This window comes from Brachyhypopomus gauderio, chromosome 12, assembly GCF_052324685.1.
Source record: "Brachyhypopomus gauderio isolate BG-103 chromosome 12, BGAUD_0.2, whole genome shotgun sequence".
In the NCBI taxonomy this organism is placed as follows: domain Eukaryota; kingdom Metazoa; phylum Chordata; class Actinopteri; order Gymnotiformes; family Hypopomidae; genus Brachyhypopomus; species Brachyhypopomus gauderio.
In genome coordinates, this window is record NC_135222.1 from 10,089,873 (window position 1) to 10,662,372 (window position 572,500).

A 572,500-nucleotide genomic window follows, 5' to 3' on the forward strand; every position below is an offset into this window, starting at 1 on the left:
AGATACGTACCATATGCAAACAATGTATGAAAATAATGCCATACACCGCGGTTAATACGAGCACGATGCAGAGACATTTACAGCATCACCACAGCTCAGTACTCAAATCAACACATCTTACTTGAACAGAGGTAGCAGGGACAGAAAGACACGCTTTGGCCAGTTGAGACAGTAAAGGATATCGGGAGCAGTGTGGGGATGCTAATATGCTAATATGTGGACATGCTAATATTCTTAAAAATGAACATGGCAGTGTAGTTGCAGCAAATTCAGTGACATACTTGGTCAGGCTCTGTTTGCACTATTTGCACTCTGTATTGACAGAGAAGAACTTTTTGTTTTGCACATAATACTGTGAGCCCCTGCTTAACGACGGACCAGAGTTACGACCGACTTTTTAATTCGCGTGGTGGAGCAGTGGCAGCACAGTGGAGTGTTGTGGGGTGTTGTGTATGATAACATTGTTATTTTTTTTTTCTATACTGTATTTACGATTAATATGTATCTAAATCTATGGTCACACTTAACGACGAAAACTGCTTTACGACTGACTTTTCAGTCTCTAACCCCGTCGTTAAGCGGGGTCTCACTGTAATATTGTTTGCGCTTGAAAAAAGGAGAAATTTTTATTTATTTTATTTTAATTTCAATTTGTAGAGGAAGAGGTTTATTAAAAGTTCATGCTTACATCATGCATGTTAAGAGTTATAATAAAACATTTCAAAATGCATGTGTAACTCAGTTAAATAAAAGTCTGTTGTCCAATCATATAATTTGTCATTTTAGTTTTCTTAAAATCTCGTCTCGTTCTTGTAAACCCAATATCGTGTCTCGTCTTGTGAGCTGAGTGTATCGTCACACCCCTACTATTTACAAAATGGGTTGTGCTTTTCTAAGTTAATTAAGATGCACAAATGACATAATGTGTAATAATTAAATATTTTGGCTTCCAAAAGGAGTAAAGATGATGAGAGATGTATAAATGACATCACTTGATTGGGGGATGCAACATGATAATGTGAGCATAGTCTAGGTTACACTACACAGTGTGTTCTGAGCATCATCTGAATATCCAATACATTTTATCAAAGGAAGAATGCTGTGACTACTTCAGCAACAGGGTATTTCTGATATGTGCCTGCCCCAAGTTTTAAGATTAATCAAGTTATTCCAATAGGTTATTCTAATTTATGCAATGTTATCCATTGAAAATAAATTACTGTGTTGGAAATGTGGTTTTTAAGAAGTGAATACAGTACTTTATATGCCACTAATTTAATAAAATACTCAAATTGTTAAAATGTCTATTTTATAATAACCTATTTATAATGAGAAATATTAGATGCATTCAATATTTTGAACTTGCCATTATTCTTCAGTACATTTTTTGTTTTACTGATTTAATCTTGGATTAATGATGATCTAATTGAAGAACAGGAAATATATAACCGTATATGAATGTTCAGATCCACAGAACATTTCAAACATTTCATGTAAAAAGTACATTGTTTCATGTTTCCCAGTTTACAGGTGAAGTCATATATTACAAAACATATTCAACTGTTTTATTATCTATAACTGATAAAGCACAATGCTAATTTTATGCAGTCCATGTATGGTTATTTTTTTCCATTTCACCATAGACAATTTTAAGTATATAAACTTTAAACATTTTAAACATTAAAGCACTCTATATGTTATGGAATATTAAGTTGACTGCCAAGATCATCTACTCATTAATGTTCATGGAATATTCATTTTTGAATACAAACATTCACAAATGTTCATTTTTGAATATTAATGCCTGTATGTGTGACTGGACAGTACAGACACACTGATTTGCACTGCAGTATTATGAAACCCTCAGTGGGCCAGCCATCATCTCATTGGTGTTTGATGAAACCAGTATATGAACTTTAGAAACTCCACTGCGGTTTGTGCAATTGGGACCACTGGAATCATCACTGGCCCTACTGAGACAAAGACACATCTGTCTGAAAAACTCTTTGAAGGTATAACTGATTTTAGTTTGGCTTTTGTTTGTGTTTAGAGGTACACTTTAGAGGTCAGAGGTCAATTACTGATAATATAGTGTCCTCCTGCTGCTGCAAATAACCCTGTAAAGCATCAAATATTCATGCAAAAGTCAGAACTGTTGTGTCAGATTTTTCATAATACGTCAGACATCTTCACGTATTAACGTCACACACAGAGGCTCAAAAAGACGCTCAATGGACTGGTTATCTGAGTAATGTTAGTAGAGGGCATGGCTGACAAAGTTAATGAGTGGAAGGACACAGATATCTATCGCCAAATATGGAGACACCACAATGACAAAACAACCTGTCTTCTGTGGCTTCACCTGTGGTCAAAGCAAAGAAACGCAGAACTGAGGAGAGCTGGCAGGCTAAAAGTGACAACGAGCTAACACCAGAATAAATGTGGGCTTGGCTTTTCAGAGTTGCCAACAACTTGGTGACCTGAAGGGACTCAGTAGTGACCCAGAGTCAGTTATTCTTTTCTTCTATTGCTGAACAGCGTGGGGTCTGGGGTGGAGGTCGACGACAACATCACACCATCCAACCCAACACGTTCTATGAGTAGTGAGATCACATGCAAAACTGCACCTATGATGAACAGGCAGGCTGTAGAACATTTCCAGTCAGATAATTACTGTTATGTTATTTGACATGCTGCCTATCAAAAAACACATCCTCAGGCACATTTTCATCACATAGTCAAATTTATGTACAGAGCTTGAATTAAAGTTAATAATGACTAGCAAATGCAAAAAATGACAAGGATAAATTTTTTAGCAGGTTTAAACACAAGCAACCAAACACATGCTAACACAGGCGGGAACACGGGTGACGGTGAAACACAGGAATTACAGGGATTAGCCAGATATGGGAATGATAAGGCAGTAGAGCAAGAGCACATGGAGAAGTGCAATGGTGCACAACAAGGTGGCAGAGGAACACTGACTAAATAGCTGAGCTGACAAACAGGTAATGAGAGTCAGGTGTTAATAATCAGGCAAGGCAGAAGCGTGCATTCACAGTCCGAAGTACATGTGGGAGATAGAGAACAACTTCTAAACTGGCCAAACATCATCTAAACTGATATTTCTTGGCGTTGTATTGGGTTGCTGGCTCATAGGGTTACGTTAACTACCTTTTGACAGAAGTGTGGATATCTAATAGTGGACAAAGTCAAAGCAATGTATATTCAGCCAAAAATGCTAGTTTCAAAGTATGTTTTGCCGTAGCTTTATACATAACAGTAATCTCCTAGCCGAACCATTCACAATAGTTACAATAGCAACCTAGATAAGAGATATGCTGTGACTAGCCAGTTGCAGCTAAAGCTTAACCTAGTACCCGGTGAATAGGACCTGGTTTTTAGTTTCATACATCTGCATTTAAAATGTCTCAAATGTGAATTCAACATTATACTGATAAATATAATTAATACAATAGGTAGATAATTCACAATACATCAGTTTCTTTTTAAAATACCTTCAAAAAGAATACTACAGTCATCTGATTAATAAATCCACTCGTGGAAATGGATTGCAACACAAAAAAAAATGTTCTTCTACTTATTTCATGCATTGACATATTTCCATAAGAGGTTGCCAATTTCCCCGACTTGCACAGTGCTGCTTTAATTGCATGGGCGAGGTAAATTTACCACGGGCAACAGGCCGGGTTAAAATTGACCACAGGCAGCAAGACAGAGCAAGTTTCCACACCACATTCAAAAATATGCTCATATTCACATTTCATTTGCATAAAGATACAGTACTGAGAAAACATTTTACGCAAGCTTTGAGAAAATGCTGCAAAGTAAAACGGATTTCAAAAATAGAAGTGTTAAATGTTTGTCAATTAACAAAATGTAAAGTGAATGAACAAAGAAACCTAAATCAAATCAATGTCAACACCCTTAGCCTAAAAAAATAAATAAATAAATTCTACACTTGCACAAATTTTTGAAGGAACTTTTGCAGGTTTTTGTGTGTAGCATAGAAATTGCTAAATTGTATAAAACTTGTTTTACCTTAATTGCTAAAAGCATGCTTGTATATGACCAACTCCATCTGGAAGCATTAGTTTCTACTGTATAGCCTACTGATATATTTGCAGTTTATTTGCACATGCTTAGTAAAAAACCTTAGGACCAGAAACTTAGGACATGACTGATAAGTATCTGCCAGTATTTCTCAAAACTGAGGACACCATTAATCCTGACCAAGTCCCCAACTCCATTTGTTGAAATGCAGCCCCAAACTTGCAACGAACCTCCACCATTCTTCACTGTTGAACCTCCACCATTCTTCACTGCTGCCTGCAGACACTCATTATTGTACTACTCTCCAGCCCTTCGGCAAACAAACCGCCTTCTGTTGCAGCCAAATATTTCAAATTTTGACTCATCACTCCAGAGCACCTGCTGCCATTTTTCTGCACCCCAGTTCCTATGTTTTCGTGCATAGTTGAGTAGTTTGGCCTCGTTGTCACGTAGGAAGTATGGCTTTTTGGCTGCAATTCTTCCACGAAGATCACTTCTGGCCATACGTCTCTAAACAGTAGAAGGATGTATCTGGGTCCCACTGCTTTCTGACTGTTCTGAGCTGATGGCACTGCTAGACATCTTCCGCTAAGTTTCCTTGGCCAACCACAGTATCTGCAGCCATCATCATTGCATGTTTCTCTGTGCTTCTTCAAAAGAGCTTGTACAGCACATTTTGAAACCCGTTTGCCTTGAAATCTTTGCCTGGTAGAGACCTTGCCAATGCTGTATACCTTTTGTCTTGTTGCTGTGTTCAGTCTTGCTATGGTGTATGACCTGTGACATTCAACTGTCTTCCACAACCTCACCTAGTTTTAAGCCTTCTAAACCGCTGTTTCACATAATGACTGCTTCAATCTGCATATGAAAATGATGACATGTTGACCTAGAAATAATGCTGATTTGAAGAGTGGTGAAACCAAACAATGATTTGATGTGCATTTCTCCTTTTCTTCACTCACTTTGCATTTTGTTAATTAACAAAAAAAAACCTATATAGTTTATTATATTTTATATATTTACTTCTGAACCACTTTGCTTGCACAGCTGATTAAGGACCTTTATCTGAAATGTGCCGTTTCTCTGGAAACTTTGTGTATTTTACTACAATCTTTAATCTCCCCCCCCCCCCCCCCTCTTTATGGTCGGCAATGCTCCAGCTCACTGAGGTCGCATCATCAGGGAACATACCTGTCAAGTTTTGTATTTAAAAATACGGGACATTTCCTGTATATGACGTCATCGCCTAATTTGCATAATCGGTTATTTGCATATAGCTGCAATCGAGGCTGTAGGAGAGACGAAAACATCTTTGGAGTGGCAAAAAGTGAAGAAAAAACACCCCAAATATGTTTTGAACTACAAATGAATAAAAATTTTAAAAAAGAACTTCAAATGTACTTTATTAAATAACTTCATAACTTCATTTTTTTTAAAGCATTCATGTGCCGCGCCAAACAGAATTCGGTCACTAGCCTCGCGAGAACTGCCACCTGCAAAAAAATAAGAATTGAAAACTGAAAATACGGGAAAAATACGGGAACATAAAAATACGGGATGACGCCGGGACAGAGCGGTAAAATACGGGACTTTCCCGGCCAAATCGGGCCAAAAAGGGAACAGCTGCTTGGAGACTGGGGTACCTCAAATGGAGTCTCTTACACTTTTTCCAGACCTGAATATCATAGAACTCCTATGGGACCAGCTGAGTCGCCATGTAGAGACTCATAACTCTGTACCCCAGAACCTCAATGACCTGAGGGCCCTTCAAGAGGAGTGGGGTGCCAGGCCTCAGCAGACTATGACTTGTTAACAGCATGAGACGTCATTGTCAAGCTGTAATTGATGCTGAAGCGCACATGACAAGTTATTGAGACACTGCCATTTATGTTGGGGTTTACTCACCACTGTTGTTTCAATAAATTCTTTCCGATGAGGAAATCACCATTGTATGCTTCTACTTAAATGCCCGACTTTCATTATATAATATCTCTGTAGCGTGAACTTTTTACATTTTCCATATATATCCCTATTTGTGAGTACAGTAACGACGGGGTTAGAGACTGAAAAGTCAGTCGTAAAGCAGTTTTCGTAGGTAAGCATGACCCTAGATTTAGATATGCTTTGATCGTAAATACAGTACAGAGCGATCGCGTTGCTGAGATGGGCTGCGGTGGAGGCTGCGCTGCCTCAGCTTATCATACACAACACTCCACAACACTCCACTGTGCTGCCACTGCTCCTCCGTGCACCGCACAAAATAAAATTTAAAAAAGTCGGTCGTAACTCCGGTCCGTCGTTAACCAGACCCGTCGTTAAGTGGGGACTCACTGTAGTGCGTGTATATGTATTTGTGCATATTTTATATATAAAAGGATCCCATTGCAGAGATGATTGACTCAGAGCATATTGCAATCGTATGGACCTGGTTTGGTATGAACACTTGCGGTGGGAAAAGAACAACAGAATTTTTATCTATAGGCAAAACTCAACAAAGGATGAGGCATAGAAAATTCTAAACTGTATAAAACTTGGTTCACCTTGTTTGCTAAAAGGCATGTTTGTATAGGCTATGACCAGCTCCATCTGGAAGCATTCATTTCTACTATATACTCATTTTAGGAATTTTCATATATATTTGCAGTATATTTGCACACACTTGGTAAACACCTTAGGACCATAAACTCTAGATTATCCATCTCATCATGCTGTGACCAGAGCTGTTTAATGACATTAACTACCATAGTTATGACAAGACCTCATCACCATAAATACTTCCTGGCTCTGATTTACAGCATAACCTTTGTGGAAAGAGAAAGCATAACTAGTCTCATGAGTCCAGAACAGTATAGAATAGCCTTAGTAACATGGCCTTAGTAACAGTTTGGATCTACAGTAGAAAGGGGACTGAATGATGACCCCCTTGACGATGCTCTGCAATGCTCAGGGGAGCTCTAAGCCTCTTTTGAATATGTAGTATGGACAGTAATCATTCCAAACGCATTTTCACATGAACATGGAACACTTACGAACTTAATGACACAGGGACTGACCTAATTAAAAAGTTCAACAATGCCTTCAAATAAGAAGAGTACCCAATCCAGATTAAACAGGTATACATTGAAAGATACACAAACAAACTCTCCACTGGATAAATTATTTGCTAATAAATTGTACTTTGAGTCTGATATTAACATTTCAGACAATAATTACAACCGATAACACAACTGCCTAATATATTTACAGAAGATGCTAGCAATCAAAGTAGTTTGTTTTTCTTTTGTCAATTTGTGTGTACAAAAGGGTGTGTAGGATAAAAGCCAATACTATATTGCTTAAAAGGGCAACTGACCAAATAGGTACAGAACGTGGCTTTGGTCTGTGATGCAGCTTTGTGTACAGTTATGGTCTGTTGAGTTTTGGTGTAGCACACTGCATTTCATGTTTGTATGTTTGTATGACTGTGTGACCCGAGGTTAAACAGACAAGGTTACCCTGTCCTGAGCACCATACCAAAGAGCCACAGTCAAACAACGCACATTCAACTTTGTGAAACAGTCTCCGTCACAGCTTGTAGCATGAGATTGTTTTAAAGTGCAAAAATGTTAAGCTCTTGGTTACAGGTATTAGCCAAGTGTTAGGCTAATTATTGATCATCCTTAGCAAGCCTGAAATTCCATAACTTAATGTAACCTAACCAGCTTCCCAAATTAAAACAAAACCATCTCATTTCTAAACCATCTCATTTCCATTTTCTTCAACACCATCAAGATAGATAACTCTTAGCCTAACCCTTTTTCTGGACACTTCAGCCATCAACTGAATGGTTCAAGATTAGCCAGAACAAAACCACTATATAACTGAGAAACGTCCACTATTTATTGAAGTTTAGCTTACCCAGTAAGATATTCTCATAAAAGGTTATACTCAGCAGTCTCACACTGGGTAGTGTCCTGGAATTCACTAAATTATTATATTCAATAGTATAACTTCATATTTTCCAATGGATCCATGCTCTTCAGCCTTTACTATTGTTGGCTAAATCCACATAATTGTAGATTTCATTTTGAAAACATCATTGCCTTTAACGTTGCCTGTAACTCCATGTGACCTACAGGATAGCCGAGTTAATTGTTAGAATGCTGAAATCATGAAAACTACAACTACACATTGCTCTTTTAAAATTAAAGACTGATGTGAGTTTACACAATGTAGTCATTGTTAAAGTTTCAAAATGCACCATTCATTCTCAGGACAATAGAATTCTACTGAAATTAAGGCACAAGGACCAACCACTTAGAGTCTGTAATGCTTGCGTTGTCATCCTCAATTTCTGGTCCATAAGACCTGTTTGTACTGCAGCCTCTTAGCCTTAGTTAAAGGCAGCTATGGATAAAGGTATTTGCCAAATGAATATTAGTAACTTTAAATATTATAGCATAATACTGCATTATTCAGGGGCTTTACTGAGTAAATGAACTTTTTTCTAGCTAGCGAATACAAGATGTCAATGTTTAACAACATTTTCAACGCAGTAGTAATACTGCTATGGAGGTGGGTGTTATACTGGGAATATCAGGAACAGCAGTGTTGCTAATGTTTTGTTTGTCAATGCTGGATTGAGAATGGTTTGCTAACAAAAAACATCAAGCCATTATTGGTCCTGTGGTCAAACACAGGCCACTAATGTAAAGTTGGAGGTTGGTTAACACAGTAAACACAGCAACACATGGGAGCATAGTGGCCCCAGTACTTTTAAAACACTGCTTACTGTTATCTAGAATTAACAAAGCAGTTCAAATAATAAAGACGTGTATTTCTGTATACTCCGGAATTTAGCATTAAAAAAGATGATGTTATTCTAAATAATTTACATTACTTCAGTTTTAAGTAAAACAAAGTTTGTGGTTAAATATTTATCAAAAGCGGTCACATTTTAAACATATTGTGACATACATCACAATTTAAACATACTGCATTTATGGACATTACTAGACTACAACTGTACACCGTTATGTAATGAAAAAATGAGACCAGGGTTTACTGTCCTTTGTCATTTCACAGAAATGTGTAATTTCTGACATAAATAACTTATTTTTGTAATTTTGTAATATTTTTGTCATTTATTGTTCAGTTAAGGCTACGCAGTTGTCTTGAATTAAATTTTCATTATATCACAAACACCTGCTTAAAACAGAGTCAACAATTCTAATTCAATAATCAAATTGCAAATAGACAAATTTTTCCTTTAAGTCAGCTCTGCAGAAATTCAGTATTCGTCTCATGTTTCATGCAAAACATAATTCACTAAGATTCCAATCTTTATATGGAAGATTAGCCCAAGCTGACTAAATTAACATCATCTGCCAACCGCTGCCTCAGTGAACACTGCCTCTGCTGCCTCAGTGAACACTGCAACTGCAAGTACTCAGAGAGATGCATGATGTCCTCCCTAGGAACAATGCATGATTTTCACAGAAAAATCATGGCATGCCCTGAATTCAGTCTGACCACAGAACACAACTAGGTATTGTGGGAATGGCTTAATAAAAAGTTGTAAAAGTCATATTCCTTCATCAAACAAAGGAGTCAGAATGACAGTGTAATTCAGTCCTAGTCTAAACTTAAACCAAGCTTAATGTACATCTGGTTAACTGGTACACTGGCCAAAAGTGACTCCCCCAAGTATCACCAATGTCCTGTTTTAGATCATGCGTTTACATGGCTGTATAGCACCTCTTCACCTAAAATGGAAATACAGCACCCTAGACCAGAAACTACACCGTTGGCCTCTTCATTTAGGACACAAACTATTGTTTTACTCCAAACATTTGCTGCCTTACAAACTGCTGTAAAAGAAAAACAGAAAAAAAATATTTGTCGTACGTTAGTGTTTGGGGGTCTCTAGTTTAATAAGTAAAAAGTAAAAGACTAAAGTCGAAATATTTCAGAAGATACAGTTAATGTTAAATAAAAGTATTATGCAAATTAAGTAGCATATTACGGTCGAATTAAGTAACACTTGGAGAAAAATAACCGCAATTGTTTTACTAAGTAGTTACCAGCTAATACTTCGAGAATAAATTATTTAAATGATTATGATTAAATTACTGCACTATTGTTCAAATATTGCAATGTTATCAATTCCTTCTCGAAATCATACATTTACTTGTAATAAATCTTAGTGCTACTTTCTTGTTTATTATCACGTTTTAAAACTGCTGTAGCTGCAAATCGTCCGTCACTGCTCGTTATCAAAGTGTCAGTAGAGTAACGCTGTAGTAACGTTAGCAATAAACTCTTACACTGCACAACTGGTAGTTATTTCACCAGATTTCTTCCCAATCAATACAAACTGATCTGACCATTAATATATCAAACATATTTTTGTCAAGTCGTAACAATAAACTGCAGTTACACGCCTCACTAAGGCTAATGGTGGGAAATGCCTGTTGTGACATATTGGACAATGTTTGTCATTCAGCTTCAGCCTGAATACACAGTTTGAAAACGCGGGTGACCAACGTTTATTTATCCTAAATCAGAGTCCCACACGACGGCTGGACAGCACAGCTATATTAGCCACTTAGCTCGCTAGCTTCACTAGTTAGCTGGCTAACTTCGCAACATTGTTTTACACAGCACAGCTAACCGAAATTAGCTGTCAGGCGATAAGTTTGAGAAAGGACTTTGAATCAAAGGAGACAACTTTGGTCCAGTTTGGCGGATATATGTGCATATTTCAAGTGTTCGCCCGGTCGTGGTGCGTTAGGCTAGCACTTGCTCTCTGTGCCAAAGCAGAGAGGGCGAGTGTGGCCTGCTGTTTTCGTTTATGCGGCTCTTTTTCGCTCCCTCCATCCCCCTCCAGACGCCATCTGTTTGTGGCATGAGAGAATGTGGAAGTAAAAAAAAAAAGAAAAGGCGACATTTTGGCTTTGTAAAATGGCAAATATAAATAATTTCCACGTAATATTTCTCACACAAATCGTCATATATACATGACACTTGAGAAGCGGAAATGTATATTTCAGCATCCAGTTCAGAGTGCAGATAATTTTGCAGGCCAGTCATAAAGAATTCGTTGAGTTTCGCTGGGATAGACACTGGGACGACCGGTCTCGCAAGGCTAGTCCATTAGTTCAATTCTCTGGCCAACAGGAATACGGATCAAACAGTTATTCAACTTACCACGCTCCAAAAATCGGTTGTATACGTAGAAAACACTTTGGAAGATTTCGAAATCGCTATATAGTTTGAATTGTGGCTCGGTCGGGTCTCTGTGGTCGACAGGAAGGAAGAAGGGAATGAGAAAGAGTGACGTGAACGAATAACAGCCAGGCGCCTCCTCGCTGTCAGAAGTAGTAGAAACCTTAGTCAGGCACAAGAGTGCTCAGCAACTTTAAAATACCCATAATATGACCCCAGAATATTGCCCCATAGCTTTATGCAATCTAAGAAACGTACATTTGTTTAATCACTGACTGGGGGAATTTGTAATATAAGTAAATATTTTGATGGCATTTTGGGTCCAGAGTTTAATAAATTACTCAGCATAAAACCCTCAGGCAAACTTTTCTTCGCTGAAATGTTGAAAATGAAAGACTTCGAGACTCACAATCGCACAATGAACATCAGAGGACGCCATTGTGCAACCTTTTTTAATCATCGGGCACCTTTTATTATCCTAACACCAGAGGTCGCACGAAGGATACGTCTTACCGTAAAAGACAATACTTTATTTTATTGCCTTTTCAGTAAACAATCACTGTTGTAATTGTTATGTTATTACAAATTACAGCAGTGAACATACTGATCATGGCCAAGCTTCCCCAAATCGTTGTAGTGTTAACCGCGGTGAAGTTAGTTTCAAGTTGGATATTGGATATTCAAGCTCCGCGGAGATTGCGGCATCTACCACACGGTTGTTGTACCGAATCAGGCACTATGATCTCGGCCAGCCGCTCTCTGTCGCTCCCTCCTCTCACGCGCGGAGGTTCACTTAGGGACCATCAATAAACTAGACACTCCTGAGAAACCAAAATAATTATAAATCATTGTCTTATGACCACCTGAGTGGAAAATGATATCAAATCATGCCAAAAAGATTACATCAGTGAGGCACACTTATTTAAATGCCATTTTGGGCTTTTTTCTATTTTTAGCAATTTTTTATTTGAAAATATCACGATTTTTCTTCAATAGCTTTCAGGTCATGTGACCCACTGACTCAAAATTGGACTGAAAATATTCTGCTACACTGGACAGATGAGGCACACTCATTTATATTGCCATTTTAGGGAGCGACAGATAGTGTCTGGCCGAGTTCATAGTGCCTGATTCGGAACAACCGTGAGGTAGATGCCGCAATCTCCGCGGAGCTTGAATATCCAATATCCAACTTGAAACTAACTTCACCGCGGTGTAGTGTTAAGATCGTCTTAAATAAATGAGCGTGTTCAGTGAAATAATTGCGCTACCATTACAAATGAGCACATATTTGTTTTACGATGCTTGAGGGATACCCAGGCCTGTTTACTTTGTCACTGCTGTTGTCCTTACTGCGTGTGCTCTTGGATTATAATATATGGCAATTTGGTTTGTTATTTTCTTTCACGTTTTTCACTTATTTAGTCAATTATTCTCCTTTGGCTTTTCGGCATTGCCAGACAATATTGGCTTATAGTTCCCTCCAAAATAAATATGTTGTCTCATTTTTAAAAAGTGTTTGGTCAAGAAGCTGTGATTCTGTTAAAAATATTATAGTCCACCTAGATGAGACTGAATCCCTTAACATAAGTTGAGATAAAATAATTTAAAATAAAACAAGGTATTTAAACATTTTTACTTTGTAAGTAGGGGCCAGATTCCATATTCATATTATATATTCATATTATATGAAGAATGGATCCTGTTCAGTCTGGGTAGTCCAACTCGGAATCCTCCACTTATTTTATATTTCTTTCAGAAATAAAAAGAAAGGTGAGACAACCACACATTATTTGGGGAACATTGTAATCTGAAGGCTGTTGATTAAAGGCCTTACATCTCATCCCTTATTGGAATCAGCCTTTTCCTCACGGTATTTTAAATCTCTATTAGTATTTGTTTCTAATGGTAGACCTCAAATGCAATAAGCAAATATTACTTTCTAGTTCTCCCCAGACATTCGTCTTGTACACTATACTTGATTCTAAAGTGATATTCCAGTGGGTTCTGTCATCATTAAACAAGTCGTGATGTGAAGACAGAGTCCTAAAACATTGTGGATTTAAAATGATTCAAGATGAGCACGTTAGGAATAAGTTTATATAGCACAAATATTGTCTGATTATATAGCAAGAGGAATAATAAGTCTGATTTAACTGACACATAATTGAAATGATAAAATAGAGGGTCACTTATGAACTACATAGTCTGATGCATTGCAGTGCAGAGAGAATCACTGTCCTGTACTGGTTGGATGAGAGCACAGAGAGTAGAAGTTATAAGACTTTCCTTCCTGCATGTCAAAGGGATTTTGCATAATTATCTTCAAAATGGTCCATCTCACATGCCCACTTTAAAGGGGTTTCTAAAAATAAAAAATCCTTTGGCTATGCACACTGATATTGCACTGCACGAGGTTCTGGTGGTTATGTAAATGATTTAGGATATGTTTACATGTTTGCTTGTTTTTATTAGGAGATGAATGTACAGGAGAGACATGCTGTTGTCCAGTGTTTTGTGTTTGTCATTTATGTATTGATTGTTTTTAGCTTGTTCATGCATGTTGTGAAAACAGACAATAAAGTCTTACCTAAGTAGTATATGTATGGGACTCTGGCTAGGAGCGTCTGCCAAATGTAAGTAATATTGTTCGTTTAGTAAGGTTGTTATTGCTAATAATTCTTAATTCACTATAAATCAGTGTGGACTTCAATCAGAAAGATTGGGCCTCGTACAAACACAAAGAAAAATGCACAATGCAGAAAAAGAGACAGAGGTGGTTATCTCTCCTATCACAGCAGTTACCCAGCTGCTCGATGTGGAGTGTAAAAAGCACCCTTGTCTTGAAATGTCCTAAGGCAGCTGATTCTTGATGTAGTTGGTTTTTTAAAGCTATATCACCATAATTTCCACTGTGGATTCTAACTTATCATTATGTGAAAAGACTACAGGCCACAGGAGTCAAGTTCGGAAATGCTAATAAAAAGCCACGACCTCTTGCAGGCAGTGATTGCCACTGAAAGTGAGCATTGTTATGTCATAGTCATGCAGTGTTATCTTCTTCTGTGTTACTCTGCACTGTAGTGCAGTGGTGTGTTCTACTGTGTAATAGGAGTGCAGTGGTGTGTTCTACTGTGTTATTCTAGTGCAGTGCTGCCTGGATATCCACTTTTTAAGTGCAAATTTTGGTATTTGCCAGGACTATGCATAATATTGTTAATGTTCTGACTTCTTGTATCAGGTGAATTATATAGCATTTATAAAACTTTCCACACTTTCAGAATCTGATAACCTTTCACCCTTTAGAAGGTGATACCGGTACTTGGTATTGGGTAAGGTCAATATGACCTTGTTAGTTACTAGATTATAATTACTTTAACACTGATCCCAGGACACAGTAACCATAGTTTGGCAACCATAAATTTTGTCCAGTTCTTCTCAGTATCATTACTTTTGACTGAAGCTTTACAATAAAGCTAGTAAAAGACCTCTGTACTGCTTACCGCCCCAATTTCTATTTTGTGATATTTGTCTATTGAAGTCCACAAGACCTGTATATTCTTATAATTTCAGATATACACAAAGACATTCAATGTTTCTACAATGTTTGTTGTTGTATACCCAGAGAAACAAACATTGATATTGATATTCTTACCCTGGACTACCCCTAGACTAAAAGTACTAATAATTGCAATAAAAACACAAAAAACTTTGTGACATAGCAGCTAAACTTTAACATGCTAAGCATTGTGGTGCAGCAATGGGGTGGACGCAAATGCAGAGTAGAGCGAGGTTAATCCAGAGCAAATCCATAAACAGTGTAATGGTCACAGTCCACGATGATATCAGGAGAGTCAGACACAAAAACAAAACCAACATGCAGAGATTTAGAATACATGGTAAACAATGAACACATCAATTAAATTTAATACTGACAACTGGTCTGTGTAATAAACAATGACCAGCAAGGTACCAGATAAATCAAAGGGCTTAAATACTACTAAACAAGGAAACTAACAAGAGACGGCTGGAGATAATAAAGCGAGGGTGATGTAACAGATGACAGGGGCGTGGCCTGGGAAAACCAAAATATGAGCACATGGAAAAACAAAACAAAGACATGACAGACAGGTGGGGGTGGAGCCAGGCATGACATAAACAGAGCATCTAAAATGTGACATAGCAGCTAAACTGAGGCTCAGCACCTTAAAGTAAACATGTTATACACATAGTGTAGATAAAGCAGTCAAATCTATTGTGTGAAATGTAATGCTTGCCAAGGGTGTGTAGCAGTTCTTAAAATATCTGTGTAAATACAGCAGTGCAAAAGCATAGAGATATGAGCCATGCTTACTAGCAGGTTAAGTTTTCTATGGTAAAGGATGCTGTTTGACATCCTAGCCCTTCAACTCATTATACCCATTATAGTGGGTGAACACGTACACACAGTGCACAAACCCAAAGGCCTGGATGCAGTACAGTAATACAATTTGTTATTTTAACACTACAGAATTTTTGTGTGTGTATGATTTTGCTTTATTACTATAAATATTAGTAGTAATACAAGATGTAATAGTAGTAATAATAATAACTAAGTTGGGTGGAACTGGTCTAAACTAAATATTTGGTTATCAAATATCTCATGTCAGAACAGTAAGGTGCTCTAGCTGTAGTGAGACCCTGAAGGCTCCTCCCCATGGTCTTCACAAAACCTTGAGAGCATGTAACTGCATTCAAAAAGTATATGCTTTATTTAGGGAAGAGTAAAGTGACTTAAAACCTAAGGTAAAATTCAACTTGTATTGGTTAATCAATTTATCAAATAATCAGCTGTGAAAAATGAAAAAGACTAATAAAATATTGATACATTGAATTTAATTTAGCAATTGAAACATATATTTTTATTTCTCGAATCAATGAAACTAACAAATCCTTAATTGATGAAACTTACTTAATTATAAACATAAAAAGTGGGCATATAGAAGCAAAATGTGCAGTGCAGTCTAATAATTTCAAATAGAGCTCTACATTCATGTCCTCTGGTGGTGGAACATCAGCTGATGTGCTCTATGATCCTACAGAGCCCTGTGAGAGGTATTGACAGGTGTTTCTCAGAGCTGTACAAAGCCACCTGCTTCCATGCCTGCAGCAGTCAGCAGCCTGGTACAGCGCCCCACAGTGGCCACTGGATGAAAATGAACCCTGCTGAACGCAAGGTCTCGAAGACCTTGTCCCCTGTGAAAGTACCATGTAAGTTTGTGGTAAGCATAAATGTCCAGTATGCCAGTAATGTTTTATAGCTAGTGAGCTAGTCAGCTGTGTTCATATGTCCAAGTATGTCCATATGTCCGTATGTCCATCTGTGTCCCTAGCCCTCTTTACTCTCCTGTGGTCGACTTCAGCACGACAGATCTGTGGGTGCTTCCACGTAAACTTGCCATGACATTCAGCATGTCCTGTGTGGCATTTGAAACAAGCTGAATACAGATGCAGTAGATTGCAGTAGCAGTTTTAGCTGATGAATAGTCATTTTTGGAAGCAATATGTGTGCAATCAGAGATGCAAAGGGATTTCACAAAACCATCTTGGGATTGTTATATCTGGGAAAAAGTTTTTTTTTTTTTTGGGGGGGGGGGGGGTTGATGGAATAGGTATCTGATATATTTATTATTTAGTTATAATTTGCTTAGTGTCAGGATTCACATTGGTCAAATGAAATACCAGCCAGGTTTCTGGATGCTTGTATGCAGTGGCGTGCACACATAGACACCACCAACTCTGCCCTTTATCAACGAAAGTGCCCTTTTGAAACTTCGGTTTTTTGTTTTTTTTTTTGGTTTGAAATGATCTTTTGAAAACCTGAGCGATTAAAAACAATGTCCTAAAATGCGCCACCACCTCGCACACGCCCGACCTCTCTCTTCCTTTGTCACACCAGATGTGATAGACTGGTCAGATAGACTTCTTCACATACACATCAAGTAAAATCGTACCGTTTGCCCTCTAAGCCCAACCTGAAATCATTTTCTTGTGCAGTAAAATGTCTCATACAGCACCAAACTACTAAGCATTTTTAGACGACTGGTCACCTGATAAACTAGTCGCTCTAGCCCAAATCAATGATAGATAACGTGAGGACGACCACATACAAATAATTAAGGTAGTTTGCAAATCTATGTGTTAAGCTGAACGTACTGTTGTATAGGTTTTGTTAGGCAACATAAATTAACACATTCATTTGTGAAAGAAGAAACGGGAAGTTCCCCATTACCTGTGAAAAATGCCCATCTGCATTCATGTAATGACAACACTCAGTAGCCTATAACTCATTCTCCTACTTCTTGGTCTTTTTACTGTCTTAATTGTAGGCCTATATTGATTTAAATTGCAAAATATATGCAACAAGGCCTGCAGACAGTGGAGGGTAAACAGAAGTTAACTGAAGGACATGACTGTATATGGTTAATATTGGATATGAATTATATCAGTTGGCTGCGTGACTTTTTTCCATTGAAAACTCACGTTTAGAGAATGTTACAAATAAAAGTCAAATTTCATTCAACATGTGCTTGTAGTTTTTTTTTATTTGCGCTAAATAAAGTGCCCCCCCCCCCCCCCCCCCCCCCCCCCGAGCACTTGCCCCCCAAAATCTCTGTGCACGCCACTGCCTGTATGCATCTGCGTGGTATTGGAGGGAAAAGTGGACCTGACTACACACGGCCAGAGTAGAGAGAGAGGCCCATTTTGCTCATGTGCCTCGTTTCCTGGTATTTATAGGGGCCCACTGACATTGAGAGTGTACAGGGCCCAGAATTTGCTACTACGCCCCTGCCTGTATGCACAATAATTATCTGTTTATCAGGTCGGTAAAATGTTCCACAGTGAGCCATTTACATTTACAAGACAGACTAGAACAGGACTGGAAAGGCCTGCTCAGACAATTGGATCAGTTATAAGATTAGAAAAAAAACCCATTATGTATTTGAGATGCAAATAATGTTTTACATTAATTCAAATATAGAAGAAGGTGATTCTTAATATGAAAGCAGCAGAAACGTTGGAATCGTCAGATTTAAGAAGCAGTTGTCTTTTAAATAATTGGATTAAACATTTGTTGTAAACAGAGTGAATGCATTTATTACAAATGTCCCATTGTGTACGGTCTAGCCTACATATACACATTACATACTCAGAGGATCATGTTAGGACTTGTTCTGGGCTCACATTGCTGATGAACTAGATCAGTGGAGATTAATAGCAGTTGCACAGTAGATGCGTTACAAAGTAGATGTGTTACACACAGTTACACTCTTAGTCAGTTAACGTCTGAAGGCAATTGTAGCCCCAAATAAACGTATTACATCAGCTGCATGGGAAAGGAGGTCAATAATGCACACAGGACACAAAAGGCATCTGTAATGATTTATATAATAATAATAATCTTTATTTGTATAGCACCTGTCACGGTGAGGCGGCCCCCTACCGGCCGCCTCCGTCCACAGCGGCTGTTGTTGTTTGGTGACGTCATGTGCGTCCCTCAGGTGGGCGGAGCCCGTGATCCGTCTCACCTGAGGGTCGTTTGTTTGCCTATACATGTCTTGTCTTTGTACCAGTTGACCGCTGGTCATTATATCCTTTGGAGATATTGTACGGGTTTTTGGTTTGCACACTTTCTATTAAACCATCCTTTTTCACCCCTGCCCGTCACAGGAAGCAAAAATAAGACAAAATAAAAATGTTAAAAGAAATGAAAGATAAAAAAGAAACAAAATTATGACAAATTATAACATATTTTAAAATATAATATTATAAAATATATATAACATTCATCCTGCATTGTTTTTGGATTAATTTAATCAGTGTCCTGAAGGTGCAATCTACCTGTTTTAGTTCACAGCTGTCTTAAGCATTTGTCTCCAGACTACATAAAATATAAAACCTGTCCAAGCAAGTCTGTCTTGATAATATGCTATCATGTCTTTTGTGGTTGTAGGCGAAGTGTTCAACAGCTAAGTGATAATGAGCTGTGTGGTGAGTGTACAACACAAAAGGATTAAAACAGAGGGTTTTCAGCAGATTTATTCAATGAACCATTTCCATGGAAGCAGCCTCGACTCCCAACCACTGTCCAACCAGACCACTACATAATCCTCATCTCCCCTAATTTACAAAACCTAGGATCAAAAAGATCACAGCAGGTGGAAGAGCCTTTTCTTTTAAAGCTCCACAATTGTGGAATAATCTTCCTGCCTCTATTCGGGACTCAGACACAGTCTCAATGTTTAAAACTCGATTAAAGACTCATCTGTTTAGTTTGGCCTTTGATTAATCTGTTACATAGTTACTACATCTCGTATCTTTTCTCCGAGGTTCACCTGGAGAGTAACATTGCAGTCGGAGCCTACAATACCAGCATCGCTGCTCCGACATGGAATGAAACCCTGGCGTTCATCAACAGACATTTACAGTGACAATATCAAAACCCAGAACTTTCATTTTTACCTTTACTTAGTCTGATTGTGTGATTTGTGTGTGACTTGTGTATTTGTCTGTATTTTGTGTAATTTGTGTGTTAACGGGCCGCCCAATGGAGGATGGGTTCCCTTTTGAGTCTTGGTTCTCCCGAGGTTTCTTCCTAATCCCCACCATCATAGGGAGTTTTTCCTCACCACTGTTGCCTTTGGCTTGCTCATTAGGGTTCTAGACCCATAGTATTGTTAACCTTTTAAATCCTGTAAAGCGCTTTGTGACAACATGTGTTGTGAAAAGCGCTATACAAATAAACTTTGATTTTGATTTGATTTGAAAACTAAAAGTGTCAGTGGTCAGGTCTTTATTTTCTTAACTGCCTTGAACCAAACCAACAGCATTATGTTACATAGCAAATTCCTTGTTATCTCAGAGGTCACTCTCAAAATACTTTCTGAACAGCAAGAAACAGTGTTACAACATAAACTCTCATCCCCCCCAAGATGACCAGAACTAACTACTCCATATGTAACTCTGTTTCTAGGTATCAGCACTGGCAACTCTTTATGGCAGTGCTTGAGTAGTTTGGACTTAAACCTGTTTATACTAGATAGAGATGCATATTCTGACTAAACACTTAGCACTTTTGTAAGTCGCTCTGGATAAGAGCGTCTGCTAAATGCTGTAAATGTAAATGTAACTCTACATCCTGTTCACAAAACATCCCCTGGTGTATCTTTGCCAAACAACTTTCCTTCAAACTTGAGTAGTGTGCAGAATATGTCTGTACACATACTAGAGTCTCAGTCTTTGGAACAGTTGGCAGTGGTATCCAACACTCTGCTCAAAACTGGGCACAAATACCAACTCTGGCTCTCTTTTAATGGAAGATTCTCTCAAACGTTGAGTGGACTGTATGAAACCTCCTATCAGATGCCAGATGGAACATGGAGGTGTGTAAGCACTGGCAGGAAGAGTTAAGCTATCAGTTTTTCATCCATTATTAAATGGAATTATTATTATTCATGTGGGTTAGATATTTTGTTACAGTGCACAAAAACAACAACACCAAAGATACAGTACATTTGTAAGGACTTCATTACACTTCACTCTGAAATTTAAGAATCCTACAAATACTTCTGTGCCTGGCCTCATGTTTTATCATGTTACTCAAGTCTGTGTTTGAAATATTCAGGACAATAATTGCGACACATTTTGAAACCAAGCTCTGCGCATAAGGCATTTACTTGCTTTGATGAGCCCAGCATGAAAGCTAACTTCTCCCTTAACATTTGTGAGGAAGAATGAGCTCACCTCACTTTCTAACATGCCTCAGGTGAGGAGCCCACCATATATCAGGAACATATTTCACATCAATACCAAATGATCTGGGCCCTTTATGAGTCTAATTCAGTGTGCTTCTCTATAGACTTCTACTACCGTTGGCCCAAATGGTTTGACAATAGATCACTATCAAACCAGTGTGAAAATGAGTACATATTTACTGGCCTTTGTTGTAGGTGACTATGCCTCCAATTCTGTCACAACTAAGAGAGGTCTCAAGGTCTGCAAGTCAACAATATTTCTAAAATAAAATAAAATTCTCTACAGTAGTTCCAGCATACAAGTGTGATCAGGTGTCATGGCTCCTGTGATGGGTATTTGTTTTTACAGGTATCAGTGCATGCTGCAAGACACCAGATGAACCAAACCGACCATGCTGTCCAAGCTGCTGTTAAACTTCTGGAAGAATATTTCCAATTCTCATATCCTCTTCCTAAATTAGGTGTGATTATGTCTAAATAAGAAGAGTTCGAGCTTCGTACTTCAATAAATTAGCTTTCATATGTTTCAGTTTTGAAACAGTTTGAAATTCAATAACTGATGAAACGTTTGATGTCATATCCTACTCCAAGGTCATTCAATAAACCTGCTTTTTGTTTGTTTGAACTTTAAACTGCTCCAAAATTTAAAGGTACAGTACATTAATGGATACCAGGTTGGGCCATAACTATATGTTTTAATTTTCATGGAGCCAGTGTGGTGAGAATGCTACACACCTATATACAGGATTCAGAGTTCACAGGTGATATGCATCTCTATCTCAGGAGACACAACTATGGTAACACAGGCCGATGATCTGTGGAAGGCAATGACTGAAGTAAGACCTGAGGCAAAACATTATGCCCATAAGTCATATACCTTATTTCTCCCTTATATTCTCCATTATTTATTGCAATTACACACAAATTGCAACAGACCTGGCAGGTATTATGTCGACATCTGCTCTAACTGTCACTACTGCAACTGTAGGTGTTGCAGTAGAATGACAATGGTTTGGATGTTAAGAGTGTAATAGACTCAAGAATAAAACAGACTGGATATCTTGTTGTTTCAGTCAGAATTCAGGGCAAAAACTATATCTATGTCAAGAGGCCTACCCCATACAAACAAAAAACAAGTACCGGTAATTCACATAAATGTGACAACAAAGTTTTTTCTGTTATCCTGTTCATTTTAATAGTCAGTCTGATGTCAATTTAGTAAATGTCAACACATACTTTTATATATTGTATTTAAATAAGAATATAGTAAATTAATTGACATGTTCTCTTATCTTAAAGACATAGTGTCAGGGCAAGGTAAAGGTGAATGTGAAATCCACTGGGTTTTACAGGGTCAGGTATGATAGACCCATTCTAAGAGCCCTTTACAAGCAGGATAATTGATTCGAACAACATGAAAGTATTACAGACATAATTGTGTGTCCCCTCTTAATTATATTTTAAGCTGTCTAAAATGTATGGGAAGACCAGGTTTTATAAGCTTGTATTATTTTATTTGTTTATTTGACTTTATCTAATTGTCTCTATTACAGACAGGAGGACCTGCTATACTCAGATGCTCTCACACTCAGTCAGTACATGAAGAGAGAGGATGTCTACTTGCCCATAAGTGTCTTTCTCAAGCTCATCGTGTGGAGAGCTGGTTGTGGGAGCATTATTTACCTGGGAAAGAGGACAGACTATGAGAAGGCATATTGGCAGAGGCAGTGTGATTCTCTAGGAAATGTTCTGCTGGGAAACCTTGGAGCATCATATACGTTTAGTTTTTTTTGACATATACCACCTACCTAAACATTGTTGCAGACCAAGTACACCTCTTCATAGCAACAGTTTAACCTAATGACAATGGCCTCTTTCAGGCGGATAATACACCCTGCCACACTACAAAAATTGTTCAGGAATGGTTTGAAGAACATGGCAAATAGCTCAAGGTGTTGACAGGTTATGATTGAGCATCTGTGAACTGTGCTGGAAACACATGGGGGCCATATTTGTACAAAGCGTAAAGTATCTGCTTATAAAGTCTCAGTGCTAGAGAGTCAGAGCTATTTTGTCAGCACGAGGATGACATTACGCAGGTGGTTGTAATGTTGGGGCATAGTGCTGCGTGTGCCTTAGTGGTGTGTGTGTGTGTCTGCCCTAATATATAAATATAAGTTAGGAGGCGACTGATTAACCCTGTTGACCCTGTCCAGGAGCACACATGGCAGGTGCTGAAGAGACAGGTTTTGGCTGAAGAATGGGCTGAGGCCGGCTGCCTGCCGGGGCAGAGTCGAAGGGCTCTCCTGCTGGACTTGGCTGTTAAATCATCTCCCAGTGCCCAGCGCACTGCCCTCAGACTCTTCTACTTCGGGATGGCTCAAAAGGGGAAGGACCTGTGAGTCCCAGCAACATTGATTATTCACATACATGTGATTATTCAAATACACATATTTGGCAGCCACCATTTGTGACTTACAGACATGCTTTGTAAATCTGTCAAAAACCTCAAGATATCATAAAGTGCGAAAGAAGAGGGAAAGAAGACAGCATATTTCAAGTAAGTGCTTGGTGAATCAATAAAGAGATCAGTCTTCAGTTTTCATTTGAACACAGCGAGTGTCTCAGTTGTACAAGCTTCATCACATCACTTGGATGCCAGGATAGACAAGAGTCTTGTTAATGTCTTCTTTTTGTTTTGCATTGTATTTTGCATTGTTTTGCCAGAGTGGTACCAATCCTACAGAAGGCCACACTCAACATCCCCAACATAAGCAAACTCTCTTTCCACCACAACATTTTCCTCTCTTCCCTCCAGCTTTGGTGTGACTGGCTCCACATGTAAAGGTTCTAGATCTTGAAGACCGGTCCTATGAGGTAACATGGGGAGGATTCACGTACAATCTATGCAGACTCTCCACTGGTGTTCCCCAGGGCTCAGTGCTCGGCTGATGGCACAGAGAATAAGACCTGTGAGAAGCAAGTCACAATATTCATTAATATCCCGAGATATTATCAGACTGCATAAACACTTGAGTGGCTTCTGCTGAGAGAAATTAATTGTCCTGATGTTGTAAAATAGAAACCCGCCATGACACTATTTAGCTTCAGGTGATGAGCAGCCATCTACAATGTCTGCTAGTCATGCCAAAATACAACCTGAGTGTTGAGATAATTTGCATCTTAAGAAATAGTATGATATACCATGTCAGGATATGATTTTCCTGAGAGGGAATAGATGGAAAACATGAGAGAACCAACGTCTTGTGGGATGCCAGTGTAGAGGCTTTATAGAGTAGATATGGACCCCCTCCATGTCAGCAGATATGACTGTTCCTCTAGGTATGGAGTAAATCATAATGTGCCAGTGTGACCGGAGTGTTTCTGTGTTGTGTAAAAATCACTAGCTACATGCAATCTTTGTAGGCAATCTTCTTTTATTGGATCAGCCACTCCTGTTAGTACATAGCAAGTGCATAGAACAATGCTGAAAACTCACTCCAGCACTCTAAAAGCATAATGGGAGAAAAGTGAGTGAAGCACAAATAACATATCTTTGTAAATCATTTCCCCATCACCACCATAACTGAAATAAAATGGGTGGATAACAAATAGTGACATACTTCTTCCACGATATTAAAATGAAAAGGGGAGAGTCAAGCTGGGCAGATAAACAAATACAGTACTTTTTGTGTAATTATACACAAGTGACAGACCAACCTGGTTACACCAAGATGTCAAAATGTGTGGTTGAACATAACGAAGACTACTGAAAGATCAAGAAGAATCAGAACTGATGACAGCTTGGCTGACCTAGCAGCATGGAATTTTTCAGGAACAAAAAGACATTCGATTGTAACCAACACATTCATTAATTTTGAAAAGAAAGGAGTGATACCGATCAGTAGTTAGAGATGGTTAAGGTGTCAAATGAGGGTTGTTTCATAATAGGTGTAATACTTGCTATTTTGAGGTGTATTGAAATGGATTGGAGAAATGTGGAAAGGATGGCACATGGTAGGAAAGGTTGTTGCATTTCCTCTGAGGAAAGTGGGGGGAAAATATGTAAGAAGGCAGGAAAGAATCTCAATATCAAAGAAGGGCAAAATCTTTACCAGTGAGCAAGCATGGTCAAAGATGTATGGGATGGTTAAGCACAGAGGAAAATGTATTATCGACCTTGCATGAGTCAGCTGTACATGCAGTCCGATTGTCCTTTAAGAATGAGGTCTTAGCAGCAGTCACATCAGAAGAGAGCTTTGCTAGAAGAACACAATAGAAGTGTTAAAGTATGATTTCCTCCACTTCCTTTCAGTTGCTCTTTAGGAAAAACAAATGAAATGAAAAAAAAAATGTATGATTATTTATAAAGCACATTTCATACACAATGCCAATTCAAAGTGTTAACCCTAGGGCTGGATGAGATTAACTTTGGTCTGGAAGATAGATGGTAGAGGAAATCAATTAAGTAAAAAGATGAATCAATTGGTGCCATGTCTGAAAACTAGATATCAAAAGTTCTTTAGTAGTGATGAAAAGATGCTGGAAGGGTGGTTGAAATCTTTAAGTGGGGGTACATCATAAAGTAAGGGACAAATAAAAATGCATAGCATTTCAATTAGCAAAGAAACAGAGCTTAAAGCTCACGACCAATGTGAATGTTTGATTATGCTCAGATTGATGTGTATGCTGCAGTGGTCTATTGCTCCTCTGGTTTGGCATGTGGGGGTGCAAAAAGGGGGCTGTGTGGAGTAAACCTTCATCCTGCAGCATCACCCAGGCAGCAACTCCAGTGCAGAGAGAGTGGACGTGCTGATTGCTCTCTGCCATACCACCAGCCCCAGCAAGACGTTGTAGTGGTAGGTACCTGCAGTTCTTGTTCTCTAATTTAACTTTGATAATATAGAACAGATATAGCACACTATGAGATACTATGCACTACATATGCTCTGATAAGGTGTTGACATTGAACCTTAAGCACTGCATTTTGGCCTTGACCCACATATTACTTGTCTTCACAGGTAAGGTTACTGAACACATACAGTGTCTGACAATGTTTTGTCACTTTTTTCTTGTTCTTATTGGTTGTCATTGTCCAGATTTTTATTTTGCTTTTGTTGAATGCATGTGCTATGATTCTGTCAGATACTTCTACATCTACATGTTTTAATGTCGTGAGAGGTAAAATTGAGTCTATGTGTACAGGTTGCTAAATGCAGCGCTACATGGTCATGTGATAAAGTCACATTAAAGCTAAATATGAGTCAAATAAAGCTAGGGATCAAATTAAAGCTAAATACGACTACATCTTACATCTTATTTACATCTTCAGCAATAACATTATTTTGTTTGGCGAAAGTATGTTCTAATCATATATAATTTATGATTATTTGATTGAAATGGAATTGTTTTTAGGTTGATTAGAGCTTTCTTTCTTCTTCTTTTAAACAGATTTCCATTGGGATCTCCAAATTTGTCTAAAATCATAACATATGTGACTTCTCGTTTCACTTCCACTGAGAAGTATGATAAGGTGAGTGCACTGAGATTAAAGGACTCTGCCAACATGCCTTCAAATGTTTAAAAAAAACTTCTGTGTGACATAAAGGACCTGTCAATTAATGAATAACTAAGAAACTTTTTCATGTATTATTATTTTCCCATTATTGTTTCATATAAATCAGCATTCAGCCAAAAATAACAGTGGACTTCATTACTTAAAAGCAGAGTTTACTGCACCATAATATTGTATCCATGTTTTTACTCAGGTGTTTGACTTTTTTGTGAGGAAAAAGAATCTTGGTCACTATCATTTTGTGCAACGGTCTTTGGAATTAGTACAAATGAACATCAACTGGCTAGTTACCAACATCCAGCATATTAAGGCTTGGCTCCAGAAACAATACCCTCTCACTTTCAAAATGTGCCCGCACTGCAGAAAAGAGGTCACATATCTATTTAGATAGCGTACTGCTATACATATCGGGACATAACTTTACATTAGGATCATTTATTTATAGCTACTATGATATTATTTTAGAATTAACACTTACATATTATGGATGGCAAGAATACAAAATATTGATGTAAAACTTTGTATGACAAAAGTTTCCAAAGTTAGCCTACAATTTTCATTCCTATTTCCATATTAATTCTTCATTAACTACTGGGTAAACTACTTCTCACTCAACAAATAGAAGATTTTTCCTCCAGATAATTTGTTGTAGACAATGCCATTACTGTTTAATCTTAAAAAATATAATTATTTGTTGATATATTCAGTTTGTTTCAAGCTATTTCAAGAAATGTTATTCTGTATAGTCTTAATTGTGTCATATCCCTTTCTTTCTTTTTCAGTAGTTTATGTGTTTAGATGTGTTAAATAAAACCATGACCAGTTGTGTCATATATGCCAAATTATTAATGATGCACAGGGAGACTGCAAAAATTAACACCAGCAGTATATGTGTTAACTGTATAGAACAATCCTTTTAACAAGCTGCAGTACTACATATATAAGCAAATGGCTAAGTAGCACACTGAATACTTATCAGATGGTACTTACTTTAAGGTGAGTCATAAGAGACATTGAAACCTGTAAACAAGAGATATGCAGTATATTTACAATGAAAAGTTTATATACTGATAAGTGACATAATCTAAATACTCCTGTATGGTTGTTTGTGTGTGTTTACAGAAGACATGTCTGAAAAGATCTGTTAAACTGTCATGCTTTTAAACTTCATTGCTGCTGTGGCCTATTCTAGACCCAGAGGGGTGTGGGTACTTGTATATAGACACCCAGTGCAGCACAGCATTGGAGAGAGCATGGTGGGAATCCTGTTTCTCTGATCATAGAGTATGGTTTCATCTGTGTGGTCTTTGATTTTTATTGACTGCTACAAGCAGTAGACAACTGAGTGTCACTTGAGGGAAGACCATTACTCAACTGATGAAGAAAATATATTATTTTTATTTATTATTTATACATTTATTTACTTGTACATCTCACATTTGCCTTATTGCACCAAAGAAACCGTGGTACCCCTCCCCAATATGTTATGGGAACCTTCATTACCACTTGACATCTCCACACTACCAAATCATAGGAAACATTTTTATCTGCATATGTATCAAGATTTGATGTGTGATCTGGGAACCTCCAAATGGAACCACCTAGTTTTTCTTCATGAATTTATTTAGTAGCCTAAGAATTAATCATCAGAAACATGAGATATGCCTGCTTTTCCTTTTAAACGAATACTTCTGAAATACCTATACGTTTCATTTTAGTCAGGTAGTTAAGACCACAATTACCCGATGTCCGACGCCCTTGCTTGTCATTGTATGTCACAGTCCCCACTTTGGCGTTAGCATCTCCATGGCGACGTCTTCCACGTGTGTTTTGTTTTGGTTTCGGTTTTCTTCCTGGTTTCCGCACGTCGTTCCGTATTTAAATTTTTCTCTGTCGTTTGCTAATGAAAGCCCATTTCCCTATTGAAGCTTGGGTTAACTGACGCACAACAATTTACTTCTGGTGAATAACTTGAATCTGCTGCCTTATAATTACAAGCTGGTTTACAGTTGGTTTAATTGTGGGTACAAAAATCAAGAGGGTGCAATGTGTGCAATACATAAGGCGATATCCATGGATTGAGGTCATAGCAGTCGAAGGTCATGTAACCATAGTCAGCAAAGAGGAAACATATGGATCCAGACAGCACATAAAATAAAACATGACATTGCAAGGACAAACAGACCACACATACAATTAATCCATAACTGTGATATTTAAATAGGATTTCTATCATTACTACGATTTAATCAACCCCAACTAGTGATTCCAGTGAATCAGTGTCCACTGGAGATTACTTTTTTGCTCTATGCTGACAAAACTGGCATTTAACAAAGGCCCAATACGTGTTGTTTACACTGTTATAAATTCAGATATGACTTGGTTGGCTGTGGTCAGTCCTCTTGCGAGATTCTCACCCATATCCTTTGTATCTGCTGATCCATGAACTTCTTTTATCCACTTGGTTGAGTTACTATAACTTTTACATGCATCACATGTGATTCATACCACGCAATGCAGTCATAACATGTTAAAAATATGTTTGGGAATGTGGGAGTGTTCCTAATAAACTGGTTTATGCATCTCAACAATGTAAGAAACAGATGAGAACTATATAAACCAAACCATAGAGCAGAAAACATTTAACTCATTTTCAACTTGCTCTTTGAATTTAACTTTTGCAGTGAAATATTACAATTGTAATTTTCAATTACTTGCCTAAAAGGGTGTTCATTTGCATCAAATACCACAGTTAATATCATATTATCAACAGACACATAATTCCCCAGTTCCTTTATGTATCTCATAGATAGGACAAGGAAGAAAATAGAGGAAATAGACAAAGAAAAACAAACAAACAAAAAAACTCACTGTAAGCCTGAACATAGCCGTTTACAATAACCAGAAAACTGTATTTGATTTCTAATGCCAATAGGCTTAAAATTCAGGTTATGTACAAGAGAACAAAACTTTCAAAATGTAATGGCTAGACCTGAACTAAAAATTTACATTTTATTAGGGTTTTTCATACAAAAATACAAATGTCAATCTGTATGTTGATTGGCAATCTCCCTTGTGCCTGCATCTGAGAAATAACATGCAAATTTAACCAGAGATAGTCACTTTCTCCATCTGTGTCAGCTTCGAACATGATGTGGATTTTGGGAATGGGATAAAAGAACGGAGGACTGCAGCACTCCTCTTTTAATACGATAAAAGATCCATTCTCATGACCATATTAGACCAAGAATTCCACTAATGCCTGTCGGGTCACAACGTTGCTCCATGGTTATTTAGGTTTATCATCCGTCTTCTCGTTTGCTTTCTTCTGTTTTTGCTGCATGATTTCTGCATCCCTGTAATGAAAACAGATGTTGGATAATTATCACCAATAACATAACCTACTTGATGCAGGTGATGAACATGGAATGGTGCTTCACCTCTGCTTGCGAGCGGCAGCAGAGAGGCCATCGTCTTTCCTGCCCTTGGTCTGCTCACCCTGCTTCTTGGCATGCTTCTGGCGAGCAAGTTCACGTTGGTTTCCCCCTGTACAATAACAGATGTCATCCACCACTTATCAGTTAGGGTTAAACTATGCTGCTACTTAGAAGCTACATTAAAATTTTATTTCCAAAATTGTAATCCTTTCTATTTTGCTAAACAACTACAAATTACAATATTTATACAAAACATGCAATAATGCAATACATAAAATGTAAACAAAAGACAAGCCAACATAAATAAGCATGTTTTAACTTCGATTTAAACAAACATAGCCAGGATTCCTAATATGGTCTTTTCTCCAGTTTATGAGGGATACAAGAAAAGCATATAATGCTTATTTAAATATATACTCTAACACGAGGAGGACAACTGCCAATATGAAATATGAAAGTGGATTGTAATCATTTTACTTTAGCTAGCCATGTGGTTACACGCTTACTCAATAAAGTAAACATTATAGTAACGGGTTCGTCGTCCTCGGCACGGTAGCTGCAATTGGTCCCGCTTTACAAAACTCTCCCCAGCGAGCGGTTGTGTTGGGGTGAAACCCAGCAGAACCAGGCTGGACGTATTTGACACAAGTCGACGTGGCAGCATAAACGTTCATGAGCTCTCAACAAAACAAAGACATCAATAGCAAATAACGAAAACAAGCCATTTATTTAACTACTATGCCAATCACAACAAGCATACGTGATAATTTTCCACCTTGCTGTCGAGTAAACTGGAAGTTTTACTCTTTCTGTCCAACTTCGCGAGAACTCCGAGAATTAACCCGACTAACGTTAGCTAGGCGGCTATACAGTAGATACAGGCAGGCGAGATTACTTCAGTCAACTAGCTAGCTGTCCAGCTAACAACATTTCACTAGATATCTCATTATCTAACGCGTTAGCTATATGAACACATTAGGTATAACCAATATACACGCGTCTCATCTAGCTACACAATTAATGTATAATTAGACGACAGATTCGTTTACTTCATCCTCAGAAGGAGCGATGCATGGCGAGCTAACGCTAGCTGTAGTAAAGTGGGCTACGTTAGCTAGCTAGCTAGCTACGCACTTAGCTAGCTAGATGTAATAAAGCTTCCAATATAAATAAAAAACTAGTGATATTGTTTAGCTGATATAAATACTGAAAAGATAACTATTGAAACAACTCATTGCAACATCGTTTAAAACATTAAATAATAGAGTAACCTACTCGTCATGGTTTTTGATGTTTCCAAAACACCAACAAAGCTCAGCCCAGCAGCTAGCTCGTTAATGTATTTCCTAGGCGAACTGGACCTTGGTGTTTAGTCCCGCCTCCGTATCTCATATATCAAAAACATTATCCAATCATTTTGAGGGTAACGTTAACGCGTTCCACGTAGTCATGGATACCGTGCAACCTGGCCAAAAAAAGAGAAAACGTGCAGTTCGTGCCTGTTGTCTATAAAGAAGTTGTGTTCATAATAGTGTGGCACACACGAAAATACACACACGTGCGTCTGGTCTAAAAAATACTGGTCTAGCAACCATTAACTTCCCCACCCCTGACTCCTCCTCACCTTAATTAAAGTGATCCTACAATTAATGCAATTAATTGGTTCTAATTTTTGTAATCAGGTGAATAAACTTAATGAAATTAATTCATATTTTGGCAGTGGTAATCAAAACGGCTTACCTTAGACTGAACCATCAACAGCACCTAGCTCAGTAAATTGTAGTGGACATATCCCTTGAGCAGCCTAATTCATCAGCTTTGCATGTATTGTTCAGGAATGTCCACAAAGCAAAGTTACTGCTGATCGACTTCCTTTCCACCATGTGGATTTTGTTTGCGATTACCCCTACCTTGCTGGCAGTCTTAATAGGCTACCTGAGCAGGTTGTGGTAGAGGATTCATGGCTTGAGGGTCCTTTTCTTTTCTTGCTTCCTTTCTTCGTGTCTTATCTCCTGTCTCTGAGGAAACATGGAAAAGCAATGAGTTTATTTAGTCTGAAAACATGCACTCGAAGCAGGCATCTGAAGGGCATTCTTAATCCTTACATTGACAGACATGCGCATTAAAACCCTAAAGGGCCAGTTCAATGTGAAATCTAGAACACAAAGTTGTCAATCAAATGCAGGTTTTAAAGAAATTTCTCTGTCGCCATGGGTTTTGAATCAGATGTGAAGAGTTGTAGGCCTACAAAGTCATATTTATTTTTATAGGCCTAGCTCTTTTTACAACACAAGTGGTCACAAAGCAGTTTTTCACCCTAGATCCCTGATGACTAGGGTGGACTAGCTAGTAGTCAGTGCATGTTTTATTATGTTAATTTAGACCATGTAGCCAATGATGTGTAGATTCGGAACTTCAGTTCTCCAGTGGCTCTAGACATGGGCGTGGTAGTGGGGGGAAAAGTGGACCTGACTACCCAGGGCCCGAGTAGGCAGAGGGGCCCATTTTGCTCATGTGCCTCATTTACTGGCATTTATAGGGGCCCACTGACATTGAGAGTGTACAGGGCCCAGAATTTGCTGCAACGATCCTGGCCCTAGGGCCGGTGGGCTATTTGGGGTGAGATGGCAGCATCAGTTTATCGGTTCAACACTTGTCACATAATACTGGGTAACCAAACAAGTATGTCACTAAGGAAGGAAAACACTGAGTAACTTGAGTGTTTTTATTTGGGAATCAGTGTGTTCTGTCATTGTGTGATGCCTATCATGTGACCTACACGGAAGAGTTTTTAATGCACCGTATGTCACAGCCTATATATATATATACTTAATAAATGTCAGACTGTCAAACCCATATGTTATATAGCCAACAACAGAAATGCAACTAATACATTTACACAACATTGTTCTGCTAAATTGTATTTTACTTGGTTGTTGTTTGTGATACCGGATTTAAAATAATGGATATGTTGGACAGCCAATACACATACAAGGGTTGGACAATGAAATTGAAACACCTATCATTTTAGTGTGGGCGGTTTCATGGCTAAATTGGACCAGCCTGGTGGCCAATCTTCATTAATTGCACATTGCACAAGCAAGAGCAGAGTGTGAAGGCTCAATTAGTAGGGTAAGAGCACAGTTTTGCTCAAAATATTGCAGTGCACACAACATTATGGGTGACATACCAGACTTCAAAAGAGGATAAATTGTTGGTGCATGTCTTGCTGGTGCATCTGTGACCAATATAGCAAGTGTTTGTGATGTTTCAAGAGCCACAGTATCCAGGGTAATGTCAGCATACCACCAAGAAGGACGAACCACGTCCAACAGGATTAACTGTGGATGCAAGAGGAAGCTGTCTGAAAGGGATGTCCGGGTGCTAACCTGGATTGTATCCAAAACATAAAACCACGGCAGAATTAAATGTGCACCTCAACTCTCTGTCGGTAGCTCCACAGGGTCAATATACACAGCCAGGCTGCTATAGCCAAACCTTTAGTCCCTCGTGCCAATGCCAAATGTTGGTTTCAATGGTGCAAGGAGCACAAATCTTGGGCTGTGGACAATGTGAAACGTGTATTGTTCTCTGATGAGTCCACCTTTACTGTTTTCCCCACACCCATGAGAGTTATGCACCCAGACTGTTGCATGCCCAGTGTGAAGCATGGGGGTGGATAAATTATGGTTTGGGCTGCCATGTCATGGCATTCCCTTGGCCCAATACTTGTGCTAGATGGGCGCGTTACTGCCAAGAACTACCGAACGATTCTGGAGGACCATGTGCATCCAATGGTTCAAACATTGTATCCTGAAGGATGTGCCGTGTATCAGGATGACAATGCACACAGCATGAGTGGTGAAAGATTGGTTTGATGAACATGAAAGTGAAGTTGAACATCTCCCATGGCCTGCACAGCCACCAGATCTAAATATTATTGAGCCACTTGGGGGTGTTTTGGTGGAACGAGTCAGGAAACGTTTTCCTCCACCTGCAAGAAGAATGGCTTAAATCCCTCTGACCACTGTGGAGGACTTGTATATGTCATCCCCAAGACGAATTTACGCACTATTGGCTGCAAAAGGAGGCCCTACACCATACTATTACATTATTGTGGTCTTATTTCAGTTTCAATTTCATTGTCCAACTCCTGTACATACACAAGCCGATTACGCGATGTGTGCAACAGGTTTTTTAAATTGATTCGTGTGGTATTAGCGCCCCCTATCAATCAGTGGTAGACATACAAAACACACAATGATATCAAAAAACATCACGAGGTGCTCGTAAAACTATATGCACAAGGGAGAAGAAAAACAAAATATACACAATTAAAAAGGAGGCTTTGATCATATGAAAATACATTTTTGGTTTTGTGGCTAGTCATCACTTGTAATAAATAAATAAACTCAACATCATCTCAACATTATTTTCACGTTTTGTTTAGGTCATAGTAAGTTTATGTAAGGATGTTTAATAAAAGTGCTCACGATTGTGGTGTTTCCTTGGTCAATTATCAGTGTTTTTTAGTAAAAAAAATGCAACAGGTCTTTTAGATCCTTTCAGGTAAGCAAAGCAGGGTCGTTATTAAGTTGTTAAAAAATCTGTAACATGTTTTAATTTTAGTGTTTTTATATGTTATCTTAATAACACCGACCACCAGGACGTTTCTTTTGAAAGCTGATTTTCGAGGTATTGCACATCTAAAAATTTTGTCTAGAGTAGAAATAGCTAGATCTAGAACCGTTCCAATCTTCATAATATCTTTTAACTTTCTGTAAATGCGTTTTTCTTGGGGTCAGCAACTATTAGAACAATCGACAGATTTATGTGTGCTTGTAAAGTATTTCGAATACGTAATTCATTCACATTTACGTGGTTGGGCTACTAGCGACACGCGGTCTTGTCGACAGCGTAGACGTCTACCGGACCGTCTCTGGTCTATACCAGAGCCGTAGAAAGAGAAAGCCGTCTCTTTCTACGGCTCTGGTCTATACTTGATGGTACGAGGTTACCTGTCTTTTTTTCTCGCGAGATTTTGCAGCAGGCAGCCAATCAGAAAGGTTCGTTCTCAAGCGGCGTCTAGACTTCCAGAGATACAGGCACAACAAACATGGCAACAGTGAGGTGAGCTACCTAGCTCTATGGATTAAGACGAATATCCTTTAACGATTTAAGGTGTTCTCAAAAGGCTCCAGCTCCGTAGGTTATGGTTTATATATTCTCAGAAGAAGATGCTCAACGGAACCAACGCAGCAGTTGAAACCAGTTTATTATTTTGCTTTGATATTTTAAAGATTAGCCACTAAGTTGATGTAGCTCACTTCACGTTACAGTGCCAGCAAGCTACAATGATAAAACATACCAAATAACTAAACTAATCTTGAACAAAATTAGGCTAGTTAGGTTAAATAGTGTAAAGACTGAAATGGTGCATAACCTATGTTAACTAACTAGCTAGCTAGCTTAGCTATCTTCAGATACTTTTCTTGTAAGTAAGTTATATATTTTTAGGTTCTTTAGGAATCTATAAACGTAGATTAACAATTGAATAACACTGACTTTCAAACTATACAAAATAGCCTTCAAGTAGTATTTCATTGAAACATCTGGTAGTGAATATAGTTTTTTCAAAGGAATTTTCATCTATTATTATTTCTTGTAATTGAATCTTTTAATCTTTTTAACAGGTTGTTGTCAGATGAAGGAAGCAAGGCTTCAGTTTAACCATTGTTTATTTTATATCTAATAATAGAGTATTTTTTCCATCAGATGAGAATAAAACCAGTAGTATTTTATTTTGCACAGTAGCACCCTTTACCTCACATTGGGTTTAATATTATTTTCAGAATGGCTCAGTCCAGTGCCACAAAAGTTGCATGGAAACTACGTGAGTACCACACAATGTTTTACAAATGGATTTTGGTTAAATTCCAACTCTATTAACATGGCTGCGGCTGAATTAATTGACCTCATATTGGCTGCACTTGTGAAGGCTAGTTCATAGTTTAGTTCAGTTCTAAAGCTCTTCTGGTATGAAGATACAACACAGTTCAATGGTGCTGAATGATTTGTTTATGATTCATGCTTCCTATGCTTGAGAGTTTGTACCAGAGTTATGGATTTTATTCCTGTTTTTTGGAAATATATATTTTGTGCTTTAGAAGACATGGTCGCCCACTCAAGTAATGTGTCTTCACTGGTGTTGGGGAAATCATCGGGTCGCTTGCTGGCCACTGGGGGAGAAGACTGCAGAGTTAACATCTGGGCTGTCAACAAACCTAACTGCATTATGGTAGTGGCTCCATCAGACCGTCTTGTGTATAGGGGTGTGCGATCTAACAATTTTGTATCCACTTTCCGAGTGAACCGTAGAAATCATGACATTTTGCTCTCCTACTTATGTTTCCAAGCTTTACTGTGCTCCATATATTGTATATACAGTCTCTCCTATGCCCAGTCAGATATCTCTCAAATCAAAGTTGTCTGTAAACTTTGTTGGGCAACTTTTACCACCTTAGAGGTAATATGACAAATCTATTTTGCCTCCTAAAAGCATCTGTGGGAACATGCTGAGAGAATTTCACTAAGTTCGGTACAACCCCACTCATCTAGATGCGTGGTATGGTCTGTCAAGTTGTAAATATTTTTCAAATACCGACTGATGACAGAGTACTGCACAAATAAATTGCAGCAAATGTTTAGTTTACATTTTACAACTACAGTATTTATTAATATTATTATATTATTTTAAATGATGTGAATAGATAAGTTCATAGGCTGTTTCAAGTCTGTATTTTCTCAATAGTGTTTCAAATTTGGGAAGAACAATTGTGATTTAGATCATGGATCGCGATTGTGTCTTTAAAAGATCGCCCACTCCTGGTTGTATGTATGTGAGAGAGAATGCTAAATGAAGGTTAATTACTAACTGATTCCTTTGCATCAGCTTTTGCATCATGTCTGTGATGAAGCGGTTGATTTTGTTTTTGTTTTTTGCCCATTTGTGTAGAGTTTGACGGGCCACAACACCCCTGTGGAATGTGTCCAGTTCAACAGCTCTGAAGAGCAGGTGGTGGCTGGCTCTCAGTCGGGCTCTCTGCGGGTTTGGGACCTGGAAGCTGCAAAGAGTGAGTTTAGTGTGGTCATGGACATATTCATTTCAACTGCCCTTGTCAAACATGCAGGAACTAAGCACAAACATTTTAAGACAAGTGATGCACATTTATTTTGTTCAGGTACAATAACTGCAACAGATGCAAGAGAAATCAGTTGTATAGAACACACAGATGGTGAAAATTGAGGGGAAGCCATGTTTACATATGTAGTATTGTTTTGCTTGTAGTACTTCGTACATTGACAGGACACAAGGCAAATATCTGCAGTCTAGACTTCCATCCATTTGGGGAGTACCTGGCCTCAGGCTCTATGGACACTAACATTAAGGTCATGCAAACATATTGCTCTTCATTCTGGCAAGCTATGGCAACCAACCTAAAGTTCTTGTGTGTTCTTGTATTAAAATGCATAAATATTCTGCTTTTTGTAGCTGTGGGATGTGAGAAGGAAAGGCTGCGTGTTCAGATATAAGGTAAATGTAAATAGTTGTGTTGTCATCTATTGATGTATGCAAGCTTCATAAAAACTATTACGTTTATATTTGCAATATATTGTGAAGGGTGGTTATTTTGTCAGTAGTTTAGGGAAGCCAAAGTAATTTCAAAAGCTTTGTACATTGGACTACAATGGGGGAAAAATGTATTTTTTGTTGGACTTGATTTGGGGTTAGAATACAGTGTCCAAGTACCATGTAAAACACCAGTAGTGTCTTCCTCGTGTCCCAACTGTGGTTTCTGTTAAAACTGAATGATCAATATTGTATCCAAATGTGTTTCCTTCTCTTTTTTGTAGGGCCATACTCAAGCAGTGCGTTTCCTGGCCTTCAGTCCTGATGGGAAGTGGCTTGCTTCAGCCAGTGATGACAGTACAATTAAGGTAATAAATACTCCTTGTAATTCCTGTACAGATACGCACTTTGATGTTTGCATACTGTTGTGTTTTTGTTCTGTCTTAATTTTCACCTCCACTTTCCCCTTTTAGCTGTGGGATTTAACGGCTGGAAAGATGATCACAGATTTTACAGCACACACTTCGTCTGTCAGCGTTGTCCAATTTCACCCTAACGAGTACCTACTGGCATCAGGGAGTGCTGACAGGTATTGAGAGATATTTTTACTTCATGAGAAAATCAGATGGTCTTCTATCATGTTTATTGCAATTATTCAGTATTTTAAATATAATTTTTGTTATGCTATTCTAAATTGTTCAATATTTGACATTCTATATCTGTAACTTAGGTGTGTGTGTGTGTGTGTGTGTGTGTGTGTGTGTGCGCGCACAATAGATAGGTGGATAGGTAGATAAATGGATGGAGACAGGACATATAGAAGCTCTGACTTGTGTGTATTGACTCATTTGTGGTGTCAGGAACAACAGTAATCTTTGTTTTGAAATGCGTGTATGAATTATGAGAACATCTACAAATACACTGTACATAAGCAAAGCAATAGCTGGATGGAAAGAAGACCTTTATTATACAGAGTTTAGTAATTCAAGTCTTAACAGGTCTGGGAAAACTATACCTCTTTGTAGTCTGTATTCAGAAGGGATGTACTTGGTGGTCTCATGGATATTGCTTGTCTACCGCCTTCATAAATGAACATGCATATATTAACATAGAGTCCCTGTTCAACTAACACCACTATTTTAAAATTGATTTGGTCATAATTAACTGCTGTTAATCTGTGTTGTTAGACAATCCTTATTCTTCAGTGACTTTATTTGTAGAACTTATTACAGTCTGAAAGCTTTGTAAGAAAGTGAATCCTGAAGTGCAGAACATGTTCGGCTTCACATAACCATTCCAACAGGAGACTGGGTCTTCTTTTTTCATTTTACATATAGACATAATGCACTTTAACTACATTACTGGTAATTAGACATGCATAAAGAGTACTTGATAAGAAGATACATGCTCTGTAAAATGTGTACTCGTAGTGCAGACAGTAATGCATACAGTTGTAGTATACAACTGTGATGTTGAATATGCTAACATAATTATTTTTGTCACTATGTGCTGATGGTGGGTATTTAATTTATATCACAGTCTTGTTATTGCTTTGCTGTTTATCATCAATAATTAGCTTGGTTAAATATTACTGTTAATTATACATTCATTTATATTACCAATGTATAAACTCTCACCCGGTTTCCTTGCAGTGGTGCATCTTGGGGTTTTCTGTGGCCTTAAGGCTTGGCAATACTACTTTCTTCAGTGTAGTAGGACTGAAGGCAGTTGTGGGCTCTGGGGTTGCTGAGACACTGGAAACATTCACACCGTGCTGTTCAGGGATGTGTGATTTGGCCAGACTAAGTGGTGCCATGGGGAGTTCCACCAAGATGGGTACAAACAGCAACAGAAGAGGACCTGCATGGGGCAAACAGATGGGACATGTCTATTCCAATAAGTAACGCTGTATCAGCAAAATCTGAATTTATGAAGTTAAGCTTCTGCAAAGTAAACCTGGAAGACTCTACGATGCTCATTATTTTCTCTTCTAATTCCATTCCCAGTGCCAGTCTCTTGTAAATGCTGCTGTTGTTTCCTTTGCAGAAATATGTCTTGGCTTCAGCATTGCCCGCATCACTCCACTGGCTTTTTGTAGTTGCCTCCATTAAACAAAAAATCCCGACACTTGCCTACAAAGTCAAAAATGTGTCCTTATTATAGAAAATATATATGATGCAAAATATTTTCAGGTACAAATCATATAGACATGTATGAGAGATTCCTAACTGTAGTCTAGGATCCACCTGATAAAATAACTAACTGTAGTCCACCTGATAAAGATGATGAGCTGGGTTTACTTCCAGATCTGCTGTTGGAGGCAGTTCCTGACTATATGGAGTGACAGCCCTGTCTAGGGAGAGCATCCTCTGTATGAACAGAGAGTTTAGTTGTAATAGTAAGGTGGGAACCATATGCATGTGCACTGTAGACACACTGTTGGAGTAGGTGACACCGCTTCAGGCTGTTTAATGCCAGGGGTCACCAACGTGTCGCCCGCGGGCTTGTTTTAAAAATAGCTCACTATAGTGCCATGCACCAAAGCGCTGCATCGTTTATGTTTTTGCTACTATTATAGATTGTCCGCGGTTGCTAGCCCCCCCCCAACAACTTGGTTGTTGGTGACCCCTGCGTAAACACTGTTTTGGTGTGTAGAAGAAAATCACATGGAGATTTGTTTGAATAAGAAGAATACATTGGATTGATTTTACTTGCATCTACAAATAACCAGGTTATATAGATGCTATATGTTTGGGCAATGTGGTTTGTTAATAGAAATTGTATTTATGTATTGTTTTTTTTTTAGTTATCTGTATCTCTCAGGTGTGCTGTGTAAAGAATTATCTGTAGTTATTGTCTCCCAGTGTTTTCTTGCAGGAATGCATGATGTATTACTTTTACTCTGTGTGATGCCACTACGGTCCAAGTGGCAACACTTCCTCAGGGTTAGACTTTATAACCTACAAACATTCTTCTCTCCATTTGCTTGACAGAACCATCAAGCTTTGGGACCTGGAGAAGTTTAAGATGATTGGCTCCTCTGAGGGAGAAACAGGAGTTGTAAGGTGGATAGCATTCTCAGGTTCCCCTTATTTTCTGTCGTTATTGTCTATGTAGTCTCTTAACACATTTACCTGTGTCTCTTGCTTTTGTAGGTGTGTGTTGTTCAGTCCTGATGGCAGCTGTTTGTACAGTGGTTCAGAGGACACACTGCGAGTGTATGGCTGGGAGCCCGACCGCTGCTTTGATGTGCTGCATGTAGCCTGGGGCAAAGTGGCTGATCTTGCCATTTGCAACAATCAAATGGTTAGTGGCATACTCACACACACATTTGTATATTGAATGTGCATTTTCATTGTAGGTTATTTCAGACACTTATTCTAATAACTGGGCTGTATTAAGAAATTATGGATTATGGACATCCTGATTTGATTCTCATAGAAAACAAAAAAAAAAAGAAATTGACAAGCATTTTTGATATGAAGGTAGTTTGGGATTTCTTTTTTTATTGAGTGCCAAAGCCAACATTACACTTCTGTAACATCAGTTCCAATCTGAAAAGGGTAAAAAACACAACAGTGAATCATGAATGAACATGAGGGAAATAATTTCCTTAGTAATTAACCGGAGTGAGCCACTTTTTCAGCCCCGGAGTTTCATGCCCAAATCCGGCCCAAAATAGAGATTGACATGAGCCGGCCCATCGGGAATCCTCCCGAATCTCCCGATTAGCCACTGTGGCTCTGGTAATTAATAGCATCAATGCAGTTTATGAAATCAAAAAGTTTATGAAATTAACAGATGAACCACCTAGTTACTACAGGATGGGGGAATCGTGAAGTATTTGAAAGAAATTGTTCCAATGTTAACTAGGAGAATATTATTGTTTTATTCATCTAATGTTTATTCATTGTTTGTCAATGAAGTATATCACCATACTCATTAATGGTTTGACTTGGCATGGATACTATATTAAGAAACCATACTGAAACACGTTATATAAACACTTTGGAACTTTTTGTGGGAATCATTTGCCCAAAATGTTTTCAGAGACACAGAAATGTTAGATGTGTGCTGTGTGTACACTACCCGGCCAGTCTAGTAGAGATACTCCAAAGGAAGCTATTTAGTGAGAAATGAGAAAATGGAAAACCAAGATGGACAATGGAGCATGGCTATAGTGGCAAATGAGGGTAAATGGCCTTTATTTCAGAATTACTTCACAGGGAGTTGATCATTTTGAGTAGATCAAAATGTTGAAGCCCCTATTTAGTAAATGCTTAAGTGATATCTTGAAAGAATGTTAGGAAAATACACACTACTACACTACTCCGTCATCAATATTATAATGTCTAAGGTGGCTATTAACATCACAGAAAAAAATACTTATTCCACACTGAAATACTTCAGCAATAAAAGCACATTTGTGTAATATATGCCAGGTTACCATGAGCAAGAACATCTGTATGTTTCTCTGAACTTAAAAAAAGCAATTCAATCTTATTGATCTGAAATGTTTGTAGTGGAAGTCTAGGTGGGCTAGTGTTTTTACACACTAGACTGTTCTTTCAACAGAGGTAGCCATGCCCATAATTTGTGTTTCTATCTCACTGACTCCTTCTCTCTCTCTATTAATTACTGCCTTGATTAGATTGGAGTGTCGCACAGCCAGATGAGCGTGAGCCTACATGTCGTGGATCTCAGCCGAGTGAAAAAATCAGGATCAGTGATCCAAGGACTGATTCAGGATGACAAGCCCCTTGCAGCTCCCACCTCTAAAGCAACAACACTACGGCGTAACTATGAGAGACCCATTACATCATGCAACAGACAGAAGTGAGTCTCAGTCCCGTTTGGGCATACATGCACTACAGACACCATGTTCTTTGCGGTGATGTCTCTTCTCTTGGGGTGTTTAGTTTGGTGTGTGTTTGTGTGCTCTTTAGGTTCTTCTGTTGAACTTGTAGCGCTTCACTCCATAAACTATGAAATTGTAATGACAGTTGGTTTAGACCAGCTCTGGCCTGTATTTGACTTTATTTGACAGATTTGTACATCCAATATAGTAGGTTTATATGTCTTCAATTTTGCAGCCAATGAAAAGTATGCTTAATTGGATTGAGGTTAGGTGACCGACCCAGTGGGTTAACGACAATCTACTTCATTGCCCTCTCTTGGGTTTCTTTCACAGTATTTTTGAGTCATTGTCCATCTGCACTGTCAGTTTTGCCACATGGGACTGAATCTGAGCAGAAGTATAGCTCTGTACACTTCATAATTCCTCCTACTGCTGCTATCAGCAGCCAGTAAACACCAGTCACCTAGTTCCATGAATTGCAATACATGCCCATGCTGTAACTCGGCCTCCATCAGGTGGTGTGGAATGCTACACATCATGAGTCCTTTCTTTCTTCATGTATTCTCCTCTCTTTCTATAATTCTATAAGTTAGTATTTGTTTCATCCTTAGAATCTTCTTCCATAACAGGTGTAGGCTTTTGAGGTTTTTCTACTTGGCTGGATGTTGTTATGGGGTTTTTCTTCACCAGGCAGAGAATTCTGTGATCACTCCATCATCTTTCTATGGTGTTCTGATCTTGCTGATCTCTCCAGTCTATTCATTCACTTATAAGTGGCAAAATGGTTGATTTGGCCACTTGTAAACATTTCTGTTAATGCTCTGATAATTTTGTTTTGTACATATGTACGGTGATTGCTTAGTTACCTTGAAAAAGTAACTACGTTAGATTACTTAGTAATTAGTTTTTCCAATACTCACTTTATTGGAAGTGCATTTTTAACAGTAACAATGTATCTACTGACATTAAATTTGTGTCACTGCGCGGTATTATTTGTAAATGTATTTGTAAATGTAATACAAGCGAACTATTCAGTCAGACAGTTATTTGTTGTGAAACTAAATACAATTACTATTTCAAGCATTTGAAAGTACTTTAGCCAAAATTCCAGCATTTTTCAAACCTGGAACACAATGCAACATAAAAATTTGTCAGGTAAATGTTCCTTCCACATATCGTTACGGAGGACACTGCAAAGAATTACTCGTAAAACGCACTTGCCGCTCTCACAGGCTCACGCGCAGCGTGCGGAGTCGAGCACTACAGTCAGACGCAAAAGTATAACTGAGCCAAGAATAAAGCAAATATATATATTTTTACTAAGGAAAATAAAAATAGTACAGTTACTTGGATAAGTAACTTTAATCTGATGGACTGGAAATCTAATTAGACTGGAAATGAGAAACTCGTTATATTTCTCATTACTGAAAAAAGTGGTAAGATTAGAGTAACGCGTTACTGACATCACTGTGTATGTAAAGCCACCAATAATTCTGTTTGGTTAAGTTTTCATAACTTATCAACTATTATATTGATAGTTTTTATTTTATGATTGATTATTGATTGATTTGTGCACATGTGGGTAGAATGAAGCAGACCCCAGATGCAGACAGACGCAGTCCTGAGGGGGAGGGACGCAGTCCGAGCAGTGAGGAGGAGCGCGATGAGAAGGAGAGCAGTGCCGAAATCACCAACCCAGACGACTACAGAGAGATCTTCCAGCCCCACAATGCCATCTGTGAGACAGCCATGTTGCACGCACACATTTACAGAACACAAGAACACTGATGTACAGTCTCTTCTCTGTCTCTCATCACCTGTCTTTCTTCCTATAACTATTCAGCACGCACACCTCCCAAAAGGAACGACCCCTTCCCTGCCCCACTTGAGGATGGTGAGTGTAAAGTGTGTATAATTAGAATTAAATTGTATTGTGGGGGGGTGGGGGGGTGTGGTTTAGCTTGAAGACCAGAAAAAAAAATCCTGAATTTGTATGTCATTTTTAGACACCATTTTGATAAAGCCCTGTCCAGCTGCAGAAATCCGTACTACAATGCCTAACAGAGTATGTATTACATTAGACTTTTTAATTTCATTTTACTTGATTCTTTGCCGTTTGTTTCTTGTTTATTTGTGTTTAATTTTGTGTTTTGTGTGCACCTAAAGGCACCCGCTGCCTCCTCCACTCCTGTTCTGAGAGTGGAGCCCACAGTTGTGGCGGCTGCCCCACCAGCAGCTGTTTCTGTGGTAACAGCCCCTCTCACCCCTCCCTCAAGGCATTCTGCACCTACATCCAAACTCAAACCCAGTTCAGAAGTCATCCCCTCCACTCGCAATGAGCCTATAGGCCTTAATGCAGGGGACTTCTTACCAGTAAGTGTGAACGTGTCCTCACGTCTTGGTCAGAAACCGAGCTACTCAGGCACAGCCCTCATGCTTGTACACACAACCCTGTGTGTGTGTGTGTGTGTGTGTGTGCGCGTGTGTGTGTGCGCGTGCGTGCGTGCGTGCGTGTACATAACAGCCAGCAAGAAGTGGCAAGACCAGTGTCGCCACCGAAGAGGAGGCACTGTCTCAGATCAGAAAAGGGCACGACACGATGTGTGTGATGCTGACCAGTCGACACAAAAACCTCAATGTGGTGTGTGCTGTCTGGGCTGGAAATGATATCAAGGTAATTCCTTAAACTACTGAAGTAATGTGATGTAGACATGTGATGATGGCACAGTCCTGCACCTCACTGATATCGTCGGTTTCATGCTTTCCTTCACAATATAGACGTCACTCGACTCTGCGGTGTCTATGAATGATTTGTCCATTGTGGTGGATGTTCTCAACATAATCAACCTTAAGCCGTAAGTGTACGCTTCCATATCTTCAGAGATACTAATGAAGATTTTCTCTGTGTGCGTAATGTCATTTTGGCAGTAATAAGGAGGAAATTAGAGTAAGGACATTGTAATGAAAAATATTGAGTAATAATCATTTCAATTATAATATTAACAATGATAATAATGCACTGAACATCTGTAAAATTGATTCTTTTAGGTCACTTTGGAAACTGGACACGTGTAGTTCCATCTTACCTCAGATTGAGGAGCTCCTACAGAGTAAATATGAGAGGTAGGTGAAAGCCATAACATCACTGACACACTGCAGTCTGTGTTTACATTCTCCATGTTTAGACTATAGGTATAAACTCACCGGCCACTTTATTAGGTACATCTGTCCAACTGCTCATTAACTAAAATGTCGAATCAGCTAATCCCATGGTACCAACTCAATGCATTTAGGCATGTAGACATGGCCAAGACGATCTGCTGCAGTTCAAATCGAACATCAGAATGGGGAAGAAAGGTGATTTAAATGACTTTGAACGTGGTGGAATGGTTGTTGGTGCCAGACTGGTCTGAGTATTTCAGAAACTGCTGATCTACTGGGATTTTGACACACAACCATCTCTAGGACTTGCAAAGAATGGTCTGAAAAAGAGAAAATATCCAGGGAAGCTGCAGTTCTGTGGGTGCAAATGCCTTGTTGATACCAGAGGTCCGAGGTGAATGGCCAGACAGGTTCGAGCTGATAGAACAGCAACAATAACTCAAATAACGTTACAACCGAGACATGCAGAAGAGCATCTCTGAACGCACAACATGTCGAACTGTGTGGCGGATGGGCTGCCCACACCCGGTGCCACTCCTGTTAGCTAAGAACAGGAAAATGAGGCTACAATTCATACAGGCTCACCAAAATTGGACAAAAGAAGACTGGAAAAATGTTGCCTGGTCTGATGAGTCTCGATTTCTGCTGCGACATTCAGATGGTATGGTCAAAGTTTGGCATCAACAACATGAAAGCATGGATCCATCTTGCCTTGTATCAACGGTTCAGGCTGGTGGTGGTGGTGCAATGGTGTGGGGATATTTTCCTGGCACACTGGTACCAATTGTGTCAATGCGTTGTGTCAATGTGTCAATGCCGCAGCCTACCTGAGTATTGTTGCTGACCATGTCCATCCCTTTATGACCACAGTGTACCTATCTGATGATGGCTACTTCCAGCAGGGTAATGTGCCATGTCATAAAGCACGAGTCATCTTGGACTGGTTTCTTGAACACGACAATGAGTTCACTGTACTCTAATGGCCTCCACAGTCACCAGATCTCAATCCAATAGAGCACCTTTGGGATGTGGTGGAACGGGAGATTCACATCATGGATGTGCAGCCAACAAATCTGCAGCAACTGTGTGATGCTATCGTGTCAATATGGACCAGACTCTCTGAGGAATGTTTCCAGTACCTTGTTGAATCTATGCCACGAAGGATTAATGCAGTTCTGAAGGCAAAAGGGGGTCCAACACAGTACTAGCAAGGTGTACCTAATAAAGTGGCTGGTGAGTGTATATCTACAGCTATTTGGACAGTAGCACAGTATTTAGTTGTTTTGGGTGTGCACTCCAGATTTTTTATTTATAATTTAACATCCTGAAATGTACAAAATAAAATATTCTTAAATATATAATTGAATTAATAGCAATTAACAGCAAAAGTAGTAAAGACTTTTTGGAAAAGTGTTCTGGAATGTTAGAGGTTCATTAAATTGCCACCCAGAAGGGAGTAATTGAAAGAGCTTCTCATGAAGAGATGAAAGCAAGCAGAAAGCAAGACTTTAGTTCAAAAAGATGTTTGCTGAATTCTAGCATTTTTACCTGCTTAGTGAGCAATCCTCACTAGTGTGTATTTGTTTTTCATAGTTAATATAAATCATGACTCAATATTTAGTCAGCACAGCACAAATAATGTACGACTGTCCGCAATTCCTTATTCACATTTAAGTGTTTTACCCTCCTTAGTGAACGATCTTGTTGGGCCTTTTAAAAAACATAATTGTGTTTGAGAAGGTGAAGTTTAAGTTGACCGCTGCTCCTTTCAGTTGTAAATGTTGTAAAAAGGAGATCAGTGTATTCAGTGTAAGGAGTTTTCAGCAGAGTATAGCTGTGTTCAGCTGTCACTGGAATACAGTACTGTGAATGAAGTTATTACTTTCTGAATGTTTTAAACAACCCTGAACATATAGTGATATACCTCTCTGTCTCTGTCCCCTCTCTCTAGTTATGTGCACACTGGATGTACCTCTTTGAAAATGATTCTGAAGCGTTTTTGGCCATTGATTTCAGACACCTTAACTGCTCCTCCATCTGTTGGAGTGGACATTACCCGGGAGGAGAGGCTAGTATAACTTTCACTCACACTGGCTGCTAAACAATTCAGTTCAATTTCACTGGTGCTCTGGCTAATACAGTATAGAAAAAAAGCTCTCTTATTGGTCTCATTACACCTAATGAAATATAAGGAGAACAGGTTGATGGGTACTAAAATGAACAGGAGTTGGTGGGTAAGGCAGTTCTTTTAGAACAGGATGTAGAAAGACTATCAACCCGAAGATATTTGTAGACTAGTAAAGAGGATTAACCCAAAGATATGTGTAAACTAGCAGGGGATTAATCCTCTTTACTAGTGTAAACATATCTTTGGCTTAATCCTCTTTACTTGTCTACACATCTTTTAATCCAAAGATAACTGTAGAGAAATAAAGAGTATTAACCAAAAGATGTGTGTTGACTAGTAAAGTGTGTAAAAGGGAGACGGTTGTAGCAGTTGTGACTGTTATCCTGCAAGTCTAGCATTAATGTTATATGATTGATCACCGCACAGTCCCTGTCCCACTTTCCCAGAAGTAACAGTTCTGCAGCATGTCCAAGTGTAATGCGAGTGCAGCACAGGGTGTGTGAGCAACTCCTCTCTCTTTTACAGGCTTCAGAAATGTAAGGCATGTTATAAGCAGCTGAAGAACCTCAGTAATGTAGTAAAGAACCGGGCGGAGCAAGTTGGTCGTCATGGCAGCACTTTCAAAGAACTGCAGCTACTTATGGCCCCACTGGACTATTAAAACACACACAAACACTACTGGTGAACGCACTGAGTGTGATTGAAGACATAATCAAGACTTGATTGATGACTGTGTATCCAGGCTGTAATCCAGGCAATCCTCAAACACCAAAACGGCCTTTACAAAAAACAAATTTTTAAAACAGTTGTATACATTTGCTTGGTATATTTCTAAAAGCACTTGCTTGTTATATGTATTTCTATTTTTTTCATTTCACTTGAGACTTAAAATCAGAAGCAATGTTTTGTCTAAATAAAATTTCTGTGATCCTTTTGTGGAGGTAAACACAATAATCCCTGCAGTGTTCTTATGTAATGTTCATGTAAATATGCTACAAGTTTGCAATGTGTAAACACTAAAGTGTGTGCTCTTTGAAATATAAGACAAACATCTATAGGATAACTTAGCTAACTTAACGTAGCTTATGACTCTTAAGTTGAAATTGGTGTTACTAAAATTTAAAAGGACTAGCTTGTGAAAGATCAGTTGCTGATGGTTAGAACAATTTAAGACTGAAATGAGTTACATTGAAGCTATATTATATACCACATTGAAGAAAAAATATCCAGGAGTATAGACTGTTCTATAGACAGAGTACTGTCTAAAAACTTTTTTAGACTTTTCAGATACGAAATTTTTCTTAATTTCCCAATGCATCTATCATTTTAAATAAAAAATGCACTTGCTATACAGACCAGTTTCATTCAAGTATATAAACACTGAAAACTGTAAATGTAATTACTTTATTGTCACTCAACATGCTTTGTTACCTCACATTTACATTCTTCCAAAACAGCACCAGGCCATTTTCTCAGTACACATTCTTGGGGGGAGATTAACAAAGACAATGCTATATTCTCAGAATATAGATTAACTTTGGTAATAACATCTTGCTTTTCAGACTTTATAACTAGAACTGTTAAGTTTTCTTTTTTAGAAAACTAGGCATTCTAAGAAAATGGGTCACAGAAGCGCTCCGAAACTATCGGTTCACGCACCCATGGTCTCTGAAGGCAGTACCCCCTGCTGGCAGCTGATTAACACCGAGCTACTTTCCACTGATGATGGCAGGTCCCCCTAACTAGTGGGCTTAAAATGGCAGTAGCAGCAATCTTTTTTAAAGTAAGTGTAACACTTCAAGATAGTGCTGTAAAAAAATAAAAAATAAATTTTTGAACCCTGACCCACAAACACAAATAATCAGGTGAATTCTGAGCAATAACAGCGGGGAAGTGGTAGGACAAGGAAGGGGGTGTGTGTCAAGAAAACAAGTTGAAGAAAAATATGACGAAAAGGGGACGCTGGAGACACAAGAAATTTTAAAATGCTAAGAAATCAATGCCTGTACATCCTTGACTTAAAAAAAAATGCAAGACTTTTTAAATCTTGTGTTTATCCGGAGTAAACAAAAACATGAATGGAACAGCTAGAATCTCTTCATCTGTCGCCTTTCCTGTCGTCTCTGCTTCTTCTCATTAACTTCCTCTGGGGCTGCCGACTCAGCGGAGAACCAGGGGCCCAGGACGTTCACCCACAGCAGCTGCACAGCCCGGGCAGGAGCCTGATTGAGGGGGAAACGTGCACGATTTGCATTGTGGAAAATCAAAGTTAAGCTTGGAGTTTAAAAAGGTGCCAAATGTGGGTCTTACCAAAAGCCAGAGATACCAGAAGTATGAGGAGAGTGTGCTCAGCACCTGCACTATGGCTGTAAGCAGGATGACATCCTTAAGATGCCTACATGAAATGAAAAGCTTATTCAGTCACAGACCATGACCATGTTACATAAAGACAGTTAGCCACATTATTTAAGATGAGGCAGGACGATGCTATTGGATAATCAAAAGTGCCAACATACCACTGTAATCATGTTACATATTCATTGGTTTTGTTATGTGTATTTTGCAAGTCTTACGCACCATGCGTACTGCTACTTTAATGCTGCTTTGTAATATTTGTTTTGCTGGTGTCAGAAGTGTGTTGGTATGTTTCAACATCAACCTGCCCAAGGTCTGCAGAGCCAATTGGTAAAATCTGGCACATCTACATCATCATGCTGAATGTGTGTTGTCACTGTTAAATAAAGTGCTATCACGATGTCACTGACTCCGCCATGCCCTGCTCCATGTTGAGATCTGTTCCTCCATCCAGCAAACTACCATCATCTGCAAAGGTTGGTTTGGCCATGGTTGCCATAGTCTTGTAGCTGCCCAAGTAGACCAATAGTGCAAACAATAGTAGGAACTGGGAGAAAACCAAAACAGGAGTTAAAGACAAAAAGGCACACTACTCAATACGTGAGGAACAGGATCAATTAGCTAAGCTAGTAGTTTCACTCACCATGGTTAAAAGGCAACAATATTTATAACTGAGAACAAGCAAAGCAAGCATATACTCATCTGTAAGTCATAGTGTGCTTACCCATGCCCAAAAGGTTGGGTCATAGAAAATCAGATTTACTGCTGCGTATATAGTCTGAAGTAAGAGAGAAATGAAAGAAGTGAGATTACGGTAAACCGAGAAGCATGTTAATCTTTGGAAATTCCATGAGAATGTCAGAAGGCGTCTTACGTTGGCTCCTAGTATAACTCTAATGTAGAACTTAAGAGTAGCTTTGTTTTCTTCATGGATTTGCTTCTTGCCTTTGGTTCCAACTTTACCTTTAGGCTAAAGAAGGGGAATTAATGTTAACTTAAGTGTTTGTCAGTGTTAACCAGAATCCACACACAACAATGTTCTCCCATTTTCTCATAATAATGACTTATCATAAATATTCCTTATTTAAATCATGAATATTATCTTTATAATGATCTTTTTTAATCTCATAATTGCTCCAAAATATGACTTTAGATAAGAAGACTGCATTAATTACTTGTTAATAGTGGCAATAGTCAGAATGAGATCTAGGATGTGTTTTAACTTATGTGGATTAATGCCTTCAGAATTGGCTTAATTCTCAACATGAGATCTAGCCTAGTACTGAAAACAGAAAGAATGGTTTTAGAAATTAGAATTTTCTTTATATATTTGTAGTAATACTTTGTGACCAGACTATGCTTGGAGATATTTTAAGCAGTAGTATGTTGATTAGACAAAAATGCTAGAAACTCATTTGTTCTGAGCTTTGTTTCTAATTATGACTTTTCCTCAACAGCTTCTACAGAGCACATTAAGAATTCACATGTTGACCTCTACTCAAAGATGCTAAAAGTACTAGAACAGTCTATGGGGAACAATACACATTTTATTCATCCATAGGACCTAAACTGAAAATTAGAACAAAAATTCTTTATCTATTCCTTGCAAAATACATATATCTATTAGATCAATTTAGACCATTACACTACACCCACTTAGACTGGGATAAATTGCAAAATATGCTGACTATGCATACTGTGCCCATTCTTCTCAAGTGCAGTCTTGTAGATAACGTTAGTCTGAGTCAGCAAATCAAGACTCATGCCTTTGATCAAAGACGAGGACCTCTCCAAAACAGTTTTAGCTTCACTAAACTCGGCATGATTTCTGTAAGTGCTGTAAATCTGCTGAGGCCAACATTTGTGCTACTTTTTCTTTATATCACTTGCAACAACATGCATAAATTCATTCAGCATTTTAATATTTTTCACGTTTCATATACATTTATAAATGCAATCGTGCCTCTACAATTTGCCAAAGGGCTAGCTAGATACACCTGTTTGAAACCCCACTACTACATCTGACTAAACACTACACATCGGTTGGAATATCACAGCTCAGATTACACAGCGTGTTTCGTGGAGTAATCCTAATTTAGTTCGGCCTAACCGCCAATACAACAAGGGAGGCGTAGTTAGCTCGTCGTTACAGACTCATTCAATTTATGGCTGTTATTATTTCGAGAAGAAATGGTCCCGGACAGTTCTCTAGTTAGCAAACTAAGCACGGCAACAGATGATGCGCACTAAACCAACACTGTGAACATGTCGCGTTTATCTCTGCACTTGGATTTAGTTCGGCTAGTGTATGTTTGCGCGTTGAACTTTTAAAATGCAAACGTACCGCCATTTCATTTACGTCCTAGTTTCCCGTATTGCCGAGCCTCCTTTCGTGCATTTATAACGGACATATATGTGTTTCTAAATCGGTTTAGAAGTCAAACTAAACCCGAAGACATCTCATGCAACGACGGCTGGCCGTGTCTACTTCAAAAGTAACACATCAGCGAAGGGAGAGTTTTCCGTCGCGTAGATTCTGCGTAAATAATTTCGTCAGAAAGGCGACGAGCTGAATCAGCGCTTTAGCGTCACGTGAGTTAGGTTTGGCCCGGGCGAGAGGAAACTCGAGGATCTCAACGTGAAAATGTGTGTATTTTAACGTTTCTGAAATCGTATTTGGACGTAGATCACAGCCCTCAGGCTTCTAACTGAGGAGCAAACACACAGATAATGGATTGAACTGAATGGCATAGTGTTCTGACTGAGGGTCACAGACAGCAAATCACAAATTCCCTTACTGTGTACTTCACCAAATGAGCAGAATATTTTCCCTTTGGTGATTAGAATGAGCTTGCAGTGTTTTTTTATGATTGCTAGGATGTTATGAGCATACTATGAGTATTTTATGTCGAGATGATTTTAAAGAAAAACAAATGTACTGAAATTCCTATGGAAGCAAATCCATCTCACTAGATTTATATCTAGATTTATATTTGTATGCAATAAATGCAATGACAAAGTATCACTTTGTCAAATAAATTGGTCCTGGACTCTTATTTTCATTTATGCCATTATCCATATCCGTACAGATATACACTCTTGCTACAACCTTTACCTAGATAAGGGACGTAACATATTGAACCCTATTGATGGAATGGCAGGGTTCCTACGGGTCCTTGAAATCCTTGAAAGTTTGTGAATATGAAAAAACAAGTTTAAGGCCCTAGAAGGTTTTTGAAAACCGACATAAAAGACAGCTGTCCTTGAAGGTCCTTGAATATTTGAGGGGGTTTGAAATTTCACATGGATGAAGACAGCAGTCAAGGAATAGTAGGGCACAGTTGGTAGGAAGTCAATATTTAGAAAAGACTGCTATGAAAAAGATTATCATGTTTTAAATTTCTCATCTTTTTGTTGAAAAATATGATATGATATGATAGTTGTTATAAAGATTTTAAGAAAGTCTGCAGTGATTCCTTTAGCATTTATTTAATTAATCAAAAATGTATTTTATATTCAGAGTTGACTGTTTCGATGCCCATGTTAAAAGTGAATCACTGTAACTTAGTTGACTTCAAGTGTAATGACAAGATTATCACTGATGGTATGAGACAAAATATATAATAGATTCTTTCAAGAAACATCCTAATACAAATTATAAAACCACAATGGCTTGTCAAATGGCCCATATCTTCTAAAGTAAAAGAGACTCATTTCAAAATAATAAATAAAATATATCCTGTAGCCATGTTTCTTGAAAGAAGATTTAAACTTGATGTGGATTCGTGTAACTTTGTAAGTCAGAAGATGAATTCCAAGAGCATTTGTTTTTTCATGTCAATATTCACAAAGTTTTTGCATGGACACTAGAAACTGGATTAATCTCAAACTTAACATTCTTTCTTTTCATACTATTTTACTTTATGCGGAAACCTTAAGTTTGGATTTCTCTGATGCCAGTCGTACTTTTAGCTAAATACCACATTCACTACAAGTGGAGTGGTTAAAAGCCTTCTTTTCTCTTTATGAATGAATTAAACTTCATATTACTCTTCATTAAGTAGATAAAAAAACTTGGAAAATGCTAGAATCATCTCACACCAGTTTGGTCATTCTCCTGTAGAAAATTTTGTTTGTTTGTTCAGCAGCGAAAGCTAGTGTTTCTTGTATGTAGTTAACGTATGTGTAGCCGCTTTACGTGAATGTCACCTTCTCACAGGTGCATTGATAAATTGCCAGTCATGTTGAGTGTGAGTGAAGTTTTCATTGAATCAGCGCTTAATGTCATGCACTGAAAATTTCAGGATGCATGTTTTGAAATGACATTCAGTCTTTTGAATTTGCATTGTATTAACATCGTGTTTTGATAACATATTCAGGGGTAACAGTAGGTAAATGCTGCCAGATGCAGTCCTTGAATTTGAGGAAGTTGGTTCTGGAAAGTCATTTAAAAGTCTTTTAATGGGATGCCTCATATGTGAGTCAAGCTCATATATGAGACAAGGAAAGTGAGCGAATACTTTTGGCTATATATCTCATTACATAGAACAGGACTGAATTAGTAAAGCTGTTTAAATGTAACTATCTATCTAAGTTTCTAGGCCTTAGCTATCGCCCACCTTAGATTTTAGACAGGCTCGATTGCTTTTCCTTAGATTGCTTTTTCCTTATCTGAATTTTGTAGCCCTATTGCGATTTTTGCGTCTGAATTTTAGCATCTGGATATCAGCAAGTGCATTTTTGTACTCTGAATTTTATAACATTAAAAATGAGTCACAGAAAAAAGGTTTGAAATCAGAGGCAAAAAATTCAGATGCAAAAAAAAATGCAAAAAAAAAAAATCTGCGCTAAAAATTCAAAGGCAATCTAGTGAGACGGACTTGGTTCCATGTAGTCCTGTTGCCGTTGTGGCCACAGCTGCAGGAGAGCGGAGTGAGGCGCGTGGCGCACTGACGTGTACGGGCTACGGTGCAAACAGGAAATAAAGAGCCTCTGTGACTCAAATAAGCATGCGCTACTTTATCATACCGCACCTAGCGTTGTTATTAGCAAAAGAGGTTGCTTTATCTAATTCTCTTTCGACTTTAGGTGTACTCCGTTGTTTCATATCACATATCTCACAAAACGTTTTTATTTCCTAGTTTGGGTGTCAAAAGCTCATAAAAGAAGAAGAAAGTAAAATGGTAAATGAAACATTGGAACACCCTCATTAACGCTATCTACAGAAAGTGTAATGTGGTGTAAAGTCGAACGTAACTAGACTTCATATGTAGACATTAAACCCTAAGTATCCGTTTAAAACTCCTGTGAGACGTCGGCGTTCCTACTGCTGTGGTCTTTTTAAAGCGGATCTGTTCCTTATTGTGGATATTGCGTGTCTTTCACATGATAGTCACGCACTAGTGTCACTAACAAGCGTTTACCTTCCGCCTTTCGTAGCTTGTAGGGGAATCCTGACTTTTACAACGCAGAAGGTGCTTCACTCGATGTAAAGGGGAGAACAACTTAATGAATTCCGATAATTCTAAGAGTAAAGTGCACTTTTAGTTAGGTGGCTCGCGTGGTGAAATGTGCCGTCTGCCTATCTTTATCATTTCTTTGCTCGTGGCAACAACATGGGCTATGTACGATCCAGACGAGGTGACAAATCTTCCGGGCATGTCTTTTACACCAAATTATCGGCAGTGGTCGGGATATCTAAAAGCCAGCCATGGAAAGTTCTTGCATTATTGGTGAGTTTATCAATATTGACTAGACTGTAGCATCTTTCCTTGCACAGCTGATGGACCTCTGTATGACACGTTCTGTTTCTCTGGAAATCTTGTGTTCTTCACAACAATTGTCACTACAGCCTGTATCTGCACACTGCAGATATCACACACACACATTTATACAGGTCCATATCAAACAAAATTAACTTTCATATAGTTTAGATTCATTGCACACCAACTGAAATATTTTAGGTCTTTTATTGTTTTAATAATGATTATTTTGGCATACAGCTCATGAAAACCCAAAATTCCTATCTCACACAATTAGCACATCATGAAAAGGTTCTCTAAACGAGCTATTAACCTAATCATCTGAACGAACAAATTAACTCAACACCTGCAAAAGATTCCTGAGGCATTTAAAAACTCCCAGCCTGGTTCATTACTCAAAACCGCAATCATAGGTAAGACTGCTGACCTGACCGCTGTCCAGAAGGCCATCATTGACACCCTCAAGCAAGAGGGTAACATACAGAAAGACATTTCTGAAGAAATAGGCTGTTCCCAGAGTGCTGTATTAAAGCACCTCCGTGGGAAGGAAAAAGTGTGGCACAAAACGTTGCACAACGAGAAGAGGTGACCGGACCCTGAGGAAGATTGCGGAGAAGGGCCGATTCCAGACCTTGGGTGACCTGCGGAAGCAGTGGACTGAGTCTGGAGAAGAAACATCCAGAGCCACCGTACACAGGCGTGTGCAGAAAATGGGCTACAGGTGCCGCATTCCCCAGGTCAAGACACTTTTGAACCAGAAACAGCGGCAGAAGCGCCTGACCTGGGCTACGGAGAAGCAGCACTGCAAATGTTGCATGTCATCCGGAAATCAAGGTGCCAGAGTCTGGAGGAAGACTGGGGAGAAGGAAATGCCAAAATGCCTGAAGTCCAGTGTCAAGAATCCACAGTCAATGATGGTCTGGGGTGCCATGTTAGCTGCTGGTGTTGATCCACTGTGTTTTATCAAGGGCAGGGTCAATGCAGCTAGCTATCAGGAGATTTTGGAGCACTTCATGCTTCTATCTGCTGAAAAGATTTATGGAGATGAAGATTTCATTTTTTAGCATGACCTGGCACCTGCTCACAGTGCCAAAACCACTGGCAAATGGTTTACTGACCGTGATATTACTGTGCTCAACTGGCCTGCCAATTCTCCTGACCTGAACCCCATAGAGAATCTGTGGGATATTGTGAAGAGAAAGTTGAGAGACGCAAAACCCAACACTCTGGATGAGCTTAAGGCCGCTATCGAAGCATCCTGGGCCTCCTTAACATCTCACCAGTGCCACAGGCTGATTGTCTCCATGCCACGCCACATTGAAGCAGTTATTTCTGCAAAAGGATTCCCAACTAAGTATTGAGTGCATAACTGAACATAATTATTTGAAGGTTGACTTTTTTTGTATTAAAAACACTTTTCTTTTATTGGTCGGATGAAATATGCTTAGTTTGTTTTTTCTTTTTTGCCAAAATCATCAATATTAAAACAATAAAAGGCTTGAACTACTTCAATTGTGTGTAATGAATCTAAAATATAGGAAAGTCTAATGTTTATCAGTACATTACAGAAAATAATTAACTTCATCACAATATGCTAATTTTTTGAGAGGGGTGTGTGTGTGTGTGTGTGTATGTATGTATGTATGTATATGTATAGATATATATAATGTACATATGTATGTGCATGTTGTAGTGAAGATGTAATCAAAACATGTTTGTGTTTTAGGTTTGTGACGTCACAGAGTGATCCTCTGAAAGATCCTGTAGTGTTGTGGCTTAATGGGGGGCCTGGATGCAGCTCACTGGATGGCTTTCTGTCAGAGAATGGCCCATTTCATGTGAGTAAAAGTCAAGCCAAAAACATTTCCAATGCTAAGTCTCCCAGACTTTTTATTGCAGTCATTTATTTTAGTATTTAAAATAAATATTGCAGTCATTTAACAAGATGGTGATGATCAACTAAAACCTGTGAGACTATGCATTGTCAGGTGAACGATGATGGAGACACCCTTTATAAGAATGAATTCAGCTGGAATAGGATTGCTAACATGCTTTATCTGGAGTCTCCTGCTGGAGTAGGATACTCTTATTCAGATGACGAGCAGTATGCAACTAATGATGATCAGGTAAAGATAATAAAAGAGAATAACCGAAGCCTGTATACACACGTGTACACATCATAACTGTCCTTGTTTCTGATCTGTTCTGTTTCAGGTGGCAGAAGACAACTATTTGGCATTGCAGAGCTTCTTTACCAAGTTTCCCAATTTTACCCAGAATGAATTTTTTATTTTTGGCGAGAGTTATGGAGGCATTTATGCTCCGACACTTAGCCTGCAGGTTGCCCTGGGAGGAAAACTCAAAGTGAACTTTCAGGTAAAAGGAAGCACTGCAAAATGTGCATTATTTGTGCAGTGTAAGCACTGAATGTAATCTTTAGTCCCCACACAGCTGTACAGCTGAGGCCTACCACTGGGGAGGCTAGTGAGCAGCTATATACAGTGGGGAAAATAAGTATTTAGTCAGTCACCAATTGTGCAAGTTCTCCCACTTAAAAAGATGAGAGAGGCCGGTAATTGACATCATAGGTAGACCTCAACTACCATACTACTAACTACCAACCTCTGAACCATAATGGAAGAACAATCTTCACTTGTGTAGTATATTTAACCCAGGCATAATTATTAAAATGATATGCATTCGTTAAATATAGTATAGTATTTGATCTTCAAAGGTGTTTTGAGACATACCAAGGCAGTCTTGAAGAATACATCACTAGAAGAATAACTTGTATTACTGTTTTAATAACAAGTCAAATTATTTTTGTAGTTCATACTAAATAAAAAAATAGCCAATTTGGTGTAGTCAGAATTTTTTTATAAGTACTTGTATCATGTGACAAACATTCTGTAGGGCACATTTATGGCTAGGCTGGCTGTTGTCTTGAGTTTTACCTTGAGCTCTTGGGGCATTGTTTGCTAGTGTTTTTGTAATTTTGATGTGTTTTGTTTTTATGCTGTGTTCATTTGCAGGGCTTTGCTGTTGGGAATGGTATTACCAGCTTTCCTCTTAATGACCAGTCCCTTGTCTATTTTGGTTACTACCATGGCCTGTTTGGAGAAGAGTAAGCTCTGGTATTTTTATACAGACTTGAGAAAGTTTGTGAATTTATCCATATCATTTTGAACCCACATATAGCTGGTAAAATAGAATAAGATGGCATTTAGTTTACAACATAGATGTGGACTTAAGTCACAAGATTTCAAAGTTGACGTAATCACAATATAGGAACTAGACTTTAATATTAGTAAATTTGACTAGGATTTGAGCCTAATAATTTGAAAAGACTAGCTGTATTTGACATAATTATTAGCTATAGTTATTTGCCATCTACCTTGTTGGATACACACGAGGTGCCTTCCTCAGCTACCTTAACAGGTAGCTGGAGCCTTAGGCCAGGAGCAGATGTCATCAGGTGGTGTCCAACCTTCTCTGGGTGTTTCGGCCCTAACCACAACACCCTCCAGTTGGTGGGCCCACAATGAGTGGCCAGCTCACTGCCCATCTACTCCTTGCTTCCAGCTTTCCTCCTCTCTCTTGCTCCAAATTCAGCATGAGGCACGTTCTGCCTCCTCCCCCATCCTGCGAGCTGCTTGCTTTTTACTGTTCTCATTCATTACTATGGCAGAAAGTAATTCCATGCAGACCTTGCTGGAAAGCCTCTGCACCCTGTCTCCACAGGGAAGACCCATGCCTGCCAGCCTCTATCACGGCAGTCTTGGGCCAGCTGTTGGTACTTTGCAGTCTTAACAGTCTTAGATGACCACAGCACTATGTCAGGGCAGAGGGATTTTTGCACCACTTCTGGAAACTACAGCCTCCTCCCAAGATCCACTCTCATCTGCCAGGAACTTGCGGTGTGGAGAATGCTAGTTCTTTCCTTTTGGTGGTTTGTGCAGGTCTAGCTCCTTCCTTAACGAAGGTGATGGCTCTCTGTGAGGTTGTATGGGCTGGTCTCTTCTTGACCCTCTCCCGCTCTATGGTGTCTGCCAATGAGAGGAGTACTTTGTCGTGGCACCATCTATACCGCCCCTGGGTTAAAGGTTTTTTTCACTCAGACAGTATATGGGCCAAGGTCCCCCTCTTGTCGCAGAGCTTACAAAGCGGATCCTCTCTTGGACCCCACCTGTGCAGATGCACTGGGGAGGGGAGGGTGTCAAACAGACCGTAATAGGAAGGGGATGCGATAAGGTTCCAGGCGCCACAGATCCCTCCATGTGACTTTACGCCTGGGCAAGTCCCATTTTTGTCCTGGCTCCCTGGGAACCTTGCTGCACTGCTCTGGCTACTCGCTTCTCCTCCTCTCTGCTCCTTACTTCTGCTTGCACCATGCCTCTCCTGGTTTCTGTGTTTGCACCTCCCCAGGTTTGGAACTGTGCATAGCCAAGGCCTTGTCGGCGGATGCACTGGTTGCTAACTATATCCTGCAGCTTCAAAGAGCTGACCACCTGTTCCACCACTGTGTTGGCAGCCCACTTGCATCCAGCTTGTCTGATGAGGTCGTCGTTGGAGTCCCTCAGACTTAGGACAACTCTGCATTTCGCCACTTTGTTGTACTCTACTACTGAAGACGGGGAGTTGCAGTTGACCCGACCTGATGTAAAGGCCCACTGATGAGAAGCTTGGTGGAATGCCCAGCCACCTCTGCAGGTGCTTGTTGGTCCTTCTCTCAATGGTCTCGATGGTAGTCATGGGAAACTCGTAGACTGTGAGTAGCCAGAGGAGCCTGGGCAAGAGGCCGAGTTGATACAGCCAGGTCTTAAACTTGCCAGGGAGTAAAGACTTGTCAATCTTCTTCAGCCACTCCTCGGTCTGCTTCACCGCCTCAGCAACATTGGCACCATCTGTCAGTGATGCGTTAAACCCCTTTCCCAGGCATTTTACTGAGTTGCCCTTGATGGATGGTTTTTGTTGGCATAGAAGAGACTTTGTGAAGCTGTATGGGTCCTTCACAAACTGAGCTCCTCTCTTCTCTTTCTTCCAACACTGCTTCTGGATATGCCCTGCTCTCCTGACCCTGCATAGTTGTTCCCGGAGTTTACTTGTTAGGTCTTTGATACCTTCCTTCTCGGTCGGTGAGATGGTCTTGAAACTCTTGTTGAGGGCTTTTATCTCACTTATTTGGCTCCTCCTGTAGTTGATGCTGGCCTTTCTGCACAATCGTGCCAAACCGTTCCTTGACGAGGTTGTACACTATGGTTGTTAGTGCATCGATCTTTCTATGAGCGGAGCCTGATACAGTTGCTTTCAATATGCCTTCGAGGTCGTCTTCCAGCTGTATCCAAGCATTATTGTCTGCCACTGTAGGCCAATGAATCATCTCTCACCTTGCCAGGTGGATTGGGGTGTTTGGAAGGGGATTCACATGAGTTGGTCTCTGGTGCTGGGGCAGTTCAGTCGCGGAGAGATCTTAAGTACTGTGGGGTGCTTCCTGGCTGGAGTTCTCCTTCGTCTGACCAGACTTTGGGTCTGTGTGCTGCTCCTGGGATGCTGATGTTCTGCACTTTAACCTGCTCCTTGCATCTTCCTGCAGTGGCACCTAACAGTGTAGTCCACTCCAGTGTAGATTCAGTGTAGATTGCTTGAGCTTTGTCATAGTCATGTACCGTGTCGTGGCCGATACCGATGTGTTCATCCCATTTGAGACTGAGCTTGGGTGGTGCCCTCTTACACACCGATGTCCTGCACACCGGATTGCTAGAGATAGCACTAGAACATTTTGGATGTACCTGTTCTGAAGGGGGCAGAGAGGGATAGAAACTAACTTTCTTAGATAATCAGTTCCAATTACAGACATTACACAGTTATCAACAAGAAGAAAAGCAAGTATTAAACCACATTAAGGATATATTGTAAAAATATAAAATGCCATGTTTGTTGCAGTGTCATTCCATTTGGTGTAAAACACACACTAACAGGTTAAAGATTCTAAACTTAGGACTTGGAGTTTTCATTGTAGTTGCATAAATTTGCACTGAATTGTTCTCTCTAACATTATGCCGTTGCTTGTAGGCTGTGGAAGGAGCTGAAAGACAACTGTTGCAAGAATGGAGTCTGTAACTTCTATAACAACACTGAAGAAGCTTGCTCTGTTTCGGTAACACATTCACACGTACACAAGCATGCATGTAAAAGGTTCACTACAAAGGACACTTGAAATGCTCAGTAATTTTTTTTTTTTTTTTTTTTTTTTTCCTAGAGAATTCTGGATTCATTAAAGCAAATATCTAGTTTAATTGACAGCATGCAAGTGAACATATATTCAATAAGTGGAAAATAGTCTCAGTGACTGCCTTGGGCTCTGTAATAAGCAACATAACACTGTCTGGATGTATTAACCAATTGGGAAACCTCTCCAGACAGATCCTCCCTGCCTGTCAATTATTTTGTGTATGCACACATGATAAACAAGAGTATACATAAGAATGAGAATAGGGAGTTTGAGACATTTTCAATAGAAGGAAAGGAAGTGAGCCTTGAGTCTAATTCAGGTCAAAGTCATCAACTCTAAAAATTGATTATACCAGCTTTAATGTGCAGTGATCTAGATTACACTCTACCCTTTTTTTTTTAATAGAGTTGGCCTTTGGACTGTCACTTAAGCATGTCTGTATGTTGTGTGCCTTCCAGGTGGCACAGGCATTTGGCATTGTCTATAGTTCTGGACTGAACATGTATGCTCTGTATCTGGATTGTGCGGGTGGGGTCAAGTCTCACAGACTCTATGAAAGAACAATGCTCCTCCTTTACAAGAACTACAGGAAGCACTGGAGGATAAATAATGTGAGTCCTAACTCATCCTGCAAGCACACATCATAACCACAACAGTATGGTCTATTTAGCATTTGTTGTTTGAACAGTACCTGACAATACGTGTTTGCTTATATCTGACTCAAGATTTTCTAGTTGTTTTATTTATTTATTTATTTATTTGCTATTCAACTAACTGGTTGAATGCATAGCAAAACTTAGCGCATAGCACAACCATAGTTGGCCTGTTTTACAACAATAGCTCACCACTTTGTCAACCCAGGGGTAATTCAGGTCTAGCTCTCAACATGTGCATTTAAATGATTGTAGTTTTCAAGAAATATATAGATACGCTGACAGTTTATTAGATTAGTTGACAAAGGAGGAGCCATGTATCATGTAAAAGACTGTAAATATGATTAATGTATGTGAACATGTATGAATGGTAGGCCTATAGCTAGTCTCTGGCAATTATAACAGCTAAAAATTATATTGAGAGCTGGAAGCAAATTACTCGCATGTTATGCATAGTCAGGGCCACGTTTATCAACAAAATGAAGATTATTCAGCAGGCAGGTTGATATTGAGGGGAAAATAGTGCTTAATGAGACTTAATTTAGAACTCTGCCAGATGAGGCTTAAAATGTGTATTTCACCAGATTTGTATAGTGTGGCTTCATTTTCACCCCACATTCTGCATACACATTTAAATGTAACACTTTCCCTCATGTCACTCTTCTGACCTTTTTTTGATACACATTGGACTTATTACCAGCCCCCTGGTCTCAGCTGGGACACATTCATTCTTCCCAGGCCTGTGCGATGCCACATGTGGCTACAGGTGTATCCTTACATCTTAAATCGTTTGTTTAGCTATCAGGAAGTGATCCAGTACTTGGTGGGGTGCCTCCATGCCTCAACAGCACAGCTCAAATGAACTGGCTAAACCGAGGAGATGTTAGGAAGGCCCTCCACATCCCTGACATACTGCCATCATGGGACATTTGCAGGTAAACATGCATCTAGAAACTGATTTGGATGTTTATTCTCCCTCTGACATATTTATGGAAGTAATCTCGTCTTGCATGTGTCATTTCACAATAACTCATAGTTGTTGTTATTATGTGCAGTGATGTGGTTGGAAGCCATTATCAGACTCTATACACTACAGTTAAAAGTGTATACGAGAAGCTCATGACTTTAGGTCTGAGAGCATTGGTCTATAATGGAGACACCGATATGGCCTGCAACTTCCTTGGAGACAAGTGGTTTGTTGAGCAGCTTGGACAGAAAGTAGGTGAAAGATCACCCAGCTTCAAAGTACATTCAGTCTAGACATCAGCTGTCTAATTCTTAATACATTTGAACTTGCCTGTAATTTCTTTTTTAAAAGCCAACAAAGGAATATCAGCCCTGGCTATTTGATGATCAGATTGCTGGATTTTATCAACAGTTTGGCAATATCACTTTTCTCACAGTCAAGGTAAGCTGGTAATGGTTTAATTTTAAAGTTCCTGTAACAGTGTAATACTGTAATAGTTTTAATGATCAGTATTTAATAATACAAAGTATGTCAACTATAATATCAAACATAAAATATGTTAAATAGGTCTTGAATTGACAGAGTTTCTGGAATATGTAATACTATAAATTCTAAACCATCAAATTCATTGCTAATAGTTTTGATCAAATTTCACAATTCCTACATTCAAACTGGATTATTTCATCAAGGGAGGTTTTGTCTGGTTAGGAGAAACTGTGTACACACACACACACACTGGCAATTGGTGAGAAATATTCCTGTTATTATCAAGTTAAAATCCAGTTTGTAACAACCATAAACTATAATTGTGTTTTTTTATCTTATTGTTTTTTTTTATTATTATTTTATCTTAATTGGTATAATTTAAGGTCTAAGTGCTTTACTTATTTTGGGGAAACAGGGCCCTGATTTGTAAAACAATGGACAATATAGGTTCATATTGGAAAACTATTACAGATCTCATTGGTACCACTAGTGTGTTCAAGGTAGCAAGGTTATAATCGTTAACGAAAACGAACGAAAAAACAAAAACTGATATTGAAAAAACATTTTCGTTAACTGAAATAAATAACGGTAATTAAAAGAAAAACACGATAACTGTAACTATATTACATGTTTAGAAAACTAAAACGTTCTGAAATTATAGATAGGATACCCTTCGTTTTTGTGTTTGTCAGTTTATTTATAAGTCTTGTGGACTGATATGAAATCGATTATTTTCACTAGAAGTTTGTATTAGCTGGCAGAAGAGTGCGGCACCTCATGGTCAGTCACGTTTGTTTAGAGCTCCTGCTCGCCATGCTAGCCTGCAAAATTACGACAACAAAAGATGGGAGAAAACGCCGAGTCCTGTATGGGATGTTTTTAATTTGATTACGAGAAAGACTACATGTCTTGTAGTGGAAACGGGTGATAAAATATATGGAGTAGTTCTCAAGAGGAAAACACCCATGAATCTCAAAGCTCACACAAGAGGGCTAACTGTCAGTACCTTGACAAGCTAGCCTCTGAGTAGCTCCGCCGTAAGGGAAGCACCATCCCGGCTAGGTAGTATCGGGAAGGAGAACTGTAATGGACTGTTCATCAGTGATCAAATAGCTGCTGGTTAGTTAATATGCCGAAAACCACAAGCGGGTGGATGCACTAGTTAATGTGTTGAGACTGGATGTCAACACAACTCTGTGACTTGATTGCCTTCAAAAAGTTTGGCTTTTCACACGAATCAAAATAGGGTTAAGCTCCTATGTTCGTGTCTGTCCTAGTCTGGTAATTTTCTGCAGCAATACTACACATTTTGCACTTAAAGCTTCTATCTTGTGGACTGTTGGTTGTTCAACAGTAATTGAATGCATTTTTTAAAATGGTATCTTTTGATGAGTTTTTATTACACAATATTTACTTTGAAGTTTTTGAATCCTGCACCTGACAAATAACCCAAAGTATAAAAAAACTAATACTAGAACTAATGAAAACTAAACTAAAACTAAGCTTTAAAAAAAAATATTAAAACTTGTATAAACTAAAAACTAATTAAAACTAACTGAATTAGGAAAAAGTCACAATGAAATAAAAACTAAACTATAATGAAAAATCCAAAACTATTATAACCTTGGTTTCTAGGTAAGTTAATCTAGCCTGAACATGAATGTCTAATAAATAAAGCAACTGACATTATTACTGAGTAATAATTCAATCTTTTTTTTTTTTTTTTTTTTTTTTACTTTCTAAATTTTTTGTTTACTTTCATGGAGAAATGTTTTGTAAAATGTTTTATACTAGTTTGTTTTCTTTACTGTCTTTTCAGGGTGCTGGTCACATGGTTCCTCAGTGGGCCCCAGGTCCTGCATTTCACATGTTTCAGAGCTTTCTGTCCAACAGTGCTTATTAAGCTTGTTGCAGACTATCCTGGGCTGGGGTCTAAAGAGCGTTCAGTGTATCAAATTCCAAGTGTGAGCTGTGAATTGCATTTTGTAAATTCTCAGGGACTGTAGGTGTAATTAAAGAAAAACATCTTATTCTTGTTAATGTAATTTCGCTAATTTTTTATTACAATTTTTTTTTTTTGCAAAACTGGATGCCAGTAGAGTCATGCTCGTCTGCATGTTCTTAATGAATCCTAATGAGTTTATTGTAATGTTTATTATCATTTCTTTCCTCAATCTTCAGAATTCTGGATATTTTCTGCCAAATACCCATTAAATTAAATGATTAAATACCCATTTTCATTTCCAGTGAAATGATCTCTCGCATACATTGTGATACTGTACATTTTTTGAATTTAAGCTGCCAAGTTGTTTTTTGAAAAATAGTTTTTTCAGTAGGTTTTTTTTTTTTTTTTTTTACATTTTAAAGGAAGGCCTTAACACTGGGTTTAACTTGATGATCAGCAGTTTTATTGTTGACTTCTGAATGTGGCATCATACCTTTTACATAAAATAAACCACTTTTCTGACATTCTGGAAGTACTCAAGATTAGTCATGCTCTAACCCAATGAAAATAAAATGCACAAGTATTATATTCCAGAAGGACACACTGTGATGTGGAGTAGTTTATATACAGTCATGGCCAGAGGTTTTGAGAATTGCACAATTTTGGTTTTCACAAAGTTTGATGCCTGTTTTTATGGTGACAGTTTAGAATAACTCAAAATTGTCAAGAGTGCGTAGATGAATTGCAATTAATTGCAAAGTCATTCTGTCATGGAAATAATCACAAAAGTATTGCATTCCAGCCACTGCAATACAGCCCTTCAAAATGTTCTGGTAACATTTCAGTGATGATCTCCAAAGCTCAGGAGAAAAGCTTAATGAGGTCAAGACAGCTGATATCACGTCATGCTGATTAAGAGTAGTCTGTTTGCTTTAAAAAATTAATTTGATGTTGGGCCAGGCTCAAACCAGGTTTCTCTTACACATAGGAACCTGTTGTGTATGATGCATATGTTATTTGCCTGGCCCGGCGCCTTGGAGGTATACAGGAAGCCTCTGAAATCGACCTCCTGAACAATTTCATTTGTGTGCACCACTGCATGTGTTATGTTTCCAGTTAGATTTGAGGGCTAAAATGTTGTTGGGCCAAGCCAAAATCAGGTTTCTCGTACACAAGTGAAACATTATTTGCTTTTATGCCAGTGGCATAAAAACGTCACATGCCAGTCCACAGAATGCTGCTACCCCTTCTCAAGAACTGGTTGGAAAGTTGACAGTGTGCTTCAAGCTATAGGCCTACATCAACTACTAAAATATGCTCCAGCCCGAGGGGAGAATTATGAAAAGATAGTGGGGTCAGGTTCCCCAAAGCCCCTGAAGTACAGTCATGGCCAAAAGTTTTGAGAATGATACAAATATTAATTTTTACAAAGTCAACTGCTTCAGTTTTTATAATGGCAATTTGCATATACTCCAGAATGTTATAAAAAGTGATCAGCTTAACAGCAATTAACTGCAAAGTCAATATTTGCCAAGCCGCCCTGCCTTAAAAGGACCAGCTAACATTGTTTCAGTGATTGCTCCATTAACACGGGTGTGGGTGTTGATGAGGACAGGGCTGGAGATCTATCTGTCATGATTAAGTAAGAATGACACCACTGGACACTTTAAAAGGAGGCTGGTGCTTGGCATCATTGTTTCTCTTCTGTTAACCATGGTTATCTCTAAAGAAACACATGCAGTCATCATTGCATTGCACAAAAATGGCCTAACAGGGAAGAGTATCGTAGCTAGAATAATTGCATCTCAGTCAACAATCTATCACATCATCAAGAACTTCAAGGAGAGAGGTTCCATTGTTGCCAAAAAAGCTCCAGGGCGCCCAAGAAAGACCAGCAAGAGCCAGGACCGTCTCTTAAAAGTGTTTCAGCTGCGGGATCAGGCTACCAGCAGTGCAGAGCTTGCTCAGGAATGGCAGCAGGCAGGTGTGAGTGCATCTGCTCGCACTGTGAGGCGGAGACTCTTGGAGCAAGGCCTGGTCTCAAGGAGGGCAGCAAAGAAGCCACTTCTCTCCAGAAAAAACATCAGGGACAGACTGATATTCTACAAAAGTTACAGGGAGTGGACTGCTGAGGACTGGGGTAAAGTCATTTTCTCTGATGAATCCCCTTTCCGATTGTTTGGGACATCTGGAAAACAGCTTGTTCAGGGAAGACGAGGTGAGCGCTACCACCAGTCTTGTCTCATGCCAACTGTAAAGCATCCTGAAACCATTCATGTGTGGGGTTGCTTCTCAGCCAAGGGAATCGGCTCTCACAGTCTTGCCTTAAAACACAGCCATGAATAAAGAATGGTACCAGAATGTCCTCAGAGAGCAACTTCTCCCAGCCATCCAAGAGCAGTTTGATCAACAACAATGCATTTTCCAGCATGATTGAGCACCTTTCCATAAAGCAATGGTCATAACTAAATGGCTCAGGGAACAAAACAGAGATTTTGGGTCCATGGCCTGGAAACTCCCCAGATCTTAATCCCATTGAGAATTTGTGGTCCACCCGTCTTTTGATGATTGACAAACAAAAACCTACACATTCTGACAAAATGCAAGCATTGATTGTGCAAGAATGGACTGCTATCAGTCAGGATTTGGTCCAGAAGTTTATTGAGAGCATGCCAGGGAGAATTGCAGAGGTCCTGAAGAAGGGTCAATACTGCAAATATTGACTTGCTGCATTAACTCATTCTAACTGTCAATAAAAGCTTTTGTTACTCATAATATGATTGCAATTATATTTCTGTATGTGATAAAAAACATCTGACAAACACACAAAAACCAGAGGGCAGCCGATCATGTGAAAAGATAATATTTGTGTCATTCTCAAAACTTTTGGCCAAGACTGTATTGTTAAACTAGGTGGGTTAAAAATGTGCCTGTGCTTGCAAGGGCTTTGGATGTCCTACCGTACATCTGCTTATGTTACGTAAATGAAAAAGTGTTTCCAAATCCAGACAAGAAATCATTTGATGTTGTCAAATGTTGAGGCTGTCGGTGACCTACTTATGACCGCTCCACTGAATTTTATTTTGTCAGTAAGTGGGGAGGTCACCCGTTTTCTGAAAGATAACTAAATCAATGGTGCCCGTCCTGGCCAAAGACCTGTACAACGTGTTGAAGAACTTGATGTTCAGAATTCATGATATATTCAGAATATTCAGAAATCTGATATAATTCAGGAGGCCATGACAAAAAAAAACTCCTCGATGTTGATGTGAATGATTCACCCTGCCATGTTGATTCCTCACAGTTCCACATAAGGTTTGTTGCTGGAAGGATTGTGAGGGACTTCTCCAACAAAAGCAATCAGCCAGAAAAACCCACTTCTCTTCAAAAATGCCTGTAAAAGTGTTTGCTTTTAACCACTCAGAAACTTAGTGAGAAGTTCTCCCTGAAATATTCTCATCTCTCAGTCCTGAGCCCTAGAAATATGACAATGCAAGTGTTAGCAGGTCAAATTTTAAGAAGGCGCTGAACCTTTTTGTACACGTCCACCGTGTTAATGAAGATGACTGTGATGACCTGATCCGTCTGTACAGTCAGTTCAAAGATGAAGCTGCCCAGCCTCAGTGTTTGTTCTGTTGGTGCTGCTGCGATATGTCTTTCATCTTTAAGATGTGCGAAAGGAAAAAGCTGAAGAGGAAAAGAGAACGCATGTCTTAGATGAAACTAATGACCTGAAAAACAAGACTTGAAGATATGGCTGTTCTTGAGACAAGTGCAGATGAACCATCACTTGAAGCAGAAAAAACAGGCAAACTTGCCCCTATTGCCGAGTCAGTTTGCAAAAGGGAGAAAAGGAGAAAAAGGATGGCAATGGCTGAAGAACTGCTTGATGAGAAACTAAATTAAGTAAAAAAATAAAAAAAAAAGAATTGACAATAGCAAAAGAAGTGTTGATTCATCACAAACCACTATGGTATGTTTCATGGAAAGGTGAGGATTTGTATTTTTTTAAACAAACTAGTGTTTACAAATATATTTCATTTTACTTGTTCTCATTGTGTTTACACTGAATGTGCTGAATTTTCTGAAAACTGAATAAGCCAGCAACGTTATATTAAAAAAAAGAATGTAACCGTTTATTACATTTTCCTTATGGTACGTTTTGTACCTTTTGTATAGGCACCATTTACTTGATCTACACATCTGTGCTTCTATTTACACTGTGAAACAGCATACATTTTTTATGGAAAAAATTGAGACTTGCAGTCTTACAAATACATATGTACAAAGCTACATATGTATCTCCACTACCAATCATACACTTACACTGGTCATTTAGCCCACAATCATACACTTACACTGGTCATTTAGCCCACTGCCTACCTGGTGATCAATATTGCAGTTTCTGTTGCAGCGTGGTTTTGCAGATTCCAAATGTTAGAAAAAAGCTAAATGTTTCATTATAATTGTCCATGCCCAGGCTGCAATTCTGTGTTTTTAGTTAAAAAGAGGTCATTTGAGAGGATAAGTGATTTCCAATAGTTTATACACATTTCAGCACCACTATAAGATTTATGGATCACCTCTACAATGAGAAACATTACAAATGACTTCAGGCCAGAATCATTTTCACCAAACACTTTATTTTGTCCTGTTTAAACTGTTTAGTCGTCAAACAGGCCGAATCCCATGTCCGCGTCTGATTCTTCAGAGTCGTCTTTCTTCTCCTCCTTCTTCTCTTCTGCTGCTGCAGCTAGGCAAAAACAAGAACAAACCAAAAATTTCAATCACATAGCAGAATGCTAAATGCTAAAAGCACAACACTACAGCTACCAGAAAAGCAAAAAGGTGCTGAGAATCAGATGGACCAAACTCCTTTAAACATTCCACATTACTACTGCCAGTTTGGTCTGCTGTCGAATCAACCTCCTCATAGTCAACTAAAAAAATTAAAAAAAAAACACTCTCTTACTAAATAAATTTAGCAGTGGATATTATAGGTATGTAATCTGAAGTTCATCTAATGTAGTCACAAGAGAAGAGAAAGAGAAGCACTTATAAATCCTTGCCAAGAGTTCAAACTTTTGGTTAAATGAAAAACGAGCACTGTCTACATCTCCTGGCTAAGCAGGCAATGCTAATGAAAGGTGTGGAGGCAAATGTGTGGTGTGTGAGAGGTGTGGTGAGAGAGGTAGAGGTGTGGTGGGAGAGGTGAGGGGTGTGGAGGTAGAGGTGTGGGGCACCACTAACCGGCAGGGGCAGCGGCGCCTCCAGCAGAGGGTGCAGCAGACGTGGCCACTGCCACAGCTCCACCAGCTGGGACGCTGGCAAGCTTACTGTAGCCTGGAACAGAGAACGTGCATCCACACCAGAATACATCACAACACTGAAGCAAGACCACCACACTCAAGGTAAATATATAAATAAATAAATAGTCAAGACAAGCAGATGGTAGGAAAAGCTTATGAAAAGTACGATGTCCCATCTGTCTGATGCTGGCAGATATCAAGAATGCCTATACCCTTTTCCCCACTTGAGTGATAGGTGTAAAAGTGTAGAATGTGTACTTGGGTAGAGAAATTATATTTTCAATTAGACATAATAGTGGGAATAAATACACTTGGAAGAGGCTAATTAGATGTGTAATACACGATACATGTGTCATCACTGCAGTTGAGTGATATGACCTAATGGACAATAGAGTACCCCTGACCTTAAAACAAATAAACAAAAAATAAACTTACACTCATGTTATAGACTGCACTAACAGCGAGAAATAGTAGGAGGTGAATGTGCAATGACAGGAATTGTTGAACTAACCCTAACCACTATGATTGGTGTGACTGCTGAATTTGTACAGTACTTGACAGTTGTGGGACTTTGCAATGGCTGTTGAGCTGTGCAATGTGCGGGACAACTGCGTAAACTGGAGAATTTGTTTTTTTGAGGCTAGTTGATTGTGAAATGTTGCCTTTTGGAACTCAAAATTTTGACACAACAGAAATAGTTTTTCTGTGTCGTATCGAATCATGTGTTATAGCATTAGCCTACCAAAATGAAAAATAGAGAGACTAACCCCAGAAGAAACATTTAAGATCAGATACAGATTTGACTTATGATATAAAGCATGAGGAAAATACTACTTAATGTAACTTTCTTCTTCAAATTATAATTGTTTAAGAGTAGACCGTACTCTTCAAGTTGACTAATGCATACTCAAAGCATACAGCAGGATACTCACCTTGAGCAATCACGTCCTCGACTTTTTTGCCAGCAAGTTCTGAAATGACCTGGTAAAAAGAAAATTAGAGGGAAAACCTTTAGCCAACTATAAACAAAAACAAGTGTCTTAAACAAATTAAGTCATGGGGTGGCGTATACTAACTTACCTTGTCCATACGGGTTGCCTCAGCTTCGATGCCAACACTCTCCAAAATCTTCTTGATGTCACTGGCGCTGGGATTCTCTTTGCCACCCAGGGCGGCAAGAAGGTAAGCGGCAACGTAACGCATCCTACAGGCGCGTCATAAAATCAGGGAAAAAAGAGCCATTAAAAAAAGCCCACCATCCTCAAACAGACCAAATACACACTGGGTCCTGTACAGTAATGAACTACTGGTCACAGTAAATAGTTATGACAGCTTGTCATGTTAGCAAATTAATATAGCAGCCACCAATCACAGCATATTCTATACACCTTTTACAACTTCATTGCTCACACAATGAAATACCTGCATACTGTAAAATGGAACATGGAAACAAATTTCTAATGTGCACAAGCCTTAGTTAATGCACTAGACAGCTATAGAGAACTTTAGAAACTACCGTGTGCTGAACCGTTCATTTTCCTAGCTAGGTACATCTTGGAAATTAGTAAATATAGCTTATAACTCGGGTATTAAATAGTCCAGGAACGAGGCTAGCGTATGTGCTTGGTGGCTAACACGACAGCTACTATAGCTGTGGCTCCATGAGCACACGTATGCTCACGGCTAACGCTAACATTCTTTTATATAAACGCGTTCAGCTGGTTTTAGCACTCAACTCGAACAAGAATCTGATCAAACATGAAGTGCTACACATCTATAATGGGTAATCGCTTTTATTTCAAGGAAAGCAAAGTTATATTCGTCCACTCACTTCGCGGAGAAATAGGTTTCGCGTGTTCACGAGAAGGCGCTACAGGCGGAAAGGAAGCGGAAATGTGTCAGGAAACGGAAGTGCGGTCATAGTGATGACGTCAAAGCCCCGCCTTCAATTGTCTTACGTCATGTTTGTATTGTCATGGGCTTCTCCCCCAACACGCGGCTCTGGACATTCTCTCTCTCTTTGTACCACAGCTGCACGGTCTACAATGAACGTAATACTGTGTGACATATAATGAAAGCTTGTTCCCTTTTTAATACTATTTACAGTCTACTTCTTTTTTCAATTAGGTAATCAAATTATTTATTTATTTTTAGCTCAAATAACTTTAAGATTGACAAGTGACTTTTACTGGGTGACCACCAGAGTTCGCTTTTGTCGCTGGGTTTTAGCACCGATAACACATTTGCCGAATTACAGACCAAAGGCATCCTTGCGTTCCAGAGTTTCTTTTCGATTTATGTTCCTGTCGTGTAGCCCATCGCACCAATCTGTCAAGAACCATGAAACGCGCTTTCATCAACCGGGAAACGCGAATTATACAAAGGTACTTACAAATGCAGAATTTATTTTTAGAAAACATCTAACATAATGTGCATTTATGATCATTTGAGAGCTTACAAAGTACAAGAGTATGTGGCAGATGTTTTATCAGACAAATGCTTATTTAAGCGTTATAATAATATAAAGCTTATGTTGTTATTAACGTTCCAATATATAATGAGGTATGATGTTGAAGGTATTTCAGTTATAGCTGCCTATTTGTTTTTTTATAATTTTTTATGCAATTCATCCACTTTTTACTTTTTAGTTCATGTTATTTTACACGCAAATATAAACATGATTAAAGACATAAGATTTTCAAAATTGGGAAAGAACTAAGTTCCCATTTAAATGATGATCATGTTACAATTATGTGGTTTGTTGTGATTAGTGTCACTGATTATGATCAATCACTAAAACTGTTGTGATGGGAACCTTGGCTACATCTTAACGTCTTAAGGAGCAGGACACTATTCTGAAAACTAGATACTATTAATTTTAATATCAAAAGTCTTTTTTCCCTCCTGGTTTCCTACAAAGATCCTTGTTCTGTATCCCCAACTGAGTTTTTGAACAACTCTCATTAAACCTTGAGTAAGCAGAAAAGCAGAGGTAAGGAAGTGAAATATAATGCGAAGGCAAAAATGTCATAAAAAAGTCATATGACCTGTGGGACCAGACCCAGTTTTTGATGATACTGCATTTCTCTTGGTGCACGTCACGCTCATGGCAGTATTTGGGATAGCTGCTATTTTTAATTATGTTATTTCTTATAATGTGGTCATTTTTTAAATTTTACTTTAATAATAATTGGCTGTGACTACTCTGTGAAGAGAATATTCAGATGTTGCTACTCCCATATTCAAGGAATGAGGATTACGTGCCATTTCTTATATATTATGAACCTGTAATTACAAAACAGACATAAGAGAAGAGCCTTTTCTTGTCATACAAATCTAATCTACAATCTCTACAAGGACAAGGAAATAGTATGTTTATTATCTCTGACTTTATAGTATGCTGTGCCAATTTTTCTGTGCTAACAGTGAAATCTACTGAAAATGTATGTTTAGCTCAGCTAACCAGCATGCCCTGTTTTAATAAGAGTACAGAGATAATATATAGTTATCTAACAAGTATCTAATCAAGTATTAGTCTTTATAATATAAAGGTTTTGTGCTGCAGGTGGAAGGATCATGAATAGGTCAACTGTAAGGAAAGGGCTTCAAATAGGATCTCACTGGAAAACATGGAAAAGTATTGTTAGTAGCTAGATGGTATTTTTTCTGTGATAGTTATGTCACAACAGTGTGTCAGATTTTTAGTGTCTTGATATAGATTGGGATATTAAGAAAATAGTTTTCATTGTCAACAGTAAAATAAAATGCAGTTTACCTTCAGAGTAAAGTAATTGAGTGAATCCAAGTTCCATAAAATTGGCTATAGAAATGCAATATCAAAGCCACACACTATGTGTCATTGTTAGTATGTCACTTGTTGATGAAACATTTGTCCACACATAGTACTTGAATACAGACAGATTCTCTTATCATACAAGAAAGAAATTTTAAATGGGAGAAATGTCAGAATGCAGTTGTGTGGCTCACGGCTCTGCAAATGTTGCGTCTGTACACTCAGGACAACAGATCTGCGTGTCCTACCTGTACTGAAATGGGTTCAATATGTCAGCCAAAGGACATGAGACAGAAAATGTCATGGCACTGACAAATAAAGTAGTGATTGTTTATTCTTCTTTGTCATTCTGTCTCTATCTTTGTTTCTCTCTCACATGTACATGCACACAATCATAATGCACAAACACATTCACAAAGGCCTGAACAGTGACAATCAGTAACAGTTGGGTGGGGGTGTGGGATGAGGGGTTGTGGGGCAGAGTTACACAGGTATGTGGGCTCCCTTTGTCCATGCAGGCTCCACTTCCTCCTCTGTTTCTCAGTTTCACCTCTCTTTCCAGAATGTTCCACCCTCCTTCCCTGCTATACTACCAGATTCTATTCCTGCAGGTATTTTATCAGTGTTGGGTATTGAATTTCTGAACATTATCTCTCAATACCTGGTTTTGTAGTGAGGGCTTGCCACTCTGGATAGACCGGTGTGAGGTAAACTACTTAATGGATTTGTGCTAGTTGTAGGAGACATCAAAGCTTACAGAGTGGCTTTGTACATTTGCCTGTACATGTGGTCATAGACCAGCAACCCTGTGTGTGCACACATTTATCACAATAGTCAGACCTGCATATGGTTCTTGTCTTTATTCCCTGATATAAATTTTGTGACCTGATCACATGTCATTGTATGTCATTTTAGTTTCACGATGACATTTGCAAGTTACATTTCCAAGTGGAGAAAATGTTAAAAAAGTATTTGCTATTATGTGAATTATTTGCACATTATACTAATCCTATACATTATCCTAATCTCCTATTACATTCTGTAGGTAAAAGTCATAGGTAGTTCAGAGCATCTGAAAAGAGTTTGGTTTTAAACTACTTAGTTTAGACAAATAGACTGTGGATCCTGATGCTTCATTTGCTATAAAGCTGAGCTGGAGTTATGTTGCCATAACAACAGATGAAATAGTAAAAAAGTATGTCTTAATTAAAGTATTAATTAAACTATTTTTATACTGAAATCTTCATGTATTTGATCGCTTAGGGTTGGAAAAGGTCTCCATGCTCCTGATATGCCAATGTACATGAACTGCAGTATGAAACAATTAAATCCATTTGAATAGGATAGAAATAATGCATTTCAACTTTAATATGATATTAATATTTTGGTTTCAATTACATTCCTGGGTCAAGATGAAAAGTTAGTAGCCTAATCTGAAAGCTAAATTGGGCAGTGGCTCTCTAAGATAACTAGAGAGTGGGCAATTTGTTCATTCAATAGTCGGATGTATGCTATTCTGTCCTTTCTGCGTTTCTTTTTTACAGGCACACACACAGACACATAGTATTTATAGTATTCATTAGATTTGTCAGCAGTACAAAGGCCGGTTTGGTCAGCACAAAATAAGGACTGGGAAATCCAGACAGGACAGGGAGAAGATCCTGCTACTTTGTCTACACACATGCGCACACACTCACACACACACACACACACACACACACACACACACACACACTCACACTCACGCACACACATGCACACACACAGAGAGGAAAAGCTGCAAATTTGATCAATTATCATAAATGATACTCTAAAGAATGTTTTGACATTTTTGTTCATCAAATAAATACATTTTGAGTGTTTTAATAGTTAAGCCTTGTGGTTCCTTATGTCTGACTAGATTTAGATTCAAATCTTGGAAGAATGCCGAAATGTTACTTTAAAAGGTGCTTTAGCCAAGCTACAAGAAACATCACCTCTAGCCAATAAGTAAGTAAAAACAACAACACAATTTTTTTTTAATCTTTCGATCCACCAGTTACATCTACAACTGAAATGGCAGCTTCCCAGTGATCTAACCTATCCTGAAACAAGCGATGCTACACATACGCACTGACTGTGAACCATTAAAGGGATTAGAATGCGCTTGGTCTGAACGTTGTGCCCTTTTTCCATGACTGACTGATATAGACTGATGAAAAGTGATGCTGTGCGAGAGCATTAGAGGGAGATGTTGACATGTTCTGTTTTGTTCTAGGGGGAAGCGTTTGAGGGAGGCTGCACAGAGTGTGTTTAAATCATTGCTTGTTGCCTTGAGAATGATATGGAGTAGACTGGCTCTACCATAAATCTCACACAGACTCCTTAACAATTCCCCCTCGATTTGTGTCGATTTGGTACATGCCATAATAGAGGTTCTCTGGTCCTTGGTGTGATAGACCTGTATTACCTTTTCTAAAGCACATCAGTGACAACCAGAGCATTCTCCCATCTGAAGAATTCACATTCAATCAATGTGAGATTTAAAGCTATTATCTTGAGAAGCTTAGAGGGCATTAAAGGTTACACATTGTTCGTTATTATGGAACCACTGCTAATACTGGGCCAGTAGCATCTCTGTCAAAGTAGCCTTACCATGCGCTCACACACATGATGGTTATAATGGAACACCCAGAGTATTTCTGTCTGTAAGTACTTAGGAACCAATAACATCAGAATCCCTTCAGCAGTGTAGATTGACCAGTATAGAACACAGTCAGATCCCCGCCTCAGATGTTCAACTACAGCCTTACCTATTACAGCAGTTTCTTAATTGTTATTGTTCTTCAGCAGTAGGGGGCGTTCTCTTGGACAGAGATGAAGATAGGGCTCTGTTAATAGCACGGCCACGTGTAATGCTTGATGCTCCTCAAGAGATTGAATGGGGAAGGGACTGACCATGGAACGGGTGACTGAGGAGAGCTTGCTCGTGTTTCATGGGCATGTGGAGGGACCATCAATCCTCATGAAATATCAGCCATGGATTCTGGATCAAGTAGACAAGGCTGAGGAGAGAGGGAATCAGCACTCTGGTTTATAGTCAAAGTCAAGTCAAAGGCAAATTCATTTATATAGCACTTTTTACAACACACTTTTCTACAAAGCTATTTCAGATCGCTGGGATCAGATGGGTTGGCTAATGAGCAAGCTGGGGGGCAACAGTGGCGAGGAAATCTCCCCCGACATGATTTAGGAATAAACTTTGGAAGGACCAAGACTCATGAGGGAACCCATCCACCACTGGGCAGCCCAGCTAGTAACCAGTCCATGCTTTATTGCGATAATTTTAGTCCAAACAGCCACTTCGGTGGAGCTTCAGTTACTCCAGTGGGTTTAGGTGGGCAGCCTGTTTCGGAGATGGCAGCAAAAGATGGCTGCCACCTTGTCTGGCACCTAAGCCTACAAGATAAATGCAAAAAATCCATGAAAGGGAACCATTACAGTGGATATTATCACTATTTAAGCCTAGAAGACAAGGCTAAGGGGAACTAGGAACACACCCCAGCTGTTTTGTTAACCACTGAAAATTAACAATTCTTCTTAGTAATTGTACTCATTTAATTACCACAGCCACTGAATAAATAATTACTTGAATTCACTCAGGTAATTTAGCTTCATCACACAAGTACCATAGCTCAATTTAACCACCTAGTTGCAAGTGCCTACACATTGTGGCTCTCCACTACCATTCAACCAATGAAACAGAATAGTGTCAAAGCCTGAAGGTTAAATCTGGTTGTCTAGACACTCCTTTCAACAGTCTTGTGAGTCTGATCTACCTTTAAAGTTACTCCTAAAATTGCTGGCTTATTTCCCACCCTCAAGGTCTGAATACATCACAATCAAGGTCTTATATATGTACACACAGATAGACAGAGACACAGAGAGAGAAAGTGAGAGAGAGAGAGAAAGAAATATAACAATTGTTATTAGATAATTTAAGCAATGTGGTCATAACAAGAGTTATAAGGAAAATGACTGATGATTGTATGTGGGAAAAGAGAAAATGAATGAAAAATAGTGCTGTATGTATTGCCAGCGTTTTGGTATGGTGTCACTACACTGAATCAAGTGTCACTACAAGAACTGATCACCAATTTCTGCTGCTGGTCTTAAGTAGGTCACAAATGAATTTGTAAGGGAGTAACTTTTTCTTTTTTTATCCAGGTATGTGTAAGGATCTGCCTGTCAGCTCATCAGTTAGACTGCTCTACCCAACTGGTCACCTGTGCAGAAACGGAATCAGCACAGAATCAATCCCGACAGCATTTCCATGTACAGAGACTTTGAGTCTTACTCGAATCTGTGTGTGTGGGAAGGTCTTCAGACACAGGAAGGCCTTCAGACACTTTTTAGCAGGAGTTTGGTAGAACATTTGCTGGAAGCCTGAGTGTCTGCTGAATGGCTGAGAAGCAGATCAGGTAAGAGGTCCAGAACAAGAACATTCCCCAGGAGATGTGCTACCCTGCAACTCTAAAACTCTGTGTGAAGTTTATGCATCATACATAATGAAAGTGACAGTGTATTGACTGTGAAAATGGATATTTTTGTGATGAATTAGTCTGAATTGTGTAGGGTGAGTGTAATATATTGTCTGTAGTAGCTACTTTGAAAAGGATAAAGCAACAGCTAGATTGAATTTGGGGACATTTGGGGACATTCTGTTTGAATTCTGGAGACAGAAATTTGGTCTGATATTTCAGACATGATTTTTATGTCATACTCAGACATGCAGGGCCTGATTATTGCAGGGAAATATTGATGAAATCTGATCAGGATGAATTGTGTTTGAAGTGAGAAAAAAATTATGTAATGTAAATTTATGGCTTTTGTTTGATTGATTTTACTACAGCCTTGTAAAATAAAATAGTTATATAGTTATCTATTTACACAAAATGTACACACACTAACCCAAAGGCAGAAATGGAAAGTCCTCCCTAGGATTTTGTTCTAACCACTTGGATATTAAAATTAACTGGGAAACACAAAATCATGGCAGAGCATATTTCTGAACTTGAGTTTATACACAGCTTTTCTGATGGTGTACAGAACAAAACAAAATTAATTAAAATGTGTCTGTCCTGTCAGATTCTTGGCATTGTCACATTCACTCAAATAAAAAAGTATAAAAGCTTCTTTAACGTAATGAAAAATATTGGTTAATCTGACCTAAAGTGTTAAAGGTTTGATTGCTATAAATGTAAGATGTTATGATGTATGTTACTATGTGTTATTTCAGCCTTCCTGCTAAGCTGATAAACGGAGGAGTTGCTGGTGTGGTTGGCGTGACCTGCGTCTTCCCCATTGACTTGGCCAAGACCCGCCTCCAGAACCAGCAAAATGGGTCACGCCTGTACACGAACATGTGAGCCCACTCCACCCTTTCCACCTCCACCCTCAACACCTGCACCCTCTCTATCTCCACTGTAAAGACCTCCGCCCTCCCCACCTCCACCCTCAACACCTGCACCCTCTCTACCACCGTCAAGACCTCCACCCTCTCCACCTCCACCCTCAACACCTGCACCCTCTCTATCTCCACCGTCAAGACCTCCACCCTCTCCACCTCCACCCTCAACACCTGCACCCTCTCTATCTCCACCGTCAAGACCTCTGCCCTCCCCACCTCCACCCTCAACACCTGCACCCTCTCTACCACCGTCAAGACCTCCACCCTCTCCACCTCCACCCTCAACACCTGCACCCTCTCTATCTCCACCGTCAAGACCTCCGCCCTCTCCACCTCCACTCTCAACACCTGCACCCTCTCTATCTCCACCGTCAAGACCTCTGCCCTCCCCACCTCCACCCTCAACACCTGCACCCTCTCTACCACCGTCAAGACCTCCACCCTCTCCACCTCCACCCTCAACACCTGCACCCTCTCTATCTCCACCGTCAAGACCTCCGCCCTCTCCACCTCCACTCTCAACACCTGCACCCTCTCTATCTCCACCGTCAAGACCTCCGCCCTCCCCACCTCCACCCTCAACACCTGCACCCTCTCTATCTCCACCGTCAAGACCTCTGCCCTCCCCACCTCCACCCTCAACACCTGCACCCTCTCTATCTCCACCGTCAAGACCTCCGCCCTCTCCACCTCCACCCTCAACACCTGCACCCTCTCTATATCCACTGTCAAGACCGCCGCCCTCCCCACCTCCACCCTCAACACCTGCACCCTCTCTATCTCCACCGTCAAGACCTCCGCCCTCCCCACCTCCACCCTCAACACCTGCACTCTCCCCACCTCCAGCCTCTCCAACTGCAGCGTATCAAACTAGAGGCAGATTGTTGTTCTAAAAACATTTGCGTGTGTGTGCTCTCTTAACAGGTCTGATTGCCTTATCAAAACCATCCGCTCAGAGGGCTACTTCGGAATGTATCGAGGTACAGTGTGTGTAGGTGTGGCCAGTAGCAGATGGGAGAGCTGACCATCTGCCATTACGCACCCCTCATTCAACCCGCCCCTCCCAGTTAATGTCCTCTTCCTGTGTTCTCTTCATAGGTGCTGCAGTTTATCTCACACTTGTCACTCCAGAAAAAGCCATCAAGCTTGCTGCCAATGACTTTTTCAGACATCACCTCACCACTGATGGGTAAGAGAACCCTGAGACACGTTGGTATGCATGCATGCACACACGAACACACACACACACACACACACACACACACACACACACACACACACACACACACACACACACACACACACACACACACACACACTTGTCAATCTCAGGAGAGAGGGAGAGAGAGAGAGAGAGAGATATATATATATATCCTGTCATTCTCTTTAATCCCATATACAGCCACAGTATCTCTTCGAGTTTTGGGTCAAGCACTGTGTGTTTGGAAGCATGGATCTTTTCTCTCCTAGAAGTCCAGACTCAGAAAAAGGGGGTTTCGGGGTCTGTGGCTCCAAATGCTGCTGTGGTATCGTTCCCAGGGTGCAGTTGTGTGTGTTTGTGCCCAGGGTGAGATGTTTGTGCCCAGGGTGAGATGTTTGTGCCCAGGGTGAGAACACTCCTCAGAGAGCTGACGGGCTGCCATCCTGCCCTCCCCTCTGCACTCTTTGACGAGAACTAGGGCTGCAATATTGCACTCACAATATCTCTCTGGTTCGTTCCTTATGCACATTGACCAGGAAATCTGTTTTGGACATGGCTGGCATGGGAGATAAGGACTACCTATAAGCCCCATTATTAAGTTGGTCTAACTTACCATGACACACTAATGCACATCTCTACCCCAGTGAAAGCCAAGTGACTAAATTATTGATTGATTGTCATGGATGTGCATGTGTGTGCGTGTGTGTGTATATGTGTGCATATGCCCCATTAGACTTAGTGTCCTGAATTTACAGAGGAAATAAGCTTATTTTTATCACAAACCACCCCCTTTTTCTGTCTGTTTTGTCTTGTCTCTCTCTCTCTCTCTCTCTCTCTCTCAGACAGAAGCTGACTTTACTGAGGGAGATGATTGCTGGCTGTGGGGCAGGCACCTGCCAAGTTAGTTACTTTCTACTGCACATAGCATGCACACACGCATGCATTCACACACACACACACACACACACACACACACACACACACACACACACACACACACACACACACACACACACACACACACACACACCTGCTCACACCAATTCACACAGGCACACAGAAATGCACACATACCCACCCACCCAACCACACACTCCCACACCCACCCACTCACACACACACACACACACACACACACACACACACACACACACACACACACACACACACACACACACACACCCTTTTAGTATAATGGAAGAAAAATCTCCATCCAAGCCAAGCCACTCAAGCTGATGTTAAAAGCATGTCCTTATGTCCGTTGGTCCCGGGGGCTTGCCCCGCTCAGCAGGATGAGAACTGTGGTTTTACTGGTGTGTTTGTAGGTGATCGTGACGACACCAATGGAGCTGCTCAAGATCCAGTTACAGGATGCAGGGCGGATAAGTAAGGATCTGACCACTTCAGCTCCTCACCTGCTACTGCTAACACAGAAATATATGTAGAGTTTCTTTACAGAAAACATTGTTGATGACAGTTGCAACAAAATTCCTTTTTATAAAATTTTATAACTTTTATTCTGACTTGCATGTTGTTTATTCTAAGTGTCAAACTCAATTTGACACTTCTCTGCTGATGTGTCCGTCAGATGCCCGGAGCAAGCTGATTGGCCAGGCAGCGATGAGGGGTGGAGCAGCTGGTGGTCCTCTGACGGTCAGGACTCCCACTGGTCTAAAGCTTACCAGAGAGCTGCTGCAGAGCAGAGGAATCTCTGGTCTGTACAGAGGCCTTGGAGTCACACTGCTGAGGTAGTTCTGCACTAACATACATACATATACACCTAAACCAACATTCAGATGGACATACACACAAGCACACACACACACACACACACACACACACATGCTATGCATAAACTGTAGAATGTGAAGTATTTTTTTTGCCTATAGTTACTGTAGTTCCACCTGTGTCCCTCTGTCTCTGTTGCTCTCTCTCTCTCTCTCTCTCTCTCTCTCTCTCTCTCTCTCAGGGACGTGCCATTCTCCATTATCTATTTCCCACTGTTTGCTCATTTGAACAGTCTGGGGAGGACAGACGTCCAGGGTCCAGCTCCGTTCTATGTGTCTTTCTTCTCTGGTTGTGTGGCAGGATGCACTGCAGCTGTGGCAGTGAACCCTGTGGATGGTAACGACACCTTCTCCATCTCTCTGCCCAGAAACACCTCTTTGTACAAAGAATAATTATTTGGTATAAATCAGTATAAATGTTGTTTATACAGGTAAAGGGATTAGTTTATTGTCATGGTGACAGCTCCGGACCCTTCCCTGTGGGCGTGTCGCTATGTCGTCTGCGTGCAGTTATGTCCATGTTTGTAGTTCCGTGGGTGTGGGTCGTTTGTGAGCATGTTTGTAGTCTCACCTGTGCCTTGTCTCGAGATCATGAGGGTACGTGTTAATCACCTATATAATGTGCTTGTCTTGTGCTCGTCTTTGTCTTGAGTTCGTGCCAGCGTGAGTGTCTGTGTGTGCTTACGCTACCGCGGACTTCACCTGTGTTTGTCACAATTAAAGTATATGTTCACTGTAATCGTCGTTGAATATATATATGTATATATAGAATATAGTGTCATGTAAATGATGCTATAATACCATACAAATGATAAAATAAGTAAAATGTATAGGCTTTGCAATTGAAAATCTAAAATAATGTATTGCAGTCGTAAAGACAAGAGTGCAGTCTTTGTCCCGTGGAGCTGAAGAGGACACTTACTGTGGTATGATGGACTGCATGAGGTAACGTCTCTACCTCCTGCTGTTCAGGACTCTCTCCTTTCTTCTTCTTTTCTTATCACCTATCACCTTTCCTCCTTCCTGTCCTGCTCCATCTGACAGTGGAGCTTTCACCGGCTACATGACATTCTTCAATATCAACATCCTGAAACCCGCTGCGTCTACTGAGTGATGACCTCTCTTCGTTTCCTCAGTAAGATCTGGCGTAACGAGGGTCCTTCGGCCTTTCTGAAGGGGGCGTACTGCCGCACCCTGGTCATTGCTCCTCTCTTCGGGATCGCGCAGGTGGTGTATTTCCTCGGGGTCGGCGAGTCTGTGCTTGGCCTGCTGTCTGGATCATGGAACTGAGATCATCTTTGGGCTTGGGTGGTGCTCTGTTCTCCCATTGGCTTCCTCTGCTGTCTGTAAACCATTACAGGATAATGTACAGACTACAAAATTGGGAACAGCATTTTTACCTGGGAAAGGCACTCTCTATGTGTCTGTATATGTCAGACCAGCCCTTTTGGCTCTAGTTCTAGTCAAAGGCAGAACCCAGTGTAGCGGATACATATGTTAGTTTATGGATTATGAACGGGGCACCATCCTGATTGCTCAGGAACCAGTATTGTGATAACGGAGTTAGGTGGAATATGGTTTGATCAGTCTCATTACTAAAGGGTTAAGTTCTGGTTCCGCGCAGTGACCTAATACCATCGACCAAAATATGCATTCACCACCGTGACCAGATGAATAAATGTCCACATTTATTAAATGGTTAATATTATAATTGATACAAAGCATATGAATGATTTGGCTCAAATTGAAACTAAACCTATATGTGAATCTACTAATTTAAACCAGGGATATAATAGTGAACAACAAAGAATATAAAATTAAACAACAATAGCGAATGATAAACAACTGTCGGATCATGAGATTTATTTATTTAACTATCCTAAGGCTTGCCTAACTAGCGTAGGACCCAGGGACGGACACGAGGTCTTTAGAGAGAGAATAGAAAAGAAGAAAGAGGAAGTTTGGGCAGGTTAATGGTAACAGTATTTACTATTTTGGATTCCGGGAGAAATCGCAGCTGGCAACCCCAAAACAGCATATGAACTGAGCGTCTTACTTCGAAGGAGAGACGTGGTTACGCGGACCAACCGGTGCGCGTTCACGGTTCGTTTCTTGAGGCGGCTAAGGTCTGCGGAGCAGGTCACGTGAGACGGCTCGGGTCGCGGAGTATGGAAGAAAAATAGTTCCATCGGATTTTGAATTCGTATTTGAAGCACTGAATTTGTTTGCCCTTGAATTTGAAGCTCTGAATTTTTTTTGCACTGAAATTATGCATCTGAATTTTGTTGCCTTTGAATTTAATGCTTATTAAAATACAATGAAAAAAAATTCGAGCGTTAAAAAATTCAAAAGATTTTTTTTCAAGTTGCTCGAATTCGATTGGTCAAATTTGGCTCACAAAATACGCGTGCAAAATTTCGCGTGCTAAAATACGAGTTCAAAGATATTCAGAGTAAACATCCGGGACACAAAGGATGAGCAATCGATTCAAGACTCCAATCGAACCAAATCCAACCAATCACGCTCCACTGGTCACGGCGCTGTTTGAAGCCACAGGCGGAGAGAGAAAGTGAGTTATGTCGGCGCACGGGATCGGCTCCTCTTCGGTGAGTGTATTTACTCCTTTATTTGTCTATTGTGGTGTTTTTAAGATTCAGTAAGATACAGTAAACGACGTGTTGCACATCAGAGGTTTGCGCTGGACTGATCTTTTTTTAACTCGCTCTGAACTCGCTATGTAGTCAACGTAGCTGCGTATGTGTGTGTCCGTCAGTCCACACTGTGCTTTATATTATATTTATCATAAAATCATTACATTCGTTTATTATTTCCTTACCAGTCGAGTAGTTTACAACTGTTTTTAACTCTCCGTGGGGTAATGGTTAGTGACGAGAGCTTCGGACAAAACGGGCCTGGGTTCGATACCCGCGACTGACGACCGATTTGTTATAATTAATATTTTTTATTCATTTATATATATACTGGACCGGCGCCAGGACATATACAGTGGGGGTGGCGGCGTGTGACGATTGTTAAGCGGGCAAGGGGGCGGTAGCAATAGTAAAATAAATGGGTCTTATTATTTAAATTGAGGGGGCGACGCCTTTTTTGAAGTGGAAGTTTCAGAACTTGAGTGCAAGTTGTTTTGTTTTTTTAATACAAGGTATTTCAGTTTGATCATATTCCAGGATTGAAAGGTTGTGGTGAGATCTATGGGTAGCTGTAACAAGCATCTACTATGATGTTCTCCATTACCTTGAAGGAGAGGGCTCAGCATTTCCAACATCACACACATCTTCTGTTGCCACTATGTGTTCCTACCACGCCTGCAGGAAGACCTAGATACTTTTTGTAGTGGTTGGGACAATCATCCAATAAGAACAGAGAGCCACATGACCCCTAATCAACTGTGGGTGCTGGGTCATTCACATCACCCAATTCCTGCAGCAGATAGCACAGAGGTACATGCAAGTGTAATATGATTTTAACAAATAGTATGGTTTATGTATAAAGTTTGGAAGTGGCTATTTTATCCACATAAGTGTATACAACTTATTTGTAGGGAATGGAGATTCCCAATATTGAGTGGGACAACACTGGACTTCCCATTGATGACCACTCAAATATCATTGTCCCACACACAGAATGCCCACTGACAGATGAACAGATGACAGCTTTGAGAGATGCAGTTAACCCAGGAGCTGCATCCCAGTCCTCTGGCTGTGATCTTTACATTTCTGCTGTCCAGTTTTGTGAGAATTTCCTGTCTATTTGAAACAACTGGTCTGAGAATTGGAATAAAATAACATCTTTACAAAGTTAAGACCATATGAATGAAAAATTAATGGCAAATTTTGTCATCAGTTTTAGTTTGAGTAATAAAAAAAAACAATAAAAAACTGAGATGCAGCTTCATTAATTTTTTTAATTATTTACAGAGTAGGAGACATTGCAGTAAATGGATACAATCAAAAGTTGTTTGATTGCCCAATTTTGTTATTCTGATGTTTGACATAAAGGTAAAAATTATACACCACAGAAAATAAAACTAATTAAAACTCATGCTTGACTCACTTTCATTTTATTAAGAGTTGAAGTTTTCAAAAATGAGTTAGTCAAATTCCCTTCTGCCTCTTTTGGAAAAAGCAAGGCCACTGTCAGGTCGTCGAGTGAGCACTGTCCACATTGGGGATTCTTTAATCCCTCGTCTAATGCCCGGTTCACACTACACGACTTTTCAGTCGCCAGGTTTTTGTGCCGTTCGCACTACACGACTGGTCGTGCTGTAATCGCGAGTCTTTCAGTTGTTGTGGCTTTCACACTACATGACTGATCGGCGACGCGGGCTCACGAATTACACGACTGGGGAACTGGGGAATCGCCTCATCTGGCTGCCGTCCAAAAACACGAGAACACGAAAACGAAACTCTCGCCAGAACCAGCAACACCAAATAGAAGGAAAAAACATTGTACATGTACTCCACATTTTCGTTATTTTTTTACCGTTTAAACACTCCATAGTCCCAAGTTGCCAGAATTATTTCATCTCTCCGTTGCAGTGAACATAGATATAATCAATCGCACTATTTCTCCAGTGCTGTCACAATAACTTAAACACAGTGTTGTAGTAAAGTTGTAAGAAAGGTGAGGATTTTGTGTGTTTACTGGGTTACTGTTTTGAAAGCATTCTTGAAAGTTTTTTACATTCTTCAGAGATATATTCAGCGGTGCCGCGGTTCTCTCTCCGCGTTCCCATTGGCTGTAGCTAGACGCTGCTGCCGACTCTCAGTCGCCGACTGCTAGATATTAAACATGCTAGATATTAAACATGCTAGATATCTGCCGGTCGTCTGCGACGAGTCGGCGACGGCTCGGCGAGCGTCTTTCAGCAGTTCACACGAGTGATCGCCGATTTGCCTCCGACCACAGTTTCTGTCGCCGATCAGTCGGCGACTGAAAAACCAGCCTAAAATCGTGTAGTGTGAACCGGGCATTAACTGCTTGATCTGTCTTGTGACACGTCCAACTACCTGTTTAGAGTAATAAACAGAAGAGAAAATGAAAAAATAAATTCCTTATCCAAAAGTAAACTCAGAGAGAAAGATTTTATACATATAATAATAATTTTAAAAAACAAATCGCTCGTCAGGCCCGTTTTGTCCGAAGCTCTCGTCACTAACCATTACCCCACGGAGACAGTTGAAAACAGCTGTAAACTACTCGACTGGTAAGGAAGTAATAAACGAATGTAATGATTTTATGATAAATATAATATCATAAAGCACAGTGTGGACTGACGGACACACACATACGCAGCTACGTTGACTACATAGCGAGTTCAGAGCGAGTTAAAAAAAGATCAGTCCAGCGCAAACCTCTGATGTGCAACACGTCGTTTACTGTATCTTACTGAATCTTAAAAACACCACAATAGACAAATAAAGGAGTAAATACACTCACCGAAGAGGAGCCGATCCCGTGCGCCGACATAACTCACTTTCTCTCTCCGCCTGTGGCTTCAAACAGCGCCGTGACCAGTGGAGCGTGATTGGTTGGATTTGGTTCGATTGGAGTCTTGAATCGATTGCTCATCCTTTGTGTCCCGGATGTTTACTCTGAATATCTTTGAACTCGTATTTTAGCACGCGAAATTTTGCACGCGTATTTTGTGAGCCAAATTTGACCAATCGAATTCGAGCAACTTGAAAAAAAATCTTTTGAATTTTTTAACGCTCGAATTTTTTTTCATTGTATTTTAATAAGCATTAAATTCAAAGGCAACAAAATTCAGATGCATAATTTCAGTGCAAAAAAAATTCAGAGCTTCAAATTCAAGGGCAAACAAATTCAGTGCTTCAAATACGAATTCAAAATCCGATGGAACTATTTTTCTTCCATAGCGGAGGCTTAGCGGTGACGTCACAGTCGAAGCTTGAGGGCGCAGACAAACTTGTGCAGATGACTTGACTGAGAAAGAAGATGAGCTTGACTTGAACGACTAGACGAAATAAAAGTACTTTTGACGACGAAACGTAGAATAAAGAAAATAAAAGAAAATAAAGAAGAATCTTCTGTTGGACTCTGTGAGAGCGTTAGTTGCGGTCTCTTGGCATCGCTCTTCTGGACACTGCGGTGTTCGGCGTGAGTCCAGCGAACAGTCGCGATGGTTTGGCGTGTTCGAGTCTTTGAGTCTCGGCGACTCTGGCGAAGTTCTTCAAGTCTTCCCAAATTACCAGGCTGCCAAGCTCATTGTTTCGCTTCGAGCTAGGGCTTTTAAAACAAGTTTTAGGGGCGTAATTGTAAGGCGCTTTCATGTTCATCAGGCCATTGGCCATTGGCCTTTATTAATGAATATTCATGACCTCTGCCCAGACAGGGGAGAGAAAGAGAGAGAGAGAGAGAGAGAGGGGGAGAGCGAGGAGTGCCCGTCTTTCCAGGTCTAGTTAATGACTTAACCAAAGAAGACAGATTAACACAATATGAAGACAAAAGGGAATTCCTAAATAACTTGTCTTACATACTATGCCTAAACAAGAACTAATTTGGTTCTATTAGTCTACACATTGAGCCATTCTCAATTTCCACTTTTGGACAACAAATGACAATGCACAGACAGGCATAAATGTGAGGTCACATACGTACACATGAGAATGATTACATTCGATGAGTAACATACAAACTAATACATAGATATGCATCAATGTGGTGTGTTTATACAGTAACACGTATTCTAATAAGATCACTTAATACTGAATACATGAAAGATCATAAGTTGTGTCTTTATATCAACCACATGGCACAGTGTTCACATTTAAATGGTCTTGTGCTCCTTTGTTCTTAAGGCTGGAATGCTGAATACTGGTTTCAAGAATAATTAATCTTTCCTTGTATGGAAGGTAGTCAAGTTCGGTGTCTCTAGACTGCATTCGCCGAGCTGGTTCCTGTAGGCTGAATCCCAATTCTGTGTACAGATCAGATTTGGAGTTACAGAGATCTCTGAAATATTTGTATCTTCAGCTCTGGATTATAACACAGGACATAGAGTGGGTTTAAACTGTGGGCGATCAGATAAGGTTGGAATTTAGAGCTTTATGGTCCTTCCTGACTGTGGTCCCAGTGTCCTTCGACGAAGGTTGGTTTTGACCAGCCTCTCTTAGATGGCCTCTCTCCCAAGCTCAGGAGATCATAAGGTCAGCATTGTAGGCTTTTGGGAGGTAAACACCACTATGGATGTGGGTCCTTTGGGGCCTGTTGCTGTGTAAAGAATCAGTCTTTAAATTTACATGCAACCAAAGAGATGTGAGTCAGTTTCTCAGTTCAGTGGGAAAGGATTCCATTTTGGGTGTCACAGTGAAATGGCGTTTAGCTGTCTCCACTACATATCCCCCACTTGGTAGGGCATCCACGATAGTGGGTGGCATGCCACAAGATGGAGAGAGCTGAAGGATGCAGAGCATAACATGACACCAACATTCACATGCTTTATTGGGGTTGCCTCATGAAGAGAAGAGAAAGATAAAGAAATCATATAAGTAATAGGTTGGGCTAACTAGTATGACATTATCCTTATCTTGCACTACAAGGGTAACTCTAGGAGAACTAGGTCCTTATCCAGCTCATCTTCCCCCTGGTCACTGCCAGGGTAAGGATCTTTGCGTCTGACAAACTTGACTAGGTGGCTGGTACATTCGTCTAACTGGGTTTGCAGGATCCGAGTTCGCATTAGGTAGAAGTAGGCTATATTAAAACTAACACGTATCCTAACCCCACAACGGTGGCTAGTACGGTGTCTGGGGTTGACCAGGAATAGGAGATAGGTTGAGAAGGGGCGATAGGTAGGGACGCGATTTCCTTCAATACATTTCCTACTGGGGTCAAGTCAATCACTTGGGTACCTTCATACATGTAAGGGTCTGTGTTTCTAGTTCTAGGCGGTGTTTCGCAAAGAAGTCAGTTATTTCTATTTCACTTTCATATTGATCAGGGTTTAACTGATACAGAGCCAAATCTCCGACATGCAGTATAGCTTTGGAGGCTTTAGAGGTGACGGTGACAGGGCACTGCGCACTGTTCATCAAAAATCAGAGGCCACGAATACCATTAGTACTATCACGTATAAACGATTTGGACGGTAGTGGATGTCTTTGACTTACGTACCCATGCATAATTTGGAAGAGTAAATTTGGTAGAGGTTTTCTGTAAACACTATGGGTAAGTTAACTAGGGAGATTGGTTCCCTATCTTGAGGGTTGCCATATATTAGAACCACACCACCTAAAGTATAGGCAAAGTGAGCCCACAAATCTGTGGAGGTTCCTTTAGTAGCTTTGGTCAAATTGTGTTGTACCAAAAAGAGAGGTACTAAATATGGAGGGGTTCTTCCCCTAGCAGAGCTATCAACAGAAGTGCGGATTCCACGCCACATGTCTGAAATAAGTGTGTTTACCAGTTGGGTGTGAGCATCATCAACATGTAGGACAGAGAGAAGCATATTAGCTGTTCATATGGTCTTATTTAAAACGATGCTGTAGGTGTTAAGCACTAAGACAGTGAGGTCGTTATAAAGCTGAATTTCAGGACTGCACTCAGCCAGGTCATCCTACTGAGATAATTGTACATCGTTAAGCTTATGCATATCATACGTTGTTTAACTATTTAACTACATGTTGGGCTAAGGGTCACCTTAGGGTTCACCCCCACTAAGTGTCTAGAGCACAAAGACAGCTTGGTTAGCACACATTGTGGGTGACATAATGGCCAGAGTAGAGTATGGATGAAGAGTTGTAGATAGCTCTATGGGATTTCTTTCTTTAGTTGTTTGTTCTCTAAGGTGGTCTTATGGGCTTTGATTTGATCGTGGTGAGCCCAAATAAAGTTGGGTCCCCCCTTTCTGGAGGAAGTTTGATTTGGTGGGAGAGTTTGTCAGTGATGGTGTAGGGCCCTGTGTAGTGTGAATAGGCCTTATGAGCTAATTTCTCTGTGCATTGTCTGGCCCTGCCTGTAGGTGTGACGAACCCAGAGGACCACACCTTGTCCCCCACTTGGAACTCATGTTGGGATGCTTTGACGTCATAATAAGCTTTGCGTCTTCTAGCACTCTTTCTGAGATGTTGTTGTGCAAATGTGAATGTAGCCTTGCGGCGTTTGTGGAGGTTTGACCACAGAGAGGTTAGTCCTTGTTTTTGTCTTGGGGCTCTGTGAGTCAAAACTGAGGGCTTAATCTGGTGGCATACCAGGCAGTCTTTGATGTGGTTTATCCCATCTTTTATCATGCCAGGCCAGTAGGCGGCTTGTTGCAGTGCTTGATGTGTGGCCTTAACTCCTTTGTGGCCTTCACATGGAGAGTCATGGGCATGGATCAGCATTTCCCCCCTTTGGCTTCGAGGGACCACGAGCGCAGGTGAAGTGAGGGCCTCGGAGACATACGTAGGCAGGCCCTTGACTAGACGGAGTGAGGATCGAGCACTAAACAAGTCACTAAGGTCAGGAACAGTCTTACTGTCAGGTTCTAGAATGTCATGTGTCAGGGAATCGGAGAGGTAAAGAACCATTTTGTGATCAGCCGGATCTTGGGCCTGTAAGGCGAGGAGATCTGAATCTGACAATGCAGGTTGAGTTGATGCAGACTTGAGTTGGATTGATGGTTCTGTTTGTGACCTCGTACCCACCAGTACTGATGGGTCGGGAGGGAGGGAAAAGTCTGTGGCATCTGCGTCTAGGTCTTGCCCTGGACTACATGGATGTTCTAGGGACCCCCCTGTAAGTTCTGTTGAAGATGGAACCATATTGATGATTTGCTGCAAGTGTTCTTCTTTTCCTGCAGTTGTCTTTAGGTCACCTGGAAAGGTGTCTTGATTTGCGAGACACTTGTTAGGGGGCCAGGTAGGCTGTGGAGTGTCTTGCTTTGGTTTAGTCAGTTTTATATCTGTGATTCCTGGCGGCTCCCAGAGGTGGCCAGGTATTGTGGCTTGTATCTCAAATGTGTGGCACACTGACGAGGGACTGGGTAGGGAAGCTGGTAATGGTTCCCGGACTTGTGCCCAGATTTTTAGCTGTTTGGAATCAATCAGTGGCTTGAATCGGTTAAGGAGATCCTTGCCAATGAGAAAGGGGATGGTCTCCAGGGGAGAAATGTGAACTGGGTGAACGAGGTTCATTGGGCCAATAGTCAGATGAATCCAGACTATTTTGTCCATTGCTATGCTTGTATGTGAGTAGGGTTGGACATTCAGGGGGTAACTTTGAGGCTGTAGCTCTTTGTTAGCTTTCCTGGTTATGGCTTTAACCTGATGGAACAGAGTGGTGGACATCAAGGTGAGGTCAGATGCTGTGTCTAACAGGGCTTCCTGAGTTAATGAATTTTCTAACTTCACTGACAGGTGGAGTTTGCGTGCAGCTCCTTTCTCACTGAGATGGCCTAGGAACTGTTGGAATGGAGGTTCACCTTGGATGATGGAGGGATCCTCCTGGCCGAGTCTTTCTTTTGGGTCTAATTGTACAACTAATACTGTCTTATGAGGGGTGGAGTTCACCTCTTCTTGAGGGGGGATATTAGTGGTCTTCCCCCCACCATATGGAGTTGGTGGGCAATAAGGCCTGATCTCTGTTTCACTGGAATTTTTGTAGAGTTCTTGTTTTGCTCTCTGGCGTTGTGGGTGAATTTGTGGTCTGGGACTTTCTTCATTCAACGCTGTGACGGAGAGTGGGTCAACCTTAGGGGCTTTAGTGGCTTGAAGGGTTCCCGCTGTTCGTTTGATGAACTCTAGGTCTTCTTGGCTCATGTTTCCAAGGGGGTTGTTGTTGTCAGTGGCTTTATCTCTGGGCTGGAGATCTATTTTGCAGTGAGTTTTACCATGCCTTTCCTCAGTTTGACCTGGATGACTATCATATTGTGGCTTGTTGTGTGAATATGATTTCATCTTTGGAAGGGTGTTGTTCCCTCTGTAGTTGCTGTGAGTTTGTTCTCCGTTCTGAGGGTCTGAGAACATAGCTTGGTGCTCTCTGGAGGAGCTTCGGCTGGTAGTAGAGTTGGACCGGTCTCTGTTTTGATCCCTCCAGCGGGATTGAGAGTGTCCGTGGCCTTCGTCAGGTGTTCGGTATTGGGGGCGTCCTCTGGCCTCATGGGTCAGGGACGAGCCTGAGGGCTCCAAACCTGGGGCCTCTTCAAGCTCCAACCGTGGGAGTTTGGAATCTGAGTTCCGGACCTTTGGAGGTTTGGACCGCTTTTGGGTATGTTTGATGAAACCCTTAATGGCTAGATTACGAAGCTGTCGGCTAGATAGTGTTTGGGGACAGGCTGCCACTCCTAGCTGGTGGCTAGTATTGGGATGGAGGTTGTGGACAAATAATTTCTTGAAATTCATGTCTTCCTCCATTTCAGGTTCATTGCGAGACCCAAAGTAGGCCTGACGGAGGCGGGAATAGTATTGTTGGGGTGATTCCTGCCTTTGCTGTTTTGTTTCCATAGCGGCTATCAATCCCGTCTGATGTAAATGGTTGGAGAATTCGTCTTCTAATGCATGGCAGAGCAGGTTATAGTCTGCTCTTATCTGGAGAGACTGACGTTCGATGAAGCTACTGACCTCCCTGCTAGATGTCACCTTTATGAGGTACACCTTGTCATCTACAGTGGCGCAGGGGAATTTTCTCAGGTAGTATTCAATGTCTTTTAAGTACATGCTGACATCGTTATCACTATTGGGCTTTGGTTCGAAGCGGATGATGTTACGTGCTATTTTGTCCAGCTCTCTGTCAGAGGGTCTTAGAGGCAGGTAGCCTCCTGGCGACTGGTCTTCTATGGAGGACCCGAGGCTGGCTAGGTCTGTGTGGCCAGGCCTGCTTGGAGGGACTGAGGGGTGTCCTGAAGTGAAAGCATGTGTGGTAGGCAGCCCTGTATGCCTTGTTGGGCTACCTTGGTGGCTGGATGCGGGACTCTGTCTCTCCGGGTAAGAGTTTTCCCACTCAGGTCTTCTGCTCTGTTCAGGGTTCAGGGAATGATGTCTTTCGTTCCGGTAAGCGGTGGAACTTCTCTCTGGGGGTCCCCTTGGTTGGGGTGGATTCCATATTTTAGACTTAGCGCCTGCAAGTTCGATCTCTAGTTTGCGCTGATTTTGTTGTGACACTAACAAATCATATTTGGTCTTTGACAATTCTGACATGAGTTGTTGTTTCTCAAGATCCATTTCAGCTTGCATCTGATTTCTGAGTTCGGCTGCTTCAATGCCATCTCTCTTTAATTGGGTGATCTCTTGGAGGTGTACTTGGGTGGCATTATTGAACGTCTTTTGCATTTGATCTCTTTCATTATAACTGGCTTTAAGCTGCGCGATTGCCAGTAAGGCTATTTTACTTATAACCTCGTTTAGCTCTCTACCCTTGAGGGTTTTAGTTATATGGGATACGACACAGTCAGTCATGAGGTGTGTCAGTCTGGTGGGGTCAGCTTGTTGAACCTCCTCTAAGTAGTCGGGGACTATCTCTTTGGTTAATTCCTGCAAGGTGATTTCTACATCTCTCATGGTGTCGTCTCTCTTTGGGGCGCTGGCCTGACCTGACTTACTCATGGTGTGTGAGTTAAGTTTTATCTGCTAGAGTTTGAATTGGGTCAGCTAGATCTGATGGTGTTTGAAGGTAGTTATTGCAAGATTTTCTAGCGTATGTGGGTAGTGGTCTGACCCGTATGTAAATAACAAAACAAACAAAAGAAAACAGATATGTGTGTAAGACTAAATAGAGGATTATAAAAGTATGGTTAAATGTGCTTTAAATGATTGTTTCAGTAATACTTAGTAAAAGTAAAAGAATTAAAACAACAAATAAGATATAAAATGTGTATACAAAAATAAAATTATTTAAAAGACTGGATAAGTGGGAAGTAATTGGGTTATATGGGATTTAATGTATGTTCCAATTAAAATTAAAATTAAAATTTCACTTAATTCATACTATAAAACAAGAACTGTTGAGCTGTCTTTGGTCTAGGATTGTGGGGTTGATTAACTAGTCAATTTATTACTAATTGGTACAAGTGGATCTAAAACAACAATAACATTAATAACTCAATATTAATCACTTCTATACAATGGCTTTATGGTACAGTATAATACATTATACTACTTTAACTAGGTACATAAACAGCATGTGGCATTTAAATCTTTAAAGCAATTTCTGTTTAAACGCTTCACTTGTATTGACATTCCATGTGCAGCCGCACGATGGAGACACAACGCTACGTTTCAAAAGGCAAGGGTTAGCTTTCCAAAGCTAACCAGTTTAGCTATTGTTTCCTCCCTACTGGGGAGCGTGTCAACAGTGACGTGTCTACACGTTGTCTAAACAATTATACTTAATTAACAATGTGTGGCTTACCACGCGAGGGAGACAAAGAGTTCGCTTTCAAAACACAGTAGGCTAGCCTTAGCAGGCCAGCTAGCTAGTTCAGCTAACAGGTTCCCTTTCCGCTAGGGAACAAGATACGTCAGAGGTGACGTATTTTAGCACCGCCTACCCAAGCGGGTCTCGGCGCTGCTTCAGTTTGCGTTCAGTTTAACTTAACCTCAGAAGGAGGTACACTGATCTCAGACGACCGCGTCTAGAGATGCAATAGTTTAATCTTTTCGTTAGTTAAGCACTTAAAAAAAAACAGCAACAGCAAGAGCACCGCTGCGTTTCCACAATTACAATCAATGTTAAAAATGTTATCACAATATCAACTACTTGTTCAAAGGTTAATTACGACTCATAAATATTTAATTTGCCATGGGTTCATCGTTGAGCAACGACCGCGCTGTGGCATTCACAAATACACAATTTACCGTGCGCCTAAGCGCCACCTGAAAGGATTAAATTGCAATTTGTGGCTCTCGGGCTCTGGCTTAAGATGCTGGAACTCGCAGCTCTCTCAAGTTGTCCGACAAGACAAGATATTAACTTCGGATAAACGCGAAGGAGAATCTCTCGCCTTTAACTCGTATTTCCAAGGTTCGTCCGTTGTCAGGCTAGGGCCGAACCTTGTCCCCGAAATATCGAGCTTGGTCACTTCAGACAGAATTTACGGTACCCGCGTAAACTCAGCTTATGACCGAGATATAAACTTAAAGTTGGTAACCGCAACTTCAATTTCCTACCTCTTTTCCTACAGAAAATGTCAAATTTCCTACAGAATTGCACTAGGGCAAGTGCGCTACAGCTGATCTTAAAGGATGCTTCACTGACATAAACACGACGTGAAACATTTAACATAAAACACAAGTCATTTGCTCACATTCAACCAGTAAAGACACGGGATTATGGAAATAATTAATAACGGTAGCAGTACATTTCTGACCAATAGCTAGATATGACAACGGAACCCTCACACGGGCAGCACCATTATATGTAGCGGATACATATGTTAGTTTATGGATTATGAACGGGGCACCATCCTGATTGCTCAGGAACCAGTATTGTGATAACGGAGTTAGGTGGAATATGGTTTGATCAGTCTCATTACTAAAGGGTTAAGTTCTGGTTCCGCGCAGTGACCTAATACCATCGACCAAAATATGCATTCACCACCGTGACCAGATGAATAAATGTCCACATTTATTAAATGGTTAATATTATAATTGATACAAAGCATATGAATGATTTGGCTCAAATTGAAACTAAACCTATATGTGAATCTACTAATTTAAACCAGGGATATAATAGTGAACAACAAAGAATATAAAATTAAACAACAATAGCGAATGATAAACAACTGTCGGATCATGAGATTTATTTATTTAACTATCCTAAGGCTTGCCTAACTAGCGTAGGACCCAGGGACGGACACGAGGTCTTTAGAGAGAGAATAGAAAAGAAGAAAGAGGAAGTTTGGGCAGGTTAATGGTAACAGTATTTACTATTTTGGATTCCGGGAGAAATCGCAGCTGGCAACCCCCAAACAGCATATGAACTGAGCGTCTTACTTCGAAGGAGAGACGTGGTTACGCGGACCAACCGGTGCGCGTTCACGGTTCGTTTCTTGAGGCGGCTAAGGTCTGCGGAGCAGGTCACGTGAGACGGCTCGGGTCGCGGAGGCTTAGCGGTGACGTCACAGTCGAAGCTTGAGGGCGCAGACAAACTTGTGCAGATGACTTGACTGAGAAAGAAGATGAGCTTGACTTGAACGACTAGACGAAATAAAAGTACTTTTGACGACGAAACGTAGAATAAAGAAAATAAAAGAAAATAAAGAAGAATCTTCTGTTGGACTCTGTGAGAGCGTTAGTTGCGGTCTCTTGGCATCGCTCTTCTGGACACTGCGGTGTTCGGCGTGAGTCCAGCGAACAGTCGCGATGGTTTGGCGTGTTCGAGTCTTTGAGTCTCGGCGACTCTGGCGAAGTTCTTCAAGTCTTCCCAAATTACCAGGCTGCCAAGCTCATTGTTTCGCTTCGAGCTAGGGCTTTTAAAACAAGTTTTAGGGGCGTAATTGTAAGGCGCTTTCATGTTCATCAGGCCATTGGCCATTGGCCTTTATTAATGAATATTCATGACCTCTGCCCAGACAGGGGAGAGAAAGAGAGAGAGAGAGAGAGAGAGGGGGAGAGCGAGGAGTGCCCGTCTTTCCAGGTCTAGTTAATGACTTAACCAAAGAAGACAGATTAACACAATATGAAGACAAAAGGGAATTCCTAAATAACTTGTCTTACATACTATGCCTAAACAAGAACTAATTTGGTTCTATTAGTCTACACATTGAGCCATTCTCAATTTCCACTTTTGGACAACAAATGACAATGCACAGACAGGCATAAATGTGAGGTCACATACGTACACATGAGAATGATTACATTCGATGAGTAACATACAAACTAATACATAGATATGCATCAATGTGGTGTGTTTATACAGTAACACGTATTCTAATAAGATCACTTAATACTGAATACATGAAAGATCATAAGTTGTGTCTTTATATCAACCACATGGCACAGTGTTCACATTTAAATGGTCTTGTGCTCCTTTGTTCTTAAGGCTGGAATGCTGAATACTGGTTTCAAGAATAATTAATCTTTCCTTGTATGGAAGGTAGTCAAGTTCGGTGTCTCTAGACTGCATTCGCCGAGCTGGTTCCTGTAGGCTGAATCCCAATTCTGTGTACAGATCAGATTTGGAGTTACAGAGATCTCTGAAATATTTGTATCTTCAGCTCTGGATTATAACACAGGACATAGAGTGGGTTTAAACTGTGGGCGATCAGATAAGGTTGGAATTTAGAGCTTTATGGTCCTTCCTGACTGTGGTCCCAGTGTCCTTCGACGAAGGTTGGTTTTGACCAGCCTCTCTTAGATGGCCTCTCTCCCAAGCTCAGGAGATCATAAGGTCAGCATTGTAGGCTTTTGGGAGGTAAACACCACTATGGATGTGGGTCCTTTGGGGCCTGTTGCTGTGTAAAGAATCAGTCTTTAAATTTACATGCAACCAAAGAGATGTGAGTCAGTTTCTCAGTTCAGTGGGAAAGGATTCCATTTTGGGTGTCACAGTGAAATGGCGTTTAGCTGTCTCCACTACACCAGTGAGTTTCAGGCAGCTGGGTGGGACATTTGTCCAGTCAAACAGCTGTTAAATGAACAGTTCATACAGTTTAAACAGAAACAGTTAAATGAACCTTTCAATGTTGTGGTCAGTTTGGCATCTAGGGGCTTATCATGTGTGATGTAGCTGTGTGTGATGTACAAACTGGATTCGAAAAAAGTTGGGACACTAAACAAATTGTGAATAAAAACTGATGTGGAGATGGCAAATGTCAATATTTTATTCGTAATAGAACATAGATGACAGATCAAACATTTAATCTGAGTAAATGTTACATTTTAAAGGAAAAATATGTTGATTTAAAATTTCAGTGTCAACAAATTGAGCCACTGGCGTAGGGGAGGGGCACGCAAGGCACGCACTGCGGGGGGGCCCCGAACACAGGTGGGCCCCGCCTTAGGACGAGTTTGTTGTTTAGTCATCCTCCTGGGTGATGTTAATGTTTTCCCCCACGCTTAAACCTGGTTTATACTTGAGGGTCTGCGCGGCGAAAATGACGTAATCGCTGTGGCTCCGCCCGTGCGCGAGGGCCTCGCGCGCTGTCGATTCGCGAGGTCGTGCACCTCTCGAATTTTGTAACTTCGCACGCGCGCCGCGCTTCAGCGCGATGAACAAAGTCATGTTTGCAGGGTTCATACACCTTAACAAGGTGGAATTAAAGCATTTGTACATCACTTTCAAGGTCCATTTCAATATTTCCCAGCACGTTAAACTTAGTTAAATATTTATACATATACTCGAAATTATTCGCTTTTTATCAAATTATTTAATGGTTGTTTATTTTCAAAACGCCCAATCTTAACGTCTTCACGTTCTCTCATGTTTCGTCCTGGAATTACAAGAGGCTCGTATTTGTTAACGTATGGTTTCGGACAACACTGCAAAGCCATATTTACACTGCAGTGACGCTCGCGCAGGGTCGCGCGCTACGGTCGCTCGCGAGATTTTAGCTCACGCACGGGCCTCCTCATTGCCTCCTTGCGGTGGGGCCCCAGAATTTTGCGCTACGCCTCTGAATTGAGCATATAACGAACAGCTAGAAGACCAATTAACACTAATTAGGTCAATTGACAACATGATTGGGTATAAAAAGAGCTTCTCAGAGTCAGTGTCTCTCTGAAGCCAAGATGGTAAGAGGATCACCAATTTCACCATTGTTGCAAGAATGGTGTTACCCAACGTTAAATAACAAAGACTTTTAAGTTATCATCATCAATCGTGCATAACATCATCAAAAGATTCTGAGAATCTGGAACAATAGCTATGCGTAAGGGTCAAGGCCGTAAAACTCTACTGAATGCTCGTGATCTCTGGGTTCTTAGATGTCACTGCACCTCAAATAGGAATGCCACTGTCAAGGAAATAACAGAATGGGCTCAGGAATAAATCCAGAAAGCATTGTAAGTGAACACAATTCACCGTGCCATCCGCCGTTGCCAGCTGAAACTCTACAGTGCAAAGAGGAAGCCATTTCTAAGCAAGCTCCACATGCTCAGACATTTGCACTGGGCCAGGGGTCATTTAAAATGGAGTGTGGCAAAATGGAAGACTGTCCTGTGGTCAAATGTGAGTCACGATTTGAAGTTCTTTAAGGAACACTGGGACGCCTTATCATCCGGACCAGAGAGGACAAGGATAACCCAAGTTGTTATCCACGCTCCATTCAGAAGCCTTCATCACTGATGGTATGGGGTTGCATGAGTGCTTGTGGCATGGGCAACTTGCATGTCTGGAAAGGCACCATTAATGCAGAGAACTATGTTCAGGTTCTAGAACAACATATGCTCTCATCTAGACATCATCTCTTTCAGGGAAGACCCTGCATTTTTCAACAAGATAATGCCAGACCACATTCTGCAGCAATCACAACATCATGGCTATGTAGAAGAATCAGGGTACTGAAATGGCCAGACCTTTCACCTATAGAGAACATTTGGCACATCATAAAGAGGAATGTGCGATAAAGGTCTAAGACAATTGAACAGTTAGAGGCCTGTATTAGACATGAATGGGAGAGCATTCCTATTTCTAAACATTCCTATCATTTAAATTTCTAAACTCCTCTGTCTCTAGACAACTCTGGCCTTGTCCCAACTTTTTTGTTGACGCCATGAAATTTTGAAACAACATATTTTTCCCTTAAAATGATAAGGGAATTCTCTCTTCCCTTTAAACTTTAAACTAAAGTTTAAACTTTTCATCTGTGATTTGTGTTCTATTCTGAATAAAATATTAGAAGTTGGCACTTCCACATCATTGCATTCAGTTTTTATTCACAATTTGTTGTGTATTTTTTGGAATCTGGTTTGTAACTGGGTGTGATGTAGCCCATCACAAAAGTGACCAAAGTGCTGTCCAAAGAAGATATACATACACACACATGCAGGCATACATAGATACATAAGAACAAAGCTAACAGAAAACATGTACTCTCAAATATTAAACACCAGCAATAAAAATGAGCTTTAAGATGTGATTTATAAACTGAGAGTGAAGGGGCAGATTTGATATGTAAAGGCAACTCGTTCCATAATTTCGGGGCTATGACTGCAAATGCACGATCACAGTAGATACAGTAGTACAGCTGAGCTGTAGATGAAGGTGACTTCATGTTGTGTGTTTACACTTTGCAGCAGTGTTGTCATGCAGGTTGTTCATTTTGCAGCAGTATCCCTGCTTCTCAGTCCAGCGCTCCACAGTGTAGTGATTTTCCAGTCATTTCCACACACACACACACACCCACACATCCACCCACCCACACACACGCACGCACACACCCACACACACTCACACACACACACACACACACACACACACACACACACACACCACATATGTGGGTGTGTGCGTGCGTGTGTGTGGGTATGTATATATATATATATATATATATATATATATATATATATATATATATATATATATATATATATATATATATATATATTCTTTTTGGATCTCACAGTAGAAATAAATATGCTGTTTCCATTCCTCCATACTCTTTACACACACACTCTCTCAAAGACACATACACACTGAAGAGACGTGTGAAATATGTGTGAAATCATCTTTCTCAGGGGACACACTTTGGCCCCTCCCCCAAGGACATGGGTAACCATAACAACGGCCCTTGAAAGCCAATACTCTGATTTTGTAACAGGATCCACTTAGGTGAACTTAGATGTTAAAGAATGTTCAAAAAACAAATTGAAAGTGAAGGAATTGGCTCAACATATTTATTCACACACCAACCCACCCCCACACACACACACACACACAAACACACACACACACACACACACACACACACACACACACACACACACACACACACACACACACACACACACAGTCTTGTAGTCTTGACAACAAAATGACAAAAACAACAACATTTTAGCATCAATTGTACTGGCACTGAGGGTACTTTTGCGTAGTTAACAATCTTTATTAGTGTGTGGTTAGTAGTTCTTATGACTGGAAATGAACTTAACTCTAAATAAATGGAGAAAGTGCCTAATTATAAGAATATAATGAAAACACAGACACATTAAAACAAATATAAACATCTAGTTCATTACACATGCTGCAAAAGAATTAGAACAAACAAGAATCACTAGACACAGACATATCTCCCATGTTGATGTTGTAGTGCTGTATCATCCCCAAATATTATTACATAATTGAACAAAACAACATATTAAATGGATTCTGCATAATAAATTGCTCTTGTATTGATTTACTTATGAAGTGCTGTGTTGTAAAACATATTGACGGTGTATGGTAAGGGCCTAAAGCAATCATGTAAAATTTGTAAGGTGTAGCCAATCAATCGGTCATTTATCGATGCCTAAATATTAAAAGACATTAGACCATTACACTCTCATTGATGTACCACTTGCACTGGTGCAATGGAAGTTAATGCTTGTATTAGTTATTTGTGTGTTAATTCCTGCACCTGCTTGTGGTTTATGTCTTATTTGCATGTGCAATCCAAAACCAAAATGTATTCTGTTTAAAATGAAAGAGAAAAATAACAGCAACCATAACAGCAGTGAGGAAAGTTTGATTTAAGATAGATCAGCTAAGAGTTGTAATGAGAAGAGAGTGTGGAAGGCACGATGCTGAATTCCAGGGCATGGAGGACACACTAAGTGCCCAAATGAAGCAGGCCACCTGGAGGGATGCAGGACATGCGGGGTGGGTGGTTGTGTCTACAGGGGAGGCCCTGGCTCTGATTCTTAGATGTTCTTCAGTACACAGGGATCAGAGCTCTGTCCATCAGGGTGCACCTGAGAACCAGCACACATCTCTTTTCTCTCTCTCTCTGTCTGTCTTGCTTTCTCTCTGTCTCTCTTCCTCTTTGTCTCTTTGCCTCTTGTCTCTGTCTTGATTTTTCTGTCTCTTTGTCTTTCTCTGGCTTTCTCCCTTTTCTCTCTTTATCTCTGTTTTTCGTCCTCTCTGTCTGTTTCGCTCTGTCTCTCGAAGCATTATTTGGCATGGATACGAAGATTATAAATCACGACTGGATAATGGTAATCACATAACACCCTACCCCAAGCACACACACACACACACACACACACACAGGTTTTGTTGAATAGTTTGATGAATAGTTTCCCCATTTGAATGTAGGGCAATTTGTCTTCACCTCTAAATTTAGGAAATTCAAAGATTCTAGTTTGTGTTGTTAGCAGTTACAGTGGTTTGGATTTGTTTAAGGGTTGACTGGTCTGAAGGTTTCAAGCTTTGGTATGCTGATTTGCTTCCAGCACCTTCTCCAGGTTCAAAGGGGCCAAGCGCTCCTGCTGCTCGAATGCACGATAAAACAGAGAGACCGATCATCTGTGAGACGTTTCAGAGATGAAGCCTGCTCGATTCTTTCAGTCAGTCTGTTGATGCTTATATTGAGTAGCACAAGTCTCAAACCACAGTCCTGTCAAAGCAAACCAAGGCTGAGGAGAAAAACACATGAGTTAAATCACTCTTCTTTCCCTCCTACACCCAGTTTAATTAGTTTATATAATAAATGTTTCTACTGAATAGGCGCAACAAAAATAGGAGCAACCAAAAATTTGGTTTCTACCAAATAGGAGCATACAACAGGATTGAGTATAATTATATGTTTGAATATTATAACTGCTTAGTCACCTGCCTTGCATTTAGACTAATTTCCCACCATTATTTTATTTGTCAGTTGCTCTAAACCCCATTCTTCAATGGTCAGTTTGGACCATGAGATCATTGCTGGCTGGGTGTTGTTTTGGTGGTGAACCATTTATAACATTGCAGTGACACTGGCTCTGATGCTGTCAAGGTAGTGGGTGTATTAGCGTTTCAGGAACAGTAGCAGTGCAGGAGATGTTGCACCTTTAACACTGTCGCTGCTGAGATGACAGTAGTCTGCCATCCAAAAAATCAAACCAAACAGGGACCTGTGGGTAGAAACGGCCCACTAAAGATAGCTAATGTATACTATGCAACAGATGGACTAGTCTTTAACTGTAATCCTACAATGTGTAATAAATACATTTGTACAAAAAGTGGGTGGGGAGGGTAGAGTTCAAGAGTCCTTCATTCCAAGACAAAAGCTGATGCCCATAAGCTTTAGAATGGCATATATGAGTACATAATGGTAATTCTACCACCATCTGTAGGAAGCACACTGAAGAGGAACATGTTTTGTAGCTGATCTAATTTGCTTTACATTTCTAATTTAACCACATGTTTTATGTGTGTCCCCCCCAACCTTCTTTTCCAAGCTTACCTGCCCTCTGGGGACTGGGATCGATTTTGTGTGTTTTTTCATGTCCCTGAGAATAGATCACATTTTGACCTGCGATGTTAAAGATCTGGCTGCGTGTGGCAGACATGTCCAGGAGGCTCTATGTCACTTCAGTGGTGCGTGACTGGAGTGGCGGGAGTCTCTCTGCATCGACTGAGGTCCGTAACCATGAAGCACACTAGTGAATGACAACCTCTACCAACAGAACATATGTGCTCTTTGTGCCCTGCAGTGGAAGGGGGGGCATCTTCCCACTGTTTTCTTTCTGTGATTTTACTATGCTGTTTTCTGCTCATAATGATGCCAATCTTTCATCTTCTGCCAGTGTAGCTGCTTTGAAACTGAGATGCAGGCAGCATAGAGAGACCAGACTGGAGCCAGGCAAGGCACTTTATATTGGAAGCTTTGTTGTTGAGAGAGTGATGGAGGGGGAGAAATAAAGAGTGAGAATAAACTTTCTCATGCGATATATGCATGAAAAAAATAAGTGTTTACTTCAATGCTCCACTTCAGATGTGACATCACAAATGCACAGATATCAGGGTTACATAAATCCATTAAGAGTCACTTTGAGGTTTGTGTTAGCTGAAAACTTTAGGTTTTGTTCCAAATATTGGAAATTAATTTATCATTTCTGTCTCTGCTTTACATCTGAATATCTCGATCAGATGGGTAGTTTACATTTACAGTTGGAGTTGTCGAGAGCAATTTACAAGTCTTATTTGTAAGTGCTTGTATTTAATCTGAATCTATGGATACACAAAGATAGTACATATATTTTCAGGCCTAAATTGAGTGAGGTAATTATTCAGGTGCACTGAAATGACCATGGATCATGATCATGGTTCAAGCGTTGCTTGAACATGTGCCTCCCTCTCTCTCAAATTCAAATAATTCTAATAATAAGATCACCCAGTTCTACCAAACTTGTGATAATGATCATCAGGTTGAAGATGGAATGTAGGTTGAAAGAGTCATTAACTGAAACACAAGCAACTGTGTAGGATGGTAAAGACTGGGTGAAGAACAGCCAAACTTTGTCACAAAGACTGAGCACAGCAACAAGGCATATGGTACTTGGGTAGTTTTACTGCATCAGCAAGGTTTCTCTCTGCAAAGATTTCAAAGCAGACTGGGGCTTCAAGATGAGTTGTACAAACGTTTGTGAAGAAGCACAAAGAAATGGGCAACATTGAGGACCATGGACGCAGCAGTCGGCCAAGGAAACTTAGAGCAGAAGATGAAAGAAATCCTTCCTTCCTTTTGACATGGGATGATGTCCAGGATCCAGTGAGACCCAGAGACACCCAACTACTGTTCAGCGAAGTCTAGCCAGAAGGGGTTTTCATTGAAGAACTATGGCCAAAAAGCTATACATGTGGAAACAAGACTCAACTATGATTCTGTTTTATTTTGTTTTACAGATTTACACCTAAGGTTTATGTTAAATGTTTCTACTGTTCTTCTGAATGTTTCTGTGTTTTCCATTCCATGATGTGACACGATGTATCTCTGTGAAAGCAAGCAACCAGGTCAGGAAGAGATAACATGCTTTCAGCTGTGTCCTCTGAGGCTTCATCCATCCCTCTCCATATCTACCCCTCCCCCTTTTATGTCATCCCGCTCTCCTCTGTAGTTAGTCTATAGCAGGGGTCACCAACGTGGTGCCCGCGGGCGACATGAGGACGTTATGAGTCGCCCGCGGGCTTGTTTTAAAAACAGCTCACTATATTGCCATGCACCAAAGAGCTGCATCATTTATGTTTTTGCTGCTATTAGTGATTGTCCGCGGTTGCTAGCGGTCTTCCCGCTTAGCAATTGACACGCGCACATGAACCCCCCCCCGCTCAACAACTTTCGTTCGCCGCCACCCACCCACCGCTCAACAACTTTCTCTCTGGTAGCCCTCCGCAATAATTGGTATCCAAGAAGTAGCTCCCAACTTCAAAAAGGTTGGTGACCCCTGGTCTATAGACTGACTTGCACCTTTATGCAGAAAAACTTACGAACACAGATAAACAGCTGAATTTATAAAAACCTGGTGCCATGACCCAAATGGCAACTCAACACTGACAATTCAGTAATGAGGAAACCAATTATTTGGAACCAAGAGCAATATCAACTAAGTTTAGGCCCTCGTAAAAAAAAGAAGAACATAGTCAGTATGAGAGATGTCCTCTTGAGGATTGAGAGAAGACTGGCTGCTTTGTGATTTTGTTGACATCTGTTTTATCCTGTTACCTAACCATTAAGTGCAAGTTCCAGTGAATTTAGGGAAAGATTCCAAGAAAACCTCCTAACTACAAAACCAGTACTTTAGTTAAGGTAGTAACAGAAGTGCCCATGTGGATTCAGTTGCAATTCAAACACATAAGGTTCTGAAAAGAATGCAGTTTTCTTTCCCTAGATGAGTGTTAAAAGGCTATGGGTGTGCTAGCAAAAATGCTGATTTTGAAGAACACTTACTTGTTATTAAGCTGTATTGAAAGTCCTCATAACAGGAGGAGCAAATTTCTGGAATAGTCATGCAAAATGCAAGACTAATCGTAGAGTGTAAAAAATGCTTCAGATGCTCAGAAAATATATGACAGGCTTTATAGGTCATTAAATGTATAGACAGAAAGACAAGGACCAACTTAAGGCCAAGTTAAGGCAGCAGTCCACCTGCAGTCTCCTGTGTCACACGGGGGTTGAGAATCCTCTGGCCCAACCTGGACTGTGTCCAAACTTGTTTCCTTTATATGCCAACCATGAGTCATATCCCTCTGATAACTGCATTCCCTCAAAGGGGAATCAATGAGGACAGTGAATCAGAGGTTACTTGTGTCACCTAAAATCATATGGAAAAACCGTTAAACTAGTTTATCCTGCTGCTGCTGTCTATCTTTGTGCCATCAAAAAATGTGTAAAAAGCCATCTCTGCTCGTGACGATGGCGCCAGAGAGACGGACGAGACACGAGTCCGGTGGTTCACTCACAGTCACTTTATTTTAACAACAGATATTGTGCAATCAGCGCACGATAAACACTCACACACAGCACACAACGTGCAGACTGTAGACAACGACGAGCACAGGACACTGCGCGAGCGCACATTAAACAGACAAACCACATTAGCCCCACGTGATTACGAGACGATTCACAGGTGAGACACATTATTCACACGACATAGCCATCACCACGGAATTCCACTGACGCAGACAAAGCACGTGGACTACGTATACACACGCCCAAAGGGGAGGGGCCGGGGTCCTCAACGTGACACTGCTAATGTTCAAACAAGGCAATGGGGTGTTCTTTTACAGATTGACAAAGGGGTTCCCTACTTTAGCAGATAACATGTGATCTTAATTGTTTTATCACTCAAACTGATCAAGCGGATGTTTGCCTAGGACCTAAAATCATTTCATGGCAGTCTTTGGCTTTTGAGCTGTCTGGATGTTCTCTGCTGATTATTGTTTCCTTTGGTCTGCAGATTAAGAATGACTGAGGCAATTTAGACATGGAGTCAGTTAGTCTTACAGGTTGTGAGCCTCCACATCCAAAGCAATATCCAATCAGTGGGCTGGCATTACAGGATAGTAAGCCTATCAAAGGCCACCTTGGAAAAAACCTTCTTGTTAAAATATATTAATTAATTTACAAATCCACAGTTCAGTTGTCTACAAAAATAGCCAATCTGCATCCAGACAAATTTATTCTGATGGTTGATGATGCATTAACCATTTAAATGGCCTACCTGCTACTCAGGGTTCTACAGTGTGATTCTTTTTTGTAATTTTCTTTTAGGACCATGCATGTGACAAGATATTTTGATCTGAGTACTATATCATTTTTGCCAAGTATGCGGGCAGTCATGGCCTGGTGGTTAGGGAACTGGTCTTGTGACCGGAGGGTTGTGGGTTTGATTCCCAGATCTGAGGCCATGACTGAGGTGCCCCTGAGTAAGGCCCTTAACCCTCAATTGCTCACTTGTATAAAAATGAGATAAAAATGTAAGGTGCTCTGGATAAGGGTGTCTACCAAATGCCGTAAATGTAAGTATGCACTAATCATTAATACAAACATGTTCGTCACTGCAAGGAACTGAGAAAACTCAACGGCATTCTCTACATTTGAAACTGATATGTTCCAGAGACATTCTATATGAGCAGATCAGGCACAGTCTAAAAAATGAATAGGAATGCTTGTAACAGAGGTGGGACCAAGTCAGTGTTTTGTAAGCCCAAGTCTTTATCCTCAAGTCCCGAGTCAAGTCTCAAGCAAAGACAGTCAACTCAAGTCAAGTCTCGAGTCAAGACAGGCAACTGTCAAGTCAAGTCCCAAGTCTGAAACTTGGAATTTCAAGTCCTTTTGAGTCTTTTTTTTTTACAGGCACCAATGCTTTACGAATGCTACGCTGATGCGTTTCTTTACTCGTTTTGTTAGTGTCCGCCAGCCAAAAGATGACAGATCATTTTATCTTCTCTTAATTACATAAATGTACTTAAACAAGAATGTTTCGTTACATCATTTTACACAAAAATAGCAAGCTTCATCGTAAGCAAGATGCTGTCATTACGAATGGTTATTCTAAACATTTGGATAAAATGTTTAAATATAGACTAATTAAAAGGTTAGGGTTATTTTTCATTGTTTTCTGTTATTGTGGGGTCACGGTGTACTATTGTTACCTGGAGATTCAGTGAGGTCACATATTCTGATGGAGGCCGTCAGAATTGGTGACCCCAGTTAAAAAGGCTCACCTGTACATCCCATTCATGATTTCTTTGTTGGCTGCAATGGTGAGGGGATGGTAAATCTTGTTTAAGTACATTTATGTAATTAAGAGACGTTAAATGTAAATATAAACATCTGTCATATTTTGGCTCGTGGACACCAACAAAACGAGTAAAGAAAGTGTATCAGCGTAGTTTACGCAGCATTCGTAAAGCGTTTGTGCCTCTGAACAGAAACTGTGAAATAGCGCCCCCTGTGGTCACAAAACTCGACGGTCACAGAATCTGGTGTAACGCCGGTCTGCGTCAGAAGGACGGAAATGAAATTAATGGGGCGCACTTTATAAACATTAATATGCGTTTTAAAATTTAGATTTGGGGTAAAAAAAAATCAAGTCTTTGCAAGTAAACAGGTTCAAATCCAATTCAAGTCCCAAGTTATTGGTGTAAAAGTCCAAGTCAAGTCTAAGTCTCTGAATATTTTTTCAAGTCAAGTCAAAAGTCTTAATATTAATGACTCGAGTCTGACTCGAGTCCAAGTCATGTGACTCGAGTCCCCACCTCTGGCTTGTAACGCTTAAATGGCAGGTGTATCACAGCAAGTCCCACCTTCAATAAAAATAATCAATTGCCTTTTCAATAAGGGAATATCATATCCTACATCTTGTGTCATCAAATATTTGTCCTTCTTATTGTGAATCTGCACACTGGATCAACCCAAAAAAGCAACCTTTTTGTGTTAACAAAGCAACCAAACCCAGTTTTGGCGCCATTCTTTTCAACTTGTACCAGTAATTTGAAATATGTTTCCAAAAAAAAAAAATAAATAAATAAGAAATATGTTTCAGCGACCAGCTGAAATACGTTTCAGCGATGTTTTACCTAGACCATAGGCTAGGTAGCTAGGTACAATTCTAATTTTACTAATTAAACATAACTACCAGCCCTGGAAATCAAGGAATAAAATTAGCTGTCATACATGTAAATTAATTAGTTAGCTATTTGCTAGCAACTGACAGACTTGGCCAACTAAAGGAACATAAAAGTTGATTAACATATCCGTATATGACGTCCACTAAACAGATTTAACATTTGAGAGAAACTGGATAGGTGTGCTTGCTCTCTCTCTCTCTCTCTCTCTCTCTCTCTCTCTCTCTCTCTCTCTCTCTCTCTCTCTCTTTCTCTGTATACTGTTTCTACAGAAAACCTATTTTTGTGTGCTAGGTGAATATTGGTTAATTAGTGTAACACAGGGGTGCTCATTACGTCGATCGCGATCGACCACGTGTCGGTCGATCGCGAAGGAATGTGCGTACATCGCGTCACATAAAATAGTAGTAGATGAATCGCACATCTGCACTGACGGTTGTATTTTGATTGACATTCACGGTAGCCAATCTGCAATCCACTCAACAAACGTTCGCCACCCCCCCCCCCCCCCCCCCCGCTCAACAAATTACGTTCGCCCCCCCCCCCCCCCCCCCCCCCTCAATAAATTACGTTCGCCGCCACCCCCGGTAGATCTTTCTGACTTGGCCATCCTATAAGTAGCTCGCAAGCTGAAAACTGTGGGCACCCCTGGTGTAACAGATTCACTTTTCAGCATAATCTGAATAAACCACTGATGTCATCTCTCTTCTTTGGGAATAAAAAGGCATTTTTACAGTATTGGTATAGGTCTGAAAAATGTCTGGCCCACAGGTCAGAGCTCTCTGCCAAATCTGGCCTGCCGAAAAATATAGTTGAATAGCCCTGCTGTAGACCATCAGATCTTAATTAAGAGACTAAAAGATTGTGTAGGTTTATCCGGTACAGCATTGAAATGGTTTACATCTTATTTAACTGAAAGACGCTTTGCTGTTACTATGGAAAATTATGTCTCTGACTCTGTTCTTTTGTCCTGCGGTGTTCCGCAGGGTTTGGTCCTGGGCCCACTGTTATTTTCTCTCTATATGCTTCCCTTGGGCCAAAGAATTGATGGTTTTAATATTACTTATCATATATTTGCTGACGATATTCAGCTTTATTTCTTTTTTAAACCGAATGAAATTCAGAGTCTACATAGGCTACTAGACTGTTTGGAAGCCATTAGGAACTGGTTGGCTAATAACTTTCTACAGCTAAATGCTGAAAAGACAGAAGTTCTGATTGTTGCTCCTAGTAAGGTGATCAAACAATTGCTTGGTTTTCTTTCCCCAGTCACTCAGACGACGCTGCGTAATCTCAGTGTTTTATTTGATCAGACTTTGTTGTTAGATATCAGAGGTGGAAAGAGTACTGAAAAATTGTAATTGAGTAAAAGTGTCATTACTTTGCCTAAAATCTACTCAGAGTAAAAGTAAAATTACCCATCTCAAAATTTACTCAAGTAAAAGTACAAAAAAAACTTCATTTAAAATGTAATTTGAGTAAAAGTTACTTAGTTACTTTCAAGTACAAAAAAAACTTCATTTAAAATGTAATTTGAGTAAAAGTTACTTAGTTACTTTCAGTTATTTAATGCATGGATGAATCATGAACCAAATTCAGCACAAGTTGTTTTAATAGATTTCAAAGCGTATTTAAGTGCACATCCACACTTGCAAAAAGATCAGCTGGGCTCAGGAACATACTTCCTCACAGCACAAGGACAGTCACAACCTGTACCATAAAGTGCAAATAATTTTCAGTCCTATTGTCCAATGGACAACACTATGATAAGAATAAAGAAATTTAAATTACAAATTATCCAAAAAACAAAATGCACACAAAAGTGCCCACAAGATGCCACAAATCAAACTAAAATGCAACAGGATTCCACTACTCACAATAAAATGCCCACAGGATCCCACAGAATAGATAGAAGATTTAAAGATAGAACAATCTCATCCTTTTGGAAAAAAAGTGCACCAGATTACGACCTGATTATGAGACAATGGAAAGGGCAATACAACATGCTAGACTGCTTACTCAATCAAATAAACGATCCCATATTACTCCACTATTATCATCCCTGCACTGGCTTCCGGTCAAACAACGTATACATTTAAAAAATCTCACTCTTATTTACAGAGCGCTGCATGACCAGGCTCCACTGTATCTAACCGAGTTACTTAAGCCACATGTAGCCACACGTTATCTTAGATCAATCAACTTAGGTTTGTTGTCGGTTCCTCGCTCCCGTTTAAAAACTCGTGGGGACCGAGCATTTGTAGTTACTGCTCCAAGGCTATGGAACTCTTTGCCAATTTTCCTAAGAGAAGCTGAGTCGGTTGAGTCATTTAAAAGGCAATTAAAGACCTACCTATTTAAATCGGCTTTTGGATAATTTACTGTAAATTGTATTTCATTTTATTGTCTTGCTGCTTGTTTTATTGTTTTATGAACTGTTTTGTGTAAAGCACTTTGTGACTGTCGTCTAAGATAAGTGCTATAAAAATAAATTTTACTTACTTACTTATGGTTTTTGGTCTGTTACACTAGCCCCTGAGAGCCAGTCCTAGCTTACATTCATGGTGGGTGATGTGCAGTATCAGTGGACATTACCACACGGTTTTCATATCAGCTCAACCATTTATCCACCAGGCACTCAGGAAGCATCTCTCTCAGGCAGGGCACATCTTTCAATCCTTTGTTATCAACCAGTATGTTGATGATGTATTTTTAAGTAGTGAATACCAGAGAACACATGAACAAGGCTCTTTTGGATTACTTGCTGAGCGTAGTCACAAGGCTCACTGTCTAAAAGCTCCACTGGGCTGTGATGGAGTGCAGTATTTAGGGCAGTGGGTTAGTGAGGGCTCCGGGGGAATTCTGCTTGCTAGAAGCTCTGCTTTTGCTGCAATGTCACTTCCTACTACAGTTCATAAATTGCTAGCCGTCTTAGGTCTCTGCAACTACTGTATGCCCTATATTGACTCCTACACTGCTATTTCACAACCACTACACAATCTGCTGAAAGGTAACCCAGGACAACATGTCCCCAACACACACAAAGATGCAACATGGGCTGTTTTTGAACAGCTGAAATCAGCTTAGGATCTGTACCACCTCTAGGCCTTTGTGACCTCAGCACACCATGCATGAGGCCTGTGGGCTTACAACATCGTCTTGGAGGCAGGAACACAGTGATTTTCTTTGCCCTGTAGCTTATCTCTCAGCTACACTCCACCATGTAATATGGACCCTTGGCTGTGACTAGTGCAGGACTGCTGTTTTGTCTTTTGTACCACGGATGTTGGACAAAACAATCACTGTGAAATGCCCACACTCAGTGTCCACACTACAAAACCACGTTTGTGAGTCTTTTTGTCCAGATGGCGCAACGGTTTCATTTTCTTAATGCTGTGATTCAAAAAGCTCCAACTGAAAGACACCTCATCCTTCCTTTCAATACACTATTTGTTAATGCTGATTTGATTCTTTTGATCAGCTCATATTTATTTTTTGCTAATCCCAGGCAAAGAATACTTGACCACACCCCCAGCCCACTTTTTAATTTTATTTTAAATCTGCTTCAACAACATGCAAAGTGGTAATCGTGTATAGGCTTGTAATGCCACAGGCATCGGGAAGCGAAGAGGTGGACGAAATGCTGAAAAGAGCTTTACTAAAGGGCATTCTATAATCAGGGTTATATGAACATGCAGAAAGGGAATCCGAATTAACCTAAATGTAAAGACACAATGAACACAAAAAACCATACTTACAACAAAGACACACATGTTACCATGCTGTATGACAAAACATAGACCAGCACATGAATGACAAAAAACTGGTTTAATACACAAGACTAAACATGAAACACCTGAATACAATAAGGTCAGGGTTACAAATAGACAGAGGTGTGGCAGGGGAACACATGGAAAACCAAAACACTAGCACATGGACAAACAAAACAAAGACGTGAGTGACAGGTGGGGGCGGGGTCAGGCATGACAAGATTCATGTATTGGTTCAACATGTCTTTGTAAAAGTACTATACTATATCCTGTAAAAGTAACTCATATTGAGGTACAATGCCAGTATAGCTGGGCAGTAACTTGAAACCTTGCCTGTGGTTCTTTACCCCCCTTCTTTCTCAGTTCAGCAAGGGAAAACTAGTGGCTTTAACTGAGGGTCAAAAGGTTACCATTTACACAGACTGTCAGAATGCATTTGGGTTGCATACGATTTTGGAAAAAGGCTCTTTGACAATCGCAGGAACGCTGCAAAGAAGCTAAGAATGCTGAGTTAGTGCAGGTGCTTCTGTGAGTCATTGTGCCATTGTGAAAATCATAGCACGCGCTAGCAGTTATTCATGTTAGGCACCACACAATAGGCTCACTGACACAGAGGCACCACGCAATAGGTTCACTGACAAAGCAGCAAAAAGGGCAAGTTCAAGTCCTTCAGACTCTACAGATAGCATCTTTCAGTGACAGAGTGCAGAAAACCTGCCATTTCCTGTATTCATGACCTGCAGTTCAGTTCTCCATGCTGAGAAAAGTGGACATGGCTCAGCTGGTGCAAAAGTCAATCCAAGTAGTATTTGGACCAAAGGTTGAATGTTAGTAGCACTTGATTCACTATTCCTTACCTGGCCAAGGGCAGATATTTCATTTCACTGTTGAGAGGGTGTAATGTGATCCAAAAAAGCTGAGACAAAAACATAAACATAGTCATTAATTAGCAAAACAGCGTGAGTAGCATTAATAGAAAACACCGAACACTCACATGGTGAAATGCAAAACAAGAAGTGACAAAGACGAAGACTTAAACAAACAAACTTAAATACGCAGACACAAACAACACACAGGTGCAAAACATGACGTTGGCAAGACAGGAGGTAGGTGACACGAATGACAATGACACACACCAACATAACAACATGAGGCCTGCACGCACACAAACACTGGTACATGTGGATGCAGCCAGACATAAACACACAAAAACGTGCCCAAGAGAGGAGGCTATACCGTGACCCCCACCAACGGTGCCTTCTCCCGGATCTTCAGATTTGCGACAAAGTCCAGGGACCAGAGAACGTTACAGCTGGAACCAGGCACCCCCTGGAGAGAGGTCTGCCAATGAAACAGCCTAAAACAGCCTCCCTGGGGACACAGAAGGTAACAAAGGGGAAAAACACAGGAACAGGGTCGATTATGTTAATACACACAGGCACACACAACACCAACAGCACAGGAACAGGAACATAGGGCTGGGAAATACTGGGACAAGCATACACACAGGCACAGACTCAGGCACGCTAATGAAGAGGTTTCCCAGACGCCACATTGGGAAACCTACATGAGGCTGAACGACAACCTAAGGTTGGGGTTTGGGGGGGGGTGACTCCACGCAGTTGATTCTTCTACCTCCTCCTCGCCTCAACATTCCATCTGCTCACGGAATAGAATAGAGCCTCAGAGGAGGGCCCAGGTGAGTTCCCTCCAAGCTGCTGAGGCTGGTCGTTCTCCCCCTCAGACCCTGGTGGAGAACACAACTCAGGAATGACAAGCCCCCCTATGACCAGGGGTGCAGCTACTCCTGTTGAGATGTTCTCCTGTTGGTGAGAGAGAACAGGGAACAGGCTAAAAGCAGCACCAGCACAACACAACCAAGACAGGTGCAAAACATGACGTTGACGAGACAGGAGGCAGGTGACTCAAGTGACAATGACACACACGCCAACATAACAGCATGTGGACCACACGCACACAAACACCAGTACATGTTGATGCAGACATACATAAACACACAAAGACACCTGAGGGAGCAGTCAGAGCCTGTACTGTGACTGAGGGATAATAAACGGAAACATTTCTCAAGAGTAATTCCTGAAGGGAAAGAAGTAATGTTGGATTACATGTATAAAGAGGAAACCACTTATTAACTAGCTATGAAATTAAATAGTAGTTGGTGTAGTGTAGTGGGTAACAGTGCTGCTTCTCATGTGGGGGACTGGGGTTTAATCGTTGTCCGGGCAAGTGCTCTATGTTATACCAATAAAAGTCCTTGGACAACACTGGCAACACTACACTTATCTACCTCTGTAACATAATTGAAAAAAGGTAAGTTGGTTGGGATTAGGGCGTGTGTTCAATTTGATGTTACCTACATAAATACATACCAAGTAGTATATTTTTGTTTGTCTCTTTTCAAATTTGTCTAAAAAAGGAGGAACTGTCGAAAAAAGGGAGGAAAGATATACAAATTTGCACCTGGAGTGGGAGAATGAGGTTACATCATGTTAAAGATAAAGCTATTTGCAGGATGAAGATGGTTAAAGATAAAGCTGTGTCAACCGAGTGTATTTTTGTCTAGAATTAGCCTAACTTGGACCACCATTGATGCACGTGACACTCAAAGACCCTTCAGAGAAGTTCAATTTGATCAACAACAATAAAAAACATCCAAAAGACACAACAGACACATTCATAATGAAGAAGAGGAAGTGGAGATCACTACAAACTCCTTATTCAGAATATTTAAAGATGAAATCAGCGATAAGTAAATAGTCACTTGCTGTTACTACTTGCGCTTAATAAGTTAACCTTTGCAAAGTAGATACTTGGGGTCAGCTACCATGGGCACATTTCCTTGAACCTATAGCTAATATGGGGAGGTTGGGGTGATGGAATGCAGTGGACCAAACCATATGAATCTTGCCCTAGTCAGATATTCGTGTGACAGATGAATTAAGAGGGTCAGGAGAAGACGAGTGAAAATTCATAAAATTGATTCAGAATCAGTGATGAACAGTTCAGCTTTTAGATGTCTCTGACTCTCTCTGCATCTTTACTGTCACATATGCCACCCGGGCAACCCCTAACTTCACCACTAGGGGAGCACAACCTCACTCCAAAGACCCATCTCCAGAGTACTAATTTAATTTAGCTTCATTTGACACACCCTTTTCTTCCCCTGTAGATAGTTCCTCCTTTCTCTTACCCATTGCAAAATATTGCCTCACATGTGGACTACAGAGCGTTTGTCATTCTCCTGTGCTTTCCCGTGTACCGACCTGCTTTCTGTCCATAGACCTCGTCTCCTGTTTAGCCCCCAGAAGACCACCGGACCCAGCTCCCCCGTTATCGACACGGCCGTCTTCACTACTCCTGGGCCAAGTGGACAGTTCTGTGTATGAGCGTTGTTATCTCTGGTATGGTGAATAAAGAAGCTCTAGTACTTAAATCCATGCAGTCTCTGAGTTTCTTTGAAACCGTACACCTTATATCTTGTTACACACAAGACGCTGAGGACCCAGGTCCCCTAACACTGCCTGGTGCCTGAGAGACGAGTCTACAAGACTTACAAGCTGAACTCCTGATAACCATCAAGGACGAGCTGAATTATGCAAAACGTCTGGATCTTCACCACATGTAAACATGCTGTACTGGACTGGATTTGCGCGCATATGTCAGAGCATTAAACGGCATTGTGTTGAAAGCAGTCAACATATCTCTATGAACTGTGTGAATAATGATCCACTTTTTCCTGTTGGTACAGTGTGTATGCAACATCTAAGCTAACACTGACTAAGCTAGAAGTGCATTTCATGAAAGGAGCAACCCTTGTATGGCTGGAAGAAGAGGTAGCCCTTCCAGTCTTTGTGAGACATGAATATATATAATAAACATAATATATTATATTATATATCTAATATAATATATATTATAAACATGGCCTTTGATGTATAAACACTAGGAATGACAATAGAGGCCAATTATAATATGGCAAACCCTGAAATTAATTAATACTTATTAATAATACGATGATTTTTTTAGGGAGGGGGCATTGACTCAATTCTGACCACGTCCTGTGTCACCTAGCACTGATTGGGTATGTGGAACTCTAGTATGGCATGAATTACCATCTAGACGTAACAGTAGATACATCCTTGTGTATTTATTTCATTATATGAGGAATACACATAGTGCGAATGAAATAAGATACATGAAATGAAATGAAATACAGCCAAAGGTAAGTACATTGACTCTAATCAACTATTAGCTAGTGATAGCATTCATGACTCAAGCGGTCCAAGCTTGACTTGTCCACAGATTTTACGGTCCTGAATGCTGTAAGATGTAATTCCTTCGTATGGTATTATGCAATCAGTAGATTATAGATAGTAGTGTAGTTTAACTAAGTTTGCTTTGTGATTCTGCATTCAGAAGGGCGAATTGAATAAATTAATTTGCCCCTCTTAAATATCTTATATGCTTGTTTCATTTCTGATGGTTTCTGATTCTGTTGCATATTACATTTGACAGATTTGTAGCTTTTTGTTAAGGTTTATGCTGTGTTTCTGTAGTTCTTGTAAATGTCAGCAAGAGACTCAGTTCATTCCACAATCTTGGAAAAATCTAATCTGGTCCAATATGATGAACTATATTCATAAATGGCTGCTTTGGATTCTTCCAAACACATTAAAACCAACTTTGTCTACTTTAGGAAATCCATGTGAAATGTGATATGAAATGTGCCATATTTGTCAATTGTGATTTTTTCACTGCAATCGAAATTTGTCCTCCGCATTTACCCATCTGTGCAATTAGAACACACACACAAACACACACACTAGTGATTACTAGGGGGCTGTGGTGCACACATGCCCAGAGCGGTGGGCAGCCCCAGCCCTATCTCTTGATCTGTATTTGTTTATCCTTCATTTTACCAGGCAAGTTATATTCTGGATTATAATCTGATTATTGGGAAGCCAGCCATGTGGAATGTTGTCAGATCTGTCCATGGTACATTTTTTGGGGCAGATGGAAGCAGAGGAATCAACCGCCTCAAGCATGATCGGCCAAGCAAGATGAAAGCTGCTCCTCACTTGAGTTCAGAGGCACCTGGAGAGGCAGGCTGATGAAAACTCAGAGTCAGTTTATGGATTTTTTTGGTTTCAGAGAAGAACTTATAGACAGAATAATGTGGAGAGAAACAAGGGGTATAAAGGAGACAGTGTGCAGTTATGGAAGAAGGGCAGCATTTGTATGACTAACTGGGTGATTTTAAGCACAGGAGTTGTGTGAGCTGTGCAGGCAGGGTTAGGGTGGCTCATGAGAGGGTGATGCTTGTGACGCAAACAGATGACGCTGAACAACATGATTAGTGAGATTCACAAATGCATAACATTGCCCCGCAAGTTACTTTGAAAAAGTGTGAGGGGGTGCAGAGAATGTGAGAGAGACCGAGTCAGGGTGATATGACTGAGCTGGCAGGAGCGAGAGGAAGCCTGTATCTTTAGGTCATATCTTGCTGAGGTGTCTGGCTACAGAACTCAAGGTTAAAACCAAAGACACCTAAATAAACACATTTATTTATTCTTTGTAAGATACATTCAGTGGGAATCCATTAAGCCATGTACGTTTACATTACAAACCTTTATAAAAGTTATAAAGTTTTTGTTCTATCAGTTTCATCTGAATTTGTTCTCAATGTCACTATGGCATAATGGGGGGGGGGGGGGGGTGTTTGGTGTGTGTTGAACGACGGGGGCGACGAAAAAGAACGAAAGCAAAATATACAGAGACACAAATAGTAAATAGAGAACACTGGGTGTAAATACACAAACTAACAAGTGCTAATGAGGACTGGGTGACGACAATCAAGGGCAGAGAAAGGAAAGAGGGGCAAAACAGGAAATGAACGAAAGCAAAGGAACACATGACAGGTATCCAAGGGAACCATGATGCTAGCAGAGGGTATTTGTAACAGTCAAGGATATCTTCGGATAAAAGAACATGTAATGCATAAGCATAGTTTGTGATCGCATGTGTTGTGTGCACACCTCTACATCAATAACAGATCTCAGGAGATAAATGTAGTGTGAGCCGCATAGAGATTTTGAAATTTTGAAAGTCATCTAGTGTCCAATAGGCTTTAGGTGGGAATTGCAGGGACAGGATTAGCATTGATAAAAGAAGAGTTTGAAGATTCTGTAGGTACTTTCTAATCATTTACCTAGTTCATCTTCACCTGATCTCTTTTTCTGTCTCCTTTGCTTGGAGTGGACATTCCCCCAGGCTAATTTCCACCTTTCCCCCAGGCTAAGTTCCAAGTCTTAATTAGTTCAGTTATTATTGTTACTTTCAGCTACTGACTTTCTCCTTCAAAACATGTGACTCTTATCAATCTCTGCATTTCCCTCCAATGTACCTCAGTTCATTGTGCACTCCATCTCAAAGACATAAGCACTTATCTGCCCTCCACGGTTTGCACAATCTCAGATAGTGGTGATAGGCGGACCTTGGGCCTGTCATTCTGATTCCACCTTTCTGAAAACCCTATCATTTTCTTCTCTAACCTTAGACACCACAACCGATTACTTCCTTTTCTCTCTTTCTTTATAAATTAACCTACTCTACCCTATCTCCTCTAGGGCAACAAAATCTCTCCTCCATGTTTTGGCTATATGAAGCCACAGTGAACTATGAGCTGCTGAGAGAAGGTGGAGACAATCACAGCTAGAAGCAAATCTCTGCTCTGTCTATCTGCTTCTCTTGAGGTTCACTACCACAATGTTATCCTTCTACAAAGGACTGGATTCATCCATGTTGGACCCACACAAGCTACATGCCACTCTCTCTTTTCTCCTCACCTTCCCTAACCCCAGAGCAGTTTCTCATTTACTTTAGGCAGAAAGTTAACAAGATCTGACAATTCTTCCCCTCTTTCTCAACACCACATCCCAGCCCTTATTCTCCTTCCCAACACCCTGACAAATTTCTCTCCTCTCCCCTCTCTTCTGAAAATACTACTGGCTTGTAGCCCCCCAGTTCTACAGTTCCCTGTGCTATCTCTCAGTACCTACTCACTTTCATCAGAAATGGCTTTATAACATTTATAATCAACTGTTGTAAACAGCACAAGAGTTACTCCCATTAAAATAAAACAAAAAGATCCCCCCACATATTTGACACCTCTGAGACCAAATAGCTACCGACTAGCATTGCTTCTTTCTTTCCTTCTAAAATCCCGGAACATGTTATTTATGATTAGTTAGCATGCTTTCTCACCCGAATGAACTCCCGGATCCCAACCAGTCAGGCTTCAAACCTGCACTCTCTACAGAAACTGCCCACATTGCAGTTACTGAGAAACTTCATGCAATAAGATTAGCCAAACTATCAATCCTCATCCTCTTAGTCCTTTCTGCTGCCTTTGACAAAGTTAATCAGAACATTCCTTTCCCCATCCTCCCTAGTCTTGGCACCGCTGACTCAATATGGTAGCAGTTTGCATCCCACTTAAAAGAGCATTCATATCAAGAGATGAGGATAGTGTGACCTAATCTGACCCTGTCATACTCTCGACAAGTGAACCAAATGATCAGTACCTGGATTTTGGATACCTGTCTGACATCTTATTATGGATTGTGGCCCATCATCTAAAATTGAACTCCAAAAAGTCAGATACATATTCCTGGTGATTACACTGGGCTCAGAGAACTGACCACTTCCTTTTGCATTTAGTCCTGAACAATCATTTTCAGTCTTTGTTACTTGCATGACCCAGACATGCAGGTTTCTCATATGTAATATCAGGATTACATTTCAGAGAAGACTTCCAGTTAATAGGTCAAGTTCCTTGTCATCTCAAGACTGGATTACTGCAGCTCACCCTGGACAAACCTTGCTTCACACACTAGACCCTTGCAGAATGGAGCTTCACAACCTTGCCAAATTCACATTCCTGCAAATATAAAACAATGATGTGTTCCAAAAATGGTCATTCTTCCTGAAAGTGCTTGTCTCACCGCATGATGATCTTGTAGCTTTTGGGTATGCCAATTTAAACCACCACTCATCAAGAACCAGGGAAGCCATGACTCTAAACTTTTTTCTGTATCAGCATCCAGACTGTGGAATGAACTCCCACTAGCCATCCTTTCATGTCTACAAATTTATACTAAAGGCTATTCATGAAACACTGGAATGATCCCAAAGCACTTGAATATTTTCTATTCTCTCACTTCTTTACTTTACTTAACTTCTCTTTTTCTCTCTCTCTCTCTCTCTCTCACACACACACACACACACACACAATATATATATATATGAAAGAGAGAGAGCGAGCGAGAGAGAGAGAGAGAGAGAGAGAGAGAGAGAGAGAGAGAGAGAGAGAGAGAGAGAGAGAGAGAGAGAGAGAGAGAGAGAGAGAACTAGGAGGATCTGGACATTGGTCCTTCATCAGCCTGTTTTTGTGTTTCTGGTTTCACACTGTTTCTCTGGAAACACTGTGTACTTCACTGCGATTTTGACTACCTCTACAACTTTTACTACAGTACTGTCTCTCTCTCACTCATTCACTCTCTTTCTCTCTCTCTCTCTCTCTCTCTCTCTCTCTCTCACACACACACACACACACACACACACACACAGTATATATATATACTCATACATAAAAAATCTATGTATATCCCTTATATGTATTCTCTCTGACAGGAGGGCTCTAGCTTAGTAGCTTAGTCTTAGGCTTAGCATAGTAGCATGTCTTCCATAGAGACAACTAAGAAATGTAAGTCGTTCTTATAAATGACATTCAGTGCATCTAAAATATATATTTTTATTACACATTTTTAGGCAGATCACGTGAGCTCCCGCTAGGGGTCTCCGCGGTTGCCGCACCTTTCAGAAACACTGACAGGTAGACGGCAGAAAATCTAATGTTTTTTGGTTATAGAACCTTCGTTGGGAAACGTTCACCAACCCCCGCCGAATGATTCCAGTTCACCTGTAAGAGGCAGAGATGGGCGTTATTGTGCCCAGATCTACGTGAGCGCTAGAGAGAACTGCGATGCTGCCACGCAACAACTAACGGTGCATGTGGCATCTTATGATATTATCTTCTTGCTGTTAGCATTTCGCACTTTATCAAGATGCCAAATTGTTTATAAAAATCGACAACGCTATTAAAATTGCAGCCAATTGTTGACAGCTGCGACCAGACTGGTGAGATTCATATGTTACATAATTATGCCAATGAACAATGAAGCAGCCTGTTTCCCAACCTGACAAAACTGAAACAGATGAAGTGACAGTGACTGTCTCTCGCCCCAGCTACTGTAGATGTTGATTCTGAAGCTGAGAGTGATGCGACTGATTATGATAATTCTACAGAATTACAGTGACGATATCGAGGTAAGAATGTCAGCTTTGGAGAAGATCGTGGATCTTCGTGGCAAGACGTAGCCTAATACAACAGAAGTTCAGGACAGACAATGCTCGGCGGGCTGTGACACAGACTGATCATTTCAGCTGCCAAGCATCACGGGACAAGAGTCGAGACGCCCCCAATCTGCCCCTCTACTCCTACTCCCAACCCAGTGTTGTAGACTGAGAGAAAACTGAGGGAGGGATGGAGAGCGTGAGAAGAGTGAGGGAGGGATGACGGGTCTCAGTGTGTGTGCGTGTGTGTGTGTGAGAGAGAGAGAGAGAGAAAGAGAGAGAGAGAGAGAGAGAGAGAGAGAGAGAGAGAGAGAGAGAGAGAGAGAGAGAGAGAGAGAGAGCGTAGTTGAATACCTGCGCGAGTGAAACGCGTTGGGAGACGCTCGGGCTGGCAAACGCGCGCTGGTCTGTGGTCATTCTCCTCAGAGAAGAAACACAAGGCGAAGAGAACAACAGTCTGAATTGTAGTTTTCCAAAGCAAGGACTTCTTAAAAAGAACGACAGTCCTTTGGTGGAGCAAAAGTAGGCAGTCATGCACCTGAATAGAGACGACGAGGACGGTAAAGGTGAGACAAAAAAAAATTCCATTGTCATACTTTCATTGAGTACTCTCGCTGATTTCTGCAAGAACGCCCTTGAGTGGTAGACAGTCTGTCAGTGCTGACCCTCCGTAGCTCCTAGTAGTGTGTCTGCCTCAGGTCAGCTCCATAAGAGCCTTTCTATAATTAGTTTGTGTTTTGGCATGCAGGATTTCAGTGATCGATTTAGACCAGGTTTCAGTAGGCACCGGGAAACGTTACTACAAATGTGTTAAAATAATTTCCCATTGAAGGCCAGGACACTTGTTGTGTTTCATTTCGTGAAAATGTTTGCCTTTGCTTTTGCTTTCGTGTCTTTGGGTGAGCTATCAACCATCCACGCACAAGGTCATCATATCCTAACCACATACACAGTCAAAACTGTGCTTGTGCAAGGGTTTGTTAGAATGTGGACGTGAGAGGGACGCGCGCGGGGGGGTCGTCGTAAATAAGGGGTCGTTCTCGTATTTTGTCGCCCCTGCGTGCTCGAGGAGGCGGTCTGTCTTATCGAGCGTATCATGGGGTCGGCAACGGCGCCTACCCTCGGATGCGGACGAGAAGATGACAGCGCGTAATAGATGCCTGTCGAGAGGACGAGGGGAGAATGTCTATCGCTCTTAAATCTGGCCTGTGCCCTTTCTCATCACTCCTGTTGCGCGCGGTGGGACAAGTTAGGTTGCAAGTAAAGGTAAAATTACATAGCGAATCCCTGTAGTACGACATAGGGTCCACGCTGTCCGTTCCTTAGTATCAACTAAGGAAGATTGGGAATGTGAATTATGCAAATAAGTGTTTTACATGTTAGATGAAAATTACGCACAGACTTAGTTCATCAGTCGTGCTTACAACGAGCAATGCATATTGTAAGAAAACTGTTTCTTTTATAGCAAGCCACACTTAAAATATGTCATGATAGTCGTGCCGAAGACACATGCGCTGAACCGTTACGCTTTGGACGCAGCCTCACGTTTTGGATGATCCCATTCTGATTGGTCGATCGGTAGTCTGATGAGCGCGCTTGGTTCGTCAGGGTTTCCTTGCATGCCGGTGCTCCCTGTTCCGCGTGCCCTGCTCCGCGTGCCCTGCTCCTTGAGAATTCCCCACACATCTCAAGGTGGAGTGAGCCGAAGGGAGAGACTGACTGGCTTTCTGTGATCTAACAGGCTGACATATCGATTATTATCTCTTGATATTTCTCCTGATCTGAATCAGAATGTTTTTTCTTAATGTATAAAAAGTAAATATTTGCTAGTTATAAGATTCTAGCCAAGCTATGTAGACAGAACATGGGTGTGATCTTTATTCTGCATTCTCCTGTTTGAAAATGTTGATACATAATGTTGGTGAGTTTACCATATTCCATTAAAACTAGTAACACAATGAATAATGTTCTTAGGTCAGTGTCAGTGTGTCATGTCATGTGCATTTTTGCACAATTTGAACACAATTTGTAAATTGCTTGAAAAATGTGTCTTTAAACGTGTTTCATTGAGCAAGTGATCATGAGGTGCACTAAAATGGAACTACCTTCTAGACTCCCTTCTAGAAATAATGCATTATCTAGGTAGATTGCTGTTATTATCTCACTATAATGGTATAGTCAGCTCTGTATTGATTTTGCTGATGTATCGCAGCTCAGGATTCAGCAATAAACTGAAGAATTTATCCCAAAGAAGGAAATCAGAGTGAGACAGAGAGAGAGAGAGAGAGAGAGAGAGAGAGAGAGAGAGAGAGAGAGAGAGAAATATATATATATTTTTAAAGTTAAACCTGCTCTGAGTTCAGAAATAATCATAGGCCTGTCTGTGTTGACATGGTGACTAACCTTAAACGTCATTCTAAACCACCACTCCCCTCAGAGCCATACTCATTTAAGAAATGTCAATCATTGTGTAAGCGAGTGAATGAGAACGAGTCAATGGGGGGGGGGGGGGGGGGGGTGTAGTTGGGCTTTGGAAGCCAAAAACTCAAATTTTAACCATCATTTTTCAGTTTTACTAACAACTGTGTAGGATTTCAGCCTTTGTCTTAACAAGAATAGACTGGGTGTAGTAACTGTAACCTAAAGTTATCATCAGGGATTTACTACTACTGAAATCAAGCTGATTAAATAATGGTGGATTTGTTGCGGAGGAGTATGAATGTTAATCAGTGAATTAAGAAATGGAGCACAATTTTATCTCCATAAATAAGTGCACAAATACGGCAGTTGGTACGCAGACAGTTTGCTTGGAAGATCTCCAGTATAAGCATGTAGGAAGTCTTGCTGATATGGGGCAGATATCTAATAGGATTTCAGTGTAATTGCTTTTTTCAAGCCATGGAAGCTTCTGAAAATGGCTGAAAAAACATGCAAAGTAAAAGATGGGCAATGCAAAGCAGCTCATAATGTTTTTATTTGGTGGTCCTGCCATACAATTCATATTCCACCTCCATTCCTACAGCTCTGACTCTACAGGGGATTTTTGTTTGCTTTGCTGCATGGCTTACAGACCTTCTGTGCACGTCCTTCTGTGGTCTTTGGCATTAACTCCACTCAATTCTGCCTAATTGAGCTTTTGAAAGTACATTGTGAACGTCAAGGTTTGACAAAGATTTACCACAAAATCTACAACTCCAACAGCATCAACAAAAACCTGATCTAGTAATCATTGTGTGGTTTGAAACAGTTACATATTCTGGACCAGGTGCAGTTCACTTCAAGATGGAGTCCCAAATGTCACTGGTATTGCAGGGTGTTGCTGTTATGTTGCAATAAGCCAAATGCACTGAGAAGGAGAAGCGATGGTGATGGTGGATATGTTTTGGGTTTGGTTTTGTGTGTATGTGTGGACTGTGGAGGAGGGGCTTAGATGAGAAATGAGCATGACCAGAGGTAGAGGTTCATTTGGAGATCATCCAATCACTTTCCTTCAGTTAGAAACCACATCACAAGCTGCTGTAATCCTTTTAGATCCCACAGCTGGTGCCTGGCACTAGATTGGATGAGCATACATTTCTTTCAGGCCCAATTCCCGGCTGTTATCTTTAGCGTGTTTGGATTAACAGCCAATGAGGCTTGATTTTGGATACCCGTCCTCAGCTATATACATCAGTTATATGGCCCACAAGATGATTCATGTCTTTGCTCTGATCCAAGTCCCAGCACACCTGGGCCAGGAAGTGACAAACATGGAATACCTGGCGCACTTTTGCTGGACTCTGGGATAGAGCCACAGTGCAGACTGTCTGAGGTTTCCATAGGACTTGACTGGGATACACAGCTATGAATCCTTAGCATTGTGTATCTGGTTTAATTGATGGTTTCTCCTGTAAATTTCCAACCTGCAATCCCCATTTTTGTGCATGGTATGCAGTTATCACTAGGCACAGGAGACAGTATCAACTCGGCTTATTAGCTGACATTTTCTCTTAAAGGGACTGTGCAGAGGCAATCATCCTGTGCCACCTTAAGGCTATGCATGTGCTTTGCTCTTCAGGGGTGAAGTAGCAGGATTTTACAACCAGGCCCCAAACCCTGACCTCCTGTTTCATATCCAGAATCACTGACCCCCCACTGCAACCCTTAGTTCCAGTCCAGAGGGTTTATTACAGACCGTACAGCACAGTGGCCAGTCAATCTCTCAGTGGTAGTATCAGCTGACTTTGTTTGTTTGTAAAGAGACAGATGGCTTGCTTTCTTTGAGAGCCAAACTGCTGAATGAATGTTAATCTGTCCCGGATTATTGCTTTATCGACCTAGCAGGGCAAGGCTGAGTGTTTTTCTTTGTGGACTAGATAGCAGGTGCCGTGAAGTGCCACATCTCAGGTCAGGGGTGTGTGCTGTGAGCTCTGACATCACAGTGTTTCTTATGCCATTCAGGTAGGTGTGCCGTTCAGGGAGAGACCATTTGAAAAGTGGTATGGAGGTGAGATGACAAGGGAGGTCAGAAGGAGAAGTAAATGCATGTTGACCTTGTGGGCTTTGTTTAATTTCCTCCAGGGCCGGTGGTTTGTAAATGTCTGCGGGTAATTGCATGTTAATGTGTGTATCCCTGTGGTCAAAGACTGAGTTAATACTGTAGCCAGAGAAAAGAAGAAATGAGTATTAAATGACTATGACATAAGCACCTTTTTTGAAGGATGAAAGAGGGACAGAGTGTGTGGCCTGCAGTGAAGGAAGCAGAATGAGTAAGTGAGAGAGAGAAGGAAAGAGAGAGAGAGAGAGAGAGAGAGAGAGACAAAAGAGCAGCGATTAGTCAGGAGTGTAATAACTGTCTGATATGGATGTATTTTTATCCTGTAGCACAACTTGCCACGGGTGTGTGGGGAAGGTGCAGGGTTCAGCTGCTTTACAGCACCAGAAAAGAAAAGTGCCCACTGTCGTCAGGCCGACATCATTACACCCACATTACACGGCGATATCGGTCGCACAATCCCACTGTTTAACTGAGCAGCAACTCTTCAGAGCCTCAAAAAGCATCAGTTGCCAGTGCTTGGATGACGGCCCTTGACCCCACACAGAGCACTACAAGCATTGGATCGCCCGAAGGCATCACCATAGAGATGCAAGCTGTGACCCCCTCGCTGGTAAACACACTTATGGAATGTGGTCAGTCAACGATGTCTCATGGGAGGAGCTGAACTGCTTTCAGTAGTGGCATGTGCAGAACGATGGGTGTCTGTCTAATCCTCATCAGGAGCTAATAGCTCTTTACTCAACCTCTGGTTTTATAGAGCATTCCACAGTCGCTTTGGGCAAAATGTTTACTTGCTTATAGGCATTAAATAAACCACTAATTTCACAATCATCATTGAGTGTTTGTTTCAGAGTCAATTACAAAATACAGCTGCTAATTGTTAATCCAATATAATATTTTTACAGAATGCTGATTTGTATAACAAATAAAAAGCTTTCTTTTTTCATGTTTTTTTTTTCCAAAACCTCTCCTGCTGTGATGATTGATGGACAACATAAATGACAGCAGATTTTATCCCATCTCACCATTATGCCAGCCCTCACAATGAAGAAAACTGAAATCTGAGGGTCTCAGCCCTGGAGCAGTTTGTGATGTGGGCGTGTTCTGAAAATAAAGTACACTTGCTGGTTCCAAGCCAATAGGTTGAATTAGATTCTTGAGGGTGTTGCCTCCCATGTCCAGCCAATCACTGCTGCTGAATTGTTTGAAAAGAATCTCTGTACATCAAGGGTTTTTCCACTGCTCTTACACACTGAAATCAGCCTCAGCACCTTTGCTAAGTCAATGGATGAGGCGATGTGTGAGTGAATGAGGGGATAAGTGATAGAGTGAGAAGATGTGGGGAAGATAAAGAGGAGATGCCTATTTATGTTTTAAAGCATGCCATGGCCTTTGTTTAATCTGTGTTCTGACAAAATTTGAAGAGGAGAGTTTTGAATTCCTTAATGTAACAAGTGGTAGCAGTCTTGTTTTTTTCCTGTCTCAAAAATCGTTGAGCTAAAACTGCTTTAGCTCAAGCAGATATCAGTACCCATTCTCCCTGAGGAGCTCTGTTTAAGGTTGTCTTCTTTAAGGAGGACAGAGGAGATGGACATATCTCAGTGCATCTCCTTCTGTTTAGTGTCCAAAAGCTGGACCTATAAATGGGTCTGAGGATGAAAGAAAAGACACACAGAGAGATGAGAAAGCAAAACATATGAGAGAGAAAGATGAGACAAATACAAGAGAGATACAAGAGAGATACGAGAGAGATATGAGAGAGAGATAGATATGAGAGCTAGAGATGTGTGATAGAAATGTGTGAGAGGGAGATATGTAAAAAAAGAGGGTGATATGGGATAGATAAAAGCAAGAGACAGACAGAAAAAGAGAGATAGAGAGATATATATCTGGAATTAAAATTTCTTTGGAATACTGTGTGTGTGTGTGTGTGTGTGTGTGTGTGCGCGTGCGTGCGTGCGTATGTGTGATTGCATGGTATATATAATGTGTTAATAATTCGTGCCTTGGCCTACTGGCCTTTGCAATAATGATATTGCAGGAGGCTGCAATACGCGAATGAAGTTCTGTAGCAAACTGACCAGGCTCAGATGTGGGAGAAGTGCTCTGTGTGCGTCAGAGTCATCTTTAACCAGGACACATCAAAGGTTCACTTGTGGGTTTAATGCATTTGCCAGCTGCTTTCTAAGAAACATCTTGTAATTGGAGAATTGCTATTTGATTGCAGAGCTTGTGTTAGCCATCATCTTCATCAGTGGTCAGTCTTTGACCTCAAGACCAGATGGATATTTTTGGAGCAGAACTCTCTCAGCACAGCAGTGACACTGAGATGTGTTAAACCCAAGCAGCACTTCTGGCTCTGATAAACTTGTACCAGCAGAACACCTGCAACCACGCAGGTGCCATATCCGTGTTAATGCCATGTTGAGAATAACCTAACACCAAAACAATGTTCAGGCAGCAACATTTGTGTGCTCAGAAACTGAGCAGAACAGTGAAAAGGGTGAGGCTGGCAGAAATTGTACAACTTTGTAGTGCACCTAGTGGCAAGTGAGAGCAGAGCAGATACAGTAGGGAAGGCATATAACATATATATATATATATATATATATAAACACACACACACACACACACACACACACACACATATATATATATATATATATATATATATATATATATATATATATATATATATATATATAGTTATATGCCTTATATATATATATAATATATATATTGCAAGGCATATAACTACTGTAATATGTAGCAATATAATCTGAAAATACTAATATTTGTCCCTTTTAAGCAACCCTCATGTTTGTCAAGTCAAGTAAATTTTATGCATATAATGCTTTTTACAACACATGTTGTCACATAGCAGCTTTACAAGCACATGGGTCCAGATCCTTGATGAGCAAGCCAGTGGTGCCAGTGGTGACAGTGACATGGAAAAACTCCCTAGGCAGGGATTAGGAAGAAACCTTGGGAGGACCAAGGATTAGAACCCATCCTCTATTGGGCAGCCCAGCTAGTAGAAATCCAGACTTATAGTTCTATTTCTAGGCTGAGCAGTCGCTCCAGTGAGGATGTTGGGTAGGAGTCTGCATTTATGTCTGTGTCTGTGTGCTGTTACATAAGTTTAGTTCACTTTAGTTTGGTCGCACAGAAATTTGCACATCCAATGTTCTCTCCACCCTTGTTCATCTCCAAGACTGGGGCAGCAGCAAAGAGCCGACGGAGACGCACCAAAGAGCAGATGGCAGCGGATCTGCACGAGGTTCCAGAACAAGGGCCCAGAGAGACACTGGTTACAGTGAAAAAGGACGAAATGGGAGCAAAGAGAGAGACAAAAGGGACACATGACGAGACTATTGTGGAGTTTAAAGCCAGTGGTCTATAGTTTCTTCCTTCAGAGGCAAGAGCTTTTGGGTGTGTGGGGGAGAGAATGAGAGAGTGCAAGAAAACACAAATCAAAGACAGGGAGAGAGAGAGAGAGAGAGAGAGAGAGAGAGAGAGAGAGAGAGAGAGAGAGAGAGAGAGAGAGAGAGAGAGAGAGACAACAAGACACAATCCGTTTAATCTGTGGAGTCAAGAACACATTGGAGGCCTTCAGTGGCAGGGGAAGAGATGGGGAGAATGGAGAAGAGTGCATATTTTGTGTTTATTTGGCCAGCCATGTTTATGTGGCTTGTTCATTGGGTCAGAATTCCATACACTGCAGTCCATGTAGGGAATCATTTGAGAAAACATTCATCATACCATGGAAGAATTTTGCAAAATGAATTAGAAGAGAGCACAGAGTTCAGAAGGAATGATAAGTGTGGAAGTGTGGATGTGCTGTTTTCAGTAATAATTTATTAGTCATAAAAGGCATGTTTGCTATAAACTAAATTCTCTTAAGCTGGAGTTCTGTGTGCTGGAAGAAGTTTTTAATGTTGTGTATAAGACTCAAGTTAGAAAAGGCAAAAGACCAAGAAAAGTGTGTGTGTGTGTATGCATGTGTGTGTGCATGTGTGTGTAGGTTGATCTAAATGGAGCCCAGTAGCATGGGAGACAGGGTGATGTAACTGCTCCTGGATGTGGTATGATTCATATCTCCCCTTCGTAATCTCACCAAAAATACAGCTAAAGATTTATACGTCAGGCTAGAGTCACCCCAGAAGTCTGGGCTGTAAGAACAGTATTTACATTAGTTCAGGATAGAACTGAATAGGCCAGCCTCTCTCTGCAGGGGTCCAGTGACTATGTTCTAGATTTAAGTGTCAAACTTTGCAATTGTGAAGGATGGAGGATGAAGTCATGGTTCCTGGAGGGAAAGCTGGGATTACAGGTTACACACATGACTTACTCCCTGTGGATTCCAGTCCCCATTCAAACATCCCAGCGGTGTCCAGGTAACTCATTACTGGATCTGAGAGGCAAGTGAAGAGGAAACAAGTGCTGAGGGGAAAGGTGAAGAAAGGAGGTGCTTAAAAGGAGGGAGAAATGAGATTATTAAACAAATATTTGCAAAGGGAAGAGACAGACAGATAGCCAGTGTGTGTGTGTGTGTGAGAGAGAGAGAGAGAGAGAGAGAGAGGGAGGGAGAAAGAGAGACAAACAGAGAGAGAGAGATTCAGTCAGGCAACTACAGAAAATAATTTCAAAGTTGGAAATTAAAAACACACAAAATTTGGCTTGTTTGTTAGAAATAACACTCATATGTCAACCCTCACAACACTTAACACCATCTTGGAAATTATTTATAATGACGATTTTAGTAAATTATCATCTTGACAAAGGGAAATCATTAAAAATGTGTACACAGGTCGCAGATGAGACAGATGAACATACAGATGTGTAAGCTCACGGAAATAAAATAAACACAGGGAGAGGAAGTCATTGAAGGAAAACACACCCGCATACACACACACACACACACACACACTTACACATAGAGAAAACATCGCCAAGAACAGATGGTGAGACATCTATTCTCAGTCTGACAAGGCATGCCAAGACACTCCAGTCTGGGAAAGAACAGGATACGCCTAAAACACCCAAAACTGGATTGGTATACCACACACGTAAACACCATTTCACATTATGTCACTTTATAACATTTTGGCTCACTACATTTTCCAATATTATGTCCACAATGAAATTTTATGCTCAGAGCCAATTCCCTTTTTCACAAAGAAAAAAACTGCTTGAGTCATAGGGCATTCATTTTTAATATGAAAGGACAGGAATGAGGAGTAGACAAAACACCATAAATATTACAGGTAGTGTCGTACGGGGTGGGAGTTCACAGGTCACTCTGTTAGAATAGTGCTTTCCCATCTTCATTAGAATGATAAGCAAATGGTTTAAATCTTGTCTGCTTGGTCACATTGGGTAACATCTCTCATTATAAGGGTGGATCAGACCCAGATACGTATTCAAAGCACTATGCCAATTAATTAAATACACAAGCTTGGCTGGCCAGACTCAAACTCACGGAAGTGTTTCAAGGCAAAGTTTCAAGAGAGTTGTGCACACAGCCCCACATGCACACACCCCTACACACATACATACAAACACACACCACTACATGCACAGAGACATACAGTCTAGCCGGAGGGCGCTTCAGTGACTGCTTCATCTTCAGATGCTGGGAGATGAGAGGGAATAGGGGATGTAGAGATGTACAATTGTCCATCTCTTCACTGTGTTTCCTCTTGCACTGAGCGCATCAGCACCTCCATGTCTCTGTCTCTCCAATTCCTGTTTACTCCTCCTGACTGTGCTACATGCCTCTTTCCTCTTCTTCTAGCTTCTCTTGGTTCTTTCCTTTCTGGTTCCTCCTCAATCATCTCTCTTCTCTTTCATCCCAGCCGTTGAACACAACAGTGTAGCAATGTGCTTTCGTTTAGACACATGAGCACATGCACACGGTGTGCAAACCTTTGGCGCAGGGTTTCCATGCTGGACACACACACACACACACACACACACACATACTTGTTCTGGACACACACACATACTCACACACACACACACATACTCACACACACACATTTCCCTGTGATTATTCATTTTTCTGTTTCGCAGTTCATTGCACACTCAAATATGCTATTTAATTATGGAGAGAGAGAGAGGTGATACAGAAACAAGTGATTCAAAATGCATTTAACATTACCATCCACCCCTCCCCACCCCCCAGCCCCCATTGTGTGTGTTTGTGTGGACATATGTTGGACTTTAAGGGCCCAACGGCTGGCCATAAGTTGTTTTTTTGCATTTATGAATAACAAGCTATGAACTAGTCAAAGAAATAAACAAACAACTATGCAATTTGGTTTTAATGTAGAGGGATATAAAAAGAAAATAAGATTACTGTCAGTCTGGACTGAAAAAAATCAGGTTTGATTGATGGGAGGAACATCCTCCCATCTGATAATCTACTGTGAGCTTGCAAATGAGAATGTTGCAGTATAAAAGGTATGGTACATTGTTTATGTGCAATGCTGAAAGAGAGATGTTGGGAGAGATATTTTCACAGAAACAGGACCACATGTTTACCCTGCAGACATGTGGTTGCAGAAAGCATCATGTGCCCTGTAAACCATGTACACTTGCAGTTGGAGGTCAAAGCGCCAGTTCATTGTTTGGCTGAGGTGTGTGTGTTGAGATTGGCTCATTGGCCTGCAGATCACTTGACAGTTGATACATGTTATGTGCAGTCCTTTTTCTGTCATTGACGATCTCCCAATTTCATTGTCATTACTGCATATAGTCATATTGCATGTAGTTTGCCAGATTTCTATTTTTTTTCTTAAAGTGGGGGATAGACTCTGGCTCAGAAGAGGAAGTTAGGACACAAAATGAAACAAAAAAAAAAAACCAAGAATGGTCCCAAATCAGGTTTTAACTTTGTGTCACATCTCAGTGATTTCACAAAGGCTAATCGACAGCTGGGGCCTGTATGCACAAGGCTTTCGCTCTCTGGTTCCAGCTTCCCTACTGGCAGAAAGAATGTCACAAGTAAGATGCTGTTAAGCATACAACGTTAAGTAACTGGTGGTTCCCTCATACCATCTCAGCCCTACAGATGATGCTCGGGCACACCCCTGCTGCCACCTAACCCACAGCCCAATCGAGACCAGGGAACCATCTGGCCCACGGCCAACTTAGTGAGAAAGGAAAGGAAAATCTGCTACCACCATCTGCGTCCCCCCAGTCTGTGGATCACCTCAAATTTATAGGGCTGAAGCAAAAGATACCAACAGTTGATCTGCACATTCACATCCATATTTGCAGCAGGGAATGATTTGAACAGAAGACAAAATGGGTTCTCAAGAGGTAGTACTACCCATTTAGACTACCCACTTGATGGCTAGGTATTCTTTGTTAATGGTGCGAAGGCATTCTATGTCAATTTCACGCATATGGAGAGCTTGCAACTAACATACGGCACCTGAACCACTTGGGTCAAAATGGCTCCCAGTTCCCTGTCCAATGAATCCAAGACAAAATAGAAAAATCCCCACTGTCCCCACTTTAACCTGGATTAAAGCCTACTGGCAATGCCCCGTCCTTTGGACTGCTACTGTTACTTCCTAAGTGACGTAGGTATTTCTTATATGGTAAGCTCAGTTTATCTCAACACCCCCCAGGTATTGCTGCCAGTCAACAGGGGGTCTGCACATTACGTCACAGCTTGAGTCACTGTGATTACTTTCAATGAGAGGCAAAATTAGTGTTCAATGTCAGACAATTACAGACCGCTGAAAGCTAAAGGAAAGACAACAGAGAAGCAAGCTAGCCAAGACATACCAGGTTTAGACACTTCCAGTATCCAGATGACTTTCATAATGAAATATTATAATGATCATGATGACCTCAAGAATTTATACTTTATGCCAAATTTTACATCGGAGCAGAGCACAAATATACACTCACTGACCACTTTATTAGGTACACCTGTCCAACTGCTCATTAACGCAAATGTTGAATCAACTCAATGCATTTAGGCATGTAGACATGGCCAAGATGATTTGCTGCAGGTCAAACCGAGCATCAGAATGGGGAAGAAAGGTGATTTAAGTGACTTTGAATGTGGCATGGTTGTTGGTGCCAGATGGGCTGGTCTGAGTATTTCAGAAACTGCTGATCTACTGGGATTTTCACACAAAATAATCCCTAGGGCTTACAGAGAATGGTCAGAAAAAGAGAATATATCCAGTGAGTGGCAATTCTATGGACACTGTAGTGGCGATTTCTGTCTAACGCCAATGAGGATGGTGGTAAGTTGTTCCCGACACGCAGTCCAGTAAGCACTCACAGACAGAGAAATAAAAATAAGTAAATTTAATTCCTTAGTCCGGTTTTCTTTCTACAAAACATCAGCAATATTGTGCGGTCTGAAAACTTTTTCCTACTCACGGCCATCCCCATTCCCAGACAATGAGCTAACCACAATTAAATACTGGTTTCGCGCACCTGCGCGTCGAAGGGGGCGTGTCTGGGGTCGGTCCGCAATTGAACAGGAAAGTCTTTCAGGTGCAGGTCACGTTCACAACAAACAAGCTCATAATAGACATAGACAGACAAACATGTATAAAAATGCAAACATGTCAGGTAAGTATACCACTAATTTATGTGTTTTACAAGTTACCATCCACATGATGTACAATTCACAAATATGGCTCCAACACACTGGCCCCTAATCGTCACTGTTACTGCAGGACAATTCTAAACCATAATAATGAAAGGGAGCCATACGTACTTAATAAAGGCTATGCACTACAGGTGTTCCAAAACCTTAATACACATACAATAGCCCACACACAAAGGTAACCATAAAAACCAAGAAACACCAAATGAAATGCTAGTCTCACATTTCGTTTCCATTTGCCCCCCCCCCCTCCTTTTTTTGTTTTTCATTTTAGTAAAGTTAAAAAAAGGTAACTGATCAAGTCCAATGAACATTTAGCGCCACCTGTAAAAGTCCGTGTAAGTGTATGGACTGGAATATATGGATGTCAGTACTGTAAGTGTGCAATCAGAGCTTCTCTGAAGGTGCTTCATCGCCTTCAAGAAGCAAGCAAAGCTTACTGATAGGTCTCTGCAGCACATTGGTCTTTGTTTGCACCAACACGCTTCGCACAAGACCTTTGGGGCCAGGCAGGGTCTTAACCACCCTACCCAGGGGCCAAGAATTCCTAGGTGCTGCTGGATCTACAAGCACCACAATGTCATTGATTTTGAAATTCCTTTCAGTGTGGAGCCACTTCTGTCGTTCTTGCATTAGTGGAAGGTATTCCATAGTCCACCTTTGCCAGAACTGATCTGCTAGGTATTGGACATATTTCCACCATTTCCTGCTGTACGCATCATTTTTGCTAAAGAGACCAGGAGGTGGCAACGGTTCACTCTTCAACTGCAGTAGGTGGTTTGGTGTCAAGGGTGCGAGATCATTTGGGTCACTAGAGGTTGTAGTAAGCGGTCGGTCATTGAGAATGCATTCAATCTCACAAAAGGCTGTTTGCAGCATTTCGTCGTCCAGTGTTTGTTGTCGTACAATCGAGAGAAGTGTCTTCTTAACCAGGCGGATAAGTCTTTCCCATGCCCCTCCGAAATGAGCTGCATATGGTGGATTGAACAGCCACTTGACATGGTTGTTTAGCAGGAATTCCTGAATCTTTTCTTTATCTAGCTGATTCCACGCCATTTCCAGTTCCTTCTGTGCGGAGGTGAAGTTGGTGCCACAGTCTGTTCTGATGGTAAGCACCTGACCTCTCCGACACAGGAACCGCCGGATGGCATTGATGCAAGCACTGGTATCCAGACTCCATGCTACTTCTAGATGGATTGCCCGGCTTACCAGACAGGTGAAGAGTACTCCCCAGCGCTTTACCCGTGAGCGACCACTCTTGGCCTCCACTGGACCAAAGAAGTCAATCCCCACATGGGAAAATGGTGGCAAATTGGGAGTAACCCGATCCTGTGGTAATTCCGCCATTTTCTGCATTCCAGGTCTGGCCTGCATCCGTCTGCAAAACACACAAGATCTAACAATGTGTCTAGCACAAGAGTTAGCCGAAGGGAGCCAGAATTTTTGTCTAAGTTTTGATAGCATGTGATTTCTTCCTGAATGTCCATTTTGCTGATGAATATCCCTCAGGATCAACTTGGATATATGTGATGACTTGGGGAGTATGATTGGATTCTTTGTGTTTACGGATACTGGTGCTTTACCTATCCGTCCTCCAACCCTCATGATGCCGTCGTCAATGAATGGATCCAGTCTGAATACAAGGCTATCAGATTTCACTGGTTTGTTCATTTTCATAAATTTCAATTCTGAATCCAGGTGGCAGTGCTGTTCATAACAAATGATTGCCTTTTCTGCTTCGTCCAAATCATCCACAGTTATGCATTTTTGCTCTTGCTCACCTTGGCATGTGGATGTCACTTTATCTCTGTCCTTTCGACTTCGATGCAGAAGGATGCGTTTGAGCTTCAGCAACCAGGCAACAGCTCTAAGTAGTTTCCTCCAAGAGGAGAAGTACTGAATCAGGGATGAAGTTGCATTAATCTCCATCTTCACACAATTGACAGTAATGGCATGTTTTACCTCTACATCACAGCTGGGTATGTAGTTCAGATCTTCTGGCATATCAGGCCAATCCGATTCCCCTCTTTTAAGCAAGGGAGGACCGTGGAGCCATCTGTTGGATGCCAAGAGTGGTTCAATATAGAGTCCACGTGAGGCATCATCTGCCGGATTGTCTTTCGAGCAGATATACCTCCACTGGTGTGCTTGCGAGAGGCCGTGGATTATTGCAATGCGGTTAGCAACATAGAACCTTTGGGTTTCGTTGTGAATGTATTTCAGCACAGTTGTGCTGTCTGTCCAGAAAGTAGACTTCTGAAGATCCATGTGTAGCTCTTTCTGGAGCATTTTGTCGACTTTCACAGCCAGTGTGGCAGCAGCAAGCTCCAACCTGGGAATAGTCATCTGCTTCAGAGGTGCTACTCTTGATTTCGCCATAATAAAGTCAATGTGAATGTCTCCACTGCTGTTCTTAAGACTAAGGTAGGTCACCGTTCCATAGCCGGATTCACTGGCATCACAGAAATGATGCAGCCGAACAATCTTCACCGGGCCGAAACCCTCAGGTTTTATGCACCTGTCCACTTCAAATCTGTCCAGCTGTTTCAGTTCTGTCATCCATCTTTGCCATGGCTTGTAGAGTTCTTTTGGAATGTGTTCATCCCATCCATGATTATCAATGCACAGTTTTTGCAGGATTTGCTTGGCCTTGAGAATGAAAGGGCATAGGAAACCCAATGGGTCATAGATGGAACTCACGACTGAAAGGATGGCTCGCCTAGTGAGTGATGTGCTCTTGTCGGCAACCTTGAAGGTGAGTGTGTCTTTCTGGATATTCCACTGGATTCCTAAGGCCCTCTCAAGGGGTGGTTTTTCTCTGTCCAGGTCAAGTTGTTTCACAAGCGTGGCTCTGTGACTTTCGGGTATTGTAGCAAGGACCTCACAGCTGTTACTTACCCACTTGTTTAGGGTAAATCCTCCTTGGGCGCATGCTTCCCTAAGGTCGTGCGTAAGCTGGATAGCCTCCGTCACAGAAGCCACAGACCGAAGGCAGTCATCTACGTAAAAACTATGTTTGATGGTGTCAAGAGTTTTTGCACTAAACTGCTCTGAGTTGTCAACTCCTGTTTGTTTCAGGGCATAATTGGCGATGCTTGGAGATGACACAGCACCGAAAAGATGAACCTTCATCCTGTACGCTTCCAATGGCTTGCTCGTATCCCCCTGTGGCCACCAGAGGAATCGGAGGAAGTCACGGTGATGTTCATGAACACATACTTGATAGTACATCGCCTCGATGTCGGCCATTACAGCAATTCTTTCTTCTCTAAATCTCAGAAGAACACCCAACAGTGGATTCGCCAGGTCCGGACCCTGGAGAAGTTCTGTGTTCAGTGATTTGCCCTTATAAGATGCAGAGCAGTCGAATACAACTCTCAACTTACCTTTCTGCTTGTGGTAGACTGCGTGATGAGGTATATACCAGACCATTCCATCATTCCTTTGCAGCTGGCATGTAGGCACCTTTTCTGCATAGCCCTTGCTGAGCACGTCTTCCATAAATGTGGTGTACTCACTAGCGAAAGCAGAATCTTTCTTAAATTTTCTAGCTAGACCCACTGTACGTTGTACTGCCATCTGCTGGTTGTCTGGCATATTTACAGCTTCATTGCGAAAAGGTAAAGGTAAGTGATAGCGACCATTTCTAAGCACGACTGACCTTGTCGTCACATCCATGAATTTTTTATCCTCAACGGACATCTCAGTTTCCTCTTCACATTCCTTTTCAGGGAAATCATGGTTGTATTGTCTAATAAGTGTCTCTCTTATGTTCTCCAATGTGATTCGGTTGACTGTTACAGGTCCCTTGTCATCCATAGCAGAGCAGGAATTGAGTGGACCATTGACCACCCATCCAAGTAATGTCCTGACTGCATATGGTCCATCATTTTGGCTATTTAAGACATCCCATGGTTCCATCGCCTTCGGTACGTCCATGCCGATCAGTAGCTCTATATCAGCATCAATGCTGTCCAGGGTTATGCCACTGAGGTACGGCCATCTTTTGATGTCATTTGCTGTAACCAAGTGATCCTTTGACACTGGGATTTTGGCTTGTGTGTATACAGTGGGTAACTGAAGGAACACACTGCCATCAATGTTGCCAACTTTAAGACCTTTGAGCTCATAGCATCTCACCATTTGCTCCTGTCCCATCGTTCTCAGGGCCACCTCAGTCCTGCGTCCGCTGACGTTAAGCTGGTGCATGAGCTTGTCAGAGCAGAAAGTTGCTGAGCTGCCCGGGTCGAGGAATGCGTAGGTCATTATGGATCTGGAGCTTTTGGGTGACTCAATGATGACTGGCACAATGGCCAATGCACAGTGACTGGCCCCTGTGACATGACTTGCTGAGATGAGTGCGCTATTAACAGGCGCCTGAGTTTTAACAGTATCCTCACAGTTAATGTGCAGTAAGGTATGATGTTTACGCTTGCACAGCTCACAAATTGCCCTATTGAGGCAGTTCCTGCTAAGATGTCCTTTTATTAGACACCCAAAACAGTAGCCATTTCTTCTCAGATATTCTACCTTCTCATCATGTGTCTGTGATTTAAATTGTTTACAGTCAGTGATGTCGTGCCTATCTGAACAGCAACTGCATGTCATTGACGCTGGAACGTACTTGTTGGTTTGCTGCGTCTTAGCTGTTTGTGCTGTTAACGGAGGGTTAGACAAGGTGACAGAGGTCACAAAGCTGCTTCCACTCTTTTGAGACTTTGCACTAGGCTTGGCTCTAGAGATGGGCTTGCTGATTGGGTTATCTCTGATGTCACCAAACACTGGATGGAGTAAGATGGTAGACTGGCGTTCTATGAACTCCACAAGATGAACAAACTTAATCCGCGTGTTGTTTTGTTGGGATTTTTCATACACTGTGGTTCGCCAGCGTTCACGGAGTTTGTAGGGTAATTTGGAGATGAGCAGTTTAAGATTAGATGTTACATTCAGTTCATCCAAATGGTCCAGATTTTGCATGGCAGTAAGACATTCTCTTAAATATAGTGCATATCCAAGGAGAGCCTTTCCATCATCAACTTTTAGTGTTGCCCAGTTAAAAGCCTTGTCTAAGTATGCATTTGCAATTTTCGTTTCATTTCCAAAATGAGTTTTCAAGAGCTCTTTTGCCTTGGCATAACCTTGGAGGGCATCCATATGCATGCAACTTTTGACGATATTCTTTGCTGGGCCATCAGTGAACTGTTCTAAAAAGTACAATCTGTCTTTACAATCATCAGTATTTTTTTCAATAGAATGCTCAAAGGCAAGCATAAACGGCTGGAATGACAAGGGATTACCACTAAATGTAGGCACATCTCTTTTTGGTAAAACGGAAAGATTTAGCTGTCTCACCATTATTTCTGTAAGGTCTCTCTGCCTGTTCAGCTCTGTGTCGGTGGCTGGAGTGGTGTTGATTCCGCCACATCGTTGCTGCTGGTTTGTGGTGGACGGCGCGATACACCTGGTGCTGCTTTGTAGATGTCGCACCGCTCGCTGGAGTGGTGTTTTAGGAACAGCCGCCACAGGTGCAAAGTCGAGAGGAGAGAGGGCAGGCTTACTCGACTCCTCCATACGGGAGTCATAATACTCATTCATAGCGTTACCTTGCTCTTCAGCGTCGCTCAATGCTTTGAGTTTGGCATTTGCCTCGTCTAATTGAGCTTGTAGTTCCAGATTCTCGCGTTTGGATTTTAATGCCATTTCTTCCATGTCGCGCTTTAATCTCAGTGACATTTCCTCCATCTCACGCTTTATCTTGAGCTCTGCCTCCTCCATCTGCAGCGCCTGAAGCGCTGGCAGTGCTTTACTCCGTGCCTCCAGAGCAGCCTTCTCGGCCAGTGCCATCTTCGCTGCAGACGAGGCCCTTGAAGACCTAGAAGTCCTGGAAACGTTAGAAACGCTGTCCTGTGGCTGTACGGTTGACTGCAGTTTGTTTTGTTCCATTCTCCAAATGTTCACTTTTTCAAGGAAATCCTCAATGTCCTGCAATTTTCCATTGAACCAGTCCGTGTCACTTTCGGTTTCATCCTCCAACAGTAATGATTGCACTTCTCCGTGTGATGTTTTAAACGACTGAATACTTAGCAACAGTGCCGTCACCTTTTCTTCAACTTGTTCCGTTTCTCCGTTTTGAACCAACAAAGTCCGAATTTCATTGATTTGTTTCGTGCAGACACTTAACTTGCCGCGGCGGGAGGCAATCTTGATCTTTACTAACTCAGCCGGGTCTTGTACCATCTCGCATTCTGACATTGTGATTTGATTTAAACGCAGTCCACCATCACTACGGTCTTTCAACCTTTAAAGTCCTTCGGGTATCGGTTTTCACACACTGCTTGCTTGCTTGCTTTCCTTTCTAATTTACGCTTCCATTTCGTCCTTTTTGTTTGCGCATCCACAGGAAAACATCCAACGTATCCGAAGTAGGGTGAAGTAATCCTAAAGTAAAGATATTTCAGAGTAATCCTTCTTACCGTCAGGTTAGGAAGTTTTCAGACTTTGTATTGGCGATTTCTGTCTAACGCCAATGAGGATGGTGGTAAGTTGTTCCCGACACGCAGTCCAGTAAGCACTCACAGACAGAGAAATAAAAATAGATAAATTTAATTCCTTAGTCCGGTTTTCTTTCTACAAAACATCAGCAATATTGTGCGGTCTGAAAACTTTTTCCTACTCACGGCCATCCCCATTCCCAGACAATGAGCTAACCACAATTAAATACTGGTTTCGCGCACCTGCGCGTCGAAGGGGGCGTGTCTGGGGTTGGTCCGCAATTGAACAGCAAAGTCTTTCAGGTGCAGGTCACGTTCACAACAAACAAGCTCATAATAGACATAGACAGACAAACATGTATAAAAATGCAAACATGTCCGGTAAGTATACCACTAATTTATGTGTTTTACAAGTTACCATCCACATGATGTACAATTCACAAATATGGCTCCAACAGACACAAATAACCAGTCATTACAATTTAGGCATGCAGAAGAGCATCTCTGAACGCACAACAGGTCAAACCTTGAGGCGGATGGGCTACAGCAGCAGATGACCACAATGGAATTTGGCATCAACAACATGAAAGCATGGATCCATCCTGCCTTGTATCAACGGTTCAGGCTAGTGGTGGTGGTGCAATGGTGTAGGGAATATTTTTCCTTGCACACTTTGTGCCCATTAGTACCAATTGAGCTTCTTGTCAACACCACAGCCTACCTGAGTATTGTTCCTGACCATGTCCATCCCTTTATGACCACACTGTACCAATCTTCTAATTGCTACTTCCAGCAGAATAACGCATCTTGTCATAAAGTGAGAATAATGTCAGACTCGTTTCTTGAACACGACAATGAGTTCACAGTACTCAAATGGCCTCCAACAATACTCGAATCTCAATCCGATGGAGAGCCTTTGGGATGTGGTGGAACGGGAGATTCACAATATGGAAGTGCAGCAAATCTTCAGCAACTGTATGATGCTATCATGTCAATATGGACCAGACTCTCTGAGGAATGTTTCTAGTACTTTGTTGAATCTATGCCACAAAGGGTTAAGGCAGTTCTGAAGGCAAAAGGGGGTCCAACCCGGTACTAGCAAGGTGTACCTCACAAAGTAGCCAGTGAATGTTCATATACAACCACAGTATCCATGTCCTCTCATTTTAAAACACCAAGACATCTGCATGCCTTCAGGTTTTGTTTAGTGTATTTCCATGTCTTCAAAGTCAGGAACATGTGAGTACTTCAAGTCAATATCCAAGGGTGTCAAGTCAAGTCCAACTGCCTTTAATTTAAACAGATAATTATTGCTTCAGCCTTGGTATTTCTCCTAATGCAGCCATGTATCAAAATGTTTGCCTCAGTACAACTGAAGGGGCATAAGATGACAAAGCGATGGTGCAAACTGTGTAGTCCAATCCTCAGTGTTGTCATGCACAAACTTCTTAATCATATTTTTAAACGTCTGAATAAACAGCTTGACCAGGTTGTGTATTTATGGATGGTATACACAGGTGAAGATGATTTAATCCCTACTATTTTTAAAGCTTGTGCGGAGTACGTGACATAAATGCTGTGGCTTGATCAGTCAGAATCTCTTTCTGATCTCCAACTTGGGAAAAATACAGAAGTGTGCCTCTACGACATTGAAGTTGTTGCTTAGTAGAATAATTTCTGAGAAACAAGTTGCATAATCCAGCAGGACTAATAGAATCGTACCCCTGAATGCTCTGCTCTGATGTCTCGATGAGGTCCGTACCAATTATTTTGAAGAGGACATCAATCAAAAGGAGGGAGCACAACGGTGATCTGGGAATTGCCTGGGGTTTAAGCAGCTGACATTCATGGCATGAGACACACCACACGCATATATCACCTCAAATACTTGACAAATAGAAGTAGGCCATTAGGCAAGTGTTTTCATCGTTATCATCCTGCCCTCAAGGTCCTGCCATAGGATTATTTTGACCTGTATGTAAAAACATTTCTATTGGATGGTTGGGACCAACCACTAGGTAACTTTTTAATTTGTCCAAATGTCACGTCATTCTTGACATCAGTTACTTTCACTTGGTTAAAAGTATGTTTCAGGGTGTCATCCAAAGGCTGTACCACTGGGAAATCCCCCAGGGAAAGGCCAGTGGTGAGCCATGATGTATGACCACGAGGTTTAATCCCCCTCCCTTATGGGACTGGCCAGGGTTGTGCCAGCCCATTTGCCCTAGCCCCTTCCGGACTGGCACAGACCAGAATGGCCCTGAAAATCCTACTTGCTTTAGGGTGGTACATGTCACACACACCCCTGCATGCCTTACTGTCTCAAAAAACTGTGGTCAGTCCATGCCCATAATCAGATAGTGGTGAAAACAAGGACTTAACCAAGATCTTTTATTTTCCTGGAAATCAATAGCGGCAAGCTAACTGATACTCATATATCAGATACTCAAATATCCAAACACACCTCACCTTCACCCAACATGCCACTTCCAGTGCTTCATAATGGATTTAGTGGATCATGGTCTGATAATATCTTTGTCAACTATACATCTTTGCTCAGTCATAGGAGGGTTGCTATACATCTTTGCTCAGTCATAGGAGGGTTGAGGCTCTGCATGGACCCAGACCAGTGCCTCCATATTCATGGGGAGCCTAAATTCTGAAGGGTCCAGGCACTTTGACCCATGTATGCCCTGCCCACTAGATGAACCTGTGTGGAGTGAGATTGGCATAGGGGAGTTGAAAATACTGATGTGAGAGGGGGGGCAAGAAGGGGCCATGGGCCAGAAAATATGGATTCAGAGGAGAGCTTTGAGGAGAGCCAATCAATTCAAGTTCATTTATATACTGCTTTTTACAACAGCTGTTGTCGCAAAGCATCTTTACAGAGTCCAAGACCCCAGTGAGCAAGCCAAGGGCAACAGAGGTGCATCTCTGCCATGCCCTCTGGAAGGCTGGCCATTAATTGAACCAGTAACACTAGGATGATGATGGCTATGTAGTCATGCTCTGGAGCACTGCCTACGGTAGTTCCAAGGCTGCTGCATGAAGACAAAAGGCCAGTCAATCTCCTTGAGCATCAGGGTCTGGAAATGCTGTTGGTGTTGCAAAGGAGACTGGCAACACTGCTGCCAGGTGGCCACCTTGAGGGTCTCACATTCCAGCTGTTGGCAGCTGCTGTACCACGAACTGGACTTCTCCTGAGATCAGGGGCAGCAGGTGTGCCCTCCTGCAGCCAGACACAAGCAGCTGTGGTGCATCCAAAGACCTCTATAAAGGCTTCTGGGTTGTCCTGTGGATTTATCTCTGTCAGTTGAAATGGGGCCACAACTGGAGGACAGGCAGGTGTCAGTAGGATCTGGAGGGTTTGGCAGCCCTTAGCTTGATCCTTCACGGAGGCTTTGAAGCAAAAGAGCTGCTCCCATTGGAGCATGATGTGTACATGGTGTTGTATTTGTTGCAGGCTGGTCTTGATGATTTTACAGATTAGGGAGGACTCCATCACAGTGAACTTACATCCTAGACCCTGGAGTTTGACACCACTGTGAGAAAATTGTTCAGGGTCAGGGGGAGGGAGGAAGGATGCAGAAGGCAGGAACAGCAAACATCGCTCTCTTATTCCTTCTAAAATGAAATAAAAAAATAAGGAAATGGTCTCAAATCAGGTGTTAACGTTATGTTGCTTCTCAGCAGTTTCACACAGGCTTAGCTGCACCTGGACTGTCTGTGCAAGATACACTCTCTCTACTTCTGGTTTTACTGACAGGAAAGATGACATGCAAGTTGGGTGCCACTAACCACACACAGGTGCAACCATTTTAACTACCCACTAGATCATCCTGCCTGTGTCTCTGGCCCACAAATGATACATGATCATGCCTCCCCCGCCACAGAAAGAGTTCTTAACTAATCGCTGACAACAGAACTATAAAATATGGTACCTGCCCATTATCATCACATTAAATTTTTCATAGTTAACATTTCCTGTATCAACCACTGGTACAGGTCAATCTTCATGTTGCTCTGTTCCAAAAATAATGTATAAAGCTTACACACCCCACAAACTATTTTATGATTTGTTCCATATAAATGACAACTAGGAATTGTTATTAAAACCAGGCCATCCCTTTAATGTCCCAACGGTTTGGGGCAATATGCTTCATAGGTCCAGAGTGTCATATGTGGCAAGTAGATCAGGGTCACAGGTGAAGTTTCTACAAATGAAACGATAACTAAAGAAGATTCAAAACACAGAAGAGTCAGAAGAGTTCAAAACAGGCAAGGGTTGTGCAACAGGCAACATCTATGAGCAAAGATAGAGTACTCCAGATACCAGAGCGTTCCAGAAGATAATACATAAACAGAAATTTCTAGGTTACAGCTGAGTGGGACTTTACAAAGAATAGCCTAAACCTGCTGCTTTAAATAGGTAATGCCATTAAAGACACTAGACACAGGTGTACTCAATGAATTAGATCTGGACAAGATGAGGGGATTCTGGGAAGTGTAATTCTCCTGAGATGGGCTACGTTCCACAGACATGACACAGAGGCCTGTTCAGTAGTGGGGGGAATCTGTGTAATTGATTGTATTTGATAAGTCCTAAGCACTTTGTTATACTTTTTTTTGTTTGTTTCCAAACCCTAGAGACATGTTCCATCATACAAAAGTAATCGAAAGCTGTCCAGAATGGAGCACATTGCTCTAATTCATGAACAGTACATATACACAATTTATTAAGCCATTCCGTCAGTATCAATGACTACTAATGATTAGCTGGAGAATGGCTATCACAACCTGTGCACCGGAACAGATGGGCTATACATTATGTACTGTTACAAAATGTTTCTAATAAGTGGTTATTTATATAATGTGACAATGTAGCACTGCACATGTTTAGCCAGCTTGATATTAGTTTATAAAGACTAAACCCAAAGTTCCTGTGTGTGCTATCAGAATGTTAACCCATACATAAAGTTCTCTAATCCCACTCAATCACTAATGTCAAATAAAATAAATACCTAAATAGCACAGGAATACAGTATGTAGTATGAAATACCAGAATACCAAAAGTGCAAGAGTGGAAATAGTACTACTAAAACCCACCTAAAGTTATTGTTGAACAGAATAAAAAACACCAGTTAGATGATGAAACTAGTTAAGTACTACACAAGTACTTATTATGATTATGGAGTATACACAAGTTAGTCATAATTATTCTCAAGATACTTTGTATGCCTGAAACACAGTTGTCCACACATAAAAATCACACACATACAGTAAGTGATGTTCTGCAGATCCTCCTGATAAAAGTAGAGGAGCGCTTTAGAACTTCTCCTTGTAACAAAGAAGGTCCCATGGAGTTCTGGGCCCAGCATATTTATTTCATCCTTCCTCCACAACCCACCCACTCCCACAGCTTCTGGTCTGCTGATAGCTTTCTCCTCCAGGTCTGAACAAAAGACTGGGGTGAGAATGCCGTTGGCCGTATCTCCCACGTTCTCTTCACGTGTTGTGGGTAGCTCCCGTTCTGCCTAAAAATAAGGATTTTTTAAAAAGGCTTTAAAATATTTTTTGACAAAAACAAATTTGCTGAGATAGTATTTTATTTTCGATTTGCATGGTCTTTGCTAACTGTTCATTTTTCAATCCATTTCTGCTTTGCCCTGAAGAAAAAAAACTCTGCTTTCAATAAATAGAATGTACTATTATTTTTACAGTTCAAATATCTAATAAACAAATCAAAGATAACTATCACTATCAGATTTTAATCCAGCATAACTTGCAAAATGGCAGACCCCTTGTGTAACGAATGGAACACGCGAGGAGAGATCCTGATGCGGAAGTGAGTGCTTTTTATTAAGATAATTCAGTACAGCAGGCCACGTAGAGCACACAGCGGTGTTATGCTGGTGTAGGGCTGTAGTGGAGTAGCGGTGGTCAGAACGGTCCGAGGTCGAGAGGCGAGAGCAGAGTCCGGGAGGTATCCAGGGGTCAGGCGGGAGACGTGGTCTAGGGGGCAAGCAGAGTTCGGTACACAGGCAGACAGACAGGAATAAAGGCTTGGTACGCGACAACATAGAGGCAATACTTCGCAACCAGGAAGTGTAGTTCTGGTGCTTAAGTACGTAGGGAATGTGGGCGTGGTGGTGAAACAGGTGAATTCGATTATGTCATCGGCTATTCCTGACACCTTGGCAATGTGCAGAAGACATTTCCATGCTGTGGCATTAGACAAAGGTGCCACATCGTCCTGCAAGTGGAGTTTGCGTTTTGTCCAGTGCTAGGCACAGGACTAGCATGCAATCTTCATGTGCCTCTTAAAGACGATATGTAATGGGAATCATTGGACCTCGAAAGCATGTATAAGGGCCCAGACCAGGGCTGGGGCATCTGCTTGTGCACCTTCACCCACCAGAATCACAGGGTGCCCCTCACCCACCTGTAAGTGGCCACGTATCAAATGTCTCTAATGTCAGAATAATTTTGTTTTATAACTTATATCTTCAATAAGACCAGCACAGAGGCTTCTGGTGCTCAATGATCTAACAAAAGACAAAGCTGGTATTTCAGGTAGAGACCTCAAGGACTGTCACAGTAGACACGGTTCCTCTTGCACTAGTTCAATCTCTCACCAGTGGTTCTCCCTGGATAAGTCTCTGGCTTTCAGTTTTCTTGTCTTTTCATCAGCTTTTTGCTTTGTTGGGATGGCCAGTGTTTTAAACATTTTACTAACACCACCTGGTTTCCTTGTTGGGGAAATTGGGTTTTGGGTTTATTTGGTTAGGTTTTTTGAGGTCACTAGTCCCTCTGCAGTTACATTGAGAGATCAAATGAGTAGGTACACCTAAGACTGTAGCTATGTCTACTATGCTTCTGTACATTTTAAATCTATGATCCCTGGCATTATTGTTCTATAAAATCAGCCAAATGAGTCCTCTAGCCTTTGTACCATGTGTCAACCTTTATTGATATTTTCCTGGAGTTTGGTTTGCTGGCGCTTTTAATATTCATTTATGCTGTAAATGAAATGCCCATGTAAATACTCAATGCAAACATTTGTGAATAGTAATGTATACATGTATATATATGTATAAGTATAGAAAACGTCTAGACATCCAGACATTTTATAAATAGGTCATCCATGAAAGAGGCCACTGGAAACATGGCACAGTTGTGCAGAGAACAAGACAAATTACCCTCTGTTAACTGATTTCTGTGTATAGGGCTGACTGAAAAGGATTGGTAGTCCATAGGTTCAGCTAGTAGGTCTATCTAATAAAGTGATGACTGAGCGTACGTCAAATACAGGGGCTTTGTAAAACAAGTCTACAGCCTACGGCCAGCACCATCAACAGCTGGTATATAAGGATAACACGGTAAAACCAATAACAGGTTTTATTTGTGTGAGCATGCTACCTTTAAAGCAGCAGATGGCAGAGCACTATAACCTATTAGATTAGCTTACTGGCCCCAGAAATTCAAATATACTCTTATTGATTTGATGGTGGCATCAGATTCAGGTTGCATTTCCTGAGACCTATACAAAAATTCATTACAGGCTTTTATTTAAGTTTTGAAAAACACTTACTTCCTCATCAAGTCACTGTGCCAATAATCCTTGCTTTTACAATTTGCTCGAGCAAAGACTTTAGTTTAACAAATTGCATGTGATCTATGTGTTGTACACCTGAATCAGGTGCTGGAGGCATTACTCAAAGTCAAAGTCAAAGTCAAATTTATTTATATAGCACTTTTTACAACAGCCTCTGTCACAAAGCAACTTTACACATGTCTGAGCCCAAAGCCACAGTGAGCATGGCCACAGTAACTGTGGGAAGGAAAACCTCCCTGTAGCATGAGCAAGAAACTTTGAGAGGAACCAATAAAAGGGGGGATCCATCATTTGGTCACAGACCAGTTTTTAAACCACGACTGCCCATAATTATTTATTATGCCCATATTATATCTGTCAAAGGCATAAATAGCCCATTTGCTCTTTATTGTTTATATTGTTGCTACTGTGGTGTCTGTTGTTGACCAGAGGGTCGTCGTAAGCCTGAGGCCATGACTGAGGTACCTTTGAGCAAGGCTCCTAACCCCAACTGCTCCTCAGGTGCCACGCTAGGGCTGCTCACCACTCTGGGCATGTGTGCACCACAGCCCCCTAGTAATCACTAGTGTGTGTGTGTGTGTGTGTGTGTGTGTGTGTGTGTGTGTGTGTGTGTGTGTGTGTGTGTGTGTGTGTGTGTTCTAACTGCACAGATGGGTAAATGGAGAGGACACATTTCAATTGGGGGGAAAATCACAATTGACAAATATGGCAGCTTAATTTAATATGTAGTAAGTGCAGGTTTATCCATTAGACACCCCTACAGCTGTCCGCAGGCTATATAAACATTGCAACCAAATTCTAAACAGTATTGTGATTGGCCAAAAGCAATCAGCTTGACTTTGGTGTAAATAATAAACTAATGGGCACTCTACTGCCCTCTGTGGCAACACTGATGCACACGCAGGCTGATTGGGTACCTCCCCTGCTCTGCTGTTTTGTATACTGTAGTCTATCCAAATAAAGACCAGCTGTATCCTGTTAGACTGCATTTTCCAACATTGCTTTACACAGTTCGGAAATAAAACTGATTAATGAGTAACATAAGTTACAGTGAACTGTCAGGAGTAATATGCTAATGAGCATTTGTTTAAACGTTACAGATGTTGCAAGTTTTACAAATACACTATAAAATATGTTGAGCATTTATCTTGTTTTCTTTTTTAAACTCTCATGATAAACTAGAAACTGCGGCTGCATCGTTTTGCACTCACATGTTAGCACGCAGTAAAGGTCAGACCAGGTGTACTCTGGGATACTGGATATGTATAAACAATGAGCTACCTGTGTTTTCTTTGCACAGATCAGGGTTAGAAATGTCATTCTCTCTGCATAGCCGCAGTGTAGAGGCCTCAACTGAGAGACATACAGGTATAACGCAGAGAGGCTAGAACAGCCCCAGACAGATAGAGCATACTGGGCAGCCAGGAAGAGCTGAACTACATTTGTGTTGCTCTTTTCTTTAGGCTGTTGTAGCTGTTGAATGTAGCAATGTGCTTTCATTTAGACACATGAACACATGCACACGGTGTGCAAACCTTTGGTGCAGGGTTACCACGGTGCCTTTAAAGAAGTCTTGTTCTGGACACACACACACACACACACGCGCACACACACACACACACACACACACACACACACACACACACACACACACACACACACACACACACAAACACACAAACACACATACACACTTACTCAGAGACAGGTAGAGACTCTTACAGCAATATACATAACATGTGAGTGAAAAAAGTCATGTACTGTTCAATTATGCTGAAATAAAATGGCTAAATATAAGGCATGCTATATTAGCTAAAACCATGATGTTGAGATAAAAAAAACATTGAAACATTGATTGTATTTTACATTATTTGGTAATCAACAATGGACTATTAATTAACCTAAATTGCTTACTTTCAAAATGGAACACAAAGCATCAATATTTAAATGAATGTCAGTGGCAGCACATACACGCACACACTGAAATGCATCTCGATTTTGTATCGGCTGAAAATCATGTTAACATTCTGAACCTGTGACTAGGCAAACTGCCAAAGCGACAGGGCAAGCCGTAAACCCCTTCCATTTCATGTTTCTCTCTCTCTCTCTCTCTCTCTCTCTCTCTCTCTCTCTCTCTCTCTCTCTCTCTCTCTCTCTCTCTCTCTCTCTCTCTCCATCCATTTTCAGGCCCTCATTTTGCATTTGGTCACATGAGAGCCACTCAGCATGTATACCTGACACTCAACTCTGAGCTTCCGTCCCTCACTCTCGTCCCCTGCCGCTGTCTTTTCTCATTCCTCTGACCTTAATTTCCTCTCTTTCTTTCTTTCCTCCTCCTCCTCCCTCTCTCCCACTCACGTCGGCCGTGATGCCTCCGTCTTGCCACTTGGTGTTTCACCCTGGTTGTTGCAGCCAGTGCCTGTCCGGTCTCCCTAGTGCCAGCCCTCTCCCCTCTCCCTCTCCTTCTCCCACTCCCTCCAGCCTCCCCTCCCCTCCCTTTCTGAAGCTGAGGCTCTTCAGCTCCGCCCCTCTGCCCCTCCCCTTTGGCACCTCCTCCGTGAAGGCTTGCGACAGCCTTCTCTAGCCGTAAATACTCCAGGCCTGCGTTCACTTCACAGGGGAGTCTGTTGGACGTAGCCCCAGGCAGACGCGGCTCCGTGTACAGTCATCGACTCAGGAGCTGCACCCTCTGAAAGCCTCCCAGGCGGAGGAGGATACCGGGACCCGCTTTGATCGCTTGCACCGCGGCACCCGCCAGCAGACTGCCAGGCAGACAGGGCTGGAAGGCAGACAGCGAGAAGGCACCACAAACAGGCGTCTGAATAGGGTGGACGTGGGGGCGGCTAACAAGATCAGCATCTGGGATTTGACAGAGGGGCTGAAATTGAGATTGAGGCGATTTTGGATTTTGGTATAATTGGATTCCAGGCTAATGCTACTTGATTCTATTTGAAATAGGACATGGAAATAGAAATAGGAGTAGAAATAGAAACCAGAGAGAGAGAGAGAGAGAGAGAGAGAGAGAGAGAGAGAGAGAGAGAGGCAGAGGGAGAGAGAAAGAGGTAGGGAAATGAGAGAAACAAAGAAGGGAAACACACAGGAAAGAAATCACTCTGAGACATGTTTAATCTTTTTTTAATTCTATTGTTGGAAATTTTAAGCACAGACAGGGGGAGTGATTGGGGCAAAGGGCCAAGGCTCACATACTGCAAAGGAGAGAGAGCAAGGGGAGAAAGACAGATGTTTCGTGGGGTGAAGAGCCTTATTATGCATGACAAGGCACTGTGACGAAAGAGAGAGCGCGTGTTAATTAGTCTGCAATATCGTCTGACAGTCTGCAGGAAGTCCAGCGGAGAGCCCGGCAGACATGAACAGCAGACAAAGAGGGTTAACGTCTTGAGATGTAGGAGTTAACTTAAGAACGTGTGCATGCGTAAAAATGCGACATAGTCTCTGTGTGTGCGCGTACATGTTTCATTATTGGGGGGATTGACCAGTTCCTGCATCGTGGGCTCTGGCTGCACTCATCATCTCTGCAGGGGTCCTCAGTGTGGGGCCCATCTGGCCTCCTTATGAGGTCTTGTCCTGGGAAGGGGGAGTGTGTGGACAGATATCCTTCAGTGGATGATTTAAGGCCTCGCTTTGTGCACTGTGTCCAGTGCAGTCTGAGTTTGGTTAGTAGGAGTAAACTGGAAATTAAACTCGAAACTGAGCTTTTTTTAAGCCAAAGTGTACTGACAACATTAAGTTTGCACCTGTATGTCTGTGAAGTATGAAATGATTGCCCTTTCCAATGCCTGTGTCTATGACATTATCATACTGAGAGGGTAGATAACTTGACTCAGTACAAAATCATTCAGGCATTTTGTAGAAGCATAAAGCAGTGACATTATTAACTACTGATTGGCCTTTCCTGACTACCTTTATTGGGTCACACTACTTACCAATCAGACCACACAGAAGTAGGAAATTACCTTTTCTTACCTGTACTGAGACTGATTGCTAGCCAAGGAAATATGCTTTCAACAACATGTGAGAATGAATCACAGCTGAATAAATAAAAAAGGCACACAGAAAGTCACTGGGATCTGGGAGAGCACCCGGCCTGAACCACTGCCACTGCAAAGTAGGCTGCCTGAGACCCAGTCAGCCCCTTAAGCTGCCACCTCCTGCAGTTTCAGCAGGCTGCCAGTTCTGCCCGACCTAGCAGAAGGGCCCTCAGTCAGAACCGGGTCCCTCTTGCCGTGACACTGATCCTAACTGCTGATAGGGTCCAAGGCGATAACCTGCAGCTCGGGCCTACACCTGCTGTCAGGCAGATTCCAGCAAGCACCTCGACTGTTACATCCACTGCACTTGTGAAAAGTGCTCCATTATTTTGTTGTAAAGATTATTTTCTGACAATTTACTTGTAGCCTAGAAAGCAATTTGCAGTGTTGTTTGTACTTCAGGGACTCAACAAGCATATTGTCCTGTTTCATTGTGCTAGAGTCCTGATATTTGAAGGCCAGAACTGTGAGCATTGGGTGTTCTTTGCCAGCCTCTTTCTGATGTGAACAGGAACCAAAGGAGTGTCACTAAATTTGATTTTCCCTTGGAGGACAACTTAAAAATATCTCTTAAGTGCAAAGCCTATTTCTGGATATATTTACTCAGGTAAGGTTTGAATGTGGAGGCACATCAAGCTATTTTCTACCATTTTATATTTCTATCATGCTGCCTGTTTTCTGTGTCAGTGCTAATGGTGTTTGGGTTGGATTTCCAAAATGTGAAACTATCACCAAACAAAAACACAATTAGGTACAAGAGACACAAGAGACTTCACTGAGCCTACTCTGGTAGCTGTGTGCTGGCCCTACAAGACTGGAGTCTGGCTAAATGAAGTGTAAATTATTTCTGAGGACACATTGAGAAATTATGTTCATTAAGTACAGATAACTACATGAGGGACACACATGCAAATAAAAATAAAATGAGTGTTTAACTCAAAGATGGGTGACATTGATTTAAATGAGGCAACAATATATTATGACTCACACAATATCTACATCTGCTTACTAGATGTCACATACGTATGCACACGTGCACCCACATTCAGCAAAAAAATTTTTTGAAAAACAAATGCAACTTCTGTAATGATTCCATGATCTTCACTGGCAATTACCTGTGTTCTGTGCAACAGCAATCTAAAAGGCCTAATGAAGATGCCCTTGGGCAACCAAATTCCATCCAGGAGATTGGATTTCAATATTGGACGATGGGAATGAACTAAGAGTTATAATTGAAGATCTGAATGCCAAACCGCCAATCCTGCTTTCTTTGGTTTTATTCCAGATGCCCCTGATTTATGGAATCCTCTGATAATGAGTTTTAATAATTTGTCCTTGTTATTAATAAAATCGGCATTACTGCTGCATTGGAAACATTTGGAAACATGGGGCAGTGCCATGACTGTAGTCTGTTCTGGTTTGGTGGTGTTCTTGCGGTTCCTTTAATGATATTCACCCAAAATATTTAACTTCAGCCTGTTTTCTCTTAAAGAAATGTGTCCACCGATCATATATACACTTTAAGTCCAAAGATATGTGGACACCACCAAACCTGTATAATCTCGTCATGAAGTTGCCCCCACCAGCATTTTGTCTCCACCATTCTCCACTTTCCACTCAATACGTTGCATTGAGCGCAGTGATGTCACCTTGTGTGCAGCTGGTTTGCCATGGAAACCCATGAATCTCCTGACACACAGTTTTTCGCTGATGTTGCTTCCAGATGCCGTTAGGAACTCTGTTGTGAGTAAATGCAGAGGACAAGCAACTTCGCATGATTTACCATTTCATGACGAAGTTTGCACAGTCTGCCGTTTCATGACGGTAGTTTGCATGGTATATCATGACTGAGCTTTGGTTACACCTAGAGGCTTCTGTTTCATGATGCAGTACCTACAGTTAGCCAGGGCATATCTAGAAAAGCCATATTTAAAGCTAATGAGCTTGTCTGTACACACATTCTGGAACCATTGTTTGCCCGTGGAGATAGCAGGTCTAGGTGCTTGATTTTATACACCTGTGGTAAGTAGGTGTGGCTGAAATTCTTGAAAATGAAACTCAGTAATAGGATGCATGTTCACATACATTGGTGTAATACACCCCTCCTTGTGTGACTTAAATATTTCTATGTATCAACCCTTGGCATAATTTCTTATAGAGCAGGATTTGGTATAATTCCTTATAGAGCAGGATTTGATATTCAGTACTTCCTTATAATCATACCCTTCCCCTTACTGGGAGGGGCATTTCTTTGGTCTCTGCTCCATGTCATCCTTTATCTGTGAGATGGACTGGATGACAGAGGACATTCCCTTGAAAAGGGTCAGAGAATATGAGTGAAGATCCACTAGCAATGACTTTTTTGGGGGATGACCTACAAATAATCTTGTCACTGATTTGTCATAACCCTGTCAGAGCCTTCTGGGCAGGAATTGAAAAATGGCCAATGAGAGATGACATGAACCTATTTGTCAGTTGCTGGCATCACCCAATCACTGAAATACTGCTGGCCTGTGAATCTTAACCTCCTTATAAAAAGTCTAGAAATCAATTATCATTGCAGTATTGCACATTTCTGTTAAAAGGGATGTTTGGTGTCTATATATTTGGCCTTTTCAGTTCAGTATATTGGCACACTGTATATGTGGCATATATTTAATCTGGTTCCCAGTATGAACGAAACATGGAACTTATTGAGAGAACATTTTAGTGCTATTAATAACAAGCATGTTCCTAATAAGAACTGATAAAACAATGCTTCTCTCATGATTTTGCTGTGCTGTTAAAACAAAAGAATGTTCCCTGACATAAAGTATGTTTATGTTTTTTAAGCAGTGTGCCAACATAAAGCTATGCTTAATGGTTCTGGAAGATAACACAACATTCACCTGTACTGTCATCACTTACATTTCATGACATTTTAAAGATATCACATGCCTACCATTTTTAACCAACACTTTATAGTCTGGACATGTTCAAAACGCCATGTGTGCCAGATGAGAAATCCAGAAATCTAAACAAATCTCTTGTTTTTAAAGCTGTAGTTCTGATCTTTTAAATCTAGTTCTACTTCTAAAGGTGTCTCACAAGGGTGAATATTATCCCTTGATCGTTATTTATAAATAACATTACCATTGCTGCTTATAATACCTTAATTCATTTATATGAATAATTGCCATCCTATTACAGGTTATGACACATGTTGACATCTAGTCATTTGGTTAGACAGCTCATTATTCTTGTCTTACCTTATCACTAAGCCACAGTCAAAGACTGACACCTCTTTGAAAAATAAACTTGCTTTTTATTGCTTCTCTTTCACTCAAACTGCTAAACTCACTTTGGTCCAAATGACTGTGCTCCCTCAGTTTGATTAATGTGATATAGCACTTGGTACATGTTATCATTCAGCTATACGTCTATACAAATGCTCCATTCAGAATCCATCCCCACCCTCTTTGGTCAACTGGCCGTCTTTACACACTTATTAGGATACACTCTGGTTTACGTTAATAAAAAAAAACTCTTCTTTTTCAATCTCAACCCAACTTGAAATTCATCAACCAGTGATAAATATGACACTAGGTCTTCTCTTCACATTTAACACAAAGTGACTAAAATACACACATCTGTGGGCACCTCATCATTGTAATCTGCTGTAGCAAATGATTGGAACGCATTCCAGAAACCACTCAAACTAGATTCTTTTGACATCTCATTTCAAGAGTTGTAATACACATATTTTATGTGATACATTTACCTGTTTCACTATTTATTATGTGATATAACATGATCCAATCCCTCAACCCATATATGGGTCCTTTCTTTTTAGTAGATTTGATGCTTGCCAGACTGTCATTAACAATGTTTATTCTTAATTTTTACCTAGTTAAAAAATTTTAAATTAAAGATAATATTAAAACATGTAGAATATTACATTTGCATTTGTTCTCAGCAAAACATGAGAAATAGCAGCTGAATGGTTCAGTGTTCCCAGTGGATAACAAACCATAGATTTCAAGGCTGCGTTTTCTGGAACACTTGTGAGATATACAAATGTAGAACCTGCAGTACAAATAACTGAGAGACTGTGTGACAGACAGAGTGTGATGGTGTCTGGTCAGCTGGAAGCAGGTGCAATTGAAACTGATGCTCTCATTTTTTTCTAATTTCCATTTATTCTCTTGTTCCATTTTTGAATAATAGACAGGAGGTGAGTGGAAAACAAACAGCTGGTGAATGTGGCACCCATCCTTGGGTTCAGAAACTGCCCATGAGGAACTAGCCCCAGTTCTGACACACCTGTTTACTGCCTGCCTGGAAGATGGATATTTTTCTACTCAGTGGAAAATTTCTCAGTCCAAGAGAATAACAAACTATAGTTTCCCTGAGATTATTGCCAAACACAGCCTCCTGAGCTGTAATGGCAAAGTGTCCAAAGGTTTACCCAAAACTTGTTATGATGGAAAAGTTAAATTGCTTTACAGACTTCAGAGCGTGGGCTTTTGAAGTAGATCCAGTATACCCGTTTACTGCATGAAATTCAAGCTGACAGTTTCTCCCAGATTTTCAGAGCTGTGTATTCCACCTTTGTTGGCTTCTCACACACGTGCAGCAGGACGACCACAGACCACAGTCCTCTTCTATATACCCTGAGTACACTTAGAGTATCAGAGTTTATCCACAGCTCACAGTGGTACAGAAAAAGCACGACACATCATTTATTCCTCTAACAGACACATCATAGACCGAACGTGTCTGGAGCTCCACCTCCCCTGAGCACAGACACCTGTTACTTATTATCGGCTTGTTACCACTTTGAATAAACACTCCCTGGATACCATGTATGAGTCTGAGCCCTGTTTTCTCCATTTCTGCATCTGTTAAGGTGCCTGGCTTTTGCACCCGGACTTGCCTCAGAGTTGCCTCGGGCCACTCTCATCCTCTGTGTTCCATTTTGTATTTGGAACTCTTGGGATTTACCCACTGGCACCCAGCGACAAGCCCACAAAGTACACAGACGATCTGGTCCCACAGCAGAGGGGAAGCAAGCCACTGTGTCCGCAGTTAGAGTCGAGAGACAGAAATGTGGCAGACTCGCTGATGCGCTAAGACCAAAATATGAGCGCATCAGCCTCGGGAAGCCCAAAATAGACCTGCTTCCAGCTTTTGTTTCTATCCATGGCTGGGCCTTGAAAAGGGTGGATACATTTAGCCTTCTTGGTATTCTATTCCTCCATGATATCTTCTGAGACTCGTGAAGAAAGCTAAGGATATAATCTGATGCCTGGGAAATTACTAATGTGCAGTTTTACTTGCACAATCTGATGTCTTCACACAGTTTTATGAGCCATTTATCACACCTTATCACAACTCTAATGGTTAACTGATTTACTTGACTGACAAAACCGCACCAAGCAATGTACCATAATTTGAATGAGAGAGAACACTGAGTTCACAAAAACTCGATTATGAGCCCCCAGGACAATGGAGAGAGGGACAGAGAGAGGTACAGGTGAGGCTGGGCAGGCTTTTAAAGTTAATATATATTAATGTGCAATTTATATTTCAACAATATGTCAAATGGAACCATTTGTACATATTCTATTTTACAGCTTTATTATATAAGCACGAAATGTGTTTCTTAGGACCGTTCCTGAAGGTCAGTAGCAGTAATAACCAGGGAAAACCATGTTCATTAGATTTAATATTTAAAAAGCTCAGAATTTTTCAAAATAATTGAGTTGAAACTGAATTGTCCATGTAAAGATATAGTAATACAATGCTGACAAATTAACTGAATTTTTTCAACACACACACACACACACACACACACACACACACACACACACACACACACACCCACACACACACACACATACTAAATACTACAAAGCCTAAACTAAATATCTGTAGTTTCATCTGTTGGCCATGCTTTCAAGGATGCACTAGTGTTTTCAGGCCTTTTTGTAGAAGTTCTCCGTCCAAACCACAAAAAGTACTTTCCACAACAGTACTTTGTTTACATGCTACAGCAACATGACAGTCAATGTGTAAACAAAAGATCAAGATACCTTAGTAAACACACCATAGTGTGTGACAAAGAATTCTGCCAATTAGGAACTCTGGAGGTCACATGACAACCAGTATTTTCTTGAAGGCATGTTTTCCATTGTCAACATCAAAGCCACATTTTCAGAATTAGCCTTTTTGAAAAGTGGATATGAATGATTTATTTTCAGTGATAGAAATCGTAATTTTAGTGGTGGATGAATGGGTATATGAAAACAGATACATTTTCCAATTTATCCGTGTTAGTGTGGACGAGGCCTGAATCAGACTGGGAAACAGTGCAAATGCCGTGTCAAGAGCCCACAATAAGAATCACATCAGCCAGAAAGATGCCGGCGTGAAAGAAAACGGTCTCGCTCCATACCGTGCCTGTGTCTGACAGGTGCTAAAAAGAAGACGGTGAAGACATCCACGGGGCATTATCGGCAGACAGCGCAGGGGGAAAGACGGATACTCACAATTATAATGTAGCCTCTCCAGAGGCTCTTGTGCTGCCACTGATGTGCATTCATGCTAGCATGCTGGGCCTGGACTCATGCTAGCATGCTGGGCCTGGATTCTTCACGTGGTCTAGCAAATTATAGGCTCTGTAAACTCTTTTAGTCACAGTTAATAATCACAACTACATTATTATACAAAGCAAACTTGGTTTTAATTTTTGCTGCCCTTGAAGATGACTGTAGTATAAAACTAGCTGAGCTGTGTTATTATCAGAACAGGTAATCAGATGCAGCCAGACTGTCTTCATTAGGGGCTTAATGATGGCTCCATCGGTAACCCATAAGTACAGACGTGTGACTCTACACTGATTATAGGTTATCTGTATGCTAATTTACCCATATCAATGTGTCGCTGCTGTGCAGACATCTGATGTTACCTTAGTCTGCCTCTACTGAGAGCGGTCTCTGAGGACTGGCACTGACGAATGAGGAAAGATGAAGAAACATCACTAAACCACCAGCTCCCATTGCTCTGTCACTCTCTTTCACTCTCTCTCTCTTGCTATTTTCCTATTCATTCATCCTCTCACCATAATCCCCCTCATTTCAATTGTTTTGTAAGTATTTTTCATATAGTCTCAGATCCTTTCGTCTCATCCCTGTCTCCTCCTCTCTCAAGGAAGCACGCCTGCTTGTTTCATGTTTGTCTCTGTTTCTCTCCCATATTATATGTATAGTTCTCATTTCATCTCTCCTCATTAGTCATGGATATTCTTCCTGCTTATCTAAGTGCATCCCTGTCAGATATGAATCTCTAAATCTGATTTTATAAGAATGGAGCTCAGATTAGTTTTTTCAGCTCCTGTCACACACGCATGTCCTTCATACTGATGCACTCAACCAGATTTTTTCAACATTTTTCAAAAGGTTTTCGTGTCTGATCTTGTTCTCCTACTCAAACACATGCATGTAACAACAAAGACAGAGGAGTTACGTAAAAAATCCATTAGAATGAAACAGCACGAAGTCTGTATCTTTTACTCATGTCTGTATTCAACCGATCACCTGTCATATGGCATATACATTGAGATGCATTTTTAACCTTGTGTCTCTCTGCAGGCTCCCTGTCCCTGAGTGTGTTCCTGGTGTCGGTCAGTCTGACTGTGTGTGTCGTGTGGCTAGTAGCTCTGTGTGGCGTCTGTGGATGGTGCCAACGCAAACTTGTGAGTAATCTCACCTGTGACTTCACGAATAACGTCCTTTTTTAATAGGAACAAAACACTGCTCACACATAGCACAACAGATACTGTATTAAAAAAAATCCTGAAGTTCAATGACATACATTACCTATAAAGACCATGTTTGTTGTTGACCATGTTTGTTTTGTTTTTTTACAATGCTCTTTTTTTAATTCCTCAGTGACTCTGAGCACTTGGCAGTTAATTGAGCTAGCATATTATTTCAGATCAAAAGAAAAGACTGATAATTGGATTGAACAGCTAATCCATAAATAGACATGAAGAGGTGACTGAAAAAAGAGCAAATCTGTGATTAATAATCAGTTAATAAATGTAGTCCATGAATGGAATGAATCATTTCAATTTAGTATAATTAAATTAACCTCATTTGAAGATGAATGATTCCACTGCTATTTCTATTAATGCGCTTTGCCCCTTTTATGAATATGTTAACTATTTACATTATGGAAATGGAGGCAACAGGTATTGCTTTTTTTTGAATGGCCACTTTGCATTAATGAATGTTAATGAACATTCATTAATTAACATGGGAAAAGTGCTATTTCCTTGTGTCATCACAGAGGAGAGGGAAGAGGAGGGGACATGCAGAGGGAGAGAAGGAGGAGAGGAGAATGGAGGGGAGGGAGGAGAGGAGAGAGAGCAGTGAAGGAGGAGAGGAGAGCAGAAGGGTTGACTGTGGGGTGGCTTAAAAGAGCTGGAGCTTTAATTACACCCAGTAATGGGCTCTGGTCTGTATCCACACCCCGCTGGCACCTAGCAGCTTACACTTATTACAAAGAGAGATTACGTCTCTCTCTTTCTCTCTCTCTCTCTCTCTCTCTCTCTCTCTCTCTCTCTCTCTCTCTCTCTCTCTCTCTCTCTTTCTCTCTCTCTCTCTCCCTCTTTCACACATACTATTCGCTAATTTATTCCCCCCTTTTTGCATACAGTTTTGTAGTCATGAATTCTGGGAAAATAACCTCCTTTCAAACTCAATAGCCACACCATCACAGGCCTTGGCCTCATTTTCCAATCGCATCATAGCATGGTGATCGCCGTGAGCTCAGTCAGAAATCTTTCTAACAGTTAAAATGTTCTCAACCCTGTGATGCTTTTGGGCAACTGGGACCTCGTTATGAAGCTGCTGTGTTTGGTAATTGCAGTGAATAAATTCTGAAGGCGGATGCGGTTGTTGCGCAAACGCGTGTGTCTATGTGTTCAGAATCTGGCAGGTCTTTTTGCAGCTGAGAGTCAATGTGGCAAGGCCTTGTAGTTTACTAATTATTCATATGTTTCCCCACATGGCTCCAGCACTCAGTTGCGTGCAGGTGTGTAACGAACAGTGGGCAGAGGCAGGATGAAACACAGATTGACTTTTATTGAGGACAAATCTAGAATCAGTCAGAGGATTTGTGTAAAGAAACTAAACCAGAATACATGATGAAGGAAACAAAGCCGAAGATGAAAACTAAACAGGGTGAAACCAGAGGAAGAACAAACAGGCCGGCGGATCGAACCAATCAGAGAACAGGCTAATAAAATAACTGGCAATAAGACACAAAACAAAGAAGCAAAACACAAAGATGAGGAATTTTGACACAAGTTTAGTGCAATGACCAGCAGCAAGATAGGAGAAACACGGGGAGTAATACACAAAGTAACAAGGGCTAACAAGGCACAGGTTAGACCAAGGGTTGAGAAAACAAGGGAAGAGAAAACACAGGGCAGTGAAAATGAAACAAAGAGCTAAACAAAGAAACACATGGCTAGGCATTGCCCTGAGGACGTCAGGGTAGGGAAAACCATGACAAGGTGTCCCAAAACTTCTACAGTCCTGGCAGCATTATGGGAGTCCAAACAACACAGATTTGGTCCACTTTAGATCTCGGGCCATAAACAACATGGAAGAGAATGATGTGGAAGGCTGTACTCGCCTGCAGAGACAGCTCAGATGAGTTTGAGAGGAAAACGATAAGATCAATAACACAAGTGCTTATCTAGTGACAAACAGCGATATTCCCTGGAATAATCTTGAACACATTTGTAAACAATGACTTGGTTGAAAATGATAAGGAGACTAATTGCCTTGACTGTCACAGAGGCTCCAGAACGAGAGGCCTCTCCCCTAGTTTCACCAGGTTTGCCTGTTATTCCTCTGACTCTGCTATGACTTTTCCCACTGATCATTGCCTGCACGTGTATCTCACTGACATGTTCATTTGGAACTACACAAATACTGTCTGTGCATAGGTATTTGTGCACTTTGAGCATTTATTTCCTGGACTGGTTTTGTCATTCTCTCTGCTTTTGACTGTTTCTATTCCCTAGTCTGTCAGTTTCTTTGACCTTGTTGTTTGTGTTGAAGACACAACTCTGCTTAGCCCTCATGCCCCTTGCTGTCTCTGCCCTCACTCACTTTAATGACTCATTTAATTGTCTTTCATTAATTTACCCTCAAGTATTAAATGTTATCCTTATGTAATTTGTGAAGTAAAAAAAAATTACATTATGTAATTTGTGTATTTATAGAGATGGCAAATCCTCGGACTGTGTGCTTAATGTGCTTGGGTGTGGATCTGCCCTAAATATGCATTTGTGTTTTTAAGACATCCATTTGGTGATTTTAAAGTCTTTTCTGATTCATAAAGGGGATTTATTATCTTGTTTTCAACCGCAGTTTGTGTGGGTAAAATAGATTGCATCTTTGTGACAAAATAGTATTTTTAATTGTGACCGAGCTTTCTGAACCCACCGTCAGGCAGCCTAAATGACTTTATGTGCAGAGGATGATTATTGCTGGAGTCATAAGGCAAGTTATGAGATATGATCCATGCCGAGAGACATCTTAGAGAAGTCAGGAGGATAATTGAATTGGTTTAGATGAGTAAAAGAACATTAGAATGCAATGAAGAACATCCATACTCATCTGGAGATCCAGAAACCCATCCAACATTTCTCCCTGCTGCCCGCCTGCCCATTCATGCGTGTCTCTACCTCATCTCTTCGGCTGATTTTGTGATATTGCATCCTATCTCATGACATTCTCATGCCTTTCCTATTTTCTCCCCTTTTGTCCTTGTCTTTCTTTTCTTGTATACTTTCCTTTATTTGTATGTCCCTGCGCCTCACTCTCTGGTGGGTCTGTCGCGTCAGGGAAGCCACATGCTGCTGAGATGGAAGGAGTTCTGCTGTAACAGCAGCCTGCAGCAGAACTCAGTCCTCGCACAACACAGTCCCATTTATTTTACTGAAATGTCATAATGAGTACTGTAACTAAGTTGTCTTATATTATTTGACCTACGCTACCATTAATACCCCAAAAGCTCTGTAACGCTACAATGGCCAATAGAATTAGCCCTATGTAAAATATGCTAATGAATTTATCTTGAAAGAAAGACTGATGCGTTAATTGGGGCATATTCCACATTGACTGTGGGAAATGCCACATGGTAATGGACTGGCAGAGATGGATGACCGCAGAATGAGCTTTAGGATGACTGTCAAAATCTGCCACAGCAGCATACAGAGAATCAGCTGCATGCAAATGTCTGGTGAAGCAGTGCACTGTGAAACAGCGTGACTGTGAAACTGCAGTGAAAAACAGCGTATTAAGAATCGCAGCTGAGCAAAAAGCAGCTTCACGTGTGATATCGACCCATCCTCCCATAGTGATACTGACGCTGATAGGAGGAACAGTGCTTTTGTGTGACCACTGGGCAGTGACATTTCTGACCACCAGATGTAACCCCAGTCCTATAAAAGTTAACGTATACAGGCACCTGTGCATTACTTACCCTTTTACTTCAGTTACAGATAACACAGTAAGAGAGGATTCTGGGATTAGAGATAACACAGTAGGACAGGATTCTGGGATTAGAGATAACACAGTAGGACAGGATTGTGGGATTCACAAAGTAATAGCCAAAGGAATCCCCACAGCGCCATAGGAGGTCATCGTTCTAAGTCCCTCTTAAATCCAAGCAAATGAGTCCATCGCTGAGCTAGGATTCTCCCTCTACTAGCTCACTTCTAAATATGAACTACTCAGACTGTAGTAGCAGAGGTTTTAATTATAATGTACAGTTTGATGATTACTTATTCCGACACTGATATAAAAAGAATGTCTTTAGAGAACAGACTAGATTGATTAAAAAATGTGAAAAAAAATGAATTTAAAGAATGATAAAAGAGTACCATACAATTGTAGCAGAGGAAGTAGCAGAAAAACTCATGTCACAGTATTTTCACACACACCATCTAAAGCCCAGAATTTTTTTTTACAATTTTTTAATATATAGAATATACAGAAGGAGTATTAGCTCCCCTCACTACGGAAGAGTATTCCTGCCAAGAATGTAAAAAAAAATTCTTCAGCATGTTACGAGATCCTTATGTCGTTAAAATGACATACTATGTAGTTAAAATGACATACTATGCCGTTAAAATGACACAGTATCTCGTTATTACAAGATCCTTATGTCGTTAAAATGAGAAAACTATCTCGTTATTACGAGATTATTATTATAACGATATAACTACACCGCGCTAAAGTTGGTTTCACGTTCGCATATTCAGGATTCTTTCTTCAATAACTTTAAGACAGTGTCAGCAAATGTGCCAAAATATGCAAATTCTTATTTCTGGAAACCAAACCAAACACCTACTTTGGTTACTTCAGGAATTTACGTATTTTAAATAATTAACATTTTGAATGTACTAAAGTCACCACAATATAAGGATCTCGTAATAACAACATGCTGAAGAATTTTTGGCTGTTTCTTCTTCTTTCTCCAAACTTTCATCATTGCTCCCCTCCTGGGACCTGGTGCCATCAGCAATGGTTATACACAAACTTTATCAGAATGATAAACTTCTTGTCCATGTAGAATCTCTGCTCATCCTGGACAATGTTAACCAACTGAACTGATAATGTGAAGCCACATCAATATTGAAGTTGAGTTTTCATTGAGATGCATCAAGACCTATGATGTTGTTAATTGGCAGAGGTGGGACCAAGTCAGTGTTTTGCAAGTCTCAAGTAAGTCCAAGTCTTTATCCTCAAGTCCCGAGTCAAGTCTCAAGCAAAGACAGTCAACTCAAGTCAAGTCTCGAGTCAAGACAAGCAACCGTCAAGTCAAGTCCCAAGTCTGAAACTTGGAATTTCAAGTCCTTTCGAGTCTTTTTTTAAATGCACCAACGCTTTACGAATGCTACGCTGATGCATTTCTTTACTCGTTTTTTGGTGTCCTCCAGCCAAAAGATGACAGATCATTTACATTTTATCTTCTCTTAATTACATAAATGTACTTAAACAAGAATGTTTCGTTACATCATTTTACACGAAAATAGCAAGCGTCATCGTAAGCAAGATGCTGTCATGGTTATTCTAAACATTTGGATAAAATTTTTAAATATAGACTAATAAAAGGTTAGGGTTATTTTTTCATTGTTTTCTGTTATTGTGGGGTCACATACTATTGTTACCTGGAGATTCAGTGGGGTCACATATTCTGATGGCTGCTGTCAGAATTGGTGACCCCAGTTAAAAAGGCTCACCTGTACATCCCATTCATGATTTCTTTGTTGGCTGCAATGGTGAGGGGATGGTAAATCTTGTTTAAGTACATTTATGTAATTAAGAGACGATAAATGTAAATATAAACATCTGTCATATTTTGGCTCGTGGACACCAACAAAACGAGTAAAGAAAGTTCATCAGCGTAGTTTACGTAGCATTCGTAAAGCGTTTGTGCCTCTGAACAGAAACTGTGAAATAGCGCCCCCTGTGGTCACAAAACTCGTCGGTCACAGAATCTGGTGTAACGACGGTCTGCGAAGGACGGAAATGAAATTAATGGGGCGCACTTTATAAATATGCGTTTTAAAATTTAGATTTGGGGTAAAAAAAAAATCAAGTCTTTGCAAGTAAACAGGTTCAAGTCCAATTCAAGTCCCAAGTTATTGGTGTAAAAGTCCAAGTCAAGTCTAAGTCTCTGAATATTTTTTCAAGTCAAGTCAAAAGTCTTAATATTAATGACTCGAGTCCGACTCGAGTCCAAGTCATGTGACTCGAGTCCCCACCTCTGTTAATTGGCTGTTGGGGTACTCACCACTGCTGCTTTGGGTGGTCCACTGGGGTCATTCAGTCCACTGGGGTCATTCAGTCCACTAACTCTAACCCCCCTGAGCTCTTTGACACTCAGTGGCAAGATGATGTTGATTGTAATTAAAGTTACAATAATTTGTGACTAATCAGATGTGACATGTTCCAGACATGACTTCACGCACTAATAACGCAACACGGAAACTCACTCAAGGAGGAGAAGGGGCGGACACAGAGACGTAAATATACTAAATCTCAGAGAGTGGCAACGAAGTTCCAAGAGTTTACAATGAGCTAGAAAGATGGAGGTGATTGAAACGAGGAGACAGCAAAGGTAACAGTTGGAAAAATAGCACTGAACATAAATGTGCAGATAATTGATAGCTGATACGAACCAGTACTACCTATTAGGACAATGACATCTGTACACTGATATCAGTATCTATAAATGTAAATAGTTCAATAGAAAATAGTTCAATAGAAAATAGTTCAATAGAAAGAGCTAATTATGTTAGTCCAAGGTGGGGCTTAAAGAAGCACGAGAGCAACAGAGGCCATCTGAGGCCATAGGGGAGGGAAGAGGAGTGGATGGAGATCGTGAGGTGTCTCCTTAATGCTATATCGACAGGACAAGGACCAAATGTGACCCATTTGAGGACTGCATGGTTCCTCTGCCAGCACCTTGGAGAGCATCTGTGCTCTTCTCTCTCTCAGTTTCTCTCTTGCTCTCTCACTCACTTTCTCTCTCTCTCTCTCTTTCCATACTCAGCATTTGAACAGCCCTCTCCTGCTGCTCTCTTGTATTTTTGAATTGCATCTGAAAACCAACACATCTGCTCACATCATCGTCTCTCCGCCACTTTATCTTTTCACATTTCCTCCACCTTCGCATGCCCTAGCCACCCTGTTCTTCTCTCTCCTGCAGTGTTGCCTCCATCACTTCTGGACTCCACTCTCCTCAGCCTTCATGGTTCCTCCCTGTTGAAGATTTCATGATAGTGTTTAATCATAGATAAGATACATTTGATAGCCTACCCGGAATCCAGTCTACCTTCTCTCCCCAGGAATCACTGAAACTGTGTGAGGCTGGTTGAGGGTGAGGAGAGATGCACACACCATGGTGACTGTAATCGTAGTTTTCAGTATTCAGCCTTCTACCTCTCACAAGCCTCCATATCAGTTGTATAACACTGTAGGTGGGCACCAAGTCTATGTTGGCTACCATGTGTAGCGCAGCTGAAATTCTGATCATAAATGTGCTGCGTTTATATGGCTAATGAGTAGAGAGGGGCATAACTGCACACGATTCAGATGCCATTATAATTGCCTTGTGTTCTCCTTTTAGCTATGCGACTTCTCACTAAAGGAAGAACCGGTGCTTGACATCTATATTTAGCATTACACTGTATATTAATGCATTCATGCTGCATGATTTCTAAACAAGTGCGTTCCTTTGTTTACCTGTCATTTCTGTGGGCCGTTCCTCTGATAGACAGAACATTGTGGTGGAGTGACTGCATGTTGGCAGAGGTCACATTTAGATGCTGGAAGCCGTCTGGCTGCTGCTGGAATGAGTCCAAGGCGCTGTTGCTTCCTCATCCTTGTTCGAATCATTTATCATCTTTTGCACTGTTGCTGGCAGCTGATAGCTTTCAGAGCACTTTCTAATGAATCCTTCCCCTTCCAGATTGCTCTCAGATGGCCTGTCCAATCAGGAGTGGAGGAGGGCCGAAGTTCCTGGACAGGAAATGATGTTGTTAGCCTTTATGTAATTGCAGTACTACATTTGGTCATAGCTGATTGCTAGTTGAGGTATTATGTGCAAGAAGTTACCCTGGCCATTAGAATGACAATAATGATAAATCTTGAGGGTGTATTATTTTAATAAGGTAGACTAAATATGTAGTCTTCTTTAAGTAAAGCTGTGGACCAGAAGTGAGTACCTTTGGAGACAGATGTGGTGTGTGTGCATGTGTTTTTATGTGTATTTGATATTTTTCTGTATTTGCATTTGTTTGTCTAGTCAGTTGTAAAAAACATTGTTATGTTTTCAGTGTTCATACACACACAGTCACTGCACACACTCTGGTAGGAAGAGTATAGCAGGACAGATTCAATCTCACACTGCAACAGTGACATTTTGTTACTCCTCTTTTCACCGATGCACAGCATCTGCATCACTACAGTCCTAGCTTTAGGAGTGTGTACGGTCTATATCTGTTTACTGTTCTCTATCTCTCTTTAAATCTCTTTCACTCTCCCTCTCTCCCTGTCTAGGGGACGAGGAATAAGCCAGGGGTGGAGTCAGCGGGCTCTCCTGACTCTGTGTCAGTACGAGGTCGGGGAGAAAATAAAGCCATCAAGTAGGTCCTTCCTGGGTGTGGCGGTCTCATAACTTAGGCTAACACTATATCAATACCTTTATGTAATCTAGCATTCTCAGGAGGGTCTTGTTGCCATGGTGAAGGTTGTCACAGGTGGTAGTGAGCTAAGAGGGCGTGCTGAGTGTTTGGCCTTAAACCATTCCTGAGCGTGGAGACTGAGGTCGGCACGGGCCCACTGGTGAGACCAGCACAGCCAATGGGAATTCTCCAGAAGGCCGCTCGTTGCCGTCCACGTGTTGCCTTCATGGAGTTCACGCCCCTCCTACGCGGTGCTCCTAGAATATTCATCAGGCTCTGGTCTAATTAGACACGGGCGGCGCAGCCTCCAGATGGACGCCGCTCTTGGAGTCTCTCCCGCGGCTGCGCGGCCAATCAGCAGCGGACAATCAAGGGCGGCGAGAGCAGCGCCTGCCCACAGCCCTGCGGACACTGTCGCTAACCGCGCAGAGAGCTCCACGAGAACGAGAGGCACATGCGAACTGCAGGAGCTTCCATTGGCTGCATGACCACAGGGAGGGGGGCTGTGTGTGTGTGTGTGTGTGTGTGTGTGCGTGCGTGTGTGTGTGTGTGTGTGTGTGTGTGTGTGTGTGTGTGTGTGCGTGCGTGTGTGTGTGTTTTGCATGCATGTGTTGAGTGTTTGTGCATCTGTAAGCTTTAAGCCTGCAGCACATTCAGTGCTTTAAAAACAGCAATTTAATGTTTATGCAGTACTCAGCAATGAATTATAAATATAACCAAGTGGGATTCATTTTTGTGAATCTGTGGAAGAAATGGCAGTTCCATCATCACACGGAGAAACAGAGACAGTTACTGTTACTACAAGCTAATTTAGGTGCGCTTTGGTAATATGTCTTCAGCTTTGTTTTACGAAACAAATGTGTCTGCAAATGTGTGTGTTTCGTGTCTGCTATCTCTTATAGCCTTTCAAAAAAAGCACATTCGCACGCATGGGCGGTTTTGTTGTCGTTTGCAGCGAGAACAGCTAGCGCGTGGGGAGGGCCGGTCACGCGCTTGGGGAGGGCCGGCGTTACGTGCGTGGGGAGGGCCAGTCAAGCGCATGGGGAGGTCCGGTCACGCGCGTGGGGAGGTCCGGTCACGCGCGTGGGGAGGTCCGGTCACATGCGTGGGAAGGTCCGGTCACGCACGTGGGGAGGTCCGGTCACACGCGTGGGGAGGTCCGGTCACGCACGTGGGGAGGTCCGGTCACACGCGTGGGGAGGTCCGGTCACGTGCGTGGGGAGGTCCGGTCACTGGTCCCGCGAGTGTCACTGTACTAATTAGCACAGTTTTGGAAGTGTCGCGTATAAAGATTGTCAGACGAAGACAGCTATAATCTATTCGTTCTCTGCGGTTCAGATTAGATTAGCAGGTAAATGATTGCAGTTTAATGTGTTTGCAGTTCTTGTTTCTGTTAAGCCAGGGCTTTAACTGAATGTATTAGTGACTCAAACCTGTCGATGCTGAACGAGGAACAAGGAGCAGATGTTTATATAGACCTATGTATAAAGGTTTAAGTCGCTCTGGACAAAGGCGTCTGTCAATTATTGAAAATGTAAATGTAGTGTTATGATATGGGTAATGCATTTTGCTGCATGTGAATTGGTTAGTGTGAATGCTGAATAGTCTGAAGAGTGATGCATGTGTTTCACAATGAACAGTGTCTGTTCTGTGCCATGTTTATATAGGTCTGCCTATATCTTCCTCCCTCTCCCTCTTTCCCCTCTCTTTGTCTAGCTCACTCTCTCATTCTCTTCCTTTTTCTTTCTGCATGAGTGTGTTAATTTGCTCTGTGTGTTTATACACTACATGCTAATGCCTGGGTGAGGATGATTATTTCCATTAAAATGTATTTTTTTCCACAGGTTGTATCACTATTACACAAGCATTGTACACTGTATTCCACTTTTGGGTTCACCTCCCTCTCTTATCCTTATCACAGCCTCTTTCCTTACCTCACCCTCTTTTCCCCCTTATCTTTGTCTCTCTCTTTCTCAAACACACACACACACACACACACACACACACACACACACAAACTATGTTGCTAATTTATGATGTTCTGACCTGTTTCTCTCTTTCTGGTCTCAGTGATCTAGACAGAGACTTTTGGAATAACAATGACAGCAGTAATGTTCAGCAACGGTGGAGCTCCTACCCACCCAAGGAGTTCCTCCTAAACATGTCCCCCTATGCCCCGTATGGAGATCCTCGCCTCACGCCCAAGTGAGTCTCGCTCCTGCCTGGTAAGGGACCCATTCTTTCTGGGCAGGGCTGTATCGATACCGGAGAAGCCCCCATTCTCCTTCAGCCGTGCCAACCACCTTTCCTCCCCTTACTCCTGGTCCTTCTAAAATTCCTTCCTTGTTATATAACGTTTGCTTTTAATAACAAATCCACTTTAATATAATGCAGGCCCCACTGTATTTAAACACAGGAAACGTGGAATTATCAGACTGTATTACAGCAGGTATTTACAACTATAATTTTGTATACAGCTGTGTGCTTCTAGGGGCATCACATATCAAATTCATAAGCCTATATAACCATCTCATGGGAAACCTCCTCTATAACCATCTCATGGGAAACCTATGGCTCCCTAAGACCCCACCCAATGCTGTGTTGATCCATTAAGTTCTAAGAGATATGATTTGACCCCAGAGGAATGACACACACCAATACACCCTACCTCCCTGTGCCTTCTGGGTGACATAAAACCCAGATCAGACCAAAGCTGTTCAGACAAGAACTAGGGGGTCAGCTGGGGTCTGCCCCTGCTACACATCTTAATTGCTTAATTGAAGTCATTATCTGGAATGGAGATTGGTCTGTCTAGCTGTACTCCCTAGACATGTAAGCCAATAACTGAAATCAGGCTGCAATAGACATAGAGTTTTGGTAAGGGAGGTCAGGGCACTGCCCCTCTCACATTAGCAGCACTTTAATTAGAATCCTGATTTCCTACAACATTTGGGACCACACAAATGAGCATCACACCATATAATGAATGTGATGATGCAGCATTTCATTATATATATTCAATATATATTGAATTTCATTATTATATAATTATATGTATGTGAATAATGACTATAGAGCTGAATTGAATAGAAAATTATCAATAAACAGGAACATGTTCCAAGTACGCTTGGTAAAACTGATGCACCTACAAGAGGTTCACAAAATAGATACACCCAATTCTAGGATGCATCTTGGTACTCCTTCCCCCTGAGCTGTCTTGTTGATTTAAGAGGACTGGACATGCATGAACACTACTCGAGTGGCTGAGTTGCTCCTGCCCTAGTTATATACAGTCCCTTGAAATCTACAGAAAGGGCCCTAGGGATGGAGTTCGAGGATGGATCCAGTGCTCCTTGTGAATTACATGAATACACACCCAGATTGAGGAGGCAGCATCTTTTTGTCTTGAGTGTTCCTTTGGAATACAGAGTGGATACCCCTCGGCACAATATTTCCTACAGCCCTGCCAGCTCCACTGACCTTTGATTGCTAACCTTTAACCCTTAACCCTCCACCTACAGCCCATGGGCAGCATCCATGGAGACGGACAACCCTCAGAGCAAGCTAAAGTAGACACTAAAAGTAAATTTCCAGTCCTGAAGAAGTTTTGACAAAGTTGAGGGACCTGACTCGGAAACTAGTTTGTGAGGGTTGCCCGTTGGCTGTGCTCTGTGTCTCCGCCTTACTCATGGCTGTGTTGGTTGGAGACCGCTGTAGATTTCATTACTTTCATCTTTCACAGTCCCTGTGTGGTTTGACTGGCGATATGTTCTCTTTTATAAATGTTTGACACGCTTTTAGAAGTTAGGCCCACAACTCTTCTTTTTAGCTTCATGACCATGGATTTTTAAAATCTTTTTTTTTCTGTCTTTTTTCCTGGTTCTTTTTTTATCATTCATTACTGCAGATTTATTAAACTGCTGTTGCTGGTATTCTCCAGAATTATCTTCTTTTCATTTTCAACCTCATGGGCTCAATGAGGAGCAGCATTTCGGTGTCAATACACAAATTACAGATGTTGACCAAATCATTAAGCATCACAGCTCCAAGGATAGAGTTGTCCTCACCACTAAAAATGGGCTTTTGTCAGTACAAAAGGATCTCACTCAAATCAGATGTGTTGCAGATGTGTACTAAGATTCCACTCCACCCCGTTTGTGACCCCCCCACCCCGAAGGTTGAGTGGTACAGTCTGGGTCCTGTCTGTTTTCCTCACTGGCCATGTCAGTTAGGCTGCGAGTGTCTCTGGGTCTGTCTGTATGCTTAGTGTTGTCTGTCTGATGCCCTGTTCAGCCATTAATGCTCTTGGGCGACCCAACAGGAAAGCAGTCATGCTTGAGTTATGCCTTTTATACACTATGTAAAAAAAAAAAATAAAAATGAACCAGGGCAAAATTGCTGAAATACTGTTGCCACTTCAGTTTTGGTGTAATCTAGATAATTAGCGCACTTCTAACAGGGTTTACTTACTAAACAACATCTTGTATACTGGTGAAGTCTTGAGTTTCTCGGATGTGATTTCTAACAAGTTATTTACTCAGCCTTGCAAAATGCCTCATCGTAGCGGCAAGGTTAAAGAGTCACAGCTTCCAGTCTGCACTGACAACACTTGCCTTCCCTACACCATGAGCACAGTGTTCTGGTTGATATCCCCCCACCATGTGTCCACCCGATACAGCCCCCGTGCCCTATCAGTCCTGACTTGTCCAGCATTTTCATTGCTCGATTTACCTGATGAGTTCAGTCTATTCCTCACAACTCTTTTTTTTTTTGCCCTGTTTGTTGTCCTCCTCTTTTGTTCTGTCTGCCCGCTGTCCCACCCCTCTCTCTGCTGTTTCCAGCGGAACCCTGGAGAAGGGGGAGGCGGGCGGGGGGGCAGGGGGCAGCCCCAGTCGCAGTGACAGCGCCCGGAGCATAGGGACAGGGAGCAGCAAGGCTGGGAGGTGGCACACCGTCCAGAGCCACCTGCACTCCGGGAACCTGAGGTCCAGCAAGTGAGTGGCAGTGACGGGGCTGTCCAAGCGGCTTAACGCCTGACGTTTCCGCAGATGTTCATGGGGTTGCGCACCATTACTAGTGCCATATATGTCGAAGGTTATTCTCACAAGGACAAGTAACGGAGCATGAATGTGTTAGGACGTCCTTCCACGTTAACGACATTCTTCTGGTACTGTGGAAGAAGCTGTGTTAGTCCTACCAACTCTGTCCAGTATAGTCAGCCTCAGATTACAATGGCTCTATAATTCACTATAAAAAAAATTTGCTAAACCACCCAAGACACCTGAAATGTAGCACGTTTTCTTCTTTTTTAAATGTATTTGCTTAGTGACATTTTGAACAGCTTTGTAAAGTCATACTTATTGTGCCACATAGACATATTTTTCCCCTTCGGTCTCTGCTTCACTCCTCTGGCTCTCGGTTTTATTTCCTTCCACTACTATATCTGTAATTGTTTTTTGTGCTTTGGACGGGTACAGTGCAGGTAGGGTTTACACGGTCTTCCACACGCCTCTCTCTCTTCACTTCCTTTTCTCCTTCCACAATTACCTTGCTAGTTTCCTCAAGGTCCTGTAATAATGACTAGCTAGACATTTTTTTAAACTTTTATTATTTATTTTTGTAACTATGCATGGCAGAGCTAGAGAAAGAGAAACTGTCATTCCTTTTTAAAGAAGGACTTTGAATACAAAAAAAGTGCAAATATTTTATCACACAAGGGGTGAGCAGCGGTAGCAGGGTATTCAGGGAGGGATTTTTCGAGGTTGCTGCAGGTGAGCCTCACATCAAATATTTAATAACAAAAACAGAATGGTGAGGTCTGCATGCGCATTGATCCAATGTGAGTTTTAGCCTTGCAAAAACAGCAGAAGGTGTACTGGAATGTCTCGCCAGGCTCTGCACTTTAAGGCTGCAGTACATCTGTAACATTCTCAGAATGTTTATTCAGAAATGTAATCATTTATTCCAAAGTCGTCTCTTCTTTTTCACAGTGCGTGTCCAGCATGGAATAGGGTCCTGCTTAGAAAAACATTGTTGTCATTTTAATTCAAAAAAATATATGGACAGAATAACTTGGTATGGAAAGCTGTTATTTTATGTTTGCTTGTTTGTTTATTTATTGTTTGCTATCCTTTCTTTTGCCTGTGGATTATTTTCCCATTTTGATCACCGTGACCAGACCCAGAGCCCCCTCACACGCACACGCCTTGACACTCGACAGGCACCATGTTTTATTCCTTGTGTTGTTACACACAGAAAGCTAGCAGGAGAGAAGGAGACAGGAGGGGACCAATGGTTTTACATTTACCTTCTCAAAAAAAGAGAAAAAATGTCATTTTGGGTGATTGCAGCACACACGTCTGCACATGCACATCCCAGAGCATGTACAGTGCGTTCTGCAGATTTCCCGAGCGTTTTTGAGTGGTGTATCTGACGTTCTTGTGACTTCTGTGAAGGTGGTCTCTAGCAATACCATCAGAGCTTTCTCACTCACCGAGTCAAACTAACACACTAAATATCCATCAGTAAATCCCAGTGAATCACACCGTGTAGTAATTCATCTGCTCTAACTCCCATTCTCGACCGGCCCATTGCATCTTTCTAGACCAGACGTCCTCAAGTGCCTTGTAGCTCCAAATGGAGAAGACAGCATTTTATAGCTGTCGTATACGAGCCCTGAAGGTGGGATGTGGGGGAAGGGGGGGTAGTGTAAGAGCTTGAGTTATTGCTGACATTAATTCAGTTCACAAATACACTGATGCGAGATGCCTCCCCTGAGCGGCAAGCCAGAATTACAGTTACACAGCAGCCAACGGAGCTCGACAAGCCCCCACCACAGCATTAGAATCGAACAGAGCAGCTTCGTGGCACCTTACGCTAATCAGACACGACACCGAGCAGAGTCAGGAATTGGCGGAGGAAGGACAAGATGGAACAGGATAATTGAATTGAGATATACTGGAGACAGAGATGTAGGGTTGAAGTCAGATTGGACAGGTGAGTGGGGACGGGGGGGGGCAGTAAGGAATCAGCAGGACGGGGAATAGAGGTGTGAAGGAATGAGAGGAGGACTCAGGCATATAAAAGGATAGTTAACGTGATGCAGTGGTTAACCACTGTGCCACCAGTCGCTGCTACAGATGTTATTGATGCTACTGCCTAACTTTGCTCTCCTTCTCTTTTTCTTCATTACTCCATCGTGCCTTTTCTGTCCCTCATGCCGGACGTGTTGAAATGTCTGCACTCCTCTTTCTTCCCTCTTCCCCTTCAAAATAAATACCGCCATGTTTCTTCTCTCTCGTGTCTCTCCGATGCCTCCGTCCCGTCCTGTCATCCTGTCATCTCCTGCACTTCCACCCCACCCCTGCTCCTTACCACATTACACCCACCCCTCTGTGACCCTCCCTGCCCTGATTTTACACACCACCTGTCTCCATTATCTCTCTACACCCTGTGACCTGTTCCTCTCCACCCGCGCTCTGTCCATCTCTCTTGTGTTTGTGCACCACCCCGCCTCAAAACTCGGCCTCGCTCCTCTGTGGTGGGACCAGTTTTGGGGACCCGTCCCTCTCCACCACGTCCACCCTGGAGCACATCCCGTCCTCGGCAGGCCGCCCCAGGCCCCTGGTGAGGCAGCAGAGCCTCCAGCAGCCCCTAACCCACCAGCCCCCGCCAGGGCCCAACGACCCCCCAGCCACCTCTCAGAGCCTGGGCCAGTTGCACACAGGGCCTGGGGGTGGGGGCCACCGGGGGGGCCCGCGGGGGGTGCGTGGTAGCCCGGCCGGGGCAGGGGCGTCCCGCTACAGGGCGGGCGGAGGGGCACGGTCGCGCTCCAACCCGGGCAGCTGGGACCATGTGATGGGCCAGATCCGCAACCGCGGCATGGATGTCAAATCCTTCCTGTGAGTACAGATGCTGAATTTTACCTTTTAAAACTTGACAAGCCTTACTGACTTTACACTGTGCCAGGAATTGCTGTCTTTATCCAACACATTCATTCATTTTGTCACTTTACAAGACATTTCACTAGTTTTGGGCGCACATCACAATGTAGGGAGAGCCACTTGGCTTTGGCTACCTTCTTCTGCCTGTTCCTCACGTACCAAGTCTGTACTGCCCTCAGCCACTGCTGTTAATCTCCTGCCCCACCCCACCTTGCCCCAGCTCATGAATATGCACATCTAAAGGCTGTGATTGCACTGTGATCAGCATGCTGCACCTAGATGGCCTGTGACCTGTGTTCCGGCTGGGGTGGTTGCACACTGTTGCCTACTGACAATTTAAATGTGATTTTGTGATCTGTGAGTTCTCTGATGTCTCTTAATCATATATCTGCTGTGTGGATTGAGATCTGTTTAAAAAAAAAGTTGTTCTAGTAGTCCCAAGTTTTATAGTCATGGTCATAGTTTTAATGAGTCCTCATGTCTGTCGGTGTTCCTTTGTCTCTGGTCCTTCTCATTCGTTTGCTCATGCCTCATGGCATGTTGCTCATAGCCCTCATGTCTGTCCCTGTTTGTCCCTCAATGTCCAGTGCAGGGTCAGCAAGGCCTGGTGAAATGGATTAGCCCGCTGGCTCTGTCACATTCCAGCTGAAGGGCTTGTTAGGGTTTGTTTTTCCCCAGTCAAGCTGATTTTGCTTTGTGGCCACTGTAGCTACCGTAGTACAGTGCTTCGACCTAACACCTTGTGTTTTATGACAGGTAGATCTAAACTGAGACACATCTGTGGTCACATGGCCAGCCTTTAACTGTCCTATTATCCTCAAATATACTACTACACGATTCGTCCTTGGGGTCAATTTGACCCCAGGGATATTTGACTCTAGAAAATGATTTACAGAATATTGTTGACCACATTTTTGGGACAGGCACAGGGCCGGCCCCACAGGGGGGGTGGGGGTGGGGGAGCAAATGGGGGCGTTGCCCCCTCAGGCGATGTGTCCCACCCCCTCAATGTAAATAATAAGACCCATTTGTTTTACTTATTTTATTTATCGCTATACGGCGCCCCCTCACCTGCCCGGTACCCCCTGGTCAACAACTTACGTTCGCCACCCCCCCCCCCCCCCCCCCTTTCGGTCAACAACTTACGTTCCCCCCCTCGGTCAACAATTTATAACCCCCCCCCAGGTGATGTGCCCCGCCCCCTCAATGTAAATAATAAGACCCATTTATTTTACAACAATCGCTACACGGCGCCCCCTCAACCACTCGGCCCCCCCCGGTCAACAACATACGTTCGCCACCACCCCCCCCCCCCCGGTCAACAACTTACGGTCGCCACCACCCCCCCCCCCCTCGGTCAACAACTTACGTTCCCTTCCCCCCCCAGGCGATGTGTCCCGCCCCCTCAATGTAAATAATAAGACCCATTTATTTTACAACAATCGCTACACGGCGCCCCCTCGGCCCCCCCCTCGGTCAAAAACTTACGTTCCCTGACCCCACCCACCCCCAGGCGATGTGTTCCGTCCCCTCAATGTAAATAATAAGACCCATTTATTTTACAATAATCGCTATATGGCGCCCCCTCACCTGCTACCCCCCCCCCCCCCCCCCCCCACCGGTCAACAACTTATGTTCACCACCCCCACCCACCCCCCCCCCCCCCCCCCACGGTCAACAACTTACATTGCCCCCCCCCCCCCCCTCCAGGTCAACCATTTACATTCGCCACCCCCAAAATTTTCTGACGCCCCCCCCACTGTATAGCCTATGTCCTGACACCGGCCCTGGACAGGCACTTTATTTATTTGTTGAATACATAAATAGCCCCTTGAAAATCTGTGAGTTGACCTGTCCTCTAGCGCCACCATCAGGCCAAACTTTTCAATTAGAATGAATTTATCTTGAATTTTTCATACAAATCTAGTTAAAACAGCTTGGGGTCAAATTGACCCCTGAGGACCACCGATGGGTGCAATATGTGTTCAGCACATTGAAAAAAAATCATCATGAAAATTTTATGCTTTATCACTTGTCCCCATCAAATTAGGAAATGTCATGAAATATGAAGTAAAAGAAAAAAAGTCAACTACTATTTTTTCAATGATAAACATTGAATGGGGTCAAATTGACCCCAAAGACGATAGGAGGGTTAAATTAGTGCAAAGCCATCTAGGTCAAGGTTTTGACCTATGATTTAATTAAAACTGGGGTTTTTTTCTGTTGTCAAAGGCTTCAGTCAAGTAAACACTAAAGAGCAATCAATTTTGTGATATATTTGACTGGATCAATCAAACCAAGTGAATTCATCAGTTGAAAGGGACAATTAAAGGAGAGAGAAAGAAAGAAAGGCAATAGTTTTTGCTATACAGCCACTAAATAGTGTGTGTGCTAGAGAGTTCAACATCAACACGTGCTGTCAGAGCAGATCAACACAGGACTGATGTGTCTTCAGTGCTGTTCCTCTCATAAGAGGGAGAAAAGGATGAAGAGGGAGACAGAGAATACGCATTTGAGGTAGCAACAAGATTTCAAAAAAGGCCACAGTTATAAACCTTTGAATCTGTCACTGGTGCACAACCTTAAATTCATCAGGATATAAATATTGTTTGCTTGGACTTATCGTCCTCTTACATACCCCCTTTATTACCAAGGCACTGAGCTTTTCCTCTCTGTAGGTTCACCCTAACAGAACAGTTTTAACAAAAGACTTCTTTACTCCTGATTGTCTGACAGGCAATTAAACTTGTGCCCTTCCTGAGAAGCAAAGTGATTTTAACCATTATACCATGAGAGCACTTTAACACAGAGAGGGTGGACAGGACTCCAGTGTAAAAGATTTTCAGGTAGGGAGATACAAGGGGATTATCTTTATAGATATATGTGAACTCAAAAACAACAAAATGATAAGTGTTTGTATGATAAAATAGAGGATGAACAGAGAAAATAGCAGTGATAGTGGGATGAAAATATGGAGAAAAACAGTGAAATAAAGATTTTTCACTGGAGAAAGATTTTTTTCGTCTCGTAATGATATCAGGTATGACGTCAGACATCTCATTGGTCCAAATGAATGCAGAGGCAGGATAACTTCAGTTCAGATCCACCTCAAAGTGAAATATGACATGCTGAAAAGAACATCCCTTAAGTGATTGTTATCAACAGCTCAGGTGTGGTCCACTAGTCAACCAAGGACAACGGAGACAGACAGCAGGATAAAGTGAGGACAGGAGACAAAGACAGCAGGAAAGAGTAAGACAGGAGACAAAGACAGCAGGAAAGAATAAAGACAGGAAAGAAAGAGGAGGTCCAGGAACGAGTGAGTCACCACACGAAGGCAGAGGCAAAGACAGCTTCAGGATAGTGCCTTCATTTATGTGTGCGCTTGTCTGTGTGCTCATGTGTGTGGGCTGGGCGCTCATATGTGCGTCTGCGCTCGTGTGTGTGTATGCTTGTGTCTGTGTGTGCTCGTGTGTGCGCTCATGTATGTGCATTCATGTGTATGTGTGCTCGTGTGTGTGCTCTCACGTGTGTGTGTGCGCTCGTGTGTGTGTGTGTGCTCGTGTGTGTGTGTTCTCGTGTGTGTGCACTCTTGTGTGTGTGTTCTCGTGTGTGTGCACTCTTGTGTGTGTGTGCTCATGTGATTGTGTGCACTCCTGTGTTTACATGCACTCCTGTGTTTGTGTGCGCTTGTGTGTGTACACTCGTGTGTGTGTGTGTGTGTGTGTGTGTGTGTGTGTGTTTGCAATTGTGTGTTTGTCTGCTCATGTGTGTGTGCAATCGTGTGTTTGTCTGCTCATGTGTGTGTGCAATCGTGTGTGTGTGTGCTCATGTGTGTGCACTTCTGTGTTTATGTGCACTCCTGTGTTTGTGTGCTTCTGTGTTTGTGCACGCTTGTGTGTGTGCACTCGTGTGTGTGTGCAATCATGTGTGTGTCTGCTCATGTGTGTGCTCTCCTCTGTGTGTGTGTGCTCTCCTCTGTGTGTGTACTCATATGTTGTGTGTGTGTGTGCTCGCATGTCTGTCTGCATGATGGAAAGAAAAAAAACATGTCATGTGTCCCATCCAGTCATCATTATTTTACCCAGGATGCTCCTGTTCTAACGTGACCCACTTTATCTTCTCACTGCCTCATCCTCCTGTGTGCTCCTCATTGCTCTCCGTCTTGTAGCCCACCTCTGACTGGAGGGTCCTTCTCTTCTGTTGCAGGGAGGGGAAGATGGTGGTATTGTCCCTGGCAATTGGACTGGCTGAGCAGGACGACTTCGCCAACCTGCCAGACCTGCAGGAGAAACCTGCGAGTCAAGAGACGCTTTCTGCTGACAAGAGGTAGTCATTAGCTCCAGAGGAGCCAGTGGGTTCAGCAGCAGGCATTTTTGATAGAGATTATGGCACAGACAAACAGAAGGTTGTCAGCCCTGGTGCAGAATTGGTTAGAGAGGTTTAAGGAGGGGAGCTGTGTGTGTACACGTGCACGTGCATGTGTGTGTCTGTTGTATGTGTGCCTGTGTGTGCATGCATTTGTGTGTGTGCGTATGTGCGTGAGTGTGTGCGTGCGTGCGTGCGTGCGTGTGTGTCTTTGCCTGTGATTTCAGCACAAGCAAACATGTTATTTCCTGTTCCCTTGGGTGCTATGCTCATCGGTGTTCTACAGGAGGCTGTGGACAGAGCCCCATAGACCTCCATCTGCATCTCTTGTTACCCTGGCTCACAGTCATGTCCAATAGGCTCACACACCCACAAATCATTTTAACATAATAAGAGAGATAAAAAATGATGACCCCCACCACAAGCAACGAGCCTCCCGCCAGACCCGCTACAGTACCACTCAGCGAAGCACGACATGGACACACACACTCGGACCGGTTGACATACACTCATTAGGCTCCTACATTGCCACAACACATTATTTTCACCAAAATCTATTACTGCTCTCAGAGGGCTCAGGCCTGGTATTAATCACTGTCAGTGGCGGCCCAAGTTGAGCTGGTGCCACCTGCCTGCTCCAGTAGAATTTACATACATCATATTAAGAGGTAATAAGTCTTTTATAGATTAGTGTAATAGCATCAGCATGGCTGGGGCGGCACTGTGGCCCCTCACACTAGCACTGTGGCCCCTCACACTAGCTCTGTGGCCCCTCACACTAGCTCTGTGGCCCCTCACACTAGCACTGTGGCCCCTCACACTAGCTCTGTGGCCCCTCACACTAGCACTGTGGCCCCTCACACTAGCTCTGTGAGAGTTTCACTCTTTATCTCTGCCAGTTATGTCATTCATGAATCATCAGGCTCACGGCAGACGTTTTGTCTGTTTCTACTTTGTTGTGTCTGTTGTGTTATTGCACCTCCCCTCCTGTTTTTCCACTGTTGAACATTTGCTTCATTATCGGCAGTGTCTGTCTGTCTGTCTGTCTCTCTCTCTCTTTCTCTCTCTCTCTCTCTCTCTCTCTCTCTCTCTCTCTGATCAGTGTTTCAGCAAGGTGCTAAGGAGCTCAGTGATGGAATGCTCATTATAAAAAAGTGTACACATCTCACACACACGACTAAATATAGTCCCTCTTCCATCAGGTCAAGACATGCTCCACGATTCACACACACACACACACACACACACACACACACACACACACACACACACACACACACACACACACACACACACACACACACACACACACACACACGCACGCACGCACACAAACACACACACACACACACACACACACCCTGACACAAGATCATACAGACCCACACTCTTAGCATATAACACACACATTGTATAATCAGAGTTGTCCATGCATATCCATAACAAACCCACGCAGGAAAAAGCTGGCTTGCTTCAAGCTGCTCTCTGCCGTGTTTGAGATGTGTGGCCGTTGACCTGGGAGGGGGCCACAGCTCTTGCTGCTCACACTCATGAGGCCATTACTGCACATAACTTCTCCTCCAACGCGGCCTGGATCTCACCACCCTACCGCGCCGCTTCACGCCGACAGATACGACTGTAGCAGAAAACCATATAACACGGGCTCAGCTCATCAAACGCCTTAAAAAGCCCTAACCGAGCATAAAAGTGCCTCATCTCAAAGCCTCTCCACAGCTGGCACACGTCATCCCTCCACATACGAAGCACACAAGGTCCGTGTCAGTCAACAGAAGTGGACCACGGGCCCGTGTCTGTCAGGGGCCCGGCCCCCTGCTGGGGGAGTCCAGCTTGGGACACCGTTCCTGTGACTCTTCCACTCTCCGCTGTCTCTACGCCATAGGCAACCCACCGCAGCTGGGGTGGGGTGTCTCAGTATATAGAGCGCTGTAGTATAATCCTCTAACCCCTCTAGGACTTCCTGCAAGCAAGGACACCCTGGACACTGACCTTGCACAGCTAATGAAGTACTCTCTCACCGATGATGCTTCAGTCACTACGGTAACAGCAGGGTCACACCCACCAACCCCCTGTCCTTTTGACCAGCACCAGAAGACAATGACTGGAGAGTCCCTGACAAAAAGAGTGTCTGCTAAACACAGAAAGTGACATCAAGAGAGGAGGGCCATACAGGGGGAAAAAGAAGGGATAGAAAAAGAGGAGTATGTGCACTAATCCATACAGTTGATAGATTTGCAAACTATTGGTTTGTGCTCAGGGCATTTGTATGCTATGCTTGACATGCACGGGTGTCATTAATCTTTAAATTGATATTAAACCCCCTTAGGCTGAGTTCGCTGTGTCAAAGCGAGTGAACAAGTTGGTCAGGCAGGATAAAACAGAGCAAACCAAAAGCCCTCCAAAGATACAACATAAGCCCACTTCCAAAGAGATTCCAGAGAGGAAATGAAATGGAGTGAGTACCGTTCCAGCGTTTTGGGATACGCTCTCAATCCTCTCAGCTGTGGTGCAAGCTTACGCAACACTCATGTAGTCCGTGTTAAAATAATCATGCTCTTTCATTTAGTTCTAACCCCCACACCCCTACCCCACTCACTCCCAGCCCCCAGGGGACATGTGGCCCGGTTTGAAATAAATCACAGTGCGACAGAACCTCCAAAGATGCTCCATCGACCACCACTGTTCCTACAGAAACAGCTCCAGATCACTGCCTTTCAAACAAAGTGCTGTGGGCCAGTATAATGGTGATCTGGAGATCTTTCTCAACACACACGCATGAGCAGACACACAAACAGGTGGATCTGTATTACTGTTTGGGGTTGCATCTGTGTATGATTATGTCCTATGAGGTAGCACATTCTAATTTGCACTGTTAACAAGCATTTTACATTCATGGCTCGGTTTCTGTGAATAGCTGCTTAAGGCTGTAAGTCGATGAATGTGACCATTTTGGTGAGGATGGAGAAACCCATCAGTTTCAGTCCAAACGGCATTACTGATCACCACCCTCTGGGTCCATGCAATGCTAATCAAGTATACTGGACTGTTACAGCAACAGATTGGTCCTTTTACAAAATCACAACTACATAATTCTGATAAATTGTTCTATATGCTGAACAGATTCTAAAACAAGCCTTTTCCTGTCAGTTGTCTTTAATATAGAGCATCAGTGACATTTGACCTGTGACCTCTCTATTGATTTAGTCCTCGCACTAACTAAAGTCTTTATTGATGGCTTTGGCTTGATAACAATGTAGTCTTGCAGAACAATGTTGTTCCAGGACAATCCCACAGCTCCATCTGACTTCAACTGTCTTTATTTCAGAAAGACTGACATGAGGTTCTAGAGGATGAGGGGACTGAATGAGTCACCCTGCTGTTGCCCATGCTGACTTTGTGTGCCTGTATCTTATGTAATGACTGTTTAATGTGGTCAGCTGGGGCAATGTAAGTAGGACTTCACATTAAGGGGGCATATTTATGCTTTTTTAATACCTGTTATAATCTACTGACATAAAACACAGCTGCAGGTGCAGAGAGTGGGAGACAGTTATTTCTCACTGGAGATTAATCACTCTTTAACGATGCCCAAATGCACAGAGCTCAGCGCCCCATCGGTTCTCGTTATTTAGACTCGGCGTTCTAGCTCGTTGCATTTGAAATGCCTCTGAGGTCAGAAAGCAGGGTCTCTGTCTCATTTATAAAAAAACAAAGCAACAGAAAAACTGTTATGCGTTTTCAAGGGATTGATTAGGAGTTACGGCACGCTTCCTAACTTAGCGGCAGGTTTTTGCTTTTGAAGCTTGCGGCTTTCACGGTTGTTTGTCATTAGGCATGCTCGACAAACATTCAAGTGCCCTCTTAGTTTTTGCTCTTATAGGCTATTGGTGACATAGTCGATATATGGGGCACGAAGTGTGAGGTCACCCCACACGAGGCTGAGATATCCGAATAAATAATTCAGAAGAATAATCAAAGCCCCGGCCTTCTGAAAATCAGCTATTTTGGTCTTTCAGTGAGAAACTAAAGGCACTAGGGAACGGCCCAGCAGTAATTACCTGGAATGCTAAGTTAGTTGGTGACAGGGGAGGCTTTTGGGTATGTGTAAGTGCCTTCAAATGAGGACACACTAAATGCTGCAGTCTGCAGAAGTCTGAACCTACTCGCTCCGGCGTCAGCGAAGCCGAACGTGTAGGGCCGGCGGCACACCGGCCTGTTCACCAAGGAGCTTAGTTGGGTCCAAAAGGAGACATTTGTCTGGCTAGACCAGTCCTGACCCAGCAAAGGAGGTGAAACAGCTGAAGGAGCAGCCTGGAGGCTAGAAGCCCCAGCACCACGGAAGCGCTGTCAATAACAGAGGCCCAGGCAACAAGGAGGAGCTGTTGATAACAGAGGCCCAGACAACAAGCAGGAGCTGTCGATAAGAGAGGCCCAGGCAACAGCTGTCAGAGGGGCCGCACACAGTGTCTGTCCGTCAGGGACCTCTGACTGGAGCTATGCACGAGCGAGAGGTAACCGAGCATTAAAGCATCGCTTCCTTAATGAACATAATGGTCATCTGTCCACTGCATTTTTGCCCTCACCATACAACCCTCAGTCGTATTGATTTGTTCACAATTATGTCATTTGTCATCCACAATTTAGGGAATCACATTACAGCCGTTTTCATTTCGCCGCTATTAGCAGAGGTGGTAATCACAGCGAGGTATCGGACCGAGAGGCGGCGGGAGGGAGAGAGAGGGGTTGCAATTCCCACAGCAGATTTAGAAACCTCCTCAGGTGTTCTTCTTTTCTGTCTTTCTTTGCTTTCTGGCCTCCCTCCCTTCCTCTCACCCTTGCTCTCTCTCTCGCATACTCTCCGGCTTCTCTCACTTCGTCTCTTTTCCTCCTCTCCCTCTGTCATCATCACCAGAGCCACTGCACCGTGTGTCATTTCCTAGCAGAGGCAGCATGCTGAGACGGACAGCTTAAATCACTGTCAGAAACCCACACACACCCAGCCTTTACTTCAAACACACACACACACACACACACACACACACACACACACACATACACACACACACAGTCTTTTCTTCCTCTCATACATTCTATCTCTAGCTTTCATGCACACGTGCACACACAGACACACACATACACAGGCACAAACACACACACACACACACACACAAATGCACATGCATTCACTCTGGCAAGGACAGGGAGGGACGGATCAGTATCTTCATCCCCGGGATATGGAAATAAATGGTAGCCAAGCATGACAGCGCATGGACTTAGCAAGCGCTCACTGGCGAAAGCGCAGCGGAGGGGCAACGCAGACACTTGTGCGGTGCTCCGAGAGCACGCGTGCAGAATCAGCCCCGCCGCACACACTAAGCCGCACGGCTCATGCAGGGGGCGTGTACGGGAATGCCGGGCGAAAGACGCTAACATGGACTACATGGGCAGAACGTCTGTGTTTGTTTAGATTTATTCAGATTAATTCATGTTAACAGAATGACAAATGTGCACCGATAAAGAGAATGTGAAGGCCAAATCTATGTACTCAGTGCAAATGACAGAATCCAGAGTCCAGAGGAATTGTTAGGGAGAGCACCGGCTCAGCGATGTAAGGAAGCAAACAAGCTGTGGCAATGAGGAGTTGGTGAGAGGAGCCTAAATAATGCAAGTGAGGAAAGGTAACAAGCCTCAGGCCTAAGAAACAACTCAAAACTGGGTGGGAGTGTGACCTCCGCAGGCGTGGAAGAGAGTCTTCGGGACAATATGTAACAAAGTAGGTGTGTGTGTTTATATTATTTACAAAGCACATATATAGGCCCTTTTATAACTCAGTTATGGTACGGTATAGCCCCTTTTATAATTAAATACAAGTATACAGATGTACAGGTACATATTTTGTCAGTTTATGTTCACTGGACAGAATCATAAAACTCAACAAAAGTATTGCCACTAATCAAACACAAACCACTATGGTATAGGGCACATCCATCTCTTTAGTGTCAATGACCACAGAGAACAGATGCTCTAAGATTGTTAATGACACAATCTCCCGCTTACTGGAAAAAAAACATGCTGCATGTCTGCAGAGAAATCTCTATTTGACAAATGTTCTCGGCTTGCCAGGACGCCTGAGAGGGGTTGGGTCCTCTCCAGTAATGCCCGGCTGCTTTATTGAGCTCAACAGAACATGCAGGTGTATTTATTGCTCAGTGGCTTAATGCCACATCATCCAGAGCCGGTGAACCTTTCAGTCCCCACGCCGACCCTCCGATTCAAGGGTCTTTGTTGCCGCACAACAGCATTAGTGGTCTGCACATTTGGTTCAGGTCTGTGGTTGAAAAACTAACAAACAGGAAAAACGCAAACAGTAGGAAGACACTGAAGTACAAGACAGAGAAAGAGATGCAAATTAAGAAAGAAGTTCAGTTACAAACCAACATCCACCATTATCAGATATCATCAGTGTGCACTGTTCCAGTCATACGTATGTGCACTGTTGCACAGCCATACGTATGTGCAGAAAAGGAATCAATTCAGTAATAAGCATAATGGGAGTAGACTAATGTGGCATGCAGTCAAAACTACAAATTTGAAAAATGTTTTATGCACCACCACGAGTGCAATCATTTCAAGACTACATAACTCAAAACTGGGGGCAGCATTTGTTAGTCTTGCAGGTGAAGTAAAAAGTATCTAGTTGTTTGGAAATAACTTCTCCAAGAACTAAGGGAAAGATCGTGGCTTTGGTCACTAGTGCATACTGTCTAAGAAGGAAGGAGCTGAAATATGTGGTGTATTGTCTAAGAGGAGCAGCGGGCGAGAGTTGTCGCCACCTTTTTCATGTGTTTGATATTAAAGGAGGTCACATCCAATCATTCTTGTTCACAGACCAATCAAGTTTCTCCGATGTATGAGAGTTGAGAGTCTGTCATACCAGACAATAATAGATCATGCCAGAATGCTTTGGATGATTGCAGAATTGAATTTCACAAGCTGTTGTCTTTAGCTGGCAAATGCAGTCTCTGTTGGGCCTTACTGATGTTTTAATGCCATTTTAATAAATTGCTTGGTGTACTCTCACCACCCAGTTTATTAGAAACTTAGAAATCTTACACTCAGAAGCTACTGACTACTGAAGGTACTGTATACAGACTACAGACTGTTGGCATGTACAACTACACCACTCACAACAGTCATCTCTACGAAGTCCATTTTGGTCCTCAGGTGCACTGCTAACCGGATAGTATTTGGTTTGTGGACCTTTCGTATCACAGTAGTGAGTTGTGCTGGTATCAGGCACAACAGTGATGGTGGCAGTGACGTGTCCATGGCACATCATGACTTTGAGGGCTGTACATCCAGTAATCTCCAGCCAGCCGTGATCTTGTGGTCAGATAGTGATTAGTCTTGAAGAGGTAGAGGATGGCTAACACAGACTGAATGGGCTGTAGGCTAACTGTAAATGTGCAAAGTGTTTCATGTAAAGTTCATAATGCCTATTGGCAGATTATCGGTTCTGAAAGGAGTCTTGTGGTTGTAATTTTGGAGAGTTTGATTTTTGTTATTTTGAGGATATTTTTGTCTTTACACCATTTTACTGCATGTGCCAGCTCCTGTGCCTGAAATTAGTATGATTGTGATTAGGCTTTGAGACTCTTTTGAATTTTATTTGACTAGGGAATCTGTTCATGAACTGAAGGAAGATAAGGGGACAGAAAACACAGCCCTGAGGTGTTCTGTGCTGTGGGACAGGACTTAAGAACTTGTATCATTCACCTTGACTACCTGGGTTCTGTAAAGTCTCGTATCAAGTAGCACAAAGTGAAGTTCACTTTCATGTCCCGAAGTCCTAAAACAATGTTTAAAGTATGCCACATATACAAAGTTTATGAAGAGAATGCAAGTTTAGTTGCTGGGACACATATAAAGATGCTGAATTCCCAGGTTGACAGTATGTGGGGACATAGTCTTCAACTTGTGGCATAACTTGCCACAAATACAGATCTGATTTGTGTACACACACACGTGTGTGTGTGTGTGTGTGTGTGTGTGTGTGTGTGTGTGTATATACTCCAAAACTGTGCTGTGAACCTAAAAGAAAGTAGTTTTGTTGTAAGTTTGGGTTCTCTCCATACACTCAGGCTTTGAGATGACATCAGGTGTCATGACTGCAGCATTTACTGGTTCTGCTCATCGAGGTCCACACAGATCCTACTCAAGGTTCCAGTTTTACAGGCTCTATAAAGGCCTTCAGAAAGAGACATTCAGAAAGAAAGTCCTCTCAAGGGCACTGTGTGGGCTTGGCTTTGCTTTTCGACTGAGATGTATAAATTGGCAAGATGGTTCATGGAGAGGAAAACTTAGTCACTTCCCATCATTCTGTCTTAAGCCAGAGCACCATCATATGATCAGAGCTCTCTTTCCTACACCACAAAAACACTGGGCTTATTAGCGATCAATAAACCCACATTCTAGATGAGTCCCTGGGATCTGCCAAGTCTGTAATACAAAATATGCATGAGGAGGTTGTCATAAGGTCTTAGAACCACTTCAGATTATCAGTGCAGATGTGTCTCAGTGTGCTACTTCAGGAAATCCCCATGAAACAATGTTATTTTACTGATTGTTTATATATATTATATATAAACAACTGTGGTGTTATAATGGTGCTTTGTCCTAGGACCGAGTGTATGCCAGTGGATATTTTTTCTGCAGAAACCATCATGCCAAAATCAGTGAACACTGTCCATGAAACTAATGCAGGTCTGTCCCCTATTGGAGCTGATCGGACTTTTAAATGTAATACTTTTAATATATGATGCATGATTTAATGGAGTACAGGCCCAAATCAGATTAGATATAATTGGCAAACTTAAAACATAAATAAACATAAAATGTAAAAAGCTCCTTTCAGTCCTGCTGTCTTGTCATGCTTTGTGATCTGCTGTTTTGCTAAGCCTAAACCATCCGAAGCAAAGTGTAGTTACATAATCCCACCGCCTCTGTGGCTCTTCAGAGCCTGTGCATTGGAGTGAGCTTTACACCCTGCCTCTAAATAGTAGTGAAAGTTGCCAAATGGCAATGGTAAAGAGTGCCGGAAAGGGCAGGTACCATGCAAACTGGGAGTGACACATATGACAGACAAACTTCGGAAAGCCTAAGGGACGTGGCTATGGCCTTGCACAGAAACCAGGCGACCCTTAAACCATTAAACATGAAACCATTAAACTATTTTTAAGCATCGTTTTCATAAACTGTTTCTAAGGAAAGGCAGCAAATGTGTCTCAGGTTAACAGACAGAAGCATCTGTTACGGTTAGAATTATAGAGAAGCTTAGGTGCTTAAAACTGACTTCATCGTATATCTGTGGTTGTTTGATTCACTAAAAGAAAATCACTAAGTTGTATTCAAATCACGCTCTCCGCTCCATGCAATCCTCTGAAGTGTTGCTGTCTGTCCAAGATATATAGTCATGTGAATCCATGCCTTCCTCAGAGAAAAGCCACAGTGATCTCCCAGTGATTATATTTGCTCTTTGCTTTGCCTGAGAGGATTTGTGTAAAAATAAATCTCCATAACAATCTCAAGTTCTTGTGTTCCCATTCCTTACAAAGTCTCTCTCAAAAAAGATAAAAAATTTGAGACATCAGATGCGTTTTTTTTTTGGATTAAGTCAGTCAATTAAGGGGGTCAGATGGAAGTGGAAGCTGTCGGATGAAAAACGGGAGGGGAGTTGAAGATCACTGCAAATAAAAAGAGTGAAGATCTTGCCAATTTTTAAGTGTGAATTCAGTATGCAAGACCGCATGCTTGACCACATTATTTTCAGGTTTGTCAGCTTGAAAATGCTTTAATACTGGAAAATCCTGTTCTCTAAGCTGATGAGCTCCTGGAGTATTGTGTTTAAGCAGAAGTTTGTACAGATTGCTCTTGCTGATTTACAACATACAAAACGGGGGCTATCAACACTGGGCCTGGAGTTGAGCATCGTTAGGTTATTTTGTGACTTGTTAATTACCTGGTTTGTAAAGTGTTTTGCCAGATTTTGTCATAACTGACAAATATCCAGCCTCAGGACCGATTATGATCATTGCAAATTAATAATGATACTTGTAGTGGGACATAATCGAAGAACAGCAATGTCGTTTCTGAGACACCCCATGACAGCCCAAAGAAAAGTTGTCAGAATTTTTTTTGGCATTTTCTCACCTACTCTGACATTACCTGCAATGCATTGCTTGACGTTGACCAATAGTTTAACAGTGCTCTCAAGTGTGCATATGCAAGAAATCGGAAAGAAAATGACTTCTGTTGGGTGGAACAATGAAAAACATGTTTGTTAAGCTGTGAGTTTTCAATGGGAGAATCATGACAGACTTAAAAAGATATATATGTTGGCATGAAATAGCCAAACATCATTCCCCAGTAGCTGAGCTCCTACCTTCCTCTTCATCATACCCAGGAATAGATTCACAATAATTTTTTCCTTTTCCTTTTAGAAGTCAAAACCATCAGCCATACTGCCACCATTGACAATTTGTTGACCCTCCTCCCTGACAAACTATGAACTCACGCAAGGGCATTAATGATAATTTGTCATCACCAAACATGTAGTGTGGCTAGTGTTGCCATCAAGGCATGCCAAGAATGCATGCCACTATGATTGCCTAATCTGATTTACTGACCACTGTGATGGACAGAAATATTGTGTAGTCTGACCATGGCATTAGAGGTGAGAAACAGAGGGGTTAAAAAATCACAAAATACAAGTCCAAGTCAAGTCTCAATCAATACCAGGGTAAGCTTAGGGACATGGAAAAAACTGTATTTTACATATTAGCTGTATTGACGGCTAATATATACAACAAATCCAGATGTGTTTTCATGAAGTTTGATGTGGTCGTTCCAGTGTCTTTCATTGTTTTCCACATTCTTTACATGTTGCCGTCCCTCAGATATGTGCAAATATTGTAAACTACTACCACATATGGTACCTCAATTGTTTACTTTTGAAGCTTCTCTCCTTCGCGATAAGTGATGTTGTGATACGTCACGAGAAAAGAGGCTGCATCGCAAATCACTGAAACAAAACTTTTTTTAATATATATAAAGTTTTCACACAGTGCCTGGATAACGGACTGACTCTTATTGCTCACGAGTTATTTTGGACGATTCCGAGTCAAGCTAGGGACGAATTTCATGTCAAGTCTGAAGTCTTTTTCTAGGCGACTTAAGTGCGACTTCAACTCGGGTCGCTCACTCGAGTGCCCATCTCTGGTGAGAAACCACCAAACTGTGCTGGACTCTGGCCCTCCTGAACAGGATGTGGGCACAGCGGTATAACACATCCAGAGCTGTGTTCCCTATGACTCCTCCGCTGGTGACTTCCTCTCTTAGATCTCTATTATAGAAGCCCACACATCAATTCAAAACCTGTGTGTCCTGAGACATTTCATGAAGGTCCAATCATACGACTGTTGAACTAAGCAGCATTTTAAGAGTATGTGTGATTGTACATGTGTGAACACACCCCTACAGTGTTTGTGTGAACACACCCCTACAGTGTCTGTTTCATTTTTCACATGCCTCCCGTTTTTCACTTCTTGGCATTCATCCTCCACTATTGGCCCCTTCCATCACTCTGTAACTCCCTTTAGCGATTAATCTTTTCCTTCCCCCCTCACCCTCATTCTCATCTCACACAATTTCTTCCTATCTCCAATCTCCTCTCTCTCTCTCTCTCTCTCTCTCTCTCTCTCTCTCTCTCTCTCTCTCTCTCTCTCTCTCTCTCTCTCCTCCAGTCCTCTTTCACAACTTGCCAGCATGTCACTGTGTCCTTGGCCCCCACCCCTGCAGGTGTGTGACCTCATTTCTGTGCAGATATTACAGCCGAGTTTGGTTGATATGATGTTGAAGTTTGATTGAAATTGGCTTTCTGGCCAAATATCAATTAGTTCACAATTATGAAGCACACATGAGATGATTTTAAAACATTTTACAATACTCTTCTTGCAAATTCACTTTGAAAGATGGTGATGAAAACATGGAAAAAGTGCAGATATAGCTGTGTTTTGAACACTTTTTAGTGTTTGCTCACATGCTTCTTGTGCATTTTTGACTGAATACTTTTTTGAAAAGAGGCCACAAGTTGCAAATCTTGGTGTGTACATTACTGGAGTTCAATATTGCATAGAGATGACGATGAAGAGTACGAGAATGATGAAGAGGATGAGCAACCATAATGGATGAGATCAGAGTCACTCTGGTTGACCATGTGGTGATGGAGGAAGCTTGATGATATTTTGTCTTATTTTCTTTTTTTGTTGTTCATGTGTTTACAGTATATACATTTACATTTACGGCATTTGGCAGACACCCTTATCCAGATCGACTTACATTTTATCTCAATTTTATACAAGTGAGCAATTGAGGGTTAAGGGCCTTGCTCAGGGGCACCTCAGTCATGGCCTCAGGTCTGGGAATTGAACCCACGACCCTCCGGTCACAAAACCAGTTCCCTAACCACCAGGCCATGACTGCCCTCAACATATACAGCATGTGTTGCTGTAGTGTTCATGCAAAACCAAAAAAAAATCCTTCCCCTTATAATGGCATTTTAATTTATGGTGTAAATGTACTGAATATGCAAGAGCTTTGGTTGAAGTGTGTGTTTTTTCCAAAAGTGTGAGATGTTTTGCCTGTTGTGTGCGTAGCATTGGCTGCTGTGTGTTAAGTTTCGACAAAAAAAAACTTAAAATTGTGTCTTAGTGTCTGCAAAAAACTGTAATGTACCTCTGAATGAAAAATCCCAACTGCTCTTATACAAGTATTTCTACTGAATAATATATTCTCATCTGCTTCCCCTTGACATGTCATAACAGTGCTCATAACTGTAAATATAATTTTCCACTGTAGAGAAGAGCCTTTTTCTCAAACAAAGTCTCCATGTCAGAAGCTCTCTGCATGACATGTCTCAGTGAAATGATAAGTAGAGATTTTTCAATATCAAATTAAAAGGTGGGGCATGTTCTTTATATACGTTTTATTGTGAATAGTCTTTAGATAATTTGTGATGCGGGACAGATGGGAGAATTATGCTAGTGTTTGTGTGGCATATTAAGAGTGTGTGTTGGTTGTGTGTTTGTGTGCATGTGTGTGCGTGTGTGTGCGTGTGTGTGTGTGTGTGTGTGTGTGTGTGTGTGTGTGTGTGTGTGTGTGTGTGTGGGTGTGTGTGTGTGTGTGTGTGTGTGTGTGTGTGTGTGTGTGTGTGTGTGTGTGAGAATGAGCGTTTTCGTGGGGAGTGGCTGATCAGCTGTTCACTAGGATTAACTCAGCCCAAATTCTCGTCTAATTACAATCGATTGTCTTTTTGTCCAGTTGAATTCAGGCACAAGGGTTATGTACATTTACATCCAGAACGTGTTCTTACATCCAGAACGTGTTCTTACATCCAGAACAAAAAATGTGAGGGAGTGAGAGCACCTTCATGTTTGGTTTAATGATTTGTTTATCCATTATAATAGTTAATAAATTATTATAATAAATTATTATAATTCTCATACAATTATGTCCTTGCCATACTGGGTGATACATTTGTGTGCATCAACTTTCAAATGTTTTATGACACATCAAAAGTCAAGTGTTTGGAATCTCTATCAGAATCTTTACCATGACATTTTCAAAGACTGCTTAAGACTGATAAATCATTTCTGTCTGTTATCTAGTTTAAACCAGAACTTTTGGTGCTATAGAGTGTGTATCACGGTCTTCAGCAGATGTACAGTACGTTTGACCTGAACAAACATTCAAACATCAGAAATGAGAACAAACTTTCAAACATCAGAAACGAAAATGAGCTTTCAAACATCAGAAATGAGAACGAGCTTTCAAACCTCAGAAACGGGTCACTCATGACCCACGTAGCTTTTTGGAATGATGACATGATGGCACCTTCACCCTCCGTAGAAGGTCAGAGCTGCAACAGAGGACCTGTGCCCTCACATGCCGCTGCAACACACAGAGCAACATCAAGCTTGTTGTTTTATTCACACACCTCATTTTATATCAGTATGAAATGATTTTTATGAGACCAGATTTGGCAGGATAAATGTTACTGAAATTTTGTTCTTGTGCTATGCCCCAAGGGTGTTTATGGATAGTGAAAAAGAGGTTTTTTTAATCTGTGACGTAAGAGCACATTCGTTCCTTATTCCTGTTACACCTGCTGACATTAAGCCCAATGGTAGAGGAAGCCTTGGATATATTGTAAGTGATATTTTGTGATATCCATTACCAAGTCACTGGAGGATCACAGTTAAATAGGCAGTTCTAATAGTTTTGCTGAAGTTGCTGATGCAGCTAATGCTTAATGAAAATTAATAGGATTACCATGATCTAATTTGCATAATGCTAATTAGTGGTTGCTACTTTTTATTCTTTTATTTAATTAACAATTTGGTTAAATTGATCCTTTACAAGCAGAGAATAATGCAAACTAATATATTGTCATATAGCGTTACAGTAGATTTAAGGAACATATTACATTACATATGTATTAAACTTTTTCATCTAGGCTGTTACTAAAAAAAAAAATAATGAGATAAGGAGCGTAGAGATGTTTTCCTGTAACTGTGAACAGATTTTTAAAAGAGAAAGATGTGGTTTCCCAAATGACTGTGCTGGTCACTCTAACCGCTAAGACACGGAGAGCATGTCAGCCTTGTAATCATTATCGCACGAGGCGGTTTCTCTTTCAGGGATACCCTGATGGAAACTACTTTCAAGACAGAATTGGACATGGCTTTGGACATGGCTTTACGGGAATGATTGGTGTTCCTAGATTTGAGTGTGTGTATCTCAGTGTGTGTGTGTGTGTGTGTGTGTGTGTGTGGTAGGTAGGCCCACCTGGCACACATCATCTCCTTTGCTCCTCTCTTTATGGTGTCTGGCTATTAGGACCCCCCCCCCCCCCCCCCTCCAACCAATCACACACACACACACACACACACACACACACACACACACACACACATCCCAGGTGGGCATGCTTTCTCACTGACTGTTGCCTTGCCAACAACCTATGTTTCATCACTGTTGCTATCCCTGAAGGCATAAGCCAGATATCCGTCACCCCCCTCTGGCAGCTATATGTCACTGCAAGTACAGCTGGAATCTGAAATTTACTATTGTATGTAGATCACAGCACAGTAGATCTGATATAAAAAATCACCAGCAAATCTGCTTGCTTTCTGTGTATTGTGTGTCCCTTAATCTCTCCTTTTTCAGCTGCTTTGTATCTCCTAATACAGTCTAAAAATGCAAGGAAGTAAGGCAAGCAAATCTGACTGGCCCGATCTGATTGGGCAGAATCTGATCTAATTGATCTTAGCATGTTAAAGGCTAATATAAATGGTTAACAAACAGTTGTCTGGAATTTGAAATGTGCCCTTCCTCTCCCAAAGAGATGTATTTCCAATTTATTTTTGGTACACTTTTCTTGCGTATATCTGCCAGAGCTGCTGGCACTGGAGAGGTGTGGTCCCTGTGGCCCTGTGGCCCTGTGGCCTGTGGCCTGTGGCCTATCCTCAGTGCCTGCCTCTCTCTGCTTCCTCAGAGCTGTTGGGAACAGGCCTGGGAGCAGCCCTAAAGGCCAGACTCCTGAGGAGAGCGGCCGCCGCACAGACGCCAACTCCTCCGTCTCAGACCTGGCTAACTCCGTCACGAGCGACATGCTGATGGTAAGAGAGTGAAGCGCACATGTGTGTTTGTGTGTGTGTGGAGTGTGTGTGCACGCATGTGTGTGTCCATGTGGAAGCATATTTTGTTGTGTGTTTTGATCTAATCCAGTCATCCATTGCTTATTATTCTCCTTTCCCACAATGCCCCTAGATCACCATTGCTTCTGAGCGGGGCATAACATTTAACCACACAGTGCACTAAGTACAGGGTTGAAGCGCTACTCTCCCCCACTCCAGTTGCGCACACATACACAAATTTGTCAGAAAGCACTGGGTTTCAGCAAGAGCCCAGTAATTAGAGCTGGAGCTCTCTGCTATGGGGGCTGTAGGGATTTGTCTTCGCTGGGGATGCCTGTCATTATGTGGGTGGCTTGGCCCTTGTTTCTTTTAAACAACCTCTGATGATAACTAATGATGGTTCTTCCATGCTGAGTGACTGCCCGAGGGAACAGAGGCGGGGATCTTTGGCTGCCCCCAGACCTGGAGTCAGGATTCAACCTCTTGGCAGGCAGCTCATAGGTTTTCGAGGCTAGAGGGGCAGGTGGGGAAGAGACTTGTGTACTCTGAAATGGCAAACTCCTGCCCAAGAAAGAGGCTTTTGTAAGGATTGGTTATGTGAGAGATATGATTGTAGGCCCTAATTGGAGTGCTTATGCACACATAATTTTGCTTTGATGCATTTTTTTCCCCATGGTTATGTTGAGTGATGAGTGGTGTGTCTTGTGACACAGTATGTCTGCACATTTTGAATTAACAGTTATAAACAGAGGGAAAGAGGCTGGTTAGTTTATTTATGTAGTGCCAACACAGTGTAAAATCAGATTTTAACCTGTCTCTCTCTCAGTTGTCTCCTGGCTCTGAGGAAGAGGAGCACGAAGGCCCAGTGTGTGAGAAACTTGGCCGTATCCAGTTCAGCGTGGGCTACAGCTTCCAAGACTCCACACTCACAGTCAAAATTCTCAAAGGCCAGGATCTACCTGCAAAAGATTTCTCTGGAACCTCAGACCCTTTCGTCAAAATCTACCTATTACCAGACAAGAAGCACAAACTGGAGACCAAGGTCAAAAGAAAGAACCTTAACCCACATTGGAATGAGACCTTCCTGTTTGAAGGTGGGGAACAGTTATTCAGGTAATATCAGTTACACTCAGACAAGGCCCTATGTTATAGAAAGTGTTATACCACACAGCTGTGTTTGCAATTAATTGGATTGCTACCTCTGTTTTCTCTCTCTTTGAAGCATTGCTACTGAAGCATTGCACTCTGATGATAATGCAAAACTCTTTCTCCTTCTCTCTCTCTCTCTCTCTCTCTCTCTCTCTCTCTCTCTGTCTCTGTCTCTCTCTCTTCATGTGTCTCCCCCAGGTTTCCCCTATGAGAAGGTGGTGCAGCGTACTCTTTACCTGCAGGTGCTGGATTATGATCGCTTCAGTAGGAATGATCCTATAGGCGAGGTGTCCATCCCACTCAACAAGATCGACCTGGCCAACATGCAGGCTTTCTGGAAGGAACTTAAACCATGCAGTGATGGCAGTGTGAGTGACAAAGTGCACGTGTGTTTGAGCGTGTGTGTGTGTGTCCACAGATGTAAGAATATGTGGGTGAAGAGTGAGGCAGAGAGACTCAGCGAATAGACCCATCTCTTTAAAGATACAACTCTTTTAATGATGATGTGCTTAAAACAAATGTAATGACAGTGTGGAAATTGTTCCAATAGCAAGAACAAGGTATTAGTGCTTCTTCTTTAGCACAGAGAAATCGGAACAAAGGATGACCTTTGGGTGTAAAATGGGCTCGTCCAAGACATCAAAATGACCATAGTGACTTAATTGTGCTGTGGGAACACATGGTGCATTTCCTGCCCCCCATAAAGGGTCTCTAGCCACGTTCTGTCACCCACCTCAGCCACACGATGGAATAAGCAGTGCAGAAGGGAATCGCACACCAGCGAGGTCGTCTATACACTGAACTACACTGTTCATGCATCTGTTCTAGTGAACTACACTGTTCAGGCATTTATACCAGTGATGAGTGACAGTTTGGCAGGCCAGTACAGACATAGCCTGCTTTACCCAAAAATGTGGGAAAATATTTTGGCTAATGTGAGCAGTATGTTAAGCAAAATTTCAAAGATTTCAAATGAGTTCAAATTCAGTGAATCTGGCATCCTGAGTGGTTCAACAGAATTATGTCCACTATCTTGGGAATGGTGTTCACTTTTCCGCTGGTGATATTACAGAGATCCATAGCCAGGAGTCCAAGCGAGTGAATTGGTGCTGTTCTCTGGGTTGGAGGGATGTCATTACTCTGGACCCTGTCAGTCACAGACACTCTAGTCAATCATGGATGTCTGTGTGCTCACACTTGCTGACAAGATCAGTTAGCGCTTTCCTCTAGGTGCATTCAGCCACCTGCATCACAGCTGCTTGCTGGTTCTGGTTCTTGGCTTCATGTGTCTCTGAGGAAGCATGTGCTTGCTGTACCCTCTATGACTAGTCCCATCATACAGCAGCCAAACATTACATTTTTAAATGAAAATTATAAAAATACATTATATTATATATTATAAAATGAATAAAGAAAATGTGCATTTATTGCAATGTGCATCCATTGCTACATGGGCTTGCATTGTAACTAAGACTTTGCTACATCCCAGTGATACGCCAGCCCTAGCTGGCTGTGCTGCTCATGTTGTCCATCAAGGCCCTGACTGAACCCCATACTAAAACTTCACTTCAGTAATCACATGTGGATGAAAACGTAAGATCAAAACCTTGTTGGGCTCCAAGAGGACAATCTTTGTAGCGCCTATTTGAGGACATGATGGTACGGTATTGGTGTTCAGGGTAATGGTGTTCAGGTTAGTGGGGTCCAGGGAAGTGGTGAGAATCAGAATTAGACTTGCCCCACTGGGTCTTCTATGGTTATTTAGAGAATCTGCCTCTTCCAGTGGCAGCTAGCTGCAGGTGAGGGACATGTGTCTTTGCTGCTGTCTTCATCCCATCATCGCCTTTTGATTGTCTTCTTTTTTGTGCGTTTAGGGAAGTCGGGGTGATCTGCTCGTCTCTCTGTGCTATAATCCCACGGCTAACATCATCACTGTGAACATCATAAAGGCACGCAATCTCAAAGCCATGGACATCGGTGGCACATCTGGTAGGCTTGCTTACCTGACAGCAGTAATGGAAAGCAATGCTGGGCCGATTAAACAATGAGCCATGAGCCGAAGGAACATAAATCAAACCGCTTTTGATTTTACTGGTCCAATTATGTTTTTGAGGTAGACAAATTGGAATAGAGAATGTAAATGATGGATAAACTGCAGGAGATCATACATCTGTAGAACAAGTATTAAGCACCTAAGTAATGCCCAATGCTTCGTCACTGAACCTAACTTTTACATGTCCAAATGATATAGTTCACATAGCACATAGCTAGTGTTGCTCAGAGGTAACTGTAATGCTTGTCCCTTTTTCTGCACCTCAGACCCCTACGTTAAAGTGTGGCTCATGCACAAAGATAAGCGTGTGGAGAAGAAGAAGACGGTAGTGATGAAGAGGTGCCTGAACCCCGTCTTCAATGAATCCTTCCCATTTGATGTCCCCGCTCACGTCCTGCGAGAGACCACCATCGTCATTACAGTCATGGACAAGGACAGGCTGAGTCGCAATGATGTCATAGGCAAGGTAAAGTGTGGAGGCAGTGCTCTCTCATGTGTACTTACTGAGAAAACCACAGCAAACCAGACACTAAAGAAGAAACCTTAAACTAGCGAGTGAGGGATTTTGTTGTGCAGGGAGAGCTGCTATGATTGAATTGGTACTCATCACAATTCCTGTAGTAGAGTAGTTTTGGCCTTGTAAATTGCACCATAGATCCCAGAAAACGTGCAATATTTGAAAAGAAACACAATGGGAAAACATACAAAATTATTCATTTTCCCCTTCCTCTCTCTATAGATCTATCTTTCATGGAAGAGTGGACCAGCAGAGGTGAAACACTGGAAAGATATGATGGGTCATCCTCGCACTGCTGTTGCACAGTGGCATTCTCTCAAAGCTTAAAGGACCCACCCACCAATCCCCCAAGAAGGAAGACCACACCTTCAACCCCTTGTTGATATGCACAAGATTGAACACGGGTACCAAAAGCCATCCAACATTGTCTCTATCCTTCTTGTTTTTAAAGTCCGCAGAGGAGCTAGGGAGGTCCTTCTTTCATTTATCTTCTTTTATCTTCCACTCGCCTGTTTTTACAGACCTCCCAGGACCTCCTTTCTTTTCACCAAAAAGAGGCTAAGCACTGCCAAGAAGAAATCCTGTGTTGCTTAGAGGAAAACAGTCTTTGTCTTCCTTGAAATTAACCTTGACTGCTCAACCGACTGAATCCGGTGACTGCCAAACTTGGCACTGCCAAACTTCCAATGTGATAAAAATCAGAAAACAGATTAAAAGAATGTGCACTGCCCGTCTCCAAAAAACACCCCAAACAAAACACAAAAACAATTTTGCCCCTCAATCCTTAATTACCTTTTTTGTATTCCATCCCTCACGTCCAGCCTCTTTCTTTCCAAATATACAGAAAGATCCAGAAGAGTTTCATCACACTGCAATACCTGGTAGAGGGAGAGATGAACTTGCTGCGTGAACCTGTGTGTCATCTCTTGCTGTTTTTCTTTTCTTGTAGAAACCCCTCTTTTGCTGGAACCCCTTGTTGTCTCAGTGTACTATAGGTGCTGTGATGTGACAGAAAAGTATTGCTCTTTAAAAAAAAAAACTCACCTTATCTGACTGGCTCGGTTATAAGGTTTAGAGGAAATCGAAAAGACACTAAACATTCCAATATAAACATGAAGAAATGAGACAGATGTGAACTAAAACTGAGATGGCCAAACAAACTATTATTCCAGAGCAGAGCAGTTCTGTTCTGTTTGAGAGGTGCTGTTGGTGGGTGGCAGATGTACTAGAGTGTGTGTGTGTGTGTGAGTGTGAGCAACGTACACATGTGGATGAGTGTGTATGTGAGTGTGAGCAGCGTACGTGTGTAGATGAGTGTGTGTGGGTGTGATACAGTGTATGTTAATCTAAGTGAGAGTTGCATTACCTGCATCAGTCTCTTTAACTAGCGCTGCCAGTATGAACTCAAATTTTGCCTAAATGTTCTTCATGTATTTCCACAAGAACCAAAGTAGTACCCAGAGTCCTTCAGCAAATGTTGTAGCCACTGTAGAATGTAGAGAGAGAGACAGAGAGAGAGAGTGAGCGACTTATAAATGTGATGTTTCATATGACTGTAAGAAGGGAAAATTTATGAATGGCATGCGACACATTAAAGTCGGAACATATTTATGAGTCTTAAAACTAAAATGAAGCCATTATAATCTGCCCACAGAATATTTTAAGAGCAGTATTTCATAACATTCCAACTGCTGCCCTACTGTTTACACAAAAATTTAAACTTAATGACAAAATTGTATGTGTGTGCACATGTGGATGCGTCCGCATGAGTGTGAGCACGTGCGGGTGTGTCTGTGTGTATTGACTATGTGTGGGTTAAATGGATATGTGTGGGAGAGCTTGTCTTCTGTGTACTTTGTTCTTTGTTTGTCCCTTTATTTCTGGTAAACCCACATTTGGTAAGTGCGTTGTCAGTGTCTATAACATTTCCTATTAGATAACCTGAGCAAACGTCTACAAAGAATGAACTATATTTGTCTGTCGTCTTCATCTTCAATACGTGATAAACAGCAATGCTATACATTTAGGTAGAGCAGTACTGCAAATGGCTTTAGAAAGATATTATGGCAGAAGACATTATTCCAAGGTAATCGAATGGCTATATATACCTTTGATAAAGACATTTTCTCAAGAAGCAATATTAACGCACAATGGTTGTGAAGTATATTGGGCAAATAGACAATAAAAAGGAAAGACTTTGACGGTAAATGTACAACTATAACTACACACATGCACACACACGTACAAAGACACACACTCCCACACACGTACAGGGTGTTTTCGGTATCTAAGAAAATGCGTTGACATCATACCCTCTGAAATTCTCTTGCTGGGAGCATTAGAGAGGAGGGTGAGACACAGACAGGAGATGAGAGCATCACTGGCAGATAGCTCTGGCTGGCTGACCTCTCCACCCTAACGAGCTGTGACAAGTGTGTCCTCCAAGACGCTCGGGGTCAGAGCAAAGTGTTCGGAGGACAAAAGCAAGCCAAAAGAAAAGCAAGAGCTAAACATCATAACAAAGAGCTCAGGCAGAACTCAGTACTAATCATTAAAATTTTGGGTTGTGAGTGGGAGAAAATGTGAACATTGATTTTTGGATATTTCGATTCCACACATTTTAAAGGAGGGTGCTTATTATGAGAAGATAAGCATGTGGCAATGAGTATGGACATGGATGAGATTCAGAACAATGTAGGTGAACGGGCATTTTCTGCATCCCATTTCGATATTCAAACTTGTGAGGCAGCTAATGTGGTCATGTCTGTTTTACTGTTGTGCTATACACATCATTTGTTATCAAGCACCGGACTTCGGATCGAGCCATTTTCCAGTATCTGGGTGTAAACTACATCCTCTGTATTTTGACCTTAACAAAGGGGGGTGGGAGCAAAATTAACTTTGAAACAACCAGCATACGAATGGGTACGCCTGTCACCTCCACGCCAGCAAAAGACAGCGTAATGTCAAATGGAGGACACGAAACACTGGTGGATGTCACGCTGGCCATGCTGCAAAACTTGTACAAAAATCGTATGTTTGTGCGTGTGTGTGTGTGCACGCTTGTCAGATTGCAGCCTTCTTATTTGGGGTGTTGTTTGATGATGAACACCATCCTCTTTCAGTTCCAGTATCCTACGTACAGTTTGTGACTTATTTTTGGCATAAATGTACAGTGTACATAGGTATAAATGTGTATATAAAAGATGAAACAAACAATTGACTCCACTGAACAAATTTATTGCTTGAAATTGCTTATTTTTTGTGTTGCTTGTCTGTGAAAGCTCAACAAGAAAGTGTCAACAAAAGCATTTCCATCGTCATTTTAACTTTTTTGGCGTATTCAGCTTTGATCACTTGCGTCATCGTAGGTTTCAGTCTCAGCCTGTAACTCTTTTAGAAATGCTTGGACCACCCAAGTGACCGCAGGGTGCTTGGAATGGAAGCGTGTTCATAAATATGAGTAACATCCTGAATGTCTGAAAGAATGAAGACTTTTAGCAGGTGGGGTAAGGTGAGCAGAACTCTTGCTGTGCTTCACATGCTGCAAGACATGCTTTTTCCCCATTGGCCATAACATACGAAGAAATTTGCAACATGACACAAAAAATCTAAAAATATTCCCTATTGCACTTTTAAAGGGCAAATCCACAAAGAACAGTGCGTATTTTGTGACTGCAGACCACATCAATGAACTCAAAGTGGTTGGAGGCCAGTGGGAGAGGCCATCCAGGAGTCGGGGTGGAGATGTTATGTTAAACAAGCATGCAGTAGTTAGGTGGTAAAAACCCATCACAGAGGGCAATAGAAGGGCTTCAGGCATGAACTTTCTGCCATTTTGTACGCCTCTATCACCAGTTAGGGAGACGCATTTCTTATATATTCACTGGAGATGTTGAGGCTTGCTTATGCAGAAACAGACCTGGTTTATTGTGTGTTATGAAGCTTTCATGTACCCAGACTGCTTTAAAGCCCCTTTGCATATACAAATACTACTGTCCAACACCAATAAATGCACTAAGCTGTTCGCTACTGTCAAACTTGCCACATACCATTATTTTGAATTAAAAAAAACTATTGTCTGCCTGTATGGGATTTTTACACTTCCAACCACATAATTGCAATGCAGATGAAATCCTTAGGGATGTACATTACTGGTTACTGTTCTGTGGTAAAACCTATTTTGCATGAATACAGATGTAGTCTCAGTATTATGCTGCTTTGAGGGGGATGTCAGAGGGAAACAACAAATTCTGAAGAGCCTTCATTAACGTAAAGTCCCACATTTATGGGCACGGTCACTATAGACAGTGGTGAAGTCCAGTGGTGAGGTTTCCCTCCAAGTCCTCGCTGCTTGAGAGCTGTAAGACAGGAGCAAGCGCTCGTGCTCCAGAGCAGCGTGCGCTCTTGTTCGTTTATTCGGGGCTGTGTGTGGGCACAGAGCACAGCATGGAGCCTGGAAACTCATATTTATTTCCTGTAAGGGCAGCTGTCTGCAGACTCTGATGTATTAAAGGCTCTCTTGAAAAAAAACAAGTTGATGCGATGAGCAAACAAAGGGATGGAAAGAGGGACCCCCAAAAAAACAAAAAGGGAGAGGATGCGAAGAGGCTGCAATTTTAAGAGAGACAGAGGGGGAGGGGGAGATGGAGAGAGCAAAGGAAAGATGGGGAGGCATCGAATGAAGTGTAAGCTTGTCACGACGTGCACACCCCACTTGCTCGGGCACACACACACACACACACATATATGCACGTGCACACGCACGCATTTGCCGAGCTGCAGGATGACAGGAACATGTCAGAGGGAAATGAGAGTCGCGAGTGGGTGAGCGTGGGCGATCGCGCACGCGGCACACCAAACACGCAGCGTGCAAGGGCATCGGCATGCAGCACGTCTCCTAAGCATCATTACCGAACCCACAGCCAGTGCAGCTTAGCTTAATACACTCCGTAGGAAAGAAGGCAAAAACAGCGCCGTGCACAATTCTAAATCAGACATGAAGTGACAAGTTATCAGCCACCAGCAGGAGAAGAGACAGAGAGAGCAGACAGCCAGGCAATGAGTCAGACAGCGAGAGCAAGGCAGGGCACGCAGCCGCTGCCAATTCACAGTTGGAGAATACTGAGTGCTTGCATTAGGCTAGAAACCCCGCGCCCCTGTGGCCTGGTCGCAGGCTGTTGGATGCCCAACATTAGGCTACTCCTGCAGTCAGGCCTCAAAGTGCAGCACGTCTTACTGTATCACTTTCACTGCACCGGCGCTGTTTAGGTCATTAGCTGAAGGGCTCGATCGGGTGTGACGAAGCACAAAACGTCCATCGTTTCCCATCTGTGCGTTGGTCTCGTGCCGGAGACACACCCACACCTCTGTGGTCGGGGCTCTGTACCGCCAGCACTGCGATGATCAGGCACGCATCACACACGGCGGTCTCTACAAGCAGCAGGGATGGCCTGTTCTTAGCACCATCTCCATAGAGACAGATGGTGGGGAGGTCAGAGCGGTCACGCAGCCGGCTTTCTCGCCGCTATTTAAAGCCACGTCTCACCTGCGTGCCAGGTATCACACCGCTCCCCTTTCAGAGGACTGCAGTTGAACTGAAGGCTGATCTGGCCTGGCCGTAAAGCTCACCGCACATACTTGGCTTGCAGTGTGTGTGATGTCTAAAGATTTTTTTACATAATGCATCAAGAAAAAAATGGTTTCATTGTAATTCAAGCCATGGGTGACCTTCTGTGTTCTGAAGCATTCACATTTACTATTCTAAGAACTCATGTGACGATACTCTGAAATTAATGAAGAGGTATTGAATGTAGCCCCAGTATACCGCCAAGTTATTGTTCTACAGCTTTCAGAAGTATTGTACGATATACGTAATCTACTAGACAAGCTATATAGCTGTGCTGCCACCTAGAGGTCAGCGATCAATACGACACCACATATCCTCCCTTGACGAACCAATTACATTTACACCTCACATTAGAATGCTGCTGCTCATAACTCGCTTGCTCTTGGGAAATAAAGCTGGAGTTTAATCTTAAGCTTTTTCATCCATCAGGGACATGTGTTTGTTCTCAAGTCTTTACCATAGCAGACACACCATGCACATTAATGCTACATTTTAATAACTTCTAAAGGTGCAGCGTTTCTTCAATGGCAAACTATCATTGTAATTCTCTAGTATTTAACACACTGGTGGAGACTGTTGCCTTTGATATTCTGAAGTGAGCTAATTAACTGTGTTGTACTGCTGCTTCATGGGTAATTAAAATCCCAATCAGAACATGACAGCACTGTAACCAGCTCAGCGGTAGGGCTGTTTTTACCAAGACACTTACAGCAAACATCATTTTTTTCATGTTTCAGTGGAAGCATTGATGTTGTTCAGAAAGCTGTGTTGGTTTAGTGCTGGTCAACTGCAGTTATCATTATCTCAAGCTTTAAAGACATGCATAACACGCGAGGTTGGCTTCACACATTCTGACTAACAGGGCCTGGAGCCTGTGTTTTGGAACAACATACTGACGTGAGCAGAGTCATAACAAGAGTATTTGACTACACAATATAAGAACTGGTGTGAGATTTTGTAACTGCAAATTAATTCAAATAACTACTGCTCTGCTGTTGCTCATGGTTTCTGTGCTGGGTTGAGTGCTCATACCCATCACTTTTGCATTAACAAGGACATCGCAGCCATTGAGTGAATGGTTAAAAAGGGCTTAACAGTGCTAAAATGGTACAAATGGTTCAGTAACCTCAGATTAAAGAACACTGGGAATGTGTTGCATAATTCCACTTTTTGTCAAAATTGAAGCTGAAAGTTGAGTGTGCGTTATTCAATAGGTTAGACTGCAGAGTCCTCAGAGCTCTCTATGATAGTCCGACTTGCACCAGCAGTGCCCTGGATAAGGGGCTCCCTATGAGTAATAACCTTCACTTTACATCTTAAGCAGGGTATCCAGAGTTACTGAATTACCACCATTTGGGCCCAGATGGCAACAGGGAGTGTCCCATTCCCTCTGACAGCTTGTGATGTGCTCTTGAGCTTTTAAAGCCACACTGCTTCAGTGCTGTAACACGATGCCTGTCTCCCTTGAAGAAAAGCAATGAAATCTCAGCAGTCTTACTAGAAATAAATAATGCATGTAAAAACAAGGCTCATTATTTGGTGGTGCTGCAAGGAAAGAGTCAAGTGTTCTATTAAATATACTGTACAGAGGTTATTTAATGTAACTCTCTTTAGATGTAATTGAGAGCCTGCAGAATATGTATGCTTGTAAAGCAAAACAGCTAATCATTAACATTACCTTTAATATGGTCCTGCCCTTAGATGATTTAAATGTTCAAATTACAATCACAGTATAATGCTATGATAACTGCACTATCAAAGCAATGATTATGTATTTCAGCATCTCTCAATGTACAGTATAAATGGTTTCACTTTAACAAAGAATTGAGAAGAAACCGTGAACTCTGACGGAGTGCATACACAAAGGCATCCATACAGTTTGTTCGTCTAAAAGTCTTGAAATAAAATAAATGAAAACAAGCTCACTTTTGCAAAGCTCCTGCAAAATGCAAGTATTCTGATTATCTCTTCTGGTCAGGGTTAAAGGAATGGTTCAACCAAAAATGCTAATGATTCAAGTCATACCTACTAACATTTTCTGTTTGAAATGTAAGCACATTTGCCTTAACTACCCTTTTAAGCATGTTCTTCTCAAGATAACATTAGCAATGTGATTGGTCTAATATGAAGTTCCCCGACTTTCACTGACTAAAAAGCTGAATTTGCATGATCCATAATGAATGGATAAACAGGTCACCTTTTAAAAATGGACACAGAAAATGAAGTACCACAACAACCTCTCACACATGAAAAATGAGAGAATGTCATTTTCATCAATGGGAACTAAAATTGATAGACGCTACAGACAAAACCCCATGATATTCCATGGCTTCACCCAAGAAATGATCAAACCTCCTGACCGGAATAGACTTTTTAAAATCCCATGATTTGTAGATAGCTAGTAGGATCCCAGCATATGTTAACTCCCCTGGTGCCCACAGGGAATTTGAAACCCATGAAAATATATCACATTGCTGCCCAATGAAAAACAAAATTTACCTAATGTTCTAATATTTTTTAAGACCCTTATCAGTCACAGGCCTCAAGGATCATTCATAACTTCATACGATGTCCTGGTTACTGCCCCCTGATGGCAGGAAAGTAAGTACCCCAGTATACTTCAAATAAAACAGAATTTGGCATGTTTACAGAGGATGTTGATCTGCTATTGTACACAGTGCTACAAGCAACTATCCACCTGGTCACTGTCATTCCATAACATCTTCTTGCATGTGTGACAACCAAACACAAGACACTGCTAACTAACTGAAGGCAGCTATGTGCGACACCACGACGGTGCAAAAGTTCAGCTGCCTGGATGGTGTGCGGACACCAAATCCCTGTATGACGCACTGCGTTAGTCACAAGGCCCACCATTCTGCCTGTCCAAAACACCAATCTCATTTTTATTTGAAGTATTCTGTAGCTTAAGGTTTCAACGGCAGCTTTTATCGAGGTATTCAAGGTTAGGCGCATCCAGTCTCTGCTCCATCTCCCTGTTCTTTGCGAACTCCTTCAGCATGTCCATTACTTCTCCCTGGTAGACTTCTGGGACTGGCTTTGCCTCTGGGGACAGACACAGATGGAAGGGCTTTTTGAAAAAGCTATCACTCATCCTTATCTACCCTTTCCGTTGGCTATATATATAGTGAAATCATATGTACATATGAAATCACTCATCTGCACAGTTCTTTAGTTACAGACCAGAGAAACAGAATACCATAGTATACCTATCATCCAGTAGAAGATGTCCCAGTCATTGCTTGGCTCATTAATAAGTCTGTCGTACTGACGTAGTTGGGTTTCATTCATGCTCTCCAGGTACTGTTTGGCAAAAATGCTGCCTCAGGAGAAAACATTTTTTAAATGCAGTTAATATAACTCTTATAAACAGGGGCACTTTGAAATAAATGAATACATCTGTAACAATGTTATTTTGGACAGTTGTTGAGATATCATACTTATTTTGTACATGTAGCCGATATCACGAACACCAACCTCAGCAGGATGCAGTTCTCCAACATGCCTCTCTTTCGGCTCTCGTACAGCAGACGCTTCCTCTTTATGTCCAGTGACTCACTCTTCTTCTCCTCCCATGGGGGCAGGGGCACCTCTATCAGATGTGGTTCTGGGGCATTGCCACGGTAGCCTCGAGCCACCACTGACGCTGCAACAGTTGGCCGCAGGGCCGTCCGGCCAGCAGCACAGAGGAGCTGGCAGTGGAAAATCAACTTAGAGTTAACAGAGTTCTCTGTGGCGTACCATTTCACCATATGCAATTTAGCTCAGACAAACTCATGTGGCATAAACTGCTGCCACAAGCTATGTTTATTTTTTGTTAATGTGAAATTACAGTGATAGTACTGTAGTTTGAACATTCCCTAACTCTATTGTAAGTCTTATCTCAAATCGGCTCAAATAATCGGCTAAATTACTGATGTCTTAGTGCATTAGCTAATAATTTAATACTGCCTGTATGGGTTTTTCATGTCGGTACTTTCACTGGTAATATATATGAAATATAATTTTCTTAGATATTTGACGAGAAGCAGATCCCTGACGTGGACAGAGAAATACACATTTTCTAATTAGATCAGTGTTTCTTAATTGATTTTATAATCTAATGAGATCCTTCATAATTCTGGCCGGTAAGGCCGCTGCACTTTGTTATGATGGGTTATGAGCCTGCAATGGTGGCAGGCCAATAGTGGTACCAAATAAATTTGGTAGTACTTCATGAACATACTCCGAACTTCTATGTTACGTTACTTAAAAGTTTGTTTTTAGTACCTAGATAAATAACCGGCTACCATCACATTACGAGAGACATAGCAGCCGTAGTTGGAGAACACCCACACATTTGTCCAGTGCTCTTGCCCATCAGTTTGCTTGGTTTATGTGACATTTCATGACAGAAAATTGCAAATAATGAAAAACATAGCTAGATAATGAATAATAAGTAATGAAAAACGTAACTAGATAATGAATAATAAGTAATGAAAAACATAGCTAGATTGCGAATCTAACGTCAACCTTTAGAGGCAGTTCATATAGCTGGCTAACCGCTTAGCTAACTAGCCCTCACTGTTAGAAGTCGATAAACAGTTAGTTTAATTAATCAAGTGTTAAACGCTAGATAATAAAGTACATTTAGCGTTCCTTTAGCCGGTTTTGTACGTGTCGGTGTTTAAGTAACGATCATATAACTACAAGCAGACACAAAAATAACACACGCTTCTCACCGTCCTTGTAACCGTCAGCATGGCGAGCTGCTTCAGAGACGCTGCGGACAAACACAAGTTCACGTTTATCTACACATCACCACTGACATTGTCGCCGCTATTTCCCCCGCATGTATAAGCACGTCAAGTGATTTTTATTTTTGATTTCTGAATATTTTAAGGCATTAACGTCGCCCAAATTGCTGGCCCAATTACAGGGTGGAACCCCAAAACAGTGCGACGTGTTTCGCGCAGGACCGTATTGTGGTTGGGACGCGACGCTGTGAAGTGATTTTTTCCCCCTCTGGTAAAACTGATGAAGCGCCGTGTTGTTAATACCCATTCAGGAGAATTTCGTTAGAAATCCTTCAAACTAGCAACACCACCAGGTTCCGTCAATGCGTCCTGGCTGCGTTTCGCCTTTTTGTTCGTGAACGCTCCGCGTTTTAACTAAGCAGCTGTATCGTAGTGGTTCGGAGCAGCCGGTGGGGGGTGGCACGTTGCTAGCTGGCCTACAGTAACCCGGTGGTGCGGGCTCGTTTACACCCGGGTAAACACGCCCGTCCTCGGTTTGCGTGTGTGCTCGTCCGCCGTATAACTCGTGGAGGCTGCAGGTTTGTGCAGAGTGCGGGCGGTTGGGTTCGTCATCGGTGATGGCTGCTGCCAGGAGCGATGGAGGGGCGTCAGAGCACATCGACATCTACGACGACCTAAACACCGAGGAGGTATGAGGAGGGAGCAGGGGCCCAGACCCACCACCCGCTCCACAGCAAACTCTTCTGCGAAGCCAGGGATGGAATTTTAAAAGAAACTTTTTTTTATGACGAGTAACATCACATTCCTATGTAGTTTAGATTCACTCAACCAGCTACTACGTCTACTTTGGCTGATCAGTGTTGTCCTCTGAGGTTGTAACGAACCATTTTAACCCATACAAACGTGCATTGCGATGTGACATCAGATTGCAATGTTAAACTTATTCTCTACATACAATAACGGGTGGACGCATCTTCAGAGGTGTTTTGGCCATATAGTTTACTCCTAATGTCCAGTTCTCTGCATACAGATAGAGCTCATTCAGGTTGACACGACGTTGTAGTTGTGAACCGTCATCAGGGAAAATCGGTTTTAACCTCAGAGCTAGAATGCAAAAGATAAACATTCTTTCAATAACATTGAATGATTGAAACAAGTAGCCCTAAACAAAGCTGCCATTTATAACACACATCCCATTCTTTGTGCCAGATTTTTTTCCCTTCAAAAGTGTTTTTGCCCTTTAAATGAGACGCATACCTGGCACATTAAATTTGCTCTTTAACCTCTCTGCATTAATTTTCTCCAGAGAGGCATGAAGTCGTGTAGCCTTCTCCCTGAAGCTGGACAGCATCTTGATGTGATGCCATGGGAAACAGCCCACTCATAAAACACTCGTGTGTCTGCAGGCTGGTGACTTCCTGACGAACGAAGCTGATGCTCTCTATGACGATGTCTTGACCGGATCTGTGAGTGGTGAGAGAGAACCAGGCAAAGAGCATTCTAAGGAGGTTGGCAAGCCATCCATAGTCTACACATATAAAGGATGCATGGGAGATAAATCCAAGAGGTTTGCTGTTTATGTGGGCAACTTCTCCTGGGTAAGCTGACTTCATTCTTCAGTCCTAGCATGAGTATAAAGGTTGTTTATGATGTACCCGCTGCTGTAATCTTGGGCTGATATACGTGTTTTGCCATTTCTTTTTCTTCATTCACTCTAATTGGTCAACCGTCATCTTTATGAATCCTGACCCAAGTGGACTTCAGACAAAGATTTAATATCAATGGCAAGAACACTAGGGGTTAAAGATGTTGTGGAGATTAAGTTTGCTGAGAACAGAGCGAATGGTCAGTCAAGAGGGTGAGTCCACCCCCACCCCAAACCCCATCCACACTGTCTACTGTCATGCCCATGTTTAAAACATTTTGTCTCTGTGTTCCTCACAGCTTTGCTGAAATGGTGGTGTCCACAGAGGAGTCTTTGAGGCGGCTAATAGACATGATGCCACAGTGTCAGATAAACGGGGAGAAAGTGGACTGTCGCTTCGCCACACGCCAAAACCTGGCTGTGTTCGAGGCTCAGGCCAAAAAACGTGAGGGTTTCCTTCACAGCACTATATGAAAATCAGTAACCTGTGCTAATGGATTCAACAGTAAGGGACTTGTTCTGATAAGGTCAGGCTAGGTCAGCATTTTAATGGTAATACCCCATGCATGTTGTGTTTTCCACACATCACCCAAATGAGCGCATCACTGCATATAAAATGCATTACCTGACCATTAGCAAAATTCTGTGCATGAATATCAGCACAGGAGCCTTATAAGTAGTGATATGAAGGGGAGATTGTATGCAGTCCAGGTTTAAGAGTTTTATCTCCTTTAAACTCAGCAGGCCATGACTAGACACACCTCATGACATGTCAGGGGTCTTGGAGCAAGATAACTACAAAGGGACCGGCTGCATTACTGGTCATCAGAGTAATATGAATATTTCCTTCTTTCTGGACAGGCATACCTCAGCGCTCAAACTCCAAAGCAGAGTCGGAGAAAACTGAAGGGCGTTCTATGATTTTGTCACCTACAGAGCTGCCAATGCCCCCTTTCTCTCCAATGTACCCCCCTCCCCCACACATAGCCAAGCCTCCTTGCCTGATTCACTCCTTTTTTAACCCTCCTCCCTTACCCTTTCCCCCGCCCCGCCTTCAGACTCCACCCATGCCACATCTTTACCCTCCACCCTCCCCTCACATCCCCAGCACACACATCCCCTCTCCTCACATGCCTGGCACACCTGCGCCATCGCTACACATCAACCCCGCCTTCTTCTCCGCCGCCCACGACACCCACAACAGCAGCACAGCGTACAGCCAACACAGGTGAAGATAAACCATTTTTGTTTGTATGTGTGGGACATGCTACCATTAATATTTTTGGTGTTTAGGTCGCTAGATGTAAATGTGGCTATTTATCAAAAAGATAGATATCATAGATTACAAAATACTTTACCAATGAGTGAATGCTGATAACATTTATCAAAACTGCTCTTTTTTGTATCTTCTTTGCTGTGACACACTTAAATCTCCTCAAGACTTTAACAATTACATCACAGGTGGAACCGGGTGTGTCAGTGAAAAAACACAAACATGCTATGTGTGTGGTCTGTAGTTCTGGGACTGAAACCCACTGGCACAAGCAGCACTAGAAGGTGTTAATTAATTAATTAACACATTGCCTCATTTAATGTTTTCTGAAAAGCCACCACAAGGGATGAAGTTATTACATTTTACACGTCAATAAAGGGGAGGTGGTGCGGGGTTTCATCTGGGTGATAACTTCGTCAGAACGTGTGTAAGGGGAGGCGGAGTGTGTTTTGAGAAATAACAAGCCGGTGTTCACCAGGGAGGGGGATGTTCCTACGGCGCTGCAGTCAGACGGAGAGTTTGAAGAGCTGATGAACAGGAACAGGACCATTGCGAGCAGCGCCATCACTAAGGCCATGTCCGGAGCCACTACAGGTCACAGCTTCACAGATTGCTTGTGTTATACCAAGCTAGTGTTGTACCATTCAGTGGCTTATTTTCAGAGATTTTATGTGCTAGTATCTTGGTATGAAAAGCATTCGACAAGCAAGAAGACAAAAATTAGACAATAGACTTCACTGCATAACTGAGCATCATGTGCATCATGTATGTAAAACTGTAAAACAGCTGTATTTTCTTTTTGTAATTTGTAACCTAGGTTTAAATTGAGCAGTGATCACGTTTAAATCATGGATTAATGGATATGGATATGTCTCCTTGATGGCTTTCTCCCTTTAGGTGACATTTCTATGGCCATTGAGACCCTCCTCACAGCCATAGCAGTGATCAGACAGTCTCGGGTGTACAGTGATGACAGATGCCGGGCACTCGTTGACTCCCTGAAAGACTGCCTGTATTCCATAGAGAGCAAGTCCTATGGATCTCGGTGTGTATGCACTTTGTCGGCCATTTCTTGCACCTATACATTTTTGTTACTCAAGAATGTTAATGTTTAATAATTTTATTTGGCCCTGTATTGCTCATTAATAATAAATTATTAGGGCAATATGGTGTCACCTGAAAACATGTTCAGCATCTTATTTATGAGTATCTTCTCCAATAAACTCAACCTCTCCAGGAAGAGGCACCGGTCTCGGGAGAAGGAGCGGGGCCGTGAGCGCGTGCGGAGCAGGGATCGGAGCAGGGATCGGGCCAGGGAGCGCTCACACAGCCAGGGCTGGCCAGACGGAAGCACGCTGCGTCGGCATGGCGAGCGCTCGGTCAGTGCAGAGCGGGAGCGGGCGCGCGAGCGGGAACGCCATAGGGAACACCGAGACAAGCATCGCTAGGTGGGCAACTTCCCCTCTGCCTGCCCACACTTACATAAATGGATGTTTAACTTGCCGTCGGTGGGCAATTCAAACAAGGCCATCATTTATCTGTCATGGAGCTGCATATATACGGAATACGGTCACAGTGCTGAGGTCAAATTGCCAGAGTAGTTGTCTGTCTCCACTGCAAATTTGTGAGTCTCCTTGCTCTAAGTCTTAATTAAGGTAACTGTTAAAACCTGTCATGAGCAAGAAAACATCAAATATGTACAGCGTATGGGATTCCCAGCATTGCAACTGAGAACTGTTGCAGTATAGAATTATACACTGGTCAGCCATAACTTTAAAACCACCTGCCTTACATTGTGTAGGTCCAATTCATGCCAACAAAATGGCTCTAATCCACTGTATGAACTACACGAGACCTCTGAAGGTGTCCTGTGGTTTCTGGCACCAAGACATTAGTAGCAGATCCTTTAAGTCCTGTATGTTATGAGGTGGGGCTTATGTTTCCAGCAAAACCCACAGATGCTTGATTAGGTTGAGATCTTGGGTATTTGTAATCAACACATTGTTCCTCCCACCATTCCTACACAATTTTTGATTGAACTTTTTGCACATTAACCTGCCAGAAAACACCACCGTGAATAGTGAATATGTTGGCAGGGGTCAGCAACAATGTTTAGGTAGGTGGTGCATGTTAACGTAACTGACATGAATGCCAGAACCCAGAGTTTCCCAGCAGAATATTGCCCAGAGCATCACATTTCCTCTGCTAGCTTGCCTAATTCCCACAATGCATCCTGGTGCCATCTCTTCACCAGGTAAGCCATGCACATGCACCTGACCACATAATGTAAAAGAACATATGATTCATCTCACAAGGCAAATTTGTCTCCATGTGATATGTGTTCACTGGCATGAGTGCTCAACTGGTCTGTGGCATGCGGAGATGCGCTGTGTTATGACGCCTTTATCATAGACAGTGATACTTTTTAGCAATTTGTACTTTAATGGTTCTTCTGTGGGATTAGATGAGCTTGCCTTTGCTCACTATGCACATAAATTACCCTTGGCACAATCACCCTAGCTCTTCCTTCAACCACCTTTGGTAGGTTCCATCTCCGAGTGCTGGAGACTCAGGTTGTCTGGCCATCACAGTTTGGCCCTTGATGCTCAGATCGCTATTCTTGCCTATTTTTCTGGTTTCCAATGCATCATCTTCAAGACCTGACGATTCACTTGCTGCCTAATATAGCCCACATTTTATCAGGTGCCAGTGTAAAGAGAGCTTGTTTCACTTCACATTTCTTTTAATGTAAGTTTGATATCGTGGCTGATCTGAGTATTTGCTGGACTTAAACACATCCCCAGTTTTCTCAGCCTCCCTTAACTATGTTTCAGAATCTCATTTTTGCCTTATTTGACTTAATCTGATTATTTTCAGATCATTGACACTCAGGACCCGAAAAGCGTGTGTGAAACAGCTGGTGAGCCTACGGGGGACCAGAGACAAATGGCAAACGCCCAGAATTCATTCCCCAATGCTGAACACAAATACCCTTCACAACGCCTTAGTCCATACCCAATTTAATTTTCATCAATGTTTGTAAATCTCCATTCACCTTACTATGTAAAAAGGACTGTAAAAGAATGTTTCAATTGCAAAATGGAAATTTTCAGTGGCTACTGACTGTTCATACTGTGGTACTACCCTGTTTTATTTTGTTTCTTAACTTGGTAAAGTTAATACATCCTTTTTCTCTTTCATTGTACATTTTTTGTAATGAAAAGCAACAGTAGGAATTAAAATAATTTACTTATTAAGATGTTTTTGATGTGCCAAGATGTCAAGGTTAAAGATGGTAGCATTTTATATTTCCTTTAGGTTATATAGGCCACCTTCCTTTAGGTTTTTGTGTATTTTGCACAGAACGTCTAACATCACCATCAGTTAGTTCCACACTTTATTTATAAAAGTCATCTAAAGCAACGAAAACAATGAACTGCATATCCACAATACAACTTGTCCATATAGTCACCCAGACGTTGGTGACAGCGCGGAGTAAGCGCCATGCTCGCTGATTGCGAAATACCGCAATTTCAATAAGCGCTAATCCATGAAGTCTATTTTTCCAGTGGCGCGTAGTTCAAAAGTTTCTCGATGAGATCGACGTGTGAAAGCAGCATCCTCCGACAACAGTATCTTTTCAAACCGAGGGCGTCCAAGGCATCACTGGGTACACAAAAATGAAGATTTTATCACTGACCAGACATAATCTTGAAACTGTACACGACATAACATGATTGCGGATTTACCCTTCTGTGTACTCCGCCTGGAGGAGCCCCAAATATGCCTCCCACTTGTTCCCAACAATTTTTCCACATGTGAAGCATCGTATCGGAATAATCATCGTGATGCGAAGGAACGGAAACTGGAGACAGGGCAGTTTAGAAAATAACGAGATTAAGATATATAACTACATTTTACAGAAATACAAAATAAAAATACAAACTATACACACACATATTATATATATATATATATATATATATATATATATATATATATATATATATATATATATATATATATATATATTAGAGAGAGAGAGAGAGATGCACACTCAAGCTAGTAAGCATCAAATAGCGTTACTTTAGCTAGATAGGTTAGCATGGCTAACTAACCTAACTCTATTGGATTATTAAATGTTGTTGAATACCTGCCCATATTACCCAATCACGAATAATTCGAGAAAACTAATATGTCTGGGTTATGGTTACTTACATTGTATAATATTAAATGTTTTAAAGATAACTCGTCCTTCTCCGCCGATATATACAGCTACTTTCCACGTTCCTTGTGCGTCGAGAAAAACAAACGCGTTGAAATGTTTCTTCCGGTTTGTTCATGTGAAAATGCTTCCGGAATAAACGCGTTACCAGGAATATACGTTCCTGACAACCTAGAATTCCAGAAAACGTGAGGCCCTGATTTCATAAACAAACAAAATGCAAAATAAATAAACAAATCCAAACGTAATTATGTTTTCGATTGCCTAATGGGGCACCAGTACAGTTTTGCTTGTTACCATGTCTTTATTTGTAGTCATAAGCATAGGATAGAGGTTAGTCTGTTTAGTCCTCGGGCAATCTCAGTAGAAGTGTCCATAGTCATTTTATTTCATCTCACAACAAACCTCGACCAGATAATCAAGAGCTCTGCATGTAACTCAGGTATATGAGGAACTGGAGAAACAAACTTGATCTAACTATGAGCACCCAAGGATAATTAAATATTAAATAATAAGTCTTTTGTAGTCATCAAATCCTAGAGCTCAAATACAATTATTTTGTTCTTCTTTTAAAAGAAAAAAGTGGGTCAATTACTTAGTAAAAATAAAAAAACATAAAAAATACATCTTTGTATTTCACACAATTAATTACTAGCACTGAGGAACATGTTTCTGAAGTATTCAAGAAAGCAATATTAGAAATCTATAAACAACTAAAAATACACTTTTAAAAAAGTCTGAAGCCATCTGAGAAAATATGGTTCATAGATCTTTAATAAGGTCAACAATTCACAAGGAAGCCATCTTGTTTAACATTACACAAGGACCAGTGGAAGGGCATTTGGGGAGAGTATGTGCAAAACCAACACATTAATATTAAGAAGCAGTTATCCATATAATTAACACCACCATCATAAAGACAGCCACCATCCACAAAGTTCCCAGTCACCATCACGGCTTACTATCAGTAGCACTGCTAGTTTAAAAAGTACTATCAACTTAGCCCATTTGATCTACAGAGTTCTATTGGTATTATTGCATTACATACGCACTTGAGGGAAAGGAAAATCCTGTTGTGCTGTTGTAACAGCTGGAACATGACTAGTCATAGACATTTTTGTATTGCGTGCATATTTTGGTTATTTCGGATCATGTCCATTTTAGCCCAGCTGTCCTAGTGAGACTGGGTTAGAATGACTGATCTGCATCCCCATAATGCATTGTTTTGCAGTCATGTGAGACATTTAGAGTGACTAAAAATAATCTCTACTTGGTACAACAACTGACATAAAAAATAGTAATAGGAAAAATGAATAAATAAATCAAAGTTGAAATACCCTTACAGGAACATACATACACATTTAGATAAATATAAATTATATTTTCCAATAGTTTGGTTTTTTTTTGTTAGATTTTTTTTTTAAGAATTCAGTACGGAGTAATCCATCAGTGCAGTTTCTATATCTAGGCTAGGGCATGCACATACATACAATCACACGCCTACTTTGGCTATCTCTCGAGTACAAAGTGCATAATGTTTAAACCTCATGGCTAACCCACTCTGAGACAGTGATTTGACATACTTTACCAACAATCTGTCCTTCACTCTTACATCTGTTATCGAATATCATCTTGGATTACATCACTTTATAACTGATTCAGAACCATATTACTAAACTGGAATATTTTACAGTAATATTGCACTTTATTTTAATGATAACATCTACATTGTCATATGGTTAATTGTGACATTCTTTATAGAGCACAAATATATTAGAGATGGCAGCTGGAATGAACTTAAAAAAAGAGTTAAGATAAATGCTGCAAATATGTGCAAGATAAAAGTCTGTGCCTGTATGTGTGTGTGTGTGTGTGTGTGTGTGTGTGTGTGTGTGTGTGTGTGTGTGTGTGTGTGTGTGTGTGTGTGTGTGTGTGTGTATGCTATAGGGTGTTCGTTACTTGTGTCAGATGTTCAAATGATTGTGCATGGTCACATTCATACCAGAATGTGCCTTGAGCAAGCTTGCTACTATGGCTATTACCAATATCACTACTAGCATCAAAATTTAAGCACTGCTTGAAAATGAAGAAGCACAGTGGCTCCCCAACCCAGCATATAAACACCACCCCTCTGATAGTGTATGACCCAATCACCCATTAACCAATCAGCTAATCACACAATCCTGTCATTTCTTCTTGGCTAATAAGATTACACCCACCAATACAGCTCCAAGGGCAATAACTGCTCCACCAATGAGGAAAGGTTTCAGGTTCTCCAGGATTTCGCAACTGCCCCCTGATGCCTCGCCCCCATCTGATGCACCCTCTGGATTAGAAGCCCCATCTTCTGCTGGTTTCTCTGGTTTCGCAGAGGCAGGGTCAGCTGGGGCAGGGTCAACTTTTGGAGGGGGTGCTGGTTCTTTCTTCTCCATCTTTGGAGCTGATTTCACCCCACTCTTGGCTTTAGCTTCCATGTAGATGTGTCAGAAAAGAACGTCAACTGTTATCTGTCTTCTGGTATGTTTGGATGTCCCTACACAGATGAACGGTGAGAAGTGCAGAGAGGGGAAGAGGGGAAGAGGGGAGAGGAGAAAAACGAGAGACTCATGAGAGAAAAGGAGGCAAAACATGTAATGTATATGTAAATCCAGTAACACAAAGAATACAACATCAGATAATCCATCTCCTTTCTCACCCACAAATGTAGAAAACTGACGGAGGTGGATATTCCAGGTTCAGAAAGTAAAAGTCACCAAAATTTTCCTCAGGCTTCCTGGATTGTGTTGATTCCACTAATTTTACCTGGAACTAATTTGAAAATCCAGCAAGCTTGAATAAAATCCAGGAAAGGAGTTTTACCTTCTGAACCTGGAATGTCCACCTCTGAAAACTGAAATACTCTAAGTTTCAGAGAGAGCATGACCTTGAAATACTGTAATGTGCACCGGATACATAAACTGTAACATACATTATCGCATTTGCTTCTTATGGGCAGCTTGCCAAATTGCTGCTTTTGGGACAACAGCCAATAAATTTGGAATAGTGCACATCCGTGTATGTGCATACTTGTAAGTACACGCGTGTCAGTGTGTGTCATTGATAGCAGGCGTGCACGTTTGCAAAACAGGCCTGGTAATAAAAGTCACAAACACAAAGCCCCTTTTGCCCCAACATTCACATGCACGTGTTGCACACAATAGAATATGTGTTACCCAAATAGCGCAGCATGAGACAAAGCTGTGACAACTACTGCAGCATTCAAAACGCTTCTCTATACTCTGCGTCCACTCCTGCCTCTCTCTCTCTGTGAAACTGCATGAGTCATATGCTGCACAAGAGAAGGGGGAGGGGAGGAAAATCAGGGAATAAATGAAGGGGACAGAATAAAGTTGAGTCCTAAAAGAAAGAGGAAATGCACAAGAAAGTGATATGGGTGCATGCAGAATGGTACTGAGTAAAAGGTCTTGATGGCCTTGCAGAGGTGCAGGCCTGGGGAGACACCAAGGTGTACAAGCCCCAGGGCCCCTCATCCTCCCCGAGCAGAACGAGCAGCACAAATTAAAGATGATCTGCGCCTACCTTCGTCTTCTTCGTCTCCGTATTCCTCCACAGTCCTGGGCTAAATTGATGGGACGGAGAGAGAAGCAGGCCCCCGGATGTGCAGTCAGGGCTCGATTTCGACCTCAAGGAGAAATAGAGAATGAGGGGAAATGCAATGATGGAGGATGCAGCAGCCAGGGACTGGAGGACAGAGGGGAGGAGGGGTTTGGGCTGTACCACTCTGGCTAGGACTGGAGGATGGGGGGGGGGGGGGGGGGTTGGGCTGTACCACTTTGGCTAGGACTGGAGGGGGTAGGGGGGGAGCTGTACAACTGGAATGTGTTGCTTCATTGGAATTAAACTGGGACTGTTGACCACTGTACCTGTGATTGTGCATGTTGCTTTAGAAAAGTCTACAAAGGTATATTTTATACACTTTCGAACAGCATGTTATAGTATACTGGGTGAAAAACACAATGTTTGATGGAAAATGAGGATAAACTATGAGATACTAGGAGAGATACTGGCTGCATTGACAGTAATTGACAGGGACAAATGACGTGTCTTCACACACATAAAAGCAAAATATATGCAGAACATAAGATCACTTTCTAACTATATAGTGTACAGTATATTACAACTGCTACCCATATAATCATTTTAAAGCAGTACTCAACAGGATATGGTAGAGGGTATATTTGAGAGCAAGCACTTAGAGGTATGAGGCAAACCCTCTTAATTAAAGTCCATCGAAACTCAGGAAATGACGCAGTCTCACTCCGCAACCTTTTTTCGGGCGATCCACGCTATTCACGAAGGCTGATGTCGCACGCCTCCCTACAGTATGCCAGCGGTTTCGTACGGGCGGAAAATCGCAGTGACGTTCGCCGAAAACGCAGAGAAAACGAAGCGCTTGGAGAACCAAAAGGGTGACGTAAACTACGTTAAGGACGCAGCTAGAAATCGTGATCCAAACGACACACGCGTAATTATCGATGTGAATACCAACGACGCCCGTTTTCTCGGGGGGGAAAAACGGAGGGAAGGCAAGTCAATGTCTTGAGACCTGCTGCCGTCCGTGCTGGCCCAAGTATTCCACTTGATTTTCCCGAGGCGGAGGAAAAAGTCACACCCAGACTTGAGATTACACGTAGTCCGATTTTGCGTCCTCTTAGACTACTGATCACTGGGATCATGGAATACCTGTCAGTGGGAGACCAGCGAATGTGATATAAAACGACAAGTACGGCGTGAAATATTCTGAGTTTCTGAACCAGTGTTCCGCGGAACGGACGGACATTCAAGCAGTTTGAATAAGATCAGTTTGAGACGGTGGCGCCGGACCACACGCACCATGTCACATCTGATCACTCCCAGCGAGTCTGACTGACCCGGATTTCTTATTCATCTGGTTTATTTACAGGACAGAGTAGATACAGGACCGTCTTTGCGGTTTTATCCCGTGCAACCGCCGTTTTCTCGCGGCCAGGTCTAGGCGATCGCCCAGCGCCGCGATATCTCAGCCGCATTATTCCATCGGCGGAACCTGTGGTCGGTTCTGCTGCTGGACTGTCCGTGTGGACCCGCAGAGGATGGGAATGAGAGAACGAACAGAATCGAAGAAGAGGGTCTCGGGACGACGCCGTCAAAATACAGGTGAGCACGTACTGGCAAAGCGGCAGGCTGGGGAAGGTTTTATCGGCGTGGCTAATACGTGTCGGTGGATTCTGGCGAACGGACCAAGGTTCGGCAGATTCCTTATGAATACAACCCGGGTCTTCGCGTAGTGTCGTCGGTCATTTGTCATTGGTGTGTATGTGCGCGCGTGTGAGCTCGCGCGCGCGTATGTGTGATAACGCATACTAACGATTACCGAACCAGTTATGAACATGACCTGCATTTTTTTGCGGCGTGCTCTCTTAGTCGTCGTCTGTGTAACCCATCGCAGCCCCTGTCAGTTGCGATTACCCCTTTATGTTGACCATGGGTATGACGCATCTGGAGGCTGCCTGCACGGCTGGGCTTGTGTGCAAGCTGCCTCTACAGTGCACAGATCTCATGTGTTCGGCCAACACACACACACACATGCATATTCTAGAAATAGTTGGTCTGCCCTGAAATGCCAGAAGTATCACATAGACGCATTAATGGCTTGCTTGTTCAGATGAATGGGTTTAATGGAAATGATTCGGGCTTTTTCCCCAGGGACATAGATATGCATTTGTAGCAGCAAATGGGAACTGATTGTGTGTGTGTGTGTGTGTGTGTGTGTGTGTGTGTGTGCGCATGCGCGCATGTGCATGAGATAGATGCATGCAGGATAACATGCCATGACACATCTGATTGAAGAACTCGTACAGTCTGAGCTCAGCTGGGATGAGGCAGGCGCCTATGAAGCCATGTCTCTAGGGAAAAATTCCTCCTATGTGCTGCAACAACAAACAAATGTTCTCACAGTTACCAGGAAGTACATCCTAGTTTTTGTAGTGACACCCGATCTTAAGCAAGAACTCTAATTTGTGTTGAACCGACATAGAACTATTGTAATCTACAGTAATGTAAACAGTCATATTGTCAAGCTATGTTTCTACATTTGCTTTGTCCAGTCATACCTCCCATTGTGTAAATATAATCTACAAGTCATCCAGGAGGTGGAAACAGGAAGTGTCTTCTGTTCAGACCCCTCGCAGAGCTGCTGCTTCTGTGGGCATATGATACACCCCTCGTGTTCCTCAGCACAAACCTGGGGGCCAACCAGATGCTACATATAACCCAGCTGTGACCCGCACCCAGGCCCGTTGGATTCAGTGTTCACAGTGGTTTGGATCAGCTGTTGTGATAATTATGGTAAAAATAAGAAACTTCAACGACTAAACCACTATATTAGTGCAGGGCAGATGTATTGCAAGAGTGTGTGTGTGCACACATGTATGTGCCTGTGTATGAATGTAACCTTACATGTTCTCAGTTCTGCAGGCACACCTACACTGTCAAGATCAGTGCTACCACATCACTGTAAGGTGGAGAAATGGCCATACAGCAGATTTTTCATAAAACGAATTCCTGAAGTCACAGAGTAGACCAGGAGTAGAACCATGTTTCACAGGGTTCAGAGCAACATGGGCAACTTGATTGATTATGTTAATTGATACACAGAATATTGATTTTATTGATTTATTTTAAGGTCATCCCATAGTAATGTTACCAGCCCGCTTTTAAAGTCTCGTGCTGTTTTGTATCTATCTGTTGTATTGAGCTTTTTCGCTAATCCTATAATTTATTAATTAATCAAGATTTATTTATTATTATTTTTTTATTTGAGCAGTTTTGGATTTGCAGGAAAGTGATGTATTATGCCTCCAGATTAAATTCTGAGGCCTTTGCATCCTTGGTGTTGAGCTGAGCAGCTGTAGCTGATGTGCTGAAGCGGTGGAGTGTGGTGAAGGTGTGAGTTCAGCTGAGCTCTGGCAGAGCTTTTCACAACATCGCTCACATCTTGACAGTTGTGCCACATCTTCTGTGAGGACATACTGATAACCTGCATCCTCCTTTCTGTCTGACATCAGATGCCGCTTCCAGCCATTCTCATCCGCCTGTAACGGGGCGTGAACAGAATGAGGACGGTGAGATGTTACGGGATAGCACAACCTGGGCGGACAGCGGCGCAATTTCTTCCAATCCCAAAGGAAGCAGTGAATATACTTGTAACTGGAGATGCAGAATTCCCTTCGGAAAACCGTGCATGAGTGAGATCAGTAATAGGCTTGGCTTCTGAAGATGTATTTATTTATTTGTTTTTGCAATTGCATGGAGAATATTTGAGTGTTCTTACAAAATCTCTACTGAAGATTCTGAGCAGGTTGCTTACAGAGCTTCTTTTAACACTTTTTATGAACCCTGAACCCTGAAAGTGCTCCTGAACAACTTTATAATTAGCTGATGGGCTGAAATAGATGGGATGGATCATGGCTACGAATGTTGATCTCTGCTGAATTCTGTTGCTAACATCAATTGAAATCTTGGCTCCTGTAAGTAAATGTACTTATTTTACTGCAATGATAAATTTTTCATTTGCATGACTATAAGTATATATGACTACAAGTTGCTGATATATACATGTTTGGTTATTTATCAGAAGCTGAGATAATTTAAATCAAATTCTCATTTAATTCTAAATGAAGTAAAGAACATTTTTAATTCTCAATTATCGAGCAATTGAATTTAGATTACCTATAAATGTGTGTGTGTGTGCACGCACGTGTGTGTGTGTGTTTTTTTTTTTTATCTTTTTTTTATTAGTCACAGCGAAATTGCATGAAACCCAAATGTTACTGGAAAGGAAGCTTTATATAAAGATACATTTTCCACTTACCTCAAAATTTAGATGATCAGCCGATACATGTTTAGTGTCCAAAATTTAGCTTGTGAAATATTGCCATTTGCAATACTGAGCTTGCAGAAGGCTGCAATATGCAAATAAAATCTCTAACAGTTTTTTTTTTTTACATTGTGTGATGTGAGCATCCTTACCAGTCTCAGATATTCCTGATGAGTGTTCTGAGGGTGTTTAGATGAATCATGGCATTCGCATGACCCTACAGTGATGCTGTTTGGTGGTCATAAGCCTCCCATTAGCACAACCACTAAAGAACATGAACACCAGCTGTTTCTTGGCTAATCCACTTTATTCAAGGTAAATGGAAATTTGTGTAACACCCCTTCCCAATACACCACCATTTTTTTTGCTAAATGCTAAAGTTTGGGTCTGTAAAATAGTTTTACCTTAGGCAGTGTAAGTGTATGGCCAGTATTGGTGGGGTAGAAAGTAACCACCACTACAAGAGCAGGACTGCAACAGACTCCATCTCTCTCTCTCTGTTTTCTCTCTTTCACACTCTCTCCCTCATTCTCTCTCTTCCCCTGCCTTGTATTCAGTGCTGCTTCTCCTGCCATGACCCATTTATTTTTTAGCGTCCTTCATCATGCTGTGTTTCTACACGTCCCTTCGGCCAGTCGCAGTGTGCAGTTTCGCACCTCTCCCATCCATGCTATTTCAGCCCTCACACTCTCCTTCTATACATCCAACATTTTAAGAGAACGCTACTTTTCCTTTTTCCTTTCCTCGCGTTCTATCGTGCTAAGCCTTGGTGTGATTTTTCAGGCATTCAGTTTTTTTCCTGAACAACTTTCTTCATTACCTTCCTGCCCAATATTCACCGAGCTGATATTCCTCACCGTTTTTACTTATTTATTTTTGTAGCTGCCTTCGTTTTAGTGGTTGGGCTGCCGCAGTCCTGTTATGTTAGAACAGTTTCTCCTGACCTCCATCTCCTCATCCTCCTCCGTCATCTGTCCTCATTGGCTCATAACTCTGCTTGTGTGTGGCGATCGTCACCGCTCCCCTCCACCCTCTCCACCCTCTCCACCGTCCCCTTTATCTGCACATCCAGCTTCAGACTTTGGCATCAAACTGCACTCCTCCTTTTTTTAGAATGAGGACTATGTGCCAATCACACCCACTCTCCCTCTGCCTTTCTTCTCCATCTTAATCATTTCTTCTCTCTCTTTTACTATCCTCCTCTCTCTCTCTCTCTCTCTCACTCTCACTCTGTCCCTCGCCCCCCGTTTTGCTCTTGCTCTCCTCTTTCTTTATCTCCTGCACTCTTACCCTCTTGTTTTCTTTCATCTTTTCCTCGTCTCACTCACTCGCCACCACCCACTCAGTCCTCTCCACCTCTCCCAGCTTCACACGCGCGTTCATGTGCGTGCGAGCGCACGTGTGTGTGCGAGTGTGTGCGCATGTGAGCAAGTGTGCTGATACGTGTACATTTCAGAAGGTACATTTATGTAGGAGTCCTGACACTGTTTGAGAACATTCTGTATACCATACACATCCGCAGGCAAACACCTGGGATAAACAAGGGCAGACTAATCTCATGCAATTTTAACAAAAACAACATAAGCACATTTCTGGCCAGCTTGGTGGAAGTTATCCACTGTTAAGGTCTGCCTCTGGGTGCTGGTTTTCTGGTCAATTTATCTGTGTGAACACATCCTTTTAAGTTTTATTTAGCATGAATATGGCTCTCTGGTGGGATTGGGGTGTTTGCTTTTCTTCAGGGAGTCATGGTAACAGAAAAAGGAACAGTCATATTGTTTTATCAAAAAACAATTAGTTTATTGATGTTATCGTTTTGTAAAACTGCAGTGTGTTTTTGTGTGTTTAGGTAAAATGTGAGGCCTGATTCCAACTGCCCAGCAGCAAGTTTGATGGGCTTTACCTCTGTGTGCGTGCGTGCGTGCGTGTGTGTGTGTGGACACTCGCCTGAGTCTGTCCATGCACAATCCTGTGTGTGTGTGTTTGTCTATGCCTGCACCTGTGTCTATGCCTGCACCTGCACCACACTCACCACCCACCCACCCACCCCCCCCCCTCTCTCTCTCCTACCCACAATGTGTGGTCTCTGGTTGCTCTTTCTGTTTGATTGATGGATGGGGAATGGAGGCAATAGAGGTGGGAGAGATACCCCTCTCCATCAGGCACTTATCCCCTCGTAAAGATCAGTACTACCCTTTGCAGTCTTTGGACAGTGTGCAGGAGAAAAATAAATTGTGTCATGTCTAGAGGGCCATAACTGATTGGGCAAAGCTTGAGCTGTTCTAATGTTGATTGGATATGGGCTCACAGGGCCAGTCATTTTATTGGTTATCTGAGGAAAGGTGGCATACAGGGCGAGCACCCTTTGATCTGATTAATATCGTAAATCATAACATACTTTGCATAACATTTACATGTACAGCAGTGGTGCTGCAGGTTTTGGCTTCACACAAGGAACTGGAGTTGTTGGTTTGAAGTATGTCGTTCACACAAGGAACTGGAGTTGGATTGAAGGATTTTTGGGACATCAAAGACTGATGAGTGGGTTACAGTGTCACTATTCGTACTGTGACTACTGAGGAGAGAGGTGCTACAAGTTTTCTCTGCCTTCTCTCTCTCCTTCTCTCTGGAAGCCCCCAAAAAGCCATGAACACCCTTTCTGCAAGCCAGTAAAGGGGCCCTTTGTATCAGCATCGCATAAATGAATGCTAAAAATGGGCTCTTTTATATGAGCACTGAATGAATGATTGATGCTTCTGACTGGTCCAAGCATGCATGTGTTCTTTACACCATGACATAAATCTATGCCACATTAATGACTTATTAATTTTATTAACGTTATTATTACATTCAAATACAAATAACCATGTAGTCACACGTGTTGTCATTTATATTGCTATCATTTTGTGATAATTTTTGCCTTCCAGTGAGGGGATACCAGGTAATCTGCCTTTCAGAATATTTAAATAAGACAAAGTAACTGATTTGTTTAATAATCCACTTAAAAAAAAAACAACAACCAATGTTTCCTGTGTGGCTGTGAAGTAAAGGAAGTTCAGCGTAGGGGAATGGAGAGAGCAGCAGAACCCTGACAGAAACTGAGGCGGAGAGGAAGAATAACCAACCAAGAAAATGACTCTACTTCTCTAAATTCAGGAACTTAATTTACTCTATGGCTTTAAGACATTCAAACCACGTGAAAAATAGGAAGAGCTGCTGTTGGAGTGTAGCATTAGCTGTGCTAACTTTTAAGGTGAACTGGAAATTTTGAATAAGACGCTGGAGAATAAGCTAACTAAAAAGAATAACATCTGAAAAAAAAAATCCAGACAAACTATAGTGTGAATTTCCCGAGTCGTTGAAGAAGGCAGCTGCATGGAGTCGAGGGGTGAGCTGGGGGCGAGTACAGAACAGCTAAGAGCTAAGCAGGTGAGGACCAAGCCAATAAATATCTCACAGAAAAAATACACTGTGTACGGCTGTGGAAGGGGAAAAAAGTCAATTAGTCATGTGAACAATTTTTAGTTATTTATATATATAATTGTTTTATATTTAGCATAATATGTAAAAATCTAGCATATATTATACATTCTACACAAAAACATTCTCCCAAATAACTGAATCACAGCTCCATGGTAGTTTTTAATGGAAATAGATCAGCATCGATATTGGGCAACATTCAAATGCAAAATATCGATATTGGATTGGTACAGAAAAATTGGTATCGTGCCATCTGTGATTACGGCCTGTTGGTTTTTTTTTTTATCCCCCACTGCCACATTAGTACGTCTTTGACAAGAACCAGTATCCATGGCAACCGTCACTAGCCTCTCTTTCAGTGACAGCCACAAGACTGTTGGACTAATGAACTCGGATGTCTCTACGTTGTTTTCCCGTTCTCTCTCTTTTGACTGTTTTGCTGTATGCTGTCAAACAGTATGCCTTGTTTTCTGAACCATCTGCTACCCACGTGTTTACACACGTGTTGCTTGTGGCGTCCATCTGAATCGGACACGTCCTCTTACACGTCGCCCTGTGCTTTCGTCTCCTTTTCCTTTCTGCTTTTCAATTGATGTGTATGTGATCTGTAACAGGTCTTTTTCTTGATTTCAGTATGAAAGCTTCTTGAATTCAATATGAATAATGTAATTAATATAATTTAGTATAGTATAATATAGTATATTTTATTAACTATATTTTGCATTTCTCGCTACAGTGCATTCTTACATCAATTCCTCTTTAGATTCTGCTTTGTGACATTGAATATATTTTCATTAATTTTTATGAAAATGTTTGCTTAAAATAACAATATGTAAATAAATGAATATTCATAATACAAAAAGTTACTTCAAAATCAGTACATATGCACCCACACACCACTTGAAAATCGTGACCGTATTCTCTTATATTTTTGTATTATATATGTGCAGTGAATAGGAATCAGTACAGCCTCCGGATAATCTTAGAGCTACTGTGGCTCATTACCACATCATAGTTCACCACTTCATAATGGATCATTACCACATCATCATTGTTCATCACTTCATCATAGACCATTATCACATCATCATAGTTCACCACTTCATAATACATCATTAAGACATCATAGTTCACCACTTCATAATACATCATTAAGACATCATAGTTCACCACTTCATAATACATCATTAAGACATCATAGTTCACCACTTCATAATACATCATTACCACATCATAGTTCACCACTTCATAATACATCATTACCACATCATAGTTCACCACTTCATAATAGAATAATAATAATAAATTATAGCCACATGACTGTTGCTGATTCGGTACACAGACCTGTATTGAATTGAATTGAATTGAATTGAAACACCTACAGTGTTTAATAAGTCCAGCATGACATTAATCAACACTATACTGGTTCACTTGTGCTGTGGTGCATGAGCTGGATCTGATACTCTTTGGTAGTAATGTGAGCTTGGTCTAACCCTGGCCCTTTAAAATGCATGATTTGTTAATGTGAAATTAACTTCAGCATCTTGCCTGTAACATATCTGAGCCATGTAATAATTTTTTTACACCTGTACATATACAACATTTTATATTTGCATGTCCGTTTTACAAAATTTATAATAACTAAGTCCTACCAGCAACTGTTGTAGATTCAACTAAGGTTCTGGATGAAGCTATTTCAGACATGAATGTTTGTACTACCTGAGTAGTTGAAAATAACACAAAGGCTAAAGAAGTTCATGAATGAAATATGTTTTTAAAAATTCCTACATTGTTGAAACTTTGGTTTGAGCTGCACAAGTGGTAAAAGCAGAGCGAACCATAAGTTTACAGCAGTGCTTGATCTGTCAGAGAAACGAGTAATAGTTGGTTTCCTGAGTCAGGGCTGTGCGAATTTGTACAGGAAACACAAAAAAAACCCCTGAAAAGGTGTGTACATTAGTAAGAGTGACTGTACATTAGTGCGAGTGAGTGTAGGCTGTAGGCCAGTAACTGATCAAAAGGTTGTCTGCTCACTCAGGACATGATTGACACTGGTCAGCATGCTCACATCAAACACAATGGAGGCAGAGGGGATTTATGGCATGCCTCACTGCGCATCGGCATATTCTATAACGCAGCTGACTTTGGACTAACATATGACTGAGGCCCATATTTTGAGAAAAAAGAAGTTGTCCTGGTCCTTTCTCTGCTGCACAGTGATCCTGTGTCGACACCCACACGTTCTCATAACCTTTGTAGAATGGTTCCTTCATGCTTTCTTCGGTAACGTCCATGAAAAGGCTTTGCCAGACTTTGAAAATTGTTCCACTCCTGTTTTTGAGAAAGAAAAAAAAACACGAGTTGCATAACTCTCTGGAGCAAGATAAAATGTAGAAGTGGTGAAATTTGGTAACGGTTGTTGTTGGCAGCTGTGTGTGTAGCTATTATTGGCAGGGGCTGCTGGCTGTGGTAGGGCCCATGCTGTTGAAGCTTTTAGGGATTTTTGTGTGTGTGTGTGTGTGTGTGTGTGTGTGTGTGTGTGTGTGTGTGTGTGTGTGTGTGTGTGTGTGTGTGTGTGTGTGTGTGTGTGTGTGTGTGTTGAGGTTTTAGGTTAATCAGGCCTTTTTTTAATGTGTGCCTATGTATTTATGTGTATGCCCATTAAAATAACCTGTGTGAGTATGTGTCGTTTGGTCAGTAATCCGTGTGTGTGTTTCAGGGCAGTGATGCCGGGCATGGTGATGTTTCGGCGGCGGTGGTCAGTTGGCAGTGATGACCTGGTGCTGCCCGCTCTCTTCCTCTTCATACTGCACTGCATATGGTCAGTAAGTGTGCGTGTGTCTGTCTGTGCGTGTGTGTGTGTGTGTGATGAACTGATTTATTTATTTCCATAATCACTGTTCACTTTGGTTTTAATATGACATAATTTAGTGCCATCAGCCAACTCTTTGTATCTGTGTTTCACCATTGAGTTCAGCTTCGTGAATTGATTTGAGCACATACTTGACTGACTCAGACAAAATTATAAATGATTCAACATAGACATGACTTTGACTCTGCACTGGTCATGTGGGCTGAATGTATAGTGACTTTAATATAACATGTTTGAGTTTGCTACCTTGCATCATCTCTGCGAGGAATCAGTAGTCAGAGTGTAGGCCATAAGTTAATGAAAGCCACTGTGAGCTCAAGCAAAGCAGTTTAGCTTAGCGTATCATAAAATAGAGACACTTTTAAGAAGAGGTAAATGGCTATAGGAGTTACAGGCAAACAGCTCAAGACATGGTCATCGTTTTCTGCTCAAATAATAGGAATCATGATGTGTCCAAATCTGTGTCTATGTGTTATTCACTCAGGCTGGTGGTTCTGTCCGTGGTTCTGTTTGGCCTGCCGTACGGGTTGGGCCAGTCCTGCTCCGTCACTCTAGTAGACCATGGCCGTGGCTACCTGGGGATCCTGGTCAGCTGCTTGATCTGTGAGAGCGCCATCATGTGGTTGAGCATGCGTGGTAGCATCCTGTATACCCAGCCCAGGGAGGCCGTGCAGTACGTCCTTTATATTCGACTAGGTAAGACACACTCTCTCTCACATGCACACACGCACACACCCCGTGTAGGCTCTGTCTACCTGATCTACTCTGGTTCAGTTATGTATCTCTCTAATTGTTGTTATGGTGGCCGGCGTCAGCAAGAGGAGGATGGGTTCCCCCCTGAGTCTTGGTTCCTCCCAAGGGTTCTTCCTCATGCTCTTAGGGAGTTTTTCCTTGCCACTGTCGCCCCTTGTCTTGCTCACTGGGGGCTAGGACTCGGACACTTGTAAAGCTGCTTTGTGACAACAACTGTTGTAAAAAAGCGCTATGTAATTTTTGATTTTGATTGATTGGGTTTCCTGTAACGATGTGTTTGCTGCCTGTCCGCGTTCCACAGCCATCCTACTGGTGGAACTGGTCTACGCTGTGGTGGGTATCGGCTGGCTGATGCAGTATTACCAACCCTGCTCTGATGTCACTGCCAAGAACCTCGCCCTGGGTGAGGATGCGTGGTGGGCTGTACAGCAGCACTGAGAGATGGCATGACCCCATGGTATATATTTAGGAGAGAGGCCAGGAAGAAAGAAAGATACATGGAAACCTTGGTGACCCTGGTCATTTAGGCTGTGTAGGGAATCATGTAAAGCCTTTACTGCACAGCCTTTTTTAAGACTGATTTCAGTGTGTAATAATATTCTCAGTGCAGAATTTATTAAAGAGCATTTTAAAAGCAGTAACAGACTAGTAACAGACTGAATCAAAGAAATCACATCTTGGTGATTTCCATTCCATCCACTAAAGTGGGACCCCTCTATAAACTGTGTGTGTGTGTGTCCGTGTGTGTGTGTTGCAGGAATTGTGGTCTGTAACTGGTTGGTGATCTTCAGTGTGTGTTTTACCATGATGTGTACGTTCGATCCCACTGGTCGAACCTTCGTCAAGCTGAAAGCCACCCGTCGCCGCCAACGCAATCTGACGACCTATACGCTCAGGTACCACACACACCCTAAATACGCTCAGGTACCACACACACCCTAAATACGCTCAGGTACCACACACACCCTAAATACGCTCAGGTATCTTGCACACAGCCTAAAGTCCGAGTGTACACACTCTGGTAAAATGCTTTTGACCTAAACACTCAGGTAAAAAGAATATGACCTAAACGCTCAGGTAAAACACATACAGAAAAGGTGTTGCTGACACATACCTTATGATCTAGCTGGCTAGCCAATAGGATTGGGTAGAATTCCCAACCGCGCAGCCCGTTGTTAGGGTTCCAGCTTGTGGGTCATTTTTTGGATGCACACAAACGGTACCCAGTCGGCTTTTCTAGTTGACTTGATTAACAAACCAACTTGGGTGCAGCCCCTTGACAACACTGGTTCAAGTTTCTTCTCTTTTGGTCATACTGCCATCTTATTTTGTATAAACTATTTCACGGTGTCCCCATTTCTGTATATAAAATGCTGCTGAATTTGGAACACAAATTGTCCCTAAAAATGTTTTCTTCCCTGAGATAACCTAAACACTCAGGAAAAACATGACGCATGGGTAAAGTGACCATTGTGTACAGGCAAAAAACATGGGTACGACAGACAGGTGTAATAGCCGTATTTGTGGTTTGTATTTTCTAAACAGTGCATTGAGTTTACAGTTGCTTTCCCTGTCTGTCTGTCTGTCTTTCTCTCCCCTCACTTCTCTCTCTTTTTCAGACACAGGCTAGAGGAGGGCCAGGCCAGCAGTTGGAGTAGGAGACTCAGGTTCTTCATGTGCTGCACAAGGGCCCAAGATTCCCAGTCTGTTAGTACATACACACACTTGCACTAAAGCAATTTACTGGCTCCACTAAGAGTTTATATCTTTATAACCACTATTTATCTAAGGTGTGTGGAAGAATCCGCTCTACTCACTGTTTACATCATAACCGCGCTGGACTGAAAAGAATCAGTATGGGTTATACTGCATTCAAAGCCGCTTACCCTACTCTGCAGCAGAATTATGGGCTTCTGGTTTTAATTTTGTAATTACATGTAAATGGTCTGAGTTGAATGTCTTTTGTCAGGACGCATATTCAGAGGTGGCCAGCCTCTTCGCCGAGTTCTTCAGGGATCTGGACATAGTGCCAAGTGACATCATCGCGGGCCTTGTTCTCCTCAGACAGAGACAGAGAGCCAAGCGATCCGCCATCTTGGACCAGGTATGAGCTGATGGAGGAGCAGCTGGTGAGCTTTGAGTTATTAAGCTGCTTTTGCTTTACAAAATTAACCTGCCACTTACTTCCCCTTAGTCACAAAAGCTACTGCAACCTTTAGTTGCCAGTTTTTTGGACATGGATTAAGCAGTCTTGGAATAAATAGTAATGTTTGTGGTGATTCACCAATGCTTCACTTTAGTCTAGGTTTAAGGCTATTCTTGGTCAGGGAAATCGGCTCATAAGGCAGATACTGCAGTTATTTACTAGTAAGGACTTTAGATACCATACTGGTACTATGGAATGTTCTAGAACATTAACACTTGCTGTGTGTAAGGGCTCTGGAAGGGCCCCAGCCCTAGTAAGCTGAGGTCCGCAGGGAGTGGGCGGTTCAGAGCAGGAATCTGTTCCGTTCCCAGAGGAAGAGCCAGCCAGGCCCTTAAAGTGCAAATTAGGCTGAGAGTGCAAATTACTATGTGTTCTGTATGCATGAGAATTGACATGACAGTTGTGTGCTCCCCAACTCTCTTTCTCACACACACTATCTGTCTATCTATCTATCTCTCTCTCTCTCTCTCTCTCTCTCTCTCTCAGCCAAACAACAACATTATAGCCTTCCTGTCCGGTATGCCTGTAACACGCAGCACACGCTACTTGGACCTCAAAAGCCCGGTAAGGGAGGGAACGCATGCGTGCCTTTATGTGCATCAATGATCGACTGTTCCAGGTGTTCTGTGGGTCATACGGTTTGAGTTTGACACGCATTTCCTCCCTGGGCCTGGTTGTGTTTTCCAGATGGAGATGGCCATGTATAAGGAGGTGTGCTACTACATGCTCTTTGCTATGGCTGCATATGGCTGGCCCATGTACCTGCTAAGGAAGCCTGCCTGTGGGCTCTGCAGGCTCCTCAGTTCCTGCCCGTAAGCCTCCCTTCAGACACCAGAACATCTGTACTGGACACCAGAACACCTACACTGGATATCGCACAGGGCCGTCATACTTGATATGAAACTTCGCTAATAAAAAAAAAAATGTAATCCTGTATCTGCTTGTAGAATCAATTCTAGTGATGAATGATGATTAATAATGATCTCTCTGTCACTCTGTCTCCATCCCTTCCTCTCTAGCTGTACATCTGGGTCCGGTTCGCGTCTGTCGCACTCAGTAACAGTGGAGGAGGACAACTGTTGTGGCTGCAACGTCCTGGCCATCCGCCGCCAGTTTTTAGACCGAGACCTCAAACAGGTTCAGATCGTCTACACATCTTGCCATGACGCGGTGAGCATCCAGTCTGACGCCTTCAACCAGGACTCACTTTAAGCTCAACGCTAAAATGACAAGAGAAGGTTCTTCTGATCCTCCAGTGATTCATAAATTCGCCATTGTGTCACATCGAAGAAAGGCTGGTTTTGTTTTGGCTGAAACTATGATTATACTTCTCAAGAACTGTCTAGACCTCCAAGTCTCATCAGATAAAGAAGAAAAGGAAGTTTGAGCCTCCGTGTGAATCTAAACACAGAGAAATTCCTTAATGCTCCAATTTGAACATCATTACCTGTGATCTGAGCCAGGACAAAATAAACTTACTGATTTTCAAACTCTGGGCTACAGTGCAACAGTGTGGAGAACTGACAACTTAAATTATATATCTCACAATCATCTTGTTGACCTTCTTCCTGAATTTTACTTCCTGTCTTCTCTTTGTTTGTGTTATGTTAATGCTTTGTATAATTTGCTGTTGATCTATTGCATGATAGAGCTGTGCGACTCTCAAGTAGGACATGTATGTGAAGTATACCATTTTTTATTTTAGGTCTATGAGACACCTTTCTATGTAGCAGTAGACCATGGGAAAAAGAAAGTTGTCATCAGTATCAGGGGGACACTGTCACCTAAAGTGAGCCTTAACCTGCAATCCATACGCACTTGAACTCCTAAAAAACAAATAATACACTGAATAGGCTGAAACTACAGTGTTGGCTGTGTGTGTTTGTGTCTCATGATTTCTCACTGTCTATTTCTCCGTCTCTCATACTTTGTCTCAGGACGCACTCACTGATCTCACAGGAGATTCAGAACGTTTGCCTGTGGAGGAACAGCATGGGGTCTGGCTTGGACATAAGGTATACACACACACACACACACACACACACACACACACACACACACACACTGCAATGTCTTTTGTAAAACAAATGTGTATAAGCTCAACAAAGCAGCAAAATATGATCTGTCTTTCTTGTGATATATATCTCCCCATCGCTCCTTCTCTCTCCCCATCGCTCCTTCTCTCTCCCCATCTCTCCCCTCTCCCCATCGCTCCTTCTCTCTCCCCATCGCTCCTTCTCTCTCCCCATCGCTCCTCTCTCCCCATCGCTCCTTCTCTCTCCCCATCTCTCCCCTCTCCCCATCGCTCCTTCTCTCTCCCCATCGCTCCTCTCTCCCCATCGCTCCTTCTCTCTCCCCATCTCTCCTCTCTCCCCATCTCTCCTCTCTCCCCATCGCTCCTCTCTCCCCATCGCTCCTTCTCTCTCCCCATCGCTCCTTCTCTCTCCCCATCGCTCCTCTCTCCCCATCGCTCCTTCTCTCTCCCCACCTCTCCCCTCTCCCCATCGCTCCTTCTCTCTCCCCATCGCTCCTTCTCTCTCCCCATCGCTCCTTCTCTCTCCCCATCTCTCCTCTCTCCCCATCGCTCCTCTCTCCCCATCGCTCCTTCTCTCTCCCCATCGCTCCTTCTCTCTCCCCATCGCTCCTTCTCTCTCCCCATCGCTCCTTCTCTCTCCCCATCGCTCCTCTCTCCCCATCGCTCCTTCTCTCTCCCCACCTCTCCCCTCTCCCCATCGCTCCTTCTCTCTCCCCATCTCTCCCCTCTCCCCATCTCTCCCCTCTCCCCATCGCTCCTTCTCTCTCCCCATCGCTCCTTCTCTCTCCCCATCGCTCCTTCTCTCTCCCCATCTCTCCCCTCTCCCCATCTCTCCCCTCTCCCCATCGCTCCTTCTCTCTCCCCATCGCTCCTCTCTCCCCATCGCTCCTCTCTCCCCATCGCTCCTTCTCTCTCCCCATCGCTCCTCTCTCCCCATCGCTCCTTCTCTCTCCCCATCTCTCCTCTCTCCCCATCGCTCCTCTCTCCCCATCGCTCCTTCTCTCTCCCCATCGCTCCTCTCTCCCCATCGCTCCTTCTCTCTCCCCATCGCTCCTCTCTCCCCATCGCTCCTTCTCTCTCCCCACCTCTCCCCTCTCCCCATCGCTCCTTCTCTCTCCCCATCGCTCCTTCTCTCTCCCCATCGCTCCTTCTCTCTCCCCATCTCTCCTCTCTCCCCATCGCTCCTTCTCTCTCCCCATCGCTCCTCTCTCCCCATCGCTCCTTCTCTCTCCCCATCTCTCCCCTCTCCCCATCTCTCCCCTCTCCCCATCGCTCCTTCTCTCTCCCCATCGCTCCTTCTCTCTCCCCATCGCTCCTTCTCTCTCCCCATCTCTCCTCTCTCCCCATCGCTCCTTCTCTCTCCCCATCGCTCCTCTCTCCCCATCGCTCCTTCTCTCTCCCCATCGCTCCTCTCTCCCCATCGCTCCTCTCTCCCCATCGCTCCTTCTCTCTCCCCATCGCTCCTTCTCTCTCCCCATCGCTCCTCTCTCCCCATCGCTCCTCTCTCCCCATCGCTCCTTCTCTCTCCCCATCGCTCCTTCTCTCTCCCCATCTCTCCCTTGATCCCTCTCTTTCAATGCTTGCACAGGGAATGGTTTACTCTGCAGAATACATAAAGAAGAAACTGGAACAAGAGATGATTCTGTCTCAGGCCTTCGGCAGAGATCTGGTGTGTTCCAATGCGCTGCATTCTCTTCCTTGGCGTTGTGACCGTGTTGCTCTGAATCGAGCTCTGCTCAACTGTCTGACCAGCAGCACTGTGCTCTAGCGTCTGTCCTCTCGCCCAATCAGAGCAAAGGAACCATGCATTACGGGCTGGTGATCGTGGGCCACTCCCTAGGTGCTGGCACTGCCGCCATTCTCTCTTTCCTGCTCCGCCCCCAGTATCCCACACTGCACTGCTACTCCTACTCGCCCCCCGGAGGCCTTCTCAGGTGGGTGAGACTTGTGGGTGCGTTGGGATCTTACTCTCAACACCAGTTTGGGGCATTAGTCTCTGTGCCATTGCCACTGCTCATCAGATTACCCATATCCTCACCCTTTCTGGTAATTCTATTAGAGGTTGGATGAGACACAATTAGTTAGACCAAGAGAGGCGGAAATGATGGGAAAGTCCATTAGGAGGACGTAATAGGTTCTTTGCTGTGGAGGATTGTCTAAATGACTTCAGTAAAAACCTCCCATCCTTATCTGTTAAGTGTGTTTTGGAATGCATAGAAGCTCCTTGCTGAGTGGGCCCTACACATGTGAACCAAGCCCTTGGGAGCACGCCCTGAGGTTTGCTTGATGCTGACTGCATATGCTGTGTCTTTTTCACAGTGAAGATGCTATGGAGTACTCAAAACAGTTCGTTACGTCCGTGGTGTTGGGAAAAGACCTCGTCCCTAGGTGAGCTCTGCGGAACGCCTGCATCAGTTTAGGGTGTGTCTGCATGTGTCTGGTTGGGTCATCGTTTTGTTTTGCATTTTCTCCTCAGGATCGGCCTTTCACAGCTTGAGGGCTTTCGTCGCCACCTACTTGAAGTCCTACAGAAGAGTGATAAACCAAAGGTACACACACGCTCACACACAAAATTCTTAAAAAGCAATGACGGGCAGCCCTCTGGTTGAATGCATGTGATGTTTCCGCCCTGCGTAGTGTATATACCCCTATGGGAATGGTGGGAATGGTCAGTGTAATGTAGCAGCTAAACCTCTGTACCCTCAATGCACTAAGCAGCTTCCAGCAGGGACCAATCACCAGGCGACATCTGCACGAGTGCGGCTCCTGCCACACGTTTACAGCCCAGCCAATCGCATCGCTCGGTTCTCCCTGCACAGCCTCGTCCACCTCACTTCCATTTCACTCGCACAGCACAGAATAACTTTCAGCCTTGGCCTCTCTAATCACTTACGTTAAGTGCACAGGTTTCTGAGGAATTCATTCTCTGTATCTTCCACTTTCTCTCTCTCTCTCTCTCTCTCTCTCTCTCTCTCTCTCTCTCGCTCTCTCTCTCTCTCCCCACCTCTCAGTGGAGGATCATTATAGGGGGCACCAAGTGTATTCCTAAGACAGAACTGCCTCTGGAGGATGAGGTCCCATCTCAGGGCGTGACGCCCTCCAACTCCCGCCTGTGTCTACACCCCAGTGACCTGAGCATTGCCCTGTCTGCCTCCACCCCACTCTACCTGCCTGGCCGGATCATCCACGTGGTTCACAACCACCCGCCAGAGACCTGGTGGGGCAGGGCATGAGTGCCCCATACTGAGTGTTTCATGTTTAATTATTGAACATTAGTGCTCAGTAATTGAAAATGATAATGCATGAATATTTGGTGTTTTTGTTTGTTTTTGTTACTGGGAATTAGCATTTCTATTCCTGAAATACTACTACATATTCTTTTTCCATTCTTATGTCCTGTCCCCCACCCCCCCCCCCCCCCTCTCTCTCTCTCTCTCTCTCTTACTCTGTCTCTCACTCTAGCTGTGGTCAGGAAGAGCCCACATATTCAGCTCTGTGGGGGGATAACAAGGCCTTTGATGAGGTCATCATCTCCCCAGCCATGCTGAATGAACACATGCCACACGTGGTGTTGGAGGGCCTCAACAAGGTGGGGGTGGTTGTGTGGTGGGTGTGTGGGATGGGCCAATGTGTGTGCCCGCGCATGTCTGTGTGTGTATGTACGTACACGTGCATGCATCTGTAATTTCGTGCTTTTTCTGAGTGTCCCGTTCCTGGGACTGTGCTCTCTGTGTGTGGGGGGCTGGACTGTGGCACTGGAGGCTTCTGATCAGACCCAGCGCAGCTGAGCTTCGAGAGGCGGACACAATGCGAATCAGCAAATCTGCCGCTCTCTTAGCAACACGAGTCATCGCTTTAATTAGCTCGATTCTGCAGACGGCTTGCTGTGGAGTGGCCTTGGGTTGTGTTGGGTTACATACCTCTCCTTCCTGTTTGGCAAAACTGGAACTGGGCATATCAGTGTTGCAAGGCTGTGTGTGTGTGTGTGTGTGTGTGTGTGTGTGTGTGTGTGTGTGTGTGTGAGAGAGAGAATGAGAGAAAGGTAAACCATATGTGCCTTGCTGTGTGGAGGTCTTGGTACATTCTTCTTCTCTTTAGCTTTGATTTTTTTTTCCAGTTTGCTCTCTTTCCATCACTGTGGTGTCCTGGGTGCTGTGGACAGTCCTGATGCTCCTCGATCCTTTTTTTCCAAACACCCCCCCCCCCCCCCCCACCCCCGAGTCTGTCTGTGCATCCTACTATGTGAGTTGGTCATTACTAATATGTTCTGGTGTGTCTCTACAGGTGCTGGAAAACCCATTTTGCCTTTCAGAGCCAATCGCTGTTGAAGATGAGGATGCTAGTGCTCCAGTTGCCATTCAAACCCTACCAGACTCTCCCCTCACTCCTCTCATTGCAGACGCCCCCTTTGTGCCCCCCGCAACCCCACCAGCATCTCAGACTCCTTTGCAGCTCCAGCCCCCAGCTACCCAGGAAAGCTCTCCAATCCCCACTGGTGCTGTTAACCTGCCAGTGCTAGCGTCACTGTCAGATGCTCAAATAATGAAGCCTTCTCCAGCTGGAATGTGCTATCTGTCCGATATCCGAGACCCGGCCGGCACGCCTTCGACACAGGCAGACGGTCTGGCTTAATCTGGGATGCAGAACAAAGATCCAATAACACTGCTACTTAATCAAGCAGCATTGTGCCGTCAAAACCATTTCAGATAGCATTTCTTCTAGTCTGCTGCTGACGTATCTCTTCCCACAGCACCACAAACAGATTCTTCTTCAGCTGCTCCTCCGCAAAATATCCCACACAATCCAAGGGCCTCAATTACCCCCAACACCCTCCACCAACAGTGGCTCGAATCCATAGTGCCAGAGCTCATGGCCATAGATGGATGTCCCTAATTCTTGTCTGCGCTCCCTGAGATCCTTGGAAGTTGCACTCCAACAGTCCAGTCCGTTTCTCAGGACCCTGGCGAGCCCGCAGATCTCCTCCACCCAGCTGCTCTGTCCTTCGACGCTTTCACAGGGCCACCGATCACCTTTCTTTTTACACCTCCAAGCGAAATCTCCAGGATGTGCGGAGAGTGCTGTTCAGGCTGCAACTCCTCAGTGTCCAGGGTGGAGTCCCACACCAGCTCCATCCAGGCCGACCACCTCCTCTCCATGCTGCTGTTTACCTGTTAAACCCCTTGCATTTACACCTGGGCTTTGTGGTGTACGACTGCTGCATGGTGTGCTGCTCTCCCACCTTTCTCCTCTCCCTCTCTATGTTATAGAGAGAGAGAGAGAGTGTGTGTGTGTGTGTGTGTGTGTGTGTGTGTGTGTGTGTGTGTGTGTGTGTGTGTGTGTGTGTGTGTGTAAGAGAGAGAGCGCGAGAGTGAGAGAGTGTGTGAGTGTGAAAGTATCATTATTGTAAACTACAGAGTACAAATGACCTCCTTCCCCTCAATCGTCTCTTCCCAAATGTTTCCTGTGTTTCTGTGCACCCTGTCACTGGTGACCCCTCCACCATTTCCGCTGGGAAAGGAGACCCTGGAGTTGGTGTTTCCCCTTGTGCGTGGCTTTACAAGCTTGTGCTATGTGCACTGCCTGCTCCCTCTGCTAGCGGTGGCGGTGTAGAAATAACATTCTGCATGGGTTGTTGTAAATTGAGATGGTCTTCACCTCACTGAGATGGTCTTCTACTCGGTGCTGAAATGATTTATGACTACTAGAGTTCAGACCCCCCCCCCCTTCAACAGATCACATACAGTTTCATGGTCATATTTACATTATAAATAACTCCTTTTAGTGGGAGGACGTTTACAGGATTTTCATACAACATTCTGTATCTGCAACCAATCTGGTTGCCTCGTTAACCAGGGATGCAGCCTAGAGAAGGCTGTGTGTGCAATCTGAGCTGGGCCTGTGTAATGTACTCTGGCTGTCACTCATGCAAGGTCATGCCTGTAAGGCCCACTGTCATGCCTGTAAGGCCCACCTGGATTTATGTTCCTCTGATACATTTGTGTGTCATGCACTGATGCATTTTCGTGTGGGTGTGTGCGCATGTGGCCATCATTTCAGCTATTTATTCTTGCTTTATGAATTGAATTATTACATGTATTGTTCTGTGAATGTTTTAGTTATGTTTATGCTCATTAATAAAAAAAACAACTTCCTCTCAACATAGTGGTTGTGTGACTGGAGTTGTGTGTATAAGGGGTGTGTCATTTGTTTGTTATGTTTGTGATGTTTGTATCTGCACATCCTGCATGGTCTCTCCATAGCAGTCATTTTCCATTAACTGTCACTCAATATAATGGACAAAGCATTTAATCCTGTGGAAACCCTGTTGGATGTCTAACAAAGTTTCTGGGTAACACCTGACATTTTAAAGAGTTAGTATGCAATACTAAGTCATTTCAGTAATTTATTAATACTGTTTAATTATACGTCTCCTAACACATCATGCTGTTTTATAACGATGTAATTGACTATAAGCACATCAGCTTAACCTTACCTGATAATTCCCTACAGCTAAAATAAGTACATTTTAAATATTATATTAATATATTCAACATAGGCTAGACCAAGTGCAACTGTGAAGCAGTTGGAATTTAGAAAAAAAAATACCTTAACAATATTGTCCCTTTTGATACATGTTTACAAACATTTCATCTGGAGGTTTCAGGAGGGAATCTGTTGCGTTTTGTGAAGTACTGATGTTCTACGGTAATACTGAGTTGCATTGGATGGCTTGCGTATGGCACTGTATAGTTGCAGTTCTGCAGTTTTTGAGAGGTATGTGTGTGAGGGAGAGAGAAAGCGAGAAACAAAGTGTAAAGGAATTAAGAGACTACAGAAGCTTGGGTGAAACGCTCAATAATGCTGTCTGTACATTTTCATAGCGTTGCATCATTTAGCATTTTGACTCATACTTGCAGGAGGCCAACATGATGTCATCAGCTTATTACAAAGTTTTACTTTCCCTCCCCCCTTTATATCTGTCACACTTGAAGGTTTTGGAAAACTACAATAAGGGGAAGACAGCCCTTCTGTCAGCTGCCAAGATCATGGTTAGCCCCACGGATGTGGACCTGAACGCTGAGACTGTCTTCCTTGGGGCCTCCAACTCCCAGCAGCCCACACCCCCCACTCACCACCGAAGGAACAGTAGCGTCCGGTGAGTCCTTCTTGCTAACCCTATGGGAGAGTAGACAGACAGTAACACACACCTGCACCTTGGAAGGGGATACAGTCAGCTAGAGCTGTTGTTTTTAAGGATGTGGGCTGGCTAGAGAGAATTGGTATTCTGCCTTGAAACAAATTTGAGCATTTCTTGGGAGGTAAAGTTAGCTGTACTGTGAATGCAGAATGTCAAATCAGTATTACTTGGTTATCTCTGTTGATTACTTGTGGTTTATCTTTGTTTTTCTGTCTTTGTTTCTGCTTCATATACCTGTTTCATATACCTCTTTTGATTTATATTATGTTTATTTTGGGTATATATATATATATTTCCTGTCCTCCACAATTTCTTATTCTCTCCTCTCGGCTTGCAGCTCCTGTGCACGCTCCGAAATCTCTCTGGATGGTTTTTCGGAGTGCCCCCCTCCACCTGTGCCCGTGGTGCTGACGGGTGCCCGCGAGCGGCTGACTGTGGAGCTGCAGGAGCGCAAGGCACCGCTAGCGGTCATGGAGAGCTTGTCTGATGTGGACTCCATCTACAGCCTGGACTCCCGCCGCTCCTCCGCTGCCCTGAGGGGCTCTCCATGCCTGGGCTCACTGCCATTCCCCCTGGACGCCCCCATCCCTGAGGAGAACCCGTCTTTGAGCTCACGCACCGAGCTTCTAGCAGCAGACGGGCTGCTCCAGTCCTCACCCGAGCGGGAGCTGGGAGAAGCCGGCCCCTACTGCCCCTCGCCGCCACAACTCATCCTGCCTTCCAATGGGGGCCATCGCCTCTTACCTGCCAACCCACGGCACAGCGGTCACTTCCCTCCGCTTCTACTTGGACAGACCGTTATAGGTCATCCAGGCCGCCAGAGGGCGAGCTTGCGGCCCCCTTCGGCAGTGTTTGAGGCGTATAAGCAGTCGGGTGTCCCCATCAGCCGGGAAATGAAGCCCGCCACACCCTGGACCGGTCCTGATGGGGATGGTTGTGAAGAGAATGCGAGAGATGGAGGAGTGGAGAAAAACACGCAGAGCCAGGCAGAGGTCAGGGTGGAGCCGAAGAGTGAGCTTTCGCACACCATGCCAACGGTAACCCCACTCTCCAATGGGAACCCCAGCCAGGCTGTGTTGGAGTTCGCCCAGTACCTCGACTCTCTCTTCAGGCTCGATGGCAGCAGCTCTCCTCCTCTGGAGCTCTCTGACGCAGAGTCCGAGTCTGGTCGTGGCTCCTGCAGTCAGACGGAGGGCCAGTGTGATGAACAGCATGGGGAGAACTCGGACAGGGACAAGCAGCTTCTAGCTAGGGCCACGCTAGAGCCCAATCTCGTCCCCAAACCACCTCGCACCTTCGCCGGATCTGCTGACCCCTCGTCAGGCATCTCTCTCTCTCCGTCCTTCCCTTTATCCTCGTCGGGAGAGATGAATGAACTCTCACCCCCGGATGGACCACTGACGGTCAACCACTCCACACTACGAACTTCCACTGCCTGTCCTTACCCTGAGGAAAACACAATATCATCCATGGTGTAGTGCCCAACGTCTGACACACACACTTCCCGTTCCTTCTCTTGATGGTGTTATTACCCTCCCAAACAGAAAACAAACACACACAAAAAAACAGTGGGTGAAATTTTCTTGCTTTCTTGGACCAACTCCTAGAAACATGCATGCGTAGCAATGCGACTTCCAGACAGAGACCATTAAAATCACAAAGAATAGAAGACCTCATTTTGTACCATTGATGAACAATATCTCTGAATGCAGTCTGTCTCATGCATAACTGTTACAAAGTGTCCTGTTTGCTGCCTGCGACGTGAGTGTGTCAGGCTGCTCCTACACGAAAAGACTTCAGCTGTTGCTGCCATAAAAGAAGCTTTGCACAGACGACCCAAAATTTCCACCAAGTCTCATGTTTATGTTTACATTACTGCCACTGAACAATAAGTGTGTCAAGTTAACATATTTGCAGGGAATTTGACTTGCAAGGAACATAATAGGATGGCCAAAAAGGGAGAGCTAGCTTGATTGAGATGAGCTAGTGAGTTAGAGGCATGCTTGCTTGCCAAGTTCAAGTTTCTTGACACGGCGACATTTCCTCAGGTCTTTAAAGAACAGAGATAAAGATAGGGGGCGCTCTAACAGGTTCTGATGTCAAAACTCATATTTGTGCTTTTCAGATGTTGGCTTGAAGGTCCTGCACCACTCAAGTCTCGATTTCTGATTTAGGACTGTGGTACGGTGTGCATGAGAATATAATGAATACTTATTTGGAACAGTTCATTTTGAAATTTACTTAGCATTGATCTTCATTCATGCGTACATTCAAAATAACGATAATCTGCTTTTACTTCCTTTCTTTTTTTGCCAAATATAAACCCTGCCAAATATGTGTAGGAATCGATATCTGAAATGAGTTTGAAGATTTATGTAAGAAATAGATTTTTTTTACATTTATATATATATATATATATATATATATATATATATATATATATATATATATATATATATATATATATATATATAATTTTTTTTGTCACATAAATTTGATGTACTGTCACGTGCGAATCCACCATGTAACAGTGAAACGAACTAGGTGGCATAGAGCATGCGCCACACACAGTTCTGAATGCCCTTGCTAAACATGTCTTCTTTAGACATTAGATAATACTTTTTTTAAATGCTCACCTCATTAAATGTGGGCTTGGACTGGAGGAACAGGGCAGAACATTGCCCTTCATGTGACACTATACTAGGACCAGTAGCAAACTGTTTATTATTATTATTATTATTATTATTATTATTATTATTTAGGGAGTCTCATCTGCATTTTTATAATTTCTACTGTTGTTGTTATGACTATATTTCAATAATTGGTGGTTTATCATTATGATGAATATTTTAGTAACTGTTACAGTTTGACTTGCCTTTTAGATTATTTCTGAATGGAGTGGTCTTGAGTTGAGGTGTCTGTGTGAGGAAGAAGTTACAGCAGTGGGGCCCTGGTGTGTGTGAGATAGATACAGCATTGGGTCCAGGTATGAGTTAAAACACTACAAATCAAACAGTGTGCCAAATGGGCCAAACACTCAGTGAAGTTGCATGTTTTGAACACTGTATACAGAACGAGAAGTTGAGTTTTTACTTTTTGACATGCCAGTTCTATAGTGAGGGGATAGAACGTATCACATACAGAAACTATACCTTGCAATTTTTTTATATGGATACATTACATAGCAATGTGTTGTGATTCTGATCAGTTATATACTGGTGTTTGAAACACAATGGTTGCCATTTTCACAGGTTTTTGAAAATGTATAGTAAAAGATCTTTGCTGACTTACATTATTTTTTTAATTCACTAGTTTGAGAATGCTGAATGGAGGACTGGAGAAATAGTTCACTGCTGTACTTTTTCAACGTGGTTGTGTATAGCATTGTCTTTCATGTCATTATTTTATGCAAGTAAAACCCATCTTATTTTCAGTCTTTAAAAGAAAAAAGAATCCAGTTAAACATTATCAAGAAAAATGGCTGTATCATGTATCATAGTGATAAGTTTATCTGAAATCTATAGCTATACTGAAAAATAAATAAATATATGTATATATAATAATAAATGGGGAAAACATATTTATCTGTGGATATATGCTGACTTAAGAAAATTAATGATGTAGCCATTGGTCTTCAAAAGAAAAACATTTCTTTCTATTGTTGCCAGCTACCTTACCAGTCCTTATTTTTCATGAATGAGAATGTATTTAAGATTTGCCTGCACATACACATACACATGAACATACACATTACCCTGCCTGTAAAAGAATAAAACCGTACAGATTTCAGACACCCGAAGCTGTCTGGTTCTTATTCTGGTTCTATATATATTCCTATTAATATAACATGTTTCTGTTCTGTTCAAAGGTTCATTGCAGGTTTTGGAATACTATAAAGCTATGTATTCTATTAGATGCAGATGGTTTTAGATGCAGATAACAGTTTATAGAGAACATACACCTGCTTTATTAAAAACACTTGCTTGTGCATCACTGCTCATCACTGGTCGGTTAGTAACATCAGGGCCAGTGCAGGGCAAACATTTAGATAAAAGACCATTCTCAGTACAGAATTGACATGGCAGAGGCATGGTAGGTAAAACTGTTTTATATCCATCACTGTCAGTGGTCCTGTGGTAGACAGGAGACCGCTGACATAGATTTGTAAGATAGCGAACATTGTCTACAGTATCTAACTACACCCACCACGTTTTCTAACATGTAAGGTTGGTGACAAGTAGAAGTGCAATGAAACAGCCTGAGCTTATGACAGTCTGAAATCAATGAAGACGTTTACCACCTACGCTATTTGAGCCTATTTGGCTCCTGCACACTGATAAGAAAAACTATGAATACTCAAACTGGGATTTAGAGAGCACCATTCGACCCTCTTATGTAGTTCTAAAAGGATTAGGCAAACAATTCCAGTCAAATCGATCTCAAATTAAACCGGCCAGTTGTTTACATTTGTTAATTTTCTTTTTTATTTAATATGCTATTGAGACTGTCTCCATTTATTTATTTAATTTATTAATTTATATATTTATTTATGCGCTGTTTTGCCTCTGGCAATAAGTTTTCCATGCGCATGACGTCGCACACGTAGGTCTTTGTTGGCCTAGCTGAGGCTTCAGTTAGCCGGCTCTGCTAACGCGGTCGCGGGTCCTAGCCTGGACGAGCTAGCTAGCATCGCAGGATTTGGGTTTTTTTTATATCAAGGCATATTTTCCGCTAATACTCCTGTCGTCCTGCTTGCCGCCGCAGACCTCGCGTTTGCAAAAATTTGTCATACGCCAAAAAAAAATACACCACGTAATGGACTCGGACGAGGGTTACAATTATGAATTTGACGACGATGAAGAATGCAGCGAGGACAGCGTTGAGGAGGAACCCGAGGACGACACCTTGGACCTCGGGGAGGTGGAGCTGGTCGACCCGGTGGTAGCCGGCGGTGAGCGGGACGAGTGTGGGGACGCCGGGAGCGGTGGCCTCGGGGCCAGTCAGGACGAAGAGGACTATCGATTCGAAGTTTTAACGACTGAACAGATCCTCCAGCACATGGTTGAGTGTATAAGGGAGGTCAACGAGGTCATTCAGGTACCTGGCCGCGGGGTTTCGCACCCCAACACGGAGTTGTGGAGACTTTGGGCACCGCCGTGTAAAGTTAGCGTGTTTTTGACATATTGACACAGGCCGCGGGTTGCGAAATGGGACAGCAGAGCTAAACCCGGTTTGCCGTGTAGCTTTAACATTTAGCTACAGGCAGTTTGGCAGCTGATAAACACACGTTCATGAAGTGTTTCGCATCTCCATATTTTGTCACTATTGTCACATGACGACTTAGTTCGTGATTTAATGGTGAATTTGTACGTTCAATAAAGCTGAACTTGATGTGGGTTAGGTAGCTGGTTAGCCGTGTAGCATTACTGCTAACGTTGACCCAGTTTTGTGGGGTGCTAGTTCGCTATAGGCTATACCACTTATGTGGAATAAATGTTGTGTGTTATTATTGCTTTTATTGCAGAGTTTGAGTGATACATCAGTGTGAAATTTCAATATTGTTTGTATTATGCCACTGATGAACGTACGTAGTGTGCACATAGCTAAAAACTAGTAATTATCTGACCAGCTAGTTTTACTTGTCAAACAGGTAGCTAGCTAACTAGCTAAGCTAACCGTGTAAATTCAAGCTAGCTAGCTCTGCGAGGTACCAAACACCAGCCAACCTCATGACTAACCGCCAAACACCGGAGCTATTTAAGACGGACGGCTAACGTCATTTTGTTAAGATTTCACAATCGTTAAATAGCGTAATTTCATAGCTGCCTGCCGCAGAGTAATACAGGCTTGGCTAGCTATTTACAGTTAGCCGCTTAGCTGCTAGCCAGCAAATAAAGCTGGATAGAAAACTTCCTTGGCAACGAATACAAACTAGCTCGTTTGTGAGTTTGCTGTCAGCTTTTTGTTCCCAGTGAATCAGTCACTTCAGTACTGATAACCGTCACCGTTATTGACCTGAATACTGGTATCAAAACGAACGAGTCCCTCATTGACAACTAGACACCGGGGGTCTTGTGTAGCAGATGCATGCTAGACATGAACTAAACTAGCTTCCTGCTTGCTGTCTAGTATTTTTCTCATTAACGGTTTTAGTCATTTGTTTTGTGGGGTTAAATGCTCTTTTACTTTCATTTTCCGAACAGATTACTTTACGCTGTGACCATGGATTCTGCCTCAACACTTATTTTCGTATAGGACCAAGTTTTATCGGTGTTGGGAAGAGCTTTCAACACTATACGGAATGAACGTTGATTCTGATTCCAGTTGTATTTCATTTTAAACTCGAGACAAATTCACAGATAAATAAGAAAATGATCAGCGTTAATTTCTGTGATGATTCATTTGAAGAGCATTCTGTTTGTATAGCTTTAACGCAGGGCCTTCACAATACTAGTTAAAAATGCTTTTGTCTTAATATTGATTCTTTCCATAGTGTGATTCTAGCCTTCTAATTGTTGTAAATGTGATTTGTTTGCTTAATAATGGTAAATAATAACAAAAAAAAAATCCTGTACAGTTGTAGCCATTGTGTACACTTGGAACAAGCGTGAGAGCAGAATGGCCCAATGCCACAGTCTTGCTCTTCAGAGAGACAGACCCCTGCAGATCCAAACGCTTGTGCGTTAGCCAAGTGTTGCATTCGTACCTGCAAATAAAGCAGTCTCACTCTGGAACAGAATGCACCATTATCCTGGGTCCATAGTTATACGGCTTAGTGGGTGACTGTTCCTAATCCTGTTTGGTGAATTTAGATCAACCAGAGGCAGTTATTTGTTGTCATGTCTCCCAAAAGTAAGGATTTATTCTCTGTGTGGTTTTGTTTCTAATTGAGACTATATAACTACAAATATGCTCGTATATCTATTCACTTTATGCAAAGCTCCTTGCCAAGTGCTAGCTGTTATGATTTATTTTTCTTTACACACATGGATAAGAAGTAGCAAAGTGATGCAGTATGGAGGAATGGAAGCAGTATGTGCTTGTACCTTCTTGCACTCGTCACATTTCACCACACAGTCCTACAAGTTAAGCAAAACACATACTTTGGTGAAAGACAATAAGTATGTCAATGCTACACCCGATTACTCAGTCGCTGTGCTACAGGCAGCTCTGTTATCCCCGAGTTATCTTAATAAAATAAAAAATAAAAAGAGCAGGACCATTCTGGCTCTGATGAGTTTTGTAATGCTTGTGGTTTGCTTTTTCAAACATAAAGCTGTTCAACGTGTTTCTCTGCCTTTGCATCATTCTAGTAGTGTTTCCTTTAGCTGTATGCCATGCGGGATTCTTTAAAGCTCTCTGGTTCTTGCAGCTGGGGGTATCACTATAGGATTTTCAAGCACAATGCAGTTGAGCCTCAGATTGGTGTGGCATGAACATTGACTGGGAATCCGGAGGATGAGATCAGCTTTGTAGCTCTCTCTCTCTCTCACTGTGTTGTCTTTGTTCTAGAATCCTGCGACTATAACCAGAATACTCCTCAGTCACTTCAACTGGGACAAAGAGAAGCTTATGGAGAGGCAAGTGTATCCTCTCCAACCCTAAGTCCATGGGTCGCCATTGTAGTATTTAAGCAATAAAATTATTTGCATGGCCACAGATGAGTCTGAATTAAGCTCATAACGAATGCATTTGGGGCATTTTCATATACAGTGTGTAATGCAAAATAGTGGTAATGTTACAATCCATCTTGCTTTGCAGGTATTTTGATGGGAATCTCGATAAGTTGTTCTCCGAGTGCCATGTCATAAACCCCAGTAAGAAGGCGAGGACGCGGCCGATGAGTACACGTTCCTCCAGTCAGGACATGCACTGTCAGATCTGCTACCTGAACTACCCAAACTCGGTCAGTGAGTGAAGCTATAGTGCCACTTTGTGAAATTCAGTTCTCAGCAGAAAGACAAAATGAAATGGATCATAATAAATGTTAATGTCTTGTGCATTTCCCTCACTGCTCTGCCATGATCTGCTTAGAAATTAAGACATTTTAGAAGTGCGCTAGCATAAATGCTTTTTATTGGAGATTTTGAACAAACAAGGATTTTGATTTTAAAATTGATGGTGGTGTCTCTTGGACAAAATGACCAGGAATGTGAACAAAAAAGTTTAAAATTTCTGGTTGATTTCTGCTGGGGTTTGTAACACTCATGGGGCATTTTATTTTCACAAATTCCCTTGTTTGGTGAGTAGTGCCTGGACGTTGCCTTGGAATAGCCCAAGGCTGTTCTCCAGTGTTGGTCCGTACGAGTGGACCTGTTCTTTTACCACCTGCTTTTCTCTTGCAGTACTTCACAGGGCTTGAGTGTGGACATAAGTTCTGCATGCAGTGCTGGGGCGACTACCTGACTACCAAAATTATCGAGGAGGGCATGGGCCAGGTTAGGCCCTGCATTGAGCTTTACATGGAAATTTTACGTTGTAAGTGCTGTGGGGTATTACCAATAGTTGCATGTTTTGCTAAATATGCTATATATTTCTTCCCCCCCTTTCAGACCATCTCTTGTCCTGCTCACAACTGTGACATTCTGGTTGACGACAACACTGTAATGTAAGCTGTCCTATTCAGTAGTGTGATTTACTTAATGAATTTAATTGACACCGTTTTACTTACAACAGGGTGTCAAATTTTGCCTTGTGCATTGTTTGTTCTGTGCAGGCGGTTGATCACTGATTCAAAAGTGAAATTAAAGTACCAACACCTAATCACAAATAGTTTTGTAGAGGTAAGTCCACTTGTGTTTGATGTGTGCATACCTATTTAGCCTACACCAAGTCATGCCTCTGAAAGTAGAGCTCGAGTAGGATGTCATATCCACAGGGTCTCAGTGGAGCTGCAGGGCTTCACTCCAGCCCAGCAGAAGCACACCTAATTCATCTTTAATCAGCTGCTCTACCTCTTAAGTGAGATTTTATCAGATTTATCAGTAATGCTCTTACTAGTGGGTCAGATTGCCTACTCCTGTTCTATTTATTTCAACATTAAAACATATTACACAAACTGATAAGAGAGAATGTTGGCAGCTCCATGTATTTCCCCTGCAGTTTAACTTTACAGGCTATTCAACAAACCCTTTTTGAGCTAAGGACTGCTAGGTCTGAATATATTTTATAAGCCATGTAGGCTCTGCACATCTCCCACCCCCAGGCCAGGCACAGTAAAATGAGACTGCACATCACCACCCAAAAATGATTTAATCTCTTACTGTTCTCAGACGTGCGAGCTATGATAATCACCATGGCCCAAAACAACAAAAAACTACCCTCAAAACCTACCAAAACATGAAAGGCTCTTTCATCCCCATTCTCCACCCAGTGAACCAGACACTGGGACCTAAATGCTGGGCACCTGCAGATAAATAGAGAGAGAGACAGAGACACATCCACCAAGACAGATGCACCATGTCTAGGCTACTTGAGTTAAATTCACTAAATCACCGGGTATAATTGCAGGTCTTCAGTTTGTGGCTTAAGGAGCCTGGTGTTTAGGCCACATGGTGGCGCCAGCGTCATGACCCATCTATCTCCTCCTCTCCTGTAGTGTAATAGGCTGCTGAAATGGTGTCCGGCTCCTGACTGCCATCACGTTATTAAAGTGCAGTATCCAGATGCCAAACCAGTGCGGTGCAAATGTGGCAGACAGTTCTGGTAAGAGTTTAAGATCCATGGTCTTGGGTTGCATGGTCTTGCTAAGCCATTGTGTAGTTAGTACTAACATAGTGGCTGTGGGCCTAAGTTATTGGGAATGTATTTTCCACAAGCGTTCACACACTATTGTCTGATCAGAAAGGCAGCACAGTCTAAATGGTTATCGTTATGTACATGTATAGATCACTCTAGACACAAGGCTAACATTCTTGTTCTGTCTGTTTAGCTTCAATTGCGGAGAAAACTGGCATGACCCAGTAAAGTGTAAGGTGTGTTAACCCTTGTGTCATTAAAGAGCACTAGAAACAGGATTCTGAAAGTGTTTAAATAAAGTTGTTTACTATTACTTATGTATATATTTACCTCTTTCTTCTATCAAGTGGCTGAGGAAGTGGATTAAGAAATGTGATGATGACAGTGAAACATCTAACTGGATTGCCGCAAATACCAAGGTATAAAAAGCTTCCCAATAAATGTTTTCTACAGTATAAGTTGTTTTGGGTTAGGATGTAAACCCGTGATGTGTGACGTCCGTCTGACTTTGCTTGTGCCTTTAGGAGTGCCCCAAATGCCACGTGACCATTGAGAAGGACGGCGGCTGTAACCACATGGTGTGCCGTAACCAGAACTGCAAGGCGGAGTTCTGCTGGGTGTGCCTGGGTCCCTGGGAGCCTCACGGCTCTGCCTGGTGAGTCTGGGCCCACCCTGGGCACCTTGTTCTGCACGTGTGTAGAAGGCTGCTGAATAGCACCTAGAACATTCTAGATGTTCGCTAAGGTGATGTCCTGTTCTGCAGGTATAACTGCAATCGTTACAACGAAGATGACGCAAAGGCAGCGAGAGATGCCCAAGAGGTAATTTCCCTCTGCTGGTCTGTCAGCTCACACTGCTTCAGATGCATGTTGTATGACTTACCAGCTTCATTTTCCTCGTCTGCTCATCAGCTGTGTACTCAGATGTTGGGTGATATTTTGTTCATTTGTTATGGTATTTTTGTTAACTTGCTGTCTGCTGTCATGTTTTCAATGGTCTCTCTCTTTCTGAATGAAAGCTCTAGATGATTTGTTGCTTATTTGTGTATAAATGCTTATTCACCACTTTATGCTGTATTTGTACATGTTTGCATTAAGAGTTTTGACAAATGCAGTTAAAGTATAAATCTGTATATGTATAAAAGCATTTAGTTAACAGTCAGAACCAGGCCACTCATGAAGGAGGCCAATGAAGGTGGACCCAGCACATACAGACACAGGGCTCCATTGTAGTCAGTCAGCTTTGGGCCACACTAGTGCTGGATTACAGCTGGATCACATTCCATGATGCACAGCTAAAGTCTGCATGTACGTATCAAAGTGTCCACTTGGTGTGTGTGTGTGTGTGTGTGTGTGTGTGTGTGTGTGTGTGTGCGCCTGCCTAACAGAGGTCCCGTGCAGCACTGCAGCGCTACCTGTTCTACTGCAACCGCTACATGAACCACATGCAGAGCCTGCGTTTCGAGCACAAGCTCTACGCCCAGGTGAAGCAGAAGATGGAGGAGATGCAGCAGCACAACATGTCGTGGATCGAGGTGCAGTTCCTGAAGAAGGCCGTGGACGTGCTGTGCCAGTGCCGCTCCACACTTATGTTCACCTACGTCTTTGCCTTCTACCTCAAGAAGAACAACCAGTCCATCATCTTCGAGGTGTGCACCACCAGGGTTCGCGGAGAGTTGCTGCCATTTTTATCGTTTGGATTACAAATAAAAAAAACTCATGTTGAGTACTTAGACAGCAGGGAAAATAACAGTTTAAAATCAGTAGTATTTGAGTTGAATGGTTTTATACTCTGTCCTCCAGAACAATCAGGCTGACCTGGAGAATGCCACAGAGGTGCTGTCTGGCTATCTGGAACGAGATATCTCCCAGGATTCCTTGCAAGACATTAAACAGAAAGTCCAGGATAAGTATAGGTGAGTTGTGAACACGAGCACTTAATGAGCCTGGCCCATGTTATAGTTCATGGATTTCAAAATGTTCTTGAACTTTGGGTCTCTCTTTTTATATATAAAAACATATTAAAAAATAAACATATTTGGGTCTGTATTTTTTATTTACATATATATATGTATATATGTATGTATATGTATATATATATATATATATATATATATATATATATATATATATATATATATATATATATATATATATATATATATATATATATATATATATATATGTATATGTACCCTTTTTATTTTCGGAAAAGTTTTAATAAAACATGGTCATTATAACTAAATGAATTTGAAACAAAGATATACATAAATCATCATCAGTCCTGATCTGTCCAGACATGAACCCGGTCGACTGTAATCTTGGAGCTTGACTCAACAACAGGTTTACGAATCATGTGACGTGAGCAATCTGAAGTAGCGCTTGGTCAACACAACTAGTCATGGACACATGTCCACATGCCAAAATGGACGAAACCATTGATTAGTGGGGCAGATGCAAAAGGAGGACATGTTTTTGTTCATTTTGTGCTTGACTTATCATTCATTAATGTTGAAATTATTACTGTTCTCATTAGAAGATACCATGTAAATCTAGAAATACATTTTCTCTGATTTCACAAGGTAGACACTATTATGTAAATAATTCATATATCACTATCAAATTCATTTAGCTGTTATTCTATGTTTAATTACAATTGCTAAGAAATAATAAGGTAATGAGTATATTTGTTATACTCAAAACTCCCTGCAGTCTGCTCACACATGTACTGACATGTGATGATCTGGACGTTTCTCTGGTCTCATCCATCTCTAGATACTGTGAGAGTCGGCGGCGGGTTCTGCTGCAGCATGTGCACGAGGGCTATGAGAAGGACTTATGGGAGTACATAGAGGACTGAGGAGTCCTCCAACCATGAACTCCCTGCAAGGAAGAACCCAACCCCCCCCCAACGGTTCAACGAGCGCTGTGGTCCCTCCCCCACACTCCTCTCAACCATCTCCATACATCCTGTATTGCATCCTCTTTTTCATGGCTTTTGATTTTTTTTTTTTTGCTTGTTTGTTTTTACTGAGAATTTAAGTTAATTTTATTTGAATAAAAAGTTAGACTATAAAAGACGACTCACGATGTCAGTATTGCAGTCTGCAGCAGAGTTGATTGTGAACACTGCGTCTTCTGTCCTACGGTGATTTGTGTGGAGGCTCCCTCAGTAGTTTCTTTTTTCTTAGTTTCTTAATTTTTTAGTAGTTTGGTTTAAAATGGACATAGCTTTACATGTTGGAGCCATGTGCGGTTGTGTTTGGAATGCTGGTGGGCGTGGCTTCAAGCTTGTTTTCCTCAAAAGCAGAGGTCTTTAGGCACTGGGATGGAGACATTTCAAGCTGTAAATAATGTATGTGCATGGAACATGGCATGGGATGCATTTCTTTTTGTGTTTTGTTTTTATTTTTTTGTTTGTTTCAAAATATTTATTTCTTTACAGATATTTGAAAATGTGTGGCAGCCCAGTGTGACGGGGTGACGTCTCAGCTTCCGTTTCCTTCATGTTGGGTTTTGGGGTTTAACAATTTTTTTGGAGGGGTGAGAAAATGTTAAGATTCAAATACAAAAGGACTTAAGCCCCAAACAGGGGCACAGGATCACCTCCCACAAGACAGAGTGCAGGTAGCCTTAACATTAAGTACATTAAGTACTGTTGTCGGATGCAGACGAGCCCTTCCTAGGTTGAACATGCAGGACCAGACTGCTTTTAGGTTGGACTGGAATAGAACTTTCCAGCTAACTTTAATAATTTAAGTCAATCACCTGCACATTGTCTTAGCCTAATTAAAGGCCATACCCCTTCCCTAAAACAACTATGATTTGCTGGTTAATAAACTACTAGTTGTTTCATGAGAGCAAACATGAGTGATATTCACTCAGCAGACGGCACATGCCCCTAGAGCTTTTACCTTTTTCTTTTAATCTTTATTTAAGAAAATAAGCACCTGCACCTTTTGTGTTTGAGGAGGCAGTTGTCATATTAAAAGCATTTATATGATATTACACTAGCCAGCCTGGTGGTGACCAGATTCACTAACACTAAGAAGTGGAGAAGTAGCAAATCAAAGATTTTGTAATGGAAATTTTCTTGTGTGTTTAGCTAATACAGAACCATGCTAAAACTACTAATGTACAGACTGTTCCAAATTTCCAGTTCAGTATCTGTGACTAAATCTGGCACTTGCACAGAATATGCACATTCAACATTTATTTGCAACATGATTATTTTAATGGGAGAGAATTCCTCCAACCTCCCCTTTTTTTGCCTTTTTGAGACATTTCATAAGTACCCATTTGAACATTGCATATGTATCTGAACTTGTTTTGTAAGGTAGCTGGCACCTTTTACTGTCATTCACGCTCATGGCTCTCAAAACGTTGCCTGGAGTGTTTCCTCAAACCCTCATCGCAAGACACACAAAGGACTTCAGTGTTGGCTGTGCTGGGAGATCTTTTCACCAAAGTGTGGATCTAGAATAAAAAATCAACTGCCTCTGATCAGAGAAATGTTCATCTTCAGTGGCTTTCATGTGTTATAACCATTCTTACAAACAAATGTCCTATTTAAATAAATCTCATTCAAAAGTATCAAGCTTTATTTATTTTTAAATCTAATGCAAGCTTCTGTACTTGCACACTACATGCCATCTTTTCTAATTTATCAGGCATGAGTTCCAGTATTCATAATTCAGAGGTGAGGTTTGCACATCTTTTAAGAGTCACATTCTACTTCTAGAATAGGCCGGTGGAAAAGTGAGAAAGCAATTGTGGATAGAATGCTTTCAGATTAGAGACTAGTTTCAGATTAAGAGGAAGATGTTTTCAAAGTCGCCATCATTGTTAGTGGTTTGTCAGAGTTTATTTAGTTTGTTTTCATATACATGACCTAAAAATTCATCAGTTACTGGTATTTGAAATGCATGTATTTGTGTCCGGATTTTTTATTTCTGTTGACATCTATAAACCTGTTAGCAGCATTTGGATTATAAAATGTTTACAATTGCCTTTACGTCTTTTATAATAGTAAGTTATTTAAGAATATTTTTTTAAGAAGAGGGTTTTTGCAGATGAGACTGAGTTTGCACTCGTCTTGATAATTTAATGCTTGAAAGTATGAATGACGATGCACATGTACACAATGTTTCACAAGGGGGCGCACAAGTTAATACCAGTTTAACCAGTTCTTCTGCCTGTTTACCCACCTTATTTAAATCGGATTACTAATCGGCATTGACCTGAGGGCCCACATTACAATGATGTTTGTACAACGTAATGAACATTAGACTTTGTTGTTGTTGACTACATTGCCTATAGTTTTAGCATTTACTTTTTTCAGATGTCTGGTCCACGGCATCTTCGAAGATTTGCCCTGACAATACAAGGTGATTTCACTGTGACTGTTAGCATCCGAAATGGAGTGTAAAGAGGTAACTTTCACTGTATGGGTTTAGTGACAGTGTGTATGCAAAACACTTAAGTTTCAGTTTCTGCATGCAAAAGGCCCCACTATCCCGTTACCAGTTACAACAAACCATTTCCCAAATAGTGCCTCAGAACTGCCATGGTAAAACAAAGAATGTGAGGGTCGTGAACGTTTTCATAGAGAAATTATGTATTCTGAGGTAGGCTAGGACCCTTCACAAAAATAATAATAAATAAAACAATTATGTAATTAATGATTTTGCACTCCTGATTTCCTTAATAAGACTAGAACTACTTTTAGTTTTATGAATGGGGAAAAAATGTCAATCACATTTACTGCACTGTTTTAAGGAACCTCAGCATCTGCATTGAATTTACATCAGCGTTGGTCAGTCTAAAACAACCTGCTTCAGTTCCTGGGCTTCTCCTGGACATTGAGCCATTTGACTGCTGATCTCATACTGCAGGACAAAGGTTATACTACACCTATTGCTGAAACTACTCTAAATATTATATTATAAAGTAATAAGATAGATGCTGTCTAATTAGCATCTATAATAATACATTTGCTCATATTAAAAGGTTACAGTAAATAACATGAATTATTTTACTGGATGCAATCATGACAGTCTCATAGAAAACCTCTATGTTTTATTTATGTCAGCTCTACGTGCATTGAACAGTGCATTTAAGTCATGTGCAGCAGTTCTGTACACCTGTCAGATGCTGGCAGCACTGGAGGTGATGAATGCAAACATGGGCCTCCTTAAGAGACCCCCTTTCACACGTGTAAACCCCAAAAACGGTTTGTATGCTGCTGCGTTCCATCACGCTGAGACTGCCGTGAACTCCACAACTCACAGGTGGTGGGGAAATGTTCATCTTGGGGAGGGAGGAACCTCATTGCGTTGGTGGTGTTTGGGAGTCTGCTACACATGCAGGCAGGAGTGTTGTCTTCTTCGTCTTCTACCTCTGGAGTGCCATGGACGTGTTCAGGTGACACAGATGTCAAGCTGGAGCGGAGTGTGAGGTGAGTGTCATAGGTCGTCAGATCTGATCTCTGACCCCCAGATGTTCGTGGCCTCTCCAAGTATCCAGGGATGGAGTGGAGGGCTCTTGCATGTCTGTTGCATGTCAATATTTCAGTATTTATTATTCCCTCCACCTCAGTCAAAAGCCCAGTTCAGGCTGAAAAAGCAGCTCCAAAGCATAATGCTACAACTACTGTTCTTCAACTGTGGGTGTGGTTGTATACTTGTGATGTGGAACGTTAATTTGGTACCAATGATACCTTTTGGAATAATGGCCAAAATGCTGAACTTTCGTCTCAAAAGACCATAAATAATATGAGAAGCATACTGTCATGTAGAATGTAACTGGTACTTGCTTTCACGTCTGTCTCCTCCCATCCTATCAATCTTGTTTCATTTTTTGTAACATTCTGTTTTGTAACATTCGCCTGATCGATACTCTTTAACAATGAGATCTTTATAAATCCTTTGCAGATTTATTAAAATGCAATTAAGTAAACGTCAGGTAAAAGCTGACCAGAACAGCTGAAATAATATGGGGTTAAACAATGTCTCTTTAATGGATAGCAGGTGTGGGCTGACTACTGGGTAATCAGTTTGGAAAGTGATTGGTTATTTCTGAACACAGCCACATCCCTAGTTATATGGGGGGTGTGCGCACTTAGACAATCTCATTTGTTTTAGATTTTTATTTATTTTCATTTTCACCTCTAAATGATGTCAGTTTGTTTTTCAACTGAATTGCTCATATTGTAGATCACATTTAAGGTTGAAATAAATCTGAAAACCTTTATCTCGGTCAGAATTTTTGCACCACAAAAAGTAGCATTTTAACAGAGTTGTGTAAACTTTTTAAAATGCACTGTACTGTATATTATTGGCTTGGCGCAGGTTACATGGCCTGTCTTTACCCACCAAAAAATGTGGCAATTTGATGACTCAGAGACTTGCATACTCTCTGTACTTGTTTTACAGGTCTCTTCATAAATATCAGGTATCTGGTAAGACTTTTCCGACTGAAACGTGACTGATGCTTGCAAAAACAAATGGATGTGTGATTTTTACGTCCTCATATTAATTGTATGATTATTTTGTGTAATTGGTAACTGTACAACTATGTAATTGGTGATATGTAACTAGAACTTCTGGGAGGATGTATGTTGTGTTTTTGTGACGATGGGCGCAGGGTGACGGACGAGGCACGAGTCCACTGTTCTTTGCACACACATCACTTTATTTATAACAGAAATAGCGCAGACAGCGCACGAAGAACACTTACACATTAATCTTGTGTGACTCAAACAAAGATGAGCACGTGACACTGCACGAACACACATTAAATAGACAAACCACATAAGCACTGAGTGATCACGAGATGAGCCACAGGTGAGACCGATGAACACACTCAGACACATCCACACCCATGAATATCCACAGATGCAGACGTCTAGACGTAAACAACATAAACACATGCCCAAAGAGGAGGGGTCAGGGGCTGTACCTTGACAATTTTCATAACTAATAATATTAAGTTACAGCAAGATACATTTTTATTGTTGTAAACCAGACAATAAAAGTATCACTTTATGAAATCTTTATTTTCTCCATTCAGCTTGTCACATTACGGTCCCCAACCCCTCCCTTTTGGGCGTGTGTTATATGTCTGAAGCCTGGTTTAAGCCTGGTTTATACTCGACGCGCCGCGAGCGGCGCGAGGGTCCGCGCGGCGAAAATGACGTAATCACTGTGGCTCCGCCCGTGCGCGAGGGCCGAATTTTGTAACTTCGCGCGCGCGCCGCGCTTCAGCGCGATGGACAAAGTCATGTTTGCCGGGTTCATACACCTTTACAAGGTGGAATTAAAGCACTTGTACGTCACTTTAAAGGTCCATTTCAATATTTCCCAGCACGTTAAACTTAATTAAGTTAAATGTTTATACATATACTCGAAATGAATCGAAATAATTCGCTTTTTTATCACATTATTTAATGGTGGTTTATTTTCAAAACGCCCAATCTTAACGTCTTCACGTTCTCTCATGTTTCGTCCTGGAATTACAAGAGGCTCGTATTTGTTAACATATCGTTTCGGACAACACTGCAAAGCCATAATTACGTTTGATGCCTGATGTGTCTCTGCGGTCTCTGGTCAGGTAAAAATGTTCTTTCACCGGTTTTGCAGGGGTTTTTTATTCTCCACTGCCACCTATCGCCACCTATCGTTTCGGAGAACACTGCAGCGACGCTCGCGACGTTCGCGAAAGTATAAACGCCTACACCGCTCGCGCAGGGTCGCGCGAGGTGGGCGGAGCCGCGCGCTACGGTCGCTCGCGAAAGTATAAACCAGGCTTGAGTGTTAAACGTGCGCTGTCTGCGCTATTTGTAAAGACGAATAAAGTAATGTCTGTAGCGAACAGGATTCCGTGTCTCGTCCTTCACCCAGTCGCCAGCGTTACACAGCTGGTTCATTGCAAACACAGAAATGCCACAAGACAACGAAACGGAGCAAGCAAGTCCATATTTAAAGCTTAAATTAATATTATTTTTATAATCAGTTTCTGGAAGAAATTGACTTTTTGTAAGTTTTGTTCAACTCCTCTCACATTTATTAAAATACAAGTATTTAAATTCTGTAGTGATCCATAGTAGCCAATCAGGGTAGCTCAAACAAAGATAATTTCCAGATAAAATAAGTCTATTGTACGGAGCCCCGTAGGGGTCACTGGCGAAAAAAAAATTTGAGGAGCAAAATCCGTACGCATGGATTAATAAACCGTACGTACGGATTACTAAACCGTACGCACGGATTACTAAACCGTACGCACGGATTACTAAACCGTACGTACGGATTTATAAACCGTACGTACGGATTACTAAACCGTACGCACGGATTACTAAACCGTACGCACGGATTACTAAACCGTACGTACGGATTTATAAACCGTACGTACGGATTACTAAATCGTACGCACGGATTACTAAACCGTACGCACGGATTTATAAAACGTATAATAATTTATAAAACGTAGCTTTCTCCCTAGTAACCCCTCCAGGGCTCCGTAGTGGCCAGTCGCTACAAGTTCCCTCAGCATCTCTGCTTTAAGGAACACGTGTAGCTAGCGTCACGTTTATTATAAATAATGGACAGTTTCTTGATATTTCTTCAAGAAAACAGGCGATTGGACGACATTACTGTGTCAACCTTTCGTGATGAAAAGGTAAATATAAGCAAGAAACGTAAAACTAAGCAGACAGTATCAGAGAGTTGGTAGACAATGGAGTTGTGTGCACCATGCAACCTACGTGTCTCGTACATAGTTAACAACGGGTTTATAATGTAATGAAATTGAGCTTTACTGCTGTTTGGTATGGTACAAGTGTGTTAAGCCGATGGGTTTGTTAAAAATGACTCACATATTCGTCCTCGAGTCTGTACGTACAAAGTTCTGGAAAGTTCTCCCAGACCCATCTTATCACTGATTAAACTTGGATAAATCGGGTTTTAATTTTGAAAATAAAAAGTTAGTCAAATTAATAAACACGTCCTCTGACATGGTATATTTAGAACTGATGGTGATTTTACAACTGACGGTGGTGACAGTGGCCTCGTTACAAATATACAATTCCAGAATGTATTTAACTATTTGGTTCAAAAACAATTCTGAGCCCTGTGATTAACATTTTTCAAGGAATATAAGGTACAATTAATATCATTAAGTGTACCCCATCCACATATCACCAAATATGTGTCAGTGCGCAGTGTCTTGTGCTCGTCGTTGTCTAATGGCGCATTTCCACTAGGGCCTGCTTGGCGCGGTACGGTTCGATACGGGTCGCTTCGCAACGGAACGGTACGGTCGCGTTGTGTTTCCATTACAATGGTGAACCACCCCAATGTGGGTGGAGTCGCTGTTGGCGCGCGGGTTGTAGTGTCGTGACATCATTTGTATGCGACCACAACACCGGCACAACACCCCTTAACAAATAGCATTATTGTATCTTATTTATCTTTATCTTCATTATTGTATGTGGTTGCTCTAATTATTGATAATAATTTGGTATTACTCAAACAGGCTGAATACACCCTGCATAAAAAGCATCAGTCATACAATCAAATGAAATCAAACTTTATTATGAAATAGATATTTAAAGTACAACATATGTAAATTATAGTTATAGTTTAAAAAAGTGCAAAAAGCAAATATATACGTATAGCTTTATATGAAATAAATATTTATAGTACTACAAGCAACATTTTGTGTGCTTTTACTGGCGTCTGTCTCGCATGGTGTTCACAAGTTCGCCAAGCACCCCGAGGAAAGCCCGGTTGAAGGAAACATTTTCCGCCAACTCCGCTCGCCTCGTCAATGGAAGGGGAATCTTGAACGTAAAAAATAACAAATATTAAACACAAGTATTCCCGTGAAAGCAACAACAATATAGCGTAACTGCACAAAATGTGTAGCACGTCATCGCTGCTATGGCTACAGCTAACTAGCAAGGCTAAGAGCTAGCTATTGTACAGTAGTGACTGTGGTGGTAACATTAACTACAAACACAGCTCTAAATTCCTGCGTTTACAATAGATGCGTTCATATTACGTTCATATTACATCTTTTACGAGCCTAGTAGTAAAACTGTGAAATCACAATACACTCACCATTCTCCGTGGCCTCCAGCACCGACATCGTCGTGTCCAGCACGTTTTCTCTTCCGTTACTGGCTGGCCGGTGACCGTATACGACATCCATTTGCTGGAACCATTTCCAGTCTTTGCGGTTTGCTCCGCTGCGTCCGTTATGGTCCTTCACCGCCCGGTAATCGCGTTAAGCTTTTTTAGCTTGGACCGACCGGCACTGCTGAACGGACCGCTGGTAGCCATGAGTGGCCATTAGCGCGGAAACATCGCTAAAAACCTTTACATTTCTAGTGCCCCTGTCCAGTTCACCCTGGATTTTTTGATCGCTGATTATTAACAGAAAGGTTTGTATCTCGGCGTTTGACCAGGGAACAGACTTCGCTCCTTGGGTTTTAAAAATGGCTGAGGAGTCCATAGCATAGCGGAGGAGTCGCTCTCCTGACGCACCCTGTGACGACACTCCCTGGCCAATCAGTGTCATGCTGTTCCTCCACGTCACAGAACTGTACCGCTTCGGAACGGTTAGAACCTCGAGCGAGTCGGTACGAAAAAAGTACCCAAAGGGGCCGGCTAAACGGGTCCTGGTACTAATGGAAACACTCACAAACCGACCCGTATCGAACCGTACCGCGCCAAGCAGGCCCTAGTGGAAATGCGCCATAAGTCTGCACGTTTGCGTGTATTTATGTGAGTTTGTACGTGCGCATACAGCGCCATCTGTTGTCCATTAAACGTGACGCCTGTTGTCAAGCCTGTTGTCAATTTGTGTCTCGTCCTTCACGCTGCACCCAACGTCACAGCCAGCATATAATCATTAAAAAAATAAAAAATAAACCTGATCTGAGATCATTCCTGGAATATAGAATGTTATTAATTTCCAACAGAATTAGCACATTTCTCAGTGGGACATGTTTTATCCAAAATCTACAGTGTAATATAGTAATGCTCATATTATCCCACCATGCTGCCACAGATGATAGATAGTAACAGTAACCGTAACAGTAAACAAATTTTGTGCATTAAAATGCATTTTATAAACACAGCCCACTTATAGTATAAAGTACTCCTATTTAGCTCCCACTCTGAATTTAAAGGATATTTGGTTGGCATAGTTTCGGTCAATTTGTTGTATTAATTATGTTTTTGTTCACCCCCTATAGATGTTATAGACTGTTGTGCTGTTAATAGCATGTCAGATGAGCAACTGATGAAATATGTGCCCAGATTTGGAGACCGGATAGCAGTAAGGCAATACTGCAGAAGGGAAGTGGCTGCATCAGAGGGAATCAGCAGTACTGTGTCTAAAGCAACTGAAAATCTCATGGCAAAGCTGAACGAAAGACATGCCTGCAAGAGAAAGCATAATGACAGTCAATCTCAAAAACTGTATAGGAACTTAAATGCTCAAAAAGCAGAACGGAATTACCAAATGGGACTATTTGAAGAAGTTGGTGACTCCTTTGTTCAGATCAAAGGGAAACGAGGAGGTGGAATCAGGCACCTGAAGGCTTTAAAAACAGCTACAATGGCAGAGCTTTTAAAGTGTGGCAAACAGCTGTTCTTTCCAAATGGAAAAAACAAATTGGGTGACATAACTGAATTTGAAATCACAATGAGAGACTTTACTGAAGAAGAGCTAGATCCATTGACCACACTGGGTGAACAGTACGAAACAAGGAAAGTGAAAGTACTGAGACTTTATCTGTCTTGCAAAAGGATAGACACAACCACTACTCCAAGGGCAGAGGAATCACTGGTTGAACTTCAATCTACTTCTGCTATGATAAACTTTCCCTCAGCAGAGAACTACAGTGTAACAGCAGAGAACAGTAGTGTAACAGCAGAGAACAGCAGTTTAACAGCAGAGAACAGTAGTGTAACAGCAGAGAACAGCAGTGTTTTTGTTGATTTAGTGTCTCTTCCAGTGGACAGTGTGGTGCTGGTTGAAGATGATACATTTCATACAATACAAGAGACAAGTGCCATTTCAGTTGATGAAGAAATTCAGCTTGGTTATGCTTTCATGCAGGAAGATGTAATACTTGATGATACAATTCCTCTGGATCCATTTGAAAGGGCACAAACACCACCACCACCACACATCACAAAGATGAGGCTTCGGAGGGGACATGTTTTTCAAGATCTGAATGCTGCTTTTAAGAATGGCTTGGTGTCAGTAGATGACTCCTTGGTAGAAATTGAGATGGTTCTGCCTAATGGTAGTACTGAAAAAGGGGAGGACAGTGGTGGGATTCTGCGAGATGCACTGAGTGAGTACTGGGAGACTTTTTTAATGAAATGTACAACAGGAAATACCCTGAAAGTACCAATGACCAGACATGACATGAAAGATGAATGGGAATGTGTAGCCAAAGTGATGGTACTAGGCTACAATACTGTTAAATACTTCCCCATTATGCTTGCCAAGCCCTTCCTCTGCTACTCTCTTGGACTGGTAATTGCTGAGGATGACCTCTTTTCAGCATTTTTGGCAACAATTCCTCCAGAGGAAAAGCAACTTGCCGAACAAGCAGTGAGAGACTTTTCATCTGTCTCTGGAAGTGAAGAATGGTTTGAATTCTTAGAGGCTCATGATGTGAAACTTCTTGTCACTGAGAAGAATGCAAGAAAAACTTTACTTGAGGTGGTGCACAAAGAAATTGTCCAAAATCCTGCTTACATAGCAGAGCAATGGAGTCATGTGTTAAAAAGATTGAGATTGCCTTCAGGAGGGTTAGATGAATTGATGACTAGTCTCACTCCTACAGCAAGGAAGGTTGTAGCCATACTTCAACATGAAAGCCTCAGTAACCGAGAGCAACAAATCCTGGATTTCCTTAAGAGGTTCATCAGGAATTGCAGTGATGTTCGCCTAAAAAAGTTTCTCCGTTTTTGCACTGGTGAGTGGGAATTACATTAAACTTACTATTACATAATGTCTCTCTGATTGACTCAAGGCTTTTGTTCTGTTTTGTAAATTGTGTTTGGATCAATTGAGTACATTTTTTGTCAATAGGAGCTGACCTCCTTGTTGCCAGTGCTATCCATGTTAGATTTGTTGAACCGAACAGTGCCTTCACAAGAAGCCCTCAGGCCCACACCTGTGGATGTGTGTTGGAAGTCCCAAACAATTACACTTCCTACCCTGAACTTGCAGAAGAGTTTGGGAGTGTTCTTGATGCAAACATATGGGTGATGGATATTATATAAGGTAAGATTTATATGTTGCACAAAAAAATGTTACCATCCTTTCATTTAAATTTTGTTGTCTTATTATTTTTTAAAGGATGTCATGTACTCTTTACCATTACACACCTTATGGTCTATATAATTTGTCAAAGAAAATAATTCCCCAGTGGTGCCACTGATATTGCTACCCTTTAAAGAGACCCAGAAATGAAAAATGGCTTGGCAGACCAGCAACACTGCCCACATCAGATAAAAAACACAAAGCTTTTATCTTTAAAAGAGAAGAATAATTAAGCTTCATTCTCACTTTATATCTGAGAACATCTACAGATGTTTGTGTCCATATTTTCACTGTGAATTGGCTGTGAGTTTGAAAGCACATGAAAACACTGTTTAAAGCACTTACTGAGGAAATTGTAAACAGATGACAAATTACTTTAAATTTACACCTAACCTGGGCATCTGAGATATAAAGTAAAATACAGAATCGTCCTTTATTTGGCAACTAAATGTTACTTAATAAACTACATGTTGTGATTTGTTACGTAGTTCCATAAATGTCCAGCACACTTCAGTGCCTGGAACGACCCACTCGTCTGCACTGTTAACTCTGCTTTTGGCTTTTAACGTAGCTAGCTAACTCTCCAGCCCCTATTATTTAGATAAATCCAATGTATATAAACCTCCATAATGTCTTCGGGAAATCACTGGACACTGTATTCCTCACAGTTATGCACATAAAAAGTTACATTAAGTATATTTAAAATGTTTGTTGTTGTTGCACACAAACATGTTTCAATTAAGATTTAATTAACTGCACTTTATAAGAGTGAAATTAGATGAAAGTGTGATTTTGTGGTTTTGTAGTGCTATATGTATAGCCATATTCTTAATTGCCTCTGCTGAAATAGTAACATCCAGCTGTTTTTGTCCTAGGTGGCTGAGAGGTGTATGTGTCTGAATGCAAGTCCAAAGACAAGTCCAGATTTTAGCACGTTGCTTTTTTAAAAAACAATGTTCAACTGATGTGTTAAAATATGTTCAACCACCTGTTATCATAATTTAAGTATTTGTCCCACCTTTACTGTTATAGATGTATTGTTGCTGTTCATCGTTCAGCAGTTTTGTTAGTCTTTCATTGCTTCTTTTCTGTGAAAGAACCCTATGAAACACTTGTACCCTTAACTACATCATTTTTTAATATTCCTTTGCACAAACGTTAGCATTTTATTATTTTAAATGCAGTGTTCCACTGATGTGTTAAAACAAATGGGCAACCATCTATGCTATCATAATTGTAGTATACAAATACTATGTATTCTGATACTAATAATAAACCAATTGTTTTGCATGTACTGCCAGAAATCATTTCAGGTCAGTGAAACTGTCCATAGCAGCATCCTCAGTTAACTTGTTAAGCTTGTACTCTATCTGCCAAATTTAACATTGTAGTCAGCTCCTGCCTTAAGGAAAGATAGAGGTCAAGGGCACCATACACATCTGCTGGAACACTGAGATGGTGCTGTGCCATGACATGTGTACAGATGGTAAACACATCCTTGTCACAAGGTACATCACATCGGTGAGTGCATTGATCTTCGCAGGTGGTACACTCTATCTCTGGCACATGGCATAAGTAGTCCTCGGTGCCATATAACTCCGGAAGTGTGTACATCACATGTGGCCGACCATGGGGTACAAGGTCATTCCTCAAAGGGCGAATAAGGTGGCTGTTCCAGGTATCTTTGACCAAATCCAACTCATCCTTTAAAGAAAAATACAGAAAAGTGTGATATTCAGGTTTTCCAACACAGTGCTTTAACTAACCAGGTTTTCCTACTTGCAGTAATTTTATTCTAATGTTTTTATTTATAGTATTTTACCAAGACCTCATTTAACATATTACATTTAGATGCACATGCACAATTGTTGTTTGTACAATGCTGATTATATTGTTTTATATATTATATATTACTATGTATGAGCATTATTACAAAAGCATTTGGATATTCAATATAGTAGTAGTCACATAAAATATTAGTTAATATTATATGCACCAGTTTTCTAGTTACTCCTAGATTGCATTTACACTCAGGCAGTTTATGAGAGCCAACTACCATAGAAAGTACACTTTAAATATGTACAATAAACCTGTAGCCCATCTGTTGCTTTATACTTGATTAGCTCTTTGTTATGATTCAGATGTTGAACCATCCTCTGCATAGCACTGACACTGACAAGATGTGGAAAAACAACACAGCTGTGCATGTACCAACACCATGTTTGTACATTTCTTAGATTTACAATAATGTAATGACCAATGAATGTAGGTACAGCACAGGTATACCTAATTAACTGGACAATTAGTACAAATAGGAAGAGGCACACAAATATAATTGAAACACTTACCTGTATTAGGCCCAGGAAGCAGAATAATATGAGGTTCTTGTCTAAGAAGCCTCCATCAAAGTTCCCATAATCTTTAAGGTGATGGAAGTGTTCAAGCCAGAATTCCACACATTCCTTTTGCAGAAAACCCCACCAGCTCTCAATTCTCTGGTTGCTAGTACTGTGGCCGTAGATAAAGCTTCTGCCTCCAGCTTGTAGATCATCATCACTATGGCGCAAGTACAGCTGAATGTTCCTGACTGTACAGTTTTCTGTTCCCAAATCTGTCCTAATGATTCGGGCAGTTCCACCAAGCTCTCTGACAGTGTCAAGATAGTAACCTCCAATAACTCTGGGGTCACTGCTAGTGCAGTATGCATTCAGCCACAACATTTTCCTTGAGAATCCGTCAATGGCCCCATTGATGCATATGCCGAATGGTTTCAATTTGTCATATGAGTCAACATGCCATACAAAATTGGGGCCTTTTGCAAAGTATGCTCTTCTGTGCAATCTTCTTTTTCTTCGCATTTCAGTGCTCAATGGATCAAGAGTGGACAGAATTAGGCGCACATCTTCTTTGCGAACATTCAGTCCCCTTGCCTTGCATTTACTGTACATCCATCTGTATCCATGCAAAGTGCCTGAGCCCTGGAGTTCTTCCTGTATAAAATTAATTATATCTAACCAGTTGCTGAATTCTTTCCTGCGAAAAAGTCCATTTCGTTTTAAGACCCTTTTAAGGGTCTTCATGCTGATAACAATCCTGTGTTTTACACAAAGAATATACAGCATTTCCTCATATTTTATGCCCAGGTGAAAATAATGTTCAATTAGATCCAGTCTGCTCATTTTGGGGTTATGAAGAAATCCTCACCAACACCTAGCAACAAAAAAGGACAAAGAGATTAAAAAAAGTTTCATATAAAAAGAACATAGAAGAAGAAGAACAGACTGAAAGCAGCACATTTGACATATTTAATTATTCTGCCAGTTCATGCCTAATATGCAACTTTGTTGACAATATTCCATGTGGTGATTCCATTCAATTTGACTTAGTCATCCCAATGTGCATACAGGTACTCTACAACAACTAAATTACATATAAAGTACATGTCATATGTCCATGCAAATTGACAAATGTTGGCTAGGAGGTGCTGCCCCCTTGTCTATATGCAATGAAGTACTCATGTTTCCACATCTAATGTAAAACCATATCAGAAATCCATATCAGAAGAATAGCAGGTGTTACTCCAGTAGGAGGGGGTAAGAAATCACAAAAGAATATGACAAATACAAGCGAGCAATTTACCGTTAAGTATATGACTAAAATGAAAAATGAGAAAAAAATATAAATACCTTACATGCAACGTACGAACAGTTTAAATGCACGCAAATACGCCGTGGTACACTAAATTATGTTGCCGAGCATTATCCACAAAATACGGAGCCCTTGAGGGGTTACTACGGAGCTCTGGAGGGGTTACTAGGGAGAAATCTACGGAAGCCCGGAGAAAGCAAAATCCGTGCGTACGGTTTATAAATCCGTGCGTACGGTTTAGTAATCCGTGCGTACGGTTTATAAATCCGTGCGTACGGTTTAGTAATCCGTGCGTACGGTTTATAAATCCGTGCGTACGGTTTATAAATCCGTGCGTACGGTTTAGTAATCCGTGCGTACGGTTTATAAATCCGTGCGTACGGTTTAGTAATCCGTGCGTACGGTTTAGTAATCCGTACGTACGGTTTATAAATCCGTGCGTACGGATTTTGCTCTTCAAATTTTTTTTTCGCCAGTGACCCTTACGGGGCTCCGTACTATTGGATGAAAACATAAAAAAAAACTTTTCATGGAATATCCTTTATAGTGGGCAACAGGAAAACTGAGAGCCAGTTTCAGTAACTGAGAATGTCAGAAAACTGTGGAATGTGCTCTCCAGGTCGGGAGTGAGTTCTCAAGTGGAGGAGTTCAAGTATCTCTTGTTCACGAGTGAGGGATGGAATTGAAGGTTGATGGGCAGATTGGTGCAACATCTGCAGTGTTGTGGATGCTATACCAGATCGTTGTGGTGAAGAGACAACTCCATGTAGAGAGGAGCCATTTGAGGTTGTTTTGGCATCTGGTCGGGATGCCCCCTCGATGCTTCCCTGGTGAGGTGTTTCAGGCATGTCAAACTGGGGGAGACTCAGGACACGCTGGAGAGATATTATCTTTTTGCTGTCTTGGGAACACCTCAGGATACCCCTCAGAGGAGCTGGAAGAGGTGGCTGGGACGAGGAAAGCCTGGACGTCTTATCTAAGGCTACTGTCCCTGCAACCCAGGTAAGCGGATGGATGGATGAATGGAAGAGTGGATGGATGAATGGATGAAAGGTTGGATGGATGAATGGATGAAAAAGTTTACAAACACTGTTTAGCTTTTTAGTCCTTGTAACGATCTGCGCGGGGCAGAACAGGGAGGCGGACACAAGCGCTGAGGAGAGCGAGATTTATTACAGGAAATTCCATAGGCAGAGTCGATGTAACGGGCATGGGTCATAACGGGTTGGCAATCCTGACATGAAATGTACAAAGGCATGAACACGGACAAAGAAAACAACAAGGAGGACTCACGAAACAGCAGCACTAGGGCGAACAGGCAAAACACAGCGAAAAACAAAAAGACCGACAACTAGACCTGGGAGACACAGGGACTAATATACACAGGACTAAACTAGGGACAGGTGATGACAATGACACAGGGGTGTGGTAACAAACAAGGAATCCATCAAAACCAACGAGCAGGGCGGGACAAACAGGCAGGGAACACGGACATGAGGGAACCCAGAGTGACAGCTACGAGAGGGGGCGTTGCCCTACGTGACAGTCCTTTTTTATTATTTCCTGATCTGCCAGTATAAGAAATACTTATACTGATGCAATGTATATCAGCATAAACAGGAATACAGTTACTTAATCAGGAAGAATAACATAGGTGGATTCATAGGAATTCATAGGTGATAAATTTATAAATAAATAAAAAAATCTAGGTTTCCACAATTCCACAAAATCACCACACTAAATAAATTTGTTAGTCAGCCCAAACACTTGGAAACAAAGTTTCACACTTTCCGCAGGTGGTACATAACTTCAGATCACTTAAGCCGAGCTGCTACCAGCATTATTTTTCACACATTGAAAGATATTACATTTCACACACTTGACATGTTTTCTAACCGCATCCTGCATTTTGGCATTGTGATTAAAAAATCTTCTCTGCCTCAGTCAAATTTGTATCACCTGTGATACCATTAATTTCATATAAAAACATGTAGTAATGTCAACTCTACTCTTTAGAAACATATGCAGTAATGCTAATCTGCAGGCATGACTTATGTAGACTTATTTTATTTAACTGAGAACTGAGGTTCCCAGGAGATGTGTGGAAGACTTTACACTACTAGCGGTTACACTGGACTTTAATGTTTTGGGCTGGATTTATCACACAATTTTGTGCTTGATAGTGAGAGAGCAGTTTCTTCCAGAGCACACTGCACTCTAGCAAATGAAGATTACCTGCAAAACAGAAAAACACAAATTGGATTGCTCCATTGTATATTTGTGTGAAAGCAGTGTGTTTCCTTTGTCCTTTTTGTCTATCTTTTACCCAGAATGCAGAGTCCATCCTGAGCACGTGTGATTGCAACGTTGACCTGGTTGGGGTCAGTGACGAAGCCCAGTTTCTTCCCCATCCAGCCTCTGCTGGTGTTTGGCTTATCTCGTATCTCAGAAAAAGGACAGGATCGCACCGTGGACACTATCACATAAGGCCACTCACTCCCTACTCATACACAACCACACACATAATCCATATGAATTTGTGTGATCAACACCTATACAACCGTTTTAGATTTGCAAACAGATTTCAATTTGCAGAGTTAACATGTAAGGCTGTATATATAAAAAAAAACCCACACACCTTGGCTTTTCATAACTGTGCAAACACTGACATGCTCAAAGCTTTGCTTTTCCATGGTCTTCTCTTGCAGCATTTTTTTGATTTTGGACATCTGTGCATTGAGGGGGTCAGGATGGCAATGTTATTAGGCTGTACACCAGAGTGCCTGATCAAGAGATCAGCTACCCGCACCTGATTATAACAGAAATTAGTGATTGTTGTTGAGACCAGTATATAATATACAAATTTAATAAAAAATTCAAAACATCAATTTATAAATATACATTTATATAAAATTATATAAAATTTTGTAAAAATGGCAATTTGCTTTGTGTTCCTATAATATATCAATAAGGTATTGAAGTAATCAGCTGAACATTTCACGTTTGATTTGCAGGCTTCAATCTTACTGCTTGTTTTGCCTCCAGTTCATTGGCTACTGAATTTTCATTGCCGGCTTCTGTTGAAACAACCAAACTAATCTCGTCTCCCTCGACGTGTCCGAAGAGAATAGCTGTCGGTGTGTTTTTGTTATTAAGCAGAAAGCAGGATCTTGTCTTTGGTCCAGTCTTCAGTTTGCCTTCGTAAAATTCCTCAGATGGGAATTGGCATATGCTCTCATGCTACAAAGGACAAAATAATAAATGCTTGAAATTTTGAGGGGAACAGGGTGGAGAAATGGAAACTAAATGAAATTTACCAAAAATTATGTACCATTCTGTACTGTGTGTCTAGCATCACAGCCTGGTCCATATAGCGTTCAAAGAGAGACTGTCCCATACCCATCTCCTTCACACGAGCACAGGATACTATTGGCCGAACCTGTTTGTGGTCTCCCATAAGCACAATCTAAATTAATAGGACAAAAAAACCCAAATACAAAAAATTTTATACTGTCCTAAATTGTATTTTGAGCAGTATCTGAAAAGATTCTACAATTTCAAATCTATAGTCATGGATTAGGGAGGGAGGGGAAGCTGAGTGAGTGTGCAACACACAGAACATTTATTGATTTATTTATTACTTATATGAAAATGACTGTCTACCTGTTTGGGCTTATGAGCAACAAGTGGGATGAAGGCCTCGGGTTCTGTGGCCATGGCGCACTCATCAATGAGGATCTGTTGGAAGTCCATGGTCTTCATTAGAATCGGCTTCAGAGCAGCTGAGCAGGTGCACAGAATGACATCATGCTTCAAGAGCTCATGTTTCTGAGCTTTTTCCAACTCTTTCCTGTACCTATGATGATTTAACAGACTTGATTCACACATTTTAGTATAATTATTTCCCTCTGAATACACATGTTTTGTTTTTCAGGCATCATTTTAGTAATCTACTGTACCTTTCAACATTAAATTCTGTGGGGGAGCTTTTTTCCATATCTGTTATGCTGGCTGAAAAGGGGTTTTCAGGTTCTCGAACAAGATGCATTAGTGTGATGCTCCTGTAGAACAAGACAGAATTAAGTCCAGTGTACTGATCATTTTAGCTATTGTAATTTCAGTAATGGTGTCTGGATTATTATTCCAAGGAATTCCAAAGAGTTCTAAGCAATATTACAGTGGCGTAAATAGTACTAAGAAATATTTTCCCAAATTAGTTTTTAACATTTAATTTATGCTGGATATTGCTGGTTATTTTTGGTTTGCTGTGAACGTCTCCATTTGTTGGGTCCCTCATCAGAAATGTGTATTTTTCTCTTTGTTTTGGTTAGACAAGTCATTAGCTAAATGTTTTGTCTAGAACACATGGCTCAGATTGCAATATATAATTTGTCTAGGCAATCTCCACATAACAAGTATGTGAAAATGAACATCAAAAAGTACAACAAATCTTGTATTTATCACACTTGAAATAGATGTTAATTATTGTAGTGTAATGTAAGTTTTTTTACTCTCAGACACATTTTGTTGACATGTTTTTCCCAGAAACTTGTCTTGACAAAACCATTGTATAATTCATCCTCTGACTGTTTCTTCCATGCAGTTCTTCTTATGTATTTAACCTGAGTTCTTTCTTTAGCTTCTCATCACGGAGAGATTTGCGACAGAGCTTCAGCTCACTCCCAGGGTATGGAAACTCCCTCATCTCCATCTGATCACAGTAGATGCGTAGAGGGTTAAGGACTCCGTTGTCCTTCAACAGCTTTAGCTGCTCTGGAATACAACACCAAAAGTGTCTGTAACGACGGTGGTAGGGACGCACACACCGTGTTAGAGAGAGCGAGAGAGAGAGGTGGAACCAAGTGCCACAAAACAATAACAGAACTAAAAGGAGCGCCTTCATAAACGCGGACTGCTCAACGCGTAAAAAAGAAATAAAGCAAAACAAGGACGCCAGGGGAAGTAGCTGGCTAATAGCAAAAAGGCTAATCAAACAAAAAAACCCTTCCCATACAAACAGCAACAGGATAGGAAAATAAACAGGTTGAGGAAAACTTGAGGAAGGTCAGTAAGCGACGCAGGAGAGGACTCGAAAAAGACAGAGAAAACAGACAGGAGAGATAGGTGACGGGACACCTTCAGAGGCCAACGCTGCAACAGAGAAAGACAAGAGAGGCTGAGAGCGTAACGGCATAACCACAACGAATCAGCAATGATCTGTCTCCACTGGCTTCCTTAAGAAGCCATGGCAACAGGTGAGACAGATCATTGCTGATTGCGTTGCCGGAGTCTAGGACTGGCTCGGGTGCCCCTTGTGGATGTAGACGGCACGGCATCCGAGCCAGCCCTGACAGTGTCAGCATCATCCCATTCATACTGCTAAACTTTACAAATAACCACATAAAATGATCAAGAACCGAAGGATTCAGACCCTTTCATTCCTATCCAGTATCATGAACAGATTTCAAATGAGACTAAGATGTCTTTCACAACATAAGCAATTACAGTCCACCTGCTACAATATCCACAGACTTGTTGGAGGGCCCACAGTACAGGATAGCATGCTTCTTTTTCTTCTTATCTGCAGAGGTTGTGCATTTGAGATGCTCAGCCTCCATCATTTTGTTCTTTAAGTAGAAGTGATAAGCAATATGAATCCCAACTACAGTTTTTCCAGTACCTGTTAAATTAATGAAAAACATGAACATAATCCTTAAGAAGGAGACAATATTTTGAAAATGAATTGCCCTAAAGAGACAATAAAGGATGTGCATTTTTGAATGTGTTCCTACAGTGCATTTTTGGTCTGCTATATAGAAGAGAACATTTTAACTACCGGTAATTAAACTTTTAATCCATTTAAATGCCTCATACCAGGTGGCCCTTGGATTACAGTGAAGGGATTTTTCAAAGACTCCTGGACAGCCCTTTTCTGACTTTCATTCAAAGGTGGCAGATTCAGACTGTAATCTATTGAATGTAGCTGAATATCATTACCTATGAAAAACATGCATTTTGAAGCTATTTCAAGTATATTGTCATTTAAAATGATATTTAAAATGTAACAGTTATATGTGAGATGTTATATGCTTGTCAAAACAGGAGCTATGCAAAGAATTTCACAAAATATGTTAAAGCAGAACTTACTGAAACAATTGTGTGGTACATCCCCAGTAGCAATGGCTTTCACTAAATCATTAGCATTTTTTATGTTGGCTATAGCATGCTCTCTTAACCTGCAAATTATACATAAATAATTCAGAATACATACTTGTGGTAATCATTAATAATATTTATATAATATTTTAACTTTTTCCATCTAGGTTTTAGGAAAGAAAATTACTTACACACATGGGATTTTCTTTGGAATGATTTCTACAGTAAAAGTTGTATCCTTATCAGAAACTTTAGGTGGAATGTATGTCATAGACTGATGATTTATTTGAAAATTGATTTGATTTTCATTTCTTTCTTTTCTCTTCTTTCGCTGCATTTGTGTTGCAGCCTTGCTGGTTACAGCATGTGTGACCCATGTGAAGTGCAGCACATCCTGATGCTCAGGAAGTCCTATTAAATTGGACTGTTTTACTTCTGTTTCTTTACTTCTGTCTACACATTGACCCCTTAATCTGATGCACAGGAAACAGTTTGTCAGATTAAATTCCAATTTCCATTGCTTTTTCTGGTTTTCTGATATTTTGAAGAAGCCTGCCTCTGCCTCTTTTGTCCATGTTATGGGCACATCTTCAAGGATAACACTATTGTTTTCTTCTACTGCATTGTAAGCAGTCTCCATCTGACATAGCTTGCCCCAGATCTCCTGGTAATCTTTGTAATCATGGTATTTGGACTTTGATGAAGCTTTTGCAGCTTTGGAAAAGCACATGGCTGGGTTTCTTGCATGCTCCAAACAGACCTCAAAGGATGGGTTAATACTGAGGAGCTTAACTGTAGGTGCAAATGTCCCCATATTGATGACTGTTCCGACTTGCACTTGTAGCACTTCTCTGAATTTGAGTTCCATGGTGAACTCTTTGAAATGCTGCGACTCTTTTGAACAAGCTCCTGTTGTCTGTTTGTTGGGTTTTCTGTTTACTTCTTCAAGACAGCCTTTGATTTTATCCCAGTCTTTAACTTTTACTGCAGATATAATTTGCTTCCATTTGTCAACTGCGATTGGTGTTACATTTTTGCAGGGTAATGAATGAGGCTGAGTTTTTCCACTGAATATATACACTCTTCTCCTCCAGCGGAGAATGATGGATTTTAAAGCTTTGTTGCAGTCAGGCTGCTCAACAAGTTTTAAGTGCCTGTACATGATGGTAAGATGCTCAGGCATTTGGTCAAGAGGAAATGATACTGTAAATGTATGTGAATGTTGTACTGGAAAAAGCTGATCTACAACTGCAAGTTTGGTAACACATCTATAGCTGAATTGAGCTGTAGTAATTAATCTTGTTGCTTGCAATTCATAGTTTTCAATGCAATCTAAACATTCCATGCCAGATTCACAGAACTGATCAATTTCCCCCTGTGTGTAATCTATTGTCTGTTTGTGTTCTTCAAAGAGAGCACTGTGAAGAAGCCTTTGGAGAATCAAGTCTAGGTAGCGTCTCATAGGGGAAGTAGCCCAGGTATATGCATTGAGCTGCAAGTTGAAATGTCCTAATTTTGAGTTCAAGGAGGAGCATGACCTCAAGATGAGAGCTTTACTTTGAAGATCCAGGAATTCTTCTGCCATGGAAGACAGTGAGGGATGCATGATGTCTGATATGATCAGATGAACCAGTGCGTGGTAATCTCTGGTTGTAAGTAAAGCCATCATTTTCTTGAATTTTGGTGTGATGATGAGGACATCTTCTTCTTGAATGTCATCAATTTCTTCATATTCCAGTTCTGTGTGGGCTGTCTGTGTGGTGCAGTTCTCCCGATTTTGAAAACACTCACAGATATGTGATAGATGAAGAGATAAAGGCAATAGAGTAGAGTATTTTTCTTTAAAGTGCTGAAACCTTTCATGGTCAGGTCCAGGATCGCATCTTAATGGGGTGAGATCTCTTGTTAAGTCTCTGGAGATGAGTTCTTCGGCTGCAGCACTGTTGTACAGATTCATTAGCTCTTCCACCATGAGGTGAGCCCTACTCTTTCCTTTCAGCTGTCCAGAGCTCACACCCACATTCAGTCGGCTTGTTCTAAGGATCTCAGAAAAGTCATAAGCCACTGCAACACAGTCTTCTACACTGGAGAGACATAGAGATCCTGCATTATCCAAACAGTGCTTTTCAATTATCCTGTCTGCTTCTTCATATGAGAACCGTCTATCAGACCTGATGAGAGAAAGAGTGAATTTGCATGATTGAATTATGTTGGTGGCCTTGTTGATGACAGTTAGCAAGGATATGGAATTACGGTCCTCATTTGGGACTAAGCTTAAGTATTTAGAGCTTAAGTCTCTGGATAGCATGAAAGCTGGTTCTCCCTTTAATCCATGGTGTGGGTAAAATGTTCTGCCCTGTTGTCTTGCAAATATATCAGCCTCAGTGTCTTTTCTGATGTAACTTGCAACGTCTGTAATGTGAATAGCAATGACATATGTGTTTCCTTCATCAGTCAAACTAATAGCATCATCCAAGTCACATGAATCCTTGGGGTCTATAGTAAAAGTTAGGTCATTGCGAAGATCCTTTCGTTCCACATCACACTCGCAGATATTGTTGATTTGAAATAAGGGAGGGGTCCATATTTCTCCGAACTCTGTCTTAAACAATTCAAATGCATAATCCTCTTGTGAAAGAACCCTTGTAACTACTCCAAGTGGATACTTACAGTGCTTTTCCCATTTTAGCACCTTGACAAGTAATAACTGACCCTCAGCTATGTCTATGAACTTCTCTGTAACCCACAATTGACTGTTGGGATGTAACTTTCGTATTTCTATTTTGTGAGGATTTTTTTGAATGATATGTATTTTGGTCATGTTCTTTTTTGTAGGTATAACAAGTTGTTTGCGGTTTCCATCCATCATACAAATGAAGGTACAGTGTTTGTCATCTCTGTGCATCAGACCTACAACCTTCCCTGTCAACAATTCATGTCCTTGTGGCTGGAGTTGTCTGCTTACAATTTGAACACACACTTCATCACCAGGGAAAGATCTGCCCACATCATCTCTTCCAATAATTTTTATAAGAAGTGCTGGTTCATTTACAGGTTTGGCATATGCCAGATCATGGCTCAATGTTTTAAGCTTACATCGTTTGAACTCATGTGGCCTGGTATCCAACAGTTCTTGCAAATGTACCTGACTGAATTCCTGGTAAAAATCAGACATAGACAGCAACGCTGGTCTTAATAGAATGTGGGGTTTATGGATCCCTGAGGTTTCCTTGGTAGTTCTGCTGAGGGATGATCCATTCTTCTTTAGTGACTGTGGTAGTGAGGTGTCCATATTCTTCTTGCCTGGTATTGTTTGTCCTACAAACACACAAAAAACATCAAAGATACTACTTCCCTTTCTTTTTTAAAAAAAAACTAGTTACTAGTCATTAGTAACATTACTAGTCTGCTACCTAGTGCAAAATGTTTAATCTTAATTTAGTATTTAGGGATATATTATACTGTGTTACCACCCAGTCTAGGTCAGATGGATAGCAAGATTAATATAAGAAAAATAGAAGATGACCCTAATGAATAGATTGATAAAAAGAAACCGGTAACGACTGAGCATTTTCAAGATATATATTTAAATAAATACAGATGCAAAATGTTACATACATAGCACCGACTGAGCTTTAGAAAAAAAAACAAACAAAATTACAAAATAACCAGCAGCCTACCATACCAGGTGCAAATCCATGATAATCATAATACTAATGAACCAACATACACCAAGCAAAAGAAAGAATCACCACACTGGGAGCAAAAGCAATTTAACAATGCCTTCTAATGGATTTCTATACAAGACAAAGTCTCCCAAATGGGAGAAGAAACAAGGAGAGCCTGCCACTCTCTCCTGCCGTCCACACTCCAAGGAGCCTTTTGTACAAGTGAACTTCAGTTCGACACCGCCCAGGAACACGTGACGCCATAATCACACACAGGTGCTCCTGTAAGAAATCGTTACAACACTCCACCCAACTCATAACATAACATACTGACTTAGGATAAATGGGAATGTATCTAATGCATAAAAACTCTTTGTAGATGTTTGGTTTGTCATGACTTTTACGGCCAAGTAAATCACACCCTACATGTCTTACTAAATGTCTAGGATTGGCTGATTTAGGTGATTTGTTAAACCATATCCAATAGCCTTGTCCTTCTTCAAGTAATACATTCAACAGACACCAGCTTCAGGACATACGTGCTTCAGAATGTAAAGGAACAAACAGGAAAAAGTGATTTTGTATTGGTGATAAAAGCACTGAAATTAGATCAGTGAGAGAAAGTAATGGATTAAAGGAATGGATGGATGGATGGATGGATGGATAATTAAGAAAATAAATAATAAATAATGAAGAAATGTGGAAGAACTCCAGAAGCACCAGTAGAAGATATACAGCTGGTAGAAAACCATGAGAATTCAGAGAGAATAAATAGAGCCATTAAATCAGGTGCAACTTGTAAAGGAGGGTATCTACTGTAGATGCCACACAGAAGGCTGCTGTGCACTTTGTTCTGCTCAAGTGTGTGCTTGATGATACTGGGAAGGGAGTGTATTTGGTTACAGTTGAGCAAAAAAGCAAGACAATCTTTAAAAAAAATTAGAACATTTTCATTTGGACATAAGGGTGTCAAAACCACATAAAGAATATCCATGACTTGATTGCCCCTCCCTAGCATCTGTTTCCCTCAGTTACCTGTGTTTTGGTTTGTACTTCCTGGTTTTCGTAATCCATGTATTTCCATGTTTTGGTTCTGTTCTGTTTCACCCCTTGTTTCTGTCCCTGCCTCATATCATTGTTTTCACCTGCTCCTAGTTTGTCCCTTGTTAGTCTGTGTATTTAAACCCAGTGTTCACTGCTCTATGTTGCTAGTCATGGTTATCTGAGCCATGGTCTGTTTTTTCTTTTTCTCCATTCATTCATATGTACTTGTGTTGCTTCAGCCTCCATTTGTTAATCCTAGCCTGATTTGTCTACCTAGCCTGATCTGTTATCCTAGCCCTCTATGTGTGCATAGCCCTGTTTAGTTTTATAGGTTGAGGAATTGGACATAATGGCAGTAAAATCTAAGACAAATATGCAAAACAGAGGGACAATGTCTAAATACCCTCAAAATGTGTATACAAATTGCACCCTCAGACACTCCCTGTTTGGTGGCTCAATTGTACAACAACATTGATCTACAATTAAAATGGGACCCACTATTCTCTTCAAGTGATATTGGAGACTGCTTTGTTTACTTTGTTGAGTCTTATTTACTTTGCTGCTGATTTGTTTAATAAAACTAATTTGGCTAAAACATAATGTGGAGCCCACAGTGTAATCACATCAGCCTCAACCAACCAGCCCCCCCAAGTATGTTTATGTATGAATACATTCATGTATAGAGAACTTGTCTGAGGGATTTTGTAAGATAATAATCATGATTGCAGATGCTGCACATCATTAAATCCTTTTAATTGTAATAAATTATCATTATGAAAAATCTTGGCTACAGAAGAATTATTCATCTATGGGAAACAATGTACGGCCACCCTGACGGAGTGTTAAATATGGGCACCATCTGAACTAACATGTAACAATCTATCCGTGAGCTCATTTAACAAAATAATGTTAAATCAATACACATTCATGTCAGAGTGAAATTACCTCACTTCTGAGTTAAAGAGAATGCTACGCAATGATGAGACAGAGAGGGATCCACTTGAGAGAGAGAGTGTGCACTTGCGTGTTGTACTTGCGGTAGTCAGTCCAGTCCGAATTCACAATGTGGTAGCAGAGTCTGAGAAGTACCAGGGGGCTAGGCAGGAGACGAGGTCCATGGAGTAAGCAGAAGTCGATGCACGGTGAAATCAGACTGGAGATAGAAACGCTTGTTATGCAACATGGGTTGACAATACTTCGCAACCAGGAATTGAGTCGTGGGTGTATATGAACAGCTGAGAGAGTGTGTGGTTATGAGCAACAGGTGAGGCTAGTTAGAGGAAGATCAGGTACCATTCCTGACAGAGAATGGTCAGCAGGGAAAACATTTTACTGTTATTTATTACTACAGAATAAAGAACACAGACCATGCGTGTCTCTTTATTTGTATTCCAAAACATACTGTAGCGTAACATCCAAATTCAGAATGTACATACATCATGGCAACAGGCCTATACAGAATTCGGTGTCCAGGACACTGATTTTCATATTTGCATATATATTGCTGGAGCGTTTTCATTTGGATATTAAGGTGCGGCCTTCAAACACCAGTGACATGTGGCCTGAGCACCTTGAATTTCATGTAGAGTGAAGAGGCTCTGACCACCCTTACAGAACATAGCTTATGACTTTGCACATAGAACTTCTACTCCCCTATGGATCACCCGTTACATTACCCATCTAGCTGAATTTGATTGCATGTGGTGAGTTTTATTTTTATGCGGTTTATATTTGTTTTTATGCCAGTCGTATCATTTTATTTCGTGGTATTTACCCCCCACACTTTAAAGGCCAGTCCCTGAAAATATTGTCTGACATGTAACCGATCCGTGGCGCAAAAACTTTTGGGGGCCGCTGCTCTACAGAACCGTTTTCTGAGTACTACTGAGAAAATGAAAATGCTTAAACCTAACTATTACCTCATCTCACTTTAACTGGCTTGGGGAAAAAAATACATTTTGTGAGCATGAGGTTGGCAAGAAAAGGGAAATTTACACAAAGTGTAAATTGCACGTGTAAAATTCTACATGTACATTCTAAATGTGAACAGCAAATGTAAATAGCAAAACAACTGTTAAAAATAACATCATTAATAATAAGTAATAGTTGTATGTACACAGCGCAAACAGCACATCACACAACACATCACACAGGGAGAAAAAAGTTGTTCTCTCTCATATATCTCATATTGCCACTGTCGCCTTTGGCTTGCTCATTAGGGATTTGGACCCATAGTATTGTTAACCTTGTAAATCCTGTAAAGCGCTTTCTGACAACATGTGTTGTGAAAAGCGCTATACAAATATATTTGATTTGATTTGATATATATAATGAGCTCATCAAACCAAATTGTTTTATTATGAAAAATGAAACAACACTGACCAGTCCTGGTTTAGGGAAGATACTTGAACCTTCATTCTCTGCCCTTCATTCTTACCAACCCATCAGCACTCACTGAAGTAACTCACACAAATCATGACATTTTGAGCGCAAACACCATTGTGTAATCTGCTCACACTGCCCCCCAACCACAGAACAGTATGCTTCAGCGCATGCACTCTGGTGACCTTCCTGTGGAGTATTGCTCCACCCTGTGTGCCTGACACATCCCATTACAGATGTAATAGGTGTGCTGTATCACACTCAACTCGAAGGTATAGTTGTCATGGAGAGATCACTTTGGGAGATCCCTGTTCTACAGTATTGACAAGGCAGCAAAATAAGTCTGCTGGTCTAAACAGTAAGATATTTAATTATTTTGTTGAAAGAAAAATACGAAAACAATACAAAACTATCGGAGACCTTATAGCTGAAGATATATTAAAAAATCGAATGTGCTAATGAAAGGGAATGAACCGAAGATAAAATGAGAATACAGTTATCAATGCCACAGCCGCAATTTGAACAAAAATTAGGCTATATTATTAAATAAAGCTAAGAGAGCATCTCGTCACGAAATGTACGATGATTGCAGATGAGTTTACAGAAGCGTTCAATAGTCGTCTATAATAGGAACACAAGCCTTTTAAATAAATTTATATAGCCATCGCGCATAGGCCATAACTAATTAATTGTATTAGTTATACATTATAGCCTACTAATAGTATATATATATATATATATATATATATATATATATATATATATATATATATATATATATATATATATATCATAATTAGTAGACCTATATTGTAAATATGATAATGTGTAATAATAAGTTATTTAATTACCCATAATTATGTTATTCCTCACTGCAATATATTATTTATTCGTTCGTTATATCCATTAAAATTTTTAAAACACATATTTCGTAAACAAAGGTTAACACTAAATGAATTTCAGGAAAACCTGAAAATATACCTTTCGTGTCGTTCAGGATACACAGGAAAGAATGACATACTCACGACGCAGCTGGGCGGACGGGCTCCCTTTTGAGTTGTGGTCTAAGGCTTCTTCCTAATCCCCTTCTTCCTTTAGTGAGTTTTTCCCTTTCCTTACCACTGTCGCCCCTGACTTGCTCATTAGGGATTTGAACGCATGTCGTTGTAAAGCTGTTTTGTGAAAACACATGTTGCAAAAAGCGCTATGTAAATAAACTTGACTCCGACCCTGATCAGGCTTTTAAGAGATGCAGTCAATGACTTCCTCCTGGTCTTCGCTCCTCCCTCCAGGCTGGTACACCTGACTTAACCTTCTACAACTCTTACTCATGCACCTTATGTTGTTTGTGAACTGTCCGTAACACCTGTGACACATTACATTTTTAAGCATGCGAGTTCAACAGTAGTATCATGTAAATGATCCTTCATCAGCTGTGCTAGCATAGTGCGTGACATTTCTTACCTTATCTTACAGTTAGCCGTTAGGTACTAAACTACAGGAATGCCAATACCTAGAAGTGCAAATAAAATAGGCTCAATATCGCCATACTACAGGAATTAAAACCGATACCTAGAAGAAGTGCAAATAAATAGGCACTATATCATAATGGAATGTAGCCTACAATAAGTGCTAGAGTTTACTCTGCAGAGAAGTCTATATTTGCAGTGTTGGTGATCATTTATAAGCAGGGTTGACAACTCTCACGCATTGAGCGTGAGACACACGCATTTGACCGTTTTCACACGCTCTCACGCCACACTTCCGATATCTCACGCCGAAAAAAAATCTAGTTTATTTACCTCTGATCCCTATCTATGATTCAATGAGTTACTAGTTCGCTCTGGCGCCAACCACCGGCGATAGATCGCGATATAATACTTAATTCATGTATCTAATGGTGTCCGCCAAGGCGGGCTTTTATCTCCTGCTTTGTTCAATGTTTACATGAATGACTTATCAGTACAGTTGAGTTTGTGTCCCACAGGCTGTCTAATTGGCGGTTCTATAATAAATCACCTCATGTACGCAGATGATCTGGCCATTGTGAGCCCATGTAGTGCTGGTTTGCAGCAACTGCTTAAGGTATGCACTCAATATGGTCTGGAGTTTGACATTAAATTCAATGAGTAATGTCATGATAGTGAGGAGTAAAGATGATAACAAGATGACATTCCCTGTTTTCTATCTGGGTGATAGCACACTTGGGGTTTGTGAAGAAGTTAAGTATCTTGGCCATATAATTTCTGATGATCTCAGTGATGATCATGACATATTCCGTCAACGAAGTAAATTATATGCCCAGGCTAACATGCTACTTAGTAAGTTCAGCATGTGCTCTGTTAATGTCAAATGCTTTCTGTTTAAAGCCTTCTGTTCACCCATGTATACTGCCCACTTATGGTGTAGGTATAAGAAAAGCAGCTACCAGAAGCTGACAGTAGCATATAATGACATTATGAGACTGTTGATGAAGCTACCTAGGTGGTTTAGTGCCAGTTACCTCTTTGCACACTCCAATGTGCCTGGATGTGATGCAGTCCTGAGAAATGTCATCTACAAATTTATGTGTAGACTGGATTGCTCACAAAACAGCATAATTGAATCTCTAGTTAATCCAGTTAAGAGTTTGGTGAGGTTCTCATCTAAGCTTAGGGGACACTGGAGAGAGTGCCTATATGTCTGAGGGGTGTGTACCTGTCTTGTTTATTATTTTTATTTTCTTACTTTATCTTGTTTTGTTTTGTTTCTCTTTCTTGATATGGACCATGTACCTTGTGTCTGATGTAAATAAAGAATTAATTCGTGTCCATTTTATGTTCGCCACACCCCCCCGTCGACAACTTACGTTCGCCACTATAACCCCCCCCCCCCCCCCGACTGTTAGCGATTTACACTCTCGCCACTTCCTCCAGGTTCAAATCTCACTCACTCCAAGCGATCTTCAAAAGTTGGCAACCCTGATTTAAGTATTCTACAAACAGATGAGTTGAATGAAAATTGTTGAGCGCTGTGAACAAAAATTGTTGAGCGGGGGGGGGGGCTCGGAGCTGCATGATCCTAGTGCTAGATTTGTCGCTATTTGGATATTGTTTTTTTAACCGTTAAAAAGTGGGGGGGACATGACTTCGTCGCTACTTAAATATTTGGTTTTAACTGTAAAAACTGGGGGGGACCAAAACCGGCTTTTGAAAAAGTGGGGGGGACATGTCCCCCCCGTCCCCCCCCAAAACTACGTCCGTGCGCAGTCTTATCAGCAAGATAGACATGTTGAGAATCTGGGCACATTCGACTGATGCAGATGTTATTGTTTTATCTGAAACTTGGCTGAGTAAATCTATTTCAGATAATGATGTTAATATTATTGGCTATAATGTGTTTAGGACTGATCGCCCTAAAAGAGGTGGAGGTGTAGCCATTTTTACCAAGAAAAAGTTTCAAGTGAATGTACTTCTCTCCAAAACTGTATCTAAGCAGTTTGAGTTTTTAGCTCTGGAACTTGAAGTCTCCAAATCCTTGCATATTAATGTTGTTGGCTGCTATCGAACACCCTCAGCTGATAAGTGTGCCCTGCCTAATTTAATACAGCTCCTTTCAGAGTTCAATGGAAAAGAACTTATAGTTTTGGGTGATTTTAACCTGAATTGGCTACAACCAGTCTCTGATGAGCTCCGATCCTATTGTGACTCACTGAACTTCTTCCAGTTAGTAGGCAGTGAAACTCGACCAAATCTAAAAAATCCAGAAAAATCCTCTTTATTAGATCTTATTTTAACAAATTCACCTCATAAATATACAACTGCTTTAATATTTGCAAATGATGTCAGTGACCACTGTGCTGTTGCAACAGTGAGAAATACTAATATGCCTAAAACTAAACCTCGCATTATTTATAAACGTGACATGAAGCATTTTTCTGAACAAGGTTTTCTTCATGATTTATTTCAATTTGACTGGGAAAAAATTAATCTCATTGCAGATATTGATATTGCTTGGGAATTTTTTTATGATTGTTTCATTAACATTATCAATAAACATGCTCCATTTCGGAGGTATAGAGTCAAAGGTAGAAACAATGCATGGTTCACTCCAGACCTTTCAGATCTTCTCCATCAGCGTAATCTGGCCTGGACGAAAGCCAGAAAAACAGATCAAAACTCTGACTGGTTAGTTTTTAGGCAATTACGTAATACATGTACTGTCAAGATCAGGAAAGCTAAAGCTAATTATTTTCTTTCACTAACTACTCAAAATTTAAATAACCCTTTAAAATTCTGGAAAATCATCAAATTTATTACAGAAAATAGTAAAGGTTCTGCATTATTAAAGACTCTCAAAAAATCTCGAATAAGGCCAAAATGCTTGCTTGTTTTAATGAGCATTTTGTTGCTTCAGGATTCTTATTTGAGTCTCTTAACCTCACAAAATCTAACTATTCATATAACTCCTTTCCTGCTAAGTCTGATAACCAGACTCGTTTAAATGATTCTTTTACTTTTAATCTTATTAAAGTTACTGAGGTTCACAAAACCCTCAGTCTCTTAGACTTAACAAAAGCTGCAGGCCCGGACAAACTTGAGCCTTACTTTTTAAAATTAGCAACTGATTTTATTGCCCCACCTTTGACTCATATATTTAACTTGTCCTTAGTCTCTAATATCATACCACCTATTTGGAAATCTGCCCAGGTTACTCCTTTGCTTAAAGGAGGTAACCCCACGATCTTAAATAATTATAGACCTATTTCCAAGTTGTCTGTTCTGGCTAAAGTTCTTGAGTCTCTTATTAGTGATCAGCTAAAGGATTTTTTAAATGAGAATAGTATTTTGTCTGATTTTCAATCTGGTTTTAGGAAAAAACACAGCACAATTACAGCAGCACTTAATGTTTTTAATGATTTTATAGATACTATTGATAACAAACAGCATTGTGCGGCCCTTTTTATTGACTTGTCTAAGGCTTTTGATACTGTAGACCATTCCATCCTTGCACACAGATTATCTAAAGCAGGATTGTCAGACCATGCAGTTGGCTGGTTTAAAAATTACCTAATAGGCAGAACACAGTGTGTACAAGTAGATGGCTGCACTTCCAGCTTACTCACTGGGCAAAAGGGTGTTCCACAAGGATCAGTCCTGGGGCCGCTTTTGTTCATACTTTATATTAATAACATTAATTACAATATTTGTAATGCAAAATTTCATTTTTATGCTGATGACACAGTTATGTATACTTCTGCATCCACACCTATCCAAGCTCTCAGTCAGTTACAAGTTGATTTTAACATTATACAACAAAATTTTTATGATTTAAAGCTGGTTTTAAATGCTGATAAAACAAAAGTTATGATGTTTTCTAATTCAAAATCTAAACTTTCAAACCTGCCTTCAATTATTACTGCTCAATGAACTCAGATAGAACTTGTTCCTACGTATAAATATCTAGGCATTTTAATTGATAGTTCTCTTTCTTTTACTGCTCAGATTCAGCAACTTGTTAAAAAATTAAAACTGAAGTTAGGTTTTTTCTTTCGAATAAAATCACGTCTCTCTTTTGAATCTAGAAAGAGACTGGTTTCTGCTACATTTATATCTGTATTAGATTACGGTGATGTTTTGTATATGCACGCCTCTTCTCAAAGCTTACAGTCTCTGGATACTGTCTATCACGGAGCTCTGAGGTTCATCACCAATTTTAAATCTCTTACACATCATTGTATGCTGTATGCGCGTGTTGGATGGTCTTCGTTGTATGCTCGTAGAAAATATCATTGGTCTATTTTAGTTTATAAGTCTATTTTAGGTCTACTCCAATCCTACCTTCTGACCTATATCAGTCAAAGGAGTATTGATTCTTATAATCTGCGCTCCCAGAATCTTTTTTTATTGTCTGTTCCTAAAGTTAGAACTGAACTGGGAAAAAAGGCATTTAGGTTTGCAGCTCCATTTACTTGGAATGAGCTACAAAAAGACTTGAAACTTAAAGATCTGGTTTCTTTGGGCTCTTTTAAGAGGATGTTGAGCAACTTGGAGGCGGATGCTTCTAGTTGCAAATGTTTTGACTGATTAATTGATTTGACTTATTGTCTTGATTCTATGTTCTGATGTATTGAAAACTTGTTATTGTCTTTATGTATGATTGTTTTTATTGTAAATTGTGAATGTACTGCTGCCTGTCTTGGCCAGGACACTCTTGAAAAAGAGATTTTTAATCTCAATGAGGTTTTTCTGGTTAAATAAAAGGTAAAATAAAAAATAAATAAATACACCTCTGGTTTTAAATCTGATGTACGCAGCTACTGGAAGTCAGTGAAGGGAAGCATGTGTTAATGTATAAGAAGATTGAAGGTCAGTCGTCCTGCTGTATTTTTGCACGAATCAAGATATTTGATTATTTTAAGCATAAATATTTTAAGTGTATTTGATGCATACAATGCGTTTGGTAGGAACCAATAAGCTGCATCGGAGTTTTTTTTATGTATACACGGTTTTTGATATTTTGGAACCGATTCCAGCATACTCCGTATCAGGGGTGTAGTTTGGGGGGGGGGGGGGGGGGGGGGACTGTTGAGGGCTTTAAACTTCTACCTACCACCTTAGCCCAGCGTGTTCGTTTGATGGGAAGGAGATAGCAGGAACCACCATACCAAAATTATAGCAATAACAAAAAGGCCTTTATTAAAACAGAGATATCTCTGGGAGAATCTCAGAGACACGAGCAATAACTGCGCATCCGAGAATTCTCGAATAAGTATGGTTACAGGCAGTCTTTATATACTGTATTCCACGCCTCTAAACAGCTTGATCTTCTCCAAAACGTCTGTACATGGTATTGCGGTTTCTGTAAACCATGCTTCCCCCTTTATCTCATATTTTGACATCTATCATGCATGTGGTTCCCTTCGCTGGATGCTCCGGTCAACAGGAGGTCACCATACATTACTTCTCTGACCCCCACCTTTGGGTTGCACAATCATCTTCCCTTTCTCAGCTCAGACAGAGAGGTTTCGCAAGGCCTCTATAGAGTTCATACACGTACACATTTAAACAGTAGTTACATATAAGTCTTAGATCATATTTAGATTATGTTATAAAGGTGAGTAGAATACATTTATTGCTGGTGCTATAGCTAAGCAAAAACCCCAATCACAACAGTTCCCTCTCTTGATCTCTGATTAAAACAGAGATCACAAAATGTTACCCTCTCATCTGACTCCCCATGATACAACAGTGACATCATAGCTGCTTGTCCCTGAGGATCCCCCTGTTCAATCACAGTGCTGATAAAGCGTTACACTAAGTTTCTTACGCATGGAATACAACAACAATTTTGCAGTTGCTATTAAGACAATAAAGGCCTTGACCCACCATGGACCCACATACACAGGGGGCGCTCCCCTGAAGGTCCTGGTGAGACAAACATTTTATGGCTTCACATTCGAATCAAAATCAAATCAAATATATTTGTATAGTGCTTTTCACAACACATGTTGTCACACAGCGCTTTACAGGATTTACAAGGTTAACAATCATATGGGTCCAGATCCCTAGTGAGCAAGCCAAAGGCGACAGTGGCAAGGAAAAACTCCCTATGATGGTGGGGAATAGGAAGAAACCTTGGGAGGTCCAAGACTCAAAAGGGAACCCATCCTCCATTGGGCGGCCCGTTAACATTCTGTTACATAATAATCATCACATTGGTGCCAACTTTAATAATAATGCGGAAACAAACAAAAAACAAATAACAATACCAACAATAAACAAAGTCAAATAAACAATGTTAAACTAGGCCTTTAACGTGCCCCAGCTCTAGTGTTATTTTAACTCGTTGTTTGAGAGCTCCGTATCTCTGCGCGCTCAATGGTTCTGATGGTCGGCACTGGCTGAAGAGATACCACATTTCTCCTTTGCCCTTCGATTGGATGGCGTGTGATGTCTTCTCAATGATTTGGTGACTGGTGGATCTGCTCATGGCGTTGATTCTGACTCCTCCTTACACCTGGACAGAATAAGCTTCACAGACAGCCTTTTAATGAATTTTACCATTATTTGTACAACCTTGTGGTTTTCCTGTGGGATGTCGCAAGCGCGTTGGGGGGCCCCCGAAAACTTCTCACTGTCATATGAGTTCATACGGAGCGAATCCTGTAACAAAATTCACTGAAGATCTTCTGGCCAACAATACAAACACACACATTTGTGCACATATCTTTTCCTTTATCCTTTGTTATCATTTATCCTTTCCAATTTACCCTGAGATTGAGAATGATAAACCAACCCATATTTGTGTCTCAAACCCAAATTTTGTTCCACAAATTTTAGCTTCTAGCTAGTGAAGTTCATCCCATTATCTAAGTACACTTAATTTATTATACAATGGTGCAGTATCCAGTAATTTTATCAACATTTTGCAGACCAACTTAGAGTCCTCTGGCCTGGTGGGAAATGCTTCTACCCAACATAAGAATTTATCCACAGTCACTAACAAATACCTTAGTCCCCGTACTGGTATTAACATGTCAGTGTAGTCAGTCTGGATCTCCTCTCCTGGCTCCTATTGCCCAGGAAACTTGCTTAGACCTGGTCTTAAAACACAAGTTATGTGCATTACAGATATTCACATTTTCAGTCCAGTCTGCTATTAAGTCAGTTAGGTGTGGATGTGACCAGTAACACATTGTCCTTCATTTTTGCTACCTCGTGTGCTTCAGACAACATTGATTTAATCAATTGACTTGGTAAAATCGGTCTCACATTAGGTCCTTTCCAAACCTCCTTACCCCATTTACCACCTTTATTGAACCACAACATTTTTCCTGTAGTTAACGTACAGTTGTGATCAAATTTATTCAACCCCCAATGCTGCGAAGGGTTTTATGGAATTCAGTGCACATTTGTAATTGTGTTCATAATGAAATCTTACAAGGACTTGTTAAAGAACTAAATGCAACTAAGATAGCATCAATTTTTTTTGTCATAAAGTATTAAATGGCCTTTTTGTGATTTCTTCATTGACACAATTATTCAACCCCTTTACGACTACCACTCCTAAGAACAGAGGTTCATTCCAGTGTTTTCCATCAGGTATTGAAAACATCTGTGGATGTCAACGAGCAGCAATCAAGCATGATAAGCACCAATTAGGCAGATTTAAAAGGACTGTGATACTCAGCTCCTTCTAGACATCTACTGGTGTGTTTCCAAGCATGGTGAAGGCAAGAGAATGGTCCCAGAAGACAAGAGAAGAGGTTATTGCTCTTCACAAGAATGGCAATGGATATAAAAAGATTGCGAAGTTGTTAAATATTCCAAGAGACACTATCGGAAGTATCATTCGCAAGTTCAAGTTAAAGGGCACAGTGGAAACGTTACCTGGTCGTGGCAGAAAGAAGATCCTGACCGCGACTGCTGTGCGCTACCTGAAGCGTAATGTGGAGAAAAATGCCCGCGTGACTGCTAAGGAACTGAAAAAAGACCTGTCAGATGTGGGCACTGAAGTTTCAGCTCAGACAATAAGGCGCGCACTGCATAACGAAGACCTCCATGCCAGAACGCCCAGACGCACCCCCTTGCTGACTCCAAAGAACAAGAAAAGTCGACTGCAGTATGCCAAAAGTCATGTGGACAAGCCATAAAGGTTTTGGGACAGTGTACTGTGGTCAGATGAAACTAAATTAGAACTGTTTGGGACAATGGACCAGCGCTATGTTTGGAGAAGGAAGAACCAGGCTTATGAACAAAAGAACACCTTGCCTACTGTGAAGCATGGCGGGGGGTCAATTATGCTTTGGGGCTGTTTTGCTTCTAATGGTACAGGAAAGCTTCAACGTGTGCAGGGTACCATGAATTCCCTTCAGTACCAGGAGATCTTGGAGGAAAATGTGATGGAGTCAGTCACAAACCTGCGGCTTGGGAGACGTTGGACCTTCCAACAGGACAATGATCCGAAGCACACATCCAAGTCCACTAGAGCATGGTTGAACATGAAAGGCTGGAACATTCTAGAGTGGCCATCGCAATCACCAGACTTAAATCCAATTGAGAACCTCTGGTGGGACCTAAAGAAGGCAGTTGCAGTGCGCAAGCCTAAGAATGTGACTGAACTGGAGGCTTTTGCCCATGAAGAATGGGCTAAGATACCCATAGGTCGCTGCAAGACACTTGTGTCAAGCTATGCTTCACGCTTGAAAGCTGTCATAACTGGAAAAGGATGTTGTACTAAGTACTAAAAAATAATGTCACTAGGGGGTTGAATAAAACTGATAATGATGTGAGCACAGTAAAGACATTTGTGGTTATTCCATCATAAATATTATGTTATGTTTGTCTAATTTATAAGTGCCTCTTTGATATAATTGTAAATAAGATGACTGAAATGATCAAAATCAATGTCAAACTGGCCAAAACACTTTATTTCAGTGGGGGTTGAATAAATTTGATCACAACTGTAGCTCTGAATCCTATGGCAGAGGAGGCCACTGTCCTCTGCCCTGCAGACCATCTGATGGGCTCCTGTAACATATCCTGCCTTTTTTTTAGCGGCCACGTCCGCAGCTGCATTAACTCTGTATTAAATTGCCCCCTTTTGAACTTGAACATTTAATGATAGCAACTCTTACCAACAGTAACACCTTTTACATCTTCTTATCATTTAATGGGTTTACCTCCTGAAGTGGTATAACCTACTCTCTTCATACCGAGTTCTACATGAACCACTCCTACCACGTACGCCGAGTGTGTACAGATGTTAACTTCCTTGCCTTCCACCCACCTTAGTGCTGCAATAACAGCCAAAATCTCAGCCCTCTGTGCTGATTGTACTACCCAGTTTTACCTGAATGTGCTACCAAGAACTCGCCTGCGTCTCCCTGAGCTTCCATTACCACCACAAATCCTGATTCAACACCACCATCTCCACTCCTGAACCCACACCTGTCTGTCTACATGTTCTCTACCCCAGGGATTGGTTCAATTTAGCTGCATATGCCACCTCAGTTACACACTCATGTGCCAGACCCTGTAACATACCATGCCATATTAATTTCTTCAAGTGAAAACATTAAGTTTTAAAACACAAAACCTTCTGTAGTGTGAACATTTGTGATTTTACAAAAGCCATGACGCTGTGACTGGTTAGAATATATAATGAATGTCTTGTGACTATGTGTGCTGTTTTATTTATTTAAACAAGTTGATGTAATAAATCAGCACCTTACTGTCCCCCCCTTTTTTTGAAACACAATAGGGTGTTTCAGAAACATCTAGGGTAATCTGCCTGTGTCTCAAACGCAGCTGGTGGCTGTGAGATGAAGCCAACGTCATGAGGTCCCTCTGACCACAGAGAAGCTGGTATCTGATCTAAAATTAAGATATGGTCAAGATGATCGCAGCATTCTCTCTCCTGGAACCTGCTCAACATATCACATTAGAATAACTTTGACAAATGACATTGTTTTAATAAACCAAGTATTACAAGACTTAGCATAGCTCACACATGGAATATTAGTTATTACCCAATTCTTAGCTATAGTGGCTCTCCTAATCATACCAGTGTCGCTAAGCAAGTGTCAGCCCTACAGGGACCACCACACCATCAGGCTCCACCCATATGCCCCTGGTTGCAATCTCCCATACCTTATCCTGTAGCTCTTCCTCAAATTCCTCCCCAAAATATGGATCACCTATTGGTCATAAAACAAATTAACATGCAGTGGGTCGGGCGGCAGGACGCGAGGCTCAGAGTGATCCACAGCCTCTAGGCCATGAAGACAGAGTGGACGCTCCTCGCAGTGCAGGAGTCTGGCTCCAGAAGATGTGAACTGTGGGAGGCCATTCCGTGGGGATCACCAGTCCTAGAGGGCTACATAACACAGTAGCTCCTAGTTTAAAATGTCTCTTCTGCAGAGGTTATCAGGTGCAGTCTCTGATATGAGGAAGTTGTGGTTAATGGGCTGCTGGCCACATTGCACAGTCATTGGAACAGCTTTATGCAGACTTTGGTCACAGAATCAGCATCAGGTAAAACACAGTTGATTGCTGAATGAGTTGCTCCTTTGTTTCAACCAGAAATGACAACCTTTGAGTACGGGCAGTGAGGGGCAGCATGGGGTCTGCCGCAGCTTTGGTTTGGTGCTAGTACATACGGACTTCTGGACCTCCCTTGTCCAACGGCGTTCTGAGGACACTCCCTCGACCACCAACACTCCTGCCCACAAAGAAACATCCACCCGACTTGCCACGACCACAGTTGCCAGGACCACCCTGACCACCGTTGCCCCTTGCCCGACCGCTCCCTCTTAAACTTGAGTTAAATCTCATTGGTGGGTACTCCCACCCCTGTTGCAGATAGGGAACATATTGAGGAGTCTGGGGCGGGCCCCTGTACGCGTACACTGCCTGCGTACACCCTTTTCTAAACCAGTTAAGGTGTGAGCATTGGGACACCCGGATGTATGCTGCTTGGCTCTGATAACTTGAGGGAGTTGACTTATCCAACCATGTGACTTTAGAAATGGCGGATGCTGCATGTACTGGCCATTTAACAGAGGGCCTCACCTAATGCTCCATTATGTCTAGTGAGGGGTACTTCATGTAGCAGGTGAGTTGTGCTTGCTGCATACTGAAAAGCACTTAACTTAAACAGTAACTTCACACTGTATTCCCTGACAGTGTGGTGAACTCATTAAAATTATTCTATTTGTAAGCAAAACTGCAAAACAGTTCAAACAGCTTAAAACATTAAGGTTCATACAATGATATTCAAGTTTTAATCTCAATAAGCTCAACATTTTCAAGTGAAGACAATCACTAAACTCATTGTTTTTCATTTAATATTTGCTGAGCGTCTGACGCAATGTGCTCCTGCATGCCTATTGGTTAAAACCATCTAATTAGCATACTTCGATTTTGTGAACAAACATGGTGGACAGTGCGGCTGGTGCGGGAAAACTACACTGTAAATCCAGCATTAAGGTTTTGCGCTGTCTTAGCTTTTTGTTATGTTTTAAGTTTCGATTCCCAGACCTGAAGCCATGACTGAGGTGTCCCTGAGCAAGACCCCTAACCCTCAATTGCTCACTTGAGATAAAATGTAAGTCGCCCTGGATAAGAGCGTCTGCCAGATGCCACAAAAATGAAAAAAAAGTTAAGTTGGAGGAAATTCTATTAATTATATAATTATTACTAAAAGTATTGTAGTATACAGTACTTAAATATATATATCTTAAAAATTTATATTTTCCTAAACTTATATATTTTATCTAAAGTTTTTTTTTTTTTTTTTTTAAGTTAACTGTACTTAAAAATTATATTACATGAAAGTAACATTTCTTAGGTAATCGGTTACAGCAAAACTTTTGAGTTTAGTGAACTTGTTGGGTTTTACAGTGCACTTTAACACTAAGAATATGAAGGTCCACCGTGACTTTGCAAGGAAGAGAAATTTATATGTAAGGGAATGTTAACAGAACACAGGGCACAGGGAAAACACCATAAGACCTAAAGCAACTAGCGATACAGAAACAAAAAAGAACCTTATTAACTAAACCACACTGCTAAAAACATGTGTAGCAAGGGAACATGTCAGTAACCTAAACCGAAGACAAAACTGCTAGACAGGCAGATTCAAACACTAATAATGCATGAACATCTATCATACTTTCATTAATAACCAGACACCAAAACAAACTAAGGACAAGGAGGCTAGATGAACCAGTAAAAATCCAATACCAGCAAAGCTTTTAAACATTTACCTAAACAAACTTATGACCCAACTGACCAGAGTAACAGAGGGAAAAAACACAAGATCACAAACACAATAACCCACGATCAGAACATATAAAACCAGGAACTAAATCCCAGACAATAATGAGATATAAACTAGAAACAGCTGAGATGGCAAATGAAGGCAGAACTATACAATGAATGTATGACAGTGCATCAACGTGCTACCACACCTCTAACGTCTCCCAAAGCCAATATCTTATCAAAACTTATCTAGTTTAACTTGCCAAATACATCACCATTTCACTCTGGCATGTCTACGTCACTTACTCACTTCGCTTATCCCGGTGTGTGCGCCATCTATAACTATCTCCACCCAGTCCCTATTAATTTGCAGTTAACCCTTACCGCACAACCTGACTTACTTTTATTGTCTATTTCCCTTTTTCTTGGTCCCTTAACTCCCTTCTTGGTCTTTCCTAGTTTAATTCCTTTAGCAGGATTAGCACGTTTTTTATTTTATTTTATTTTAAATTTATTTATTTATTTATTTTACCTCTGCTCGCCTGCCTGTCTTCTGTGTGCAGCGTGTTCTAATGTTGTTCACCACTTCCTCTCTCAGAAGTGCTCAGATTCACTTCCTCATTGGTCGCAGTTCTCCCCCCCTGCTTGCTCTCATCTTGTCGAATGACTGAATTTTCATGGGGTTTTTTACACTCTTTATTGGGGGTTTTAACTATTTGGACTGTTCTTGTTTCTACATTAACCACTGAATAGATTCATTTTACTTCTCCCTGAGTTTTAGTGGCACTCTCCTGTGAGGAGGCTGTGGGCATTACCGGGCCTTGATCATGAGGTAGCACATTTTTCTGACTGTCTGCTATCTTCCTGGCCTGTTCCCCAATAGCCCAAGCCAACAAACTTATATTTTGCATCGCAATGCTAGTTCTCTTTCACAATTGATTATTTTACGGTTTAACTGCGCTCGCTTCAGTCTTCCTACATTCTCATGTTGCTCTTTCAGTTATTCTAATTTGCAGAGAGACTGTGATGATTTATGGTCAATGATGTCATCTAAAGCCACACGGTCGTCGCCTGCCTGTCTTGGTCACCTCATACTTTTAATGTCTCATAACATTGGTTGTATGAATTACTTCACAAGTCACAGTCATTTGTTCCTATAAAATTCTCCACTCACATAAACCAACACCATAAACCAACCATTTTACATCAAACTTTTGCATACATTTCGCATTTCCTCACCAGCCATTGTTGTTGATAAAAAAACTGATACTCGCCTGCAGTCGTCTTCAACCATACTTTAATAGATTGAGGGCTCTGTTGACACCGTAAGGTTTACCACCCTCAATCAATTCAGGTTCTTGGTCCGAAATCAGGCGATTTTGGGGGTACCTCAAGTCCCCGGGACGCCTGTGACCCAGCTGACTCGAGAACGCCGCTCGGTCTTACCGTCGCCTCGTCAGGCAAACGGGAGGGTTTGCCACACCCCAGGAAACAAAGAAACACTTATTAGACCGGTAGGGACTCTAACCCTATATTTTCCTTTTAGGGACTGAAACCCTTTTTCCTTTTAAACCATATATTTTACCTTTTAAACCAAACCAAAAAAGATAATAAAAAAAAAAAAAAAAATTGCTATTTAATTTAGCATCGACCAAACACCATTAGTTCATCACAATTTGGTATTATACAAATGTGCAGAAATTTTGTTTTAACAGGTATTCTGCTTTACCTTTAGTTGAGCCGGCTCGGATGAACTAACAGTATTTTAGAAGACGTGCTCCAAAAAATCTATCTCTTCCCATCACGTCGGGAGGTCACCAATTGTTGAGGGCTTTAAACTTCTACCTACCACCTTAGCCCAGCGTGTTCGTTTGATGGGAAGGAGATAGCAGGAACCACCATACCAAAATTATAGCAATAACAAAAAGGCCTTTATTAAAACAGAGATATCTCTAGGAGAATCTCAGAGACACGAGCAATAACTGCGCATCCGAGAATTCTCGAATAAGTATGGTTACAGGCAGTCTTTATATACTGTATTCCACGCCTCTAAACAGCTTGATCTTCTCCAAAACGTCTGTACATGGTATTGCGGTTTCTGTAAACCATGCTTCCCCCTTTATCTCATATTTTGACATCTATCATGCATGTGGTTCCCTTCGCTGGATGCTCCGGTCAACAGGAGGTCACCATACATTACTTCTCTGACCCCCACCTTTGGGTTGCACAATCATCTTCCCTTTCTCAGCTCAGACAGAGAGGTTTCGCAAGGCCTCTATAGAGTTCATACACGTACACATTTAAACAGTAGTTACATATAAGTCTTAGATCATATTTAGATTATGTTATAAAGGTGAGTAGAATACATTTATTGCTGGTGCTATAGCTAAGCAAAAACCCCAATCACAACAGGACGCAGGGGGACGTCCCCCCACTTGTTTTAACAGGGGATGCTGGATGTTGCTCTTGCTGAGACTGTTAATGCTTAATCTCGCAGACTACCCCATTACACCTGGCACAGTAGCCAAAAACCTAGGCGTCATACTTGACTCCGACCTATCATTTGATAAATACATAGATAATACTACTAGGATAGCTTTTCTACATCTCCGCAACATTGCCAAATTAAGAAATGCATTATCACAGGATGATGCAGAAAAATTGGTGCACACCTTTGTTAGCTCCAGATTAGACTACTGTAACTCACTACTGTCAGGATGCTCAAATAGGAATCTGTAACGGTCTGCACTGGGCAGAACAGGGAGGCGGACACAAACGCTGAGGAGAGCGAGATTTATTCAAGGGAATACCAAAACCATGATCGAAAGGACAGGCGTGGGTCAAACCAGGAGGGCAGCCAGAACATGAAAGGTACACAGGCATACTTGGACAGGGAACTAAACAAAACGGAGAACCACGGAACAGGCAGAGATCTATACGAATGACAGAAACACAGAGCACACTCACGAGCGGGATGAAAACAGCGAACAGGAAAGCACAACTGACAGAATGAACAAAACAACCGACAACCAGACAGGGCAAATACAGGGACTATATGAACACAGAACTAAACTAGGGACAGGTGCTAACGGGACTAACGGGCAAGGAAGGGGCGGGACTAGCGGGCAAGGAACAGACATTGGAGTGACAGCGGGGAGAGGGGGGCGTAGCCCTATGTGACAGAATCTAAATAAACTTCAAATAGTTCAAAATGCCGCAGCCAGAGTTCTGACTAAAACTAGAAAATTTCATCATATCAGACCAGTCCTATCAGCCCTGCATTGGCTCCCAGTTAAATTCTATATTGATTTTAAAATTCTTTTATTGACTTATAAAGCACTGCACGGGCTTGCCCCTGAATACCTCCAGGAACTTATTTGCTATTATGAACCCCGACGTCCGCTAAGATCACAGGGTGCTGGCCTTTTATTAGTTCCAAAAATGAATAAGGTAACAGCAGGGGGAAGAGCCTTTTCTTGTAAGGCCCCCCAGCTTTGGAACAACCTTCCAAAATGCATCCAGGACTCTGACGCAGTCACAATTTTTAAGTCTAAGTTGAAAACCCACTTATTAAGTTTAGCATTTGATAATTAATATCCCCCCTTAGATAAAGGTACAGATCCATTGGTTCATAGGCGAAGGGTTTTATGGTAGACTGGGGCACTGGTGCTGTCATCCTGTCACTGCTCGTGGTCACTCAAGTTTGTTGACAGTGCAGTGGATGGATGCCAATGTCTCAGAATGCTCCCAAGTCTTTTTTACCTTCTGGTTCTGCCTTTTTAGCTAGGCTGCAATAATTTAACTTAATGCCGGAGTTGCTGCCACACTCCAGAAATGTTTATCTCTTAAACCTAATTAAGCACCTTCAGCTTAATTAAGTTACATATTTATACAAATACACACATACTCGAATCTTAATGTCTTCACATTCTCTCATGTTTCGCCCTGGAATTACAAGAGGCTTGTATCTGTTAACGTAAAATAATCGATCGATTCAGTCAGATAGCTATTTGTTGTGAAACGAAATAGTTACAGTTTTAAGCATTTTCAAGTACTTGAGTGTGACGGTGGCGGCTGGACGAAGGACGAGACACAGAAACCTTTCCGCAACAGGCGTCACTTTTATTTAGACACAGATATTGCGCAATAGCGCACGAGTAACGACTAACACGCACACACAACGTGCAAACTGTAGTCAATGACGAGCACAGGACACTGCGCGAGCGCACATTAAATAGACAAACCACATTAGCCCCACGTGATTACGAGACGATTCACAGGTGAGACAGATTAACACAAGACATAACCACAACCACGAAGATCCACAGACGCAGACTGACACGTGGACAATGTAAACACATGCCCAAAAGGGAGGGGCCGGGGTCCTCAACGTGACAGACGCCCCCTCCAAGGGCACTACCCGTCCCGGGGTGCCAACAGGACCGAGTGCCCCGAACCCACGACGATGGGCGGATCCGACGCACTCAGTCCTGCATCTGGGAGCTGACTGCCCTCGATGAAGCGTCCGCCACGAACCGCCTAGAACACCCTCCCTGGGAAGACCGGGGAAAAGACGTTAGACAAACACAACGGAACAGACACGAATACACACACAGGTACATTCACACATAGAGGAACAAAAGGGAAAAAGGGGTTTGGTACACATACGGGAAGACTTACGAACACTGGAACAGACAAACACGTAACAGGCGCCAGGCTGCGCGCCAGAAGGAGAGCGATGAGGGGAGAGAAGCTGCAGGTGCTGCAGTGAACAGTCCTCCTCCAGCCTTTGCTGCAAAGCCTCCGCTGGATGCAGCGCGACTGGCGGACGCGCCTTGTGCAGCGCGAATGGTGGAAGCGCCTGGTGCAGCGCGGCTGGACTCTCCCCCCAGCTGGCCGTATGGTACGCCCCAATCGCCTCGCAACCGCCCTCTGGAGTCGGCAGTGTGCACGTCTTCCTCCATCTCCGTCGCGAGGGCTCTCCTCTTCCTCCTCGGTGTAGGAGCACTCCGACGGAGGGTAATCCCCGTTTTCCTCCTCCTCCTCCACTATTTTCTATGGGGGGAGAGGAGCACACGGGCGGAGGGAGGTAATCCTCTTCCTCAGAGTCTTCCTCCTCACCGTAGTCCACGGTGGAGGCATTGCACTCCGACGGAGGGTACTCTTCCTCCTCCTCCCCACCGTAGTCCACGGTGGAGGCGTCGCACACTGACGGAGGGTACTCCTCCCCACCGGGGTCCACAATAGGAGAGGGATCCACGGATGGAGGGAGGTAGTCCTCTTCCTCGGAGTCCTCCTCCCCAAACTCGCCCTCTGGGGTCAACGCGGTGGCGCCGATCATGCAGGTGCTTACCCTCGGAGGCGAGAGGGCGCGGGAAGGAGAGGGGTGTAGCTCCCTATATATCCGCTGCACCCCATCGCGGAGCATCGCCGCCAGCTCTGGGTCGCCACACTCCCGCGCCACAGCCAGCTGGTAGGCGCACACGGGATCCCGCTCCAACTCCTCGAGCGACACCGTGGCGTCGTGACGTGGGGGGGAGGAGGAAGCACGGTGATGTCGCTTGGTGGAGCGCTTGCTCTTCTTCGGCCGGGTAGCATAGCCTGGCATGGTGTCTCGACGTCGGCTCATCATTTTGTGACGGTGGCGGCTGGACAAAGGACGAGACACAGAATCCTTTCTGCAACAGGCGTCACTTTTATTTAGACACAGATATTGCACAATAGCGCACGAGTAACAACTAACATGCACACACATTGTGCAGACTGTAGACAACGATGAGCACAGGACACTGCGCGAGCGCACATTAAATAGACAAACCACATTAGCCCCACGTGATTACGAGACGATTCACAGGTGAGACAGATTAACACAAGACATAACCGTTTTTGAGGGATATTTCTTTATACTACCATGTATCGTTTTGGAGAAGACGATATTGTTTTGAAGAACACTGCAAAGAATGTGACGCGCCGAGTATAAACGCTTCTGCCGTTCGCTCAGGTTCGCGCGCAGTGTGCGGAGTTGCGCGCTATGGTCAGACGCGAACTTTATGCTCCATTTGAAATTTCTGTGTTACCAACAAGTAAGTAGCATGAAACTTATTTTCTCCTGTGATTTATACACTATACTCTCATCCCAGGAGTCCTGAGTCAGGACTGGACTGCAGTAGCTCGACTAGTTAGCTTAGCCAGGGCCCCGGGCCAGTAAACGCGCTCTTGTCTTAGCCAAGTTATGCTAGACGACTGAGTCACGTAGTTAGTAGGGTTGCCACCTAGGTCTGACAAAAAACAAATACACTCTGTCATACGCGAACGTAAATTGTTGACGGGGACGGGGGGGGGTGGCGAACGTAAGTTGTTTACCGGGGGGGAGGGTGTAAAATGGACACAGCGAGAAAAAAAGACGGATTTAAAGTGTGCAGAAACAGTCTAAACAGTCGTTTGAACTAACCGAATATTAAAAAGAAGGAAAATCGGGACAAACCAGGACAGCCCGGGAAAACCGGGACAGCGACGTGAAAACTGGGACAGTCCCGGGAAAACCGGGACAGGTGGCAACCCTAGTTAGTTAGCTATGCTGCACTCTACATGTCGGTTTGCTCTGTTTAGCGCAGTTTCGTTAGTGTACGCAGTTGCGTACGCAGTTGTATCTTGTTCTGTTCACTGGTTTGATCAATTTAGCTTTTTCACAAGTATAGCCTCGGATTCCACTTCATTTCCTGTCAGGTTATATTCCTACCTATAGCCTACAGCAACAATGATGGGGAAGATTTGAAATCAACTGATTTCAAAGAATTTTTTTTGATCATGTATTTTCTGTTTTGCAGTCGGTGATACAATTGTGTATAGTTAAGCAAGATATGTTTATAATTAATATGTACAATTTGTATTATTTTTAACTTTGAAAGCAAAACATGCAGTCATGCATGCATCAGCGTCAGCCTGTGATAGCTAATGCGTAGCAGTAGTAAAAACACCGGACAAGATGAATAGGGAATCGTGATCAAACAAACCTGCATTGGAGTGTATATGGGTGTGGTCGAATGTGTGGAGGCCGGCGCAGTGCTCCTACAGGAGGACTCATGTAGAATAGACCACCCAGTGTGTTACTTCTCAAAGAAGTTTGCTAGACACCAATTGGCCTATAGCACCATAGAGAAGGAAGCATTAGCTCTCCTTTTGGCCTTACAACATTTTGAGGTTTACCTGGGTAGTAGTTCTGAACCTATTTTTGTGTTCACGGATCACAATCCTTTGACTTTCTTGCATCGAATGTCCAATCTGAACCAACGCCTTATGCGCTGGTCCCTTATTATCCAAGGTTTTAACATTTGTATTAAACACAAACGGGGCTCTGAGAATGTTGTGGCAGATACCCTCTCTAGGTGTTAATTGGAATGTGTTGGGTTACCTGTGATTTGGTGGGAGGTCTCACACTTATGGGGGGGGGGGGGGTGTTATGTCCTATGAAAGTGTTTGTGTATTGTGTTTGCTGTCTGTTCCGTGCAAGACTCCGCTCCAGACTCCATTCCACCCTGCACTATATAAGGCCCTTCCCGGTACCTCCCAGTGAGACATTTTTGCTCCTTGGTGGTGTTGGTTGTTTGTAATTAGTATTCTGCATTTGTACCTCATCTTAGAACTCTGGTTTTTGACTGCTTTGAACTTGTTTATGCTTTTTGCCTTTGCCCCTGTTGGATTGTCTGCCGGTTGTACATTTTGTAAATATTCTACGTGTTGTTGGTGTTCTGGTAAGTAGGGAGTGGCTGCCATTTTGTTTTGGGATTTGGGTTTGTTTGTATGGTTTTTTGTTAGGGAGTTAGTGTAGTACTGTATGTTTGTTTTCTGTTAGAGTAATTAGTGTTTGGTTTATTTTATAGTTCAGTTCTGTTTGTTATGTTGGCCTGGGCCACTCCTGAAGCTGAGACCAGTTACGTGTATGTATATATCTTGTAAAATACAATTTCTGTATAATACACCTTTAACCACCCACTCCTGTTGTCCCATCATCACTAACATTCGCACTGCTGTTCACATACACCACTGTTACGGTCCTCACGCCTAGACAGGCCGTAACAGAATTGGGGGCTCGTCCTCCTTTCTTTTGGCTCTTTGTTTGCTGCTTCTTTTGGTTTTGGCTGGTGGGTTTTGTTCTTTGTGGGTGGGGGTGTGTGTGTATGTAAAATGCCGGACTTTGACCTTACCCAGTTCACTGTTTATCCGACTCTTGAACAGTTTGATGTTTGTCGCAAGGTTGACTTATTGTTGGTGGCTGATTTCTTTAGTGTGGATGTGCCTCGTTTGGCTCCCAAGAGAGAGATTAAGAGGATTTTGGAGGCACAGTTGGTTAAGGACGGGATCTTGCCAGACCGAGACAAATCGCCTGGTGTTGCACCGAGCTTGGCCCAGGGGCTGGAAGCAGCGGAGGCTGTAACCGACTTCATGGCTAGGCCCAGCATGGAACCTGGTGTTTACCGTTCTCATGAGGTGGATCCTGTGCTAGCAGTGAAACTGAAGGAGCTAGAGCTGGAAATTAAGATACAGGAACGCAAGGCAGAGCTACTCAGAGTCAGGGGGTTGCAAGTGGAGGCTGACAAAGAGATTACCCTGAAGAGGTTGAGTATGGGCTTGGAGAAACCTATACCTCATCCTCGGAAGGTATCCTCACCAGCACCAGTTCCCCTTTCTCACGTGAGCTCACCAGTCCCTATGCCTCGTTCCTCACGTACATCTACAAGTCCAGCAAGCCCAACCGTGAGTACTGCTTTTGATATCAGTAGACATATTGGCCTAGTTCCTGTGTTCAGGGAAAATGAGGTAGATGCCTATTTCCCCATTTTTGAGCGCATAGCCACCACTTAGTTGGCCACAGAGTCTTTGGTCGCTGCTGCTACAGTGTAAACTTGTAGGAAAAGCGCAGGAAGTGTGTTCCTCTCTGTCTCTTGAACAGAGCTTAGATTATGACATTGTAAAATCCACTATATTGAAAGCATACGAGTTAGTACCTGAAGCCTATCGACAGAACTTCAGGCGTCTGGCTAAAACCCAGAGCCAGACCTTTGTTGAGTTTGCTAGAGAGAAATCTCTCCTATTTGATAAGTGGTGTGCAGCCGGCAGTGTAACAACTCTTGATCAACTCAGAGAGCTTGTGTTGCTAGAAGAGTTTAAGAATTGCCTTCCTGAGAAAATGGTGGTCTACCTTAATGAACAGAAGGTAGTTAATTTGTCTTCTGCTGCTACATTGGCAGACGAATTTGTGCTGACACACAAAACTGTATTTCATTTGACTCCCCGAAGTGTAAACCCTAGTCGACCTGTTATGTCCAGACCTGTTGCTTCTTCAGAGTCTCGGGAAAACACTTCAGCCACAGACAAACGGGAATGTTTTTATTGTCATATGCAAGGCCATCTCATTGCTGCATGTCCTAATTTGAAGCGTAAAAATGATCGTCAAAACCCTACTGTGAAGAAAGTCAATGCTTTTAGTTCCAGCACTACAGAGGAGACACTAGGATGTCGAGCCACTGTTTCAGCCACAGTAGACCCTGTGTTTAAACCATTTGTGTTTTCTGGGACTACCTCACTAACTGAGGATTGTACACATAAACAGCCCATATCCATCCTACGGGACACTGGGGCTGCTCAGTCATTTATTTTGGAGAGTGTGTTGCCATTCTCTGTAGAGTCTTATTGTGGTAGTGATGTGCTTGTCCAAGGAATAGAACTTGGAGTACTTAGGGTTCCTCTGCATCGTGTATATCTATGTACTGAGGCACTTACTGGCTATGTTAAAGTTGCAGTCAGTTCTAAACTGCCTGTCACAGGTGTGTCGTTTATTCTGGGCAATGATCTTGCTGGTGGTACACTGTTCACTCTACCAGAAGTGGTAGATGAACCTGTGGATGTTTCACTCGATAAAGACTTTGATGCAGTGTTTCCTACATGTGTTTTGACTCGTGCACAGGCACGTAAATTCGGTGACATAGATTTGGCAGAGACATTTATGAATCCTAACCCTGTTGTGCCCCCTAGTCCTGTTCCTGAAGTGAATAGGGATATTAGCAAATGTGAGTTGGTATCACAAGTAGAGGAGTCCAGTGTTCCTCCTCCTGTTACTAGAACAGCATTAATCAGAGCACAAAGGGCTGATCCAAGCCTGGTCCCTTTCTTTAATGCAGTTACGGAAAACCCTCTCTCACTAGACACTCGTGTGACATATTTTTATACAGATGGAGTCCTGATGAGAAAATGGTCTCCAGCAAATGCCAGTGGTGTGTGGGATGATGTGCACCAAATAGTAGTTCCCCAACCATTTAGAACGCATGTTTTGTCCTTAGCCCATGACCACCCCTTGTCGGGTCATTTAGGCATTTGAAAAACAGTTCAGCGTCTATTGCAGCATTTCTTTTGGCCAGCAATGAAATCTGATGTTGTTAGTCATTGTCGGTCTTGCCATACCTGTCAACTTGTTGGGAAGCCAAATCAGGCCATTCCTTCTGCTCCTCTCTGTCCCATACCTGTGGTAGGAGATCCATTTGAACGGTTGTTGATAGACTGTGTTGGACCTTTACCGAAGTCTCGTTCAGGAAATATAAAAAAAAAACCAAACCTGCATTGTTTTTACATTATTTTGTAGTTCTTCAATGATAACGCTGTAGTTACATTACACATAGGTTGCTGAAATCTTATGCATGCGTGTCTGCATCAGAAATGCTGATATGTTATGCTTAAATAAGAGTTTGGTGGTGCGGAAACCTAGGGTGTTGAGAGTGTTAATTTAGTCGTGAAAATACTAAAACACACCCTTGGCAGGAGGAGGCGACCGTCTCCCGCACCCACCCCCCACTCGGCCTACGGCTCCGCAGTCCACCTTTAGTGGACTGGTTACACACTTTCAAGAGCGTCTGCAAGAGAAAGCTGCCCCCCTCTCACAGACCATAGTTCATATACTATTTTGCTACATGATGACATCATATTTCCATGACATGAGTTAAGCATGTTAGGTCTCATTGGTGGCCCACGTGAGGTGAGGTGAGGGTAATTTGGCCATGGTCTTCTTGTTCCTCCAGTCCATCAGATGCACCATTCTGACGCAGCTCATCCTTATCTACAGACCAGAAACCATCAGGGAGATTAACTACCTAGCTGGTTATTTGTTTTACCATAGTTCATAGTATTTGGAGCTTCCAGCTGCCTAAATGCGTTGATAAGTGAAAAAATAAACATGAAACAGACCCTACTGACAGCCAATCACAATTCACATCATAAAAACAGCCACAGCCAATCCTGTTTGGGTCCCTCCCACGACTGTCAAAAATCAAACGATCTGCTCCGCAAGCAGCCGTATAGAGAGAGAGTCGCGACAACGGAAGTTCAAAACGCTTGATGGTCACGTGATTCACGGAGGCTTCAGATAGTTCCAGGAAGTTCAATTTGAGCGCATAAACACAGAGACAGAACTGCGATTTGAGGATTATTGTGAACATATGGCGACCAACTTTAGGCTAATTTTAGAGCACATTGCTGTTTAATGCCTTGATTGTTTTATAATTGTTATATATTACGTTCATTTATATATTTAGAGGGACAGGAAGGGGTGAGAAATTCAGATTTGATTAATTTTCTAACATTAACATATCTTTAAATCATGGTGATTTCTGTAATCCCATGGTATTGGGGACCTAAGTAATCTAAATGACTAATGTACATTTTCTGACAGAAGGAAAAAATTCTTTGACTTCATTGTGCAGAAATATGCTTTAAAAGGGTACATTAAAACACATTACATTTACATCCAGACAGTATGACATATTAAAACACATTGATAAATTTTATATATATATATATATATATATATATATATATATATATATATATATATATATATATATATATATATAATCTTGTCTTTTTAATACACTTATTTACAGCAATTAATTCATTAAATAAATCTCTAATAATCTCAAATATGAATATCATGTCAAGTCAGACTCGGGTGCAGGGTGAGGGTGCTACAGTTGTGATCAAATTTATTCAACCCCCAATGCTGCGAAGGGTTTTATGGAATTCAGTGCACATTTGTAATTGTGTTCATAATGAAATCTTACAAGGACTTGTTAAAGAACTAAATGCAACTAAGATAGCATCAATTTTTTTTGTCATAAAGTATTAAATGGCCTTTTTGTGATTTCTTCATTGACACAATTATTCAACCCCTTTACGACTACCACTCCTAAGAACAGAGGTTCATTCCAGTGTTTTCCATCAGGTATTGAAAACATCTGTGGATGTCAACGAGCAGCAATCAAGCATGATAAGCACCAATTAGGCAGATTTAAAAGGACTGTGATACTCAGCTCCTTCTAGACATCTACTGGTGTGTTTCCAAGCATGGTGAAGGCAAGAGAATGGTCCCAGAAGACAAGAGAAGAGGTTATTGCTCTTCACAAGAATGGCAATGGATATAAAAAGATTGCGAAGTTGTTAAATATTCCAAGAGACACTATCGGAAGTATCATTCGCAAGTTCAAGTTAAAGGGCACAGTGGAAACGTTACCTGGTCGTGGCAGAAAGAAGATCCTGACCGCGACTGCTGTGCGCTACCTGAAGCGTAATGTGGAGAAAAATCCCCGCGTGACTGCTAAGGAACTGAAAAAAGACCTGTCAGATGTGGGCACTGAAGTTTCAGCTCAGACAATAAGGCGCGCACTGCATAACGAAGACCTCCATGCCAGAACGCCCAGACGCACCCCCTTGCTGACTCCAAAGAACAAGAAAAGTCGACTGCAGTATGCCAAAAGTCATGTGGACAAGCCACAAAGGTTTTGGGACAGTGTACTGTGGTCAGATGAAACTAAATTAGAACTGTTTGGGACAATGGACCAGCGCTATGTTTGGAGAAGGAAGAACCAGGCTTATGAACAAAAGAACACCTTGCCTACTGTGAAGCATGGCAGGGGGTCAATTATGCTTTGGGGCTGTTTTGCTTCTAATGGTACAGGAAAGCTTCAACGTGTGCAGGGTACCATGAATTCCCTTCAGTACCAGGAGATCTTGGAGGAAAATGTGATGGAGTCAGTCACAAACCTGCGGCTTGGGAGACGTTGGACCTTCCAACAGGACAATGATCCGAAGCACACATCCAAGTCCACTAGAGCATGGTTGAACATGAAAGGCTGGAACATTCTAGAGTGGCCATCGCAATCACCAGACTTAAATCCAATTAAGAACCTCTGGTGGGACCTAAAGAAGGCAGTTGCAGTGCGCAAGCCTAAGAATGTGACTGAACTGGAGGCTTTTGCCCATGAAGAATGGGCTAAGATACCCATAGGTCGCTGCAAGACACTTGTGTCAAGCTATGCTTCACGCTTGAAAGCTGTCATAACTGGAAAAGGATGTTGTACTAAGTACTAAAAAATAATGTCACTAGGGGGTTGAATAAAACTGATAATGATGTGAGCACAGTAAAGACATTTGTGGTTATTCCATCATAAATATTATGTTATGTTTGTCTAATTTATAAGTGCCTCTTTGATATAATTGTAAATAAGATGACTGAAATGATCAAAATCAATGTCAAACTGGCCAAAACACTTTATTTCAGTGGGGGTTGAATAAATTTGATCACAACTGTATCTAGTTGCAGGCTCCATTGAATCCCCTATGGTTCTTTGGCTTAACACTAGAAGCGCCGCGCCTCATTTACATACTTATACCTAGAAGCGCGGAGGGCCGGTCATCTGACCGATTTCACCACCTCCTACTAGCGCCGTGTTGTTTTCACCTACTTAAAGCGCGCCTCGGGCGGTCAAAAGACCGCTGAGTCTTTACACAGGGGAGCTGGTACTGACACATAATTAACGCTAGATGGCGTTTTGCACAAAAGGAAGAATGAGCCGCCCAAACAAAATATTCGTAATGGTGACATTTGCACGTAACGTCAATATGTTAACAAATTAATGTGACTAAACCTTTTAGAATCAGTGCCTTGTGACCTTGTTCTCAGTAGCTTTCCCATTGTCAGTTTTGTTTAGTTTCATATTGCATTTCCTGGTTTGTGCGAAAACGTAAATGCAAAATATAGTTTCAGTTTTGTTTCTTGGTTAGTGTAATAGTTTGCTTGGTTAGTGTAATAGTTTGCTTATTTGTCTGTGTGTTATTCTGTTGGCATATATGTCACTATATTATCATGTACGTTCGCCACACCACTAACCCACTGGCCCGCACCCCCACTGTGAAGCGTTCACGTCTTTTGTCTTGCTAATGCTACAGACTGCGCTGCAGCCTTCCACCCCCACATCCACAAAAAGCTTGTTCGATACTCAGAGTAGCAAAGTGAAGCCCGTAGACCGAGCTAAAGCAAGTTTGTTTGTATACTCAATGTTACGCCATTTCAAGTTTTAATGTCTAAAAGTTGTGTATGTTAGTGAATTGTAGGCTATGGTGAACATAACAAATCTACAAATAAATGTCTATAATGTTTTGTGTTAGACAAAGAACAAAAAGCATAAATAGGCAAAATAATTACAAAAATATCATTATAAAAGGTAGGCTATGTACCTTTGCGTAACAAAACGCAAAATTATTAAAATGATACGGATGGCTTCACGAATATAGTTGCCTCTGTCCTCTCTAATGTTCACTTTTTTATCTTGCCGTATTGTGTTGCCGTTTCAAATGAGGTGTTTGATCGGTGAATAGCCGATGTGTGATCCCACGTCCTAACGACCGTGTTATCACCGAGCGTTATCACCATTCGGTGATTTACATGTATCGTATATTGCATAAGTTTCGTTCCCCACCTCAAATTAAGTTCCATTTATGTAGTGAATTGTGAACTTGAGAATAAACCTCCGCCGCTGTGGTTAATGTTCATGCACTGTTTGAACAATATTTATTAATTACAGCCAGGTTTTGGAGGTTGTAGAACACAGCTACAGGCCAACAACGGGTGCATCCCGTCTCTCTTTAGCGTATATTGCATAAGTTTCGTTCACCACCTCAAATTAAGTTCCATTTATGTAGTGAATTGTGAACTTGAGAATAAACCTCCACCGCTGTGGTTAATGTTCATGCACTGTTTGAACAATATTTATTAATTACAGCCAGGTTTTGGAGGTTGTAGAACACAGCTACAGGCCAACAACGGGTGCATCCCGTCTCTCTTTAGCGTATATTGCATAAGTTTCGTTCACCACCTCAAATTAAGTTCCATTTATGTAGTGAATTGTGAACTTGAGAATAAACCTCCACCGCTGTGGTTAATGTTCATGCACTGTTTGAACAATATTTATTAATTACAGCCAGGTTTTGGAGGTTGTAGAACACAGCTACAGGCCAACAACGGGTGCATCCCGTCTCTCTTTAGCGTATATTGCATAAGTTTCGTTCACCACCTCAAATTAAGTTCCATTTATGTAGTGAATTGTGAACTTGAGAATAAACCTCCACCGCTGTGGTTAATGTTCATGCACTGTTTGAACAATATTTATTAATTACAGCCAGGTTTTGGAGGTTGTAGAACACAGCTACAGGCCAACAACGGGTGCATCCCGTCTCTCTTTAGCGTATATTGCATAAGTTTCGTTCACCACCTCAAATTAAGTTCCCTTTGTTTTGATTTGTGTGTCAGCTTCACACAACTCAACATTCAAAACACAGCTTAGGTGCAGTCTTTGCACATTTGCCACAGACCAGTCGCTTACATGTCTGGCAGATGTCATACGTTTTGTTCCCTGAACATCTGCCGACTTGGCATTGTTTTCTTTTTGAGGGCGGGCAAGGAGCTTCAGGTAAAATTCGCTTTTGTGCCACTGCCCTAGCCGCTTTCGCCATTTTCTGCTGTGCACACAGCTCCTTTACCAACTCGAGAATAAACCTTCGTCTGCTCAGGTTAACGTTCATGCACTGTTTGAACAATATATGTGCATTTATTGCAGCCAGGTCTAGGAGGTTGTAGAAAACCGCGACAGGCCAACGACGGGTGCCTCCCTTCACCGAATACAGTCGTGCCATTTGATCCATAACATCAACGCCACATTTAGTCGTGTTGTAATATGAAACAGTTTCAGGCAGTTTCTTTGCGCCATTATCAATTGAAACTGTCTGATGCATTGAGCTCAGGATGCATACATTTTTTTTAGGTTTTGCCTGGTAAATCGTTAGAGTTATTTTTCCAGCCCGCAACACCTTGGTGGAAAATCTTTCAGACTGTGCCTGTGTACATGGGGGCATCTCACGTCTCATTTTATTCATCGTACCAACAATAGTGGTTTTGTTCGCCAAAAGGGTGTTTGCAAGTGCCAATGAAGTGAAGAAATTGTCAGTCGTTACATTTCTTCCTTTACCCATGAAAGGCTCCATCAAACGCAACACAATATTTTCAGACAACCGTTGACCAGCCGGCCTGCTTTCATCTTTCCCTAGATAGGGAATGGCGTTCAACATATATTTTGTTTCAACATCAGCGGCCACCCAGAACTTAATCCCAAATTTATCGGGTTTATTGGCCATGTACTGAGTGAAACGACAGCGAGCTTTAGTTGGGAACAGTTGCTCATCAACAGTTATGTTCTCACCGGGCGTGTAAGAAGCAATGCTGTTTTTCACAAATTTATCAAATATCTCCGAGATCATAGCAAATTTATCAGTCGCAAGGCGGGCAGCCCTTGTGCTCTTGTCATCAAAGCGCAGATAGCGCATGATATCTCTGAATGTCTGTCTAGACATTGTCTCTTTGAAAATGGGATTTCCTAAGTCAGCAGACCAGTATTCATCAAGTTTCATGCTTTTACCGGCTGTTATACCTCTCAAATAAACGAGACCCACAAATGCTTTCAGTTCGTCAGCTGTTAGTTTGAACTGAGCATTATTTCGTTCAGCCTCTGCCTCTGTGTATTTCAGAATTGCGCCCCACATTTCTGTGTCAATCAAACACAGTAAGCTGGTCAGTGGACTTTTAATTTTGTCCTTGGCATAACACGTAGGCCCTGGGGTTTCTCTCACAATATTGCACTCTTGTGCTCTACCCCGAGGTTTGCCAGCAGTTTCAAACCACACCGTACCGTCTTTGGCCAGAAATGAGTCACCACCACACTCAGTTTCAGAGTCCGATTCTGAATCAGATTCAAGATTCAGATCCATTTCACTTTCGCCCTCTCCATCCGACACCTCACATTGTTCGCCCTCCGATTCCATCTCATCAATATTGCACAGCATGTCCAGCACTTGCTTTGGGGTGTACATGATTCTCTGTGCCATTTTTATAATGCACTATGCAACCTTTCAAACGCCCAAACCGAGGAGTCACGCAAACTGTGTTGCTGTTCGATCACCCAAACCGAGCTTTCAAGCAAACTGTGTTGCTGTTCAATCACCCAAACCGAGCTTTCAAGCAAACTGTGTTGCTGTTCAAACGCCCAAACCGAGGAGTCACGCAAACTATGTTGCTGTTCAAACGCCAAAACCGAGCTTTCAAGCAAACTGTGTTGCTGTTCGATCGCCCAAACCGAGCTTTCAAGCAAACTGTGTTGCTGTTCAAACGCCCAAACCGAGGAGTCACGCAAACTATGTTGCTGTTCAAACGCCAAAACCGAGCTTTCAAGCAAACTGTGTTGCTGTTCGATCGCCCAAGCAGAGTTTTCACTCAAACTGTGTAGCCGCGTCCCGACGAATTTATAGCTCACGTTGCCTCATGAATGCTATTGTGAATAAAGTGTTCATAACAGCACCGCCCATGCCATCATCTCAGTTTCGCTCGCAAAGGTATGCATTTACATACGTAACTTGCATTCTGCTTAATTCTTTTGTAATGCCAGTGTGTCAAAAGCAGCCATACATAATGTATGTATCTAACAGCTAGCCCTGGCGAAGAGGGATTATACCCGAGAGATCATTTCTTTGAGATATTGACTTGATAAGTAGGCTAATTACCATTCGCAGAATTCCTGCAAACTACTAAAGCATTTATTAGGCAAAGCAAGACGCTCTCACGGTTTGAAAACCATTGATGTAAACTTATATATAGTATATATTAAATAATATTAATAAATAAAGTATATATTTTAAGACTTTGGAAAGTGAAACACTTTCACTTTCGTTCAACGGACGAATTCCGTTTTGTCTTTACACAATAATCAGTTTGAACTTTGAATAATTTAGTTTTGAAAACTATTGATCTTTATTTAGTTATACTAAATATTAAATGACATACGAATCTTTGCGACACCCGCTGGCAGAAAAGAGAATCACAGTCTTGAAGTGTAGGCGACGACGACAATATTACAGAGATACGAGCGAAATCGATTGAAACTAGCATGTGCAGGGTTTCTTTTAACAATGTAAAAATACTAGTTTATTAAAAGGACAATTCTGGGAAAAGTCATGAAAGGAGGGTTCTGAAATTGGATCCAGTGCAAAGATATTATTATTTTTTGTGCTACTGCGGTCAAGTGACCGGTGCTCGGCGCTTCTAGGTATAATTAGGTCGACCAGAGGCGGCGCTTCTAGTAGACGTCACAGCGGTCAAATGACCGGAGCTTTGGCGCTTCTAGTGTTAACGAGAGAGAGGAGAAAAAGACAGGAGAAAATTATTATTATGAGTATTGATGTGATATGAATTTGAATTTGTTGCACATCCTTGGTTGTTTTTTTTATACGTGTAATGAGTGTATACGTATCCAGTAAGTGTTCTTTAATAGTGTGTATTCACCCACTATGGGATATGTATATAGGTAGACAAAACTGAGTTGTCATGTGTGAGGAGTAAACTCATCACTCTGCAGGCACATTTTGAGGCAGAGCAGTTCATCAGAACCAAACAGGGCAAGACTAGGCTGAGAGCAGATGCTGTTCCCACCATTTTTGTGCATCGCCCCGCACTCAGAAAGAGGAAGCCCCCTGCACTACGATGCACCACTGGACCTGTAATGACAGGGCCCATAGCTGCTGATCACAGCTATAGTGTTGACACAGGTATAATAAGTATGAACTCCTAATAATTATATTATTTCTTTAAGTGATAGAATATTTAAAACTTAATCACACTAAATAGTATACGTCTTTTATATCCAGCAGTTTCAAAAACTGAGGAAATACGTTAATAAAATAAAATAAAAATAAATAAAACGAAATAAAAAGGAAAATAAAATAAATAAAAGGATAAATAAATAAAATAAAAGGAAATAAAACGTTAGCTGGTACTCCAAAATGGATATCCTCATTTCACCTCCTCGACCCAACACACTCTACAATCACACTCAAATGTTATATTTAACCAATACTTAGCTACCCCGCAAAAACATCGCGTTTAGGTGAAATGGCATTAAGAGAGGAATTTACTATTAATAGGCTGTCAGTCGTTAATGTGAACTCTCGCTAACCGTATTCACGTCGTCTTAGCATAGATTTAGTTCCCTAAATCTGCTTATTAAGAGGTGGATAATTCACTAAAATGCTTTAGTGCACATTTTAATGCACATGTTAATTTGATTCTGATGTCCTTATAATACACAATCTGATTTTTAAGCGTAATAACCTGTAAAAGTGTATCACAGATGGTCCACTGCTCCAGTTTGACTGCGCTGCTCGTATTTGCTGCTAACTTCCGGGAACTATTGACAGGCTCCACGATCCGCCATAGGCCTTTCTCTCGCTTCCGGGGTCGACGTTTCCGGTCTAGACAGTTCTGTGTAAAATCATTTCCGTTTGGAGCGTTCGTACTTCTGCCATGGCGCAAGTGACTAGCAAGTGTTTTTGCAGCGTACCGCTGTGCTCTAATTCCAAACAAAAACAGCCTTATTTGAGTTTCCACTCGTTCCCAGCTGACGAGGAACTCAGAAAGAAGTGGTTGATGGCCATTAGAAGGAGTGAGGGGCCGAATTTCCAGGTTATTAGGAACAGCACGCATGTGTGTAGCGCACATTTTGAGTCGCAAGACATCTACGTTACGGCAAAGGGCAAAACGTGGCTGAAGAAAGGTGCTATACCGTGTCGTTTCAGCTGGACTCGGCCAGCGAGGCAGTCTGTGTACAGCAGAGTGAAATCCCGCCTAGAGGCTTTCCGTGCACATCCTAAGTACAAGTCTGTCTGGGCTTTGGGTCTAGAGCACACACACACACACTATGCTAGGATACCATAATCGGACACAATTTTGTATGCTATAATACTAGAAATGGGAATAATCACCAACCTCTTGGAATGTTTTGTACAAATATGCGTGCCTTCAGGTGTTTGGTCAGATTCGTTGTGTTGAGCTAGGTTTATACTTTCGCGAGTGACCGTAGCGCGCGCGCGCGTCCGCACACCTCGCGCGACCCTGCTCGAACCGCTTGTCCGAAACGATATGTGGTAGTATAAAGAAACACCCCTCAACAACAGGGGAAGAAACAATTACCTGACCAATTTTAATGTTGCTTTGTTTCAGGTTTGAAAAGTGCTGGAATTTAGATTAAAGTGCTTGAAAATGCTTGAAACAAATAAAAAACTGTGAGCTTTGACCTCTAGCTTGTGTGGTGCCTTTTTTTAAGGACCGGTAGCACCGAGCCCTTACACGGATCTCCTTATCTACAACATTGGACACTGAACACACAAAATCATAAGACACAATAATGCAGGCACTTATAATAGTACAATAAAACACATGCTTTATTTAAAAATAAGATAAACAGTTTGATGAAGGCATAAATGATAGAATGTTGAGTGAGCACGGAGCTAAGACGCTAGCTAGGCATGCTAGCTAGTTAACTTGGCTAAACTAAACTACAGAACTGGATCCATTTACCTTCATAATCAAAAATAAACTGCTCGAAAAAAAGCTTGTATCCTTTATCGAGTTTCGCTCGTTTGGTCCTCGATAGCTCCTCGACGGTTCTGGCAACATCGTCCTGCCTAAAGCGCGGAAGGTCAGCCAAAGATGCAGAGTAATAAAACGCATCCATTCTCGTAGCGGTGCTGCTAACCGGAAATAGGTTTACACATCACCTCGCCCGGAACTTGACCCCTCCTCCTTGCGTGAAAAAGGCTTATTGCTGTAAAAAACTGGTCCATTGGAGTGAACGGAGTTGACGCGACTCTCTCTCTATAGGGCTCTGGCAAGCAGGAGCGTAATCCCAGAAAGGGTGTGACAAATTTTCATTGCGCAAGCAACTCTCTCCTATGCGCGCGACAGTAGTTTTGCTCGCGCAAGAGTAGGTTTGTTCGCACAAGAGTAGGTTTGTTAAGAATAAGCACTTTTCCTCGCGCGAAATGATTTTCCGCGCTCGCGATTTTTGAATTTGATTTGACGTACATACGTGTCCACCGTAGTTTTGGAAAGCGAAAGCGAAAGTTCCATTAATGGAATATGTTTCGGGTAAGTTGAATGCTTTCGTTTATCAAACTAAGTTTTATGCGCTGGCTAAGCTGAGAGTAATGTAAATGTACTAATACTAATTGTAAAATATTTCGTGTATACTTCTGAAATAGATTTGATCTTACCTCCTTCAGTGCAATGACTATAAAGCTGAGTAAATTCGATTGTTTACTAAGCTTTTTATAGGAAACCCAGCCCAGTGTTGATGTTGTTGTTACTACTGTATCACTAAATCGTTCATACTGACATTCAGCGACAGGTTTCTGTTCTTCTCGTCATGCGCCATAACTCCTTTTTATGTCAAGTTATGATGAGTGTAGAGATGTCCATTTTTTAATTTTCATGACTGTTACCGAAGTGACCCACAGAGTGTCAAGGCTTTGATACACCGTAGCCTAACCTTCTGTACACAAGCACTCAAGATACCATCATCTTACAGAAAACAAATTGTTACTGTATAACCACACAACACAATTACATCCAGAATTTAGATATTCACCGTACAGAATGTTCCCGGTGTTGTGCAGAATCCGACTCCCCTTGTTCGCACGCACGCTAAAGACGCTACAGCAACATGACTACAGGTGTCAGCCTTATCCTGATTATACTGCATCTCAGTGGTAAGTCAAGATCAGTCCTACACATACATTACTGTCTTCCTCACTGAGTCATTAAATAAGGTCTCCTTATATAACAGGGACTATTAAGAATCCCTCAGAGTTGAAATTGTAAGCCTTATTTTATTTTACAACACGTAAGCCCAAAAGTGTATTTGTTGATAATGTTTTACCCTAGTTACATACCAATCCTTTCTGATATGTATGCCTTTATTAACTTACACGTCGTCTGGCTCTTAAAGCAGTCAGCCCTTACAGTGCACAGGTTTTCCATCTTATCAAATCTGATTCTTCTCATTAACCAACTGAAAACCCATTTGTGAGCTAAATCATATGTGTCAGAGCAGGAAAAACACCACACACTTAAAGTACATTGGTACATTATTATTGGAAACATTTATTTATGTTTGCTAATTTTAAAGTATAGTTGTGATTATACATTTTTGTTACCTAATCAGTTTTTTTTTGCTATAATAAAATTTCGGATGGCCAGTACAATCTCATATTATAGTGTATTATAGTGATCAAGTTTAGTTCCAGTATTGGAGACTTCACTACATTGCTGGACTGACAATGAAGTAACTACTCTACTTTTTCCACACAGAATCTACATCTACAATAATAACAGCAGTTCTGGGGAAACCAGTTACTTTGCAATGTGCAGGACATGGTATGGCATTGAATGAATTGAACATTCAGTGGAGTACAACCAATCAGGTGGTTGCTGGCTTTTCTAATGGAAAGTTCTTTTCTGACCCTGCTTTTAAAAATAGAGTACTTCTCCCTAATAAAAGTCTAGAAAAAGGTGATTTTTCTCTCACCATTAATCCCACATTTTATAGTGATTATGGTCATTATGAATGCTACCAAGCAAAAACCCTTATCAGGAAATGGCTCCTGAATATTACAGGTTAGTATGCACGTAATGACACACACACAATGATAGCATAAAAAAAATTTTTCTACTAAAGTGTTTTCTTTACCCTGTCAGTTTCTTACAGTACTGAAGTACATGTGTCTGTGGGATCCACGGCAATTCTGCCTTGCTACAGTCATGTTGACCGACAACTTGACAGTAACAACATTGACGTGCAATGGAAGAAAGGAGATACAAAAGTGCTGGATTTTCACAATGGCAAAATGGATCGTGACTCAGAGTACAGTTTCAGGACAATATTGGATGTTGAATCTGTGCCTAAAGGGGTCTTTTCTATGAGCATAACAGAAACAAAGACCTCAGACAGTGGTCACTACCAGTGCCAGGACCATTACCATGGAATTCTTAGTATAATCAGTCTGGATGTATATGAAGGTAACTTGAAATGAAATGTGCCATATTTTGTCAATTGTGATTTTTACACCCCAATCGAAATTTGTCCTCCGCTTTTAACCCATCTGTGCAGTCAGAACATACACACACACTAGTGATTACTAGGGGGCTGTGGATCACACGTGCCCAGAGCGGTGGGCAGCCCTAGCCCGGCGCCCGGGGAGCAGTTGGAGTTAGGTGCCTTGCTCAAGGGCACCTCAGTCATGGCCTGTCTGGGAATCGAACCCACGACCCTCCGGTCACAAGACCAGTTCCCTAACCGCCAGGCCATGACTGCCCCCGTAACTTATCAGGATTATCAGAAAATCTACAGGATACAGTTGATCTGCTTGTCATGTGAATTACAACTGGTGTTGTGTTCCTGTATTTCACATGGATTTAAGAATGATAACATGTTGTAACATGAATTTAACACAGAATGTAGCAGTTAGGTCTCCACTGTACACCAAGGTACAGTTTTCCACTGCAGATCAGCCACAGCAGAATGTGGCATAAAGGTAACAGATAATGGTTTAGCACAGATAAGAGTTTATCACAGTGGATCCCAGTCCCAGTTGATTAAATTAAATTAATTTAGTTAATTAAATTGATTTAGTTGATTCAATTGATTCAGTTGATTCTCATGCCATTGCTGAAGTGGCTTATGTGACATTGAAAGCACAAATGGCTGCCATTGATATTCTAATGTTGCATTTCTTGTCTGATTTGCCATCTAAGAATATCACAATATTTTGCTTCTGCATATCACAGATTTTAAAAGTGTTTTTGCTTCTATCGTCTGCTTTGCCTTTTCTAGAGAATATTTTAAAACTTCACCTGTATGATGGAGAATCCCTGAAGATTCTTATTCCACCGGAGGAAGTTCAGATTGAGTTTATCAACGGTGACTCACCACAGTGGCTTTGCTCTATCTTTGTGGACTGGGCATCTTGCAAAAAAGATACATATGCAAGGTATAAATACAAAAATGGGCATTTCTCTGTGGGGCACCTAACAAAGGCAGATGAAGGGAGATACACTGTGAAGACTGCTAATGGGTATAGGAAAATAAAAGAAGTATATGTTCAAGTTGCAAGCAGTCCTCCGATAGGTATGAACTATTTGTTTTCATTATTAACTAATTCCTCATCAACAATTTAGCATGAATAATCATGTTTTTAATGGCCTACCTTAATCTTCATTATAATCCATGATTCTTTTACTGTTCTTTTTCAGTGATGTATACCTGTTGGAGTATTTTGTGTCTAATTCTGCTGGTTTCGATTTGTATACAAAAAAGATTTTGGCCCAGAGCTGGTACCATTAAAAAAAAGGATCATAAAGATTTCTACAGTTTATTAAGGAAAACGGCTAGTTAAATACAGAAGAACTAAGACATGGCTTAAAACAATTGGTTAATGTCACGTCTCTGGCCAAAGAGGACTACAACATCCATGATGCCACAACGAGACGCTAGATCATCTGAGTACTAGATGTCATTCCCATGTATATATACACCCAGTGGACCTCACAGACTGTGAAGTATTGCCAGCTTTCTGTGATTGCCTGTGTACCAGACAGTTATTCTTCTATTGCCTGTCTGGATTCTTACCTGCATTCATCAGTTTCATTGTTTCATGATCATTATTTCATGGACATCTGACCCTGGACCAAGGTTATAATAGTTTTGGATTTTTCATTATAGTTTAGTTTTTCAATTATTTTTTTATTGTAATTTTTTTAAATTGAACTTTTTCTCTAATTCATTTAGTTTTAATTCGTTTAGAGCATGTTTGCAAGTTTTTATTAGTTTAATTAGTTTATTAATTTTAGTTTTTTCATACTTTGGGTTATTTGTGTCATGTCCAGCTCTTCCTTCCTCCCTGGTCCCACCTAGTTTTCCCCATTTCCTTGGTTTCCCTTCTGTCTGTCATGCCCCTGTCCTCAGTACTTGCACATGTGTCTCATTTTTGCTCCCCTATTTCAGTGTATATCATCCCCTCTGTTTCACCTTTCTGTTTCGGTCATGAGTCCCTCCTTGCTTTCTTGCTCTGTTCTTTGTATTACTGATTGTGCTGCTTGTTAATGTTCTCTGTCTTGTTTCCTATTTCCTTGTAGTATATGTTTTCTCCTCATTGCCCTACCTCCCCGCCCGTGTAGTCTATCCTGGTGAAAGTTGTATGGTATTGTTAGTTTCTCTTTCGTTGTGTTTTACGCTGGTCATGTTTACCTGTAGTCTTGTTCAGTGTTAATTTTGACAGCAATTTTTGATTTAGTTTTAGTCTTAGTATTTTGACTAAAATGTCATTTAGTTTTAGTCATAATTTAGTCATTGGATTTGTTTTTAGTCATAGTCTAGTTTTAGTCAACTAATTATCAAAAGAATTTAGTTGACTAAAATATAAATGGTGTAATAGTCATTATATACACTTGCACAAAATGAAACATTTATTAACCATTTACAGAATATTATTGTTTGTATGTGCAATATATACAAAACAAATTTCCAAACAACTTTATTGACCTGAACATATAGTTATTGAACATAACAATAACAAATCATTGATGACCAGTTGGCCCGCTCTACCTGAAAACATATGGAGTTTGTTATGAACAATGCATATTACATTCTACATAAAACTGTGCGGTAAAAACAGCAATGCCATAGCCCGCAGATGTTTCATTTGTCATATTTTTCCCGACATCATTGTCCCACATGGTTTACACACCGTCTTCTTTTTCTCAAAGTCAAAGGAGAAATGTGTCCATATATCGCCTCTTATCTTTCTCCCTGCTGACATTGTTGAGTTAACTTCGAGTTGAATATCAGAGTGACCACAGTTCACAGGCTGGTATGGTCTTCCCCAGTTCTGTGCAATGTGAAGACGGTAGTACTGATTGGACGGTTACCCAGTTTGTCCCGCCTCCCCGTGTACGCTAAAGTAGTTACAGTTGGATCTCTTCTTAACTTATCCCTACCGTTCTCAAAACTAAATCAGATCTGATTGAATGTCGTCGCTGACCAATATTTTCGTCTCATTTTTATTCATTGACGAAAATGACCATTAATTTCGTCATCGTTTTTATCCCTTCGTATAGTTTTTATTTAGTTATCATCTCGTTTTCGTCGTGAAAAAAAGGTTCGTTGACAAAAACTATGACGAAAATTATTCATCAACAAAATTAACACTGGTCTTCTTTAGTTATGTTCCTCCATGGTCTGCTTAGTCACACATTTCTCTATTTTCCGTTAGTCGCTACTCCCCTTGTTATATTATGTTTCTCCCCTTTAAGTTCATGTAGCATGTGTGTTAGTAATGTTCCAATGTGTGTTGGATTTTGCTAGTTGTCACATAGTCCTGTTCTATAGTCTTAGCCCTTTGTTGTTTAGTATTGTTCCTATCTGTATTCTGTGTTTCATTCTTGTGTTTTGCAATTGCATCACCCCTGCTTCTGGTAAACGTTACAATTTGTCAGGTGCAGGATTCAAAATAAAAACTCATCAGAAGACGCCATAAAAAATGCATTCAATTACTGTTGAACAAACAACTGTCCCCAAAAACTGTAACAGTCCACAAGATAGCAGCCTTAAGTGCAAAATGTATAATACTGCTGCTGAAAATTACCAGACTAAGGACAGACACGAACATAGGAACGTAACCCTATTTTGGTTCGAGTGAAAAGCTAAAGGCAATTTGAAGGCAATTGAGTTACACAGTCATGTTTGTCTTGTCTTTGTAATAAACTCGCGTGAGTCCAACTGCAAGTATAGCGTGTCTATTAAACGTTATGTGCTCTTCCTGCAGAGTAGTACACATCATATTTCCTTGACACTGAGGCCCTCCGCTTCGGTTACACCCAGTGGTGTAGTCCTAAAAAAATAAGTGAGGGGTCGAATTGTGTGTGGCGGGATGGTGAGTATAAGTTGTTGGGGGGGGTGTACGTTGTTGTACACAAATTAAGTATTATATCGCAATCGATCGATCGCCAGTGGTTGGCGAATTACTAACGCGTCAAATATAAACCTAGCTTTAGACGTAACAGTCTCAGCAAGAGCAACACCTGTTAAAATAAGTGGGGGAACGGCGTCAAAAATATATTAACAAAATAAAATATTTTTAACACCTGTTAAAAAAAAAGTGGGGGAACGGCGTCCCCCCCCCTCCCACTACACCCCTGGTTATACCACATCTCCCCTTTCCTGAATCAATGGGTAGACTACCACTGATTCGGCAGGACCTTATGGGATTATTCTGCCCCTGTGGCTGGAAGGTCTGCTCCTATCTGCATCTAAACCATGACACACATGGTTTAAACTTATCCCAGAACAATACATTTCAGATACAATACAAAATAACCCTGTATTGTCTGTACTAACTCTCAACCCTGAGGCTTGAACGTTGACATTCCAACCAGTGCAAACCAGAAACCTCGTTCTGAGTGTAGGAGTGGATCCTGGTTCCGAAACATTCTGCTCCGGTGGCACTGCTACAGGATGTCCAGATGAAGGTTGTTCTGGAACACCTCCCTGGATATGCTCAGCTGCTCCATCACCACTCTGTTCCAGGGAAGGCTGCATGGTGATGAGATGGCGAAGGTTTCGCCTGATGATACCATGAGGTCCCTCCACCAGATATGAGCAGGGTGTGGTGTGGCCTCCAATGACAGTTCCAGCTGTTCTTTGATCTGTGACCAACGTAATAACATGCCCACAAGGAGGGGTCCGGAGCTGTCACCTTGACAAATAGTTCGCTTGTTTATGTTTACAAATAAATTTACAAATAATACAGCACAGCGACACAAACGTATATCAGGAGATACATTGTTACTGTTAAAAATGCACTTCCAATAAAGTGAGTATTGAAAAAATTAATTTTGCTGCTGAATGTAACTACTAAAGTGTAACGTATCATTGTGTCGGTCACACAATGACCAACACAGGAGTGAAACACTAGGGGGGTATTATACACAGAAAACAAGACGGTGAAACAAGACTCAGGTGTGTGTGTACTAACGACGAGGGCGTGACAGACAGGCAGTGTTGGGAACGTTACTTTAAAAAAGTAATTAGTTATAGTTACTCACTACTTGCTCAAAAAAGTAACTGAGTTAGTAACTGAATTACTCTATAATAAAAGTAACTCGTTACCAGGGAAAGTAACTATTTGCGTTACAGTGAAAAAAAAGTTATATGCCGATGAATAAGGATTTTTTTTTGAAAAAGCAGTTTTCACAGTCAGTTGAAATGAGTAGATCAGAAAGGAGTTTAACTTTTGATATTTATTGCACATCCACAGACCAGTGCAGGAAAAAATCCTTTAAAATCCCAAATCTTTGTAAAAAAAAAAAAAAAAAAGCTAAAGTAAACAGTTACACTATATAAAGTGCATTTACCTCTATCAAATTAAATTCAATTCTCTCAACCTGAGACAACTGGTTTGTTCACAACAGAGTAAACTTAACAATAAAACCTCTATTCTTAATTAAATAAATCAAATACCCAGTCTGGTAGACATTATTAGTATTTTCTTAAATAATGTTTATATCGCCACCTTGAAAATGCAAATTTTTTTTCGGCTTGCTCCCGACTCGCCATTTCACTGGCGTGCTTCGGCGCGCGTGTAAAAACACTGGCTCTGATTGGCTACCATAACGCTGCCTAAGCCAATCGCTTACTGACTTGTTAAGTTAAACAGGTGTTACCCCGTGTCACGTATGGCTACGCCCCCTTCTCCCCGCTGTCACTCCAATGTCTCTGTTATCGTGGTTCTGTCATTCCTTGCCCGTTTATCCCGCCCCGCTCGTTTGTTTTCGTGATTCCTTGTTTGTTACCACGCCCTGTGTTATTACCGTCACCTGTCCCTCGTTAAATGTCATTGTATTTAAGTCCCAGTATTCCCCTAGTCTAGTTATCCGTGGTTTTGTTTGTGCTTTCTGCTTGTGCTTCGTGCGTTGTATTCCCGTTGTGAGTATTTCTCGTTTGCTGCCCTGTATTACCTGTTTGTTCTGCCGTTCTGAGTTTACCCGTGTTTCGTTTCCCGGTGTTCAGTATGTCGCTCTATGTTTCATGTTCGGACTCCCTTGACGATCTGACCCATGCATTCCTCCTCGACCCTGATTTTGGTATTCCCTTTATTAAATCTCGCTCATCTCAGCGTTTGTGTCCGTCTCCTCGCTCCGTTGCTTATGCAACGTTACATAACCACGGATCTTACCAGGACACAGCGAGAGAGCGAGACTCCGGTGAGTTTAGTCGCTGTAACGATTTGTTAGCTGCTTCCGTGCAGTTTAACTCTCGTGTGTTACAGCGCGAACGAGCCGGAGACAGGAATACCCCTGGCGCTGTGGGAACATGGAAGTCTCGTCGCAGACCGAAGAAAGCGCAGTCTTTCACTACTGGCTTTCACGACGAGACTCCTATTGAGTGCTGTGAGTCTGCCCTGCTTGACGAACGCCACAGGGGTGAGCAACCTGTGGTGCAAGCAGCGGGCAGACGGAGTGAATGCACAGACGAGCTTTGGCTTAACCCTCGGTTGGCTCTCAATGGCTGCTGCGAGCTCCCGACGCCTCAGAGGAGGCAGAGCCATCGCAAAGAGAGCCACCGAGGGGCATGTGTGTCTGTGTGTTCTTCCAGGCTCAACCCGGACCCCATGGAAGAGGACCTCCCTCCGCTGATCCCGGAAGCCGCTCCCCGAAGGCCCCCCAAGAATTTTTTGGGGGGGAGTACTAGCCACTCACCCCAGGAGTGGCCGGCTCGGACCTGGGATGACGTCAGTATGGCGGACACGCCCCCCGAGGACGTCAGTATGGCGGACACGCCCCCCGAGGACGCGGACACGCCCCCCGAGGACGTCAGTATGGCGGTCACGCCCCCCGAGGACGTCAGTATGGCGGTCACGCCTCCCGAGGACGTCAGTATGGCGGTCACGCCCCCCGAGGACGTCTCGTCCGCGTCGGTTCCTGTCTCCGTGACCCAGGAGGGGTCGTCCACGCCGGTTACTGTCCCCGCTGCCCGTCGGCAGTCCACGCCGGTTCCTGTCCCCGCAACCCAGGAGAGGTCGTCCACGCCGGTTCCTGTCCCCGCGACCCAGGAGAGGTCGTCCACGCCGGTTCCTGTCCCTGCGACCCAGGAGAGGTCGTCAAATCAAATCAAATCAAAGTTTATTTGTATAGCGCTTTTCACAACACATGTTGTCACAAAGCGCTTTACAGGATTTAAAAGGTTAACAATACTATGGGTCCAGAACCCTAATGAGCAAGCCAAAGGCGACAGTGGCGAGGAAAAACTCCCTATGATGGTGGGGATTAGGAAGAAACCTCGGGAGAACCAAGACTCAAAAGGGAACCCATCCTCCATTGGGCGGCCCGTTAACACACAAATTACACAAAATACAGACAAATACACAAGTCACACACAAATCACACAATCAGACTAAGTAAAGGTAAAAATGAAAGTTCTGGGTTTTGATATTGTCACTGTAAATGTCTGTTGATGAACGCCAGGCTTTCATTCCATGTCGGAGCAGCGATGCTAGTATTGTAGGCTCCGACTGCAATGTTACTCTCCAGGTGAACCTCGGAGAAAAGATACGAGATGTAGTAACTATGTAACAGATTAATCAAAGGCCAAACTAAACAGATGAGTCTTTAATCGAGTTTTAAACAATGAGACTGTGTCTGAGTCCCGAATAGAGGCAGGAAGATTATTCCACAATTGTGGAGCTTTAAAAGAAAAGGCTCTTCCACCTGCTGTGATCTTCTTGATCCTAGGAACAGTTAATAACCCTGCGTCCTGAGAGCGAAGTGAACGCGCTGGGTTATATTGTTCAATAAGTTCACTAAGATAGTCTGGAGCTAAGCCATGCAGCGTTTTATATGTTAATAAAAGTATTTTATAGTCAATACGGAATCTAATTGGCAGCCAGTGTAATGACGATAGTACGGGACTAATGTGATCAAACTTTTTAGTTTTTGTTAAAACTCGTGCTGCTGCGTTCTGAACCAGCTGGAGTTTGTTTATCGATTTACCAGAACATCCAGCTAGGAGACTGTTGCAATAATCTAAACGAGAGGATATGAATGCATGGATTAGTTTTTCTGCATCACTAATATTTAATATGTTTCTAATTTTGGCAATGTTGCGCAAGTGAAAGAACGCTACCCTAGTTATATTATTAATATGTGTATTGAATGAGAGATCTGGGTCTATTGTGATGCCAAAGTTCTTTACCTCTGCGCTGGGGGTTATAGTAAAAGAATGTAGATTCAATGCTACATTATGTATCTTGTCTCTCGCAGCCCTAGACCCAACTATTATTAATTCTGTTTTATCGGGATTTAGTGCTAGAAAGTTACACGCCATCCAATGTTTTATCTCTTCTACACATTTCTCAATCTTACTGTTTGCGCCTAAATCATCGGGTTTTGCAGATAAATATAGCTGAGTGTCGTCTGCGTAGGAATGGAAACTGATGTCATGCTTATGCATAATCTCGCCTAAGGGTAACATGTACAGTGTGAATAGAAGTGGTCCTAGGACTGTCCCTTGTGGGACACCATATTTAACCTGCATAGATTTAGAGGTTTTATTATTAACACTTACACATTGGAAGCGGTCAGTTAAATATGATCGTCCACGCCGGTTCCTGTCTCCACGACCCAGGAGAGGTCGTCCACGCCGGCTCCTGTTCCCGCTGCCCGCCAGCGGACCCTGCCTGTTCCCGCTGCCCGCCAGCGGACCCTGCCTGTTCCCGCTGCCCGCCAGCAGACCCTGCCTGTTCCCGCTGCCCGCCAGCGGACCCTGCTTGTTCCCGCTGCCCGCCAGCGGACCCTGCCTGTTCCCGCTGCCCGCCAGCGGACCCTGCCTGTTCCCGCTGCCCGCCAGCGGACCCTGCCTGTTCCCGCTGCCTGTCTGCCGGCTCCTGTTCCCGCTGCCTGTCTGCCGGCTCCTGTTCCCGCTGACCGCCGCCCGGCCGCGCCTGTGCCCGCCGCCCGACCCCGCCTGTTCCCACTGCCCGCCAGCGGACCCCGCCTGTCACCACAGAGACTGTGCTGCCCACGTGTGGGCTTGGACTCAGTGTGTTGTCTGCTCCGCCCCGTGTTCCTGCCTCTATGCCTGTGCCCCCCTTGCTCCCGTGTTCCGTCCTTGTTTTTTTTTGGTTCCTGTCCCCGTGGTTGTGTCTGTTCGTGTCCATGTTCCTGTTCCTGTGTCTGTGTCCGGTGGTGTCGTCTCTGTCCCGGTCCCCATGTCTGTTCCCCAAGTCATCACTCACCTTGTTCCTGTCCCTGTCTCGGTTGTCCATAACGTCTTCGCCTCTGTGTTTGCCTCTGCCCTGTCCCCTGGCCCCACTCCCGTGTCTGTCCCCGGTCCTGTCCTGTCCAGCCCTGCTCCTGCCCCTTGCCCTGTCCGATCTCCCTGTGCCCCGTGTACCGCCATGCCCCAGCCCAGCTCCTGGCCGGTCTCTGGTTCCCCTGTCTCTGTCCTGCCTCTGTCTCCTTGTCCTGCTTTGTCCTGTCCAGGTCCGTTTTCCTGTCCTGTCTGCCCTTGCGTGCCCCAGAGTGGCACGCTTTGAGGGGGGGGTACTGTCACGTATGGCTACGCCCCCCTCTCCCTGCTGTCACTCCAATGTCTCTGTTATCGTGGTTCTGTCATTCCTTGCCCGTTTATCCCGCCCCGCTCGTTTGTTTTCGTGATTCCTTGTTTGTTACCACGCCCCGTGTTATTACCGTCACCTGTCCCTCGTTAAATGTCATTGTATTTAAGTCCCAGTATTCCCCTAGTCTAGTTATCCGTGGTTTTGTTTGTGCTTTGTGCTTTCTGCTTGTGCTTCGTGCGTTGTATTCCCGTTGTGAGTATTTCTCATTTGCTGCCCTGTATTACCTGTTTGTTCCGCCGTTCTGAGTTTACCCGTGTTTCGTTTCCCGGTGTTCAGTATGTCGCTCTATGTTTCATGTTCGGACTCCCTTGACGATCTGACCCATGCATTCCTCCTCGACCCTGATTTTGGTATTCCCTTTATTAAATCTCGCTCATCTCAGCGTTTGTGTCCGTCTCCTCGCTCCGTTGCTTATGCAACGTTACACCCCGAAAACTGTGACCTATCGAGATCTGTTACTCCTCACTAGCCTGGGCAGCGGTCCGCTCGGATTACTGTTAGTATATCAATATATAGTAACGCACCGCTTTTAATGACCAGTAACGTCAACGGTGTTGTAACGACAAGAAAAGTAATTAATTATATTATCCCGTTACTGACAAAATGACGCCGTTATTCGCAACACTGCAGACAGGGGTAGGAACGAATGGAAGTGGGAAGCTAGGGGGGACCAGGGAGGAGGGAGGGGCTGGACGTGACATAAAGTAACTTGTAATCTAACGTGGTTACTTTTAAAATCAAGTAATATGTAAAGTATAAGTTACTTTTGAAAGCAGTAATCAGTCATCGGATTACTTTTTCAAGGTAAATAAGCCATCACTGCAACCGAGGCATGCAGAAGAGCATCTTTGAACGCACAACACGTCAAGCCTTGAGGCAGATGGGCTACAGCAGCAGAAGACCACACCGGGTGCCACTCCTGTAAATGATGCTAGGTCCTCCTTTTTTGCGAATCAAATTTTACTCTCCAAAAGAAACCCAAAGATTTTATTTAATACCATAAACAATATTGTAGCTCCTCCTCCTGTAGCACTGCCATGTCTTTCAGTCAATGACTGTAATAAGTTTAATGTGTTTTTTGTGGAGAAGGTCATGGACATTAGGTCCAGCATTAAGCCAGTGGCAGGTGTTTCCTCTTCTAGCCGCCCACCTTCTCTTACTGTTTTGGATTCCTTTCAGCCTATCAGCTTAGAAGATCTGCTGGATGTAATTGTGAGGCTAAAGCCATCAAGTAGCTTCGTGGATGTGATACCCTCTTCATTATTGTTGAAGGTCCTACCTACCGTTGGCCCTGCTATATTGGCCATTGTAAATTCCTCACAGTTAACAGGTTGCTTTCCATCTTATTTTAAACACGCCACTGTTCAGCCTCTTTTAAAGAAATCAAATATAGACCCGGCTGTGCTTAAGAACTATAGGCCTATATCTAAGCTTCCTTTCTTATCCAAAATTTTAGAGAAGGTGGTGGCAAACCAACTGATTACAGTTTTAGAAAATCACAATTGCTACGACTCTTTACAATCTGGGTTTCAGAAGAGGCATTTTACAGAGACTGCTCTCCTGAGGGTCTCAAATGATCTTTTAATGTCTGCTGATGTCGATGACTGCTCTGTGTTGGTGCTGCTAGATCTCAGTTCTGCGTTTGATACCATTGATCATGAAATACTGATAAATAGGTTACGTGACTGGGTGGGCATATCTGAAACAGCACTTGATTGGTTTATTTCTTATCTCACTGGGAGAAGTTTCTCAGTTACGATGGGAGATTACACGTCTGAGGCAACCCCATTAACCTGTGGGGTTCCACAGGGTTCAGTTTTAGGGCCTTTGTGGTTTTCTTTGTACATGTTACCTTTGGGGCAGATTTTAAATAGTTTTAATATTTCCTATCATTTATTTGCTGATGATATTCAGCTTTATTTCTTTTTTAAACCAAGTGAGGTTCATAGTTTGTCAAACGATTAAGCCATATCTTGGGCTTCTTTCCTCTGCTGTCCACTCTAGCCCCTGAAATCTGGGAGTTATTTTCGATCAGTCTTTAGCATTTGATTCTCATGTTAAACAGCTGTCAAGATCCTGTTTCTTCCACTTGAGTAAACTGAGATCTATGGTTTCAACAGCAGATCTAGAGATGCTGATCCATGTGTTTATTTCATCTCGCATAGACTACTGTAATGCCTTGTTTTCATCTCTCAGTGTATCAGCTCATGGATGTTTACAGATAATTCAAAACGCTGCAGCGAGGTTACTGACCAAGTCAAGCAGACGGTCTCGCATAACACCCATTTTAAAATCCTTACACTGGCTTCCTGTAGAATTCAGGATCCAGTTCAAGATTTTAACTTTAACATACAGAGCACTACACAACACAGCTCCTGTGTATGTCGCTGACCTGCTCCACCCCTACACTTCATCGCGATCACTCAGGTCAAATAACCTGAGTTTACTGTCTGTGCCACGCTCATGTCTAAAGACTCGTGGAGACCGAGCGTTTAAGGTGGTTGCTCCAAAACTGTGGAACACACTTCCTCCACATTTAAGATCAGCTGACTCTGTGGATACTTTTAAAAAACAGCTAAAGACTTTCCTTTTTACGCAGGCATTTAGTTAGTGGTGGAGGTTGCAGCCGTTGACCTTGTGCACTGTATTTTATGTATGTTTTATAGTGTGTTTTTGTGTTTTTATTTTTTGTTATTTTCTTTTATTTTCCGTTGTAAAGCACTTTGTGGCTTGTGCCTGTGAGAAGTGCTATATAAATGAATTTTACTTTTTTTACTTTTTTACTAAGAACAGGAAACTGAGGCTACAATTTGTACAGGCTCACCAAAATTGGACAACAGAAGATTGTAAAAACATTACCTGGTCTGATGAGTCTCGATTTCTGCTGCGACATTCAGATGGTAGGGTCAGAGTTTGGTGTTAACAAGATGCAAGCATGGATCCATCCTGCCTTGTATCAACAGTTCAGGCTGGTGGTGGTGCAATGGTGTGGAAGATATTTTCCAGGCACACTTTGGGCCCATTTGTACCAATTGAGCATTGTGTCAACAACACAGCCTACCTGAGTATTGTTCCTGACCATGTCCATCCCTTTATGACCACAGTGTACCCATCTTCTGATGACTACTTCCAGCAGGATAATGTGCCATGTGGATCATCTCAGACTGGTTTCTCGAACACAACGAGTTCACTGTAGTTGAATGGCCTCCACAGTCACCAGATATCAATCCAATAGAGCACCTTTTGGAAGTGGTAGAATGGGAGATTTGCATCATGGATGTACAGTATAACAAATCTGCAGCAACTGCGTGATGCTATCATGTCAATATGGACCAGACTCTCTGAGGAATGTTTCCAGTACCTTGTTGAATCTATGCCACGAAGGATTAATGCAGTTCTGAAGGGAAAAAGGGGGCAAACCCAGTACTAGCAAGGTGTACCTAATAAAGTGGCCATTGAGTGCATTTGGATGTCTTGGGTGCATACCAACCCACAAACTGAAATATGACAACCCAGTCAGAATTACCCTTTTCTCACATGTACCGTTCTTTTGTCAGGTGCAAAGGCCAGCACAATATGTTACATTGGCCTGAGATGCAGAGGACAGAAGAGCTGATGGAAAAGTTAATTTTTGATGCCTTGGTGTCTGACTGCTTTTTGACCCTGAGCAATAAAACCTAATGGAGTGATCAATACCAACGGTTTGAACGTAAACTGCAGACCAGGGAAATGTAAGTGTAAAACAATAACAATGCTTGTCAGGGCAAGCCCCAGCACTGCCCCGCCCATGACCACTAGAGGGCGCTCGCGGTCCTCTGTCAGGGCAGGTCCCACCACAACATATACGACTACCAGAGGGCGTTCTCAGTCTACGTCGCGCAATCAGCGAAAATGATCCGCAGCCGAATTTACTCCTTCTTAAGGAAGCCGGCTGCGGCTCATCTTTGCTGAGTTGTTTGGTCTTTCGAGCGGTCAGCCGGTATCGTGGTTTTCATTGCGTTACTCTCTGTGTTTTCTCTACAGTGTTTTTCTCTTCGCTTTCCCCTGTCTTTTCGAGTGTTCACTCCTGCACCCTTTGGGTCATTCTCAAGTTTTCTTCCCACTATATTCTTCCTATACAGTTTTTGGTTTAGTTAGGAAGGGTTTTATTTTTCGCCGCTTTTGGCTTGATTGTCAGTCCTTCCCTGACGGTTTTCGTTTCCTTACCTACTCTCTTGTATTCTCGTTGATCTTATTCCGCGTTCTTTGATTTGTTATTTCTATCGTTCCTGTTCAATTGATCTCCAGTTTCGCGTTGATCTCATTCCGCGTTCCTTAGTTGTGGGTTTTTAATTTGTTTTTCCTTTCTGGTTATCCTCTTCGCGTCATCTCCACTCCGTGTTTTTGTTTTTCTCTAGTGAGTTATATTTCTTATTTTGTACTTACCTCGCGTCGAGTCTTCTCCGTGTTTTCCTTTGTTCTCCCTCGTTTTTTCCCCTTGGTGTATATTTTCTCAAGGGGGTTTTTCTTTTCGCGCTTTTACCGCATTCCTTTCTGGCGGAGGTTTCTGTTCATTGTTTTTTTATTTGTTTGTGGTTTGGCACTTGGGTCCTTATAACAAAACCTCAAGCGGTTTGTGCGCATTCGCACACCCCCGACTAACAATGCTAACTTGTTATATGGGTTTATTTGGACATTTAGCACTAGCTAACACTAATGTGCAGGGGCCCCGCATTGAACAATACCTTGCACAGAATTGTTCGAGTCAGTCGGTTGAAGTCCAGCGGCAGGTTGAGAGTCTAGGTAATCAGTTAAGAGTCTAGGTAGGTGGTACCCCGCAACACTGAACGACAAAGAGCAGGTTGTAAAGTTAAGGAAGGAGTTGGGTGAGGCTATTAATAATATTGATAAGTCCTTTTTGCCAGGTAAATTAAAGTTGTGGTGTTTGCAGTTTGGATTGTTGCCTCGTTTAAGGTGGCCACTGACAGTGTATGATATTCCGATGACTGAAGTGGAGAGGCTAGAAAGGATTGTTAATAAGGCTGTAAGAAAATGGCTTGGGGTTCCACATTGTCTTAGTAGTGTGGCATGGTTTGGGAGAGGAGTGCTAGAACTGCCACTAACAAGCTTAGTTGAGGAGTTTAAATGTGCCAAGGTAGGCCGAGAAATGTTGTTGATAGGGTCGAAAGATGCACTGATCAAAGCAGCGGCACCAGTGACGTACAGGAAGAAAGTGGAATTCCCAAGAGGCTACTCAGGCAGCAAAGAGGGCGTTGGAGCATAGAGAGGTTATAGGGCAGGTGCAAAAAGGGAGGGCAGGACTAGGGCCAGGTGATACATGGAGGGCATTCAGCAAGGCCACATCACCTGAGAGAAGGTGAATGGTGACTGGTTTTATTCGAGAGCAGGAGGAGGAAGTAAGATGAGCAAAAGCTGCAGGACAGAGTAAGCAGGGTCGGTGGATGAAATGGGAAAGTGTGGAGAAGAGGAGAATCACCTGGCAAGAGTTGTGGGCATTGGATGCAAGTCGTATAAAATTTCTTGTGGGAGCTACTTATGATGTGCTTCCAACTCCACAAAACCTTGGGCAGTGGTTAGGTGAGGATCCAACTTGTAAGCTATGTGCAGGAAGCACATCCTGTCGGCATGCAAGGTGAGTTTGTCACAGGGACGTTATACATGGAGGCATAATCAGGTACTTAAATCATTGGCAGGTGCACTTGATAAGAAGCGGTTGGAAGTTAATGGCATGCCAGTTGCTAGTTCCAATAGAGTAATTAGGTTTGTGTGTGAGGGGCAGCATAGCAAGGAGCCAGCACAGTTTTCAAAAGTTGGTGGTAAGTGGGCTGATGCAAGAGATTGGAAACTGTTGGTTGATGTAGGCTGTAAATTGCAGGTTTCAGAGTGTATTGTAGTCACAAACTTGAGGCCAGATGTGTTGTATTCTGAAAGTAAGCGGATAGTGTATTTCATAGAGCTAACTGTTCCATTTGAAGACGAAGTTGATGCCGCATATGAAAGGAAAAGGTTGAAGTATGCAGATTTGGTGGCTGAGGTAAGAGAGCGGGGCTGGCAAGCACATATTAGACCTGTAGAGGTAGGGGCTAGGGGTTTCGTGGCAAAGTCTGCCACAAGACTACTGGCTGGATTTAGAGGCTGTGCGATGAGAGTAGTGGTAGTGGTAAAGGAGTTGTCAGCGGTAGCTGAGAGATCTAGTCAGTGGGTGTGGCTAAGAAGGGCTGAGGTTAGGTGGGGTAAGGATAGTACTTGAAGAGTGGTGTGTGTGATGTTGGGATATGAGTAGGATTGTCACTTGGCTTTTCCGATCGGGTAGCAGGGTTGTTAGTAAATTTTGTGATGGGCTACATTGTGAGCTTGGAGGGAGGTGGGTCTGGGACACCAGACTCCACTGATGAGCCTTCTGGAGGTGTTGGGGGCTCAATTAATTGAAAAACACCAACGAAGGGAGGTGCCTTCCTGATGACCCCAAGGAAAAGCTTGCAAGGTATTGTGTGTGTCCTTGTCACCTTGTTTTGAAGGTCAGTCCAGGTTTGTGTGGTGGTCTTAGTACTTGGCAGTTGAGGGAATGGACCATGAACATAGTGCGCTGTGCTTCTGGATCCTTGTCGAGCCAGTATCAGATTGTAGTTGCTGCTGTGTTCTGTTCAAGCAACTAGTGTGTGCATAGGGTGTGTGAAATTTATCTTGTCTTCTTAGTAGTATTGGGTAGTTGAGACGATGGGTCATGAGCATAGTAGTAGGTATTATTAGATCATAGTCGTTGGTTGGTTAATACATCCTAGCCAAGCCTGTTGCATGCCTCCAGATGTTAGGTGCAGGAGTTTATCATCTTCCTGTATTATGTTAGTTACATGTAAGGTAATAGATGACATTTTCTAGAAAGGCATTGGCGTTACTTGCTCTAGGATCCACAATAATGATAAGTATTAGTTTGCTAATAGATAACTATTAACTTTATCTTATCAACACATAACAAATAACATGAGATGATGAACGATGATGCAGAATGAAAGCTGAGCAGGACTAAATGATGGTGAGGTCTTAAGGGCCATTTGAGACACAACTTCAAAATTGAAGCTCTGTTCACTTCTTCTTCTGTGCTCAACTTGACACAAAACTGAAATAGTCAATGTGACTATCAATGAGTTCATTTTAATGTTGTTTGTTAAATATCAGCATGGTATTTACATTATATACATCATAAGGTTCTGACACAAAAATAAACACAAACATAAAATCAATGCAGTGAATACAGAATTTGTGTTATTTATAACTACATTGTTTTTCTTTAAATTTTCAGATAATGAGATGATATAGGTACAGATAATGAACTTTGCACGTTTTTGTTCTATTGTATAAGTTCCAACATGTTCTTCTCGAACTATTTTAAGCTCAATGTCATGAATTCTTTTTCTCCAGCCCATAGTGTTGCATGATGTCTCACATGCGACATTGTAGTTTTGTGACTCTTGTGAACTTCGGAAGAGAACATTTACATCTTCAGCAGTATGTAGAGGAATTAAGAGTGCTTGTCCAAGAGAAACTTGTATTGTATTGTGGCAAGCTGAAATACAAAAGGTTTAATGAATAAATGGTGTTTACATGAGGTGTTTGAAAAAACTTGAACTACTGTCACAAAAGCCAAAGTCATATCATTGTCTGCTTTTGAGCACATATTACATACCCACACACTGAATACATTAACACATGTATACATATATACATGTACTACTGAAGTCCATATGTCTCTTTGCAAAATGAATCAATATTACAAAAATATCCTTCCCAAACTCTTAGAAATAGGTATGAGGTTAAGAAAATATAAGTTGGATATGTCTGAAAAATGTTTTCTTTTTTTTCTCTATGGTGGATATTGTGGAAATCGTATGCATATTCATAACAAAACTCACCTCCCACACCTTTCCACCTCTAATAATTTCCCCTATCAATACTCCTCTACACCTCTGCAAAGCATTGTCAATTATTCTTTTACTACATCCTGGAGCAGTTTTATGTCTTGTTATCCTCTGGTAATTTTGCATACTTTATTCTTGCTTTCTTGAAAAAAATGTTTTATTGGACTGTGCTTTGTTTATTTCTGTCTGGACCGATGTGGATTCCTTCGCTTTTGTTCATTGCCTCCTTCCTGACAAGTAAGTAATAAAGTAATAAGTGATAAGTAGTAAACATACTGTCTTACTAGAGTGGCATATCTACAGTATAGATAAACCTACAATTTATCATTTGAGATTTGTTTGTGACAAAGATATTACTGTATATGTAAGTCCATTTTTAAGCATCAAATATTTTCAGGCCTCTTTAATGAAAGAAGTGACTTGCCAGTATGATTACAGGGTTGCCAACTCTCACGCATTGAGCGTGAGACACACGCATTTGACCGTTTTCACACGCTCTCACGCCACACTTCCGATATCTCACGCCGAAAAAAAATATCCAGTTTGTTTACCTCAGATCCACAAATATGATTCAATACGTTACTAGTTCGCTAGCTCTGGCGCCATTTAATCTGTGTCCATTTTACGTTCCCCATCCCCCCCCCGCTCAACAAAATACACTCGCCACCGGCTCTAGGTTAAAATCTCACTCCAAGCGAACGTCAAAAGTTGGCAACCCTGGATTAGAAGAATAATCCTTTGAATTTAAAAGTTCAACCTAAAGTACTTTTTCAAATGATGAATGACGATGATGACATACATTACTCACAAAATGTTAGGGATATTTGGCTTTCGGGTGAAATTTATGGAAAATGTAAAAAGTTCACGCCACAATGACATTATGTCATGAAAGTGGGCCATAGTGTCTGATGCATAGCACTCTCCTTGATGTCTCCAACATTGTTGGCAGCTGTCACTTCTGCTCAGCATGAATCTACTTTCATCAGTGAACAGCACTGAGGCCCACTGGTTTCTTGTCCAGGGTAAAGGCTCCATAGCCCATGCAAGATGATGATGCTCGTGTCTGGTGGTGTGGTCAGGTATATTTGCAGGTCATCTAGCACACAGACCACTCTTCAACAACAGTTTTGATTGGTCTGACATGACACTTAGGTGCCTCTCCCTTAAATGTGCCTGGAGTTTTGTGGCATTGATCATCTGGTTCTGCAGGGCACTGTTCACAATGAAGTGGTCATCAGTGTGGGATGTTGCCAAAGAACATCCACTTCTATGCCTTTCTGTGACTCTTTATCTCTCTTGCAACATGCTGATGATACTCTGTGATACTCTAAGCTCAGTTAGTTACCAATTCTAATTTTGCCATTAAGCACCTTGTTAGAGAACAAGTTGTGCAAAATGTGCTGGAACATTGAACAGTTGTACATGTGCATTCAAAGGTTTAGAGAAGGTCACAGTAAGTTCACCTGTAAAGGTTAGAGTACATTTTAGGTTCATGCTGAAATTTCACCCAAAAGCCAAATATCCCTAACTTTATGTAAGTAGTGTAAGTGTAATTGCTTAAAAATAATTCCAGGAGAGATCAAAATGTCTTAATTCTTCAAAGGATTTTACATAATTATTCATAGGATTTTGTGATCATAATTGTTATGCTAAACAATGAAATCTCCAAGAGATAACGTTTGTCAGATAGGCTTTGGCAAATCTCAATATTAGCAAGAAGATGCTGATTTTAAGTATATAATAACATCTTGTATTGTCTCCAAACTAATAAGGTGACAAGATGAGACGAGAGACCACATGGAATGTGAAGATTTTGAAATAAAATCACTGCCATTAAGTCTACGTTGGGGAAAAGCTGATTTAAATTTATACCCCATAAGGAATGTTTATGCCTAAGGGAATGTTAACATACAATTTTTGGAAAAACATTAATTTAAATTTAAAGTTTATAGGTTTACATGACATTATCAGTAATGTTCAAAATGAAAATTTATGTCCCAATAGGTTTTAAACAAATATAGCATTCTGTAGCACATGCAGATTAAACACCAATATTGAATTAACTCATTCACTGTTAATATAAGTCCAAGGGGACTTAAAAGTTACTTTTTCAACAGCATAGGTATAACACTGACATATGATCACTATACCTGTAAGTTGAAGTTTCACATGAATGGGTTTATCATCTATTTGGCATGTATAACTTCCGTTATCGGACAGATATGTTTCATTGATATGGAGAGAGATGTTGCCCTTTCGGATCTCAGAAGGTGTGACAGATACTCTTCCTTTGAAATTCCCAAAGTCCGTTGTAAATCCATATATAACGTTCAGCACCATCTCATTTTCTTTCATCCACAGCACTCTGATATCACTATCGAGTGCAGATCTTTTTATACGTGCATAGCAGGGTAGTGTTGCCGCGCCCCCTAGCGACACACGTGTTGGTGCTAAGTTGGCTAAAAACAAAAAAGAAATGTTTTCAGAAACAATAGCTGTTAGGTGATGCATAGAAACGATGACGTGAAATATATGATAACCACTTACTTGTAATTTTCAGAGTCCAACTCTTCAAGTGTTTTTTTTCATACCAGCACTCGTAGGTGTCAAAGTCACTATAAACTGTGGAGGAGATGGTGAGAGAAAAAATCCCCTTCCTAGGCTTTCCATCTTCAGAGAGATGTACTCGGCCTCTAAAATCTGTGCCAGCCTCAAAGCTCCCGGCAGAATATGTAGCCACAATTTGATCTGAGGTCCTCCATATTAACTTCCCTGCATAGATATCTTCCTGTTCTTCTCGACATGGCAGTGTTACTGGGTCCCCAAGTTTTACTATGATTTCATCGAAGGAAGCTGCTAAAAACACTACAAAGGGAAATGTGCCTTAAGTTAACTGAAAAGAAGAGTAGCTACTCTTGTAATAATTGAAAATTCAAACTCGCAAATGTGTAAATGAAAATATTTATTACTTACCGAAACTGAATAAAATCCATAAATGTTCCATATATTTTAACTTAAGGCAATTTAATATTAATTAATCTGGATGTTATTATTATCCACCATGAGTCTACAGGAGTCTACCTGAAGCAGATTTGTGTTTTCTGTGTCCTTGTTTGTTGTACTTGCTCGAACAACGAAGCGTTTCTCGTAGATAAGATACAAACACATACATGCAAACAAAACTCATTACAAAACAAAAAAAAAAAACATACATAGCCTACTACGAATAATCGAGGTACATTAATATATATATAACTTCATTTACGTGGTCCTTCCTTTTATGTAATGTCGCAGCATTAGTTTGTCGCTTTCGATTTTGACAAATCGAAAGTGTATTTTACACGAATATTTTTTTCTTTCCTTTGTCTGGACCAACAACCGCTAAACAACTTAATGCCGGGGTATGTCATTTTGCCCTGGTATTGCCCCATGGAGACGTGCTAAGCGCTAGTCATTACCTTTCTTTTTTTATATCAAATTCTACATACACCTTCAGATCTACTTTGGAAATACACCACTCTTCAGTTCAATTAGTTAATGAGTAAGACTTTTCTGCACACCTTTGCCTTCATTCCAAGGCCAAGGCATTTTTTATACACCAGCCAATTGTGGATCTAGGCATTTATCTGTCCGAAAAGTATGTCATTAAAACGACTTGTGTGGTGTTACAATTTTATCGTAGGTCAATAAATAAATTAAGCAAAGGAGACGCAATGTATAATGAACTTCATTACATTTAATTTCCTAGTGTCATTGGCGGGAACTGGAATTGATGGAACCCACATAGGCTACCTATATATTACAGCACCATCAGACCACAAATGTGATTACATAAACAGAAAATCCATCCATAGCATTAATGTACAGGTACTAACCATTATAACCCTTAATGAATAATGTACTTATCTTTAATGGTAACAAAAATGACAGTTGCCCTCCCCATCAAGATCATATGTGATGCTTAATTCCCACCTCATCACAAATGTTAAAGCCAGATCACGGACGTAATTTTGGGGGGCGGGGGGGGGAGCCCCCACTTTTTCAAAAGCCGGTTTTGGTCCCCCCCAGTTCTTAAGGTTAAAACCAAATATTTATATAGCGACGAATCCATGTCCCCCCCACTATTGAAATCAAAATTACATCCATGAACCAGATGGCCAGGATCCGTCCATGCTTCCACACTGTACAACAAATTTGAACAGGTTAGGCCTGTGGTAGTTTTGTTAGTTGTTAACAAGCAGTGTAATAGTTAAATCATTGCAATCCCTAGTGCAATTATAATACACGATGACGGCCTCCTTCATGGAGACAGAGGGTATCCCTGCCTGCCCTATACCTCATGACTCCCTATTAAGATCTTTGCACCTCAACCACAGTCCCGCTACAATCATGCCCAGAGCAAAACCAGGGCAAGAATTGAAATGAATCCCCAGTTACACCTGATAGGGAGTTCACTCAAGCATTAATTCTGCTGGCAATTTTTTTACATGCTGACTGCCTTTCTCGAGCAGCTGCCACAGTATTACATTTACGTTAGTGTTGGGCGATATGACCAAAATTCTATATCACGGTATTTTTCGAAATTATATCGGTTTCACGGTATTTGACGGTTTTTTCCCCCCATGAATAATGTGTTAACTGCATTGATTGTGAAAAGAATTAATGCAGTACAGTGGTTAAGAGTACCCTATTCCACTGTTAGAAAAATGTCTCCACCTAAGTATTTGTCAGGAACAGCAATTACGCCTGTGACCGCCAGAGGGAGCCATCGCCAGAATACTAACCAGCACACCTGAATCCAATGAAACACTCACCACACCCTACTTAAGGACTCTGTATACACACTCCATTGCGAAGTATTGCCTCCCCGTGTCGCATACCAAGCCATATTTCTACATACTCTGTCTGATATTCCTGGTTTATTGATCCTTGCTCTGACCTCTTGATATTCTCCCGTTTGCCTAGCCCTCCTGTACCTCTGCCTGCCACGATTGGACTGTTTTTGGCTTTTTGACACTCTGCCTGTTTTTTTGACTCTCCCTTTTCCCTTGCCCTTTTTGTGCTGCTGCCTGCTTTCCCTACGGGGTCTGCTTATTCTTTGTTTGTCATTAAAAGCTATGTATTTTCCACCTGCATATGGACCCCTCATTACCTGCGGGTACGCCACCGTTACAGTATTACATGTAATACACATTTGCATGGCCCCACATGATCAGTTTTCAAATGGTAGCACTAAAGTAGTGAATGAATCATATTATATAGCATATAAACGCAAAACCTTTTAGGTAAAAATGCAAAATCTTTTACTTAAAACATTTTTCAGACAACATTAAAACTCTAGATTTATACAACTTAAGTGAACCAGCTACACGTAATATTATTAATTGCACACCAGTTTGTTAACAACAAATAAGAGGTATTTAGACAAAGCAGACAGGGCTGTTTTTCAATGGTTGTATTGTACTGAAAAGTCCCAAATATCTTACCTTTAATTATATAACAATATTTAAACAAATAAATAATAACAGTGGTGTGACGTCTGGCATAAGGCAACGGACGAGACAGAATTCCACTTGCATAGTCCAAACGCAACACTTTATTTACATATAAAGTGCACAGACAGCGCACAGAGAACACTTAACAGGTGTCAACAAACACGACTCAAACAACGACAAGCACAGGACACTGCGCGAACGCACATTAAGTAGACAAACGACAGAAACCCCACGTGACAACTAGACGAGTCACAGGTGAGACGAATAATCACAAGACGTAACCGCACCCACGGAGATCCACAGACAGACGATCAGACGTAGACAACGTAAACACGCCTAAAAGGGAGGGGTCGGGGACCTCAACGTGACAAGTGGTCCAATACTGGGGAGGCGGTACCATCTCTTTTAATGTAATGAAAAGCGAATTATTTTGAAACATTTCGACCATATGTATTTGTATAAATATGTAACTTAATTAAGCTGAAGGTGCTGGAAAATATTGAAAATGGACCTTGAAAGTGCCGTACAAGTGCTTGAATTCCACCTTGTAAAGGTGTATGAACCCTGCAAACATAGCACTGAAGAGCAGAATGCGCAAAGTTACAAAAATCGAGAAGTGCATAACCTATTTTCCCTTGTTCTGTTCTGTGTCTTGATTATTTAATACATTATATTAAGTTCTGCATTTGCGTCATGCCTGCCCAGACCGCACATAACAATAATATACGTTTCGCTTTTTGAACAGAATTCAGGGTACGCCTGCCGACGCTCACTCTCTTCCCTCCGAGGATGCAATAGGGGAACCCCACCTCCCCTTGGTGGTCGCTCCACTGGTATGGTCCCGTGTGCCGATTCCTCCTCTTCCATCTCTTCCTCCGAGCCGCCCAAGCTCCACCTCATTGGCTCTTCTGGGGTGTAGCATCGGGAGCAGTCCATGCCACTCCCCTCAGAGCGGGAAAGATGAATGCCCTCTGTCGGAACTCTCGCTCCCTCACGGTCTCCCCAGAGTATTCCGATGGAGGTGGGCTCACCCCCTCCCCCTCAGTGCAGGGTTCGCCCACACTCTGTGAGGTCTGAGCACTCATACAGAGGGGGGTTCACCCCATAGTACTCTGTGGGGTTGGAGCACTCGGACGGAGGGGGGCTCACCTCATCCCCATAGTACAACATAGGGGCAGAGCATTCGAACGGATGGGTGCTCACATCTTCAACGTAGTGGGGGCTGAGTACACTGACAGAGAGGAGTCCTCCTCCTCTTTAGTCTACTCCCCCTCAAACTCAAACTCAGGGGGTTTTGGAGACATCTCGGTTGTGAAGATCACAAAGCACCCCGCTATCAGGGGAGGCGAGTCTCTGGTCCGGGAGCAGTGCCTCTCTCTCCACACCATCCGTGCGGCTAGTTGGAAATGCTCCACCAGCGACTCCTCCTCAGCTTCCTGAGCGTGACGCAGTAGGCTCACACAATCGGGGTCCTGCTGCATCTCTGCGACGGTCACGGGGGCCTCGCGGCGACTTACAGGGGAAGAGGCGTGATGGTGCCTACGTGCCCTCTTCCCCTTCTTTGCGTGTGACAGAACTTTGTCTGTGATGCTCAATGTGGGCACAGAACGCAGATACAAACTTGTTGTTTTATTTTCTGTGAAGTACAGACAGCACACAATGAACACTTAGAGATGTGTAGGACTCTAACAAAGATGAACATGGGACATTGCGAGAACGCACATTAAATAGACGAACTACACAATCCCCCAGTGATCACGAGACGAGCCACAGGTGAGACAGATGAATATGCTCACTTACAATCCACACCCACGGAAATACATATAGGGACGGACATAACCAGACGTAGACGACATAATTGCACACCCAAAAGGTGGGGTCCGGAGCTGTTCCGTGACACTACCTAATAAAGTAACCAGTGAGTGTGAGTATATATGTATATATGTACTGTATATATATTTTTGTGTGTGTGTGTGTGTGTGTGTGTGTGTATACAGGGTGTGACGGGCAGGGAGTGCAAAATAAAATGAAAGTGATCACGCCAAGTCTCAGGGAAAAGGGAGGTTTTAATGAATAAAATGCGCAAACCAAAAACCCGTGACATGAGCCAAATGAAGGATCCAGGTGGACTCCTCCACCCAGCCCAGGAGCGCCAGAGACTGAGGCCCAGGGCCCCCATATTGCAGGCTGGGAGAACCACCCCAGGGGCCAACTGGTCACCCAGAGCATGAGGGGGGGATCTCCATCTTCAGCAGGAGCTCTTCAGACCGAAGCCCCATGGTCCCCAAACATCTGAGGAGCTCCAGCCCTAGAGGGGGGGGGGCACCTTACAATATAAGGGAGCTCCTGCAACTGGAGACCCCACTAGGTCCAGGAGAGCCACAATCCACCACCAGGGAGAAACACCTGCACATAAAACACACACACTAGTCCCCCTCCAAATCACATTTAAGGGGAAGGAGCATATGGGGAATTACATGAAACAAATCTTGCACACGCTAGGACAAATGAACACGAAAAGACAAGACCAAAAAGACAGTGTACAATAGATAAATGGATGGGACCCACACATGCGAGCTCTCAACACATCGCCATCGCTCACCACACGAACGGAGAACGAGGCGACAGTGACGAGCGGCACTCGTGTCACGCACATATAACATTAAAAATCCAACGCAAACGAGCATCACACACTGGTCCACGTGCCCACTCACATACGTACACAAGTTTGGCGACACACACAGCCAGTCATTGAGAAGAGCTCCACCAGTGTTGACTGCCCTTGTTCCCAACGTGCCACACACAGTATGCAACACTAATGAACATTTAATCACAGCGGGACAAACATTAAATGACCCAGCTCTTCTCCATACACAAACAACGAACAAACATGACGCAGACACATAACACTTACCATGAGACATGACCACGAACGAAAGTAAAAGAGACTGATGGCTTCCGAAGAGTGGCTGGTCATTCTGTGACGGGCAGGGAGTGCGAAATAAAATGGAACCGATCACGCTAAGTGTCAGGGAAAAGGGAGGTTTTAATGAATAAAGTGGATCGTAGTCCCCCCCCCCTTGAAGAACGAACACAATGCAACAACATCAAGACAACTGCTGCTGAATACGGGGGCGACCAGAATACACAGAGGCGACCAGTAGGGGGACCGCCGTACCGTGACACAGGGTGGGCCATTTATATGGATACACCTAAATAAAATGGGAATGGTTGGTGATATTAACTTCCTGTTTGTGGGACATTAGTATAGGGGGGGGGGGGGGGGGTGACTTTCTTCTCCCTCTCTTCACACACTGATAGCAACACCGCAGAAGAAATGCTAGCACAGGCTTCCAGTATCCGTAGTTTCAGGTGCTGCACATCTTGTATCTTCACAGCATAGACAATTACTTACAGATGACCCCAAATTTAAAAGTCTAAGTGGGTCAGATTGGGAGACTGGCCCACGACCAGTGATGGCTTAGTTATCTTGAAAAAGTTACCCGATTACTGATTACTCCTTAAAAAGCAATTTAGTTACATTACTGATTACTTGATTTTAAAAGTAACTATGTTAGATTACAAGTTACGTTAGTAGATACATTCAGCAACAAAATTAGTTTTTCCAATACTCACTTTATTGGAAGTGCATTTTTAACAGTAATAATGTATCTCCTGACATTTAAATAATATATCTCCTGACATTACGTTTGTGATGCTGTGCGGTATTATTTGTAAATGTATTTGTAAACTTAATACAAGCTAACTATTCAGTCAGACAGCTATTTGTTGTGAAACAAAATACAATTTCAAGCATTTTAAAGTACTTTAGCCAAAATTCCAACTTTTCAAACCTGGAACACAATGCAACATTAAAATTCATCAGGTACTGTAAATGTTCCTTCTCAAATAAATGTTATATATATTTTTACTAAGGAAAATAAAAAAGTAATGCACAGTTACTTGAATAAGTAACTTTAATCTGATTACTGGACTGGAAATAGTAACTCGTTATATTACTCGTGTCACGGTACAGCCCCTGACCCCTCCCCTTTGGGCGTGTGTTTATGTCATCTACGTCTAGACGTCTGCGTCTGTTGATCTTCGTGGGTGTGGATGTGTCTGAATGTGTTCATTGGTCTCACCTGTGGCTCGTCTCATGATCACTCTGGGCTTATGTGGTTTTGTCTATTTAATGTGCGTTCGCGCAGTGTCCCGTGCTCGTCTTTGTCCGAGTCCATCAATATTAAATGTGTGAGTGTTCCACGTGCACTGTCTGCACTATTTGTATTCAAATAAAAGTGATGTTTGTGCAAAACCGTTGGACTCGTGCCTTGTCCATCGCCCTGCGCCCATCGTCACAACTCGTTACTGAAAAAAGTGGTAAGATTAGAGTAACGCGTTACTGACATCACTGCCCATGACAGCCAATCCAATTTCCAGGAAACTGTTCATCTAGGAATTGTGACAGAAATTATATCATTCTTGATTAGGTCATCCTTGGTCCTGTCATTTAGATTATAAGAGATCACTATGAACTTTATAATTTAGTACATGTCATTGTGATTAGCAATAATGAAGTAGTGTGATTCAGTGTAACCAATCAGTGCAAAGGGTAAAAGCACTTTGTTAACTGGTTGTCACTAGTCTACTATACTTGGGTCATTCAGCTGTCTCTGCATTCAACTGATTCATCAGTTTCTTGCGCTAAACCTAGGGAAGCTCCATATTAGGAGATTTACATATGTGAGACAAAACAGCCTGCTGGGCGCCTATGTTTTGGAACATGCTGTGCTTAAGATAACCTGCTTGCTAGAATTGCTGAATTGTGTTTAGGATTTATATAAGCAAGGGGGACTGCCCCCATTGCCATGCTTAGATGAGATTCTCTTGCTTGTGTGATTTTTGTCCTTTTTAATATTTTATATCTTTTAATAAATTAATAATTTTAATCACGTCTGAGTCCTCATCCATTTTCAGAAAATTTCCACGACAGAATGCAAAGACCTGACATCCATTATGGCCCATAGATACTGGGAGGAGATCCTCAGACCCATTGTGAGTTCGGGCAGTGAGCCCTGGGTTCCTTCTGAAGCATGACAATGCTAGGCCTCATGTGGCTGAATGGGGTCAGCAGTTCCTGCATGATGAAGGCATTGATGCTATGGACTGGCCTGCCCGTTCCCCAGACCTTAATCCAATCGAGCACATCTGGGACATCATGTCTCATTCCATCCACCAACACCACGTTGCACCACAAACTGTCCAGGAGTTGACTGACGCTTTAATCCAGGCCTGGGAGGAGATTCCTCAGGAGAAAATCTGCTGCCTCATCAGGAGCATGCCCAGGCGTTGTAGGGAGGTTACACATGTGGAGGCCACACACACAGGCATGTGGAGGGCACACACACTACTGAGCCTCATTTTAACTTGTCTTGAGGATTTTCCACTGAAGTTGGATCAGCCTGTCATTTGATTTTCCACTTTGATTTTGAATATGATTCCAAATCCAGACCTCCATGGCATCATGGACGTAATTGGGGGGGGGACTTTTTCAAAAGCCGGTTTTGGTCCCCCCCAGTTTTTACGGTTAAAACCAAATATTTAAATAGTGACGTATCCATGCCCCCCCCACTTTTGAAATCAAAATTACGTCCATGCATGGCATAATAACTTGGATTTACTGTAATGCACTCTTTGCACCTTTACTTAATGTGACCGTCTCTAACTTTTGAATGCACATGTTCAACTGTTAAGCCCACAGGTCCCGCCATTCCCCGCTGCGCATGGCTTGAACCTTCCTGGACCTGTTGCTGTGCTGCTTTCGCCACGCCTTCCATTGCAAGACCAAGTGAGACGTGACTTTGACAGAGTTTTGAGCTGCTTTGCTCCTCTGTTCTTTACTTAGTTTTTGTGACTGCTGTGTCTGTTATGGAGATGGACATTAAACTCTGCCAGACACTGCCAAATGTGTCTGCTGCTTCTGTCAGCCCATTACACTATATGTCTATCTACAGGTACATCAAAACTAAATGCAAGTAATAAAATGTGTTATTAAAATTAATTAATAAATATATACTATTATTAAAATATTGTTTATAATTTTTTTTTATATATTTTTTAGATTTAATATTCCTTTATTTTATAATTTCAATACAATACGATACATTTCAATACAATTCATACATTTAAACTTTTTACCAGTTTAAATCAAAGCAGGGTGATGTGGGCCTTGAACCCCATGTCATTTTCAACATTTAGACTCATTGTTCACTCTTGAATGATGAATTCTGTGTGTCTGCATTCGCCGTGTCTTTAGGTGCACAGCCAGCACTACTGACACCATCATGAGAAGTCCCACACCGATAGAGGCAACAAACCAGGTGTAAGGGAGGCCAAGGACAGACTCTGTGATGTCACGCTCTGCAGTCACTGTAAATTAAATGAAGAATGTTTCCTGTTTTACAGCAAGATGTGAAAGATGTGTTTAAGGGTGAATACAAATTATAAGCTGCACCATGCAATTTTTTAATGAAGTACTATTTAAAATGTAACTTATTTTACAAGCTACAATGAACTAGTACATAAATTGTGCCAGGTGTTGTGGATGAAACTCTAATCTTCAAAGCCACAGAACTGCTTACCCATATGTGACAGGGGGAGAAAAGTTCACATTTTTAGCAGCAATGTGAACAGATTGAAAAAGAAAAAAATTGTTTAGACACTGTTAGTGATGTTTTTTACTTCTCATTGTATGATTAATTTTTGCCAATGCAAGTTTCCTGTGAAATTACGGTAGGTGAAACCACTTTAAAACCACTTCCTCACATGATAGGACCTGTTCCTCTCTATACATCTATAATTCTAACAATATCAGTTGCAAGTGCAGAATGAACTCACTTCAAATAACCAAAGCTTGAAAACCGCAATAACAAAAAAAATTTATTTAGTCCTCAACAGAAAAGGACCAAAAGTTTACATATATTTTATACTCACCTAGATACAATCTGGTGCCCACTCCAAATGTCAGTTGGCCCCTAAGCCTACCAATGCAGTAGTACAAAGCAGGATCATCACTGCCAATCTCTCTGATTTGCAGACTGTTGGTTTGACTTGAGTGGTTGATGACTGCAGAGAAGCGAGGGTCAGGGCTGTTCGTCCAGTAGATACTTCCATCATGTTCATTGGGCCCTGAAACCAGCAAGCGTTCTGGTACACTGTCTATCCTTTGCCTTACCCAGACGGTCTCCAAATTAAAGGATATGTTACAGTGGACACTAACATTGTCACCCTGTTTGACCTGCATCCATTTCACAGACTCAGATAGCAGCCTTTCACCTAGAAAAAAAGCACCATTCAGAATCAGTAGTTCATATTTTGCCCGCACCACTAGAACTTTTCTTACCATTGCAATCAAATGCATATAATTAAAGAATCTAATAGATACATGGTTTCTTTTCAAGTACTGTCACAATCCTAGTTTGCATGTTGAACGATGGATACATACCAAGAAGGAAAAAGATCCACAAAAGCTTCATTTCCTTGTGCTCACCTTAATTTAAATAACAAATGGTTACATAACATGCTCTGTGTGTGTTGTTGTGTGCACCTTTCTTTTGTCTGTCTTCCTGTCAGCTGCCTGAGAAAGCACTAATAACACAGAACTGTGCGGTTTTGCCTCATAGAGACAGGAGGCTTCCTCTCAACAGCTCTGTAGTAATTATTACACAAGACACCATATATGAAGTATGACTCATACAGAAAAATCAGAAAAATTATAAATTGCTTCTTTTTATTGATCCTTTTGTATTTTTTGGTTCTCATACTGTATTTATACAGCAATTTATAATTTTTCTGATTGTTCTTGATGTAGTACTTCACCCACAAACAGTTTGTTATGTGCACACACTCAAATCAAATATTATATACAGCTATATACAGCTATTGTCACGTAAAGCTCCTCCCTCTGCCCAGTCTTGTGTCGTTCGTCCTAGCCCCGCACTGGTTTTTTCATTTCCTTGGTTTTCCCTCTGTCTGTCACGCCCCTGTACCTTGTGTCTCTGCCTCTTATTAGTTCCAACAATTTAATAAGGTAACAGAAGGGGGAAGAGCCTTTTCTTATAAGGTCCCCCAACTATGGAATAACCTTCCAGAATGTGTCCAGGACTCTGACACAGTCTCACTCTTTAAGGTTGAAAATTTACTTATTTAGTTTAGCGTTTTTAGCTAGGCTGTAATAATTTAATTTAATGCTGGAGTTGCTGCCACACTCCAGAATTGGTTACATTTCATATGTCCCACATATGATCCCATACAGAGCTAATTTTCCATTTTATTTTTCTATATGGCTGCCCTAATTATTAAAGACTATATGGTTATTATTTTTGTCTTATTGTAAATTCAAAATGAAGAGGTATAAACATTATTTAGAACCAGATGCTGCTTATTTGTTGCCAAGGACAACAAAATTCAGATTGTTTCACCCTACCACTGAAAACAGTGAAACACCTGTACCTTTGCAGTCAGAAGTTGTGACTGGTGCCAGTCAACATGCAGAATACAATCATTTAGATTTTCCAGTGGATAATAGTGAAGATGTTGCAGTTGACAGGTCCAGTGAAGTAGGTGAATTAGATGATAGAAATTGTGAGGGTTGCAGTGAGGACCTTGAAGGAAATGATGAGACTGAAGTAGATGAACTATGTGATATACAGCCCAGTGAAGATGACAGTCATGGAGAAGTTAGTGAAACAGATGAAAGTGAATTAGATGAATGTGGTGATGAATGGAGTAGGAACAGGAGTAGGAAGTCAGTCATGCATAGATGAAACAGGTCCAATATTTGATGACAATCTAAATGTTCCTATATGTAGGTTTTCTCTCAATAACTAAGACTGAAGTCCTACTATTACTGATCACATTTGTACTAAAGCACAATCTAGCGTTTGTCAAACCCATTGCCCTGGACCCTCACACTGCCCCGAATTCTCCTGCAATGACTACTATTACCAACCATCAAGACTAGTGGTGGGCCGTTAACGGCGTTCGTTAATTTGATATTCTTATCGGGCGATATAAAAATTATCGCCCTTAATCTATTCTTAAAGTTCGGTTGGGAACTGGGTCAAAATGGGTAAACAAACTATGATGACTTTCAACTTGATAGTTTAGCTCGGCTGTATTCCTAACCAAATTGCACAGTAGGGGCAATAACGAGTTTTCAAACCTGTGATTTACAAATCGTACGTGTGTTTACATGGATGCAGCCACGAAGTCGCCAGGTTTGCTTCATGGAAAATTCATTTTTAGGAACGTAAAGTGTTACCGGAGCGGAGCTCGGAGCGGTCGTTTTCTGCATGGTCCTAGCACTAGATTCGCTATTTAAATATTTCTTTTTAACCGTTAAAACTGCAGAGGACCAAAAACGGCTTTTGAAAAAGTCCCCCCCAAATTACGTCCGTGAGGTTAAATGTAGGGGAGACCGGGGTAAGTTGAGCCACGGGGTAAGTTGAGCCACCCACTGTTTCTAAGAAACGGTACACAAATGTGACCATGTGACCCCATTCAAAGGTGGGTGGGGCCATTTCCTTACACATGTGAAGAGGAGAACCACATGTCTATGGAAGTTTTTCTGTATCAATATTCAAATGAAAATGTAATACGTATTTGCATTTACATGTTCCACTCATACAAGCAACTTTGAGCTCAAAATTCAAATTCAAATGCAATAATTCATCATGCAAAGGTTGTATCAAAATTATAATTAAAATGCTATTCGCTTAATATGCTTTGCATTTCGTGATAACACGTTTGAAACGTAATTTTCAACCTCACCACCATGCTAAAAAGATGTCAATATTCAAACGTTAATGGAGAAATAGCGCCACCCCTGTTTGCAATAACATTACGATACCAACAGCGCTCAAACTGTGTCAAAAATGCATTTTGAAAGTGCAATCCGAGCAGATTGCATTTTCATTTCCATGGTCTTCCACTATAGTCAAATTAGATTCCACGGCTTCACTTTAGTCAGCCAATCAGGTTGCACAGCTTTCCACATCGGGCAGCCAATCAGGACTGGACTACAGCACGCGCAGCAGTACAGGTGAGTTTTTTTAGACATGGTCGCAAAGGCGCTCATTAGATTAATTCAAAGGGTAGCAGACGAGTCCTTATGGTGAATTTACACTACATTAGTGTGAAATGTTAATCGATCAAGTGGCAGACATATCAGCCTTATCTGGCGCTGATGTGACTGTTATTGCCAAATTGAGCGCTGTGGCAGAGCAACTGTGTGCCTCAAACTACGGCGGTAGAACGGCCGACCTCCGTGAAGCGTCTCGTGTGATCAGAAACAGAAAACCATTTCTGCTCGTTAATGCTGGTTTATTTAAATAAACATTTGTGCTGTCGTATTTTTAAAGTTATAAAGCGGTAATGCCTCGATGAGTGATGTTATCCAGAATCCCCCAGCGTCCCTGTTTAGTGTGGTTAATGCCACAGACGCGGCATGATTACCTGAACCCGCAGGTAATCCTCTACCAAGCCTTGATCTGTAACTTGTAATCATGACGCAAGCAGAAATTTTAGAAGCGAGCAAAAAACTGAAACGCGCGCTGAAAACAGGGAAGTGAGCGCACTTAACAGTGCTCGGTTTTCTTGATTTTGCGTGCTCAGTGTGTCTGACTTGCTTGATTGAATCTTATCTTTGCGCTCTCATATTAAAGACCGTAATCTCACTCCATACTACACCTTGTGGGTTCATAGATTGTCCTTGTTTGAGTCGAGTGGTCCTTATGTTTTCATGCCTTGGTAAGTCCTTAGTATAAGCAAGGACGGATTAAGGATAGTCTGGGCCCCTGGGCAAAGGGTTGCACAGCCCCCCCCCCCCCCCCCCCCCTTTCACACACGCGCAATTAAAAAAGATTTTTTTAAACGCGCACTTTTTTTTCACACACGCATTTATTTTTTTTTTTTTTCACATGCGCACGCTCACGCGCATTTTTTTCACACGCATTTTATTATTATTTTTTGTTTCTCACGCGCAATTTTATTTATTTTTTACACGCGCACTTTTTTATATATATTTTTCACACGCGCCCTTTTTTTTCACACGCGAACTTTCTTCCACATGCGCACGCTCACTCGCATTAACATTTTTTTTTCCACACGCGCATTTTATTATTTTTTGTTTCACACGTGCATGCTCACACACGCGCAATTTTATTTATTTTTTTATACACGCACTTGTTTTTCATACACATTTTTTTTTTTCACACATGCATGCTCACGCGCAATTTTATTTATTTTTTTCACACGCGCACTTTTTTTTACTATTATAAAGCTTACACTTCTACTATTATCAATAATGTAATATGCAAATAACAATAAACTTTTTAAAAAGCTGTGAGTTGCTAGTTAGCAACGTTACACTAGCCTTGAAAAAGGCTGTGAACCTTTCAAAGTTTAATATAGTTGTAACGTTCGGGCGCAGCCAAGGACGAGACACGGAATCCCCGCTTACGTAGCAAACGTTACGTTTAATAACAACAGATATTGCGCAATGGCGCACAAGAACACTGAAGCACATAAACTCAACGTGCAGACTTTAGACAACGACGAGCACAAGACACTGCGCGAACGCACATTAAATAGACAGACCACATCAACCCCACGTGATGATGAGACGAGCCACAGGTGAGACCGATAATTACAAGACACACCGGCACCCACGGAGATACACTGACACAGACGAATAGACGCAGACAACGTTAACACACGCCCCAAAGGAAGGGTTCGGGGACCGTAACATGACAATAGTAAATACAGTAATGTAATATTATATCATGTAATATAATATAATATATAAGCTTTTGAAAAGACTATAAAAAGAATGTAACAGAATATATGCAATATAGTATAGTATAATATAATATAAAAATATTTATATTAGGGGTGGGACGCGATCAAAAAAATTAATCGAATTAATCGGAAGCTTTGTAATTAATTAATCGAAATTAATCGCATTTTAATCGCATTTCAGTATTTAACATGAGAAATATTAATTTAAGTTTGAATGATGAATGAATCAATGAACATAATCAAACTTCAACATCTTGTTTATTTTTCCACCAGTCTACTACACAGACCAATATATGAGTGCAGAAAACAGTTCAGAACATTGGAAATTCTGACCAAAATGTTGTTTAATTTTGGGAGTTTTGCTCAGGATATTGGAAAAATTGAAGTAAATCAGAAAATGTTTTTTAATACCATTTTAGATGGTATACTTTTCTTAAATTTCCCAGGCCTCTGCCACAGGCATCTCCATAGTGCCTAGAAGTGGTCTTCTGCATGCTCAAAGCAAATGACTGGATCTTCCATTCATCATCTATAATATGAGCTGTCACACCAAGATCATTCTTGTTGCTAACAGAGGTCCAGTGATCCCCAGTCAGAACCACATTTGTGGCGCTCTTCACAATAACCTGTTTTACTTCCCTTTCACAATAACCTGTTTTTTTTCCCTCGTTCTTACGTACGAGGTTAAGAAGTACTTGGTGCTAAGAACGTTTTGGGAAACTCACCCCTGGACGGTAGTTCGTAACTTGCATCAGTTGACGCAATGTGCAGCGCTTCTTGTAAGCCTTTATCTTCGACCACAGAGAGCGAACAACACAAATAATATGACGCGTCATGTATAAACGCGTGCGGAGTCGCGCGCTACGGTCACTCGCGAAAGTTTAATCCAGTCTTAATGGTCCAATGAAGGTACTTTAAAAACCAGGACATTTCCTCACTTTAAAAAAAACCCGGGACGACCGGGACAGGATGTGAAATGCGGACGTTTAGGTCACCCTATCGTACTAGGAATACATTGAGCAGCTAAGTTATCATTACTGACCTGCTCGTTAAGCTGGGCGTACACTGTGCGATTTTTGGCCCATTTTCAGCCGATTTTTCACTCGTTTCGGCTCAATCGCGTGTCGTGCATCGTATAGTTTACACAGGTAAACGAGGAGCGATTCACACCTCACGACCAACTCCCGATCAGAAATCGCAGCGTCGCAAGAACATCAAACATGTTTGAAATTCAAATCGCTCCTCGTGAGAGTATCGCACTGTTGAAGCAGCTCCACGAGCCGACTCTCCTTTTAAACCCTGCGATTTAGTCGTACAGTTTGAGCTGGAGCTGAGTACACGATTTAAAATATCGCACAGTGTACGCCCAGCTTTAGCCGCAACATGTTTTGCGTTGAGGTGGTAACGAAGGGTGGAAGTGCTCCTGTGATAAGCGAACTCCTTCCTACATAAAGTGTAAATAACACTATTTTTGTTTGAACTTCCATCTGGAAGTTTTTTATATTTAAATTTCCCATCCACCAGCGTAGCCTCTTCAGTCATATCCATCATGCTCATCTTATCGTGCGTCCATACAATCTGTACGCCTGGAACTCACTGAGAAACGTTCCACGTGCGTTAAAATGCGTTAATTTTTTTAGTGCGGTAATTTTCCTGTAATTAATTAATCGAAATTAACGCGTTAAAGTCCCACCACTAATTTATATATATTATAAAATAATATACTGCAGTATAAAGGTCAATGAGCCAAGGACGAGACACAAAATCCCCGCTTACGTAGCAAACGTTACGTTTAATAACAACAGATATTGCGCAATGGCGCACAAGAACACTGAAGCACATACACTCAACGTGCAGACTTTAGACAACGACGAGCACAAGACACTGCGCGAACGCACATTAAATAGACAGACCACATCAACCCCACGTGATGATGAGACGAGCCACAGGTGAGACCGATAATTACAAGACACACCCGAACCCACGAGATACACTGACACAGACGAATAGACGCAGACAACGTTAACACACGCCCCAAAGGAAGGGTTCGGGGACCGTAACGTGACAATAGTAAATACAGTAATGTAATATTATATCATGTAATATAATATAATATATAAGCTTTTGAAAAGACTATAAAAAGAATGTAACAGAATATATGCAATATAGTATAGTATAATATAATATAAAAATATTTATATATATTATAAAATAATATACTGCAGTATAAAGGTCAATGAGCCTTTAAAAAGGCTGTTGGTTGCTGATCTGGTAATAGCAAGGTAAAAGTTGTAGTAAAAGCACAGAGCAAGTTCACAAGCTGAACTGTCTGAATGTGAGGAGTTTTGATACTGGCAGGGGGTTTTATATAGAACTTGCATATTCACTTGGAAGTTCTCGCAACACCTGATTGGCTAAGCCCCCGTCTTGATCTTGCATATTCACTTGGAAGTTCTCGCAACACCTGATTGGCTCAGCCCCTGTGGGAATTTATGGCAATGTAACAATTTTTCACCACTGAGTGAGAGGGTGGGGGAGGGGTAGCGTGTGTGTGTGTGTGTGTGTGTGTGTGTGTGTGTGTGTGTGTGTGTGTGTGAGAGACAGAGAGAGAGAGGGGGCATGGAGAGGGAGACAGGGGAAAGGTTTTGAGTATATTAAAAATGCTGTGTTAATGATATTAAATCAAGTTTCATTATTGTCAAGACCCCTTCACACTGCCTTGAAGCATGTCAAGTCATGTCAAACTGTCATTGAATGGTCATTGAATAAGAAGCTGAATAAAATATATTTTCCAATAAATAATCCTCAAACTAAATATCAGGGTTACACGCATACGCAGCCACAGCAACTACAACAAAACCACTTGCTGTTTCATCTGTCACCAAACCAAAATTGTGCTACTCAGTAAAATTAGCTTGCAGTTCTGTTGTATGAAAAGGCACTTTTCCTTTCGTGCATTCCTTCAGAACCACTGGTCTCTCACTGGTAAACTGTTGTTTATTAAAGGGGAAACATGAAACTAGTCAAATGGCTTGTTGTTTTCACATAAGTGAAATCACACCCTTGGCCAAATTCACTCAATTTAATCAGTGTCAAAGATAGCATTCATCAGACAAATTGCTTGTCTTAAATTTAAATAATTGCAAAATTGCTAAATTAACTTGTGTCTCTGCGCTTAAGAGAAATTGAACATAATAATTTTGAAACAATACAAATTCAGAAGCATTAAGTAAGGGCCTGAGTTTGTAGGTCCCTAGAAAGTCAAGGAGCCATGGTAAACGACTTCTATGGAAGTCAAGGGCCCCGTAGCAGGGGCCCTCGTGATCAAGGGCCCTCTAATGGTATGCCCTGCTCTTCTCTAGGGCCCCCTGGTAGGAGCTCTCATAACCAGGGCCCTCTAAAAATATGCCCCCCTCTTTCCTAGGACCCCTAATAGCCATAAGTCGAAGTCAGAACAGTGCCACAACTCCTCATCCATTTTCCATTTTCCAAAAGCATGGCTAGGGCACAAAAGCATGACTAGGGCCCTCCAAAGCATGGCAAGGGCCCAAAAGCATGGCTAGGGCCCCCAAAAGCATGGCTAGGGCCCAAAAGCATGGCTAGGGCCCCCAAGAGGCCCTGGGGTCAAAGTCCCTAATAGTCAGAGGATCCTTAAAATGGAGGGCCCTCGGAAATAAAAATATATTGTACCATAAATGTTGATAGGCATCGCAAAAAGTTTTCGGCCAGGGCCCCCCTGACCTCAAGGGCCCCTGGGCGCTGGCCCCACTGGCCCGGTCAGTAATCCAGCCATGAGTATAAGCTTCCGTTGTCTACGTTTCATGCCTTTCCCTAGTCTCAGACTATACCTTTGGGGTTCATAGATTGTGTTTGTTTAATCGAGTGTTCAGTGTACATTTTTATTCTTTTTATCTGTCTTTCGTACGAGTTCTTTTCCTCTACGTTATAGTTTGCCTAGGTCTCAGACTACACCTTATGCCCGGTTCACACTGCACGATTTAATATCTAGCAGTCGGCGACTGAGAGTCGGCAGCAGCGTCTAGCTACAGCCAATGGGAACGCGGAGAGAGAACCGCGGCACCGCTGAAGATATCTCTGAAGAATGTAAAAACTTTCAAGAATGCTTTCAAAACAGTAACCCAGCAAACACACAATCCTCACCTTTCTTACAACTTTACTACAACACTGTGTTTAAGTTATTGTGACAGCACTGGAGAAATAGTGCGATTGATTATATCTATGTTCACTGCAACGGAGAGATGAAATAATTCTGGCAACTTGGGACTATGGAGTGTTTAAACGGTAAAAAAAAAAATAATAATAACGAAAATGTGGAGTACATGTACATTGTTTTTTTCTTTATGTGGTGTTGCTGGTTCTCGCGAGAGTTTCGTTTTCGTGTTCTCGTGTTTTTGGACGGCAGCCAGATGAGTCGGCGATTCCCCAGTCATGTAATTCGTGAGCCCGCGTCGCCGATCAGTCATGTAGTGTGAAAGCCACAACAACTGAAAGACTCGCGATTACAGCACAACCAGTCGTGTAGTGCGAACGGCACAAAAACCTGACGACTGAAAAGTCGTGTAGTGTGAACCTGGCATTAGGGATCATGCCTGTACTGCTGAGCCAGAGCCAGAAACTATATGGCTCTGTGCTGAGCGTGCTTTAGTCCCGTCCTGATTGGCTCCCTGAGGTGGAAAGGGGAACCCAATTGGCTGAATAAAGTGGAGGGAGGTGGAATCTGATTGGAAGGCTCATGGGATCTAATTTGACTATAATTTGACTATAGTGGAAAACCGTGGAAATGAAAATGCAATCTGCTCGGATTGCATTTTCAAGATGCATTTTGACACAGTTTGAGCGCTGTTGGTATCGTAATGTTATTGCAAACAGGGGTGGCGCTGTTTCTCCATTAACGGTTGAATATTGACATCTTTTTAGCCTGGTGGTGAGGTTGAAAATTACGTTTCAAACGTGTTATCATGAAATGCAAAGCATATTAAGCGAATAGCATTTTAATTATAATTTTGATACAACCTTTGCATGATCACATGAACTTCAAAGTTCATGTGCGCCGCGAAGTCACACCGACGCTGGAGCAGCTGACGCAGGACCTGGTGTGTGCGTCCCTGCTGCGTCAGGCACGGGAGCACCCCGTCCCCGAGAAGGCGGAGGACCTCCGCCAGGAGGCGGTGCGGATTTGGGGGACACGATACCCCTCTTCCTCCGGGGAGCCCTCACCCCTGTGGAAGGGCTCTGTCGGGCTCTGCGCCACGGAGAAGACCCCCGAGAGTGAGTTCGGGGAGGTGGACTCTCCGAGCGAGGAGAAGGAGGGGGAGGAGGACCGACCGCCCTCCGTGTGCTCCGATTCCACCGTAGACTATGGTGAAGAGGAGGAGGAGGAAGCCTACCCTCCGTCCATAAGCTCCGCCCCCGCCGTAGCCTACGGTGAGGAGGAGGAGGGAGAGGAGGAAGAAGATGAGGAGGAGAACTACCCTCCGTCGGTGTGCTCCGATTCCACCGTTGACTACGGTGAGGAGGAGGAGGAAGAAGATGAGGAAGAGAACTACCCTCCGTCAGTGTGCTCGGCTCCCACTGTATACTACAGTGGGGGCGAAGAAGACCATCCTCCGTCCGTGTACTCGGGTATCTCCGAGTGCACGGACAGCGAGCCAGGCACTAAGGACGAGCGTAGTCCGTCCCCCTCTGAGCGTTCGGCCGGGACCGTTAAGGGGTGGAATCGCTTGGAGGCAAGCGCTCCCTCTTACCGCTCTGAGGGGAGCGCGATGGACTGCTCCCGGGAAGGAGATCCAGCCACGCCCATGAGCTGGAGCCTGGGCAGTGAGGAGGCGGAGAAGATGGAGACCGACAGGGGACTCCCAGGCGCAGCACCCGGCGCGTCCGCCAGCTGCACAGCATGTGTGTTCACGTCGTCTACGACTACTCGTCTGCGTCAGTGTATCTCCGTGGGTGTGGGTGTGTCTTGTGATTATCCGTTTCACCTGTGGCTTGTCTCGTAATCATGCGGGGCTTATGTGGTCTGTTTATTTAATGTGCATTCGCGCAGTGTCTTGTGCTCGTCGTTGTCTGAGTCTACCCGTTGTGTGTAATGGTTACGTGTTCTTCGTACGCTCCCTGCGCTATTGTATAAATAAAGCAGTGACGTCTGTTGCTAGAGCCAAGGGTCCGTGTCTCATCCTTCACGTTGCACCCGGCGTTACAATTACACTGTCTTGGCTTTGTGCCATCAAGGAAATTGAAGTCATTGAAAAAAACAAGGAACTAAAATATGTAATTGAATCATTTATGATATTTCTGTTTGCCATTTTTCAGCTCTATGGAAGACGATTGATGAGCCTTGAGGAACACTCACAAAGACCACTGGGCCAGAACCATATATCTAAAGTCAGAGAAGTGTGTATGTGTGTGTGTGTGTGTGTGTGTGTGTGTGTGTGTGTGTGTGTGTGTGTGTGTGTGTGTGCGTGTGTGTGTGTACATGCCAGAGCAGAACTGTATAGAGAACTGCAGTTGATCTATACAGCTCTTGTGATTTATCGATTTGCATCTTGTTCTTTGGATGTGATTCTTGCCTCACACAAGCTTTTTCTACCCTCGGTCTTACACTCAACATCTCTTCATTCTTCTCTTCTCCTCTCTTCTTTTCTCTTCCCTACTCTTCTCTTTCACTGTTTCACTTCCTTACTGTAAAATATAGAGAAAACGTATACATGAGCACATTCATTTGAGCACACGAGTGTGCACACATATAGACGTACCACGCATGACAGGATACACATTTCAGCTGTGTGCTAGAACTCTTATTCTGACAGTGTATTGTGAATATTTGCACACAGTCACCAGTCACTTTATTAGAAACATCTACATTGTGTGATATATAGAGTATGTAAAATAAATCAATTCGTATATGAATATATTGAATGTTGGGCTGCAGTTTTGGTTAGGGTTAGCTTAAAAATTACACTGTCTCAACCTTAAGAGCTATTTTAATTGTGATCTTGTTTGTAGCCTTCAAGTTCTAATATACTCTAAAGGTTGGTTATGCAAGGTGCTTGTTGCAGTGTCTACACTCACTGGTCATGTTATTAGGCACATTTGTCTTGTAGGTGTATTTCACAGGTGCATTGTTACTGAGTGCTGGAATTCTCAATTTATCAATCTCCCTATGTCCTATTCATCACTTACCAGTTTCTGACCATAGGAGAAGATATCTGCTGCTGAGAAGATATTTGGATGGCAAACCATTCCCAACACAGTCCTGACACTGACATATATAGGCATATACTGCAGGTATGGAGGTTTATGACGCGCATAGTACTGCAGCAGTACACATGAACACACACACACATAGAGGTGGCTGAGTACTGTCCTTGACCCCTGGGTGTGCTGTGTTACCAGAGCTATAACTGATCTCAGCTCGGTTCAAGGTCTGTTCATCATAATAGCTTGTCATTTAATGTTAATAACCAGACCCTACTTATCATATTTTAACACACACACATTTTCATTAAAAAAAAATTAAATAAAGGCAGACCACTAATGCCACCATGTACTGATGTCTCTTGTGTCCTTCGTGAAGGAAATCATCTGACCCAACCTTGATACTGACATATAAAATCCTGTACCATGTATGTACCCCAACAACCACATCTATGCTACTGGTGTCCCAAGAATGAGCTGCCACACAAATCATATCTGATCAGCACTCAGAAGTGATGCTGTAGTCAGAAGCACCGACTGATGAATGGGGTAATGGGGTAGTGGATGGATAGATAAACTGTAGATGCCAACATATGGAATGTAGTCTGTAATGGTACACCCATAAAATGCACCTACTGCTACAGGTCCAGCTGAAGTAAATACAATCCACAATGATTGCAAATTCAGCTACTACACACATATAGACACATCTGGGCATCCTACCAGATGTTCTCAGTACAGTAACTACTTATGCAAACACTTGTAGCTCTGATACATCCACCTGCATTCAGTGCTGATTTACTAAAAGATAAGGCAACTTCTTTTCTTACTTGTTCTGAAGAGTGAAAGACAAATTAATACCATAAACGATTAAGTAATCTGCTCTCATGTCACTACCAGTGATGCCGGTAACGCGTTACTTAGTAACGCGTTACTGTAGTCGGACTACTTTTTTCAGTAACGAGTAGTCTAACGCAACTACTATTTAAAAACTAGTAGTCAGATTAAAGTTACTTATCTAAAACATCGTGCGGTACTATTTCTGCATTTCGGGGGAACGTAGGATATATTTATTCATTCTTATTTTTTGGCTACTCGTTTCTTACGCCTTTAGCAGCTGGAAATACAGGTATTATTTTGATTTTATTTCGGCTAAGGAAGACAACATTAAGGTCCGTTGTACACTCTGTCCTGGCGACAGAGTGCTGTCTACTTTCAAAAACACAACGTCAAACCTGGAAAAAAAAACCGGGGCTTGGCGGCGAACGTAAATTGTTACCGGGCGGGGTGTAAAATGGACTAAATTCAGTATTATATCGCGATCGATCGATCGCCGGTGGTTGGCGCCAGATCAAACTAGTAACTCATTGAATCATAGATGTGGATCAGAGGTGTGTCTCAATGAGTGAGAGTTGGCAACCCTGTAAGTGGGCGGAGTTGAACAGAAAGACTGTCTTATTTATTTATTTAAAAAACATGTAAGCCTATTTCAAGAAAAAGTTTACAAATGCCAGTGTCATTTTTGATGTTCCGGTTAAAATACATGTCAATAAAGTGAGTATTGGCAGAACTGGTAGTCATTTTCATATTATAGGGGCGGGGGATCAGCCTCTGCTGAAAGTAACTAAAAGTAATCTAACTTAGTTACTTTTAAAAGCAAGTAGTCAGTAACTTAACTGAGTTACTTTTTAAAGAAGTAGTCAGTAGTCAGTAGTCGGATTCCTGTTTCAAAGTAACTATGGCAACAGTGGTCACTACAATGAAGAATAATGTGTTTTTATTTAATTTTTAGTGTAGCAATATGTATGAGTTATGACTGCAAAGAGACTTGTAAACAAAAATTAATTAACACATATGAGAGATCATTTCAAGGGTGTCATTGGGGTCATGCTGTTCTGCCAATATTGTGTACGTATAAAAGTTTGTGTAGCTGAGGAAACCTTTTGATTAATGCAAATGACAAACAAATATATGCTAATATGCATATATTTGCTTATGTTCTGAAATCTATGAAGATTGTAATTACAAGATGAAAAAGAAAGATAGTAAGGGAGGCTCCTGGCAGCTCACTCTGTTATGATATGTCTTTTATCTCTTTTACTATGTCTGGTTCCCCCAGTGTATGCTTAGGCTGATGCATCTGCCATGTTCTTGACAATTCTGTAGAGGTGAGTAATATGTAAATGCATGCAGACCAGCAGGAATTATAAACAATGAACAATATTCAATAGGGATACTCACCACCAGTTCTATGGATATTAATGTTTCCCTGCAGAATTATCTTAGAACCCTTACAGAACACCTGAACCTGTTCATCAAATCCTTCAATAGAATCTGAATATGAGTCAACGTTGGACATAAAATCCAGGACCTGATTGGAGCCCACTCTTATGCTTAACTAGGTTTTAAATCAGTGGTATTAAAGTATGTGATACCTGCCTAGATCTCTATAGTCAAAAATGTACACGTCACATTATTTTACAACTCAATTTAAAAATCAAAGAGGCTCATCCAATTAAACATAAGGCATTAATTCTTAATGAATTTTCGTATTTTCAAAATATGAATCCAGCGAGTTGTGTCTGCAAGCCTAATTTATTAATTCAGTCACGTACAGTATTCGTGTTCCATCTAAGGGGGAACTAACTAGAAATATTTGGCAACCTTAGTACCTTATGGGCGTTTAACTAGCTGCAATGCATGAACGTTGTTTTACCACCTACCCCGTCTTCGTTTTTAAGGGATCCTGAAGTTTGCTAAGGTAAACAATACGTATACAGACTACCTATTGGAGATTAAAGCATACGATACATTTTGTTTGTAAACTTAGCTAGCTAATGGGTGGTTCTGCTTTGTGGTACTTTCAGCACTACGAGCAGGCCTAGATCTTGACCCCCTTATTTTCCTGACGATAATCCCGACCTAGTGTTTCATAACGCGGTCGCAAGGCGGCTAATTCAACGTATGCTCAGGGTGTGCTGGTAGATTCTTGAAATCGTAAAGATTATTTGACATATATTGCCATTACAATAAGACTATAACTGTTAGCGTAGCTCTTCCTAGTTTGTATTCGCAGAGAATGAACAATAAGATAGTTAACAAAGACAGAAGACGTAAAATTAACTAGGTTAACTAACTAGCCAGCAAGTTAGCCGGACAACGTGCAACAGCACGGGCTGTGCTCGACGAGTGATAATAAAGCAGACGAAATAGTTGATAAAAGGGGAAAGATTCTGTGGTGTGGAAATGGTTCGGCTATCGAAAATATTGATATTGACAAAGCCGTCGAGTTAGTTTATTTTATGTTGTAGACGTGCTTCATGTTCATATATAAAGACTGAATACAAATAAAAGGTTGACAGATTTATTTGTACTATATTTATTTCTAAAGTAAATATAGTTTTAAAGTTTCATATAGCCTACTTTGCATAAATTTTTCATACATTTTTAGGTACGGAATCTGTTGTGGACATATTGTTCATATCAATATCGGAATTATTGTATTGACCGAAATAATAAATAAATAAATATTAGGGGTGGGCATAGATTAATTTTTTTAATCTAGATTAATCTCACTGAAATCTTGAAATTAATCTATATTAAAATGGCTCATATGCGTGCTACCCAAGTAATGACTAAAAGTCAGTTTTTGAGATAGGGTTTCTTAATACAGAGGGTGCATTAGACCAGGGGCTCATCTCCTGTTTCCAAAATGCATCAATGACTGCTTGAGGAAGCTGTTCTACTTTGATACTTGAAGAAAAAAACATGCTCAATAAAATGTAGGCTACTCGTTTATTCAGTTAAACATGAATTTGTAAGCCAACATACTGTACATTAAAAGGGGTTGATAACATGTTATAACTAAACTATCAAGTTGAAAGTCATCATAGTTTGCTTACCCATTTTGACCCAGTTCCCAACCCAACTTTAAGAATAGATTAACGGCGATAATTTTTATATCGCCCGATAAGAGTATCAAATTAACGAACGCCGTTAACGGCCCACCACTATATATATATATATATATATATATATATATATATATATATATATATATATATATATATATATATATATATATTGAGATCATGTGTTATGGAATATTTACCTGTATAGACATTACCTCCATTTTAGAAGATAACTAGCTACATGGAAATTGATTTTTAATAGCCTAGTTGCTTTAATTGAAATTGTATTTTCCTCTGTTTTCCTCTGCAGAATTGGAGAATGAGCAGGGGGCGTGGCACTAAAAAGAGGTTGCCCCCAGACAAAACTGAGGCCCCTAAGTGTTATGATGAAAAGATCCTAGATGAAGTGAAGCAGCTCTTCAATAAAGAGAGAAGTTATAGTCCTCCACCTGGGGTGGAATGGAGCCTACCTGACCCCAGTGTGGTACTTCGTGACTGTCCCTGGAGCCACCCACCTCTACAGGCTCTAAAGCAGTCCCTAAATGAGGTGAAGAATCAGCTCAGTGACAAAGACCTGGCAGTGTGGCACCAGCACACCTGCTCAACCAACCGAGCAGGCACCGTTACGGCCCACCTTCGTGCCACTACCAATGCAGAGCTCTGTACTCAGGCCTGGGCCAAGTTCTACGAGATTCTGGGTACCTTCAGACTCCTACCAGAAACTGCGCTGCAGAATGGTGAATTGAACTCTGTGCATTTGTGCGAAGCCCCTGGAGCATTTATTTCAGCTCTGAATCACTACCTCCGAACCTGCAGGCCGCACTGTGACTGGAACTGGGTGGCTAATACATTAAATCCATATCACGAAGCTAACGAACGAAGCTGCACCATTGCAGATGACAGACTCATTGTACACACCCTCCCTTGGTGGTTTTTCGGCTCTGATGACACAGGCGATGTCATGCTGCAGAAGCATTTGTTGGAACTGCAGCGGTTTGTAAGCAACATGCGCAGTGTGGATTTGGTCACTGCAGATGGGAGCTTTGACTGTCAGGGAGACCCGGGTGAGCAAGAGAGCTTGGTGGCCCCATTGCAGTACTGCGAAACAGTGAGCGCTCTGCTTCTGCTCGCACCTGGCGGCTCCTTTGTCCTGAAGATGTTCACGCTGTTCGAGCACTCGTCTGTCTGTCTGCTCTACCTCCTCGTCTGCTGCTTTTGCTCAGTTTCTGTGTTCAAACCTGCCACCAGCAAGTCAGGCAACTCTGAGGTCTATGTTGTTTGTTTGGGCTACAAAGCTAAAGATGCCTTGCGGCCACTGCTCTCAAAGCTGATCCGTTACTACGGGACGGACATGGCATCCATGGCAGCGCTGTTCCCTAACAACTGTGTTCCAGACTCCTTCCTCCGGCAGCATGAAGAGATCTGCACGTTTTTCCATGCACTGCAAATTGACACCATCCAGGAGAACCTGTTGCTCTTTTCTGGCATGAGTGGTGAGCAGCGCAGCAGGCTGGACCAACTCAGGGAACATGCCGCCCAATTTTACATACAGCGCTTCCAGGTGCAGTTCCTTCCTCGGAAGTGGTGGGTGTGCCGAGGTGGGTCAGTGGCTTCAGGGAAGCCATTTCAGAGGAAGCAGATGGGGTCCTTTAATCAGCGTAAGGAGATGCAGTTCCAGGAATGGAGGCTGCGCCTCGGCCAGGTATCTTGCAGGGCGTGGGTCGAGGAACACTGCCAGGCAGTCGAAGGTCATGATTTTGTTCTCGATGGCCCTTTGAATGAGAGTGATTTAGATTCATGGTTTACTCTCATGGGAGCAGCCCTGCCAAAAGTGCGTAGTTCCACTTTTTGTGAACAGGAGCTCTTGGATATCCTGAATGAAGCTCTTGAGGAGTGCACATTGGGCCTGGGGGGACAGCAACTGGCCAAAAATGCACCAGTGTGTAGCTCATGCAGTCCCCAATGTCCTACTTCTATATTAACTGAGGTCTGCAGCCTTCCAAATATTACTTCTTGTTTGGTGGTGGGGGACCTTTCATGGCAGCACTTGCCCCTCTCAGGAGAAATGGTACAACCACAGTTCTATCCAGGGCCTTCCTACCTGGATGTGTGCATTTCCACTTTGCATGATGGAGATCCATCTTATCAGCAGGAGCTTCTGAGCAGTGTGCTCTCTGCCTTTCATGATCTTGGTGAAGGATCGGTGCTGGTGGTTCCACTGCGTTCGGCTCTGACCCGTTTCACTGGGTGCCTGGTCCTCACCTTCCACCTCTGCTTCCAATCCATCAGTTTCCGCTGCCCATCAAGCGGACCTCCAGCCGTGCTGCTGTGTGTGGGCTTTACACCGTTCCCCCGGATGAAGACCATCCTCCAGGAGGTGCTCGACAAAATGAGGTGTTTGGAGCAAGGGCGGCAGCTCCTGCAGTTTGCACCCATTGAGGAACTAATGAGAGGTGCACTGCCTCACTTCCTGTCTGGCCTCAATAACACTGTGATTAGACGGCAGCTTCATTTGTTGCTGCAGACAGGTCAGGATAGATAGCACTGTGCCTCTGACCTGCTGCTTAGTCTCTCAGACTCACACTTAATATGTTGTTTGCATGGCTCATTAGAGCATAACCCAGTTATCCAATGCATTCCTAATGTATTCCACAGGTTTTGGAGTTTCTTTTCATATCGTCAATGGTGTGCCTGGTAATTAGAAAGCACCTATATGCTTACTTTTACTTGTGGATTATGAATGCTTTAGATACGTGTAGAAGTATTTTCTGTTTAACACAAGAGTATAAATTCTATATTCGTTATTACGTTTTTAGAATTATTTATATGCGATTTGTACATGTTTTACACTATTTGAAATAATGCTGTTTAAGTGACTTTTCTTTAATGGACAACTGTAGTGTTCTTATGTACACATAAAGATTTGGCTGTTGAAAAGCCTTAAGTTATCGCCCCAGTAGATGTGGTGATGTCCTGTATATACACAGGCAGTTGAAATACCAAAATACTGGTTTACATTTAATTTGTTTTCTGGCCAGGCATGCTATGGAAATAAAGAATAAGATATGTTTACGTATTGTCAGTGTGTTACTTACATAAACATTTGTAGTTGAAGCTACCCCTCTATACTTTTATACTGTTACTGTATGGGATTTTTTTACAAATTAATCCGTTTGTTTGTTTATCTGACAGTTGGATCTTTGATAGATATTTCTATTTCTGGAACTACTATAGAACGCTGCCCATGCAGTTGTTGAAGATGTCCAGTCTTAGCACAACCTTTGAGGTTCTGTTAATTTTCTGCACTGTATCAGAACTGCTTTATTATTAATTTTTAAAGAAGACAAAGCCACAGATTTTATGTGCTGTTTAATGTGTTGTAGTGATGTTTGAGTAATTTATGTTCCTGGTATCAGAAACACAGCAGGGGTCTGAGAGCGAGTGCTCTTTATCTGAAGTTCCATTGACTGTGAGTGGTTTTCATGTGGAACAGGAAAAAATCGATATTGATCCAGCTGTCCACAGCATTGCATTACAGTCTGAGTTTGACTTTTTCCCTCTACCAGAGGAAGAATATTTTGTTTTTTTTTCCTATTCTGGTAGATGAGACCTGACCCCATCAAGGCCAATCACTGTCAGTGATCAATTCAGTTTTGGTTGAGTGGTCATGTCATTCCCCTGCTCTTGTATGTGGTGTACATGAGCATGATGGTAACACATATGAGCACACACAGGTCTCGTGTGTGTGTGTGTGTGTGTGTGTGCGTGCGTGCGAGTGCATGTGCATGGATTTCTACTCTGAAGGTGTTAAATTGACTGCCCCCACATTCGCCTGTGGCACTTCACTAATCCTCATCACTCTCCATGGCCTCCCGTTAAAAGGAGTTCTCGTTCACCCGTCACACTCCCCTGATGGGATGTATTGTTACCCAAAGGCAAAATAAACTCCCACATTCACTGAGATGAGTTGTGGACTGCAATGAATGAATTGCTGAAATTGTGATGTTTCAGTGATAGAACTGTCAGTAAGAATACCACTGCTATGTTACAGTTATCACTGATTACTCTGTCAAAGACATAATGGAGAACAACTTTGTATGTAAAATGCTTTGGAAACCAAGTTGTTTGCCTGATTGTGTTTCTGTCAACCGTCACTGGATGAACAGGGAAATCCACCTCCTACAATAACTCCACTGTGCTATAATCATGTTAATCTTACATCCACTGCAAGTGATGTTACAGAATTCTACAAGATGTAGCTACCAAGAAAGTCCACCCCATCCAATCAATCTCAGGCACTCTATATAAACCTTTGTCCAAACAAACAAAGGCCTTCACACTGACCTCTTTATGACAGCAGCCTATGGTCCTGAGCGCCTTGTGCAAAATCACTGACAAACTGGCATGAACTTGCATGTTTGGTTGATCTAGTCAGACTTATACAGTCAAAGCCCAGGAGAGATTTTTCTTCAGAGCAATTATGAACTTTGGACAGTTAAGTGAGACTTTCCTTCTTCAGGAGATATGATCGCTCTTTGTTCTTCAACCTAATTTGTTGGGTATGGGGTATGTAATCAACTAACCATCCAGTTTTCTCAGTACATCCATAGTTATACATTTTAGGCTGACATATGCATTCAGATGCAATCTGCAGATCACTCCATGGGCACCCCTCACCTCAGAATTCAGCTGACCGATGGCAGCTTGTCTTGGACTGTGTAGTTCTGTCATGCCTCTAGTGGATTTTTCAAGCATGACAACAGAGTGGCTGCTTTATAGATCTTGGACGTCTGCATTGTATGTCACTGCACTGCACTGCGTTTATGACTAGCCATAATCCTTGAAAATGTAGCACTTTGCTGAATTAAAGACATGTCAGTTATATGTATTGGAGATTATCAAAAGTTGTCAGACCTTTCCTCCTGCTTGCATATGTGTGTGTATGTGCCAGGGGTTGTGGGTTTGGTTGGCTTGGGTGTGTTGCGGGTGCTGATGGATGTTTTAATCTCAGAACTGTAAAAAGCTCTGGAAGTCTCTTATTCATACTCCATACTGAACTCTGACCCAATCCTCCACCACACTTCACTGCCTTACATGATTCCCTTTCCACAATAAAGCAGTCAGTCTTGGCATTTCATCTCAGCTCCAGTCATCATTTTTATATAATAATTTCTCTATCACCTCCGTGTGTTTCATCCACTATATTCCCTGCTGTTCTGTCTGTCTTTCCCACACTGGGATATGCTGTTCTCAAGCTATATGTTTAGATAGAAGAATAAGACAGCTGATTGGTTGCTGAAATAGATCATCATATAGCTAATGATAGTTGTCTGTGGTTCTGTGGTTCAGGATTATGTAGCACCACCAACTGTTTTCAATTACCTGAATATACACTTTGCAACAGCACACATTGACACATTGTTCACAGTTACAGGACACACACAAGAGCGAATCATTCATGTGTACAAATTAAGCTACATCAGGGTTGCCAACTCTCACGCATTGAGCGTGAGACACACGCATTTGACCGTTTTCACACGCTCTCACGTCACACTTCCGATATCTCACGCCGAAAATAAATATCTAGTTTATTTACCTCTGATCCATATTCAATGAGTTACTAGCTCGCTCTGGCGCCAACCACCCATAACAGCCATAACCACCCATAACAGCCATAACACTTAATTTGTGTCCATTTTACGCTCCCCCCGTCAACAACTTACGCTCAACACCCCCCCCCGTCAACAACTAACGCTCGCCACCTCTCCTCCGGGTTCAAATCTCACGCGAAGCGATCTTCAAAAGTTGGCAACCCTGCTACACATGTAGGCAAAATGGGCACATAATCACAGCATCACACATACCTGTACCTTATCTTACAGTTTTAATAAACCAAATCCATACATAACATATGTATATGCAACAATATATTGTACTATGTAACAAATGCTATAAATCCATACATCAGCAATTATGAATTTATGTATATTTGACTTAACAGGAACACATGAGCTTTCTAAGATTTCTTTCTACTCCTGTCTTTTAAAGCAACAGACACATTTATGTGCTTTGTGCTTTGAGGAGTTTTGATGGCAGTTTCATTGTAAGTCATGAAACTGTACTTCTGGCACAGTACATGCATAGTTCGTTCATTTTATGCTCATTTACGTAATCTGTGCATCTCGACAGTGGGACCGTGCTCGATTGTTAAGAGATAGCGCAGGATGTGTTCGAGTGCCACCTATTGGCCAACACGTGATTTGCAGCTGTTTTGGAAATAGGAAAGGCGAGCGTTCCTGATGGGTGTACTGGTGGTGGGTGGGTTGGGGTTGAGGGGGGCGGGTAGATGATGGTTATGCTGGTCGGGGGAGGGGGAGGTGGTGGAGCGGAATTAAAACTGCCGCAGTCGAACCAGTAGTAATACAAAGTGGTCTTTGATACTGTGTGTGATCTTTGAGTGTGAAAGAACTTCTTCGGACAAAAAAAGCGGGAACAGTAAGAGTCATGTCGAAAAACGTTCCTCAGACTCCTCATCTACATCTTGCGGAACTCACTGCTACGCAATTCATTGACATCTGGAATCACTTCGACAGCGACGGTGAGTAGATCGTCCCGGAAGAAGGTACACCCATCCCAATCAGACAGCACCGTCTCCGCCTCAGGTGTCCTATAATCCCCGCAGCAAGGAGCTCGATCAATAAGAAAACGGAGAAAGTTTTTTTAGACTTCGCCTTGATTGCAGTATAAAAATTATATGTCCGGAATAAGACCATAATTAAATAAGAGATAAATAAATGGAAGCTTGAGCATTGAGAAGTTGTTGTTGTTGTTGTTGTTGTTGTGGTTGGTGTTGTTGTTAGGGGTTTGAAATAGTCTCTAGACGTAGTTCATAAACAGCATAAATTGTTCAGCCATCAGTGTTCCGTAAGCAGCGCTGGGAGAAGAGATTCACAACACATGGGTGTCAGAAAAGAGTTCTGAAGTTGAATAACACTATATATATATATATATATATATATATATATATATATATATATATATATATATATATATATATATATATATATATATATATATAGTGTATATATATATATATATATAGTGTTATATATATATATATATAGTGTTATATATATATATGTACATGAGAAATTAACACCTTGCTTTCCCTACTCCAAACTAGTTGACTTTTCGATGTGCGACTGTCTGAGACTGTTCATAGATTAACACAGTGTTGTATTATAGTCCATCTTATTTAAACCTCGGTTGTTTTCTCGTCGTTAAGTTCTCTGTAAAGAAACAGCGGTAAATCACGTTCTCGTTCGCGTGTAATGCACTTTTACGCAGCAACATGCCTTCTGAATAATTCAGAGAATGTTGTAAGTGGGGCGCGGGGTTGATTGCTTATCTCTGCAAAGTTCTGAGCGCTGGAAATTACGCACCCCACGGTAGCCATTGATTGTGCGCACCGCGCAGGAACGGAATCTTTCCTTGAATGAATTAAGTGTCAATGAGGTTCAAAGAAGGGACGTGATTGACTGCCGTACGTACTATTTAATAACCCAGTAGGATGGTGACTGACCATCACCTACACCTAGCTGTGCATTTTGTGATTTGTAATTCTAGTTATATGGTAGAACATTTCCCACTGAACCCGAGGTGAAAAGGTTAGGTATTCCATACCAGTCTTTATTCATTGTATTTCTACCTTTTTAGTTAACAGCAGTATACGGGATTTGCTTCTCCGTTCGTTTTCATCCGTCAGCGAAAGGCGGTCACACCCGAGAGCGCGCGGAGATCCTGCGGCATCCCGGTCGCTACCGTCAGTTTCAATAGCTGCTTTTTGTAGGTCCCTTGAGACGTGAGTTCAACAGATACTGTCATGGACGTAGTTTTGATTTCATAAGTGGGGGGGACACAACCTGGGGTGGCGAACTGTTGAGCGGGGGGGGGGGGGGGGGGGGGTTGAATGAAAATTGTTGAGCGCTGTGAACAAAAATTGTTGAGCGGGGGGGGGGAGCTCGGAGCTGCATGATCCTAGTGCTAGATTTGTCGCTATTTGGATGTTGTTTTTTTAACCGTTAAAAAGTGGGGGGGACATGACTTCGTCGCTACTTAAATATTTGGTTTTAACTGTAAAAACTGGGGGGGACCAAAACCGGCTTTTGAAAAAGTGGGGGGGACATGTCCCCCCCGTCCCCCCCCCAAAACTACGTCCGTGGATACTGTATATTCCTCAAAGCCCCCGGGAAAACCCAAGCTGAGTGAAAAACCAAGTTAAACCTCAGAAAATGGGAAGGTTAAAGTCACTAAACTTGCGATTCAAGCAACATCAGATCAAATTATCGGTCATATTTTAAAAGAAGTGTCTTTATCCATAACTAGAATAGAATTCTACGAGCCTACATACAGAGGTGATGCATCAACTAATAATAATGTCTCACATTTGATTATATACGATGCTTGGTATTTATTTATTTACTTTTACAAGAGAGACCAATCGAAGCGCGCTGCTCAGTTTTTTAATTGCGTGGCGATAATTCGTGAGAATGAACCGGTTTGGTTTTGTTTGGTTCCTAGGTAATGGCTATATTGAGGGGAAAGAGCTGGAGAATTTTTTCCGGGAGTTGGAAACGGCACGTAAAGGGATGAACACGGTATGTTCAATGCATGTATAGCATTTATTACAATTTGAATAATTTGAACACACGTTCCATTATTTGGTATGATTACCATGAATTAAGTATTTTGAAATGAAATAGGCTACAGTTCTTTTGAAGCTGTAGTTAGATTGATTTATCAAATGAACACTTTTGTTTAAGTAGATTTTATAACTATCCGAATTTGTTCTGAAATAAATTTACAAAAAAGGTAGGAAATAACACATTACTGGTCACAATTATGTCTAGTGACACGATTTGTCTTACAGTACTCTCAGTAATGCAATGATGAAAAGTTATTGATTTGTTGTTTCTGCTCTACATTGTGTTGCCTTTTAAGTTTCTTAATTTGAGTACACATTTAGCCAAGAATGCATAATTGTATTTTTGTGGAATCTGTGCTTGGCAATATCAGGACCCTGCAAATGCTGCATTCAGAGAGAAGATGCAGGAATTCATGCATAAATTTGACCACAATGCAGATGGCAGGATTGATATGGCAGAGGTAAAGCACCCATTACTAACTTCCTGATTGACTTTTTTTGTAACTGTAATGCTGGTTTGAAGACTTGAAGAGGCACTAGTAGAGAGAACCGCTAACACGAAGAGAACATCAGACACCAAACTGGAGGAATGGAGATACAACTGGCAAAAGAAGGTTAGGGAGGAAGTTCACTCGATCCATGATGGAATAAGATATGGAAGGAGTGGAAAAGGGAAGAGGGATCAGGTCGATGATGATCACACATTAGTTCCCTTTCTTCCTTTGTCACAACCTTTCTCGCCATTGTAAAGCTGGGAGCATGACAAAACACTTGCAGGCCTTTACCGATAATATTTTAATCTCAAAGTGAGAATCAGAGCTGTTATACAGTCTAGAGATCAAAACCGAGATGGCAGCAAAAGTGGATGGTATAGTGGAACCTAACAAGGGGAGGAGGATCTGGGTAGGTGTTGCCGGGAATTCTGAGTATTAGAGTCTCTGGATCCATGCAGTATGATTGCCTACTTGGGCGTTTATATTACCACCTCCCTGCCTGGTTCATGGGCTTAGAGCTGTTTGACTCTATGGCTGCATCTCTTTCCTGTCTTTGTTCTGTCCATCACCTGAGTGACAAAAAGTGACATAGACATATAGCATCTGTTAAAAGCTTAGTTAACAAACATGGCAGAGATTATGAGGCATAAATTATGGGAGTTACCCACATGCCTGACAAAGATGGACCTGACATACTTCACTGCACTTATAATAATCATTAATTACGTCTATACTGACTTTGAGTCCCTAAGACCGAAGAGGAGAAGATCAGACATGCCCTCTCAGCTTTTTGTGCACTTTCATGCACTCTTCTTTCATCTAAACCTCAAATGCAAGGCTTGCTAAGGAAAGGCACCTCATTAAGTCTTTCAAGTTCTACTCTATGTGAGACTATGAGGCTAAGAACTATGACCTAAATTATCAAATAAAAGCCCCAGCAGAGACAGAGCTTGAAAACTATTATGAACTGTTTTTGTTTTTATCATGTGTCTTTTGCTTGTCAGACCATGGACCTTGAGCATGGGTTGAACTGCAGAGGTTAAGCACAGTTTAAAAATAATAGGGTGTTTGAGAGTAACATGCACAAAATGTATATAAGTTTGTATGTATATATGTATATAAATGTATATAATAATGCATAACCCTGCATTCCCATAAGTCTTGCAGCCAGGTTGGATGGAATCACCTAAAAAAAGATAAATAAATCTGATACTTAAGGTGCCAAGGGGTGTTCTTGCAAGAGACATTACCCACTATCCTGTTTTTTGTATAGGACTAATTAACAATTAGACTGCATTAAAGATATATTTTGCATGCCCATGTAAAAACACCAGGTTTAAACTCAGAGCTGCTGATCTATGTGGACTCTATGGTTCACGGTTTGTGAATGTTTAGTGTCTCTTCAGTGCTGGGGACTCTGCAGAGAGCACAAACGATAATTCAGGGCATGAAATTGGTCCTCTCATCCCTGTCCAGCACTTGCTGGCATGTAGGTCCTAAGCTAGTGTGGAAGGGTTTATGTGCAGACTGCATGATCTGTTTGGTCAATAGAGTGGTGCTGTCCGAGGTGCTGAAATCTCTTTCCATGCTCTTGGAGTCCAGCAGAGGGGTGATAGGTCGTACTACACCTTTACAGCATTAGAAGAGGGCTATTGGTTGTGTTACATTGCAATCAGTTGCATTTAGCATTAGTATGTATTTAGATATTGCCCTTTGTCTCGACTAAACCCTTCCCTCTCTCTCTCACTCTATCTCTCTTCCTCTCTGTCTGTCTTTCAGCTGGCCCAGATCCTGCCAACAGAAGAGAACTTTCTCTTATGTTTTAGAAAGTTTGTGGGATCTAGTGTCGAATTCATGGCGGTATACACACATACTCTGGTTTTCTTTGCTGCAGTGTCACATTAATATTCATCTTCAATATGAAGACATACACTATATTGCCAAAAGTACTCGCTCACCCATCCAAATGATCAAAATCAGGTGTTCCACTCATTTCCATGGACACAGGTGTGTAAAATTAAGCACCTAGGCATGCAGACTTTTTTACAAACATTTGTGAAAGAATGGGTTGCGCTCAGACCTCAGTGAATTCCAACATGGAACTGTGATAGTGCCACCTGTGCAACAAATCCCATTGTAAAACTGTCAGCTGTATTATAAGAAAACGGAAGTGCTTGGAAATGACAGCAACTCAGTAAACCAATAAGAACTGTATTTACAAACAATTATGACAGTGAACAAGTTCACAGCCATCGCAAAAGTAATGATGCTAATAATAATATGTAATTTCTTAGGCATGGAGAAAATACGACACGGACCGCAGCGGATATATTGAATCCAATGAACTAAAGGTAAATTAAGTAGACCAATTAGGACTCATCTATGGGTTATGTAATAGGGAATAAATGAATGCACCATTTCTGATTGAGATTTTCTTACTTCAGGGATTCCTCTGTGATCTCTTGAAAAAAGCTAATAGACAGTATGATGACAAGAAACTGAATGAGTATACCCAGACTATAGTAAGTACATTTGGCACTCTGGCAGGGGAGGTTGGGAGGGCGGTATTGTTCTAATGAGCACTGCATTATTGCTACCAAATATTGCTATGATTACACTAAATATAATCTTTCCTGCACTACCCTAAAGGAAAACATTTGACTAGATTAGTGTTTCAAGTGAAATGCAATACAGCACAGAATATTCCAGTTTTCTACAGCATATGTACACATATTTTCAGTGATGCTTATTCCCAGATTGTGTAATATCTATAACCATTATCTGCACAGCTGAAGATGTTTGATCTGAATGGGGATGGAAAACTAGGACTGTCAGAGATGGCCAGGTAAGAAACTGAAGGGAGGATACAAGTGTGTGTGTGTGTGTGTGTGTGTGTGTGTGTGTGTGTGTGTGTGTGTGTGTGTGTGTGTGTGTGCGTTATAAAGGTTTTTGGTGGTGCTTCTAGGTTACTCCCAATGCAAGAGAACTTTCTGCTCAAATTTCAGGTAAGATCAAATAACTTTCATGCTGCATCTTAGACAGATGTATTAGCATATAAACAAAGCCATACACCACACAAAATAATATACAAACACTGAGCAGAATGTACATTTTATCCTCTGCAGTCTGGATTGATAAGGATTATTTTAATCCTTATATGGTTATAGTAATCTCCATAGATTAATCTTGGACACAAAAAACAACTGTCTCAGCAGCCTGTCAACATTTTATCCTCTCCTAGTCCTCCCTTCCCATCACACTTTTTATCTATATATCATACAATATTATTTTAATATTTAATAGTTTGCAATATGAAACAAACCTTGATATATATTTTACCTTGATATATAGGTAAACGTTCTAGAATTTTAATCATTCTAATGGTATATTTCTGCAGCATTTGTGCAGCAGATAAAAATAGGCTTATAAATAATAATATTTTGCTTTTTGGATGCTTTGTAGAGGAGAAGGGTACAAATGTCATTTTCACAGATTAGGCTACTTAAAATGTCACAGAATAATATAATAGTCATGATAGTCATGATTAGAGATAAATTGCTTACTCTTAGTTTCATTGGTACACATTTCAACTGTAATCTCAAGGTTTCCGTACTGTGATATGTAAAAGCAAGTATCTACTTTTATCTTCTATTATCTTTACACATCCCATTCTCTCTCTGCTCATCCCTTACACACTTTCTCTCAGTGAATGAATGAATTAACATATTAACCTCTTGTCAATAGAGCTTTAAATTGTCTTCTGATGAATTTGGTGAGATATTCACTTTCTATGATAAGGTGAGAAATCCTGTTCTCTGATTCTGTGAAATTACTGTGCTGTTGTATGAATTTTTCTAAGTTTTAAACAAAACTGTATTATTAGCATTTGCCATTGTTTAGCACTCAGTGCTGTGAGGCTATATTGTTGTTTCTCACCAGGATAGTAACGGTTACATTGATGAACATGAGCTGGATGCACTGCTGAGGGATCTCTACCAAAAGCACAAAATGGTGACTAACGTGGCCTGAATGAGTGGATCCAGGGGTGGGGGAGGTTCCTACCATAGAAGCCCTTCATGAGACGTACAGTGCATAAATTATGTGGAATTACTGAAAAGTGATAATACCAAGTGAAACTACTGCAGAAATAGCGGGTAGAATTATGTGAATAGCTAACGAACTATAACTAATCATAGAAATGTGGAAGAAAACTACAAAGAAGGAGATAAGAAGCTAAGACATGTAGTCTTTTTGTTATGATCAGTGATTCTTGTTGATTCTTGTGTGTGTGTGTGTGTGTGTGTGTGTGTGTGTGTGTGTGTGTGTGTGTGTGTGTGTGTGTGTGTGTGTGTGTGTGTGTGTGTGTAAACAGGAGGCTGATGTACAAAGTCTGGCCAGTTCAAAGAAGAGCATCATGGCATTATCTGATGGAGGAAAGCTCTTCCGTACTGATTTGGAAATTGTGCTGTGCAAGGAGCCCTTTGTCTGATTTCTGACCTATTCTCACTTATGCTCTCTGACCTCGGATACTTTACTCCCCTCAAGCCTTTTTATCCAATCCTGGTGTATGTCCTTGCCCCACCACTTCCCTGTCCAATCAGGGAATCAAACATGCATAAGCTTTCTGATCTCTTAGGGCTTATCCCTCCCTGAAATGTGGCATCCTGATATATGTTCACATCTAGCTTGTATTTTTAATATTAGAACTGATTGTGATGGTATAGAAATGGATATGCATATATAATTTGTTTTTTGGTTATCTATGCTGTCTAAATTTGTTTTAATGAAATGCTTTTTAGTGAAACTATCCTTCTGAAGTGCAGAGGACCAATGTTAGACTGTGTTGTACTGGACTGTACTGGAGCAAGATTACGGTTGCCACCCCCCTTGCTATTTGGTTGTGTTAAGCTCTGGGTTACTCCCTCTCTTCCTCCCCTCCACCAACCCCCCTTGGGTGAGATGATAGGCTTGGACTGTATTGCGGTTATCTCTGAGAGCATTACTTAAATAAATATTTGAGGACAAATGTTATCCTCTTATGCTTCCACTACTGCTTCATATGGCCATACCCCCTCTCTCTATTTCTCTCAACACAATCCTCCCTCTTTTTTTCCTCTACTGTGTTTTTCCTGAAAACTGTATTATAACACCATGTGAGGTTCTGATCTTCTGAATCACCACTTTAAGTCCCCGCACTATTCTCCAAATAATAGTTTTGTGTTAACCGGCAAACTCACAACTGATAAGAAAACTCTATTTGCAGCATGTATGGAAGCCTGTGCTGGTGGGTTACACAGAAATAAAAAAGAAGAAAAAACCTTCCCAGAATGCAGGAACCTTTGTCTTCCCAAGCACCCAGGCCTTGTGACACCCCCCTGCCCCAGCCTTCCCAACCCCTAGAAAGTAACTATGAGAGAGGAGAGGAGAGGAGGATCCAGTGGATGGCAAAGCACACCCACAGTAATGTCCCACACTCCTCTGACCGTATCTTCGTTCCAGCCTCTGGTGCTTAAGAAAGCACATCTTGAGCCAGAGTTTGAAGAATTGCCAAACTCTTCCCATTTATCACATTTATCCTTCCACATTTATTTCTCGTGTTCAGAGGCTTGTTTTACTTGTTCTGCTTGTACACGCCCTACTCCTCTGACTCAGGTGATGCCCTCATGTATAAAATCTTTTTATGAGGCAATACCAGTGAGACTTATAGCTGTTCTAACTAGCATCTAACTTTATTACATGCAGTGTGAGAGTATTAATCAATTAAACATCAGCACATTCATCTTTGCATTATGTGTTTAAAGCAAAGCACACAAATGGACATCCAGAACCACTAAGTGGATTTAAAAGCACTTTCAGCAGTTAATGTTTGCCTGGTCAATCGCGTCATATGGGAACTTTATATACCTAGCTGACATGCAGATGATCCCGTCCAAAATAGCTGGCATGGCCCGGCTCAAAGATGACTGGGATATCCCCGACCGGTCTGCCAGTTCTCTTTGAAATTAGCCAGTCGCCAGGAAGCCGAGCGTTGTCAGCATGCTCAACTCCTCGATGTTTCTCTCTCCAAAACTGGACCCAACTCAGCACAGAGTTCCAAGAGGACAGCTCTTGGAAATCTGAAACGGCTTATAAGCCAGTCATCATCATGGGTCAAAAATCATAATGGTCACGGAAAATGCGCTCTCGGCGAATTCGGCCATTAGCTATATCTTCCAGTAATGCCAACGCTGCCATCTCCCAAGAACTCCAGTGGAACATTTCATGCATGTTTATATAATCTAGGCTAAGTGGAAACACGTTGAATAATTATTTCAGTAAGGCAATTAAATTGTCTGATTGATTTACTGTTTAATTGTCTGATTAATTTACTTTATTTTACACAATAAGGGCTTACTGCAATGTGTGCGTAAGGGATATCTTAATAGTTGTAATTTCAATGCATCACCTCTAAGTGTCGCTAAATGACGAAAACACATTAGAAACATACGTACGCCTGAAGAGAAAGTGTCGTGGGGGTACGCACTTTCTCAGCTGACCGTTTGCGTGAAACATAACGTACGTAATGTTTTTGTACGTACGCACCGTTAGTACATGATGCCCCTGGTTTAGACATTGGACCGTGCTCTTGGTTTCTCTCACAAACTGAATGTTTTATCTGATCATATAATAAGGAAGTGCATAATGGTTAATGGGTTCTTCTTTATTAAAAGACTAATTTAAGAGGAATCAATCAATTGATTAGAAGAGGTTTTTCCTGTTACATATTTATGTATATCTGTATTAATTTATTGTACATGAGACACTTTCATAATTTTACTCAATATCATGTGGATTTAATAGTGGTCCTGACTTTCTCTACATTAAGTGAATGGAATCTGACATTTGTATTGTATTCTACAAGCAAAACACTACAAGTATAGCAAAGTGAAATTGAAGGGAGTTGAAAGCTAACATAACACAAGTGTTTGTTTTTGGTAGTTGTACAAAGGTTTGACAGAGAATATGAATAGCAATCAAAAAATTCCAGCCAACGTCTGTCCATAATTTATGTTTTCCACTTTTCATTATATTTTTAAAAATCACTGCATAATTTAATGCAGACACAATGCTGTTAATCTAGCTACCCGAATCTGTTCCGAACCACAGCTCTTTCATAAGACGTGTTGGGTACTGAAACATGTGATGCAGTAATAGCAGAAAAATCTATAGAAGTGGGAAGTGGAAAAAACTAAATGGCGAGGATGAATATGCCTGTCAAGACTTCAGTTTGAAAGTCTGATGAAGCAAAAATAACAAACATCCCTATCTTACATAGCTGTTTAAAACCAACAAAACAAAAATACAGGTCAATGATGGGATAAGTTTTCTGTAAGCTAAATACAACTGCCATTATTGTACGTATCATCTTCTAAACGGCAGCATCGATCCACAGGTAGGATCGGACAGTTTGGTAACTTTTTCTTCCTGACTGCTGTGAATCGCGATTAGAACACCAATACCCATCATGCCCCACTGGATCACATGACTGTCACACATACGGCCGCTACGTAACTACAGACTTCAGGGAGACAAAAGAAACCCTGATAATCGAGCCGTTTAGCAGGCGTACACGGGTGTCGGCTGCTCAGTTGGTTGTCACAGTTAGAGAGAGAAGTCTCCAACAGGTCAGTAATTTGTTCTAGTGCTAATACATCATGGCACGCAGGAATTTCGGGGCCTGTTAACAAATCTTGCTACACTGCCGGATTCTGTTTTCATTAAGTTGTGAGACGTTCTTACATACGGCCTCTGTTTAAATGTTTCAGGTCGGGTACCAAAACGAGTGTGTTATCATTTATGAATGAGCTAATGTACTTGTTGTCGATATTACAAAATAAAAGCTGCGTCACTGGTTGTTTTAATTGTCTTCGTCTCGTAGCAATTAGACATAAAGTCCTGGCCAGTGGGGCGGGAGTTTTGCTGACTTTACACTTGATGCTGTCACATCACGTTTGACATTCGTAAGGACGGCGTTGTCTTGTACTCGCTGTGAACCTCCCTGTCTGGTTTGAGCCCTTTCACTCCGTGATCACTCTCAGCCGTGTGTGTTTTTGGCATTACGCCTATTGATTAGCCGAAACGTTCAACCTAATCACGTGGTTCGAGTCCAAAATTGATGTATTGTTGCATGGAGAAATGGTGAAACTTTAACCCTGCCGATACGTTACAGTTAAAATGGAGAAGCAATGCCTGACACACGCTGCTGTCTATAAGCAACGTTGCATTTTTCGTTTCCTCCACTTTAATTTGCAGACTATTGCACTATCGTTATGATAGGTCACCTGATATATGGTCATGAAAACATCTTTAACGGACAGATTTAGAAGAGAGAGCTGTACGTGTCACATCTGAACCCTGTTGATTCATTTTGTCTTCGTTAAACCTCTGAACAAATTGTGTCCATGTAATGTATAGAGTATATTGTATAGATAGTACAGCATAAGTTTCCCATTAATGTTTGACTGTAAAAATGTTTGTCTTTCATAGGTCCGAATACAAGTTGACTGACGGTCTGACTGCTCTGTTCTTGACCCACAACATTGTATGGACGTCCAGTAGACGTGTGAATGCATGTCTGTTTCTGTCTACATGGCATTCTTTTGCCTCCATGGTAAAATATCCTCTGTGTTACCTCTGAGTGTGAAACCCATAACCTTTGACCTCAGGCCTTGCCCTCTGCTACATGTTTGGATAAGACTGTTGGTCAGTGTGTGAAAACAGTAAGAGGAATGTCGCAGACGGACTTGGTCGTGAACGCAGACGAGGGTGATTGTGGTTACAGTGAAGATGCCGGTGAAAGGGCGCGGCTTTTACAGAGCCCCAGTGTGGATTCGATTCAGCCTACGGGCCTGACACAACAGCGCAAGGGTGGGACTTCATCGTTTGGAGCGGTCTTCATAGTGGTGAATGCTGCTTTGGGGGCGGGTCTTCTGAACTTCCCCGCTGCATTTAACATGGCTGGGGGAGTAATTGCTGGAGTGGTCCTGCAGATGGTGAGATGCATGCGCAAACACATTCTGCATAAATTGGTATCACACACTGCACATTGTCACTCTAGATCTGACACAGTAGATTGATGATGCACGTGTTTATTTGCATGTTGTTGTGCTCAAAGAATTTCTTTTTTCCCCCCCACTAGAGCTTATTAATCTTCATCATCACTGGCTTGGTGATCCTAGCGTATTGCTCACAGGTGAGCAGCTGTACTACTTCCTTTGGTAACACACACACACACACACACACACACACACACACACACACACACACACACACACACACACACACACACACACACACCCTGTCATACAAAGCTCTTTCTGATTTTTTAGGTTAGCAATGAGAGTACGTATCAGGAAGTGATCCGTGCTGTATGTGGGAAGGTTCTGGGTGTCATATGTGAGATTGCCATTGCCGTCTACACCTTTGGCACTTGCATAGCCTTCCTCATCATCATCGGAGATCAGCTAGACAAGTGTGAGTATCTTGCATATACAGTGATGTGCTTAAATATTATGACCTGGTAAACCAAATAATATCTATGATCTCCTAACAATGGCCCGGGTCAAGGTCTGTGACGTATTAGATGGTTAATGAACAATTAGTTCTCGGATCTGTTCTCGTGTGTTTGACACAACACAAATGAACAGATGTGAAGATCTAAGAGACTTTGGCAAGGGTCAGACTGATGATGAGGGGGGAGTTTGGGTGCTCCCAGTCAACAGTGTTGAGTACCTACTGACAGTAGTCCAAGGAGAAACTGTGAACTGATGACTGTGTTGGGCGGCAAAAGCTTGTCAGTGGGCCAAGGCAACAAATGTCCATCTTGTTCAAAATGGCCGAATGGCCTTTGTGGACAGAGGAGATTAATCAGGAGAGAAGTGTCCTCACACAGTGCATCACATCCATAGACTGCGGGTGGGTGAAGGCATTAAGTCATATGATGCCTTCTAGTGGCTGGCTGCAGTACCAGTTTGATCCCTTGTATGTAAGAAATCCCTTCATTTCATGAAATGTCCTCTAAAACTTCATTTCAAATTAATAATCTAATAATTTTTAGAGCAGTATGTCTGCCATTTATTTAAACTCCCCTCATGTTATTATTTCTCTCAATTTATTTCAGTGTTCTCTCAATATTTTTCAATAATTTCTCAATATTGATTCTTAAGGGAGTGTAGTGGTGAAGTGATTAACAGCAATTGGCTATGTTGGTTGAACCAGTAGCTACTGTTAATAGCTGACAGTTCGTATTGACATTTAAGATGCTTCATGTGAGGTTATCTGTTTATTTAGCTAACATTAAATGAAAGAGTCTCTTACGTTTTTGTGATGAAGAAATTAATAGTTTAATTCTCGAATACTGTCTATGGAATTTCAGCCAGTATACTCATTGTGGATGACCAGGGATCAATAATGTGTAAGAGAACATATGATGTTTGCTCCCTGCATAAAGAGAGAGGGGTCATGCACTATCAGAGTGGTTGGTGTTTGAGCAGAGATCTCGTCCCATCCACATATAGTCTATACTGAGGTTGTACAGATTTCATTTGCTGCTCAGGTGCACACGAGATGGAAGCTCATATTTCAGCCACCTCAGTGGCTTCAAACGGTCATAATGGGAGGCAACGGAGATGTACCATATATTCTTATATACAGCACAGATCGCACAGTGTTTGGAATGCAGTGTAGATGAAGCCTGGTCAGATGGCCTGTGCTAATTCCTGTCCACCATTGAAAGCACCTACAATGGGCAGTCAAGAGTCAGAATTGGACCTTGGAGCAAAGGAAGAAGGTCGCCTGGTCCAAGGAGTCTTGTTTTTCTTGTCCATCAGTTGGACATGTGCTCCACTTATCGAGGGAAATGAAGGATGTTGGGTGAGGACAAGCTATTTAGTAGTGTGAGGCTCAGGACAATGTTCTCCTGGGAATCCCAAGGACAGGCCATTCATGTTGATGTCAGCTTGATGCATGCCCCATGACTAAACATCGCTGTCCATAATGTAAACTCCTCCATAGCAGCAATGGTCCCCAATGACCTTGGCCTCATTTAGAAGGATAATGCACCTTGCCACACAGCATGCATTCCTCAATCCAAACGGGTCCTTGAGCTGTTTTGGGGCCATAAGGGGGACCAAATGAATAGGCAGGATGTCCTAATATTTCAGATCAGTGACGCGTACACACGCATGTGCATTCAAACGCACGCTAACCACATGTGTTTCCTGACAGTGATTGGTGCAGTGGCTCACGAGTCAGAGGCAGCAGTCAGCTCTCATTGGTACACGGACCGCAAGTTCACCATCACGGTCACATCAGTGCTCATTATACTCCCACTCTCAATCCCTAAGGAGATTGGCTTTCAGAAATATGCCAGGTACAGTTTCCTCAAATCTAACATTTCCCCGATTCACCTTTTAATTTTACCCTAATTTAACCTCTTGTTAACTTCTTCTTTAGTTGAAAAGATGTAGTATACATTTCTATAGTTGGTATGTAAGTCTTCCAACTCATCAGGGATCTTGTGTTGGCTGGATATGTTTGTGGCTCACTGGCTCTGACCCAGCAGTGACAATAATGCATGTAAGAACTTCAGTAATGCATCACTGCCTGTACTCGTAACAGCATGAGACTCCACTACCATAACATTACCATGTACATCATACCTACTGGGTTGGTACACTACACACAAAATATCTAGTCCACTGTGTTTTTGTGGTTTGATTTTGACGGGTGATAAATGGGTTTAGGGGGTTGCTGACAAGTGCTGTGCAGTTGTCTGTTGTAACTAATTTGCTGTGCAGTTGTCTGTTGTAACTAATTTGCTGTGCAGTTGTCTGTTGTAACTAGTGTTTATTCATGCATGGACTGACACTAGAACTCTTTCTAGCATATACAAAGCATTGTAGGGGATTCTTTTGAATACAAGTTATTTTTTTTGACTGCTTGATCTTTAGCACGCTGAGCGTGATTGGCACCTGGTATGTGACCATCATAATCATCATCAGATACATTTGGCCAAACGAAGAGGTTTCTCCTGGATTCATTCCAACCAGGTTTGCATTGCATATCACATCGTTCCTTTTTCAGTAGCGCATTATATAATGACCCTGCAGTTGAAATTGAAGCGCTTAATCAGGGAGTTGCAGCTGTCGTCACAGCAGTTTGGCCTGATGTAATAATATGAACATTTTCTGGTGCTTCTTCCAGCCCTGCATCCTGGACTGATGTGTTTAACGCCATGCCGACAATTTGCTTTGGCTTTCAGGTGTGTTTGTGTCCCTGAGACGCAGTGTGCATGTGGGAATCATTGTAATCGATGAACCAGTGTTGTAATGGAAAGGGGAAAAACATTCCTTTAGAATGATCTCCTTATTGCCGTCTCCTCCCCAACACAGTGTCATGTCAGCAGCGTCCCAGTGTTTAACAGCATGAAGAAGGCTGAGCTTCGGTCCTGGGGTGGTGTGGTCACATTCAGCATGCTGATCTGCCTCTTTGTTTATACAGGCACAGGTGTGTGTGTTTGTGTGTGTGTGTGTGTGTGTGTGTGGGGGGGGGGGGGGGGGGGGGGGTATTGTAAATGTGGCCTTGAGCATAATTCGGTACGTTACGTTTGAAAACTTTTGTTTTTTATTATCGAGGAGCAGTATCAAGTATTAACATGGGATAATGTTGCATCCAAAGTTGTAACTATAGAATTGAATCATAATTTTTTAATAAAACAATATCAAGCTTGGTCAGCCAGCAGGTTAAAATAAGAAAGGGAAGTATGTATTCTTTTTTGAGTACAATGCAGCAGTCTTGTCTTTGACACCAAATCTTAATCTCTCACGTCTTAGAAAATGAAAGACATCCTGGTTGGGTAAAGCTGCAAAAGTACCATCTTTATATGTATGTACTCCCTCCCCTTTGAGATGATTCAAGATTTGATTGGTGCTGCTTTTGTTGTAGGAGTGTGTGGTTTCCTGTCCTTCGGCTCAAATGTGAGCCAAGATGTTCTGATGTCCTACCCATCTAATGACGTGGCCGTGGCCATCGCCAGGGCCTTCATCATCATCTGCGTGGTCACCTCGTATCCCATACTGCACTTCTGTGGAAGGTAACCAAGGAAAATGTGTGGGAGTGTGTGCTCATGTACAAAGACTATATTGTGTAAATGGTTGAATGTACACATTCATCATGACATTTGCGTAATGGATGTAGTGTACTTTTTGTTGTATATGTAGCTGTGTGTGTGTGTGTTGGTAGGGCAGTGCTGGAGGGTCTCTGGCTGCGTTTTAAGGGGGAGGAAGTGGACACTGATGTGGTGAGGGAAAGGAGACGAAGGTTGCTACAGACTCTCGTCTGGTTCTGCCTCACCATCCTTCTTGCCCTCTTCATCCCCGACATCGGCCGTGTCATCTCGCTCATCGGTGGCCTGGCCGCCTGTTTCATCTTTGTGTTTCCAGGTACAATCTTCTACTCATTATTAGTGAGTTGGTGTCATGTTAAGATTAACACCATTAACATTCTCAGCACTGTGTCTCCTAATCTTAGTTTTGCGAGTAATGTATTAATCAAGCTTTGAGTCTTATAATATTGTATTTGGTTTGATGTTTGCTTTCTTTTCTGTAGGGCTGTGCTTAATTCAGGCCAAGCTCTCGGAGCATGATGTTAGATCAGCCAGGTAAATACATTTTCTCTGGTTATTAATTGTAACCAACCATATATGTGTGTGTGTGTGTGTGTGTGTGTGTGTGTGTGTATTTTTAATGGTTAAATTGCTCTTATATTGTAGCTGGAAGGGACTAGTGACATATGGAGTCATCCTGGTTACAATCGGGGCCTTCATCTTTGGTCAGACCACCACTAATGCCATCTGTCAAGATATCAACCATTCCAGCAGCTTATAGCCAGAAGGTCCTGGTAAGGTCCCCATAGACCTTGGCAGGCAGAAACAAAAGGTACGTCACTTGGCGCAAGGGTCCAGGTTGTGCCTGCTGCTTTTGCACTGACCACATTCTCTAAGTGATTTTAAATGTGCAATTGTATCAAGACACTCAAAATAAGCCTACAGGGTCCTACCTCTTATGAAAGCTGGAAGCCGACAGCATGAAGCATGAATACATTTTTTGCGGGGGTTATTTTTGCACTAATACAAACACTGAAACATCTCAGGTTCAGTGTGCAGGGCGGTTCTCATACTCTGAGAACACATACTGATGGGAGTTAAACGGTTTGTGGGAATAGGTTTCCTTGAACAATTTTTTTTTGTATATCATGTTTTGTCTGTGTTCATAATTTTGTGCCATTGTAGATGATTTCCTTGCCAGGCTGAAGATCTCCCATTTTTAATAGTAAGCAGTATAATTTTACTTGAGTTTGATTCAGGTGAATTGAATATAAATGGAAAAGCAGTTTTTAGGGGTCTTGAATCCATAAAACATCTTAAGCAAAATTCTCAAGAAAACCCCTATATATCATGTTGAGAAAGCACACTAAGACCTGAAGGTCCTTGTTAAGTGTTTTCTTAAACTTGTCACATACCTTCCCTTTCCTCTCAAAAATGGGTGTATGTTTGTGTCTTATAACACATCTTGTGTTCTAGTACAATAAGAAACATGTGAAGTCACTTCATCTCTAGATCACTAGAGTACTGTGATAAGAAGAAACAAATCCATTTAAGAAGCAAGGGATCATATGTTGATGCCAGTATGAAATGAGTTTTTCCTCTGGAACGGTCAGGTTTTGGGTGTACTTTAATTTTTTTTGGTCATGTTCATAAATTCACTGTTTACAGAGTGGCAAGAGCAATGTGGAAGCACAATTATGATTTCACCAAAGTCAAAGCTACAATGGTTTATTATTTTGCATGACTGACATGATAGAGATAAATTAAATATTAATAAAATGTTACATAAAAAAAAACTTTGAAAATGTATGATTTTACATAAACAAGAGGATGTAAGAAAACTAGCTGCTTGAGATACTTGTTTTAAAATATAAAAAGTTGTTGCTTTGTGAAAGAATCCTGTCTAATCTGACCACTTTTAGCCACTCCCCAGACTTTTAAATCCATGTCACTTTGTTACTGTATTAATTAACTTGATGAAGCAGTTTGAAAACTGGTCAGCAATTTCATTATTGATCAATGTTCTACTAAAAAGATGTCAAAAGTTTACAGTTCTTTGTAATCGCCAGTAATGCACTTTTGTTTGAAATCAATAAAGGGAATTAATTCAGTCCAACATATGCTATTATACATAATTTTTACTATACACAAATACATGCCCTTGAATAAGGCAGTGGGTGGATAAGACTTATAGTGGTTTCTGCTTATAGGTGATCTGTGTCTTTGTACAGAGGAAATCACATAGTGGGACCAAATGTCCAGGGTTCACCTCTGACTTAAAGGTTGTTGTGTATCCACTGGTTATTTTATTATGACTGTCATTCAATGAAAGCTCAGAGGCATGCACATCTGCACATAATATCCAGTTGAGTCATTAAGAGAATCTTATGATAATGAGGCTCCAGTTCACAGTTTGCTTTAGAAAGTTCAGTGATTAATAGCCAATCGGGTACAGGTAAGAGAAGTCTTACCTGTGGCAGTAACATTGGTAAAAACTGGCCCGACACTAGGCTTTAAAATCTTGTTTCCATTTGTGTAAAGGGAGTTCAAACTGATTAACTCATGTTAATCCTATGTCAAGTGCAAGTTGGTCCATGACCAAAAGGAATATCTGAACAGAAAACTGGTATTTTCTTATGCTCACAGGTTTTTGTGCCCCTTTATTTGACCACGTCACTCTGAGATTGACCCATCCCGATTACAGGGGAAACAGCAATATACAGGGGATAAAGGCATTTTCATATCAAATACACACACGGATACTTGACACTAAACAGATATAACCCATGGAAGTAAAATAAAACTTTAAATTGACTGACTTCCAATTAAGCTGAGCCTTAGAATAGCTGTCATGCAGCAAGATTACATCACTTATATCTTCACACAATACGAACAAGAAACACCACGGTGTCTAATAGTCATAGGCTGTATCAGCAACTGCTGTGCTGATATTTTTTTTTCTCCAATTAGCCATCTCATTTTTGCATGAATTTCGCATTTTTATAGTCACATCCTGTTCCAGGGAATGTCTGGAGTTTACTGTGAAATTACTGCCGAGCTAATGACTGCAGAAAACGTTATGCACTGCAAAACAGTAAATTCGTTAAAACAACATTCTCGATGCACGCTCTGGAGTAGTCCTTTCCTTTCCTGAAAGTTGTTGAGGGCATCAATCCGTCCGTCCGCCGCGTCATCCTTGGTCCAAACATTTATGCCCAAGCAGGGTTGGTTTCCAGGGGAAACACTTTATAGTAACACAACAGTCCGGTAAAGTGCTTCCGGGTGAACTGAAAGATGGCGATAACTTTGAAGAACAGTCAAGTAATTTTGCGAACATGTTTGGGACTAGGATCATGTTTGCGATTACCGGTTACAAAACAAACCCGTGAGCATGCCTTATTTTATTAAAGCTTGGCTTTGATGTCACCTATCAATAATTATTTGATTCGGTCGCCTTAGCTGGGATAGTTAGCCAGAGGTGGGCACACTGTCATCTGAATGTTGTAGCTTGTTGGCTAACCTTGCAATTAATGTATATTATTCTTATTTCTAATGGGTAGGTTAGAACTTCATAATGCTTTGCTTTTTACCTCGTGGTCATATAGTTCAGACAGTTGTTAAAGCAGAAGACCTAGACATGTTGATTAGCTAGGTAGCCCCGTCGTCTCGGCGAGCCTCGCATTATTTTGTGTTAACATTTGAATTATTTAAATACTACAGTATTATTTAGCTTATAACAATTTAGGATTACTTTACTTTCCACATTGTCGTTTTGTTTATATTGATATACACAATTGATATAAGTCTCTTTACTTGAACACTAGTTTTTGTCATTTTACAGGTGATTTTACAGTTAATAGATTAAACATGGTCATAGTAAACAAATACATATGAAAACTCCAGCACTAATCCCTAAACAGTCCTTGCAAGTGACTTTCAACTTCTTCGATGCATTAGTGCAGTGTTGAGGTTTTTGTCTTTATATATCTGTTTATTATGCATTTACCAAAAACAGGCAACTAAATGAATGTGTGTTTGTAGAAGAGAACGGTGTGTCAAATTATGTGACTAAGGACCTTACAGTGGAGACAAAACAATGTGAAATTCGGTAATGAGCACAACTAACAATTGACAATAGATGTCTCACTTTGCTTCTTTCAGGATGTGTAGTACCTTGCTTTACACAGTGTCAGAGGTCTAAGAGCATCATCTATCCTCAGAGGTAGGCATGCACCTAGACATCAGTTGTACCCCTCTGCTGCACATTTTAAGAAGAAAAATGTCTGTGACTGTTCTGAGCTCTGTAATCCACAAATAAAACTTGTCCTAACAAACCAGGACATGTCTCTATGATGATGATTTTGCTTAGGAATTGTTCATCCCAAATGTCAATTTCTGACATTAGTTTTATGCTAAATGCTAGGCTTGCAAATCCTTGGAGGGAGTGGCTTTGGATAAGTGTTTGGATGGAGGGTTTATGACTGAAGAGGGGGATGACAGATTGTCAACAACTGTTATGTTAATTCTAGCAATTATAACAGAAAATATTAAATTTATTACATTGACAATTGATGAGACATTTTACCCGTCATGGCAGAATGTGCATCTAATAAAAGCTGTCATGAAAGTATACTACGAATGGTTAAAACTAAACAATATGGTCCATATTGCTACAATAGGTTATAAATATAAAGAATATTCATACGTTCTAAAGAATGTTCATTCGACCTTATTCATTGAAGAAAGTTGTGAATGCCTAATAAAATATAGTATTATTCACTATGACCAAATGAACTGTAATATGTACATTTTCTTCTTATAATTTTCATTCTGGCAGTTACGTTCCAGAGACATCACTATCCAGACCCCCATGGCCTGAGCTACCACCGGTCGATCACGAAGAAGAGCAGAAGAAACATGAAGGCACATTGGCACACATTTGTCACCATTTCATTGTCATGTCTGTCAACTACCAAGAATATATTTATTTGAACACACTAAAGCCTTCAATCAGATCACTCCTAACATTAACATCAGTGATTTTCTACTTCGGTTTCAATGATGAATGTTTTTAAGTCTGACTAGTAAACAAGTTGAAGTCTGTCGTTGCCATGGTTGCCATGCTACAGCCAAGAGTAGCTGACGTGGAAATCTGAAATTCACATTGTACTTTGACCATAATATATGGGCACTATAGCATATGACATTGGATCATAATATAGTCCTACAAATGACACCTGTTTTTGCTGACGAATAAATTGCAGTTTGGCCATATATTTATTAATCATAGAGCATCTTGAGCTGAACACTTTACATAGTATTTATTGGTGTGGAGATGAGGCATTTTGCTGAAAACAGGCAGGAGCAGTTGTTAGTCACATGTGCTGATTACAGTCACATGAAGGACATTACCATAATGGATGATGGAGATCTGGATCATGTTCATTTGAGCATTTGCCAACCAGCATTTCTCACCAAAAATACAATTAATTAACTCATTAAGGTCACATCAATAGGACATGCAAGGTCCATCCAATTTTAGCCATTTCCTTACAAAGTAGGCCTACAGAGGACAAAACAATTTTTTTGCATTATGCATAGGACATTATGCTTCTCATCAGTGCTCATCAGGGAAATCTATTATTTGACCACTTATGATGTTGAGTTATGTTTAGTATCAAATCTGATGCCATTCTGAATCTACCCGGTCTTGTTTATTGGTAATGACAACAAGAAGTGATAATGGACTAGCTGGGTTCAATGAGCCTACATGGTTTTAAAGTGACAAGTCTGAGTTAACCCAAAGAACCTGGAAAATAGCACTTGAGGTGAAAGAATACTGTTGTCATGATCTTTCTCCCATACCTTCTACAGAAGTTGTCCAGAAGGTTAACAACCTTCTTGAAAATGGAGAATATGGCCGGTTGTTTGCTGTGGTCCACTTTGCCAGCCGCCAGTGGAAAGTTACCAGTGAAGATCTGATCCAAATTGAAAGCCACATTGATGCAGACTGTGGTGACAGGATAGTACTGGAAAAGGTGCAGAGTGTTCCCCTCCTCCTAGTTGCACATTAAAGTTGTCCTGTTAGCTCTTCAGGGGTATTTGTGCCTTACAGTCTCTTTTTGTGTAGGTGTTGCTTGTTGGAGGGGAGGATTTCACACTCATCGGAAGACCTCTTCTTAGGTAAACTTTATAACCTGCCAGCATTGATTGATGAAGACAACATCACTGTTTACACTGTTTTATACAGACGATTTCTCTGAGAGTTGAAAAAAAACTTTTTTTTTAAAGCTTATTTTTGAAGAAGCCAAAAATATTTTAGGAAAGTGTGTTTGCTTCTTGACTTCGTACAAATCTAAAAATTATGTTAAGGCCATTTAAAAAAGAAATAATATAAATGTGCATTGTGTATAAAATATATAAAATCCCTCTTACACAGTGGAAATGCCCCTAATAAAGCGTTAATCTCTTTATTTTCATGTTTTCATGTTAGAAATACCAGAAAATGTGGTGTGTTGGTTTTCTGTATGCAGCAACTGTGTTCCGTCAGTTTTCACACTGTCTGCCTGTCTCTGCCGTTTTCACACCCAGCCGTGATCTGGTCCGAGTAGTGGCTACAGTCATCGAGAAGACAGACTCATGGCCTATGGTTCACATGAGGTTCTGGAAGAGACATAGGTTTCAGAAGAAGAGAAGTGAGTCAATAGGAATGTATCATACATTCTTTAAATTTTTTTATAGCTGCTCAGCCAGTCAGTATGTATTATCCATGAAAGAACTGCCTGCATTTTCTCATTGGAGCTCACAATGAGTCTCAGTTCTATGCATATTTTATAACTCTACACATAATATAAGGTAGATCTGCTGTACAGGGTTATCAGTTATTCTGATAATGTGAGGGACAATGTTCTCCATGCTCCTAGTTAAATTGTATGCAAATGTAAGAATACTAGTTATATACACTGGATGAATAGGAATTATTTATTGTTTATATAAGCCACAATAACAAATTTGCAACGAACGTACTGCTTTTGAAATGAACATGTTGTGTTTTGCAGTAATTGTACAGCCACAGACGGTGCTTCGGATCAACAACATTGAGGTGTCGCCGAGACTAATTTGAGCTGGCACATTTTGTAAAGGAACTGTATATGTGTCCCAAAAGGAATTTGATGCTTACTGTAATTAAAGTCTGAGCAACATCTGTCTCTGTAATGGCTATTATTTAATAAAATATTGCTGCATTTCACATGTAATAGAAATTACTGTTAATGACAATGAATATGTTGCCATTGTGGCCATTGGCATTCATATTTATAATGTCAATATCTTTATTTTTAATAGTTATGTGAAAAATATGGAAATTGATGGAAAATAGCAAACATTTTGCAGCTTATTATTTTAATCATTAAATTGGGTGTGATCGATGTTTATCGACCTGGTCCCAACTACCACAATTTCCATTGTATAGTGGACGTATACGAGGTTGAAGTGGTTGAGGTTTGATTTGCGCTCAAATGCGGGAGGTGGGACTGACGGCAGATTTGGGGGCGCTCTTGCTCTTGTGAGGCTGCCAGAGGTGCCGCTGCTCAAAGGTACCGTGGACATGCCAGGGCCGTTTCTACTAATTCCTCGTGTCCATGCGTTGGTAGCCTGTTAGTTTTCGCGTTATTTTTCTCTGTTCACTGTTTTTTTTTAAATAAGTGGGTCAGAAATTGCAATGACAACTAATTTTGGCCTATCAAGAACTTTGCGAAGAACCGGGAGTTTTCCGTCTGCGAGAACAGTTAGAATTGTAATATTAGGACAAGCCGCAGTCGGCAAAACAGGTAAACTGATAATTAAGCGCTAATTCTATACGCCTTTCTGAAAAGTAGTCCGACTGTATCAGAAAAAGGAAATTTGTGTTTGTGAGCGTGTGCGTGTTCTCGCTAAACCGTTTTTTTTTCTTAAGTCATAATCATTTAAATAATTTTTATTGAGTTAAACATTGGGCTGGTCTTAAGTAATGCATGATGAAGAATGTGCATTTTGCTCGACAGAAGAACAGGGCGTTTTCATGTGCAAAATGCCCCATCAGTCATAGTGCTAATACATAATTCATGTGTTTTTCTCAGCACTGGCTGTGCGATTTATCACCAAAAGATTTATCGGCGACTACGACCCAACTCTTGGTAGGTGATCTTATGGAACACGGAGCTGTAGTTTTAGGTTTTATATCGCTATTTTCATCGACAGTTTTGAGATGTCTAGCTTGTTTCGTCGTTGTAGAGCTTGAAATGTAACTACTGACTTGGGGAACATGATAAAATGAGTGTCGCTCTTTAAACAGAGACCATCTACAGGCATGAAGTGACAATGGCGGGTGAAGCGGTTAACTTTGAGATATTGGATACTGCTGGTCAGGTAAGACAATTATAAGGCATTACCTTAAAATGATGCAGTCTTTGTAACCGGCCCCTCACTCCCATATAATCTGTAGTCTTACACGAAGTTATAACAGACCCAGAATTGTGACTGTGCTAATGAAATTTTATGCTACATCCATTTAGATTATTTTACTAGTTAATTATTTATTATATTGTGCTTTTTAATACATTTTGAGAATTAAAGGGTAGGAACACATATGTATAATAGTATTGCTCAAATCCTCAGAATGTGTACATAATACAATTCTTGAAACGTACGAATGCAGTAGGTTATTTGAATCATTTTATTTAACCCTGATGAGATCCAGGCGTGGTCTACATTCTTGGGGTCCAGCTGGGTGTGGGGGACCCATTGCAATTTTTGTTAAAATAATCAGCAGATTCAGCCCAATTGCAAGTAAAATAAACAATACATATGTTAAATTAGTTTGCTCTCTTATTTATTTATTAGTTACTTTTTTATTAAAATGTAACACAATAAGGAAATCAATCATAAATCATGCTGGCTGACAGGCTGGTCCTATGGCTAGCTGCTCACGGGCTGGTGCTAACGGAGCTGGCTGCTGCTCATCCTCCTTTTCATTATCAGTATCAGACTCTGATATTTCAGAAATGTGATCCTGAAATTTCCTCTTCTGAATCATCATCAAAATCCTCTGTCTCTTCCAATATCAGCTGTAAGGCAGTCTGAACTGAGAATTGCTTTGCCATCTTTTATAGCATTTTTAGCATTTTTAGCATCATGTCCCCATGATTGGGTGAAACACACACAAACACACACATACACACACACACACACACATACACACACATACATACACAAACATACAGGTCCAGAGAGGAGGGAGGGATAATGAGGGCTGAGAGAAAAGATGCTTCTTTCAGATCTCACCCCTTTGTCTCTATAGAGATTCTTCGTCCACTGTCTGACAATATGCAATCAACCCCTGATGTGACAACCATCAAAAGTGTTGATGGTTGCCCACCCTTGCATGCCAAACACCTCTGTCCTTTGTTTGTATATCCTTTAAAGTCATACAGACGACTATCAACTACCCAACCCAATGTTGATTGCCCACTTTGACTAGCCCAGGGCCCAGTGGACCCTGGACCCTGTATGTAATACAAATGTGAAGGGGGGGGGTACGGGGGGGGTGGTCATTGAAAATATTTTCTGACTTATGTTGCTCACGGAAAATGAGCCAAGGACCAATGAATCTCAGTTTGAAAAAAAAAAAATTGTAGAATTTTTTTAAGCTGATTTTTTCAAAATGGGTCCCACAGACCCTTGGACCATATAAGGGTTAAACGAAACGCGTAATTTACGAAACACATTACTTGCCGTAGTTAAGCCATTTTAAGCCTATGATACATGAGCTTGTCTGGTCTCTTCTGGGATGATGACCTACTAACTGTTAATTAAAAAATTGTGACCCGTGGGATTTTGAAGATTTATTTATTTTTTTTATTTGTCTGCCGGTCAATAACTGACGTCTGTCACAATTCTCACCATATCAGTAACAGCAGTGCTACCTTGGATTAAAGTATTCATTTTGAATTCTCAATTAATTTTTTTATGACAGAAGTGTACAGACAAGTGCTTGTTTAATGATTCTGTTCTGCTCGTCTTCTACTAATAAGGAGCATAAGGGGAACTGAATTGCATCCTACGTTGTCTATAGGAGGAAGATACCCTGCTGATTGAGGAGAAAATAAAATGGGCAGATGGTTTTGTCATCGTCTACTCCGTGACGGATCGCTGCAGCTTCGATGAGGTCATGCGCCTATGTTTTTTAGTGAACCACATTCATACAGCAGGTAGCAGGAGGAACTGCCCAGAGCCTCCACCCATGATGATAGTGGCCAACAAAAAGGACCTGGAGTTTGACAGAATGGTGTCCATCCAGGATGGTGAGAGCCTGTGTCGGAGCCTAAAATTGCCTCTGCATGAAGTCTCGGTACGGGATGGGTGGGAGGAGACATCGGGGGTCTTCCAGGCACTCTATGCTGACATTGTGCAGCAGATGGACTCGTCTCCCCCTTCCTTCCGTAGACGAGCAGTCTCCAGACTGATGGAGAAGATTCCCAGAATACACTCCAACTCGGCTCTGGGCTCAACAGGCCGCAGTTTCAGCTTCAGTTCTTTCAGAGATCTCCTTCCTGACTGAGTGCTTGGAACATGTTCAATATGAACTGGGTGAAAATATTTAGAAATGGTTCATTCTACAAGGTGTCTTTGACTATGACTATTATTCACTGTTAGAGCAGAGAAGTATATTGGGCAAAACTATACTATGGTGCATTGGGGAGCAGTTCTGTAGCAGCTCTTGCGTTTTTGCTTTTAGCTAAAGAAAGTTTGGAAGCAGAATCAGGTTATGACCTTGGACTGGAAGGACCATAAAGGCAATATTATGATATTATGAAGATTGATTTCTCCATTAATTTTCTTTTTTTGCCTGCTGAATTATGCAGCTGTTATACAAACAGTTTACAAAAGAGCATCTCAGTGTTCAAGCAAACATGAAATAAAGGGCCTTTAGCAGCCAACACAATTTACATTTACATTTACTGGAGTGTCTGCTCCAGACATTTTAAACAGTAATATATCTAAATGTCAGATTTTCTGAGCCAACCAAGTGCTTGTGTTGTTGGTTCTGTAAGAGTTACTTACATTGTATGTACTGGTACAAATGAATAAAAAATATACAACTGATACACAATGCCTTTTGTTCATCTTTGTAAACATATTATAGAAGACTGAATCATTAGCTCTGATCCTTTCTGATGGGCACCAATCTTAAGCTAGCTCAGGATTACTTTTACAAATTATGGCTAATACTAGAAGAAGCATGAAGACTCCAATTTTACTGTGTTTAGTCTATAGCATTCATTCTGCATCTGCAACAAACTGACAAAAACACTTTGTAACAACCTGCATCACATGACAGCATTAAAGTCCAACTGACTCAATTTAATCAGCATCTAGTCAATTAGATTCACATTCTGCCATGCAACGCTTCATGTCAACAAACTGGCTTATTAATGCAAATGAAATGAGGATTAATGATAAAGCACAGGGAACAGCCCACAGTCTACCAGCTGAAGAGTAACAGGAGAGAGAATTAGCCAAGGCCAAGAGTTCCTCTCTACAGATTTCTCTGAAAGTCTGACTTTCCCAGAATATAATGCACTCATAACTTGTGCTTACCACCACTGACCAATCACAAAAAGGCACAGTTAATGTTTACCAGTCCACAACTAGAAACACCACAGCACTACCAAGACATGAGAACACCCACCCCACAGTTGGGGTTAGAATCCTGCAGAGCAAATCAAAACACACTTCATCAGCCTGCAAGTTCATAACCCTGCCCCTCTATGAACAGGCATAGTATTCAGGGCATGTAATAACAGGTCATGTGATCAGTGAAGCATGATCTTAAAAGAGGTTGAGATATATTAAATATACTTAAACTCATGTTGACTGTAAGTAGTGCTGAATGTTACTGGTATCTGAAGAGCCTCTGGGTGTATCACTAACAGTCATCTGCTTCCAAGAGAATGAAATAGTTATAGATCAGGCTTTGTGTATACTCTGTAAAATGACCAAACTGTAATGGGTAAATATATAGAAGGAAAAAAAACCATCATTTTAAAAATCACAGGTAGAAAACTACAGTACATGTATGTGGTATTGTCTATTTGCCACACTTAGATTGACAATGTATATTTCAATTCAGAAAAATATGCTATAAAATGTTTGGAGAAAAACCTGTAACACGCCTGTTGACATTTTTAGCTTATTACTCACTAACCATTTTTAACATGTTCTACTAACACCCATTACACTTCACCAATTTCTCTTCTGGAGTTCTGCTGATTTCCAGTGACATATGCCTTTGTTAATGTATTCCTCTCTCATAGTCTGACACTGCCCTCAAAGCAGAGCAGCATTAAACAATACCATCTCTGGCGCCATGTCCAGCACTGTTCTGGCACGTCATACCAGATTCCTGATTTGATGCTAGCTGGCAGCTTGGCCAGGATTCAGTCTAATAATACAGCCTTGACTACTTCAGTTGTCCTCATTAGCTTGCCACGCTTCCCCCAAAACTAATAAAATACACGGGATGTTGATATAACAACAGCAACAGCCCTTCAATAGGATTTAATACAGTATGTCTTTGCTAGATTATGAAAATCTTCTGTTGTCAATATTGTAGGTGAGTATATAAGACTTGTGTGTGCGCATCTCATTAATCAAAGAGTTCCTTCACCTTGTTGGAACTGATTTGGCTGCAGAATGACTCTGCAGAGACAGATTGCTGTGTGTCTTAGCACCAAAGCAGCATCACCACTGTGTGTATACACTGTGTATGTGTATAATTGAGTTATTTTCTTTTTTTCTTAGTGATGATGAAAGTGCTGCCTGCTAGAGGTATATATAGGAATATATTAGTAAGGGTATTCACTTGAGTAACATTGCTAGTTTTGCTGTTAACTTGCTGCTGAGTTTCTAAACTTAGGCTGTAGGGACCAAGATGGAAAATAAAATATTTCTAGACCAAACTAAATTCAGTCAACCAGCTTTGCTACAAAAAGTGGAATTAGGCCTTTTCACTCAGTATATGTTAGGTGCAGACCAAAGTGAAAGAAATGTACCAGCTATGGGCCATCTTGACAGGTTCTGCAAATTGTGGTTCAAAATATTGATTAAACTATCTTGAGTTTACGGTCTAGGACTGACTCCCAGCCCTGCAACAAAAGGGATCAGAACTACACTTTGGCTTTGTTAGCAAAACCTTGGCTTATTTTATACTTTGGGTATTCTTTCCCATTCAAAGTTGCTGGGAATCTTTTGATGTTTCATACTTTGATGTCTGTATGTTTTGATGTCTGTCATTTATGGCACAGTTTCACAAGAGTACACCTGGCACTGCTCTTACTGGACAGGAAGGATGACATGGTTCAGCTCTTCCTGCCAGTACAAAGTAATGCAATAGTTACCAACAGGGGCATCTGCTAGGTCACCCACACAAGAGAAAGCTGTTGGCATTGGCCTGCTTGAGTAGCAACTTAAAAATATTCAGTGATTAGATTTGCATGATAAAAAGCCAAGAAAAGAACACTGAGTGAAAAGGCATTAAATATATTCAACTTCTGGCTGGCCATCTGGCAACTTGGGAATAATCATTTTGTTTAGCCATAAGAATTCAGCATGAGGCCATTTCTGAAAAGAGGTGACAAATTAAACATAGCTCTTTCTGAAGAACTCATTGCCATCTTTTGCTCCAAGAGGTATATACTGTTTTCACCTATTTTGATAGGTAATAATGACCCCAAGGAAATTCTTGTTATGGTTTCTGACCTGTCCAAGTTTCAAAATGTCCGAACCACAACACAGTCAGGACCACTGTGAACTCAGAAGTGTCAAAGAAGAACACTTTGTGAATCAAAATAGTGAAAGAAGAACCAGAAAAAGACGAGCACATGAAACAAGTCATGTAGTTTAATTGATGAAAGCCCATCATATGGCTGGGATCCATTCATGTTCTCAGATGTTGAAACCCACTGTCACACAGCCACATTTACATCAATTGGAAGGAAAACACAAGTTGAAGGCACATGGGGAGCTGGCATTGGCCAGGCCAGTACACAGACACAGGTTAAGGTACACGCCCTGCCATCACAAGCAGGTTCAATTCTTTGTATCCAGGGTAGCCAGGTACACAAACGGAGTGTTTGCCTCTTAAACGCTCATGACCGATTCAGTCCAGAGGATTTGGGATGAGGTTTCAGGCGACGCTGCTGCAGGCCCCTGAGAACGCATCTATTCTACATGAATGCAGCCACAAGCAAGAGAGCTCTCGCTGTCCCAAATCTCCCCTCAAGACGCAGAGCACAGGCTGTAACAGACCAAGGCACTTTTTTCAATGACTGGAAAGACTAATTAAAAAGTTTTCTAAAATTAGGCAGGGGCCGATTCCACCCTTTTTGGCTCGAGTTGCAGAAACTACAGGAAGAACAGCAGCAGGAATGGAAGGTATCGTCACAATTATTTACTGCTCGTTGTTCAAATGTGCCACAACCTGCCATAAGATTTTGGGGTTGGGAAAAGAAAGAAAAAAAAAAAAAAAAAAAAACTAGCCATACCCTCAAACATATAATTCAATCTGTATATAGAGGCCTAATTCAAGCAGTTAAGGTTTATCCAAATGCTAAGTGCGTGGAAAATAAGGGTGATTTATATAGGAGTAAAAAAATAAAAGCATTAGGAAATGTACACTGTGTTAATATAGATTTATATGAAGATAGATGTGAAGGGGAGCAGGGGCGAGGGAGATGCGTCAACGGGTCACATGGACCATCAGGAGTGCTTAGGGGACGCACAGCGAAAGGGTATACATGTCTCAGTATGCTTTCAGAGAGCAGAAAAACTGCTTGACCAGATGATGCTTCTGCTAACAGGCTCAACAGGATACCTTTGGCACAATCAGAACTGTTCTGAGAGCAGGTCACAGACCCTTTGAGACACAGTATCTCGACTGGTCCTCACTGTAAGTCGGTACATCTAGAGGGAAGAAAGGATAAAGAAGTAGTTGGGGGGTGTTCAGTTATACAGGAATTAATGCTCTGTAATTTGGAGGAAAGAATAATTGGAATTATTTTAACATATTCTGCTTTCACAATAAGCTTTAGAACATTAAAAGCGTGGGAGCCCCTAATGTGACATGGCTAAAACTGGACTATGATTTTATGAATATTTTAATTATTTTGAGAATGTTGTCAAATGCAATTACATTTTGTAGCCTTTTGGAATAACTACTAGAATAGTCAATATTATGATTAAAAAGTTGACACTGCACAACCCTTCAGTGCATGAGTATATAATGTGCTGCATGAATTTATACGCCGTTTTACAGTGCAGCGTACCTGTGCTTGTGTGTTGGGCTCTAGTCTCAATAGGCAGCCGACCTGTATAGTTTTGGTGTGGATCACACCAGCACCCACAAAGTTGGATGGATTTGGATCTACTCCATCCAGCAGTGCTGTTCCAAATCCAATGATCTGTCACCACCACCACCCCAAACACACACACACACACACACACACACACACACACACACACACACACACACACACACACACACACACACACACACACACACATTTCCCCCACCAAGAAAATACCATTAACTGAACATTAACTGACTCTTGCAAGAAAATCAATAGAATGTGTTTAAAGCATGCATATGAAAAGGATCAATGACTTTTGTCCATGTGTGGACAGATCAATTACCATTAATTAAACCTCATATTGGTTATGCATCTGCAGTTACCTTAGCTTTTGTAATCTCTGTGTCCATGGAATGCTTAGCTTTGAAGATCTTTTGCACCTCTTGCTGGGGACTGATAGTAAATAAATGAAGATACACTTTACAAACTATCCCATGCATTACCTAAATTAGTAAAATGTGTAATAAGGAAGACATTGTGTAAATGGAAAAAGACAAAAGTAGCATAAACATTGAAAAAGCAGAAACATTCTTATTCCTGCTATATGCTACAAAATACTGAATTCAAAATGAAAACGCAAACTTACAGCAATGGTAGGGAATATCCCATTTATCTCCAGGCACGAATGAAATAAACAGTAATGAAATATTAGCACTATTACTGTTCAGTCAATCCATTATGACTGAGATTAAATATTCTGACAAATAACCTTAAAGTAGGGGACTTAAAACATCAGGATATCTGCAGATGCACTGTATTGTAAACTAGCTTGCAACCACTGAAATCACACTTCATATTAAATCACATGTCATATTAAATGCATTACATACCAATACATTTAAAACAAAAAACACAATCAAAAAGACAAACAGTAAAAATCTAGTGGGCTGTGACGGCTGCTTACGCGCCAAGCTGCTTCCAGCGCTGAAAGAACTCTTGCGACGTCATCTCTGTAGGCTGGAAGAACTTGTTGAGGGTGACAGGGAGCCTAATAGAGATATTCTGCATACTACCTCCATACCTGCAGAGTACACTTCACTTTAGATCTAGGGTTAGGGTCAATTGCTGTTAAACATATTATCTCTCTCCCTTACCCTCCTATGACATATGCATACATAAAATATCCGTTGTGGGTCACAAGGTGTGAGCAACATTACGAAGTAGCAAACAAACACCCACCTGAAATGAACACTCAGCACAGGTGCTTCCACAAAGTCAGACAGGCACTCAATATTGAACACCTGCTGAAGCTGGGCACCCCCGTCTACTACAGGCTCTGGAGGTTTGGTGTGAATGTTCAGCTGTGGAGGAGCCATTAAGGACACAATGGACGCAGTATTTACAAAAAAAGTGAATGGACACAGGCACAAGGAGCAAGACCTTGGACAGTCTAATAATTAACGTGTTTGCATTGGCTGCAGTAAAGATACTGGGATAAATAAATAAATACACATATACATACACACACACACATATATGTATATATATAAAACTCTGCTCATAACACGAGCAGGTAGATAGATGGACAGCTTTACTGAAGTGACAACCTTTAATAAAGTTTTCACTAGCATCTGTGAACCACAGATATTCTTAAACAGAGGACCGATTTCTCATAATTTAAAAACGTTTATAATTTTACTAGGGACACTTAATGGGTGGCACAGTTCTGTTAAAGAACCTTCCAAAAGGATATGAGTGTTAAGGGAATCTTGACAGACCACAGAGGCAGAGAAATTCATGAACTGTGTGGTGGTTTTGTTTCCATAGAACACGTACATGCGACCTGCAGCAAACAGGGTGAGGGTAGAGGTATTGTGTAGGTAGGGTGAGGGTAGAGGTAGGGTGGAGGTAGGGTGAGGGTAGAGGTACGGTGAGGGTAGAGGTAGTGTGGAGGTAGGGTGAGGGTAGAGGTAGGGTGGAGGTAGGGTGAGGGTAGAGGTAGGGTGGAGGTAGGGTGAGGGTACAGGTAGGGTGGAGGTAGGGTGAGGGTAGGGTGAGGGTAGAGGTAGGGTGAGGGTAGAGGTAGGGTGGAGGTAGGGTGAGGGTAGAGGTAGGGTGGAGGTAGGGTGAGGGTATAGGTAGGGTGGAGGTAGGGTGAGGGTAGAGGTAGTGTGGAGGTAGGGTGAGGGTAGAGGTAGAGTGAGGGTAGAGGTAGGTTGGAGGTAGAGTGAGGGTAGAGGTAGGGTGGAGGTAGAGGTAGTGTGGAGGTAGGGTGAGGGTAAAGGTAGGGTGAGGGTAGAGGTAGTGTGGAGGTAGGGTGAGGGTACAGGTAGGGTGGAGGTAGAGGTAGTGTGGAGGTAGGGTGAGGGTAAAGGTAGGGTGAGGGTAGAGGTAGTGTGGAGGTAGGGTGAGGTTAGAGGTAGGGTGGAGGTAGGGTGAGGGTACAGGTAGGGTGAGGGTACAGGTAGGGTGAGCGTAGAGGTAGGGTGGAGGTAGAGGTAGTGTGGAGGTAGGGTGAGGGTAGAGGTAGGGTGGAGGTAGGGTGAGGGTAGAGGTATTGTGTAGGTAGGGTGAGGGTAGAGGTAGGGTGGAGGTAGTGTGAGGGTAGAGGTAGGGTGGAGGTAGGGTGAGGGTAGAGGTATTGTGTAGGTAGGGTGAGGGTAGAGGTAGGGTGGAGGTAGGGTGAGGGTAGAGGTATTGTGTAGGTAGGGTGAGGGTACAGGTAGTGTGGAGGTAGGGTGAGGGTAGAGGTATTGTGTAGGTAGGGTGAGGGTACAGGTAGTGTGGAGGTAGGGTGAGGGTACAGGTAGTGTGGAGGTAGGGTGAGGGTAGAGGTAGGGTGGAAGTAGGGTGAGGGTAGAGGTAGGGTGGAGGTAGGGTGAGGGTAGAGGTAGGGTGGAGGTAGGGTGAGGGTAGAGGTAGGGTGGAGGTAGGGTGAGGGTAGAGGTAGGGTGAGGGTAGAGGTAGGGTGAGGGTAGAGGTAGGGTGGAGGTAGGGTGAGGGTAGAGGTAGGGTGAGGGTAGAGGTACGGTGAGGGTAGAGGTAGTGTGGAGGTAGGGTGAGGGTAGAGGTACGGTGAGGGTAGAGGTAGTGTGGAGGTAGGGTGAGGGTAGAGGTAGGGTGAGGGTAGAGGTAGGGTGGAGGTAGGGTGAGGGTAGAGGTAGGGTGGAGGTAGGGTGAGGGTATAGGTAGGGTGGAAGTAGGGTGAGGGTATAGGTAGGGTGGAGGTAGGGTGAGAGTACATGGGGACACAGGAGTCTGAAATCTGCTTTAAACTCAAACACATCCAGGTCAGACAGATATTGTTGAAGAACTTACCCAAGTTCTGTCTGAACTCAGATTTTAGGCCTATCTGTAGAAGTTGGTTCTCATATAAGACTCCGTTGTTCTTACAAACAAACCTAAAGACAGACAACTACAGCAATTAGTACAATAATCTTCTGACATGTTACTTACCTTGCAAAGCTCAAATACACAAGTGTACACTTTGTCAAAGATTAAAAAAGCCCTAAAATACACACATTTAATAAAAGAAATCCAATAAACTGACAGTGTCTTTTGAAATTGCAGGATAAAACCCAGATTGATTCTGGGCTGGCAAAAATCGAAATGTTACCCTGATATACTGCCGGGCCAACAGTGCTTGGTCACCATCATCTACATTTTCTTTGTCCATTACTGTAAGAATTAGGTGAGGTCAGGACTTCAGCAGACCTTGAGAAGTTTTCTTCAATGATGGATGTGGAAGGTGCAACAGGAAGGCTGTCTGACAATACGTCCACCAGCAGACTGGCTGCGTTGGGGGCAGCAGGGGGGCTGACTGAGTTCAGAGCTGTGGTGTGACCCAGAAGATCTGAGGAGGGGGATGTAGCAACCTGCAAGAGGGAGGAGGAGATGAGCTACGTCATATGTAAAGGCTCCATCACGGAGGACACAAAACAAATGCCACGTCATGCTGTTTATATGCAAACAAAAACAGAGAAGCAGTTCCACACATACAAGATATCATATAATAATATATTCATATAATAAAAGCCAAACAATGAAAATTAAACCACACCCATTTACATCTCATGCAATTGAAATGAGTGATGGTGTGATATGAAGGTGTGGTATGATGTCACATTCAAATATTTTGTAAAATTCAGGTTAACAAACAAGAAATAGGCATTAAAAATCAAATATTAAAATGAATAATATGATGCCTTAACATATATTCTGTCTATTATGAATGTCATGAGAACTGAAGTCGACGATAAAATTCTGAGAACATGTTGATGTTGAACATGTTTTTCGAAGGTACTAAAAGTACTGTCATAGGGACTGGGGCTACAGAGGGCATCATCATAACCCCACAAATGTAGTCAGACATGAAAATGTGATGGGACAGATGAGGAAGATATCAACAACACGGAATAGCATGCCAAGAGCAACAGGTTTGTAGCAGAAAAACATGTCAAAATCATGCATCCATTTGAGTGGGATGATCACGCAATATGACAATGCCAGAATGCAAATGGTTTCACAGAGCAAAAGAAGGAAACACCTCAAACTTATCCAGAGACAAACATCCAGCTCGACACACAGAAAACACAGTGAATGAGTTTCAGTAGTTCACTTTATATCAACATATTAAAGAGTTCACATCCTGAAACATTGCCACTATTGTTGTTGTGCAATATACTATTTACTGAAACTGTAAATAGAAAATATATAAATCTGAATGCTTATGGTTCATTGGTTCATTTGATCATGTTGAAGTCAGAAGCTCAGATTCTGGTCACTTGACAATTTACTGAAATATCCAGTCCAGGGGTCCCTAAACTTTGGCTTGCAGCAATTGGTATGCACACCAGTTTTAAAGCAGCATTATGAGGAAGCTAGAAAGCAGTTTGTCATGCAACCCAATGAAACCCACGACCACGCAGGGACCTGGAGGAAGGTGGGCGCAGGCGCTGAAGTGGGAGAGCTGTAGGCCTGCGGTGACAACGGGGAGAGGGGGTGTGTGCAGAATGGAAAAGGTAGAAATGGGGCGTGGCCTGTTGGTTGGGGGAGGGGCTGCGGCCAATAGATCACAAGCCATAGAGGGAGGCGAGTGCTGAAGAACACAAGAGAGAAAAAAGCAAAGAAGGAAAATGTGAAAAGTTCAGACTTAGAAAAGGGGGGCGAGAAGCAAAGAACATGTACCGATTATCAGAGCAAAACAACAACAACAACAAAATCCCATCAATATTTAGTTAGTAAGCCTGAGATGTGAGAGCACACCTTGACATTAGTGTTGGCGGCGGGATGACCGCTGCTCCCATTGACGTTGGCGCTGCGCTCCTTGCGAATGTCGTCTATGTCAGGCACAGCTCCAGAACCCTTCTTCTTCTTCAGCTTGGCCAGGATGGAGGACTCTCTCTCAGGGAAAGGTGGCATCTCCTCCAATACTGTGGCCTTTAGGACCACAAATCATAAAACCGACACACACAATACGCGACTTAGATTTAGTACAATGTTCTAAGAATAAGAACATTGCAGCTTCAAAGCACACCGCAGAGGCTAATCCTCTTGATAAAATCCATTTGAGGTTTTTATATCATCACAGTTTCCCACATCCAACCACTAGGATCAGTTGGAAAGAACCACCAGGGTAAAGCAGGACAAACCAGTCCCCTCTTGATGGCTCCCATTGCTGAGATTCAGGCACTCTACCATAATCCAACCCAGATCCAAACCAGAGAACTGCGTGCTAAAATAACCTATACATGTTATATGCTGAAGTATATATGCTTATACTGGCTGTGTCATTTCTAATGTCCTGCTGAGCCGTCTCTGGGGTGGCCCCCATGGTTGGGGCAGAAGAGTCCGTGTAGACGCTGTACCAGTATGTCTGTGCTAGCGATGCTGCTGAGACGCAGGTACTCCACAGCGCGCTGCTGCAGCTCCACGTCTGCGTTGCGCAGCTGGCTGTCCGCCCGCAGCACTTCCTGGATGGTGCCCTTGGCCTCCGGGAAGAGGTTGATGAACTTGACGTAAGCGGAGAGCAGCAGCGCCCGCGTGGGCACCGAACACAGGTGGAACTTGGAATGGAGCAGGTTAAACTGTATAAGCGGACTGAGAGAGAGAGAGAGAGAGAGAGAGAGAGAGAGAGAGAGAGAGAGAGAGAGAGAGAGAGAGAGAGAGAGAGAGAGAGAGAGAGAGAGAGATATTAACTGATTCATTTCAGCACGGTCACTTTAAATTATCTGTACTAGGAGACAAACAATAATTGGGAGAAGTGAATGAAGCTTTGAGTACAACAAACACCTTTGTAGCTTAATTCTAGATTCTGCCCACAGCAATATTGGATTGGTAGAAATGTGGACCACATGAAGAATAAATCCCATCAAACATGGCTTTCAATATTTGTGAGAAATGTGTGAATGAAGCAGCCCATTTGCTTCCAGAGCATGAGGAAAAGCAAGAATATGTCAACACTGACAAAAAGCACAGTGGACTCGGTAGGATCTCTCATTTTGCTCGCTCATTCTTGCACACAGTCTTCATACTTTTCTCAGTTTTTGTTCCAATGCACAAGTCCACTCCAGCCAAACAAATCTAACACATGCATGCGACATGAGTCATACCTGAAATGTCACATTTGTTTGGTGAAATAATGTTTCTGTGATGTTGCATGAGGTTGCTCTAGTCTCCAAACGGGCAGCTCTCTGGCACAGCAACTACTTTGTATGTTCAGAACTACTGGAGCACAACGCTGACGTATGAACTACGTACCTAGAGCGTGGGTCTCCTGCGATAAGGTTGCCGAACTCGCCTAAAATGTAGCCTCCCACCTTCACCAGGTTTTCATGACAGGCAGGTGCCTGGAGGGCCTGAGGGAGAGAAAGGACAGATTAAACACATCCCATCAGAACTCCACATTTCCACAAGACAGCCACATTCCTCAATAGAGAGATGAGGAATCAGGAATGAACAGAAGGGTTTTAAGCAGTGCCTTAAAAAGTGTTTACACAATTTTGCAACCATAAAATAAGCTCTTTCGTTTCATTTAGCGGACATAAATTGTTCAGTTGTTTTGCCATGAATCTCAGTAGTTTGGTAATAAATAAACAAGACTGAGGTCGATATTTGGCATCAAACTAATTGTATTTAAATGTCATCGTAAACATTCATATTTGTATTTAACATAAAGAAACAACCCCTGAAAAGTCCTGAATATTAAAACAGGGTGCAGCCATGAAAAAGGAATCATACCTCAAATACAGTTTTGGCAGCGTAGCCCTGAACGTCTTCTCGGTTGATGACTATCTGAATGACTCTGTACCACACCTCCTCACTCACGTGGTCTCCAGCAATGCGGATCAGATTTAGTGTGGTGTCGACGTACCAAGTATAGTCCACTGCATATTTCTCCGCAAGTATGGCCACTTTCAAGACCTTATGGAGAAAGTGGTTGTTGGGGAGCGGGAAAGAAAAAACATTTATGGCTAATTGAAATGTTGAGGAGGCCACTTGGAGCCACTTTTTTTTTACATTAATTACTTACACAGTCAAATAGTCATAAGTAGCAATGGCTGCACTATTACGCTAATGCAAGCATTAGTGTACAACTACGGTGTAGCCATGGTAGCCAGGTGTGTTTTGTTGCATTACCAAAATTGTCATTGCTTCACTTTCAAGCAAAGAGGTGGCCTGCTTATTAAATAATACTTTGCTCTTTAACCAACTGCTAGCAAAACTGTGCCACATGGTAGCTGTAATCACAGGCTGGGAATGCTTGTATGAAGCTGAGATGAATGATAAACATCAGAAGAGGGTTACAACACTGCTCTCCCCTGGCAAACAATTTATTTTCGTGAACAAATAATGATATGCCATCACATTTCGCTTTTCCCCCAGAGCGACTTATGGGCTAATCGTGGTACCCATGCACAATTCAAATTCTTCCTGGTATAGCTTTGGCATTTGGCCAAAGAAGGCAACAAACTCATGCGTCATGATCGGCGTAGCATGTCACCTCCGGTACCTGGTGCTGCCCACGACATAATTTAACTTCTTGGTAGTGAAATTATAAACATACAAACACTTGGCTCTTATAGCCATTGTGAGAAAAGTTCAGTGTTTTTCCAAGTCAAATATTTATTTGTAATGAGCTCCCTAGAGTTTATCAATCACTAGATACCTGTTATTCTGTTGGCTAGCTAGCAGCAATAGTTTACTTTACAATAGATTAATTTACTCAGCTCTCCAAGTAAAGATTTATATAATGCATTCAATTTGTGGCAAAGCATGTCCAATGTAATTTTTTTGCCCACAGAACAAACACCTGATGTAGCAGGTTGCTAACAAGATTCTGCTACATTTTCTTAAACTAATGCACCTTTAAAGTGAGCCAAATATTAATATTTAGAAAATAATTAATTAAAAATGGTATAATATATAAACTTAAACTTAAATGTAGTAATGATGAACTAATACCCAATGATTATTTAGTGTTAGAGAAAAAGGTAGTGGGAAGATGATGGCGATAAACTTACGATTTCTTCTCGGATTGAGTAGTCTGCGGTTTCTAGGTAACTGAGCATCTCTGCGACTATCTGTTTGGCATTGCTGCGGTCACACATGGCGTAGAGCAAGTCGACAGCACGTTGCCGCACGCTCACGTCCCGCTCCGTCTGCAGGATGCAAACACTCCCCAAAGTCAAGGCTCGGCATGCTGGAGATGTGCCGGGTCAGAACTGACAGCTGTCTACTAAGTGCATCATTAAACTGATCCTCAGTCCGGGTTCTCAGCACCTAATTCATTGCAGATCTGTGTATCTGCCATGCTCTTCCACCAATGGGTCAACTCATGATGGGCTCAACAGAACGGCTGCAACATGCATGTTGGAGGAGGGTGGAAAACAGCGGTTCTGAGGACTTGGAGTGAGAATGACTGGCAGGTGCACTTCAAAGGGGGATGATTACCTTAAGAGCATTGATCACAGTCTCGATGTGTGTTTTGACAGCTTCGTGGGAGAACTCAGAGCTGGCGAGTGTGCACATGCTCTCTAGGGCAAGGTAGCGGAGGTTAGTCTCTCTGTGCTGCAAGAACTGACCCAACTGATTACACGCACGTACTAACAATGTGGGCTCACTGAGGGTTGGAGAGAGGGAGAGAGAGAGAAAGGGGGAGAGAGGGGAGACGGGGGGGGGGGGGGGGGGGGTTTGTTTAGAATTGGATAAACACATGATACAACTTGACAACAATAGATGTAACTTGAGTACAATTTAGTCTGAACACAGCATATCTGAACATTCGAAACCTGTCATGATGGATGATGAGACTGATGGCCTCAAACAGCACAGCATTCTTGGCATTGGAGTGTTGCACTTTCTTGGACTTGGGAGGCTCTTGAGCCTTATTCAGAATGGTTTCCAGACATTCAGTTAGACGTCCACGAATGGCTGCATCTTCTGGAAAGGTGTCAGCGATAAAAGCATAGAAAAGCAAAGGTTAATGTTTGCTTGCATCTATTTAAATGAAAAAAAAAACCCCACATAACTACAACAGTAAGAAGTGTAGCCACAGGTAAATACATTTGGCTTGTAAGATGACCTATAGGCAATCTGCATGGGAAATTATGCACATTCTTCTGACACACTGAGAGTTCATGCATATGCAGGAGTGTTGACAGTCCAACAACCGCACTATATACCACACATACAGAAATACTGGTATTCTTACACTTCATGGTTATTACTGCCCACTGCATGGAAATAATATAAATCTAAATACAAAAAAAAATCTACAATCATCTTAATATTGAACTGGAATCTTTTAATGCAGCATATATGGGAATGAATACATAGCCAATTTTTTTTTAAATGGTGAAGAGAAAACTACGTTTATTAGTGTTTTACCACATTTTTACCATAGTCACTTTAACACACAAACATGAACTGCAGTGGTTTATTTTGTAACTAATAGGGGGTGAAAATATTTTTCTTGTTTCTTTATGCACAGAATCTTGTAAAAGGCTCCATGACATCTCCCAGGACAAAGAGTCTACTTAATGATTCATTTCAACACTGTAATGAAAGAGCTGTCTGCAACTCCCCTAATAAATATCCAACTCGGCAGCACAATTAAGACCCAAGACAAATGATGTGGTGGAAGAAACGTTTGAGCCCATTAACAATGTTTCATATCATATATAAAGTATGAAGAAAGGAGAAAATGATGTGTATTATATACTCATCAATCTTTGCAATAAGTATGTGCAAAAATATGTTTAGAGTATGATACCAAGACCCATACTTTGGTCAAAAACTTAAGAGATGATACCAAAAAACTTGAGAGATACCAATAAAGGTTCATACCACATACCCAGCATACAGGCCTCCAGTGCACTCATGTACAGCAATGTGCATGTAAACTACAGCATGCCTGATAGCCATAACACACACACACATGCAGCCCCCCCACCTGGTGGTGGATAGCACTGCAGGAGGCGAAGGAGCTTGACTGACAGCCAAGGGGCAGCAACAAAATAATAGGTGTAGTCCTGCAGGTCTGTGGATGGGGATGTAACGATCTGACACAGAGAGAAGGGACACAACAAACAATCTTTACCAAATGGTGTCTATGAGTAATTTTATATTTCTAAAGAAACATTGGTCAGTTGCCTTATATAGGCTTTAATGGTTTCTTATGTTTCAAATAAGAAACATAAGAAACCATAGTTTTCACATAGTCCATAGCACATTTAGCTTTAATTCATAGACTTTAGCTTCTCTCAAATCTCAAGAAAGATCTCAATCTAAAGATCTCAAATCATTACTCTGCATTTATAAATCACAAATCTCTGTATTTTGTATTCACTGGGGTACCCTTCTCTTTATATCTTGTTACAGATTTCAATGTTGGGATGACCAAAGCCCAAATGGGACAATTTGGTAGGTAATTTAGCTTACAGATTTATCTAAAGTTATCCATACTAGCAAATTAGAAGGCAGCTCCTGTACAGTGTTGGAACACTTTGACTTTCTGTAAAATGTATATTGCGCACAACACTGGTATGTTCATTAAATTACACAAATTTGAGTTGAGTTGGGGCAGTCAGCTGAGAGTGGGGATTTTACCCTGCTGAGTCTGGCCACAGCCAGAGAAACGGAGGTCTTGAAGTCATCCGGGTTCTTTTGAGCCAGAGTGATTATGAGACTCGTGGCAGCAGTAACCACCCCCTGTAATAGGTACATTAATACCATTACATACACATTTGTTTTTTGGTTAAAAAAATGCCAATATCTAAGTATGGGATTACAACAAGGAAAATATGTATTTGAACACCCTGCGACTTTGCAAGTTCTCCCACTTGGAAATCACGGAGGGTCTGAAATCTGAAACAATCAAAAATAAAAAATCCGGAAATCATAATGTATGTTTTTTAATAATTTTTTGGGTGTTACTCACAAATAAGATGACAATTTCAGACCCCTCCATGATATTTAAGTGTGAGAACTTGCAAAGTTGCAGGGTGTTCAAATATTTATTTTCCTCACTGTACACATTTTATAATTGGCTCATCATCAGCCCTTTTTCTACCAATGAGGAATGGGTTCTGTTCCAGGTTGTGCTCCTGAGAACCAGGCATTAAGGGTGAGAAGCTGAGCTAGAACACGACTGTACCAGGTGCTGGTCGTTGAGCAGATGCACCACGCGAGAGGTCCACTCCCCCATGGGGATCAGGTCTGGAGAAGTCCTGTTGAGACGTAGTAAACACAGGGCTGCACTCTGCTTCACACTGTCCATTGTGTCCCTGTGAAATCCACAGTGAAGATATTATCTGGATGATTCTGATGTGCATAATTAAAAAAAATCACTGGATTAAAGAGGGACTAAGAATTGTGCCACGCTGGTGCCATCCAGGGATACTGGCCAGCAAATGTATACATGTAACAGGCTCCAAAGTTTGTCTCAAGACCCTCTACCTGTTGAATGCCAATTTATTAGCCATGGCCAGGTATAACTATCCTTCTTCAGAATGAAACTGTGACTGGCTTGACTAAGTTGGTTGGGCTAGTGTTAAGACTGGGAAGTGCCATGGTTTGGTGAATCAGTGCACCTCCATTACCTCCCAATCAGTAACACAAACACAGCATAGGACACACTCATGTTATTAACCCCATGTAGGACCAGCTGTGTTAGGACCAACAGCCCCAGCTAAATAGCGAGGTTGTTAACATTGTTAGTGGTAACAGGCTAGGAGTTTCTTGGATACCCAACAGCATGGTATTTTGTGTAAGAATATAGCCTATCATAGATTTTTATTTTTCTCCATAATCTTCCCTTCATTCCTCTATAAAAGTCATGAATCGATGAGCCACTTGATAAAAGTTACGAGAGCAAACCTTCTTATCATAGTTAGTCAGGCTATCTACTGTTCTTTGCTACATTAGGACAAACACAGTAAAAACTATAAAACATCTACCGATTCCAATAACTGCACCCTGCACCCATAAGGCAGCTCACATGAATTAGGTTAACACCACACACATTTACCACGTGACACACATTACCTGACACATTTATCATTATATCATTATCTGTTTTAGCTTATTTTTTGCTTGTCTTTTCACTTATGCTTACAAATGGTTAGGATGGAGGAGGTGGGACTGAAGGGTGGGAGTGGATCTCTGTGGTGGCCACATCTGGGGCGGAGCTGTAAAATCGATCATGGCTGCTTTAAATCAAGGCTCTTATGGCACTGCATAGTGGACCTGCCCCCTCACTCACCCTGCCACCAAGATGCGTGGCACCTCTGCTGCGAATGCTTCGGCCATTTCCCTGCTGCCCACGTTGGCGATGCAGTGCAGGGCCAGGTTCATGAAGGTGGGGTTACGACTAGACAAGTCATTCTTTATGGCGTTGTTGATGAGCCGGATCAAGTCACTGTTACTGTTCACCAGCACAGAGATGAACAGATAACCCTGGAAAATGCCAGAGAGATCACATCCACTGGAAAGGTACAGGATACAATTATTCAGCTCAGTGTGAGAAAAAGAACATAGTTTGGCAAGATCTGAGCAAAGAACAAAAGAACAAAACAAAGCCACACACACAGGCTGAGCCGTACATGCACACGCATGCACACACTCATCTACGTGAACCTGAATGTTTCATTTTCAGTTGCCCACAAACACAAGTGCAAACATGCACAGTACCAGTGCCAGATCACTCACAATCTGTTTCTCTGTGTATTTGTTGGAGCTGAGGAGGTTGACTGCCTCCATGTGGCCAAAGTCGATGTCATGGCCCAGCAGGAAAATGAAGAGCAGCTTACAAACATATTTCTTCTTACTGTAACCATCCAGAGCCTTGTCTCCTAAAATACACCACAGCAGGGAATGTCTACTGTTAATAGGACTGGACTATATTTATGGGCAAAATTTATATCACTATATATTAATTAATTTCAGTCAATAAAATATATCGATATGAACAATATAAAAGCCATAGAAAACTGCCAAGAATGCCCACAATGGATGTTTGTCCTTACAAATGTCTGGAAAATGAATGTCAAGTATATGAAGTATCCTCCTATAAAATATTTACTTTAGAAATAAAAATTTATTTGTAATCAGCCTTCATAAATGAACATGAAGCCCGACATTGCAGTTGAATAGACAAATTCGTCGGCTTTGTCAATATTAATATCTTCAATAGCCGAACCATTTCCACACCACAGAATTAGTGTTTCCCAGGTGTCAAGTAATGAAGTACAAATACTTCATTACCTTACTTCAGTAAAGTATAGATACCCAAAATTTCTACTGAAGTAATTATTTTTCATCCGACATTTTATTTCTACTCATTACATTTTTGCACAATTATCTGTATTTTCTACTCCTTACATTTTAGAAATAGCCTCGTTACTCCCATTTTATTTTGGCTTGTTCTGAGTCTGGCTTGTCATCATTAAAAAGGAGCTCCGTTGTAGGTTTTTGAAATTTTTGTCTCGTCATCTGTGTATTTGTCATCATGGTAATAAATGTTTTGTATCGTGTACCACTCCCTCGCTGCCCCTCCCTCACCACCGTGACTATTTGGTTTTAACAAAGTTGCATTTTACTAAAATGCATTCGTTTTAAAGGGCATGTATGTGGCTGAAATAGTTAGCCTAGTGAATCCTTATTTTTTAACATTGACATTTTAAAATAACATTAGTCTTTATGGCTTTTAGAAAAATGTTTTTTTGGGGGGAGGTGGGGTAGTGCCCTATAGGCCATGTGACGCGGCCTACGGTTTTGTCCTTATAATGAAGTGAAAGATGGCGTTCTGAAGGAGATTAAAGACATCTCATTTTACTCTGCCACTTCAGTTATGTGGTCAAGCTCAAATATGACCCTATACATGAGCTTTACAATACATTACATTACTGCAAACTTGTGTAATTGTATTATTATGCTACTTTATTATTATTGTGGCACATTGTCTTAAAGCTCCTTTGGGGAAGCAAGAAGCAAGAAGAAGCCCAGAAGCAAGAAAAAATTCTATAAATTTAAAATGACAATATTATCGTTTATCGCAATAATTTCTGGGACAATATATCATTCTGAAAATTTTGTTATCGTGACAGGCCTAGGTCGAGAAGAAACTAGTGACTTTGAAGATCAGCTGGCCCACTATGAGCACCACAGCCCACAATTGTATACAGATACAATGTGTTCTGTTGAAAGCATAATCCCAAATAAACAGTGAACTGAATTAAGATTAACTGAATTGGAAGTTAAATTGAACAAAGGTTAAACTAATAGAGAGGAGTCCAGACAGGAAGCAGAGATCCACAACTCCACAAGGAACAAGCAAGCTAGACAGCTCTTTGGTTGGTGTACTAAGAACATGGGCTTTTACTGCTAATGTGGCAGAACTGAAAACAGGGCAGTCATGGCCTGGTGGTTAGGGAACTGGTCTTGTGACAGGAGGGTCCCGGGTTTGATCCCCAGACCTGAGGCCATGACTGAGGTGCCCCTGAGCAAGGCCCTTAACCCTCAATTGTATAAAAATGAGATAAAAATGTAAGTCGCTCTGGATAAGGGTGTCTGCCAAATGCCGTAAATATAAATGTAAATGTAAAACAGACATGGAACAGAATTACATAACACAGGGGAAACGCGATCCCTCCAAAAAGCTTAATAATAACACCTAAAGGTGTCAACTGTAGACTCCAGAATACCAAACTGGACAAACAACCTATAGAAGGTTCTGTACAAGAACTGGCTGGAAAACTTTAATTTAATTAGCTTGAACAGTATAAATGTAAATTACCCAGTACCACCTTCACAATAGTGAACTATTCCATCATTTAATTTGTCAATACTCTGAAATACATTTACAGCTTTGATGGTCAGTTCAAATTCCAACACAGTACCTCTACTTACCAGCTGAAATTGTCATTTACAAGATTTTCTAGGCTAAAAACTGTTGAAAGGACTATTTATGAGAGTTAAATGTAAAGCCAAGAATATGTAAACTTGGCTATTTCTCGTAAAATGTACTTTAGAGGAGTAGTTTGCTGCGAAGCATAAAGAAATACAAAAAAAGTTATTCTTATAAAAATTACATTTTACAAAATAAATTATATTTCATAAAAATCTGTAGTACTGACAGGCATTCTAACATTGTTTTACACCCTTCTTAGCCCCCCCACCCCCTCAAACTTACCTTTAAACTTGGAGCGAATATTGGCCAACTCTTTGTTAATTCGTTTAATCTCTGCCTCCTTGCTTTTGCCTGAAATTAAAAGTGCAAAATATGTCTTTTATTCCATGTAATATATTGTCATGTGCTGCTTATAACAAAAAGATGATGTATTAATCTGTTAGGCTAATTGTAGACAAAAAGCATCATATCATTCAAAAGCATGCACGTGCACACGCACACACACCAAACCCAAGCATATAGAGTACCAACTTCCTTTTTCTCCCTTCTTTGGTAACCTTCCTCAGAGACGTTTCTTAATAGAGAATGTTACATGGTCTGAGATCATTTTTCCCCTCTCTTTGTGATAAGCTCTGACAGAGAACATCTCATACTTTCATGCATTAAATACCATACACACAAGTGTGGTATCTGAAGATTTTTCCAGGGAATTACTGTATTGTAGTGTAGCAAAATATGCACATGTAGGCCTAGTAAAAAATTGCAGTGATGTAAATAAGACATTTACATGTTCACAACATTCGGAGGATTCTGCCATTTCTCTCTGGGGAGGCCACTCAGGTCCTTATCCAGTCCCTTGTCATCTCAAGACTGGACTACTGCAACTCCCTCCTGGCTGGTCTTCCTATGCATGCCATCAAACCCCTGCAACTGATCCAGAACGCTGCAGCTCGGCTGGTCTTCAACCTTCCCAAGTTCAGCCATGTCACTCCCTTGCTGTGCTCCCTCCACTGGCTTCCGGTAGCTGCCCGCATCAAATATAAAACCCTGGTGCTGGCCTACAAAGCAAAGAATGGTCCAGCTCCTCCTTACTTGATGGCCATGGTAAAACCCAGAAGCATACCTAGAGCCCTCCGCGCTAGGGATGGGCGATATAATATCGTTCACAAAAATACCAGTACATTTCTTTATTCGATAGGATTTCGCAACATTATGACGTAAGGACGCAGGTTGTGCGTACAGCGCGCAAAATAAACATGGCCAACAGCGGAGAGAGCAGCAGTGCTCACACTGTGAATGATTTAGTTCCTAAACGAGGAGCTACATCAGTAGTGTGGAAGTATTTCATGAACAGTTCACGTTCAAAGTTCACAATTTTAATTATGAACTAGTTAAAAGTTCAGTTCATTTTACTTTTTTTCGTGAGATATTGAAATACTTTTTTCACGATTTGGCTGTTGCGCAATCAAGGGGCGGACACAAATGCGAAGTAGATAGTACAATCTCATTAGATTTTATTTCACATCTTACATCTGCAGACGACACGCGAGTGGACCGCGAATGACGTGGCATGATGAATAGAGAACTAACGCTTAATACACTAAAAGGCAGCGGAAATGACAAGGGTACAAAACTAGACCAAACAAGAGTACAACTAATTGTTACATACACTGACATGAACAAACACACGGGAAGCAAGTAACGGCCATACATGAACATGAAGTCTAACAGAATATACATGTATTGCCAGGCACGATATCACTTTAGAGAACACGGAGACCAAACATGAACTGAAAACCTAAAACACTACGAACCTGAAAATGGAACAGACTTTAACCATACACAAACACGAAGCTAATAAAAACCACGAATCACAGATAAGGCGTGAATACCGTGCACACCCAACTAGGAAATAAAGAAACGACAATGATCCCCGAAGGTATAGTCTGGACATAGGCTATATATACACACCAACTAGGAGATAAAGAAACGACAATGATCCCTGAAGGTATAGTCTGGACATATACACACCAACTAGGAGATAAAGAAACGACAATGATCCCTCAAGGTATAGTCTGGACATAGGCAATACAGACACACACACTTGTAAAACTAAGACGAGCTAACACGGAACAGCTGAAACAGAGGGGCGTAACAAGAACAAGGAAAACATAAAAACGACGAGACTAAAAGGGGACGGAGCCAGACGTGACAAGTACAAGCTAGAAATCACTATATGTTCTTATACGTGCTATGCCTACCCCGCTCTGCTGCAATTCATCATGGGTAACGTCGTGCGGAAGCCAGTATGTTATTAACTAGCCAGTATGTTAACTATTCTCATGCGGACACTACGTTGCCCACAATGCATTGCGCACACAACGTCAAAACCATTTCTGTCTGGTGATGCATGATTTAAGCGGCACCAGCGAGAATACAGGAGGGAGGAAATTTCTCTCGTTGCGTTTCAAAAGAGAAAACAGATGTCACTCAGTTTTCAATGGAAACAAATTCCAACGTTCATTTACAGTGATGTCTACCGTTCATGACACATAATGTGAACTAATTCACGTTCAAGTTATTAAAAAATGTGTTTCGTTCAGTTCAACGTTCACGAAAAAATGAGCGTGTTCAATGAACGCGTTCTTTTGAACTCGCACAACACTGTGAATAGTGAATTTACTTGAGTTTCTCTTTTAACAACTTCCGCCCTGTCCTGCCTCTCTTCTTCGCGCAACTCATTTGGGATGTAGATTTGACTTATTACTGCCTCTGTTATTACCTTTTGGGAAGAAAAAATATCGAGATATATATCGTATATCGCCATTCAGCTAAAAAATATCGAGATATTATTTTTGCTCCATATTGCCCAGCCTTACTCCGCGCCTCAAGTATGACTCGTCTTGAGCCTCCATCATCCAGGACACATGGGAGACAAGCATCCAGACTTTTCTCTGTTCTGGCTCCAAGGTGGTGGTATGAACTTCCCTTGAGTGTCTGAACATCGGAGTCACTTGCTGTCTTCAGACGCTGACTGACGTAATTATGCTTCGTCTATTGTGCTTTATCGTCTCTTTCCTCAGGTGTTTGTTACAGGTATTGCTTACTGTCTTTTTCTCAGATATTGTGCATAATTGGGTTATAGGAATTGCTTACTGTCTTTTTCCTCAGGTGATGTGTATATTCAGGTATAATAATGACTTGGCATAATTGTTAGGTATTATGACTTTCGTCTAGTGGTTTTTCCAGCTTGGAGTACCTTGTGTTCAGGACTATCTATACTACCTTGGAGATTCCAAGCAACTATGTAGCACTTTTGTAAGTCACTCTGGATAAGAGCGTCTGCTAAATGCCATAAATGTAAATAAGGTTTCCAGAGAAACAGGGTGTTGTGGACTAGGGTTGGGCGATGTCTCCTTAATTGGCAGATGACGATGTTTATAGTGAAACATCGCGATGGACGATGATATCGTTGGGGGGGGGGGGGGGGGGCTACAATTTAAAAACAATGATTATAAAATAAAAGTAGTATAAAATAAGCTATATGGTGATAATTCTAAAAAGCGCCCCGTTTTCGGTGCGAACCGGTATACCGCCCAGCACTAAGTTAGCGCGTTTCGGGAAGTCATGCTTTCTGTTTGTTTTATATTTTTCTTGCTCTTATTATATTTTCATTCATTATTCTTTCCTTTGTTTGTTGTTCTGCTGTGATATAGTGAAATCCATGATGATTTATTTTAAAGCTTTTTCAAAAAAAGGTAAATTCCCTAGCCATTCATAAGCTCTGTCACTTCGTTTTGTTGTTCAACTTTTAATAAACGTGTTTACAAACACATTCATGTCTATTGTTTTTTGTAGCCTTTGCACTGCAAAATGAATGCTTTCGCTGAAGTTGAACGTCATACTTGACAATGAGCAAGTTTCCCGACGCACAATGAGCAGGCTTATTCTATTAGCGTGAATAACATGAAATGTTTAAAATTAATACAGACATGTAAAAAAAAACGAAGACAAGCTATAACCTAGATATAAATAATATCATAATAATAATAATAGAATAATAAATAGAATAATATGCCAATTAGGCATATTTGTAGCAGTAGGGTATTTTAATTTTCATCCCTGACTCTAATTCATATAAGTTATATATAACTTATAGTCATGGTCAGTCATGGTCTGGTGGTCAGGGAACTGGTCCTGTGACCGAAGGGTCATGGGTTCAATTCCCAGGCCTGAGGATTCCCAGGCTCCCCAGGCTAGGGCTAGGACTGCCCACCGCATTATCATAAATGACAATGGACAATGATATCGTCCATTGGCACAACCCTACTGTGGACAGAGGTTCTTAATCAGTTGTATAAGCAAAATACAAGCATTTGTTTCATTGAAGTTCCTACATATACCTAGGTTTTTCATTCCCTGGGACATTTACATGCTACAGTATGAATTAGCATTTAACCACACCACTTAGGATGTAAAAATAGGATCTTAAATATTAGTGTCACCATTAATTTGTGTGGACTGTTGGACTGCATTTTATAGGCCTACATTTAATCATCTCTGACACGGTCAACACAGTAGTGCTTACACAGAATTTTTTTAGTTTAAGAGTTTTATATTTATATTTTGCATTAAACAATACATCATGCACTTAGACAACTTCCACAATGATTACCATGATTAACAATTTGTTTCAGTGACAACACCAATTAGTAGAAATTTGCCTTCTCACAGTGCCTTGTAACAATGCTCACCAGGATACATACATTTCTGAAGCTACTTGATCAGATACATACATTACCGATGTGACATGTAGCCTATTTCCTGAACTGCTATTGACACTTGTTCCATGCAACTCTTGTTTACAAATCTCACACAGGGTCACGTGTGATTATCAAAAGTGAATAATTTTCATTTAAGAATTATTGCAAGACTAAATACGACGCAGATGTAAATAACCAACCTAACTGTACAAAGATAAAGATGATGGGTTTTTTTCCAGTAAAAGTGGTGTTCAGATGTAATGCTTGACATCATGTTCTGTTCATGTTTCTTGCGTAATGCGAGCATGATCATCTGACATTTACGACAGGGACAGTTAGAAATACAACCCTTAGACTATCTCAAGCTGACCACCTAGTCTAGCCACGGAACAGCATGGCTAGCGATGTGGTCTTACAGGTGCTGGTCATAAAATTTGAATATTATGAAAGGGGTGATTTATTTCAGTAATTCCATTCAAAAAGTGAAACTTGTATATTATACTCATTCATTACACACAGACTGATATTAAGTGTTTAGCTATTTTTTTAATTTGATTATTATAACTAATGAAAACTCCAAATTCAGTAGCTATCTAGAATATTGTGGAAAAGGTTCAATACTGAAGACACCTGGTGCCACAATCTAAACAGCCAATTAGGGCTGCGAATCTTTGGGAATCCCACGATTCGATTCAGAATCGATTCTTGAGGTCACGATTCGATTTTTTCCCTATTCTTTCAGATCCCTTCGATTCAAAAACGATTATTTTCCGATTCAAAAACGATTCTCAATTCAAAACAAGCTGCTCTGCTGGCATGAAAGCAGAGTACATTTATAAAGATATTATAATTGTAAAAGTTTTATCAACATATTGCAATAATGTAAACACACAAAAGTAAATCCAAGACAACATGTCTGTTTGAGGCTGACACTCAGAATACTACATTAAACTAATAAAACTGTAGCAACATAAATAAAATTGGTAGGCTTAGGCTAGCTGCCAGAACTGGCCACTACTCAAAAATTTTATTATACAAAAATAAACAACAAATTGCTTTGTACAAGAATTAGGCTAGCTGCCTATTTCTGAGAACATGCCACTTCCAGAAACAAAATTACACGTTTTTCCTTAACAAATCACAAAAATTAAAAATATATGAAAGTGCTTCCAAAAATAAAAGTGCTGTTACATTAATAAAATGGGTAGGCTTACTTTAGCTGCTAGAACTTCCACGTCACAGATGAAAAATATGTATATATACCGTATTTTCTAAAAGCCGCATATATCTATTGAACTGAATACATTTAACTGAACTAATCAGTTTCTGAACGGTGTCTGTAGCATTTCATGTGCGATAGTGTTGTGGCGAATTCCGACTCCCCTCGTTTATCCGCATAAAGATGCTACAGATTATATTGTCGATTTATGTTTCTATGCATAAATAAGAGCTAGACTTTAGCTAATTATCCATCACAGCAAACGGCATTATCTATGTCCAAAGCCACACTGGCTCAAGAGTGTTAATTATTTTAAATAAAATACACACTGGCTATAACGAAGTTCACCTCTGACCACGACTTCGCAGTATTACAGCAGTATTATGTCTAAATATCTAGTTAGGACAAAGCTAGAGTGCTCAATGAACTAAGTTATTTTTATTTTAACTTTATTGTACCAGGAGTTATAATCACTGTAACTCCCGAATATCATCTGTAGCGTCTTTATGCGTGTGCAAACGATCAAGCCCATTCTAACCCGGGTCGGGTTGACGGTAAAATCTAAAATGTTTCCAAATGGTTGCTTTCAAAGACCGCGGAGACGTTTGGACTTCATACTTTTAGCGGCGCAACAACAAATACCGTACACTACACAACCCGCTGTAGCTTTACTAGCATGCCTGCACATAATCAAAGCTGTTGCCTTGTTTTGCCTAGCACTATGGTGGCTGAGAAGGCACACACACACACCCAAAAAAAATTAGATGTTTTGAAAATGAGAATCGATTCTGAATCGTTCAATGTTAGAAACGCGATTCGAGCTCGAATCGATTTTTCCTGCACCCTTACAGCCAATTAACTCAAATCACCTGCAAAGGCTTTAAAATGGTCTCTCAGTCCAAGCACACTAATAGAAAGGTGAATGGAGGAAAAGATGTGGTAGAAAAAGTGTGCAAGCAATAGGGATTACTGCACCCTGGAGAGCATTGTGAAAAAAACCATTCAAAAATGTGGGGGAGATTCACAAAGACTGGACTGCAGCTGGAATCAGTGTTACAAGAACCCCCACATATAGACGTATGCTAGACATGGGTTTCAGCTGTCACATTCCTTGTGTCAAACCACTCTTGAACAAGGTAACAGCGTCAGAAGCATCTTGCCTGGGCTAAAGACAAAAAGAATTGGCCTGCTGCTGAGTGGTCCAAAGTTGATTAAATTAAATTTAGCATATTCTTTGGAAATCAGTATCCCAGAGGCTGGAGGAAGAGAGGAGAGGCACAGGATGCACATTGCTTGAGGTCCAGTGTGAAGTTTCCACAGTCGGTAATGGTTTGGGGTGACAGGTCATCTGCTGTGCTTTCTGATGTCTAAGGTCAACACAGCAGTCTTCCAGGAGGTTTTAGAGCACTTCATGCTTCCTGCTGCTGACCAACTTTATGAAGTTGGAGATTTCATTTTCCAACATGACTTGGCACCTGCACACAGTGCCAAAGCTACAAGTACCTGGTTTAAGGACCATGGTATCCCTGTTCTTAATTGTCCAGCAAATTCGCCTGACCATAACCCCATAGAAAATCAATGTACTGTTGTGAAGAGGAAGATTCAATACGCCAGACCCAACAATGCAGAAGAGCTTAAGGCCACTATCAGAGTAACCTGGGCTCTCATAACATCACATAACACAGACTGATCGACTCCATGCCACACTGCATTACTGCAGTAATTCAGGCAAAAGTACTGTTCATGCTCATACTTTTCAGTTGGCCAGCATTTCTAAAAATCATTTTTTGTATTGGTCTTAAGTATTCTAAATTTCTGAAATACAGAATTTTGGGTTTTCATTAGTTTTCCGTTATAATCATCAATTTAAAAGAAATACACCCTTGAAATATGTGTAAGTCACTGTGTAATGAATGAGTATAATATACAAGTTTCACTTTTTTAATGGAATTACTGAAATAAATAAACTTTTTCATGATATTCTAATTTTATGACCAGCATCTGCACTTAGCCGGCTAATGTTAACTTACATTAAGGTTCAAATCACATCCAGCATCCAGTTAGCCACACCTATCTGATCCGCTAGCTAGCCAACTACATAACTTACTCGCACTAGTTAGTAAGCACATTTGTATTAGGGCTGTAAGACAAATGTACTTCTCTTAGGGAATACAATAATTTGTCTAGCTAATATTTTCTCAACATTGTGCAAACAGACATAGATACACAGCTAAACGTAACAATTCAAGATAAGTTGTTAAATAATGATTTGTCTCCAGTCGCTTAAATGTATCATAAAATTAGCTAACCTAGGCTAGATAGCCAACGTTAGCTAGCTAGTTAGTTTGGAAAACAACAATTAGCCGCAAACAACTTACAGTTTCTTATGTCAGAGATAAAGACGGCAAGGCCTCGCATTCCATCGCCCTTAGAAACCGCTGGCATATTTGTTGAGGACGATATTTTATGTCCTTTTTCGAATCAAGCAAATCAAGACAAAAACTGGATTTAGGATGTTCTTCTTCTATTACATTTCCGGAAAACACGACACGACAACGCTTTACTGACTCCAATAGGTTGTGCTTAAAATGATATCTTATTGAACGAAAAAGAAAACCCTGGACTTAAAGGAGCGATATGTCATTTTACCATTAAAATGAAGCAAACAATATTTATGCAGCTTCTTTCTTTTTTTGTATAAACTACAGCTCGAGAAAGACGAAGAATCAAATTGCTCTGTAGTCTTCAAATTAACTAGGTTATTCTCCAAAGAGCAGGTTATGTTTAAAATGTCTCTGAAACATCCAAACCACCAGGTGTCAGTGTAATAGGTGTTTTAATAATGTGAAAAGAATCTAAAATACACATTGAAGCTTTACATTTACGGAAGCAAAAATATCAAATATTTTGTAGCATGGTGCAGAAAAAGACGCAGAGATCACCACTTTCCGCTTTAGATAACAGCTCCTTTACTGCAAGAAAAGCTTTTAGAAAGACTCACAAAAAGAAAACTGAACTAATGGGGAAAATAGTTGGAAGGTAAACATGATAAAGATAAACATGCACATCAAAGGCTTCAACACATACTCAGTTTTACAAGAAGGACTTACTGAACATTTTCTTCATATTGAAGAAATTAATTGCACAATCTATATGTTTTGCCAATCTGCTTAAGCCTATAATTTACAATGTTTTATTTAGCACTTTTTCATTTGAAGGGGCAGCAATCTAATGTTTAGAAACAGCTATCCCAATACACTTTAACTTACTATTAGGTTGTGGATGCTTTAAAGTCTTTGCTTCCCTCGTAGGATCAATGTACACACAACTACACTTTAGGAATGCCAGTCCTGTAACACTGAAAACAATAGATGGGAACAATCTGAAAGATGACCAAACCAATCTTAAACTAATTTTGCTTTTGTCACCAGTCTGAATTTGTAGATCCACCAATCAGTTCTTGGCTGATTCTTTCCTTTCATCCTTATTGTCTTTCTTTCTTCATTATCTTCACTGATGTCAGAATGTATTCAGAGTAAACCACAACTGTAAATGTCTTAAAAAGTATTAAAAAGTGATTGTGAGATCATGACAATGTAAATAAGCTACATGCTCAGTGCAGATGTTGTTTATAAGCAACGGACCATGCAGACACTTACACTATGAGATAATGGGACTTGAACAAAATGTGCCACTATTCAAAAATTGTAAAACAGAGGCATCACTATCACCTTTACCTTCCTGTGAAAAATAATATCTGCATTCCAGAATATAATAATAATACTCTCTATTTGTACAGCATCTTTCATACATACATGCGACTCGAAGTGCTTTACAGAGTTTATTGACATAAAAAAGATGTCACGTCTGCCACTAGAGCCACTCCCAATCTCTGTACCTGGGGAAGCTCGCTCTTGTTCTGGAAAACCTCGAGTACTAATTAGTTCCACCTGTCCTTTATGTCTGTAATGCTCACACCCCTCTTCCTCCCATTAAATAGCTCTCCTGTTCACTTCCTTCTTGCGAAGTATTGCCTCTTCATGTGGATTACTAAGCAGGTCGGTACATGAGAAATGCTCTTTTCTCTGTGCTCTCTCATGTACCGACCTGCCGTTTGTCCCCAGACTCAGCCTCCTGTCTAACCCCTGAATACTTAGTCTCTATTTATGCCTCACACTCAAGAACGCTGCTCTGGCCTCCAGCATTCATCTTTCCTATAAAACTCCTACAGCAATTAGAACATAATTTCTTTCACTACCAATAAGTTTATTTAATTGCAAAAAATTGTTAGACATTCATGTTTGTTTATCACCTATGCACTCAAACAGTGAGCCAATAAATGTTTGTGTTTTAGGTTCTAAGGAAATGTAAAGTTGTGTGTCATCTGCATTTTGATAATAACTAATATCATGTTTGTTAATGTTATGGGGTAATGGAAGCATATAGAGTTTGAACAGTAAAGGCCCAAAAATTTATCTTTGAAGGACCCTGCAAGTTTTTTGATGTGTGGAGGAAGATGTACCAAATATAGGTAAGATCTAAAGATCGTATCATTTAGATAAGATTTAAACCAGTCTAAGCCACTAAGGCCTACCCAGCATGTCAAAAGCGGCACTTAAATTGAGCAGATAAAAGACTGAGAGTTTGTGTAACGATCTGCGCGATGCAGAGGATGGAGACGGACACAAATGATGAGGAGAGCGAGATTTATTAATGGGAATTTCATAAGCAGAGTCGTAATCACAGGCAGGGGTCATAACAGGCAGGCAGTTCGAACATGAAATATAAACAGGCATACTAACACAAGAACAAAACGAACGAGGCAGGGAACAAGAACAGGGAGTAAAACAACAGAGACCGTAAATACCAGACGGCAGCGAAGACAGAACACCAATCCACAAAATATCCGACAACCAACATGGGAGACACAGGGACTATAAATACACAGAACTGGACTAAACACAGGTGAAGACAATGACGACACGGGCGTGGCAGACAAGGGGAAACCATGGAGACAGACAAGCAGGGCGGGATCAAGGAGCAGGGAACAACACAGACCCAAGGAAGGCTTTGATATACAAATTGTGAGAATGGCTTAATGTAAAAAGGGTAGGTAAAATAAGCTACAAGCTTCAACCTATACCTTTTCGGTTATATGTATTTTGCTGACAGGTTTATTTATAACTGAGGTTGTGTTGTTGTTTTGTTTGTTTTGTTGGTATATATATTCTTTTTGATTGTGGAGCACATAACCAAAATAAAAACTTTTCAAACTTCAAACTTCAACTTCAAGGAACAGGGAAACCGGAGTGACAGCTAGGAGATGGGGGCGTAGCCTTATGTGACAGTTTGCCTTCATCTTTATTCAATTTATGACCTTAACTAATGCTTTCAGTGTTGTAGATGGTTCTGAAACTAGACTCAATAGTGTCATTTATTTGGTTTGCTTTAACGTAATCATTCAACTGGGTCGACAAAACCTTTCAATAATTTTGCAAAGTAAAGGAATGTTAGATATAGGTCGAAACTTATTGAGAATTGTGGGATCAAGATTTTTTTTGTAGTGGTTTAACCACTGGAGTATACTAGGTATACTAAGAATACTAGGTAATTCTCCCAGTTGCAGAGACTGATTAAAAATCCTTAGAGCATCGGTAGATAATGAATTCAGAGCTTGCTTAAATAAGTATGCCGATTAAGGGTCCAGTTCACGCATGGAGGATTTTAGTGATGAAAACACATCAAATAGCCATGTCAATTTCCTGGAAACAAGACATATTACAGTTATGGTGATTAACTGATAATAGGGTTGATAATCATATTTATTTTCACAGAGGCTGTTCACTAAATGGACAGTTGGCTGTCCTGGAGTTTACAAATGTAGCTACTGTGATACTTTGCTATTTAGTACATTCCAAGTTATGTCTTACACACAAATAAACAGTATGACATGACAAGCCAACAGTGCATACACATAGGCTTTGTCTCACAGTTATCAAGTTACAGAATGTTGATATAGCTAGTTACAGTGTAATTAGCTGTCAACTGTTTTTTACTGTTTATTTAGATAATATCTTTAATAGCCCAATCTTTAATTAGGCACAAAGCCTAAATTCTATACTTAAGGATGTTTTTTCAATTCTTATGGCACATTTGTTTTAGTTTATAAAGCCAACTGGGAATCCCTATTCCCCAAGTTTAATAATCACCCCAGTTTTCTAACTTGTTCGTTTCTAAAATGAATAAAATAATATGTTCTTACATGTAATGTTAGCATGACGTGTAAGTAAATACGTATTTACAAACCATAATTCATTCACATAGTTTGATGTTCTCAACAAATTATAGTGTCTGTTTGATTCCAATTTTGATCTCTGGGTGTAGACCAAATATACACCCATGCCGAAGGCAAAAATGTATCAAACAAAGGTTTTGTTGTTGTTATTGTATTATGATACAATCTAAAGCTATATTGTTTATATCTGTGAATCATGATGACAAACATTATTTAGCAATAAGATGTGTTTAGCATCTTCTTTTCAGAGTAAATGGCTACTGCAAAATTAGGTCAGTACTAATTCATTCCTGTAGTCATTGGACTTTTCACTGGACAACATCATCTGAAAACAGAGGATTTTCTTTTCCTTTTTGTGTTTACCCATGTCTGGTAACCAAGCCCTAGATCCAACAGAACCCTACACTCACTTGTGTTGGTTTCTATATGTGCTCATAAGTGAGTCACTGCGTCTCTTTCTGACTTCAGCCACTCCTGTTTGCCAAACAGCTCACTGCCTTTGGTACATTGGGCTACATTTGGCTGCTATCAGGTTGTCATGATAGGTTGTCATGATAATACCTGAAATGTATTAGTCCAGTATATCTTTAGGGGGGTAATGGCCTTGATCCTTAAGGCCAAACCTCAAGCTCTGAGATAATGAGATTAGAAAATCTACTCCCTTATTCGGTCAATACTATGTAATGATTTCTGCCAATATATGTTTCAGGATGAGGAAAATTATTTCAGTTGTTTGGCGATCGATTAGCCAATTAGTTAACTCTGCAAATTCATTCCAGGACATTCAATAGGTTCATAGGATATTCACAGGTTGAGTCTGATTCTAATCCATGCCAAGACGCCATACATCATTAATGGCTATGTTATAAGTGTACTGAACTAGCATGTACCCATCCAGAAATACATAATAGTTGGTCATTATGGTATATTGCTGTTCATGATAATATAAATAATGATTATTTACACAATGCATTCTGCCACTTAATAAAATCCATACTATAAAGTACATATACATTTTTCATCATGAATCTACTTCGAAATACAATGCAGTTGATCCATTTTGTGACATTAACAGTTGCTGTACAAATTATTCATGGGTTGTCAGTGGCAGGCCTTTAGGTAAATTTGTGCAATAATAATTGAATATAAAGTAGAAAAAATCTGGGGTGCATTTCCCAAAATGTTCGTAACCTCATAATTAAGAACATTTATTTTATGAGTGTTTCCTGAAACTCTTTGTAATTAATGTCGTACTTAAATTGTTCAAAACGTGAGTTTTGTGACTCATTCGTAACTCACTAAGTACTTCTTAACTCGAAGCTCATGTGCAGTTCTAACTGAAATAGGATATAGGCCTCTAACTTCCCTTGCGCTGGTTTTAAGCACGGCATTAGTACATTTGCTATTATAAAAACATGAAAATGTGGAACTTCATATTTATTGTGAATTTCATATTTATTGCGAATTTCATTTATTTATTGTGAAAAAGCAAAGCTACTAGCAGAATTAAATTAACTTTGGTTGTATGAATCATGGTTTGGTGACGTCACAATAACCAACTATGGAGGTCTTTTAGTTCAAATCTGAGCATAAATATACATTGTTTCATTTTATTTCAGGGTTTAAATCAATTAATTCATCAAACAAACAATGATGATAGAAGTGCATGAGATTATTCATTGATGTACACAGTTAATTAAATATTTTCAATTGAATAAAATGCTTTTTCCAATGTAGTAGTAATAGTAGTAAATAGTACAAATATTTAAAAAATCTATTAAATTGTCACGTAGGGCTACGCCTCCCTCTCTAGCTGTCACTCCAGTTTCCCTGCTCCTCGTGTCTGTGTTCCCTGCTTGTCTGTTACCATGGTTTACCTCTGTCTGCCACACCCGTGTCGTCATAGGCGTGCAGACATAGACATCAGGTGGTGCTAAAGCACCACCAACTCTGCCTTTTATCAACGAAAGTGCCCTTTTGAAAGTTTGGTATAAAAAAAAGATATATTATTATTATTATTATTATTATTATTATTATTAACATTTTACTGAGGTCTGTTTGAAACGATCTTCTTTTGAAAACCTTTAAAACAATGCCCTGAAATGAGCTACAACCTCGCACACACCCAACCTCTCTCTTCCTTTGTCACACCAGATGCGCTGCAGCAGCAGTTCAGTTCAGCGAGTGGAAGGAAGCGTCTTCAGCACAGCACGCACGGTCACAGATAGGCTTCTTCTCCTATGCCCCACCAGCCAGGTCACATACACATCAAGTAAAATTGTGCCGTTTGCCCTCTAAGCCCAACGTGAAATAATTTTGTTGTGCAGTAAAATGTCTCGTACAGCACCAAACTACTAAACATTTTAGCCGATTGGTCACCTGATAAACTAGTCGCTCTAGCCCAAATCAATGATAGATAACGTGAGGACGACCACATACAAATAATTAAGGTAGAGTTTGCAAATCTATGTGGTAAGCTGAACGTTTTCTGTTGTATAGGTTTTTATAATGAAGTGTTCCACATGTGCTAAAAAGTGCCCTTTTCCCCCCCTGAGCACTTGCCCCCTAAAATGTCTATGCACGCCACTTCGTGTCATCATTGTCTCCACCTGTGTCTTGTTAGTTCCGTGTATTTATTGTCCCTGTGTTCCCCTAGTCTGGTATCGGTTGTTTTGTTGGATTAGTCAGTTTGTGCTCTTTGGTATTCCTGCACTTCTGTATTTTGGTTTGTTTGTTCTCATGCTCTGTGTTTTGTATTCTACGTTCCCTGGTTTGTGAGTATTGTTTCCCTTTGCGTTTATACCTGCCTGTTTGTGTCCTCTTCCTAGCTCTGTAGCGCGAGCTATGTTACATAAAAAAATGAATTCTCTGCAAAGAAATGACTACAGTTAGCATAATAAGCTTGACATGACATAACCAATCAAATGGACCGATTAATCATTTACACATATAAGTAACTTTGAGTAAGGCCAGACTAAAGTGACACTAATGATGGATTTCTGCAGACTCCTGTGTTGCCCATGAGCAAAGCAAAGCTGCTGTGAACATGCTGTGACTAAAGCCCTGCTGTGCCATGAACCTTTTTAAGGTCAGCCCTTGTGTAAACTTGCCAAGTAAACCAGGGGTACGTTTCCTGATAACGAATGATCTTAGAGATTTACGAACAACTTTAAGAATGATGTCACTTGAACAATGCCAGTTTTGAGAGTATTTCCCAAAAGTCTTCTTAGTCTCCAAATTCCAAATTTACGAACGAGTTTTAAGTAGATCTATTTTTGCCTCTGCATTTATGCTAGTCAAAAACTGAACCACCAATTTACATACATTTTTCGTTTTTCATTTCATAAAAATATAATTAGGAAAATAATTAATAAATTAATTAATGAGTAACTTTACACTTTCAATTATAATCCATTGTATATCAAGCCTATAAATATGTGCGCAAACTGCACCACAAATGGGATTTTTCAAAGGACTAACTCACCCAACAAAATGAATGAATGAATGAATGAATGAATCTTCAACTTATAGAGCGCCTTTTTAGATACCCAAGGTCGCTTTACAATTTTAATACACAGACACTCAGACAACTGCTTTTTATTGGACATGGAGAGGCACAGACACACACTCAGGGAGAAATTGTCAGGGAATCAGGGAATGCCAAGCTATGGAATAGTAGGAATATGAATAGTTTCATGTGTTAGGGCAAACAGACATGTTAACCATCACTCCTGAGGTGCAGTGTTTATCGGGCATTGGTGTGATTGTGGTGTCTTTGAAACAAGATGGAAACTACCTCCAACTCTAGTCGACGACCCAGGGAAGACTGTGGACAGATAGTGAGCATGTTTTTAGGTAGGAAAGGGAGGGAGATCAGATCTGTGTTTGAAACTTTTGTGGTCATGGGTTTAATGTGCCAAATGACACATTTCTTCAGACACATTCAGACATGATAAAGAATTTGGTAGCAATCAAAGGTTTAAATGCCACAACAGAGGAGTGATAATCACAATTGTGAAGATGAGAACACAAAATATAAAACTCAATTTGGTTTCGTGCCATAGAATTTGGAGGCTTCATTGTGTGTGCAAATATTTGCCTAAGAATAGGCTGGATAATATTTACTTGTTGACGCCCAGCTGTGAGACGATGCCGCCAAAAAAACCTAAAAATAAAAAATTAATTGCAATTTTAAACTGAGGCAGTATTTTTCGAGCCCAACCTGCCCTGACCCTTCAAACCTGCCAATGGCAAGCTGTGTGAGAATTATTCATACTGAAGTGATGCACATCAAATAAAAGAAATAAGGTGTGGAGTGTGAAAAGTGCTGCGTAATACCTGTGAGTGACTGTGTACTCAGGTGTGTTTGCTGATTTCCTAAATGCAAGTCCCAGGTATGTCAGGAGAAACTATAAGATATCATTTTATTCTGTGTTTTACAAGACAACTAGGTAAGCCTAGTTTCGTTTGACTGGAATCTCAGCATTTCTCATGCAAGCGTCTGTTTCATGCCATTTCTAATTATTTTGTGATTCTGTCAACCATACTGTCATCCATATGACAATTAGGACAATAGAAGATCTCTAAAAGAGGCATATTATTTGAGATATTCTTTATCTTACTCAAATGATATTACAATTACAATATTACAATTTACAATGATTCTGTTAAGTCTGAGAATAGCACTCAAAAGGTCATTGTTAATTTCAGTGAATTTTATCAGGTATACAGGTGAGGCAGCTATAGATTTTACTTATGACTGATAAGCCAACTTTCACCTTCAGACCAATGGATCCTCCCCAGGAGATAAAATATTTGTGGAAAGTAAAAATGAAAGACATGTGCCCTTCACATGCAGTCTTAAGAAGTGGACTGTGGAGCAGGCCTTAGCAGAACATTTTAGAAAATGGAAATGGAACAACCACAACTCGACCACCAACACCACTCAGCTATTCTTTCACATTGCAATTTTTCACAAAGTTGAAATGCTGAAATTGTTGTAATTTTGAAAACATTTACACTGTTAAAATTAATGTTGTGCTACTGAGCTAAGATTTTTTTTATTTCTAGTTTCCAATTTGACCTCTTTCTCAATAAAACCTCTTATATTGTTTGGCTTTAGGATTAGCAATTTTTATTGGTATCCAGTGTATTTTTTTCCTGTAGACACAAAGTTGTATTCATTAATCATAAAGGCTGGCTTGTCTTGTATGTTACAGCACATGTAGTGCTCTGCATCATCAAGATCATCTGTAGCAAGGTGATGTATTATGTGGCATATACAGAAGTAATTCCTTCTGTAATAATATTGAAATTCTTTAGTATTCTTGTCATGATTGAGGAATTTAGGTATAAAGTCCAAAAGACACCAGCACAACTTTGGCATTGTGGCTTGCTGACTTTTGTTTGTCAATAGGTGTGCCGTTTCTCCTAGGGATCCCTCCTGAGTTTTGTTTTTGCTCCTATCTGATTAATCGCTGTGTATATAGGATATCCCATTTATTATTGTACAATGTTTTGCATAGGTAGACAATACATGAGTAATTGTATTTGAGTACTCTAGAAGTATTACTTTGGAAGGCCGGCAATATACTCTTGCATTATTACAACTAAATTACATTTTCCAAACAAACAAAACACTACTCCTATTACTTTGTACATTTTCAAAGTACAAATGATGAACTTTAAAAGTTTGTGCTGTCACGGTACAGCCCCTGACCCTCCCTCCCCTGGGGTGTGTCTGCATGTGTATTTTTGTCTATGTATGTTGGCTTCTGTGTGTGCATCTTGAGTGTTCGTCTGTATTATTCGTAGTACCTGTCTCTTGTCTCATCATCGTGATATGTTGACCTTGTGTCTTGTAATTGTTCATGTATTTAGGTGTGTGTGTGTTGGCTGTGTTCCTTCTTCTTCATTGTCGATGTCTTTGGTGTTGTCCGACTGTTTCCTGACCAAGTCTACGTTAAAGTAAATAAATGTTGTATGTTCAAAACTGCTCTTGCCTCGCAGCCTGCCTTTGAAACCTTGCATTACATGTGCTCTTTTTATTTTGTCAATCAGTTGCTGCACAGATAAATTTATTTATAAATGTTATTTATTTAAACAAACGCAGACTGGTTTAAAATTAAACACCACATAACACCAAAAATCTTATTTTATATCTTATTTTATTTTAATATTAAATACCTGAGTAAATGTAGGTTCTTTCTCTTATGCATATTATTTGTGTCACTGAGTGCGCGTCAAGAAACGAGGTGGCAGAGAACGAAGATATACACTTTTACACTTTTATTCTTAGTGAAGCGCAGACAGCGCACGTAGAACATAACTCACACGATATGTGAATGACTCAAACAAAGATGAGCACAAGACGTTACACACACTATACATTTCAACTAACGAGCACCGCATGCAACACGTTAGACTAATGACATGGGTGAACACACACAAACACACACACAAAACCACACCCCCACATGTACATACACAGATGCGGACTATGTAGACACACCCCCAAGGGGAGGGGTCCGGGGCTGTAACGTGGCAGAGCCCCCCACCAAGGGCACTACCCGTCCCGGGGTGCCAGCAAAGTTATAACGCCCCGGACCCACATCAATGGACGGGTCCGAAGCCACCAGTGACGCGTCCGGGAGGGATCTGGCCCCGGTGGAGACTTTGCCATGAACAGCCTAGAACACACTTCCTGGGAAGACAGGGGAAAAGACATTAGACACACACAACGGTACATTTACAAAAACGCAGACGGGCACATTTATTACCATGGGCACAAAAGTGAAAAGGGAATTAGGGAGAAACACTTGGACAGACACAAACACAGCCACAGGTAAACATTGAAACTGTAACAGGCTTCACGCTTGCAGGAGGGCTGCCAGGGGAGAAAACCCTCCCTGGGCTGCAGGCGCTGCAGTGGGTGGTCCTCTTCCTGCCCTTGCCACAAATCCTCCGCCGGGTGTGGCACTGCTGGCAGATGCCCCTGCAGCCTTCTCGGTGGGCACGCGACCAGTCTCTCTGGAAGCCATCGAGGGGCGCGCCGCAGGGTACGCCTGCCAACGCTCGCTCTCCTCCCTCCGAGAACCCAACTGGGGAACCCCACCTCCCCTTGGTGGTCGTTCCTCTGCTCTGGTCATGTGTGCTGGTTCCTCCACCTCCATCTCTCCCTCCGAGGTGCCCGAGCTCCACCTCATTGGCTCCTCCGGGGTGTAGCACCAGGAGCGGTCCATGTCACTCACCTTGGAACGGGAAAGATGAACGCCCTCTGTCGAAACTTTCTTCTCCTTCATGGTGTCCCCAGAGTATTCCGATGGGGATGGGCTCACCTCCTCCCCCTCAGTGTAGGATTTGCCCTCTGAGTACTCAGACGGAAGCGGTCTGCCCTCCTCTCCCTCACACTCCATGAGGTCCGAGCACTCGGATGGAGGGGGGCTCACCTCTTCCCCATAGGACTCTGTGGGGTTGGAGCACTCGGATGGAGGGGGACTCGCCTCACCCCCATAATATAACGTAGGGGAGGAGCATTCAGACGGAGTACTACCTCACCGTACATCCGTACTACATCCTCACCGTAGTACTCGGTAGGGACAGAGTACAGGGATGGAGGAGGGCTAACCTCTTCTTCACCCTCTCTGTAATATTCGGTGGGGGCCGAGTATACTGACGGAGGGGAGATTTCCTCCTCCGGGGGTTTCGGAGTCATCTCCGTGGTGAGGATTGCAAATGATCCTGCTCTCAGGTGAGAGGAGTCTCTGGTCGGGGGTCGGGGGATTCTGCACTTGCCTCCGTCTTGGCCTCCTGAGCCTGATGCAGCAGTCTTGCACAAACGGGGTCTTGCTGCATCTCTGCGACTGTCACGGGGGCCTTGTGGAGGCGTACAGGGAAAGCGGCGTGATGGTGCCTACTTGCCCTCTTCCCCTTCTTTGCGCGCGATGTGTAGCTTGGCATTTCTTTGGTCAGATCGTCTTTCTGTGACGCTGAGTGCGTGTCAAGAAACGAGGCGGCACAGAACGAAGGTATAGACTTTTACACTTTTATTCTTAGTGAAGCACAGACAGTGCATGTAGAACATAACACATACGATACGTGAATGACTCATACAAACACGAGCACAAGACGTTACACACACACACACACACTTTATAAACCGCATGAAACACGTTAGACTAATGACACGGGTGAACACACACACACACACACACACACACACACACACATACCCCCACATGTACATACATGGACTCGAACTACATAGACACACCCCCAAGGGGAGTGGTTCGGGGCTGTAACGTGACATTATTACAAACCGGATTCCAAAAAGTTGGGACACTAAACAAATTGTGAATAAAAACTGAATGCAATGAGGAGCCAACATCTATTTTATTTAGAATAGAACACAGATCAAAAGTTTAAACTGAGAGAATGTATAATTTTAAGGGAAAAATATGTTCAACCGTCTTGGGCCTTCTTTGCCGCACCTTCCTCTTTATGATGTGCCAAATGTCCTCTATAGGTGAAAGATCTGGACTGCAGGCTGGCCATTTCAGTACCCGTATCCTTTTCCTACGTAGCCATGATGTTGTGATTGCTGCAGAATGTGGTCTGGCATTATCTTGTTGAAAAATGCAGGGTCTTCCCTGAAAGAGATGATGTCTAGATAGGAGCATATGTTGTTCTAGAACATGAACATAGTTCTCTGCATTAATGGTGCCTTTCCAGAAATGCAAGCTGCCCATGCCACAAGCATTCATGCAACCCCATACCATCAGTGTTGCAGGCTTATGAACGGAGCGTGGATAACAACTTGGGTTATCCTTGTCCTCTCTGGTCCAGATGACATGGCATCCCAGTGTTCCATAAAGAACTTCAAATCGTGACTCATCTGACCACAAAACAGTCTTCCATTAAATGACCCTTGGCCCAGTGCAAATGTCTGAGCTTGTGGAGCTTGCTTAGAAATGGCTTCTTCTTTGCACTGTAGAGTTTCAGCTGGCAATGGCAGATGGCACGGTGGATTGTGCTCACTGATAATGCTTTCTGGAAGTATTCCTGAGCTCATTCTGTTATTTCCTTGACAGTGGCATTCCTGTTTGAGGTGCAGTGACGTTTAAGGGCCCGGAGATCATGAGCATCCAGTAGAGTTTTACGGCCTGGACCCTTATGCACAGCAATTGTTCCAGATTCTCAGAATCTTTTCATGATGTTATGCACAGTTGATGATGATAACTTAAGTATTTGCTATTTTACGCTGGGTAACACAATTCTGGTATTACTGCACTATACCATATCTTTCTGCGCAACAATGGTGAAATTGGTGATCCTCTTACCATCTTGGCTTCAGAGAGACACTGACACTCTGAGAAGCTCTTTTTATACCCAATCATGTTGTCAATTGACCTAATTAGTGTTAGTGTTAATTGGTTATCCAGTTCTTCATTATATGTTCAATTTCCTTTTTCCAGCCACCTTTTGCTACTTGTCCCAACTTTTTTGTCATTTGTTGACACTGTGAGATATGACACACAACATATTTTTCCTTTAAAATGTTACATTTACTCAGATTAAACTTTTGGTCATCTATGTTCTATTATGAATAAAATATTGACATTTGCCATCTCCACTTCATTGCATTTAGTTTTTATTCACAATTGTTTAGTGTCCCAACTTTTGTAGAATCTGGTTTGTACAAAAACATCCTCTTTAAACTAAATTCATGGTTTGGCATTAAGGATATTGTAACAATGTGAGAGGCCATTTAAAAATTGTGTTTTATTTTATAAAATGAACATGAACACAAAACAATTGGATGTGTCAGGAACAATGACTGACAAACAACATGCACACATAAAAACACAGAGACTACGTGCAACATTAATTAACATTAATATGACGAGGGACAGGCGAAATTAATAACACTGATGAACACATCGCATAGACACACACAAATGTATTTGCCCACACAGAGAGTAGCCTGAGGGAGGAATCAAGGGTAGCCAACGTGACAGCACCCTCACTGAGGGGCGCTTCTACCCGGAGGGCCCATTTCCAGCAAAGCCACCCTAGACCTGCACTGACCTGCACCAAGCCATCATTCCAGTGCCCATCTGAGGGCACTGGCCCAAGGAAGCAGCTGCAGGAGGAGTTTCCTTGGAGCCCTGGACAGGTACTGTGGAGGACGCACCAACTGCTGGGGTCACGCACTGGACTCTCTAGGGCAGCGCACACTTACTGGCTCCTCCTCCTCTTTATCCCTCTCAGCGTTGGGGTCATCAGAGACCCCCTCTGATTTGAAGTGGTGCACATGAACCCCTGAATTATGTGCCGTTGCTCTGGAGTGGCAGTGTTTTCAGGAATAATATATACTAGCCTTGGAGTGGAGCACACCTGTCATCACTTCCTCCACCTCCATCTTCAGGTCTGAGTCGCGGTGGGTTCTTTTATGAAACTGTGGCTTTGCTCAGTAACATTCAGGAGTTCAATTCAATTCTGTTTGTGAGCCTTTCCAAACACTGGTGTCTTAGACTGCAATCATATCCAGATAAAAGCTCCATCCAGATCCACTGAGGAAGAGTGTGTGGATTAAATTCATTTAATTTATTTTTATTATTATTAATGACCACACAACAAGTTGGTGGAATTTGCTTTCGGTACAGCATAACATACTCACATCTCTGTGTCAAAAGAAAAAAAAAACAAAAAACAAATGCATAAATACAACTACAATATACAGACATAGACAGACAAATGCATGGTTACAATGTACAGGTACAGAGTACAGATACGAATACAGATAATTTAGATGGTTGAACAGATACAGATAGCGGTGTACTCGTTCATCACTAGTAAGAATGTAAGAATTATAAAAATAACACTGAACACTAAAAAGGGTAACAACCCTACTTCGATGATGCTGTCATCCAGCCATGCCATGCATTCACTCTTGTATCAATGATTTGGGTGGAAAGCAAACCCCTTATGACTGTGGTCACCCCAAGGCCCCTCCCTTTAGCTATGCTGCTATAGATAAGCATGCTGGAGCCACATGCTAATCACTGGCATGTGTGTTATATGTATGAATGTTTAATTTGATGCTTACATATTTAACCTGTATTTTGTATCTTGGTTACTTGCTGCTACAAGGACAATTTCCATAAAACCACTGTACTGCTCTCCTTGCATGCGTATGTTTACGCAATTCAACAGCGAGCCAAACTCCTGTCAATTAATACACGAGTCGGGTTGTAGCGTCCTAGCTCCTCTGCTTTATTGTGCTGTACATTCATGCATCAAACGACTGGGAATGAGAAGATGATGCATTCGGTGGCATAAACGAGATACTGGAAGATTAGCTATAACCATCAACAACAGGGACATGGAAAATCTGCTCTATTGGCCTTTTTTCCCAAAACTGCATCGAAAGGGGGGAGAGACAAGAGGGATGTAGGACATGAGTTAGTTCCATGTTATCAGCTAGCGGACAGCTCGAGTAGGCACAGAGCAGCACCAGTGACCAATAAAGATAGAAAATCAATAACCGAGTTTCCTCCACCTTATTCACCTGTCGTCCATATTAACAACCCAACACCAACCCAATCGCCCCAGGACCGAGGCGAGCTAGCATCGGAACTAAGAAGGTTACTTGTATAACAGTTTTACACATCTAAATCTATGTCAGTAGAAGGATTGGAATATATTATATATACAGTCACTGAGACACAGCAGGTTTAATGGGTAATCTAGGGGAAAAAGCTATAGAAACACTAAACACGGGTTATCGGGAACGATGAGGAATATAAATAAAAACGGGAAAAAACTGAAAGAAACACTAATCTCATGCAGTACAAACAGAGAGTACAACAAATGCAGTACAACAAATAAGTAACAGGGCATGAGGAGACAAGCTGGAAGATGATACATACATGAAATTAACCTCACTAGAAAACACGTGAAACTGAAAGTAGATATGACATGGGCATGAATGGAAAACAGCATTTAGTACTACCACAGGACATTTTGAGTATTTAGTACTTAGCCTAGCCACCACCCCTTCTGTGTTTTAGGCTTATATAAATGAGGTCCTAAGAGAGTTTCTGGGTAGGTCTGTCATCGCTCAAATCAATGATATTCTAATTTTTCATCCTCCCTGGGCCGACATATACATGACATACATGCAGTCTTTAGCACTCTCCTTCACAGTTAACTGTATTGCAAGTTGGAGAAATGGAAGTTCAACCTCCGCGAGGTCAGCTTCCTGGGTTATATCATCAGGCAGGGCTTCTTGCATGTGATGTATATACTCTGTAGGACTATACTGGTGTGTGTCATCGGTGCCACTGGAGTGTGATTTCTGTCTGTACACCAATACAGATGCCTCAGTAAAGCGATATGGTTCCAATAGTGAAACGGTGTCCATGTGTGTGTCCTCAAAGGGTTATCTAAAGGAACCCACAACATAACATTATTGGCGACGAGGCAAACTTTAGATTACCTGCGTTACTTCTGCCACGGTATTGACTGCGTTGAGGATGGAAAAGTCTGGCCACGAGAGAGTGTTCCAAGACCTACACGCCAAACAATGGGAAGGGCAACTCGACATGGATGGATTCGGATATAACGGACACATGAATGCGTTTGACGAGAATGTGGAACAAGGGATGACCTATGTGGAAAGATTTGAGCACTTCATAGAGGCGAACGAGATCGAGCAAGATAAAAAAGTAGCCGTTTTTCTGTGTAATAGATGCAGCTATGTATGGACTTTTACGAATGCATGAAAAGTGTATGCATTAACAGTGAACAATCAACGATGCTACAAATGCATGCGCTGTAAAAAAAAAAAACCAATCATAAAGAAGCAGATTATTATTTCAAGGAACTGAAATGCTACAACTGCGGTAAGAAAGGCCATATATCAAGGGTCTGTAAAAGCAAAGAAATGAATAAGGAGAAGACAGTGAAACCGAAAGTCAAAAATAAGAACAGAGTGTACCACCTTGAGGCAAAAGAGGGGCCCAGTAGCGATGGTGGCTCAGGGGAAATTTGTCACATATATGTGTTAAACCAAAAATTTAAGGTAAGACAATTGAAATGGAAATAGACACAGCCGCGGCAATTGGTCTGATTTCAAGGGAATTGTATGATGGGCAGTTTTGCAACTAGCCTTTACGCCAAATGAGCATTGTATTGAAAACATACACCGATGAGGTAATTTCACCAGAAGGAGTCATCACTGTATCTGTAAAGATGAACAAACAGATGGCTAAGTTGCCACTGTATGTGGTGGAAGGGACGTCACCCCCACTCTTTGGGCAGGACTGGTTGCGGTAAATACAGATCGACTGGAGGGAAATTAAGACAATTCGTGAAGAGACGCTGGAGGGAGTATTACAAAGACACAGCAAGGTTTTTAAGAAAGAACTGGGCACCATAAAGGGCACTGAAGCTGTCATAGCCCTGAAACCAGATCATTAACCGTGTTTCTGACTCAAGCAAGAGTCGTTCCCTATGCTCTTAGACTAAAGGTGGAGGCTGAAATGGATTGACTGTCTGAGGAGGGCATTATATGGCCTGTGAGGTTTAGTGATTGGGCCACACTCATTGTGCCCGTTGTAAAAAAGAATGGAGACGTCAGGATTTGTGGCAAGGTAACAGTCAACCCTGCCCTGTGTGCAGAGAAATATCCAAATATCCGCGCATTGAGGATTTATCCAGCAAGGGTGTCTTATGTGGGGTATCCATGTCATCATCCCTCCAAGGGTGAGACCCAGAGTGTTGTCTGAGCTACATACAGGACATCCGGGCGTTGCGAAAATGAAGGCTGTTGCTTGTAGTTATATGTGGTGGTCAGGAATCAATGCTCAAATTGAACAAGTCTCAAAGACCTGTCAATCCTGTCAGCTCATACAAAAAGCACCAGGACCATCACCTCTCCATCCATGGGCTTGGCCTGGATCTCCATGGCAAAGGATCCATGTTGATTTTGCTGGTCCTTTCCAAGGCCATATGTTTATGGTAGTGGTAGAGGCACACTCTAAATGGCCAGAAGTGTCAATCATGAGCTCCACCATGACCTCTAAGACAATACAGGTTCTAAGAGGGCTGTAAGACGGAAGTCTTAGTAAGTGATAACTGAACCCACAGTTCACCTCGAGCGAGTTCGGGACATTCATGAAAAGCAACGGTGTGAGGCACATCCGCTCTGCGCCATATCATTCATCCACAAATGGTCTTGCAGAATGATTTATGCAGACATTTCAACTGAAACTTTCCACTGAAACAGCTTAGATCCAACATAGGCTAGATGCATTCCTATTAATGTATCGCAACACTCCACACTCCACAACCAAGGAGACGCCATCCATGCTCTTCATGCATCGCAAATTGTGTTCTCGATTTGAATTATTGAAGCCGAACGTTGCATCCGAGGTTGAGAAAGCTCAAGAGGCACAGTGTGCTCGTCGAGACATTCATGCGAAAACCACATCGTTCAAGGTTGGTGACAAAGTGTTAGTTCGAGATTATGGGAGAGGAGAGAATTGGACTCCGGGAGTAGTGTCAGCTGAGATTGGTCCTGTGTCATACACGGTCAACCATCACCAGAACACTGGAGACGTCATGCTGATCAGATGCTAGACCGACATGCAGAGTTGAATGATTCAACCAATGAAGACCTGACATTTCCGCACACTTCAGAAGCTCTACCTGAGATGGAGAACACCATTTCCACATCTGCTACACATTCTTCTCCTGAGCCTGGGAGTGTGTCTTCGATGCAAGCAACTCCAGAGGTAACCAACACACCACCACAAGAGATTGGTAAACAATACCCATCAAGAGTTATCAAACCGCCAGAGCATTATAGTCCTTAAGATGTTGAATAGGGTGTTCTGTTGAATAATTTGAATGAAAGACTGTTGAACTTATTTGTTGTTAATCTAAGAGGTCATGTCTCAAGAAAAAGGGCAGAATAAACCCTGACTTAAGGAGTTTGGGACAGTCTACTCCCAACCACAAGGTTAGTGTGTGATTAAAAAAATAATAATTATTAAAGTTATTAAATAACTATTATTAAAGCTTTTAAAATTATTAAAGCTTATGTTAATGTTCGCTGGGGAGCAAGATTTGGTAGGGAGGAAATGTGATGTAAACAAATGATAAATAGATCAAAAAAAGCTATGGATAAACTAAAAGATGATTAAAAAAACAAAATTGGAAAGATGTGTATGTTAATGATGTAAATATAGCATATAATGTGTTTATGAATATTCTGAAAACACTGCATGAAAAAAAATGTATGCAAAAATTTTGTGTTAAGAGAAATGTTGTTGATAAGCCATGGATGACGAACGGATTAAGAAACGCCTGTAAGAAAAATAATTTCTTGTATTCATGCTTCTTGAAATTAAGAACAAAAGAAGCAGAAGAGAGATACAAGAAGTATAAAAACAAGTTGTCATGGATTTTAAGAAAACATAAGAAGGAACATTATAGTGCCTTACTAAATAAAAGTAAGGGTAACATGAAAGCAGCATGGGGAGTAATGAATAGTGTTTTGAAAAATCATAAAACAACTTCAGGTGTTTCACAGTATCTTGTAAAAGATGATAAAGAAATATTCAATCAAAGTGAAATTGTGAATTAATTTAATCAATACTATGCGAATGTTGGCCCAAGTCTTGCAGATAAAATACCAAAAGATGATAATTGTGACGGGCAGGTGTGAGCAACAAAAAGGAAGCGATCACGCCAAGTCTCAGGGAAAAAGGGTGGTTTAATATAAAGTGTGCAAACCTAAAACCCGTGCAATAGATCCGAATTAAGGATATAATGACCAGCGGTCAACTGGTACAAAGACAAGGCATATATAGACAGACAAACGACCATCAGGTGGGAACGGATCACGGGCTCCGCCCACCTGAGGGGCGTACACGACGTCACAAAACAACAACAACACAGCCGCTGTGGACAGAGGCGGCCGGTAGGGGGCCGCCTCACCGTGACAGACCCCCCCACCAAGCCGCACTCCCCTCCACTGGGTGTGTGGCACACAGCGGCTGCACAACACCACGAAGGGGCAGGAAGGCAAGGACAGGCAGGGACACACCTCCTGCAGTCCACGAGCTGAAACACAAAACACATAACATTAGTCAGCTCACCTCCCTGGGCGGGACCCTGGACCGACTGGGCCGTCAACAAGACAAAACCACGCCCCGGTCGGTCACAGGGCCCTCACGCCCTAACCGGCCTTAAGCCGCATAGCCCCACAGGTGCGAGGACGGCGGGCCTCGGCTCCTTGTCCGTCCGGGGTGTATGTGTGTGCAGGTTACCTCCCTGGGGCGTGGCTACGTCACCTCCAGGACCCCGTGGAAGGGTCTCCGTCCTGTGCAGGAGCTCTTCAGACCGGAGCCCCATGGTCCCCAAACATCCGGGGGCCCCAGCCCTCTAGGGAGGGGCTCTTTCCGACCGGGCTCCGGTCACCCCACAACATAAGGGGGCTCCTGCCAGCTGGAGACCCCCACAAGGTCCAGGAATGCCACGATTCAACGCCAGGGAGAAGCACCTGCACATAAAACACAAATGCACACACACACCCACACACACCAACACAGAACACAAACGCGCACTACCCTGATCCCCCCTCCAGGGGGGAGGGGTCTCCATCCTAACTCAGGAGAACCCCCCACTTACCTGGTCAGGGCCTCCCTCGGGAGCGACGCCCTCCGTGCCACACCCCATGGCACGGGACCACAGCCGGTCCCCCCCCAAACACACATTCAGGGGGAGGAGCATGCGTGGAATTACACGCAAACATTAGACAACACGTTAGGACACAACACACACGCAAAGACTAGACAAACAAAACAGTGTACAAACAGACAGACTGGACCCACACATGCGCGCTCTACATACACATACACAATAGTGACGCGCCGCTCCAAGTCGCAGTCGCTCCCCACATAAAACACAAGACACACGGGGAGCGAGGCGACAGTGACGAGCGGCGACCGCGTCACACATGAAACATTTAACATGAAACAACGAGCACGCACACAGATCCACACGTCCGTCAACATGTACACATTTTTCCCACACAAAACATGAAGAGCGCTCCCAGGGAAGACGTCCTGGTCCTCGCCGCGCCACAAACACAAACACGGCGGAGCTCTTCAAACAAACAAACAAACAACAAAAACGAAGAGTATTTCCAGGGCGAGAGCCCTGTCCCTCGCCGTGCCACAAACAACACAAAAGCACGGCGGATCTCTTCAAACAAACACCACGCAGACAAACACTTACCACGAGACATGACCACGAACGAAGGAGAAAGAAAAAGAGACTCGGCGGCTTCCGAAGGGTGGCTGGTCATTCTGTGACGGGCAGGTGTGAGCAACAAAAAGGAAGCGATCACGCCAAGTCTCAGGGAAAAAGGGTGGTTTAATATAAAGTGTGCAAACCTAAAACCCGTGCAATAGATCCGAATTAAGGATATAATGACCAGCGGTCAACTGGTACAAAGACAAGGCATATATAGACAGACAAACGACCATCAGGTGGGAACGGATCACGGGCTCCGCCCACCTGAGGGGCGTACACGACGTCACAAAACAACAACAACACAGCCGCTGTGGACAGAGGCGGCCGGTAGGGGGCCGCCTCACCGTGACAATAATAATACAAGCCATACAGTCAGGGGTTGTGTCAACAGCATCTTTCTTGGTGAAACTGATAAAGAGGAAATAATAAGCATTGTTAAAAAATGTACAGATAAAAGATCAAAAGATTGGGCTAACATGGATATGATGTTAGTGAAGGATATAATTGATTGTGTTACAGAGCCATTTACATATATATGTAATTTATCATTTTCAACTGGAATATTTCCTGATAATATGAAGTTAGCTAAGATAGTTCCTCTCTATAAGAATGGTGACAAATCTCTCTTTGAAAACTATAGACCAATATAATTGTTGCCACAGTTTTAAAAAATTTTAGAGAAATTATTTGTGAAAAGATTAGATCAATTTATTGATAAACAAAATATTTTAAGTAGCAGTCAGTATGGGTTTAGAACAAATAATTCAACATCAATGGCCCTCATTGAGTTGATGGAACAGATAACAATGGCTGTTGATCAAAAACAGTACTGTGTTAGCGTATTTGTTGACTTAAAGAAAGCATTTGACACCATTGACCATAATATTCTTTTTGGAAAATTGAATAAATACGGGATTAGAGGAACAGCACTACTGTGGGTATCTAGCTATCTGGAAAATAGAAAACAATTTGTACAATTAAATGATATACGATCTGAACTTTGCAATATTACGTGTGGAGTACCTCAGGGTTCCGTACTTGGTCCAAAACTATTTATTTTATATGTGAATGATTTGGTGAATGTATCAAGATTGTTTACATGTATATTATTTGCAGATGATACAACATTTTTTTGTTCGGGGAATGATATAGAACGCATGCTGGATATGACACAGAAAGAATTTGTAAAAATACAAACTTGGTTTCAACTTAATAAATTATCATTGAATCTGGATAAAACAAATTATATGATTTTCAGTAATAGAAAGAAAACTCTAGATATTCCATTTAGAGTTGATAGTGTTGAGGTACGTAGAGTCAGTGAGGTAAAGTTTTTGGGTGTCATCATTGATGAAAAGCTGACATGGAGACCACACATAAATCATATAAGAACAAAAATTGCCAAATCTATTTCATTGATGTACAAAGTAAGGGATTTATTTAATGATAAAGCTCTGTATATGCTGTATAATGCAATAATTGCTCCACACCTGAACTACTGTATTGAAGTCTGGGGTAAAGCATGCAAAACAATTATCAATCCTATAATAACTTTACAGAAAAGGGCTGTATGAATAATCACCAGAAAACATTACAGTCACCCATCAAATACACTGTTTTATCAGTTAAAATTATTGAAGTTAAATGATTTGGTTGATCTGAATATTTTATTGTTAATGTATAAAGCACATAAAACCATATTACCATCAAACATCCAATCAAAATTTATAAAGAGAAAGAGCAGTTATAACCTAAAAGGGATAGAAATGTTTGAAAAACCTAAATTTAGAACTAGCTTAAAGGAGCGGTGTACCGTAATACAAGGAATAAGATTATGGAATAACTTGAATAGTGATGTTAAAAAAGCTAGATCCATATGTATGTTTAAAAGAATGGTAAAAGTGTGTTTGTTTAAAAAATATGAAATTGTGTGATGAGCTGTAGTTAGAGAAGGATTTGATTTTTGGTTTGTTCTTGTTTAGTTTAGTTATGTTTAGTTATGTTTTGTTTTTTTCGTTTTTTTACAAAATATAGTTTAACTATTCTTGGGAAATAAGGGGCAGATATTATAAGATTTTTTTCTTCTTTCTGCTGCCTTTCATTTCATTTGTGGATTGTATACTTTCTTCTTTTGTGCATAAGTTTAAATTTGTTTATAATGAAATGAATAAATCTAATAAATAAATAAATAAATGTATGTACTCTACATGGACTATACTGGTGTATGTCATCGGCAGTGTTGGGAACGTTACTTTAAAAAAGTAATTAGTTATAGTTACTCACTACTTGTTCAAAAAAAGTAACTGAGTTAGTAACTGAATTACTCTATAATAAAAGAAATTCGTTACCAGGGAAAGTATTTGCGTTACAGTAAAAAAAAAAAAGTTATATGCCAATGAATAAGGATTTTTTTTTGAAAAAGCAGTTTTCACAGTCAGCTGAAATGAGTAGATCAGAAAGGTGTTTAACTTTTGATATTTATTGCACATCCACAGACCAGTGCAGGATAAAATCCTTTAAAATCCCAAATCTTTGTAAAAAAAAAAAAAAGAAGCAAAAGTAAACAGTTACACTATATAAAGTGCATTTACATCTATCAAATTAAATTAAATTCTCTCAACCTGAGACAACTGGTTTGTTCCCAACAGAAGTAAACTTAACAATAAAACCTCTATTCTTAATTAAATAAATCAAATACACAGTCTGGTAGACATTCAGGAACTTGTACTTTCTTAAATAATGTTTATATCGCCACCTTGAAAATGCTAATTTTTCTTCGGCTTGCTCCTGACTCACCATTTCTGCCTCTTCTCCGTTTGTGTCCTTGTCGTGTCACTGGCACGCGTGTAAAAACACTGGGTCTGATTGGCTACCCTAACGCTGCCTTGGCCAATCGCTTACTGACTTGTTAAGTTAAACAGGTGTTACACCGAGAACTGTGACCTATCGAGATCTGTTACTCCTCACTAGCCTGGGCAGCGGTCCGCTCGCATTACAGTTAGTATATCAATATATAGTAACGCACCGCTTTTAATGACCAGTAACGTCAACGGCGTTGTAACGACAGGAAAAATAATTAATTATATTATCCCGTTACTGACAAAATGACACCGTTACCTAATGCCGTTATTTTTAACGGCGTTATTCGCAACACTGGTCATCGGTGCCACTGGTAGGTGCTGCGCTGCCCCGTTGTGTGTTTTCTGTCTGTACACCAATGCAGATGCCTCAGTAAAGCTATTATATGGTTCCAATAGTGAAACGGTGTCCATGTGTGTGTCCTCAAAGGGTTGTCTAAAGGAACCCACAACATAACATAGTGCTCATGCAGCCATACAAGGTGGAGATGGTCACCAGGTGGTTGCAACCCCAGATGTGTTGTGAGGGCTCTCTCGCCAATCCAGCGAGATGGCAGAATCCACCAGGAGCCGGTGCTCCCTCTTGCTGCTTCATGGGGGCTGTATGCTGGGACCTGGACTGAGAGATGGCTAATCCCCATCCACACCGCCCAACTAACAAACTCTACATCTCGCTTAAGCATCGCACATCATGTGAGTACATCAGTAAAGAACCATGACCATTAAACCTGGGCCCGCTCTCACCCCCCCCCCCCCCCCCCCCCCCCCCCCGAAAAAAAAATTGTTTCCTCTCCTAATTAACTGCAATAAATAAAAAATCTGAGATGACAGTACAGCTTTAGAAACGTAATAAACAATAATATCTGTACTAGATAACTTCTTAAGCAAAATAAGGTTCCAACAAATAAAGGTTAACAGCTCCGTGTTCCTCAGGAGTGGAATATGTAAACAACGCGCACGAGGACATCAAAGGACTGAATCGAAACTAGCTAGCGGTGGTACTAACGACAGCTAGCGTTGCCACAGTGGGCGGAAATTATCATACAGTTAAGCCCGCCCACTAAGAGGGAAGATATGATTGGTCAATTTTACTGTCATTTGAAACTGGTATTGTGCTGAATTATAACTGTCAGGCCCTCTGTTATCGAACAATGGGCATCACAGTCCTGATAGGGGGAGACACAGGATCACAGGCTTCCACTTAACCCCTCACCTTCCAACACAGATTGAATAGACATGGGTGAATAATTTATTTGCATATATTTTTGTAATTGTTTAGATGTCGATTTTCAAACTGTAAGTAGATTAAAAAATTGGATTAATTATATATATTTATGTTTTAAGAATATTTTAGGCCCTCTGAGAGGGCGTAGAGGGCCCTGACGGTTCCCCACTGGAGTACATACATCGATGGGCGCTGGGCTTCCTAGATTAGCGTACACAGCCCATCTTTTAAGTCCTGCATACTGGTGGCCGGTAATGCACAGGGACATTGTACGACACGTCGACCCCAATGTGGACTGTGCACATAGAAAAAGCTCCCCTTCTTACACCACATGATCCTTGGTCTCACTTGGCCGTTAATGTTCTGACAGACCTGCCACCATCAGATGAGAATAACACTTCAAGGTTGCCTACCACACTGAAGATTGCAGACTTATTTTGCCATGACTTTTGGCAGTTTGGCCTTCTGGAGGACATTGTATGTGACAGCTGGGTTCATTTTACATCCCAGTTGTGGTCTGAGTTGCTCAGTAAATGAAACATCACCGTAAGACTCACCTCTGGATACCATCCACAAGCCAATGGTCAAGCAGAACAAGTCATTCAAGAACTGGACATGGTCCTTCGTTTGTACTGCCAGGAACACCCCAACACATGGAGCACATTCTTCTTATGAACTTAGTATACACAAAATTCACTTCACCACACAAGTACAAACTTTATGCCCTTAGATTGTGTGTTAACAGTCTTCGCTATATCAGTGGAACGTCAGATCAGCCTTCTGTCAAGCAAGGGCATGCCCACTCACACACACACACACATCCCTAATGACAACCAGTCCCTCGTTCATCAACACCTCGTTACCTGGTTTATGTTTCTTTATTAACTGCCACTTCTCAGCACTATTTAAAGCCCACAGGTACTTTTTGTTGTCACTGGACATTAATCCAGGCGAGTGAGATAGAACAGACTCCATGCCTACGCTGTCACTATAGCACTTACTTTGCGCATATTTGCTGCTAGTCTATTATTGTTTAGTCTATTACAGTTGATATGCTATTATCGATATGTTAATTATGCAGATTATTGTATTCTTTTGTGTATGTTGTTTGATGGGGAATAACGACCATCAAAGAAACCCTTTGCCTCTCATCCCCTCCCTGCCACCATTACACTAATAAGGTGTTAAGCTAAACCTGTCTTGGACCTTTAAATTCATTCATTTTTTTGGACCCAATTGCAACCACAAGGAATATAAAAAATTCATTATTTAAATTCATTATTTAAGTCATCATCACAAGATCATCCAGCTGCTGCATATGTTTCTTTTTGTTATTTTTATTATTCATATGCCTGAGAAATTATGGAAAAATGGGTTTCTCTTTGACATCCATCCTTGTTAAATGACCATCCACCTTTTCTGTCTGTAGTCATCAGAAAAAATCCAACAATTGATCTTCATGAATCAGTATGGTTCTTGTCAGTATAGTTCTTGAGGTGAAATCAAATACTTCTGTTATGTATGTCAACAATGCACATGTTTTAGACCCAAATTTGTTTTAGATCTAAAGTAGGGCTATTCAACTATATATTTCTACGGGCCAGATTTGGCAGAGTGGGCCAGACAAATTTCAGACCTATACCAATACTGTCACGGGGGGGATGGTGAGCGTAAATTGTTGACGGGGGTGGCAAATGTAAATTCGAGCATAAAATGTTGCAAATAAAATTTTATTTATTTTTACGGCGGTTCATAAATCAAATATTTATTATTAATTATGGGGAGATGGGCCGCGGGCCAGTACAAATTCATGAAAGGGCCAGTTCTGGCCCGCGGGCCGCTAGTTGAATAGCGCTGATCTAAAGGGATAAAATAAATACATAAAGTTGTTAAAGAGCATTGTGCTCATTGGAAAGAAAACAACACTGCCCAAAAATCTGAAGGCCAGCTGTATACCATTAAGGTGAATTGTATATTATATATAATCTCTGTGGCGTTACATATGTGTGATAAGAGACCTAAGGGCACATGTGAATTTGATATGAGTCAAAAAAACAAACAAGCAGTTTAAATTGCACCAAAAACTTCTAATTGAAATTCATGTTTAGATTTTTCTTTGAATAGGTCTTTAATTGAATTGTGACGTTGGGGTGCTGGAGCAAGGACGAGACACGAGTCCAGGTCTCCGGTCCAAACGACACGTTTTATTTGTAAAGTATAGCGCAATGGCGCACAGAAAACAAACACAGGCACACAACGTGCAGACTATAGACAACGACGAGCACAGGACACTGCGCGAGCGCACATTAAATAGACAAACCACATTAACCCCAGGTGATTACGAGACGATTCACAGGTGAGACGGATTATCACATGACATAGCTATCACCACGAAATATCCACAGACGCAGACGATGCACGTAGACTACGTAAACACACGCCCAAAAGGGAGGGGCCGGGGTCCTCAACGTGACATGAATACTTAATATAATGCATAAAACCTTCATCTCAAAAGCCTCTGATTTCTTCAGTCTGTTTAAGTTCAGATTTTTATCAGTAAGTAAATATTTCTTTCATACAGTTCATAATTGTGTTTTCTGTGTGTGTTTTTTTTAGGTACAAATAACTTTGGATTTGTTTACACACAATCAGACACACAGACACACACACACACACACACACACACACACACACACACACACACACACACACACACACACACACACAGAATCCCTTACAGAAGACATTAATTCTGGAGACTTTTAAGAAAACCTATAACTTTTTGTAGATATGCTCAAATTGAAAGAAAAGTGTTGTACCGAGTTGTTACTTGAGCCATCCAACTGAAAGGGTGTATATTAGAACAATGACTACTTTACTGATAAGAGGCATACTTTGTGTGACAGAGCAAAAGGATACATATGGTTTTATTCATTTTGAATAACTAGCTTTTAATTTCTTTGTGTAAATTTGATGTTAGAGATATGTATAACAATGCCAACAACAGTGTGAAGTCATGAGAGACAATCAGCAATTAATCTTTTTACAGGTAGACGCCTGCACAGGCATGTGTGTGCACAGAATGAGTCAAAGATAAATGACACAAACTCTCCTAAAAATGCCATGGGAACCTTTTTAAATATTTGAATTCTTCAATTAATTGAGAAATGTACAAAATGTTAATAATGTCTTCCAGAAATAAAGCCAGCATAAATTTTGATGATGTTAGTGATGTCCCAATTTTATCTGAAACCTTGAAACACTGATGAATTTCTTCATAGTCCAAAGTATAAGTATATATATTTTTTATAAAAAGTAATAATGATTAATCTTGTAAATTGTCAGTGAAATTGTGAATTTATAAGGAGTCAAGTACATTAATATCAGGGAGCCCTTGACATGTTGGTAGAGAGCCAGGTTATGCCCCTCCTTGGCCTTCACACAATAGCAGGTGGTATAAATACTAAAGCAGAGGTAAGTGCTGATCTCAAACACCTGTGGGCTGTCAGTGAACCCACAGGACCATCATGGGGAAATATAGGGAGATACCGACATGGATGATCAGATGGGTGGTACTTGCCATTGGATTAAGCACCATTCAAACAGGTAGAATAATGTAATTTCCTAACAGGTACTCTGTCTCAGTTGTTCATTGTCAACAATTTTGTGAACCTGCAATACTATGAATTTGAAGTTTTGTATGGTGGCTGAATTGTTTGAGCAATGTGGAGCCACTGGAAAAACTTATGTCCTGTTTTTCCAGTTCTCCTCCTTCTATTGTGAATTTCATAAAATAAATGATTAATGAATAATGGTCCTTGAAAGGTATTAGGGGGTTCAGTACATTAATATTTGTGTAAATACACAAGAATCACTGTTCACTTTTCTCCAACAGCAGATGGACAAGTCAATATCATTCCACCTATGTCCAAGATATCCATGATTGCAGGTGGGTCACATGTCCTTCTGAAAGATAATTACTCCATAAGTACTACTGAGAGATTCCTGGATCTTAATTGTACAGAGGTCACTTTATGATTATATAGCAAATAAGTCACTACTTAAAAAGAGATTGATGGAGAATAATGGAATACATGTAATAGGATTATTAACTGAATGAACAAATAAATGTTTCATTACAGCAAGGGTATTTAAGCCCTTTTGTCAAGGTCAACAGCATCTGTCAGAGTTTATGAACACATGCTGTATAGCATTAGCATGCTCCTTTCTTTAGTTTTTCAGTGTATTATCTTTGGTGTCCCAGGTGTGAAACCTGCTCACAATGAAAGGGTCTGCAGCACATGGGGTAACTACCACTTCAAAACATTTGACGGGGACACCTTCGAGCTGCCATCAACCTGCAACTACATCTTGACCTCACAATGTGGTGCCACCTATGAAGACTTTAACATTCAGATGAGACGGCAAGTGGTGAACAACCAGCCCACAATAAGCAAGATCACCATGAAACTGGACGGCACAACAGTGGAGCTTACCAATAGCTCTGTCATAGTGGACGGCCATGAGTGAGTAGTGTCTTTAAGGGCCAAGGTGTTCATTGAGTGTTTTAAGGGTCTTAGGTGATGGTCAGTGTGCCTCCTTTGGTAGATGGAAACAGTTCTGAGTGAATGTACATTTTCCACAGGGTGATTCTGCCATTCAGCCACTCTGGAGTACTCATTGAGGAAAATCCCTCTTACATTAAAGTCACCGCCAAGCTGGGACTTGTGGTCCTGTGGAATGGGGATGATGCACTCATGGTAAGTAGAAAATCACAGGAGGAGCATTACCCAGAAATATGGTTTTATGTGTACTTATGCAGTGAATACTGTTACTGTTTTTGATTCATTGTATATAGTTATTAAGCCATTTATATTGTGAGGAGCTTGTGAAGTTTTTAGTCTTTCTGGTAGAATATTCAATGACCTTTTAAACCAAGAGCTGTTAATGCAGAGATTCAAGAATTACATTATCAAAGTAAGCCATGTAAAATTATGATTTTCAAGACAACGCAATGTTGTAAGGGATATCTATTTGTGCATATCAGACACTTCAAACCATGATACTATAAGGTCAAAGTTGTGATTTAAGTCTACATTTGATTTTGAATGTTGAAAAAAAAATTCAAGGCCAAAGGCATGTTGACTTATGTATGCTACAACTGTATGCTATGTATTTATTTCCTGTCTGGTTCATTTCAAATAAAAGAAGAAAAGAAAGCAGTAATAATAACAATGGCTTATTCATATCTTTGGCCAAGGTATTTAGCACTAAGGCCTTCAGTAAGTCATTGTACAGTCATAATGAACAGAAATCCCTAGTATCTATTTTGACCATATTCACAAAATCGTTCCTGATAAATGATAAATCACCTGCTGACTAGTGTAAATAAACTAGTTTTTAGGCTATTGTGGCTTGGCACGCCATTAGAATGTCACGCCATCCACGTAGGATGACAATGGTATGTCCCATGAGCTTTATGCTTGCACAGTTACTTGACAAGAGGTTCCACAATGCTGGCAAAATACTACAATGTAAATATAGTGCTACATATTGTGATTCTTTGAAGGATTTTAAAATGCTAGGAGTATATCTATTTTCTTTGAAATGCACAACTTAAAAATTCTTCTGTAACACATTGAACAGAAAAACAATTTGCATAGAGAAAATATTGTCCTTCATGAAACTAAAAGAGTAGCTGTAATGTTTTCATGATATTCGACATACTGATTACTGATTGGGTGGTAATTTCAACTTTAAACAGCAAACTGGAGATTGTTAGGTTCTAAATGTGGATTATCCTTCTGAAGTTTTTTTTTTACAGTGGGAAACCCTTTGCAATAAATATATAATCCTGCATTTGTTTATTTCTCCAGGTTGAATTGGACAACAAATACAAAAATCAGACCTGTGGACTCTGTGGTGATTTTAACGGAGTCCAACTCTACAATGAGTTCATCAAAAATGGTTGGTTTTCTGGGATTAGAATAAGGACATTCATAGTGACACTTGATGTGTCATATTGACTAATATGGTCTACCTCATCAAACTTTAGCTATACAGTTTATAATACATTAGAATGCATTAGTGAAATTTGTACATGTAAAATGTTGTTGTTTATGAATAGCAGTCCATGAACAGCAACCTTAAACCTTCAGATGGTAGTGCTTAAAGAGTCAGATGAAACAATGACAACTATGAGATGTTTTCTCTTGAAACATCAAGGTGATGAGATATCTCCATCTGAATATGGACACTTTGCAAAGATGGATGATCCAACTGAGAGCTGTACTGCATTAGCCCCTTCATCAGAAGAGAAGCCTAGTGCAAACTGCACAAAACTGGTACTGTTTGTCATAGTTCCATTTCTTACTTCATGGTAAACTTCATTTCTTACTTTCATTGCATTGCAAAATTCAGTTGTATAATCTGCATTCTTGTCTTCTGATGTCTATAGACCTCAGTGTGTGAGCAACTGCTCTCAGGACCAGCCTTCAGTAGCTGCAAAGACCTTGTGGCCCTTGATTTCTTCATCAAGGCTTGTGAATCAGACATGTGCAAATGCAGCAATAATTCCAACACTTTCTGCTTGTGCAGCACCATCTCAGAGTTCTCTCGCCAGTGTGTACATGCTGGTGGGAAACCGAGCCAATGGAGGACAGAACAGTTCTGCCGTAAGTCTTACCAAATGTTTCGATTGCCAAACTGCAGCTTCACCTCACATAAGAATCATACAGTGTAGTGGCTGATGATGATGTTGGTTTGTCTGAATTCAAATGCAGCACTGACAAAGTTTTTCTAAAGCAATGCCATTTCAAATGCTGTTGTGTTCTACTGGTTGATGCCTGTGATTCTCTTTTCTGTGCATTCCCATTCCCATCGATACCAATACCTCACATATTTAAAAGGCATGCCTCACTAATAATGAACTGACAATACCTGTTTTACAGCCAAAACATGTCCTCACCAAAACATGGTGCACCAGGAGTGTGGGAACCCCTGCATCAACACCTGCTCTAATCCTGACAGAGGTCATGTTTGTGAGGATCACTGCATTGATGGATGTTTCTGTCCTGCAGGTATACCATCTGCTTGAAAAATAGTACTACACTTATAACATTCTTAAAATCATACTACTTTGCAGTCTTTTTAAGAATAACATCTTTCATGGTTTCAGGGATAATTATTACATATATACATAATACCAGCACTGTTGAAAATGTTTAACTAACTCGTGTGAAAAATTGCTTTGAATTAGTTTTACTTTGTTTAGTATTCTAATGCAAATACGTAATCTTATATTTCACCTCAAATTAATTTATACAAATTACTAAATATTGTTTTCTGTCCTAGGTTATGTGTTTGATGACCTCACTGGTAAAGGCTGCATTGAGAGGACACAATGTTCCTGCTCCCACCAAGGAAAAATCTATCATCCTGGTCAGTCCTTCACTGGCAACTGTAAAGAATGGTAAGTAAGACACTTCCAACTTTTTGTTCTCTAATTACTGCTGATTACATGTCTATGAGCATGTAATTAACACACACACACACACACACACACACACACACACACACACACACACACACACACACACACACACACATATACACACACACACACACACACACAAAAATTTCTCTATGTGACCTGTAAGTAAATATTTGTAAAAACAAATATTGTCTTTCTGTGTAGCACATGTACCTCTAATAAGTGGACATGCAAAGAGACAGACTGTCCTGGGACCTGTTCTGTGGATGGAGGCTCTCACATTACCACATTTGATGGAAAGACATACAATTTCCATGGTGACTGTACATACATCCTCGCCAAGGTCAGTCTAACTGTCATATTTTTGGATGATGTCAGTGACATTAAATTGTGGTAATGCAATTACAAACTTTCATTGGTGCACAGGAGGTGTATTTAATGGAATTACGCAAAATCTATGGAATGATAGATGAACATTAACATTAGAGCCTATTGCTGCTTGAGATCTTCCTTAACCAAACATATTGTTCTTTAATAGATTCCAAACTGAGCTTTACTTTCACACACTAAAATACTTTAATATTTATGACAAATCAATGTCTGTGGGATTGTGCATAACATTATTGTTATATTGTTATTATCACATCTTATTATTATCACATCTCACGTTCATGTTCTTTCTCATGGGGTAGTGGCCAAGAGCTTTGCTTTCTTATTGTGGATCATGCCATCTTTCCATCTCAGCCATGAAACACAGATATCATTTTCAGTTTCCTTGACAATTTTACTTCTGTTGGTCTTGTGTCAAGGACTCATTCATTAACTTTTTATTTTGACCTTGATGTTTTAATTTGATGCCATTTCATGCTAAATGCATGCTGTCTCTACATTAACTCACAACTGGAATTATTTGTTTTCTCCTAGCAAACCAATGGCACAGAGTTCACGGTTGTAGGAGACCTGGTGAGATGTGGTCTGACCGATACAGAGACTTGCCTGAAGGGAGTTACTCTGGCTCTGTCTTCAGGCATTACGGTAATATATAAAAGAAGCTATGACAACTTTTATAGCTTCATGGGTGTTTCTTGGGGAATATGTTGAACTAATAAAAAATACTGAGATGCTGCTAAGAGCCATCAGCTTCCTGTTGTACTTCACCTGACCATTTTGTCCTGAAATTAAAACACTGATTTTAAAGAGAAAAGATTCCTCTGGAGATTTCACAGATGTTGTGTGCATGTGCATCTTTTCCCTTACACATGAGCAAGTGCACATGCATGCATGCATACACACACACACACACACACACACACACACACACACACACACACACACACACACACACACACACACACACACACACACACATCACTCCATTATTTTCTTTACAAACTCTGTCCTTTCAAGAGCATGCATTTTAAGGACCTTTTTATGTTATTGTCATTCTAAATAGGCATTATCATTTTACAGGTATTTAACATCCTGCCTGATGGAAAAGTCTTTGTCAACAGAATCTTTTCTCAGCTGCCTATTTCTACAGGTCGGTAATTATAAAAAATTTAATTAAAATTATTTTTGATACCTCTAAATGAAAAGTACACAAATGGTTCCTTTTTGGGTGAGGGGAGGGGGGTGCATAGATGAATATTGTACTGTTGACAATTGCTGATTAACAATGAACTATGTGGTTAAAATTTCATGTTATACGATGGTAAACTGTCCATAATTACCTTTTTTTCCTCTCTACAGCGGGTGTGAATGTTTTCAGGCCAACCACTTTTTACATCATTGTCCAGACATCTTTTGGACTTCAGATAGAGATCCAGCTTATACCTGTTATGCAGGTTTACATAACTGTAGATGTGACTCACAAGCAAAATGTAATGGGTATGTTAGATGCCCACTATTTATATATTTTTCATGTAACTGCTGTATGTGGTTGAGTATTATATATTTTAAAAAGTGAACACTTTAAATAACAAAACCATTACTTATATTGAATATTGTCAACTGATCGTCTTTCACTATTCTTAGGCCTTTGTGGAAACTATAACAACATCCAAAGTGATGATTTCACAACCATGTGTGGATCTCGTGAGGGTACTGGTGTAGGTTTTGCCAACAGCTGGAGGACCAGAGCTAACTGCCCTGAAGTGAAGAACACCTTTGAGAACCCCTGCAGTCTTAGCTTGGAAAATGGTACATCTCAATGTTTGACGTCATCAGTTTCATTAATACTGTTTCAACATATACTAGAATAAACATATCTCCCTTTCCTGGTTACAGAGAAATATGCCCAGCTCTGGTGTTCACTGCTGACAGACCCTAATGGTGTCTTTGCTCCTTGCCACAGTGAAATCAGCCCAGATATCTACCAAAAGGTACCCTGCAGTAGATAGTTGGTTTAGTATAAATATTTCACGTGTATGTACATTTCCTGTGGATGTAGGGTTAGGAAGGGTTTGACCTAATCATGTTCACTGTTTGCTTGTCCGAGCAGAACTGCATGTATGACACATGTAATTGTGAGAACAGTGAGAGCTGCATGTGTGCCGCTCTTTCTGCATACACTCACGCTTGTGCTTCTAAAGGGATTCTTCTCAATGGCTGGAGGAATGTAGCATGTAGTAAGTTACTGATCAATGATTTCATATCACAGATATAAACATTTATAAACAATAACATTGTTCACTGCTACCATTATAGCTGGGATGGATATGCCCAGAGTGTGTTGCTACTAAACTGGGTATTTCTTCTTCACAGAGAAATATGCCACTTGCCCTAACACCATGGTCTACTCCTATGACGTTCAAAACAGTACCCAGTCCTGCCGCTGCCACAGTGACCCAGACTTCACTTGTGCAATCACTTTTGAGTCTGTGGATGGGTGCATCTGTGCTCATGGAACATATTTGGATGAGGAGGGGAAATGTGTTCCACCAGCTAAATGTTCCTGCTATTACAAAGGAGCAGTGATTCCTCCCGGAGAGGTCATCACTAAGGATGGGGCCATGTGGTATGGCATGTTTGGACAGTGTCTATACCTTTTTGAGTGTGAACTGATGGCTAATTTACCTTAAAAATGTATGAAATTGTGTTTCAGCAATTGCAAGAATGGCAAACTCAGCTGCATCGGACATTCCCCTGATGTGCCATGTGAGTACTTCCACAATTTAATATCTATAGTTAAAATGAAATGTAGCTTTCTTCAGAATTAATACCCATACTATATGTTGAAACATTTTGTTGCCATCACATCCCTTTTCTATATATATCTACATGAAAACATAATTGTGATTTAAAATCTGTGAAATGAAAAAAAAAGTTATTACAGATAAATACATACAAGGAGTGTTTCTAGGATGAAGGGGTATTTGTTTTCTTACAACTTAATCAATGACGCTTCCAGCAAGCACGAAAATTTCCCCCTTACAAAGCAAATGTTTTTGTAAGCAGATTTGTTAATTTGTGTTAATTTTGCATATGCATGAGTGATCAGTATGTTAAAAAAGTTAGCTCAGCTAATTTCATGGTATAACACATCCAGCAACAACATCTATTAGACCTCATGCAGTTTCCAGGAAATAGAAGAAGTACACACATTATATGGCTGACACAAGACAGTGATTAGACAGCTGTAATTACAGAAAAGCCACAAAAAATATTTACAACCTATAGGATAAATATAAATTTATAATCAGAATCAGAAAAAAACATGTAAAGTGATTGGTATGAAACCTCATCACTCACATATGCTAAATTTATCTTCAGCTTGCTCCTCACCAATGGTATTCTTCAACTGCTCTGGTGCTGCCCCAGGAGCTTCAGGCTCTGAGTGCCAGAAGAGCTGCAACACCATGGACATGGCCTGTGTGAGTCATGGTGTTACGTGTAGCTGACACGCCATAATAATAAGGACATAGCTATTATAAATACAATGTGTGCATGTGAAGTGTGTGTCCTAAGAGTAAAAATTTCCACAATAGATCAGCACAGAGTGCATCTCAGGCTGTATGTGTCCCTCTGGGCTTTTGTCTGATGGAAAAGGAGGCTGCATCAAGGAGGACCTTTGCCCTTGTGTTCATAACAGTATTCTTTACCAGCCTGGAGATACCATCAATGTTGATTGCAATACCTGGTAAAGAGATCCTAATTTTCATATTTATCTGTGATGTAACATGCAAGGGATAAAACAGGATGCCGAGTTGAAAGTGAAGTTGAAAGTATATAGTTTTATTTGCCATGAAACACACAACATGGGACTTGATTAAACAAAGACAAGTAATGAACACATCAACACACACTAAATACTCTTACATTAACAAGACATAAGTGCAATGCATAACTCCAACAAGACAAGAAACAGGTGAGATTAATGACACAAATTAACATGTACACAGACAAGCAACACCCACAAACATATACGCACACAGACAAATCTGATGGAGTAGTCAGGGGTGGACCGTGGCAATGTAGTTATTGCTTGACTTCTGAACAAAAGGGTTAAAACTGCATTCACTGGAATCAGTCAAATACTTAATACTACAAAACATTCATTACAATTGCCTATAAACATTTATACCTTATAGCTTTAGTATATATTTCAGAACTTTTTTTCAAAATATACAAAAGTACAAAAACCAAGTTTTTCTTTCTATTTTTAATGCAGCACATGCAAAGACAGGAAATGGCAGTGCACCAATGACTTGTGCCATGGAACCTGTGCAGCTTATGGTGATGGACATTACATCACATTTGATGGCAAGAGATACATTTTTGATGGAAACTGTGAATATACCCTTGTCAGAGTAAGTACATAGAAAACTTTTACAACTGTTACACTTAGTAATCTTAGTAATTTCTTTTAAATTACTTGTGATATTCATGTCAATTCACATACATTTCTTTTTGGCATGATTAGGATCACTGTGGTCACAGCAATACCAGTGGCACTTTTAGAGTCATAACTGAAAACATTCCCTGTGGAACCACTGGTACCACCTGCTCCAAGGCAGTCAAGGTTTTCCTTGGGGTAAGAGTTGGCTTACTTCTGTTTGTCACGGTGACAGCTCCGGACCCGTCCCTGTGGGCGTGCCGCTACGTTGTCTGCGTGTCGTTATGTCCATATTTGTAGTTCCATGGGTGTGGGTTGTTTGTGAGCGTGTTCGTAGTCGCACCTGTGCCTTGTCTCGAGATCACGAGGGTTTGTGTTCATCACCTATTTAATGTACGTTCACGCAGTGTCTTGTGCTCGTCTTTGTCTAAAGTTTCGTGCCTGTGTGAGAGGTGTGTTGTCTGTTTGCACTTCGCACGGAGCTTCACGTGTTTATTTGTTCACATTAAACGTTAAGTGTTACACAGATCGACGTTCGTCTTGCTTCATATTTCGAGCGTCACACTGTTATTCTGCATATTGTGTTATACAATTAGTGTTTAGTGTAGTGACACTAAATACTTAACTGGCAAACTCATTTTCTTCTTCCAGAGTAATGAGATCATACTAACGGATGGAGCCTATCACGTTGTCCAGAGAGATGGAGCAGATGAAATTCCATACCAGATCATGTTCATGGGTGTTTATTTGGTGATTGAGGCAAAAAATGGCCTTATTCTTATGTGGGACCAAAAAACCAGTATTTTCATTAAGCTGAGTCCAGAATACAAGGTGAATATATGTTCATATAGTAAAGTAGAACAGAACCAAAAGGTGAACAATTCTTGTAATTATTCTACTCTGCCAACATTTCTAAACTTTGGAGTTATTTTGATTTCTCATGACAGGGTGATGTTTGTGGCCTCTGTGGAAATTATGATGGTAATGCAAACAATGACTTCACCTTAAGAAATCAAGGAGTAGTAAATAATGCCTTAGATTTTGGAAACAGCTGGAAAGAGTCTACAAGCTGCCCTGATGCTAACAGCATCAGCAACCCCTGTTTCTATAACCTGTACCGACAAGCTTGGGCTCAGAAACAATGTAGCATCATCATGAGCGAAGTTTTTACAACCTGCCATACTCAAGTAAGTTATTCTAATTACTAGTTTTAGCAGAGTTTTTAATACATTTAAACTATTATTAATTTATGCATTTTCCTGACAAGGTGGATCCAGCTCCTTTTTATGATGCTTGTGTCAGAGATACGTGTGCTTGTGATACGGGTGGAGATTGTGAGTGTTACTGCACTGCTGTAGCCGCATACGCAGAAGCCTGTAATGAGGGCGGAGTCTGTGTTGCTTGGAGAACCCCTAAAATCTGCCGTGAGTCACTTAATTGAATGTTCAATGTTGCTGGACAACAACAAAAAAAATATTTGAAAAAAATCTATTCAAGTTAAAATGCTGTCGTTCTTCCAGCACTGTTCTGTGATTACTACAACCCTCCTGATGAGTGTGAGTGGCACTACCAACCTTGTGGTGCCCCCTGTATGAAGACCTGCAGGAACCCCACTGGGAACTGCTCTAGTCAGATACCACCCCTAGAAGGTATGCAATAGTTTTAGATTAATTTAATATGCAAGCATGTAACTGAAAGTGAAAGGTGCCATTTATTTTTTTAATGTGTGATCTGTACAATTTGTTATCCCGTTTAATCAAGAATCATCTCTGATCAATTGATCATTGCAACCAAAGAAAACAGAGAGAAAGAGAAACAAAATAAGCTATTATTAACTTTGTAAAACCTAATGCAAAAAATAAAAAATAAACCAATGGGGTCGAAATCCCATTTTACCTTTTATGACAGTTCCATGTGTTTATGCCACTATGTTAACTATGCCACTGATATAGGCTTTTAAGTAAATTACAATTTTTACGTATGTAACAGAAATACATTTTTTTGCTAAACATATTTTCAAAAATGTAACTCATTTTTATGTCAAATGTTAGACATTATGCAGCTGACTGTTAATAGCAAGGGCAGTTAACCACAATGAACAGTGTTTTTTTTTATTTAAACTGAATTTCATTTTTATATTATTTACATTATGCTTTTTTACTAACCAATGTTACAAAAAAATGTTCTTTAAATTTCTTTCTTTCCTTTCAATCAATCAATCAATGTTGAGGTATCATGTCAAAATAACACTTAAATACTTAAATATTAAAGTTTGCACATTCCCACAAAATATTGCAATACAAAACATTTTTATAAAAGCTAATGCTATTAAAAAGAACCTTTTTAATGTAATTAAAATGTAATATATATTTACGTTTTGTAATTGATTCAGTTTGGCTAATTGATTTGGAGAAATCCTTATGCAATTTACATTTGTTAGCATAAAATGTAATAAAAATTATAAAAATTTGTTTTTAGCAGTTTGCTAATGGTCTTATAAGGGACATAATACAAATTTCCAAAGAGAGGTACTAAATGTATTTGCCATTTCATTTCATTACATGACAATCAACCCAAACATCTGCATCATATTTGATATTTTATGCATATCAAATACATTTTATTTTGCAATGTTTACATATAAGTTAATAATATGTTCTAGTATTTGTTACATGCCTATAAAATAAATTTGTATGATAAAATAATTGTATAACAAACATTAGATGCGACTGGTTTCAGTTGCATCTAATGTTTAAGTTGCAACTAATAAAACTATTGAGGTAGAAAAGCAACATTTTGCTGTTTACACACTAAAATGATAATTTACACTTCTGTAAACATATTTGTGGACTTATTTCTTCAGGCTGTTATCCCATTTGTCCTGCTGGTCAACCATATTTTGATGAGGACACAATGAAATGTGTTGTAAAGGAAAATTGTGGCTGCTATGACAAACAAGGAAAGCATTATAGCAATGGACAGGAAGTTCCAACCACAGAAAACTGTCAGATATGGTATGTTTATACTTGATACCAGAAAATAATTACTAATTACTTATTACATTTTTGTTTTCTTTTTATTTCATGAACATAAGCTAGCATGAAGGATTTTGAATTGCATTTTACATTGGATGCATTTAGTTAACTATTGTCCAAGATATGTTATTATGGTGATGGAAAATATTGTTACTGATTAGTACAGATAATTTAAATAAAAATAATGTAATTATTATTATCTTTAAATAAAACATTTTTTTTAATTTTTGTATTGCATGAAGCCATTGCAATTCTATGAAAATCAACTGCAAAACAGATATAACAGGTAAGTGATATTTCAAAATTCTCTTTTGTTACTCTACGGAGGCCACCTGTAAGCCACCCCCCTCAGTAACATCAGTAATCTATGTGGTCTTGTTGTTGTTTGCGTTGTGTTCGTACCTCAGGTAGCACGGCCTATTAGGGAGTTGCCCACCTGAGGGTTGTTTGTATGTCTATATACGTCTTGTCTATGTACCAGTTAACTGCTGGTTTTTAAGATCTAACTTTAATTCTGACTTTGCAGCTTGCACCTGTACATATGATGGAAAAAGCTATCCATATGGACACACAATCTACAACACTACTGATGGGCTTGGCAACTGCATCATAGCTATTTGTAAAGAAAATGGAAAAATAGGAAGAAATATATACCCTTGCCCTACATCTTTACCACCAACAGCACCTACACCAGCAACTACTTTTAATTTTTCAACAACTATACCAGGTAAGTGCCACTATTTGAGATACATGTATTGTGAATATTCAGCATATTACTGAAGTTAGAACATAGAAGTTCTAACAAAGGAGCGTAAGTTGTTGACGGGGGGGGGGGGGGGGGGGGGGCGTAAAATGGACACAAATTAGTAGTAACTCATTGAATATGGATCAGAGGTAAATAAACTAGATATTTTTTTTCGGCGTGAGATATCGGAAGTGTGGCGTGAGAGCGTGTGAAAACGGTCAAATGCGTGTGTCTCACGCTCAATGCGTGAGAGTTGGCAACCCTGAGGAAATGTAGCAATAGTGTTAACCAATACAGGCAACATAATGTTATGACACTATTCATTTGGCCTTTTGTTGAACCACGTTTAATTTTAATTGCAATTCTTTATACATATACTCCAAATGTCCCCTCTGACATAAATTTTTATGTATATATTTCTCAGATATCTGACCCTGAAACTCTATAAGTTTTATAGAAAATGGCCTTTGGCTTTCTACTGCAAAACAAAAGCCACCCTGAACTTCATTCCAAGTACTTTTTTTCCCTTCCAGAGATCGACATCCTCAATTTAAAACATTAAGCTGTAACTTAAATGGTTGCACTCAAAAACAAGTAACCAAAAAATGCAAGACCAAAAAAGATTAAAAGGGGGTTGATCTCAGGAAATATAGTTTATATAAGTATGTAGCCGCATAAAACGTGTTGAGTGCTATGTTACTTATTCATGTTTCAGTGTCAACACAGGAAACAACAATTACAACAAAAGTAACAACCGGAATACCACAGCATTGTGAAGTCTGTTCATGGACAACATGGATGAATGTCGACTATCCTGAATATGGACCAAATGGAGGCGACAATGAAACAATAAAAAATATAATTAAATCGGGACGATATAAAGTATGTGATAAACCAGTTGAAGTCAAATGTCAAGCAGTACGATATCCAGGTGTGCCATTATCAAAGTTAGACCAAAAGGTTACATGTAATAACTCTGGTCTAGTTTGTGAGAATAAATATCAAGCTCTCATATGTCTTGACTATGAAATAAAAGCCAAATGTTGTACACCCATTGAATGTACAACCACAACAAAACCAACAGCATCCACAACAACAACAACAAAACCAACAACTCAAACTTCCACAACAACAACCACAACAACACCAACCCCTACCCCAACAACATTAGGCCCTAGTCCTACGACAACAAGTGGTCCAAGTCCTACAACAACTATGACGCCAACTACTATGACATCACCAACATCAACAACAACAATAAAACCAACAACTTTACCAACAACTCCAACTTCCACAACAACACCAACAACTCAAACTTTCACAACAACAACCACAACAACACCAACAACAACACCAACAACTCAAACTTCCACAACAACAACCACAACAACACCAACCCCTACCCCAACAACGGGAGGATGCACCAAGTCTTGCAAATGGTCAGGTTGGATGGACTTTGGTCCTCCTACAACAGGTCCCAATGGTGGTGAAATAGTACCCATTAAAAGGATTAGTAACATTTATCCTAACATCTGTTCCAGTCCAACTGAAGTGGAGTGCAGAGCAAAACTCTTCCCTGCATTGCCACTTTCACAGCTAGGTCAGTCAGTAATCTGTAATGCACAGAATGGATTGATATGTCTGAACCAAAACCAGGGTCTTCAACAGCAGTGCTTTGACTATGAGATTAGAGTACTCTGTTGTGAAACAAATTGCCCAACAACAATTCCTACAACAACATTAGGCCCTAGTCCTACGACAACAAGTGGTCCAAGTCCTACAACAACTATGACGCCAACTACTACGACATCACCAACATCAACAACAACAATAAAACCAACAACTTTACCAACAACTCCAACTTCCACAACAACACCAACAACTCAAACTTTCACAACAACAACCACAACAACACCAACAACAACACCAACAACTCAAACTTCCACAACAACAACCACAACAACACCAACCCCTACCCCAACAACGGGAGGATGCACCAAGTCTTGCAAATGGTCAGGTTGGATGGACTTTGGTCCTCCTACAACAGGTCCCAATGGTGGTGAAATAGTACCCATTAAAAGGATTAGTAACATTTATCCTAACATCTGTTCCAGTCCAACTGAAGTGGAGTGCAGAGCAAAACTCTTCCCTGCATTGCCACTTTCACAGCTAGGTCAGTCAGTAATCTGTAATGCACAGAATGGATTGATATGTCTGAACCAAAACCAGGGTCTTCAACAGCAGTGCTTTGACTATGAGATTAGAGTACTCTGTTGTGAAACAAATTGCCCAACAACAATTCCTACAACAACATTAGGCCCTAGTCCTACGACAACAAGTGGTCCAAGTCCTACAACAACTATGACGCCAACTACTACGACATCACCAACATCAACAACAACAATAAAACCAACAACTTTACCAACAACTCCAACTTCCACAACAACACCAACAACTCAAACTTTCACAACAACAACCACAACAACACCAACAACAACACCAACAACTCAAACTTCCACAACAACAACCACAACAACACCAACCCCTACCCCAACAACGGGAGGATGCACCAAGTCTTGCAAATGGTCAGGTTGGATGGACTTTGGTCCTCCTACAACAGGTCCCAATGGTGGTGAAATAGTACCCATTAAAAGGATTAGTAACATTTATCCTAACATCTGTTCCAGTCCAACTGAAGTGGAGTGCAGAGCAAAACTCTTCCCTGCATTGCCACTTTCACAGCTAGGTCAGTCAGTGATCTGTAATGCACAGAATGGATTGATATGTCTGAACCAAAACCAGGGTCTTCAACAGCAGTGCTTTGACTATGAGATTAGAGTACTCTGTTGTGAAACAAATTGCCCAACAATTCCTACAACAACATTTGGCCCTAGTCCTACAACAACAAGTGGTCCAAGTCCTACAACAACTATGACGCTAACCACTACGACATCACCAACAACAACATCCACAACAACAACAACAAAACCAACAACTCAAACTTCCACAACAACAACCACTACAACAACAACACCAACAACAACACCAACAACTCAAACTTCCACAACAACAACCACAACAACACCAACCCCTACCCCAACAACGGGAGGATGCACCAAGTCTTGCAAATGGTCAGGTTGGATGGACTTTGGTCCTCCTACAACAGGTCCCAATGGTGGTGAAATAGTACCCATTAAAAGGATTAGTAACATTTATCCTAACATCTGTTCCAGTCCAACTGAAGTGGAGTGCAGAGCAAAACTCTTCCCTGCATTGCCACTTTCACAGCTAGGTCAGTCAGTAATCTGTAATGCACAGAATGGATTGATATGTCTGAACCAAAACCAGGGTCTTCAACAGCAGTGCTTTGACTATGAGATTAGAGTACTCTGTTGTGAAACAAATTGCCCAACAATTCCTACAACAACATTTGGCCCTAGTCCTACGACAACAAGTGGTCCAAGTCCTACAACAACTATGACGCTAACCACTACGACATCACCAACAACAACATCCACAACAACAACAACAAAACCAACAACTCAAACTTCCACAACAACAACCACTACAACAACAACACCAACAACAACACCAACAACTCAAACTTCCACAACAACAACAACACCAACCCCTACCCCAACAACGGGAGGATGCACCAAGTCTTGCAAATGGTCAGGTTGGATGGACTTTGGTCCTCCTACAACAGGTCCCAATGGTGGTGAAATAGTACCCATTAAAAGGATTAGTAACATTTATCCTAACATCTGTTCCAGTCCAACTGAAGTGGAGTGCAGAGCAAAACTCTTCCCTGCATTGCCACTTTCACAGCTAGGTCAGTCAGTAATCTGTAATGCACAGAATGGATTGATATGTCTGAACCAAAACCAGGGTCTTCAACAGCAGTGCTTTGACTATGAGATTAGAGTACTCTGTTGTGAAACAAATTGCCCAACAACAATTCCTACAACAACATTAGGCCCTAGTCCTACGACAACAAGTGGTCCAAGTCCTACAACAACTATGACGCCAACTACTACGACATCACCAACATCAACAACAACAATAAAACCAACAACTTTACCAACAACTCCAACTTCCACAACAACACCAACAACTCAAACTTTCACAACAACAACCACAACAACACCAACAACAACACCAACAACTCAAACTTCCACAACAACAACCACAACAACACCAACCCCTACCCCAACAACGGGAGGATGCACCAAGTCTTGCAAATGGTCAGGTTGGATGGACTTTGGTCCTCCTACAACAGGTCCCAATGGTGGTGAAATAGTACCCATTAAAAGGATTAGTAACATTTATCCTAACATCTGTTCCAGTCCAACTGAAGTGGAGTGCAGAGCAAAACTCTTCCCTGCATTGCCACTTTCACAGCTAGGTCAGTCAGTAATCTGTAATGCACAGAATGGATTGATATGTCTGAACCAAAACCAGGGTCTTCAACAGCAGTGCTTTGACTATGAGATTAGAGTACTCTGTTGTGAAACAAATTGCCCAACAACAATTCCTACAACAACATTAGGCCCTAGTCCTACGACAACAAGTGGTCCAAGTCCTACAACAACTACGACGCCAACCACTACGACATCACCAACATCAACAACAACAATAAAACCAACAACTTTACCAACAACTCCAACTTCCACAACAACTACAACAACACCAACAACTCAAACTTCCACAACAACAACCTCAACAACACCAACAACAACACCAACAACTCAAACTTCTACAACAACACCAACCCCTACCCCAACAACGGGAGGATGCACCAAGTCTTGCAAATGGTCAGGTTGGATGGACTTTGGTCCTCCTACAACAGGTCCCAATGGTGGTGAAATAGTACCCATTAAAAGGATTAGTAACATTTATCCTAACATCTGTTCCAGTCCAACTGAAGTGGAGTGCAGAGCAAAACTCTTCCCTGCATTGCCACTTTCACAGCTAGGTCAGTCAGTGATCTGTAATGCACAGAATGGATTGATATGTCTGAACCAAAACCAGGGTCTTCAACAGCAGTGCTTTGACTATGAGATTAGAGTACTCTGTTGTGAAACAAATTGCCCAACAATTCCTACAACAACATTTGGCCCTAGTCCTACAACAACAAGTGGTCCAAGTCCTACAACAACTATGACGCTAACCACTACGACATCACCAACAACAACATCCACAACAACAACAACAAAACCAACAACTCAAACTTCCACAACAACAACCACTACAACAACAACACCAACAACAACACCAACAACTCAAACTTCCACAACAACAACCACAACAACACCAACCCCTACCCCAACAACGGGAGGATGCACCAAGTCTTGCAAATGGTCAGGTTGGATGGACTTTGGTCCTCCTACAACAGGTCCCAATGGTGGTGAAATAGTACCCATTAAAAGGATTAGTAACATTTATCCTAACATCTGTTCCAGTCCAACTGAAGTGGAGTGCAGAGCAAAACTCTTCCCTGCATTGCCACTTTCACAGCTAGGTCAGTCAGTGATCTGTAATGCACAGAATGGATTGATATGTCTGAACCAAAACCAGGGTCTTCAACAGCAGTGCTTTGACTATGAGATTAGAGTACTCTGTTGTGAAACAAATTGCCCAACAATTCCTACAACAACATTTGGCCCTAGTCCTACAACAACAAGTGGTCCAAGTCCTACAACAACTATGACGCTAACCACTACGACATCACCAACAACAACATCCACAACAACAACAACAAAACCAACAACTCAAACTTCCACAACAACAACCACTACAACAACAACACCAACAACAACACCAACAACTCAAACTTCCACAACAACAACAACACCAACCCCTACCCCAACAACGGGAGGATGCACCAAGTCTTGCAAATGGTCAGGTTGGATGGACTTTGGTCCTCCTACAACAGGTCCCAATGGTGGTGAAATAGTACCCATTAAAAGGATTAGTAACATTTATCCTAACATCTGTTCCAGTCCAACTGAAGTGGAGTGCAGAGCAAAACTCTTCCCTGCATTGCCACTTTCACAGCTAGGTCAGTCAGTAATTTGTAATGCACAGAATGGATTGATATGTCTGAACCAAAACCAGGGTCTTCAACAGCAGTGCTTTGACTATGAGATTAGAGTACTCTGTTGTGAAACAAATTGCCCAACAACAATTCCTACAACAACATTAGGCCCTAGTCCTACAACAACAAGTGGTCCAAGTCCTACAACAACTATGACGCCAACTACTACGACATCACCAACATCAACAACAACAATAAAACCAACAACTTTACCAACAACTCCAACTTCCACAACAACACCAACAACTCAAACTTTCACAACAACAACCACAACAACACCAACAACAACACCAACAACTCAAACTTCCACAACAACAACCACAACAACACCAACCCCTACCCCAACAACGGGAGGATGCACCAAGTCTTGCAAATGGTCAGGTTGGATGGACTTTGGTCCTCCTACAACAGGTCCCAATGGTGGTGAAATAGTACCCATTAAAAGGATTAGTAACATTTATCCTAACATCTGTTCCAGTCCAACTGAAGTGGAGTGCAGAGCAAAACTCTTCCCTGCATTGCCACTTTCACAGCTAGGTCAGTCAGTAATCTGTAATGCACAGAATGGATTGATATGTCTGAACCAAAACCAGGGTCTTCAACAGCAGTGCTTTGACTATGAGATTAGAGTACTCTGTTGTGAAACAAATTGCCCAACAACAATTCCTACAACAACATTAGGCCCTAGTCCTACGACAACAAGTGGTCCAAGTCCTACAACAACTACGACGCCAACCACTACGACATCACCAACATCAACAACAACAATAAAACCAACAACTTTACCAACAACTCCAACTTCCACAACAACTACAACAACACCAACAACTCAAACTTCTACAACAACACCAACCCCTACCCCAACAACGGGAGGATGCACCAAGTCTTGCAAATGGTCCGGTTGGATGGACTTTGGTCCTCCTACAACAGGTCCCAATGGTGGTGAAATAGTACCCATTAAAAGGATTAGTAACATTTATCCTAACATCTGTTCCAGTCCAACTGAAGTGGAGTGCAGAGCAAAACTCTTCCCTGCATTGCCACTTTCACAGCTAGGTCAGTCAGTGATCTGTAATGCACAGAATGGATTGATATGTCTGAACCAAAACCAGGGTCTTCAACAGCAGTGCTTTGACTATGAGATTAGAGTACTCTGTTGTGAAACAAATTGCCCAACAATTCCTACAACAACATTTGGCCCTAGTCCTACAACAACAAGTGGTCCAAGTCCTACAACAACTATGACGCTAACCACTACGACATCACCAACAACAACATCCACAACAACAACAACAAAACCAACAACTCAAACTTCCACAACAACAACCACTACAACAACAACACCAACAACAACACCAACAACTCAAACTTCCACAACAACAACCACACCAACACCTACCCCAACAACGGAAGGATGCACCAAGTCTTGCAAATGGTCAGGTTGGATGGACTTTGGTCCTCCTACAACAGGTCCCAATGGTGGTGAAATAGTACCCATTAAAAGGATTAGTAACATTTATCCTAACATCTGTTCCAGTCCAACTGAAGTGGAGTGCAGAGCAAAACTCTTCCCTGCATTGCCACTTTCACAGCTAGGTCAGTCAGTAATCTGTAATGCACAGAATGGATTGATATGTCTGAACCAAAACCAGGGTCTTCAACAGCAGTGCTTTGACTATGAGATTAGAGTACTCTGTTGTGAAACAAATTGCCCAACAATTCCTACAACAACATTTGGCCCTAGTCCTACAACAACAAGTGGTCCAAGTCCTACAACAACTATGACGCTAACCACTACGACATCACCAACAACAACATCCACAACAACAACAACAAAACCAACAACTCAAACTTCCACAACAACAACCACTACAACAACACCACCACCAACAACACCAACAACTCAAACTTCCACAACAACAACCACAACAACACCAACCCCTACCCCAACAACGGGAGGATGCACCAAGTCTTGCAAATGGTCAGGTTGGATGGACTTTGGTCCTCCTACAACAGGTCCCAATGGTGGTGAAATAGTACCCATTAAAAGGATTAGTAACATTTATCCTAACATCTGTTCCAGTCCAACTGAAGTGGAGTGCAGAGCAAAACTCTTCCCTGCATTGCCACTTTCACAGCTAGGTCAGTCAGTGATCTGTAATGCACAGAATGGATTGATATGTCTGAACCAAAAGCAGGGTCTTCAACAGCAATGCTTTGACTATGAGATTAGAGTACTCTGTTGTGAAACAAATTGCCCAACAACAATTCCTACAACAACATTTGGCCCTAGTCCTACGACAACAAGTGGTCCAAGTCCTACAACAACTACGACGACAACCACTACGACATCACCAACATCAACAACAACAATAAAACCAACAACTTTACCAACAACTCCAACTTCCACAACAACTACAACAACACCAACAACTCAAACTTCCACAACAACAACCTCAACAACACCAACAACAACACCAACAACTCAAACTTCCACAACAACCACAACAACACCAACCCCTACCCCAACAACGGGAGGATGCACCAAGTCTTGCAAATGGTCAGGTTGGATGGACTTTGGTCCTCCTACAACAGGTCCCAATGGTGGTGAAATAGTACCCATTAAAAGGATTAGTAACATTTATCCTAACATCTGTTCCAGTCCAACTGAAGTGGAGTGCAGAGCAAAACTCTTCCCTGCATTGCCACTTTCACAGCTAGGTCAGTCAGTGATCTGTAATGCACAGAATGGATTGATATGTCTGAACCAAAACCAGGGTCTTCAACAGCAGTGCTTTGACTATGAGATTAGAGTACTCTGTTGTGAAACAAATTGCCCAACAATTCCTACAACATTTGGCCCTAGTCCTACAACAACAAGTGGTCCAAGTCCTACAACAACTATGACGCTAACCACTACGACATCACCAACAACAACATCCACAACAACAACAACAAAACCAACAACTCAAACTTCCACAACAACAACCACTACAACAACAACACCAACAACAACACCAACAACTCAAACTTCCACAACAACAACCACAACAACACCAACCCCTACCCCAACAACGGGAGGATGCACCAAGTCTTGCAAATGGTCAGGTTGGATGGACTTTGGTCCTCCTACAACAGGTCCCAATGGTGGTGAAATAGTACCCATTAAAAGGATTAGTAACATTTATCCTAACATCTGTTCCAGTCCAACTGAAGTGGAGTGCAGAGCAAAACTCTTCCCTGCATTGCCACTTTCACAGCTAGGTCAGTCAGTAATCTGTAATGCACAGAATGGATTGATATGTCTGAACCAAAATCAGGGTCTTCAACAGCAGTGCTTTGACTATGAGATTAGAGTACTCTGTTGTGAAACAAATTGCCCAACAATTCCTACAACAACATTTGGCCCTAGTCCTACAACAACAAGTGCTCCAAGTCCTACAACAACTATGACGCTAACCACTACGACATCACCAACAACAACATCCACAACAACATCCACAACAACAACAACAAAACCAACAACTCAAACTTCCACAACAACAACCACTACAACAACAACACCAACAACAACACCAACAACTCAAACTTCCACAACAACAACAACCACAACAACACCAACAACAACACCAACAACTCAAACTTCCACAACAACAACCACAACAACACCAACCCCTACCCCAACAACGGGAGGATGCACCAAGTCTTGCAAATGGTCAGGTTGGATGGACTTTGGTCCTCCAACAACAGGTCCCAATGGTGGTGAAATAGTACCCATTAAAAGGATTAGTAACATTTTTCCTAACATCTGTTCCAGTCCAACTGAAGTGGAGTGCAGAGCAAAACTCTTCCCTGCATTGCCACTTTCACAGCTAGGACAGTCAGTAATCTGTAATGCACAGAATGGATTGATATGTCTGAACCAAAACCAGGGTCTTCAACAGCAGTGCTTTGACTATGAGATTAGAGTACTCTGTTGTGAAACAAATTGCCCAACAACAATTCCTACAACAACATTAGGCCCTAGTCCTACGACAACAAGTGGTCCAAGTCCTACAACAACTATGACGCCAACCACTACGACATCACCAACATCAACAACAACAATAAAACCAACAACTTTACCAACAACTCCAACTTCCACAACAACTACAACAACACCAACAACTCAAACTTTCACAACAACAACCTCAACAACACCAACAACAACACCAACAACTCAAACTTCCACAACAACCACAACAACACCAACCCCTACCCCAACAACGGGAGGATGCACCAAGTCTTGCAAATGGTCAGGTTGGATGGACTTTGGTCCTCCTACAACAGGTCCCAATGGTGGTGAAATAGTACCCATTAAAAGGATTAGTAACATTTATCCTAACATCTGTTCCAGTCCAACTGAAGTGGAGTGCAGAGCAAAACTCTTCCCTGCATTGCCACTTTCACAGCTAGGTCAGTCAGTAATCTGTAATGCACAGAATGGATTGATATGTCTGAACCAAAACCAGGGTCTTCAACAGCAGTGCTTTGACTATGAGATTAGAGTATTCTGTTGTGAAACAAATTGCCCAACAACAAGTGGTCCAAGTCCAACAACAACGCCAACCACCACATCACCAACAACAACAACAACAACAAAACCAACCACTTTACCAAGTTCAACTTCCACAACAACAACCACAACAACACCAACCCCTACCCCAACAACGGGAGGATGCACCAAGTCTTGCAAATGGTCAGGTTGGATGGACTTTGGTCCTCCTACAACAGGTCCCAATGGTGGTGAAATAGTACCCATTAAAAGGATTAGCAACATTTATCCTAACATCTGTTCCGGTCCGACTAAAGTGGAGTGCAGAGCAAAACTCTTCCCTGCATTGCCACTTTCACAGCTAGGTCAGTCAGTAATCTGTAATGCACAGAATGGATTGATATGTCTGAACCAAAACCAGGGTCTTCAACAGCAGTGCTTTGACTATGAGATTAGAGTACTCTGTTGTGAAACAAATTGCCCAACAACAAGTGGTCCAAGTCCAACAACAACGCCAACCACCACATCACCAACAACAACAACAACAACAAAACCAACCACTTTACCAAGTTCAACTTCCACAACAACAACCACAACAACACCAACCCCTACCCCAACAACGGGAGGATGCACCAAGTCTTGCAAATGGTCAGGTTGGATGGACTTTGGTCCTCCTACAACAGGTCCCAATGGTGGTGAAATAGTACCCATTAAAAAGATTAGTAACATTTATCCTAACATCTGTTCCAGTCCGACTAAAGTGGAGTGCAGAGCAAAACTCTTCCCTGCATTGCCACTTTCACAGCTAGGTCAGTCAGTAATCTGTAATGCACAGAATGGATTGATATGTCTGAACCAAAACCAGGGTCTTCAACAGCAGTGCTTTGACTATGAGATTAAAGTACTCTGTTGTGAAACACATTGCCCAACACCAACATTACCTACAACTACATCAACCCCCCTCTCTTCCACAACAACACTGACATCAGTTACACCATTAAAATCATCATCTACAACTTTTAATATCATCACTGGATCTACCAAAACATTGACTCCCTCCCACAATTGTGCCTGCATCATTAATGGAAAGCATGTATCTCCAGGTAATACAGTTTTTTTTAGATTTTTTTTTTGCTTTTTAAATATGCTTTATTATAAGCATCTATTTTATTACAGTTTTATTTCCATTTTTTAATCACTGTATTGATTATGTTTTCAATTTGTTTTTTCTCTTATGTCAGGTTCCATTGTTTATAATGTAAGTGATGCTGATGGTTGGTGTTATGTTGCAACATGTGTTGAGACTGATCATGATGCATGTGTTGTCCAATCAAACATATCTCCATGTCCTGTAAGTACAACTACATCAACACCAACTACGGCTCCTTTGGAAGGCAACTGTGACAAACACAAGCCACCCCTAAAGGTAATAAATCACATAGTCCCATCCAGTTATCCATTATAATCAGTCCACTCAGCTGTATTTTATTTTCTGTCTACATTGAATCAACTTTTATCTGCCTTTTGATATAATTCATCAGTCAAACATTGATGAATAATTTCAATTTATTTATTTTTGGTCATACTATACTTGATCCTATTAATTTCTCAAGGAAATTTCAATGTTAGCTTTGATTATTCACTATAATTATGGTTTGTTTGTTTTTTTCAGAATGGTGAAATTATACCAGATGGGAAATGTTCCAATATTACATGCATTAATGGAACAATCAAACATGAAGATAAACATTGTGAGCCTGCAGTTTTGCCTGTGTGTGTTAACAATCACCCACCACAGAAAGTCACTGATGCATCTGGGTGCTGTTCTGAGTATGATTGCCAATGTGAGTATATTACATTACTGACAGCCTCAGCTTATCAATTCTATCCAATAAAGGTTTTCTCTGCGCACTGTAATACACTCTCACTATTGCTGTATTAAAATATAATGGGTGTATTGTGTCTTGTTTAGGTACCTGCAGAGGTTTTGGTGATCCACATTACATTACTTTTGATGGAACATACTATCCATTTCAAGGAAACTGCTCTTATGTCCTGGTCAAAGAAATAAATCCAAAATATAACTTCAGTGTCATCATTGACAACGTCTACTGTGGTTCTCAAGATGGTCTGTCCTGTCCTAAGTCTCTGACAGTCTACTACAAATCCTATGTGATTAATATGTCACAGAATGTTTCCAATGGAGTTGTCACAAACTTGGTAAGAAACTTAATGATTTCTATCATTCAATTGTAAAAGTAGCGTTCTTTTGAATTGCTGAAGCATAAATCACCTTTTTTTTGATAAAATATAAATTTCTGATTAATTAAGAGATTTCGAGGGCACTCTTAATAAGGAATTATTAGGAGCTCAACCCAATGAGCCATTATTTTATTTTCCAAAACTAGATTTTGTTGCTATAATTTCAGTCTCAGTGATGTGGTGTGGTGTGCAGCTGTTGACCTGTGTGGTTGCATTTGGGTTGATGGAATAATTCTGATTAATTCTGCCAAGTGTTATTTTTTGTAAGAATGTAGTTTTTTTATGTGATTCACAAGTTAATGACACTTGGCACAAGTTAATAAAGATACTACTGTATATTGTGTAGCATGTGAATATACTCTAGATAATGAAAAAATTTCCCTCTTTTCTGATGTAGATCTACATTGATCACAAGCGAGAGATGCTACCATATGAGAACAAAGACTTCAGAATCACAGACAATGGCATTGAGTCACTACTAGTGATACCAGAAATTGGCGCACAAGTGACCTTCGCTGGCATGATGTTTTTTATAAATCTCCCATGGCAAAAGTTCCATGGTAATACTGAGGGACAGTGTGGTAAGTTTCTGGTCTTTTTGTTCAAGTCATATTTGCTACTGAAATATTCCTTTAATCCATGCACTTGATATTTGTTACTTTTTTCACTTACTATAAAATCACAGTGTAACGTGGCGAGGATAAGGCAAAAAGCCAAGACAACACGTAGTCAAATGTAAACGTATTTGTTTAATTAGCAAAGGATACCGTTTATTAGCACTGGTCGAAACATAGAATGCAAAACAATAACTGACAGACATTGACTAACACATACACTTAAATACACAGACAAAACAAGACATGGGTGCATGACATGACTTTAATGAGACAAGGAGCTGGAGACAAGAATAACACAGGCTCCGTCCGAAATGCCGTACTTCCCTCCTATACATTACGCTAAAGCAGTATGCAATATAGGGTAGTATATCCGAACACATAGTATGCATTAAATAGTAAACAATAAATGAAAAGTACGGTCCTACGGTCCTATTCTGTGCCATTTTGAAGTATGTCATTGCAGCACACTGTCCTATCCATGATCATGTGATGTCATGTGATATAGGTAAAATGGCAGATGTAGTATGTCCGAGGCTGTATGCATACTGCCCAGTCACTTATTGAAGGAATGTACTACTTTAACAGTTGAGCAGAATATAATGCATTGAAATTTAGTGTGTACTGCTTAAGTATGCCATTTCGGATTGAGCCACAAACTCACACACACACCAGAAGACACATGGAAGTACATATATGGACATGAATGGAAGCAACAACAAACACACCGTGATACACTGACTTGATCTTATGTTTTCTTATTAGTGTCATCATGTTTGATACTTTCATAGCATTCTCCTCTCCCAAAATATTTTGGAAAATGTATACAGAAGCATTAAAAACAACATTTTGCCTTCCTGTAAAACAAACAAAAAAAATTATATTTCACATGGCTCAGATTCATAAATATATCATGAATTATCTACATCAGCATTCCACTTGTAGAATATATTTTTCTTAACAATTTTGTTTTTGATGCAACTTATTGCAACTGCGTAACGATTTTATTGGCAGAACTATAAAAATATATTTAGAAATGTATTTCAGATAAACATCTGTTTTGCAGAAACAAAATGTATAATTCTGCCATTTTTGTACATACAAAGTTGTAATGGTGCGATAGGGTGCTAGCCTTGCTACTACCAGGCAATAACCAATGAGAGGAGAGCATATACAGTCAATGGAGGAGAGTAATATCAGTGTTTCTAGGCTAATGAACGTGTACAGGGAAACAGGAGCATGTACTAACAGGAAGGAACCAACAAGGGAACAAACAGAGAACCTAAACTAACCAAACAAATAACACAAACACAAACAGGGCATCTAAACTCAGCAGATACAGTACATGAGCAACAAACACTAAAGAGATAGACAAGATATTAAAGCGTGAACAGAGAATGTAGAACGAGACATAATTTATGAGAGCAAGGACACAAACCAGGAATAACGTGCAAGAACCGAGTGGGGAAACAAGCAACATGTACGGATATTGACCCACAAGGGACTACTAGCAGGACAGGGACTAAATAACAAGCCAAATGAACACAGAAACAAGGGACAGCTGCAAACAATAAACGGGGAGTGAACAAACCGAAGAAAAACCATGGCAACTAAAGAAAAGGGGAGCTAAAGGAAAAGACATGACTGAGAGGTAGGTGTGGAGCCAGGTATGACACAAGTTCACCAAGTTTGAATGCCTATTTTTATTATGTATTTTAGGGACATGTGATAATAACCGCACAGATGATTGCCGTTTACCAAATGGTACTGTTATTTCATCCTGCGAAAAAATGGCTCCCTTCTGGCAAGTTCATGATAATGACAGCTACTGCCCACCACCAGTACCTGTGCCTACACCTGTACCATGCACACCTTCTCCAGTCTGTGATATTATTAGCAGCAAGTAAGTACTACTGCCAAAACTATAACATTTTATACCTGTTTTTGATCTATAATTTACTATATTTATCTTTTTTTGCCATAGAAATGTAATTGTTTCTTAAATATTTATTCAAATAAAAATGTACCTTTCCATATGTTTAAATGATTTTTAACAGGGTCTTTGAGACGTGCCACAAGATTATTCCATATGAGTACTATGAGATAGCTTGCAACTTTGACGTGTGCCACACGAACAGCGCAACGATAGGCTGTGTCAGTTTGCAGCTGTATGCAGACCAGTGTGCTCTAGCAGGAGTCTGTGTCGACTGGAGAGGAGCTACAGATGGAGTATGTGGTGAGTGTAGTAAAGCATGTTTGCGGTAAGACAGTTGAATTTTAAAATTCACTAACAGTGGTCACGAGCATCTATGTTTTATGCATGCAGATTTCAAATGTGAAGCCCCCACAGTATACAAACCTTGTGGTCCTCAAATTTCACAAACCTGTGATGCAAGGTACCCTGAAATAAAATAAAAAGACACAATTCCTTTGAAGACATTCTGAATAATAAATCATATAAACAATTATGCTTTTCAATGATGTATATACAGACAACCACTTTTTGCCCTACCATTGCAGGTTTAACTTGAAATTTATAAGTGACAGAAATGCTTTCAGTGCTTTGGAAACCATGCACTGGGAAGGCTGCTACTGCCCAGAAGGCACTACACAATTGGCCCCAGATATGAATGTCTGTCTTCCTAACTGCAGTAAGTTCTTACTGTGGTATGTCCAAAGTTCAAACTAACTTTATTAAAAAGAACTGGTCTGTCAGTGCAAGTATGATAGTGGTAGAGGTTGTTTTTATTCAACACACCCCAAATGAATTGAACTAATAATCTCCCTATTTTTTAAATTATTATTAGGCATTTGCAGGTTGCCTAACAAACAATGGAAAATGGTAAGACAAGAAGATTTAGGTATTTCACTTGTTTTCTTTCAACATTCTCAATGTAGTTTTATAATAAAATGCAAATTGTCCTCAGGCTGGCGAGACATGGATTACAGATTGTAAGATGTGCACATGTCATGCAGAGAGCTTGACTGTGTCCTGTGAGGCTCTCTCCTGTCCTACACAAGAACCTGTTAAATGTGATCAGAAGGGTCAGGTGGAAATCACGGAAACAGTTGGGTGCTGCCATAAAGCCATATGTGGTAAGTCATATGGCAGAGATGACATGATGGGTTTACATGTTACTGCAGAAACACTGAATGCAGACAAACAAAGGTTTTGCTTCTGATTCTACTGAAAGTAGTAGCAAGTACCCAACATATAATGACATATTTTTAATGTATGTATATTTTTAATATATAATATATATTAAATTAACCTATTATTAACAGCTATATAACAGTATTGATTTACATGTTTGTATTACTTTGATTATGATCCATTCACAGTATGTGATGGCCATCTTTGTCCCAATGAAAGCCACACTTGCCCTCTTGGATTCACTCAGATTATTAAAATGGGAGTCTGCTGCCCATCCTACAGCTGTGGTGAGTGTGCATTAGTATGTGTAACTGCTAGGTTCCTCCTAGATATTTCATAGACGTGGACATGTAACCAATCCACTGTCGTCTCTCTCTTATCTTTGCAGTACCTACAAAAGTCTGTGTGTTCAACGGCTCTCAATATACGGTAAGACTTCTTTGAGGTGACATACACCAAAATGTAATTTATAAAAAAAAATGAAGTAGCAAAGTGAAGCTCAAAGCTAGTGTAGATAAAATTCAGTGTGGTCAAATTTTAAATAATTATGGCAGTGATATCTTTCTCCTTAAAATGTAATGCATGAGTTAATATCCTTAAGATTCAATGCATCAATTCTGTTCAATGTCAGATTTACTGTTGGCCAACCAATTCATGTAATGATGATAAAGAACCATGTAATATTATATATTCCATTCATTTTTCTTTTCTGTTTGTTACAGCCTGGTGTACCTGTTCCTGTGAATAAATGTGAGCAGTGTCTTTGTACTAATCAGACTGATTCCCAAAGTGGCCTGCTCAAAATTCAGTGCCATCCTCTTCAATGTGAAACACACTGCCCACTGGTGAGAAGTGGCATCCGTGCCATCTGACTATTACATAAAACACAGCTGCCAGTTAAAAGACCCTCGTTAAATTAAGCTGAATATTATTCAGAAATAAATTAAGTGTAAGAATAAAGATGTTTTTCTGTTCATCTTACATTCAGTCTGTTTTTTCTGTATTTTAAGGGGTATTCATACCAGCCAGTTGTAGGAGGATGCTGTGGACGCTGTGTGCAGAACAGCTGTGTGGCCAGATTTGACAACATCACTGAAACCATCCAAGTGAGTTTCAAATACACTGACCAGCAGCACATTCTGACCATTAACATCATGTTTATTTGGTATATAGTGAGTAGTATACTCACTGCTCAGACACAAACAACACAAATGTTGTTTTAATGTGGGTGACCCATTGACTGTATATATAAGTGGACTGGACGACACGAGTGAAAAGTGAAGCCTCCGTTAGTCAGCTGCCCTCTAGTGGCTGTCTGCAGTACAACTTTTAACCCTGCCCATTCCCATGTAAGTGAACGGGCCGGACGAGAAACTTTCAGTTTTTATTACACGTAAAATAAGTTTTTTGAGCAATTATATGTTGTCAATTCTATAACACCCCATTGCGTTAGTATCTCTCCCAGTGTTTTTCTCAGTGATAAACAGATTTTATAGAAGTTATTAAGTGTTATTTAAAGGGGTGTGGCGATAAGGTGATTGACAGTTAATAGCTGCGTTGTTTGACATCTAATACCAGACGCTCAAACGTGAACGCGCTCAACATCAAAACTCTCGACAGCAGTATTAAAACCTTTTACGTTTGTTACGTAAATACGTTACGTATTTTGTAAAACGTCAAAAGTTTCTATACTGGTGGGCATATCCTAATGAATGTCGGGGCGGAGATACGGTCTCTGGCGGAGATACTGTCCTGCCTACCGGTTCTAATGCGCATGCTCTGGCTCCAATTTTCAAGATGGCAGCGTCCGTGCGGCCATCTTGGTGGCTTCAAAAACTCACAATGGGAGTCAACGGTGACTTACCGTCCATTATATATACAGTCAATGGGGTGACCTTTTTGATTTAATCTCTTAGGCTGTATAGAATTGTGCATATGCTGTCCATGGTACTGATATCATGAAAGCTGGAGCAGGGGTCACTCAACGTGTGCTGCATATCCAATATGATTCATTCTACAAAATGGTATTATATTCACAGAAAGAAAATGGGTGCTCAAAAATTTCCTTTAACATTAAGCAAAATGATGATCACTGAGTATTCTAAGCTGTTTAAATTAAGACAGGAAGAAATACTGCAGTTACTAAATCTAAACTCAGTTTCAGTTTGTCCATTATTATTGAACAATAGTCAAAAACATCAACATCACATGGCACTGAAGTAAAGAACACACATTGTCCTTTATTCATGTCATTGTCCACAGACATGGATTCTCTTTGTCCCAAAATTGAGGAGAAGTAAACATGACATTTGGCTGGGGGTGTTGGTATTTTTAAATGGTTGTAGGTTGTACGCCGGTTGTTGGTGGTCTATCAGGATGATACATTTTTATATATTTCTAAATATTGTCCTGGAGAAAGCTTCTTGTCCATGAGGTCATTGTAATACACTGTACTTCATCATTCAGATCTCTCACAAATTCTATCCAGTACTCTATCCCTTTTGTGCACACTACGCCCAATCTACTTTCAGTTCTTTGAACTGGAAATGTGCAGCTTCAGCCTTCAGCTCCCTCACTGCTGTCATTTCACCTACAGTACATCTGAGTGTTTTGCACAGTCACATTCTCTTCCTAAATCTTACTTCCTGTGACATTTCACATAGTAAGCATACTTCTCTGTATGCAGCTTTTGTCAGTCTGTTGTTCACAATATACTTTGTGATTTTTCCTGTTTCTCCTTAGCCTGGTCAAGTCTGGACTCCATCCGGGAATAAGTGTATGAAGTTTGAATGTGTGAAAATTGGCTCGCAGTTCATTGTAATTGAGGCAAGAATTGTTTGTCCAAAGATCAATGAAGAGGACTGCATTCCTGTAAGTTGACCTCAGACAGACACAAACAGGCACAAAAACATAAAGAATAAACTGACGCAATTACTCAAAAAATTTTATTTAAATCAAATGATTCCTACAGCTTCATGATACATTTTCTTTATTTCATGCAGGGAACAGTAGTTGTTGGTCCTAATGGTTGCTGCATTACCTGTAAGTATTTGAAATCAAACAAAAAATTTAAAAATCATATTTTTTTTGTAAAACTATATTTACATATAAATATGTAAATGTAATATAAATTGATAAAATGAAAATGTTTGATCTCTCCAGGTATAAACAAGACTAAGAATTGCCATGTTAGCAAGTCGTCCACATACCTTGAGAGTAACGGTTGCAGGACTGCAAAACAAGTAGAGATGACAACTTGTGAAGGCTCCTGTAGCACATCTTCCGCGTGAGTGACAAGAAGAAAATCTCCATCACAGTTCCATTAAAATATTCCTGTGCTAAATCTTAGAAAAACACACATTTTTACACATTTTGTGTAATTTTTACTCCATTTTTTCTACTGATATTCCTTTGTAAAATGGTTTTAATTACATGGTTACAATGCATGGTTTTAATTACACTATAAAATCTTTCATAGATTTCCTAATGTAATTAAACGATTTTCAATGTACTTGACCAAAATGTAACTACCCGAAATTACTATTTTTTATAGATAGTATTTTACATTCTTGTTAACCAGCATTTTACCCTTACATAAACAAATGTGAACAATGCAGAAATGTTCAATAATGAAAAAAAAGTATTTATTTGAAGTAGGATATGAAGAGCATAGATGGAGGCTAAATGCTCAGAGTTATAGAGAATATATGTAATAAAGTAAAAAATTACTTGAGGTTATTTTAGCACCTCTAGAACTCTTAAACCAATAACTTTTAAACCAAGCAATGAACAAAGAAACACTATGCAGTGGCCAGGAAATGCCGCTAAGGGGCAGCATACATGCCTGCTAAATATCTGCTAAGTTAATATTGGAAACTTATTTTGCAGAGGAATTTGTTTAGTATTGTCCTGTAGAATCTGGGAAAAAATATTCACATCCTGTTTTCTAACCTCCTCAGATACTCTATGCAAGCCATGGCAATGCAGCATTCATGTTCCTGTTGCCAGGAATTGGTTACCAGCAAGAAAGAAGCAGAACTGTTGTGTTCAGATGGATCTAAGGTCATACACAGCTATATCTTTATTGAAAAGTGTGGCTGCATGGAGACAGAATGCACAGTAAAGGAGACTGCCACGCTCAGACAGCAACGCAAGCAGCGGTGGTCTGGCTTGGAGTAACTTCAATCTGCTCAAATCAATACAAACCCATCTATGACTTTGCTTGCAGTCCATTCTGCTTTCCTGGATCATCTGACCACATCTCTCTGAATATTTTGTCTTTGTCTTTCATTTAATATTGTTTTTTTCTGATGCTTAAAATTCAATAAATGTCAGCAATTAACATGTTGTCATATCTCATTTGTATGAAAGGGCAATATATTCAAATGAAATGAATGAAGTTACTGATGCACAGAAATAATGTTTTAGCACAGAGGAAGCAATGATCCTGAGAAGTATGAAACCATAATCAGGAATTAAAGTGAGGAATATACACAAGAATATGTCTATTAGCATATAGGCACTATTAAAACTTAGCACTACCTCTTAAACCTCTTAAAACACAGTTTTAAAGAACATGCTTTAATGGATACTCTTAAGCCCACATGCCCAGGTCTTTATAAAATGAGATTTTATTTTTTTTTAATCAGTCAAACTCACCCAATAAATCTTATTTGGTAAAGACATCACATCAATGTGAGATTGCTGAAGAAGTATGGCATGCCATCTAAAATGGTTAGCAATGTCTGTGGGGTTAGTATTTAGAGCATCCTGATCAGTGACATCACAGTCTGGTTTGGGTTCAGTAAAGGACTGTACGGATTTCAGGGACAAGTCACAAAACTAGCTCAGGAACAGTTTTTATGCATGGGCTGTCAGACTTGTGAACACACACACACACACACACTACACACACACACATGTTTTTTGCTTCTGAACTCTTGGCATACTATGAGCGGGACATTTTACACTTTACTATTAATTTTTTTTTTTTTCACAGGAAATGTTAACATCTTACTGCTCATAGCCAATCATTACATTTCAGTGAACACTTGACATTTAACTGTCCACTAAACTATGCAATGACTTTTTTGCACATGCATAATACAGCCTACCTCATATGAACGTAAACCATACCTCACACATGAGATTTTAACTTCTCATATGTGCATAATATATTCTATTTTCTTATCGATCCTTTTTTTCCTTCTTTTTTGTCATATTTATGTATTTTATATTATTAATTTGTTAGCTGGAAGGAACACAGATTAAGAATTTCATTGTTCAGAATGCTTGCTGGGTATACAACAATAAGCTCTTATTTAGATATGTAAAAAGAATGCAGGACATTTATTCACCTATTGTAATTCAGCTGGTTTAACAACTGCTCCCACAATACCCTACACCCCAGAGGAAGACACAAATGGGTGGATGGGCATCACATGAGTAAAGGGGGGGGAGGCCTTGTAAAAATGAAATGTACATTCTCTTTCAGAAAAGTATCATAAAAGAATCTGCTCAGTAGACAAAGGCCTGTATATTTAGTAATCACTGTTGATATTAGAGTAGGGCAGTGTGCAAACAAATCTACAAGCCAGAGTTTCTGATTCTCATGACACATAACACATGACACCCCCCATCCCACCAAATGCAATTATGAACTTTTGTTTGGATCATATTAATATTTCCATTTATCTGATCTAAATAGTATGATTATACATCTTATCACTTATCATTACACATCACATTGTTTAAGCTGTGTATGTCATTGTATGACAAGAGACCGTAGGTGGTAGTCTTCTTGTTTATCAATACTACAGATATAACCAAACCATTTTGAGATCTGTGTATGTCACTAACTGCTTGCTTTTGACAGCAAAACTAGAACTGGAGGTTTATTTGGCCTAGCTTTGGTTTTGGTCTTTGGCTTTTAAGAATTTAAAATCAGTTCACAACTTGTTGTTCTGAATTTCCTTTTTGTAACTTTACCACATCAAAAAATTACCAACAGCACCAACTTAAACATGATAAATTGCCTGTGTACAGGGGCCCTCCCTCTGTACCACCTCTGGTACATATTTATACAATTCAAAGCCAATTCAACATTCACATAATGTCTTTTCTCTGTTCACCTCTGTCACCTTAGTTTAATCTTTATTGGCAAATGTCAGTACAGTACATCAATCATTACCTTGCGTGTTTGAATTACGCTGCCGAACTATTGATTTCAGTCCTGCATCCTGAACTGAGTTTACTCCAAGAGGATATTAAGCTTCATCTATTTACCTAGTGACTGTGAAATAATAGCATTAACCAACAGCAAATCCACCTACAGTAAAGTATGACGGGGTGAGTTACCAAATATTCCTCAGAGAGTTGAACAAACAGGCACTACGCACATAGCCTCTGGTAATTGAATAGTTCTGAATATTGAGGGCAGGGCCTGAAAGAGCTGATCACACCCATTTTGTCATAATTGTTATTTTTATTTATTATTATTATCATTATTATTATTATTATTATTATTATTATTATTATTATTGTTATTATTATTATTATTATTATTATTATATTTTCTCATATTGAGAACAACTGACACATGGTGCTTCATAATAATTGTAAAACTCAGCAGAGCATAAAATTATGTCTGTTTGAATCAAGAATACAACTTTAAGGACATTCAGAATGTTCATGCTGTGACATCACACTGTAAAACCAGTGTATTTTGAGTAATACAATCATTTTAAGGTCCTCTGCTCTAATCAATTTGACTGAAAGTATCATTGCTTTTACTCTTGTGAATATCACTTTCTGACCATTGTTTCTAAAACAGAGCTGGCCTTAAATGTGTTAGATAAAAAAATTATGAAAAATGTATGAAAATATCATAGAAAATGTACAAGTATAACTAAAGCTTGCACTGATTGTTAATAACCCACTATGAAAGACTGCATAGTCACAGACAACACCATAGAGAATGTTGACTACCACAGCTTGGTTGCCTAAGAGTAAAGTGTTTGTACAGTTCAAACAGAGAAAATGGGTTTATTGGTTTGATTAAGCAGTGAGTTTTTGTTTCCTCATAGTTAACTCCTTGTGTCATGCTTGACATCTGCACAGTTCACCATATCACATACTTTCATATTCAGTGAATGCATATGCCTATCGCAACTGGTTGTAGGCAGCATGATGTGCTGTAGGGGAATATATTTAAGGGAGGGAAAGCACTGACTGTAACATCACTGTCTGCACACAGAAGTTCCATTTTCTTGTACAGGTTTTCAGGAAATGTACTGGAGTAGTCTAAAAAATGTGAGATTCAGAGCAAGTGCTCTGTTTACACAGCAGATCTATTTGCAGCAAATTTATTTGAAACCCCACTAGCTATTAATTACTCATTACTTCAAAACTTTAAAATAGCCAGTTTTTGTTCTTTGAGATGATTCAATTCTATGTGACTATTTCTTTGTGCTGACATGCTGAACAACATGTTTATCAAATGATCTTCTTTATAAGGGTGGTCTGCTGAACCGAAATTAAAACCATATCCAATTATTTATTTAAACACTAATTGGTGTTATCAGGGCTATGTGATCATCAGGGGCTAGCTAATTGTATATATATTTATAAGTTAATGTTGGCTGCATGGCACAGAGATCATGCAAAGATAATGCCGGAGCTGCATAAAGAGAGTTACTGTTGAAGTGAATTGGTAAACACAATTATATAGAAGTTTTCCAGGCTTACGGTAATTTTATATTCACAGCCAGGTGTCCCAAAATGTATGAAAGATCATCAATCATTGAACAATCAATCATCCTTCGATCATCTTGTCATCTATCATACTGAACACTCTCTATTTAAGATGATCTTAACACTACACTGCTTTTTGCAAATGAAGCCCTAAACTGTAGTCTAATACAGCACTCTAATGACAAAAGTCTCATCTCCATGTCCTTACTAATTCAATTTATTCAACAGCATATTGAGTAAGAATGTGTGATTGAATGAAAAAAACATTTATATTTTACACGTTCTGTGGAACAATCTAGGCTTTTTTCTCAACAGTATTTGTATATTAAGCTGTGGACCATTGTAATTTTTTTGAGAAACTTTTCTCATAGGACCATTTTGTGGTTGTCTGTAAGACATGTAGCAAAAGTAACTTGAACTTTGGAATTGGAGGAAAATGTTGAATCTAAGACATCCTCACAGCTTCATAGACACCTTTCTTGTATTGCATATCTTAAGTTGCACATATTTTCTGTGGTAATAGTTCAGTGAAGTTGTAGTAGATAGAGATTTAGTTTCAATTAGTCCAGAAACTCTCCTGAACAACTGGAGAGTCCTGCTTTTACAAAACAATCTTACAAGTAACCAAGTAGCTATAATGAAACTAATAATTGTATATTACTCCCTAAACATTAGGGCCAATTATTCTACTTGGAGTAATTTTTTTGGTCAGGATGCAGATCCTGGAAAAGCATGACTCAGACTATTGATCCAAATAAAAATGAATCCAACTGAGAAGCGTAATCATCATATAGGTTTTGGGTCTGTGTTCAAGACATTGAGTCACTGTTCTAGATTAATGTATCATGCTTTAATGCATTATTCAAAACTTAGCTTTGGGATGGGCACTGACATTTATTATTTGTTTAATAATGGAATGTCATCAAGTACTGTCACTCATCCAATATGTTCACTCAAATTGGCTAACAGCTATAACCTCTAAGCAATAAGTACAAATAAACTATAAAAATGAAAATATATGATAAGGCAAGATACTCTGTTATAATTTGGTTTTCCATGTACAAAAAGCCTCACATGAAGCCAATATGCACAAGAAAGGTGGTTTCATGTAGTGTGGTCCATGAAGGGATTTACCTTTGGGAAAGTTAAATTAACTGTAGCCCCACCTTCACCAAAGTTCAACAATCTGTCCCTCCTCCAAGACAAGCAGTATAAATCTGTGAGCAAAACCTGTCTCATTGAATCTGTGGGGCAGCTGCCACTCCACACCATCATCATGGGGACAATAAATCTAATACCTACACAACTACTAATATGGGTAACCTTATCTATTGGACTGGTCACAGCACAGACTAGTAAGTAACTTTTGATGCAGTTCACTAAGTGACAAGATGACATTGTGCTGAATAGCTAATACAGTGTAAATCAAATATTTAAATATTATTATTTTGAGTAACTTTTGATAATTTGTTTGTACAGTTACATTTCAAAGATTATTTAGAGGTAAATAAATATTTTAAATAGAAATAACTTTTAAAAGAATTTATGTAAAAAACGTCCTGTAAATTATTAAATCATTATTACATTATTATGTTTTCCTGTAAATCCTTTGGTGTTCTGCCCAACATTGAGGAACATTCAACCAGGGACTACAAAACTAATTATTTCACAATGAACCATATTTGTCACTAAAGCTTCATTTATAATTGTTTGGAGGCTAAATTCATAATGTCACTTTTCAGAAGTTTCGGTCTGCAGCACATGGGGTAACTACCAATTCAAAACCTTCGATGGTGACATGTTCCAGCTTGTATCTGCCTGTAACCACATCCTGACCTCACAGTGTAAGAGCAGCTATGAGGGCTTTAACATTCAGCTAAGGCGGCAAACCCAGAACGATAAAACCATCATTGTGATGGTCACCTTGAAGCTGGAAGGAACAGTAGTGGAGCTAACAAGTTCCACTATAAATGTCAATGGAGAAACGTGAGTGACATTTTTGGAGCTACATAGCAATTAGTAGCAATATTTGTTCCAAATCCATTTGTATAGTAAGTAGTTAGCTTCCTATAAGAGTGATAGTAAGCTAAAAGTATTTTATTATAATGATCAAGAATGGCTTAGAAATGGTTGTTTTTTTCATACAAATGTGCAGATGTATTCATTTTTCATAAACAAGGAGCCTCATGAAAAATGTAATAATATGAAATAATTCATAGCCTATATCTTTAAAATTGTGTATGAGATAGAATTGGAGAAAATTCTTGTCAACATGTCAACGTTCTTATTGGTGTTGTGTTCTTTTTCAGGATAACAGCTCCATTCCTTGCATCTGGTGTTTCTATTGAGAAAACCAGCTATTACATCACAGTCAGATCTACAGTGGGATTAGTAGCCTTGTGGAACCAGGATGATGCCTTCATGGTAACTCATTATTGATCATAATTAAAGCAAATGTATTTTTGGTTTCTGAAATCCATAATTAAACATACATTCATTATTTCATCTTTTGAAACATTCATAATACTGTCATACTAGAAATATCAGTAGACCACCGGTGTTTCAAATAAACTAATGTATAAATATGAATATGTTTACAAAACCAATGCTTTATATTGTTTTCTCAACAGGTTGAATTGGATGCAAAGTACATAAATCAGACTTGTGGGCTTTGTGGTGACTTCAACGGGCTCCCAATTATCAGTGAATTTATGAAGGATGGTAAAGTAAAACTACAGATCCTCTCCTTGCTCTCTAAACTTTTCTGTGGAAGGGTGATTAGCTGAGATGCAATATTTCTTTGTATGTGGATTAGGAGCTGTGCTTTCTGCTTCTGACTATGGGAATCTCTGGAAGATGGATGGCCCAACAGAGACCTGTCAGGAACAAGCCAGAGTAGATAATGGGAACTGCGGAGATAAGGTACCAACAGCAACCATTCTGTAACAATTTCCATTACATGAATTAAAGTGCAACAAGAAAACTGATGCATTAGTGCCTGTAAAATGTTACAAAAATTAGCTACTGGAGACTAAGTATTTGATGTATTTTATGATGTCATCAGTCTCTGCAGGACTTCTGCAATCGTCTGTTCTTCAGCGATCCTTTAAGCAGTTGCAGTGCTGTTGTATCAGTTCAATCATTTCTCGACATCTGCATGGAGGATCTCTGCCAGTGTAACACAACTGGGTCCTCCTGCCTTTGCCAAACTGTAGCAGAATACTCTCGAGAGTGTGCACATGAGGGGGGGATTCCAGGAAACTGGAGAACAGCAGATTTTTGCCGTGAGTAGACACCCAGAGCCTGGCTTATTTTGTGTCTATGCTGACTTCCTTGAGGATTCCTCTGTTTTTGTATTTGCGCACACCAAAATATACATAACTTACATACATGTACAATAAATGTACTCATGTTCACCCCATCTAATTTTATATGAATATGGATCTGTTACAGCAATGTCATGTCCTACAAGCATGGTGTATATGGAGTGTGGAAGTCCATGTACTGATACCTGTTCTAACTCAGAGAGAGGACAGGTGTGTGCACAACACTGCATCGATGGATGCTTTTGCCCACCAGGTAATGTTTGCTTAAAAGGGATGACCTCATCTGAGTGTTTGAGGGGTCCCTGTTGTATATAGACATACAACTGATTTGCTAATAACAGCTTTGATTGGTAAAGCTTTAATCGGTAGTTTACAGGTCTTTAATCTTAGTCATTTATAGGAACAAAATATGAAACAGCTGATTTGAAACATTTTGTAACCTTAACAATAGTTGATCTCCCTACAGCAACTAAATATCCTTATTTATTTTCTTGTATAAGGCACTGTTTATGATGATGTAAAGAAAACTGGATGTATACCACTGAGTGATTGTTCCTGCACTCATGGAGGGAATGTGTATGCCCCTGGGGAAAGTTATACAGCCAGCTGCAGTATATGGTATGTCTGACTCTGTTTACAACAGAAAACATGTCAATTCAAAGTACCCTCTAAGCTCAGAATATTAGTTGATAATGTTGATGGCTACACACAACGTTCTCACATGTTTAGACATTTTTCAAAATAATTAGTCATTGCCAGTGAGAGACTGAATAATTGTGTATCACCTAGCACCTGCAATGGGGGTCAGTGGACCTGTGCAAACAAAGACTGTCCTGCTACCTGTTCAGTGCAAGGAGGAGCACACATCATAACTTATGATGGAAAGCCATATACTTATCATGGAAACTGCGAGTATGTCCTGTCAAGGGTATGTTATCACAATTTTAGTGTGAGCTTCATTTTCAGCCAAAATGTGAAAATGTGTGATAGATAGACTCACATTTTCAGATACCTTGACTTTAACACTATGCTCCTCACAGGTCAACACAGGTACCACAGTTGTTGGAGAACTTTTGAAATGTGGTATAACTGACAGCGAGACCTGTTTGAAGACAGTCACCCTGGCATTATCAAAATCCAACGTAGGGTTTAATATATACATATATATGAATATATATACATATATTATATGCATTTACAGTATATTTATATGTAAGTACTTGTCTATGAACAGTATATATGTATGTTTACGCTCAATGCAGTTCATCAAAGTGTACTCAAATGGAAAAGTTGAGGTCAACAGAATACTCACACAACTACCACTTTCTACATGTAAGTTTAATATGGGATTCTCTCTCTACCTCTCATTCTTTGACACTCTCTCTCTCATATAAATATATATCTATAAATATCTATCTGACAAGCAATGCATGTTCTTATTAGTAACAAAACATTTATTTTAACAATTTATTTGGTAATGTTTTACAGCTGACGTCAGCATCTTCAAACCATCCACATTCTACATCATCCTCCATTCTCATAAAATTGGGCTTCAACTGAGAGTCCAGCTTGTACCCATCATGCAAGTTTTCATCACAATGAACACACAATTTCAAGGGCAAACATCTGGTGTGTATATGATTTCTTACACTTGTGTGTTATGTGTCATTATGTGCCTTTAGGTTGCCCAGCTACACACTGGGTTAGCTAGATAAAGCTTAGAAGTAGGAAAGCTAGCGTTAGCTACTTTTGCATTTCATAATCTTAAATATTTGTACATATATTAGCTAGTGTCTTCCCTTTAGCAAGGTTGTATATCTTACTTTACATGTCTCAATACCCCACACATTGTATCCAGGTCAAATTGTCTCATGCGTGAAGGAGTAAATGCAAGCATTTAGTCACACTGTAGATCATCCTTTTATTCTCTCCACAGCATCTGGGAAAGTGGAATAACTTCTTTTTTTCACATTCAATAGGACTTTGTGGCACTTTCAACAACATTCAGTCAGATGACTTCACCACCCCTGAAGGACTTATAGAAGGAACATCTGTGCATTTTGGCAATAGTTGGCAAAAAAGAGCATGTTCCACAATCGACAAGAGCTTTGAAAATCCGTGCAGTTTAAGCACTGAAAATGGTATTGATAATATGTTTAGTCACCTTTGACCTTTGTAGTGCTCTACAGACAAGTTATCATGTAATGATTTCTTTTTCAGAAATAAGTGTAGGAACCTGTTTCTACTTTTTTACAGAGAAATATGCACAACACTGGTGCTCCCTGCTAACAGATCCTTCAGGAGTCTTCTCTTTGTGCCATTCTGAAATTAACCCAGAGATCTACAAATCAGTGAGTTCATAGATACACTTGGAAATATTTGGAAAAGGAACTTTTTCCAAGCAAGTTAATTTTACTCTGCCTTGTAACCCACAGAACTGCATATATGACACCTGCAACTGTGAAAAAACGGAGGACTGCATGTGTGCTGCTCTATCAACATATGTGCATGCATGTGCTGATAAGGGAATACATCTAAAAGGCTGGAGAAAAGCTGCTTGCCGTGAGTTAAATTCCCTATAAATATATAAAGAACAAACATATCTGCTTGGCATGTCTTAAAATACTCAGATAGCTTTCTTATGGTGGAAGCTGTTTATTTAGGAGAGCTTTAAACGAAGTTTGAAGTGTAAATATGTGCCTGGCAATGTAGGATCTTGAGTAAATGGCATGAGGTTTACTTTGGTTGGAAATGTGCTGGGGACAAGAGTGATGACAGTGCTGCATTCAGCTGCCCCTTCAGCTTGCGTTCAGTTTAAGAAATAAGGTTCTTGGACATGCTCAAAAAATAAATAATAAAAAAATTGCACATTGAACAGAACAAAAAGTATCAGGACTTCATGATTTTCCTGCTGTTCTGGCCTTTTTTGTTGACAGCAACTGGTGTGACCTGACTTTTACACATGATCTTAGCACCCCTTTGCCAAGCTGTTATATAATAACAAATAGCTGTTAATAATAGCTGTTATATAACAGCTAATAGATGTTAATAATAGTTGTTATATAATAGCTAATAGATAATAATAATATAATAATAATAATAATAATAATAATAATAATAATAATAGCTGTTAAAAATCTTTCAGAAAGCTGACATGTCCCCAGCACTCTCAGCATAAAATATGCCTATATTAAATAAATCTAAATGATTATAGAAAATAAATGCTGCAGTAACATTTATGTTACTATGTCTATTCTCAAGTCACTGCTCAAACTAACACAGCTAATTGTTGTAATCTGTTTTCAGAATCTTACAGTGCATCCTGCCCCAGCACTATGGTGTATTCGTACAACATGACTAGCTGTGACCGTACCTGTCAGTCTCTCAGCCAAACAGACTTCATCTGCACCATGAGCTTTGTGCCAGTAGATGGCTGTGGCTGTGAAGAGGGGACATACCTGAATGACAATGGCATCTGTGTTCCTCCATCCAGCTGCCCATGTTATGATTCCAATACAGTGGTCCAAGCTGGTGAGAGCATTAGCAAAGATGGCACCACATGGTAAGGTTTGATCTGTTAGTGGAAACACATTTATCAAATTATATTAGCAGTGTATAATTTTGATTTCTCCTTCGGTTTCAGCATGTGCAAACAGGGAAGACTGAATTGCATTGGTGAATTGAAGACACAAGGTATATAAACATAATGAATTGTTAATAATTATATTCAGAATTAATAAAATATATAATAATTAATATTATTTACATTACTTAATGTATAGTTAAAATGTACAAGGAAAGATATAAATAAAATATAAGGATTTCTCTGTATATTTATCTCTTTATTTTCTTTATTCCAGTATGTGTTGCACCAATGACATTTTTCAACTGTTCCACATCTCCTCCTGAAACGATTGGGTCTGAATGTCAGAAAAGCTGCAGAACACTTGACATGGCCTGTGTACGTTACTAATAAGCCATAAATCATACTGATGAATCAACCACTCAGCTTTCCAACAAATGTTTTAATAAGGAGTTTTTTTTTTATCTCATTGCATCACTACAGATCAGCACACAATGTGTATCTGGCTGTGTGTGTCCCTCTGGACTTGTGTCAGATGGAGAAGGTGGTTGCATTACTGAAGACCGTTGTCCTTGTGTCCATAATGGGGTAAACTATGCACCTGGGGACAGTGTTAAAGTCGACTGTAACCTCTGGTATGTCTAAAAAAAATTATAATTTTTTTTACGTTTTCATTCACTGTTTACCACCTGAATATTATTTTTTATTCTTCTTACAGCACTTGTAAGGACAGAAAATGGCAGTGCACCACAAATCAGTGTAGTGGAACTTGCAGCGTGTATGGGGATGGTCACTACACAACCTTTGATGACCAAAAATATGTTTTTAATGGAAATTGTCAATATACACTTGCTCAGGTATGGTTCTAATGGCAGCACCAATAAATTTATGATACAGTACAGTTACCTGAAATACAAGAACAAATTACAAAAGAGGTTATTCATCCTCAAATGAAGCTCAAATTATATATTTTTATTATGAATAGTGATACTTTTTGTGATTTGTATCCCTATCTTAGAAGAGCATATGTATTAAAGTGTATAGTATGTGTAGTACCATCAAAGTAATTTGTAGGTTCAATATCTAGATTCTAAACCCTTTAACCCTTTACAGGACTACTGTAGCAGCAGCAACGGTAATGGCACTTTTAGAATTATCACTGAAAACATTCCCTGTGGGACAACGGGTACCACTTGCTCCAAGGCTATCGACATCTTCTTGGGGGTGAGTTAAGTTTAGCTTGGTGCACACAAGTGCTCCACCTAGGACTAAATCAGCAATACACACACACACTTAGCAAAAATTATTGTCTCCTAGAGCAATGAAATTATATTGTCTGACGGAACCTACCAAGTGGTCCAAAAAAATACAGGGGAGGACATCCCTTTCCAAATCCGGACCATGGGAATATACATGGTGATTGAGGTCAGCAACGGTTTGATCCTTATATGGGATAGGAAAACAAGCATATACATCAAGCTGAGTCCTGACTTTAATGTGAGTCATTTTGCATTTTGTGGACCAACTTCCATGGCATTTTCATACTTAAAACCTATACAGGGTTGATATATTTCACATCCTTATTTACAGGGAAATGTGTGTGGTCTGTGTGGAAACTATGATGGCAATGCAAATAATGACTTCACCACAAGAAGCCAAGAGGTTGTTGTTGATGCTGTGCGCTTTGGCAATAGTTGGAAGGTCTCTCCCACTTGCCCAAAGGCAATGGATATCCAAAACCCATGTGCCCACAATCCCTACAGGGAAGCATGGGCACAGAAACAGTGCAGCATTATAAACAGCAATGTCTTCTCAGCCTGCCATGCACAGGTGAAATATAACTTTTGTAAAAATGTCTACTGCAGTAAGTAAACATAAAATCTGTGAACAGATGTTAAAATTAGATTTTCTTATTTGCAAAACTGACAGGTGGATCCAGCTAATTACTATGCCGCATGTGTCAGAGATGCATGTGCTTGTGACACGGGTGGAGACTGTGAATGTTTCTGCACTGCTGTATCTGCATATGCAGAAGCATGTAATGCAGCAGGAGTCTGTGTTCAGTGGAGAACCCCTAAAATTTGCCGTGAGTCATAAATGACCATTTCAGTTTCTCTAAACCCACTGAAAGAGCATGCCTAAAATACATTTTAAATTATGCTGGTTTATTTTTGCAGCACTGTTCTGTGATTACTACAATTATGCTGGTGGGTGTAACTGGCACTACCAGCCTTGTGGTGCCCCCTGCATGAAGACCTGTAGGAACCCCAATGGGAACTGCTCTGCTATATTACCAGCTCTAGAAGGTAGGACTTTATGTATGTGCTACATTAGGGTTACTCATATTGTAGCTGTAATGTCGGGTGCGTGGGAAAGGACGAGGCACAAAATCCGACGCATTCACGATTGTTACGTTTATTAGAGACAAAAATAGCGCAGACAGCGCACATATAACAAATACACACTCACGTGTGAGACTCAGACAAAGATGAGCACGGGACACTGCGCGAACCCACATTAAATAGACAGACCACATAAACCCCGAGTGATCACTAGACGAGGCACAGGTGAAACTGATGAACACACTCAGACACAACCACACCCACGAAGATCCACAGATGCAGACCAACTAGACGTAGACAACACAAACACACACCCAAAGGGGAGGAGTCAGGGGCTGTAGCGTGACTGTAGCAAACCGTCTTCAGATCAACAGTGGTGATAACACATTGTGTATAGAATGTGCCACTAGAAAAAGAAAAAGATTTTGATAATGAATTTCACCATCAAACAACATGTCAGATTTACTGATCTCTTATTTTAAATGACAATGTTGCTTTTTGGGGAGAGGTACCTACAAAAACATTTATTCTGCATTCTGTTAAATATCCTTGTAGAGTGCATATATATTTCACAAAGATTATGTTAAAGGTTATAGGTTGTGTTGTATATTTCATATGTAAATATATATGACAAAAGATCTTCCAATGGGTTAATTGTCTGAGAGTTTGTGGTATCATAATTACCGTTCTGCTAAATGCATGATTCTTAATATTTTCAGGTTGCTATCCCAATTGCCCTGCTGAACTCCCCTTCTTTGATGAAGATAAAATGAAATGCGTGGCGCATGACCAGTGTGGCTGCTATGTCGGAATGCAGCATTATGACATTGGCGAGACAATCCCTTCTATGAATAACTGTGAGACATGGTATGTATGTTCAAACATTTTGTGTAATCATGCTCAAAAGTAATGCATATCAGTACATTCAATCACTTATATAAGAAATACAGTTTTAGAATGATGTTAAAAAGATGCTAAAGAGTGCATCCAGGCTTATGCATTATGAAAACTGTAAAAACTGACTTCATACTTCTTAATAAATTGACGCAATGGCAGCATACATAAAGAAGATAAATGTGGGCCAAATATATTATGTGTATAAGACTGAGGCATGTTCCACTATACTAAGAAAATATTGTGCTCCAGTCAAAATTAGGTCGCTTCCCTAATTGCTGTTTTGAGTTTGTGTGCATAGTGCCTGTTTCAAGCACACAAATGCTGTTGGTGTAAAACATGAAGGAATGAAGGTGAAGGAATTCAGAATTCAGAATTCAAAATTATGAAAAAAGGTTTCATCTCAATATTCTTTCAAAAGCTATCCATAATGTTCTGCCATTTAATAAAAATAGACCATTATTGGAGCTAATGGAATTGCAAAATGCAAAATCATTACACTGGAATGGTGAAGGGTCAATGAGATAATGATTGATTAATGTAGAATTTAAAATGCAGGATATAGTCAGGATACATGTGAATTATTGTGCAGGTTCAAAATTCTAATACGAAAGGGGGTGTGTGGAGAATATTAGAAAACCATTAGCAAGAGTGGTTCTTAATAAAGCTGCAAGCTGTTCAAATGAAGACACTGTCCTATTAAATGTTACTATAAATAAAAATGCTGTAGAAGACAACAGCTAGACAGCTATAGTTCAGTATAGTTCATTCAGTTTTAGACATCTGTATAGTAATGCTAAAAATGTGATCCATACTTTTTTACTTTAGAATGAAACTGTATTTTATACATAAAATTAAATAGATTTGTTTCTGTTTTGCTAGTCTGTGCACAACAAATGGAAAGAACTGCAGCCATGATGTGCATGGTAATGTTTTTCATATAATATTTTTGCCAATTGTTTTGATGAAATATTATCAAACATGTAAAAGCAACCTTATTCTTCTCTTGCAGCTTGTATGTGCGACTACAATAATACTATGTACCATTTTGGAGACATCATTTACTACACAACAGATGGTATTGGAGGGTGTATTAAAGCTGTGTGTTCTGACAATGGAAAAATTGAAAGGGCACTGACACCATGTGAAACAACAGTGTCCCCAACAACACTAACCACAATGACTACCACACCTGTGCCTACAACTGTGTTTGTCTTCACAACACCAGGTGTGTCTTTTGAGAAAGAAAAGGAAAAGGCTATTATGCATAATTTGTTACTGCATATGCATCATGAACATTTAAATATTTATTTTACTACACACAAAGCACCAACTAAACTTGTAGCTTTATGTGAAATAAAAGATTGCTAAAGGTTTCATATTCAGCAAAGATAACTATGAATGAAGCATTCAATAGGGAATATTTATAAAAACATAAAATGAAAATCAGAACAATAGAAAACTCTGATAGAAAATTTAAGTTAATTGCACAAAGGAACTAAATATTACATACAGAAATTATTAAAGTATTACATACAGAAAGGTAGTGAGTGATAATTGTTCTTATTATCCTACCAATGAACAGAAACAACTGAAAAATCTCCAACACCACCTGAAACTACGATACTAAAAACAACTACTAGTACTACTGGGCCAGCCACATCTCCCACAGGACCAACTGAACAGACTCCAACAGGAACTTCTGGTCAGTCTTCCACCATCACCAAATCTACTGTAATACCAGAAACAACAGCTGGAGCTTCATCCACTACAGTAGAAAAACCACCAACAGAGACCACTGCTGCAGCAACAACCGTAGCCACTACTGGTACTACTGTGCCAGCCACAACTCCCTCAGGACCAACTGAATCATCTTCTCCCACTACAGGGTCTACACCAGGTGGTTCCACAAGCTCCCAAACATCAACTGTGACAGCGACAACACCACGGCCTGAGACAAGTGGTGTATCATCTACTACAACTGTACTGCCTGAAACGAAAGCCACAAGTCCTGCTGCCGCAGAGACCAGCCAATCTGTAGGACAAACTACACAGTCAAGCACTGCGCCTGAAAAATCAACAACCCAGACTCCAACAGGAACTTCTGGTCAGTCTTCCACCATCACCAAATCTACTGTAATACCAGAAACAACAGCTGGAGCTTCATCCACTACAGTAGAAAAACCACCAACAGAGACCACTGCTGCAGCAACAACCGTAGCCACTACTGGTACTACTGTGCCAGCCACAACTCCCTCAGGACCAACTGAATCATCTTCTCCCTCTACAGGGTCTACACCAGGTGGTTCCACAAGCTCCCAAACATCAACTGTGACAGCGACAACACCACGGCCTGAGACAAGTGGTGTATCATCTACTACGACTGTACTGCCTGAAACGAAAGCCACAAGTCCTGCTGCCGCAGAGACCAGCCAATCTGTAGGACAAACTACACAGTCAAGCACTGCGCCTGAAAAATCAACAACCCAGACTCCAACAGGAACTTCTGGTCAGTCTTCCACCATCACCAAATCTACTGTAATACCAGAAACAACAGCTGGAGCTTCATCCACTACAGTAGAAAAACCACCAACAGAGACCACTGCTGCAGCAACAACCGTAGCCACTACTGGTACTACTGTGCCAGCCACAACTCCCTCAGGACCAACTGAATCATCTTCTCCCACTACAGGGTCTACACCAGGTGGTTCCACAAGCTCCCAACCATCAACTGTGACAGCGACAACACCACGGCCTGAGACAAGTGGTGTATCATCTACTACGACTGTACTGCCTGAAACGAAAGCCACAAGTCCTGCTGCCGCAGAGACCAGCCAATCTGTAGGACAAACTACACAGTCAAGCACTGCGCCTGAAAAATCAACAACCCAGACTCCAACAGGAACTTCTGGTCAGTCTTCCACCATCACCAAATCTACTGTAATACCAGAAACAACAGCTGGAGCTTCATCCACTACAGTAGAAAAACCACCAACAGAGACCACTGCTGCAGCAACAACCGTAGCCACTACTGGTACTACTGTGCCAGCCACAACTCCCTCAGGACCAACTGAATCATCTTCTCCCACTACAGGGTCTACACCAGGTGGTTCCACAAGCTCCCAACCATCAACTGTGACAGCGACAACACCACGGCCTGAGACAAGTGGTGTATCATCTACTACGACTGTACTGCCTGAAACGAAAGCCACAAGTCCTGCTGCCGCAGAGACCAGCCAATCTGTAGGACAAACTACACAGTCAAGCACTGCGCCTGAAAAATCAACAACCCAGACTCCAACAGGAACTTCTGGTCAGTCTTCCACCATCACCAAATCTACTGTAATACCAGAAACAACAGCTGGAGCTTCATCCACTACAGTAGAAAAACCACCAACAGAGACCACTGCTGCAGCAACAACCGTAGCCACTACTGGTACTACTGTGCCAGCCACAACTCCCTCAGGACCAACTGAATCATCTTCTCCCACTACAGGGTCTACACCAGGTGGTTCCACAAGCTCCCAACCATCAACTGTGACAGCGACAACACCACGGCCTGAGACAAGTGGTGTATCATCTACTACGACTGTACTGCCTGAAACGAAAGCCACAAGTCCTGCTGCCGCAGAGACCAGCCAATCTGTAGGACAAACTACACAGTCAAGCACTGCGCCTGAAAAATCAACAACCCAGACTCCAACAGGAACTTCTGGTCAGTCTTCCACCATCACCAAATCTACTGTAATACCAGAAACAACAGCTGGAGCTTCATCCACTACAGTAGAAAAACCACCAACAGAGACCACTGCTGCAGCCACAACCGTAGCCACTACTGGTACTACTGTGCCAGCCACAACTCCCTCAGGACCAACTGAATCATCTTCTCCCACTACAGGGTCTACACCAGGTGGTTCCACAAGCTCCCAACCATCAACTGTGACAGCGACAACACCACAGCCTGAGACAAGTGGTGTATCATCTACTACGACTGTACTGCCTGAAACGAAAGCCACAAGTCCTGCTGCCGCAGAGACCAGCCAATCTGTAGGACAAACTACACAGTCAAGCACTGCGCCTGAAAAATCAACAACCCAGACTCCAACAGGAACTTCTGGTCAGTCTTCCACCATCACCAAATCTACTGTAATACCAGAAACAACAGCCGGAGCTTCATCCACTACAGTAGAAAAACCACCAACAGAGACCACTGCTGCAGCAACAACCGTAGCCACTACTGGTACTACTGTGCCAGCCACAACTCCCTCAGGACCAACTGAATCATCTTCTCCCTCTACAGGGTTTACACCAGGTGGTTCCACAAGCTCCCAACCATCAACTGTGACAGCGACAACACCACGTCCTGAGACAAGTGGTGTATCATCTACTACGACTGTACTGCCTGAAACGAAAGCCACAAGTCCTGCTGCCGCAGAGACCAGCCAATCTGTAGGACAAACTACACAGTCAAGCACTGCGCCTGAAAAATCAACAACCCAGACTCCAACAGGAACTTCTGGTCAGTCTTCCACCATCACCAAATCTACTGTAATACCAGAAACAACAGCTGGAGCTTCATCCACTACAGTAGAAAAACCACCAACAGAGACCACTGCTGCAGCAACAACCGTAGCCACTACTGGTACTACTGTTCCAGCCACAACTCCCTCAGGACCAACTGAATCATCTTCTCCCACTACAGGGTCTACACCAGGTGGTTCCACAAGCTCCCAACCATCAACTGTGACAGCGACAACACCACGGCCTGAGACAAGTGGTGTATCATCTACTAAGACTGTACTGCCTGAAACGAAAGCCACAAGTCCTGCTGCCGCAGAGACCAGCCAATCTGTAGGACAAACTACACAGTCAAGCACTGCGCCTGAAAAATCAACAACCCAGACTCCAACAGGAACTTCTGGTCAGTCTTCCACCATCACCAAATCTACTGTAATACCAGAAACAACAGCTGGAGCTTCATCCACTACAGTAGAAAAACCACCAACAGAGACCACTGCTGCAGCAACAACCGTAGCCACTACTGGTACTACTGTGCCAGCCACAACTCCCTCAGGACCAACTGAATCATCTTCTCCCACTACAGGGTCTACACCAGGTGGTTCCACAAGCTCCCAACCATCAACTGTGACAGCGACAACACCACGTCCTGAGACAAGTGGTGTATCATCTACTACGACTGTACTGCCTGAAACGAAAGCCACAAGTCCTGCTGCCGCAGAGACCAGCCAATCTGTAGGACAAACTACACAGTCAAGCACTGCGCCTGAAAAATCAACAACCCAGACTCCAACAGGAACTTCTGGTCAGTCTTCCACCATCACCAAATCTACTGTAATACCAGAAACAACAGCTGGAGCTTCATCCACTACAGTAGAAAAACCACCAACAGAGACCACTGCTGCAGCCACAACCGTAGCCACTACTGGTACTACTGTGCCAGCCACAACTCCCTCAGGACCAACTGAATCATCTTCTCCCACTACAGGGTCTACACCAGGTGGTTCCACAAGCTCCCAACCATCAACTGTGACAGCGACAACACCACGGCCTGAGACAAGTGGTGTATCATCTACTACGACTGTACTGCCTGAAACGAAAGCCACAAGTCCTGCTGCCGCAGAGACCAGCCAATCTGTAGGACAAACTACACAGTCAAGCACTGCGCCTGAAAAATCAACAACCCAGACTCCAACAGGAACTTCTGGTCAGTCTTCCACCATCACCAAATCTACTGTAATACCAGAAACAACAGCTGGAGCTTCATCCACTACAGTAGAAAAACCACCAACAGAGACCACTGCTGCAGCAACAACCGTAGCCACTACTGGTACTACTGTGCCAGCCACAACTCCCTCAGGACCAACTGAATCATCTTCTCCCTCTACAGGGTCTACACCAGGTGGTTCCACAAGCTCCCAACCATCAACTGTGACAGCGACAACACCACGTCCTGAGACAAGTGGTGTATCATCTACTACGACTGTACTGCCTGAAACGAAAGCCACAAGTCCTGCTGCCGCAGAGACCAGCCAATCTGTAGGACAAACTACACAGTCAAGCACTGCGCCTGAAAAATCAACAACCCAGACTCCAACAGGAACTTCTGGTCAGTCTTCCACCATCACCAAATCTACTGTAATACCAGAAACAACAGCTGGAGCTTCATCCACTACAGTAGAAAAACCACCAACAGAGACCACTGCTGCAGCAACAACCGTAGCCACTACTGGTACTACTGTTCCAGCCACAACTCCCTCAGGACCAACAGAATCATCTTCTCCCACTACAGGGTCTACACCAGGTGGTTCCACAAGCTCCCAACCATCAACTGTGACAGCGACAACACCACGGCCTGAGACAAGTGGTGTATCATCTACTAAGACTGTACTGCCTGAAACGAAAGCCACAAGTCCTGCTGCCGCAGAGACCAGCCAATCTGTAGGACAAACTACACAGTCAAGCACTGCGCCTGAAAAATCAACAACCCAGACTCCAACAGGAACTTCTGGTCAGTCTTCCACCATCACCAAATCTACTGTAATACCAGAAACAACAGCTGGAGCTTCATCCACTACAGTAGAAAAACCACCAACAGAGACCAGTGCTGCAGCAACAACCGTAGCCACTACTGGTACTACTGTGCCAGCCACAACTCCCTCAGGACCAACTGAATCATCTTCTCCCACTACAGGGTCTACACCAGGTGGTTCCACAAGCTCCCAACCATCAACTGTGACAGCGACAACACCACGGCCTGAGACAAGTGGTGTATCATCTACTAAGACTGTACTGCCTGAAACGAAAGCCACAAGTCCTGCTGCCGCAGAGACCAGCCAATCTGTAGGACAAACTACACAGTCAAGCACTGCGCCTGAAAAATCAACAACCCAGACTCCAACAGGAACTTCTGGTCAGTCTTCCACCATCACCAAATCTACTGTAATACCAGAAACAACAGCTGGAGCTTCATCCACTACAGTAGAAAAACCACCAACAGAGACCACTGCTGCAGCAACAACCGTAGCCACTACTGGTACTACTGTGCCAGCCACAACTCCCTCAGGACCAACTGAATCATCTTCTCCCACTACAGGGTCTACACCAGGTGGTTCCACAAGCTCCCAACCATCAACTGTGACAGCGACAACACCACGGCCTGAGACAAGTGGTGTATCATCTACTACGACTGTACTGCCTGAAACGAAAGCCACAAGTCCTGCTGCCGCAGAGACCAGCCAATCTGTAGGACAAACTACACAGTCAAGCACTGCGCCTGAAAAATCAACAACCCAGACTCCAACAGGAACTTCTGGTCAGTCTTCCACCATCACCAAATCTACTGTAATACCAGAAACAACAGCTGTAGCTTCATCCACTACAGTAGAAAAACCACCAACAGAGACCACTGCTGCAGCAACAACCGTAGCCACTACTGGTACTACTGTGCCAGCCACAACTCCCTCAGGACCAACTGAATCATCTTCTCCCACTACAGGGTCTACACCAGGTGGTTCCACAAGCTCCCAACCATCAACTGTGACAGCGACAACACCACGGCCTGAGACAAGTGGTGTATCATCTACTAAGACTGTACTGCCTGAAACGAAAGCCACAAGTCCTGCTGCCGCAGAGACCAGCCAATCTGTAGGACAAACTACACAGTCAAGCACTGCGCCTGAAAAATCAACAACCCAGACTCCAACAGGAACTTCTGGTCAGTCTTCCACCATCACCAAATCTACTGTAATACCAGAAACAACAGCTGGAGCTTCATCCACTACAGTAGAAAAACCACCAACAGAGACCACTGCTGCAGCAACAACCGTAGCCACTACTGGTACTACTGTGCCAGCCACAACTCCCTCAGGACCAACTGAATCATCTTCTCCCACTACAGGGTCTACACCAGGTGGTTCCACAAGCTCCCAACCATCAACTGTGACAGCGACAACACCACGGCCTGAGACAAGTGGTGTATCATCTACTACGACTGTACTGCCTGAAACGAAAGCCACAAGTCCTGCTGCCGCAGAGACCAGCCAATCTGTAGGACAAACTACACAGTCAAGCACTGCGCCTGAAAAATCAACAACCCAGACTCCGACAGGAACTTCTGGTCAGTCTTCCACCATCACCAAATCTACTGTAATACCAGAAACAACAGCTGGAGCTTCATCCACTACAGTAGAAAAACCACCAACAGAGACCACTGCTGCAGCAACAACCGTAGCCACTACTGGTACTACTGTGCCAGCCACAACTCCCTCAGGACCAACTGAATCATCTTCTCCCACTACAGGGTCTACACCAGGTGGTTCCACAAGCTCCCAACCATCAACTGTGACAGCGACAACACCACGGCCTGAGACAAGTGGTGTATCATCTACTACGACTGTACTGCCTGAAACGAAAGCCACAAGTCCTGCTGCCGCAGAGACCAGCCAATCTGTAGGACAAACTACACAGTCAAGCACTGCGCCTGAAAAATCAACAACCCAGACTCCAACAGGAACTTCTGGTCAGTCTTCCACCATCACCAAATCTACTGTAATACCAGAAACAACAGCTGGAGCTTCATCCACTACAGTAGAAAAACCACCAACAGAGACCACTGCTGCAGCAACAACCGTAGCCACTACTGGTACTACTGTGCCAGCCACAACTCCCTTCGGACCAACTGAATCATCTTCTCCCACTACAGGGTCTACACCAGGTGGTTCCACAAGCTCCCAACCATCAACTGTGACAGCGACAACACCACGTCCTGAGACAAGTGGTGTATCATCTACTACGACTGTACTGCCTGAAACGAAAGCCACAAGTCCTGCTGCCGCAGAGACCAGCCAATCTGTAGGACAAACTACACAGTCAAGCACTGCGCCTGAAAAATCAACAACCCAGACTCCAACAGGAACTTCTGGTCAGTCTTCCACCATCACCAAATCTACTGTAATACCAGAAACAACAGCTGGAGCTTCATCCACTACAGTAGAAAAACCACCAACAGAGACCACTGCTGCAGCAACAACCGTAGCCACTACTGGTACTACTGTGCCAGCCACAACTCCCTCAGGACCAACTGAATCATCTTCTCCCACTACAGGGTCTACACCAGGTGGTTCCACAAGCTCCCAACCATCAACTGTGACAGCGACAACACCACGTCCTGAGACAAGTGGTGTATCATCTACTACGACTGTACTGCCTGAAACGAAAGCCACAAGTCCTGCTGCCGCAGAGACCAGCCAATCTGTAGGACAAACTACACAGTCAAGCACTGCGCCTGAAAAATCAACAACCCAGACTCCAACAGGAACTTCTGGTCAGTCTTCCACCATCACCAAATCTACTGTAATACCAGAAACAACAGCTGTAGCTTCATCCACTACAGTAGAAAAACCACCAACAGAGACCACTGCTGCAGCAACAACCGTAGCCACTACTGGTACTACTGTGCCAGCCACAACTCCCTCAGGACCAACTGAATCATCTTCTCCCACTACAGGGTCTACACCAGGTGGTTCCACAAGCTCCCAACCATCAACTGTGACAGCGACAACACCACGGCCTGAGACAAGTGGTGTATCATCTACTACGACTGTACTGCCTGAAACGAAAGCCACAAGTCCTGCTGCCGCAGAGACCAGCCAATCTGTAGGACAAACTACACAGTCAAGCACTGCGCCTGAAAAATCAACAACCCAGACTCCAACAGGAACTTCTGGTCAGTCTTCCACCATCACCAAATCTACTGTAATACCAGAAACAACAGCTGTAGCTTCATCCACTACAGTAGAAAAACCACCAACAGAGACCACTGCTGCAGCAACAACCGTAGCCACTACTGGTACTACTGTGCCAGCCACAACTCCCTCAGGACCAACTGAATCATCTTCTCCCACTACAGGGTCTACACCAGGTGGTTCCACAAGCTCCCAACCATCAACTGTGACAGCGACAACACCACGTCCTGAGACAAGTGGTGTATCATCTACTACGACTGTACTGCCTGAAACGAAAGCCACAAGTCCTGCTGCCGCAGAGACCAGCCAATCTGTAGGACAAACTACACAGTCAAGCACTGCGCCTGAAAAATCAACAACCCAGACTCCAACAGGAACTTCTGGTCAGTCTTCCACCATCACCAAATCTACTGTAATACCAGAAACAACAGCTGGAGTTTCATCCACTACAGTAGAAAAACCACCAACAGAGACCACTGCTGCAGCAACAACCGTAGCCACTACTGGTACTACTGTGCCAGCCACAACTCCCTCAGGACCAACTGAATCATCTTCTCCCACTACAGGGTCTACACCAGGTGGTTCCACAAGCTCCCAACCATCAACTGTGACAGCGACAACACCACGTCCTGAGACAAGTGGTGTATCATCTACTACGACTGTACTGCCTGAAACGAAAGCCACAAGTCCTGCTGCCGCAGAGACCAGCCAATCTGTAGGACAAACTACACAGTCAAGCACTGCGCCTGAAAAATCAACAACCCAGACTCCAACAGGAACTTCTGGTCAGTCTTCCACCATCACCAAATCTACTGTAATACCAGAAACAACAGCTGTAGCTTCATCCACTACAGTAGAAAAACCACCAACAGAGACCACTGCTGCAGCAACAACCGTAGCCACTACTGGTACTACTGTGCCAGCCACAACTCCCTCAGGACCAACTGAATCATCTTTTCCCACTACAGGGTCTACACCAGGTGGTTCCACAAGCTCCCAACCATCAACTGTGACAGCGACAACACCACGGCCTGAGACAAGTGGTGTATCATCTACTACGACTGTACTGCCTGAAACGAAAGCCACAAGTCCTGCTGCCGCAGAGACCAGCCAATCTGTAGGACAAACTACACAGTCAAGCACTGCGCCTGAAAAATCAACAACCCAGACTCCAACAGGAACTTCTGGTCAGTCTTCCACCATCACCAAATCTACTGTAATACCAGAAACAACAGCTGTAGCTTCATCCACTACAGTAGAAAAACCACCAACAGAGACCACTGCTGCAGCAACAACCGTAGCCACTACTGGTACTACTGTGCCAGCCACAACTCCCTCAGGACCAACTGAATCATCTTCTCCCACTACAGGGTCTACACCAGGTGGTTCCACAAGCTCCCAACCATCAACTGTGACAGCGACAACACCACGTCCTGAGACAAGTGGTGTATCATCTACTACGACTGTACTGCCTGAAACGAAAGCCACAAGTCCTGCTGCCGCAGAGACCAGCCAATCTGTAGGACAAACTACACAGTCAAGCACTGCGCCTGAAAAATCAACAACCCAGACTCCAACAGGAACTTCTGGTCAGTCTTCCACCATCACCAAATCTACTGTAATACCAGAAACAACAGCTGGAGTTTCATCCACTACAGTAGAAAAACCACCAACAGAGACCACTGCTGCAGCAACAACCGTAGCCACTACTGGTACTACTGTGCCAGCCACAACTCCCTCAGGACCAACTGAATCATCTTCTCCCACTACAGGGTCTACACCAGGTGGTTCCACAAGCTCCCAACCATCAACTGTGACAGCGACAACACCACGTCCTGAGACAAGTGGTGTATCATCTACTACGACTGTACTGCCTGAAACGAAAGCCACAAGTCCTGCTGCCGCAGAGACCAGCCAATCTGTAGGACAAACTACACAGTCAAGCACTGCGCCTGAAAAATCAACAACCCAGACTCCAACAGGAACTTCTGGTCAGTCTTCCACCATCACCAAATCTACTGTAATACCAGAAACAACAGCTGGAGCTTCATCCACTACAGTAGAAAAACCACCAACAGAGACCACTGCTGCAGCAACAACCGTAGCCACTACTGGTACTACTGTGCCAGCCACAACTCCCTCAGGACCAACTGAATCATCTTCTCCCACTACAGGGTCTACACCAGGTGGTTCCACAAGCTCCCAACCATCAACTGTGACAGCGACAACACCACGTCCTGAGACAAGTGGTGTATCATCTACTACGACTGTACTGCCTGAAACGAAAGCCACAAGTCCTGCTGCCGCAGAGACCAGCCAATCTGTAGGACAAACTACACAGTCAAGCACTGCGCCTGAAAAATCAACAACCCAGACTCCAACAGGAACTTCTGGTCAGTCTTCCACCATCACCAAATCTACTGTAATACCAGAAACAACAGCTGGAGCTTCATCCACTACAGTAGAAAAACCACCAACAGAGACCACTGCTGCAGCAACAATTGCTGAAACCTCAGCTACTACTGGTACTACTAGGCCAGCCACAACTCCCCCAGGACCAACTGAATCATCTTCTCCCAGTACAGGGTCTACACCAGGTGTTTCATCTGAGACACCAGAAGTATCCACTTCTCAGCCTTCCACCAGCACAACATCTACTACAATATCTCCTGAATTTTCATCCTCAACATCAGAAACACAAGCACCACCATCAGAAACCACTGCTGCAACAAGAAGTGCTGAAACAACCCATGAACTTATTATAATCGGTAGTACGTTACCTTCAAAAACTGAGCCGCAAGTGATAGTTACATCAACAAGTTCTGCACTTACAACCGAAACAGAGGGGACTTCTATCGCACCTATAACTCAAACACTTGCTAATATCACTGTGACATTACCAATTCATAGTTTCTGTTGCCTCGTAAATGACACAGAGTTTCTGCCAGGTAAAACTTACACTTAATCATTTATTTTTTCAAAGTTGTTTGCATACAGTGGTACTATCTATCTGTAAACACACACAAATGTATATGTATATGCTTTTTTATTTTAGGAGAAATAATTTATAATGTATCAGATGGCTCTGGGTGGTGCTTTAGTGCATACTGCAGTGAGGTGTGTGTTATTGAAAAGACATCACATAGTTGTGCAACAACACCATCCCCTCACACATCCACCACTGAACCTAGCACCACAAGATCTGAAAGCACAGCCTCAACATCACTGCCTACATCTGTCAGCCCTGACTGTGCCAGTTTTAATCCACCAAGAAAGGTACTCCAGTGTTCAATCTTTATTTTCAAATAAATATAAAAATGTACTTTACAGAAATTACAGTTTTATTTGCTACTCCTCATTTTTATTTTAAAATGACAGAATGGTGAATCCTGGCAATTGGACAACTGCACTACAGCCACATGTACTGATGGCAAAGTTACCTACACACTACCCACTTGTGGACCAGCTGGACCTGCAAACTGTGAAAATGGCCGAACCCCCAAAAAAATATTTGATGATTCTGGCTGCTGCTACAAATATGAATGTGAATGTAAGTTACTAACTTTTACGTAGCATATGTATATTCTTATGTCATATGTGTGTCAAGTATTATTCATATTTAATTGATATGCATATACCATATGTGTTTCTGCAGGTACTTGTACTGGATGGGATGGCTCTCATTATGTAACATTTGATGGGCATGATTACACATTCAGTGATAGCTGCTCATACATTTTGGTTCTCAGTGCAAAGTTGAAAATAGTCCTTGACAATCCACAGAGTCTAATCATTACATACAACTCTCAAGAGGTTATTCTGACCCAAAAAATGACTACGAGTGGTGTAACCAATGTGGTAAATAAGTCTTGTCTCTATACATTTTCCTAATTTGCCATGCAGTAGGTTTAAATCATGTCTGGGGAATCAGTCCCTAGAAATAGTAATTTTGTTCCAATTTCAAGAAATGTTTTATTCCCAGGGACACTTCCACCAACTGCAATTTATATCATTATATTATCATGAATCTTATTTGATTACATGTTTTTCAAAAACACAGGTTATGGTGGATAACAAGCAAATCTATCCTGCATTCCAAAATAGCGATTTCATCATCACAAGTACAGGAATGAAAGTCACAGTGACAATTTCACAGATTCAGGCTCAAGTTACTTACACTGGCTCCTCATTTAACATTGACTTACCATTCTCACTGTTCTACAAGCAAACTGAGGGTTTGTGTGGTGAGTAAATTCTCTCATTTATGCTTAGTCAAATTAAAATCTATTATTGGGAATGTAAATGTTATATTCACCATGTGACAAATCATCAGAAAACATAGTTTTAATAATTCATTATTTTGCCCAGGTACATGTGATAATAACCAAGAAAATGACTGCCAGTCACCCTCTGGTCAGACTGCGCCCTGCTCCCAAACAGCTCCCAACTGGCAGGATTCTAGTAAACCATGTATACAAACCACCACCCCCACTCCAACAACTGCATACCCCAAGAGCACACCCTCCCCATGCACATCATCAGTCTGTGAGCTCATCTACAGCCCGTGAGTAACAAAAATGAGGTCACAAAAAATGTTACTGTTAAATATGTTACTGTTATATTGCTATCCTACTTTATTGTCTTTGTAACTGTGATACTCTACAATTGGATAGCATGCATCTGTAACTCCTTGTTTCATTATTACAGCCATGTTATATTTATTTTACTTCAAGTATTCTTTTACAGAGCAACTTACAATTTCAATCACGTCTGTATATGGTCCTTTTCCGTGTGTCTTGTTGGGTATTCTTCTGTGTTGCTTGTGTTATTGGTCGCACCTATTGTCTTGTCGTTGTGATATGTTTCACTTGTGTTTTGTTAGTGTTAGTTTATTTAAGTGTGTTGTCTACATTCCCCGTTCGTCATTGTAGATAATAGGTGTCTTGTGATGATAAGAAAATAGCCGCTACTCTGCCCACCTCAACATTTGTTTCATTTATTCCTTGCGTTACAGTTAGGATTCTTTCACAACAACTCTTACTGGTATACCCTGGCTCACTGGCCAAAATGGGTGATTAAAGCCCAGATACACACTTTGAAATGAAATGAAATGTGCCTTATTTGTCAATTGTGAATTTACACCCCAATCGAAATTTGTCCTCCACATTTACCCATCTGTGCAATTAGAACACACACACAAACACACACTAGTCATTACTTAGGGGGCTGTGGTGCACACATGCCCAGAGCGGTGGGCAGCCCTAGCCCGGCGCCCGGGTAGCAGTAGGGGTTAAGTGCCTTGCTCAAAGGCACCTCAGTCATGGCCTCAGGCCTGGGAATCGAACCCACGACCCTCCAGTCACAAGACCAGTTCCCTACCACAGGACCATGACTGCCCTAGACTTTAGAGCAAGTGTTGTTAAGCACTATGCTACACCAAGCATGCCATGTGTTTGAGCCACTTCTTTAAAACATCTTTGTTTCCATTTTAGAGTATTTGACGAGTGCCGTAATGCCATACCTCCAGAGCCTTATGTTGAAGGCTGCAGGGAAAATGATTGTCCAGGTTGCACCAGTGTGGAGGCCTATGCATCAGCATGTGCTAACAAGGGCTTCTGTGTAGACTGGAGGAGTTCAACAAATGGGATATGTGGTGAGGGGATAACAGGCATCTCTCTGCATCCCAGAAGTCCATTATCTGGCATCTTATTTGTAACACCTTTATTAGCACTAATTCTGAAGGTGTCAAATGATCATTAGATATCAAAGCAAAACTACAAAAACATATTGAAATGTCATTCCATGCCACATACAGTTTGTTTACAGTGATTGTTAGTGATTATCATTGTACCATTGATAATCATTACTGTTTTTTTTTTTTTTACAGAGTTTAAATGTCCTCCCTCTAAGGTCTACCAAGCCTGCGGACCAGATGTGCAACCAACGTGCAATGCACAGTAATGTCTTTGTCCACCCCCTCCAAATAGAACATATATTAACGCTTGATCATTCTGCTTCGGCTGTGTTTATTTTTCCCTATAAACCTCTTTCAGCATTGATTGTTATTGGATTATACATACTCTTAAAGAAGCTTTTTAAAGTTTGTTTTTTATTGTTTCAGGTATAATAGCCAATACCAGGACCTAATTCAGACCAACAACTCAGGCATACATGAGGGATGCTTCTGTCAGCCAGGAACAACCTTATTCAGCACAAACTCCGATGTCTGCGTCACATCCTGCGGTAATACTCCTGTAGCTTTGCAAGATGACAGAGTTTGAGTTCATAGTTCTTGAATTCGCTGGGGTGCCAGTTTCCATATTTTCCACAATTGTAAAAGGTGTTTGTCTCTGTCTTCTAGCTTGCACAGGCCCTGATGGGAGCCCAAAAATGGTGAGCATTCTTGCACTTTGATCACCATATTTGCTGTGGCTTTTCTGTAAACCTATTGTAACATTTTCATTACTATGTACTTTTTATAACAATATGCTAACACTGTGAGACATGCTACAAAGAAGCTTGACATTTTTTACTGCCCTTTTAGCCAAATGAAGTATGGCAGAATGGATGCCAAATGTGTGAGTGTAACAAGGACAGTCTGAGTGTCCAGTGTTGGCCTGTTGCCTGTCCCACTGCATCCATCCCTGCATGTGACAAGCCTGGAGAAGTTCTTGTCAACACATCAGATGGATGCTGCATGAGCTATGAATGCCGTGAGTAATCTGAAGAAAAGTTCCTGACAGAATTATCCGAATACTAAACCACTGTTTAGTCACACAAACACACAAAGAATCATATTTATGGAAGAAATGGTAGCAGCAAACATATTTTTTTAAAGAAAGCAGGCTGGGCATTTTAACTCATCACTTGGTATTGAGACTAAATTGTGAAAGACTAATGTTCTTTTGTATTGTCCTCCAGATGTCCCACCAAGTGAATGTAAAATTCAGACGAACACCAATGTTCTGGTTAGCAAGGGTTGCACTAGCACTGTGCCTGTGGAAATCACTTCCTGTGCAGGCTCCTGTGAAACTTCCTCCATGTGAGTATGGAAACATTGATCAGATGTGCCCAGTGCTGTCATCCAAAAAAGATGTAGACCTGCCATGTTAAGCACAATAAATTCAGGATTTAATTCATATACAAGAGGTCAACAGCATATGCATTGGAGGGCAAATAAGGATGACGAGGGCAAAGAATAGTGACTTCAGACTGCATCACCAAAGCTCATATTAAGAATCAACCCCTATTAGCTTTGAGGGTGCAATATAAAGTCACTTTATTTTTTGATTGAGCCACATGTGATGTCTTGTTACAGGTACTCTGCAGAGGCCAATTCTCTTATGCACTCTTGCTCTTGCTGTCAAGAGCAGAGCACAAGTCAGAAGGAAGTGGAAATGACTTGCCCCAATGGCTCAAAGACTAAATACACATATACCTACATTGAATCATGTGGCTGCACAGTGCAAAGATGCTCTGAAAAGTTCAAGAAGGGAAATAACTGAGCGGGCTCCGAGTACACTTGGGGCGACTAAAGAAATCTGCTAATTTGTATCGATGGCAGACATTACTATCATTTTGAAGACTTGCATTTCCTAGATTTTCTTTAGACTTGCTGTGTGCTTATTAATCTTTCACTGAAAGTGCATGCAATAGTGGTGAAATGAAGAAAATATTTTATTATAATTTTTGGTAATGTATTAAAGCATTGTTAGAGCTCTTTCAGATGGCTTTCATGTTGTAAATGAGCTTGTAACTTTATTCTTGTCCTTTAGTTCACAATAAAACTACTGCAGTTTAAAGCATGTTTGGTACTGTACTTTCTATTAAAACAAATTTTCATTTATAAACATTAACAGCACTATACTTAAAGATTACAAGGGCCAATGACCTCATTACTTAAAATGCATGTAATTGATTATGAAGAAAGACACAAAATGTCTCTGCAAAGACATCCTTATACCTAAATGATGTAAAGAGATGAACTTCTACAACGTTGATTGCATGCTTACACAGGCACAACACACCTTTGAGTGGTTTATTTTATTCATTCTCATGTGTACTGTTCAACAGAAACGTAGAGAAGTAAAACTGTTCATTTCGGCGCTGAAAGCGTAAAGTGCTGAACAGCTTACCAACTTTTCTCTTACACCAGCCACCGTTACAGAATTACAGTTTAATGCAAGTGCATAACTATCAGGAGTTGTAAAATAGGTCCAAATTTAGCTTATGGTCTAATATAGCCTGATGAAAAAGCAGTGCAGTCCATACTTAGACAAAGTGAGTAACAACCAAAACTAGAGGCACCGGGCCCTTGCATTGATTTGACCACTTAGCAACCCAAGGTTAAGGACAATTACATGTGACATTAGCAAAATAGTAAAGAGCTCTAAATGTCCCATACTGCAATGCTTCTTTTCAGTGAGAATACAGTTGCATTATTAGTTATATCCATTCATATTACCTTTAAAGTTTAATGTAGCGGGACTACAATCCAATTAATAAAAATTACTTGTAAAAATAATAATGGTGCATATATGAGTGTGTGAGAGAGAAATATCAAAACAGTATTTGCATTGTTATTCATTAATATGGCCAAGGCTACCTCTTTGGACATAAGATGTGTGCAGTTAGTTGCATTTCAGAGCCACAGTTTTTTTTTCCCCATCTTACATGACAACGTCCAAAGAATATGGCATCATTTATGAAATAAAAATCCTTATTTAAAATAAACATTTTAAAGAAATCACATGGACCTTTCCTATATATTTTGTTTTCTTCACACGTCCATACATTTTGTAACACCTTTGGCATTCTGCAATATGTCACTTTCACATTTGTAAACAATCCATGAAATATGATAAATGTACTTTGACAATGAGCACCACAAGCAACATTAACACTAAAGAGTGACTGGTTTGTATGCCTGGATGTTAGTTTGGGGAAATGCTGACCAGATGTTGGCCAATAAAAGCAGATATACAAATAAAATTCAGGATTTCCAAATGGCATATTATATATAAGTAAGCACTAGCTAACTCCTCCAGAATTAAGGTAGCAGTGGGCTTATCTCACAGTTGAGCTCAGACTGCCTTAAATTAAACCACCTCACTTAAATCCAGCTTGAATGTCACTTGTTAGGTCTGGTCTAGGTCACCTCACCCACCTCACTAGGTGAACTCTGGCTAACTCTGGCCAGGCCACTGCCTGCAGTTCCTCATCCTCCCTAACCCACTCAAAACAGAGATAGATTAAATGAGCACTCTGAACATTTCAGATGATGCTGTGAACCATTTGGAAGTGTGACAGGTTAAGCTGAAATTTCTGTTGAGTACAGGATCGGGTGCTTGTTTACAAACTTGAAAGAAGTGTTTACACTTGTCTTAAGTTTAATTACAAACACTAACTAATTTGTCAGAGGGTGTATACAGCAGAGTAGTGCATCTAGGTAGAGCAATACACAGATACAGACCTTTAGCTAAAGCAATTTTAAAGGAGAACAAGCAGCATATAATATAATGGCCATTTAGTTAACTGAAAAAAAGTTTAAACATTTAACCTTTAAATCATTGTCGGCTTAATCATCTTAAATTTAAACATCTCCCATTACCCATGCCATCTCTAAAATCTGACAGCTAAATATAAGTTTAATCAAAATAAATTAGAATCCTTTAAATATATATTTATATCGATAGATAGCTCTATCTATCTATATTATACACCGGTGTGTGTGTGTGTGTGTGTGTGTATATATATATATATATGAGCTATAATTATACAGATAAAAGCACATTTGAAACACAAAGGAAACACGGGTTTACCCTAATACACATATACAGAACAGACAGGAGGGTTCAGAGAAAGCATGGCCACAGTCACAGACATGTACGGCCAAAACAAAGAAACCCCAAACCTTCTCACTAATAGCAAAGAAAATATGCAAGTTGCTCTTTTCATTATGATATATAATCACACTCAGGGAAACATACCATCCACTCTTTGGACTACGGATGTATTTTAGGAATTGTAGAGTACAACAGGTGGATTAGAGCACATGTTTCTGGGATGATGGTGGTATGGTGGACAACAGTTGGGTTTCTAGCTCTCTACAGTCTGGGACAGCCATGGGATTACACCTCCTCAGCCATCTGCAAAAGGGAGTTAATGGCAGCGTCCTTGTTACCCTGTTGAGCCTCCAATACAGTGCGGATCACTTCTTTATCAAGGTTGGGGAACATGTCGTGTAGGGCCTTTAGATCCTCCTCACTACAGGGGGCACTGTGAGGAATGGCAGTAGGAACGGCTGGCATCCCCATGGGCACCACACCCTGGTTATAGACACCTGGCACACCTGTAACAGACATTACAGGCAGGAAAGATGAGGGACTGAAGAGTCATAATCTTGCATTATACTAGTGTGGGTTATTCCATTACATCTGATGAGAGAACACTATGCATACACGGAGTATTTTTTCTACTACTGTTTTTCACTGTCCTGTGCCCATCTTGCTTACTCATGAAAATACTACTCACCGTCTCTGCCACTATTATTTGGAATGATAGATCAACTACACATGCCAAGTCCAATCATTGGGGTTTGTTCTTGCTTGAGATGCTCCAACTCTTATCTGAATCACATCCATACCATTGTTCCACCAACAAAGTGAAGACGATTGTGCGTGTGGATATGGATGTTCCATCACCATGTATAAATTACATGGCCATACCTCAAGTAATGCCTTTGTTTCAACTGCAAACCACTGATGATTCAGATTACTGCTAGATTTGCTGTGATTCTTGTGCTTTTAGTTGTAAATGGTGGCAAGGTGAGTAAACAACTTCACGCGGTGATACTAGGACCTTACCCTTTGTTTGCTTGTTAGAACTATAAACATGGACTTCTACTAGCTGGGCTGCCCAATGGAGGATGGGTTCCCTTTTAAGTCTTGGTCCTCCCAAGGTTTCTTCCCTGCCTAGGGAGTCTTCCCTGCCTAGGGAGTTTTGTCCTTGCCACTCTCCCCTGGCTTGCTCATTCGGGATCTGGACCCATGTGTAACGTACATAAGCAATAAATATATCTATATATATGTAAAATAAATATATACTCAACGGCTATAGTAAAAATATAATAACAGGTAAGTATATAAATAATCAGCGTTTAGATATGCGGACAGAATATGTGTACGTTAAACTGGTATACACATGGGCCAACCAGAAGACTACCAAGATTGCTACGGAGCTCAGCAACCAGCAACTCAAGAACATTATTTGGCACTATTGGGCATTTGAAAAGGCATTCACAATTTATTTACAAATGGTAAGTAAACAAACAAAACACAAAACAAGAATATTAGAAAGGACTATGTCTAGTCTGGGTAGAAAACAAATAAATCAAAATATTCAACGTGATTAGACCAATGTAAATTCAATGCGTGTCTTTGTGTTAATGTCCTTCTCTTTTAATCCCACAGTTGATGGAACTATGTAGTCCATGGAGTTTGCAAGGTAAGTGTTCCTCCTACCAGTTCTTGTTGATATCTAGAGTTCAACTCAAGGAATCAAGTTTCAGTTCAATGGTTGTCCATGGAATGTAGAAAACCCTCTAGGTTAGAGTCTGGGAGACTCGCTATCAATGGATTGGTCCAAATGTAATCATCCAATCAAAAGAAAAAAATCTGACAGTACAAAAGTGTCGTACGTTTTTAAATATTTTTAAATTTTTAAATAGTTTTTATCTGTTTTGCAGCAGGAGAACCCTCAGTCTCGTCTGCTGGCAGGATGCAAAAAGAACTGAAATCTCTGTCAGCGGGAACAAACCCTCCCCTTCTGTCCAAGCCGCCACCTGATTGGCTGGCTGGATTCAGAGTAAACCAATAGGAAATTTACAAAATAAAACAAATAAAAATTATTTTTTTGTAATTTTTGTATTCATATCTGGAAAACTATTTCTTAATTAAATTAGAATATTTAATAACAGCTTTCAAATTAAAATATGGTATCCTGGTTTATAACCTGGGTTACACATGCCAAAGCTGCTCTGTGACGTGTGTTGTAACAAGTGCTATATTTAAAAAAAATTGACTTTGACTTGCGTCACAGGCTCATGGGTTCTAGACCAGCAACATTATGGGGCCAGAATGGTACCAATTTTTCTGGCTGAAAGCCTGTGAAGGCGCAGCACTGTTGGGGATTTTGGCACCGTGCCAATGAAAAAGTGCTACCAGTCTACCAGCAATTACTGCCACCATGCTACCACCCCCTGCCACCATGAACTGCAGTACTGGTGCCGACTTGATTGGGTTGGTGCGATGTTCTTACTGCTCAGCTAGACTGGCTGCCAACATAGCGATCTGTCTTGCATGTTCTGGGTATGGATTCCCATTTGTTTGCACAATGGCTACTTGTTAGCTGTACTTCAATCATGGCATGCAAATATTTACCATCTTGGCCCTTGAGTTTAAATTTTAAGCTCCAATATGATTCTCTGAAGTTTGACTTCAGGGTCTCATCAATTCTCTACCTACTCACGTCAATGCACATTTACTTACTTACCATGTCTACTATTAAGCCAATTCATCAAACTAATTGTAGAACATGCAACCTAGATCCACCTAATTTTACTCTCCTCCAACATTCATCGTCTGATTTCTAGTGCAAAATCAAACACAGCCACAAAGCCAGCCATCTAGCTTCCCACTCCTCCCACCTTCTCAACTTGATCATGCACAGCTGATGAACTGGTAGCTGTCCAGCATGACCCACCAAATCCCACTGAACTGGACTGTGAGCTGAAGACCACCAAGCTGCCCTCCCTTATTTTCCTTGGTGAACTGTGCAAATTTGGCAGCTGTCCGTTTGTCTCTGTAGTTTCCCCCCCTGTTGTCCATTGGTTCAACCAAATTTCCCTCCCTGATTGCATGTTGTGGACTCAACATTGTGACCGTGTGTTGTGTTTGACCTTTGGAGGCTGACTGCCTTACAATGGACAACCATGCTAACTAGAGTAGAGTAGAATTTGGCTGTTGCTTAAGTGTTTGAACTTACTCTGCAATGTTATAACCCATGTACATTACAATTATTATACATAAGTACAGCATGAATAAAGTGAATACAATGTGCATTGAGATAATATACACACCTGCAATAGGCACATAGCCAAGACCCTGTTGGTATACGGTAGGCATTAGAACCACAGGCTGTGATGCCATCATCATCCCTGCTGGCATAGACTTTGTCCATAGAAGGACCAAAAGAGAACAGAAAAACAAGAGACTGGAGGTAAGCCACATCATCCTCGATCTTTTGAGCATAAAAGATAATTTTTCTCTTTCTTGGTAGCTATTAATATTATTATTTCTCTTAATAAGTGTTACTCTTTACTCAGCATAAAATTACACGTTATTTTACAAGGTCATGTTTTCAGAAACTTTAAGTACAAGCTGTGCAAGTGAACAGCACTTTGTCAGGGGTGTATCTTTCAGTGCATGTGTGAGGATAAGCTGAAGCTCCAACTCACAGTGTAGGACATGACAAGATTGATCATGCCCTCCTTATCATCGCCCTGTCTGCCACTAAGGCTAAACCACTCGTCCACCACGTTCCCCTCCCTCAAGCTCTCTGGAATGGTCACATGTGTCCATGCAATGCGGTCGTCCATGGAAAACGCCCTCTGAAAACCAAACACCACAGCTTGGTTTACTTTCCAAGTTGCTATTTTCTTACATTTCTTGTTGCAAAGGCATGGTGGAGGCCTGTGTAAAAACATATGCTCTGTATTCAGTTTAGCTGTTTATATGGACTCTAACCTCATCAAAAATCTCCAGGTAGAAGGAATCCACCCCTGGCGGGACAGTACACTGGATAATTTTGTTCCATCGGGGATTCTTTGCTCCATTGTGAGCAGTGGGGGTCTCATACACAGCATACCCTAGCCGAATCCTGCAGTAAGGGTCCATGCGTGTCATGCCATAGTTCTTGGCAAGCTTTGCCTGGTAAACAATTGAAAAAATACAGGTATGTTATGCTTAGTTTATCAAAGGTCTTACTTGTCATCTGCCCTTTTCAAACAGACTGAATACATGTTATTTAAAATGTAGCTGTCACGTTGTGGGGGGGCCCCTGCCGGTCGCCCCCGTTTACAGCGGCAGATGTCCTGTTTTTGGTCACGTGATGTTCGTCCCTCAGGTGGGCGGGACCCGTGATCCGTCTAACCTGAGGCTCGTTTGTTCGTCTATATATGTCTTGTCTTTGTACCAGTTGACTGCTGGTTATTATTTCCTACATTTGGAACAATGCACGGGTTTTTGGTTTGCACACTTTCTATTAAACCATCCTATTTCCCTGAGACTTGGCGTGATCGCTTCCTTTTTAGTTGCTCACCCCTGCCCGTCACAGTAGCAAACAATAAACATGTGAACAACAAACAACATACTGCTTTGTGACAACATGTGTTGTGAAAAGCGCTATACAAATAAAATTTGATACTGCCACAAGAAAATCGATGCATTACTAAGGTTGCACGTATGTATGGCTTCAGGCAATTAGTACACATTTTTAATGGCATAATTTACAGTCTAAGTTTTAAAAATGGAGTTGAATACTAATAAAACTAATTTCCATCACAAATTTGATTTATAGAGCACGCACGTTTGAATCACTGTGGAAAACGTCTGATCTACACTAGAAATGAGAACAAAGGGCAGTCAAATCTTGAACTATAACCCCTTCCCCCCCCCACTATTAAATTAGTGTTATTGAGTACTCAGATGTACTGTTTGTATAACAGTTGATGTACCTGGACCACAGTGATACTCAGTCTTCCAACTGTTCCAATAGATCCTCCATACTGCAGCTGCTGTGCTGCCTGAGCATCCATCTGCACCTGCTGCTGTTGCTGGGTGGGAGTGATCCTCAGGAAGTCCTGGGGCAACTCACCAATGTACACCTGAACACAGGAAGTGAGGAAGACTCGCTCATTAAGATATTCATATTAAAATATGGAAATTCAGAGTACTGTTTGTTTCTACTACCTCGTCCCTTAGGCCAACAAATACAGACAAGCAACTAAGACCTATTTCAGACCTATATCAGATTCAAACACGTCTCTTTGGCACCGCCCATGACATGTAATATAAATTAACTTTCGTTGAGGTATTATACCAAAAACCAAACAGAATCTGTGTAGTATCTGACAGGAACAGATTTTTGTGTGAGCAACAGGGCGATATAATAGCTATTGACGTACACAGCAGTTAATCTTAGGCTTAAATAGAGTTCGGTTTCAGTGCCCAAGTTAAATATATTAACTGGCTAGCTATGTAGCTAATTACTAAAACCGAGTCTCCGGACGTCGGGTACGGCACTAACTTAGCAATTTAGCCAAGTGTCACGCAGCCAGATTTTAAAAAATTTGAGCTATTTAGCTTTGTTAAACGCGGAAGAGCATGATGAGGGAGATTTGCTATAAAGACGACGAACTAGCGAACGACAAATGGTGTGAGTGAAGTCTTCACGTTCGCGACAGAAGTCATCGTGACAGTTTGCGAGCTAGAGAGAGTGTTATAATTCGATATCTCGCTGTTAGTCTGACTGGTCCGAAATGGTCATTTTTATACTGGGTAGCTAAGCGGGCTAAATTAGTTAGCTATCTAGCTAGTCTCCACACATACAAATAAGCAGACTCTTGGATATAGAGCTCTAGCTCTGGTTTGGGAACATTTCAAGCATAGCTTACTAACCTGTCCTCGTTGAGTACTGATTGTTGTAGCCATTTTATTAATGTAAAAAGGAGACTTTACGAAGGAGTGAACCAATTTTTTTTATTGTTGTTGATGTTCCTTCTCTTTTATGGTTACAGCATATACTGCAACAAGAAACCTACTGCCACCTACTGTACATTTGTTGCAGCACAAACCTTTGTAACGGGGAGATTTCACAAGATGTTGTGCAACCTTGTGCTAAGCCCGGATTGATCAACCGTATGAAAAAAAAACATACAATAGACTTAATTAGAGGAAACTGCAAGTTATCGATCAAATACTAAGTTAAAAAGACTTTATGCCACGTAGAACGCATATGAGATGTGTGGCAGATAGCGAGCTAGTAGCTATCAGGGATGTTATACCAGCTATGTACACATTTTTATTATAACTGATATCACATGACTTTATAGAATGTATCTTATACACTTTTTGTGTATTAATTATTTATTAATTTATATTTTAGAAGGAGACCGCTCCAGAGCACAGCACGTAGAGAAAAACAGAAGATTTATATGAAAAGAAGCAAAATGGTTTCACTGTTCTGTGGGTCTGTAGTATGCATGGAATCATAATAACTGTATTAGCATTAATGATACATTAAATATATTTACATTTATGCATGTGTATGTAGTATTTAGTAACAGCATTAGATAGGAAATAGACCCTAATGGGTCTGTAATATACTGCACAAGAAAATAAAGGGAACACTAAAATAGCATCCTATATCTCAATTAATAAAATATTCCAGTTGAACATTTCTATTTACTACATAGTGGAATGCATTGAGAACAAAATAACGAAAATGATCAATGTAAACAATATTATTATCCCATGGAGGTCTGGATTTGGAATCCTACTCAAAATCAAAGTGGAAAATCAAGTGACAGGCTGATTCAACTTCAGTGGAAATTCCCCAAGACATGTTAGAATGAGGCTCAGTAGTGTGTGTGGCCTTCACTTGCCTGTATGACCTCCCTAGAACACCTGGGCATGCTACTGATGAAGCGGTGGATGTTCTCCTAAGGAATCTCCTCCCAGACCTGGATTAAAGCGTCAGTCAACTCCTGGACAGTCTGTGGTGCAATGTGGTGTTGATGGATGATGTCCCAGATGTGCTCGATTGGATGCAGGTCTGGGGAACAGGCAGGCCAGTCCATAGCATTAATGCCTTCATCATACAGGAACTGCTGACACACTTCAGCCACATGAGGCCTAGCACTGTCATGCATCAGGAGGAACCTAGGGCCCACTGCACCAGCATATGGTCTCACAACCGGTCTGAGGATCTCATCCCGGTACCTAATGGCAGTCAGGGTCCTTCTGGCTAGCACATGGGGGTCTGTGCCTCCCCACACCATTACTGACTCACTGCCAAGCCGGTCATGCTGGAGGATGTTGCAGGCAGCAGAATGATCTCCACTGTGTCTCCAGACTCTGTCATGTGCTCAGTGTGAACCTGCTCTCATCCATGAAGAGCACAGGGCGCAATGACGAATCTGCCAATCTTGGTGTTCTCTGGCAAATGTCAATCGCCCTGCACAGTGTTGGCTGTAAGCACAAGCCCCACTTGTTGGGCCCTCATACCACCCTTATGGAGCTGTTTCTGACAGTTTGAGCAGAAACATGGATATTAGTGACCTGCTGGAGGTTGTTTTGCAGGGCTCTGGCACTGCTCCTCCTGTTCCTTCTTGCACAAAGAAGAAGTTTGTGGTCCTGCTGCTGGGTTGTTGCCCTCCTACGGCCCCCTCTATGTCTCCTGGTGTACTGCTCCATGCTCTGGACACTGCTTACAGACACAGCAAACCTTCTTGCCACAGCTCGCATTGATGTGCCATCCTGGATGAGCTGCACTACCTGAGCAACGTCTGTGGGTTGACAACACCTCGTGCTGCCTCTATGGTGAGAGAACTGACAAAATGCCAAAGTGACCAAAACATCAGCCAGAAAGGATGAGAACAGAGAAAATGTCTGTGGTCACCACTGGCAGAACCACTGCTTTATAGGAGTTATCTTGCTAATTGCCTCTCATTTCTACCTGTGGTCTGTTCCATTTGCACAACAGCAGGCGGTTCACAATCAGTGTTGCTTCCTAACCAAACAGGTTGGTTTCACAATGTGATTGACTTGGAGTTACATTGTATTGTTTAAGTGTTCCCTTTATTTTTTGAGCAGTGTAGTTACAAGAGAATCTTATATTGATTACATACTACCAAGTACTAAACATATTAAATTCTACTATCATCAGAACTAATAACTCCTAGAACTATAGAATGTTAGATCATAATCCCACCTGTAGGCTGTGTATTGTGATGCTGATAAAGTAGACGTAGGAAGAGTATTCATAAAACAAAGGGATAGGTGAGTATGAGTAGGAGACTGAAACAGGAAACAAAGGAGACACTTTTGGATAGAATGCACTTTGAGGGATTTTGAGTGGGACTGAACACTGGCAACCAGAAGCACTAATAAATAGAAACCTATTGCTAACATCCTGAACAAGATTAGTTTCTTTTTTAAAATTACAGTATATAAGAAAAAATAGACCGACACTGGACAGCTGATATAGCCGGCATGAGAGGTGTTGTTAGCTGCTTAGGGCACTGCTGAACCTGCACTAAGATTACATAGACTTGAACTGTCATTTACATTTACATTTACATTTACAGCATTTAGCAGACGCTCTTATCCAGAGCGACTTACAAAACTGTCAGCAGAACAAATACCAGAAGAACATAGAAATCAGATGGTCTGTAGTGACCTAATAGCAAAATCTTTATAATTAAGAGACAGGTATATAGAGAACCAGGTTCTATTCTCTCATTAAAATAAATCAAATCTAAACAAACCTGAGTACCATAGGACACTGCTATACCATAGAGAACAATAAGTCAATAAGCAGTCAGATAATGAACACAGCCCTTCGCTCATTCCACCAGTCTGCCTCAACAGACATCACACATACCTCCACTCCATAAAACCCTCATTCACAACCTCAGAGTGAAGTCACTTGTGTTCAGGCCAAGACTCTAAACTATCCTCCTTCAAAATTAACATAAACTAAAACTGTTCTATGTGTTGTTAAAAAAGAGTCTGCCTAAAGAAGTACAGGGAGTAAGTAGTATGGACTGGTCATAAACATAGCCAGAAGAAAGATCAGAAGAAGGAAAGTGGAAAAGCTGAAAGTATAGCTATCCCTCCGTTTAATGTGTTAATGAGATGACAAGGAAGAGGAGGATTTAAAGGAAGAGGAAGTGCTAGAATATGTTACTTCAACAACATCAACAGAGGCAGTAAAAACCAGCTCTACAATGGCAGTACTGGCCATGCAGACAAATGGGGCACACCAGAGGAACCTGTACCAATGTAAATCACGCCCAGGAAGTGGCAGTCTGAAATCTTAAATGGGCAAAGCAGGAGCAAATCCAGAGCAGCACACAGAATGTGCACAGAGTTGTAATAAATAACACAGTGGGGTAAATATGTTAATCCCCAGAAATGTGGATGAGAGAATTTAAAGTGCATGGACTAAGGTTCTGTAAAAAATATGGAAAGATCAGCCCCTCGGTCTCTGCAGTATTCAGTAACAGGAATTCAAAGGTAGTGTGGCAAATATTAATGACAGGCCATTGGGAGAAAATAAAAACATATTTTAGCTACAACTTATTGGCTGAAATTACCAGAGACTAAATTAAGTAATAACATTAGGTTATAGCATCCCTGGATGCAGGTCACACAGCATGATATGATGGAGGACCTGATACACTGTGTTGTCCTTTACAGTTTGATTCTACAGTAAGATTCCCTTTGGGAAGCAAATATGGAGTGTTCCATGATACTGCCTTCTAGTCACATCATGGCATTTAATTGAAGAAATATATCTATTTTGTAGCTGTCTGGGTCTACTTTTTCACTGCCATTTTGAATGATTGGTTTTAACAAGCATAAAAAACACTAGTCATATAAAATTTCAGCCTCTGGTGGTTCAGACAAGAAAATCCAAATGAAACTATCATAAATGTCTTAGAAATATCTGTCCACTGTAGAGTGCATGATGCATGACAGGGCATAATGAATGAAAGAGCTGGCTATTTCTTTGTGTGCTTATGTGAAGCTTGTTTACTGGTCCGGCAGACATGTCAGCCTGTGTTTGAGTATAGCAGCTTCAAAATCAATAAGGGTGATGGCATGTGGGGCATTTTATGGAGGTCAATATTCATGTCTTTTGATAGTTTTGGACGTTTTTCAGAGGCATACTCCAAATAGAGAGTTAATAGAATATTTTTCAGAATGTTCTGCAACTCACTGGTAAGATGGCTGTGCAAGTGACCAAAGAAGATATAAAAATATACATCATCTTAATTTAATGCTATTTCAGTGGATTATGATAATTTTTGCAATAACAAGCATAACAAAAATCATTAGTAGTAGGCTATTCCAATGTCTGGGTAGCTAGCTGGCAACACTTATACAATGATTGCTCATTTGTGCATAAGAATTCTGCATCTTAACATATGTATATATTGCATTACCCCTTTGGAGGTTTGTATTTCAAAATGTAACTAGTCCTGCAGCAAGGTTGCTGATCTTTTGAAATTTCCTCTAATATCAGTGCAGACTGGCAGGTTTGCCCACCGATCATGCTAGTAGCCTGGTGATGAAGCAGTATTCTGGTAATGAACCAGACAACCGCACAGGGATGCCTCTATCACAACAGCTGAGGCTATCATGTTTGAAATGTCTGACAAAAATGTGTTGAGTCTGTCTATGTAGAAGCCATGTAAACTGAAAAACAAGGGGTGTGGCTAATCATTCTGAACCCTCCACTTTGAAGCTAGAAGGCTGAACCTCTTGGGGAAGGAGCAAATATGGAAATTCAGTGAAATTATCCCTCCCATACGTGTGGTGGCCTTTAGAAAATGTCTGTTGTGTTTCATGCAAACTGAATGCCTTGTTTTATCTCATGTTTTCTGATGTAGGCAGTCCACATGAAACTGGCTGGGTTATCAACATTTTACAATTTGTGGGGTTGTACACAAAATACATGTGGTATTGTAAGTTGCCAGGCACTCCAAATACATGTGTAACTGAGGTATGTGCATTACTCAGTTCAAAGGGACATAAGCTGTTTCTGGGTGTTCTTTGGGTCTGTTTCTGGGTGTTCTTTTATTACCCTGCCCTCACGTATCACATGCCATCATATATCACCAATGCTCTTAATCATATCATTATTTGAAATATTAACATTTGTAGAGATGATTTTTTTAATGAAAAAACCAAGACAACTTGTTGTACACCAATACACACATAGTGTCCTCTTAAAAGCAACTTCAAAACATCTACCCACAATCCACTTTATCAGAATCAGCTACATCATTCACTGGATTCTTTATGTGGCACCTATGTTTGTTTCAGGGGACTACACACACAGCCTAGGCTACTAGTAGTTAATTTCTGACCACAGAACTAGTACTAAGTAGATATTACTTGAATCCCATACCATTGGCATGACACTGTAGTTGTACTGGGTGCTGCACTGTTATGATTGTATTAGGCATAGTTTTTCATGTCATTATGTTTCTAGTAGGGGTGTGACGAGATCTTGCGAGATGTAACTCAGCGATATTTCTCGTCGCGTTAAATATCTGTCTCGCGGGATTTGTGATCTAGGAAGCAGCCAAAATGACGTCGGAAAATACAGGTATTACTATTGAAGGTGCACCCGCCATTTTCAAATCGTTTGTTTGGCAGCATTTTGGATACCCGCCGGAAATGATAAATGGCAAGAGAGTGACTGATAAGACACGGACCATATGCAAACATTGTATGAAAATAATGCCATACACCGCGGTTAATACGAGCACGATGCAGAGACATTTACAGCACCACCACAGCTCAGTACTCAAATCAACACATCTTACTTGAACAGAGGTAGCAGGGACAGAAAGACACGCTTTGGCAAGTTGAGACAGCAAAGAATTTCGGGAGCAGTGTGGCGATGTTAATATGCTAATATATGGACATGCTAATATTATTAAAAATGAACATGGCAGTGTAGTTGCAGCAAATTCAGTGACATACTTGGCCAGGCTCTGTTTGCACTATTTGCACTCTGTATTGATAGAGAAGAACTTTTTGTTTTGCACATAATACAGTGAGTCCCCGCTTAACGGCGGATCTGGTTAACGACGGACCAGAGTTACGACCGACTTTTTTTATTTCGCACGGAGGAGCAGTGGCAGCACAGTGGAGTTGTGTGGAGTGTTGTGTACGATAAGCTGAGGCAGCGCAGCCTCCACCGCAGCCCTTCTCGGCAACACGATCACTCTTTCTCACGCTGTACGCACGAGAACATTGTTCGTTTTTTATCTGTACTGTATTTACGATCAAAGCGTATCTAAATTTAGGGTCATGTTTAACGACGAAAACTGCTTTACGACGGACTTTTCAGTCTCTAACCCCGTCGTTAAGCGGGGACTCACTGTAATATTGTTTGCGCTTGATAGAAGGGGAAATATTTTATTTGAACTTTTATTAAATTTTTATATTTTAATTTCAATTTGTAGCGGAAGAAGTTTATTAAAAGTCCATGCTTAATGTTAAGAGTTATAATAAAGCATTTCAAAATGCATGTGCAACTCGGTTAAATAAAAGTCTGTTGTCCAGTCATATAATTTGTTATTTTAGTTTTCTTAAAATCTCGTCTCGTTCTCGTGAACCCAATATCGTGTCTCGTGAGCTGAGTGTATCGTCACACCCCTAGTATCTACTGGGTAGAGCTGCCTGTCACCAGGGTTGCCAGTTCCTACAAAAATATCCCGCACAAAGTCAGTGTAAAACCCTCCCCTCAGAAGCCTAAACTAGCCCAAAGTTGTTGACCGGGGGGTGAGTGTAAAATGGAGACAAATTAAGTATTATATCGCGATCGATTCTTAGGGCATACTCACACTAGGCTCTGTGATCCGGGCCCGGGCACGGTTGCCTGCCGAAGCACGGTTCGTTTGGCTAGTGTGAGCGCTCCAACCGTGCCCGGGCCCGCTTGAAGAGGTGGGCCAGGGCACGATTCATGTGGACTCGGGCACGGTTCGTTTCTAGTGTGAGCGCTATCCGTGCCCGGGCCCGCTTGGTGCCTCGTCTGATTGGTTCATTTCGCTGGAACTCAAACATGACGTCAGTGATGCGACGCTCACGTTAAACAGTCATAGCGGCAAAGCGATTAGCAGACAATCGTTGTGTTAAATTATCAATAAATCTGTGCTTGCACCGTGTTTCTGCACTCCCAAAACGACTCCAAAAATACAATAAAAAGAGAATCGTGAACTCCATAGTGTTGTGCGAGCGAGCTTTTTTTCCAAATAAAGCGGCGTTGTGATGACGTAAGCGTGCTCGGGCCGGGTTGCTGAAGCCAATGTGAGTGCAGGCCGGAGGGGGAGTGGGGAGGGGGGATAACCGGGCCCCAGCACGGAACCAGCAAACCGTGCCTAGTGTGAGTACGCCCTTAGTGTTGACTTGTAACTCCCGCGGTAGCCCAACTCAAAAGTAGCCCAAAAAACCGCACCCCGCGACCCCAGAATTTTTTTTACCCGCGACAGGATTTTCAAACAAGCCCAATTTGGCGTGAAAACCGTGAACCTGGCAACTCTGCCTGTCACGCAAGAATATCCAGCCAACACTGGTTCTGTATTGTGGATCTGATGAGCCACACCCTGGGGAGTATTGTCTTCATTACACTGCGTGATTACATAACACCTGACACATTACATTGTACACACTTCCTTTTGTCAACTACCTGTCTCCATTCCAGATGGCCTACATTTTTTTCTTGTGATGTCATTGACCTGGTCTTCTTTTTTCTGCCATTCCCGATTAAAGGTCGCCACAGCGGACCAAACTCCTCCATCTGGCCCTGGTGATTTTATTTATTTTTACTATTTTTTAATTATTATTATTATGCATTCTACTACTTACGTCAGTTTCAGAACCTTTAAGAACTGATTCTAACTAACTCTACATGGCCTTCCAACACGGATACCAAGATAATGTTTATATTTTTCTGTGGTACACCTTGATAAAGAAAGCGTTTTGCATACGTGGCGTATTTTACACGTGACGATTTAGGAAATTCAATTTCTAATAGTGATAAGGTTCGTCTACCTGACTAGTGGTTGAAGGAGGAGTTAAGAAAACATACTTCCTCGTTTTGCCGTTGAATAGGTCAGGAACACGCGCCATCGATGAGTAAATAATTTATTAAGGTAATTACCTATTTCTGACAAGTTGTACCTCTTTGAAATAATCTTGCTTCATAGTAGAAGCATAGTTGAGTTACAGTTGTTTTTCTTTGTACTATAATAATAACACGACACATGTAAGCCTATAGCCTAGGTCATATGACTTCATATAACGTGCTTTATTTAACTTTCCTTTCCCTTTATTCTTTATATTGTTGTAGTATGCTTTGTGTAACTTGTGTAAAATGGGAAATGTGATATCGATGAGTAGGCTAATAGGCTACCACTTTAAGATATCAAGCTTCTAGACCCGGAAAGTGTCATGCGCTGTTTTAGTGTACGTTCAAGTAACGCAGATGTCAGTTTGTGCTGCGCACATTTCTTTATTGTCCTTTTTAAAACCCCCAGTGTGGCTTTTATTAAAGTACTTTCTAAACATTTTAACAACTGTAACGTATATGACGTTACTATATTATTATTAGGTGGCGACATGTAAATGGTTGGTTACTGGAAATAAATACTGCGATCATTGTCATAATTTTACGAATGCATTTGATTGCGCAGATTGTGCTTTACTTGAACGCACCTTTGTGTCATCAGTTCACTGATACGGGTTTCGGGTATGTTGGATGTGGGCTGTAGTTACTTCGTAATGTTACATTTCTAAGGACCTTCGGTTGGTCTTTACGCTTCTTGTCCTTTCTGTTGTCTCTCTTTTAACAATGAACAGGACACAGCTGAAGAGATCGAGGATTTTAAGAATGGCGCTGACTGATGCAGATGCAATGGACCAAGATAAAAAAGGGGAGCCATTTATCCTACGTGCTGTAAAGATAGCGCTGGTAGTGACGATCTACTGGTTTGTTTCAATAACCATGGTGTTCCTCAATAACTATCTGCTGGACAGCAAGGATCTGGACGCCCCTCTTTTTGTAACGTTCTTTCAGTGTGTCATAAGCGTCTGTCTATGTTGGCTTATGAACATTTTCTCCAAACTGTGGCCAGGGGTCGTGGATTTCCCGTCTATAAAACTGGACCTAAAAGTTTCCCGAGAGGTTTTACCCCTGTCTGTCGTATTTATCACTATGATCACCTTTAACAACTTGTGCCTGAAGAACGTGGGAGTCGCCTTCTACACTGTCGGGCGCTCACTTAGCACGGTTTTTAATGTCATATTGTCTTACTTTATTCTCAAGCAAACTACTTCTTTTTACGCACTGCTGTGTTGTGGAGTCATTTTAGGTAAGTTGTTTTACTTTCTACGTTTCATGTGTGGGCTGTGGAATAGCAACTGAAGTGGTTTTTAAACTATCAACAGCAACCCAACAATGAAATCATTGCACCCAACATCAGCAACTAAAAATATGTAAAATGTATATGTAAAATGCAAGAGCCCTGCAAAGAAGTTAATTGATAATCTTAGGTAGGCAAGGATGAATGTCAAACCCAGAAGCATAGTAGCATTGATAAGCTTTTTTGCCTGAAGAAAAAGAGCTACAGAGGATCATGAATAAGTCTGTAAGGAAATGGATATTCATTGTCATGCTATCTTAGTAGAGTGGCATGGTATGTGAGAGGGTTGCAGGAGAGACTGCTGGCAAGATCAGTTGAGGAATTTAAATGTGTTCAGGCAAGTCACAAGGTGATTTTTTTAGGGTCAAAGGACACAGTGATTAAGGGGCTTGAATTAGATGATTCATAGAAGGTAATTATTAAGGTCACATCACCAGGGAGGTGAGTTATTACTAGATTATGTCTGAGCCGAGCTAGGGGAGGCAAGGTGAACTACAGGAACTTTGCAAGGAAACGGGTCTATGGCTAGGATGGGAGAATTTAGAGAAACGGGCAAGAGTTGAGGACAATGTTGAATAAAAATTTTGCTTAGAAATTCTGAGAATATGCAGTGGGAGAATGTGTTTTGTGTATATTAAGTTGTCAGAGGTGCTCACAGGACTCATATCTAAGTCTGCCACATCCATGCTTGTTGAATTACTCTGCATTTAATATGATTCACTGCACTATAAGGGCATCAGTTTATCAGCATAACTGTAAGCCTGTCTGATTCTTCTTCCCCAGGAGGTTTCTGGCTTGGTGTGGATCAGGAGGGTGTAGCAGGCTCCCTCTCCTGGTCTGGAGTCATTTTCGGAGTTATCGCCAGTGCCAGCGTCTCCCTGAATGCCATCTACACAAAGAAGGTGATGCCGGTGGTGGATGGAAGCATTTGGAAGCTCTCCTACTACAACAACCTCAACGCCTGCGTCCTTTTCCTACCGCTCATCCTCGTTTTCGGAGAGCTGGGCCGCTTGACTGGGTTCAGTGGTCTGTGGAATTTGCATTTCTGGGGCATGATGATCGCAGGTGGTGTGTTTGGCTTTGCCATTGGCTATGTAACGGGTCTCCAGATCAAGTACACCAGTCCGTTAACACACAACGTATCAGGCACGGCTAAAGCCTGTGCTCAGACTGTGCTGGCTGTAGCATACTATGCCACTAGCAAGAGCCTGCTGTGGTGGACCAGTAACCTGATGGTTCTCACTGGGTCATTTGCCTACACATGGGTCAAAGGCATGGAGATGAAAAAGATTCAGGTTCCTGAGGAATCATCATCATCATCATTAACCGAAGAGAAGCAGAGTAAAGCAGACTCAGGGGTATAAATCAGTTTCAGACAGAAGCTGGATATGAAGACCAATGTTACTGGGATGATGTTTTAAATTAACTTTATTACTGGGGATACTTGGGAAAGAACATTATCTTTTGAACATGCAATTTTTATTATGGAAAAGTTCATAGTTTATATAGTGGCTGTGTGTACTTGTGTGTGTGTGTGTGTGTGTACATGATGAAAGTCCTCTCGGGTATGTGAAGTTTGAACAAGACATTTTTAAACATTCTTTGTTGTACCATTTGGAGAAAAATTAAGACTGGACAAATAGATTGTAAATGAAAGAACAATATGTTTTCTGGCACTATTAACTGTTCAGCTTTTACAAAGAAACACCACTGAGCAAAACGCTTAACATGCTGTGGTTTGTTTCAGAATGATCATTAATGCATGTTAGATATAGAAGATGCAAGAACTGTAGTTTGGACTTCAGGGCCATATGCTTAAGTGTTTATTTTAGACTTTAGATGTGATTAAAAGATTAAATAAGGGAGCAGAGTAGAGAACAGCTGTGATTGTGGGACACTAAATCTTTTAAGTACTTTCACGTGATTATCTAATTTGTGAAACATGCTTCATTGTAAGTGTTATATTAGTGACTTTCTCATCTGCTGTTTACTTTAGAGCCGAGACAAGATAGCACACTGGCCTTGACAGGCAGTAGATGTATGATAGTTCAGCAGATGTAGATTTCCCACTCTGAAGTTTCTTGTGAGTTTGAGCTCTCCGTACAGCTGACCTTCTTGATCAGGGTTGTTTTGACTCCTTGAAGGAGATCAGGCATATTTCGCACCATCTCTGCAGTTGAAGAAGTGTATACACTACAGATGACCGTAAGGTTTCTGTTAGTCTTGAACGTATGACTAATTTGTGTTTTCCGCTCTGTGAGATCAAATAACTTGAGGTATTTATATGATTATTTTTTTTGTGTGTTGTGGGTTTTTTCTTTGTGTAGGTATTCTTTATAGTATATGTGAGAGGGAGTCAAAATCCTCTCCGGAATTATGGCCAGTAGAAATGCTATGCTTTGAGACACAAAACGAATGTCCTTCGACAGAGCGGACCATTGTCACGTTTACATTGAGGTAATAATCAGTAGGGACACAGAAAACTAACAACCAACCTTAAAAAGTTATAGAATAAATTTCTATGGGTTCACCACTGGCATGGCCTCAACAGTGTATTATAAATATATTATAGCACAAACATCCCACTGCTTAACTGACCATGTAGGTAGGCATAAGGAGACATGATACCAGCAGTCCAGCCACCTGTCAACTGCTGCCCCATTTATTTCCTGGAATGGCTTAACAGCTTTTTAAAACGTCCTGACAATGACTTGTTGCTTCATAAATTTACCACTGAACATAATAATGTGTGTTCACGTTCTCCATTGGCATTTATTCTCTGATCATTAAAATGCTCCTGTGAGTACTCATATTAATTAGTTATACTTAATGTTAATAGCTACATAGCTACAACTACACACATCTCATCACAATTTAAATTCTGGCAGCCTTTTACTGAATTTTGTGTGTTATGTTTTTTTTTTACACATCTTAAACTTCTGCTTTTAGTGTGGACAGACCCCTTTTCAATGTATACACATGGTGTCTAAGTCATCAGCATTAAAGCATTGTCAAGCAGGGTATTTATAAAGAAATTCAAGAGATTTGGGGTCAGCATTCCTGTTCCAGTGTGTCTAAGCCCAGCAGAGAGATGAGTATTTCATATTTATCATCACTAGGTGGCAGGAGTGAGCTAACTGGCTCGAATCGTTTGACAGTGCAAGATTTTGCTGCAATACTTCTAATCCAGAAAACATGTTCCTTTAAAAAAATGCATTAAGTTTATGATGTTGTTTATTCTTAACTATCTGGGCTATTTCAGTAATGTTTCTACATTTTTGTCAGTACATGATGTATGAGATCTCTTGTATACTGTGCTAATTGCTTTGGTATCATATTGTTCCAGTACTTGTTCTCAAATAAGGACAAAGTGTCATTATTCCAAAACAATAAATCACATATTCTCAAAAGTACCCAAAAACAAAAGTGACAGATTAGCTACTTTTACATTTTTAAACTAAAATTCTTTATAGCTTAAGGATCTATGTGTCAAAACACAGAACTACAAGTAAAATGCATTTCTGTTCATTCATGTTACCCTCACAGTCATACAGGAAACCAGAGTACACAAGCAGGAGACCAACCCCTGCTCAGGTTTGCTTGGCAAGTTTATTTTTGCATCGTGGGAATGGGATGGAAGTACTCTAATTTCATTACTAAATTAGACTGTTTCATAGTTTTTATAGCCAAATGGTGTCCATGACACTGGAACTGTGTGGTGATGCATGTCTGTGTTTGTGTAGGTAGTAGCAGGTTTTATTTTGATAGGAGCAAGGAAATCTTGATAAATCATAGACGGTCCAGTATTTCTGCTAATTCCTCTGACCACCAGGCATGTTGGCTTGTTAGTTTCTAACGGACACAAATAAACTGTTCAACCTGTGTGTGATAGAACTCTCAGGTTCGTCATGTGTAGACCCACAAACCAGGCCACTCGAACACTACACATTTCAGGATGAAGGATAATTTTATAATGGCATTTCCAGCACATGTACTTTTACATTCACTTTAAAGAGAATATAATTCGCCTCTAACACATCTGGCTGTATATTCTGACTCTTAAGATACCCAACAGCAAATATTTTGACTAATGCTGTTTATGTTGTCGAATTCTACTTACTTATATTTTACAAAATTACTTCTGGCTTTTCTTCTGCTGTATAATCTATGCAATTAAATATTTTTTCATTTGGGTTTTTTTGTAGTACAACACACTTTGACATTATAGTACGAGTGATGTGGTCTGTGGCATGAGATTGTAGATTCATCCTTGATGCCTCCTGGCCTTGTGGGGCAGTCTGCACAACAGGACTCCCATTGCCACATTAACAACAATAATTAGAGTCTGTTCCATATCTCCACAAAATGGTAAAGCATACTTCCAGTCAGATGATGAGTGTTTCCTATACCTTATTAACAATGATTATTATGTATTATTACTAAATGTACATTTATAATCAGCTTTATTATCTGTGGAGAAATCAATTCTTGTAAACAGTCCACTAATTGAAATAAGCCCTATGTGGAAAAAAGAATTAGGATGCATTTGCTTGTGTGTGTGTGTGTGTGTCTGCATAAAAGTCAAAATCAACACCTCCATTCTGCTGGATAATTTTGCACACTGGCACAGTAATGGTGGGCATATCCAGGTGTACCCGGTTGGGTCCAGAAACAGCTGCCCCTCTAATAACACTGCACTTCCTGCTGGGACAGGAACCAATGACAGAGGGTCATAACACATTGGGAGAGGATTTGTTAATATCATATCTCGTAATGGTATTTTGGCATTTTTATCAAAAATTTTTTTATGTGTTACATAACAATACCTGGCAAACCCTGTTATGAAAATCTAGGCTTTTATAAGGCACTCATGAGTTATCTGGCCAAAATATGTGAATGTCATTGGTTAAATATTCAATAAATCCTGTTTTTTTTTTTTTGTCATCTATGTTTTTGTGTTTCTGTGTTCATCACAGTATCCTATCCTATGAGCTGCAGTGTACACACTCTACACACATTTATAATAATGATCCTCAATAACCATGTATATAATATATACAACAGCTTAAAAGAAATTTCATCTTAATTGTGTTTTATAAAGATAATCAATACAGGCCATAAATAGGAGAAGCTTGGCTACAGAAGAGCACTGTACGAGGATGTATTCATGATTAAATAAATGTGTCAGTATTTAATAAGAAGAACTGGGGACCCTCAATTTGGAACGCCCATCTGGACTGTACCAAAGCTGCCTTTGGGCACATTGGTTACCTGCGGGCCACAGTTAGCAGGCTATGAATGGAAATTTAGATGTAAGTGTGGTTACCAGGACGGCAAAACCACACATTTAAACCTATTTTATACAAAACAAAGGCAAGACGGAAGGACCAGACCTCAGAAGGAAGCAAGTACAAAGTAAGCACCTGGTTAAAAGTGGAAACAAACGCTTTGCACTGAACAAAATGTTAGTTGCCACTGATACGTATTAAGATTCTGTGATAACCGTGATTTGAAGAGTTGGTTTCACTTGATTTTGCGTGTAGGTTGTTTTAGTAGCATGTTATTAAGTATTTTAAACAGCATAAGTAGCCAGCTACGTGAAACCCTCTTGGGCTACTAGTAACATCCTTAAAAAGATTTTATTAAACGTGTCATTTCAGTTTAATGAATATGCATGAATAAGGCGGAAGTCCATCAACACGTAGTGTGCGGAACAGTGGAGTAAGTACTTCAATCTGTTGGATTCATGACTGCATTGTTTGGCCGTGTGAATCAAGTGTACCGTTTCTGACTGCACAGCTGCTGGGTTAGAAGGGAAGGCGGCGTAGGTGATACCTGCCCCTCCCGTCGGCTTATCGCAGCATCGCCCTACCACTTTCCCTGGAACTGCTTCTGTGGCAAATGAATGAAAAGAGGGAAGGTATGGCGGATCGAGAAAAGCGAAAACCCTTACCGTCTCCACCACCTTCCCGAGGACTGCGGGTTGAGTCTCCCGCCACTTTCAGGTAAGTGTTTTTATTGAAAATACCTGTGTTTGTTTACATTAGTCTCTGTTAGTGACTGTATGGGGACATAGGGCTCGCGCCGGTCATCAGATGTCGCCGCTCTCTGCTGCCAATGCACCGGAGATGATGATGATGATGATGATGCTTGTTGAAAGATACCGGTCATAAGGATTTATTCTTTCTAATATCAGTGTTTAGAAAATACAGGCTAACCTGGGGATTATGTTGTTTGTCAGCTCTGCAAAATATAGACCATATGGGCGTGCCTTTCCTTGTGGACCGCACCATCCGAGACTAAAAAAACAACTTTGAAAGGGCTTTAAAATGGATATAATTCTTAGAATATTAATTTAATTATTAATCAAGTGGCTAATTACAAAGAAAACGTCATACGTATAAGAGAATATAATGGTTAGTAAGAATATTAGGCTACCATCAAAACTATTTAAAGACAACAAAATTGTTATTGTCAAAATATAACCGGCTGGAATATTGAGAGGCCCGAGTAGACTGCGCAGAAATCGCACTGTTCCGAGTAAACCCGAGCAGTTATGGTATTTGTTTATTTTGCTATTTATCTATAGCCTACTATCGAAATGTAACCGAATGGCAGATTATCGCTTAAGCCCTATTCTATCTGAATTGTTTTATCAGGGACGTTTGTAATGAAAGATGTGTTGTATTTTCTGAGGTTGCTTTGATCGTTTATTTTTTTATCCGTTATCCTTAAGACGTTTGTCTATTTTATTATATTAGAAGTTTACATTTATATTAGTTTAGCAGTGTTACATCTAGTAAGTAATGATTATAGCCTACTTGTAGCTGCGATTATAATCGCCCCTTATCGCTTATCTCTTATGTCGCTTATTTACTTTTCCCCCTTTGCTACTCTAGATTTACCATCCATCGTGATTCAGTACACTTTCTGTTAGTTCTCCGCTGTTAGAGACTAAATACGGTAGTATCAGTGGTCAAAAATCTTTTTTTTTTTTCAACACGAAGCCGTATCAGCTTGGATAATCACTGAGATTTGGATCCAGTGATCAGCCCTGAGTTAGGTGACAGACAGGCAGTTTGGCCATTAATGTAAAACACAGACATGGCACAAATACAGTCATCTTTAATAGAAGAAATGACCCCAGTACCGCAGGAATGTAAACTTCAGTCCCATCTGAAAAGGGCTAGGCTGGCTACCCAGAACTGTACCCCCTCCACCAATGTCTTCTGTCCTGCAAAAGCACAAACCTGTATGGTATAAATCCTGATAATGTTTTACCTAATACAACCTAATAGTGTGGTTCACGGAGGAATTACACACAAGGGTCAGATGTTTTCCAGAAAATAACATACTGAAAAATAATATTAATATCCCCTGCTGCCCAAATCTGTAGTCTTGGTGCACTAATATATGCTGAAGTGCTTGATTCAGAGTGCTCCACACCCTGGCTGCCACCCAAGGCTTAGCTTCTGCTTAGCACCCTGTATATGGATTTCTCAGCAGTCGGGCTGAAAGAAGCTGGTTGCACACACAGGAACAAAACTGCTCCCATTCCACCATATAATAACCAGAACGCATATCATACTGCATAGATATATCTTTACCTTCATATGGTATCTTCTGTATGAGGTTATTTGAAGGATGCTCTAGTGTACTACAGTTTGCCAAACTCTTGCTAATAAGCAGGGATTTCTGTAGCTGATTTTATTTACAGTAAGAACATTGTTTAGAAATGATGATATTGAAGTCATCCAGGGCCTTAAAATCAGGGTATTTATAGAATTGGCTTTTACTCCTCGCATTCTGAGACGACCGCGAGCCAGAAAGGTACAGATATTTCTTTATGTTGTACATGCATTCACAGTTGTGGATTTGATGTAAATTAATACAACCAAATACATTTACAGTTACATTTTCAATATTCGGCCTATATTATTATCAAGAGTGTTTGTGTTTGGGTCTGTTGGCCAATCAGCATCAAACCCATAACCTTAGCTTTTCTAGCACCTGATTAAACCAGATTTACTAGGGGAGCTATAAGATCTTTCTTTTCCTTTTTTTTGAAACCCTTTTTGCTTCATTAAAACCTGTTAAGGCACAAAATGAACCTAAAATCAGCAAAACTGGAGCCAATCAGTACACTGGAGCCATATGGAAAGTAGCAGTCTGTAGAGCCTTCACTGTGCTGCTAGGAAACTGGCTCTAGTCATGAGTACTGGGTGAGATCCTGTGGGTTTATCCTGAACGCACCGGCTCTGTTACACTCTGTGTGGAGAAAGAAGTAGTGTGGCCTTAGCTCAGAAGACACTGACACCAGAAGACACTGACACCAGGATTTGAGAGGCGAGGACTTGTCTTTTCTTTAGATTTGTTACTAGTAGTGTCTTCTCTAGTAATATCCAAGTTGTTAGTCTAATGCTGTTTCCTCTGTTAGGTCATTGTAATTGCTTAGTAATGATAAACATGACTGGGGCATGACTTATTTTAGGACGAGATCAATGCTTTGTTCTTAGTTACATGGATGCTTCTCTTGAAAATTGATTTATACGCTAGTAGTCACTTTCTTCACTTAAAAGCCATTCATGAATAATGCAGAACCTTCTCCCAGTCTGAGTGTCTGTCTGTGTGCATGTATTGTGTTCTATTTTGTTGTGTTCAGTTTGCTCCCTTCTGTCCCACTGACCGGGTTTATGTTGGGGTTAGATGAATATGGAAAAACATATCAGTCTAAGGGATTTAAGAGTTTAAATATGGTAGACAGTAGGGGAGACCAGGCAGGGTTGCAATTACTTACTTTCTGAGGTGTATGCAAACATACTATCGGCGCCCCCCGACCGAAAGTTGTTGAGGGGGGGGGGGGGGTGGGGGGTGGCGAACGTAAGATGGTAAGATGGACACAAATTAAGTATTATATCTGATCGATTTGGCGCCCCCTCTAGTGCAGCGCCCCTATGCGTCGCATACGCTGCATACCCCCTTTTTGCGCCACTGAGACCAGGGACAGTTGTAACACTTTTTGTGATTTTTCCAATAACTCAAAAAACCATTTACATTTACACGAATAGCCAATTTGCTGTATTATGAACTTCAATGTGTCTACTGAAACAATATATTTAAGTGGGTTTATGAAATATGTACAGGTTCCAAAATTGATTTAAATACAGTCACTCCACTGTTACAACCATCCCAGGGTACAGGGACAGTTGTAACACATGCCAGGGACGGTTGTAACATCTAAAATGTACTTTTCCTAAATTTACTACTTTCCTTCGGTCATATACATGATCAGCACAGTTGCTTATTAGATTTTACACTACATATAACATCACTGTGCACGAGCGAGGTGTAACGAATATGGTTTATTTAAACAGTTCACCGAACAAAAGGCAAAAGGCCAGAGAGAATGAGAGTAGCAGGCGTCAGCAGTGCGGTTTCTGATGAGACAGCACAGCATTAGTCTGTTGGCAGGCTAAGGCAGAGTGTCAGGAATGGCGACCTGTGAATGTAAATAGCAAACAAGTCACAGGTGAAGGGAATGAGTGAATGAGCAGGGTACTGAGATCTGATCAGTGATGTGATTGGTGGAAAACGTATGTGACTGGTGGAAGACCAGGGCCGGAGTGGGACACTTTTTCAGCCCGGGAGTTTCATGCCCAAATCCGGCCCAAAATAATATTTCCCTCCCAATCGGCCCAAACTAGAGACTGACATGAGCCGGCCCATCGGGAATCCTCCCGAATCTCCCGATTAGCCACTCCGGCTCTGTGGAAGACTGTAAACTGGTCTGGCTGGGTGCTGAGTGGAGCGTGACTGTTTCTTTAAATAAACCCTATTGATCTCTGTTTTTAATTTAAATCTCTGATTAACAACACATCTGAGTTATTAAACCTTTTCTTTTATATTTTGTTGCTAAAGACTAAAGTCCCAAGTAGGGCTGCCATGATTAGTCGACTAGTCACGACTATGTCGACTACTAAAATAGTCGACGACTAATTTATTAGTCGATGCGTCGTTTTTTTCCCTCTCCAAACTGCTGCGACAGTTTCCACTGCTGCGTCTGCGTTTCTGTCCTTGACGCACATGCGCAGTAGTGGAAACCGGGGTAGACAGTTGACGACATCCCAGGACGTTATACAGACAGGTTCTGGTATCGTGGCTACCCGGCTACGGAACTCAAAAGTGCGGGATCATTTTCCGTAGTAGGGTTCCGAAACGCGTGCAATATCTGCAAGGCAGAACTTGCCTCCCACGGCAGCACAACCGCGATGTACGAGCATGTACCTGAAGCATGTTGTGGCTAATTATGACAACAATGATGAATAGGGACCGCCATCTCTGTAATCTAAATTGCTAGTTAGCTGCTGAAGTTACCATAAACAGAGCGTTAACTTAGTACTTACTTATCGCAGGGTTGCCAACTTTTCAAGATCACTTGGAGTGAGATTTGATCTTTTTTGGGGGGGGGGGCGGGGGGGGGGGGGGAATGGACACAAATTAAGTATTATATCGCGATCGATTGCCAGTGGTTGTCGTCAGAGCGAACTAGTAACTCATTGAATCATAGATGTGGATCAGAGGTAAATAAACTAGATTTTTTTTTCGGCGTGAGAAATCGGGTGTGTGAGCGTGTGAAGACGGTCAAATGCGTGTGTCTCACTCTCAATGCGTGAGAGTTGGCAACCCTGCTTATCGCTGTAGCTGTAAAAGTTAACATTAGTGATGGCGATTTGTTTCATTAGCCTTAGCACGCATTCGTGTAATTTCTGTAATGTTAGTGAGAACAAAACTTTATTTTTGTGAATAACTCCTTAGTTTCAAATCCCTACCTAATTTGATTTAAATGTAGCGAAGTTTGATGCCAGAGACTAATGAAAGAACGAAAAACCTAAAAAAAAATTCTTTATTAATGTAGGCCTATTTATTTTTGTGTTTTTTAAGGCAGTGCCTTATCCTTATTTTAATAATTGTTTGTTGCAACAAGCTGCATATTTCATTAAAGGTTTAATGAACTATGATCTTAATTGTTTTTATTTTTAGTTATAGCTGAAATCTAATGATGGTTATATAATAGCAGTTGCATTCTAGTGTATGTTTTATATTCAATTAACGTACAATCAGACTAGTCGACTAATCGTAAAAATTAATCGGTGATTAGTCGACTATTAAAATAATCGTTTGTGGCAGCCCTAGTCCCAAGTGACCATGTAAGCCATCACAAACATGCAGACACTTCATATTTTTTTTGATGAATGAGTTTGTCCAAAGCCACACTGACATGTGACTTGGGAAGTCTCCCATAGTAAAGGAGGCAGGATCAAGGGTGATAAGCCGCCATGTTCTCTCAGATAGAACCTGCTGCCTGCTACTCCAACATCTTTCTTCAAAGGTTTTGCAAATTCTAAATTTTGCTCTGTACAAATTCTGTGCTGACAAAATTCTTTGTCACACTCGTTGTTAGCTTTGGAACTCTTCTGTTTGCATCTCATGCCCTCTGAAAACATTGCTGGCACAACGTAGTAGTCCAGATTGTCTGTCAGTTATCTGATGAGTCTGCTGGCACTGTATACATTGATGAGGGACCTCTAATGCTCGTGTGACCTCAAACCTGGGTCAGTGTACAGTTTTTCCTTTAGAAATCCAGCCCGGCGTTTTGTGCTTTCTGCAGACTTTCATGACTAAAGGTTCACTTCTCAGCTTCTCCCACCCTCTCCCTTCAGGAACTGAATTTTCTACTGTGTCTCATTGTTTTTGATTCTCTGACAAATTTAGATATAAATTTCCAATTTGTTGTTGATGTTGTTTAGGAGAAATAATATACTAGGTTAAAAGTAACAAATATAAATCATCAGCATGTGGAACATAATCTGTACTCTCAGAGCCATCACAGTGGAACATAGTCTGTATTCTGACAACCATCAGGGTGTGGAATATAATCCATAATCTGTGAGTCTTGGTGCATCACCTAATAACGTCTCTGTCTTGTTTATGTTGAAGTTGTTTGATTTGCTCTAAAATTGAAGCTATTACCTAATGTTGTTAAGAATTCAAAAGCAGAAATTTGAGAGCCATTCTGTTTTTACAATTGCTATTGTATGTATTGACTGCAAAAATATTAAAACATGAAAGCATTGTTTTTAATGACACGGTGGACATAGTTGTTTTTAATGAGGCTGATGCTCCTGTTTCATTGATGCTGGAAATTCCTCTGGGAATCTGCTAATTTTTCAGCCTGCAGCAGGAAGCAGCAAGCTTCTCCAGCTATTACTTCTCATCTTGATTCAGTCAGCAGTTAGCTTCATTTCACACATCCCTATGTGTGATCTTAATTTAAACCATCTGACATGGGCATGGGCAGAGAGAGGGAGTGCCCCATGGGGAGCACAGGAGGGCTGTAGTCCAGATTGTGTAGCAGGGCTACAAAGCTGATAGCAGGACGTGGGTGGGCTACCTTCCCCAGGCTTCCTGAAGAATTTGTTGAAAATAATTTTGGTAAAATGGAAGGAGAAGATGGAAGGGTCTCCTGTCATTGTTGAGATGGCCCAGATGAAAGCGAATTTCCAACTGGGCTCATATTTTTTGTTCATTCAGCACAGGAGTAAGAACTTTCCTATGTTATTTCTAAAATGAAGTTTGGTTTTGGAGGTACAGGTCTTCCATGCACAGAGCAGTGAATGCATGTTTGAATGTAGAGTCAAGACATGGTCTGACCTATGTTTCGTCCTAATGCTCTAGCTGGATAAGGTGTAACTGAGATTTGAGGTGATATTTAAATATTTTCAAGGACATACTTGGCTCTCTAAAATAAATGAATAAACCCAGGATCAGTTTGTCTATCTTTTGTTTCTGTTTCTTCAAATGACCTCTCACCAGAAGTACAGTGGAAATGCATCATCACTACTAGACAAAACAATAAGAGACAACAAATCTTAAGCAACCCAGTGATAAGAAAGAAAACATCCTGTTTTTACTTGGTATATGGCCAATTTATAGTTGTATGTATTGAACCAATAATCTATAAAATTGCTTGACCTCCTCTGTGGCTTTAATGTATAGTTCTGTTGTCTTCTGTGCTGATTATTTCCGCATGGCAACAGTATGAGGCTGTGTCCTGATTGGCTGCTCTTTCTTAAGTGGGAGGTATTCTATGGATGTATACCAGAGAGCAGCCAAAGGGTGGATTCAGCTACAAAGGGCTGAATGGGTCTGTGTATTGGTGAAGCTATGGTGCTTTATGGGTTCAAAGATTAAGGTACAAGTAGAACCATAGAAGAATTTATATATTAATTTATTATAAAGATAATCTCTGAGCAAATGCTTTGAACAATTAAACATTTTGAAACAACCCACAAATTATAGTAGAATTATATAAAAATATAAACACACTCTAAATGCATTTGATCCACTGTAAATTATTTACATTGGATCACGTCCTTGGATCAGAACTCTTTATACTAATATGCAATTATATGGATTCGTTGACTGATGTTTTTAGGCACTTGCTTGCTCCTTTATTGGGCTTTAACGTTCTCTGACCTACTCACTGAGACTTTTAACAAGCTTACTGGCTGGCTTCAGTATCTAATGTCCACACAGGTCTTTATTTGTGAATTTACATTTTGTCTTCTCTATAATGAAGAAATGAAATGCAATAAAACAAAATGTATTGTCAGGAGGGAGGGAAGAAGGAAGTTAATAGATTATGAAATTGACAAAATCACACACACACACACACACACACACACACACACACACACACACACACACACACACACACACACACACACTTCATGTCTTTAACAGCTGAACACATTCTGCCTGCTCCGCTTGCTTTGAGTTATTGCACTGCAAAGCATCCTCCACATGATTTCTGGCAGGAAAGAGAGGACAGAGAGAGAGAGAGAGAGAGAGAGAGAGGGGAGAGAGGAAGAAGGAGGAAGGAAGAAAAAGGTGACCGGGGCTGTCTTGGTCTGCATCATTAATCCTAATGCAGGGTGGGGGGTGTGTCGGAGTGGAAGCTCTTCAGCGTTTCTGCGGCTGCTCTAGCTGGGCACTGCACGCTCCTGCCCTCTCTGCTTTTGTCACAGCTGCACTTTTTCCTCAGCAAGGCAACCCGGAGTAAATCCTCCTGTCACGATGTAAATAAACTCTAGCCAAGGGAGGAGAGCAGAGGTAGAGAGGGAGCGACAGGGCGAAGGAGAATAGGAGGGAGCTACTGCGTGTGATGCTGCGCTCACTAATCTGAGGAACACAGGGGAGATTATTTTATATAATAGCTAAAAGGACACGAAGGGGGACTCTGGCTTTTCCGCTGCGGATCGGCTCGTTTGTACACACGGCGGAGCGGAAGGTGTGGAGATGCGTACGCTGCTCTGATTGACGGTCAGATAGCGCCCACGCTGCGCTGCTTCACAGCATGGAGTCCAGAGGGGACGGAGGCGAGGGCTGGATGGAGGACCAGTGGGAGAAATGGTAGGCATGCCACTGCGCCCTTGAGGCTTCTGCTTCCGGGGTGAGGGTGGTTCGAGGGTGGACGACCTTGTGCCAGATTGGGCAGCCAGATTTGATTCTAGCAGTCTGTGTCATACTGTTTTTCTGGCATGCTTGTGGTATCGCCAGTGGGTGCCCTTGACAGAGAGTGGTTGTGTGCGCGTGTGTGTGTGTGTGTGTGTTGTGTATATATGGATTGCACCAGAGTTGATAGGGACAGGTGACCGGGACAAGATTGGCTTCAGCAGATATACCAAACTTGATACTCTTTGATTATTGTGGGGACAATAAATTGGTTACAATACAATACTTCTATGATTGATCCTAGCAACACTAAATGTGAAGCAATCAATGCAGTGCTGATTCAGATATATCTATTTATCAACAGGAATGGTATATGAACTTGCACATGAAAAGCAGTTTCTGAATTCTTGTTTTGGGCGAACAAATGTAATTATATTCCTTATCGAGGATAAATGCTATAATGTTTGAACTCTAAGTACTTATTTTATTGAATCATAGGTTGGGAACACACATGGACTGAGTAAGGTCAGTCACTAAGGAGTTTACACAGCTGAGGTGGCATGCTGTGATTATGCAGGACATGCTCATTGCTCTCTCTCTCTCACACTCTCTCACTCTGTCCTCTCCTGGGCTATTGCCCATGCACCAAGGAGTAGAAAAGCCAGCACCCTGGTCATTATTGCTCTGTGAGAGGAGACATCACATCCTGATGAACTCTGAATGTCCTTAATTGAGCATTATGTGGTAAATTTGATTTGATAATGCGTTTCAGTTTTTAGTCTAAATCCAAAAGCTCATTTTGGATAAATTATCTCTGTAAAGATAATTTGTAACGTCAGTACATTACATATATTTTAAGTGCTTATAAAGTGAGAGCATTGTATGTATAATAAGTACTTATAATGTCAGTACATTACATGTATATTAAGTGCTTATAAAGGTGCTTCGGTGTCATTGCCATTAGCCTCATTTACCATTATGTATTTTTTTTTTTTTCCTGAGAAAGCACACTGTCCTGCTCTTGGTGACTGACCCAGGCTTAAATGCCCTCGTAGTTGCTATTGATCATGCAATATCGATCAGGCAATAATGTGGCCACACGGTACTCCCTGCTCCCTCTGGTAGCCCCCCTCTCATGTGTCCTGTGGGAAGGATTCTGAAAGGAGTAGAGAGGGGCATCAGGAGTGAATCGATTAGACCGGTCTCTGAGACACCATCCTCCATTTTACCACCCGACCCCTGCATGTAGAGAGGAAAGGGGCACGAGGGCAGAAAATGTGACTCCTTTATGTTGAAGCAAAATACAACTTTTGTTATGCACTTACACACAAACATAACAAAAAGCAGTTATTTTGAATGCATCCATTTATGTGACTTCTACTTTTAAAAAATCTTTTGTGTTTGTGTTTATGACACATGAGTTCACATGTCCTCTGTTTCTCATCTGTTCCATTGTACCATGTGACTGCCAATAAAGATCATATGTCAGGCATGCTGGACCTAGACAGAATGGGCGTAATTCCATTTGCAAAAATGAGGACTTGGCTATGACACCCTAATCAAATCCCATGAGTCACTGGCCTATTACAAGACATCCAACCTTTATCAGCTCAATTCTAATGTCGCGTTTATGGTGCCACAAGGCAGAGCAGGAGCAGTCAGTATCTAATACTGTAGGTCAGGGATGGGCAACTTCCATGATAAAGAGGGCCAAAATTTTTTCAGCACTATTATTGGAGGGCCACATGACCACGCACTTCAAATAATTGGATATGAAAGACACTACAAATGATTCTCAATAAGAACACATTTTAAATGAATTCAGATCTGTATGTTTATTGCACCAACATACATCTATTTTCTGCATATAAATGCATTAACATGTCCTTAATAAGTAACAAAGACAAAACATTTGCTTAATAAAAAAGTGCAAAAAGGAATTTGAACTCCTTCATATCAAAGAACTGTAACGCGTAGCGCGCTGCGGAGCGAGGAGGCGGACACACGCTGAGATGAGCGAGATTTAATAAGGGGAATTCCATAGGCGAAGTCGTTTGTACAGGCATGGGTCAAAACGGGAGAGCAAGTGGTCAACAGGACAGGCAGGAGTCGTAACAGGAGAGCCATTCACAACGGAGAAACACAACGGAGACGGAAAATACCAGAACAGCGATGACAGATAATCCACAAAACCGAACAAACCACAAATAACCGACAACGGGCGAAACACAGAGATACAAGTACACCGGACTAAACTAGACACAGCTGAACACAATGACGACACGGGCGTGGCAGACAGAGGGAAACCAGGGCAACAGACACGCAGGGCGGGATACAGCCCCGGTTCTGGACTGCTTTGCTTGGGGGGGCAGTAAAACATAATGAGGGGGCATGTTGATAGTCATGTTTATGAAGCCAGAAATATATTCAAGGCTTGATTTGTGCATGAATGATGACTATTGATACTGGCTTAAAGTGATGTATTAGGTAAAGAAATAAAAATGCACATTTTCGAACTTAAAACTTAAAACACAATGATTAAAAAATACATGTTGATTATGTAAATGGAGAACAAAGATTATCTAATTGTATTTCATTTCAATACTGCCATTACTAATAGAACAACTCTATTTCTTGAAAGGCTGACAAATGTACCTATACACAGACTGAGAATATTCAAACATGGAAATAGGAATGAGTGAGAATATTTATATTACTGGGAAATTAAAATATAAAGAAAACAAAAGAATACAAATTCTGTTATAAAAGGGAGTATTTGTCACATTTCTATTTTGAAAAAGAAAAAAATATGAAAGTACATAAAATAAGAAATCTATCTACTGCACTTTAATGGTAAAAAATCTGGTAAAGTATTGGTTTTTATTGATGTTATGAAACGTACTGGTACAATGCGGTATTTATGCACAGTATAACAATACTGGCTGTGATGGCGAGGAATCGTTTAAACCAGGGATGTCAAAGTCAAAAACACAGAGGGCCAAAAAAACAAATTTGCCACAAGCCGAGGGCCGGACTGGTTCAATGTTTATTAAAACATATTGAAATGATTGCACATAGCCTATTGAACCAAGACCTAACACAGTGTATATTATTTAATGTTTAAATGAATAAAGCACTATTTTCTTATGGATCTGTCAGTAATTTCAAGTGAAAACATTTTTCAACAGGCAAACAGATAAAAGCAAACTTCCTTCAAAGAAAAATCACATGAAGACACACAGAAGACACACAGGTTTACCTTTTACCTCCGTGAACATGTACTCTGCCTCCCACCTGGCTTGAAACCCGTTCTCAGTGTCCACCTTACGTTTAGTCATTTTTGAGAAGGGGGATAGCTGAACGTTGATGTCTGCTCTGACTGCTGATTTAGGTTTATACTTTCGCGAGTGACCATAGTGCGCGACTCCGAATTTTAATGTTGCTTTGTGTTGCAGGTTTGAAAAGTGCTGCAATTTAGGCTAAAGTACTTGAAAATGTTTTAAATTGTAACTACTTCGTTTCACAACAAATATCTGTCTGACTGAACAGTTCTCTTGTATTACGTTAACAAATACGAGCCTCTTGTAATTCCAGGACGAAACATGAGAGAACGTGAAGACGTTAAGTTTGGGGAAAATAAACAACCATTAAATAATGTGAATAAAAAGCGAATTATTTCGAATCATTTCGAGTATATGTATAAATATTTAACATATTTAAGTTTAACGTGCTGGAAAATATTGAAATGGACCTTTAAAGTGACGTACAAGTGCTTGAATTCCACCTTATAAAGGTGTATGAACCCTGCAGACATGACTTTGTTCATTGCGCTGGCGGAGCCACTGCGATTACGTCATTTTCGCCGCGCGGACCCTCGCGACGCTTCGCGCTGCAGTGACTTCGCGGGCTACCGTTGCATTGTGGGGAATGTAGTGTTTGTGCGTACAAAACACCATCGGGCGGCTGTGGCCTGCGGGCCGGTTCTAATAGTAATTCAATATCATCCAGGGGGCCATAGATAATCAATTCGCGGGCCGGATCTGGCTCGCGGGCTTTGACTTTGACATATGTGGTTTAAACCATGAGCCGCGACGGCTTGCACGGGGGAAAGAGCAGCCTCGCGCGGTGTCGTGCACCTCTCGAATTTTGTAACTTCGCGCGCGCCGCGCCTCAGCGCAATGAACAATGTCATGTTTGCCGGGTTCATACACCTATACAAGGTGGAATTAAAGCACTTGTACCTCACTTTAAAGGTCCAGTTCAATATTTCTCAACACGTTAAACTTAATTAAGTTAAATATTTATACATATACTCAAAATAATTCGCTTTTTTAATCACACTTTCAAAACGCCCAATCTTAACGTCTTCACGTTCTCTCATGTTTCGTCCTGGAATTACAAGAGGCTCGTATTTGTTAACCTAAGACAAGAGAACTGTTCATTCAGACAGATATTTGTTGTGAAACGAAGTAGTTACAATTTCAACATTTTCAAGTACTTTAGCCTAAATTCTAGCACTTTTCAAATCTGAAAAAGCAACATTAAAATTCGTCAGGTAAATGTTCATTCCCCTGTTTTTTATTACCACATATCGTTTCGGACAACACTGCGCGGCAAGTATTTAAACGCTTCCGCCGTTCGCGCAGGTTTAGGAGAACCAAGTTAGCCTAACCGCTAACGGCTAATAAAATAATTTAAGCAACACCTATGTAAGAGGTGAGTAACATTAAAGCAACAAAAAACCACAGTTAAGCAAATATTACCATGTGGAAGTCAGTTTAAACTCAGAAGAGTGTTTACCAGTATACCTGTCTTTCACTCATACTAACAGAACATATACTGCCGAACTGAACCGTTTGGGGCGGTCTGCCGATTTTTATATGACTCAAAGAGCCAATCAGGAATAAGCAAGGAAATATCTTCACGCTGTAAAGCAAAATGCATTTTTGTGATTGGTTCAGAGATAATAAAAAAAAGCCGTTGCTTGCATTGTGCTTGGGGGGGCAAAGACACAATTTGGGGGGGCAATGCCCCCCTCTGCCCCCCCCTAGCGCCGGCCCTGGCGGGATAACTGGGCAAGGAACAACACCGACACGGGAGAGGGGGGCGTAGCCCTACGTGACAAGAACAAAAAAGTCCTGCTCTGTTTTTTTTTCTTTTAATTATTATTAAATTATTATTGATCTGCGGGCCGCACTGAGTGAGGACGAGGGCCATGTGCGGCCCGCGGGCCGCCAGTTGCCCATCCCTGCTGTAGGTGTACCCTTCTGACTAATTAAAACTGAGCAGCACAGCAGCGTGTAAATCTTAACAGGCTTCTTATTGGACAGTGTAAGAAAAGCATTTTGTCCTGTACCTGTAAGAAATAACTGTTCTCTGATCATGCCATATGACATCGTCCTTCAGTTTGGAAGGTCTGTCCTACTTTCAGTGTGACTGAAATACATGTGAAGTTTATGTGTGGAACTACTATTTTGGCACTGCTTGGAAAAATGCCAGAATGGGGAAGAAAGGTGATTTAAGAGACTTTGAACATGGCATGATTGTTGGTGCCAGATGGGCTGGTCTGAGTATTTCAGAAACTGGTGATCTACTGGGATTTTATCGCACAACCATGTCTAGGGTTTTCAGAGAATGGTCCGAAAAAGAGAAAATATCCAGTGAGCGGCAGTGTGCAAATGTCTTGTTGATGCCAGAGGTTAGAGGAAAATGGCCAGACTGGTTTGAGCTGCTAGAACAGCAACAGTAACTCAATTAACTAGTCGTTACAACCGAGACATGCATAAGAGCATCTCTGAATGCACAACACGTCGAACCTTGAGGCTACAGCAGCAATCTGAAGAGTCTCGATTTCTGCTGCAACATTTGGATGGTAGGGTCAGAATTTGGTATCAGCAACATGAAAGCATAGATCCTTCCTGCCTTCTATCAATGGTTCAGGCTGGTGGTGGTGGTGCAATGGTGTGGGAGATATTTTCCTGGCACACTTTGGTCCCATTAGTACCAATTGAGTGTCATGTCAATGCCACAGCTTACCTGAGTATTGTTGCTGACCATGCCCATCCCTTTATGACCACAGTGTATCCATCTTTTGATGGCTACTTCCAGCAGGATAACGCGCCATGTCATAAGGCGCGAATCATCTCAGACTGGTTTCGTGAACACTGTACTCGAATGGCCTCCACAGTCACCAGATATCAATCCAATAGAGCACCTTTGAGATGTGGTGGAACGAAAGATTTGCATCATGGATGTGCAGCTGACAAATCTGCAGCAATTGTGTGATGCTACCATGTCAATATGGACCAGACTCTCTGAGGAATGTTTCCAGTACTTTGTTGAATCTATGCCATGAAGGATTAAGGCAGTTCTGAAGGCAAAAGGAGGTCCAACCCAGTACTAGCAAGGTGTATCTAATTAAGTGGCCAGTGAGTGTATTTACAATCACTTAAAAATGAATGTACTGGTCAAATTTAATGAAGGTTAATTAAGGTGCTCGAAGTAATTTAGGTGAAATATGAACAGCTGTAGTTCTTCCTACAATGTTCAGTTCTTGCTTCAGAAATGTTGCTGGGCCTATTGACTTTTCATCATAATCTGCCCTTAGGTGTGACAACTGAATCCAATGAACTCGATCTGACATTAGAATAACAACTTGTACAAATTGTGCTTTAACACTGAATTGATGTGAAGTAGTTTGACCTGAATTTACCCTGTTTTCTATGCGAACTGGGATTTGGTTAATAAAAAAAGCAATAAACCATCAGTGCCATGTGCTACAAAGAAGTGATGTGCACTTTAGGCAGCCTGCAGATAGATGTGTAACGTGTACAGTGCTAACAAATCAGGTAGATAGAAGGTGGCCTAGTGCTTTAGGCATGTGCCATGTGAGCTATTATTAGCATTGTAGGAGACACTGACACACCAGCACACCCACCTGCACACACACGTATGCACGCATGGACACACATACACCCCAAAGGACTTTAACGTTGGAAAATTTCACTAATTCATTTAAGATTTTCTATGTTCTGTTCTTTATATCATATTTACATATGAACTGCCAGACTGCAAACTACTTCACATCTTGACTTTATAAATAAAACAATATATTGCAATGTGTTGCTGATTCCAAAATATGAACAGAATATATAGAAATATATTTTCAACACATTAGCTTCAAATACATTTATACACGTTAATGACTACTCGTCAGGTTAATGGTTTTGCAAGGAGCAACATATTACCGCAAATCAAACAGCATTGGTGTCCTGCAACCTCCGATCGTTCCTTAGCGTTATGCAGTCACACCGCAATTCATTGAACTGAACTCTTCTAACATCCAATCAGAACCACGTTGCTCTTCAAATAAATTGCTCACCATTACCAGCCAGCTGGCAAAGAATAAATGTGAACCACTGATTTAAAGTGCTATTAGGACATGGAAAGCCAGAGTTCCAGCAGTTTCTCTACATGCTGTCTCCAGTTCAGGCTCATCTGTTCAGTCCTGACTCAGCTCTGAGGAAGCAGATCCTGTCCCTCTCATTGGAGCCCTGGAATCTCCTTGACTGTCAGGACTACTTAAGATGGGTCCCGTCTGCTGTCCCTCCAGGGCATGGACAGGGCCCAATTATGCAATCTCACATCTCCCAGCCCTCTAGACATCACCCAGCAACCATGCTCTCACAGACACACTGTCTCGTACTAGGGACATTGCTGATGCCTGAATTAATATGGTTGAATTTAAAGGAACAGTAACTTCATTTATCATTGTATGCTGTGTTTTTTGAACAAGATAAAATGAACTGATGAAATATTGTTTCTCAGTGCAAATGTATACATTTTTTTAGTGAAAGAAATTTCACTTGCAAATGACACAACATTTAGTGTTGCTTGGATCGGATAGAAGCATTGTATTGTAACCGATATATTGTCCCCACAATAATCAAAGTTGCTAATGTTTGAAATGTCTGGCTTATTATATTATATTATTAAAATAATATTATTCCATAAAATCTGAAAAGTGCATTGTGGCAAGTGATGAATGAGAGTCATTAATGTGTAAGCATTAATGAGAGTCACTTGCTGTGTAAATGTTGTGTAATTAGTGGAGTATTTAGTATGTTAATGCTTACTTTTATAAATTTTACACTTAACGTTTTTGACAGTCTGACATTTACTACAACAATATTACCCTGTTCTAACATGGCTAAATGGGTGTCATCGACCAGCTGCTTCAGGAGAAACTTTTGTTCTCAAAAACACCCTAAATCCTTTACACTCCCAAAATTGTGATAATCAGAAAGGAGCATAAATGTGTGTTTTGGGATTTGTAGGCTCACCCATGACTTAAGCCTGGATGAATTTGAGGATGAGGACTTGTCCGAAATCACAGAGATCACAGATGAGCGTGGCCTCAGCCTCAACTGCAACAGCTTTGATATTAAGGTACGTGAATATGCCAGAATTCTCAGGCCTAGAGTCGCATAAAAGTATGGTTGAAAAGGTGTGTGAACCGATAACGGAGCAGACAGACACAGAGGGATTTTAGCTCACTGGCTTACCTGCTAGTTGGGTGGTAGAGCAATAGGTCACAATGGGACCCAAGTACGGTCCCTGAACTAAATCATTATCTAACAGTTTGTTAAGGATTGTTAAATATTTTATACTTATTTTAATACTCAATAATGTTATAATTTGAATAACAAAACATTTTCTTTGTAAATAGACTGAGACAGCATGGAGCCCATGTCAAAACATGAAAGAGAAATGCTTTCATAAATTCAGCATCATTTTTTTACTTTATTAATGACTATTGCAACTGCAGTAACACTATGGAGCCTTCTGGTCCCGGGCGTTCACACACACTCTGTATATTGAGAGCCCAGCACAGTTTCACAGCAAATAAAGAGGCTTAGAGGACACAGAACTGAGGGGAGGCTGGCGGAGCACCTAAATAAGGGGCAGGCATGGTTGCAATATCAATTTCTGCTGCCTGTAAAATAATGATATAATTATTCACAATCATTAAGAAACTTTAATTGTTATTTAATGATTTAAGTTTCTATTTACTGAGGTTTGGTATTACATAACTATTTTGATTGTGTTACCTAATCATTATCGTTTCATGAAATATGTTTTGTTCCTTTTCATGTGCTTCTTCTCATATGCTACTTGCAGTTGGTTGCATTCCATTGTAGGGGGTGCTGTTCCCTATTTATAGCTGTACAGTTATTTTGGATGTGAAAAATTGAGTCGATTGGTTAAGATTTCAGTGTCATTTCCTTTTCCAGTTAATTACAGCTTACTGGTTTCTTCTGCGTGGCTCTCCCTCCATGATCAGGTACCGTATGTGTTCCATGTGGTGCACTGACAATATGCAGCAGGCAGATGGCCAGGTGCCAAACTGAGAAAACATGTCTGTGTATTTTCAGCTCTGACGTACAGGAGATGGGGCAGGGAAAAAAAATTAAATAAAGTTTCACAGTTGCTATGGAAATAGGGTTCTAGTTTCTTTTACGTATTTGGGTTGACTCATCCTCACTGTCTCGTTTGACACCACCTTCCTTTGCCTCTTCTCTCTCCACCTTTTCTGCCCTTGGCTCTTTCTCTCTCTCTCTCTCTCTGTCTGTCTCTCTCTCTCCCCCAGTAAGACAGAGAGTGAGACAGTGGGGGCTGTTTTAAAGGGACCACACACCTTGTGAAGGCACCCGTTCAGTAATGATGGTGAGGTCCGGATGTTTGGCATGGCATAGTGGGGTAATATGGGAGAGGCATAATCATTAGACCAGACCCTTGGCACAGCTGAAATGTAACTCATGATGCACAAATTAGCTGAAATGACCACAAAAGGTCATAAAATTTAAAACATAGAGAGTGAGAGGTGTGCAGAGAGAAAGAGAGAGAGACATATCTTGAGGGGTCTGTGTGCTCAAATTTCACAGTGCAAACCTGACTCTTCTGCTAACCAATAGCTTCATGATCTCTTCGACATCCTCGTCCTAGAGCCCGCCCCCTGCCTATTGTACATCACGTGGATGCTGTGTGATAGGGGGCAGGTCAGAGCTCACGGTCCACCTGATGGCCTTCCTGTGGATGTATCTGAAATGACCTCTTTCTCACCTAAATGATTTGAATCATGATTTTAGGACACAAAACAATTTTATTATCAGTTCAAATTCACTTTTCAATTAACCATCTTTGTCATCATCATTAACAACAATTCTGCTACTCAAACAATTACAGTTCAAAATCCATATTGTTGACAGTAGTAAAGCCTTGTTAGTTTGAGTGTATTTATTTAATTGCATGTGGTCAAGTTATAAATTAATTAATTCGCATACTGACTAATTAATTAGCGTATTGAGCATGAGTTAATCAGCTTATTGGCCATTTGTTAATTAGCATATTGAGATGTCAGAACTAACCATGTGATCAATCACATGACTTGCACATAGTTGTATAAGCTGTGACAAATCTGTGAGTATCATTGTACAGGCTCAGAGTTAATAAATGTAATCAGAAATTTTAAACATGCCTCATGTGAGCCTGTAATAAAGACTCCAAGATATAATCTGATAATGGCTGCTTGCAGGCTTTCTGTTTTTATGAAAGATTAATGACAAGTGTGCCACATTTCTGTGTTTTTATGATAAAGAAGCAGCTTAACTAATCATATTTTAAATGAAACCAATTAATATGGAAACGAAGTAGTTTTAACATAAGGACTTGATTTGATAGAAATGTTTAATTAGATTTATCCATTTTCTTAGTGATGAACCATGGTGTTGATCTTTCAGGCTCTGGTTAAAAAAGGAACAGCAGACTTAATTAAACACACTTAAACAGATTCACCCAGGCAGATAGATACAGCATCTTAAGGGACTTTTGCTGATAAAGTTTATGGGTGAAACCAGGCTGATTATGAGGTTGAATGAGGCCTTATTGGTGGAATACAGCATGGTACCACTATTCAGTATGGTGGAGTATAATGCAATATAGCACTATTAATCACAGGGTAATTAAGTTACATGTCTTTGTAAATGTATGGTGAGTGTTTGTAAGGGGTCAGAGTCCAAAAGCTGTGTCTCTTTGGCTTGTCTCTAGGCAGTTGCCTAGCAACAGGGCCAAGGCTCTTAAAGGGACTACATATGTTTGGTAGTGGACAGAGAGAGAGTGGATCACAACACCACCGTGGCTAGCCTGGCATGAACTCAAGGGAGAACTTACGGACAGACGCAGATGTGCACCTGGTAGAGCAGATAGCGCATACTAACAACACCATAGTCACGGATTGAATTCCGAGGGGGTACCCAGGGGGTCTACTGGCATTTTTATGTAAATAACCTAACCCTAGCTCTGGCTGCCAAATTCTGAAAATTTCTACATTTTCATCTCCTTAAATGACGGAAGGAGTGTTCAAGGAGGGACATTTTGTGTGTGATGCACAAATCTGGCATACCTGTCCGTATGCCTGTTGGTAATCCTGACCCTCCTCTACTGTCACATGCTTGCTGATTCAGAAATGAGGCTCCCTCCACTTGAAATCTCCACTCAGTATTGCTAAGTACACTGAGTTACATATTTTTGTATGAGAAGTGCTATATAAAAAGTGTTTCTATTCAATTTATTTTACTTTCTTTCAATAGACACATTTTGCATTTTCAACCATGACATCGGGCTGATAATGCTCACCATTCTTCCAAGTTAAATACTGTTGACATTATGCATGAAGGATTTACACATCAAGACAATGCATGGGAGGGTGGTGTCATTAATATCTGACCTCGGTGCGAGTTTCATATAGTGTCAGCTCCCCGAATGAAGGGGAACGAACTTACATCTGCCCATCTGACTGAAGTGGGAAGTGAATCATGGCTGTTTGGCATACGCCCTGAGGTATAAGACTGCTCCAGTTCCACAGAGCATTGGTAGCATCACTCAATGCTGGTAAGGATAAATAAAGGAATTGTGGGTAATCTGGTTACATTTGGCTTCATGGCCTGGCACGTGTGTGCTCATACGTGTGCTTAGGCTGTAGGCTCATACAAGATTTCTGCAGTTACTGTCATCTGTGGGGCTATGGCCGTGACAGTCCTGGGTCTAAAGAATCCTTGTGGCTCTGTTTATTACCACATAAACACAAACACAGTGTGATACCGATTAGGCAAAATGCAGAGACAAGCAGCGTTTACTTACCAGAATCGCAGTCAGGAGAACAGTGCAGGGCCAAAGTATCAGGGGAGTAAGAATAAATGGCTATGATAACACGAACGCTAAACACCAAATAAAAAAAATGGGGAAACACTAAAGATAAATCGCAGACACAAAACTCAACAAATGAAATGTCTAATCTCTATCCTCAAACACTAAGCAGTAACAAGACAGGGAAAACACAGGGCTTAAATACACATGACACTAACAGTAGACACCTGAGGCTGATTAAGCAGGAGTGGGAATACAAAGCAGACACAGGTGGGAGGTGGGGCACAGAACCAAAACCAACAGGAAGCACGTGGCTAGACAGGAAACCAAAACAAAAGGACACATGGAGGGGCATCGCCATGACATGTTTGCATTATCTTCCCTGGAGCCATTTGGCACTAACATGTCATATCTAGTCAGGGAGGGAATTATTTTCCTGCTGATTACTGTGGACATGGTCCATAAATAATCCTAGTTTTACATCTGTATGTTTGTGAGTGTAAATGTGTGTGTGTGTATATATGTGTGTGTGTGTGTGTGTGTGTGTGTGTGTGTGTGTGTGTGTGTAAGAGAGAGAGAGAGAGAGAGAGAGAGAGAGATTCAAAGCTAAGTATAACTGGAGGAATAAAAAGGAACCCATTGCTAACAAGGAAGTAGACTCTACCATAATTGCATCTGAGATTGGTCTCTCATTGACCTTAAACACATATTTGGAAATGACAGCGCTCACACATTTTATAAGCAGATGTTATTAAATGTGTGTCAAAGAAAAATCCTCAACCCATGTAGATATTTGTAGGGTGGGTTGCTATGGATA

At 41.3% G+C, this 572,500-nt stretch overlaps 30 protein-coding genes and 7 long non-coding RNA genes across 61 annotated transcripts in view; 21 read left to right on the plus strand and 16 right to left on the minus strand.

The window, feature by feature from the left end:
- Positions 1–11,420, minus strand: part of znf710b (zinc finger protein 710b) — a 20,767-nt gene extending 9,347 nt beyond the window's left edge. Inside the window, exon 1 of the mRNA XM_077023069.1 lies at positions 11,263–11,420. The gene's annotated coding sequence lies outside the window, so the exon portion shown is untranslated. The remainder of the gene's footprint in view (positions 1–11,262) is intronic.
- Positions 11,421–29,427: 18,007 nt separating this feature from the next.
- On the minus strand, positions 29,428–31,617 carry serf2b (small EDRK-rich factor 2b). The gene is made up of 3 exons (XM_077023070.1): positions 31,362–31,617; positions 30,090–30,195; positions 29,428–30,005 (listed from the first exon to the last, which is right to left on the minus strand). Exons 1-3 carry the CDS (start codon positions 31,366–31,368, stop codon positions 29,939–29,941), a joined length of 180 nt encoding a protein of 59 aa, XP_076879185.1. The 5' UTR covers positions 31,369–31,617; the 3' UTR covers positions 29,428–29,938.
- Positions 31,618–35,127: 3,510 nt separating this feature from the next.
- Positions 35,128–48,818, plus strand: katnb1 (katanin p80 (WD repeat containing) subunit B 1). Of its 3 annotated transcripts, none has more exons than XM_077023071.1 (20): positions 35,128–35,216; positions 35,939–35,979; positions 36,254–36,384; positions 37,102–37,219; positions 37,435–37,535; positions 37,639–37,680; positions 38,001–38,084; positions 38,190–38,305; positions 40,710–40,781; positions 40,872–41,022; positions 42,368–42,552; positions 44,161–44,312; positions 44,418–44,468; positions 44,581–44,639; positions 44,741–44,947; positions 45,099–45,248; positions 45,353–45,429; positions 45,623–45,697; positions 47,688–47,804; positions 48,390–48,818. In XM_077023071.1, exons 1-20 carry the CDS (start codon positions 35,203–35,205, stop codon positions 48,523–48,525), a joined length of 2,079 nt encoding a protein of 692 aa, XP_076879186.1. In that variant the 5' UTR covers positions 35,128–35,202; the 3' UTR covers positions 48,526–48,818. The 3 variants fall into 3 exon arrangements, with proteins under 3 accessions (XP_076879186.1, XP_076879187.1, XP_076879188.1); XM_077023072.1 differs by lacking the exon at positions 35,128–35,216 and adding an exon at positions 35,228–35,291; XM_077023073.1 differs by lacking the exon at positions 35,128–35,216 and adding an exon at positions 35,329–35,580.
- Positions 48,819–49,249: 431 nt separating this feature from the next.
- Positions 49,250–52,757, minus strand: tmem208 (transmembrane protein 208). The gene is made up of 6 exons (XM_077023075.1): positions 52,564–52,757; positions 51,094–51,189; positions 50,944–50,997; positions 50,630–50,766; positions 50,175–50,259; positions 49,250–50,086 (listed from the first exon to the last, which is right to left on the minus strand). The coding sequence occupies exons 1-6, from the start codon at positions 52,567–52,569 to the stop codon at positions 49,952–49,954; spliced, it is 513 nt and encodes a 170-aa protein (XP_076879190.1). The 5' UTR covers positions 52,570–52,757; the 3' UTR covers positions 49,250–49,951.
- A 2,452-nt stretch (positions 52,758–55,209) lies between these two features.
- On the plus strand, positions 55,210–66,585 carry LOC143527779 (lysosomal protective protein). Of its 2 annotated transcripts, XM_077023077.1 has the most exons (12): positions 55,210–55,402; positions 55,659–55,951; positions 57,708–57,819; positions 57,970–58,107; positions 58,196–58,357; positions 59,014–59,105; positions 62,054–62,138; positions 62,672–62,824; positions 63,665–63,801; positions 63,922–64,084; positions 64,185–64,274; positions 66,139–66,585. In XM_077023077.1, the coding sequence occupies exons 2-12, from the start codon at positions 55,788–55,790 to the stop codon at positions 66,220–66,222; spliced, it is 1,380 nt and encodes a 459-aa protein (XP_076879192.1). In that variant the 5' UTR covers positions 55,210–55,402; positions 55,659–55,787; the 3' UTR covers positions 66,223–66,585. The 2 variants fall into 2 exon arrangements, with proteins under 2 accessions (XP_076879192.1, XP_076879191.1); XM_077023076.1 differs by having other exon boundaries at positions 55,210–55,951.
- Positions 66,586–70,887: 4,302 nt separating this feature from the next.
- Positions 70,888–73,511, minus strand: rplp2b (ribosomal protein, large P2b). Its single transcript, XM_077023088.1, has 5 exons — positions 73,405–73,511; positions 72,654–72,777; positions 72,506–72,554; positions 71,515–71,607; positions 70,888–71,017 (listed from the first exon to the last, which is right to left on the minus strand). Exons 2-5 carry the CDS (start codon positions 72,774–72,776, stop codon positions 70,929–70,931), a joined length of 354 nt encoding a protein of 117 aa, XP_076879203.1. The 5' UTR covers position 72,777; positions 73,405–73,511; the 3' UTR covers positions 70,888–70,928.
- Positions 73,512–73,525: 14 nt separating this feature from the next.
- slc25a22b (solute carrier family 25 member 22b) lies at positions 73,526–119,014 on the plus strand. 4 transcript variants are annotated; one of them, XM_077023084.1, is made up of 11 exons: positions 73,526–73,957; positions 79,573–79,826; positions 80,645–80,770; positions 81,740–81,795; positions 81,914–82,004; positions 82,859–82,916; positions 83,342–83,402; positions 83,605–83,764; positions 83,986–84,140; positions 84,673–84,748; positions 118,862–119,014. In XM_077023084.1, the coding sequence occupies exons 2-11, from the start codon at positions 79,807–79,809 to the stop codon at positions 118,965–118,967; spliced, it is 909 nt and encodes a 302-aa protein (XP_076879199.1). In that variant the 5' UTR covers positions 73,526–73,957; positions 79,573–79,806; the 3' UTR covers positions 118,968–119,014. The 4 variants fall into 4 exon arrangements, with proteins under 4 accessions (XP_076879199.1, XP_076879200.1, XP_076879198.1 ...); XM_077023085.1 differs by lacking the exon at positions 118,862–119,014 and adding an exon at positions 84,940–85,101 and having other exon boundaries at positions 73,528–73,957; positions 84,673–84,729; XM_077023083.1 differs by lacking the exon at positions 118,862–119,014 and adding an exon at positions 84,940–85,888 and having other exon boundaries at positions 73,529–73,957.
- On the minus strand, positions 78,213–85,970 carry LOC143527788 (uncharacterized). Its single transcript, XR_013134261.1, has 3 exons — positions 85,860–85,970; positions 84,726–85,147; positions 78,213–78,410 (listed from the first exon to the last, which is right to left on the minus strand). It is a non-coding gene; the product is annotated as an uncharacterized LOC143527788 (long non-coding RNA).
- LOC143527780 (uncharacterized) lies at positions 86,870–89,602 on the plus strand. Its single transcript, XR_013134259.1, has 2 exons — positions 86,870–87,264; positions 87,366–89,602. It is a non-coding gene; the product is annotated as an uncharacterized LOC143527780 (long non-coding RNA).
- Positions 119,015–125,114: 6,100 nt separating the features above from the next.
- Positions 125,115–208,445, plus strand: syt7b (synaptotagmin VIIb). Of its 3 annotated transcripts, XM_077023078.1 has the most exons (14): positions 125,115–125,561; positions 163,960–164,063; positions 171,869–171,949; positions 172,459–172,544; positions 174,654–174,788; positions 177,425–177,577; positions 180,134–180,484; positions 184,736–184,855; positions 200,526–200,649; positions 201,494–201,761; positions 202,015–202,184; positions 203,691–203,805; positions 204,136–204,335; positions 204,609–208,445. In XM_077023078.1, the coding sequence occupies exons 1-14, from the start codon at positions 125,528–125,530 to the stop codon at positions 204,711–204,713; spliced, it is 2,046 nt and encodes a 681-aa protein (XP_076879193.1). In that variant the 5' UTR covers positions 125,115–125,527; the 3' UTR covers positions 204,714–208,445. The 3 variants fall into 3 exon arrangements, with proteins under 3 accessions (XP_076879193.1, XP_076879194.1, XP_076879195.1); XM_077023079.1 differs by lacking the exon at positions 171,869–171,949 and having other exon boundaries at positions 125,177–125,561; positions 204,609–208,444; XM_077023080.1 differs by lacking the exon at positions 177,425–177,577 and having other exon boundaries at positions 125,178–125,561; positions 204,609–208,444.
- A 3,148-nt stretch (positions 208,446–211,593) lies between these two features.
- Positions 211,594–215,215, minus strand: sdhaf2 (succinate dehydrogenase complex assembly factor 2). The gene is made up of 5 exons (XM_077023087.1): positions 215,076–215,215; positions 214,758–214,798; positions 213,514–213,728; positions 213,246–213,355; positions 211,594–213,081 (listed from the first exon to the last, which is right to left on the minus strand). Exons 1-5 carry the CDS (start codon positions 215,077–215,079, stop codon positions 212,951–212,953), a joined length of 501 nt encoding a protein of 166 aa, XP_076879202.1. The 5' UTR covers positions 215,080–215,215; the 3' UTR covers positions 211,594–212,950.
- Positions 215,216–215,327: 112 nt separating this feature from the next.
- Positions 215,328–220,879, plus strand: LOC143527782 (cleavage and polyadenylation specificity factor subunit 7-like). The gene is made up of 9 exons (XM_077023081.1): positions 215,328–215,461; positions 216,179–216,370; positions 216,527–216,630; positions 216,717–216,862; positions 217,279–217,645; positions 218,169–218,284; positions 218,588–218,735; positions 218,928–219,138; positions 220,568–220,879. Exons 1-8 carry the CDS (start codon positions 215,390–215,392, stop codon positions 219,136–219,138), a joined length of 1,356 nt encoding a protein of 451 aa, XP_076879196.1. The 5' UTR covers positions 215,328–215,389; the 3' UTR covers positions 220,568–220,879.
- Positions 220,880–221,074: 195 nt separating this feature from the next.
- On the minus strand, positions 221,075–222,068 carry polr2l (RNA polymerase II, I and III subunit L). The gene is made up of 3 exons (XM_077023089.1): positions 221,909–222,068; positions 221,440–221,555; positions 221,075–221,356 (listed from the first exon to the last, which is right to left on the minus strand). Exons 2-3 carry the CDS (start codon positions 221,532–221,534, stop codon positions 221,248–221,250), a joined length of 204 nt encoding a protein of 67 aa, XP_076879204.1. The 5' UTR covers positions 221,535–221,555; positions 221,909–222,068; the 3' UTR covers positions 221,075–221,247.
- Positions 222,069–222,671: 603 nt separating this feature from the next.
- LOC143527791 (uncharacterized) lies at positions 222,672–226,169 on the minus strand. The gene is made up of 2 exons (XR_013134262.1): positions 225,495–226,169; positions 222,672–224,448 (listed from the first exon to the last, which is right to left on the minus strand). It is a non-coding gene; the product is annotated as an uncharacterized LOC143527791 (long non-coding RNA).
- A 156-nt stretch (positions 226,170–226,325) lies between these two features.
- dagla (diacylglycerol lipase, alpha) lies at positions 226,326–250,789 on the plus strand. 2 transcript variants are annotated; one of them, XM_077023090.1, is made up of 20 exons: positions 226,326–227,111; positions 236,033–236,134; positions 236,670–236,881; positions 237,240–237,341; positions 237,696–237,834; positions 238,558–238,645; positions 238,908–239,042; positions 239,631–239,708; positions 239,832–239,956; positions 240,164–240,314; positions 240,850–240,933; positions 241,082–241,159; positions 242,768–242,848; positions 242,971–243,113; positions 243,499–243,567; positions 243,656–243,728; positions 244,191–244,396; positions 244,642–244,768; positions 248,172–248,335; positions 248,715–250,789. In XM_077023090.1, the coding sequence occupies exons 2-20, from the start codon at positions 236,040–236,042 to the stop codon at positions 249,853–249,855; spliced, it is 3,291 nt and encodes a 1,096-aa protein (XP_076879205.1). In that variant the 5' UTR covers positions 226,326–227,111; positions 236,033–236,039; the 3' UTR covers positions 249,856–250,789. The 2 variants fall into 2 exon arrangements, with proteins under 2 accessions (XP_076879205.1, XP_076879206.1); XM_077023091.1 differs by lacking the exon at positions 226,326–227,111 and adding an exon at positions 232,953–233,262.
- A 2,165-nt stretch (positions 250,790–252,954) lies between these two features.
- On the plus strand, positions 252,955–262,707 carry arih1l (ariadne homolog, ubiquitin-conjugating enzyme E2 binding protein, 1 like). The gene is made up of 14 exons (XM_077023092.1): positions 252,955–253,474; positions 255,890–255,957; positions 256,139–256,283; positions 256,723–256,815; positions 256,930–256,985; positions 257,094–257,160; positions 257,976–258,082; positions 258,309–258,351; positions 258,463–258,534; positions 258,640–258,770; positions 258,879–258,936; positions 259,503–259,763; positions 259,918–260,030; positions 260,890–262,707. The coding sequence occupies exons 1-14, from the start codon at positions 253,193–253,195 to the stop codon at positions 260,972–260,974; spliced, it is 1,581 nt and encodes a 526-aa protein (XP_076879207.1). The 5' UTR covers positions 252,955–253,192; the 3' UTR covers positions 260,975–262,707.
- A 5,970-nt stretch (positions 262,708–268,677) lies between these two features.
- Positions 268,678–269,863, minus strand: LOC143527793 (uncharacterized). The gene is made up of 2 exons (XR_013134264.1): positions 269,232–269,863; positions 268,678–268,951 (listed from the first exon to the last, which is right to left on the minus strand). It is a non-coding gene; the product is annotated as an uncharacterized LOC143527793 (long non-coding RNA).
- Positions 269,864–278,227: 8,364 nt separating this feature from the next.
- helz2c (helicase with zinc finger 2c) lies at positions 278,228–282,118 on the minus strand. Its single transcript, XM_077024146.1, is given in 11 exon segments — positions 278,228–278,343; positions 278,435–278,608; positions 278,747–278,848; positions 278,851–278,917; positions 279,136–279,348; positions 279,440–279,574; positions 279,772–279,964; positions 280,068–280,169; positions 280,731–280,881; positions 281,621–281,788; positions 281,983–282,118. Coding segments are annotated over 11 exon segments (1,557 nt in total).
- A 13,891-nt stretch (positions 282,119–296,009) lies between these two features.
- On the minus strand, positions 296,010–304,607 carry LOC143527794 (uncharacterized). Its single transcript, XR_013134265.1, has 2 exons — positions 303,636–304,607; positions 296,010–297,942 (listed from the first exon to the last, which is right to left on the minus strand). It is a non-coding gene; the product is annotated as an uncharacterized LOC143527794 (long non-coding RNA).
- Positions 304,608–325,686: 21,079 nt separating this feature from the next.
- On the plus strand, positions 325,687–330,130 carry LOC143527795 (uncharacterized). Its single transcript, XM_077023093.1, has 4 exons — positions 325,687–325,979; positions 326,061–326,381; positions 327,196–327,489; positions 327,615–330,130. The coding sequence occupies exons 1-4, from the start codon at positions 325,742–325,744 to the stop codon at positions 327,755–327,757; spliced, it is 996 nt and encodes a 331-aa protein (XP_076879208.1). The 5' UTR covers positions 325,687–325,741; the 3' UTR covers positions 327,758–330,130.
- A 13,036-nt stretch (positions 330,131–343,166) lies between these two features.
- On the minus strand, positions 343,167–347,475 carry LOC143527796 (uncharacterized). The gene is made up of 4 exons (XM_077023094.1): positions 346,924–347,475; positions 346,498–346,815; positions 346,101–346,409; positions 343,167–343,598 (listed from the first exon to the last, which is right to left on the minus strand). The coding sequence occupies exons 1-4, from the start codon at positions 346,952–346,954 to the stop codon at positions 343,219–343,221; spliced, it is 1,038 nt and encodes a 345-aa protein (XP_076879209.1). The 5' UTR covers positions 346,955–347,475; the 3' UTR covers positions 343,167–343,218.
- Positions 347,476–355,557: 8,082 nt separating this feature from the next.
- On the minus strand, positions 355,558–370,607 carry LOC143527799 (uncharacterized). Of its 2 annotated transcripts, XR_013134267.1 has the most exons (4): positions 370,593–370,607; positions 356,953–357,156; positions 356,442–356,783; positions 355,558–355,877 (listed from the first exon to the last, which is right to left on the minus strand). It is a non-coding gene; the product is annotated as an uncharacterized LOC143527799 (long non-coding RNA). The 2 variants fall into 2 exon arrangements; XR_013134266.1 differs by lacking the exon at positions 370,593–370,607 and having other exon boundaries at positions 355,559–355,877; positions 356,953–360,315.
- A 537-nt stretch (positions 370,608–371,144) lies between these two features.
- On the plus strand, positions 371,145–375,505 carry cmtr2 (cap methyltransferase 2). The gene is made up of 2 exons (XM_077023095.1): positions 371,145–371,283; positions 372,744–375,505. The coding sequence occupies exon 2, from the start codon at positions 372,753–372,755 to the stop codon at positions 374,973–374,975; it is 2,223 nt and encodes a 740-aa protein (XP_076879210.1). The 5' UTR covers positions 371,145–371,283; positions 372,744–372,752; the 3' UTR covers positions 374,976–375,505.
- A 3,320-nt stretch (positions 375,506–378,825) lies between these two features.
- On the plus strand, positions 378,826–386,810 carry calb2b (calbindin 2b). Of its 2 annotated transcripts, none has more exons than XM_077024105.1 (11): positions 378,826–379,031; positions 381,014–381,090; positions 381,509–381,598; positions 383,411–383,491; positions 383,926–383,982; positions 384,076–384,153; positions 384,421–384,476; positions 384,597–384,636; positions 385,376–385,429; positions 385,571–385,642; positions 386,004–386,810. In XM_077024105.1, the coding sequence occupies exons 1-11, from the start codon at positions 378,938–378,940 to the stop codon at positions 386,118–386,120; spliced, it is 816 nt and encodes a 271-aa protein (XP_076880220.1). In that variant the 5' UTR covers positions 378,826–378,937; the 3' UTR covers positions 386,121–386,810. The 2 variants fall into 2 exon arrangements, with proteins under 2 accessions (XP_076880220.1, XP_076880221.1); XM_077024106.1 differs by lacking the exon at positions 378,826–379,031 and adding an exon at positions 380,166–380,294.
- A 2,339-nt stretch (positions 386,811–389,149) lies between these two features.
- slc38a7 (solute carrier family 38 member 7) lies at positions 389,150–396,891 on the plus strand. 2 transcript variants are annotated; one of them, XM_077023100.1, is made up of 13 exons: positions 389,150–389,295; positions 390,158–390,281; positions 390,453–390,663; positions 390,810–390,863; positions 391,000–391,144; positions 392,897–393,041; positions 393,622–393,720; positions 393,875–393,932; positions 394,063–394,177; positions 394,616–394,763; positions 394,913–395,112; positions 395,279–395,330; positions 395,442–396,891. In XM_077023100.1, exons 2-13 carry the CDS (start codon positions 390,238–390,240, stop codon positions 395,554–395,556), a joined length of 1,386 nt encoding a protein of 461 aa, XP_076879215.1. In that variant the 5' UTR covers positions 389,150–389,295; positions 390,158–390,237; the 3' UTR covers positions 395,557–396,891. The 2 variants fall into 2 exon arrangements, with proteins under 2 accessions (XP_076879215.1, XP_076879214.1); XM_077023099.1 differs by having other exon boundaries at positions 389,180–389,295; positions 390,158–390,663.
- Positions 396,892–398,009: 1,118 nt separating this feature from the next.
- On the plus strand, positions 398,010–401,977 carry mrpl21 (mitochondrial ribosomal protein L21). The gene is made up of 7 exons (XM_077023102.1): positions 398,010–398,160; positions 398,937–398,997; positions 399,613–399,698; positions 400,650–400,813; positions 400,906–400,958; positions 401,367–401,470; positions 401,834–401,977. Exons 1-7 carry the CDS (start codon positions 398,070–398,072, stop codon positions 401,896–401,898), a joined length of 624 nt encoding a protein of 207 aa, XP_076879217.1. The 5' UTR covers positions 398,010–398,069; the 3' UTR covers positions 401,899–401,977.
- LOC143527804 (uncharacterized) lies at positions 400,810–404,891 on the minus strand. The gene is made up of 3 exons (XR_013134272.1): positions 404,515–404,891; positions 401,275–403,498; positions 400,810–400,972 (listed from the first exon to the last, which is right to left on the minus strand). It is a non-coding gene; the product is annotated as an uncharacterized LOC143527804 (long non-coding RNA).
- Positions 402,466–405,374, plus strand: LOC143527802 (ras-related and estrogen-regulated growth inhibitor-like). Its single transcript, XM_077023101.1, has 4 exons — positions 402,466–402,604; positions 402,893–402,949; positions 403,108–403,181; positions 404,887–405,374. The coding sequence occupies exons 1-4, from the start codon at positions 402,496–402,498 to the stop codon at positions 405,370–405,372; spliced, it is 726 nt and encodes a 241-aa protein (XP_076879216.1). The 5' UTR covers positions 402,466–402,495; the 3' UTR covers positions 405,373–405,374.
- Positions 405,375–408,695: 3,321 nt separating this feature from the next.
- Positions 408,696–434,279, minus strand: LOC143527800 (AP-2 complex subunit alpha-2). Of its 7 annotated transcripts, XM_077023097.1 has the most exons (23): positions 433,931–434,269; positions 425,853–425,921; positions 423,371–423,513; positions 422,925–423,118; positions 421,818–421,947; positions 421,271–421,372; positions 420,615–420,723; positions 419,452–419,602; positions 419,114–419,282; positions 418,684–418,821; positions 417,401–417,583; positions 416,921–417,018; positions 416,029–416,260; positions 415,427–415,600; positions 413,876–414,036; positions 413,480–413,562; positions 411,914–412,004; positions 411,401–411,523; positions 411,126–411,242; positions 410,545–410,614; positions 410,138–410,272; positions 409,687–409,775; positions 408,696–409,110 (listed from the first exon to the last, which is right to left on the minus strand). In XM_077023097.1, exons 1-22 carry the CDS (start codon positions 433,995–433,997, stop codon positions 409,698–409,700), a joined length of 2,817 nt encoding a protein of 938 aa, XP_076879212.1. In that variant the 5' UTR covers positions 433,998–434,269; the 3' UTR covers positions 408,696–409,110; positions 409,687–409,697. The 7 variants fall into 7 exon arrangements, 3 of the variants coding, with proteins under 3 accessions (XP_076879212.1, XP_076879211.1, XP_076879213.1); XR_013134268.1 differs by having other exon boundaries at positions 408,696–409,775; positions 410,545–410,607; positions 433,931–434,272; XM_077023096.1 differs by having other exon boundaries at positions 408,696–409,775; positions 433,931–434,267.
- Positions 434,280–462,808: 28,529 nt separating this feature from the next.
- LOC143528447 (mucin-5B-like) lies at positions 462,809–475,027 on the plus strand. The gene is made up of 28 exons (XM_077024147.1): positions 462,809–462,827; positions 463,151–463,204; positions 463,520–463,781; positions 463,901–464,015; positions 465,132–465,222; positions 465,481–465,599; positions 465,713–465,929; positions 466,206–466,334; positions 466,609–466,726; positions 466,952–467,090; positions 467,672–467,782; positions 468,218–468,287; positions 468,497–468,634; positions 468,782–468,946; positions 469,034–469,128; positions 469,248–469,374; positions 469,511–469,763; positions 469,851–469,903; positions 470,519–470,619; positions 470,734–470,885; positions 471,417–471,555; positions 471,669–471,779; positions 472,233–472,412; positions 472,529–472,768; positions 472,849–473,005; positions 473,102–473,230; positions 474,445–474,595; positions 475,024–475,027. The coding sequence occupies exons 1-28, from the start codon at positions 462,809–462,811 to the stop codon at positions 475,025–475,027; spliced, it is 3,639 nt and encodes a 1,212-aa protein (XP_076880262.1).
- A 4,354-nt stretch (positions 475,028–479,381) lies between these two features.
- Positions 479,382–481,422, plus strand: LOC143528448 (mucin-5AC-like). Its single transcript, XM_077024148.1, has 2 exons — positions 479,382–481,266; positions 481,364–481,422. Exons 1-2 carry the CDS (start codon positions 479,382–479,384, stop codon positions 481,420–481,422), a joined length of 1,944 nt encoding a protein of 647 aa, XP_076880263.1.
- Positions 481,423–483,112: 1,690 nt separating this feature from the next.
- Positions 483,113–496,321, plus strand: LOC143527805 (uncharacterized). The gene is made up of 19 exons (XM_077023103.1): positions 483,113–487,095; positions 487,234–487,418; positions 487,665–487,836; positions 487,965–488,212; positions 488,652–488,835; positions 490,588–490,771; positions 490,926–491,104; positions 491,195–491,264; positions 491,389–491,519; positions 491,676–491,710; positions 491,796–491,964; positions 492,211–492,309; positions 492,411–492,451; positions 492,745–492,867; positions 493,033–493,128; positions 494,765–494,893; positions 495,025–495,064; positions 495,185–495,308; positions 495,982–496,321. Exons 1-19 carry the CDS (start codon positions 483,240–483,242, stop codon positions 496,199–496,201), a joined length of 6,285 nt encoding a protein of 2,094 aa, XP_076879218.1. The 5' UTR covers positions 483,113–483,239; the 3' UTR covers positions 496,202–496,321.
- Positions 496,322–501,030: 4,709 nt separating this feature from the next.
- LOC143528449 (mucin-2-like) lies at positions 501,031–515,405 on the plus strand. The gene is made up of 31 exons (XM_077024149.1): positions 501,031–501,129; positions 501,517–501,760; positions 502,084–502,198; positions 502,405–502,495; positions 502,590–502,696; positions 502,839–503,058; positions 503,228–503,353; positions 503,601–503,718; positions 503,890–504,028; positions 504,141–504,242; positions 504,363–504,432; positions 504,589–504,729; positions 505,080–505,241; positions 505,357–505,451; positions 505,536–505,662; positions 506,407–506,662; positions 506,744–506,793; positions 506,961–507,061; positions 507,167–507,318; positions 507,402–507,540; positions 507,797–507,907; positions 508,001–508,180; positions 508,274–508,513; positions 508,613–508,769; positions 508,861–508,989; positions 509,745–509,892; positions 510,802–510,845; positions 510,932–511,147; positions 511,505–513,829; positions 514,232–515,035; positions 515,224–515,405. Exons 1-31 carry the CDS (start codon positions 501,051–501,053, stop codon positions 515,403–515,405), a joined length of 7,170 nt encoding a protein of 2,389 aa, XP_076880264.1. The 5' UTR covers positions 501,031–501,050.
- A 2,644-nt stretch (positions 515,406–518,049) lies between these two features.
- Positions 518,050–527,485, plus strand: LOC143528450 (uncharacterized; the record flags this gene model as incomplete). The annotated part of the gene is made up of 13 exons (XM_077024152.1): positions 518,050–522,631; positions 522,739–522,959; positions 523,062–523,233; positions 523,339–523,541; positions 523,744–523,927; positions 524,052–524,247; positions 525,176–525,336; positions 525,571–525,640; positions 525,805–525,926; positions 526,045–526,076; positions 526,228–526,396; positions 526,605–526,725; positions 527,002–527,485. Coding segments are annotated over 13 exons (6,420 nt in total), but the record flags the coding sequence as incomplete, so codon positions are not given.
- A 222-nt stretch (positions 527,486–527,707) lies between these two features.
- On the minus strand, positions 527,708–535,578 carry tollip (toll interacting protein). 2 transcript variants are annotated; one of them, XM_077023104.1, is made up of 6 exons: positions 535,421–535,578; positions 534,478–534,627; positions 533,489–533,671; positions 533,200–533,352; positions 532,822–532,912; positions 527,708–530,034 (listed from the first exon to the last, which is right to left on the minus strand). In XM_077023104.1, the coding sequence occupies exons 1-6, from the start codon at positions 535,451–535,453 to the stop codon at positions 529,814–529,816; spliced, it is 831 nt and encodes a 276-aa protein (XP_076879219.1). In that variant the 5' UTR covers positions 535,454–535,578; the 3' UTR covers positions 527,708–529,813. The 2 variants fall into 2 exon arrangements, with proteins under 2 accessions (XP_076879219.1, XP_076879220.1); XM_077023105.1 differs by lacking the exon at positions 535,421–535,578 and adding an exon at positions 534,713–534,840.
- Positions 535,579–543,315: 7,737 nt separating this feature from the next.
- slc35c1 (solute carrier family 35 member C1) lies at positions 543,316–548,378 on the plus strand. Of its 3 annotated transcripts, none has more exons than XM_077023106.1 (3): positions 543,316–543,350; positions 544,403–544,914; positions 545,749–548,378. In XM_077023106.1, exons 2-3 carry the CDS (start codon positions 544,434–544,436, stop codon positions 546,327–546,329), a joined length of 1,062 nt encoding a protein of 353 aa, XP_076879221.1. In that variant the 5' UTR covers positions 543,316–543,350; positions 544,403–544,433; the 3' UTR covers positions 546,330–548,378. The 3 variants fall into 3 exon arrangements, with proteins under 3 accessions (XP_076879221.1, XP_076879224.1, XP_076879223.1); XM_077023109.1 differs by lacking the exon at positions 543,316–543,350 and adding an exon at positions 543,540–543,696; XM_077023108.1 differs by lacking the exon at positions 543,316–543,350 and having other exon boundaries at positions 544,186–544,914.
- Positions 548,379–550,227: 1,849 nt separating this feature from the next.
- The window catches only part of mapk8ip1b (mitogen-activated protein kinase 8 interacting protein 1b), a 36,229-nt gene continuing 13,956 nt past the window's right edge, over positions 550,228–572,500 (plus strand). The window contains exons 1-4 of one of the 4 annotated variants that reach the window (XM_077023110.1): positions 550,228–550,380; positions 550,626–550,686; positions 550,765–550,970; positions 567,816–567,927. In XM_077023110.1, coding sequence (XP_076879225.1) covers positions 550,867–550,970; positions 567,816–567,927 — 216 coding nt within the window. In that variant the 5' untranslated portion in view covers positions 550,228–550,380; positions 550,626–550,686; positions 550,765–550,866. The other 3 variants (XM_077023111.1, XM_077023112.1, XM_077023113.1) reach the window with 3 other exon arrangements.

Excerpts from the sequence above, each read along its gene's own strand:
- serf2b (XM_077023070.1), bottom strand. Across the intron at positions 30,006-30,089 it reads GCTGCCGCTCGCAAGCAGAG|GGATGCAGAAATCATGCAGC; the intron begins GTGAAGCACCAT and ends TTTTCATTACAG.
- katnb1 (XM_077023071.1), top strand. Across the intron at positions 44,640-44,740 it reads GTACTACAATGCCTAACAGA|GCACCCGCTGCCTCCTCCAC; the intron begins GTATGTATTACA and ends GTGCACCTAAAG. Across the intron at positions 44,948-45,098 it reads ATGCAGGGGACTTCTTACCA|CCAGCAAGAAGTGGCAAGAC; the intron begins GTAAGTGTGAAC and ends TGTACATAACAG.
- tmem208 (XM_077023075.1), bottom strand. Across the intron at positions 50,767-50,943 it reads ACCCAACCTTTTGGGCATGG|TTCCTACTATTGTTTGCACT; the intron begins GTAAGCACACTA and ends GTTTTCTCCCAG. Across the intron at positions 50,087-50,174 it reads TCTGGTATCTCTGGCTTTTG|GCTCCTGCCCGGGCTGTGCA; the intron begins GTAAGACCCACA and ends CCCCTCAATCAG.
- LOC143527779 (XM_077023076.1), top strand. The coding sequence starts at position 55,788 with ATGTGCCGTCTGCCTATCTTTATCATTTCTTTGCTCGTGGCAACAACA. Across the intron at positions 58,108-58,195 it reads ATGCAACTAATGATGATCAG|GTGGCAGAAGACAACTATTT; the intron begins GTAAAGATAATA and ends GTTCTGTTTCAG. Across the intron at positions 59,106-62,053 it reads CATGGCCTGTTTGGAGAAGA|GCTGTGGAAGGAGCTGAAAG; the intron begins GTAAGCTCTGGT and ends CGTTGCTTGTAG.
- rplp2b (XM_077023088.1), bottom strand. The coding sequence starts at position 72,776 with ATGCGTTACGTTGCCGCTTACCTTCTTGCCGCCCTGGGTGGCAAAGAG. Across the intron at positions 72,555-72,653 it reads AGGCAACCCGTATGGACAAG|GTCATTTCAGAACTTGCTGG; the intron begins GTAAGTTAGTAT and ends TCTTTTTACCAG. Across the intron at positions 71,018-71,514 it reads AGGCGCCGCTGCCCCTGCCG|CTGCAGCAGCAGAAGAGAAG; the intron begins GTTAGTGGTGCC and ends GTTTTTGCCTAG.
- slc25a22b (XM_077023083.1), top strand. The coding sequence starts at position 79,807 with ATGGCTGAGAAGCAGATCAG. Across the intron at positions 80,771-81,739 it reads TCACGCCTGTACACGAACAT|GTCTGATTGCCTTATCAAAA; the intron begins GTGAGCCCACTC and ends CTCTCTTAACAG. Across the intron at positions 83,765-83,985 it reads CTTGGAGTCACACTGCTGAG|GGACGTGCCATTCTCCATTA; the intron begins GTAGTTCTGCAC and ends TCTCTCTCTCAG.
- syt7b (XM_077023078.1), top strand. The coding sequence starts at position 125,528 with ATGCACCTGAATAGAGACGACGAGGACGGTAAAG. Across the intron at positions 200,650-201,493 it reads TCACGAGCGACATGCTGATG|TTGTCTCCTGGCTCTGAGGA; the intron begins GTAAGAGAGTGA and ends TCTCTCTCTCAG. Across the intron at positions 202,185-203,690 it reads AACCATGCAGTGATGGCAGT|GGAAGTCGGGGTGATCTGCT; the intron begins GTGAGTGACAAA and ends TTGTGCGTTTAG.
- sdhaf2 (XM_077023087.1), bottom strand. Across the intron at positions 213,356-213,513 it reads GAGAACTGCATCCTGCTGAG|CATTTTTGCCAAACAGTACC; the intron begins GTTGGTGTTCGT and ends CTCCTGAGGCAG. Across the intron at positions 213,082-213,245 it reads CATCTTCTACTGGATGATAG|AGGCAAAGCCAGTCCCAGAA; the intron begins GTATACTATGGT and ends GTCTGTCCCCAG.
- LOC143527782 (XM_077023081.1), top strand. The coding sequence starts at position 215,390 with ATGGCTGCTGCCAGGAGCGATGGAGGGGCGTCAGAGCACATCGACATC. Across the intron at positions 216,631-216,716 it reads GCGAATGGTCAGTCAAGAGG|CTTTGCTGAAATGGTGGTGT; the intron begins GTGAGTCCACCC and ends TGTTCCTCACAG. Across the intron at positions 216,863-217,278 it reads CGAGGCTCAGGCCAAAAAAC|GCATACCTCAGCGCTCAAAC; the intron begins GTGAGGGTTTCC and ends CTTTCTGGACAG.
- polr2l (XM_077023089.1), bottom strand. The coding sequence starts at position 221,534 with ATGATTATTCCGATACGATGCTTCACATGTGGAAAAATTGTTGGGAAC. Across the intron at positions 221,357-221,439 it reads CAGGCGGAGTACACAGAAGG|TGATGCCTTGGACGCCCTCG; the intron begins GTAAATCCGCAA and ends TTGTGTACCCAG.
- dagla (XM_077023090.1), top strand. The coding sequence starts at position 236,040 with ATGCCGGGCATGGTGATGTTTCGGCGGCGGTGGTCAGTTGGCAGTGAT. Across the intron at positions 237,835-238,557 it reads CTGACGACCTATACGCTCAG|ACACAGGCTAGAGGAGGGCC; the intron begins GTACCACACACA and ends TCTCTTTTTCAG. Across the intron at positions 248,336-248,714 it reads CGAAGGAACAGTAGCGTCCG|CTCCTGTGCACGCTCCGAAA; the intron begins GTGAGTCCTTCT and ends CTCGGCTTGCAG.
- arih1l (XM_077023092.1), top strand. The coding sequence starts at position 253,193 with ATGGACTCGGACGAGGGTTACAATTATGAATTTGACGACGATGAAGAA. Across the intron at positions 256,284-256,722 it reads ACCTGAACTACCCAAACTCG|TACTTCACAGGGCTTGAGTG; the intron begins GTCAGTGAGTGA and ends TTTCTCTTGCAG. Across the intron at positions 256,816-256,929 it reads TCGAGGAGGGCATGGGCCAG|ACCATCTCTTGTCCTGCTCA; the intron begins GTTAGGCCCTGC and ends CCCCCCTTTCAG.
- LOC143527795 (XM_077023093.1), top strand. The coding sequence starts at position 325,742 with ATGGCATTGAATGAATTGAACATTCAGTGGAGTACAACCAATCAGGTG. Across the intron at positions 325,980-326,060 it reads ATGGCTCCTGAATATTACAG|TTTCTTACAGTACTGAAGTA; the intron begins GTTAGTATGCAC and ends TTACCCTGTCAG. Across the intron at positions 327,490-327,614 it reads TGCAAGCAGTCCTCCGATAG|TGATGTATACCTGTTGGAGT; the intron begins GTATGAACTATT and ends GTTCTTTTTCAG.
- LOC143527796 (XM_077023094.1), bottom strand. The coding sequence starts at position 346,954 with ATGGAACATTTATGGATTTTATTCAGTTTCG. Across the intron at positions 346,410-346,497 it reads TTGGACTCTGAAAATTACAA|CCAACTTAGCACCAACACGT; the intron begins GTAAGTGGTTAT and ends TTTTGTTTTTAG. Across the intron at positions 343,599-346,100 it reads TGTGAAACTTCAACTTACAG|CTTGCCACAATACAATACAA; the intron begins GTATAGTGATCA and ends TTTGTATTTCAG.
- cmtr2 (XM_077023095.1), top strand. The coding sequence starts at position 372,753 with ATGAGCAGGGGGCGTGGCACTAAAAAGAGGTTGCCCCCAGACAAAACT.
- calb2b (XM_077024105.1), top strand. The coding sequence starts at position 378,938 with ATGTCGAAAAACGTTCCTCAGACTCCTCATCTACATCTTGCGGAACTC. Across the intron at positions 379,032-381,013 it reads GAATCACTTCGACAGCGACG|GTAATGGCTATATTGAGGGG; the intron begins GTGAGTAGATCG and ends TTTGGTTCCTAG. Across the intron at positions 384,154-384,420 it reads ATGAGTATACCCAGACTATA|CTGAAGATGTTTGATCTGAA; the intron begins GTAAGTACATTT and ends TTATCTGCACAG.
- slc38a7 (XM_077023099.1), top strand. The coding sequence starts at position 390,400 with ATGTCGCAGACGGACTTGGTCGTGAACGCAGACGAGGGTGATTGTGGT. Across the intron at positions 393,721-393,874 it reads CCTGGATTCATTCCAACCAG|CCCTGCATCCTGGACTGATG; the intron begins GTTTGCATTGCA and ends TGCTTCTTCCAG. Across the intron at positions 393,933-394,062 it reads CAATTTGCTTTGGCTTTCAG|TGTCATGTCAGCAGCGTCCC; the intron begins GTGTGTTTGTGT and ends TCCCCAACACAG.
- mrpl21 (XM_077023102.1), top strand. The coding sequence starts at position 398,070 with ATGGCGATAACTTTGAAGAACAGTCAAGTAATTTTGCGAACATGTTTG. Across the intron at positions 400,959-401,366 it reads ATCGGAAGACCTCTTCTTAG|CCGTGATCTGGTCCGAGTAG; the intron begins GTAAACTTTATA and ends TTTCACACCCAG. Across the intron at positions 401,471-401,833 it reads TAGGTTTCAGAAGAAGAGAA|TAATTGTACAGCCACAGACG; the intron begins GTGAGTCAATAG and ends TGTGTTTTGCAG.
- LOC143527802 (XM_077023101.1), top strand. The coding sequence starts at position 402,496 with ATGACAACTAATTTTGGCCTATCAAGAACTTTGCGAAGAACCGGGAGT. Across the intron at positions 402,605-402,892 it reads AGCCGCAGTCGGCAAAACAG|CACTGGCTGTGCGATTTATC; the intron begins GTAAACTGATAA and ends TGTTTTTCTCAG. Across the intron at positions 403,182-404,886 it reads TATTGGATACTGCTGGTCAG|GAGGAAGATACCCTGCTGAT; the intron begins GTAAGACAATTA and ends CGTTGTCTATAG.
- LOC143527800 (XM_077023097.1), bottom strand. The coding sequence starts at position 433,997 with ATGCCAGCGGTTTCTAAGGGCGATGGAATGCGAGGCCTTGCCGTCTTT. Across the intron at positions 419,283-419,451 it reads CTCATCATCCATCATGACAG|TGAGCCCACATTGTTAGTAC; the intron begins GTTTCGAATGTT and ends TCCAACCCTCAG. Across the intron at positions 415,601-416,028 it reads TCGCTAGCACAGACATACTG|GCCACAGTATTGGAGGAGAT; the intron begins GTACAGCGTCTA and ends GTGGTCCTAAAG.
- LOC143528447 (XM_077024147.1), top strand. Across the intron at positions 465,223-465,480 it reads CAATGAGTTCATCAAAAATG|GTGATGAGATATCTCCATCT; the intron begins GTTGGTTTTCTG and ends TGAAACATCAAG. Across the intron at positions 470,620-470,733 it reads ACACCATGGACATGGCCTGT|ATCAGCACAGAGTGCATCTC; the intron begins GTGAGTCATGGT and ends TTTCCACAATAG.
- LOC143528448 (XM_077024148.1), top strand. The coding sequence starts at position 479,382 with ATGACGCCAACTACTACGACATCACCAACATCAACAACAACAATAAAA. Across the intron at positions 481,267-481,363 it reads CAAGTCTTGCAAATGGTCAG|TCCAACTGAAGTGGAGTGCA; the intron begins GTTGGATGGACT and ends CATCTGTTCCAG.
- LOC143527805 (XM_077023103.1), top strand. The coding sequence starts at position 483,240 with ATGACGCTAACCACTACGACATCACCAACAACAACATCCACAACAACA. Across the intron at positions 487,096-487,233 it reads TGGAAAGCATGTATCTCCAG|GTTCCATTGTTTATAATGTA; the intron begins GTAATACAGTTT and ends CTCTTATGTCAG. Across the intron at positions 491,965-492,210 it reads CTGCCATAAAGCCATATGTG|TATGTGATGGCCATCTTTGT; the intron begins GTAAGTCATATG and ends ATCCATTCACAG.
- LOC143528449 (XM_077024149.1), top strand. The coding sequence starts at position 501,051 with ATGGGGACAATAAATCTAATACCTACACAACTACTAATATGGGTAACC. Across the intron at positions 503,354-503,600 it reads TGGATGCTTTTGCCCACCAG|GCACTGTTTATGATGATGTA; the intron begins GTAATGTTTGCT and ends TTCTTGTATAAG. Across the intron at positions 508,990-509,744 it reads TATATTACCAGCTCTAGAAG|GTTGCTATCCCAATTGCCCT; the intron begins GTAGGACTTTAT and ends TAATATTTTCAG.
- tollip (XM_077023104.1), bottom strand. The coding sequence starts at position 535,453 with ATGGCTACAACAATCAGTACTCAACGAGGACAG. Across the intron at positions 533,353-533,488 it reads ACCTGGAGATTTTTGATGAG|AGGGCGTTTTCCATGGACGA; the intron begins GTTAGAGTCCAT and ends TTTGGTTTTCAG. Across the intron at positions 530,035-532,821 it reads TGGCTATGTGCCTATTGCAG|GTGTGCCAGGTGTCTATAAC; the intron begins GTGTGTATATTA and ends TGTCTGTTACAG.
- slc35c1 (XM_077023108.1), top strand. The coding sequence starts at position 544,395 with ATGAACAGGACACAGCTGAAGAGATCGAGGATTTTAAGAATGGCGCTG. Across the intron at positions 544,915-545,748 it reads GTGTTGTGGAGTCATTTTAG|GAGGTTTCTGGCTTGGTGTG; the intron begins GTAAGTTGTTTT and ends CTTCTTCCCCAG.